This window comes from Halichoeres trimaculatus, unplaced genomic scaffold, assembly GCF_033239565.1.
Source record: "Halichoeres trimaculatus isolate MK-OKI-2021-1 unplaced genomic scaffold, fHalTri1.1 fHalTri1_scaffold_15, whole genome shotgun sequence".
Lineage (NCBI taxonomy): Eukaryota > Metazoa > Chordata > Actinopteri > Labriformes > Labridae > Halichoeres > Halichoeres trimaculatus.
In genome coordinates this window covers 13184408-13761123 of record NW_027437193.1, presented here as the reverse complement: position 1 = coordinate 13761123, position 576716 = coordinate 13184408, and the positions used below count along the sequence as shown (strand labels likewise).

The following is a 576716-nucleotide window of genomic DNA, read 5'->3' as shown; positions in this document are numbered from 1 at the left end:
TTTTTTTGCCCTCTGGTTAAAATAAAAGTAATCGTAACACATCATTGTCCAAAAAAAGGGCAGTCAACATCCCACTAAAAGATCATGTAGATGCAGCATTCTGTGAGATTTACACACTTTTTTTTTTACAAAATCAATCTGACAGTTTAAGAAAAACAGCTGGAAGTTTTGTAGCAATGTCTCTTGGCTGCTGTTAATGCTTTAAAATCACGTTGGACGTAATAATCCTGCTCCAGCCCATAGCAACTCCTCACCCAGAAGGCCCCTCTGTTCCTCCCCATCCACTCACCGGTATGTGTCCTGATGTGTCCCTGCAGCAGCCACGGTCTGGAGAAAGCTTTCCCACATATTTTGCAAACACAAGGCAAGGTGTGAGTCCTGATGTGCATTTTGAGAGCCCCCAGGCTCACGTACTCCTTCTCGCAGTATTTACAACTGAACGATTTCCTCGTTTGGGCGTCGCAGTGCAGCTGTTTGTGCTTCAGCAGTCCAGAGTATGTGGAGTAGGACTTGCTACACAAACTACACGTGAATTTTTCTGCCTCTACCCCGTGAGGGTCCGTCAGCTTGGGCAGCATCTGCTCGTCCTCATCGCTCCGCGGGCTCTCCGAGCCGCTGTGGTCTTTGGAGGAGGTGTCAGAGAGCGAGGACGGGTATCCAGAGATGGGGGAGAGGTCACTGGGGAGCGGAGACAGCGGCAAGCTGCTGGTAGTCCACACGGTGATAGGGCTGTAGGCTGCCGGACTCAGGATCTCGGGCTGGGGGATGACGGGGAGGGGGAGGCCCCGGTAGATGTGCGGTGTGATGAAAACTGGAAAAGAAGACAGTGGAGTTCAATGAATGGTCATGTGATCACTGTCATCGATTGGGTGAGGAGAAAAGTTTTCAGAAGTTAGAAAACAAAGTTAACAACAAAACAAATTAAAGAAACATAACTTTTCAAAGTAAAAGAACACTTGATTTTAAAAACATTACCTGTTGGGCTCTCCAGCTCACTATAGTTTGGCTTCTTTGCGGAGTTTATGTGTTTCTTGACCAGAAATGAGCGTGGCATCTTTGCGTTGAAAACAAGTGGACAACTTTTGGCAAACTTTTGTCTCGGAAATCACAGCCGTGGTGAGCCTCAGTTCACTCATAAAAGACGGAAATCCTTATTTCTTAAGTCCAGTGGAGTGTCATTGTGCTGCGCTGCGCTCTTGGAAACAGGGCACTGAGTAGCTGTAAAGAGCTGTAAATACTCCCTATCAGGTGCATGGGAGGAGCCATGCTCTGCCATCTACATATACAGGGAGCTCAAACCAATTAAATCTCGCTTTTAACACCGAGCTTTAAAATTTGCCTCGAGCCTAAGGGAGCGCGTGACCCCCCTCTAGAGGCTGGGTCAGCGCCAGTTTACTCCAGTCAGACAGGTGCTTTAGGCTTGGGGCTTGTGAGTGTTTCAGTGTGCAACTGTGCAGAAAATATTAAATTGGAGATGTCAAATTTTAATTCAGTATTTTCTCGTCATCACTCCTACAATTACTGAGAGATCATGAGCATGCAAGGAAAGAGTACACAGTAAGAGCTACAGGGTGCAATAGGCAGCAGTATTTAAAATGCCATTCCTAATGCAATCACTGCACAGAGTATGCATGCTGCTACTGATGATTGCTGTGTTATAAACCTCTGGGGACTTGATTATCCTGTATGAGTGGCATGTTAGAACTCCCACCAACAGCAGCACTCCTAATGAAAATGATGATAACAGAGAGACTAGAAGAAAGGAGGGTTTACTCAGTCTTTGTACACACATTTTCTGTTTATCCAAATCTATACAGCAGATCATGATTCATGCTGGAACCAACAACAGGAGCAGGCTTCATGCTGCCATCCAAGGATGAACCATCCTAACACGGCTGTGTGCGCAGAAAGCCACACATTCCCTCGCCAATAATGCAATAAGGCATTCCTCCTTGAAATGTAAATGCGAACCTAGTTCCCTCCCAAGGTCAGACGTGATACAGTAATCAAATTTATTCCTGCTGCTGCTCCTGCTCCATGCTGCTGCTGAACTGGACAAAGAGAGGCAAACTTAGCAGTCTACGCCCCCTTGTGTTCGGCTCAGCTCCTCTGAGAGGGGGCCTGAGGTGAACATCTAAAAAGTAACAAGGCAGAAGAGAAAGAAACACACACGCAAAGGCAAAGGCTTAGCTATGGAGATACTGAAAAGCAGCTCCTGGAGCAGTTTGATTGGCTAGGTCAGCAGATATGAAAAGCTCCTTATGTCTGGGGCAGGCCTTAAGTTAATTGTGAACCGCTTATCTTATCTTGAAAACATAATTGCAGATCATGAATAGTTTCCCTTTGTGCCTGCTTGGATTATGAAAGCAAGGGAAGGTTATCTGCGCAGAATAACTGCTGGCTACCGTCACACGTTCAGTGCTCTTTATGGTACAGTGAGGGATGGTGGGTGTTTGGGGGTGATGAGCAGAAAACATTGTGTAGCCGAACAGATAATGCTTTAAAATCAATAATACCCACAGACCAACAACCGCATCTGAGAGGAGCAGAGCATGCATGGCCAGGTGTAAAAATGCCCTCTTGCAGTTTTCATGCTCCACTGCTGTTTGTCTGCATTCAGAGCATGTGGATGCTATTCTCCTGACAGCCATGAAGCATGGAGTGCAGACCCAAAATTGTATCACTGCGTCTATAAAAGCAAGGCCAGAGTTTGTGAGCCTGAAATTAATTAACAGGGAGAAGCTGTGTATCCTCAGCTCCACATTATATCAGAGTTTGATGGTGAAACAGCAGCAAAAAATGTGCTCAATTAAAACATGAGCATGGTCATGATGTGGCTGAGCACAGGTAAAAGGATCACGTTTTCTTCTTAAAGAGAAGCAGCATCAGTGGCAAACAACATGCAGGTGCAGTCTCCAAGCAAACACATCCTTGTCTTCTTTTATCTCCCACAACTGTGTTGACATTTTTCATCCAGACAGTGTTTTGTTGGATTCATTTTTCATTATCTTTTGAAAAATAGGCCTTGAACAAACATCTGAAACACCAAGGTTGAAATGATGAGAAACCTGGAAAGAGCGCAGATTCTTATAAACGTATTCTTCTATTTCTTTGTTTTTTAATTGCCTTTCCATCCCTCATTGTTTTTTTATTTTATGTAATCCTGCTTATCGAGGCTTTTGCTTTTCTTCATTTAGCTTTTAGCTTCCCACCTCTCCTGCGCAGGCTTTTGTTTACCCTTAATCCATATATGCAATTTGTTTGCATATTATCCAATGTCTAAATTCTTTGTGTTTACATTGAATCTTTAATAACTTTAAATTCGGGAATGGATTAAATAAATAGCATTTAAACTGTGTTAAGCATGCACAAGAGGTCAGAATAATTGAAGCTCCTACACAATGTGGTTCAGGTCTGATTTTCCTGTCATCAATGTAATGTATTAAGCAATATATAGCAATGTAAGCTTGTATAATAATAAGAGTTTCCAAGTAAAAGTTGTGGTAACTTCTTGAACACTGTGTTGATGTGTTTGTGCAGTGGTGGCAGTGTTAGCATGCTTATCCAAATATTTGCTCATTTATTTCCTACTGGACCATGGCAGTACCTGACATCATCTTTTCCCCAACTGAGCCCTGCTCACTCTAAAGCTTTGCTAAGGTTCAAATATATAAATATAAATATCTACACTACAGTAACAAAAGATGATCTGCTCTGAAAGAGAATTCCTAGAAAATTAGAACCCTATTTTCATAGATCTGGGCTAAAAAATGAATACCCATCCGTTGGAGGCACCAAATTCGTAATCGGTGTACCCATGCAGAAATCATTGAAGCTCTGCATTTTTCAGGTACCGTCTCAATAGCACAGCTTATGTCTTAACAATTGCTGTCCATCTGTGTATTGGTTTGGTTGGATGGAGCCATGTGGTGCAGTCAAGAGGCAACCTCTTGTGGTGAAAAATGAAGCCAGAACTGCAGTAACTCAAGCAGCCACTCGATGCATGGAATCCCCATCTTTCATAAATTTATTTATCAGATCATGTTTTGGTGCTTTTGAGTTGAGGAACAGTCAGTGGATAGGGGTAAAAAACCATAAAGAGAGAGTGTGAGGGGGTAACATGGGGAAAAAAAGGGCCGAATCATGTTCAAATCATGACTGTAGAAAACATGGATGTAGTCTTCCTGACATCACCCATAAATTACTGATGCAGCATTTCTTTTCTTTTCTTTTCTTTTCTTTTCTTTTCTTTTCTTTTCTTTTCTTTTCTTTTCTTTTCTTTTTTGCATTTGTGACAGGCTGTAAACATGTTTGTTTATGCAGTTGAGGTAGGCATTTGAGAACGGTTGTCTTCACTGGTTCTGCTGCCTCTGGAGTAAGCCTCTAGTGGCTACTTGAGGAACTGCAGTTTTTAGCATCTCTGCACAGGCCTCCCTTCAAGGCTGGAGTGTAATGTTTAATTTTTGTGAACTTATGCTGCCTGTTTTTCTAGGACTACAGCTTCCTTATATGGTGTGCAGTTTAACCCCTCAGCCAAATCAGTGCCCCGAAATTCCCATTTTCACTGCAAAATTATTCATTCTCATAGCCTGGTCCAAAAACAGGAAAGAAAAATAACTCATTAGTTTTGATGGGGACCAAAAGTGACACATGAATTTGCATAATATGTGGTATGTGGGCATGTTGTGTGGGCATGTTGTAGCTGTTTGCTACAACATGCAAAACATCTGTTGAGAAACTGAAGGGTGACACCACATCAGTGTTTCATACAGTCTATGTGTTGAGTATGTCATATATTAGACATGTTAAACTGAGCCTGGGTCTGCTGTTTGGGTTGTTGTGGCTGCTCAGGGCCATGTGGTAGGCTGGTCATGACTTTGATGAGGGGCACCCTTTCATCTGAGTGCAAGCATCTTGTGTTTGTTGTGAGTCATTAAAAATATGCCTGACATTTGAAACCATTTTAAGCAGAAAAAAAATCCAGATCTACTGTGTTAGTGACAGACGTAAACCTACTTAACATGTACAGAGCAGTTTTGATTGTTTAAAGGTACAATAAGGTCAAGTGTAGCACTTTACCAGGCCCCAGGTGACACTGAAGGCTTTACATGAGCAATAACCTGGGTGTGAATGAGCCTTGGTTTGCTAATGGATCACAGCTAAGCCATTAGAGAGACAGGGCTGGGAAACAGAGCAGTGAAAAACTCATGGAGGTTACTGTAGTCGAGTGAGGAGTGAAGTCACTTAGCAGATCACCATGAGAGCAGCTGCAGGATCATCAGGACTCATTTACCGTTAATTAACAACCCTTTCACAATAAGAGTCTTGACCTGAGGTGTATCACCGCGCTTCAAATGCCCTCGTGCTCTTCAATGTGCTAAGAGCTGTCTGTGACGTTTGTGGCGGAGTGCACGAGACTTCAGAAGAGTCAACTTGCATCATGTTGGGGTGAAACAGCAGGGGGTCTTCAGCTGGCTTTATGACAGCATGGGAAATTAGGTGCACCTGGTCAGCCTCGCGCAGCTGCTGCTCACGCGAGGGCCTCGGGGAAAGAGTCCAAACACAACCGAGTGACTGAGCACATACAGCGTGTGTGAAGAGATGCAAGTGTGTTCACTCATTCATTGACAACACCAACTGAGTCATGGCAGTCTGGCTGAGAAAATCCACCCATGCTTTTATTTTTTGCGTTTTAAATGCCATGTTGGTGGGGGAAGTTGGATCCCACGTTCACGCAGGAGAGAATAACTTTAAAGTACGGAGCAAGTTAAATATTATGTCTACAGTCTTATGCTGCAAATCTCATAGCATGAATCCCGCGTGAATTCTTACACACACACACACACACACACACACACACACACACACACACACACACACACACACACACACACACACACACACACACATGCAGAGCCGCAGTGCACGTGAATGTAATCGCTTTGGGGGGAAAAAATCGCTTTGTGAGGTTTTGCTGCGTCTTTAGCAGTGATGCGATGTAAGAAAAGGAGCAACAAACGTCACTCAAAACAGTCAGAAAAGTAGCATCATGTAATATTTATGGATCCAGAGTTGTGCGTGGCTGCTTTGGGTATAAACGGAGTGGATTGACGCGCGCACTAAAGCAGCCCGCATGTGATTTCCAGCTTCAGTCATCTTGGCAGCACGATGCGAGAGGGAGGCAGAGCCCGACTCGGAGCTGAGAAACTGGACCCTCTGCCAGAGATGTCGACGGAGAGGAATCCCTGAAACCGCCCGCTTTGTTTTTCCAGGAAATATGTACAAATGTGGTTTCGTGTTCAAGTGCGGGCTGTATTCCTTTTCGGTTTTTCTTTTCTTCTCTTTTTTTTTTGCACAGTGATAGTGGACCAGGATGCCGTGTGGGCGATGCTGCCACAAGGGATACATTGTGATTTCGCAGAGATGTTTTAGCCTCCGTTGCATAAATTAGAATAAGACAAGGCGACACATGAGGGATTGGAGTCTAAAGGGATCTCATAAGACTTCACCACCTGTTACTAGAAAATCAGGTAAGCCTCACAGAGCCTTTATTCCCTTCTTTTACATTTACATCACCTCATGATACAGTGCATGACGAACGCAGGTAGTTAATTATAACGCCAAACAGCCATTAAACGTCACGTTAATCCCTCTACAGTGTACTTTTTGGACATGTAATTGCTTTAATGCTGCCAGATTTATGCACCTATATGATCCGTGGAATGACAAAGCGTTACGTCCTCTCATAATCACATTTGTGTTCTGCAAACCGAGTTAGAGTTCACTTTAGATGGGTATTAACACGAACAAGCGTTCAATAATTGTATGATTTTAATAATATGTACAGAAAGCTTCTCATTGCCTCAGTGCAGGTACACAACATGCAACCCGCAGTTCCTTCAGCCAGTGCAGAGGCAGCAGACCTCTTTTCATCCACAGTGCTGCTATTCAGCTGCGTTAAAGTGCTCTCCCTGCACCGGTTGCCAATAATCATTTAAACACTTAATATTAAAAGTATGCTTTTTTAATTCCTCAGTACAGGCATAAGCTTCCAGGAAACAAGATAAAACAGAGGAGTGTTTCAGCTCAGCCCCCTGATGCTCCTGCTGCTGGTGGTCCAGTCAGTATTTTATTAGCCTGGCACAAACCTCCTGAATCCTCCAGTCTTTCACTAAATTTATGTTGCTTCTTTAACTACAAACTGCCGGATTGTTTTTCTCTTCATGCTCAGCAAGAAGACACACAATCAGCCAGTTTTGTAACCATGAATCCCACTGAGATGCAAGAAATCAGACTCCACATCAGTGATTTCTGGTTCCTGTCAGCTCTTTGAAACACTGTCAGGCTCACACAAGCATGCTAAAGAAGCTCAGCTGAACTGAGCTGAGCTGAGCTGAGTTGAGCTAAGCTGGTCCATTCCCCTCTGGTCAGAGGTCAGGAGCAATCTGGTTGATGTAGTGGAGGTCTCACTTCCTGCAGAAGGGAAGACGTTGACATGTCATTGACTATTTTATGCCCCGGCACACGCATCCTCCCCTCCTTCATTTCTGCTTGTGTCCTAAATCAAAGGGCAGTTTGGCAAAGTGACAGAGGTGGACTGGCAAGGAAATCAGGCTGGAGTAAAATGGTGTCAGGCATGTCTGGTCAATATGTCAGTAGGAGGGAGGAACGAGAGACACAACTTGTTAGCTGTGATGCATTCTGGGTCAGCTGATCAATGGAAAAAAACAACACAGTCACAAAGTCTCACTCACAGAAACCCTAATCTAAGCATGTAGGCATTGATCCCAACCCAGATTTTCACACAAGAGTCCCTTCACACTTTGTCTTTCCTACTTATCCAATCAATAGCCTGCTTTCCCCTCCCTTCTATTCAATCCCATCGGGTCGTTTAAAAATCCAGTCTTGCTAAACGTCCTGGAAACGCACAAGTGGGACAAGTTGTCTTAAAGCATTACTAGAAGCAGTGAATGTACACATTGGCATTAATTATGTATGTTAACACATTCAGAGTGATGTTTTGTTCCCAGTAGTGAGCATGCATTGGCTCTGCATGTAGTAGTTGCTCTGAATATTAAAGGGTTACACTTTTTATGCCCCGACTGAAGCATAAGTTCCTCTATTTGAATGACACATGGCTTTATTCAGTGAACTATTTTGACCATAAAAAATGTGCTGCGCTGAAAGTAAGTGACTTGACAAGATCCCAGAGAATGATGGAAGAGTTGGATTTCTTTGTGTGCATCCACATAAGAGAGTTTGGTGTCTGGAAACAGGGGAAGGAACATTTCCCAGCAGAGATTGTTAAAGGGCAGCTGCATGGGCGCGCGTATACAGTTTGTCACCGTGAGGCTGGACATCTTCATTACAATCCAGCCCAAGAGCCCGGCAGCAGAGAGAGGGAAATGCATCACGCCTGCTGTGTCTGCGGGGCTTTTATAGCAACTGTTTGGTCGACCATCCATACAAACAGCTCCAGATGTTGGAACCGCAGAGGAAAGGGGGCCATATGCTTTTATTGTGGTGTGATGTATTGCACCCGCAGCACCAATAAAATAAACTGTCTCAGGGTGTAGAAAGAATATTAGAGGCCTGTGCCACAAAGACACTGTCGTGCGACCGGAAAAGCATTAGAGTGGTTTAGTGGAGACTGATGGCTAATGAAGCGTGTGCACACCCAACTCTTGTGGCAGAGGAGACAGAAGACACAACTCATTTATATGCGCCTCATATACCAGCCCATCTGATTTAGAGGTCCAGGACTGCAACACAGACCAATGCACAGGGAGATACGCTAAGTAAGGCGATGAGGGGTCGGATCACGTATAATGATGTATGATAATGGCATGCTGCTTTACATCCAAGTGAACAAATCTTCACAGATAACAGGTTTACCTCCAGCACTGCATCATAGTTCAGCCCTGTGCTTTTACAAAGTGTAAGTACTGCAGGCCGGACAATTTTAGGTCACATTTGATTAATGTGGAGCCTCTGCTTATTCGTTAAGCACGACTGCTTTGACAGCAACAGCACAGCAGCAGCTCAACCTTGATGGAAGGCGGGCTTGTACACTGTAAATTCCATGATTGTGTTTCCCAGGAACATTTGCAATTCACTCAACCTGCGCTCGGTTAAACAGCCCAGAGCAGCAATTAAAAAAAACACGTCACAATTTTTTGCTTAAGATGGCAGAACAGGCTGAAAAGACATCACAGTTTGTGTTCACCTAAAGAGTTGGGAAATTGTCCCTACATCAAGTGATTGTTGAGTGTTTATTAAAAGCTGGAACACTAAGTGTATTGACAGAAACGTAATCACCCAGTAAGATGATAATTGATCAGTCTGTAGGTTGTTTAATCCAGGCATTCAGGCATTAAATTCATGGCTGGTTCGGCTTCTTGTTTCAACAAAAAGTGATGTTTTGAAGGCCGGCTCTTTAAGTTTTCATTATAGCCCTTCAATTTATGGACTCCATTATTATTATCCATCTTTCATAGCTTGCAGACACATCTTGTGTGCAGTTTTCAGCTGATTGGTTCACATTCTGCAGCTGGAAATGATCCCTAAGGAATCATGCAAATCTGCCAGGAAATAACTTAAACACACATTGATCTAAAGGTTGTCATTAATCCGTCTAAAAATAGTAATTGGCTTCTTGTCACACATTTTGAATTCATAAATAATTCGGCAGAGCAGCTGAGAAATAGTTCTATATTTCCCTGCTTTATATTTAGCAAGTGAGCAGATGTGTCCCTCGACTGTGCAGCATCATTTAAATGTAGCCTCGCCTTCAGCAATATGCTGAGCTTTCTAATCCTTTCATGTACTCGACACACAGCGTGGTGCCATTTCCAGGCCCCCAAGTCATCCCTGTAAGGCCTGAAGTACATAAATGTCTATATGCATATTTATTAAAACATATTTAAAACAAAGAGAAGGAATTTCATAAATCAATTAGGAGAGGATTCACATTATTCACTGTGGTGTAAAGACTGAGTGCTCATCTGTTGAGCCTAATTAGGACCCTCATGTAAGATATCATGCTTGACTAGCCCAATCCATTTATCCACAGGCATCCCACCATAATATCATATGCTAAAGGACACAAAAGATTACAGTCTTATTAGAGGACCTGTCACAGCAACAATGCTGGAGGATCACTTTCTTCCAGCTGCAGTTTATTATTCCGATGATGTCTATTTCTGCTCCCTGATATCACACCACAGAACACGCAACCAGTTTTCTTGAAATGAGTCCTGCTGATTTAAGCTGGCACCTATCAGATTTCCAGTGGCTTCCTGATGCCAAAAACATACATCATTGTCAGAAGGGTCAAGAGCTCAGTCTATAAACGTGTCCATCACTAATTTACTCCTCTGTCTATCACTCACAAGCATCTGGCATTCACTGCGCCGCTGGCTCTATCTCAGGCCCAGGTATCGACTCAGGAGGTAATGAAAGACTTATTTTTTTGACGAATGCTTCAAAAGGATTGAGAACATGATGAGATACTGTTCATATCTCGGCTCAGTGATCCTTCTTAAACATAACATGCGAGACAAGGAGAAGCATTACCTCCAGACACACACACACTCACACAGACACACATAGATTGTGTTCAATGCAAGGTGTGCTCTGTAAATATAAAACTGTTCAAGCAGCTGCATCGTGACACAACCTGCACTCAGACTGAAGGCTGAGTTTATTAATGTGTCAGGGGCTGTCAGGTGGGGAGGAAGCTGCACATCACGCAAGTTTAAACACCTTTCAGACAATGTAGAATTGAAAAGGTGAGTCGAAAAAAGGGAGAATGTAAAAGAAATCTGAAAAAAATGAGGTGACTTCAGGCAAAATCACAAAAACATCATCTGCATTCAGCTTAACAAATGTGCACGTGTTTCTTTTTGGTATCACCCCAGATTTATTATTTAGACTCTCAGACAAAAATGTTACACTTTATGAAACAACTCTTGGATCTTGGAACTGTTGATGGACGTTTTATTAACTGATAGATTAATTAAGAAAATGAGTAACAGATTAATCAGTGATAAAAACAATCATAAAAGCAGGTCCTGAGAGCTGATAACAAAAATCTCCCTAGTCCCATGAATTAAACATTACAATTTGCTGAATTTCTTTACGCCTGTCGAAAGCTTTGGTCTTTCAACCATTTTATCCAGTGTTGGTTTATTGTTTAGTTATTTTTATGCTTCATACTACAGCCGTTAAAACTCGATTTATTAATTTGATTTTTTAGTGGTCTCAAAAGTTTTCTGCATATTTAATCATGTTCAATTTTTTTGACTTTGCTTTCAAATTTTTCAATTCATTTTAGAGCATTTCTTGCCAGTGTCTTCACCAGGCAATCAAATGAATGTAATTAAATGTAGTTTATTATCTGGACTTTTAGATTTGTTAATGCAGCATTGCTACAGCAGTTAAGCCTGGCCCACACTACAAGATTCTCGGGCTGATTTGACCAGATTTGGCCCTCCCAACTATTGGCAGAGGGTAAGCAGGTGACAAATCAATCTTAAGTCCCACAATTGGCTCACAGACTCGTCAAAGCAGCCTCAAAATTTTCAAACATGATGTTTTTCGGGATGTTTATGGCACTCGTTTTCCCTGAGGATTACAATAGCCAATCAGAGAAAGCCGCCTACTTGGCTCTGGTAACCTTTGTAGAATGGACAACCCATGTTGTTCATATCTTCCCAACCTCTTCTTCATCCAGATTAATTTTTTCTTTCCATTTCTCACTGCAAATAATGGCTCCACCCAACAGCCCTGCACTAGTCCCCATTTTTCTGCTTTTGTTAACATTCCCTTCCTTGTGAGATGACCTAGGATCACGTGGTGTGTCGCCCTCTCTGGCCCCATGGTATTGATGAAATCCTGTCAAGTGTGCTGGTCATTATTTTCAAATCTTGCAGTGCATGCGTCTTTAAGATCTGAGAGAAGATAATCTCTAAAGACTCCCATTATGTGTGTGATACAACAAGATTTCAAAGTCATTTTAGAATTTTAAAATCCTGGAGTGTGAGCTGGGCTTTAGATTTAGGAGACAGCTTCAGAGTGCTTATTCTGTGGGGTTTATGATAACACTGTTACACAGTGAAAGTATGCAGGAGTGTTTGTACTAAATATCCAATCAGTGTGACTATATTGTGCAGTTACTCTGTGACTGTTCTGATAACTCATCGACATCCAACCATCTCCATCTAACGCAGCTGCATCTGAACTTTTGCAGTCCCAGTTTGTTGCTTCCTTGGTGTCATACCAATTGTGTTTGCGTAAAACTTCTGTTCTCTGCAACATTAAGGCAAATGACTCGTCACACCAGTAACCTGAGCACGTACTTTAGACACAAGACTTTCTCTTGATTTGCAGTCAGCTGAAGCCCATTTCTTACCTTTCTTTAATTCAGTTTTATCCACAGGTCTCGGATAATTTGTACTGGGAAAGTGCTTTTCCAGAACAAAAGCTTTTGTGATGGTGTTGCCAACACATCAGTGTAATTGCTTGCGCCTGTATGCTTAGCTCATAGGCAGTAGCTCAAACTTGAAGTACTTCAGTGATAGTTTAGTTCTGTCGGACACAAAGTGAATCATACTTTGACTTGTCGAATGAAATGTCAGAGGGTATTTTGAAGGGGGGAATGCCATTTTCTATCATGGATGCACAACTGAAACAGCACGAAATGGAAAAATATTAACACATTAATTGGGGATGAATATTGAAAACCAGTTCTTGTTGAGAATCGATAAGAAATGTTTTAATCCACAGACATTGTTAGCCTTTATGCTCGATGACTTCCTTGTCAGTTCTTTACATTACACCAGCGCCACCGGACCTTAGGCCGACTATTCGCCACAACTATCTTACCTTAGCAGATAAAAACAATTTCCAAGAAAACGCAGATTCAGGATTTTCAGTTTGAAGATTTACCAAATAACCAAACACACTAGATTAATATTCAGTTCATTCAAGATGGTATAAATCTCCCTGTTTACCAAAAAATAAAAAATAAAATGGTGCTAGCTTGATGCTAACATATATAGAAAATTGGATATGACAACCGAATTTTAACTTTTATCACAGTAAGATATCACAGTTACTCTTTGTAAACAATTCTGAGATCTCCAAATGTCAAAATACTCACATGCAAATAAAGGAAAGGAAAAGTTGCATGCAGGCTCATGGCTGGCTTCATAACTACGACAAGGTTCCAAACAACTTAAATGATTGCTATAACCATTTCGAGACACTACATGGCCTACTATAGTATAACAAAGCAGTAGATTATCATCACGTGACGTGTGATTTTTACTTGTTTTTAGCTATTTATGTCCAGAGATATCCAGTTCCAGTGACCAATTTCATGTTTATTTGCTTATAAACTCAATTAAATTTTTACACATAAAACCTGTACAGCTTATCAATTCACAGGAGGAATTAATAAGAGACTTGATAAAGAATCAGATTGATAAGCAGAATAGATAAGGGCATTGGTATCAATATAATCTCATCAATGCCCATTCCTAGTTAAAACACGTCCTTTCAATTCCAAGGATTAAAGATACCAAGCCTGTGTACCGCCACTTTGATCCAAAATTTAATTATCACAAATGATAAACCATAAATAATCCACTGACAGTGACTTGAAAGTTCCTAAACAGTACAGAAACTTTACCATTTTTTCTTAATAGAACTACCTCCTACAAATTAAAAAAACACAGAGCAAGAAATTATTTTACAACTAGAATAAACAAACAAAATTATGTTTCCTTGAGAAATTAATTTTCCTAACAATACAGCACACTCCACATTTAGATACATCTGTGAGATCTCATTACTGAAGAGTTTTAATAATGCAAGAAAAGAAACAAAAGCATTCTAAGAAATATCTTACGATTCGTTCCCTCTCGGTCTAATGTCTCTGCGAGCACAAACTGTGACATTTCATCAAGCGAGATGTTGGAGGATTGTTTTCTTTACAAAGAGCATGTGCACTGCTGGCAGCTGGCAACACATTTTTTATTACATTTTCCAACATGGCAGATTATGTGAAATGCAGTCGGGGTAATACTGCTGATGTTGTGCAGCTCTCTTTAGGGAAGCCATAATATTTAAGCAACATAATATCCACTATCATCACTCTCCAAATTAAAGAAAAAGCTGCACTCTCAGGCACCATATGTTCCAGGTCACAGAACAAGCAAACATAAAGTAAGTGAAACTCATATCAATTTTCAGGGAGTAAAACTATATTTGCTGGAGTGCTCTGCAGACAGCTGTTCCACCTGCATGCACAAACGGCCATCCATCATCCTGTATGGGCCCCAGCTGTCCTCAGCTTTAAAAGATGAAGATGTCACGTTACAATCTCCACATCATCCAACCAATCTAACTCTGCTCCTCTCCCTCTGTTCTCTCTGCCATTGTGTCAAAGACAAGAGCATTATTTGAAAAACACTGCTTGGCAAATTGGTGGGACTGAAAATATCTGATGGTCATAAAAGGAAGTTACGCTGACGCGGCTTAAAAGGCACAAAAGGTTCGGCTAATTTAATCTCTTTGCTGGAAAAAAAGAGAAATGCAGTCGTCAGACAAGGTACAGGAGGGCACCTGCGAAGACAAAAGTGCTTGTCTCAGAGCTGCGGGGAGATTTTCTTAGCTTATGACCACATAGAGACATTTAGTTTAAAAGCAGGTCCACAGACAATGTCAGGAATTCCTGCATAGTTACTGTGCAACAGAGCTGGCTTGTCTTTAACACAGACGACTCCTCATGAAGAGCGTAGGAGGCAGGTTAGAGACATAAACGGATATATTGTATTTTAAATTGTTGTTTTTTTTCAAGTCAATAAAAGTTGAAAAACAAATCCATGAAAGAAAATTGGAAAACAATATCCTGCACTAGAAATACATCAGAGACTCTATCAAAATAAAAATCAACATTTCACTAAACAATAAACAGAATCACTGAGCAGGGCATCCCCTTTTTTCTCTTTTGATGTGCGAGTATGTGAATGAAAAGTCAATAGATGTAATGATATAACAATCTGAAGCTTTTTATTTGAAGTTTGGGTTGTTTTTCTGTCAACTTCTCCACTGATTTGTAGATAAATTGACCAGGTGTTTGATCCATCAACATATCTCAAGTCTGTCTTCTTCACCAGGCCAAAGCAAATGCAGTACATCTAATCTGACCTTCAAGGGTGAGCTAGACCAAATATCAACAGTTTCCTCCACCTTTAACAGTTTACCAGAAAACTGCAGCCACACAAGCGACCATGGAGTTCACATAACTTCCAGAAACTCAGGCTGAACATTTCACCAGTTTATGAGGGAAGGAGTAGCTGCAGACTGTATTACTTACACCACAGACCGTGTATTTGATGTGGAAGTAGCCTGTGTTTCACTTAAGCGAAGCCAGAATGGAAGTGGATTCAAGTATCATCATTCATTTTTGATGGCACAGCAGAATTGGATGAAGTGATCCAACCCTCTTTTCCTTTGTTTCACATCTTTCTCAATACAGTGTGATGATAATTTACTGAAACAAGGTCCCATTATGAGTAAACTTATAAATGAAACAGTATATGCTCCAGGGCCTGGTTACCTTGTGAATGGTTAGCTAACAATCTTTTGCATAATGCTTTTAAATGGTACTACCTGAAGTCCTGCAAAGAGGAGACAACCTACTTTTAAACACAAGCTTTTATCAACTGTGGACAAGATAATTCATAAGTTGATTAGTTGGATTTAAATGGTTTCGTATATGCCAAGTGGAAACCTCCGGTCTAAAATAAAAGACAATGCCAAAGTGCTAAAATCTGCTGTTTCTTGAGTGTGTGTTTGAGGCTGGCTGTGGAAGTACCGAAAGTAATGTACATACCAAGCCAAAAAAGCCGTTTTCACAACAGGAATAAACCTATTTACAGCCTGGTACAAAAAAACATCTCCCATCTGGAATGCTAATTTCACTATTGGCACACACTGTACAAGGGGTGATTTTTTTTCTTTCAGTTTGGAAGATAGTAAGATTGCAAGTTTTCCTAATCAAGGCACAGCTCAGCTCAGTTGACTGACTGGCGCCCTATAGCCGTTAGTGTGGACACTCAAAGCCCACCTCACTTCCAATATGGCTGCACCAGAAAAACTGTTTCAGAAGCAAACAGGTGATGTCAGAGAAACTGCGTCTGGTAAATGTACAGTCCATAGTATGCCTAATTAATCAAACCTCTTGATGCCTGTTGCCACGAATTTGCAACATAACAGGTCAGGTCTTGATGCAGCTGAAATGACCTTTGTATCCCACTAATGCCTATTGATTCATATTCTTCACATACCAAGGATCATATCAAATGCACTATGTCCCATTGTATTAGTCAGAGGGTGAATTTTGTAAATCTATATATATCATATAAATTATTTATAACTATTGTATGTGCTTTGTTTAAATTTACAATCTCCACTCAATTTAGCATCTGTAAGAATGCAAAAACATTATTCAAACATTGAATTAAAGTAAATTAAGTAAATTAAGTCAGGCAGTAAGGGGTTAATAAGCAATGGGAATGTTCCACAGTGATTGATTTCAAAGTTGTGGCAAGAGGAATTTGAATTTGGACGAACCCATGAGTCCAAGGTAAGCGAAGATTCAGGGAACAGCCAAAGCGAAGCACCATTTATCTAACACAGCTAAATTAAGGATCACAGCGCCTGTGCTGGTGATGTATTGCTTTGGTTGGATGCTCTTGTGCCAGTTTTACCAGACTGCATACAACTTTATCTACTTTTTTTTTAGACCAAACTGTGCTACTGTGCTTGTTTACATCCAGGTAGTGGAGCATTAGAGCAGTATGGTAAATGCCATTAACCTAGAGCTTCAGCAGCATGTGACTGCATTACAGCTTAAGCACCATAAATGAGCAGCATTTCAGGCCTGCATTCCTAACAGAAACACCTCTTAAACGCAGCCTTTTAAGTCACCATTAGATCAATACAATTGAATTTAACATAGCTGGTTAAGTTTTTTGATCTAATATTCAAAATTACGACACAAATTCTTAAAAAGGGTTAAAAATTGAGAGTAACTTTAGGTTAAAAGGAAAAGATTTTTAAAGTTGAGTTCCCCAAAAAACGCTTCCTTTTGAAACAGACTTCTTCCCATTCTGCAAAAAGTAAATATGATTTTCTTATCTGATATTGAATCGTTTGTAAGGTTTCTCCAGATCTTCTATAGACTTAAAGAAAAGACTCATAGATGTCTGCGTCTTTCATGTCATTGCCTTTATAATTTCGAACGTCTGTATGAAAGCTCGAACTATACAATCAGGAGACGACGATTCATGACTGAAAAGACGCCTCAAATGTAAACATTGTATGTTTTTTCAACCCTATAGAACCACGATCAGATTCGAGATGCTGCGTTTTAACAAATAAAAAATGGCACGAAGCCAACAATGCATACTAACAAGGAGATTTTCTCAAGGGTGTGCTATTGGGGCTTAATAAACCATTGGAAAGAGACGTTTGCACGAGGCTTACAAAGATCCAAGAAAATGGAAGAATATGAGTTAATTGCATTTTGGCACCGGTGCACATGAATCCACAGGTTTTTTACGAGTGAAGTATTTGAGAGGATCCTTCATCACAGGCAGAGGAATGAGACTCGCAGTTTTTAGTTTGCTTTTGAATGAACTTTCTGTTCCAGGTGCTTATTTTAGAAATAAAAGCTTCCGATTCATCTTCCCACATAAACGCAGAAGATATATTGACTCGAGCTTATCTGTGTTGCTGCCAACTGCAGATTACATCTTTCTTGCTGTAGTCAGAAGCTTTTAATCAACGATATTCAGCACTGTGCTTGAATACAAATTCGTGCACTTGTTGTTTTGTTTTCATATCAGCTAACTTTGTTTTTCTGTCCCTGCAGCACAGCCAGCGATCAGACATCACCAGAAGTGGTGCCTCATCGCTCGATAGCCTCATTCTGCTACCCAGCATCACCTCTCGGGGCTCAAATCGTGCAACACCTACAACCGACCCGGAGAGGTGACAGCATTTGCTCTCCCACCACCCAAGTCTGACAGCCATGATTTGGGGAGGCCTTCTTCTACGACGGCTCGGATCAGGGGTCGACTCGCTGCTCGATGGCTAGATCTCACCGTACAAAGAGCTGGGGGCCTTTCTGCTGAAGTAAGTCCCTGTGCAGCTCTGGTTTCTATCATTCAAGCGTGCACCATTTCTGTGCTGCACTCTTTTGTCGAGTCAAGTGGCAGTCATGTCTGATTAAAACTGAGTGGAACTGGTTTATGCAGATGAGGCTCTACTTGTTTGTCTGCCTGCATTAAAGTCACACGTTTTTAAAGCGCCTGGATGTGGATGGTTATGTAAAATACCTCTCAGGTTGTGTTGTGGCATTTCCTCGTGCTGGGTTTCTCCCTGACAAGACATCAGATATGGTAACTGAGTTCATTCTTGGGAGCCCTAGATTGGATTTTGAAACATTTATTAGGATACCTGGGCTCTCACCTCTGCTAATGAATTATTCATTAACATCTAATGGTCTCCGTTTTTTTCCCTAGATTGCTCAGTGGGGATTTTTTCCTCCATGCACAGTTGGGTTCAGATGAGGCACATTTCAATGAAAAATCCATTTCTCTCCTTTGTCTATAAGAGAAAGGACAAACTATAATGAAAATAGGCTTCCTGCTAACAATGCTAGCGTGCATCTGCTGTGCAGGTTTTCTGCTGCAGAGAGTTGGTCACATCATTAAGTGTTTTTTCCCCCTCTCCACAGTCTAACTGGCTTTTCTCTGTTGCAGTATCCCTCACTGCGTAGTAGCACATGGATTTCAAGACTTCAAATGAAGAGGTTGGTGGGATTGGATCAATGTAACTTTGACAGTGAATTGATTTTGAATGTGAAGAAAGCCTTTGCATTTCTGAGCACATGAAATCATGCAGGCGGAACAGCGGCTATACACATAAATCTGCAGCCTCAGTGCCCCTCCCCTTTTTCCTCCATCTCTCTCTCATGCATTCATTGTCACATCTGCACAAACAGCTGAATGAAGAAGCAAACATACAGTAAAACAGACCTCCTGATGCTTGTGTACACTGCAGCACATAAATAATTCAAATCCCTGTAAGAAGCCACTCTGTGATGAGCTGTACTTGACTCATATCCTCAAAAAAGTGAAGATTGGGACAATAGATCTCCGGATATAAAAGTCTTTTAAGCGCAGAAGAGCATCAGGTTTAAAAAAAAACTAATTGATCAAGTGTTGGAAGATATTGTAAGAACATAAAACATGAAAAAGTCTAATGAGTCAGTCATTAACAGAGAGAAGTGGAGGGGAATGACTCATGATTAGCCAACAATTAAAAACATATTTAAAATTAGCCTATTAATAGCACAATTACCTCACAAATCATGACATAATTCTCTCCCCTCTTCCATTACGGCTTTTTTTTTCACCAGCGAATGTGTGGACCTGGACCTAGTATTTTTTAGTATCCGATTAGAGCCAAAATTTGTGGTACCGCCCACCCCTACTTCAAAGTTAACCTGAAGTCCTCAGCATGAGCTCAATTACTGTGCTTCTCTCCAATACACTGCAGAAGTGGACCAAACCATTCTCACCTTCACACAGGGAGGCTGGTTTGTGATTTTCTTTCTTAGCTGCTCAAAATAATCTGACAATGTTTAGCCGGCTGGCAACAAGAGTTTACTTACATAACAAATCTGTGAAATACTCTTTGAATTAGCAGATCAAAACATACTTTTAGTTCCAGGCGTTTTTGAGCCCACTCAGAGTTGGGGCCTGTGTTTCTGGTTCCACTCCTCTCCTCACAACTACACCGCCGAGTTAAAAAGAGATGTCCTTGTTGCATTATCTGCTCTGATCATGATGCAGATAATAAAGGAGGGGTGGTTGCTGGGGGGGGGAGTAATAGAGAAACAGGATGAGAGATAAGACTAATTATGTTCAATGTGAGTGAGCGCTGCAACAGGCCAAACAATACCCAACCAAGTGAGACGCTGTGCGACCCGGCTACACACACTTCTGGTCCTACTGCCCTCATTCTGCCCGGCTAATGACTCTCACACACACATTACTTCAAATAATGTGAATTAATGCGTTGCTCATTTCATTTCTCATCCTGCAGCTGCAGGCGGGGGGATCGTTTCTGCGCGTTCCTCATTATGTGTGCGAGATAATACGCTCCATAAACTGTCTTTGCTTCAAGTTTGGAAACCTCCCTCTAAGAATATCAACGTTTTCAGGGGAGTGTGTTGTTAACTGACGTTTCCCCGGTGACGAGGATGCTTGCGCCGGCGGCTGTTTTCTATTAGCAGTCTCGTCAGGTGAAGGTGCTTCTTTTATTTAGACCTTTTTAAGTCAAGGACAAGACAGGCATCCCAATTAGCCAGGGAGGAGGAGGGATACACGGAATGCAAATTTATGCGGATTAGCATGTTTTAAATGGATCATTGGAAGCAGACGCAGTCCTCACACTTGCTGGTGGAAACTCGAAATGTAGAGGGCGAGCTCGGTTCCAGACTCTTAATTTCACAGGTTCTTAATTGTCATCATCAGCATCAGCATTAGCATCATCATCAGCATAGAGTTAATGAGACTCCGTGACGAGGGTGTTTTTAATCTCTGCGTGGATGTACACAAAATATCATCTCAACATCTCTCATAAAAGCTTTTTTTTAGGAGGTCTGCTCATTGATTTAAAGCATGAATCAAAGGTTTTCTGATATTTGTTGTTGTTTGAATGTTTGATGAGTATTGCTCTAACATTAGCATTCACTAATAAATGAGTAAAAAGAAAGATTGAAGCTGACATAGCTTAAGGTCTGAGTCCTATTCCTATGTACTGTCTGTGACTTTTCATTTCATGGCTGGTTAATTTAGCCACGGAGGCGTGATGAATGATTTTATCTATCTAACTGTTCGCAGACAAAGACTGGGATTTATTTGATGCAAGAAGGTAATGAAGAGCCATTCAATATTCGACTACACTTGGCCAAAGATATTCTGACGATTCAAGAACAAGATGTCATCTGCGTGTCAGGAGAGCCGTTTTATTCAAGTGTAAGTAACACCCAGTCCAACTCTCTCAATCTCCTCCTCATGCATCAAATGTGGCTGTTGAATAGTCATTCACCTCTTGGATCACAGTGTTCAGAGTTTAAACTTGAGGCTGCACTTGTCGCCACTTCTAACATCTTTTTCTTCACATGAATAAAATCTGTTTCTCATGAAAACACTTCACCGACACCTGAGACCATGACCTTTCTCGAAAGGTGGTATTCGTCCTTTCATTTTACTGTCTGTAAATCCTCAAAGACAAATTGAAGAAGAGCTTGTTTCATCTGAAATGTTCACATTAATCAGTAGCGAGGGTGAAAAGGAAGTAGCTGGCGTCTTTATACAACCACAGAATGTCAGAAAGCCTCTGTGCAGATTTGTAGGTCTCAGTGGTTTAATTTAACTTTCATGCATGAAACAAAAAGTTGTATTCCTGCAAGCTGTCAGCCCATGAATAGTTTGAAAATACAGTGTGAGGCATCAGACTGCCAAAATGAAACAACTGCATCTTTATACTGGCGCTACAGGCTACAACAACTATGAAAAATACGCCAGAGCGCAAACACCTGAGACAGAAACACAAGTGTCATTAGAAGTCCTGAATGTGAGTGTTTATTTCAAGATCTGTAGTGTTGTATACCCAAAGAAGAAAAGGACGATTTCATGTTGGGAAGAAGAGGAATAATACAAAACAACAACTAGCCCCATTTTCATTTTCTTTCTTTGACATTTGAAGAGTCTTCAAATGTTATCGTCTCAGGTGTTCTTGTTTTGACATTCTGAAATATGCTTTTACACCTGTGGCTCTGAAATGAGATTTTTTTTTTTCTTTTTTTGTAAAACATGAATTTGTTTCGTGATCAGACAGGCCAGGAAACATCACTTTCAGTAAACTTCCAACTGACTGTGCAACTCTGAAACTTCCTTTTGCATGATTTCAGTTTTCTTGACATCAATCTTCAAGGTGCTGAAAACCAAGTCTTGAAATTTTGTGTTATCTTAGATGCTTTTAGATGTCAAGTGTTAATCGTATCACTGTACTTTTGTTTATTCAAGGATTAGTGTTTCATTAATCTAGGCACAGTCTTTCAGCCGAATGATATTGTTCTGGTAGAAAATAGATGTAAAGTTTGTGTCTTGATTTCATGAAAGTATAAATCACAGGAGGATAGACCAAACTTTGGCCAGAAGAAATTAACTCTACGCATTGGGGTAATTTATTTTAGCTCAACTGACAAACACCAAGGCCTAAGTCTGAAGTATGAATTTGCACATTAAGGAGTACAGCAGCGCTGACTTGCCAAGAGGCTAGTGGCCCATTGTAACTCCACCGCTTTGTGTCAAATTGACCAAAAGTGAGTTTCAAACCCTGCATGAGGAAGAATGTGTGGCATTACAAAGGCATGGGCTGTGCCTTGAATGCATACTTCTATTAGTACATTAACAGGAAGTGCACTGCATACACTATGTACTGAGCAGTGCATGAAATCTTACAGGTTGGTGTTGTCTCGAATCAAAAGCTGTGGCTTTACACTAACCAGAAATTATGTTTGCATTGCACAACAGTTAATAGGTGTTCTTCTGCTATTCGTTATTTGTGACCATCAACTGTTGTTTAATACTTTCCCGCCTCTTCCTCTACGTAGCCAATATGGTAACGGCATCCTTATGTCATTTGGGGCACGGCCTTGGTCTATAACCTACACTGAGCTAGGCAAGTAGCCTAGCATAGCTAAATGACAGGAGGCTGGTGGAAACAGTTTGTGTCAGTCCAGAGTGAACTATACTTGGCAGCTCTTCAACCTGTGTCCAATCAGTTATTTATCCAACCAGTACTGCTCTCCTGGTCTTTTGTTATTACAGGTAGTTTAATTGCTGTTTTGCTGGGTAAAGTTCAGACACGTTGGAAAAAAAAAAAGCTTCTGCTTTTAGCATTCCTCTGTTTGGTGGAGCTAGGCTTCCCCCCCCTCTACCAGTCTTCTTTCAACTAAACCAGGGGTGGCCAACCTGCCACTCATGAGCCACATGTGGCTCTTTGCCTTCAGGTGTGTGGCTCTTTGATCCAATCATAAATATATAGAAATATATTGTTATGGTTATTGGTGCAACAATCAATCTAAAATATTGATACATTGATGCCAATGCTGGGATCAGTATTGGTCAATACTTGGGTGATGAGCTTGATACTTAAGTTTCAGTTTCTCTTCTCTACATGTGCTTCTCTCGAAGCTCTATCGCTCATAGATAGATAGATAGATAGATAGATAGATAGATAGATAGATAGATAGATAGATAGATAGATAGATAGATAGATAGATAGATAGATAGATAGATAGATAGATAAAGATATTGCTTTGAAAATTGGAAATTTATTGATTTTCATTCTATGTCATTTTGTTTATGTGTGAGAGGAAGTGCGTTTGTAAGACCATGATGTGATGTGGCTCTTTGTAGTACCACTGTAATTTTTGTGGCTCTTTGTCTCTGACTGGTTGGCCACCTCTGAACTAAACTAAGCTAAGCTACGCACCCCATTTTAAATTCTAATTAGATCAACTCTAACTTTATTAAAAGCCCAAGTCGTACATAAAATACTCTTCTGCCGAATTTTGAAATGTGTTTATAGTTGTTCCTGTTTTTGTTCCTGTTGTTGAAAAGCATATCTGGAACTTTGCATCCTATAAAATGATATTTCCTAAATAAACAGCAGCCATAGCAGAGTTTATACCCATGAATTTTTCACTGGACTCATGCATTTTTAAAATAAACAACAGTGTTTTTAGAGTTATTAAAAGATAAGTTTGAAAATATTTTTGAAAAGCAAGTACCCTTAACTTTAACTCAAGCAGTAATTTGACCGTTCAACCTTTTTATTTGTATTGAAGTAGTTTTAGTCCATAACTGTCTTCAACTCCAATAAGTCACTTATTTTGTCCACCACTGATAAAACGAGTGAGAAATGTATCTGTAAAAGTCCTCAGCAGAATAAGTGCCCATCAGACATAAGATGTGAATTAAGTTTGTGTTTAAAGATATCCACACTCTGACCCCCCTCAGCTTCCTCTCAGTTCTCAAAAAAGCAACCTCCTCTCCTGTTTAGTTTCAAGAGCTCCCTCAGGTTCATCCTCATTCTGAACTCATTTCTTGTTTTTAACTGCATCTCTTCCAGGAGAGGACTGTAACGATCAGGAGGCAGACTATCGGAGGGTTTGGGCTGAGCATCAAGGTAATTTAGATCCCTGCTGATTAGACCGCTCCTCCCAAATACTTTAAATTAAGTCTGAACAAGTGTTATTGATTCTTTTCTTGCTAAAGCGGTGTTAGCTCGGGGACTCAAAGAAAGTGGAGACGCATTTTGAGAGCTGCTTGTCTCACTCTGTGATTATGACACCTTCTCTCATTTAATTTCTTTTGATTTGTCTCCTTAGGGTGGAGCCGAGCATAAAATCCCTGTTGTGATTTCAAAAATATCAAAAGAACAAAAAGGTAGAGTGTTGCTTCTGGTGAAAATTTACTTCTCCTACCATTTTTTCTCTTCAAGTAACCTCAGTGATTCTGTGTTTGCAGCTGAACTCTCCGGACTGCTCTTCATCGGAGATGGCATCCTTCAGGTGAAATGGAAAAAAAAAAAATCACATTATGCCTGTTTACAAACCTCATCCTGCTGCAAAATAACAGACAGTCTATCTTCAATAATTCATGTGCCACATGTCCACAAAACTGTGAAAAAGTATGCATCCCTGTACATAAACGCCACATCCGGGGTCTTTTTTTTGCTCTGTGTATTGCAGGAAAAAAATATCTTGCAAATCTCATTTCTCTGAGCTCATATGATGCAGAAGCAACATTTACAAGGCAGCCAAAGGCGCTCTGTATTCATGGCAACTGTGGATGAGATTTGCTTGTTTACAGACTTGAGCACAGATGCCGTAACAGTTATTGTTGCTTGCCTCATTAATCATGTTGAAGATAGAGCTGGAGTGATATGATAGCAGCAGCATTGTTTAGGCCTAACCCTGTTACTGTTGTTGTTTCTAGATAAATGGAATAAACGTTAGAAGTTATCGCCACGAGGAAGTGGTAAGCTGTCAGCTCATATCTCATATTTTTCATACACTGCAACAGCCCTCTCAGCAGCTTATCTTGTCTCATTTCATGATTTATATCTTTTGACATGATGTTTCTTTTTCATCCTCCTTTTTTTGACTGTAGCTGCAAAAAAAAAAAAGTGTGAGGAGTGTAACTTGTGTGTCTGTGTAAATCTCTTATCTCTGTTTTCCCTTCTTACGTAGACATTTCTACTCCATGTTTCATCACAGCAGGCTATCTGTAGGATACGTCTCACAGTCTGCAGCTCCTGCCATAAAAAAGCATTCTTGCATTTTTTACCTTGCAGGTCCAGGTTTTAAGAAACGCAGGTGAAGAAGTGACTCTCACCGTCTCTTTCCTGAAGAAGACTCCAGCCTTCCTGAAACTGCCCCTGTGTGAGGACTGCACTTGTAAGAAACCTCTTACGTTCAAGTATATAACAACCATTACAGCTGCGCAAAGTAATTAAGTGAGAGTATTTATAGCTGATATTATTTTCTGTCAAGGATTGGTTGTCCTGGTGACGATTAACTCGAGCCTGAAGAGCCACTTTCCGAGAAATAAAAATTGTGAATTTCGTAGCCTCACATTTTGGACTCTTGACAAGCACTAAAAAAAGCGTCTCTGCTGAAGAGAAGGGAGGGAAAGAAAGGAAAGGACACATCTCAAGCTCCACTAAAAATGCGTAACTGAAAGAATTGACGTTTCTCATTGTGGTGGGATTGATTGCTCCTGCATGGTAACGCTTCAGCCCGTCATCAGACATGAAAGCTTTTTAACAAATCCTTTCATACAGGTATATAGGCCAGGTTGACTGGCCATTCAACCAGTCTGCTGAATACAAATTGGCACAGAGAGGAAGCGGACGCTGTTTGAGAACAAAGTAACACACTTTAGTTGATAGCAGTGATTCACTGCTGTTGGAAGCCTTGAAATAGATGGAGGTGTTACTTAATCTCATTGGCTTCTTGTGTGTGCACTTACAGGCATCCCCAGTGACCAGAGTAGTGGGACTTCCTCTCCTCTATGCGATAGTGGCCTGCACTTGAACTATCATCCTAACAACACGGTACTTTTCTCATCACACTGCTTTGACTGGCTGCTTCTATTACTGTCCCTCTGTATCCATGCAGCAGCTCGTTTCCGGTGCCAGAAAGTTGTTTCCATGCGACTGTCACTGCTAGCTGATAACCTGGATGCTCTATCTTTATCTTTTGAGGGGTGTGAATCAGCTATTCCCTGCAGCTTGCGCTTGCTCGGGCTGCCTGTGTACCTGCGGCAAAAACAGCAGCAGCAGCAGCAGCGGCAGCAGCAGCAGCAGGACTCGAGCTCTTGACATGTCAACTGTTTGAAATGTGCAAGGTGTAAAACGACAAGGCTTTCTAAATTGTGCTTCACACTTCTGCAGGACACGCTGTCCTGCTCGTCCTGGCCCACGTCCCCCGGGCTGCGCTGGGAGAAGAGATGGGTGGACCTGCGCCTTATTCCTCTTCTTCACTCACGCCTGTCGCAGTACATGCCGGGCTCTGACGCCTGCAGGTGAGCTGCGGGACTTGTGTTGAAGGGTCAGGTCGCTGACAGTTCTCAGCTGCAGAGCTAGTGTCAACCTATAAGGCTCTACAGGACAGGAGTGCTCACATATTTTACCCTGTGGATTCTAAAAACGGAGAAGGATTCCACATTTCCTTAGTAAAAAAGATTGTCTTCCCCTGCTCCAACTTTAAAAATACTGACTCCGCATTAGAATACACCAAGATGACTGACTTTTTGTACTGCAAGCCTTTAAAGCTCCTGTGAAGAGAGTTTTGCTGGTCATGAAACAGACTAAAATTAACATTGATGCCCCTTTATTGCGTAAAATGCAAATCATGGAGCAGGACTGTTTCTGTATTGTTACTCATGATGTCTGAATCCACTGGCGAGGGGGTAGGAGTCAGATGACATGGTCGACTGCATGCTGCTGGTACAGTTTCTTTTGGAAAATATTTTCACCCAGTGACACTTTATTTTAAGAGAGCTGGATTTATTATGTTAGGAAACACAACTAAAGGCATAAAAATGAGAAAAATCAGAAAGGGATGCAAGGCACTACTATATCCACAGGGGGCACCAAAATTAACCCAAATGCCAAGTTCCTTACTGGGGCTTTAAAAATCAATGAAAACCTTTCTGTTTACCAAAATTAGTTAGGGTAATTTTGTTACTTGTTAGTAAACATAACATTCAAACTTGGCTCCTCCTCCTTGGCTCAGTGCCAGCGGCAGCGCACACCCACAGCCTCTGACCGTGACTACGTGAACACACTCACTATCCCAGCAACCACCTTTAGCAGTGTTTTTCTGCATGGGAGAGACTCAAAAGCCATGCACCTGACTTAGCATGTTAGCACAAGCTAACTACTGGGTTATTTGACATTACCTGCTCAGTACAAAGCCAACTCTCATCACTCTTTGTTTAGGGCTGCTCTCCAAGTGCCTGAAAGCGAGTGACAGACAACCCAACCTTAACCCTTGTTTAGTAAAAACCTTTATCTTTTTGGCGTTTGGTTTCACTTTGGTTGTGCTACGTCCACCATCGTAGCCGCTCAGGATAGCTTCTCCCACTCGCTAATCGACATGCAAAGTCACTTATGCACTGGGCGTGCTGTGATTGGCTGATGTAACCACGCTTACTCTCTGCCCAAAAACATCCTGATACAACCTAAACATCAACATACAGGCTGAGGAGGGGGTGCAAGGCAGACATAGAGACGGACACATATGTACAAAGGCCTGGTGGAGACGACTGAGCAGGATTATTCCTGTAGATGTTGACATTATATTTTTTAAGAAAATCCTGCAGAAAGTTATCTGATGTGATTGATTAGAAACATAGTCATAAAAATTTCAGCTAATGCTAATGATAAAACTATCTTTACATCTTATCTCACCCAAGCTCTAAATGTGACCAGTAAAAAGACTTAAAGCCTGCAGGGAGTTTTCAGCTGAAACCACAGCTTTTCTCAGCTTCATGGAGCACTATAGTGAATTTCAGCTCCCTGTTCATCTGTCCCACCCACAATTTCACAGTTTTTGTTTCAATCTGACTGCTCTCACAGTCATTTTTCAGATAAAACAGGCAGCTGTTTTCAATGAAAAAGCTCTCAACACCCACTGTTCAATACCTGCTCGGCAGCAAACAGCAGACAGGAAAAGTTATCCACCAGCTGGTGAACACAGTGGAGCATTTGAAAACTCAAGAGCCTGATACTTCCCCCAGGAGACCAAACACAAAGCTTAAAGATGAGTATCTATACAATAAACTTAGATACATCAGGTATACACTGAAATGATTCCATAGTTGTTAAATTGACCGCTGTCTGTGCCATTAAGTAGCCGTTTGCTTACATTATAAGCTAAAGCAGGTGATGATTTGTGTACAAATCTTATTTCTTCTTCTCTGCAGTGTGAAAAGTTAAACGTCACTGCAGATTTCAGGGAATAATTTTGGAAACTGTTTGCCTTTTTTTCCGAAAAGAGTTAAGTGAGATTAAGTCTAAATTGTCTCTGCGGAAACAAAAAGTCCCGCCTGAGTTTTACACGCTGAGATGAAATGAAATAAGTTGAGGAAATTGCATATTGTGAGTGATTTTTTGCTCCTTGCTGGTTGTTTTCACCCCCAATTGATACTAAAGGAAGTGACTCACACTCTGGAGTTTTGTTGATCGATCAAAGGAATTATAGAGTGAATTTGATTTGTAGTTTAAGGGATGGAAATGGAAAACCGCTGCTTGATTTTTTTCTTCTTTCCTGCTGGAATCTTTCAGGAAAAATGCTTTCCAGGTCATTGCGGTGGATGGAGTTTGCAGTGGAGTTATTCAGTTTTCTGCTCCCGAGGACTGCTTGGACTGGCTTCAGGCGATAGCGGGCAACATTTCCAGCCTCACCAAGCACAATGTGAGTATGAACTAATAACACTTGTTAGCTCTGCCGCCTCTTACAGCCCCCCATGTAAACCAGAAAGTTATTGGGCCAGGCGCTCATGCAACAGACTTTCGATTTGAGAATAGCCTAACCGTCCCTGTGCAAATGTCACGGCATTAAATAGACACCTACTAATGCCTTTTCACACCATGAGTAGAGTACACACTGTTTCGTCTTTGAGCCTAAGGTCACAAAACAGCAAGTGTGCTGTTCTTCATTTACTCCCCCTAGCTAAACCCCTGAACCTATTTATTATTTACCATAATATATAATTCAATACTGATAACAAGAGGCAGAATAAAACACAGCAATAACAATGCTGTATCCTTCTCTTATGGTAAGCGTATTTCTCAAGCTGTTAAAAAACAAAGTGTTTCTCTGTGTTTGGAGACTGGATTTATGCTCAGTAGGGGGGAGCAAATAGAGGTACAGCTAACAAGCTCCATCATGTGTGGTGACTCATACAAACTGACAAAGAATGTCTCATAGTGAAACCTTTAACAGCATACTGATCAATGCAGTAAACTATAAGTTGCATTTCTAAGCAGCAGACAGAGAGTGTTGGCTCTTGTTGACGCACTTATGACCGGAGCAAGCAGCAGGGGAAAACAGGGATTAGTAACTATCATGTGTTCATTGGCTTTGCTTGATTCATGCGTTCATGTGTTGTGTGTGTCTATGTGTGAGGATTGACTTCCTGTGTGAGTCTCCGGGGAATAATGGAGTCCTGGCTAATTGGAGTGGACTAAGTGAGGGACGTATTAAAAACATAACACTGATCACTCTCTGCCAGAACACCCTCGACAATAGAGTGTGTGTTACTCACTCTGGCTTTTGCACAAAGTGAAGTGCGTGAGTGAGCTTGATGGATGAAGGATACTGAGATTTCTGCAGAAGGAACAGATGTGTAAGCTGGCTGTCAAATGCATCATCCTGAAGTGCAAAAGAGAAAGTTTGGTGGCAGTCACCAGCAGTGGAAAGAGAAACAGCTCTGCATCCGGTTACAATCTGCATGAGCTCGTACAATCTAACAAGCTAATCCCTTTCAATCGATTGTAATCTCTTTTGACTGACAAAGAGCAGTGTAAATGCGTGTTTTCCCTGAATCAATGTTGTCCCTTGTGCCGTGTCCTGGGCTTGCTTCTTGTGTAGTTTTGCTGATGTGGTGCTGAAACATTCAGGTACATTGTTTAATTTTCAGGCTAATGTAATCAGGAGTCCTTTATTCCAGAGAGGTAGCTAACACTGGCCTTCCTTGTTTGAATAAAATGTTGATGCAAAAGAAGAAAGAAAATTAGCCTGTGTAACTAATGCTTCCAGTAAAGACATTTGAATAAACAAAAGTTGCATTAAAGCCATGCTAGCAGCTCTGTGAGACTACATTGAGCGTGGAGATGTCTTGAAGGGGCTGTGAGGAGTTTCCATCTGAGTGATTTTCTAGATATATGCCTGATCGTAATTTACAGTCAAAAATGAGATTATCAGCACCAACATAGGTTATTTTGAAATGCTACTTATTTGCTTCCCAATCAGTTAACTAATGAGAAGATAGATTTGTGGTTTTTTCTGTTAAAAACAATTTCTTCAATCAATTTTGTAGCAATGGTGGACACAGGAGCCTAACTGTCAGACAGAAAAAGGACAGAAGAGCAGAAGAAAGCTAATCAGAAGAGTGAGCTAAAGGCTAAAACCATAGACTGTATATAGAGTGGACAGCGTGGCTCCGCCATTTATCATTGTACGGTTTTGAAGCCAAAATACCCTTGTCATAGGCGCAGCCATTCTAGCAGTTTGCAGCCAGAGTCTGCGCAGTAGACGATGAGGGATTCTGGGAGAATCTGAGTGGAGCTGGGTGACAAAAATAATATATATTTTTTTTTCTTCCGAGAGTCTAATCACTTCTTGACTCTACTTCCCAACATATTTTACAATCCTCGAAAAAATACACGAGAACTGCATCTGTCAGTCATTGTTTTGAACCTCGTATAACTAATGAAAACGAAACTTTTCCGAAACAAGAGGACTTGAATTAAACAGCCAAAAGATATCTTCAAATCACCACAACAATCGGACGGGAGAAACATTTCTACGAGGTGTATTAATTGTTTAAAGTTTGACTACAGTCCATCTGGAATGGCTGGAAAACCGCATTTTTTAACCTATACTGCAGCCAGCCACCAGGGGGAGCAGTTTTTGTGGAGACCTCACTTTGAGCCGAGCAAGCAGGCGTCCATTTTTTTACAGTCTATGGCTAAAACACAGGCTAGACTGTTTGTGATCATTTTCGTTCCTACCTTTATACAGCAGTGGTCTGTTCAAACTTGAGAGTCTTTCAATAAAATGAAGAGTGAGGTACGTTAGCTCTGCTTGGTAAATGAGTCGCACAGCATCGGGATACCAGTAGCACTACATATGGATGGCGATTAAACTACTAAACTGTACAAACTGACAAAGTTTGCTTGTTGTCATGTTAGCCTAGGATATGTCGCAACCAGGCTGCTTGTAGCGCTACATATAGGCGGCTACTGCCGTACGGTACAAACGTAAAACATTTACTTCTTGTCACATTTCAAACAACAGTGCTATGTAACTGTGCTGATAAACACCTTACCTCATTGCATTTTATCTGGTAAAAAGTTGTCATGATCACAGAAAATTTCTTCCAAAACAAACACGCTTGGTTAGAAGTTACATCTTCACGACAGTGTGTGTGAGACTTTGGGCCAGAAGGTGGCGAGGCAGTCCAATCAAAACAGATCCTCCTCACAGCATCTTGAAAGCCATGCTAGGAGCTCTGTGAGTCTACATCAAGCTACATGCTCCTGTGTTCATCATCTTAGTTTGACTTCAACAACATTTTCTATTTAGCACAAACCACAAGACTGAAGCTCACAGTGATTTATTTAGCTTTGCAGATACTTGGGGATGTACTGTGGTTTGAGCAGATGCTCTGACCTTATAACAGAGCTAGATTAAAAAAGAGGGAGTCACCAAAGCAATTAGAATTGATCAAGACATGAATGTCTGAAACAAATTTAATGGCAATCCACATAACAGTCACACAAAATTACAAATGTCAACCTCAAAATAGCTCCCAGAGAAATATCAGGACATCTATTGACTAAGGAATTAATCACATGCTGACCATGTGTCTGCAGAGAACAGTATGATGGTTGTTCTGGATATTTGTCCCTGGATCAAAGTGCTGAAAGATTAGCATTAAAATTTTAGCCAAAAATAATTCAAATAGGTCAATTCTTTCTCCTTTTTGCATTGCTTTCACCTAATCAGTATTTATTGTGATCCCCATTCTGATTCCTGATTTTGTTCTCTTAATTTCACCGCTGCAACACCAAGTGGCCCTCAGGGACAAATACAATGATGTATTGATTGATTAATCATGCAAAGGACCTGCTTCAGCCTCACAAAGACCTTAAATCACCAACAAACTTTAAAGCTGGAGGATGCATTTGAAGTGGAATTATCATCTGTATTTTTAAAAGTCAGAATAAATATTCAAACATGGACCTTTTTGAACAAGATGCAAGTAACAGGGCCCTGCTCATTAGACAGGAAACTTTGCAAATGAGATGCACTTCTTTTCAAAAATAGCACAAACACATAAAAATATATGAATATAAAAGATCTGCTTTAGAGTTGGGTCACCTTTTGTGCACTGAGCAGCTTCAGAGAGAAGTTCTAAGAAAGCCTCCAATGCTCTGAGCTATTATTGAGGTGGGAATCTGGTGCATGTTCTGGGCTCTATAAATATAAAATGTGTCGGTATAAGATGTATTGATAAAATAAGGAGTTGCTGGCCAAACATGCGCACTGTACCATAAAATGTATATTTGTCCAGAGACCTGCAGGAGGCTGGTGCAAAATAACAGCATAGAGATGTGACATACACAGGAGAAATGCATCACTGAGTGTTTTTAAGACTTGGTTATTTCCTTTCATGTTCCCTAGAGCATGATCTTAAAATTCTTGTATTTTTTAAAAGTGTTGCATCGCTGAGATAATAATCCTGATAGGACATAAATGATTTAAACCAAGGCTAGAGTCATATGCATCACACTGCAAGTAGCTGATCTGATACAAGACTGTGTGTGCTAACTGCAGAGAATTGCATTACACGGTCTATATTGTTATAACAGAAATGATCCATTCAGACATTATTTGCTTTCTCAGCCTGGGGGAGCTCAGAGGCGAGAGGTGGGGCACATATCCTTGACAAGTTATCAGGACATTCAGTTCTAGAAAAAGATACATCTTTATAATAACACTTTCAAGGATTCAAGGAGCTTTCCTGTGAGGATAGACTGATTATCTGCTGGGCCAATGATCAGTGCCGATATTCAGCATTTTGAGGCATATTAGCATTGGCTTTTTTCCCTAATCCAGCGGCTGATAAGTATACAATTTAAAACAGGGTTGTTCTGGCTCTGATGCAGTCGCACCTCTCTGTGTGCAGTCGATACTCTGTCTCCAGCATTGTCCCACCCACTGTACCATACCTTAAGTACCGTAAAGCAAAGATAAGTGAAAGATAAAATAACATTTTAGTTATATTCACATTTTGGAAAACTTTATTTACTGCTGAAAACTTTAAGGAGCTGTTTCTCTTTTTTAAGTTTTCATTTAACTTTATAAGAAAGATTTGGCATTTAAACAAATGAATATTGGCTCCAAAGATCAGTTATCGATCTCCTTGACTACTAATAATCACTATTGTTGTTAAGGTATCGGCCTTAAAAAACATCTCTATCTCTACCTCTACTTTATTGTCATATGAACACAAATTTACACAAGGGTGGCAATTTTGTCACCTTCAAGGTCCTGGTTTAAAGCCTGTTAAATTATTAAGCATGCAATATGTCAAAAAGTTAAAAAGGAAGGAGAAAAGGAAGAATCTTGTTTCTATGTAGAAGTATCCACATCCAACGAAACATAATAATAAAAACAAACAAACTAAAACTAAGACAACTGAATTAGCACTGCTAAATATGTGAAGTAGACAGCAACACTGCACTTAGGTAATTAAGTGTTTTATAAGTCTCATCTGGCCAAATATATGTTAATTGGGCCAACACTATAGTCCATGATATTAGAATAGAATAGAATAGAATAGAATAGAATAGAATAGAATAGAATAGAACTTTATTGTCAATGTAACAAGTACAACGAAATTGAAGTCAAAGCAGGAATCAAGAAAACAAAAGTAAGGAAGTGTATAAAAAGTGCAAAAAGGTCCATAAGAAGATAGATGATGACAGCTTGTCCACCGTTCTCCAGTTCAGCCAGCCTCCACCTCCACAGGGTCCAAGACTGAGCTTCTTCAGTCATGCTCCATCTCCGTCTCCTAGATCCTGTCTGCTCACAGCAGGTGAAGCTCTTCCAATGTCATGTTGGTGTCTGATGTTAGCTCCGTTAGCCATGTCTGTGAATAGCATGATGCTACTCTGCCCTCTGGTATTCCCTCTGTTGCTGTGTTAGCACGGCTAGCTCGTCCATCTTATTGGAGATAGATCTTACGTTCCCAATTACGATGGATGGAAGAACAGGTCCATGTCGTCACTTCTTAGCTCACACCTGAGAACCAGCACATCAACCTCACCTCCTTCTCCTCACCTTGTGGGAAGACATCAGGCCTTACACCAGTTAGCATTGACATGCTACAGGCTGCTAACAGCCGAGTTCACATGTAAACAATGCGACCATGGTTACATGTAGGATCTCCAGACAAACACAGTAGAAAAAGTAGTAAAAATATCACTGAAGCCACAAAAAGTTTGGTGTCCATGACCAACAAATGAGCCATACAAAGTAATGATCCACTCCAAACACAAAGATTATGAAAAAGAGATGAAAAAATTACAAGAAACGGACAAATAAGAGAAAACTGCTGCAAAAGGCAGCCATAGCCAACAGGGCGGCGCCTGGCAACCTAATTAGTTCAACCAATAGTAGTAACATAAGCTTAAATTAATATCATTTAGATCCCTCAATTAGCCCTCTCTCTTTTTTATCTAACTTAATGACAGCAACTAGATCATTTTTTTGTACCTTTTCTACTCTAACTCAGACTGTAATGGTTGTGGCAAATTTGATAACGCTAACTTCATAACACTAACAGGATTATAAGTTAGTCGAATTCTACAGGGGAGCTGTGGCTGAGTGGTAGGGTGGGCCATCTCCTGTTTACAAGGTTAGTGGTTTGAGTCCAGCTCCGACCATCACATGCTGAAATTTCACTGAACCCCTGATTGCTCCTGATGATTTGGTCATCAGTGTGTAAATACTATGAGTGTGTTTTGAGTGTGTGAGCGCACTGGGATGTGTAAAAGCCCCTGTGAGTGGTCGGGGAGACTAGAAAAGCTCTGTATAAGCACAAGTCCATCTACAATTCTAATGTGCATTTGCTGCCTTCAAACTCTTTCAACTGATGTGGTCTTTGTGGTTCATTTAGTCCACAGTGAAGTCAATAAAAACAAAATGAATGTTGACTCATTTGAGAGTATGAATGAAATTTGTTATTAAAGATGACAACTCTTCAAACAGGTTGTCACATCCTCTCATCTTTGTTTGTCTGCGTTCATCTGTGTGGCTGCCCACATCATTATTGTTAGTGTACTTTGTGTCTCTACCCTTAAAAAACAATCTCTCTGATGAAAAATGAGAAGTCTGTAAAAAGAGATGTATTGGAATCCAGCACCATCTCTTCAATCTGAATCTGAATGGAGCATCTGCAGATAAAGTGTCCCTTTTAATTTGATTATACCTTTCACAGCCTCCTGCTTGTTTGTTCAGAGAACAGGAAATGTATGAAACTTAACTGGACCTCACAGTCTGTCCTGATGTATGCCAGAGTCAGGTTAGACCTGCAGTCTGTGCTCACTGCAGCATCTGAACCCTGGTCACATCCTGACAGTTATCAAGCATTTTCCTCTCAGCCTCGGCACTGAAATAACATCTTGTTCTCTCCCTGGGAAACAAACTTCAGTCACATTTCAAAATAAGCGGTTGTGACTTGGTCTCGCCTCTATAGGAGGATCAGGTCTGGATGGCTTAATTTGCCGTTGTGTTGCCAGGTACGAGTTATATCGATGCCATGGTGTGGATTAGGAGCCAGTGATACCTGTGATGTGAGCAGAATGTTTTAATTTAAAGCCTGACTGCTCTCTCTCTGTAGTTTCCCTTTGCTTTATTATCACACACACAGAATGGATTCTTTTAAATGGATTTTTTAAAGAAGAGCCTCAGGTCCTCGTGGAAAATGACTCTATCTCATTTTCTAATTTGCATGCATTGAATAAATGAAGTATCTCCAACAATATTCCTTCAATTCCGTGGTTAACATGTGAGCATGGATATTGTGATTCAGTTTTTATTTGTTTGTCGATGGATCATCAGTGTTTGTGAGTCTCCACAGGGTCAAACAGCTAGTTTAGATTCTGCCAGTAATTAGTGTCTCTTTGTGCGCAGGAGACATTTTAACGAGTTATTGATGCTCTCGTTAAATTTAACAGATAAAGAAGATTAACCGAAACTTCCCAGTTAACCAGCAGGTAAGATGTTTCTCCTTATTTACTCTCTGCTTCCATCAACTTGTTTTGTTTATGTCGTGGCTATCTTAAAAGCCAGAAGGTAAAAGTAACCAGGTCACTCAGTCAGAGAAAGGGCACGTCTGAGTTTTGCCAGCTATTGCAGCTTGAGCAGCATTTTTGCATCATTAGAGCCCTCTGAGACACGATCAGACAACAACTTAAGTTTCTTCAGTCATTAAAATGGCAGAGTCATCTTTCGGTCTCGACGTGGAGCGTTAATGCGACTGCAGGGTTCCCTCTTTTGTTTCATATTTATCTGACTTTCTGCGTGTCCCGAATCTTTCACTTGCTTGTTTTGCTGTCAGTCAGGAAAACAGAAAAACAAGCAAATATTTTAGTTGGGCACCAATCACTCTGACTTTAATGAGAACTGATGTTGAGATTCAGTGGATGTCGAAAGTCTCAGAACACTTGAAGTAGATGCTTTGCCTTCTCTCTCCTCATCCCCAGTTGGCTTAACCTCTTTTTTTCCTGAATACTGAACACTAGACTTTTTAATACATCTGACTTCACTAAGAGGTCAGAAAAATGATTGTATATAATGTGAAACAATTAGATTAACTCTACTGTTTTAGCCACAAGAAGTAATGCTGTTTTTATGGGCCCACTGTGGGCAATCTTACAAATCAATAAACAACAAAGCTTAATGATGATATTGGATTCCTGCATCGACGTGATGAACTACCTTGATGGGTAAACTAAGGCAGACTCACAGGCTCAATCTTAAATTCCCCTCATACCTTTGTTTCAGATCTCTAAAACACATTCACGACTAAACATGCAACTGCTTCAGTACAAATAGAAGGAAACAAAAACCTCAATAATATTTATAACAGTTTCAAAAGCTGTGGTTTTCATCAGATTTGATTGACAGCTACTTTAATGCAAGCTAACGTCCCAGAAACTGCCATCAAATGTTAATGCTGGTTTTGCTTTCGCCTCGAGTTTACCTTTCCCTTAATGAGGATTGCTGGAAAAACAAATCTCACAAGATCACAAAATCAGAAGAAAATCTGATGCAGATTAATCGAGGCTGAAGAATCGTCCTCGGTTTAGCAACATCTAAACTGATACCATTCATTATTAATAATGCAAAGAGGTTAAAGATCTGCCATATATGCATATTTAATAGACTTCTAATGAATACATTTGCATTCCTATTAAATTAATTACAGCCATTTATTCTCTCTTTTGACTTATCTCAGTTGAATATTTGATCATGTAGACTCTGTAACAGAGGACATTTTTAATGCTTATTTTGAGACTGCTCTAAATAAATTAGCTGATTCCTGAGACTAAGAGGAGTCTCTGCATGCCTAAAAACTGATCTAACATGGTTTTCATCCAACTGCAGCACGTATTAAAACTCAGAACAAGACCTTGGATCAATAGTACCAACACTTTAAGAAAAAGGCTGATCAATGTTCTTCAAAGCTGGTTTATATTTGGTAGTAGATGATATTTCAAGATGTAGCATTTGCTTAGAGCGAGGGTCTGACAGAGAAAAGTGGTTTTGCAGGCTTTAATATTTGATTTAAGAGAAAAATTACCACTTCCATCCATGATCTATACTGCTTATCCTGTTAAGGGTGGGCTGGAGCTGATCCCAGCTGTTATTGGTGAGATGCTGAGCACTTATAGGTCACCAATCAGTCACTGAGCAGTATTTTATTTCATGACTCAAAACAATATTTTTGTTTTCTTGAGAATGGTACAGCCAGACTGTTAAAGGCCACATCCATCACTGTTTCTGTTTTCACTCTTTGATAGATTATCTACCTGGGCTGGGTCGATGAGAAGGAGCAGGACTCCGTTCAGGACCGAATGTATTCACCAAAGTTCCTCGCTTTGAGGGGTTCCTCTCTCTTCAAGTTTTCAGCACCTCCCGTAAGTTTTGATTTGGTGTTTTTAATAACATCTCTGAACCATTGAACTTCTGAGCTTGAGCGGATGTCGTTCAACTCAGCGGGAGATTTTTCATCTGACGTTAATGTTTTATTGAAGGATAAAGTGCTTTCCTAATAGAAAAAAAAAGAGGACGCAGCTCGCTCATAACCATTTGTGCTGCATTGATCTTCGTCTTGATTGATGATCATCATTAAATCTGTTTACATTCTGCCAGCCACTTAAGTGATTATGACAAGAGGGATAAGCTGTCGATGGTACTGGGGATGAGAAAAGATTGATAGATAACTGAAATTGCCTGCTGAACTTGAATATGCTGATATAAATGGAATATGCTAATTAGAGTGGGTGGTGCAATATAGCAGCCTGCATGTACAGACGATGTGACAAGCCTCTTCATTACTAAGGACTACAGTTACCTGTGGGACAATTATTTCCCTCATGAGGAAAGACGACAGGATTTCTCTCAACAACCAGTTGAACCATCAATCCCTTACCTTTCAGAGCACACTGCATTCTTCAGTTGATCAGATTCTTTGCAAAGAAGGGTTATTGTCTCACAATTTATGGATTAAGACACAACAATTAATGACTATTTGAATGATGTATCCCAACTTCAGCCAAGGACTATACAGACACATGTCTTCTTCGCTGGTCTAACACCAGCCATGAAGTTGTTAGCCTTGAGGTGTAAGCCCCCTCACACGCTGTCATCCTGCCAATGGGCTCTCACATTTTTAGACATTGTATACCTTGAACAATCTACTGCTTGGCTGCATGGTGCATGGGAAGATAATGTTAATATATGGTTGCACATTGCTGAGAAGATTAAGACATTGGTCTGATATACCTAAGGCTTTGTCACAGAATCACTTGGTTTTTTCTCTGTTTTTAATTTTTATACCTGTCTGCTAGTTTTTGTTGGACCTGGATGGGTGGGAAGGGGTGGGTTTTTTTGTTTTGTTTTCCCTGGTTAACTGTCACTATTCAAGTGGTTGTAATCTCTGACTCAGATTTGCAATAAATAAAGAAAACATTCAATCACAAAAAACAATTAATGAGTATTTCACCATCACTTACCCAGATAGCCCAACCCCTATTAAGTATTTATATCTCTATATGTATATATTTCTATCTGCCTGTATATATATATATATATATATATATATATATATATATATATATATATATATATATATATATATATATATATATATATATATATATATATATATATATATATATATATATATATATATATATATATATATATATATATAGTATTTCCCAGTCTTTGCCTCTTGCTTGGTTGAACCAAAGTTAGGTTCACTTAGCATTTCCATTAACAGGCTTTAAAACTCTGCTTTAGACACAAATGATTGACATCAAAGCAACAATGTCCTTGTATTATACAACTTATGATAATAACCGGGTAAACAGCAGATTATTATTCTGCCTAAAAGTATGACAAGAGTCAACTAAACAAGGAAATATGAATCATTTTCACTTTAAGAGGAAGTTGTCCTTTCCATTGCCATTTCTTAAATCAAAAATGAACCTTATTCCACATTTTCAGGTGACAACCTGGGACTGGACCAGAGCAGAGAAAAGCTTTACTGTGTATGAGATAATGTGCAAGATGTTAAAGGTAAGACAGGCTTCTCTTCTCGTTGATTTAATATTTAGAAGCAACCCTCACACTGGGTGCATTGAGAGAATATTAAGTAGATAACAAAGAGAATAGATTTAACTATATAACTCACTGAATTATTTGAATTTGTTCTACCTCAGTCTCAGAGAGACATTCAAGGTTCGGATTGTACTGTGCAGTTTCTGCAAGTTCGAGGTCACCGTGAATTGAATTGTGGGAATCTTTCTACAAATTGTTATCTTGAATCTCATTACATCAAACCTTTTTCATAGATTCACATATTGAGTGAGATAAGTTGACCTAGGCTGCTTTAGCTATTACACAGAGCCACTTGGATGCATCAGGCTATGAGAAAATATATCAGGTCTGTGGAGTTCATCTCATGTAAATTAAACAAACACAGAGGAGGAAGAATTCATTGCTCCAAAGCCACAGTAATCAGTCATGACTGGATTTCAAACTAGGTAAAGCTCCCTTTAGCTTCAAGAAACTGCACTGCTGTTGCTTCCTCTTGTCTCCACGTCAGTCTGCCCATCTGTACTTGATCAACAGGGAAGTCATGTTGTCTTATCTTAGGATAACGACCTTCTGGACAAGAGGAAGCACTGCTTCAGCGTCCAGACGGAGACAGGGGAGGACTTGTTCTTCAGTGTGGAACTGGAGTGCGAGCTGCTGACCTGGGAAAAGGCGTTTCAGATGGCTACTTTTCTAGAGGTGGAGCGGATACAGGTCTGCACCTGAACAACGTGCTGAGAATTGTGATGATTTTAATCTAGCGCACCGTTCCAGCTCAGTTGTTTTAATACAAAGATTGATAATACTCACATGACATTTCCAGCTGAGAAAAAGTGGCTTTCGCGTCCTTGGGGGGTAACATCTTGTTCTCATACTCTGCAGTGTAAAACGTATGCCTGTATCATGGAGAGCCACCTCATGGGACTTACAGTCGACTTCAGCATGGGCTTTGTGTGCTTTGATGCTGCTTCAAAGGTGAGTGTGCGACTTCATCATCAATAGGAATATGGAAAAACGATCCTCTCAGTAGGAGATTTCAGATGACTGTATTGTACACAGTGAGATGAAATCAATCACAATGCCTCAGCCTCACTTTTTCTATTTTTTTTTCTGCTGCTAACTTATTCTGCGCTGTATGCGTTTTGGGAGTATGAGCACATTTGTTTTGATGGCTGCCTCCCCCCAGCACAAACCTCTCACTCCTGCCCACTGTGCAGTTTGGCCTTTCACCAAGCCTGAGAGACACGCAGACGACCCCACTGGTGCACATTTTGTGAATGAGCAGGACACAAGCACTGCCATATTGTTCTCCAAGATCCTGGCACTAATTCCTGCAATTTAAAGCAGCAGTGTCCCCAAAAGACGATCAAAATGTTGCCAGCGTATTGTTTTCAGAACAAGATAGGAAAAACATGATCCATATGTACACACAGCACACTGGGCGGGATAACTCTGTAATTAAAATCTGCTATTGGCAAATTTCAAAAACGGTGTTAGAATGAGATTCCATCTGAAACATCACTAATATAACTCTGTTTAACCAGATGAGCTGCAATCTTCTGGCTCTGATTGAGACATCCAACAGTCTCTGTTACTGCATCAGGGATAACGTGACACTTAACCTGGCCACAATTTCTGTGGAGAAGTTTTTATCTGGCACATAACCTCAGTTACAACTGCAATACCACACAAATAAATCACTGTATCTACAGAAGCATAAAATTCAGATTCCTACTTGATGGCCACCAGGCTTTAGTTGAACTGGATCAAATTTAGACCCAAAGCCCCTGTTGTACCACAGAAATGTCAAGGTACCAACAAGAACTCACCACATGTTTAAACATAGAGCTTTTCTTGTGGAGGAAAAGGAATGAAAGAAATCATGGCGCCTGCTGCCTCTGCTGCTCTGATGAAGAACAAAGCCCCCCTCAGGTGCATGCTGGTCCCATAACTGCCTACCTGTAAAAGTGCCCACAAGCTGCCAAATCCTTACAAAACAAGACTAAAATAATGAAATCTAAAAATACTTGCATGAGGGAAATATCATCAAACATCTCAAACAAACCAAGTGCAGAGCTGCTGTTTGTGTTTAATAATTGCTAAAGCACTAATGCCGAGGGCCTTGGTTTTATGTTGTATCAGGATTAAGTGAGGCTTAATTATTTTGCTGAGTGTACATGTACAGTATTTTGAAATGTGTCAGGGTGTATAACAGAAATCTTAATCTTATTTTTCTGTCCACGGCCGTCAAATTATGCAACAATAAACAAAAGAGTAAAGGTGGATGGTCACAAAGCAGCTCATGTTTAACCTTACATTCAGTGGCGGCCCGTGATAAAAATTACCGAGGAAGCCAGCTTGGACAACGAATTTAATTCAGTGTTCAGAGCAGACTTTTCCATCGGCTCTACCCTTCATTAAAGGATAAGTTCGGTTTACACAGCTTTTACATTGTTTATAGAATGAAGCAGAACAAAATACTCACCCAGAAGGCTTTCCTGATCCAAGCAGTGCCTCGGGAGATATTTAGATCCAAAATCGTGCAGCGGACGTCCGTAACATGGGATCCATCGGGGCATAGACAGCGCCGCTCCTAAAACTGCATTAATCGTCCAAAAACTCTTGTTTTTCACCAATATTCTTTCATGGTCCGCTCCGAGATAGTCATCTGCGTCAGTCTGTGTCACTCCAGACAGCGCTGTTTGGCTGTACTGACCTCTGAACTCACGAAGACTTTGTTTATGTTTGCCCCTCAAAGGAGTCAGCGCTTCAGAAAGTACTGCGCATGTGCAGTCGGCTCTCCAGAGAGTACTGCGCATGCGCAGTCGGCTCTCCAGAGAGTACTGCGCATGCGCAGTCGGCTCTCCAGAGAGTACTGCGCATGCGCAGTCGGCTCTTGACTCCTTTCTTTCTTTCTTGTGTCTGGAAGCCAGATTCGATCTGGCCTCCCTCACATTTTTTCTAATGAAGCATCAACCAGTAAGCAATGAGCCTTGCTTCAACCTGATTGGCTAATACGGGCTGTTTTTTTTCTAAGGGAGGCAAAGTGAAGCGGGCCTCCAAGCTGACTGACAGGGCAGAGGGCATGAGACACGTAGTGTAATACACAATATGAGCTTGACAGGAGGGCGCTGTTTTGCTTCGCACGCTCAGCCAAAGCAGAAGTGCGCCAATGTAGTGTTTTGACAAGGAAATAACAATATAAAATATATTGTGGTTAAGCGTGTTTATAGGCTATTTTTTTTCTTTCTTGCAATATTTTTTGGGGAAGCCAGGCTTCCCTTGGCCTCCGTGAAAAACCGCCACTGCTTACATTTCTGTTATCATCAGGGATGCTCTGAAGCTTAACTCAGCTTAACTCACAGTTTAATATGAGCTCAACTGAACACAATCAGAGTGTGCAGGTGAATCAAGTCAAACTGTGTGTGACTGACGTTGGCAGGGCTAGCGTCACCAAGCTTAAAGGTTAAAGGTTAATCACCAACCAAGTTAACACTATGCTTGTGCATCAAATCAATGCTGTAACGTACACTGTAGGCCTTTGTAGACCATTTCCATGGCAGAACATAGTTTGACGTGCGCCTCCCCTCAAATAAAGACCACAAGCTCTGCCATTGGTCCACTGGGCAGCATTGTTTGTCCTTTGTTTACAACATTTCTGGAATCATGTACCTCAGCCAAACACCAGCTCCATCTACTTTCACCTTTTTGATGTCTGCTCTCTATTCCTTCCTTTGAATTACTGCTGTATGATCAATTGCAAAATGTATTGCCTCAGAGTCGAAAAATCAAGCTGATCTGGGAGAAGGCAATATGACGATCAAGTTATCTGTATCAGAGTTACGTGGACACATAAATGCACAAGTACATAGTGCTTATGACTCTGCTACTGCAGGGTAGAGTCTGCACAGACGCATGATTCAGTTAGTCATGTATTGCTCTGGTTGAGTGTTCATCTTACATACAGTGTCCTCACCATTTTCTGATAAATGACGCTAGAATATGCCTGTCATCTGTGCTTGTTTATATCAGGGTAGTAGATCATTAAAACATCAGTGCCATAATCATAAACCAGAGCTTTACTTAAGTAACAACATGTGATGTCATTCCAGGCCCATGGTTATAAAATGATTAATAATCCCTTAGAATTATGCTAATTTTTCAGGAGGGAACTGACTTAACACAAATTTTATTTTCCAGTCAGCTCACTCAATGTTTTTTTTTTATATATTGAGTGCTTGTGATTTGCAGGATAAGTTTGCGATATCAGCTCTGCCATAGTGAGTAAAAGAGTCTAATTGGGAAGTAGAAAAGGCGAAACCCTTCCTGTCACACTCATGAATATCTGCTTTGACTTACGGTATACAAGATTTCTTTCCTGCCACAATACAATGAGATGTCATCTGTTTGGTATGTTAAACATGATTTCTTATGCCATATTTAATGAGATGGGTGTCAGAGTAATTATTACAGGGACAGTATTGCAGCATGTATCAAACAGATCCATATTCATGTGAGGAGCGGGGCCAGCTGTCTACCTGAGAAGTCCGTCTGGAAGCTTCCTGTCATTTGGCTCACAGTGCTGCTTTTGTTTATTCACTTCTACACTAATTGGATCACTGACGCTCTGCTATTTCAGGTGAAATTGCCGTGGCTTGTTCAATTTCCCAATGGCAGAAATAACAGGTTTATATCTCAGAAAGACTGGTATCTCAAGGATCTGCTGACGTGCCCCATTTCTCACAGGATCCATGTGGCCTCGGACATGAAACATTCATAAGACAGTGACACGAGGAGGAATCCGTTTATTAGATTGGAGTAAATGAAGATTTATAGTCGTGTTGTTGTGGTGTGGAGTTAGAATGTGGACTCATGAAATGTGTTATTTCTATTTCTCAGGCTGTGCTGTGGAGATACAAGTTCTCTCAACTGAAAGGATCATCAGATGATGGAAAAAGCAAGATTAAGTTTCTGTTCCAAAATCAAGACTCCAAATCTATTGAAGCAAAGGTAATGCACTCTGAGAGGTATTTAATGCTTGACGTCAAGAGAAAAGTAACTCAACAAGAATTTTAAAGCAGCAAGGTCAAAGAAAATGTATCACTCACGTATGGCTTCAGTATCGATTTTTTTCCCCCTCTCTTTCAGGAGCTGGAGTTTTCAAACCTCTTTGCCGTGCTTCATTGTATTCACGCTTTCTTTGCTGCCAAAGTTGCGTGCCTGGACCCCATGTTTGTGGAGAGCCAGGGCACTGCGACTACCACTGGGTTTCCTTCTCTTTCCACTATCTCGTGTAATTCACAGACACCTAAACTCAAATACGCCACTTGACAGGCGCTGCTCTCCCCACAGCCCCTCTGAAAGGACGCTGCACTTAGCTGAGACTGTGGCCTGAATGAATGGATAGGAGGACTGAAAAAACTGTTCAAAATATGACACTATGGAGGAAAGCAGAATACAGTGGTGGGGAAAAGACTTCTTTCAGAGTGATATACTTGATAACTCAAAAGACATTTCAAACTCCTGGACTAACTGTGGACCTAAACAGGGAACTCTGCTGTGTGAAACTTCTCAAATAGACTCTGGACACAAAATGTGTGACTCAGAAAATGTTTTTAAGTGAATTTGTTCATCTCTTGCTCCACAGACATCCCTATAATCAACACATCACAAAGAAAATTGCATTTCTTTACCCTTTTTATGTAACTTTAGTCAAGATTGAGCTGAAACAAAGATTTTATCCTTTTGTGTCCATATTAGAGTAATACCTTCTTTCTCCCGCAAAGGCTCATCTGGACCCTGATTAAGATGATTTCAATCCATTTTATTGTGTTTTCCTAAAGTGAAAACTTCATTACATTTTTAATTTTATCAGCATTATGGTTAAAATTACACTAAAGCCCAACTAAAGCAACATCACAACTCAGATATGATCACTTATCTGGATTTAAAGGAAAAGTTCGCCATTGTCACTTGTGGATGGATACATATATGGAGCAACATGATATATTTTCTCTATCTATGATGTATATCCATGTGTCAGAAGAACTATCTGTCGTATAAACGGGACACGAAGGCTGTATGGAAGCTCCATTTTACTGTATGAATGCTTGATGAGTGTCACTTCAGTGATCGGGTTGACCACCCACCCTGCACTAATCAGACAAAACCACTCTGAACATGATTAGAAACACCTTCATCATGTTTATAGCATTTTTCCTCCCAAACTTGATTATGTAAATAAACACTGACATTCAAATGAACTCAAAGAACGATGAATTACGGCGATTACTTGAGGGATTACTTGTAGGGATTATGGCATTTGTTAATTTGATGTGCACCAGAGATGACTAGGTAGATAGCTCATAACCTTGTGCTCTTTTCAACATTTACTCTTACGGACCAATCTAGAAGAATCAAATCAGATATGGTGTATTTTTTGGAATATTTTATCTGTTTCAGCTTGTAAATATGAAATTTTCATTGATAATGAAAAAGAGACTGTGAGAGAGAGAAAAAGAAATATGTAGCCTCATGTCCTCCAAATGTTTGACATACCCCTTTAAACTTCACTCTGTGTTAAACTGTTTACACATGCAGCAGAGTGACAACTAAACTATTATTTTCAAATAGAGTTCAGGTCAATTAGTGTAATTAATCATGCTCTTACCTCTCATTTACACAGTAGAATCCAAACAGAAGAGGCCCATGGGTAAGTAAACTCTAGAGGATGGTAAATTAATGGGGTCAGTAGAGTGCTTGGTACTGTGCGGGGCTTGTTAAGCTGACATGTGAGTCTGAGGGAGACTAATGGTGGAGCGGTCTATGCAAAGAAAGTCTGAATGATGCTTTTGTGCTTTTAAAATGATCCCAGTTGCATACCCTTATAACACAGGATCTAAAGAGTGAGGTTCATTTTATTTTTAGCAGATGTTTTATTAACAAATATGCTGTGTAATAAATTAATAAATGAGAACTTTTATAACATGCTTCACTTGTGAACTCTTTTATTTTTCCACAGGAGGTTAGGAGAATATTCCAGATAAATCTGTAATGAAAAGTTTGCAATGGTTTCTGCATTACAAGTGACTCTGTGACATTCTGGTCTGCACTAATTTTGTTAGTAACACGTTAAGCACGGCTTCATGTTAGCACAACCACTTGGAGGTTAAGGGGCTGTGAGGACTTTCAAAGTGATCTTGAAAAAGTCTCCCCTCTAGATCTATGCCTGATTGTAATCCACACTTTAAAATGACATAGTCAGCCCCAATTTAGGTTATTTCACAATGCTACCTAGTAGCTTGCCGATCTGATTTACAGCACATCTAAGTCTCTATGGCAACGCCACGCCAGCTGACATAATTTAGTATTGAAAGGATGTATCAGTGTTTTTAGCTGAAAATGATTTCTGTGATTAATTTTGTCGTAATGGTGGACACTGGAGTCCAACTGTCAGACAGAAAAAGGACAGAAGAGCAGAAGAAAGAGAAACAGGAGAGTGATACAGCCTCTGCTCGAGGCTAAAACATGAGCTAAACTGTTTGACATAATGTTCATTCCAACCCACATGCAGCAGTTATTCTGCAGTTGGTCTGTTCAAACTTGAAAGTCTATCAATGAAATTAAGAGTGAGGTTACATTTGCTCTGCTTGGTGGATGACTGGCAGGACATAACCAGGATTCACTAACATTACACATTACAGGCACGTTTCAGCATTAGGCTGTCAGTAGTGTTACGCATTGACGGCTACGAAACCACTCTAATTAGCTGACAGTTTGCTTGTTTTCATATTAGCCTAGCATCAGGCTTCCAGCAAAATAAACAGGCGCCTGGTTAAAAGTCACATCTTTATGACAGTGCATGAGACTCCAGGCCAGAAGGTGGCGAGGCAGTCCAATTAAAACAGATCCTCCTCAAAGCGTCTTCAACCTCAGGTTCTGATTTTTATTTTGACAGACTCCTCGCTTATTTCTAACACAGAGCTGTAACGCGTTCACTTTTGTGGTTTAAAATGGTGAGATGAAGCCTCATGAGGCATCGAACCACTTGAACCAAGAGGTTCAGGAAAGGGTCAATCTCTTTAAGCTTCATTTGCACATGAAACCACCTGCTGGTCAGGTGTATAATCACAGGCAGTTAAATCTTAACCACATAATGTGTGATTCATTGAACTTTTGTGTCTGTTTGGCTCTTGGGAACGACTGTTAATTACAGAAATAAAATGTAAAAACATATACAACTAAATAATTTTTCTACATAAATGATCACATATTTATACAGTACAGTATTTTGAATATTATCTGTGTGTAAATTTCCCAAAAATGGTAGTATCAATGATAATCCAGGTTGTATAATAATATTTTTCTGTTGCTTTAGGACAATTGCCTGAGCTTAAACAGGCAGAGCACAGTGAAAGTGCTTGTGGAACTAGAAGGCAATGAATATGCTTATACGGGCAATATACAGTACAGGGGAGATTTTACTCATTTTCATTCAGAAATAACAGTTTCTCAACTGTATTAACCTATGTTCAAACTATAAACACTATCCGAACTCCAGTATCCAGACTATCAGTGGCCACAACTCTCGAACGAAGCAGACGTAAAACCAACTGACCCTTTTCTGCTGACTATAACTCTATTTTGATAGAAGAGCTAAGTAGAGACATAGGATATAGGGAGTGGAGAATAGTTGACCGCTGCAATGGTAACTATTGCCACTGTACATGGTACACTTCAACTGCAAGCTCACCTAACTTACCTACCCTTACGAAAGAAAAATATATGTACCAATATATTTTTTGAAATGTATTGTAATATATCATTGATATATTATGATGTACATAGAATAATATTTTGAGGGCACATATACAATACATTATATATTCATGAAATATATTGCAATATATTGCAAAATATACAAATGATTGCCACTTTCCATATATTGCAATATATTGGAAAATATAAATACTAAATCTCATATATGAGAATATATTACCTAATATATTACCTAATATATGACGTGATATTTTCCAATATGCTGCAATATATTTTTCTTTCGTAAGGGTACCTCACCTAGCCCACCTAGCTTCCCTAGCTCACCTAGCTTACATAGCCCAGCTAGCTTCCCTAGCTCACCATTTTCTGTTAAGTAACTGTACTGAAGCTGTAGCCAGCAAAATAATGGCATTGCTTTTCACAGTGACTTGGAAAGAGGGAAGACACAGTTATATCTGTGAAAAGTCAAAAAACCCTTCATATAATTCAACAAAAACCTACATACCATTGTGCTTCTTTTGCAAAAATTAAACAAACTAAAGACTACTGCTCACTTTCTTTTTTCTCAACTACAAGGGACTAAGTTTTGTTCTTTTAAAGGTTTATTTTAGTCTTTAGAAAGGTTTAAATCCTCTTATCACACTAAAATTACATCCCATATATGCCCCAAACAAAGCAAACATGTACCAAGATTTCTTTATTCTTAATTTTATCACAATACAAAACAGTGAAGAGCACTCCACTTCATTTTTTTTTAATGTATGCTTTGATTTGGCGTTTTTTTTTTTAAAGCTTTTTGCCTATACAAAAATAACTATGTGATCAAATAAGGTACATAACTGAATTGCATATTACCAAATTTTGGGGCTGAGAAAAAAATAATTCCACACATTATAACTGGATGTACATGAAAACTGTGAAATCACCCAAAACAAAATCTGATTGTTGTGCTAGCTAGCTTAACGGTTTGACTGTAACTACTACAGCCTTCTGCTCATCAGTGGTTTTCAAGACACTGCTAAAATTAAACAATGTCACAAACTTGATTTGGACAGAAAATTTCATGAAGCACTAAGACAAAACCATCAATACACAACTCTCACCAATGTAGCCACTGCTAATTTTTGAAAAGTAAAGGAGTCTAGTGGCACCAGTTTGGACTAGTGGCAAAGCTTCTGCCTGTGGCGACCCCAACCTGCAATTATTTTTTTTACCCTGTCCCTTTCCACTCTCTACAAACTAAGGCTTCAGGTTGACCATGCAGCACTCTGAGCATGTCAACCCAGACACTCCTTTCCCCAGCAACAGCTCCTCCTGGGAGATCCCGAAGCATTCCCAGGCCAGATAGGATATGTAATCCCTCCAACCATCTCTGAGCGTACCCTTAGGCTTCCTCCCAGGTGGACGCACTTGGAACACCTCCAAAGAGAGAGATCAAGAAGGTATCTTTATCAAATGACCAAACCACCTCTGCTGACTCCTTTCAAAGCAATCTAGTTATGCTCTAAATGTACTTTATTCTTTATCTATAAATTGAGCTTCATAATTTCATTATTTTCCACGAATCACATTTTTAAGTTACAGTATGGTCAAAAAACAGACCAAACAAGGTCTTAGTTCCTTCAAATTATGTATTCTGCAGCTATGCTACCTCTTTTTATTGCAGTCTAAGGTATGAGAGGTCTCTCAGACAACACGTATATACTACACTATTAATTTTAATTGCATAGTTTTGGGGTTTTATGAAAAGCCTTTTTATTTGATGACAGTGTTTATTTGTTCATTGGACCGGCAGAGCCGGTCAGTAAACATTTTCATTGATCAAGATTAACTTTAAAGCTGCAGAGACCTCTTCCATAAACTTGTCACAAAAGGCCGAGGAAACCTGGGAGACAGAACATCCTTCTCTGCGCTATCAGTTCAAAGCAGCAGAGACAAAAACAACAAAGGTCAAGGGGAAGCTGGGAAAGGATGCCGGCATGACACTTTTACTGCTGTTTCTACCTCATGTCTGTCTGCAAAGATGACTCATCTGACACTTTGACCACATCAGACAGACTCGGGGAACCAAATAAAAACACTAAAACACAGAGGTTACAATGATAAGAAGAGTCGTGATGTGATTGTGACCTTTATTTTTGTGCCAAACATTTACGGAGGAACAACACGTTTTTCAAAATGAACTTCACACTCGATGGGAAATCAATCTATAGGCCTGATAAACGGTGACAGAACGGATCTCGCTCTTGATGAATTAACTCAACAGAGGGGAATTGGTGATGACTTCTGGAAGCCATTTTTGTAGCCGGCTCTTGTGCACATTGAAACGTAATCACAGCAGTCCCATTAGCTTTGGTGCGAGGCCTGACCTGAGAGTCGAGGTTGTAGGCCCCCTTGCTTTCAATACTTAATGTGCTCCCTAATTAGCTATTACATTTTAGGGAATAGAGTATAAACTGTTGCATGCCAGTAATTGGTCATGTGAAATTTAATCAATGTTTTGCAAATTAAAAGGGACTATTTTCTTATGGGTAATTATAGGATGCGAAATTGTTCTATTATTGCTTACTTGGAAAGCTTTTTGATGAATGTAGAAAAGAAAAAAGAACTAAACGGAAAAAAAAAATTATTCACACACAAAATGACTAAAGGTATAATCACCCTCGTTTCCCAAAAAAAAAAAAAGTTTTTCATTACGCCAGAACATAATGCACTAAAATGTCTTATCTATTCAACAGACAGCAGTGGAGTTTTGATCTACAGAGTTCCCAGTGTCAAAATACAGTACAGCAAGAGGGCGCTACAACAAACCAAATGCAACTTAAACAGTATGCAGAATCCTATGATAACAATACATCTATATAATCACTTTAATATTGAATAGAATTAATATCAACAACATTCAACTCAGCTTTTGGAATACTAAAATATGCATTCAAAGTAAGATGAAGGAAATTTCCAAGTCAGTGACAGTACAGCATGAGGAAAACTTGTGACATCTATCAGTGATGTGCTATTTTCTTTTCAATGTGGAATGTTTTTATTTTTTTTATTTTTATTTTTTTTACACAGCATTTCTTTTTTGAGGGGAGGTAAATTCACTTTGCCAGACAACTCACAGAAGTCCTAATGTGATGGGGTCTGTTGGCACTTGAAGGCCATCACCGTCAGGAAAGTTCTGCAAGCAAATTTTACTTGGATTTAACAGGATGTACATTACAAGGAGTCCAGCCCACAAGGAAAACTTTGCCGAAAAAAAACGGCACCTTTGTATTTTTCTCACTTGAGGACTGCAGGATAAGGTGCTTAGTTGGACGTTTATCCAGTCCAGGATACAAAAAAAGGCTTTAAAATCCTCAGAGACTCTGATTTGCATTGTTGTCGGATAAAAAAAAAAAAGTACTATACAAATTTGGAGATCCATCACAAGGCCATCAAATTGATTAATATTCTTTACATCCTTTTTTTAGACATTTCTGAGCTTGATCACCTGGGACATCACCTCCAGTGACCAATCATAAGAAGTGAAGCAAAGTCAGAAACACCCAACACATATACAGTATATTCATGCATGTACTCATTAATGACTTTTATCTCCTATTTGCCAAAAAAACCCTTAAAAGAAAAAATAACATCAATAATGTACTCCTACTATAAACCTCTGGCATTATTCATTGAACTATTATACAATTTGCATCAACAGTGGAAAGAGGAGAGGTCATACAACACCTTGTCATTCCAAGTTGGATGTCAGCTAGTCATATGCAAAGTGAGAAAACACAATGTGTCAGCACCCTGTAGAAAAAGTTATATTAAAAGGTGCCCTGTAGAAAAAATTATGAACCACTTGGGTCTCTCAATGATTTCTTATCATAGGAAGGTACAAAACATTTCGACTGAAAGTGAAATATCAAGACAAGTAATGACCTAAGTGTCCCATTCATGATTATGCAAGAACATCTTACTGTGAAGCCCAAGATGGGAGGATTTGTCCTAATTTGCCTCTCAGTGCCTTTTCCTGCTTTCAGCTTCAGTGAATCCACAGACACTGAGAGCGAGTTAAAGCATTAAAAAAGCTGCAATAAAAGTCTTCATCTTAGCACGATCATATTTTAACAAATATAGTACGAACTTTGTTTTCAATACAATTTTTATTCTGCACACTTCTGCAGAAATCCTGACATTGGGATAAAATCTGAATCTCAAAACAGATTTCTCAAACTATGTCCATAAAGAATACTTTTTACAAGGTTTTTTTTCATATACAAATCAAAAGAAAAGTCAACAAAATCTAACAACTTCTGACAATCATAACATTATTATCCAATATTATCTATGACGTCTTATTCCTCTACAATTTTGCCATCAAGATTTAATGGAAATAATGCTACATTTGTACTGAAAGAGTGAAAAAAAAAACATTTCAGCAGGCAGACGCTGCACCCATTAAGAGTGAATATGAAGTGAATCAGTCATTTCTCTCTGAAATACAGCAAATATGCTTTCAGAGACTCAGGCAGCGGCAGGGCCATTATTTGGTCTCTCAATATGTTCACTTGCTTGAGGATTTCAATATCGCCAATGTCTCTGTCCTCCTCCTCTTCTACTTCCTTGTGCTCTTCCTCATTGTGCTCCTCCTCCTCGCTCTCCACTGTTTGGGGGATCAGCTGATTACCTACGAAAACGTAGGTGTTGATGCGTCGCCGCCGGCAGCGCCTGCGTTTGCGCTTCTGGGGAACTCGTTGCACCGTCCCCTTCCCCTGACTGTCCTCGTTGGCCAGGCTCCTGAGCGTGCGGCGGATGTAGATGCGAGACAGATCCTGAAGGCTGCGGACAGTCACTGGCGCTGAGGACAAAGAGAGATGACACAGTCCTTCAGGGCGACGCGCTACGAAAGTAAGAGGAAGCCATACAACTACACCGCTCCTACAACTAGGTCAGTAAAAACAAGTGAGGCTGTCCAAGAGGAAACTAGGTCTCAGTTTTTCACAGAAACAAAAGATGTGGCTCAATTAGGAAGCTGCAAGGCAAGCTTCTCGTGTCAGGGTGAATCCAGGGAACATCTCATCAGATCACTTTGAATGTACTGTGTGACTGTTACATACTGCCTGCTCTATACTTGCAGCCCTGTTGACATAATAAACCATAACAAAGCTCTTGTGTGGAGGACGGAGGCTGGGAAACTCACGCAGCTGCACGGTGTCGGGCTTCTCTCCATCAGCTCTGCTCTGCTGGACCAAGGGGGCAAAGGACACCGCCAAGATGTTTTTGCTCTCCCATGTGCACTGGCCAGTCCTGGTTATCTGGGTCAGCTGCATAAAGAGACAAACCTGAACTCAACACCGAGCACTTATAAAAATGAAATACTGTGTAACATAACAAAAGAAGGGTTTAAACAGCAGTTTCTTCAAAACACATGAATATTTCAGCATGTTTTTTGTTCTCTCGGTGAACATAAATCTTAACTGTGTGCTTTTTCACTCCAGTGTTATTGTTTAATTTTTGGGAGTTTGACTCCAGAGCAGAGATGAGTCTCATTGGTATGTATCTCTCTGATTGAATCACCTCAATCTAAGCACCATACGAGTACTTTAACTCCTGTGTAATCACACTCTTGGCTTGTTCATTAAAGACATTAACCGATCACATCGTCTTACTCCATACTGCAGGTGTTCATTGGAGTTGGCAGGTGTACATTCACTGTGTAACCACAGACATATAAATCCCTGGAGAAGAAAGTGCCCCTGCTTTACATTTCCACACGTAGCTATATCAAACAGGCACATAAAATATTAACTTCTTCCCACACTTTCCTTCCTATGTGAATAAATTACTGCCACCCGCCTCGGTGTGTAAAAGGAGCACCTACCTTGGGGTAATAGCACAGCAAATTCTTTATGATGAATGAAACTATTTCAACTAATGAGTGATTCATAATTGATTACCTGACAGCCATTTGTGTCAATTTAAACATACATCTTTGCCAAATATTAAAGTATGCTGTCAGAAGTCTCCTTTTAACAGCCAAAGCTCAAAGTTTTTGCTTCACTATAATTAAGGAAATGGAAAAGCTGTCAGCTGTAACACTAAAGAAGCTGGAGCCATTATGTCCACCCTAAAGCGTGATTTAATTTTCAAAGAACCGGCGATCAATTTTGTCGATTGAGTCATTAATTATTCATCCAATCATCTCAGCTGTGGTATACAGAGCATCTAACACCCCTACCAGACACATCATCTACATATCCGCTGGTGTGGGGAGTCACTTATGTCACTAAATGGCCTTCAGGAAAAGCATGATATCTGTGTGCTCTCTGTGCTGCTCTGGGCAGAGCGAGTAATTATCCATCCACAGTGTGACAGTCATCAAAACACAATTAAACCACACGGGGCTGACAGCTCATCATGCATGTTAATATAGGGAGTATAAATCATGTTGGGGGGAGGGTTAATGGTTCTGGGGTCATTGGAGTGGCACTCAGCAGGTCCATTAATTTGAACACATACTGTGGACAGCTTGGGGCTAGGTATATACGGTACAGGCATTCATATACATCTTCAATACACTTTATTCAAGAGGATAACACTCACTGTCACAGCACAAGGTCTATACCTGAGTGCTCAGCCTCTTTTCACTCGATGCTTACATTCAGTTAGTTCAGTTTGAAATTCTTTTTGCATTCAAGCTGACCAAGATTTACATCAAGTTCTGAACAAATCACTGTGTGTGCTTGCTGTGGTTAACTGCATAAACATTAATACTGAGTATGGACATGAAAACATCAATACGTTGTTATATTATTGAAAGTCAAAAGGAGGCAAAAACAAGGATGAGAGGAAACCGTTAACCACTCTTTTCTGTATCCTCTCTTTACTATTCTCTTATGAAATAGAGTAGAAGTGGGAAGTGATGCATTCAGCTTCAGCATCTTTGTTCGATGTGATCCACTCATTTCTCCCTTTGTGTTCATTTCTTTTTAATATCATGGGCACTGCTACAAAGGTTGGTTGCGTGATGCTGGAGCTAACTGTTGAGCCTTGCTGAGATAGCATAGCTTAAAGAAACGTGCAAGCGCTCACTTGATAACCCTGTTGGAACCCATCTAATTCCATGGTCAAGTGGGAGCTAAAAGGGGCATTATGGTACGCTCCGTCATATCAGCATTCACCTGAAGCCCATATAAAATGATGCTTGGTTTGTTGAAGGTTCCTGTGCTCTTAGGGTTCCAATAGCCACAGCAAGTTTATTCTTTTCATTTGGGCTCTAGTGTCTTGTTTTTATTTCAGATGGAAATAAAAGATTCATAAGGACCAAACAGTTATGAAGAAACACTACTTTAATAAAGCATGCTGTAATTCTTCTATCTAATAAAAGTAACTGAACATGTTAAGTAATTCTAGTGAAGTTAAATACTCTTGTCTGAAATGTAGTGCCAGGAGGACTCAAAGTACCCGGAAATGGAAACACTGTTTAACTTATGTTACACAGTGTAACTAATCATGTAACAAATGTTTAATACTCTAAATGCTCTCTTTTAACCACGGTGACAGAGGACGTTTCTTCATGTTGCATCTTCGCATTTGTGCCAAGCTATGTCTTTGACGACGACCAATTACACAGCGTGTCGGCATCTTCAAAACCCACTCTCCTCTCCTTTCAACATGGTGATGTTTCATGTTCGTCCACTCTGGGGAGAAATTTTTCAAATCCTTTTTTGTTTGTGTTGTTTGGTCGAACACGGGCTGGGCGCTGATAAAAGGCCACAACAAAGAGAAAAAACGATGTGGGTTTGGAAACTCTTTGCATTAGTGTTTACATGGATGAGTGAATATGGGCTGGAGAGCTTTTATGTTTTTAGATGCAAGGGAGATTATGTGATGAAACTATGTTAAATTAATTTTTGTGATCATGAGTTATGAGTCAACAAACTGTGTTTGTTCTTACTAATGACTTCCACTGTCTTTTAAAAGCACAGCAGCTTTTTTATAATTTATTTCATCAAATATCATTTTAGTTTCCCAGATTTATACCTGCAGGTAGCTCCACTTTAAAGCATGTACTATGAAAAAAAAACAAGTTTATAGTCCGTTAAAGACTCATAGTGGAGTATTTTGGTGGAATAACTGTCAATGCTGGTAACGGTTTTTGCTGACAATTTGTACCACCAGCTTCCCAGAATAATTTAAATGCCCTCTTACGTCCCCAGCAGCAAGTCCACACTCACAAATCCACCATTTTAAATAAAACATTTATTTCTACAGCCCAGTGTGTGCTCCTTACACGGCTGCTCAAATCCAGGGCCAGTGGTGGCTCAATAATGCATGTGAAAGTTGCATAACCAAACTTGTAGGTCAAAGCTATTCCATCCTGTTTTCCCTCATGTGTTAGCATTTTGAATAGCAATCAAGATGTGTTTGTTTTGTATCTCTCCGGCAGCTTGGAGCACTTACCTGATCCTCTATGGGCATCACCAGAATGCCTCCAATTTTGAGCAGCACTTTCATGTAATTTTCGTGGTCTTTCTGCACTCCTGCGCCGCAATAAATGCGATCGTATTGGTGACTGTCTGTTGAGATTTCAAGGCAATTCCCCACCACAAAGACTGGTTCACAGAACTCAAACCTGTGAAAACATAATGAATAGGTTTGTTGGTAGAGTACGTACAGAAAGATGTTTGTGCCAATGTTGTTATGATACATTCAGATTTGTTAAAGGAGTATTTTGTCATTTTGGAAGGTAAGTTTTCTTTTCTTGTCAAGATGGAGAATTTGTAAGCTGAGAAGACAGGTATCACTTTGAGAAAATAAGTTTAGCTTTTTGGAAAGAGAACCAAAAAATATGATTACATTAACAAAAATATAGCAGTTAACAGTTGTATGAGTGCAGATAATGATACCCTTGCACCAATCCAGGTTAGCTGTAGCTTTATATACAACACAGGTCTATCTTTGTATCCAACTCTAGGGTAAAACATCACTTTAAAGCATGTACGTACTTATCAAAGCTTTCACTATTCTTTATGAAATCATCCAGCTTCTCTCTGGCGTATTCAACGACATCTTTATGGAGCTCAACTCCATGGTTCACACCAAAAGGTCCTTGTGGAAAAAAACAACCAAAACAATATTATCATATTACCACCCATGACTTACTGTAAAACATGGAGCTGGAAACACATTTTTTTACAATTAGAGACAAAATGATTATCATAAAATAAGGTAGAGCAGGAAAATTCTCAGCATGAGTCAGACAAAAATAAATCTTGTAGTGCCTTTTCTGAAAACAAACAGTATGCTTACCTATGATAAGTCCAACCATTGTGCTCAGGTAGCCAGTTCCACTGCCCAGATTCAGGAAAGACAGTCCTGGCTGCAGTTTGAGGGCCTCCATCACCTCTGAGTATATGCACGGAGCAGACAGGTGTATGTTTCCATGCTTCCATGCCAAGTCTTTGTAGGCACTGTCCCGATAGCCGTCCAGGTAGTAGTCACCGCGGTCTATGGCCCGAAAAGCCTGTTCGACTTTCTCTGTGCGGATGTACTGGGCCTCTTTCAGGTTATCAATGAGGTCATCGTTGTCCTCCCCAGCGCTCACGGCTCCCCCCATGGCGAAAAGAGAAGACGAACACACGGGCAGAACTCTTACTAAGAGTGATTCCTCTTCCTCCTCAGAGTGGCATGGAGATCAACGGGTGGCTGAAGGGTGCTGTAGCTCCTCGAGTGTCGACTCAGACAACGGTCATGTCCAGGCGGGGAGAAACCTGAGGAAAAAGAAGGAAACACATTATGGTGACATGTCTGCAAGGGACACAGTGCAGGTTGGTGTGCTGATAAAAGTGAAGAAGTCTGAGAGAAAATCAGTTACAAATTAAAGTATTATGGCATGTAGGAAATTTACACATTAATCCCTCCTGGATTTAAATTTTGTTTTGCTACACCTCCTCTAAGAAGAACTCGGTGCGATACTTCTGCAGGATGCATTCATAAAAAATGTCTTTGTAATTTGATAATTTAATTTATAGTCTCATTAAGGCAAACTATAAATAACCATTTTGTGTGAACACAGATTAACCCCCTGCACACTTCCTTTGTATTTTTTGTGTTTTTTAATGTATACAGATATTTTTCAAACTTGATATTTTGAAGCAGGAAGAGCGTGGTTGTAATTAATAACCCTAATGATAGGGACATTCATTTTATGTGCAAAGGCCTTAATATAACACATGCAGGCTCAGAAGCTTAATGGATCAGAGCCACAGCTGCAGTCATTTGTTACACCTGTGATTTCACTGCAAACACACAACAAACTGTCTGTTCTGAGGAAGCTCTCTATTCTTCATGTTTAAGAGGTTATGCACAATAAAGTATGACGGGTGCATCACAATATAAGCAACACTGATGAATATCTTGAATGTAAAGTGTCTTATGCAGGATATTTAATGTGTTAGAGCTGAATGGATCTGTTGTCGAAGAAGTTAATGGAGGGGAATTAATCCACATCTAACAGAAAAATGAGTGTTAATGTTTGCAGTTTTAAGGCGTCTAATATGGTGAACCATTGCTCTTTATCTTTAGGTTTATTGGCTGTTGGAGAGACAAACTGAGCCATTCAAAAATGTCATCCAAGGCCTTGGGAAATTCTCAAACTACTATGAAAACAAGTTTCTTTATTTTACACTCACTCATAATGTCACAACCCCAACAAGGAGGAAGGCATAAAAGCTGATACTGCGTGTCACAGTGTGTAGGTTTGTAGAGTCGGCTCTGTCCAGAGGAAAGGTTTATGCTCATGTAATAAATAGCTGACATTAAAAATCATGGCAAATTTAATTTTAGAGTACGATGTGTTTATTTATCCTCCTGTGATCAAGTGTTTGGAAAAACTAGAATGACACTGCAGGCTGGTTAATGAATAAGTATTGACTCCAAAAACCATTAATTTCCAATACAAACATTAGTGTTGTTCATAATTATAGGATTTTTTTCATTGGGCAACACAAACACACAGTTTACAACATACTAAGGTGTCCTGAAAAAAATCTGAGAATCATCTGGAAAAATGTATTTCTGGTAAATATAATTGTTTTGTGCTTCCCTGATTTTGATCCACGATATATATTTTTTTCTTGTCTCCTTACACAGGGGCCTGCCACCTTTACTATCGTCTGAGCCATTTTGCTTCATCTCTAGGGATGGGTACCTTTCACATTTGAAATGATACGGTACCGATGCCCGGTACCTGGCTATCGGTACTGGTAGTAAACGGTACCAATTTTCGGAGCTTTTTGTGTTTATGTGCTAAAAAATATCAATTTGTTTAATAGTAAAGTATAAACTTTTTCAATTTAACATATTTATTCCTCAGTTTTTAACCTTGCAATGCTGTGTTCATGTCCAGCATGGAAAATTACCTACTCTTCCACTCTCTCACAGTCACAAGCATGCGTGTAGGTACCTAAACATGGTACCTTTTGGTTCTACATAAATCGGTACTCGGTACTTTTTACAGAATTTGATCAGTACTTGTAAAAGTACCTAATTCGGTACCCTTCCCTATTCATCTCACTTGGATTAATGCCATTCCAGAGCCACAAAATCAACCTTACCTTCCCAAAAAGCTATAGGTGTATAAAATTTTAAATCTAGTTAAAATCTATTGAATAATAAACAAGAAGTTTTTTTAATTTATGAAATAAATATTTTATTTATGAAATTGCAGAACTACAAAAAGAAGACTTGAATTTGATAACATATATTGTAATGTCACTCTACATATAAATTTTTGTTATCTGCTAATTTCTTGCAATCAAGCCTATACATTTACCAGAATGTTGTCAGTCAAATGAATATATCCGCACAGAATTAAAATCTCTGTTTTCTTCCAGATTTGTCTTTTTGTTGATTTAATTATCTTACCAGGGGCGTAAAACTTGAGGTTAGCCACAGGTGCAAGAAAAGTTGGTGGGCTGTTGATGCTGTAGGAGGTGAAGTTGAGGGGTGGCAGGCTTTATTGCAAGATGTGATGTATGTTTAATTAAACAAAATGTCAAATTGTGATTTTTATTTAGCGTCAATGTCATCATGAGAATTTTTTTAAGTATTATTTTTTAAAGCCACTGGGAGCCACTGCAAAGGAGTCAAAGAGCCGCAAGTTGTAGACCCCTGCCTTAGCTCACCCCTCAAAGTGCCCTTAGTGGAGCTGCAACTATTTCTTGATGTCATTGTTTATAATGCAAAGACCAAAACTGTAGGTGCTGGTGCCCCTGATCATATTTTGTCTAACAAACAGTCAGAATCCCAAAACACACAATCAACAAGCAGCAAATTCACACATTACTGCTTCATTTAGCAGAAGCTTTTGTCCAAAGCCATAGAACCTTGGGGTTTTAAATACTCTGTATCGTTTTGGACTGATTCTCAAACTGTTTGCAGGTTTGTTTTCTTTCAGCTGACTTTACTGTTATTTAACTCATTTCTCCAAAATGGAACAGTCCCAGAGGCCACAGTTATGATTCATTTCTTGTTAACCTCTACACACCTTTGTTCCACACAAAGGCTTTAAGGTGTTATTTGGGGTCACAAGCTGCTACCCCCATCAGCTTAAGGCCACAAAAGCCCAAGAGGTTGAAACCACAGCCGGGCAGGGTTAATGGAAGAGGTCAATGAAAACATGCACTGACCTCTGCTGCTTTGAACCTCTCTTTCTCTCTAAATACTGAGCTTTACTATGCAGTACTCTGCTTTGAAGAAACCACAGTGAGGCGATAAAGAGGAACTTCCTGACACATGCTGGTCTTCAAACATTTTGCAGATGCTTTGATAACTGAAATACCCCACATTGGCACTGAGTGAATGGGTATCACTGGAGAGGCAGCTGAGGGAGTCAAGTCTTGAATTCCCTCTGTGCCTTTTCAGCATCTCCACATCTGACTCAGCTAATAAAGATTACATTCAGGGGTGACTTTGTAGTAGGAGGCCCAAAAAGGTAATTTTCCATCAGCTTTTTTCCTCACATGCATAAAAAGAATCACTGATTCGCTCTCTTTCCCTGATTGTACAGCAGTGTAATTCTTATCCTATTTTCCCCTTCTATCCTCTATGTAACTCCCAGTCCTTTGAGTTGAATGCAGTTGAAATAAAAATGTAGGAAAATGGGTCAGGAGAGGTATTCAGAAGCTTTTGCTTTTGGGCGCTGCTGTAGCAACAATAGGGCGTCAAACAGTGGGCATTATTCACTTGCACACAGACAATATTTCTATCTTTCTATTCTTGTTGATTTGATTCTATAATATTTTTTTTTTAGATTTGATGCACCACTCCTTGATCTTAATCCTTTGGTAAATATTTATTTATAGCTATAGACACAAACATAGTTTAAGGTAAATGATACCCTGTTGAGCTTGTTATCCTTTTCAGTCTGCACAAATGTTATCCCTGTAAACATAGACCGACAGGAAAGTGAAATCTGAGTCAAACAGCTTATGGATGCTAAATAGCTAGCCACTGAAGCTAATTCTGGTTCTAATATGTCATTACAGACTTCAACAGGCTTATGTCGTGGCCACTGTTACTAAAACAATGCAAACATTATACAAGCCAAGTTTTCCTTACACAGCTGTTTAATTCAGTTTTATCTAAAGGAGTATTGTGCTGTGCAGGGTAAAAAAAAAAAGGACAAATATACTTTTTTAAGTTTCAACTGAAACATGTTTCTAGTCTTTGCTTTCAAAACTTCTGCTATAAGAAAATGAATAATAAATGAAAAGAAAAACATGTTATTCCAAAATGAAACCAGCCTGCAAACTGCATACAGTGCAAATTTGGGCTTTTGGGTATAAAACATGCAGGTTGTGTCCTTGCAAAAATCAAACTCTGCCCATTTGACTTCTCCAGTCTGCTTTGCGTGTTTTGAAATGATCCTGACACAAACTTTTCCCCTTCAGCCAAATAAAGCAGTTAAATTTGAATAAATCAACCAAGAATAAAAAAAACAGACTCCTGAACGAGCTCATACTAGACTAGACCTAAAGAATAACCCGTCAAAAGCACACAGCACGGCCTCGGTTGATCCCCGTGTGTATAAAAAGAGCAGGTCATGCCAGGCTGCCATGACCCGGTTAGGGCCATTGCCGCCTGGTATGACAGCTCTCTGAACCATTCCCAGATGACGAAACGTGTAACACAAGATCAAGTCCAATGCTGTAACTCCATACCAGAGGCCCTATCTGCCTCCACACAGATGTACACACACTGCACATCAACACACTGTGACGCAAGCTGATAACCACCATAGTTATCAGCATTCACAGTGTGATTCAGGACAAGGTATCAGCTGATTTATAGCTGTGTCAGCAAAGAAAATCATATCCACACCTGTTTGGCTAAGAAAAAAAAAACACAAAAACAGAATTGCACCGGTAGACAATAACAAAAAAAAAAAAAAAAAAACATCTCAGTATAAATCTTTGATGACACAAGTTTCACATTTAACTATGGGGAAAAAACAGAATTAATATGTGATAATGTTTTGACAGATGACAGCTTTTTTAATTTGTAATGGCTTCAGCCTCCAGCGACAATGGCCATGAAAAATGCATTTCTGATGAACAATTTCCATATTTTTCCATTACCACTCCTGAATATACAAATCCTGCCAGTGAATGTACATTACTTGAGGCCGACATGTGACTATTTTGTCCCAGATTCACTGCAGCAGAAATGTGAGCATGTTCACATCGAGGGATAAGATGGAAGATTAAAGGCTTGTGAAGGTGTAATTAATGAGATCTGCCTTTGTGGGGAATAAATTGTCTCTGTGACGTCGGAGGCGGAACAAAACGTATAGTATGCTCTAGATTTATTGTTTGTGTGTTTTCTGTGGAGGAACCTAAATGAAGGAATAAGTGAACAGATGTCAGGTAGATGATGTTGCTGGAAGATACACGGCTTATCACAGATTTACCTGGTTGCCCTCTGGATTCTTATTGCAACCTGGATAGGTCAAATCTGTTTACTGCATATACTATACTAAAAAGCAACTTCACTCGCAATATTTTCGACAAAATCAGTCATTTCTTTATTGTATCCTTATATTTCTCTCTAAAGCGAGTGAGATGAAACACTCTTAAAGAAAAAAACTTGTATACATATTCAGATTGAAATGAAGCCTTGCTAATGGCTGTGCTCTGGGGATGTCAGCTGGCTGGCTGGTTGGACAGTCTGTTGGTCCTCATGAATTTGATAAGTGTCTGCTTCCTAATGTAGTGCCACCAGAAGGTCGACTTGTTCAACACTTTATTTCACGGTGAGATACCTCAAACACTAATGACCCACTTCTGTTAAATCTGCCGTGTTCATCCATGCCACGCAGAAGATAAATCATGATGATTTCGCCACCATATGACCCCCTTTTGGCACTACTTGTTAATCTGAATAGACTGATGTTGTATAAGATACCTTGAGATCTGAAAGTGGAAAATAAAAAGTGTTTGGATCATGAAAGATACACCTTTTGAACTGAGATATGCTGAACCCTCTTCTTCCTGATGCAGACTTAACATGCAATCTCTCAATATATGCTCCAAGATGGCAGGTCACTGGAGCAAGTTAGTGCTCCCAGTGGGAGATGAGTTCCTTTTCTATCATGATCCCAGGCTTTAAACTCACTTATATCAAAAGTAAATTCAGTTTACAGAAGCAAAACATCTGAGTCATGGCAGAATAAAACATAACAAAATTATTACTCTCTACTTTATTCTAGGATAAGGTCATTACTTTTAGTATTACTACTTTTTTTCTATTTGATGCAGACAGTTTGTTGTTGTGTATTAAAAATATCAAGTCCAGTTTTATCATATAGTCTAATGGTAAAGGGTTTTTTGTCTAAAACACTGCATAAACTCAGTTTTTATTTAAAGATCCTCTAAATAACTTTTGGTTTGTGTTGATGTTTTACTGCTTTCTTTTAATCAGTCCTGTATTTAGATTCATTACTGTAGAAATTGTAAAAAAAAAAAATGTTTTGCCAATTGTATCATCTAACACCTTCCTGCAGTTTTCTTTCTTGTTGAAAATCTTTTTTTTTTTTTTGATATCTCGTAATGAGACAAAAATGAATAAATAAAAATTCGATCCTTTTCATAACTCATAAATAAACCCTCACAGGAGCTTTAAAACTGTTTTCTCATAACAGTGTTTACCTGTTTTGGATTGTTTAAGTTGGAACAAAAGTTATTAAATAATTCAAGTGTCAAATGACTTTTCTACCACCTACAGACCTAAAAAGTAGACCGCCCCAATTCAAACCTCTGAGCTTGCTCATTAGTAAGTTAAATTAACCCAAAACAATACCACCTCCCCTCTGATTTTATCCCCAGGCTGCTCTAAAAGATCATCTGACTGTCGATGGAGAGTGTATTTGTCTCTCTCTGTATTCATGCAAGTTTGACTGGACTCTGCGTTAATTAGCAAAAAAACAGCCAAGGGATGTGACTGTGGAGGCGAACAGCAAGAACTGACTCAATGTGAGTGCTTTTCTGTGGAAATAAAATTAAATGAATCAGAACTTTTTATTTTTCTCTTCTGCTTATCTCCTGTTGTTCTGCATAATAGAAAAAGAGGTCATACAGTGTTGTTATTAGCATGACTGTTTGTCTCAAAATAGTTGCTCCTGACTCAGTTTGTGGCACCAAGATGAACCAGCAACTGTAACATCCACTTTGTTTTTCCGATGGGTAATAAGTAGGAAAATATGAGAGGTTCCCAGCAGTGTAGCAGACTTCAAATGCTGTTAATTGTTGGCTCTACTTTATTAGGAAAGTGTGCATTCAGCTACAGATGCAGCCAAGGCTTAAGATTTTGTAACTTTTAATTTGAAATGGATCAAAAATAATTACAGTTGAAAGGGGATTTTCTGAAATTGTTGGTTTCAGTGCATTTTAGATTCTCTGCCACACAGACTACTGAGAAATAGTGGTTTGACCTCTGTAGGATGTGCTTCTTTTTGTTAGCTTGAAAGGTAACAACAAATAATGTAAAAAGTTATGGTCTAAAGGTAATTATTAGAAATATTTTTTTTTAGCAGCAATTAGCAGAATAGACTTTGGTAGAAAATGGAATTTTAGTTTCATAGGTGGGTTTAAAGTAGTGTGAAACCTGAATTTTAAAAGCTGTTTTGCCTTTGTTAACTTAAAATGAGTTTTCTAAAATGGCATAGGAGAAGATCCCCCTCCGTGAAGGCTACATCTTGCACTATGTGTAGCAGAGAGCACAGAAACTAGTAACATAAATGTTTTGGATTTATGTTTATTGATTAATGCAAATGCACTAATTGGAACTTGTACTGACTTTAACACTAGAATATGGCAACTATTCATAACTTAATAGTCCACCGTCTTCACTTTTGATATTAAAATGTGGTTTAGAGACCAAGCAAGGACAAAGGGGAAAACTTAGTAAAGTAGTCAGTACAATACATAGGTTAGGTGTTTAATCAGTTACTGAATTGAAAGCAGATTATCTAAGAATCACTTCACTTTAAATCAAATGTTTTGCTATTTATTTTCCTACACCTGTCCCTCATTTGTCTCTTTATACCAGACGATACACTGCAGTTTTTTTTTTGCACTGATATGTGTTGCATAAACATCAGCAAACTCTGCCTCTTCTTGAGGAAATTGTTCTCCATTAGGAGGCGCTGTGGCAAAAATGTGAAGATTTCCTTAATAGCAGGAGCTAGACTTCATCATGATAATATTTCACAATGTTTTTGAGACTACTTTGAACTACAAAAGACATTTACAGCCCAAAATATTTCTTATCCTACATTCTGAACAAACATAACTTCAATCTAGTCTTATGTTCTCCACTGTGTTTTCTTTTTAAACTCTGGATGCTCATATATAAACAATCAATAATATAATGTTATTGATACATTGATTGATTATATATTATTATCTTTAACAATATGGCACTTGAGGACTAGGTCTTTAGGATTTGAGAAATAGGATCAGTTTTATGGCTACAAAAACTTAACATTTAATAAAATGAAATCAAAACGGATTAATTCGCTTTAAGTTAAATAATAACATATTTGAGTCATGTTTACGGACTAAATTCGGGATCAGTTGGTATGTTATTTTTAGTAGTGTTTCTAATGATGCAAAAGCTTTCTCTAGATGGTGAATTACCAAAAACACGTTTAAATCGAGTCTTTCGAAGCAGCGATTGTCAGCTATACAGACTGTGATATGTCAGATAAAGTTTATGATTTATTCCTTAATAGCAAGTATCTCTGTTCTTGCAGAGATGTTCACAGATGTTCCCATATTCCCCAAACTGACACCTGATGAAGCCAATCGCCTCTCTTCCTGGTCACGTGCTGCAGTTGCCACACAGACGGCAGCCTGTCAGCCAATCAGCAGCCTGGAACACTTTCTTCGCACTGCGTGTGACGATGGAGCAAAACAACAACAGCGTTTTCATGAAATGTTGTAAAGCAATATAAAATCACGGCGGTTTTCCAATCCTACCCGTGCACTTCTCTGACACTCGACATGGTGGTTCAAATGTGCATTCACACACCAGCTGACAAAAACTAAAAGGGGCCCTTTCTGATTGTTTTCGAGGAGTCATCATTCAGCTTTTGTTCCCACTTGTCGAGTAAAACGCAGTTGCTGGCCAGCTCTCTGCAGTGCGATTAACCTCAATCTTTAGCAGCGACTGGATAAACCAGTTTTGTATTAAAGGGCTGAAATATCCCTGCGGGGTTTAAGAAAAGGCTGCGGAAGACATTACAAAAACAACAACTGTAATGTTGATTTTTCGGCTACAGAGACCGATAAATGAGTTTCCTGTGATGCTCTGTAACGTTACACCGAAGAAGACGGTAGACAACGTGCACATTGTACAAACGTTAGTCTCACCAACTGAGAAATTAATATTTAGTCAAAGTATTTCAGTTAGTATCTGCCCTCGGACATCACCATCTACAAATTAACCAAGCTAACGTTAGCTCTGTGGGCCTGAGTGCGCCATCATCTGAACAGAGACAAAGCAGGAGGTTAGGTAAGCTCGCCTGTTTGTGCTCAGATAGCAAACAAACAGCACAGCGGGTTAGCCTTGTGTGTCATGCCTACAAACGCTAACATTTCGGCAGTCTGCTAACATAACTAACGGCCCGACTAAAGGTAAACGGTTGTTGACTTAAGTACATTTAAAAATACTCACAATGCCGTGTCGCATTTACTCACTCCTTGTACGTGGATGTGCACTGCGTCGGTCAGTCAGTGTCAGTCACTTCAAGACGTTAACAGCCGTCTTCTGATGCTAACCACTACTAAACTGTGCAGACTAGTTAGTTGTGTGGAAAGGTAAAGTAGTGACTGAGTGCGAGCCGCTGGGTGCAAGTGGAAGAAGAAAGAAACAGCTGAGGAGGATGTAAACACAGGTCACGTGACGAAAAATGATGACGATAGAGGGAAGCACTGTTGCTCATATCTATCTATCTATCTATCTATCTATCTATCTATCTATCTATCTATCTATCTATCTATCTATCTATCTATCTATCTATCTATCTATCTATCTATCTATCTATGGAAATTTAAAGTGATATATAAATTATTCCATCTCAATTTATGCTCCTATCACAAAGTGCACAGTGTTTTAATATGAGCTGTTCAGAATAGATAAAATGCTACAAGCACCTGTATACAGTGGTGGCCAAAATCATTGTAACACCTGACAAATCTGAAAACACTGACCCTTTTACCTCTAAGTAAGATCATACAGCAGGCAGATGGTTGATCTGAGCACAACAAATATATCAGATGAATTTAGCCTGCTGTGTATTTAGTATGTCCACATATGCAGCAGTTGCAGCAGCACATGACTCAGGCATAGAGCCAGTATATTTCCTGAGAACGTACAGACCACTTGTATCCTATGATCTCTGCAACTCAAGCCAAATGATTTATTTGAATGTACAATGAATCTGTTCAGTTTGTGTTCCAGCCTGCCCAGATAGATAATCTATCCTTTAATGAATTCATTTGCTGGGGTTGAGGTCCTGACCTGAGATTACCAATCCGACAAGTTTAATCTTCCTTTTTTTATTAGGAAAATGACCTAAACTTCCTTATAATGGCTCTATTCTATGGAGCATGATGATATCTTGTAATATTTGTAGACAGATTTTCATTAATTTTGTGAGTATTTTATTGGCCAGTTTAAAAAAAAAAAAACTACTGAAACCTCTTAAAAATGCCAAGTGTTCTAATAATTTTGGCCACCACTGTTTCTGCACTTAATTTCTTTTATTTTCACCAACAAATGGAAAAAAAGACATGCAGCTTTTGAAAAGACACTATTTTTCTAATATTGCTTTGCCTTTAAAGGTGTTTTTATTTTAGAATCACTCTACCAATAGTGCAGTGTCAGTGGCTTCAGCAATATACTGTGATCATGCTGTTTTAGAGTCAGGTGTAATCAAATATGCTTACAATGAGCAAATGCACTGCACTTACCTATCTTTTGTTCGGTTAATTTAGATTTTTTTTTTCATGTATAACTGTACTTCCACATTTCTCATTGAAGTTAAGAGACCATACCCACATATGGGGTTAGAAAAAGTTCAGGAGCAGTATGACCGGCCCGCAGCGGACAGCCAGTCCATAATGATTTCTTTTAATAAAAAGAGAGAGTGTAAATTTGGAAAGATCGTGGAAAGCGTCACCCACCTTGTAACCTCACACAGTTCCCTGAAGGAAAGAACTAAATTTAGCCTGCAGCTGGTTTCTGGCCTCTTCTGGAAGTGTGGGAAAGGATGATCACCAGGTTTAATAAGGACACAGACACAGTCAGCAGTCGCTCTCAGGTCTGGGCCTGTCAGCTTTCACTAAGAAGAGTTTTCTTGTACAGTGGTTTCTTCTGAAGCCGACAGGCAAGATGTCAGGGACCTCGGTTCACCTCATCTCTTCATTGGGCTGTAAATGTGCTGTAAATGTTTCAGGAAGGTTTGTATGCAAACTTTGTAGTTATTTCAGGAAAGGAGGACTTAATGAAGGGACTGAGATTCCTCAGCATTTCTTGCAATGATTGTAAGTAGCATGAATTCTTTGGTTTCTCCACAAAGCTTGATGTAATCCATTTGATTTGTACCATAATACCAGACTTATTTCGCAGGGTGAGCTTGTGTTTCTCCCTCAGTTCCTCTGAGGTAAAGCATTTGTCTACTTCAACAGCGAGTGTTTGTATTTCATAACAGCTGAGTATTGCACTCTGAGTGCATGACAACAAAATACAAGAGGATGCAGACATTTAGTAATTCTATCCTGTCTGCAGCAACTCATTCAGGAACATTAGCCAAGTCACTTGCGGCCATAATAGCTACGTAGCCTCTCCATTCCAGGTATGGCCTGATTTTACCCTGAGAATTAGTTTTCAGTGCATGAACCAGAGCTGTGTGAAAAATACAAAGGAGAGAATCTTAACTACTAAACCCCAAAAGATGTCTTGATCTTTTCACTTTCTTTCACATTGTTTCTCACTCTTCGTCCACTCAAATGAGGAGCTATTTTCTTCTTTTTCATTTAATAAAAGCTTTTAGCAACTTATTATGACAATATTAAAACATTAAGATGATAACCATAAGAAATGAGGGTAAGCTTTGAAAACATCATGTGTAACTTACAAAATGTAATCTCCTCTTCAGGTCAGCACAGCACTGAATAAGGACATGACCTCAACAGAAGCAATAAGGCCTCGATAAAAATGTGCTCTACTATAAAAAAAAACTAGCATATTACACAACAGTCGGGTTTCAGATTTGCCCACACTTGCTTGTTCCATCTAGCTAAACACCTTGTAGCCTCTTGCTTCATTAGAAAAATGAAAACAGACATTGTTTACGACAGCAGGGTGAGCTGAGGTCAGGCTCCTGGAGTGTGTATGTTGCTGTCAAGATACTTTATATATAACCCCCTCCCCTCCAGGAACACGCGCTGCAGAATATACATTACAGGAAGTCCCCGTGGGGGATGACTGGTAGCGGTGGTGTTGAGAGTGAGCCAGCTCAGCTGCTTTGTGTTTAAGATACTGAGTTGTTGCCACACCACAAATTAAACAGTGTTTTATTATTGGGGTCACTGTGTCTCATTCTTTCAGTGGCAGTGTTACAGTAGCTGAGGGATATATTGGGAAACAGTGTTAGCATAACTTTAACTATTACAACAACAACCTCACCGCTGGTGATGATAGGCTCAGAAGTCAAAGGTTTATCCATTCATCATTTCTATATCTAGCTTCCTTAGTTGTTGCTGATTCCTGGAGTACACCCTTCTTACCTTAGCACATCAGCACTGCATGGTGGAAGAGCCAATGCAAAATTATCCAATCAAGGCAAGGAATCCAGATATGACACAAATGAAAGTGTGAGAGATGGCTTTATGTAAACATGTTTTACCTCTGATAACTATGACAGATCAGCTGATTTGATGAGTTTCAATAGAGGAAAACAAATGACACTGTTCCCCATAAAGTTGGAATAAAACTTAATTCTTTTAACCTTTCCTCATGAATTAATTGTAATCTGCAAAGTTTAATTGTTTAATTTTCATAGTGACATGCTTTGAAGAGACTTTTATATAAAGTTTTGAGAAGATATACACTTTATCTATAAAGAATAAGCCACATTGTTATAATCATTCAATGAGAAAAGGTAGAAATAGTTTGTCCTAATGTTATGGGGCAGTGTAAGACTAAAATCTTGAGGCATCTGATTGAATGAAGCTAAGATCAATGTCCATTACTCTGTGCAATGACATGAACACTGCTGGAATTAAATGTCTTTCAGTCCATTAAGACCTGTCTTCCTGGAAGAGACTGATTCATTTATTATGTAAGTAATTGTTAAAAAAAAAAAAAAAAAAAAGAACGATTTAACAACTCATTCATTGTTTATCAAGTTTTTTTTTTTTGCAGTAACATAACCGATCAAATGTTTCAGTTTTTCCTCACTAAAAAGGTTCAAACATTGTTCTGAGTCACTTGTTTTTTAGAATTACATTATTTTGTTAAAAGTTTATGTCCTATACTGCTAATCACTTCAATGAATATTAAATTTGATAAAAGATTTCAAAATTTAAAGAACAAAATACAGAATTATCTCATTTGAACACTTCTATAAAGTGTTGTGAGTAACTCAAAACATACCTCCAGGTTTGTTCCCTTTTACACCTAAGAGTAAACAGATGTACAGTGGCCATAAAATGAAAAACTCGAGTGAAATAACAAGAAATCCTTTTATATCCTGTCTTTGTTCTTCTTATGCTTATAAATGTCTGAAAATTTTGGACTTATGACTGTTGGAGGATATGAAAAACAATGGGGCACTGACACATTTGGCTTTTAGAAAGTGTGAATGTTGTTCACCACTCTGACATGTTGTGTCCTAAATAATTCATCCATTAAATTAGAAAATAATCAGATGAATAATTGTTGATAATATAAAAATCATCCTCGTTGTAAGAAAAATGAAGGCTGTAGATATAGCAGCATGTCTGGGGTAATTTGAAGTATAAAATACATTTTTTCTCACTTTAGTTAACAGAAGATTTTAAAAAGCAAGGCAGAGCAAGACTTAAACCTAGGTGTGTATCATTATCAGGGTCCAATTGAAGAGGTTGCAGAAAAAGCTCTTTATTTTCAATTTTCAACCTTAACATCTGTTAGTATTTGGTGTGCATTGACCACTCCCTGATATAACACTTTAAATGTAATACCTCAAATTCACCACATGGTGGTGCTAGTGCCAAAGGAAATTTTAAACCTTCCTTGATATTTCAGGACAGATGAGTCTAAACCTACTGACAACAGCTGAGCTTTAAGACACCAAACCAGCATTTGAAAAGTTTATTTCTACCATACACAAACTGTACAACACAGCGCATATCTGTTTATTATGAAATAGTAAAAGTAATAGGAAGTTTCAATTTACAAACTACTTCAACTGAAAAAAAAACATTACATTTGAATGTAAAAGAAAAGAAATACAATACAATTTCATATCATACTAATATCGGTCCACAAAAAAGCATTTCACATTACAAAACATCAAATACTAACAGGGAAAAAATAAATATTATTCACAAAACTTCCTGAGCAAACAATGTGTGGTAGAGGAATTAAATAGAAGAAACAATAAATAAAGGATAGTTAGGATTAAAGAATGTGATTCAAATTTTTAAAAGGTTAAAATTCTTTAAAACATATCGAGTATTTAGATAAAATAGGGTCCTATTTTTTATGTAATTTGGCTCTTTTGCTGTTACATTTTTTTTCTTTTCTTTGAAATTTCCAAGGCTACATGTGTTTGACTCCTTTTTTGCAGAAATGAAAAGGTATTGCTTAAATAAATTGTCATTTTTCTCTTGGAATAAACTTGGTGTAAAATTCTGATGCCTGTTGTACGGTGACTTGATTTAATTATGGTACATTTCCCTCTTTTTGTTAAAGTCAAGGGTGGTTTAGTGAACTAAAGATTGAAATCAATGGAAATACAAAAGTGCAATTTATGCAAACAAACAACGGATTAGCCAACAGCTAGTAATTGTCTATGTTTTTGTTTCCTTTTTTGTCTTTTTTTCCTTTTTTGTCTTGCATTTAAAGACTAAAACTGAAACGTGAGTTGTGGTGGTAATCAGCTTGGTTTTGAAAACAGCTACTATTCAAATCTGCTCCAAGCGTTACAGGAATATCCAAACTGTACGACTGGTTGAAATGTTAAGGCTTGAAAGCAGTTTAAGAGAAAACAAGAGTAGACGTTTGCTTTTAAAATTCACTCCTTCCTTTTTTTTTCCTTCTTAATGCATGTGAAAGTGAAATTAAACACCAGACTTCTTGATCTCACTCATGATTTTTCAAAATCTGCCTCTGAGATTACAGCTACTGAGACAACGGTATTTAAACAGTCATCAGAAACGTTTCCTCCTGTGAAAATAATTGTACTGTATATTAAATTAGACACCATCCACATAATACTGTCCTACCACAAAACATATTACTCGTATATTTTTATGGATTCATATACATTTAGGCACATACTTTATGCACACTCCAAAGTGTGTGCACAGAAGGCAGTTTAATATCTATATTCAAAAAAAAAAAAGAAGACATCTTGACAAAGTGGGTTTTTGATTTTTGTTGCTCTCGTCTTGTGGCGCGATGCAAAGCAGAATCTGACATTCAGGTTATTACGTGATGTTGCATTTTTTCTCACTGTCATCCCCAGGTTACAGCTGCTATTGGTTGAGGATAAAGGTACAGTACATTTGCATTTTTTTTTTAAATTCCTCGGGTTCACTTTGTCTTACCATACATTCAGTTTCCAATAAACTAAGCAAAAGCAACGCTGAAAAATATCGACGCTTAATCATTTTGGTAGGTTTTTACTTTGAAGGGAATCAAACGTATGGTTTAATAATAATAATAATAATAATAATAATAATAATAATAATAATAATAATAATAATGATAGTATACGTTTTCAACACTAGATGGCGAAAGTATGCCATGAAATTGGAATGTGCTTCTATGGAATTTACAATGTGCAGAAACAGATTTCGCCAATAATAATAATTTACAATTCTATAAATAAATAAAAATTAAGGAAATAAATACACTGATGAACAAATATAATCATAATAAATAGCGATAATATAAGAATGACAAAAACACATACAGAGTAAAATCAAGCAAACCATACAAAATAATTAAGTGCAAGAGGGGTAAAAATCTCACCAGGATAAACATATCAAGTGAATGCAGAAACAGAGAAAGCATTACAAATCCGGCTGGTCATTTTCTCAGTGCAGTGTATTTACCGCGGAAATGCCAAACACATTTCCAAAAGCCTCGTCTTACACATGCAGCCAAGCCAGCACTCTTCAGTAAAATAGAGCTATCTAGTGCCATTATCCCAAGTCAAAGAAACCTCTTGGTAGCTCTACAGCTTAAACATGGATGCCCTTAATAGCCTGTTTGATATTATCCAAGAGGGCCTTGCACTCTGGAGAGTATTCATGCTCCGAGTTGTTGTACATATCAGTTAATGTGTTCACATAGGCTTCAAAATTATGCTCACTGATGGGTCCCTGCAAGGAAAACACGTGTGACTATTAGTGACAACAGCAGAGCAGAAAAGACAATTTATAGAAAATGAGATATCTTCCAGGACAGGTTAGATATAATGAGTGGTGGTGGTGAAGTCTGTGGTCAGTGCTTACTGTACCATTTGAGGCAGCTGAATGTCAGTTAGACTGTTAATGAGAGCTTGGCTAAGGCGAGCGAGCTCCTTCAGGAGGCCGTCGTTGTGCTGTTCGATCATCTTGTTCTCCTCTTCAATTGTCTTCAGGTTACATTCCATAGATGAGATCTGCTTTCGGGTACAAAGAGAAAAACAAGAACACAAACGCAGGCGTGTAAAATTGAGATCTCAAACTTCTATGTCTTTAAAAAGAAGCGTGTCAGAGTGGATATTTACCTGGGTTTGGAGTTGCATCATATCTGCTTCTATTTTCATGTTAGAATCGTTCAGTTCCTTTATTTCATGATCCAAATGTTGAATATCTTCTGGATTTTCAACACCTGAGACGAAGCGCATCATTTCATTTGTCATACTCCAACTGAAAATGCTGATTTTGTGACACATATAACTGAAAATTCTGTATTCTTTCAAACCACACACCACGTCAGAGTAGCTTACCACTGCTTGCTTTCAGTTTGATAGTCATCTCTTCTTCTGAGTGCTTTTTCTTGATACTCTGTGCGTTGAGTGGGCATCCTGACAAGCTAGTGCAGCAGGTCATAAATGACAATTTTTAGGTGGAAGGATATCACAAAAGTTAAGCATCAATAGAGACTGTTAATGAGAGTAAAGCAGCCATTGTAAGAACGCAACATGTCGACCAGCTGTATTGTTTCGAGATAAAATGGAGGACAGGCGACCTCACCTTCTGTGAGTGGCAAACACATTATTGGCATGTCCAAGGCCATTGCAGCCAGGCAAGGGACAATGGGGCAGTTCCTGTTTATTGGCCTTCCAGGCAAAGGGCAGCCCATTGATGGACGACTCCTTCTGTCTTTTGGCAGCGAGTGGACAACTGCCTGCGCTGCGATGGGATGTGTATTTTCCCGATATATGGCCCTGCCCGTCACATCCGATTACTGGACACCTACCAGAGAAAGACAAAAAGAGCGGTGAGCGTTGTAAAACCTGCAAACGCGGCTGATTCACACAGGGACTGAAAAATGTGACTGACTTGCCTTTCATATTTCAGAGCTACAGACAAAACAGAGACATTCAACTGCTCAAAAAATAACAACCACATCATTAAAAAAAAAACAAATCTCTCTTTCAATAACTAGACCGGAAGATTTGTTAACCATTAAGTTGATTAATCCAGCCAAATGCTGATTAAAAATAAAGTCGCCAAAACTAGAAATAATCGCATTAACTACAAGTTACTAATCCACTGAAACTTTGGGCGGTTGGAGCGCTGTGTTTAGTGCGTTTTTTTTTTTGAGGTTGCTGATATTTGTGCTTGAAAACATAACTCTGAATATCATTAAGAGTTTGTCAGTTGGAATTGAGGCCTGTTTTCTGCAGGTCAGTAATGGAGTGACATGAATTACAGATAATTGTCATGGATCCCCTCATGCGAAAGAACGTAATTTAGGGGGGTGGCTAACCCTTTCCCTTATTGATAAAGGTGAAAGGTCACCTGAGATGATACAAATAGCACACATGCTGCAGAGTGCTGCTGCAAAAAGCCTGTTTCAGCATTTTGTTACTCAACAGCAGCGCAGCACTTAGAGGACAAAACAGCAGCAGTCCCATTACTTCCAACAGCACAGGTAGGTAGCTTGATGCAAGGCACCAGGACAATGGAGCCATGCCATATGGCCCACTATTTACAATAATCTAGGGACATTTGCTTCCCTCCCCCTTTCTCTCCCTTCCTCTCTTAATGTGTATGAGATCTATTCCAGTCTAATTCCTAAGCTTGTGGCCTTGCATTAGTAATTAAAAAGAAAAAAAATCTGTGTCCAGATGTATAAGTAAACAAGGGCTCATATATCTGACTTTGGATTTAACTGCAAATCAATTACATTATTTTTTTTTCCAATAACACTTTCACAGACAGTGATTAAGCTGCAAATGAGTGCCATGCCATCAGAGCAGGCAATTCAACATTTTCTTAATATAGTTTAATCACAAAGAAAGCACTCAGAGAAGAGTAATAAGCCAGATATTCCATTCAGAAAAGAGGAAAAACACAAAAACCCTGAAAACATCCCACAAAAACACGCCGCTAATCCTCAGGAAATAATTCACTAATGTTACAGCGAGAGAAGAATTATTTTCTTTGTTTAACTTAATGGCCTCCAGGTATAACGCCACAGGCACCAACACATGACGCATTTTCACAATGTTTTTCTCGTTTTATTTTCCAAACAAAAAAACATGACAGCACAGGATGAGGGGGGAAAAAAATCTCTTACTTAAGCTCTTGCTCATCTTTGTCATCCTTGTTTGGTGTGAGCTTCAAACCTCCCTTTCTGGCACGTGGACATCCTGACAAGCTAGAGACGATTGGAGACAGTATGGGTTAATCTGAGGAGGTATGTAACAAAAGCTGGATTGTTTCAGGATGTTTTTAGGTGTGGGGAGTTAAGAACTAGGCACGTTCAAGCAACCTGAATCTGTACATCTAAATAAATGTATGTTTTTTAAATGATTTTTCACAATTTGCACCGTTTTCTGGTAATGAATTAAAGTTGAAAGTGTGAGCTCACTGGGTTTTAAAACTAGAAATAAATGCACAGTTAGAGACATCGATGGTAATATGAAAAGGCAGCCAAGTAAATCAATAAACACAAGAATTCAAAAAGTGCAGCATGTTTGCAGCATAAAGTGAGACTTTCACCATCTGTTTGAATGTCATGCATCTGATAAATGTATTTCATGCTCAGTTGCGATGATTTCTCTCTGCTACCTTCTGTGCGAAGCATAGTTCCCAGTCACATGTCCAGATCCATCACAACCAGGTGTTGGGCACCTGCAGGTTGAGAGACACAGAGACCAGGTGCTTTTTACAGCAAAAGACTGCAAGCAGAGCGCTGGATTCATGCTAATATGCAGAAAGAGAGCACAAATAGCAAAAACAACTTCGTGTGGAGTTCGTGGAAATGGTGCATAATGTTTGGGAGAAAGGGAAGGAAAAGGAAAAAAGGAGAGCAGTAACAAGCTGCCTAGTTCAACGTGATAAATCCTTTAGCAACAATAACAGTTTTCAAAACACATACTTTAGTTCCTGAGAGTTGGCTGCCATCAGTGATTTGAGTGTTTTGTCAGCGAGGGGACATCCAGACACACTAGAGAGGATAAAGAGCTAACAGTCATTTTAATGCACTCTTTGATCACAGCTGAATTGAATAATCTTAATACAATGTCTCAATGCATATTTATACTAAATTATATGAAAACACAATTCCACTCTCTTGTCATGAAAAGGCTTATTGTGTCAGGGGTTTTTTTTTTAAATAGCATTTGATGTTAAACTCTACAAGCTGTGTGACAAGTTTGTAACTGTAATAATCAACATAATTTAACCACTCAGCACTGTTTCCCTCTTGTCTTTAGATCTGCTAGCTGGTGCTAATGAGAGAGTAATTAATTACTGTACCTCCGATGTGATGCATAATTCCCCGTCACGTGGCCGCTGCCGTCACAGCCTGGGGTTGGACAGCTGCAGGAGAACACAAAGCATTTAATGCACAGATTACTCCACTTCCCACAGACTTTGCCAAGCTTGAACTGAATCTTTTTTTTTAACACTGGCAACCTTTTCATGGGTATTAAAGAGAAAAATAAGAGTTAGTACAGCAGGAAGTTTAGTAGAAAATTATTTGCTCGACATCTGGTTTAATAATGTTTCTGAATGTCACTGAGGAGATCTGAGGGAGTGCTGTGCTGCGAAGAACTAGAGGATCCTACTTTTTCTTGTAGTGTGATTCTCAAGAGGAGACCCAGCAGAGCATGCACTCTAACTACAAGAGTTGTAAGCTTTTACAGGACATACAGGGAGAAAACTCACTTTTAAACAGAAACATTTCTGCTCCACATGAACCTGCAGAAATACACGTTATAACCACGTGTGAGTTCCAGTGTGTTTCCACTCACTTTTATTAAACTGTCCTATTGAAACAAAGGTATGCTTCTGCGCTTCACTCTTTTCGTTAATGCTGACCATCTGCCAACTAGATGGGAGGCTCGCATTATACACAGCTGACTGGATCAAGATGCCTCTAGTTGTTTCATTCTTCATACCTCAAAAGCTCTTTCTTTGCATCTCGTAACAGCAGCTTGGCTTTGGGACTCAGCATGCTGCCGTCTCCTTGATAGTGCTGGTCCTCCAAAGAGACGCAATCGTAATCCTCCTGCAGAGTAAGAAACAAGTGAAAACATGGTTTTAAATGTCTATCAGGCCCGACCACAATCCGCAATGACCTAAAAGTGAATAATTAATGAAAAGCTCTGAATAATACTCTTAAAACACAAACCCTGAGGGTTAGAGTGCAAAGCAGAGAGATTATGCTTAAAGACTTATACTGTAGTAAACCATACATCCATTTAAAGTCACTCTTAATCCACATAGTATTTATGATGTATAGCCATGACGTATAGATTTCCTCTTTTTTTCTCAGACAAGATTGTGCAGTCACCAGATGTTGTCTATGTTTTAAAAGCAGGTCATATGTCGAATGAATACCAGCTGAGAAGAAAGACTGGCAGACTGGCACCAGTTCTTAGTATGGAAAAAGAAAATGTCACCAAAGACGTTTTGAGGTGTCTTTGGAGTCGGGTTTCAATTAAGAATCTTTGAAAATTTGGTGTCTTCTGAACCTGGAGGATAATATGATAAATGAGTTAGCTTTTCAGTTAGCTTTATTTAGCTTTAAATATTCATGCCTATTATTAGGATACAGAGGTGTGAGTGGGGCACTTTTGCAACATTTTTTGCCAGCTTTTACCATTTCTGGAGGAATTTTCTCAACTTTGATTTTATATTTATAAACTGATTTCGATACTTTTCACATTTTTATGATATTTTTTTGTCCAGCAAAGTGATCATAAACAGAACAAGTGAGCATGTCTTAAATTCTTGTAAGAAACGACTGAATCAACGTTAAGACCTATGTGAAAAAATCAAGCAAGTGTAGGCCTTAAAAAACTGACTTTGTATTTCCTGGAAAGGCTTTTTTTATTCTGTTAAATAGTGTTGATATGCATAAAGAGAGAAAGCGCTTTAAGTCAGTTTTATTTTGTTTGAAAAACTCAACACTAACTTTTGGATTACAACAGGAAATGTCCAAAATGTGTTTCAAAGAAATCTTGAGGAATTATCTCTGGCCCTGCATCAAAATGACTCTGACCATTATTTAACTTCACTGTAATTCATTAAAGAGTCACTTTATATCTATATTTTATTTACACCTCTTCAGCTAAACTTTCTTTATTTGGTCCCACGTTTAAACACCAAATAATCCACTTCCCTGTGTTTAGAGTTCACTCATTACATTTGGTTATAACAGCGGCAGTTGTTGTGATCCCCTCCCTTTACCTCTGGATCCTGTAGAGCGTGAGCTTTGCTGAAGTTGACGGGGACGGGGCTCTCCCAGCTGTCTCTCTCACACAGCGGCTGGTAGAAGGCGGGGCTGATGAGCACGCTCCCGCCTTTGGCCACAGAGGACTCAGACGGGGACAGCGGGTCGTCCAAAGGTGTTTTTGCTTGTGTTTTTACATTTTCTTTGCACTTCTTCATACTCAAGTCCAGGGTGCCATTTTCATCCACCTCTATGAGCATGTCCTAAAGACAAAGAAGCTAAATCCTTAGTTTTTATCAATAAAAACATGTCAGAACACACTGTAAACATGTACAATGGGTAATGAATGCCTTACATGTCACTGCAGTGTGAGCTGACACATGAAAACAAATGAATTGTGAAAAAATAGAGCCTTTTGTTAATTACACTAAAAGGAATGTAAATAAAACAGTATGATGTCTGGTTAATATGACAGCAGTGATATGGTAAACTTGAACCCAACAGCATTTCTCTGTAAACATGGAAAACGTCTAGAGGCAGAGAGCAAACAAACAATGCATTTAAATAATACATACAGTGGTTATCTCACACCAGACAAAGTACCAAACTAAGCCAGCGTTAATTCTGCTGAACACAAAAAAATAATCACTGGTGTGTAGTTTTTCAGTGACAGCTGTGTCATCTGTTTTCTAGGACACACAACCAAGATGGCAGCTGGGGGTTGGGGAGGGGTTGCTGGTTTTAGGTCATCATTATTATAGCAAAAATTAAAAAGCTTAATGTGGCATAAGTTTTCCCGCTGACAGATGTGTTTGTCGTTTCTGCGCTGAAACGCAATAGCATGATGACTTATGGCTGTTTTATGGTATTAAAAGTTTTACCTCATTAAATGCTGAAATCCCTTTTTCATAAACGAAACCAATTATTCAACGCATATGTTTCATTAAACCCTATACATCATTATTTTTTGTAACAAAGGGGAGCTTTTCAAATTAATTAAAAGGGATAATTTACATGGACGTTGGATGTGGCTGTCCACTTTAATTATCCAGCTATTTGATGATGTGTGCACACAGTCAAAACTGAACCAAACTAAAAGACTTTTTGTGATTTATTTTAATTTATATGTCTGGAAGTGCAGCAAAAAAAAACAAAAAACTTAGAGGCATAGTGTGTATTTTTCTACTATAATGGAATAGCTACAGATGCCATTGCCTGAATAAGTAAAATTAGCCTGTATTCACGCTTTAAAGGCAAGCTATTTGGTCCTCCAAGTGTGTGATATTTCAACGTGTCAGATACATATGCAGATAAGTTAAAGCATCCGACGACATATAACACTCTAAATATGGCCCCCCTTTTTTTCAGACCTGAAAGCTGTTCTTTATTTTGTGCTTCTCTCCAAGACAACTAAGCTGTAAACGAGAACAGATGATTAACTTGCTAACACTGTTTTATTCATTCAGTGGGCTGGTACCTGGTACAAGGCCACGTTCTCAGCTCAACAAGCTGGGAGACAAGGATCTGTGCTGTGTAGGTGTGGAAACCTTGAATCATCTACAGTACAGTATGCACGTATGTAACCCACAGAATGTAATCAATATTAATCATAAAGAGAGTTTGGAGAAAGACGAACACAATTCTGCGGTGAAGATAATGACAGCAGACGAGTTTGGATTTAGCGTGAATTAAACTTTTCAGATGTTAACTCCTTTAACTGATTGGTTTAATCCGTGAAAATGCTCTTAAAGACTATCATGTGTAGACACACAGCCTATGCTGGATCATATAACTAAGCAAAATATCCTCTGCCATCTGCAGCGGGCAAGATGCAGTTTCAGACAACAGTTCAGGGTTTTTACATGCCAGCTGATGTCGAACAGAATACACTACCACATGTTTAATAAAAAAAATATTCAAGTAGTTGTAATTGGGAAAGAAGGCTGATGGTCTTTTTTCTTTTGATGTGATTACACAAATTTTCATTTGTGTACATTAAAGCTTTATAGAGTGGAACCCTCCTTGTTTTTCTGCCACCAGAGCGCCCAGTTCCTTTTGCCAAATTCTGTTTTTTGATGTCTTCCCTTTTTATACACAAATCAGAGTTCCTTTAAAATGACCACATTAAATACCTTTCCAAGTGGTCTAATTTGATTACCTTTGTGGAGGTTGCCAAGGGCCGGCCGGCGACAGCCTCCATGTTCTTCCGGTAGCGAGTGGAGAGGTTAAGGATGGCAGCAGTCGCTGCTGCCGCTTGGAGACCGTCTTCTTTTTTGAATTGACTCGGGGGGCTGTGCTGACCAGAGGTGGGCAAACGGCCACCTGGAGCTCCAAGGAAGCCAGGATACTGCTGAGGTGCTAAAGACAAATAATTAGTGAATAATTTAGTTTCTGAGACACCAGGTGTTCTACTCCAACTTAATGGTACAAAAACATTGAAAACAGATGCATCCTTGTAGCCGAACAAAGGCCACAATGAATGAGGGTGTGCTCAACATGTGAACTTAGAAAATTCATTCTTTATCATTCAAATAAAGCCTCTGATACTTACAGTCAGGGAAATGTGGCATTTCCTGGTCCTGGTTGGTCCCCATTAGAGGCTGTTTGCCGAAGACCTGTGCATCAAAGCTGGCGTAATCAAAGCGGATTCTGCTGTACTTGTCCATGTCTTTTGTGAGGCAAGGCTGCAAGGCTGCTACAGGGTGCGAGAGCCTGTAGTTCAATTGGTTCATCTCAAACTTCTTTATCAGGCCAATGGCTCTACAAAGAGACAAATTAAAAAACAAAAAGAATTGATTTTATTGGGAAAAACTGGTGCCCTGCAATAAAAATGCAATAACAAGAGCCCAACAGGCTCAAATTAAGCACTTAAGCATAGACATTGTTTTAAAGCATTCAGGGATGCCAGTGCTTTTGTACACATAGAGTCTGGGATCTGATGTGTGTTGTAGATCCACAGCCAGGTTGCCAGACTAATTAATATAGTAGGAGTGGGCATGCTGCCCATGATATATCCACAGGGAACAAAGAGTTCTGCTCTTTTATCATCCCTAATAGAGAGGAACTCACAGGACCAGCAACCGTTGCTTATGTCTGCTTGGAAAGCTGGAAATAGACCATGCGTTCTGTTGGGATCATGGAATAAAAATATCCCAACTCTCTCTAAGAATAATTTTGTTTATCACTTTTTTATTTTTTGCATAACCCCAGCTTTGCTTTCACAACTTCAGTCCACCACAGAGCTGAAAACCCCTTTTTTTTACACTTTCTTTAATTATTTTTCAGCAAATGTGACCACAGTAAAAACCCTCAGTGTTATCTGTCAGCGTACCTGGGCGAGCGGTCAGGTGTCTGTCTGCATTTCAGGCTCTCATCCTGAGGTTTGGAGACTTTGACTGCAGCAGCGATGGGACAGCCTGAGAGACTGTTTATTTAGGGGGAATCAAACCTGTTAGTCTTATACTGTAAGTCATCCGTGAATATAGTGCAGATTTCTGATGGATTTCTCCTGTGGATTTACCTCCGGTGGGTGCTACGGTTGCTGTTGACATGGCCTCTTCCTGTACACCCAGGTGTGGGGCACTTGAGGACATTCTCATGCATGGCCAGGACTGAAGAGATGATGAGCAAGAGAAGAGATAAGCGTTAAAAGATGTCCAACATAATGCGACATGTAAGACATAATCAAGCTTGAAGACATATACTAAGCATTCTGGGAAAAACACCAATATATTGTCATGTGTTAAATGATTTGTATTGGTGGTTGGTGCATTAGAGCCTATAGAGCAAAGATCCTACAGAGACAGAAACAGGAGAAAAAAGCAAAAGGCTTTCTCATTGTGAGGGATTCTGTAATGTGGCTGAAATGTAAATAGCTTAGTGCAAAGAGGAACGTAACAAGACAGCTGATTATATTCTTCAAAACAAACGCGTCGTTAAAGGTCCGCTCTGTATCCTTAGAAACTTCTTCTCTGTGCATATTCTCCAATTAGTTTGTTGGAGTTGTCTATTTATTTTTGAATGCCGCGTTAGCTAGGCCTTTGATTTGCAAATACTGCCTCCAGACTAAGAGCACGCGCTTTTTTGAAAAAGTTAATTACTTTTTCTGTTCCTTTTGTAACATTACTGTTTAATGTCGAATGTTTGTTGAGTTATATTGAAATGACTTAACAATCGCCAATGTGAGGAGGGAAAAAAAAGAGAATTCAACATTCACACATTACAACGCATTATGAGAAAGAGAGACAGAGAGAGAGAAAATCCTTCAAATATATTTGAAAAGTTTCTCGCACATCTTTGAATTGAACTAAATGTATAAGCAGCTCTTTTTTTGTCTTTGAGTCCCTGCAGAGAGGATTTCAATTACCGCGATTACTGCGTCCTAAAACTGACAGTTTTTGCAAGTACAAATCATTCGTATATGCACACACACACAAAAAAATGCCTGGGTGACTTACTCTCTGGAGGAACTCGGACTTTATGGGGACACCCAGACAAACTTCTGTGGTGTGGGTACAAGCCGGTCACATGACCAGTGCCATCGCAGCCAGGAGTTGGACACTTTATGTCCTTTTTATCCGTACGTGGAGAGTCTGTGGATGGCAAATTTCACAACACATAAAAATCATACAACCCTTACACTGCTGCCTTAACCTCCCAGAGCCTTCCTGTCATCACACATGTTTTATGAAGAAGTGACGAATGAGAGAAAAAAATCTTATAATGCACTTTCCTTTATACAGACTGCACATGAGCCAACTGATTGAAATATCATGCAAAGCTAGAGACTTTTTACACAAAATGCATCTATTAATCTGTCGTTTTAGTTAAGGCTGCAGTGCAACACAGAGCATCCACTTCTTAATGCCCATCCATCGAAAGATTACATCTAGGATTACACATTTAGCTGCAGTCATTTGAAGAATCAGAGGGAAACATGAGAGGTACTTTGGGAGGATTTAAGACTTATGGTCATGGTTAAATATCCAGTTGATTCCTATCAAAATCCAATATTCTGAGTAGTAGCAATTCCATCAGAAAATTTTGTTCTTCTTTATTTCAGTCTGTTTATTTATTACTTCACTTGTTGCCAAAATGTTTTTAGTGCTTAAGAGGATTTCCTCCCTCTGATTTCCTCCCCCCTTTACATGCGTATGCTTCTTTTATTCCTTTTAATGTTTTTTGAGCACCAAATCCCAAGTGGTCTATCTGATTTACTCTGGAGGAAGGTACATTTGTGAAATAATAGTAATCAGATGATAACTTTGATTCTTCGGATCACGAATTCACTGCTACCTTTCCCTCCGTGATAGTTGAGTCTGCCGTCCATGTCCATCATCCTGTGGTGCCTTCTCTCATTGGTCATCTGCTCCAGGAGGAAGCGGTCCATCTCCCTATAGGCATGGTGCAGGACCTGTCTTTGCTCCGTCTGCAGAGCTATGGCCTGCTCCAGCAGGCTAAGGTTCACCCGCCCTCGGCTCATCTCCAAGCCTCTCTCGTGGAGGCCCAGAGCCCAGCCATCCAGCCGAGGAGGCCTCTCTGCCTCCGCCTCCCCCTCACTGTCCTCCTCTGTGGCGAGAGGCCTGTATCTCAGAGCCTCGGCCTGAAAGATGTTCGCTCTAGCCATCAGACCACCCAGTTCTGGATGAGGCTCTTCTTTCACGAGGCCGTTCCGGTCTTCAGAGGCTCTGGAGGGACTGCAGCTGGAGCCGTTCACTTTGGCAGACAGGGACAGAGGCTCCCATTCAGCCTCTCTCATGTCATCGTACGGACTCTGTGGCGATGATGTTCGGCTCATCCTGTCTTGACTTTGGTCTTCTTCTATGTTATTATTAAGGAGCTCTTCATCATCTTCATCCATCAAAGGCTCAGATGCGTCCAGCTCACACTGTGGTGAACCATTAGATGTGACCTCTGACCATCCCAGAGAATCACTGGACTTAGCTGCTGCATCGTAGCAGCCATTTTTGTGGGTGACACCATTGACTGCACTTGAGAATCCATCTAAAACAACAAGAAAACACTTTGTTATTATTCTGACAGTTGTGTTTGTGAGCCTTCAGTCAGATCTTCAATAAAAATTGAGTGTTCTGTATAATCTTGTCCAAATCCTTTAAAGGTTTTAGTTTTTCTGTTACTTTTAGACAAATAAAAACATGTTTTTATATATTCTCCTGGAGGATTAGTCCGAACACATGTTGCAATATAATCACAATTTTCCAAGATATCAAAGCAATTCAAGTATATTTTAGATAACACTTGTGACTCTTCTTTGTGCTAGTTGAACATGAAACCTGAAGATGAGAAACACAATTGTTTTCTTCTTTGCCCGTGTCTCCAATTGGAGCAGCAAGCAGAAATAGATTTAGGACAAGATTATGGAGGGATTTACTGTCCACTGGACACTGAACATCAGGGCTTTAATTAGTTATGTGTATTTTTAAGTACAAGATAAGCAGCAACATGTTGTCATCAGAAAAAAATAAATATATATGTATATTTTAAAACATGATAGTTGTTTGAGGGATGAGAGGAAGGGAAGTGGAGAGGATTCCTTCAGATACAGATGGAAGAAATCAAAAATGAGAAGATGAAGAAGAGAAATCTGTGTGTGTGGTCACTGAGCTGGGTGACTGGATGAGTTTCAGAGGAGTGAACTGTACATTTCTGTCAAAAAAGGTGATTGATTTAGTTTTGATAAAGTGATTAAAGCTGGGCTCAGAGGTATCAGACACAAAATTTGCTTAAAAAAGGAAAAAGTGAAAAGGAAGAAAAAAAAGTTTGTGTAAAATTGATGAAAGTTAAATAAAAAATTAAAAAACACCACAAACATCAAAAGAAAATCTGCTCCTACGTTTCCATATATTTAGTGTTTTGATATAGCCTCATCAAAATATTAGTAACTTAGAATCAATTAAAATTTAATATGCAGGGGAAAAATGTGAGCTAATAATTTAAGTGTGTTTTTTGTCAAACAGATTTTTTTTCCATTGAAAAAAAACGTGATGTGATTTTTTTTTATTAACTGAACTCAGAGCTGTTCTCTGACAAGACACCACAAAGGATAAATGTATTGGCATTACTGCAGATTAAAATGTACAAACACTGCGTCTTCAGTTTATACACTTATTTCATTAAAATAGCTTTTCTGCAGCTTATTTATTACTCTGCACAGAGCTCTCAATAATTCAATTTGCATTGACCCAATGCCTTCTATCTTTTTTAGTGTAAATCCAGAAATCCCGGTCACATGTCCAGAAAGCCAGAAGATAGCGCAAAGCCCTCCACGCAGAGAGTCTGATCATTTGACAAAGAGGGTTAATGTTATCCTTTAAAAAGCATCTGAAACAACTCTTTATTAACACCACTGATTATATATTAAGTCGTGGTCAGTGATTAACAATGGAAAGCTATCATCTGGATTGATTCAGCAAAATCTCTTTTGATCCTCCAAAACCGTTCAAACTTATGCTCGATTAAGGCTCTTTGGGTTTTTACTTTCTGTGGGCCCAGATCCTCTTAAGTGGCCAGACACCAGAACGAAAAGTGGGATTCAAAATGCTGAAGAGACAGATAGAGATGGATTGTGAGAATCAGTTCAAACACAGATAGAGGCATTATCAGACTGCGACGACTTACTAATGAAAGCAGCACAAAAACTTAATCCTTTCCAAAAGAGCTTTAACATCAATTATGTGGCACTTATTAAAAGACCAACTGCTTTTTTTCCTCTCATATATTATTTTCTACATTATTAAATGCAGCAGAGTACAATGTTTGGAATACTTTTTAACAGTGGTATGAAGTGTTACAGACATTTTCCTGCCTGTGAGAGATTTTCGAAAAAAGGTGTCTAAAGACAAACCTTGTTCAATGAAAAAATTAAAGCTGCGTATTTACATTTAAGAGGGAAGCAACAAGGGTTTTGTTTTTCATCCAGATGGACTCCCCGGCCTGACACAGCCGCATACAGTCAGACAGGCACACAGACGTATACACACACACACACACACACACACACACACACACACACACACACACACACACACACACACACACACACACACACACACACACGTACAAACCCAGAGACACAGAAGTGCAGTTAAAAAAAAGGAAAGAGATGGAGGAAAAAAACTTGGATCCCTCCGGTGGTTTGTGTGTTGGAACAGGTGAACAGTTTGTACTCCAGAATAGCCATTACCAGCACTCTGCAGCAGGGCTGCAGTTGGCTGGAGTTGAACGCAGTGTGGCTCAACCAAACGAGAGGCTTATTTTTCTCCCTTTTTGTTAAAATGCAGATATGACCAGCTTCCCACTGCAAAAATTCTTACTGCTTCCAGTCCACTTTTCCAATTTTTGTTTTTCCACAGAAAAAAACCCTCCCAAAACTGACAATAACAGCAAAATATGCTCTGAAATTGTTTATCAATATCCGTGATGATTTAACACTATTGTGACTTTTTTTATATTCTGGCAGGATTTTGTTTTGTTTTAAAGCTGGTTTGCTGAATATCAGGTTCAAATAGGAAAAAATATACAGCAGTCAATCAATGTTGGCTGATAAAAAGGAAAAGTATTTGAAATACACATCAACAAAAGGAAAAACTGAGGGAGCTCAGTGAATTACTTTGATAATTGTAATGTAATATGAGCCCAGGAAACAAATAAATTCCATTTCCAGTGAATCCACACAATTCAGTGAGCTACTCTCCTGGTCCATTTAACTACACACATGTGTACTATAATGAGCCGTAGACATTATGCCTAATTATGTATTAGACTGTGTTAGAGGGCCTAACAAAAGCTTTTGAAAGGGACAATTACGTTTGTTGCTTAGTTACATCGTTAAAAATATACCAAATCAGTGCAGATTATAGTGGGCGAGAATGCACATGTACACCACGAGCATTGTTGCCAAAATGCACAAAATTCAATTCATTAGGAAAAAAAGAAAATCATTTTTGCTTGTGAAAGGCCAGTGGCATAAGTGAAAATAAACAATTTATAACTGTTGTTGATGAAATGTTCCTGTGCTTTGGTAAAGTCTTTGTAAAAATAAAACAGTAAAAACATCAGAGCATCAGCCAAGCAGTGTTGACGCCTTGTTTGTTTTCCACAGAAGGCGACTTCAATAAAATTCAGTTTAAAGGGATGTAAGAAGTTTAATTTAAATCAAAGTGAACTGGTGCTCCCCCCTCCTTTTCAGTTTCTCATTCTATGGATTCAATGGGTTTGGACCGGCTATTGAAAAAGGACAGATGAGGGGGTCTGAAATCTGGCCTCATCAAAAGACGGTACAGCCACGCCAGAAATATCATGGCAGATCAGCTGTCAAAACTTCAATTTGTGGACGTGAGACACAACTAATGTGGACCCAGCAGTGTAGTCTTTCACTTCCACTGCACAATGACTGCGGCTGCTGGCTGATGGCAGAGGGAGGGAAATATGAATGCAACAGATGGGATTTTAAAATTCAGCGTCAATTGTTCATCAAAACAGACAAAACAACAGGACATCTGTTTACCTGCTGGAGTGTCAATGTTCCTCAGCTCTTCTTTGTCCTGTGGCGGTGCCAGGTCCTCGCTCTCCTCTTCACATGCCTCGCTGGGGCTGTAGTGGCGGGGCTTCATCAGCAGGGACTTTCTCTTGTTGACGGGGGCACCCTGCACCCCTTCCTGAGCACTCCTCTTCCTCACCATGGACCCATATGGGCTGCTGGGAAGAGGGGAAGGGACAAAAAGCACAGCAGGGTCAACAAAGGCCTCACTTGGCTCAATTTAAAGCTCTAACGGCTTAAACTAGAGACTTTTTTTTATTTCCTTAAACCCCTTAATGTTACGCATCTCTGATCTGGGAAGAAAATTTCTTTTTCTTTTTCTGGCATGAAGATAAAAAAGATGATAAAATTCAAAGAGTTCACCTGTGAGTGTCAGTGATGCAGTCGGCCAGCCCTGTGAAATAAAGGCCAAAAAAGAACAGATAAAAGTCATGTTTACATTTCCACTTCAGTGGCACAGCATCTGTCCATGTATTTCTCATCAAAGGTTCAAAGTCACTCACTACTTTTGGGCTATTGCTAATGAAATTTTATGTTCTTTAAATATTTGCTTTATGGGATGACAACACCTAGGCTAAGGCTGTTGTGTGCAGCCTTAAACTGTATGTTTTATTCTCTTTTCCATTGCCATGGGGTGTAATCAGAATAAGGATGGAGGAGTGGGCTCTTCATTGATCTGGAAAGCTTTTCATTCAGTCTGACACAAACAGTCGCTCATCCTTTAACAGCATTGACAACATGATCTAAAAGGCTAAATCAATTTTCCCAGAGGCCCCTGCGTAAATCTCATTCACAAGTTCTACCCCTACTCACACGAAGCACGACCAATAATAATAACACTTTTCATGAATTTCCTCACATGTAGTAATAGCTGTGGCGCGGATAGTGAAGGCCTCGGAGGCCCTGAACACTCGCATAATGACATATCCAGTCTAGAGGTTTTCAATCACACAATATAGACACACTCCTTAACTAATTTGAGCCACTGTTTCAATTTAATGAAGTTATTCCCCTCTGAATAATGAAATGGTGGTGCAGTGCTCTTCAGACCGGTAAGATAATACGTAAAATTGACAGTTATAAAGTTGGATTGTTGAACTGATACCCCTAATCCATGGCGGTAAGTGGAATATGTGTGTGCTTGGTGTGTGTTGAGTTAAAAAGCTGTACTCACCTGCACTGCCGTTACATGCTTTCAGGGTCTGCTCCTCACCTTCAGAATCCATCTATAAAGAAAAGATCAGCGTTAGCGCTTTAACATCATTGTTCTTTATTTTTATCAGTTTGTTTTCTTTATCCTAAGTAGAAAAGGTTGTGAAATAATTGATCGTGGGCTTTTTTGGTCAGCAATCAAAGCCAGTGAGCCTTAAATCCAAATTTTTGAGCGACAAAATCACAAAGCTACTAAAAAAATCGCCAAATCCAAAGTTAGGATTAAAAAAAAAAGTTCCAAAGCTAAGTAAAAAAATATAATGACACCAAAAATGACATGAAAGTACAGACAAAACCTCACTGTGTGTTTAGACAAAAATAGTTGCTAAAATCCATCCACTCTGGCGGGCTGTTGCTTGTGTGTCCCAAATAAAACCTATTAAACATAATTATTCCAGGCTGATGGTGGCGTATAGTGGTCACAGGCCAGTGAAATCTGTGAGTCATAGGATATGCTGTTACTTTTCCCTGGTAATGGGAAACATGACTCCTCTCTCTCGTTTGCTGTTGTGATTGAAGGCACTGACCTGTCATACATTTATAATAGGGGAGCAGGTGTGGCAGTGATGGACCTTAATTTCCTTTAATAAACCTTTTATGTGCCACACTCTTAATGCCACGCCGGGCCCTCAGAGGTCCTGATCATAATAGGTTCATTACTTTTGATTACTACAGCCTATTGAGACAAACAACTCCCAAACACTATAGATTACATTCTGTAAAAACGAATGTACCTCATTAGTTTGTCACACTTTTCCACACAGACATGCTTCAACATTTTGTATAAACGTGTTGTTCTGAAGGCAAAATGTTGCCTGAACACTGTGCAACCTCAGATTGTAACATGGACGTTAATCAAAGTTCAAATGATGCTATCTGTGTACTAAAATATCAGCAGTGAGTCACACTCATTTATTACCAGGGTATTTTTTTCTTTTAAGCTGACATTTTGGAGCGCCCTTTTCATGTCTAACACATGACTTGATCATATTATTATTATTTTATTTTTTACGAATTGTTTTGAATGAATCAAGGGTTATGAGTATGTGATGACAGTAGTGTGCTTTATCTTTTATCAAATTGCTGCAGGATGATTTCAAAATTTACACGTTAGAAAACAATCAGTGTCTTTTTTTATCATTTTTTTCTTAGCTGTGTTTTCAGTTTCACACATAATATAAGTTTGGATTTGACAAACAATTCCAAACTCACTGCTGACTGTGTTATGTGTGCATTTCTGACACAAATAATGACAAACCTGGCTTCGACAAAGCAGAGGAAACTGTAAATCTGATTCACATAACAAGAAGTGACAAGTAACAAGACAATACGGAAGGCCTCGGCGGATGCTCTGGCGTGCAAACAGGTAATCCTGGCATGGTAACAACATGGACAAACATGTGACGCCGAGTGTTTACCCAAAGCAGAACAAATAGATACATTCAGGGTCAAACGAGAGCTTTTATTTGACATTCCCTATACAATGTGGTCGACAAAGGTATATAATTTATCTTTTGATTTCCAATATGAAGCTGCTCTGTTGCACAAAGAACTGTTTTTATATGCAGAGTGCTTTGTGGTAATAACTACCGTTGGACAATAGTCACTGACATGTGAAAGTTGAACAGCTACTTTAATATAACACTCTATTCTCAATCTCTATTAGCTGTATGAGCTATAAACATTTCATAAGTGGTTTGTAACAAGTTTATTTGTTGGTGAGTATCACTTTTAAGGAGTTAGTCAACAACTGTGACTCCTTGCTGAGCTCACCTTTTAGTAGGGGTTTGGTGTTTAAACAAAAAATAGTGATATAAAGTTTGCCTTTAAAAGTCAAATCATAATTGTTGATGAAAAAAGTAGCATTAATGTTGATACATCTGCATTATGTTACATCATGAAACAAGAAGTGTGAATTATATGCAATTTTGAGTATATAGTACAGAAGAGTATTAGTAACTGACATACATTTGATGCCATCACTGAGGTGGTATCTTACATTAAAACAATGTCACGTAGTATTTCAGTGCTGGTGTTCGAAGAATGTGTGTTCTCATCTACATTTTGTCTCTTCTGCCACACCAGTCTGTTGTCTGGCATTACGTTCCGAGCAGTTGCCAACTACTCATGTAAAGTGTTGTCTGGAAATAGTTGGGATCGTTGGAGGATCAATTTTCCAAAAATAAACACAAAGATTAACTTCCACTAAGTAAAAGTTGATTTAAGTGATTTGGTGTATTTTTCTATCTTCTACTTAATTTGATTTATCTCTTTAAAGCTCCTGTGAGCAGTTTTATGCAAATGAAAAATATGCCATGTCTCGACATGAGCAACAAAAGCAAACCAGAATACCCAAAGATTGACCGTTTTTACATGTTATTTATAACGTCCTGGGAGGTGTCACTTTTTCCAGCAAAGTTTCCACTGAGTCTTACATTTGTTAAACTAAATCACGGTGAGATTGAGATAAATAGTAATAAAACCTTTGCATGCAAAGGAAAAATTCATCATAGAAAAAGCAGGCACTGCTTTGTCCACAGGGGGCGCCAAAATCAATGCAAACCAAAAGCTCCATATAAGAGATAAACAGTCTAAAATGCACACTCACCTGAAAGTGAACTTTATAATGTTTAACAAACTGGTGTTGCCATTTATATCTAAAGACTCTGAAATACATCACACTGAACTGTCTATAAAACAAGTTTCAATGGGACAAGTGGGAAAACTGCATCTAAAGGCAACATTTACTTTAGAAAAGGCTGACTCAGCTCTGCCTTTTTAAGAGTGTATTATCTGCCAGCCACCCACAGCTCTACATAAGTAAAAAACAATCTCAGCTTGTGTTCGACGTGGTCAAAGGAGCGACCACACTCCACCACTTAGTGTGCTACTTATCCAAAACACTGTTACACAATCAGTCATCACCAGAGACTTTTTGTCCCTAATGAAAGTTACTTAAACTCAGTGTGTAGAATAAAAAGTGCTGCTGCGTCACTTATTTACCTTTGATTGTAGTTTTCTGAGCTCTCTGTCGGGTACGATACCAGATCCACACTGTCCAGTCTGGTTGATGCCTTCACACTTGTTTTCTCTCAGGAGGTGATCATGTAATTCATTATCTGGAAGATAAAAAACAACATACAACTCAATTAGTAACTTATATACCCCTCTAGCATGTTTGACTTAAAATATATGAGTTAATTAAGCATCTTCATGGGTTTAATTGTTTCACTTTCAGAACCCAGAGTCACACAGACAGGAAAAGGTGGTGAGAGTGTATTTGTACTCTCACATGGACTAAGTAAAACAATGCAAATTGATTGCTTGACAGAGATCAAATTGCTTGCTTCTAATTAATACAAAACATCCAAGAGGGAAAACAAGGATGAACACAATGAGTACATTAAGCCTCTTCACTCCACAGATCTTATTATGGAATTATTTATTTCTGTTAGCTTTGAAAAAAAGAAAACAACATCTTCTTAATTATAGCTCAGAGAGCGCTTCCCCTGAAAAACAAAACTAGAGGGAAAAAGATGGGAGGGGGGGCTATTCACCCAGTTTCATTAGCATATGAAAAAAAGACTCACTACTATTTGAGCTGGTTCGTCATCTGCTGAATCATATTTATGCGCCCCTCCACCCCTTCCCTTTCTCCTCCTCTGGTGCACACACCCCAACACAAATAATGCTTGTGAGAGGACGATTTCCCTGCGTCTAGGGCAGATTTCTCAAGGGGAAAAAGGAGGCAGCCTGATGCTTGGGGTCTATGAGATTTTCTATGTGTTAATCTGGCTGCTAGCTGTCCTTGAGCCCAGCCCATTCCCCCCTAACCCCATCTGCTAGCATTCCCACCACAGAGGAAGAGAATGGGCTGCGACTGGGGGTTAAAAAGAAAAAAAAGAGGGGGACCTTCCCAGTCCAGCAGTCATGAATAACCATTGCCTCGCACCATTATCAGAAAGGCTGGATCCAGGCTGTGGATGGTGGAGAGGAAATATCTGTAAAACACACCGGCGCACTCTTGCATTTTGTTGTAAGTGATGCTATTATGATTATTTTTCATATAATGCCTTATTAATACCGTGCAGCTGCTGTGGAGATTCATCACTGACCTTGAGTCTTTGTGTCCCCTTGTTCCCAGCTTATCCGTGCACTTGGGATGCTCTCATGTAATTAACACAGACATTATTGTGGTGGAGTTGAAAAAAAAAAAAAACCCAGAGCGCTGATACCTCATCTTGAAGCCAATAAATAAAACAGGCCGGAGTAGCAAAGTAAGAATCTGGAGAGCATAAAATTAATTACATTATTTACATTTCCTTTTGGATAGGGGGGTACAGGCGAGATGATAGAGGCAAATGAGATTACACAAAATAAGATTTCAAAATGTCAGTGCTGCACACTCAAGCAAGCAACTGTTATGATTAGATTACTTGTTTAATATAATTACTGTGTAAGGCTGTGTGTGGAAACAATGCATACATAATAAAAAAAAACTACAGGAGCCAGGTCTTAACTGATTCCCATCCTTTTCTGCACGAGCCTTCTCTTAACCTTTCTTCAACAGTATCATTTTGAATTATAGGGAACGGATGGGTGCTCTGTGCAAGGTCACTGTCTGGTGTGTACTTACCCCCCGTCATCCCTCCCCCCTCCCCTCCTCTCTCCTTGTTTTTGTTTCCTCTTCCAGAAGCACACAGAGCGAAGGGTTAAAACTGGAATGGATTTAATTATGGAATGAATGGAATTATAATGCGCCTGCAGCAAGTTTTCCTCCTTATTTATTAAAGCAGCTGATGGGCCAGGTTTGATGAGCCACTTCTGGCATAATTGAGTCATCACACAAAGAGGGTTCCTCGCATTCAGAGTGGTTTTATCAGCAGCAAACAGACCTGATTACTGGCAATTACACTCTGATCTAGGGGAAGGAGAAAAAAAGGGTAAATGTGCGGGGTAACTTCTGTGTTTATAGTTTACCCCGGGAATAATTTTCACATTAATTTTACATGCTAAGTGTTTTCTGTTTATGTAGAATAAAGAGCAAACAGCAGGCGATAGCACCTTGTACTTTCATATTTCCTTGTAATGGATGTCTGAGGATAAAGTGAGCTGATCATAATTTATATTCACCCTATAGGGAGATTTAGTTGCTGCAAAGACCTGGCTAAACATAAAAATAGTCAAAGTTCAAGCAAAAGGTGAGCTGGCAGGAACATACCTGCTTGGAAACACCTCTTTCGCTGGAAAGCAGGTTAAACTGTGAACAAAAAAAGCAGGCGGTTGCGTTTGCTGCTTTTCATTGACATGCAAATGTGTTTGTGGGGACTAAATTAAGCTCTGTGCACAGATTAAAATCAACTTCTGTTCAGAGAGTATTTAGATAAACAACTTTTCTTTTTTTGTTCTTTTTGTGAGGTGGCCAGGGAGCCATCAGACGCCCTGTGCCTAAATACCAGCTGGACATTAGAATAATAGCTGAGATAAATTTTAGGATGGGGGAGGGGACAAAGGGGTTTAGGGTGTCTGATTTATGTCTGAAACTTGGCCTTTTATTTTGTTTGACAGAGTTTTACCGTTGGTTTGTGTCAGTCCTTTAATCAGGTCTGAACTACAATGCAAAATATGGCGTGTTTCATGAAAATTAAATACATTTTTTGTTCTTTTATATATGTGCACCTTTTCAGAATAAATATAGGATATATTTCTTAAGCTTAATCAAAAATCAGAGTAATAAAAATATTGAGTGGTGTTTGTATCCTTGTCAAATAAAACTGAGAACAAATTCTGTATCTGAAAGTAAATTATTCTGCCGGCACTTTATGAGCATTCCTCCGCCTTATAGAGGTTTCTGGATTCAAGCATACACAGTAAAAAATCTTGAAGTCAACTGCGATTTCAGATATAACAGCCTCACAGCTACCCTGACGGCCAAGCAAAGTGTTTGTGCCTTTTGCCAAAGAGTACTTTTATAGAGGAGCGTATTGGCATCTTATCACTTCTCCAAGACAGAGATGCTTCAATAAAAGAACACAGCTCACAGAATTCTTAACAGACAATTAGGAGCCTGGCTAGCCACTATCGCTTCAATGATTTGTTATGATGGCATAACTACAGGGGAAACTTGTTATTGGACGCAGTTAGCAAGAGTCCCATAAAAGAGTCAGATGGTGACACCTTTGCCGAGGTGATTTATGAATCTTGTAATCGCTTTCCAAAGTCATCCCAAAGCCTTCCCTCTAAATTGAGTTCATCTGGAGCCGGACCACACGGAGGCACCAAGTCCAGATTGTTTCTTCTGACATCAAAGAGCCAATTTCTGTTTTTGACCAAATTTCTGGTGCTTTTGAGTTCCCTTATCGTATGAAAGGGGCCTAGATGATATGCTATTTTATTTGTGAATTTCAATCCAATTAAGAGCACCAAAATATCGAGACAAATAAAATTAGTATCTTCTTACACAACACAGTGAATCAATAGCATAATAAACACTGTGGCAGACAATTCACCCATTGGCAAGCCTCCAGCCGGCCGAAGCACTCTCATGTTAGTTTGAATCTTTGAATTCTGTCATGAACATGGTTTTTCAAACCTGTCTAATTTAGGGACAGGTGTTTGGGGAAAAAGAAGTTCCAGCCCTGGTGTAACAATGAGCAGAGTAATCCTGCTCATTGTTCCTGCCCAAGGAGGCCCTTTCATGGAGGAGGTGGCATGAATGCTACCAGGTGGTCTGCAATTTGGAGAAACGTAGTAACCGTTCCAGCTAATCCCCCACCACAAAAGGCAGGTCTCCAGTGCTCGGGGGCTCTCGGGGGCAGAGAGGAAAAGTTTACCCCGAACACACAGCGTCTGAAAGGAGTCAGGGACTCGAGCAGTGATTCCTAATCAGATTGCGCTGAAGTGAACAGCTCGCATGGCAGCTGTAGTTTTCCCAGGGTTAATTACCTTTCACTGCTCTCTCTAAATGAGTCAGCTGTTCCTGTCATTAAACAACCCCACTCTATCTGTGCTCCTCTGTCCTCCACACACATGTGCACATGGGCGCGCACGTCAACACACACTCACCCGTTCACTCATAAAGGACCACTTTTGTTTTTCTTTCACTTTTTTATGTATGGGGTATGAAGAAAAAGAGAGCTTCAGCATTGATAATTTGAATATTAGAGCCACTTTGATCACTTTACTCATCAGTCAGAGGCCGTTGAAATGGAGGGTGCTGTCTTTGTATTTATGCGACTGATGTTTATGCAGATAGAAGGCAGTATTCCCCAAACACCTCCCCTACCCTGTTGAAGCAGAATAATACCAATCTGTCAAGGTCTAATTCTAAACAGCCCCTTTAGTACTAATTGAGTATATATAGGAAGCAAACATGCTCACATATGCGCACACACGCACAAACACAGGCATACGTACAGACGCACAATGACACGCACACACAGACACAGAGTCCAGCTCTGATATAGTTGTGCTGTCATCAATTCTGAACAATCTGTCTGCTTACTGAGCTCAGTGGCTTAGGATGTTGGGGGAGTTTTAAGTGATTTTTGCCACTGTATGGTAAAATCCCTTGGCCACCTGGATTACAAACTCTAGTCCTTTAACTCATGCCAGTATAAATCCGTGTTAACTCGGATTTACCTCTGGCATATGAATTCTCAATCTGCGTAAGCTTTGTTTGGAATGAGTCGAACATAAGTATTTCATGCAGTAAGATGCCCAATGGTGAATTCCTATTTCTGTGAAACACACACTGGGAGATAGTTCAGGATGAAATCAGTCATCGGAAGAACTAGAGAAGCCTTAAGCAGCGTTTTATTACACTCAAGAGGTGAGGCCCACACCGCCGCTCTACAAACCAGGTGGAAGTGTGCAAAAGCTGCACTGTGAAATCTGCGTTACCATGGTAACGGGTATAAACTCAGAGCTGTACACCGTGGTCAAGAGTTTAATCAGATTCCTTATACCAAGACTCTGCTTTGCTTATTGTCAGACAAACATTATTTGCTCAGTTGTTCAAACACGAGCGCTGCTCTGCCACCAAAGCGATCATGATAAAATAAAATATGGCATGAGCAGCCGGGAGGATCTAAATTAAGTATTATCCAATATCCATACAATCTCTCACACTCGTGCGCACACACTTCTGGGCTAGCAGAGTTAAGCCAGACTATTTTGTACTTAAGAGGTTAGCAGAGCTGTTTTGTGAGTTTGATCCGTGCTTGCCAAATCAGCAGATGGTCCATGAATATGATTATGTGCATCAATAAAAGGAGTAATCTTTAACAAAATGTAAATTTGACTTAAGTCCAGGGTTTAATATACGCAATGGACTTTAACCCACTTTGCCAGCCTCACAGTGGAGCATGATAAGCTAATGCACTTACATTTTTAGTGAAACAGCAATCAGTGATGATGCTCCAGCGCTACTATTTAGAGATCAGAGAGAAGAGGAGTCCGAGAGAAGGTAACAGATGTATACAGTGTTCAAATCAAAATACCATCCACTCACTTTCAGATAACTACTCAGAAATCAGTGGAAAGAAGTCTGTCTGTTAAGATTCATCTCCTCTAGTGCCTTTCTCTGTTAAACATTGCAGTAATCTTCAGATAAATCCTTGAATCAACCACAACTCAAAGGTCAAAACATGAAACGACACCAAAATAAACTCCTCACTTCACTGAATAAAAGGAAGACACAGCTCTGACATACATTCACATCACACGAAATGCAAGGGAAGGAAGTGGCTTCCAAAAAAGAACAAGAGAGAAAAGTTGCAGCAGCAGTCCAGAAGTTAAGAGCAGTCGAGTAAAAAAACGGAGGAGATCTTCTCCTGAGTCACATAAAACAGCACCACTGTTATTGACCCTTCAATGAATGTACTTCAGTGAGCCTGAGGCTAACACAGCACAGCACATCCTCACGCAGACAAACAGCATCACTTGTCTCCTACATCTACACGCACTCTTGTTAACATGTCCGACAGGGCAGAACGGCGAGCTCGACTTACCATGCCCCTTTTAGCCTTTGTTTTGCCTCTCATGCTGACGTCTGGGAGGAGACGGAGCAGAAGGATATCGAGGTGGGGTAACGGGGTACAGTCCAGAGTCTCGCTGCCTGACGAGAGAGTGTGTTTGGTTTGTGTGTGTGTGGTGTGTGAGTGTGAGAGAGTGTGCATGGACACTGTGATATTCACCCGAAACGCTAAGCTTTTCTTTTTTTCCTTTCTTTTTTTTTTTTTTTTTTTTGTAGCCTTTGTGTCATTCACTTAACAACCAATCTCATTAGCTGCCGGGCTACAATAGGCTGAATTATTTTCTGTGTAAATACACCACATGGTGATCCTCAAGGTAAGACCTCTGAAGGTCTTTTTAATCACATAAAAGATAGATTCACCCCGGGAAGACAAAAAAAGAAAACAATGATCACTGGATGGACCAGGCTGGGTGTAAAAAGAGAACTAAATAAGACAGTAGAGTGATTCTAATTGAGAAATTAGATTTACAGTCCCCAGGGTGTATAGTGAAGAGAGTGTAAATATATCATTATGTGACTGTAATTAATATCACTGCTGATACGTACATGTAGCTCTGCCTTCGTTATGATACTTTGAGCTTATATAGACAGACTAATATAATAAAGGATGCTTAGAAGTGTTTAAACTCAGTGTGTTCATTTTTGAGATAAATTCTGTGACAATAGGCACCAAAAGAGGTTTTTCAAAATAATGTGCATTTTTAATTTTTCAGTAAATCTCTTGCTGCAGTGCTCATTGGTGCAGAACCATGAATTTGTGTAAAATGTAACTATTGTGAGCACTTAAAGTCATGACAGCTGTCTATAAGCATCAGGGACATGTCTATTGGCCAACTTGACCCTTGTTAGAAAACAAAACAAATAGAAAAAGAGAATACTGCAGCCTGGGACCGCCGAGCCGGGTCACTGGAGATTTTCCAGACAAACGCCGCACAGGGGAGGGGAGGGGAGGAAGAATAAAAAGGACAGGCTCAGAATCTCATTTTAACAGACCGCACACAATCTGGGCTCCCACAGAACTATCTCTGCCTGACCGCTTTCTATTTATCCCTTATCAGTGTTTACCAACCGCTAGTTTTCTTTCATTCACACTGTGAGGCAGTTCTCTTACTATCAGTCAACAGCTGACACCGTGGAACAGCCTCAAAGGCAAGAGGAAGGGATCAAAACTAAACCAAAGCTGTTTAAACAATACAACAGAGGAAATAAATTCATAAATCCTAATTCTTCCCAACCCACAAGGGTATAAGTAGATCCTTTATAGTTAGGCCAACAAACAAAACCACAGCCAATGAGGTACATTACAATCAAGGTAAATGCTGAAATATATTTTTTTAAAAAGGAAGGCGTAGAAAAAAATCACATGTAATATTAATTGGGAACATTTCATAGTCTTGCCCTGTCAGGCAAAAATAACTGTTCACTAAAGGCTTTTTTTTTCCTGTTGAGCTTTATAATCTTTTTTTAGCAAAAAATCCAGCATCAATGAGGATTTGTAACACTTTTAGATACATTACCTTTACAGGAAAACTGAGCCAGAACGTATGACTACGGTGACACAAAACTTATATTATATTATTTTAATGCTATTAAGATCATCACATGCTTTGTTTTACTTTATCAAGTTAGGATCAGTTCCAATAATGTAGGAACAATCACAGTATATAATTAATATACAAAGTACAACTGAAAAATATTTAAAACGACAACCACACTAATCTCATATACTACATGTTTAAATCTTTAACATAAATATTAAATTCATAACTGGCCTAACTCTAATTACTTTATATAATTACCACAAATTCCTGAAAATATATGAATGGCACGTTTACACAAAACCAGTATTATAGAGGTTGTACGCAAGGACTTTTTTAAAAACAGGATTAAAACATAACATTAATTTAAAGGTATTTGTCGCTGTTGCCTTACATTTTTTTTTCTTATTTGCTCAACCACAAACAGCTCTGTTTTTCCTGAATACTGTTCAAAAGTTAAGTAATTAATTACATTTATCCTTTGACCAGCTGCTCAACAGCAGATGGATCATTTCTGAGACCTTGCTGAATTAAATCCACATAATTTATTTTCCTGGATTAACTGAAGTTTGGTCAAAAACAGGTAACACAATATTTTTCAGGATGATGTGTAAGCCGAGCTTTTTCACGCGATTTTGACGTTTACATTGTGTTTACGGCAGCTGGCTTATAAGGAAACTAAAATATTGTAAATATTAAAGTGTGAACAATTTTGTATTTTTTCCCCCAAAATAAAGATTATGATAAACAATTTTAAAAAAAATACACCGCAGAAGTTAAGTGTACAACAACAGTGTGAGTAAGTTTGTGAGAGCTGATCTGCAGGGCAGCAGGTACCATGGACAGCTACTGGAGGCAAACACAGGTTACATTTATGTGTTGTGTAGCAACTAACATCCTGCTTTGAAGCCGAGGGTGGGGAGCACACAGGAATAATGGCTCTTACTTATCACTGCTTTGCCACACATCCCTGCTAAAGCCTGGGCTGCTTTTATAATTAAAACAAACAGGAGACATGTAACTTTACAACGCGACCCATGCTTTCTTTCTTTTATGTTACCATGTCATAACTTTCTAAACTTTTAAAACAATTTTAACTGTAAAGTGACGCCGTTAAACAACGCTGTGTTACCTAATGTTATTATGTTGCTCTTTTTCTTGTTTGCTGAGAGGTGTAAACTGACTGAAAAAAGCTGGTGGAGTTCTGATTAAATAGGAACACAATTGGCATTGAATTTATTTGCTGAATTTTCTACCAATAATCTCTAAACCAAAATATCCTAATACAGCAATTACAGAGAATAATGTCTCTAAAAGGCAAGGGAATAGATATGACTGACAGATATAGCAGATGTTGGCAGTTCACATGAATATTTTTGACTCTAGGCGATGGAGCTTATTTTCTGTTGTTTTAAAAATTTCAGGCATATTTTCAAAAAGACGCTGAAGTTTTTTAAGAAAAGAAAAGAAAACAAGAGGACGCCCAAACTGTGCTCATGAGTGGAAAAAATATTCCACTTTTGTTTCACAGTGATCAACTTAAAGTTGGGTCATCAAGCAGAAAGCCAGCTGCGACTTACTGGTAAATTATGAACTTTTTACCAGCATCCATCTTCCTAAATCAATAGTTGCTCTGGAGAGTGTTGAGTGCTTTGGCCCCTCTGAATTTGTTGAAAGCCAAGACTTAGCAGCGTACATCACAAAAGTTCACTCGCAGACTGTGGTACTATCAAACTACATTCAGGATTAGCATATAGCTTTTCAACTTTGCCATACTTACAATGCAAATAATTACAAAAACCCAGAGCAGAATGTAATGCTTTAGCCCTGCTGAATTAATACAGATTTAAATCTTGCTCACAAACACAAAAGATGATTGTTTTGGACAATTTAACGGCCACATTTTATTGAACACAAGTGTGTAGAATTCAAACCCTACAAGAATTACTATGTGATTTACAAAAAGGCAAAACAGGATGCAATAAAATACTGCAGTGGCTGTTCAAATATGTTATTGGAACACAGAGTCAATGTTTAAGTGCATTAGGCTCAGTGGTCTTGTATGTACAGCTGTCACTGTCAAAGCCACAGGCAACCTGACAATGCTTTGTCTCTGCACACAATACCAACATGTGCTCCTCTAAGACAAGCTTAAACTCACACAAATGCGGTGAATTTAATCTAGATAGACAGTATCTCATGCTATCTGCATGATCAAAAATAGGTCAGGCATCTCAAAAAACAGTTTGAGCCATTTAATCTCCTCTCAAACTGTCTGTAACCTGGACCGTAGCTACGCTCACTTTCCAGTAAGATTTTAAGAATACTGATTTGTATCAAGCAAACAATGTGTATCACTAGCGCGATATTTTCTAAATACTCTGTGACACAGCTCAGAATGATTGCCAGGATAGTGTTATTTCATTTAATCTCGCAAAATCCACGAACACAAGTTTAGCTGCTGAGTAAATCTCAGTGTAAATCTAACTAAGTTTCTAACACTTGTACATTTCAGCCCCTCTTTGGAAGTAATGACAGGGTACAAGCTAAAAGGCTTGTCCAGCACACACACGATACGAGTATCAGTGTTGATAAATGCTGACCAAACACACGTTATAATAAATAAAAAGAACTTTGACACCAACCTAGTGCTGTGATCCAAAAAGTTTGATTTTCTCCCAGTCTCTTGATAGCTGAGCTGGTGCTGTGGCTTTGAAAGGTAGTCCCCAGGAATATGACATACTGTGCCTTTGACAGCCTCGAGATAAGCACCTGCGTTCGGGTCCCTTTTTACGTCACACCTCCCCATTCACAGCCCTTCAACATGATGCACATTTGCACATCAACAGCCACCAACCCCCCTCCTCCTCGCTCTACTCCCACATCCGCAAAACACACAAACAGGCACACAAGAAGGCAGATGCGCGCACTAGCCTCTACTCCTGCGCGTGCAAACTCGCACAGACACACACGCACACGGACACACACGCACAGATTTGTGTGCGCTTAGTGAAGATGCATCATACAAGCAGAAAAAAAAGGAGTCACATGTACACCCTTAAACACTCACAGGTGATTTATCCTTTTTTTACTCCTTCATCCAGCCTTATTCATACAATCATCCTTATTTTCCACATTAAAAAAAAACTTTCACTTGCTTTGTCATAAGACCGGGGCATATGCCCTCCCAAGCTCCTCATACATCACTCATCATGCAAATGAGAGGGAATGTCACTCCTCAGCAGCAGATGGCCAGGGATGATAACAATGGCTCAACAGACCAGTTTCAATGTCTGCGACTTTATCGCTACGGCAACAACAAAAATAGATGATATGAGAACCTTGTCTGTTAATTTGATTTCCCCCCTTTTTTAATGTCTGTACCTGTCAGTCTGTTTCATTTCTCCTAGCCCATTTGAATGTAAAAGCTTTGTCCGAGCTTTTTCCTGTCACGAGAAGTCTGGCTATCAGTAAAAGGCAGAGACCTGGAAATGATTTTTGGTGACGACGGAAGGCTGCTGCCTAGCAGTTATTCAAGTAATTAGGTGTAATTCCTCCCTGTAGGCCATGTTAGCCTCCTGAGTTAGCTCATGCGTTAGACAGGCCTGGATAGAGACAGGGAAGAAGAAGAAGAAAAAAAAGGGGCCCCCAGAAAATCACAAATGCAGCTTTTCAAACACCCCCCCAGCCAAAGTGATGTCACCCTGCGTCCTGCTGACTCCTGTTCATACAAGCCCCCATAGCAGAGAGTAAACAGTGCAAGCGTTTAGCAAACAGGGCCAGATTACAATGACAAAGGCAACCACACTTCTGGGTGGAGCCTGGGGCGAGGGGGGCAAAAGAAGGAGGGGGGCGGGCAGGGATGGTGTGGTTCAGGATTTAAAATAAGTGATACCCACGAGGGCCCCCCCTTAAGATCCAAGCGTAGCCCTTTCCCCCAGCTGATGGTAGGGGCCACCCAAACATGCTTATCTGTCGGCGATGCCCCCCCTCCCGGTCCCATGGGATGGACGTGTGAACACAATATGTAATAATAATGTATTTTCAGCTCTTTTTTCTGTGATTTGTGCATTTGGTTATGCAAGGCCGGGGACTTGAGGATGGAGAATATCATTACTTAAGGTTTGGCAGTTGATCATCACCTTGTTTAATGCCTCATTTGAAAGTCAAATTTCTAACTGTCTTCAAGAGCCAATTCATGGTACACTGTGAAAGAGACATACAAAGAAGAGCAGACCTGCACTGATTTCCCCTCTCTTCTCTGCTTGTGCCTGATAATCACACAAACATGTGAAAGTAAAGAAGCGTCTATCTAAGCATCTTATCAAATAACATGTTTCTTTGTTTGCTTATGCCGACAATCTCGCTGTGAGGACACAGGAAGCTTGTTCCTTGGATGATTATTTCATGTCATGAGCTAGACATCAGTTTGCTCGTATGAAAACACAAAAAAGAATCGCCTCTTGTAAAACAATCTTGACAAAATTTTAGAGAGCAACATATTTAGAACTAGACTACACGGCTATTACAAAATGGAACATTTTCTTTTGGCCCTAACATCTGTTCAATGTGTTAAAAAACAGAGAGAGACAGAGAGAGGGAGAGAGTGAGACCTCATTCAGAGCAACATAAACTAGTGTTTTGTCAAGCTATTTCATCAACTGAAAATGTGGGCATAACTGGAGAGCTGATGGAGAAATGAAAGAGGAGTGGGTTGGACAAAATTACATGTCAAACAAGGGTTCACATTTAAAAAGTCCTGCTCATATTTGTAGAAAGTGTTTGATTGCATTTAGAAGGGTATTACAATGGGTCACATCTGTGTCTAAAAGCTTTTTGCATTCTGCTGCAAATTATGTAAGCAAAGTGAAGGGTCGCAGCACCCTGTTGTTTTGAGCACTATACCTTACTCCTGTGAAACCTACACAAATATGTTTAACTGAATTCTTCTAATGCACTGCTGGATCAAAATGTCAGCTGTATAACTTCAACAAACCCCCTCACTCAACACCCCGCCCCGTAATTTCAACAAAGCAAGGCGACTAATTTCGCATGGCAGCCCAAACAGCCAAACAACAATACATATTCACAATGTGCCATTGAACTTGATAGACGTGCAGAAATCTATATTAAACTGTGGTTAATTTCAGTTATAATGCTGTAAGCTTGGTCTAAAATGACACAAATGCTTCTTCTTGGTGGTACTGAACCCTTATTGTGCAACCACTTGATGCCGCTTGTTCATCACAGAAAGTCACATAAAAGGACTGAATTGAAATAAAAAAAAAACATTTGCATATGCAAATACAAGGAACCACACATAAGTACATGTTGTTGATATGGCTCCAGGATGTAGAACTATCTTTATGTTAATGTCAACAGACAGGGAATATTCTTTTGAAAATACAGTACATTTTTCATGGGGATCATTATCTACACTGCATGTCACTGTGTCTCACTTAAAAGAAATGATTAGATTACTTCCCAGCAATCCCCTTTGGGGCGATTTGTGTGTGACCGTGGGCAACCTTACAATATGTTTATTCAGTGTCCTTTGAAGACACTTCAATAACATTTCAAATGTTTTATAGACAAATATAGGATGTGTTATATCTCTGCCTTGAACTGAGGCTTTTGGAAGTAGGTCTCTGTTTCTTGTACAAAGTCACTAAATCTTCCTCTTACAGGGTAAGACACACAAAAGTAGTCTTAAACTATGATAAAAGGAGTGTTTGGATTAGGATTAAGATTGTTTTAAAGTAACAGGTGACCAACACAGTAAAAGGGAAAAATAACTTATATTGACTTCTACTGACTGCTCTAAGGTTTTCTTATAAAAAAAGAAAAAGCACTATTACACTACACATCCCATTCACACTGATGGTAAAAGCCAAACCATAAAAGGCTCAGTGTCTTGCCCAAAGACACTTCTGCATGTGACTGTAGGAGCTGAGATTGAACCGTCAACCCTCTTATTTAGAAGTGACCCACTCTACCACTGATCTAGAGCTGCCCCTATGTCATGTGGAAATCAAACTTATCCAGAAACAGTAGACTTTCCATTCCTTGATGCACATGACTCTCAAAGTCGATTCGATAAATGATTTTACTTCTTTTACCTGTTTATTGAAATCAAAGCTGATCTAAAATATGCCTCATTAAATCCAATGAAAACCAATGGTCATTACTTGTTCTCTGCATTTCCTGCCTAAAATGAGAGCAAATGTTGGAGACAAACTGGACAGACAGTTTTCTGAGACGTGCCAAGACACCAAACTTTGATATTTGAGGTGTTAAAACCAAAATGAAGGCTAATTGTTGGAAAGATGAGAACAAAAGTCTGCTAGCAAGTCCTACTTTTACATGGTTTGAGAGAGGCTAAGGATTAAAATGGTTGCAATTAACATGATTTACAAGATTCCAGGATTAAATGATATATATTTCCAGGGCAATGATTGAGCTAATATTTTACTATTGGTCTCAACTTGCTTTTGCATTTTCTGCCCTGGATTTAAAGCATGCGATTCAACCGACCTGCAAATGACACATTCTTACATAGGAGAGTAAAGATAAACAAGACTTTAATATTGACTTCATGGACATTTAAGTCAACTTGTAATTCCTACAACCACTTGGATCACTTAAAATGATACAGATGGAATTAAAACAGAATTTTATTCAGTAGTGTTTCCTGATATCCATGTCAAACCATTCACTTCATCAATAACAACTAAAAGCATCAGTCATTAACGGTCACGGCTGGTTGCTTTACATCAGCTGCCCTCAAATGACAGTATCTGATTGCTCACATCTAAAAAATCAATGCATGACTGGTCAGCCGATATCTGGCTTTTGTAGTTCAGAGGCCATGCACCCATTGTGTTGTGTCATTGAGAGGTTAGGTCCAGATCTGGGCGTCTCTGGGGGTCCCTGCCCATCTTTTCCACTCAGGCAGGCAGACAATGAAGCAGACACGCCTATAAGTGGCCAGATAGGAGCTTGGATGTTCAGCCAAAAAGCGAGCATCTAAACAATGGTAACAGGTGTGTATAATGCGTGCTTTGATAATGACCTTGGTGGCCGTAATAGTATGTCTAGACACAGATAACAAGAGGCATTTCGGTCTGGTCTCAAAAGTCCAGAGGGTGCTCAAACGCAACATCTTAAGAAGGTATTGGTTTGTTTTTGGTCATTTATACTAAAGGAACAAATGTTTTACTATGACACTGGAAGCATGAAGCACTTCACTAAAGTTAAGTCTGCCACTCAACTGATTTTTTTCTGTTTTTAAAATATTTGTAGGGTAGTTTGCATAATAAGCTAAAATCATCTTGAGTATTCAGAGATATGCACTTGAATAAACAGAAAAACTCCATTAATGTGAATGGCTTGCAGTTTTTGATTGCGCCAGATACAGGAAGCTTGCTGACATGAACTAAAATGCAAATGCCCTTTGAGCAAAACAAAGAAATTGATTATGAAGTAAGTTTCTTCAGCACAAGTAGCTGGCTTTGAGTGATTAATGGGGGTGGGTCATTGATTTCCTTTTGTTTAGATCTTGGTTAACTTTGTGGAGACACAATTATAATTTGTTTCCAAACAATAAATCCAATCTAGCTCGGGCAAATTAAATTTCCCTATGGCCTCTTCTGCGTCATTTTAGATCTGAAATGGATTGTTATCAAAAGGCATTGCATGTAAATGTCTGCTTTTTGTGTTTATGTTTGTTACACTTCTGATTAGATATTGTTTTTTTTCTCGGTGCAATAGGAGGTGAGCTCCTCGTATCAGAAAAAGAGCTGTTTACAGACATGACTTGTCAGCCGCAGTGCCAATGTTTAATCTTCCAATTCTCACTTTGATAATATGTCACACATCAACGTTTCTGATAAGACATCTATCTATAGTGCAAGAGAAATGCACTGTACATGTTTGCTAAAATGCAAAATGTTGTGTGTTTGTTGAATGAGCACATATTGTTTATCTGTGCATAAGCCGTGCTAAAGGTTGGAGAAATGTTTTGCCGTTATCAAGGCACAATGTACTTTATTTTTCTGTACATTTGCAAGTCAAATTGTAGTGTTAGTGACTACTTTATTGAGAGGCTTTTGCCATATTCTTCAGCTTTACAACTTTGAAAACTTCCCCAGATCCAGACATTTATACTTCCTGATTTCTCGCATCATCTCTCCAAGATAGTGATAATACGATTTCTGTGTTTTTCGCTGTTGAGAAACAAACTGGATTATGAACAGATCACTACATAAACAGCTTTCTAAAAGGAGGCAGCTATTTTAAAAAAGGCTGAAGAAATGCAAAGAGGGATTTAAATTTTAATTTGAATTTATTCCAGCAAGTGAAAGGTTCTTTTGAGAGGGGATTTCAGCAAAGATGATGGTATTTAAAAGTGATAAACAAGCATCTAAACCTCCAGTGGAAAACAGTCATTTTGCTTCTTTCTAGTGTAGGGGAGGAATTGGGCTTGCTATGGTCACATCCAAAAAATAAGAATAAGTAATAGTAGTAATTAAAATGTAAATAAGCGAGATCCGTGGAGATATTTCAAAAGATTCCTGTCATAAATTGTGTAATTAACATTTTGTCTTGACATACCTTGTGACTCTGGATGTATAGCTATATGTCCTCAGGTGCAAATTCATGTTCTCTGTGTACTTGGCATAGCGTACTTTATACTGTACATGGTTGCTTAAAAACATCTTTCACACTTATCACATGCAATTTAAATCCTGCGCCTCAACACTGGAGAGGAACATCGGGCTAAGTTCAAAATTAAATGCCTTACAAATTAGGACTTGTGTTAATTAAGGAATGTTGTTGCACAGTTGAGAGCCGAATCTAGAAAAATCTAGTGTGTTTTTTTAGGGTGAGTGATTCACTCTGGGCAGTCACATGTCACATTTATGTGACAAAGGATGACTAACCAGGGCTGTCATCTATTATATTCACAATATATGGATTATAATGATGTGACTGGATTTCAAATGTGTCTATTCTCTGCTGGATGACCACTAAACTTAAGCAGAGAAACCTATGCCACACAAGAAAGACAAAGAGTTACATCATTTTGTTGAACAGTTAATCCGATCATGGACAGTGTTTGTGCATTTGCTATCTTCGGAAAATGCCAGCAAAGGCGCTAAGTAAACCTATTTTACAAGACTCCCTCACAAGGATACAGTGCCAGTATCGGGATAAAATTTCACACAGCGGCATGGCTCAGTCACATAACCTAAGCAGGCTTAGGAAACTGGAACACTACAAAGTATTGCACTTCCTTCCTGTATGATGTCTGTTGCAGCATACACAAAATGCTCAGTTGACTGATGTGAGTTTCAGCATGAAAGCCGGAGTGAACTAATGGCTGAATAGCATGTAGATACTGTTGTTAATGCTCTGAGTTGTTTAAAATGGTAGATTATGGAAGTGTGCACCTGGCATTCTGCGGGCTAGCCTGGCAACACTCCTCCCTTATAATTATAATGAACACACAGTAATTCAGGGTTGAGGCTGAAATACGAATGATGTCCTCTGAGACAGCTTGTTTTAATGGCTATGCAGAAGAGTTCCTAGAAGTGCAGATGGCAGATGCAATGCCTTTTATGCTATTTACAGATTTTACACTACAAGGTATAGAAAGAACCATAGCGTGAGGCCATATTGCTCTCCTCTGTGCTCCTAGATTAGACATGAGGCTGCCACATGAACCACTAATGAGAGCTTAAGATATATTCTTGGGTGTATTTACTGCAGTGTTAATGGTTTATTGCAACAACTTAGAATACACAGACAGACAGAAGAATAGTAGCCTGATGAATACTGGATGGCCTTTTTTTGTTTCATCTGAATACCCCACTGTTCTTACTTTGTCCACATAGGGGTGCATTTGCTCAGAACTTGGGATCCCATGCTGTCTTTTATTACTGAGTCACATGCCTGATTTCAGGTTACTGAATACTGTTGTTCCTTTTTTAAACTGCATAGACCACTAATCAGACTGAAAAAAATATGATACAGAGTAGATTAAAAAGCAAATGTCCTATTTGTGTCACATTAAACACCTATCTCAACATAAATACTTAACAACTATATGCGTCCTCCAAAGGTCAAATGTAAAGATACAAACCTTAAAGATTTAAATGTGAAAATGTGTCATATAATACTAACTCTAACAACAGCACATTTCAAGATTTAATAAGAAAACTCTATACCTGTTTGCACTGAAATATCCCACCACTGTAAATCCTTTCTTTACATGCAGCCTATTAAATACATCTCCATCCCTGGCACAGTCCCAAACCTATATAAAAGAGAGCTCTGCCTTTGAATCAGCCCACCACTGTGATACAGTAGCAGGTACTGCGACAACAAAAATGTTAACTCCAAGAAAAAGTTTTGCCGCATTAAAGTCACATAGGAGCCACATTAGCATGTGAAAAGAATAAACAGAGGCATTCTCAGTTACACACTCCACCTGGCTGCTAACCAACGTCCTTGTCAGAAGTCCACCCACCGCACTGGCTAACACTGAAAGACCTCCTGGGGACCGCAGTGACCATTCACTCGCTTCTCTCTTTTTCCCATGCACCTGTGACTGTTTTTGTGTTTGCTATTTTTTGCTTTGTCTTTTTCTGGCAACACTGTATCATCGGAGACACACTTTCCCTCAAAAGGAATTCTCCTGCCCAACAATGTGGTTTGTTTGTTCACCGGATATGGCAGGCCATAGAGTCAATGTAAAAAAAAAAAAAAAGAAAGAAAGAGGAAAAAAAAACAGAAAAACAAAAAAAGCAAGTCACCACAGTAATAATTAACATTGCAACAAGAAAAATAAGCTTAGAGACAGATTAGTATGAGTGTACTAGAAATAAGGAAATATGTTACTTTTACCAACTGGTTTCTTGCCGAGTTGGGGGGCTTCACAGGTGCAGTTGGAAAGGCTCTCCTCCTTACTCTCCTCGGACGGCTCATCCGGCTTCTCCATGGTCCTGGACCTTAGAGAGCTGCTTTTCCATTTTCCAAAGGACTTTGCCACAATCGCTTTGTCCGCTCCTTTCATTGTTTTCTGTAAAACACATTTACAGCATGACTTCCCAGGTTTATCCCTCTTGTGAGCCATCTGCCCCCTTTTTTGGCTCTCAATAAACCTGGGCTCATCTTTCCCAAACCCAAAGTAAGGGAGAATTAGGGCATTGTGTGCATATGCATTCTCTTAAGCATTCCAGAAAATTTCCTGATTGCCCTGGCATCTTTTTTAGAGAGCGTTTGGACATTGTTTTTCTCCTGACATTTTGCAATCCTGTCTGGAGAGAGTGCTGCTGATTGAAACAGTATAAAACAATACTTTGCAAAGTACCCACACAGTAAACAGTCGAGGAGAACGGGAAAAAAACAAACATGTTTTCACATTTAATCCAACTTAAAGGAAATAAAAATAGCACATTATGCCCTAATTGAGTGCTGTACAGTCCGCAAATACTATTACAAGGCCGATCAGGATTAGCAGTGGAACATACCTAGTTATCTATTTCTGAGTGCCAAGACTGCTAGCAGTGGGCAACTAAATTTCAAAAGCTGGCAAATCCAGTTGTCTCCTAAATACAGAAAGTACTTAAATCCAGAGCTAACAGAAGAAAAAGACGGATAAAGGGTGCTCTGCATATCACCGAAAAGCTTGTGCACTTTTCAGAATCACTGGCTAGGTTAAACAAATATGCTAAGTAGAGATCAAAACAATCCTTTGATCTGCAGCCTAGTTTCCAGAGGAATGGCTTGGCTGTTGTTGTAAATAACTTGTATAAATCTATATACCATTTGCCTTCAGGTAATATCAAAAGTGCCAGGGATTCGCAGGCAAATACCTTGTGGTTAGGAAATAGATCAGATAAAAGCATATAAATATTTCAGGAATACTGCACTCTGTAATTTTGTGTATTACAGCTGAGTTTTTCACCCCATATCATCCTTTTACTGCTTTAGTTCTACAGTACAAACAGGGATGAGTTATTTTTAATAGCAAAAAATATATTCTACCCCTTTCTATTTTGTAGTTGGGAAAAATGCTCCTACCTCCAGCATGCCATTCAGGTCAAACGCTGTGTAAAACATTGTGCTAAACTTCATACAAAAGAGGCTTGAAGAATCAGAATGCAGAAGCTATGCAACTTGCTGACTAACTTTGCCCTCTGTTTTGATCGAGCACACAAAGAAAAACGCTGTCCATTCAAAACAGACAGCATAACTCTTTTCAGAGAGGGGGGACCGTGAACAAACGAGGCCATGTCCTGAGCTGCAGTCAGTTTCCCGTCAGGCCTGCACAGTGCACGGTGAGGGCCGTAGGGACTGGGACCGGCTGACACCACACTCAGGGGCTACAGAACAACTTTTGTGCACACTATCATCCCCTCAAGCTTTTTTTTCCCTACCCAAACTGGTGAAGTACACTTTTTGGGTGGCAGTGTGTACCACCACTGCACATTTAGGTATATCTAGTAAACATGGTTTCTGCAAACTAATTTAAAAGCACTTTAGTAGCACTTTTTAAGTGGCAGTATATTTCTAATCATCAAATAAAGCCTAACAGTTACAACATTAGTTGCTCATTTTGCACAAAATTTGGCAGAATTAATCTAAGTTCATTGAGCAACTTCAAATTAAACACAGAAATTTAGTTTTGTCCAAAAAAAAAAAAAAAAAATTATGCTTACCAGCTAATATCGTAGACTGTATGGCTAACACAAGCTTATTTACGAGCTAACTTGCTCGTAAATAGCAAGTTAGCCAGCTCTTTAGCCAGCTATCTTAACATTTCGACTACCTGATTGGAGTTTCAGTAAAAAGTAAGTTAACATCAAACAAACATCTCAAAATTAATCAAAATAAACCTTAAAGTGAGTCAGTGGGCTGAAGAAGAATGAAACTTACGTTGAAAGACTGGTGTTTCTTGAAAACACAACCAGAAGGGAGAGGTTAATCTTAAGCAGCAAGCAAACTAGCTAACAGCAGAATATGATTAAAAAAATACTATTTCGCTTGAGTTGAACCAATATTTCAATAAAATTTTGAATTACCTTTGGTTTGTATTCAGTTGGGGATTCCTAAACAATCAGAAAGGATGATTACAACTAAGGTACAAAAACTAGCTAACATAGCAAATACAGATATTGTGCTAAATTGACTATAAACAAAAGTAGTTTCAGACTGTATTTAGACTTAAGATACATTTTTCTCATACCTTTTATAGTTTCCTTATGTTACTTGCAAAAATACCTTACCTCAGGGAAATGTTTTAACTTTTTCACACATCGTGGTAAAAGAAGGGCTCTGCTAGCTTGCTAACTAGTCAGTAGCACATCAAAGGTTGAACACACTTTACCTGACCTCTTTACCAGAAGTTTTCAGGTTCAAACTGAGCTTCATGTGGTCTCTCCAGGCTGTTGAAATGTTAAACTTGGTAATTGCTATCATGCTCATCAAAATAAACACACCCCTAAAGTTCCCTGTTATGTTGCCACCCATACAGCAGGCTGTAGCATCCCTAAAAGAGCATCTGGTAGTATACACCCTTGGATTCCTAATATTGTAAATTGATACATATTATTTTGAAAAAGTGATATTTTTATTGTATTTATCAAGAGAAATGCTGCCATTATATTTTTTTCCTGGTATTTTACCATATTTGAATACCAACTGCTACAGATTATTTTTTTGTTTTGTGAATACATGGTCTTTCTTTCAGACAGGCAGTGCAGTTTGGAAGACCTGTTGTCTCAAGAAAGTTGAAGTTAAAATTCATGTACGATAATACAGTGGAAATTTTTAGAAGATCACTGGTAGTCTTTCAAAAAAAGGAGGTACTGTATAATTTCAGTAATACGAGCAATTTTACGCTTTCAAATACAAAAAAAACTCCTCTTAGGTGTTTGAAGGATCTCATGGAAGCTTTATCTATCTTCTTTAGAGTCCTGGAAAAGCATTTTTGAGAGAGAACAGAATGTACCATATTCTTGACCCGTCTGCCTCAGATGCTTGCTGTATATGGAACTGAATACTGGACGTGAATTGTATCATTCTCTGTGTCAACTTGTTAGATGGCAGTTGCTGTAGTGGAGTGGTGAGAGCGGCACATATGCATTATAGGAGAAAATTGTGAAATGACAGATTCCGGGTGTGATACTGAGGGAATGACTAACTAATAGGAGGGGTGCTCCAGGCTGTTAGCTTTGAAAAGCAGTTTGCACATTACTTTATCTTGTCAATCAGATTCCTGGAATGGAAGAGGTGACTGATAACTTGAATTAATTATTTTCTTATTGCATGCATGTGTTAATTCATGTTAATTTATGTCCCTTACAGGCCCAAGCCAGAATATCCAGAGTAAAGCGCCACCTCTGGCACCCAGATCACCACACCACTCTCTTTGCATATATTTATATCAAATGAAAGACTTTTTTTAATCCTGTTGGAACAAGGACTGACTGCCAAATTTGATTTTTAAATGTACTTTTAAGCTGTTCATGGTTTACGTTTGCTTTTTTCTTAACAACTGAACAGCATGGAGCAGTATTTACGGCTATGATGGGATTTGAAAGTTACATATAATTTTTTTTTTAAGCAAGCCCTTCCCCTTACAAATTATCCGCTTTCTTAAAAACACAGTTAAATATTGTAGCGCAGGGTCAAGGCATATTCTCTGTATTCTCATATTGCGTGCATGTGCTTTTTCATTTTGTAGCTCATCAGCCAAAAGCAAGGTTTGCATTCAGAGATATGGCCATTTTTTTAATCTGGTTTTATCAAAAACAAAAGCAGCTACAATTGTGTAGAATGCACAAAGCATACTTTAAACAATTGCGTTTCTCTAAACATCTTTAAACATTTTGACAAATTTAACTTCCCCTGAACACAGAGGATAAGAGGAAAAACATTTCTCTGATGAGAACAGAAACAGCAAGAAGTTCTAACAAGGAAAAGCCTGCCAGGTGGCGAACTGGCTGCACCAACAGAACGCACAATCTGTCTGCTTCTCCTTCCAAACCATTGACAGCTGCCATCACCAGCCTTGCACACTCGCACTCAGTGGCTCCTCAGCTCCCTGCCCATCCCTCTTTAGTGTTTCCTGCTAACCTCAGAGACAGGGTCACCTGGCCCCCTAGTTCCCCGTCTGTGGGGCCCTGCTGGCCCCCTGGAGACCTGCCTGCATGGGGATGCGTGGCTAACAGAGGTCTAGCGAATCCTCTTTAATATGCAAACCAAGGGGCTATTCCTTTGACCTGAGACCATAGCTTTTCTAACAGTGAAATCCAAAAATTTCAAGTGATGTAGCTCGATGAGATTTGATGAGCAGTTTTTGATCTGCTGGTTATTTGATACTGAATATTATCAGAAACAGGCAGTACCATATTCAGGCATTTCCTTCAAACACATTATGTCAGTTTAATTACAGTAATATGAAGCGTGAGTGAATCAGGCTACATTCTCCTCAACCTGTCTGAAAAAAATATAATCTAAAGTTTTACCATTTTAGTAAATTTGGAGCAGCTTTTCTCCTCTGAGTAAAACCTAAGCACACAGATGCACAGAGGCTAAACTGAAAGAGTGTTCCACAAAGCTAGCATTGCAACTGGGCTAAAAATAAAACCTGGCAAAGTTATTCTGATCCCTTATTGGTCCCATAGTTTGATTTCACATTTAGCATTTGCATTCCCCTCCGCATAAACATTTCATTCTTTCCCTCCTGCAGTACAATGAGACTTGAGTGACTTTGGCAGCAGATTTTGGATCGGTGCTCCTGAATCCACCAGTGTATGTTATCAGCAGGTAAACAAGCTTTCGAACAAAGCCATAATGGAACTGCAAGCGGCATAAAGAGGCTCATCTCAAAAGCTATACAACCCATCAAAGCTGGTGTCATTTCCTCAATACTGCACTGCAGCTGGAAAATACATGGCTGTTAGTTACAGTTTAAATCGCCCGTCTATTTTCAGACACTTCAGAACTATTTGTATTGATTATTTAGTTGTCAGTAAGCAGCCAGATTACCAAAATAAAACAACAGATTTTAATGTTTACTGGATTCTTCTCCGCTTTGTCTTGTGGTAGGAAATCAAAAACTGTGTCATGCACTAAATTAATGGGATTTGCACCATAGGGTGTTTGAATAATTATTTTCTCCTGAAAATGAAATAGTTCTTTCTATATTTGGAAGGATTACTGAAGGCATTGAACTTAATGTGAAAATAATTTGCTCTTTAAATACAGAGTTAAGTGATATCCTACACTTTCTGCTCTGCAGATGCAATCTTGTTAACCACACGCCTGGATGCTTGTCACCAAACTTTCCACATATTTGCCTTTTGGGAACAGCTCAGATGCACAAGTAAACCTACGCACTCTTCTCCCAGAGAGTGGAGAAGCCTCAAAGCTTTCCTTTCATATGCTGCATTATCTCTATGGCGGTAATTATCCATAAAACTATGCCATCAGATCGTGATGATTTCCAATATGAACCCAATAAATGTGTTTAAATTTTGAATTATCATATTTATGTGGATATGTGTTACTAATAGTGATTATGTTCGTCATGTGGGTAGAAAATCAAGCATCCTTATATTGCGCATCCTCACATATTTCTCAGACATTTCATCACACATTTAATCTGCCCCTGTCTAAGATTTTCTACTGAACCTGTACTCAAGGCAGAGAGAGGACAATGCGGGATGAGATTATGAAGCATGTCTGTTAAAGCATGTCTGTTTGATCATCATTCTGTTTAGGTGAAGTTCTCTTCTTGGTGTCTTCAGTGCCTGACAGCAGATATATAACCTAATCTCTTTCCCTCACCCTTTTCTTAGGCATGAATGGGGTGGAAATGTGATGGCATTAAGTCGATTTACTCCTTGGTTTGCAGTTTCAGCCTTAATGCCTCTTGGCTCTTCTTCAACACACTCGTTCCATTTAGATTTCGAAAATAAAAATGTTATGTTAAGGCTTTCCTATTTATTTTCATTTATCCACCATTTGAAGTTCATGAATATATTTACTCTACAAATAATGCTTGTTTATTCGCAGCTCGGTCTATCTAGCATAGTGTCAGAGATATTGGAAAATCAAATACAACTTGTGTATTATCTTCAAATACAGAGGATATCAGTAACAAAGGGCGAGATCTGAGACTGTGTGACATTCTTTGTGAGTTGTCTCTGACATCATTTTGATTTTTCACATTTACTCATCTAAACCTTAATTTAGTGCCTGCAGCATATGTTGACACGCAGAGAAAGGCTGTTATAATGTGTCTTTGAATTTCAGCTGATAGCATTTGAAAGCTGCATTAATAAACCTGTCCTCATACACTTATTGTGATGTGTTTGTGATGAATTTATGCTTCTGTACATAGAAAAAAGTTGGGTTGTTTTTGAGCATTTCGTGTGAAAGTGATGATCTGAATTAACCTGTGTGTAAAGAGATTTTATCACCAAGTCACTTTTAAGTGAAGCAGGCTGAAATTTAGGTTTATAACAAATTTGCATCACTTCAATGTAAATACAAAGGAAACAATAATAATTTATCATTCTCACTTAAATATTAAGGACAGATGAAATTTATTGATCCTAAACTAGAAAAAAAGTGACTTTACTGTAATAATACTGAGTTGTTAAGGCACGTGAAAATAAGTCTTTCTAATTGGCATTTTTTGTTCTAAGTTTCTGTGTATTTATGTGTAAAAATTTAAAGGCATATGTATATATGTAATACCTTTACAATGTGCAGGTTTGGGTTAGTTACAGGAATTTAACAGCCTATGTCTTAAAATGTTTCTTTTTCTATTTCTTTGTAGCTTGCTTTGTCATCTATTTCTTTAATAAGATCCAACATTTTTTTTCTGAACTACTTTAAATTAATGAAAAAAGTTTGTGGTGTCTGTTTTTGTCATTTTTTAAAGAAATGATCGGTTTCTGCTTTGATGTATAGGGTTATATGATACAAGGATATTTACACTACATTTTTAGTTTTTACACACAGAGCCCCAAAAACATTCAATTTTATGAAACAGCACTGAGGATAAGTAGTCAAGTGCTACAGAAAGAAGTTTGATGGCACGTCAAAGGCAGTTTTAATGGAGGAACTAGCTAGAGACTGCACATGGCAATGTTCAATCCCATTCAGCCTGATGAGAGTGACTCCCAGCAGCACTGAGCTCAGTGGGGGGTTGTAAACATTTACACTAAGAGCCTGTCCAGTGCACATGGTTGGTGCTTGCCAGCCACCTCGGTATCGAATGTTGTGTTGCATATTTTGTCATTCAGGCCTGTCCCGAAATTGTAGGAATCACACCATCAATTTATGAAGGAGCCATCCAAATGTGACAACAGGCTTATGCTAAATGGAGAAAATAGAGCTAAACATTGTTAAAACACCCCTAGACCCACATGGTAGAGAGTGCTCGGCGGAGAGCTGCTATGCTCCCCGCTGTGAACTGGGAAAGTGATGTTGGTGGGCTTCCTTCTCCATGAGGGCCGCATCGTTCTTGGGCCCCGATTTGAAGCCTTTTTGAAGTCTGTTTCCTGCAGCAGCGTGCCAACATTAATGTTTCCACAAAAGCAAAAATGCTAAATCAAATGAATACACTATACTGTGCTATTCCACATTGACTCCTGAATCCCCCAGAAAATTTTAAAAGCATCATTAAAAAAGCTATACATGTCCTAAAGGCATAAATATGCTTTTCTTTATTCTTATTTCATATAAGTAAGTTAATTTTTTTAAAAATTGTTTCTCATCGGTGAAAAGACAAATCTCAGCAGGTGAGTTGGTCTTTTTGAAAATTATCAGTTACCTATCCAGTGTAGTAGTATTCTTTTAACAAAGTTTTCAGAAAACTTATAATTAATTTTTAAATTTAGTGTTTCAGTATAATGATACTTTTGAGTATAAACCAACATAAAAACGTGAGAATCTGTTTGGGATCAATCCTTTATTGTTTCAAAACTCTATCTTTTACAATACAGTCCTTTATTGTTACATGTGTGATTTGATGGATAATGTACAATGTCCTCTGATAATGAAACACAGTCACAAATATTCCTTTCTACATATCAATATTCTATGATAGTGAGAAGTTTGTGCTGATATATTTACTTAGTTCTGACAGCTCAATTAACTTCCCTTTTCAAATCAACAAAAGCATTGTTTTTGAAAGTGCATTTCAAGGATTGCAAAGACGACTGTTTTTTTCATCAGTCAGCCATAATGTACATTTCAGTATTGACAGAGGGCCACACTGCTTTGTGAGTAACAAACAGCATTAACTACATTTCCAACTACAACATTTATCTGGATAAGTAAATCAAAGAAAATATATCAATATGCATGCCATGAACATTCCTCCATAAACATTTATAATAAATGTATATTTTATTTATTAATGTTGATAATGACACAGTATTTTCCACAAAAGGACAAATGCTGATAATGAGAACTAATATTTAACATCCAAATTTTGTTCAATTTTACACACAGGTCATATGGCAGAATGCCACAGTGTTTAGGGCAATGCCCTAATAAAGTTAATAGCATTTGGTCCACAATAACAAATCTGGGTTGAAAAGAAAAGAGAAGATGCGGTAGCAGGTGGGGTTTTAAATCAAAACTGAAAAGAGCATGATGATCATAATTCTTTCCATTTTTGAGATCTTTCAATTTTCAAGTTATGAATTATGATGTGAAGTTTCTGTTCAAAAATTAAGCAATATAAATATACATTTAGCTCATCACTTGGCTATTATACTTTTCTGTTCCATGGAACAGCTTTCACTCTGTAGAACTTGGTTCCTAAGGGAACCTTGAACCTGTTCTGGGCCTAAAGAGGAAAAAGACAGAAGGACAGAAAACTTTGTAAGAGAGAGAAAAGGATGCGTTTATCTGACACTGATCAAATAAATGTGTAAAATAAAAAACTCCATAACCAGGATGATTAATTAAGTAATAATAATTTATTTCCTGTGTGTCATAATTTTGGGATTTAATAGTAAATTATGAAATAAGTTTAGAAACAGTTAAGAAACTTTAGGTTATTGAAATACCTTTTTTGCCTGGCAATATTCCTTCTCCATCACCTTTCCAAGTACCCACGGTCGTCTGGAGGTCCCTGATGCTGAAAAATAACAAAAAACAACTTTTTTCAGTAATAATCATCCAACACTGTCTACACCATAAATATGAGAATAACTGCATTAAATTCTAAAGAAAATTCAGAGCAAAAACAAAGCATCCCCTTCCAGATTTTGGAACATATTCAATACATGGAGAGTGGGTTACAACTGCATTTAAGAGACTCCTGGCTAAAATAATAATAAGAAGAACAAAATTGAAAAAAAAAACAAAATAAAAATATTAATCAGTGAAAACATCTATTTCTTTAGTCATTTAAAATAAAACACAGTTCTGATAATGGTCACAAAGGGAGTGTGTGTGTGAAGCTGACCTGGTTTGAGGTCCAGTGCAGTGAGAGACTCTGAGTGGAGGAAGTAGAGGGTGGGACCAACTGTGAACAGCACGTAGTTGTCATGCCTTTCATCCAGGATGATTAGGACCAAATCGCCTACCTGGAAACTGCAGCACACAAAGATGGACAAAGAGATAAAGGGATGATGACACAGAGTACTGCTAACTAATAACAAAAAGGACAACACATTAATGGTAATTATACAATAATGTGTATAATTATACTGCATCAAATTGTGGTCAGAGTTTTAACTAAAAGCCCCAAAAAAAGCATCAACAAGCACACGTTAAGGCCATGTGTTATTTTGTCTTTCACTTACTCTCTGATAGCGATTTTGTCTGAATGCCGTGAAGACACAGACGACATGCTTTGAGACATCTAAAAAGGAAAGGATTAGGGCAATGTTACACATGTTACACAGAGCAGTTCACAATACTGGCTGAAATGGTCATGGATAAATTATAGCTTTTTTCCTTTACTTTTTTTGTTAGAAATAACATTGTTAACAGCATGGACTTTGCACTTTCAGATCTAAACCATTAACATTTATCTAATTTTAGTTTTATCATGTAAAAAATGGGGCTAATTAAAAAATTCAACCCAAAAATGTACATTTCCATGAAATATGTTGATATTTTGTTTTCAGTATGCAATCCCACTTCAATTCACTCCTCTCAATATTTTGATCAACTCTTCTCCTCAAAAATATTTTTTCCTCTCTGAGCTCTTTAGCCTCGTGGGTCAGGATTTTACTCTTTGATGCTACTGCCACCTAGTGGAGCAGGTGTGACATAGCTCACAGAGATAACAAGTAACTGACCAGTCTTTGACTGAGGCGCTTGTTTTCCTCTTCCTTCATGTGTAAAGTCTGAAACATACATTAGATTGATTAAACAGACAGAGACATCCGGAAACACATTGTCTTGTGCTCTCATGTGTGCTTCAATAGAAAGAATGGACATATTTACCCTCTCGAGTAAGAGTATCCGCTGTTTCTCCTCTGACATCAGGATGTTGTCACTACCAGACAGAAATCATTCAATTATTGATAAATAATCCTGAAAAATGCGTAATCTTTGTCAGATTATAACCGTTAAAAACATAAAATAATCCTTATTTTTAGTTTTGAAATGACTCGTAGATTGAGAACAAAAAAAATAAAAAAGACTTACACTCTTTGCTCCTAGCCTGCCTTCCTTCCATCCACTGCTAAATGTTACTCCTCATCTATTTCTGCTCATTTAACAAATAATCTTTGGTCATTACGTCCTCTTTCTGCTGGTGACTTGCGACTACCATTTCAGTGTGCTTAGGACAATCTATAAGGTATAACATGCAGGCTGTCTCCTTTCCATTGACATAATATTGTGATCAAAACATGTAACACAAGCATGCCAATAAGAAGAATAATGCTCAATATTTGGCTTATCCTTGATTTGAGGGTATGTCTCAGGTATTGTCTTGGGTCAATTTTAGGCTGTCAAGAAAATCAACTTTAAAGAGCAACAAGAAAACAACGCCCAGTAGGCGAGTCATCAAGATGAAAACTACCCAGACCAACACTTAAGAGATGTTTACCTTTTGATTTTTATACGCTCAGTTTATGCTCCTTTAGCCACATGTACAGGGCTTCACCAGCTATGCTTGAGTTCATATGTGGCCTAGCGTGAATGTTTTTTCTGTATGCGTTAAAGTGTCTACTTTAACGAGGTGTTACGGGAAGCACCAGCTAAAAATTTCTATGTGCATATATAGAGACATGAATCTTACACCAAGCTCTGAGTAGGTGTAAAGTGCTCTGTAATAGACCAGTTGTCAAGCAAGTGGATTTGAAAGAAGAAGAATTTGAAGAATGAGAAGCAGAGGTTTTCACAACCCGTTTTTGTCACTGAAATGTTCTCCATGATAGATTACATCAATTAAGTTTAATTTGTACTCCTGTTTCTGATATGAAGATGATTACATCTGCACAGTAAAACAGTTCCCCTGATTGAACTTGTGTTGTAGTTGATGACTTCACCACTCGATGTCACTGTTGTAGTTTTACACAACAGATTTATCATCACCTTTCATAATGCTTTGTCATACTTTACAATACCTGCGTGGTGCAGTTATTTTCAGCCTACAGACAGTCAGGCAGAAGAGTCATCATGTGCACAAACAGCTCCTCACTGATTGGCCAAATGAGGGAAAAACAATTTTTGTATAGCTTGGTTGTATTAAGCTTGGTTTGGGTACTGCTAGTTAAGACCAATCTTGTGTCCTCATGGTGCGACAGAGCAGAGATGCAACTTATTTAAAGAGTAACTAGTTTCAATGTGTTTTAGTGTGAACTTTGCTTGACAGATGCAACAGGCCACTGTGGTCAAGCGTGGGTGACAAAAGGTTATCTCCTATGTACCAGTTGAACATTGGCTCTGCTTGAGTTACTCCTGGGTATAACTAGTCAAACACTCAGCAAGGGACGTCCCAACAACTACAGTGTGTATCACGAAGAAACTGCACTGCCCCACTCTACAGAAGCTGGTTTCTTTTCAATGAGGCTGCAGCTCAAAGCTGCTGATGCCATTTAGTCTTCTGAAAGTCAGGAATTCCCTCCAAAAGGGTCAACAATTAAAATGCTTTATAATGATGGGTTTGGTTACAAACCTGCTTCTTGGAAGTTTTACTGTGTTGTTGGTCATAACTAGGGCTGGGGGTAAATGATTATTTCTAAAATGATTAATTAGGCGATTATTTTATCGATAAGTCGACTAATCTAATGATTAATTGGACGATTAGTCTAACGATTATTTTTTTGTTGTTCAATTATTTCAAAACCATGATGTATCCAAAACGATCTATCTCACTACAGAGTTTATTAAACAACACTGTTTTGCACAGAAAAATGCAAAATATAGAATAAAATTATAAAAAATAAAAAGGCCAGTCTGTTTACTCTTACAGTCCAATAGGGCTGCAACTAATGATTATTTTTTAAAGTCGACTAATCTATCGATTATTTTTTCGATTAGTCGATTAATAACGGTTATTTTGTGTTTCAACCTAATTTGGCCTTTAAAATGTGCAGACCTCTATAATTCAACCTATGTGTTGCATTTTCACTGCATTTACCCAGAGTTAGGTTCTCACCTCTGATTGGTCAGCCCTTTGTCATGTTTGTTTATCTTTATTTCATTCATGATGACATAAAAAATATGTAGCCTTCTATACAAAAAAAATTAAATAAATCTCAAAATGAATGAAGCAGGTAACAAGGAAATGAAGTTGTTGTACGCAGTGTTGGACAGACTGCTTATTAGTGACTTTGGGCTTGTTTTCTAATGTTTATTTGCTCATTGGGGCTTGCTTTGCTCACTGTATGATCCCGCCTGACTCTCCCCCAGCTCTCCATGACAATGCGTTTAGTTTTGTTTTTTTACATGCACAATTTTGCACATGCGCACTCCGCCCCCCCTCCCCGCTGAGTGTTACCGGTGCAGTGTGAGCTTGAGAGTGATAAATGTCCTCTCTTTTCAAAAGTTAGGGGAGTTTTGACACTAGTTTGTGACTCAGATCCTGAAAAACTGTCTGTAACAGAGAGTGAAGGAGACTCTCTAAATCAAGTTACCAGACGCTAAACTTCGGGAGCTGTCAGGCTGTCCAAGCCAGAGATGCAGAGCCTCCGTCAGCGCACAGTGCTCTCTGGGAGTGGAGATTTTTCTTCATCAATATTCCTCACGTATGAACTTAGTGATCTTTTCCCATAGAAGTATCTAATTACACAGCACCTCATGCTGTGAACTGAAGTGACAAATGAGTATTACCCCCTGGTATTTTATTTCACCATGTGACAACAATAAAAGCAATAATACGACGTGTCGACTATTAAAATTTGCGTCGATGAATTTTTATCGTCGACGTAGTGTATTATGTCGACTAACCGTTGCAGCCCTAGTCATAACCAAGTATGATATAAGAGAACAGATCCAGCAGCTCAACCTGGCCCCTGATCTCTGTGACCTCATTGTTTTCAGATAAAGAAAAGAGCAGTGCATGTGTACTTGACTAATGAAAGGAAATGGCAAAATTCTGCAGTCAGAGCAGCAATAGATATTAATAGAGGTCACAATGATATGTAATTACATTGACATTTTCAAATCTAAAGCCCAGCAATTAAAACTTTAGTCTAAACTTCTCCATCCCAACAAAATTTTACAGCAGAAATGCTAAATAAGAGTTTCTTCTCTTTATAAATCAACCTAACAGAGATTTTAAACAAAATAAACCTCTCTGAGATTCAGCATTGCACGTTACATTAAAAAATGTCAAATATATATATCTGTCTCTTTTTTTTACACTTGTAATGTGTAATTCTTGGTGCAAAAATAAGGGTAAAGAGTAAAGACAAGACCTGTGAATGTGTTGCCTCAACCGGTCTTACTCTCAATAACTCACTTGGTCTTACTTTGACACTGACATACGTACAATTTACCTCATACTGTGACAAAAGTATGTTTATTGGAGAGAAGCTGCTTACTGGACTGTAACCATGCTGGCCTCCACCGCTGAATCAACCTGTTCGTCATCTCGAATGGCTGCCACAGAGGCCAGTCTGTCAGTTTCAGACATGGGCTCAGAGGAACAAGCACCAGCGACGGGCAGAGCTCGAGCTGCCGAAGCTGCAGCTCCAGCCTCTGAAGCCTCCTGAGCTGAGGGGTTAGGTGTGAAGAAGGTGGAGGAGATCAGAGCGGTGCTGCGCAGGCGGTTTAGCTCCTCTTCCAAGTGTTTCTTCTCCTGCATGACACTTGCTCTGTCTTCTGAGAGTGTCTCTATAAGAGCTGTGAAAAGTTAAGATGTTAAAGAAAAACTGAGAGGGACTACACATCGTTTAATAAGAATGAGGATCACTAACTCTTATAAAATACAGTGGGTTGATTGGGAAAAATGAACCATCTTTGACAAACTTGTGGTGTCACACTCTCAATTACAGTAACATAGGGGCTTAACATCTCAGCATGGTTTACTAATCAACAACTTTTATAATAAAACCAACAGCATTTCTGAGATGCCATTTGCACAACCAAAATAAAAAAGGTGTGATTCTTTCGTCAAATGATTCAGTGTGCACAGCCCTTACCTTTGTCCTTCTCCTGCTGTTGAGTCACTTTCTGCAACTTTTCTGTGAGCTCGCTGATGATCTGCTCCTTCTTCAGCTTCTCTCGTGTTAGAACAGTATTAAAATTAGTCTACAGGAAAGAAAAGATCATAGTTTAGTTTTAACAGCCAACAAGGGCACTTCAGATCCTTTGTATTTACTTTTTGATAGGAAATTCTAACAATGAAGATCAGCTTGCAGCAATGTGAGTTAAACCTGATTTTGTTTTTTAGTAATCATGAAGGCTTTATTATTACTTTCAATAACATTGAGCACAGCTTAATTGTATACCTTTTTGTTTAGAAAAAACAACTTATGTCCACTGAAACCCTTTTTTTTTTTTAGCAGCCGGACTAAGTGATTAATCTGTTAAGGACAATGGACACCAGCCTTCTATAAAAACAACAAAAACCCAGAAGGAAGTGCCAGCACAGGGGCTTAACATCTCTGCAAAAGCCACTAGATTTTCACAGTCCATGGTCAAACCTCAATGGATGGATGAGGTATTATGACTGAAATACACCAGATACGTCTCAAGTCTGTCTCTGCACCGTCACGGCCCCGGATCAGACAGGTTTTCATTCTGTGACACATTAATTTTGCGTAGGGAAGATCGAGCGGGACAGGACGTCGTGACTGGAAACTACCTAAAAACCGCAACCATGTCAAAATCAGTTTGTATTTAGCTCAACAAACAGATATAATGACCCTCATTTATCAATCTTGAGTGGTAATTGGCACAGATCTGGGTGTAAAAACAATCCTACACAAGGTTCACGCGTGATTTATGAAATGTGCGGATCAGGGCCAATCATGGCGTACGCCTGATCAGGTGTTGATAAATGTGGCAGCTGAAAACAATCGTAATTTACATAACATGCCCCTAAATATTCAAGGTTCAACTTGCCGAACCCACTGGTTTTAGGACATGGAGGGACGCATTACGGGAATAAGCGAACTTCTCCATGCTGGCAAACAGCCATAGCAACAGAGGTAGAGAGGAAATGGCGCTGTTTTGTTTGACAGAAGAGCGAATCAGAAAAAACTCACCTGCAAAGAAATCATTGCAGTGATTCAGCAGCGTGGATGTGATAAACTAAAATACAGTAGAGTTTTAAAGATTTCATTTGCACAGCTTTCGAATATACCTTGATTAATTAATCTGAGATGTCTTACTATTAGAAGCCACAATATTATTAACTGTTTCCGTTCAGGTCGAGGAATGTGGAAAGTTGGCTTTTAAAAATGAGTTTAAAAAGAAGCTGCAGAACCTGAACCTGTCACAGCCTGATGAGGGAGTGGAGCTGAAGAGTGTCGATTGTGCGCAATTACGCATGGGTAGACCAGAGTTTTATGATTACTTGTACCAAGAAACAAGCACATAGGTTGGGATCTTATGTAAATGAACGCCTTTTGTTTTGTTGTTTGAAATAGTCACTTTTTCGCGCACAGTTCACATTTATATGACAATATTCTAGAGGAGTCAACAGGTTTTAGGTTTTAAAGCCCAGCATGAATGAAGAGAGACTTATGAAGCGTGGGAACTTCTCGGCCTGTGACTCCAGCTGTTTGTCAGTCATGAACATTGACTGTATATTAAGGATGCATGATATATTGGTATCAATATCTGTATCGGCCAATGTGTAAAAGTGGGTCGATATTTACTCATTAGCTGCTGGCCATTTTCAGATCATCTTAAACGATCTTTCAGAAGCCTTATAATATTGTTTTTATATTGTATTGTTTTGTATTTTTTTACCTATATTGATACAGGTAAATATTGTTTATTGGCCATAACAGCAATATTAATATTAAATATAGATATCAGTATAAGCCAAAATTTTGCGGTGCATCCCTACGGTATGTGGACTGGTCAACGTGGCTCCGCCATTTACCATTGTACAGTTTTGAAGCCAAAATGCCCCTGTCAAAGCTGTTGCCATTGGTAGCTGTTGTTCAGCCAGAGTCTGTGCGGACTCAGAGTGAATCTGAGTGGAGCCGGATGACAAAAATAATAATAATTTTTTTCCTATGAAGGTCTAACCTCTTATTGGCTCTCTCTCCTGACATATTTTACAATCCCTGAAAAAATACACAAGAACGGCAGCTGTCAATCATCGTTAAACAGCCTTGTTTTTAACATCTTATAACTAATGAATACAAAACTTTTTCAGAAAAAAAGGAGCCAAATAATAACTTTAGATCATCACAACTATAGGATGTGAGAAACATTTCTATGAGGTATATTATTTTTTTTTAAGTTTGACTACAGCCCATCTGGAATGGCTGGGGAGATGGATTTACATGGTCATGAAGCCTGCTCGACTTAATAAGCAGCCGGTGTGAGTTGACAAACGCGGTCAACACACAATGAAGTAGAGTCGGACTGCAGACGTATCTGGTGTAATTGAGGCCTTAGTATTACTACCTCCAAAATGTAGCAGGTTGAAGTGTTTCATCTTATAATACTCTCAAAGTTGTAGCCAGTATCATCTGCTAATTCAATAAACCCTTAATTAAATTAACTATTTCCTCTTTAATGTCATGTGATGCACTTTCTGCTTGGACAGATTATCTCACATCTTTGCTGACCTTGTCTCAATCAAATTTCTTGTAACAGTCATGAACTTCATGTGAACTATCCAGTTATCATCACTGCTAATCTTAGTCTATTTAATAATCAGTGAAAAACTCCTCACACAAGCTTTAGTGAATTGCAAGTTACCAATATTAAGTTATCTCTACATTAAGGTCAAAAACACAGCACTCATCCTGCTTGTTTACAGGTAGAAAATGCGAACCTGCTGCTCAGCGATGAGTGATGTCTTGAGGTTCTGTATCTCCTCATTCTTCCTCTTCTCCAGGAGCTCCATCTGGGACTGCAGCCGCTCCTGTAGAGCAGAGTCTAGAGACAGAGGTGCCCCGGCATCTGTATGGCCCTCAGCATGCAGCGGCAAACCTTCATCACTGAAAGGCAAACATTGACACTGTGTCTGACAAAGGCATCCGTGCATACAAAGACAAAGGATGATTAACAGTTCACTCATTTCCTTGTCAAACCGCACACTGTCTTTCAGTGACATTTTGAATGTAGGCAGAAAAATACACCAATATTTACCGGAGTCAAATATTTACCTCTTGAAGGATTGTTTTTCATGAAGCTCACTTTCAAGTTGTTTGATTTTTTCTAACAGTCTCTTCATCTCCAACTCTTTAAAGGCATCCGGTGACGCAGCCTCAGAGGCCTCCACTTTCTCAGCTGCTTTACTGCCTCTGTCCTGCTCTAGTTTGCTAGAGAGCAGGTCATTTTCAGCCTGCAAGTTGCTGATAACAGTCCTCAACTCTAGCTCCAGTTCTTGGAAACTCCTCAGCTGCTTTGCTTTTTCTTCACTCAGAGCGTCCAGGCGCTGGTCTAATTCCTGCTTAAGACTCTTTTGCTGTTCAGAGTGGCTCCTCTGAGCATCGTGGGCTTGCTGCTGCTGGGAGGAGAGCTCTGTGCGCAACAAAATAGTCTCCTCTTCATGTCTCTCCACCAACTCTGAGATGCAGTGGTCCTTCTCAATCCTCATGAGAGTCCTTAGCTCAGCAAGGTCTACTTCGTACTCCTCATTCTTAACCTGAAGCTGCTTTTTAAGGTCTGCTAGCTCCTCACTGAGAGCTTTGGTCTCCGTCTCAACCTGGGTCTTCAGTGTCTCAGCCTGCTGCGTCCTGGCCTCCTCAAGCAGAAGCTTCACCTCCTCTGTCTCAGACTCTTTGAGAGCTAGCTCCACCTCGAGTTTACAGCGAAGTTCTGCGAGCTCAGTAAGACGAGCTTCAAAGTCCTTAATTTGGTTGTCCCTCTCTCCAAGTGCAGTGGCATGATGAGCAGCTGCTTCACTGAGCTTTGCACTATTTTCAGCAGCCAAGTGTTCCAGAGCTTCCTGGTTGTTCTTGGTAAAAGTCTCGAGCTCTGCGTGGTGCTCCTGCTTCATTCTGTCCTCCAGCTCCTTCAAGTGCAACTGCTCAATGGTCTCCAGCTCCTGCCGGATCTTCTGCTGGCTGCGTTCGATCTCAAAGTGCAGATTCTCAAGCTGAGTGGTGAGAGAGTCTTTTGAAGCTGCGAGCGTCTTGATCTCTTCAGTTTGATGACTGATCATCTCTTCCAGGTGTTTGATCCTGTCCGTCTGGCTGCTCTCTGTCTCAGCCCATCGTTCTTTCTCATTCTCCAGCTGAGAAAGTTCTTTCTCTTTGCGTTCCATTCGCCCCTCCAGCTCGAGCATTGCACGCTGGACATCTCGAACAATATTCTGGTTTACTTGATCTTCCTCCATTAGTGTTTGAACTTGCTTCTCCAGCTCCTGTCGAAGAGCAAAAAGCTCACTTTGATGCTTTTCTTTTAATTCCAGTTCATGGGTCTGGGTAATGTTTTCCACAATGTTTTGCACTTCAGTGGTCATATTCCTCAAAACAAAGCCAAAGTCATGATGTTCTTTAAATACCAGGCCTCGTAAGTGACAGAGGTCATCTCTAACACTCCGTAAGTTTGAATGGGACTCCTCTGCAGCCATTCGGTACTTGTCAATGACCTGTTTGAGGACAGTGATCCGTGAGTTCTCCCTCTCTAGTATTGTGGTGTCCTGCATACGCTTGTTGTCAATGGCGTTGATGACTGAAGAGTACAGTGACTCCACCATCATGTCAGGACTGGTGGGATCGCTAATCGGGTTTGGAGAGGTCAGATTCTCTTCAATCACAAACTCATTAACGGCAGACATGAAGTCAGATTCAGGGCTCTCTGCTAGAGAATCTAAGTCCAGGGAGCCTTGCTGCAGGACTGGATCCATGTTCGGATGGCCAATAGTTTCAAAGTCAAATGTCTGTGCATCTATGCTGTCTGGGGACAAGTCCTCCAGAGGAGCAGGAACCGGAACGTTCAGGGGCTGGCAGCTGGGTCCTTGAAGGCTGAGGGAGGAAGGGGTTTTGGAGGACATCTGTGTGGAGGTCCCAGGGATGCTGTCAGACTGTGGGCTCAACAGGGTTGACCTCTGAATGCTGGATGCCTGCATATCAGAACAGATGAAGAAGATTAAAACAGAACTTACCAAAGGGCATAAATTGAGGTATTCCATGAAGTCATAATTACTCTTTGTTCACTGAGCAGGTCAGTTATGGTTTGAGACATCTCATCCACACTTTGTGCAGCTTGGACCAGCTGCTGAAGCGTCTCTATATGACGATTTAAGGGCTCGAAGTCACACATTGTGGGTACCCTGCAGACAAAAAAAGAGGATACAATTAGAGACAGCCTGAAAGATTGCAGTTTGAAGAAAAAACAGTTCTAAAAGCACACACCTGGTAATTAAATCACATCATCGTAGTTACAGAAGCTCTTCATGTGAGCCCAAAGGTTACATAAAATCAAGAGTTTAAGCAGATGAATACTATGGAAGGAGACACAACACAGCATAGTCTCACTAAATTGAAGCCTTTATGCACTTTAGTTGGCACCTTGGCTTAAATGATTATCCACTAGCTTTAAAAGTCTTCGTTCGCAGAAAGACAGACAGAAGAGGGTTGCCTTTTATGTCAAATCTCACACCAAGACTATTCCTGGCCAAATCCAGTAAGAATTCAAAAATATGATGAAATGTTTTAACATTACATAACATAAAATTACTGAAGAAATGATCTTATGAGTAGTCATCTTACTTCATCCCTATCATTGTCAATAGATGCACAGGTGCAGTGCAGTTCACTCCACACAGACTGCAAAATATTTAAATGTTCATGTTAAACCAACAGGCCTCATTTGCAACAAATGTGCTGCAGTAATTCAGAGGAATCACTCTGAAAAGCACACGACTTTCAGGGCTTATTCAAGGGATCACAGGAGAGGGAGGCCAAAGTGCAGAGTTTATCTGCAGCTTACAGACGTACAACCCTGGTGCAGTCCTGCACAGCCCGACAGAGAGCCACGGTATTTTCTCACTGACATGTGTGAGGGACAAGCGTAGCTCAAAGTAGTGAGACAATGTGTGGTGGCAGTTGTGGATGAAGTGGTAGATGACGCCAGAGATAAAGATAGAGTGGCATCTGCTGTTAAAATGTATCCCTGTCAGACATGTAGGTAGGGTTCATGTTCTGACAGCAGGTAAGGAGAAAAAGGCAAATGCAAATTCTAAAGCACTTAATGGATTCACAGAAAAAATTATAAAAAAAATGTGCATAAATATCTAATTTTCTACCAAACAGGAAGTAATAATGAATTTTCTTGTTATACCGCATCTATTAGCATGTATTTCAAAATTTGTCAAAATCCTGGTCCTGATCTTGTAATATGGCCCAGTTGACAGCATAAGTGAATATCCTTTACTTACAACTTATCTGGAATCATTGTAATTTACAGAATGTTTACATTTCATTAAAAAAATCAAAGGTCTGGAACTTTTGTTTGTGCTTAAAACTGTTAAAAGATATTTAGTTAAATGATGAAACACAATTTTGCTCTTAAGGAAATGACAATGACGGTCAGGGTCATATGTAAAACTATGCTAATACTTGAAGACAACAACTTACATAAGGAAAGGCTGCACCTCTACAGGACAACAAGATTTCAAGTACTGCAGGTCCTCGACTGTGATGTCTGGAAGTTCATCGTCAAATCTCCGGGGCCTTCGTGTCTATTATTAATTATCAAGAGAACATAACACAACAGAAATCTTAAATTACAGTAGAAATAGTAGCTGTGTCAATACCAGTTAAGTAAAAAAATATAAGAACTCACGCAAAATGATGTTGGAGGCCATGAATCAAGTCCCCTAAACAAACGATTTCTGAGGAAAGACTTTCCTAAAAAGAAAATGAGAATTGAAAACTTTGATCCTGAATGTTATTTATGTATTTTATTAAAGGACCACTGTGCTCAACAGTGACTCTTTTAATGTCAGGGATGACTGAAAGTCATACTTACTAAAGAGTTTTCCAAAGGACTCCCTTTTGAACTTCTCTGCCTCATACAGTAGTTTTCCATCCTTTACAAGTGCATAAGCCCACTGAAAAGATAAACAGGAAAGCCTTATAATAACAAAAACACAGCCATCATTTTTGTACAGTGTACTAATTTTAGAATTGCAGGCATTCAGCAGCAGTTATTTAAGGTAACTGAGGGCGCGGTCATACTGGCCATCTGAACCGTGCCCGAGCACGCTTCAACCCTAAGTCCGGTTCATTTGGCCAGTGTGACCGCAAGCCTATCCTGCTCAGGCACAGTTTACTTCTGTGCTTTGGCATGCTTCTGAGAGGTGTGCTTCAGCACGGTACATACACGTTGTGCATACAATGGCATGGCACATAATTCATAACAAATGTGCTGTGGCCGCTCCTCCCTACAACTGTTTTAAGCAATAACGGAGGGAGTTAGAGGGCTGTGTTGGACCAAAATGACTCAACATGTGCTAAAACGTCACTAAAGTTGTAGAAATGTTCTCCATGTTCTCCAGTCTACTGACTCTGATGAGGCCACGCTGCTTGTAAACAGACGCTTCATGATGGTGTAGGGCAGACCATGCATGTGCCTTAAGTGTGATTCATATTAGAGTAGTCTGACCCCAGGCTGCACTGGCCAGCAGGGGAACAGTGCTGCACGGGTGGGGGCAACCATGCTTGAGTACAGCACGGTTCAGATGGCCAGAGAGTCTATTTAGCAACTTTTTTTTAATTTACTGTCAAAAAGAATATTTGAAAGGACAGACTATGTTTAATATTTAAGTCAATAAATAAAACAAAATCAACTTCTTAACATAAAATCATACTGCATATGAGAATATCCAACTTTTATTTCTCCCTTTGTGCATTTCTACACAGCAATAAAGAGAGAAATGTCTGAAGTCATTCCTTTTCTTAAACTCAATTTACAGGGAAGAACCCTCAGTAAAGAGTAGAACTGTGGCCTGGCATGGCAGAGCCCTCATATAGAGGTTGTTGAGTGTGTCAATCAAAGCACGTTAAGTTACAGGTCATGTATTATTATAGTGGAGCTGGATGCAGAAAACTGAGAAATGGCATGACAAACACACAGACAAACAGGTCTGCTTGGAGAAATACTGAATCAGTGATATGTGAGAAGCAGCTCGTCCGATGTGTGATCTTTGTTGTGGTTAATAAGGGAGCAGGAGGTCTTTAATATAGCCTGGGACAAATGAGCATACGGGCTCTCAGACCAATGAAGACATATGTGTGCCAGACCACCTCCATATGTGGCCTGAATGAGAGGTCATATCTCAGCATGCATTAAAGCACTTCCACCCCTCTAGCTAAGGCTGACCACTTGTAATCACCTTAGAGGCAGGTTGTTAATAGAGGTAAAAGGGGGCAATGTTAATCTCTCAGACCTTTAAGAAGTACACTCCTTGTCCTCACTTTATTCACTTTTTACTGCAGATTCAGTGAAGCATGAGAGATCTTGTGTTATATGTCTGAACATGTGATAATCAGAACTGACCTCTCTGTAGTGTCGCATAAACATTTTTCTCCTCACGACCTCAACCACAGCCAAGCAGTACATCTGGGGCACGTTGCTGAGGGCCTCAACCACCCTCACTCTTTCCATTAGCTCTGTCAAGAGTCTGAGTAGGGCCTGAAGCTTCTCTCCATCCTGGTCTGCATGGAGCATTACATAGCAGCACCATCTAATGAAAAATCAATAGCAGTGAAAAGTTTTAGACACTGTTCTCTGGGGAGCCAGTAAAATTTGTCAAGTAGTTCAAAAACAACAATGTCCCCAAAGTTCCAGTTTATAATAAAAGTAGAGCATATGATAAATATTTGTGAACAAGTAGTTTTCAGTTTTACTTGAGTCGGACTTGAAGGTTGTTTGCAAGTTCCTGTTTGGCAGTGGTGCACTTCTTTTTGATGTCCAGCAGCTTCCTGTGGTTGTTCAGCATGATCATCAGCTGGTTTGTGTGACTCAGACATAAGTCAGGCAGAACAGATGTATCCTTCAGGTTTTCAGCTCTCTTCTGATTAGCCACAAATCCCTGCCGGACACATTATGGATGTAAAAAAATCTTTTAAACAGAGAAATGTAGATGGTTATTTTTCAAATGTTTTTTTTTTAGCCGACATACCTGAGCAAGTTCTTTCTGTTCATTCACCAACTTCTTGCAGCTTGCAATCATTTGGTCAAGAGCGTACAACCTGTCCTCAAGCCCCTTGATGGCTTTCATGTTTTGATTATCTAGCTTGGATATTGTATCGCGACAATCTGCCAGGAAGGGCTGAATAATCCGCGGGTCAAGCTGAAAGAAACAGCAAGTATTTGGGACTCACAAACTTTTTCATCACAAGAATTACACTATACAACAACATGATGAGATGTGTGTCATGTGCAGTCTATGACTCACCCTATTGATGGAGTCAAAGCACTTCCTCACAACAGACTCCACATCATTGGGTCTATCTTGCACATTGATCCAGTCTAATAGTGTGACATTGAATGAGGACGGGATGGCAAACTCTGGAGTGTCATCATCTAAAAGCGCAGCTCTCAGACCACCGCTGTCAGTCATCTCATTTGTTTCCTGGTCTCCAGTTTGCTCACATGTAGGTGTCCCAGAGGCAGATAACTTTGAGGGCTTCTGTGCAGTATCTGTGCAGAGCACAGAGTCAGTGGATTTTTCCTCTTCTGTCTCATCCGAATCCTTTCCAGGAGTTGAGCTGGACTTTTCCATGCTCTCTCTGTAACTGTGTCTTGTCAAACACTCCAGCAGAGGTATCTTTGCCATGACAGAAACTGCTGTTCCTAACCTGTAATCAAAGCATCATAACAATTGAGATCCCAAACTTTACAATTTCTTTTCCTTTTAGCAGAATAAAGTAGTACTTGTATATTTACTATTCTCTCAGCTATTTCACTCTCAATTGAAAAGGTATTGAGCTTAGTATGTTACTGAATATTTGAAAAGTATAACTTAATCAGCAAAGACAACATAAAGATGAGAAATTTTAAGTATACAGTAATTCACAATCAAAACTAACAAATAACAAAGAGTAAAATATAAAGTTGTTTGTTCCATAACTTACTTTGTGAGTTTCACTTTTATTTCTTCTAAATCTTGTTGATAATTTGTGTATGAAGTTTCAAATTTCATAAGTAACTTCTGATATGACAGAGTGCAGTCGTCCAGATTAGCCATAATAGCTGCCCAGCCTTGATGTTGAAGGTGTTCGTCATGAACCAACCGCTCACAGAAAGAGCTAAGTTTATTGGCAACTTCAGACATTTCCTGAAGAGGTAAACACAAACAGTGTAAAGACAAGTTCATAAAAGTTTAAGTATAAATAAATAAATAAATAAATAAATATACATATATATATATATATATATATATATATATATATATATATATATATATATATATATATATATATATATATATATATATATATAAGATGTTGTGGTATACCTAATTTCTTGACAGAGAAAGGTGTGATCTTATGAGATAAGTACACAAGGACAGATAAAAGAGGTAGCTACCCGAGCAAGTTGTGTTCGTGAGGCAACAGTGTGAAAGACAGCTGGCATCAGCAGAGACTCCTCCACCTTAACCTGAATCTCACTCTCTATGGAAAAGGTGGTTTTGGGGATTGTTGGATCCCGGTCGCACAGGATCATCTCTTTGTTGAACAGAAATATGGGGTTGGTTTCCTGGAGATTAACAGTGAGACATTTGAAAAAAAAGAAAGTGAATCACTAGAAATCAGACAATGAGGCCTGAGAAATCCAATTGTAATATCTGTAATCTTTATACCTTCAAGCGCAATGAAAAGCAGCCTATAAAATCTAATTAACTTACAGTGCCAGCACTGTAGCTGCAGACACGTCTCTCTGCAGCCATACATTCCCCTCCATTGACAACAAGGACTTGATGTTGAATTGCAATCTTGTATTTTGCTTGGATGGCATGTTTGAGCTCTAGCACACTGAGACACAGAAAGAATTTCATTAGGTCACATTAGCAGATATTTACTGACAGCTATTTCAAAATAATATTGGTAATGTATCTTACGTTTGGACAGCAAGATCTGTCTCAAATGTCAATGTGCTGCCATTGTTGACCTGGAACACATACAACTTCATGTTGAATCTCCCAGAGTTCTTCGATCTTGCCTTTCTTGCTCATTTAGTCATTCAAGGCCACCCTGAAAAAAAAAACACAAACATACACATGAGATCGCTGATAAATTCTTTCCACATTCTATCATGCTTCACTCTTTAAAACAGCGAGAGAGAGGTGTGATGTGTGTAAATTTCTCCAAACCAAAGTACTAATTGGTGTACCGATTGGTATTTTGGAAGAAAATGAATGTATTTCTGTTGTTATAACTAGAGAAATACATTCATTAAGTTTTCTTTTACTTATACACGTTTATCACAGATAACAAACATCTTATCCCTTTAAAACTGTACTTTTAAAGCACTTGAAACTAACTGCCTTAAAAGTAACTAGCATATTAGCTGAGTCATCTCTGTGTTTATGGGCAAATGACAGATGTTAAATAAAGCCACCTATTGATTTGGCCTAATGTCAGTCGAAGTCAAATCTTTCAAAACTGCCATGACTGCAGTGTAAACACTTCTTCATGTCTTTCTGAAGAATGTCAGACCAGAAGGCTGCGCACTGAAATACTATAATACTGGGCTTTTATACCTGTACAGTACTCTGGTCAATTGCGGTTGTTTGAAATGTTCATAGAGGTATACTTTGACGAAACTTCACCACCGTAAGGACACTTCACAAAAGATTTAGCGCCAGCTATATACTGTTACTTGTTGGCGTGACCATTAAACAGCAGCTCACCAGCTTAATTACGAGCACAGACAAACTTATTTAAGTGATGATTAGCTAATTGCCGTTGATAACAGTCAGCAAGACTGTGGGCCTCCTTCCGTGGTTCGGGTACAACTGTTTGATTGAGATTGGAACACTGACATTTGGCGGACGATAGAAATCTCGAGGCCTCCAGTTTATCATGGTTACAGTGCCAAAGGGGCCACCAACAACTGCTGGCAAGCTAGCTGGTCAATAATAACCCGCTGACTGCGCTAACTGGCTATTAGCTAACACAGCTGTCAGCCCAGCGCTGGATAGCCATTACTAACGTCGATGCATTTGACAAATGTATTCGGCTTTTCCAAAATAAATACCGACAGTTCCGAGTATAAATGTGACAGTCCACATCATAATAATAGCAAAAAAATATTGCGTCGGTCTTACCTCACTTTGCTCGCATCTCCCTGCTCTTGGTCTCCACCTCGTCTAGGCGAATATGCTAGCTAAGAAGCTAGCAACTAAGCTAGCTAGCTAACCTGTTTAAGCTTGGCATACATAGAGCTAGCTTAGCAAGCCCGTTAGCTTACGTGAGCTAGGCTAAACTACAACAGAATACGTGACAGCCATGAGTAGTTCTACATACAGACCATAATGGTCCTAAATAAATAACCTATTTGGCAAACTCCAGCTGAGATGCTGTAACGTTCGAACTAAACCACCAGTTGTTTATTTCAGGTAGCTAACAGCGCTAACACCCTCTCAGTAGCTCAGTCTGTTTTGTTGTTGTCATCTGCTGGTGGGTAGTCCGTAAACGATCCGGTCAGAAGCGATCAAAGTTATGAGCGTAAACATTTTTAAGGAAGTTATTTTAATACCTCTACACGACCATAATATACAATTGTTTTCTAAATCATCAAAGATGTAAGATTGTTTTTTTTCTCTGTATAGAAGTAAATTGTAATGGATAACATATATTTTCTTCTGATGTAAAGTAAGTGAATTTGAGATGCCAGCAGGTAGATGAGTGCAGTAATCTAGCAATATGCCAGAAATGATTAATCATACAATACCAAATAGGTATCAAACAAAATATTGTGTGTGTGCGCCCAATTTTTTTTAACATGTCAAATTAAGTCCACTTTGTATAATTAAAAAACTGGTTTATTCACTCATATAGCTTTACAACAATAGTGTTTTATTATTTGCATACTTTTTTCTGTCAGATCTAGTCTCTGTGTTGTTATTAACAGTTTTAAGAATAGAATGTTATACCTCAGGTTTCATTCATCTGCGAGTGCTCAAAAGCATATACCCAAACACTGCTGGTGTGTTTATGTTTTCTAGGTAATTAATGAGATGGAAAAACATAATCGATTAAACGAATGAACGTGTTCAAAAAGATCCTACTCCTAGAACGGTTTGGAATTTCCCATCAGTGGGCACGTTCGTCACTGTACTTCTCCAGGTGTATTCTGGGAAAATATGAGAAAAAAACGATGTCGAGTGTTTTGCTGCAACATGAGAAGGGGTGTGGTTAGTGTGAGGCTGCAGTGTGTGGCTGATGAATGTATATGCTGCATACAGAGCGTTATTATGGGATTATAGCGATTATAGTCATTTCCCAAGATTTTTTTCTAGCTGCATTTTTTATGGATTTGATTGTCTACATAAGATGATTCACGACAAACGTTGTCTACAACAAGAATTAATCCCCAAGAAGGACTGAAAAACCTGAATCTCTGACATTAAGCCAAACGAACATCAGTATGTTTGGGTGGTTATTATGTCCTATAGCAAAGTGGCTGCTTTGACCCTGTGATTTTGGATTACCCTTTTTGTAATGGAAAAAAAATACTCTGTTAAATATACCTGCCTAGCGCCAAACACCCCATACTTGAAAGTATAAGGTTTACAGAAGCAGGGACAACATAATAAAATAAGATGATTCGCAAAACATAAAACTCTTTATGCTTGAAATCAGAATAAAGAAAACTTATCAAATGGAGAGTTAAATGTTCAGGCTAAGTACAAAAATGCTAGCAACAGATTTATAATTTAAAAAAAAAAAGTGGGTGGGGGGATAGCAGGGACACGTTTACCCCATCTTATTCTTTACAAGTGTCTGGGAACCAAGGAGACCAGCTGTTGTTTATTTGAAAGTGTAAAGTTTTCCCTTCCCTTACATGCTTGATGTAGGATTTCAGCTGCTCTACAGTTGGGGGTATTCTTCATCATTTTTTTGTTACTTTTCACTCCTCTCCTATGGAGCCATGCTGTTTTGATAAGTGTGGAGTGTGGGTGAAAAATATTCTACTCCAAACTCTGTGATACCTTTCTTGCAGTGTGTAACAGTGTTGCATGTCGTGTGTAAACCAGCCCACTGCAGCGCAACTGACCATGGTTACATCTTCACAGATGTGTAGTAGACTCATGACATGGGTAGGTATGCTATGTTGATACCATCACAGGTGCCGGCTCAGATGCCAGTCCTATTTAACAGGGCAGCTGTGTCCTTGGTTTCCAAAAAAAAAAAAAAGTAAAATTTTGATTTAATTGACCACAGGACAGTTCAGAAGTTTATACACATTTTGAACAAGCTTGGGTTGAGAGAAGGCTGCTAGTTACTGTATCAGGGTGTTTTACAGTTTCCTGTCTCCAGTTAGCCTAATCAAATGTGAGATGTTTCCCTGGATAGTGTCTTTTCAAATTTCCCCATTTTTCCTGCCCCTTGTTACGAATGTCCAAGCTTTGAAATGTTAGGCTGTCATCAAATTCATCCAATAGTTCTACAATCCTTCTCTGTGCTAATTTTCCTGAATTTAATGTTTTGTTTTGTTTTGTTTTTTTGGAAAAATACATTTTTGTGAAGTCTTATTAACCACACTCCTCTAGAGTCCACTGTATCACAATTAATGACTTCACCTAAAGATATCAAATGAAGACAATCAGTTACATTTTTCTTTCTTTTCTCAACACCTCCAACAGCTCACTGTACCCTTTTGTCAAACTTTTTTGAACCAAGAGTTTCAAATTTGCATCCCACTGGGACTCAGTTCACAGCACACAAAGTCACTGTACAAGAGGTCACTGCAGCTCTCTCTTATGGTGTACTTTTGAGCCACAATGTTCCAGGAAATCAGCTTTTTAGTCTGAGGATTAGGGCTTAGTTACCTGTCTTGTTCTCTCATGAACAATTTTACTCACAAATTAAGCTTGCACAAGGATAATGGTTTCCAAAATGACCATAATTCATGTACATGCAACCTAAGTAAAAAATAATTTACATAAAGACTTCAGTGGGCTGTGAGATAATAAAGATGTATTCCTTCGATGCTGCAGTGAACCACGTCGTTAATTAGACATTACAGTTTAAGGTCAACTGTAGCCCATGAGAGTAGGTTCCTCTAAACTGAGGCAAAATCAATCAATTTTAATACACCAATATCAGAAACTCAACCTGATAAAAGAGGTTAATAAAACCCTTCAGTGAACTCTTAATAATCTCTAGATAAAAAAATTATAATGCAATCTGATTAGCATAGATTAAAAAAAAAAGTGAATGAGTTGCAGTAAAAATTTGTTCAGAATTAGCATCAGATTGAACATACACACACAAGAAATGAGTGTCACTTTTCTTCATCGGGAATTGTTAGGCATGGGTACAACATGGAAATAATGTTTTTTTAAACTTCCACTTAAATAAAGAAACAAAATCAAAGAATATATAGGCTACAGTAAGTATGGGGGAAATGGCTCCACATTTAGACAGTATAAAGTCTATATCACAAATATAGACTGAGTATTTTCCACAGCTTTTAGGATGTTAAAGTAGATGACAGGACATGAAGATGGTTAGAACAGAACATATCGAATGAGAAACTAGAGTATTTGATCTTACCTGAGAAGGAGTGGATGTTGTTTCACAGGGTTATTGAGACTCTTGACTCATTTAACTGCACATCACTGTAATGGCCTGTGAGCAGAAACTGTTCTTGTGTCTGATTGTCATAGTGCAGGATGTTCTGTAGCTCCTTTCTAATGAGGGCAAGCAACAACACAATGTTTCATATTAAGTTTTTTTCAAGTGTGTGTGTTTAATTTGTATTTGGTGATAGAGATGGCACAGAGTTTCTTGAACTGGGGTGTGTCCAGACTTTTTTATTTAGGCGGCAATACTTGGGCTCTGATAGGGGTCGGCAAGGTATCTGTCCACAGTTACAAACTGATAGTGTTCAGCCTCTGTCTTCAAAGTCATATTTAACAAGAACTAATGTTCCTTAAGTATTATTAACGTGCCATATTTCTGTGTATATTTGAATTGCGAGAAAAGAAGCCATTAGTATTCTGACTTTTGTCTCAAAATTTTGACCTTAATCTGATCATTCTTACTTTACAGTCAAGATTTTTTTAAATGCCTGAAAATGTGAATTTACTTACCCAACCTCTAAAGAAAGAAAGAAAGAAAGAAAGAAAGAAAGAAAGAAAGAAAGAAAGAAAGAAAGAAAGAAAGAAAGAAAGAAACAAACAAACAAACAAACAAACAAAGAGTGTCACTTCCACCGAGTTGCGACTCTTGAATTTTCCTTGCTGACTTCTGAAAGAGTTCAAAACAAAGTTGTTTGTCTAGAGTCACAATTGAAGGCATTAACAAAAAAAGGACATATACCACATTAAACAGTGCAAGCTACTGTTAAATCAAAGCCTAAATTAGTTATTTTAGCATAAGTCCTGCTTATGAACAGACAGATAGCTACTTATAGCAGAGGATTTTGGAGTGGCCAACCAGGTTTCAAATGGGGCCTTGCCACCTCTGGTAGCTCCTCTGGACTCACTCCTGCTCCAGACTAAGGTGGTTTCATTTGTTTTTAATGTTTCCAGATCAAATTGTTTATATTTTGGGACTCTTACAAAGATTTATCATGCAGGTATGTACATTAGGTATTTCAGACTCTTGCACAAAAGCATCATGTAACATAATTTTTAACCAGCTCATGTGTATGCAAAGGGTAACAAGGGTAAGTCTGATGAACCAAAACAAGACATCATGAACAAACTCTTCAACACACAGCACTGACATGAAGTGACTTGTCCCAATCTGTGCTAAGCTTCCATTACAAAAAACCTTGGAGGTGAGAAATACAATTCAGACTGAGTTCTATATAGAATCCAAAGAGGTGTCTGGTTTCATTAGTGAGAACAAACTCCAACAAAGTGTAGCTTTAAACGGTGACCTTGTTTCATGGAGCCTGTCTCACTGAGTTTGAAATGCTTTAATCATTTGAACCTGAGTAGCTGAAGAGAGGCAGAAGCTCTGCATCGAGGTCAACGATCTGATCTGTGAGCAGCTAACTGAAATCTCTGAGAGGCCTGTACTTGTGAAGGCCAGCGGCTCTTTGCACTGATTATATCCTTACATGGTAGTTGATGTGGCTGGATGCCACACTGCAGGCTCTCAAGGTAAAATTCCACCTTTGCCATTAATCTGCGTACTATTTTGCTTAATTATTAAACTATTCCCTCTTTTTCCTTCATAAAGTAGTGTTTGAAAAGTTTACAATGTCTGCAGTGAATTTATGTGTCTATCTTTTTTTAATAAACCTTTCATTTAGTGCGTTGTCAATAAAGCTTGTGTAAGACTGTTTTGCAGGTCAAGCACAAGAGGCACAGAGCGTATTCGGGGGTTAGTTTGAACAAACTTTAATGACCATGGGAAAAAAAGAAGTTTCCATGAACTTATGACCACATTTTACACAAGAAAAATGTCGCTCTTTATTGCTTTCAATGAACAAGGTTATAAAATTGCATTAGTAAGACTAAACGGTGTATCTGAGCAGAAGCAGCAGCTGCAGCTTATTCTGTAAACTAAATAAAAATCTTTTTTTTTTTTTCTTCAATATGCTTTCTGTCTTTTAAATTGGTTCCTATCACCATACAATTTAATCCAAATCTGAAACCCAGGTAAAAGTGAAATTTGCAGCCTGGGTGTTTTTTCCTTTAATCTCATATGGACTCTTTATTGAACTTAGTTTTTAAGGACGTACCTTGCATCAAAACCCAGTTGACCAAACACTGTAGCTAACAGGCAAGAGACTAGAATAGAATAGAACTTTATTGTCATTGTCCATCAGAAAATAGATGATGACAGCTTGTCCATCATTCTCCAGTTCAGCCAGCCTCCTCCTCCACAGGGTCCAGGACTGAGATTCTTCCGCAGTCTGTTCATTCTCTGTCCCCTAGATCCTGTCTGCTCACAGCAGGTGAAGCTCTTCCAATGTGGTGTTGGTGTCTGATGTTAGCTCCATTAGCCATGTCTGTGAATAGCATGATGCTACTCTGCCTTCTGGTATTCCCTCTGTTGCTGGGTTGGCACAGCTAGCTCGTCCAGCTTGTTGGAGATAGATCTTACGGGAGAACCAGCACGTCGTCCTCACCTCCTTCTCCTCCTTTCCTCACCTTGTGGGAAGACATCAGGCCTTACACCAGTTAGCATTGACATGCTACAGGCTGCTGACAGCTGAGTTCACATGTCAACAATGTGGCCATGGCTACATGTAGGATCTCCAGACAAACACAGGAGAAAAAGTAGTAAAAATATCGCTGAAGCCACAAAAAGTTTGGTGTCCATGACCAACAAATGATCCATACAAAGTAATGATCCACTCCAAATACAAAGATTACGAAAGAGACGAAAAAGTTACAAGAAACACAAAGAAGAGAGAGCTGCTGCAAAAGGCAGCCAATGCCAACAGGGTGGCGCCTAGCAACTAAATGTAAATAGATGTGTAGCAACTCAAATTAGGTTTGACTACACTCATAACTAATGATAAGAGAGTCAATAAAACATAAAACAGTTCATCATTGTTTGATTTATATACATGGTTACTGTTAGCTATGATGATGTCACTTAATTACATAGCAGAGTCAACTTATTCACTAAATGTGCATGTGACTGGGCTATGACTCTAAAACTGTGTGATCCCCTGTTTTTATACTCATTTAAAATGTTAGACAATAAGATGATCAAGCTTCTCTATAAAAGCCTGACAGGAAGGGACAACCTCCACAAGGATTCACATGGCCCTAAAATATTGCCCAAACAGCCTTATTAAGCACAAAGAAAGTCAGTTAAAACCATTTTATTCAGTGTCTAACTCCACAAGTTTAACTGACAATAATTCAGGCAGGTCTGCTGAATATTGCTCACCAATATTTTCCCCTCTGGATGTAAGTGAGTCGCTGCTGTTCAGTATTCATGGTGGCCTCCAGTGTCCTGGGGACAGCTCTCAGAGACTCGCTGATCATTTGAAGTGAGATACCAGACGAGTAAATTGGGAGATAAAATCCTGGGTTTGCTGAGTTCATTATGCAGTTCTGTGAAAAAGTCTGAAACTTTATTTCAAATAATATGAAATTTGTTCATACTTAAAAGGGATGGCAAGATAAGTTTAACCCAAAGTATTCGCTTCCTTTCCATTACTCTAGTTCTCTCCTCTCTCTTTTCATCTACATTTTCTATTTTCTTGAAGGACATTTTTCATTTTTGAGGTTTTTGGAATGAAGAACAGTTGTAAAAGATTGAACTGTTTACCACACATAAACTTCATCCCAGCCTATAAATATTTGCCGTCTAGTTGGAGAAAGCATGATTAGGTATGTTGGTACCTTTTTGTTCTATTTTAGCTTATAACATGAGGTTAGTTCTTCCAATTATTTTTTCTGTAGCTGTTGTTGTTTGGAGCTGCAAATCTAGAAATGGGATGCATGTGAGTTTAAGTAATGACGATTGTACTATCTAGTACTTGACTCAAGTGATGATTTTACAGAGCAACTTTTGCTTGTATTGCAGTATTATTCGAGTATCTTTGAATCGAGTAATAAAGTTCTGTACCCTGTCCAATATTTAACTAAATACTAATATTTTAGTTGGACCATGTTGGATGAAAAGTAAAACAAGAGTGTGAATCCAGTTAAAACAAACAAACAAACAAAAAACAACCTCCACAGGGGACAGTTCAAAAGGAAGCTAAGAGGAGATGATCTGTTGATAAATTACCACAGAAGAAGAAAATCAGCAAAGAGAGACAGGGTAGTCCCACTGCTAACAGAGTAGAGAGTTCTTAGGTCATTAAATATATATATTTTGTAATAATAATAATAATAGCATATCACTGAAAGATGTAGGTGCAACTGGAGTTTGTTACATTTGCATAATTATTTTTCTCTGTGGTACTCATTTATCTTATCTTACACCTGTGCAGTCCCTACTTTTAAAAGTAGGAGCTGTTAATTGTCACATAGTATTTCTACAAAGTGATGTTACTGCTCAGGTCAGACCTTAAAATGGTATGCATGAAATTGTTGCAAATTGTTGAACAGATTTATTATTATGAAATCTAAACATTACCTCCCAATTTTTGACATTTTTTTCTGTTATGTTTATTCTTTTTCTTTCCCTTGTCTTGCTGTTGTTTACTACTACTAAAATATTGACTTGATTTAGCCTTCATACTACAGAGAATAGTTTTTTACAGTCAGGGAGATGGACTAATATTAAGCTAGCTTCAAGTTTATCCAACTAAAGTGCACAGCAATAGATGCCATTTTACATGTTTCACATTTATTTGAAATGTGCTGGTGCTTGAGCTGGCTTTAATGTTTGTATCAAGGTTCTTCTTTGCTTAGTTTGATTTCCAGTTTAATGTTTTCACCTTGGCAGCCCACAATTCCCCAGTCAGAGACGAGCTGTGGCAGGTTGTAATACATACGTGAAGGTCTGTCTGCCTGTGAGAGAACACTGGTGCAGAAGCATCATCAAAAAAACAAAAAAATTATCAAAACTTTACTATAAACCATGATGCACATGTGGGTGCATCATGATGCATCGTAATACTGGATAATAATTTTAACCCATCAATGTATATATCATTCTAATTTTGCAGGCCACTTAAATTTTTTCAAGAACTCAATACACTACCAAACAGCTTTTGAATGATCTCTTGGGGTCAACTGGTGAGTGAACATTTAACTCTTTGTGATGCATCACTCTCTTTTGTTGCTTATATTTTATTTTGCTGACACAAATCAAAGGTAACTAGAAAACAAAAGTTATTAAATACTTGTAGTCAAGTTTCTTCACAAGAATATTTCTCCCTAAACATGGAGTTAAATAGTGCAAATTGGCAGACACTTTAAACATAACCTGTATTGTAGACGGTTCCATTCACGAGGCTTGAGTTGATTTCCACTATTGACAAAAAGAACAGCAGCTATATCCCATAATACACAAGGTAACTGCATGAAGAAGATCATTAATCATAACATTATAAACATTGTGTTTCAATTCCTACTTAATCAGCCAGATTATTGATTTCTATATTCACGAGACTGCACCAGAATTCTCAATGAGGCTGCAGATTGTCAAAAATATTGTGCTGTTGCAAAAACTTCTCACACGAGCAGCAATTTCTTTGCAGATGGACATGAAATGGATCATTGCTTTGGAATAAACCGGAGAAAGAAATAATCTTTACGGCTACTACTGCTTATGAATGCTATTGCACTAAAATGGAGTGCAACAGGAGTGACAGTGGTAATGTATTTGGGAGCAGCAGTGCCACGATTGACCAACAGGTGGGAGCAGAGGGCTGAAGATAACAAAATGTGCAGCATGTTGCAGAAGAGGTTCATTGTAACATTCAAAGAAGAATTTACTTTTAAGTGTCAAGAGATTCTGAAAAACTCTTGAGAATAAAATATTTTAAGGTAGTTGTTCTATTTAAACTGAAATTGTTTCATCAAAAGCAGTAGTGGTTAAAAGTTATTAAGGTCTTTCTTGTCACAGTAGTAGTGCAAGATAAAGACTCATCAATCATGTACTCTGCACCTGCATAGATCTTCATTCATAAAAATTTCCAAGCAATAATATCATCAAAGTACCAGTTTGGTGTGGTTATAAATAAGAATAAGTCATAATGAGAGTGAAGAATCAAAAGTTACTCGCCATATTGCAGCTGTTCAAAGATGATCATCTGCATTCACAACAAATTTAGTTATATAACAAATTAGATCACCATTATTACATAAATGTTTCAAATAACAACACACTTTTTACAAGAATTAAGTTGAATGAGCACCATGGCATCCCTTTTGAATGCTAAAAGAAACAATCATGCCTTTCAAAGTAATGAACAAAAGAGTTTTTTTTTTCTAAATCATCTTCATTCATGTTCCTTGGAAATCCCTCTGTGGTAGAACTAATATTAATCTTTAGACTGAAGCTGGTTTAATACTTGGAGGAATAATAAAAATGGTTATTGCGCTCTGTATTATTAATGTGTGAGGAAAGAGTTTGAGAGCCGCAGGCTGCCAGAGAGTTCAGGAGCAGTAATTCTTTCATTTTTCCTCCATTATGGAGAATGACTTTTTTATATATCAAACTTTTTCAACTTGGCACTATTTCTCTTACCTCAGAAAAGCAGATCACTTAAATTGGAAGTGCCTCGTAGACCATTTATACTTTTTGGTGCTTGTGTGTTTAAGCAGTCATTATAATTACACTCACAATGCTACAAAAGGGAAAAAAGCAGAACCTTGACTGACTCTGAGTGTCATTTGGCCTTGAGCAGCTGTTGTTGTAGGAGGCATTCAAACCAGCAGGTGGCTCTCTATCTCCCTTTGCAGTCAAAGAATAGCTATTATGATCAATGGCACACTGTTTCTTTTGAAAATCTTTTTATTTCACCTTTTGAACTTTAAGTGATGTTTAATAATGAATCGTAGGGGAAAGTGGGGCTGATAGGACATCCAACAAAGTTTTTTTTTTCTTAAAGGGTAACACAAACCTTTCTTCAACGTTTTGCTCTAAGAAACATTTAATGTTTATTATTTAATATTATAAGTAACAAAAGAAGTTCAGAAATAAATAATATTCAGCCACTGAAATCCGTTTTCAATTTGTCTTTATATGCAGTCGCACAGTAGTCCTATAATCACACATGGTGTGATTCTGGACATAAGAATAAACATTTGATGGATAAAAGTCCCCAAAATCCCATCTCTGTGTGTCCTCGTGCGCGCGCCCGGAGGTGTGAAAGTGTAGGCAGCGCGCGGGGAACTGATACATGGGTTAGCTACGGCTTTCCTCCTCACTGTAACAATTACTTTACTTCAGTGTAATTTTCTGCCTGTGTATCTTGCGGATTTTTTGCGGTTGCATAACTGTCAGGTAGGTTATTATAATGATGTGCACGTTGCGATTTCAACCCCCCCTCCCCTCCCAACAAATCCAATCACACCCTCCCCCATCTCAAGTACAATTACGTGATGGGTGACGTTGGAGCATGCGGAGGAGGGCGCTGGGCAGGGACCACTTGGACCTAAGAGGACTAAACGCTATTTGGTTTCAGCACAGAAACAACGCACTGAAGGCAGCGGAGGACCAGGGCGCCGTGCTGAAGCCGAGCCCATTGTCTCCTTCCAGCACAGCACACAGGGAGAGACGAAGAAGAAGAAGGGTTTGACCAAAACAGCCGTGCAGCCCAGAGAGGAGTGTCCCAGTGGTAGGCATTGCGGGTTTGTAAGCCACAGAAACAAAAAAGGGCCGGGGATAGGTCTGACCACTAACGGAAAATGAATCACAGTCAAGTTGTAATAATATGAGCAAGATACGCGTTTTGTTGCAATTGGCGAACAACTATTGATGCTTCTGCGCCGATCGTTTTCCACACCATCAGTTCGCGCGGACTTCTTTTGTTCGCACCGCCTCAGTCCCAAATTCTAGACTGCAGATCCGTGTTGCGGATTCGTCAGAAGCTCCAAATATAACAGAACTTAACACAAAGACCCAAGATGAATTTCCAGTCGAGCGTCCCAGTGTCCGGTATCTCTCAGCAGTCTCAGCCGGCCATGCCCACTCCAGGCACGGTCCCGGTGGCAGTTCCCGTCCCAGTGCCCCAGTCCATTCCGTCCCAGTTCGGATCCGGATCGTCCGCGAGCTCAGGGGCTGGACAGTTCGGCTCGGGGACTGTTTCAGGCCAGGCTGCCCAGCCGGCGGGCTCGCAGTTTGTTTTGTCCAACTCTGCGGCCATCAGGGCAGAGATCCACCGGTTCGAGTCCGTCCACCCGAACATTTACGCCATCTACGACCTGATCGAGCGTATAGACGACCTGGCACTTCAGAACCAGATCCGGGAGCATGTAATCTCCATTGAAGGTGAGTATAAAAGGGATCAAACTGGGGCTTTTCTCTTGTCTTTTCATTCATTGAGGGTTTGGGGGGACGAGGGAGGGAGGGGGGTTCTTGTCTCCTCTGTTTTCCTTTCCTTTCCCTTCCTTTCATGTACACTTGGTGGCATTGCCACAGTGTCAACAATCGCACTCTGAGGCTGGGGGCGTAGCCGATCTCATAGTCCTGCTACAGGAATGAATTGCACTGAAGTGTTAACAATCAGATGTTCAATTTAACTCAAGAGGCAGGCAGCATGCGCCATTGCAATTAGCTTCTTAATGGCATTTTCTAAAGGGAACTTTGTTTTAACATCCTATCCACCCATACCTGACCTCCAAAGAAAGTCTGAGATTTCTCTGAATTCAATTTAAAGCCATATCTGTGCCGCATAATGAGAAGTCACTGAGAGTTGCTACACAGAAGGCAGATGGATCAATAATGTACCACTGGATTTGGCATGATGGATGGAACAGGGTTTGTTATAAAGCCACTCAGCTGCTACTTTCTTGGAAATCACATCCATATGGTATCATCTGACCAGAGAAGGATGACAGCGACTGTAAAGGAGACCTCCATGCTGTGTGTGTGGGAAGCTTTGGCTGTGTGTCAGATATAAGTGGGGAAGATGCACTGTCATGTGAGCGTCATAAATGATGGTAGCAGTTTCTTATGTGTCTTTTCCTGGCCACTCACCCGCCCATCTATTCAGTGACACAGCAGCCAGTGAGCTGTCTATCAAAGTCAGCTGTCAGAGGGTCTCCAGGAATATCATGTGTCTGCAAATTTGCTTCCAATCTCAACCAGCTTGGCAGCGTTATCTTGAATTTAGTCTACTTTTTAAAGTGAACTAAGGTGCAGATATCCTTTAAAAGCAGCCTCTATTGGAATCATTACAATGAAACTCTGTGTGCAATTGCTGAACTGTAAATCTGTGACTTTATTTGGCATATAGAGTAATTAAAACACCCTTGCTTATTTGTTTTAGCACAAAATATGAAAGATAGTGATGTGACATGTGACATATTCATTGTTTAGTATCTCTAAACTAAGCAATTTTTCTAAAATGTTGAACTAAGACACTTAAATTTGAGCATTTTATGAAGAAAAAAACAATCTTGTGGTCTGTTTTCTGTCAGCATTCAACACTCACACTTCCTGTGAGGCATTGCAGTATGCCACTGGCTGAGACTCATGGGAAGTGTTAAAAAATAGAACTTAATGGACTTTTAAGAGGGGATGCTTGCAGTGTAAGTGGTGACACTAATATATGGAGGATGTCAGAGCTCAGGATTGTCAGAAAGGATCAAATCAAGAATCAATGTGTGCTGTAAAAACTGAACACAGCTCATGATTCGCTATGTAGCCTGGTTTAAAGTGTGCTACAGTCTTCTATAGGTCAGAATAACAACATGACTCATGTTAATGTGAAAAATCAACTGGTGGGTCTGCAGTGTCTGAGTTCAACATTTGAGAAAATACAGCTTTCTTTTTTTTCTGTTGCCTTGTTACATAATGTTGCAATGAAGACATGTCTTTATTCTGTGTCTTGATAGGACAACAGAGCCTTTTGTGAGGTTTCTGTGAGAGGCATCCCTTTAAAAATAGGAAGGTTATTGCTCGCTCTGTTCACAGGTCTGTTTTGATCTCAACATGTTGCTTTTTTCACCAAAAGTTGAGTGAAAGGAAAACTCCAGTCTGACGCTGAATGTGTATTTTGTGGAGTTAAACTCTGATCTTATTGTGTTGTCATTCCCATTTAAGAGCCGTTGAAACTTTTTTTCCCAGGGTGCAAGTTGAGTCTTTAAATGTAAAATACATTTATTTTTCTTAAAACAATACGTGTAGAAGACATTCCTGTCCACTGCTGATTCTGTTTGTTGAAAATTTCAGAAACAAGCCATTACTCACTGAGTTTAATGTGCTATGTGATAAATGTGAGATACAAAATCTCTCAGTTGTATAACACGCTGACAGTATTTGTCCTAGTATTCTTGGGAATAAGTAAAAAACTGTGACTGCTGTGTCCACACCTGCAGGCCTATACAAAATGTGTGAGCAGGGAATACACATCCTGAAAGCACAGAACAGCAACAAAAAACCCTTTTTGTGCTTATTTGTAACATTTTTAGGCAATATTTGAGGTTATGTGGATAAAGTTTGTAGTTGCGAGCATACACCCGATGTCAAAAGGCAGACTACATTTTGTTTCCTGCCCTCACACAGCCTTAGTTTTGAAGTACATGTATTTTTGTGAAACGAGATGCAGTTGCCATAATAAGAGTTACTCAGATAGGCTTTGAAGAGCTGCAACAGGAGTCATTGGACATCTTGTCTTCACCTGCACTGTGGAGCTGCAGAGCCGTTCCTCTTCAATCTTGCATCATTGCAGAGTCTGTTGCTAAGGAACCAGCGGCTCATGCATTTAGCTGAAAATGCTGAAGAAAAGAATGAATAGAAATTACAGCCTTAAACCTTTTCAAAATGAATTCCCATCCATGCTAAGGTTCCCCCTGTTGTTCTGTTGATTAATAAGATCTTTATGTGATGATGACGCTCCATGCTGGGTTTTTGTGATAGTTTTCTATGCCTCACAGTGGTCCTTTTACACTGATTGATATTCAAGGTGTTGCTTAGTGCAAGCCCAAATAACATATATTTTCTCCTTTGTCTCTCGGAAAGCAACTTTTTCCGAGCAGGGCAACAGGTGGTTTAGATTAGACAGGCATATAATTCATGATAAGCTGTGTGAATGACCAGGTCAGGCAAAACAGCAGAGGAAAATTATAGAGAAGTACCGAGCGGTTGGTGAGTCTCGAAGATATTTGGCAAGTAAGCCAAGAAGAGAATTGGCAGGGGTTTGAGAGCTCTGGGGGTTAAAATCTGTTGTCTGACCCCATCAACCTAAACACACTATCAGATCACAAGGAGGTACTTCATGGTTTGCCGAGTACCAAACACAAACCTCTCCCACTGTGTTTTCTGAATAGCAATCTATTCAACCTGTGTGAATGAAATGCATTGGTACTAAGTGACTGTTGACCTATGATCTGAGCGATTTAAAACCTCATTGACATAATGCTCAAATGACTCCCAAATCCCTGGGATTAGATGGTGAGATAAATCATGGCAAACCAGCACTTCATCAATCAAGCTTGACTGAAAACTGCTGTTGTCTGGATTGCTGTTGGCCCCGAGATGTTCCACGGCTTTGCCTGTTACATTCTGTCTTTGGTCTGAGACTATTCCCTGTCTCCATGTGGTAGACCAGCTCACTGACACTCTTTGTAGCTGCATCCCATGATGAAACATAATCAGTAGTTTTCAGAACTTGTGGCACAGACTGACCAATAGATTGACTCATACTGACTAGCAGCTAGAATAAAGATTTGCACACAACAACAAAGATGTATTTTATGACCACAGATTGAGCATAGTGTTCAGGCAAACCACGAAATCAAGCTCATCCTACAGCTGCACTTTATGCCAGCCCCATCAGCTGACTGCTCAGCTGGTTCTATCTACACATCCAATTGGCAAATGGCAAAATTGGCATTCTGTTAAAACTGATGTAGCCTGCCTACTCTTACTGCCTTCCCTACAAACATCTCCAGCTGCCCACCTCCACCTTGCTACTTTCTTTAATACTGTTTTTGATTTTACCATTGTAGTATGTATCATTGCAGTGATGCCAGCTCTGTTTTGTGCCCTTCGAGATCTTTGCTGCTGCTCTTCCTGCCTTGGCTTTTGATGTATGCACACGGAAGAGAAGGGCTCTTCCCACCTCAAGGTTTTGCATTCCACGTAGGCATGGCTGAATTGTTTTTGTGAATTTGAATTTCAATAAGAGGAAGTATTCAGTAAATAGAGGCAGTCAGGTTAAAATGCAAAGAAGAACCATAAACATGATTGTCTCATGGGATCCGTTTTACTGTCAGCCAAAGCTTTGAAATCTCTTGATACTGACATTTTAAACAAAACAAAATGATTACACTGGCTAGTGTTGTTGCAAGTGACAATCTGTATGACTCATTGTGACGTAACTCTGATGATGCAGCAGGAAATTAAAGTTTGTTTCAAAGCTCTTTTTTTTCAGCAGGCAGCCAATGGAAGCACATTTAAAGAGGCTGATTGCACCATAGCTGTGATCAACTGATGGAAGATTTCACTTTAGGGAATCAGTTTCGAAACACATTGCCATGGTGAGAGAAAATAAAACAGAATTTGTGAGAATCCACAGTGCAGTGCAAAGTTGTTTTTAATTCAACCTGAAAGTGTCTTCCTAATACAGCAGGCAGTTCAGATAGCCAAGCTAATTAATACCAAAACAGCCATTTGGCATGACACTGGATCTCCTGTCCTTGCTGCATTATTAATCATCTCAAACAGCAGCTTCATTAATTTAAATGAACAAACTAAAATTGTTTTCTAATGCAGTTTGCAACATAAAAACACAATATTTGGTAGTTTTATTTCTGTTTCCCCCCTGAACCCTTGAACTAGAGTCAGAGCCTGGGATTTGATCTTGGGGAATTAATACATGAGAGTTTTCAAGCGGGAGAAAAGTCGAATCACTAAGGTTTAGAGACAGCTGCAAAGATGGTATCTGTGATGTGATTTCAGTTATATTTTTAGCTTTTCATCTCAATGTGGAGGAGTGTTCTATTAACACAAGTGTGCCCTGGGAATACTTTCCTTTGGACCCATTTGCAAAGGGAGTTCTGATTGCTACCCTAATTTATGGTCTTGTCAAAGTTGCATGATGCTCGTTTTGTTTTCAAAGACCGTTCTCTTTGTTGTTGAAAAGATATTGAGGTTTATCTTAAGTTGGAAATAATAGACCCAAGGGTAGGAATTGTTCAGGTGGCTGAAAATGGCTTTGTGCTTTCTCAACAGCAGCTTGGGAACACAGGCCTGTGTATTTTGGGGGGATTTCCTAGAGCGGAGTGTATCTCTTTTGCATGTTAGTATCATGCTTCTTAAGCAACAGCAGTGTTTCATGAAGCAGCACAAGCTCACACTGACATTCATATTTTCCCACTGACAGTCCAATGTCAGAGCAAGGGCAGTCACCTAAATCCACTGCTTCTCAAGAGGGGTGCTCGGGATTTCAAGAAAGGGCTAATAAGACAGCACAATAGAACATTGTGCACTCAGATAGCAATAGGGACGACACAGAGGGTTACAAAAAGCCCACAGACTGAAGCCTCAGAGCTCTCTGTTGGCATTGTGCGGCACCTAAGCAGCTCCCTGGTACACACTGCGTCTCTCTTGTAGTCAATTGCCAGGGAGAGCCGGAGCATGAGAGCTCATCAGTAAATCACATGCAGCGAAAGATGATAACGCATCTTTCCACTGCAGCAGAAACTGGATTAATTCCCCCCTCTGGGATGGAAAATACTGAAATTTCATGATTAACATTCATTTTATCGTCCACAAACTGTGATGCTGCAGTAAAAGAAAATTATAATTCAAACTCCAAGTCATGTTTTCATTTATTGATCATATTCACTGAACACTATAACTCCAGGAGGGTGTACAGAGGTTTTCCATTGAGGTTTAGCACTTTGAAGATATGTGTTTATCTGGTTGTGTGGTTGAGATTTGATTTGGGGAACTGGGCTTACAGTTGTCACTAAGGGCCATCTGTGTCAGGAAAAATGCCGCTGAGACTTCTGGCAAGTGAGATCCTCACAATGTGCTCATTATATTTCAAAGCCGTATCTGTGAATATGGATTGGAAACTGTTCTGGAGTCAGAAATGTCAGTCAATACCACCAGCTGTGTCTCCTACATGGTATGTCAATGTAAATTACTGTTAATGTGGAATGCTGCTGTTTATAGAGTAGCTCAGTGACTGTTTACTAGTTGTAGATCTCGTGCCCAAATAAAGCCTTGCATAAATACATCTGCGAGGCATGGAGTAAGCCCAAACCTGGTCTGTACTTTAGCTTTCCTTATTTTCTGTTCTGAGTAGTGAATTTAAAAAAAGCATGAATTTAACACTGTTTAACTAAAAAAAACTATCTCTAATGTTCTAAAAATGCCAATTATTTTCTCTTTGTTCTCAAACATTCATCTATAACACTTCAATTTGGTAGCATTTTGTTAGAAGGGCGGTCTGAAAAGGGCCCAATTTTATGTCACAACCAAGACATCTAAATATAAACATTCAAATAACAAATGTCGTTTTAGCCAAAATGTAGCAGATTTTAATTTTAAACTCAGTCTAAATAGATAAAGGGAGTGTGATATTATTAGGAATGTAACAATATTGAAATCTTACAAACTGATAATGTTGTGATAATTCCACAATTTAAAAAAAAGAAGAATGAGGACATGGAAAGACGTGCCGCTTACAGTCATTGAAAATATTATGAAACCACCTTTGTTTTCCTCAGTTTTTTGTTCATTTCAGTGTTTGGTACCACTAAAAGTATCTTACTTGAATAATACAATGAACGTGACAAAAAATGCAGCTGATTACATAGTATTTTATGTCTTTTTTTGACATGCTTAAGCTTTATTGAATTCCCTGGGTGTACAAGTGGCCATTTCATGTTGTAAGCAGCACTGCACATGCAACGGCCAAGAGCTCATCTCAGAAGTTGTCAGCTCTCACATTATGCCGAAAACAAAAGAATTATGTGAAGCCACAAAGGCAGCCATGTTGGCACTGCTGGAAATTGGCATGAGTGAGAGACAGGTAGCCAAAACCCAAGATCGCCAAGACAGCTGTTTATTACACCAAGAAAAAGCAAGCCAAACATGGTACTACCAAATTAATTGCTACTTGAGGCAGGAAACGTCCTTGTACCCCTTAAACGACTGTGCACGTATCCGTTCTTGTGTCAGGAATTGTCATCGGACCTCCAGGGACCTTAAGAATGAGTGGGCATTGTGGGGAAATGACACTTGTCCAGCAAGGATAGTGTGAAACTACCTCTTGAAGCTGACCTGAATCACACATGGCATGGAGGAGTTTTCCATCCATGAGAAGCCGGGTTACTCTTTGCTAGGAATCACAAGGATTGGACTTTAGATGATTGGGTGAAGGTTCTCTTCAGTCATGAATCCAGTTTGGAGTTGATGTCCACTCCAGCCAACTTACTAGTGCAGGAGGCCTGGAGAAGCCTACAAACTAGACTGACTTCCCCCTACAGTAAATACCGTGACAGTGATGATCTGAGGTTGTTTCAGTATGGGTGGAACAGGACAAATGCAAGTGTGTGAAGGGCGAATGAACTAGGTCACATACAGGACTACTCTTGAAAAAAGTCTTCTTTCATCAGCGGGACAAAGGTTTTCTGACTCAAATGACTGGATTTTCCTATAAGACAATGCCCCTTGCCACACGGTAAGGTCAGTTTTAGCCTGGATAGAGAACCTGATCATTTGAACCCTGCCTAGGCTAGCTCAACCACCAGAACTTAATCCAATTGAAAACCTGTGGAACATCATTAAACTAAAAACGGAGAACCATAAGCCCCAAAATAAGCAGACCTGTATGAATTTTTGCAACAGGACTGGGCTGCTGTGACAGCAGAACAGTGTCAGAGGCTGGTAGAGAGCATCCCAAAACCCATGGCTGCGGTCATCACAAACAATGGTTATGCCATCAAGTATGCACTTCTGAGTGTTTTATGTGACTGAAACAGACAGTTCAAAAAGAAAACAATATGGAGTGCCTGAAAGCGCAGTTTTTTTGCAGGACAATGCCACAGCTATTAATGCAAGAACCAAAGTAATGTTGATTATTATCAAGAAGACCATGAAATGGCGAGATATCAGCCCTTAAATTAAAGTCTTTTGAGCTATTTTTGTTATAATTGTATTTGTCCAAACAAATGTGCCTTGAGTTGCACCGGGCATTAAAATGAACAAGAAATCAAAGAAAGCGTTGGTGGTCTATTTATTTTTCCCATGTCTGTATATGGCTCTGTATAGAATGTGATTACAACCCTTCCATGCTGAGTGAAATGCACTCTTAGCTTAAGTCACTTTATAGAACGCCGCAAACAGTATTTGTCAAAATTTTGGTGTTGTGTTAGGACTTTATAGTTCGGCTCCCACAATGGTGTGTTAGTTTATACTGAATATGAGCTATTTATTGTTACTTTCCCTTAGACTGAAATGAACTACTTCACATTCATTGGTTTTAATGTAAAAATTGTCCAAGCTCATGCTCCACTATATTGAACCCTGTTTTCACTTGCAAAAAGGCAAAAAAAAAAACCTTAACTAAATAAAAAGATAAGTTATTATAATGATATACAAATTTTTATCTTTTTTATCTTTTCTTTTTAAAATTTTCTAAACCAGTATAAACTGACCTCCAAACCAAAATGTGAAATTTCTTTCTTTTTTTTGCTGCAATTCAGTCTTTATTTCTGTAGAGCCTGTATGCTTCAGGCCCCAGCCCTTATTCATAAGCATTTCAGAAACTAAATGAATAACTGTATTTCACTTTATAGACAGATATTAAATCTAAAAGCCAAGGAAACCCCTAAAAACAGAAAAAAGGTAAAAATAGAAACATGGGTTTAACTATAATTTGATGAAATGTGTATGCTCTAAGTCATTCTGTAATGGCAGCACTTGTAGGCATTAATAATAATAATATAGAAATAGTTAGTCTTGTTGCTGATGGTCTGGATTTCTTTTGTAACTTGTAAAGAATCAAATTTAGTCTGTTTCATAACTAGCTAACATACCTCAAATGAGACCCAAAGAAAGACACATTTAATCTTCAGTTAGCTGATGCCTGTTAGCTATAAAGTGAGCTACAACACATGACTTCTTGTAAAACCTAGCATTCATTTGGTGGGGCTGAGAACAAAAGTCAAAGTAAGGCTAATTGTGTGTTAGCCGGCATATGCCTTGTCTCCAGGCTAAACTCAGCTAGCATTGAGCTTACTGTCACCTGCTCTGTACTAAATGCAACCCTTGGAAAGAGGTATCAATATTTTCAAAGCTGTGTCCTTAAATCATTTTAAAAACATGAAAAGATAGTTATAGACAAACTTCAGGAGTACAACCTTGTATTTTAGCTAGGCAGGGCTGACTGTTTGGCCTCTGGGGTTTCCTTTGTTTGCTAGCAGTAAGTATATCTGTGAAATTCAAGAAACGCAGATGACCTTGACCTCTTGTTAAACGTTTTGATCAGAACAATCCTGTATCTGAGGGAAAGGAAAGCTCCTTTGCAGTATCTCATGTCTCAGAGGTCTGCACACCTCTCTCAGGCTCTCAGTGCAGCCTTTTGATGTGATGTAACACAGATTAATCCCAACACCTGAGACTTGCATGCAGCCGACATATCAAGCCACCCAAGCTTGTACTGATAAAACTATCTGCTTTTGATTCTCTTATACACTGAAGATGTTGTCTGATCCCTGCAGCATCTGTAGCGACTGAATCGACTCTGGTTGAGCTAAGAAGGTATCAGGTTTCAGCCATGTTTAATCCGAGGGAGCAGTGTCGAAGAAACACTTCATAGCATGTTTACGTCACAGGTTTACTCTTGAGAGTGTAGTAGTAACAGACTTTCCCCCTGACAGATGCACAGGAGATAACAGGGTTTGCACAGGCCTCCCTCTCAAAAGGCTCCCTGTTTTTGTGATGTACTGTACAGTTTGTATCATCTGCAGCTTTTCAACGCTCATTACGCCCACACTGAAATGCGTTTTGACACTGCACCCTGACTCTTGACCATGGGTCAGCAGTGATGAGCTGTAAACACAGCCTCAGTCCGAACGCTTGGGAGGTCTACAGGGTCAAAGTGCCATTTCTGCATCAGCCCTGCTGTTCTCTCTGTGAGCTGCAGCACCTTAGCATTAGCTTATTGAAAGTGACGCTATCCTCTTCAGCAGAATGTCTTCCATTGTGCTGTTGGACAAAGACTCCCTCTTTCCCATTGATGGACAGCTCATTTTTTTTCTTCTGAATGTGGAGGGGCGGGGAGGAGCTGGTCAGGCTGTTTTTTTTTTCTTGTAAAGAAAAATTTAGAGCATACTCATCTCAAGCTCTTATGAAAGTAGAGAGTTGTTTTTTTAAGACTGCCATTTCCTGACAGTGTTAATGGCTTTGTGGAGTAGTTCTGAACTAATGTTTTACTGAAGGGGGAAGCCATTGAATATCTGGGATGAGTTCATTTTAAATCACTGGGTTTTTACTACAGAATAAAAGAATAAAAGAGCCGTGTGTATCATGGCCATATATGAATCAATGGGTTTGAGGCATGCAGTATATTCACTGGCTATAGATTAAAGTAAGAAGAAAAAAAATACAATTTCAGCAAGAGAAGGATAATGGTTGGTTGGAAGCTGTTTTAATGCAAAAAATATACAGAATACTGGTTTTTGGGGGGATGTCCAGTGTGGATTTTTGAAAGTTGATACCAATGACCAAGAACTTTTCCCTGATGGGTGGTACTCATAAGATAACAGATAATTTCCTCCATCCACCATTATCTAATGTATGACTATAGAATGACATTTTAACATTGTATTAGTTGCTTTTTTGTGAGTTAAACAGAGACCAATGCTACTGTTAATTCACACGTCCACCATTATCTAATGAAAGACTATAATACGCTGTTTTAACGTCCTGTAAGTTGCTCATTGTGTGTTTACATTATAATTTTTTTTTATACTTACAGTGTTTAAAGTTTGAATGATTTATTTTAGGTGTTTACAGTTTGACTTCTTTATTTATTATTCTGTTTACAGCTTGTTCTTATTTATCATTGGTTTACACTACAGTTCTTATGTTGACAGTTTTATATTTTAAGTTCCTTGTTTTAATTCAATAGTGTTCTGTCTCTGTCTTGAATCATATGGGTATTATAATGATTTGTGATTGTATACAGTATATATCCTGTCTATATCAATAAATTTATTATATATACCAGTTGATATATCAGATATGGGTCAATATATCAGATATCGGCCGATATATTGGATATCGACTTTTTTTGCCCCCAGTATCGGTATCTGCATCGGCCCCAAAAATCCCGTATCGGTTGGGCTCTAGTTTCTTTACACCCGAAGTTACGAGGGCGAAGATACAATGAGCAAATTCATGTCTTAGACCAAATTTGGTTGATAACGTTTTTTCAACCAAAATATATTTAAGACTGTTCATCTATTTATTTTTTTTTACATGATCTGGAGCAAGTTTGTGCATGCATTACTGTCATTTTCATGTGTAGGTTTTTATCCAGCCATCAAACAAAACATAATCACTCGTCTAATATCAGAAGTACAGATGTCTGTGTGTGGAGGTCACTTTATACTGAGCAGGAAGACACACCTTGAAAGAAGCGGTGACTTTAGGTACTTTTCCAAAAACCATAAACTGGTGAAATCTTAGGTATTCTCACAGAAAAATTAAGGTCATCAAGTGCTGCAAATTCAGTGATTAGTTACTCAAACTTTAGGTTGTCACTTTTTGCAGTTCTGAAATGCCTGTTAAATCGGCATGCCTTACTTTTTGTGCTAATGCTGGATGCAGTTGCAACTGGCTGTGAGACTTTTTCCTGCTCTAGGAATACTTGTCGTATTAAGCTGCAGTTGTGTTATTCTCCCCTGAACCTTTCGGAAAGCATACACATGGATGAATGAAGCCATTTAAACCCTCATTAGCTTCTTGCAGCTTCACTTGTTCATCTTCTCTGTAATTGTGGATTGGATACTGCTTCCTGCTACCTGGCATAAAATAAGCTATTACATTCATGACTTCCAATCTTTATTTTTTTGAATGGACATTGAGGTTGTCCTCGCTTCCTATATAGTCATGAACACAGATACACTTATATCTGATTTAATTTTGTTACTGGGAAGAACAGGTATTTATGAAAGATTATGTTAATGAATGATCAAAATATATGATGTATCCATAAATTAATGCTCAGTTTTGACATCATCAAAATGTTGTGTCTTTCATTTCTGTATAGAGTGTTTATTAGCTGATTGACATAAAGATGATCACTGAAGAAGATAAGTCTTTAAGAGGGCTTGATATGTCAAAAGTCTACTTTCTCCAGATACCCATTTGTTTGACATTGATTATTGTTGTCAGTGTGATAAAGAACTTTTGTAAAGATGAAATCTTAAGCTTAAGGAAAATTGTAAAGAGACTTTTATGTTATATGAAAGATGATGATGATCATTCACGTCTGTTAACAATTATGTAATCTGACAGTTATTTCCTTTTAATATCTAATTTATCTGGATGAAGTCCTGGAAGTTCGTCAGATCTCAAATAGAACTAAACCTCCAGGTATTATTTTTCTGACTGTAAATGAACACAAAAATAAAAAATAAAAGCATCCATCCTTGACACTAACCACATTGAAACCAGCATAATGCCTATAATTAAGAATGTCTAAAATTTTGTGTACAACATCAGGTGGCTGCTGGGGTAAATACATAATTCCAAAGGCTAAGTAAATAGAGATTCGATTTAAAGATGGGTAACTGAATAATGAAAATGAACCATTTTGGTGTAGCTAACATCCATCACAGAATGTGTTATCCTCTGATATTTTTAATTCCCTTTCTCATCATTACCTTGTTTTGTTATGAGGCTGAGAAAGCAGTCAATTAAATTCTCCATATAGGGTCTGTCTTCTTTCCGTTTATTTATTTTTTTTGTAAATGGTGCATCATCCGCATCCTATGGTGGAAGCGCTCGTGTTTCCTGCCAGCGGGGCTGGAAGCAGATGGCTGCTGACAGAGGAAGGGGTTTGGAAAGCAGTGAGTGAGCAACAGATGGAAAGACGCATATGCCTCCAAGTCCCCTCAGCCTGCCAGCAGTCCCGTGACTAACTGTGGGAAGATTGTGGCCTCATCCAGGTTGGGGATGGAGAGAGGATCATGATGGAGGATGAAGTGTCCTTAGAGTAGAAAATGGTTTTCTGAGACCAGTTTGTGGATATTCACACTCGAAGGGATGAGATCTTTTTTAATTGGGGATAAATGGAGAACCTGGACTGCTGGTATATTCTTGAACCCTGCAGTTATTTAGTGAAAAATCTCAGTTTTTCTCTTTTCTTTGAAGTGAAATCTCAGACAGGGATTTTTCAGACCCTCGGGCAGCAGATTTTCTGCACTGAACAGGAAAAATGCCGGATAAAGGAAGTGTGGCCTACGGTATGAGAGGCTGCAAGAGTATGACAGCACATGATACTAGTTAGAAGTCAGTTACTCCTGCTCTTGGAAAGCCATGTAATTAGGAACACACATTTAGAAGATTCAGCAGAAGTGTGGAAACTCAGTGTTATATCCCAGAATAGCTCAGGGACACGTCACTGTTTCTCTGCGTCAGTCATTCGATCTTGAAGGACATGCTTAAGTGTTGAACACATGGGAAGTCATTTGTGTAAACTATCTCTGAATCCTTTCAGTTTAAGCTAAAAAATGACCCCAAATCATATTTGGCAGGAGTTTAAAGTGTTTGCTTATACTACAGTTTGGGTCAGGCCCCCTAAGGGTCCAATCATGTGGTGGATTTACTGTGAGCCTCAGCGGGAATTTGATTTCACTCTCGGAGTGGACTATCAGAGTGTGTATATGTCACATTTACAGTGTGAGCTTTGCAGCACTTCTCTGTGGTTACCACTCTTGTCTGTACATCTTGTTCAACATGTGCCAGCTGAGTGTTATCACATAGGTCCCACATTCCTTTTGGAGATGTCATTGTTTTGATGCTGTCCTGACATGTCCTCTGGCCTTGTGTTTGCAGCCTTTTAAGCTCTCACTCAGGCAACATGCCAAGTGCTTGCTCTTCACTTTGGTTTGTTACTTATTGTGGGAAATGTGCACCATAGCTGGAGTGCTTGGAAAAATAATTCTGGTGGACAGTTGGTTTTGATCAAGTTTAAAAAAAAGTTTGAAGCATCTGGTCCTCAGCTTAGGTCTAGAGATATTTTGGTCACTTGTTTTGTGAATCATTTCTGAACCCTGAGGAGAGTTTGATGTGAGGAGACTTTTTATACTGTGGGAGAGGAAGTGTAATGTGACCCCAGTGTACTGTTTATACCCCCTGCTTCCTGCTTTAACCCCCCTTTACTGGAATAGCCTGAAGCTGTTCCACAGCTCAATCCCCCTGGCCATGACCCAGGTCTCATGTCATGTGGTGGAGTATGTGAGCCGCATCTACAACAACCCCTCCAGGAACACAATCACCATTCCCTATTTGGACCCAACATCTGAGATTGTGTGTGTGTAAGTGTGTGTGTGTGCCCATTAGTACAGGACATTGGCTCTGAGCTGTAAAGATTCACATCCTGTCGGCTAAATCCTGCCAGCTTGTCTACCATAGCTTTAACATTCTGCTTTAAACTGACCATACATAAGTGGTGTGTACAAGATCAGATACGCATAAGTGATAACTGCATTATTAATGAGATAATACTTGAAAACTGAGGAACATTTGAGAGTCTGGAAACATTTTCCTTTCCTTTCCAACCAAAAAATGACACACAGTGAACACAAATTATGGCCCCAATGCATCATTCCTGTGTAGTTTTAGGGGTCTTAGCTCACTGCACATTAAGCTTTTATGATCTAACTATTCCAGAGGCAAGATGGTTAATATCTCTTTGTGTGTCTTGTGAATTTTTGCTGCAGTGTTTGCATGCATAAATCATGAAAAAGAGTGGTAGTTAGAGTGTGTTTGAAAAAGATAGTGGTGGTGTAGAAAGACGGGGGGGGGGGCTCTGAAAACAGGGCAACACTTTTATTTTAAGGGTTGGCTTGAATTATAGCCGGCTACAAAATGCCATGACACAACAGGCCACACATAAGAGGGCAGAAGTGAATCAAATCCAAAGAAGTCAGTCTTAGGTCTTTTTCTAATAGCTTGCCAGTAAAGAGTGATGTTACCATGGAGATTTGGATAGGAAAGATAGCAGAATGCTACAGTTTTTACTAAGCACCATTTGGTCCTTTATTTTTGTTAAAATGCAGTGTTTTTGAAATGAGAAAGCGCTGCAAGCTCTAGCGTCCTCTGTGTGAACGCTCGCTCTGCAGTGCCCATAAGTCGTTTGGTCTTGCTTAGGGCTGTGTGTGTATCTGTGTGTATGTGTGTGTATCTGTGTGTGCGTGTGTCAGTGCAGCTCCTCCACAGCCCCGGTTTTGGATGATGAGATTTTCCTCATTGAGGTGTCTGGCGTGAAAAGTGCACCGTTCAGCTGCCTGACACTGTTCTCAGAAGATGAGCTCTGCCTCTATTTGCTGCTCCTGCAATGGAACGAACTGCTGGCCCTCAAATAAATCACTGTAAACTTAAACGGAGGAATTATGACACTTGTGTTGCCACGCGCTACATCTCGGACCCCACTGTGCTCTTGGGTCCAGTCTGTTGTGAAATTGGACCAACTGGTGTCTAGAGATGCACCCTGCTGCTGTGTTGAGGCACATTGAGCCATTTGTATCCATTTTGTGAGTCATTTACAGGACGTTTATTTCCACAAAACTGGTTTCTAAGCAGCTCTCTGCTTCTGATTTGCACTACTGTGTCTTTTTTTCCCCCAGTTTTCAGGTATACTAACACAGAAAACTAACAATAAGTGAATGATATCTCACATAATCAATGTGTGTGTGGGCCCCTTTGAAAAATTCACACTACTAAACTGTGGTTTTTCACACATTTGGCTTCAAGAGACCTTCAACTAACAAAAAAAGTACCTTTTGTTGTGTCAGAATCTGGCATGAAATCTGGCACTGGCCAAAAAAATTGGCAGCGTCTTTAGGCTCAAGCTAATTCAAAGCTATGTTTTCTCTGTTTAGAGAATAAAACAAATGTTCTTGTGGTCCCTGCATGCCAATAGGGCTTTTTAGGAAATAGGGCCCTACATTTAGTGGGCTGACGAGAGAGTTTGGGCACGATTTGTGGTCCACTTTAGAAAACGAGTCCACAATCCTACTCATGGATTTCTCAGATGTCACGTTTAGGGAAAAGTCCTTCTAAGTGAAATCTGTGGTAACACCGTCAGCACAGACAAAGGTCATTTAGCATCAGCAGCCCAGAGGAGTTGAGCTCGTGTTTGGAATGACAGATTGTGAAGTAGACTGTTGTACTTTAACAGTTTAGATGATTGGTTGTTGGCTGAGTGTAGAGCAGATCTGCTGGTGGATGGGTAGGCAGTGTGCATGTGTTATGTAACAAGAGTAGGTGGCTGGAGTAGCTCTGCGTGAGTGTGTGTTTGTTGTGTGTGCTCTCTCTGGATGTGTGAATTTCCCCACACACAGGCCTTTACCTCGACCTGAATGGTGGAGTGCAAACCCCCTGAGGAGGTGGATGTAATGGGAGTTTAGGGGGGGGCAGGGACAAGGTACCGGAGCGGTGTCATGTTGTGACAGAGGGTGAGGTATCGAGGTAGTGAGGGTGAGTCTGCCCTCCAGGAAGCCTCTTAACTCTACTTGTCTGGCTGAATCAATCCAAACCATTTTCTGGGATTATAACCAGTTTTTTTACCCTGACCTCCAATATCTCTATAGCCTCTGTGCAGATAATTGCCTCTGTATATAGCCCTGGCTTCTTGCTCAGACCCTTTTGTTTGCGGCTGCTCTAGGACCAGACATCCTCATTCTTGACAAAGAGGGGATCAGATCTCTTCAGATAAAGTCCCCAGAGGGTGGGTTGCCTTGAGATTGTCAACTGCTGTGACATATGTGGATGGATGGGATAATTCAATTCTGAATTTGTCTCCCTAAAACATCTACACTTGAGTTATTTTCAGGGGTGAGTTCTTTTTACAATCACATGTATGTGATTTTATCCTCCCATTCATGTTTAAACGTAAATTTATTTATTTTCTAATTCTATTAAGTTATTTTTAAAGTCACAAAGAGTTGGGACAGCAGCCAGCATGTACAGCATGTAAAGCAGAGAAATATAAAGAAAAGAAGCTTGTCATTTCATGACAACATACTGCGAAAGAGCACACACTCAACATGACTGCAGGTGATTTCCACTCAGACTGATCAGAATGTTCCCTGACTTGGCAACACGTTGCTGCTTTCACGTTAAGCAGATGAAGTGATAAATCAAACATCAAACACTAATTCTTTAACAGCAGGCATTTTGATAATTAATCCATCACCTTTTTGTGTGAACTTAAATAAAAATGTTTTTAATCTAAGCTTCGCAAATCTGCAACTTTACTGTTGTCTAGTCCTGTATGTGACACTAAAAGTATAGTTCTGAGTTGTGAATTGATGCGTGAATAAAACAGGGACATTTCTCCACATTAGCAAATAAGAAACTTTAACACACACACACACACACACACACACACACACACACACACACACACACACACACACACACACACACACACACACACACACACACACTCCTTGAGTGTGCACACTGTTGATGAATATTGAGAAAGTAGACTGCTAATAAATCATTAGGTGCAGTTACACAAGAAATGACTCAATCAACTAAGCAATCTGTTAGGTTTTTCTGTGGCACAAAATCATAAAAACAGGCATTTTTAATGACTTACAATCAATTAAGTCTTTTTTTTGCTTCTGATATCTTGAAGTAAGATTTATTTCGAGGTTTGTCCTGTCAATGTCGCTTAAATTGTGTTTCAGGCAATAGGACTTGTTAAAAGTAGGGCTGTCAGTATCAGAAATTTATATCATTTTGTTTTTATCAGTGTGTTTTTTGTTCCTTTAGCACACTCTAGTTGAGCTGCTGCAGTATCTTCCTGCCTTCTGCATAGGGATGAATACTAGGTACTTTTATAGGTACCAAGGCAACAAAGCACCAAATTTGTCTGTTGTACTGATACATGTAAAATCTAACAGTATCATGTTCTGGTATCCTTGCGGAAGAGTAGGCAATTTTCCATGCTGGACATGAACACAGCACTGGAAGTTTATACTTTGAGAAATAAATTTGCTAAATTATACAACTAGAGCTAAGCATACAGGTGCAGCTAATCTGACTGGTGTCAGAGGTCTGCCGAACACCGTTTTGGTGTAGGTGACAGAAAACACACACACATACATTTTATCGTAGCATAAATAGGGATGGGAACCAAATTAGGCCCTTTTCGCTATTGGTACCAACTGAATTTTGTCTGTAGTACCGATTCACTTAAAATCAAATGGTACCGTGTTTAGATACCTAAACACATCCTTGTTAGTGTGTGGGAGAGTAAGAGTAGGCGATTTTCCATGCTGGACATGAACACAGCATTGTAAGGTTATACACTGAAGACTAAATATTCAAATTTAAAAAATATGAGATTTTATTTCTAGACAAATTCATATTTATTACCACATAAACACACAAAAGTACCAAAAATCTGTACCGCTGAGTACTGATACCATGGGCATTGGTATCATATCTTTCAAATGTGAAAGGTACCCATCCCTAAGCATAAAGTACACCATTGTCTTAATTTCCATACAAAGAATTTTACTGGTTAGATTTGCTTTACATTATGAACATGGACCTGAGAATAGTTTGAATTGTGAAATAATGGAACTTTAAACTTAATGAAAGCGCCAACAAAATGCTCGCCACCCCTCAGACCAACAAATTTCCTAAGATTTAAGTATTCGAGTTAACTTTTTAGAACAAGCCAAGAAGAACAAGCAACATTGGAGGGAGGAAACATCCCTTTCAAAGGCAGGAATTGAGGTGGAGTGAGCAGAACCAGACCTGCTGGTGAACAGCTATCTGCCACAAGTGGAAACAAGCACACATTTCTACTCCTAGCGTTTTACTTTCATTTTTTCTGTGGCTTGTTGCATTAATTCTGGTACACGTGTCTGGTTGGTCACAGTGTCTCCAAACACAGCTATTTACTTGATTACAGGAACAACTGAGCAAGCTATAATATGATACACTGTGCGAATAAAGTGGTAAACTGATGACTCACTCACTGCAAATTCTTCTGGTTGCATATGACCCGTGCTGAGCAGTGCAACACCTCAGCCTGCACTGACTCAAGGACAGGGATCTCTGCTGCAGAGCCAAACATGGAGTGCGTTTTGATTACTTTGAGTTATTGGCCTAAGAGTCCTACTCAGAAGAGGCACAACACACATAATTTTTTCCTTAACATGACAGCAGTTAGGTTTGTTTGGTCGTTTCTAAGGAGCCTTGCTTTGAGCTTCCAGGATAATTTGTCCTCTTGTGTCCATCTGGAGAAAATAACACCCACTCTAACTCTAACATTTTTGTTGAATGCCTTACTTGTGAAGGCTTGTATGCGGGATATTTTAAATCATGAACCCTGTTCAGAAGTGTTCAAAAAGTAACTGATAATCAATCATATTATGCACTTTCATTTAGCAGATAAACCATTTTTTCCAGAAGAAAGCCAAGAGCCTGATGTGATTATTGAGATAAAGGTCGCATTGAGCTTGTGCTGCATTAGTCTGTCAGGCCCAAATGGCTGTAGATGGATAGAAAATGACTGAAAAAGTGGGGAAGTAACAGAAAGAAAAGGTTTACAACGTGTCTCTTTAGTACATTTCTCTTTGTGTCTGGCCTGTTCTATTAGGTCAGACGGAATTAGAGGAACTTCGATAGATGGGATAAATAGAGAATCCAGTAACTCAATTAAGCATCCTGACGTCAGCAGTTTTTTCAATCAGCCGAGCCTGAGATAACCTAAACTCAATAAGGAGCATCTCTGATGCCTGTGATGACTTTGATGTGATGTCACTGAGCAGGAATGTCATATGTGATCTGTTTATTAAAAAATTACATGATTTGAATTGATTTTACGCTGCTTTTCAGATCTGACACAAACAAGCCTGAGTCTATGCTGTCTGCCGTGAAAAAGTTCAATCTGTCACAGAGTGTCGACATCTGAGGCTGATTTTTGACATCTTACAGAAATGGGGAAATGTCAGCCTTATGAGGACTTGTACTTGATAGCGGCCTTTCCTGACAGCTTTTGTTTCTTTCCCCCTTGACTTCATGAATTATGCATTCAATATTTTGAGATACATCATTCGACGCCTTTATCGAGTTACCTACAACAGATTGCAGTGTCAAAAGCAAGAATAAGCAAACTGCCAACAATACAAGCAACCAATTGTCCTCCATGATTATTACACTGATGAAACACAACTTATTTGAGAGATTGGAAAATGTATTTTGAAAGGCTTCAAACTTGGGAATACATTAGCCTGAATGAAAGCAAAGGGCTAGGAACAAAGAACATCAAAGTAAATATTTGTTGACAGCATACCTTGAAGAAGTACGCAACCCAATCTTGCAGAAAAGTAAATCCTGCAGGGTTTTTTCACAACATGTGCATGACTGAAATGTACTTTCCACGTATGCTTGAATGTAGTTTCTCAGTGTGTCACTCAGTACTCTCAGGGGTCATGTACGAATAGATTAGGGCATACGTAAAAGCAAATGGATTCATAATGGAGGACAAGGCCTCATTGAGTAACCCTCTGAGATCTCACCAACTGATTTATTTTCAACTTAGCATCTATTGACTTCTCATTGATTTTCTTTGTTTCCTCTCTTGCATGCCCTCGCTGCCTCACCTTGATGGATTTCTTACATCATGCATCTCTGCAGGTAAGCCATGAAAACACATTGAAGACACAGTGATAAAAGAATTGGCTTTCAAGTTATAACGTTTTTATTTACATACACACATACACAAATCTGAGTGGTAGCTAGCCTGCCATATCAGGCAAGTCTCCCGTCTGTTCTCTGGATCCCTAAAGCCAAACAAAGCCCCGACTTCTTGCCCTTTTACCCTTTGTAGGTTTACAAGCCAGCTGTCAAACTGGGTCTAACAGTACCTTTGTATCAGTAAGGCCGTGCTTTGTGGCCGAGGCCATCTGGATGTTGTGAGTAACAGCAGGTAAACAGTGTGTCAGGGGACTTATTAAGGACTGAATAAGAAGTAGCAAAATATTTGCTTCTAATGAGCTCCCATGCCCAAAGAGTTCTCAGTTTCTGGGTAGATATGAAGCCCTTTTTTTCCTCCATTTGCAGGCAGCCAATCTAACCATAAGCCTCTTACAGCCCCCCTCAAATGAAATTCAAGTTTTTAACCTTGTTAACATGAGCATGTGGTGTTTTCATATGCTACAAGACATATCAAGAGCAAGAGAAGTCCTCAACAGTCATGGCTGAGACTATCTGGTTTAAACTGCAGTGAAGAAGTGACAGACTGAAAAACATTAATTCAGTCAGGCGTGGTGTTGGATATGAAAGGAACCAACTGGGTCATCTGGCAGGGTGGTACAACAGCAAAACACATTGGGGGATAAGTTAGCTGTGGCTATGTATTACTACTTTGCAAGTTTAAAACATTGTGAAGGTAATGTGTCAGAGCTGGCAGCTGAGGCCATGGCACAGTTATCATTAGCGTTACTAGCTGTTTGATGACAGGGTTAAGAAGAAGGGGTTGAACAGAGCGACACATGAAATCCTTACTTGACACAAGCTGCTGGCGAGAAACTTGGAGGGGTGGGTTAGGATTTTAAGGCGGGGTTTTAGACAAAGGGAATGAAATTAAATGTAGAGACTTGTATATAAGCCAAGAAAGGATTCTTTCATTGATGAAGCTTTTTAGAACATTCCGTTTTAAAAGGTTAGGATTAAGTTGTTTCAGGGGTGTATCAAAGCCCTCATTATGCTGACTAAACATTTTGTTTTATGAAGAATAGAAAAAAAAAGAGGGACACATAATCTTTTACTCAGACTGAATAGGTTTCCAGTGTTATTATTTCTGATGTGTGCTATGCTGAAAGACAAGAAGCATATAGCCTTGGGCAGGGTATAAGCAGGGCAGTGCTGATGATGTATTCACAACGATAACCTCCACAGAGGACCCCAGATGGAGATGCCATCCTCTCAGCTGGCCTACTTCCTTTCCACTTCTAACAATTAGCAATTTAACCAATCTGCTTGTGCTTCTTCTCCTGCTAAGCCAGCCATGTAATCACTGTGTGCGTTTTGTCCTTGCTGAAGTGGAAGACACTCATCTTATAATATACTGACTGAGATTCTTTCCTATAGTTGGGAAACCCTCTCTGCTCCGTGAGCATCTGTGGTCAGAGCCTGGCACAGCAGGAGTGGTAGGAATGTTATGCTAACTGTGGCAATGCTAGTTTGCAAAAGCTAAGTGAAGTGTGCCCCAAAGACAAGAATTCTCTCTTTATACCTGTTTGACAACTCACATCAAGCTATTTTTTAAATTAAAAGTGTCCCTTTTATGTTGGAGCAACAATCACATGTAGGAGCACACTGTTAAGGTTCATCTTAGGTGTCTCCAGATGTGATGACTCCACTGACATGCGTATGATCAAAGGCGGTTGTTATGCTGAATATGGCCTATGAAAGTAAAGCAAAAGTCAGAAATAGTCCCTTGAAACTTATAAGGGAACCCCATTGTATTTTAAAAAAAGTACCACAGGCTAGGAATCTGACCCAACCTCAGAGTGATTCAGCCATCTGTCATACTAGATTACACTCACTGGAACAGAGTTCATTCATGTTTCTTTGTCCCCTTTGTTTACTGAATTACTAAAAAAGAAGAACTCAAGAAGAAATAAAAACAGTATAAACCTTTGCATTCATTTTACCTTTGTTGCATTGATTTAAGCTAACACGGTTGTGTCATTTAGTTGTGGTGAGTGTTTGAGTGTCCACACTTTGACATTTAGTCATTATTTGCACTGGTTTGGTCTCAGTATTAGGCATTTATCACGCACACTGAGTCATGCTGTGGTTCAGATGAAATACAACACCTACGCCCCATAAGCTTTGTTTTTTATGGGCTAATAGAAATCCCTGTGGTCGTGCTGCAGTCAGGGGTGACAGTCTGTGGTTCTGGGCTGATAGAAGTTCTGTTTGGCACCTGCAGAATGATTTTTACTTTGTCATCTCTTAATTACTTGCTGTCATCACGTTAACATGGACAGTGTTGACTTGGCAAGAGGTGTCCAAACAAACAACATCCAAAAGGGTGCGTGTGTGTTTGCAATTAAAATCATCCAACATGCGCATGACTGGCAAATTGGATAAAGGACATGTTATGTGACAAAAAAGCATAAAAATTCATCTGTGACTGACCAACTCTCTGATGAAACATAGCTGCAGCAATGACAAAGTTGTTGTTTTTGTTGAGTCTAGCATGTTTTAACCAGAATATTTGTTCTTTTTCAAAAACAGCTTAGAGGTTACTGAACTGAAATTAAATTCCATTTATAATAAACTTTCACTACTCACAACCCATTCAGGCAGTGTTTCTTGCAAAAATTGCTCTATTTTGTGTTGTAATTTTGAATGACAAAACAAACAGCTCTCAATGAAAGGGATGGCAAACAAAATTTTCAGCAAAATCCATTTTGCTGGCATGTCATATTTATACTCGGTGGTTCAAAATTCACCCCATGGAAAGAAAAATTGCTTGAAAAGGGTGTTTGAGTGGGAGTTTTTTTTTATATAAATAAGCCGAATATGAATCATCAAAGAAACACGTCATCTGGAGTTGGATATTAATGACTCCCCCTGGCCACTAGGGGGCAGAGAATCCAAAAGAAGCCGATGGAGAGACATCTAATACATTTAGGGTGCATAATTTGAGTATATGCAATTAAGTCCTAGCTTGCATAGAAAGCAGGAACAGAAATGCTAGCATTGGTTTGGAGTTTTGTTTACAGTCACTGAATGTTGTAAGTGCAGCATTTATTTCCATTTTGTTGTTTGAAGCCTAGCTAAACTCTGTTTGGCTCGTTTGCAGAGCACTGGTAAAGCTAACATTATGTGACTTACACAACCTTCAGTTTAAATTTGTGTGTGGAAGAAGCACTAGGAGTGTTGTTGTTTTAGCTTTTTTTATTGTTTAAATAAATAACTTTATTGTTTTTCAGAGCAATCCTTAGCTACGTTGTAAATATGCATGCCAGTCAATTTAATGCCAAACCAAGAAGTAGGTATGTTTTTCGCTCTGTTGCGTTTCAGGCAGGTCGGAACCCTCAAGATCAGATATGCAAACCTTCTATTTTTGCTGGATATCGGAGCAGTAACATCAATTCGAAAAAGGCAGAGTGAGTGGTACAGGAATTTGAGCATGGAAGCTACAAGAAAGAATGAAAAAAAGCATCATGACTTTCAAAATAAAATGAACCATTTCAAAGTCAGATCAGATTTCCTAGCTTTACTTTAAAAACAAATGACATGATGAGCAAAGGCAGACCAGAAGTCAACAAGTCTGAGAATTTACAGCCCAACATGAACGAGAAGAGGCTTGCTCCTGCCATGTGCCGGACTGGATTCACAGCCAGTGTGAGTTGATGGATGATGGATCATGCAGCCCATACACAACAGAGTTGAGATGGATGTCATATTTACCATGTTAAAATCCTCAGTTAAGTTTATTGATATTTGATTTTTTGTGTTTTTACTGAAACACATCCAGCTGTGAACAATGACACCTGCAGTCAGGAGTTAGTGTAGTTAAATTAAACTAAGTAAATTCAAATCGACACCAATGTCAACTCTTTGTAAAGTAAAGTAGTGAAGCTATTGACGTCCCCTCTCTATCCTTGGCCTCATTAGCTTGTAGCGTGAATTATTGACTAAGCATACTTGCATTTGGTTATTTTACTGTTAAAATTTTCTGATGTCCATGGACAAGGCTAGAGATGATGTGTCTTGGTTGCCAGTGATTTTTCTCTCTCACTTCCTCTGATTCTGTAATTTTATAAAACAGTTATTGACTTTTTTCTTTCACATGAGTTGGCTGAATGCTTCCAGATAAATGAAGCATAATATCTGAAAACACCATGCTAAATTGACCTTTATGCGTGAAATTTACAGGTCCAATGCATAAAATGTTAAGGTATATGGCAGTTTGTAGTAACAGACACCTTATGAGTAAAGATATACTGTAAAAAAAAACAAAGGTCAACCTCAGTGTGTCTGTAAATCTGCATCCTCACTCATGGTGACTCTGTCTGCCCCTGTAGTTCACCAGCTCTAATTTTATGCTCTTGATTCCAGATTTGAGAGAGTCTTGTTTGTAACCACACCTTTCCCCACACTGCTGATAATGTCATGCCCCCTGTAATCCTGTTTTCAGTGCATCAATATGCATTTGTGAAAATAACCATACTCACTAACTGCACATTATCGAACTTCAGTGTCTCAGATCAAAGGAATCTGGCTATGTTTTGATGCATTTTTTATGTTATTTGCAAAATTAGATGCTGTTGTAATCCAAGTGAGGGTTGAAAACAGCCTTTGGTAATGGCAGCCCTTTGTTACCAGGCGGCGCCTGACTTTCTGTTCTTTTTCAGGCCTGTTATTGTGCTGACTATAGGATCAAGGGTTGTGACAAAGAAATAGAGAAGCTAGTGGTGCAGGAATCTTTCATTGCCACCCTGTTGAGTAGCTCATGGCTTTCCCAGTTGAATTGTGTTATGTAAGATCTGCAACTCACACTTAAGCAGCCAGGAGAGTCATAAATCAACCTGCAGTTGCAACAACACAGCAACTTTTGCCCGAGTTCTTCTGAGTGCTTCTCATCTCGTCTGCGCTTTGTTCCCTCTCTTACCTTTCTCTATCTCCTTCCTTTATATAACCTGGAGAAGCTCGAAGTGACTGAGGGGGAGATGATGGTAGCATTTCTTTTTTACTCTACCAGTTTTGATGATTTATAACAGTTCTATCTTCAGGGCTCTGGGAGTATGCATATTGTTAATGATAGCAATTTGGCTGAAAATGACAAAGTATGTTGTGTCCTATCCTTTGTCGTGCCCCCACTTCTCTCCACATTTATTCACTGCTGTGCACTTTGTGCCCATAATTTGTAGGCACAGAATCCTGTTTGCAAGAGACGTCACTTTTTCCTTGCCTTGTCAACTTTTCCGAACAAAGGGGGGAAAGTTTCAGATTCTCTCTTACAGTCTTCCAGCATCAGACAGAAGAATTTATGTGGGAGCATCTCTTGAAAGTGTTTTAAATGTTGGGGGGAAAAAAAGCTGACGCAACTCTTTCCACGCTGGTTGAGTTTAGCGTTATGCGCCACGATGATTTGCTTTGCAACATCTTGGAGTGTGAAATTGGCTGTGATGCTCTCGCTCTCCTCTGTGTTCCTTCACCCTGTGTGTGTAGAATGAATGGCAAAAAGATAGCCTCTGTGTCACTTTGTCTCTATCTTTCTGTTGCTCTGTAATGCACAGCTTCACTCTCATTCAGGCCTTTAACTACTTCGAGCTTTACTTATCACTTGGTTTCCAAAATGAATGTCTGCAATTATGTCCAAATCAAATCTAATTCAGCATTTTTGTTGGACAGATTATGTTGAAGAAATGGTTAGCCAGAACAGTTAATCTGCTGTCCTCATACAATTTAATTTCAATTAAAATGGTACAAAATTTCCGTCTAGTTTTACTCCCATTGCACATTGTTGCATTTATTGAGTAGAATGAAAATAATCCTGCGAATTAATACAAATATCACAGTTTTACAAAACAGTTTTTATTTTGTCTGATATATTAGCTGAAGCCTTTTGTACTGCATTCAGTTTAAAGCCCAACCACAGCATCACGTCATGTTACTAATAAACAGCTTAACACATTGCTGAAGCACAGCGACAGGAAAGCATCCGGTCTCCGCAGCCATGCCTGGCATATGACGAGGGGAGGGAGAGGAGGAGAAAGAAGAGGAGGTGAATGGGACACAGCAGCCGGATGTGTAGTCAGGAACCAGTCATCACTCTCTTCCTAATCTCCCAGTTCACCCCCCTGTTCACTGCCATCTGGAGAGGATGCCAGGGACTGGCCTGGTGGCAGAATTAGACTCACAGGCTGAGAGCTCTGCCAGGCTCGGGAGGAAAATCCTGGAGGGAAAAGGCCCTTTTTGCAGTTCATGCTTGTCTGTCTTACGTCCTCGCTCTGTGGAGTTGGACAGCGGCCTGTAGTGCTGACGTAGGCAGCCCTGCCTCTCAACAAGACAACATCTAGCTCATCTGGTATCCAAATAACATGCCCGTAAGAACAAATCCTCACATCACGAATTTGCCGCATCGCTGTGAAGTAATCAAACTGCAACTGAGCTCAACGCAGTTATTCTGTGATCTGCTCCTTTTGTATTCCTGCCTGCACACGTTTAATATAATAGTACATAAATGACCTGAATAAAGCGGTTAGGGTCAAATTTGTGGGAAACTTGCCTAGTCTCTCTCCAAGCTTTATTCCCCAGGAGAGCACTGAACTGCAGAGAGCTATCTTTCTCCAAGTAATGAGAATGTTAGCTACCAACCTACAGAAATAAAAGAGAAAAGGATGCACTGGGCATGTGTTCATACTGTGTGTTGTACTTTATATTGGCTGCGTTGTGCTAGACTCTTTTATTAATAACACTGCTCTTGCTGCTAATGGAGAGTGCATCAGATACTGCAGGCTTTGACCCTCTTGTCATTTGATTCAATACAGGTTGGATAATTGGTGATGTAAGCAAAGACAGAGAGTAAAGTAATCCCCCTGCATTGATAATCAGGTTTCATGTGCTTATAGTGAGGAACATTCTGTCTCAGTTGGTGAGCCAGATAGAATTCAGGCAACATATGGGAAAATTTGAGTTCACTCTGTGGAGCGTTGATGCCAAAACATCTGATTATCTCCTTTTCGTGGCTCTTTTTCTTCATAACCACCTGCCAGACAAGCTGTAATAAACTGGTGGCCACTGCCTCACTTTCACCTTTCATATCCTGTCAGCTCAGTGGTCTGCAGAGGGAAGAGACGAGGACAGGAAGTCATAATAGGGTGCTCTGGGGGTGGGGAGCAGTGTTTGTGTACACGCACAAACGAGCGGTCCTGGATATGAGCCATGAGACTGATCCCAGCAAAGAAGCTCAACCTTACTGATGAGCCCCCCTCCTCCCTCTTTCACTCTGTCACAATTTTATGGGTCAAAGCGATGAGGAATCTTTAGATCCCATCAGATCACTCAAGTCCAACATGATTCAAATTTCTTTCAGATTAATTCTGTTGTAAGCTTCCAGACAGGATTTTAAAAAGCCTAAAGGAAGGTCCAGGAGTTCTTGACAACTGATCACTAATTCAGGAAACCATTATTTTCATCATCCTGTTCCTTTATTTTCACGAATAAAAGTGTCACCAACAGGCTATTTGCATCCTTGATTTCACATAATTGCCTCCATGAACAGGACACTGAATTAAATATATAGCCAGCATGTAGAATGAGTCATCAATCCCTTTTTATGCTCTCCAGGAAGTGACACATTTTAAAATAGCATAATATAAAATACCCACAAAAGAACATTGACATTGTTGGGCTACAAGGCATTCATGATGATTATAATGCTGCATACATTTATATTTTGAATTTATGTTAGATTGAAGAGCTGTTGGGAGGAAGTCAGAAGCCTGTTTACAAAAGGGCTGTGAGGAGTTTCAAAGTGATCTTGTAAAGGTCTCTCATCTAGATATATGCCCAATTGTAATCCACACTTTAGAGCGACATTATCAGCGGCAATATAGGTTATTTTGTAATGGTACTTAGTAGCTTCCCAATCAGGTTGAACAGGACTGGTCTAAGTCTCTATGACAACACCACGCTGGCTGATGAAGTTTAGAAGTTAGGAGGTAGGTCAATGTTTTTCTCTGCTGAAAACGATTACTGTGATTAATTCTGTAGTGTTGGTGGCCATTGGAGCCTAACTGTCAGACAGAAAAAGGACAGAAGAGCAGAAGAAAGCTAAACAGGAGAGTGATACAGCAGAAGCTAACGGCTAAAAAATAACGGCTAAGCTATTTGTGACAGTGTTCATTCTAACCCACATGCAGCAGTTATTCTGCAGTGGTCTGTTCAAACTTGAGAGTCTATCAATAAAATATTGTGTGAGGTTACTTTGGCTCTGCTTGGCAGGAAATAACCAGGATTCGCTAACATGACACAATACTATCATGTCTCGAGCTGTCAGTAGCGCTACATATGTACGGCTACTAAACTACTGCACAAACTGACAGTTTGCTTGTTGTCATGTTAGCCTATAGATATATTGTAGCACTAGGCTGCTAGCAGTGCTACATTTCACCGGCTACTGATGTACAGTGCAAACTTACAACGTTTGCTAGTTGTCACATTTCATACCACAGGGCTATGTTAATGTATGATATAAACGGTATAATAAATACTTTACCTCTTTGTGTTGTATCTGGTAAAAAGTTGTCTCGAACAAAGAAAATTTGTTCCAAAACTAACACAGGCCTGGTTGATGCGTGAGACTCTGGGCCAGAAGGTGGTGAGGCAGTCCAATTAAAACAGATCCTCATAGCATCTTTAATCCCAGTAAAGGAGCTACTATACAGTTCAAACTATTGTCTTATTTTTAAGGAGGAATCAGCCCATAAAAACACACTCTCTGAGAAAGTTTGTAATTATAGAGAGCTGCTCACACCCCAAAATTTACAAAACTACAGAAGACATGACCTCAGTGTCTGTAGTGTTAGTGGTGTACAGTGTGTTTCTCCTTGCAAAGATCTCACAGGTTATAGAGAATACATGTTTTTATTCTCAGTTTGTTGTCTTTGTTGCTGTATTTCAGTTTTTATACCTCTGCTGCAGTATTCAGGGTTTGAATCGTGTCTAGACAGAGAAACAGGAATATCCAGTATTTCCTACAGTGAGTAAGAAACACAGAGGAGGAGCTGGAGTCGTTCATCCCTCCATGAAAATCAATGTTGCTCTGACCTCAGGGATAAACAGTTCCTGAGTCTTGCGAATTGGCTCTGCAAACAATACAAGGATTTTTTCCATTTGCATTAATTTAGCAGGAAATTGCAGTAGTGCAGGAAAGGTAAACATGTCCTGCTTATGTAAAGAACATAAACATTATTTATGGTGCACACATTTAGATTGCTCCCTTTAGCTGACAAACCGGCACTACAGTGATCCAGGCCTGGCATGCCGCCTTGAATTTAAACAATATGTGCACTTATTGTTTGGTCATGTAGTGGTTTGTAAGAAAAACAGCATGGAGCAATATGGTTTGTCCTTCCGTAACGTGTCGTTGTTCTCTTGCTGTGAAAGCAAGGTTTCTCTTCTACCTCCCTCCCACTCCCCCCCCTCTTTCTTTCTCTCGCACTCTGCAAGGGTGAACGTGGGCGGCTGTACAGAGCATGACAGCAGTGCTCTGTTGAATGTTGACTAGAAATGAGGAATAAAGAAATACAACACCCATAGAAACCCTAAGCCAGGCTAGATAAAGGTTCTTGTTTGTTGTCAGAGGATGTAAAATAGTTGAGCTTACAGTTCGGCTGCACCCCCATTTTAGACTCATTTTTGTGTGAGATGTGATCCCAAGATGTGTGTAATTGGAAGTGTAAGTCTTCCACTTGCTGGTTTTGTGTTGATTTTGCTAAAAGAATTTGTTTTTCTCTTCTTAAAGCCGTTTTCTGCGTTCATGTTGCGAGATGTTTGCGTCCCTTTGTTGCTGTGTTCGTTTTAATGCAAGCGTCCTCTTCCATCCATCGTCTGCTCTCCTGCTGTGATTTGTGCAGCGAGGGGCTCAGAAACAGTGACACTGATGAGCGCAGCATCAGCCTCCAGCCGTGTCTGCTTATGTGTGTGTTGTGGGTGTGTGTGTATGTGCCTTATAACCAGTTTGCTTGTGTGTCACGCCCCCCTTGACAGAGCGTTGGCATTGATGAATGCTACAGCAGCTGGGCCGAACCGAATGTAACTTGTTTCTTGCTTTCAGTTTTTTTTTTTAGGTTTAATCTTCTTCTTTCTTTGACACGAACCAAATAGCAGATAGACATTTTTCCAATTTCCCCAACCAGTGTTATTTTCTGATAGAGGGAAGGAGAGGGGCAGGGTAGTTGGATGAATCTGCAGCAGTCAAAGAGGGTGTGGAATAGATGCTGCCAGCGTTTCTGGTTGATGGGTGACTGTGCATAAATGTCTGTAGACTGGATTAATACATCCTGCTAAACCCAGCTGGTACAACATTAGCTTAATTATACTCTACAAGAAATGTGTTTGTGGGTCATTTCTCATCAAAAACAGTAACATTGTAAAATACCAGCTTCATTAAATATGTGAGTTTCTGCAAAGAAATCCAATCTACCTCGAGCACTTTATTTCAGAGAATTTATCGCTGTTACTTAACAGGTGCATTGCACAACAGGACAGTTTCCTGCTCCTGTTACATAACCAAGATGATTTTTCATTTCTCTATTTGCATGATGATGATACTTTTTCAGTTGTTATTGTTTGATAAATGATTTTCGATCATGACAGTGGCTGTGTTTAATTTCAGCTTCATTTCTAAACTGAAATTGCTTTGGAGGAAATGGCTCAAAGTAATTGAAATTTCAATTATACTCATCTATTGGAGCCATTTGAGGATTGTCTCTCTCATTTTTTCCTCACTGCCTGTGGCCTACGAGTGAACCGAGAAGACTGAGGCAGTTTTAACATTTCTTGTCATCAAACAGCCTCTCCAGATTTTAGTTTTACCTGGAGACTGTGGAGTTTGAATTTAAGGCCTCCTAACAGAAAGAGACAGGCAGATGTGGAAATAGATTCATGAATGAATGGATGAATGAGAAATGAACTTTTGTTGCAAGTGGAATGTAAAACAGAATTCGTCCTGACACTTTTAAACAGGCGCTAGAGCTTTGGGGTTGCCTAGGCAACTGGTTGCCTGTGCGATGGATGGGCAAGTGGGCGTGGAGTCAACAGGGGTTTGTGGGCTGGTGAAAGCGGAGGCAGGCGATTGGCACACAGCAGCACACGCCGCAGAAACGGGAGGGGGCCTCAACGCTGATGATCTGACAGCGGTGGTGTTGACCCACGTCCATCTGCTGGGATTTGAGGAGGGTCACAACAACGTGGCATGTTGGCAGTAAGCACACGCCTGCCTTTGTGGCAGGACGCAGCTGGAAGCCGACAGCAGTTTGTGAAAACATCCCAACGAGAGCAACACTTGCTAGAGAAGGATTTGTCCTTTGTTCAGCTGCTGTTGGTTCTTTTATAACTGTCTTAGTGGTGTTGATGGAAAGGCCATGTGCCACATGGAATGGTTTATCATAAGCTGGAAGTTATGGGAGCATATCTGTTATCCAAATAGTTGTAAAGTCATTTTACACTGACCTGTGAAAGCTTTTCCAACCCCAGCTTTTGAAATTGAGGGGTTTGCTGCTGCTGGTTTGTGAAATATTATAACATATGACAGAAACCAAACAAATAATTTGTATTATTTGTGTACCATTCTTTTTTGTTGTTCTTAGCCATTGAAAGGGGAAAATTTCACGTCCTGTAATCTACTGGATGGTTATCATTACAGCGGAGTAGCACCATCCACACACAGAACTAATGCTGAAAATGAGTCCAGGTTTGTCCAAATACAGTCCAAATATTCTTAGATGTGACAAAAATCAGAAGCAGTATATTACTATTAATCAACTCCACTCTTTAAATCAATATACCAATCTAGTTTCTGTGATCTTTGGGGTTGTTTGGCTTTGAACTTTATCTTTTCAGATTCTGGGCTAAACCAACTCAAAAACTCTACATTTGTATGAGAATAACCAGCAGATCATAAATCTCCTGGGGCTTTGTATTCAAACAGAATCATCCCCACCTCAGACTCGTTTCTCAGTCGCTTACCTTTTCCCAAAAAAGTGTTAAATGTTTTCCCTCCTGCAAAGACCATCATATAAAAAAGCCTCACGTTAAAGGTCAAAGATGATGTGGTTTGTACATTAGTACTCACTCCAACCACAGTGAAGACCCCCTGACCACACTGCTGTCTGACAGTTTGTATTGTGAGAAATCAAACTAGTAAAGACTGTAGTAGGTAAACACTAAAAGAGCAGCAGTTTCCGCAAGTGCTTTTATTAATGGATTGCATGAATAATGTGTGCTTTGCAGTAGAAGCCTTATTAGCATTTGCATCCTGTAGCATTTCATCTAGCGTGTAAATATGTTACATCGATGGGAATGTCTGCTGCCATTTCTCCCTACTCAAATATCCGCCTGCTTTATTTGCGCTGAGTGGTGCCTCTTTAATGCCTAATTATTCACATATATTTGCAGCCTCTGTGCTGCATTTTCCCCTTCAGCCAGTCACCTCAGCCATTTTGTTCTTTCTTTGAGTGAGAGGCTGATCAACAGTGAGAGATTCCACTGAGGATGCGGAGTGCGTGGGCCACTACCCCACTGATGAGCTTCTTATGTAATATCCGTCTTCCAACCTCTCAGTGCATGCTGGTGGTGGATTGTCCACGGTGAGCTCAAGCTGGCAGATTGTGCTCTTGGTGTTCATATGGCCCTAATTTCAGATGCATCTTTTTATCGTAGAAGTTGAAAAATGTGCAAATTAATCCTCTTTAAAGTGTAATATCTTTCTACATATTTCAACAGGATGTCTTTAAATATGAGAGAAATATCTTTAGAATTATATCCCTGGGTACGTGCATGTGAAATAAGTTCTGTGTTATCCAGTTAGCTTTGATATTTTTCAAATCCCCTTCCATACAGTCCAAAAAAGGCTTACAGCTGCAAATAATTTAATGATTGATTACTAAAATATATTGAGAAATTTCATAAAACAACAGTGACCCCCTGTGGTGATTACCTGCAATGACATTCACACCGGGGGAGTTTTCTTTTTGACCCCTGATGTGAAACTGCAACAGAAACAAAGGAGCTACACTGCATCAAATTGAAGTGAGACTCCAACAGAGTCACTGCAACAAATGGTATTACCCATGAGCACCCAGGAGTAGAAATACAGGGTGTCTGTTTTTTGTGCCCGTCTCTGCGCAGTACGTGGGCAGAGCTTATGTTGGGATTTAGACAGATCTCCTTCGTTTATTGTGTCAAGGCAGCGCTCAGTTGTTGGCTAAAGTCAGATTAGGTTTTTGTTTACTCGCTGCAGCTGTCCTCGCTCCAGGGGCTGCACACAGATGTTAGTGTTTTAGGTTATTACCTGTGAATCTCGAAGTCCATCTGGAGTATGAAAAAGGCCAGTGTGTCAGACTTATACGCTGTTTTGTCCTTATCGGTTGACTGACTTTTCCTCTTCTTTCTTTTGTGTCTTTGCTTGAGTGGAGCAGGAAATTTATGGCACTTTTCCTGGCTGACCTTTATATGTAATTGAAGATGTCCTTTTCTTACATGCTTAAAGGCTGATTTTACTCTATGGTGGTGTTATTTCTGCCACTGTTTCTAAAAAGATAAGTTTGTGATCAGTAGAGGTCTTGGCTTTAAAGAGCTTTGACTTTGCCTCAAGCTGCTGTGTGTTTGATGATACTGATGCTCCCAGTGAGAGGTGTTGTAGACTTATAGCAGAGGGGAAAAAACATGTGGCAACCTGAAATGATACCTAGATAAGTGCTACAAACTAAATTTGTCAAATATTTGCTTGAGACTGGCCCCGAAAGTACCTTAAGTTACATACAGACTAGGGCTGAATGATTTTGGAAAACAATCTAATTGCGATTTCCTCCTCAATGTTGCCATTGAAATTTAATAAGGGATTATTTTTTTAAGGTCATCTTCTTATTTATTTTTCAACAAACAAAAGCAACAATATATTCTGTATTGCATTTAAATCAAATTCTTTATAAATAAATTGTTCTTTCTTAAAGGCTAGCCTATATATTTCAATTATATGAATGTTAAGGTAATGGCTGATGAAACATGGATTAATATGAAAGATGGTTTATTTATTCACTTCAGTTATGGTTGAAAACTTACTAAATTTACCAGAACCGCTTATCCATGCCCATCCCTAATTGTGCAACAGGTTAAGCGGTGCTTTGACTTCTTTCCCTGCCTGCCCCACGTGTTGGCAAGTCTCGTGATCAAATCACATGACTTACCAAATGGTAGCCTTTGTAATTAGAGAATCTTGTTTATCATGAAATTAAAGCAGATGCAATTAATATTTCAGCTTTAGCACATTCATCCAAAAAAAATTATTTTTTCAGCAAAATAAAGGTTTACAGTTTAGTACAGAAAATGAGGGATTTTGTTAACAATTCCTCAATAAAGAGGGTATCAAGGTGGCAAGTTTGCCTAATCAGAGGCATGGCTCACCTGATCGACAGGCATCCTGCTGCTTAGTCTGAGGCTCAAAGCCCGCCTCTTGACCTTACACTGCCTTGATAGAAGCTAGGTTGGGTTTAGCATTTCAAACATGGCCCCCCTTGGGGATTGACACAAACAGATAGGTAGTCTCACGTAAACACTAATAGTTAACACTGTACAGGACACACATCCTATTGATGGTCTGTTTTTGTAGCATTAACGTCAACTGGTTCTGGTAGCATCTATCTTAACATTTATGGTGGTGTTTTCTGTAACACAAGATTGCTGTGTTTGTTGACATCTTACTGCCATGCTCAGTCGCTGCTATTTCTTTTTTTTCTGAATCCCACACTACTATTTCCAGCAATGGTATGGGAGGGATGCACCAATTCAATTTTCTGGTGTCGGCTATAGGCCCGATCCGCCTCCTTAAAGCTGGATCGGGTATCGGTGGAAAAGGACCGGTCCAAACTTGAAGCAAGGCTAAACTATGATTTAATCTACAGGGTATAAGATTTTACAATTGAATGGTCATTTCTGTAAGTTCTGAGGCTTTGTTTTTACCAAAATGCTGTTAAACATGTCAACACTTATAGTTTAAATAATATCAATTTCATTAATTTCATTTGTACTCACTTTTTGCCTTTTACTCAAAACATTACAAGTGGTATCCCACAGTAGGGCATGCAGGTTATTATTTAACACTGATATCAGACCAGTATCAGTGTTGGTCAACACCCAAAGCCTAGGTATCGGTATCAGGACCAGAAAAGTTGGATAAGTGCATCCATAATTTGATGTAGTCCATAGACGGTTAAATAAATGGACGTAGTCCCCCCCCCTGACGTCACCATCTTTTTAATTGGATGATAAACATATTAGAAATTAGATTTTAGTAGTGAATGCTTAAAGCATTGAAAACCCTAAATCTGATTGAAATTGACAGCCATTCCTCTGTACAGCCCCTCAAAGCAAACAACACTAACAGCTGCAAGACAGACACTGTCTATAATGTAATTGTTAATATCTATAACAGCTGTACAGGCGTAGGTGTCAGTTGAGACAGTTTACAGCACGCTGAAGAAACAGCCTTTTTACCTTTTCCACAGCAGACATTCACCGTGAGTGATACATTTCACTGTAAAAGGAAAGCAAGATGAGGTGTTTTTGTTGTCAGAGAACACAGTTTACACAGGAAAAAATAAGCAAAGCTACAGAAGGCACAGGTTTGTCTACAGGGGTTGACAAAATTGACAGAGATTTCGCACCTTGACGGTCTTTACACAAGCCACATTGGCTATAAAATATGTGGTATGTTCCTTTTTTAACAGGAGGGAATATTTGACTTCATAATGCTTATTTGCATGAAAGCGTCTGGTGACATTGCTTGCGAGTGAGTAAGCTTTGCCTCATGAATACCTTGATGGATGGCTTCATGTTTCTCCAGGCCTCAGATCTCTTGCAGCATGAGTCATCGCTGGGCCATTAGGAGATAGACACCAACAGAACTATAACAAACAGAGCAGCTATTTACATGTAAAGAGCATAATTAGCATCCTTCTCCCACATACTGACATTATTAGAACAGTCATTAGAATAGTCCAGAGATTTAGTTTATGGTCAGTGCTCTGCAGGATCCCTGTGAGTGTGTCCTGGGTGTAAGCCACGCTGCTCTCTTGGTAGTGTTTGTTTTATACCCAATGTGCATGTGTCATGACTTTTTCTCTGTGTGCTTTCAAAGCAAAGTCTACTTAACTCTGAGGAAGTGAAAGCCAGCACAAATCAGACTGAATCCCGAGAGCAGCTGCTTATCTGTCAAGTATTTCATGAGCAAACATGTATTTACCTCCTTACACGGTTTACACAGAAAGTTAATTTGCTTTCGGATGAGCAGGAAATGACTATTGAGATTCTGTCTGTATACAATCACTTGTTTCCCCGGGATATTTTCTATGTTGATGCTTGTCTTTCACACAAATCCAGCTGAGGTTTTATTTCTAATAAATCATCATGATATAGTTAGAAACTTTTTCCATCTCTCATTCTGAAAAACTGTTTTAATTAAGTAACTTTCATAACTGACTACTGTGGACTGTACGAGAATATTTCCTTTCCTGAGAGACTCCCCAACTCAAGCATTATCAATTCATATCCGGCAGTTTGGGAACTCTGAGCTCACTAGCTCATCACTCCTTTAATTTATGCATTACAATACAGTTTTGGCTTAATCTGATCACCTCTGTTCTGTAATAGATCAGATGGAGCTGATGAGCTTTAAGATGATCACCCATCATGACAGACACCTCACTGGGTTTTGTCTTCCAGCACGCAGTAGGTGAGAGATTATCACTTGACGTCAGTACAAGATTAAAGCAGTGATGTCAGCTGAATACACGTGTGCAGTCGTTCAGGTACTGCTGAACTGATAATGAAATATGCTGCAGTCAGTATGAATAGGCGTCTTGTAACACAGAGATGATATCTCTTTTCTTTTCTCCATGTAATTGTTAAGAAAAAAACCCTGCTTCTCATTTTTTTCAGTCTCAATTACCAAAGATTTATTGGCTTTCAAGAACTTTAATCATGTGTTTGATTCTGTTCAGAGATACCTGCTAGATTAGGTAGTCTACAGCACTTCTGACTCTGTGCTAGCATCAAAGAACAGGGGCTTGTTTGTTACACAGTCCCTGGGAAATCTACATTCTCTGTGCTCACAGCTTTTTCAGTTGAGCTCACTCAGGTTTTATCATGCTAATATCCCGTGACATCATTTTCCCCCAAATATCCAAAAACCCATGATCATTTGACCATGCACGAGAGATTTATCCAAAAGACATTTCTAACAATCCATTCTGAAATATGACATTATTTCTCAAGTTAATTCAACTTTTTTTTTTTTTTTTTTTTTACCAAGAAACGATCTGCTTCATATTCTGCAACATCTGCACCAGTGTTTGCCTGATAATCTTCAGGTTGTGGTTGTGATCAGGTAAAGACAGAATTAAAAAAAAGAGTATTCAGGCCCCATGAGAATAAAACGTTTCTCTTAATTTCTGCTTTTTTAATGGAGTGGCTCCTCCTAGCCTCAAAATTTAAGTTCAGGGGCAAAAGCTGCAGTTCCTCCAGCAGCCACTTGAGGCTTGTGCTAACAGTAAGCCAGACTCCTATAGAGGCCCATGTTAAATTACTCAAATTGAACATATTTGCTTGATAAAAAATAATCTAAAGAAAAGAGAGAGGTAATTTCCATGTGGAAGATTAGATCCTTTTTTTGACAATACTTCTTGGTAATAAATCTTATCCCATCGGAAAGTCTGTTTCTTTCCCTTTTGAATTGTTTAAAGAACATGCATTTGTGGGATGAGCAGCAGAGCTGAGTATGTAGCTTGAGCCAATCATAAAAGTTTGCCAAATCTTCTCTGCCAATGCCAAACAGCTTATTCTGCCATTGACACTTGGTTGCTGTTGTTTGGTGGTAAACGATTTATTGTCAAGATAAAATGATCCATAAAAGCAAGAATCTACTAAACACAGATTTGCAAATTTGATGTTATACAGCTACTATTCTATTCATCAAGTTGCTGCCAAACCGCACCACACTCTGACATCTGCATGTGTCATCAATGCCTGTTTATATCCGGGTGGTTGAACACCGTAGGATTATGCCATGAACCACATCTACAGCTTCTGCTATCTTCTGTTCTGGGCTCTGGCTAAACATAACCAACATTTCAAGTATGCAGTAATTTAATAATTAGTAATTCATTTGACCAACTCCAAATTCAGATTCAGGCTAGCAAGAGTAATGATATTTAAGTTTTTAGTCGACAAATGTTAGAACTCAAAGTTATGTACGTTTGATGGATAGTCTCTTTCAGTGAAAGCTAACAGAAGTCAGTAAACTTTTGTGTATTCACCCTTTTAAACAAACTGCAGTCAGCAAAAGGTGTTATCACATTAGCACATCCATGTTTTGTATTTGCTTTTGGTCTCTGCTTCTTTTTTGAGCCATAACATTTGAAGAAACGTCTTTAATAACTGATCATCAAGCCAGCGCTCTGTTAGGCCGACGCACTTGTTCAAGACTTCTTTGGCATCTGGACAATAAAAAACTGAGATTTTAGAGACTTTCTTTGTTCAGCAAAATATGTGAAAAGATAGCTGTTTAGATATTCATTAAGGTTGATTCAGATCAGGACTCTGAAGGTAACAATCCTGTTTTAATAGATGGATGAGGCTTGAGTTATGAGATAGGAAGACTGATATGGACATGATGCCAACCATCATGCAGCTGTCACCATGATGAGGTGCCAAACCAACACTGCTTTGCTTGTCTCGTTGGCATGCAGCAGCAGTGGCAGCCATGCAGGCGGTTCAGACTCTGCACAGACAAAAGGGCCTATCAGTCACGATAAGAGCAGCAGCCTTTACCTTCTGATCCTCAAACTCTGACCTTGACTATCTCGTCTGTTTTACCCGCCCCATCACACCAGAGGTGAAACAAGGAGAAGGTTGATAGCCTAGTTATTTTTTGCACTATGCAGGATCTTTCCACCTTCAGCCCTGCAGCAGTAGAGTGTTATAGCACCTTTCAGCAGGTTTCTCCCTCCACAAGAGCTCACACCTGTCTCTCCCTGCGAGCAGCCCAGAAATAGTGCACTGCTGCAGTGTGCTTCTCTGAGGGGCGGGCAGCCATGTGACCTCAGAAACTATAGTACCTGTGGAGAAGCCCGAGTAAAAATAGCAGTACTGTAGAGCACGCAGTGTGGGGGGTGGGCTTCCCCTGAATTCCATTAATCTTGGAGTGTCTGCAGTTATTCATCACGCAGGATTACATAACAGAGAATCACATTATGAAAGTACGTCCTCCTTGAAGGTGTGGGTGCACATGAAGCCGGTGCATCTTTGCAGTTTTTGAAGAGGTTGTTATTTGTCAGAGTCCACTTTAGGAACAGGTCTCCCTTCTCCTGGGGCAGCTGCTGATGCAGCATTCAGAAAGTAAAGGGGAGGGTAGAGGGTTGTAGGCGGATTATCGGATGGAAGTAAAGATGAAGAAATGCAGAAGGGAGGAGGAGAAAGTGAAAGAGGAGGTGGAGCAGAACTTGTGTCAAGGTTCTTGTGTCATTTCTGCTGCTGAGAACTGCTTTTCTATGGCCAGAAGCAAAATTCTCAGCTCATTAGGTGGCTTATTTCTCTACATACACAGGAGAAGATACATGATTCATATGTAGAGTGTGAGTAAGAGTGTGTCTAACACCATCAAACTCAGTTTGTACGGGGGAAAAAAATCAACTGCTTAAAAGTTTGCATGAAATTTAAGATGTATAGGTTATGGCACTCCAAGTCATTATGAGGCAGTAATGCTGAATTATAATGCACAGTGTACCATCTGCATTCTGATTCTTCTTATAAAATGCCTTCAAGAACCCTCAAGTGTGGCATTTTTCATTCTTGCCCATTAAATGGCTATTTATTGCAATTTAGATGTAATGTCTTTGCTGCCAGAGATTGATTTCAAGTGGAAAGGTGCTGAGACATTAGGCTTACTTCCCACTTACTGAAATGAGTGCAGTCAAAGCCTCACATCAGCATTTTCTGTCTCTGTGTGATGCACAGAAATCTGACATTTCATCACTAAAACTGGGGAGATGATGACTGCAACTTTTCCAGTGGATGTTAGCTTCAAGGTTTTAACTGCACTTGTATGACAGCTGCCAGCTTGGACGCCCTTCATGGAGCTGCAGAAGTTATTAAATACGTCTCTTTGCTACAGCAGATATGTGCCTCCATTAAATGGACTCAAATTCTGACACTTCCCAAAAGGCGATCACCCCATTGTCTAATAAAGATGGGTTGTCAGCATTTGGAAAAATTCAATCTCTCGACTGGAGACTGGAGTCTGAACAAGCTGGGATTATCTTTTGTAGTTCCTCTGAGCCGGAGTTAAGATAGATATCAGTTAATATGAATTCAGAATATGTTCCATATTTCTCCTTTTCCCTTCAGGCTGAAGACGTAGAACTTTTCTCTTCACATCATATCTCACACACTGTTTTTTTTGTACCTCTTATCTTTTCTCAAACCAACTTAAATTGAGCTTTTACAGTTTTTACCCACTTTTCCCTTTGATCCATGCAAGATGCAGTTTCTCAAAGTTTTGAGAGCGAATACTTGTGCTTCATGTGTAAAAATCTTTAAGTTGTCGGTGTCAGAACCTGAAAAAGTCTAGTAGAACAAAAACTGTGTATTCAGCACACAGTGTTGCCCTGCGGAGGATCAGATCGTCTGATCAGCAAGTTTTTGATATTCGAACACCGACATTAAAGATGACAAAATGCAAGAAATTTAAGAAGACAGGCTTTTTTTGTGTAATACTTGTGCATGTATATGTTAGGCAACATTTTACTCAAACCTCAATTGTTTCAATTTTGCTCAGTTTCTAAAAAAATAACCCTCCAGCTGTCCAAATCTCAAGATTGCCATCGCCAGATTGCAGGTAGAACTCGCCAGGCACCATCATCCTTCAGTGTCTCCACATCCACTTTAATCACTCTCAGTTATTCAGGTTCACCTCGACCTGCTGCTCATGCCCACACAATACCGAGCTGAAGCAATGAGCATGATGAAGTAGTGTCTCCCCCGATACACCTGGCAGGGACAGGATGATTTGTCATTATGTTAAGGGCACCTAAAAATGTCACATGGAGCATAGTAATATAACTGCTCCGTTCTGACTTTGACAAATAGAGCTGTCATGAAACTTCACCAATTAGGATACAGATGTTTGGCCTCTCCAGCTTTGACGTCTCCGTCATTCAGACGCTGTGGATCTACTGAGCTGGAACTAAGCCTTTGTGTCTGGCTGTCTGACTGAGGACTGGTCTCATCCAGAATACTGATGACATGTCATTTCAGGTGGAGATTGGAGGCCTTTATTATATATGAATTCAAAGTTATTCAATTTCATGCTAAAGCCCTAGATTTGAAGCCTCCGGATGATTTCAGGCCTTTAGCTGCAGGGAGGGAATCTGTATCTGTCAATTTACTAGTTTTTGTTGTTGAATTATTCTAGCAAATGGATTTTTCCGCACAGTTTTCCCTTTTTTTGTTTACCTCACTGTCTCTTCTTTTTTGACCTTCACTCTCCATGCATCACGCTAACATTAGTAACCAAGTTACCACGGTGCACATTTTACTCAGCGCCATTTACCTTGAGCCGCTGGAGCATGGCTTAATTGTCAGTCACCTGTAAATCTCCAAGAGCCATTTCCCTGCGGCTGAGGATTTGAGATTTTCATCAGTCACAGATATGCTAGTTAAATGAACATAACAACAATTAATCCCACATTGAATACAGAATCGATGATGCGTCACTATCCTGGAGCCATTATCTGTTGAAAACTGATTGCATAACTGTTTGCAGAAGCAAATGGCTGTGTATCAAGGGAGGAACACTGCGTCTTTTCACACAGAGAGTTTTTTTTTCTAATTTTGTAAACCTGCTGTTGGTGAACTGTAGCAGCTTGATGGAAACAAATAAATACTCGTGTTTTATATCAGTGAGCGGCTGCTTAATGTGTTTGCATGTAATTAGCACTTGTTGGGAGGGGGGTGCAACAGCAGGAATGATGGTATTCCTCCTGACTTCTTTGTAAAATGGTGTTGTCAGCTTCATAACGAAGCTCCCAGCTTATTGTCTCAGCATGCAGGGGCGGCACAGGAACGGAGACAAAAGGCGTGGGAAATTACAGGGGAGCTTGTGCCCAAATGTGCCGCTATTCTTGGCGCTCTTTTTGGAACAGCACAGAAAAACAAACCTTGAAAGGATTAAGAATTAGAGGAGTGATCAGTATTAGACAATATGGGGTCGATTTAAGTCTTCTTCCTGGGAATACGGAGTAAGCAGAGCTGTAGTTATGCATGTTGAATACAAAAGTTCGCATGATTAGAGCTTGTCTGTGTATCTGACAGATTAAAGAATACCTAATGATGGTTACATCAACATCCAGGAAGCAGAGATCCACAGCCTCAGAATCATTTCCATTCAGTAGCAAGATGGTATCAGCGTGTGGTCCAGTGATGTTGTGATTGACCCCTCTATTTATTCTCACAACTGCAGGATTGTTACAGGAGGATGGTGCTGACATACATAAGGCCAGATGGTGCCTGACAGATTACATGTTACGGTACAAGGGAGGAAATTGGAGGATGATCCAGGCACTATGATGCTTGAGAGATATAGGTTTTGTAAGTGACATATTTGAAGCTTCATTTGATGCTCAAAGCTTTACATAAATATCAGATAAAGAAATTTCTTTCTAATTAAATTGCTCCTCACAAACCTCGCTTACAGTCAGAGCTCTCAGAAGTTAAGTGTTATCTGTTGCTTTGCAGACATGTCCACGAATTAGCGCACTTCACAGCTGCTTTAAGTCATGATTTTCTGTGCATTTATTCACTTAAATGAAGCATATCTCATCCCAGATCGTGAGCTTTCACATCCTCTCCCTGTGTTCCTGTGTAATATTAGCACGAATAGTACTGATATTGTTTCTACTACTACTACGATTCCCTCCTACATTAAAATACAGATTACCTAATGCAGTACCACATCAAAGCTATTGCATAAACGTGAATTTAGAGGCAAGTTTTGAAAGATGACACCAGAAGCAAGCGGGGGTTTGCAAACTAATGTTTGCAGGAGGAGGAGGACAGGGAGCCACCAGCCCACACAAACCTGCCTGTAAAAAGCTGTGCATCGCTCTGCAGCTTCCTCCTACATACTCTCACTGGTCATTTTGTCATCGTTTACAGACCAGTAGAAGCTTCTGTGCTTCCCCTGTATGTTTTGTTTGTTATAGGAATACATAAGGACCTTTTTGTGTGCAGTTTTTTTTTCCTTTTCTCCATCAAAATCTGCTTATTTCACGCTATGTTTTCTACATTTTGAAGTTGTTCACCTGACTTCAGGTTAATGGCTGCATATTTGCTGGTATAGTGTTTATGATGGGTTGCCAAGATGCCAGGATCGCTGCCTATTCTTCCACCCATGCATATATAGAAGATTTGCAGGTGCAAACACACACACACACACACACACACACACACACACACACACACACACACACACACACACACACACACACACACACACACACACACACACAAGCAGGAATCAAACATAAATATTCTGCACAATCTGTTATTTTCTGTTAAAAAACACAGGCAGGATGGCATACATGTCAACAAAGAGGATTCATACTGCTGAAACGTCTTCAGTGATGCAGCTGTAACACGCTCTGCCCCTGTCTGTCTCTTTATTCAGTCTCATACATTCTCTGTCTCTCTTTCCATCACACATGCTATACAAATGCACAGGCTCGCTCTCAAAACCAGAATTTTAAAGACAGAAGAGTCTGGAAATTTTTTTCACAACCTCCCACAGACGTCCTCGAACCTATCATTTTCTCTGCAGTGGAGCAATGGTGACGTATGCTCGTCGCTAGTGCAGCTGAATTTTAAAAAGGCTCTACACCCACGCTGAATACCACTACTGCAAGCATAATTATCATAAACTTTCCGTGCCGTCTGTAGCCCCTCTGTCTCTGTGTATGATTCTCCTGACTTATTCAGCTGCAGATATTGATTCAGTGTTGATGCAGAAAGAGGAGAGGGAAGGGAAGGGGTCTGCTAAATTTATGTTTTATTGAAAATTGGTAGGTCATTGCATAAGCTGTGGTGCTGTGTTATCACCTCTGTGTGGGGAAATCAAAAACAACATGTTTTCATATTTGCAGTGTGTGATTTTGCCTGTTCCAGTACCTGTGTTTCTTCATGCACAGATGCTCAGATTGGCTTGTGTTGTGCCAAAACTGCAGCTTGTTTGCATAACGCCTGGGAGTCATTCTCATGGGGAATCGACACTGATGTACAATAATTCAGGGAAAAAACACCTCATTTCAGATATAGGATTAATAACTAGTTCTTTGTGTGTGCTTCTTTATCAAATTATGATTCAGATCTTTCAAAGGCATCGACTGTTTGATCAACCTTTGTGCTGTAAGTCCTTTCACAGAGAGCTCATTGTTACAACCAGAGGAACATCCTTCGAACTGCCAGCATGTTACACTGTTTTGTTGATACCGATTAGGCTGATCCATGTATGTGAAATGTTACAATGCTGGATGTCCTTACTAGATGTCCGCCACAAGGTTTACAACATCTTTTCTGAATAACTCATTATGAAAACTTTGAAGGACTTGGCCTCAACCTGACATAAGGCTTTGACATCTCAACATAACAAAGTTAAAGGACAAGCCATTTAGACTCTATCCATGCAAAAATGTATAAGCAAATGTTTGATTCCGTCTGGTGTAGAGCTGAAACGATTCCTTGAATGATTCGAGGTACTCGATTACAAAAAATACTCGAGTAATTTTCTCTGCCTCGAGGAATCGTTTAATTTTAAAAAAGATCAAAGAGTGGTATTTCAAATAAAGCTGAGGCCATATTAAGAGATTTTTCAGACCCCTCAAGCTACCTCTTATACAAAATAGCAACTAGCAACAAATCTAGCTTCTTTTCTGGAGTTTGGAGACTAATGGGTCATTCTATGAAACGGGTGCCATTTGAGTCCGCAACATTTGATGAGATGTACAAGGCACAAAAAATGTGTCAAAGTGTGTTTACAAATTTTGGAACTACCAAAGCAAGTGCTCTTATTGACATGCTGTATCAGAAAATTCTATTTCTTAAAGAAAAAAAATTTCATTTGAAAAATAACTGCTCTTTAACTAAACAAAAATGTATTTTATCCGATTACTTGATTAATCGATGGGATTTTCAGTAGAATACTCGAATACTAAAATATTCGATAGCTGCAGCCCTGGTCTGGTGACTGCCCTCGTTTTCATACACTTTTACTTTGAGATGCACTGATCCGATCCTTGTATCAGGTTTTGGTTCTTATATTGACTTAAAAGGTAAAATTGGATATATTTGTGGCAAAAGACAGAGACAGATCTTTTCAACTTAGTTCTATTCTCCTTTGTGTTCATTTATGCCAGTAGGTCTGTAAATTTTTGCTAGGCAGAGCTAAAATAGCCTGAAGGAAGATAACTACAGCAGCTCAGCAGTTTGTAGGTATTTCGTGAGTGTTTCACCAACAACTCAGAGGGCAACTTGCAATATGTGCGAGTTTATTTCTTCACTTACTTCTTCACTTATCAACTGCTGAGGTACAGTCAAATTGTATTATTATGTAAAGATCTACTTAGCCCACATTCACACGTTTATAATCTGATAAAATAATAAAACAGTCAGTTTAAGTAGGCTTATAGTAATTTGGGTATTTTGGTTCACAAAGTTGGAGAAGCTTGAAGTTGCCCAACTGTAAACTCACTCTCATCCTTATATTGAGGAATAAAGAATGTGACATTAATGCTGATATCAGATTGGATCAGTATTGGTAGCCTGATCAAAGACCAGGACTTGGTTTTGGTACCTGTACTTAAAAAGTTGAACTGGTGTATGTATCCCTAGTTTTATGCTGGATTTGTATCTTAGACAGTTATTCAGAGACTACAGTCACTTACGAAGCTCGTCATTCGGCTCCCTGCTAAATGTGTTATCAAAGTCAGTTAAAACAGGTCCAATCACAGACTAATATGTTTAAAACTAGGAATCTGAAATCATCAAATCAAATCAGTGCATTCATTTTAAAAGTGCTTTAGAAGAAAAAAGGCTAAAAGCAGAATGACCTCTAGGAGCCTGGAGTGTAAGCCGACCATTGGACCTGATGTGATGGGCTACAGAGGATTAGACATCTCAGTAAAGGATTTGTAGATGAACAAATACGTGTGCAAATCACACCTCTCATAGAGAGACAACAACATTTTGGGAAAGGATGTAAGTACTACCCCGCGCAAACTTGATTACTTGTTTGCTTCCTGACGCAGTTTCTGCATGAATGTTGAAGGAAGTACATCTTGGTCTTATGTGAAAAACTAAAACATATATACAAAAAGAAATAGGGGCATTTAAAGCAGTGATGACAGTGACACTGGAAGAAATACTGAAACAACTTCAAGTCTAAAATCAGTCCCTTAATCACGTGTCACCGCTCTCTACGTGATGCACACCCAGCAGTATTTATAATTGTGTTCTTCAAATCCATCTTTCAGAGGTTCGACAACAATTCATCAGGCACCACTTTACATTACAAATATGTTCCGGAGAAGCATTTTTAAGTAGCTTTAAGTCTAAAAAGTTTTCAAACTTAAAATTTAAACCTACACAGACAAATGACTGAATGTAATGCTTGTATATTGTTGACGATAAAGTTTTAGGTTTTAACTTCTGAATTTTGTGGGTACCAGAAATTATGCCATTACATATTAGCACACAGTCCCTAAACTACATGTATGTTTACACTGATATTCATTTTATCTGAATAACTGACAGCAGAATAATTAGAGGGTGTTGACCTTTAAATCTGTTACACATTGTAATTCAAAGGTTTTTGACAAAGAAATATGTAAGTTAGCAAGAATTAATGGATTCATGGACCAAGCAAATCTCTTTCAATTATGTATGTGTGGTTAAAGTCCTCTCGAAGTGCTCCACTAAGAGGTACCCCAGAGGAACTTTCAACACTGGATCTTGTCACATACATTTTCATTTAAAACACAGTAACTTGTAGCATAATGAGTCGTTGTGCTAATCTGTGTTCTTTGGCAGATTGAAACCTTGATCTTATTTGGGAGCTTTGGTGGAATTGTAGTTGTATAGTCTTTCAGATTTACTTGTTGAGTCAGTGCTGTAGTTTTGAACTTATGAGTACTGCTTCATGATCATTTCTCTTTCCCAGTATTTCTTTGACATAAGTCTCAGTATTTGTTTGTGTGTTGACCAAAAAGAGCACAGCTAGTTTCATCTTGTGCTGGCACCCAGCTTAAATTGAAGATCCAAAACATGGCATCAGGAGTCATTTGCTGTGGTTGCAGCCTCAGGGTAGAATCTGGTGCCGGGTTCATTAGCAATACCAAGCTCATGTGTCTGCCCTGTGATGATACTAATCACTGTTTCTGACTCTGTCCGGGGAGGTCAGACGTCTTTTTAATTGAGGACTCTCTCTGATTGCTTGCGATTCATTTCCTTGTTCTGGTTTCTCTCATTTATCGTCACGTTTTCTCATGTGGGCTATCTTTGTCCCCCGTAAATCGGCACACATGCAATGTCACCAAGATTTTTTTTTTTGTTCTCATTAAACTTTGTGAGTCACTGCTGCAAGCTTTACTCTGATTTGTCATGCAAAGCTGTCATCAAACACGCAGGTGGCACGTGCATGTGTGCCTTCTATTTTATGACAAGTTGATATCACAAGGGTTTGTTTTTCTTTGCAGAACTGGAGGAAACTGAAAGCTAGTCTGGTGCCTGCTGTTTTGTATTTGTGAATGAGGTCAGCATCACTTAACTAAAAAAATAGGAAAAAAAAAACTGAGGCAGCGTTGGACTTCAGCCACCTACCAGCCTCACACTGATTATTTAAAGTCAGAGAACGGCCTTCACCGACTGTCCCCGTTACCTTGTTTGCCACATAAAGCAAACAGTCTCCAGCAAAAGAGTGTACATGTCCACACGACTGTCTTCTAACACTGACTCATGTTCAAATATGGACAAGGAGTCAGCCAGCTTTACTTGTATGCCTCGGATACATCACATTAACTGTGAGACAGCACCAGCATTTGTTATGCATCGTGTCTGCGTTCATATACACACCAGGGCTGCTCATCTGCCATGTCTGCTGGTGAGCCGTATCCGTCTTGCAGTTTGTGCTAAAAGGTATAACCCCTGAAATTGCTTAAGCCCTGAAGGTAATTGATGATAGTGTGAAAGCATTTCCCTTTCAGACACTCACTTTCTCCAGGCTTATACTTAGGAACCAGAGCATGGTAATGTCTGAGTAAAGGTATTACATTTCAAAACTTTGACTTCTCATAGGGGATTGGGGTTTTAATAATTCTTTAAAATGCAGTCCTCAATAGAATACAGCTCTGTAGTGGCGTGACTGCCCCCTGCTGTAAGCAACAAGTACATTAGCTCAATTATTGTCAACTAAAACTGTAGGTACACTTTACTTACATAAGCTCCAATATAAATTCACTAAGATGATGGAGCCAAAATGAAGACAATCTAATTACAAACTATGATGACTTTTTTCATTAAACTTTACGACAGAGCCTGCTCTAAATTAACAGTTGGTATAATTTTCTGTTTGATTACTAAATTAAAAAATTCCCCCCTGTCTGCAAGTTGAGTCTAGATATATTGTGCGTATTAGTGGTGAATTAGAAATGCAGAGTTGTATTCTAATGTGCTGTTAAAGTTGGGAGAGCGTATTTGTAAATGCATTATCTGATTGAAAAGGCTGTTAAAACTGGTATGCACATACTAAAAAGAAAGGAAAGAGACAGTGTCAGGTTAGAAAAGAAGAGAACTAAAATATGCAACACTGATAAGAAGATAATCTGCTCTCTATCGCTGCATCTGCTCACACTTAGATGTATGCATGCAAACAAACAGAAAGATTTGTAGGCGGAGAGTAATCCAAGAACCCAGAAACGTGCAAATCCAGTTTTGCCGAAAAAACCCTCCCAGCTTCCATCAAGATACGGTTACATGAGGGAGAAACATTTAGCCGTTGGACTGAGAAGGAAAGAGAAGCAAACAAGAGAGGCTCTGTTACCTTGTCACTACTATGAAATCCAAGGGTTTACCACACACCACAGCACAGCACAGGTTTCCTCCGGACTGAACTGCAACAAAGACAACAGGACAGTGGATTAACTTTAATCCTGTCAGTGTTTCTTATGTAGGACCCTGTTATACCAACACCTGGATTACGAATTACCTGCAGGAAATGCCTCCAAGTGAACCATGACACTTCACTGGGCTGCTCTTTCTAGACTGGTAACTGCATTATCAGGTCAAGCTGGACAGCACATCATGACCACAGCGAGATTGAACTGAAAAGACGGGTCTTTTTTAAAACAGCCGTGCCGGACAAATTCAACTGAAATGGAGCAACATAAAGAGATTCACAACAATACCGAGGAGAAGCAAAAATGAGGCTGTACACCGGAGGAGAGGAAATGAAAATATTGCCACCAATTTGGGCCAGTAAATGATATTACAGGCAACTGGATGTTTTCTTCTTTCCTGCGTTCTTGAATGGGTACACTGAGAGTCCAGGAGAAGCAGCTCTGAGAGATAAGACTATGTTGCAGTGCTTTGGAGGTCGCAGACGAACCCGACACCACCACATCCAGTGGAACGAAAAAGACTGTTTGCTTTACGACGAGCCTGAGATCATACCAAACCCCTGCTTCCTCGACTCAGGTAAAGGCCAGCCCAGTAAGCTCTGACAGCTTAAAGTGAGACCGAACTTTGATTTCAAGGCATCTTGACATTTTAATGGTAATACTCAACACCCTGTCTGAGAAGAAAAACAGAGATTTACATGACCGTGCATGTCCATGTGTCATTGCACAGATATATAGAGCCAGTTTCCTGGAACAATACTTCAGATGTTTTCAATTGTTTCTGTTGATAAGACCACAGAAGAAAAATGCACGAAGACACAGCTCTAATATCAGCACTTGAACTGTGAATGGTATGACATGGAAAAGGCCTTGAAGATGACATCCTTTTAGAGGATATTTTCCTCTTAGCTTGAGGGAATTTTGGCTTATTTTTGGTACAATTAAGAGTTTTTTTCCTTATTTTCCAAGATACTTGGGCAACAATATCCATCTTTGTGGTCTTGCTTGATTTGTCATGGCAATGCACTTTGAGAACAGGCCTTCAGTGTGACGAGTTGTTCTTTTGTTTTCATCGTCAAAGAACCCCTTCTGTACAGCAGTTCATATTTTGATCACAGCTGTTTTTGGAGTTGTGTAAGATACTGGCAGTATGAGCTTTTAGTCCTATAACCACAGTGGGTTTTACTGATTCTATTACACAAAAAAACGTGTTCAGGTTGAGTACATAGATTATATTTTTTACTTTATAGAAATTATTCAAATCCAGGAAAATGTTTCTTTTTTTACCAACTTTTTTTTTTTTGCCTTTTTTGACCACAAGGTGGCAACATTCTTACCACAATCCTACTGTTACTGGAGTGCTTATGATGTTCAACAAGAAATCTCTGGCTTAGTTCAGATGATGGTCCTCATACTACTTTAACCCATGTTTAATGGCTCTATTTGGGTTTGTGAAAGCACAGTAGTGCAGCCAAACTCTGAGAAAAGAGGAAATGAACAGGAAGACTGTAAAAACTGCTTGGTGCATTAGTCAAACTCATGCTCTTCTACTTTGTGTCAGCTGTAATTATTTATTACATTGGTCACAAGAAGGAAAAAATCCATTTGAAGTAGTTAGTCATGTTTGATCACTGATGTGTGTTATCAGCTGAGGACTCTCTCAGTCTCGAGTTCATTGTTGTCTGTTTGTGTCTCTGGGGGCTACGCACAGCTCTGCAGAACTCAGGAGGGCGTGTTTAATGTCTGTGGGATCCACTCCTTGTTTTCCATCTGTCCCGGGGGTTGGAAGGCAGCTGAAAGTTCAAACAGAGACTCACTCCCTCATGCTCTGCATGGCAAGAGCTCAGAGATTAAGGGGTTTGTCTGCACCGCCAAAAACAAGGATTGCTCACAGTTCATAACTTGCCAAGGAGGAAGGATGATTCAGTGGTTTTTAAGTTGCAGTTTTTGCTACTACAACAGATATTGCTTTCTTGCCAAACAAGAAGTGGACAACCTGTTTTTCTTTTGTTCATCAGCCTGTGCAGAACAGGTAGGACAGAGTGTGGAGAAGAGGCAGTTTTCATCTAAACGGCTGTGTGAGAGTGCTGAGTAAAGGAGCCAGAGGATGCAGTTGGCAGCGAGGCTTTGCTCTAACTTGTTTGAAGTTTTTTTCCCATGTCAAAGGTGAAGGATTATGCTTGGCATAGGAATTCAGTCTTCAAATGAAGGACTTTATGAGCTGGATCTCTACTACTCCTGGGCAGAATGTGAACATTAGTTTTTGCTCCAGGCTTGTTTTGCTGTTTGACTGAAGTGCCATGCTATTCTTCAGCAGTGGGACAGTGGATGTGACCCCAAGGAGTACAGATATTGGAGAGCAGCAGCAGGGAAAGACTGTTTACCACATCTCTGTGATCCTGAAAGAAAAACAGGGTGATGCATCTGTCTCAGGGCTGGGAATGGGCCGGGTCACCCACACCCTGGTGGAAAATTGCCAACCAGGAGAAAAGATGATTAGTTTAGTGCCACTGGAGAAGAGCCCTAGGCATGGCAGGGCACGCCACCTGAGCTGCACAGGTAGAGCTGGAAGGCAAAGACAGGAGGTGGTTCTGGAGGAGAATGAGGAGGAGTTGGAGGAGGTGGAGGGAGAAATGAAGACAGACAGGTTTTTGAATCACTTCTGCAAGAGCCCAGGTAACTCCGCAGTTCAAGACAGAGAAGTGGCAGAGTCAGCTGCTCAGAAAGACGTCCAGGAGCAACACATTCAGAGCCCGGCATTGTGTTCTCTCTCAGCGCGCACTGACGGCCTTCTCTCTGGGAATCATGACACCTTTACAGGACATAGCTCTCTGCCCCGGGCCGTGTTGCGAAGGCCACGTCCCAGTGAAGCCCAGCGGGGTAGGAAGGCGATGAGCATGTATGGAGACTCAATCAAGCAGCAAACAGAATCTCATCCTGAACAAGAAAGACGGCTGCGACGGCCTAGGAGTGTGTGCATGCTGGCAGGCCCAGGCTCAGTCCTGTCAGAAACCCAGCACCCCTCCAGGAGGGCAGTTATTTTAGAAAATCAGCAGTGCAGGAGCAGGAAGGCTGAGTTACGGGCTGTGGATGGCCTCAATTCTGCGGCTGCTCAGCGACCCTCGGTCCCTGCAGAGGTGACCCTAAGGGCACACCAGAGGAGCTTGAAGCCAAGGCCTGTCAGTATGACAGTGCTGGAGCTTAGAAAGAGGGGATCTGATGATGAGATAGACAACCAGCGGAGCTACAGCAACACTGGCAATGATGAGGAAGGTTTTCTGAAAGGGGGATTTCGATGGAGGCTTTTTGGGAAAGCACCTCAAGAAAAGAGCAAGGAAAAGGAAAGTGAAAAAGACGCTAAACCTTCTTCTAAATCAAACAAATCAGATTCTTCAAAAAGCACACTGAGTTCATTAAGACGGAGCCTCAGTTTGCGTATCAGAAGGACTCGGCCTCGGGAAAAAGTTACTTCAGTGTCGGAAATGGAGTCAAAGGATTACTCTCTGAATAATTCTACAGCAGAGGAAACTACAATGCCCGCCCGGCCTTTCTCATACCTCACAGGAAGAATGCTTCCAACTTCCACGGAGCAGATTGAGGATGGGGGCGTGCAGTACATCCATTATCACAGCAGGGGGAAAGTAAAAGTAATGGAGGTACCCCTCTGCCCAACAAAACTGTCTTCCAAACCAGTTCAGGAAGTACCGAGCATATGGCAGCTTATAACCAACCGTTTTAGGAGGAAAGAGCAGCCACACACTGGCAAATGTGAACCCCAGCAGCCCCAAAGCAAAGATACAAACCAGTCTCCTTTGGCCAGGAATAATAAGTCACAGCCAGTCGCCATAGAGACTTTGGCAGGCACTGACGCACACAAAGGTCAAGGTAAGACCTGCAAGATTGCTGAATTTGTTTCTCAGCTCAGAGCTCCATTTGCCTTCCCTGAACTACACACAAAGCTACAGCTCGAGACGAATGAGGAAGTGAACTTTTTTTTTTAGGAGATAGGCAAATGAAAAACACATGGGGGGGAATTGTGGGTTTGGATGGCATTCAAGATTCTCTAGCTCCAGAGTCCATTTGGAATTTCTATTTCTAGCACTCCTCTTGTGATTTTCATGAACACAGAGGGTAGTTTGCCTTACATGAGATTTTTAAAGTTCTGTTAATGAGTAGGTAGGTACAGTAAAAGAGAAATACCAGTTATTGATAAGAGCAGACTGTAATGGCTTCTTTTACGTGGGTTTGACTTGTGTTATACAGTCTGACTGTGTCACACATCATACAAACTCACTGTTGGCCACACAGACACAGCTTAAAGCGGTAGCATTAAAGCAGTTAGTGGCTGTATTAGGGATGCATTTAGCTGCCTAGCCGGGCTAAATTAAGAAGGCTTACATGGTATAATGGTAAGGAGAAAGAAGACGGCTATAGCAGTGTGTTTAAAGGTTAACTCTGACACCAGGGAGAGTGTTTGTCAAGAGCTGTAGAGAACAGAGAGATACAAATATTTGTATCTTGATGAATTCATAGCTGGGATTTTCAACATTTGTTTGGCTCCAACTTCACACCTAAGCTTGAAGACCTAATTAGCTGACCATGACAACTTAATGACTCCTTCTAATGTCAGGTCACACATTTCTTGCCTTGAGTCTCATTAAGCTAACCTTTGAACAAGCAGAGTCGATGTTTTATCCTCATAATGGGCCATGAGGTCAAGCTTGTTGGTTTATTTGTTTTTTTCTCAAGACGTGTTGCCAAGGATACCCACTCCAGTGCTTTAAGTCCATTTACTCCACTGCAGAGTCAGTCAGTCAGTCAGGCATTAGGAATGTAGGTGTGCCGATCAGCCTGAGTAGTGTTAGGTGTTCAATGCCCTGGGCGGGACTGTGCGCCTGTAGCTACCTGCCTAAGTGTTTGCTCCTAAATTAGATCCTGAAAGCTGAAGCCCAGCCAAACACACACACACATGTTTGGTTCATGTGCTTCCTGATGATAACGTCTCATCCTGTGTGAGAGACGTATGGGGGAAGGGAGATGCAGAGTGAGGGGTGTGAGGTGCGCAGACAGTCCCCACCCCCACCTGTGGATGAACGAAGCCACTCTTTCATGCTAGCAGAGGCATGAGTGATCAGTGAACCATGTGCTAAGATGGGGGACTCTCTGGGGGTCCTGAGGTTGGAGGAGGGGCGGCTGGTCATGAGGTGAAGGTGGTCTGCTGTGCACTTATCTGGTTGAGAAATTGGAATGGGACTGTAGATAGAAAACTCTGTAATAAGCTTTGGTATAAGGTGTTAGAGATCATGTTGAGTGCTCAGTCATGCGTACTTCTTCTGACCTGCCTTGGCATGCCAATTATCATGAACATTTTCAAGAAAATCCCCCATGTGTGTCATCCATCATCCTTCATCTTGAATCTGAAAGAAATTGTATTCCTGAGGATGGAATTCCCTTTATTTCCTTCACTTGTTACGTCTTATTTGACACTGTTCCCTTTGAATTCATGTCAGCAGTATCAACCTTACCTTTTAGTTTAGTCAAATTAGAGGTCTGTAGATTATTATCATAATGATTTAAAAAATACATTTTATCCATCATACCAGAAAGAGAAGATGAGCACTCAGCAGGTAATTATGCTCAAGACAAATAGTTACTTTCGAGGAAATTGGTATCAACAGTCACACTGTGGTGAAGTAGTCTCATCTGCTCAATGGAGGAGACGGCAAGTTGTCGGGATGCCTAAGCAACGCAGTCTGAGCATTCATGATCTTATAATAGCTGAACATAACTCATTTTTGAGCATCAGCTACAGCAAATCTCAGCCCGAGTGCTTGTTGTTTGTCAGGGTTGTGGTTCAGTAGGTAAATCTGCATACTGGGAGAAGTACACTTTCCACAGATGAGTCTAAAACTCTTGTTAAAAGTTTGGCTTAAGGCTGTCAGTTCCTAGATCATTCATTAGTTTGTATGAGTTTTTTTCTTTCTTTCACGCTTGATTGTTTCCATCTGTTTCTTCACTTGCACTTGTTTGGGTGCCAGGTTTAATGAAATCTGGCACAGTTTTCTGTTATCTTTACAAATTGAGTCAGTCAACCTTGGCCAATGACCTGCAAAGCATTTCAAAACCTAATTTGAAAACCTTAAGTTTAATGAGAATCCTGTTTGAACCAGGACGTCTATTTTCTATTCTCGGACAATCAATACCCATCTGCCAAGGTTTTTTAAGCTTTGACTCAGGTCAGGCCTTTAAACATTATTAAATCCAGAGACATAAAGACTTTTACCTTGATTTTTACTCAGTGTGTTAGTCACTATACCTCTTTTGATGGAAATAAGTTGGGTGATTCAGGGCTCAGGAATGAAGGGAGACAGAAGAAGAAAGACCAGACTTTTGAATAGTTAACAGTTCTGGCAACAAATGTAAAAGTAAAAAAAAGCTATTATTTAGGATGTGCATGATAAAATTAGTCACAGGATTGATGATGGGTCATGGAGTTAGCAAGTAAGGGAAATAGAAATACTAATTGCAAGCTAAGTTCTCACTCTGTAATTTATGACGGTGGGAAAGTAAGCTTGGAAAGCCAGTCCAAGCTAGAGTGAAAATTTAGACCTCAAAGTTTCCTCTTTCATTCCAAAAACCACTTCAAACTCCCAGCCATGGAAATGTATGCATGTGCACGTTCCCTCAAAGTACCGTAATCGCCGAGTTTTTCTGCTCTCTTTGCATTTTCTTTTCTCACGAAATGGAATAAACGGAGGGGGAATGATTGTGCTCCACTACCCTCATACAGAACGGTCATTTTTATCTGAGTAGACATGACCAGTGAAGTGAAAAACCTAACAAATAAGCTGGCAGCACAGTTTTCCCCTCATAGAAACAAAGGCACTGGTGTCCACTCCAGGCTACACAAACGTTGGGGCTTTCTGTTTCCATAGGCATTCTGGGACACGGTTAATGTGGGGATGCTCATTTTTAAACAATGACGTAACACAGACGGAGCACATGGATTCAATTATGGTGTTCGTTTAGGCCGAGACTGGTCTTACTGCATTTGCTCAAATGTTGGCAGCTGTTGGGCATCAGCTCTGTGCGACAAGGAAAATATATCAGATGATTTCCAAAAAAGGGTTTTCCCTCCATTGTTGTGAGAAATGCACAAAGTTCAGGTCCCCTCAAATTTGGTAAAACAGCTCTTCACATTCACCTGGTTTGTTTTCAGCAATTTTATGTCCTTGAAAGCTTAAGTGGTGTCATGGTCAATAACATAAGTGTCATCTTAGAAGTGGCAGTTGGTCTTTTGCATTTCTTCACTGGTCTTTGATGATACGTAATTTCCTCGATCTGTTATCTATTTATGGGCCTTTTTTGTGAAAATGTAAGAAAACCTTTTTCTATCTTACTGCCTTTTTTTTTTGTCTTTTTCTTAAATTTCATACCAAGTTGTTTTGCTTCATTTCAGCATGACTTTTTTTCAGTGCTTTTCAATAAATGGTGAAGACCGGAACCTTCCTGGGTGTTTTTCTAATTGGCAAAAAGCAACACCTTTATCTGGTATCACCACAAGGATCTTCAACCTGCCTTCAGTCTCCTTCCCTAAAATAAGAACCTGAATCCGATGGGTGTCTTCGCTCATGCCCTGACATGTCAAACCCACACAGAGAGGGCTTAACGTGAGGCGTGCTGTTTTTAAAACTGCTCTGCTCCACACAATGCTCAATGAAAGGCTCTTCTGTTAGGGATGCACTCTTCCTCTCCTCTCCCACAACAAGTGAGGCATCCAAAGCGGCACGAGGCTCTTTGTAAATGGAGGTCAGGAATAAGTAAACATTTTAGCTGAGGCTTCTTTTCAATCTAATTTGTAGTAGGTAAAGGAATTTTTGGCTCCAGTCTCAGTCTCCTCAACTGAGTCATGAATGCTTTTAGAAAACATATTGGAGTGAAAATAGAGCCCTGTCTCGCGGTGATAGTGGTTACCTTTTTGTTTATGCTGCCACTCTTTCACATTAGAATCAGCCTCAGCACAAAGAAAAGAGGTAATGCTTCTATAAACAGGCTTTCTGTAATGATGGTTACCTGTTTGCTGTGTGAACACTTCATTTGTTATGGTTTACACACAGGAAGTGAGTGTGAGGTTCACCTGGTTGTGCGCACCTTTTCCTGGAGACAGGGAGACTACTCTCCTTTATTCCTCTTCTTGGAGGGCTAAGACTGAGAAAAGCTATGATCAAAGCTGGAAGGTGGTCTCTGTAATAGCTGTTATGACACTTACTTGTGTACTCCATCTCTGTGGGAAACAGGCACAGCTTGTTGAGTTATTTGTGTTTCTAGTTCTGAGAGTTTGCATTGTTCTTCAAAGTGCTTTTTCCCACTGCCCCGTTTCAAAGCACGATTATCTCGTCAAAAGCTCCAAATGTTGCTGCAAACACGTTGGATCAAGCCTGATAATGGCTGTCTCTCAAAATGGATTAGCTCATACGTGGAACTGTGTTGAAACATTAGCCTGTGCAGAAAAAGCCCACATAGGTTTCAGCCGATGCAGGTGTTTCTGCTGTTCTGCCTTCTGAAGTTGTAAACACATGAACCAAACTTGACATAAACATATGATGTTCTGAATCTATAACAGGCATGAAAATGACCTTAAGTTCCACATAAATGTTTCACTTGAGTTTCAGTGCAGTTGCAAATTACTTTCTAAAAATTGTGTTTCCAAAAGAGTTTTTAAAAAGATTTCTTTAAGTAAAAGCTGACTAATTAAGAGAAGCCATATTAAAACTTCTGTTAATAATCCAAAATGTGTTAACTTCATTGTCAAATAAGAAAACCAGCCAACATTTAAACTTTTATTAAGCCAGACATTTTATTGAACTTATTGCTCCCACAAAATGACATTTGATGAACTGATCAGTCAGATCTCTTTTCTGCTGAGTTGTTTATCTGGTAATGAAAGCTTTTCAATGTGAATTGAGAATTTATGACTAAACTCTTTCAGTGCTTGGAATTAATTTCTCTACTTGGTAGCGTCAGCCCTCCCAGTTTAAAAAATTGCAATGAAAGCAAAAACCTATTCATTTATATCCATTTAAGAGCACCACAACTACAATTAGCTTCACTTTTTTTATAAATGATACTGCAGCTGAGATTTTTCAAATCTGACGCCAAAATTTGAAATTTTGCAGTCAATTCTCTCTTTTTCCTTTTCCCTCACCCTCTGTTTTTTTCTCTCTCTGTTATTTCTCTCACTCTGTTGAAGCCTAATATCGTTCATGTGATGAACAATCTAATATTCAGCTCCCCTCTGTCATGGTTACAGGGTATTAAAACGCTTGCACACTGTCCCATGACAAAGAAGTGCAGAGAAAGGGAGAGATTGAAGGATAAAATTTACAAATTTAAGAAGTTAAGAATATCAAGCTGCTGTTCGATTTGATGTGAAAGCACTGGATCCTTCAGCAGTAGATTCACAACACTAACAAAGAGGCACATTTTGCCCTGGCTTCATTACTCATCAACCACAAGTCACCGTATCTGCAAACGTATCAACACACAGAAGAAATGGCAAAAGTTAAGACTTTCATTCTAATAACTATTACTAGATATTTTCATTAAGATATTATTATTACTTTATTATTATTATTATTATTATTAAAGAAAATTGTTCAGTCTTAACTCTTAAATATATTTTGAGGATTGAAATGAAAATTCAAGAGTATGTGCAGTCAATTTCAAGCCTTGCTTTTACAGGTGATTTTCTGAGGTAACAAATTTCCCCATGGTTCAAACAGTATTTTAATTTAAAACTATCAGACCAGTCTAAAGGTCAGAAACCACTTAGAAGTCAGCCAACATTGAGCAAAACTTACATAACATGGCTAAACACACACTGCGTCATTTGTTTTTACTAGGTGTGGCTAGTATTAGCTAGGCTAACATCACCAGCCTTAGGTTCTTCTTAGTTAATTTCTTCATGCCAGTGATAGTTAAGTCTTGCTCTGTTTGAGTGGTTATATGACAGATCAACCAGATGCAGCCTTCAGTCTTTATCTGCATTATCTTGGTCATTATACTCTCAAACCATGCAATGAGATGCCACCTGTCCTCTGTGATCGATTGCATACAGGTAGTAGAGCATTATAGTCTCATGAGAGGAGCAATCAACAAAATCTCCAGCCCTGCTTAATGGTTAATGGTTACCCCACTTAACTTGTGATTCTGGTGCGTAATTTTGAGGATGACCACAGTTGTTTGTTTGGTTAACTCAGTGCAAACATCAAAACTTGTAACCTCAGAAGACTTGGTCTGACACAACCAATTTAGATATCTGTACTTGATTCATTCAAGATTTGACACAATCTCACTGGTTATAGTAGAGGTTGAGGTTTTATGATGTAATAAGTGAGGGCAGGAAACCCTGGGAAATGACCTGACATGCTCTTGAAGTATTGGTATGAAATGTGGTTTGTCAAAATACCCCAACGCCCCATCAGACTGCTGCTGGGACTTTTTATATCACAGTGAAAGCTTGACAATCCATCACAAAACTTGTTGCTTCCTCTACAGAAAGTCTATAAACTGTCACAGTACCTGGGGCTGGGGTCAAATGGGACACAAACAGATCGATTTGAATGCTGCTTGATGTACTTTTTTTTCCTTCTTTTTTTCTTTTCAGACTCTTTCGTGAACAGCCAGGAATGGACATTGAGTCGATCAGTGCCGGAGCTGAAAGTGGTGAGTAACATGTCATGTTTTTTTTTTGTTTTTTTTATCAGCCCCTGTGTGGTCCTCAGAGATTTCATCCTACTGATAGATTTAAATGTCACAAGGAAGAAAAAAAAACATGTTCAACTGGTTTTGCATCTTACATGAGAGGGGGCAGTTGAGAGATTGGCTGGACTCTCCTCCAGCTCGTGGTGGGTGATTTTTAATGAGATGCGTTGGCATGGCGATGCTGGGTAGCTTGCAGTAGGACGCGAGATGAGTGACAGTTTTGGGCTAGACTCGTGACACATCCTGGGTCTGATCCCACCAGCCAGTAAAGCACACACACAGCTTCTGCCAAGTGCACAACTTACATCCTCACGCTTTAATGCCTTGCACTTATAAAGAAAGACTTCACTCCACCATTCTGACAGTTGATATAATATTCCTGTGTTAGGTGAATCCATTAATGTGGCACCTTGCAAAAGAAAGAAAAAACTTCAGCGGCAAAAAGAAAAGGGGGAAACTCACAGGGAGCTCAAAGACTAACTTGCTTTCTTTGCTTCAAACACTTTAAACGCATCCGTGTCCTTTTTATGTTTCTGAGGTGTTAATTGGCAGCTAGCTTCCACAAAAGGGGCTGGTTAAATAAGTCTGGAAAGACTGAATTGAATTGACTGTCTGAAAATATCTATCATCCCTTTCACAATGTTCAAACAAAAGCTGCTCAGAGAGAAGGTCAACTTGAAAGAGGCTGGTCATATGTTTCAGGAGCTTTATGATATAATAACAAAAACAGTTTCACCTTTTTGGGATCAGAACATTACCTGCTGATTTTTTGAAAGCGATGATTGGGCGAGGAAACATCTGCTACATCAGTATCCAGGTTTGTGTGGAACTAAACCTTATTTTATTGGCCTCTTTTGATCACAGGATCCACAGGCTTTGATATTCCTACATCAAGCTTAAGCAGCTACAAAGAAGGGTGAAAGTTTTGTGCTGTAATAGTGCTGAAACAGCTTTCCTGTTTTCATGAGGTCTGTATACCAGCAGGTCACAAAACGCAGCAGTTAAAACAGTGGGAGCACTGGTTTAGTGGTGCTTTCAGAGTCGATTTCTGTTGAATCACAGCGTTTACGGCGCACAGCCTACAACTTTTGCTAACTTTGAGCTTATTCATAGTTCATTCCACTGGGTTCCCACTCTGTTATATATGTGTTTGTACTTCAGTTATGGAGAGGGTAAAATGGGAAAGGCCTTTTACAGATTTTCTCTCTTGTGCCACAAACTTCCCTATAATTAGAACCATACCTGACTCTAACACCCACTAATGATCTAAAGAAGAGGAGGGCGATGGTGGGTAGTGGAGGAGGAGAAGTGGGTGGAGATGAAGTATGCTGCAGCCTTTGTTCTTCCCAGACATGCTGGCATCATCAGCCCACCCTCCGCCATCATCACCCTGAAGGCGCAGTTCTTAGGTCTGGGCTACACACCAGGGAGAGGAAGCGGGGGGAAGATTGCAACCAAAGCGAAGCATGTTAGACGAGTTTCCTCATAATGTTTAAGCACCACAAAGCCTCAGTGAGTTAAGGAGCAAATAATGGTTTTCAAGGACTTATTTCTCAACTGCAAACCATATGTTCTCTCTGACTGCCCACTATTTTCTAAAAATAGACGATTTTTTTTTTCCATCCAGGTAGCTGTCAATCATCAAAGTAAAAAATGCATAATGTCATTGTTATATTGTTACTACTTGCTGATAGAGCCTAAAAAGTTTATTTTGTTTTTTTTGGTATCAACAGATGTGGAAACTTAAGCCTTTAAGGTGACTCATTAATCATGAATCAGACAACGTGGAACAAGCCAACAATAAGCTTCATCACGTCATTTCTTTGGAAGTATTTTGTAGCGTCATTAACAGACAGTAGCATAACTGTTTGTTTCGCTTGTAAAGCACAGATGATATGAGGAAGGGCAACACCACACCCTATTAACTCTACCAAATTAGTTATGCAACCGTTGTTCTAAACAGCAACTTAGAGTTTCTGAAAAGAAAGAAGAAAAAGCGCCAGGAAAAAAAACTCTAAAACAAAGAGACTGACAGTAAGACTAACAGGTTAACAATTCCAGAACAGGAGAGGTTTGGTGTGCATATATCTACGTCCATATTGGACAAGATGAGTTTAAAAATATCAGCACACTGAATGATATACACTTTAATTTGGTGTTTTTTTGTCAGTAATTGATTTAACAGTTAAAGGTAATTCTACTGTGAGCACTGCCAACACCAAGCACTGAAATGATACCAGTGTAACATTAATACTGTATATTTCTCTCAGTAAGGATGTTACTGGTGTCTTTCTATCTTTATTTAATTAAATTGTTTGAATGAATGGATAATTATAAACAGAACAAATTGTTATCACAGTCTGGTGACATCTCAGAGTCATCACTCACCCTGTGTCGTGACCTTTAACCCTCTTTGTATATGAGCTGATTGTATGGAACGTGGTGTGAACCTCTGTGCTGTTAATGACTTTCTTCATGTTAAATTTTAAAATCACATGCACCTTAAAGAGGTGTTGTGCTTTTTCAGGATTTATATTGTCCCACTGGTACTCCCGTAGTAGCTTTACATGATTTGCACCTCTAAAGATTCCCTCATTTTCTCACACTGGTGACGCTTCCTGTTTGCTGCTGTAGCTTTAAGGCTTCCCACAGACTCCCTTTCCCCTGATTGGAGAGCTATGCTAGACCTTGTTGTTTGAGGCCAGCACCTCTAATGTGTCATGAACCAGTTTGGAGATCTTTATGCAATTAAATTATAATTTCAGCAACTGTCATGAAGATCTTGTTGTGTTTTTAGAACAGACCATTTTGAGCTGTTTATGGACAGATTCAGAGGTTTCTACAACTAGGGATGGGTACCGAATTAGGTACTATTTTAGGTACCGACCAAATTCTCTCAAAAGTACCGGGCACTGATTCAGGTAAAGTCAAAAGGTACCATGTTTAGGTACCTAAATGCATCCTTGCGACTGTGAGGGAGTGGAAGAGTAAGGGATTTTCCATGCTGGACATGAACACAGCATTACATGGTTATATATCAAAGACTAAATATATTGAATTAAAAAGAAATTACATTTTATTATTAAACAAATTGATATTTTTCTGTGCATACGCACACAAAAGTACCGAAAATTGGTAGCGTTGAGCACCGATACCGATTGCCCGGTAGCGGGAATCAGTACCTTACCGTTTCACATGTAAAAGGTACCCATCCCTATCTACAACACACAAATATCAACATAATAGCAGTTTGACAATCTGCACATTTAGTTTGGACATCCAGCATTATTTCTCAATACTGAAAGTAGTATGAAATGTGGGAAAGCAGAGTACCCCCTCTTTAATTTATGAAAATGCTGCAAGAATACAACACTGGTCACTCTTGTTTGCTAGCATTAGGGTGTGTGATCTGTGGAATGGTATAGAACTGAGTAGAACAGATTCGACCCATGGATCAGCCCATAGCCACTGTATTGGCCCTGATCAGTTCAACAGCCTATCACAAGGCTAACAGGTAGAGATGAACAACCACTGACACACTCGCTCCTCTAAGGAATTTAAAGAGACCTTTAACCTGACCTTTGAACCCACACACGGGTAACTTGTAACTTCCAGACAGAAAGGCACCTGCCTTATCTTATAGCTCATCATATCATATCTTATCATTTTTTAACTATCAACTTTATGCAACAGCTTGCAAAAAGGACATAATGCAGTTACAGGTGTGATATCAACATTAACCACCACTTAGCTTGAGGGATCACTTTCAGCCTTAGCCGCTTCACAGAAAACATTTTCAACACAGAGTCAACTGGGCTTGTACTTGCCAAGCCTGTGACCACACTGTGTTGCCTCTCTCTGCGCGTACAGTCTCTGATCATGGCTGAAAGCTTCAGACACACAGAGTAAAAGGACCTTGTGCTAAAAAATTACTAGTCTGGTCACCAATGTGGTCTTTTGAGTCTACATATGCTCGTGGTTTGTACTTGTCATGTTACGCCTGTCAGAAATAATCACTGTGTTTTGCTCTTGACCTTGTAGGGCATTGTGGGTAATCTGTCCAGTGGGAAGTCCGCCTTGGTCCACCGGTACTTGACAGGCACATATGTGCAGGAGGAGTCTCCTGAAGGTAAGAGTCTGCTGTGGGAGGTGTGTGGGTCAGGAGGTGGTTGGAAACAAATGAGATACTCAGAATCAGATTAATGTGTTCATTCTGTGTCTTATCACCATAATGTCAGGCTGATGATTTACCCCACAACTTGTCTGTCTGAATCCACTGGAAAGGGAATATGAAATCAGCCTCAAAGCAAAAAAACAAAGCAAACCAGCTGGATGTGTCAGAAAGGAAGATGTTGTTTATCTTTTGTGTTCAGCAGAAAAAGATCAAACTTTAGTGCTACATTGTACAAACCCACCATAGAAAGGCAGGATTAGAATATTTACTGGAGCATTCTACTTCAGATAATGTGAGTATTCTTGTAAGATTTATAGTTTGATGCCAAATTGGTAATTTGATGCCTTCATTTTATAAATTTCCTTTTTATTTCTGCAGTCGAACTGGTGAGATAATGATACAGCTTACATTTCCAGTAAATAGTGTCTCTCTGAAGATTACTATTTATTGAAACATGAGCTTTAAAATGAACCCCATCATTTCTCTCAGAGTAGTTTTTTCCTAACTGCAATCAAGAACAGATTACTTCTCACATGCCTTATTAAAGAAATGAAAGTAGTGATCCATGTTCAGTGAGGGCTATTCAAGAACAGAAAGAGACCCCTGCAATTTCTCTTCACTCTCCTGATTTTCTCATATCAGATGTCTTTTCAAGTTATCAGCTGAATCATAATGAGAATGCCCCCTTCTGGCCAGAGAGGTAAGTCCTCCTGTCAGAAATCCACAAAGATGTTGGCAAACCCAGAGTTAACTGATGATCTTTGAGGGCTTTGCAGTGTTTCATGTTAGTGTAATTATAGTGAGGATGAGACATGAAGCGCATAATTAGTTTCTGGCATTTTGCTGCACCAAGGGAGAAAAATCCTCATAGCTTAATTAGTCCTTGAGAAATCAATGGAGAAGATGCCGGAAAAACAGAACAAGCGTGTTTGCTGTAATCAAGGAAACATGTCACCTCAGATATGTCTGCACGTGTTCCTTTTCAACATTCCTGCCCGTTGCTGCTGCGACACTACATACCTGCCTCATGATTAGCAGCCTCTCGGGCTCTCTTCGGTTGGTTTTAGTGCACTTTAGCACTGGCTTCACTCAACATCAGGTATTTACATTGCAGCAGCGTTGCCCAGCAGAGAAAGGTTCAGCGATGGCTGTTTCTTCAGTGTTTTGTTCCTGGGCTTTTGCTATGATATCTGAAAAAAGGTACTGGGGTGTGTTGCCATGGCAACACCGGATGGAGCTCTGTTGGATTGTGGCTCTGTGTCAAGGTCTAAGCCTCCATGTAAGCAGAGTATGCTTACTGCGTGTTAACCGTGCCTCCCAACTTAGCGTCCCTCTGTAGGCTGTGCAAGGTTATTAGTCGCCTCTTTCCATGTGAGGTCGAGCCTCTCGTTCCAATGATTCATAATGACTTTCATCATGTTGAGGAAATGTGTTTCATGCTGAAGAAAATGACAGTCTGTCTCATTTATCCACACCACAGGCTTTTTGTCCTTCAGACGCACTGTATTGGCTCATTTCGAAATAAAGACGACAACATCCTGGATCATTATGTAACGGAAATGTTTACTTCAAATCCCATCCATGTTTTCCACCAGAGCTGTGTGTTTTCTTCACAGATTCTGATTTCAGAGAGACTTTTCTAATCTGCTCTGGCATATATACATGCTTGCCAAGCACAGTGCAAATTATTCTGATAAATCTTTAGTTTTCCTCTCTGTTTTGATCCAGTCTTTTCTGCTCTGTGTAACGAGATCCTCCTCATCCTTTTTCTGCCTTTTAAACAAGATTCAGAGACATGGAGACTCATAGTTTCTCAGTCTTTGGTCTGAATCTCCAAAAGCTCTGTGACTTAAGTTTTAAAAAAATTGTCTGGCTGGAGGTATGAGAATCTCTCACTGTTACACAACCAGCATCCAGCAGGGCTCAAGAGCCTGTGCTAAAGGCTGGGAGAATCCCCTATTTGCCAAGCGGGCTGAAGTGGACTTAACTGGGTGGAAGTATGGCTCAAGTGGATATGTATTGCCTTCTGAGACAGGGATACTGTCTGCCTATAAAAATTACAGGGCCCATTCTTTGTATGGCTCTTCTGTGATGCGAGATCTAAGTTCTTAATATGCTGCTTGAACAGTATGATCCCTGACACCTTATTATCTAATCACATGAAGATCTAAGCCAACGTGTCTGCTTATGAAACTCACAGGAAACAGACAAGTGTAACAGGTGCACTTTACTCTGCCAGAACATCTGCTGTCTGCGGCATCATTTATTACTTGATACATTTCATGATCATTCCTAGACCGTCTCAAATTTGTGCATTATTCAATTTCTTACATTACTTTTTAGCATATATTCGTATTCATAAGGCAACGTTTTCTCTCCGAGGGACATCTCTAGCCTCACGGCTTTCTCATTTGAATGTTTTTAATCTCCACAGGATCGCAAACCATCCAAAATGATATGCAGAATCTAATTTACTGCACAGTTCTGCCATTGGCCTCTTTTTTTATCTGTTGCTCGCTCTGCTAGTGCCAAGGATATGTATCACAAAAGAAATGAAGAAAAGTGGAGAGAAAGTCAAGGTCTTGCTGATATCCTGTGGATTTGGTGTGACCTGAGGCAAACCAGGTCATAAAAAAGACAAGATTCGTCTTCTCAGATTTTATCCCTCATGCATTCCTTTGTGCTAATTATTCTCCTTGCTCTGTTATTTCATTTCTAAATGTGATGAGGTGTGTTTTGAGTTCTGCAGAATCCAATCTTTAAACCCACACGCAGTCTGATAATGTTTGTGAAGTGAAAGTTGAACCTTTCCAGGACTGGTGGCAGTGGCGCTGAACTTGTTCCCTCAGCAGCTGTGTATTAGACACGCTAAATGGCAATTTCTCGCCCACGTAATTGGTTCCAGAGAGACCTGGTTTCCTGTGGGCATATGATCCTAACAACCACACATTCAGCAGGCCTAATTTTAGAGCCGCACTTGAAACTTATACGCATCTCACCAAACTTTAACATCACGCTGTGTTTGGATATTAAATTTATCTATTTGGTACATCATCATTGTTTTTAGAATTTGTGTGTAGGAGAATGTGCCTGCAGTCTTTCTCTCCATGGGGAACCTCAGAGGCTCAGACAGTGTATTTCAAGACAGCTTCTTAATGTTTATCCTGAATGTCTTTTCTTCAGGTGGACGGTTCAAGAAGGAAATAGTGGTTGATGGACAGAGCTACCTACTTCTGATCAGAGATGAAGGAGGGCCTCCGGAGTTGCAGGTAAGAGTCTGGGCTGCAAATTCTAAATATTTAAATCAGTCTTTGGGAATACCAACAATTAATTACCATTTATGTAATTAAGAAAAATGATTTTTCCAAAACAGTTACACTATCTAATGCATTTTTCTAAATCATATTGCTTTATATTCAACAGCACAATTTATAAGCAAAATGCATGTTCAAACACCTTAACAGCCAGTTACCTGGTATTGGATATACTGTGAATGTCTCTAGTCTGAATCCAAAAAGAAAATGTTGCTTTCCTCTACTCTGTCGCGCATGATGTGACGGCTTAAAAAAGGTGTCTGCAAACTGTCATGCAAACTGGAAGCGTTTAGAGACAGACCATTGCTTCTCTGCAGGACTGTCAGTAGCGCTGTCACAGCACTCGCCTGTAGTTCCACCAAAAGCATTTAAGGGGCAGCAGCAGATCAATGAGCAAGCTCGGCCAAAACCATTTTTGTGAACAAAGGGACGATACAGCATCTAATTGTTCTATTAGTGTGTGAATGATGAAGAGAAATGGAGCTACCGCTTCATCCAACACGGGCTTATGTGAGAACATTCATCTTACGTTCGGAAACTCCGTCACTATTTCACGCTTTTTTCTGAATGATTAAAATAGAGGAAATGCTTCCTGGTAATCCAGCCTTGTGTTATGACAGAGTAGACATCAGACGCTTATCCTCAGTTATTCTTATCCTCAGCCATGTTTTACCAGACAGTGTTGGGTTTTTACCTCCCATTTGTGGTATTTGCAGGACTTAGATTTACTAAAGAAAAGGAATCTGTCTTTAATACCACTTCATCCAGCTTGGGTCCAGCAGTCAGGGATTTGTCATAACTGAAGTTTTTGCATTAATAGCATGGCATCGCCATTACCCTTTTTTCTAAGCTGACTGTAAAATGTTCTTCTTGTTGTGTGTTCAATTCAGGGGCAGTTACATTTCATCTGAGCTGAGACGATAATAACAATATTTAACAATAAGAGGTTGCTCAAATGACTGTTCGGAGTGAAAAGCTGATGAACATGTGGTTGCTACACAGCCATTTTTCCTCTCAGGGGAAAGAGCTTGTAAAGAGCACACCACAGCTAAAGTAAGAGTTGATGTTGGACTTAATTTTCCTGCTGGTCAGAAGCACAGCAACAAAAAATGACTGTAAATGTTACCAGGCGGCTTTTAGCGAACACGATTACAATATGAGTTTTAAAAGATGACGATGAAGCGGGTGTCTTAGTCAGACAAGCAGTTATTAGAGATGCTGATTTTCCAATCTTTCACTGTCCAGAAAGGGAAACAAAACGTTCTTGATATAATAATCAGGGCAATAAACTGGATAAAAAGCACTGAAGGATACCAACGCACTTGTTGTGGCTTCATTCATAAGATTCAGGGTTTTTACCCTCAGCTTGAATGAACCCAGTGTTCTTATTAGCAGCGTCTGACACCTGTCCAGGCCAAGCCACAGATTCACACTGGCATTATGCTCAGGAGGGTTAGGGGAATAGAGCAGAGTTCAGCTCAGTTGTCAGCTGCCTGTATAATTAGTGGCATAATTAAAGGCCTCTATTATGTTCACACTCACAGGAGGCTGAGCAGAGTTGTGGCTTTGAGGCTTGATTCGCCATTCATTCCCTTTGGGGGTCTGTGTGACACTTTAAAGCTGAATGAAAGAGAGGGTGATACAGGAGTACAGTTGTCACCAGATTTTCTCTTGTAGTGCTTTTGCGGGCTCTGCGTCCCACAATGGATGGTGATTAGGATTGATTTCCTCGAGGGAAACCTCACTGCCCATTCGATCACAAAACAGGCAGAGATTGTGGATGTATGTGACGCAGGAAGTACAAAGATTCTTAGATTACAATAAAATACAGAAAAACAGATAAGGGTGCCATAGTAGCGTTTCATCATTCACTGTCAGTCCACCTACTGGCACTTTGCATTAAAATGAGGCAGTCTGTGTTTTGAGTGTTACTACACTGCCCCCTTCTGTCTGTATGAATGAACTGCAGTTAAACAAAGCTCTGAAACATTCAATGCCTGTATGTGAGTAAAAAAACAAAATCAAAACTCTTTACTGCAATCAACTATTGTCAAAGCAAAAAGATATTTGAATCAATTCCTGTTTCAAAAAAAAACCCTCAAATAACAGAGTGGTGTGATTAAGATTTTAAAACTCATGAGAAACATATTGTAAAACACTTTTTAAGGATCAAAGAGCTTTACAGCAAAATGTAAAATGATAAGTAGGTAAATAGGTAACAGTTTTTTTACACTCAGATACTTACAGTGCCAAAGAAAAACATGAATTAAAACTGATTTTAGTAAAACAAGCTAGCAAGAAAAATACACATAAATGTGTCCAAGAATAGACAAAATAAGAAATAAACATAGGTGACTCTGACAAAAAAAAAAACACCAGCATTCAAGGGCCAAACATGCGTCTGGTCAGACGGTTTGTGTTTAACAGAGATTAAAGTAAAATGGTTCATGAAAGGATAATAAGGTCTTTCTGAAAAAGTTAGCATTGAAGAAAGTGCCAAGTTTTCTGATTGGAGTTGTAAATAAGCTAACAGAAATGTCCTTGAATCATTGATTTTCCACATCACTCCTGTGCAAGATGAATATTTAAACCATGATTGTCTTGATTCTTTTTTTTTGTTATGATGCCAGACATTTACTTCTTTGTTAACTTCTTAAACTTAGGTGAAGCTATGGGTAAATACGAAGTTGTGAGTTGGGAGCAAGGTTACAATAGTTAACTTAAATGAAGCTAAAAATGAAAACTAAAATTTAAAATACATTGCAGTTAACTCTAACTAATAAAAACTAGGAAAGAAAACAAAAACGATAAGTAAACTAAAACTGTATCTTGTGTTCACAAAACTAACTGAAACTAACTGAAATTAAAGACAAAATGTTCTTAGTTATCGTTTCTGACAATATTAATAGCCTTTAGGATTTAAATTAATCTGACAAATTTTCCTAACCAATTTTACGACAGTTGTAGGCAGTTATCAGTGCCGCACAGCACCATCAAAGCGACCTACTGGGATGTGCTTGTTTGCACTGACTGGCTGTGCGCTGTGCTGCAACAAAACTAGTGGAGCAATGAATCAGAGCATCTGTAATAGTTTAATTTCATGTGAGTCTAACTTTAATTGTATTTTTTTTTTTTTTTTTTAATCACGGTCTGTTTATTAAGAAAAAAGGATCATCACAATGTGAGAGAACAATCATTGAACATACATATTTTTTTGTTCAAACCCAAAACCCACCCTCAACCCCAGCCAGCCAGACAAAGTAATAATAATAATATATACATTTATACTGCAATGTCTTTTGCCTCTACGCCTTCAAAATAGGTAAGAAAAGGTTTCCAAATATCATAAAATTTTTGGACAGAACCTTTTAGTGTGTGTCTTATCTTTTCTAACTGAATGTAATACATAACATCTCTGACCCAAAGCCCATACACAGGTGGGCATACATCCTTCCAATTCAACAAAATTCTCCTACGAGCCAAAAGTACACTAAAAGAAATTAAACTACCTTGTGCTTTTGATAAGCGATTATCCAAAGTCACTCCAAATATTGCAATGAACGGGCAAGGACTTAGGGAAAAACCACATATAACTTTAATTGTATTTGAGTCTGCCTTTATTGTTACAGAGTCCAAGTTTCTAATTATTAAAGCTCATATTATATTGTTTTATATAATTTATGTTTATATTATTTTTATGTGATTTATGTTTATAGTTTTCATATTAAGTTTATATTATTTTCTGGTGTTTAAGGCAGCAGCCAACAGTTCAGTATCAGCATTGACTGAGCAGTGAGCACTATGTTGGACTTGAAAATAAACAGTATTACAAAATATTTACTCTGACCTTTTTGAATCCTGCACCTGGTTTATAAGGTAAACTATAATGAGAAAAACAATGTCAAAACTAACTAAAACTAAACTATAATGACAAATGCAGAACTATTATAACCTTGGTTGGGAGGCAGCTCATATTTCACAGTGCTTCAATCCTCCACCTTTGCTCCGTCCTCAGTTTGCTGCCTGGGTGGATGCAGTGGTTTTCGTCTTCAGCCTGGAGGATGAGATCAGCTTCCAGACGGTCTACAATTACTTCTTGCGCCTCTCCAGCTACAGGAACACAGCTGAGGTCCCCATGGTCCTCGTTGGAACACAAGGTGCTCCTCTATATATCTGACACGTCTGTCTTGATGGGATATTGCTTCCTCCGTAGTGGAATTACACATTACACTACTGCACAAAGGAGAAACTACATCGTTTTTACATTGTCGTCACCTCTGAAAATGATTATGTCTGTCAAAAAACGTCTTGATAGTGTAGAGAGTCACTGTGATATACTCATCAATGCTGCTACACATACTTTAAAACACGTCAGCTATTTCCAATACACCGCTGAAAATAGTCCCATACTATTTTCTGTTCCATCCTGTTTTAGAGAAGCCACTTTGTCTGTTTCTGTTGTTAATAAATTGAATTGTGTCTTGCTTATCCTGCCGTTTTAGATGCAATCAGTGCTGCAAATCCCAGAGTGATCGACGACTCCCGGGCCAGAAAGCTCTCAAACGACCTGAAGCGCTGCACATACTATGAGACTTGCTCCACCTATGGCCTGAATGTGGAGAGGGTCTTCCAAGACGGTGAGGAGAGTGTCAAAAATAAATAAATAAACGGGTAACTGGGTAATATTGACAGGTAGTAGAGAAGATAAAAAGAATATTGTCTTCAAACGAGAGGGTGCGTCATCAGTAGTTTTCTATTTGAATGTATTTCGAACACTAATTGAAAAGTTTGTCATGCGTTAATGTCCTGGCATGCTTGACACGTTTCTGGGCTTGGTTTATACACGTTAATCCTAGTTTATCGTGTGCCAAGCAGCTATGATTTGGAGTATACTTGACATTAAGACACTTAATTCAATTATAGACACAACAAGCATTCAAGTTGAGTCCAGTAAAGCTTTTGAAACCCTTCAGTTTTTTATGAAAGGCTAGAATCATGATGAGATTCTTTACAAATGAGGAGGCATAACCCAGAGACCAGTTAATTTTCAGTTAAATGACAGAACAGGACTTTAATGTCTCTGTAAAGTATCTGAGTTTTTCCCTGGACCCTCAAACTGCAGCTCCATTATCCCTCTCGGCTGCAGCTCCTTTGAAGGCCTGTCATCCCTTCACCAAACATCTGAATATGTAACACAGCGCTCACTTTGCATCTCATTGACTTGATGCTCAGGCACGTTGTCTTCTCCTTCCTGCCTTCGTTGCTTCCTGAAGCCCAATTTGAAATAATTGAAAGATATGAAGGAGTGTTTGCTGTCCACAGAAGTCGCCCTGTGTCTCTCTTGCCTGCGTTCTTTATTTGCCATGTTGCTGCAGCCAGCCAGGCGTTATGGTCCCAGCTGTCATCACAACTTCAAATCATCTCTCTTTTCCTCAGTGCTAATTCACATCACGTAGCTGTGGCCATCGCTTCCTTCCCTCCCCCATCCCAGCTATGAATTAGATGACAGGTTGCATCCAATGCATGTCAAATCAGGCCGTTCAGAAGGTGACAATACTCTCATTTGGCTATCATCACTCTGGAGAGAACAATGAATTGCTAAAAAATGCCAGTATTATTTGGTATGATTACTTTTGTTGGAAATAGAAGAAGCTTTTCCCCCAGGAGATATGTATAATCCACCTTGCAGAGTGCTGTTTATTACCTGACTAGAAAAACAAACAGCCTGAGGTAGTTGTGATAGGAGGCTCTTAAACCTGGAATAAGCTTTGCTTATTTTGTTGAGCTTTGGTGGATTAACTCAGTGTTAGTGTTTTATTTTGAAAGGAGCAAGAGAAAATTGTGTTCCTAATGTGTTTATACCAATGCAGGTGTCCTGAGCTAACACTGTTTACATGTACATCTGGTGAATATTAATGTGGTAGCAACAATAGACTAAAATAATACATACTGCAGAAAAACAGAGTGATTAAAAACTGAAGTTCCTCCCCACTAAATGCAGGACATGCTTGTTAAGCATGAATTTTAATTACTCAGAAAAATATGTTTCTACTCTTCCTAAGTCATGTAGGTGATTACTGAGAATTACTGAAATGGTTGGGAATCTATTCTCTACTGATTGATTAAACGTCATTTAACACTGTCAGCTTGAGATGTGAATACTTGCCTTGTAAACAAGAAACAAGCAATAAGATGTGCAAAAAACTGTAGTTCCTCCACTGTCCACCTTAGACTGTCTCCAAAGGAAGCACCATTAGCACCCACGGTAAAACCAAGTGGCAACTTCTGGTCTACAAATATATGGCAATGCAGAAGTGCTAAAATCTGCATTTAATCAAGTGTCTTCTTGAGACTGGCTCTGGCAGTACAGGAAACCACATACACAACAAGCCAAAAAAGGCATTTTTACAGCAGAAATAAACCTATTTACTGCCTGGTAAAAAGAATGTCTGAATGGGGGGTGGGGGGGTGCTGTTCTCCGTATATGGATTTGACAGCTTGGCCCTGCCTTTTACCATTGTACACTTAAGATAGCAAAATACCTCCGTCAGAGGCGCCGCCATTATGCAGCCAGAGTCTGCACAGTGGAGGCTATGAGGGACTCCAAGAGAATCTGAGTAGAGCCAGGTGACCAAAATAATTCTTTTCTTTCGAGAGTCTCAGCTCTTCTTGGCTCCCCCTCCTGACATATTTTACGATTCCTGAAAAACACAAGAACGGCAGCTGTCAATCATCGTTAAATGTGAAGCCTTGTTTTTAACCTCTTGTAACTAACGAAAATGAAGCTTTTCAGAAAAAAGGGGACTTGAACACAAGGCTGCCAATTAATATCTACAATTCACCACAACAATTGGATGTGAGAAACATTTCAACAAGGTGCATTAATTTTTTAAAGTTTTACCACAGCTCATCTGGAATGGATGGGGAGATGGATTTTTTGACCTATGCTGCAGCCAGCCACCAGGGGGAGCAGTTTTTGTGGCAACCTCCCTTCGAGCTGAGCAAGATAATATCCATTCTTTTACAGTCTATGGCAGACACCCTATAGCTTTGTATGAAGGCTCAAAGCCCACCCCATTTCCAATATGGCCCCTGCGGAAAACTTAGTTTCAGGAACAGACGGGTGACATTACTGAGACTGCTTCCATTTATTATACTATGGATAAAACACACATTTTTGATCATTTTAAGACTTAAAGCCATACAGAATTATGCAGATTAAAGGTGTGTTTGCTTTTTGTTGAGATCAGAATGGAGGGACTTAACATACAACTGCCCAGGCACATCTATGATTCATTGCTCGTTTCCCTAACACTCTTTTTTTCTGTCTGTGTGGTAAAGTATGAATGTTGGAAAGATTTTGAAAAGATAAATCAACTTATTTGTCACTGTGTTCCTGTCCGTCTCCTCTCCAGTTGCCCAGAAGGTTGTGGCCATGAGGAAAAAGCAGCAGCTCTCGATTGGTCCATGCAAATCTCTCCCCAACTCTCCCAGCCACTCATCAGTCCCAGCTGCATCTATCCCCTCTGTTCATATTAACCAGGTAATATCCGAGCTATCAAAGACACTGCTTTGATGTTATATAATCATGCTCAGTTTATGTAATTCCTCTCGTAATCATAGCTTTTGCTATCAGAGCTGAAAAAACAGTAACATTCCCCTTCACATAAACCCCCGTCCTAAAGTTTCCTGCTTGTTTGTTTTTGCTCCCTCTCCTCTTCTGACTCTTTGACTTTTCTTCCTTCCTCTCCCTCCTTCCTCTCTCCCAATTCGGTTCCTCTTAATCTCTCTCGCTCCCCAGGCGGCCAATGGTGGGGGTGCGTTCAGCGACTACTCCTCCTCCGTTCCCTCCACCCCCAGCATAAGTCAGCGGGAGATGCGCATTGAGACCATCGCTGCCTCCAACACGCCCACGCCCATCCGCAAGCAGTCAAAGCGCCGCTCCAACATTTTCACAGTAAGTATGCGACAGCTGATGCAAAGCAACACCCACTCACATTACTAGAAGGCATGTTGCCAGGCACACTTTGTCCACCAGAGGGAGACAGGTAGCTTGAATTGCATCACAGCCACCTCTCCAGCCTCTCATGCAGGCAAGGAAGCGTCTTGTTCACACAGCACAATGGGCAAAGGAGAAAAGACTAAACAAAAACAACATTAATCCCCGAAGTCCTTTGAAGAAGTCTTTAAAAGCAAATATTAAAGATAAGCACTGTGGAAAAAACTCTTAATTTTCTTTTCTCTCTAATTGGACACATGGATTAAGTTTCTCATCTCACCCACGACAAACTAGGCCCTTTACACTGTCTAAATCTTTGACCTCCCTCCCCCCATCCCTCTTTATTTTCACTAGATCCTTTCTTTGCAGTGATTTCCCTTTTGGGGAGAGACGGCAGCAACAAACCGCCAAGTCCACCCCTCCTCCCTGCCCTGCCTGATCGAGCTAAACTAACAGTCCGAGCCAGCCAATGCCCTGTTTACACGCTGCTAATAACGCATGCCCTCACCCTCCAACAACACCCCAGCTCCAGATAGAAGGGCTCATCCGGCTTCTTACCATCTCGCTGAGTCTAAATAACTCCCCCAGTTACTTCTGCTCCTGCCCAAATCTGACCTCGGCCACCAAGATTCACCACCGCACAGTCAGAGTCCCTGTCCGTTGTCTGCCTGCTCTCTCCCCCATGTCCTGTCGTATTTTCTCTAACCAATAGCATATGTGTGCACTAACCACTCTAATTTCTTTAGCTGTCCTAAGCGTGTCTTTTTACTTGTAGCCTCTGCCCTCTTCTTCTACCCAGCCTGCTTCCCCCTTCCCTCCTCTCTCCTCCTCCCTCCTACACCAGCCTTCTTCTCTGCTGCTAAGCCTCTCCTAATCTCACGGAGCCAGACCTCTGCATCCTCAAGGTCTGTAGAAATTACCCTAGAAGTGGCATTTTTATTCCCTACCTCTCTAACAGAGGGGGCCAAAGAGCTAAAATGTGTTTCAAACCAGTATAAAAATTGCTGAGGCAGCTTTTCCAGAGGTTGTTTTCTACATTTTTCTTAAGTTTCTGCAGAACTTTGTATGCTTAATGAGACAGATATCAGGCTCTTTGAGATTTCTCCCTCCCAACCTCAGAACTCTCTTCTCCTCCACCTGTCCCCTGCTTTCCTCTTTTCCCCTCAGACCCCTGTCTCCCACTTCTCTTGCCTTCTTCTCTCTCTGTCTCTTTGAACTAACTCCTTCTCCAATGCCCCTATCTACACCTCAATCCCCCCTCTATTTCTCCTCCTGCCTCAACCCTGTTACCCCAGCTGCTGTGGACGCTGCAGGCTTTGTGGCCTCCGAGCAGTACAGGCTGTGTGCTAGCTCCCCTTGTTGTCTCCCTTCCCCCCTGCTAGGTAGTGACTAACCATGTCCACCAGAGAAATGAGCCTCTCCCCATCCGCGTCATGGAGATTCCGAAGCACGCCACCTACCCGGTGTGGGTGCCCGAGTGGCAAGCCGAGCGGGAGTTTCAGCTCATGACCTTCTGAGGAGCATCGAGCCAAGGGTGGGAGGAGGGAGGGTGAGGGAGGAGAGGAGGAGAAGCAGGAAGAAAAAAAGAAGCAGAGGAGGAGGAAAAGTGTACGGGGGCGATGTCGACATTTCTTCAGTGACACATGAAGAGTGCGATGGGCTCAGGAGAGGAAGACTCGCAGTGCCGACATTTTTTGCCATTTTACAAACCCACAGAACGAGAAAAAAACTTCATCAACACGTCAATATCGAGGATATCCCTTCCCTAGCTTTTTCCATTTTCAAAAATATCTCTGTCAGTTCTCTAAAAGTCTTGCTGCTCACTCAAAGACAGCAGGCGGCCATCCAGACAGCCTCTCATGTTTTCTAGCCACATTTGTAAGTAGTTCATTTTATTTTGATTCTTGGAAGATTTAAGAGAAGAAAGAAAGAAAAAATGCCTTAATGTCATCAGTTGACAAGCTTTGACAGACTCATTTTAGCCAATGAACATGAGTTATTTTGTAACATTGAAAAGGAGGAAATATCTGCAAGAATTGAATTCAGATAAATTCAAATACAGGATGAATATTTGTCACATATGTTGCGCTGGCATTGGGACTCTTTAAATTGAAAAATGTCCTTTGCACTGTTTAGTGTTTTTTTTTTAGTCCTCAAATTGAATCCGATTGCTAAAACATCAGATGTAAATGCAGAAAAAAAAGTGAGGAGTTTTCAATACGTAATTTATTTGGCAGATTTTTTTTAGCGAGAAAGCAAAAATCAAAGCTTTACCACAGAGGATCTTATCACTCTCCGTCTACTCACCGCCCTCACAAATCAATTTCACCAACCACAACCATTTCAAGCCAGTTCTCACCATAACTGTTCTTGGCCACTAGATGTCAGCACAGTACACATTATTCTTTCCTAGTGCTTCCATGGTCAATAACTCTAAAATGCGTGTTTTGTAATCTGTCTGTGGGTTCCTGATGTCTTCAGGCTGTCTGTCCCTTTTTGTGTTGAAAAGCACACTTTTAGGAGTTAAGATGAATACTACGGCATTTTTTATACTTAACCCCATCCCATTATTCCTTCATCTTCATTTAATCATTTGTTAATGTCTGCCATTTGGTGTTAACCATATCCTGTTTTTAGTCCCTTGACTTGTTGCTGGATCTCCACATATGACACAAAACAAAACCAAAAAAAGACAAACAAAATAATTTAACCATTTGACACTGTTTTTCAATATTTGCAGATTTGTGCTTCTGTTTCCAACCTTTCTTCAACAAAAAGGGCTTTCCAACTCCTTCCGAATTGGAAGAGCATGATGGTTAAAAAAGAAAACAAAAAACAAAAAAAAACTTAAACAGAGTCCCCCTGCTTTGCCAATCCTGATAGAGAAGAGGTTAGTTTAAAGGACTTACAGCTTGTCGCTGCTTTACCCTTGGTGCTTTCTTGCATTGAGGGTAATGCTTTGAACATGCACCAAGTGGAAACCATAGGACTTTGTGTCCCTTGCAGCTGAGTCCATTGAGTGTTTGATGACACTCAAGGTAGACTTTCAAATATCGGAAAATAAGACTGTAGGGACTCTTCTGGAAACGCCCCGTCCACCCTCCCCCTCGACCTCACCCCTAACCCCCCCTAACTTACATCCAGACATCCCAAACCAACACCCGCTGTACAGTCAAGTCACTCTTGGAACTGTTATCCAGCCACCCAAAGGACACAACCTTTCCTTACATGACATCACACTGCCTTTTGCCATAAATGAGGACTCAAGGACTAGAGGTGCCAAGTTGTTTTTTGTTCTTCCTTTGAGAGTATTCCTACATTCATTTGGTCTGTTTTGATTTGATTCCGTCTTTTCTTTTCCAGGGAGTTTTAAAGTATTGAATGAATTTCACGTGTGGTTTAAATGTATTATTATAGAGGTATTTTAGAGCAGAGTAAAATGGGTAATTTTATGAAGGCCTTCATAAAAACTAGAGTAGTCAGGGTGTAAGACTGCAGAGATATTATACTGGAAGTTGCCAACAAATGAAACTGGGTTGCACCGACTTGTATGAATGTAGTTAAACTAATCCTTTGTTCTCCTTTTATTTATTTATTTATTTTCAGTTATTTATTTTGCACATTCAACTTTATTTTCATTTATTTATTTTCATTTCTCTCAATTTAGGTTTGGTACAGAGATTATGAACTCTTGCATAATCGCTTTTCTATCATGAACGGATTGACGAAACTATAGACCGCTGTATATCTTGTATTGTATTTTATTTACAATGGTACTCTATAAAAAGTACATACATATAAGGAGTATATGAAATAATGCCTTTATTGTCCATCCTATATTTTGTGGGAACTGCAATGTTTGGCTCAATCTGTTGAATATTTTGAAGTGAATTTGTGACTTGCTTTGTATGGTGTCTGTATAGAAGCTAAACAAGTCATCATAAAAAAATAAAATGTTGGAAAAAATATAAACGCCAGAGTTGGTTTACTTGAACTCAGACTCTACCTCTTCTCCATTGGTGACTGGACATTTCTCATGTTCTGAGTGAGACCATACACACTCATGTCTGTCCCTGTCTGTACCTCATCTCTTTATTTGTTTTGGGGTGGGAAGGTTATTTTTTATTGGTTAAATCAATCTGAAGGTTACATTTACTGCCTAACATTTTTCCCCCTAAACAGGTTTGACTGGAGAAATGAAATGTTGATATGTTTTCAAAGTTGAATCATTTGATATTTTGAAATTAACGTTCCACCAGGTTTTGCAGGTCGGAGGAAGCTTCTGTTGTTTAAGTCTCCTTTAAAATAACCACTTTCCCTTTTCTCCTTGTAACCTTTTGTGAACTGTAACATATTTACCATGCTGTAAAAGCTTCATCAGTGCAACTTTGCTAATGGCACAGCTGAAGCTGAAGCTACACTGGTATAGCAGCAGTTGGTCTGCAGGTCCACTATGGGCCCACTCTGGGTCTCAAACAGAGGAAAAGGATCCCCCAAAGGGTTTCAGGGCTGAGTCATGACTCAATGTGTGGTCGTCCTTGGTCTCCTCTGTGTTGAGATGTGTTTAGTGTGGTCTTGGTTTGGTCTCTTCTTTGATTTGTTTTTTTCTTTTTTAACTTGCACGTCGGTGTTACTGCTGTTTGTTACCGCTGGTCTGCTTGTCTGTTGATTTCGAGCTTCTTTTGAGACTTTTTATTTTGCAACGTCGAGTTTCTCCACAAATACTGCAAACGCTCAACACCCAAACCCTCACCTCCACGCCTGACCCCCAGTCTCTCTTTCTCTTCACCTCACCCCCACACACCACAACACACATGACTACGCCCAAAAACCTCACCTCACACCCAACACCTCCCTCTCTGGTTTGCCGTCAGTGTGTCGCTGCAGTTGCTGACTGATTTTCTTGTTTTCTTGCAGTCGCGGAAAGCCAGCGAACAATCAAAGAGCGTTGACAGTAAAACAGACAGCATAGGCAGTGGAAGGGCCATACCTATTAAACAGGTAAGCAGTTTTAATCTTTCTTTCCACTTTAAATTTCCCACAGGTGCCTGGGTAAGTATTCTCTGACAACATGTTTTTAAATGTTTTCTATTTGATGTTAAAATACTGTGTGAAAGGTTTCAGATGGATTGGCCATAAAGCTGTCTGAATTAGCTGAAGTCATATGTGGCCTGAACCACTAGATGGCGACATAATACAACTTAACTTCAGTTTCAGTGCAGATGTAGCAGTGCTGAGCTGCAGGACACAAGAAGGCTGGTGGTCAGAACATTGTTGGAGTCATTAGCATAGAAAAGAAAAACATGTCATTTAAGTATAACATTAATTCATCAATATCAAGGGTTCTTTTTAATTTGGTTGGAGTATGGTCAGTTGATCTTTATTTTATACTGGAAATCATAAAATGTGCACTTCAAGCGCTTCATTAGAAATTAGTGGAATTAAAATTTTATATCATTTCTAAATTACTTATAATAGTTAATCAAAAATTTTGGTTGAAAGCATACAGTCCAGAAATAAAAACAAGTTTGGTCATATTGTGATTTTTTTGAAGTTAATTGTCTTTACATCAGTTGAAGCAGTTGGGGTGTCATGATTAAAGGCCTGAGACAATTTATTTGATACCATTGCATTTCGATCAAGTGCTCCACCTTTCATCAACAACAATTCCTCCTCATGGGGCTGAGATTTTTTATACTTATTTTGTGTTATTTAAAAAAAAAAAAGAAGTAATTCATACATACACCGTTTTTCCACCTGGACGACTAATTTAGCTAAATACATTTTTCTAAATAAAAAAAAATCTTACTTAACAGCACTATTTTGTAAGTATTTTCCCAATTAAAAACATTTTATTAGACTGTTACACAAAGTATTAAATAGTCACTTATTTTTGATAATTTCTAGGTCAAACTTTGTTTTTCAAATCTAAAAGAATTTTCCCTTCTCTGTGATAAAATTATTTTCAGAACAATTTTTCCTCCTCACACCTTCTTGCATCGCTTTCAGAGGCAGGGCACTGAATTACACCTTTAGGCAAGGATCGCTTCCCAAGGTCCTACTATAACCAGAGGAAACGCAATCGACAAGTTGATTAGTAATCACTTGTGATTATATGAGGGCTTTTGAAAATGGGTCACCATCCCTATATTATCCTCTTTACCTGTGAATCATAGGAGATAATGTCCCTTTTTTTGAATAATGAACCAGACCTTCTTGTTCCCTTTGGGAGAAAATTGCAGAGGCTTCGGTCCAGCTGAAATAATGACAGGGTGACGCTTCCACGTCCCCTCACTCAATCAGAAAATAGCGCTTTGGGGACACCGGTTAAACAGACACGATGTTCATCAGTCGCTCTATCTGTCATTGACAGCGTATGTTCATACGACGGGTAAAAAAGGTTCTTCATGTTATAAAACTGAAATTAAATTTTTAGTGTTTCTTTAAAATCTAAGTCATTTTTATTAACACAATAGAGTTAATGTTAAGGTTGTATTTGCAGAACTCTGGATCCAAAATACACTAAAATAACAACCAGGAAGATTTAAACTGTATGAACAAAATAGACCACAGATTTTTTATTTCACTTTGGAGAGCTTTTGTTTTTCGAGTCTCATCAGAGTTATTTTCTGCTTAGGCTGGCAGATCTGCTGAGTGCAGGTGAGCAGTAGGTTGTTTTTCACTTTAAAGAAAGAGTCCCCCTTTGATCGGTCTTTACTGTAAACTCCTCCATTCCTCTCCTCTTCTGAAGTGGTAGGGCCAGTTTCCTTGAGGATCATGGCATTTTTTGACAAGATAAGCCAACCCCCCTCCTTCCTTTTTTAAAAATCTACAGAGGCTTTTATTTCAGAGGGGGGCTGGAGTTTGGCTTTACAGTATGTGGAGGGAGGGGTGTGGAGGGGTTCATGGTGTGACGAGCGGATCTGCTGGCCAGTCAAATGCACAATCAAGGAGATCAAAGTGTCAATGTGTGCTTAATTACCGCTCCCCCTTCACCCTATAGGGCTAAATTACACATGACCCCCTCCACCACCTCTGCGCCCTCCCTTTTTTAAAACAGAGGATAACAATGCAGTCACTGCTGAGGGGCTGCCAACAGCTTCTGCCCCATCATCAACCCCCCCACCCAACACACAGCTACACACACACACTTTTTTCCTCCTCCACAGCCCATCACAAAGGGCCGGCCTATCACTCAGCAGCAGTGGCAGGATGCAGCTTTTCTCCTAGCCCTCTGACAAAAGAAAGAGAAAGACACTATCTTCTCGGTGAAGAAATCACAATTGTGTGGACACAGAGAGCGCGGCAGACCGGCAGCCTGTTTCCTTCTGTCACACAGACTGAACATCTCTTTATACATGTGTGTGAGTCGGGGGTAGACTGTGTCAAAGAGAGGACGTCCATGAAGAAAGGACAACTGGTCAATCTGAGGTAGTAGATGATTGAATGGTTAGGCTCAGTAATCTCAAACCATTCATCATGCTTCAAATTAATCGAAGTGACGCAACATGTCATCAAGTGATCAGATAAAACAAAGAGAAAATTACTCTTCATACATAATGATTTGTACATTATTGTCCCACTAACGTTATTGAACTGCTCCACGGCGTTAATAGATATATGAAGCTGGGCACTGATTGCACGTATAGATTTATTTCTGCTTCAATAAGGCCACAAGATGAGCAACATATTTGCTTGTAAAACATGCATTACAAAGTTGCTGGAGGCGAAGTGGCTGGGTCATTTACTTTGTATGATTAGAGAGCCATTTAAAAAGTGTTTACAGTTCTTGTATTGACTAAATTGAGAGGAGTCTGGGCAGTCAGCAACTTATTGATCGGAGGACACTGTTTCTTTTTATTGAAAATCATCACAATATCAACAGTTATCAACGTCTTAAGCTTTCTAATAGGAAACAAATTGTTGTGTTCAATTAAGTTGCATAATTTTGTCAAGTCTGCTCCTTATGAAAAAAAAAATCCAAAAATGGATCAAATTTTGCTAATGAATGGTCTTCCACAACACTTTAATATCAATTATTCAATATTTTTAAAATTTGATTTGGATTCAGTTCGACGTCTTTGAATTTGTGAGGTAGGGTAGATAAAGGTTTGATTAGTGAAATGCTGTGTACAGGCAGGTATATTGATCGAATACCAAGAAAACTTTACTCTAGAGGCCCAGCGTGCAGCACCCCCCTCCCATCCAGATGAAACAGGAATAGGATTAGGATGATTGTCGGCAAACAGCCTGGTGCCCAGGTCACCGAGGGTCAGCTCTGCCTGATGTGTTAATCAGGATTAAAGCCTGCAGGATGGGCCTGGCAAGCAAAATACTATCCCTTTAACCCCCCCTTTCTCAGCACACACACACACACACACACACAGGCCCTGGCTGTAAAAGCACAAACATTGCCCCGGCTTAATCCCCTAATTAAGCGAGCCCCTCCTCACTATTTAACCCCAGAGAGCCTCCTGGCCCTTGCACTCAGCAGCGTTTGGTCACCTCCAGCAGAGGAACTGCATTGTTTACCAGTGGATTTACTCAGCAGATAAGGAACCCATCTGAGGCCCTAAAAGGCCCCGAAAGATAAAGTAGAAAAGAATAAGAGCTGAGTGGGCTTTGAAGAGGGGAGATCACACTCCCTAATCCCTGGATTGAGAGGTCTTCCAGAGTTCACCGTGTTATGTGTATGAATGCAGAGAGGAGGTTTGGCAAATTGGATTGTCTCTGTCTCTCTAAGGGATCCCTGTGTCAAAGGAATTTTGAGTATTTTTGAGCTTAAAATGTCACAATAGGAAAACATATCAGAAAACAAGTCAGCTGATAATTAAAGATAGAAAGAGAAGGTTTAAAGGGATTTTACTCTACATAATCGCTTTCATATTGGATCATAATTGTCTCTCGACGTTATTGTCTGTTTGTTTATTACTCACCGCAAAGTTAAATGCTCATCGTAGCTGCTGAAACAAATCTGTAATAACAATAATATCGCTGTTTTATGGTAGTTAACATCCATTATGGCTCATATCCTCCACCATGCTGCTCAGAGAGGAGCAGATGCTCACCGTGATGTCTCGTCTCTTACAGGGAATCCTTCTTAAGCGAAGTGGCAAATCCCTCAACAAGGAGTGGAAAAAGAAATATGTCACACTGTGTGATAATGGCGTCCTCACTTACCACCCCAGTTTACATGTAAGTCCAAAGCCCCCTCTCTTTTTGCTTATTTCCTCTCCCATTTCTTTTCCAATCCTCTTTATGTGTTTGTTGCACTACTGTTTGTTGTGTGCGGGAGGTTTTAATGCAGGGTGTTTTCAACTACTGGATGTAATTCTCTTGATGGGATTACATTTAGAACCACTGCTGCAGCAAACTGGATAACAACCATATAGGCTGAAGGTTTCTACAGAGACGTATGGCTGTATATAATAGCCATATTAGCTAACCCTGTGGCTTTAAACTTAGTGTTAAGAAACAGTGTGTCCTAGTGGTCATCTCTGCTCCCCCTGTGGTGCACATCACCGGTGCTGGCTAATGGAGACATGGCTGCACTGCTGCGTGCCCACCGCGCCCAGACTCCACGCTGGCTTGTATTTATAATGGTTCTCACCGCACGGCAGCAGAGCCTGACCAGCCTCCCACATCCATCTCTGTCAGAATCCTGCTGGGCTGCTAATACCTCTTAAACACTCGGCTGGCTGGCAGCAGACAGCTCAGGAGCCCGGTGCCACCGTCAGAAACACCCGTCTCTGTAGCAAATCCTCCAGTCACTCTGGTTCCTCCAGTCCCATGTTTGAGGCAATTTAGTGGAGCAAAAGTGAAACATTTCACGTCTCTAACTTTGAGCAGAAGCCCAACAGTTAGACGTGGACCTTGTGTATGTGGCCGTGATGCTCTGACAGTGTGTTAGTGGTTTAATTTACAAGCGGTTATTAGCAGAGCAGCGCTGTGCTACAGTGATGTATGTAATTGACTGAACAGGCTATCTCTTGATCATTACAGCTATTACAGGTCATCGGGGCAATCTATGAATCTATGAATCTGTTGACTTACGGGGAGAGGTGAAATAAGGGAGACAGTTGCATTAGCGCCCTAACAGCTCCAGCTCATTTTGAGCAGCGGAGCAGAGAAGGAGTAAGAAAGGAAAGAGAGGAGGAGAGGAGGAGAGAGGGAGATTGAGGAAAGGAGAGAGGGAGGGAAGCAGACTGAGAGTGGAAGAGGGGAACCTTTAATTTCGCAGTCAGCCAAGCCATCCACACAATCACCTTCTGTTAATTCTATCTGCTACATCAATTAAATTGTTTGTAGAAACTAATTGAATGTGGCTTAATCACACATCTTAATAGCTTTGCACGCTTCGATCTGGCTGTTAATTCCAGCAATAAAATGAAATGAGAGCGCTCACTGGGTAATTAGCGAGGAGGCTTGGGAAAGAAATGAGTGCTTTATGACACGGTAATAAAGCAGAGGAGCCGGTGGGGGGACGGCAAAGGCCGAACTCGCCTCTATCTGGGTCTTTTTCTGCTGAGCCCAATGATTTTCACCTTGGCTTCCCACATTTGGGCACTAGTCGCTTTAAACCAAATCAAATGCCCAAATTGAAAGTGAATGAGACTGTTTGCATTCATTAAGCCTCACATCTCTCTATTATGAGAGACAGTGTGGGCACAGGTGATGTATAATGGCTTTACAATCATTTTTCCGCTATCACACACCCCTAGTGGAAGGTCTGAGATGGGTTGTGACTAATGGGGGCGGAAATTGAATAGTCTTTTAATTTGTTTTTCTTTCATAATTCCTGGATTCTTGTTGTCCGTTGTGGATAATCAGTGCCTGGAAAACTATTGGACTTGTGTTTGAGCAGAGCGCAAATTATTCACAACTGTTGTCGTGTTTTTCCCACTTTTCATAGGACTACATGCAGAATGTGCATGGGAAAGAGATTGACCTGCTGAGGACAACAGTAAAGATTCCTGGGAAGCGACCCCCTAGAGCTGTCGCCACTGTCGCCCCCACTGCTAGTCCAAAAACCAACGGGCTGACCAAGGACCGCAGCACCTTGCAGCTGGGCATAGGAAACACAGGTATGATTTCTTGCCCTTGTCATAAGGCTGTCCTCCTGGACAATCAATCAACATATACTTTAAGATACACCTTAAAAAACGGTTTAATTACTCTGAATATGTATCATGGATTTGTATGTTATAGTAGTTTCCTGCTAAGTCTTGTGTATGTAGCCAAAAACATGAACAATGTGTTGGGGAAATGTGGATTCACTTATGAAAATGATCAAGTGTATTTATTGATTTTTGCTGATATCAGATATGCTGATATTTTACAACTCATTTAGCTGATTACAGGTAGTGATGATGATTTTTTGTGGACATAGTTGCAGTGACCATCAACTCTTTTCTTTATTAGAATAGTACTATGGTTCATACTTTTGTCACATTTGTTCTGTAATATTTTTTTTCTTGTGCAAAATAAGAAAAATAATTCATACTTAAAACTTAAGACAATCACTTTCAAAAAATAAGACAAAAAGATACGTCCCACTTGAGACTTGGATGATGCTTTTCCCGAGATAATCATAATAATACCCACAACCAGGGGGAATCTGGCAATAGTACAGAAATGAAATTCAAATCAAATGAAATCCAACCCAGATTCCTGACATACTGCTGCTTAAATTCAAATTTAACTTGTAACAGGTGTAAAATATGTGACTTCTTGATCTGTGCAGTGCTAACAAAATCACAAGTAATGCAGTGCCTGCATATGCCTCATCAAAACTTAAATAAATAGGTGGGCTGCGTCTACACTGCACAGTTCTGTGAGCTACAACCATTGAGTAGCAGAGAGGTGATATGTGTTTTATCAAGTAAGCAACAGCCCATTTCTTATGGGTTTATTACATTGGCAGATATTGTTGTGTTGGGTCATATTGGGTGATACCAAGGATGTGGGGATAACATAGTGCATCCCTAGTAGGGACTATTAGGTTCCTAGTCGACATGCATGATTTCCCTTATTTTGGGGGATCAGTGATCAAAACTGATCTTATACTGCCGATAAGGTTTGACAGCCAGCCATTGGTGCTTTTTGCTCTGAGACCTAAAACTCAGGACACTTTACTGGTTGTTTAAGTTAAAACATAAAGATTTTATTGTTCCACAGGTATTGTTCAATGATTTTCATTAAGATCAGAATATTGCAGGTATATGCTGTCAGTCATGAAAACTAAAAATCTGAATCAGCCCAAATCGGTATCTGCAGGTCAGGCTTTTTAAAGAAGGGTGATCAGTAATCGTCCAGAAAATTGTGATGGGTGCACCCCTAGGTCATAACAATGTGTGAAAGTGCAGCCCACAATTTGTCATTTCAAATTTTTTAAACATATGGAAACATAATATGAGAAACAGTACATGTTTAAAACAATCAGAACTTTGTTAAATTGGAAGTTACTGGTTTAAGTGTCATCTAAATGAAACTATAAATGTTTTCAAGGACTTTTTGAGAACATGTCGAAGTGTCACTGTCATCTAATCCTATATTTTTAAACATTCCTGCCACCTTGTACACACCAACCCCTCCTGATGATCCTCAGTATCTGGTCTCCTCAAAGCTTTTCTCTCTTCACTTGTAATGTTAACTACATCACAAAGATAATAATACTCACTTATGTCAGTAAACTTGTAATGATGGACATGGTGAGTGAAGAAGGATTCCTCATTTTTCAAGTCGGCCCCAAAAGAGGGAACAAATTACAGGTATGCGATGTAATGGTTACTCAATGAGTCTTTTATTACTGTACTCATTTTCCTCATCCTCAATTTGTGATTAATCATATAAAATGAGTCCCAACAGGTTAATTATCTACTTACGGTATGTTTCTTTCATGCAAATTAACCTCCTCATCATATGCACAATGATGACTTAATGAGCGTCTATGAGAAATCTATTAATTCTCATAATTACTAAACAGGGAGTTAATAATGTTGTTTGAGCATTATGTTATATTTAAAGAAGAAAATAGTTTGTGTCTGTTTTTGCTGCTGTGATAGTGACCTAGTTACTCGTCATCATCTGCAGCAGAGGGAGGGTCCTAACGACAAAAAGCATTTCTGTCCTGAGCACAGAACCAGGGTTTCTCCACCTTAAGTTTAAAAATAGGGCTCTTCTCTCAAGCTGCGCCACTGGAGGCTGCAGAGGGTCTGGCAGGCTTACAGAGGGGAAGCCAGTGATTGGATTTAGGGGTTAGGATTAAGAGTAATTAATACTAATTAGCAAAGAGATCCCCAGGGGGAGGCAGGGTCCTTCATCGACAGAGTGTTTCCATCACTCAAGCTAAGGCCAACTGGCTGAGAGTGGGTTCAGAGCCAAAAGACGGGTCAGCAGGGACCATTAACACTGTCCAAGCAGGTTACTGTTAAACCTGGCCAAGGTGCTGCCACTGCTGAACAGGTTAATCAGTCAAAAGCAGGAAGATGTAGGAGTTTACAGAGCAGAGGACGCTGCATGGAGGTTGTTAAAACTCCCAAACTGTTCACCTTGACTGGGAGGTTGAGGGGAGTCGTTTGGGGCACACAAAGGGCCTTGAAAATCAGGCCAGACCAGGTTTAGGGAAAATTGCACCAACTGGTTTGTTTTCTTCTTAAATGCTTCTTTCTCACTATCTCAATTATGTCTGTTTGTTAAAAAAAAGGGTCTCCTAAGTGACAATTTTCCAAGATTTTCAGTTGTCATCCATTTATGCATCAGGGAACAATGTGAGAGAGATTTGCCTTAATCTCCATTTAGGAAAAGAAAGGTTACAAATCACATCAGGTCTCTCTCTGGGTGGAGGACCCTCTTCTGATTATGTGATCGGGATTTTGATTTCATTAGACGTGCAATTGATGAAGGGAACAAAGGGGTAATTTTTCATTCACGGCGTCCAAATCACAAGCCTTGTCTGTGCCTTTGGTAATTCATTCATTCCTTAGATCTAAAGACCTTTATAATCACTGGGAGAAGAGGGATAGGGACGGAGAGAAGGAGGGGGCGGAGTGGATGAGGGGAGATGGGAAGATGAAGAGCAGAGTCTGAGGAGACTGAGAGTAAATGAGAGAACGCATGCGCCCACGAGTTTGCAGAGCGGCCAGGTTTAATTCCTTTGCTGGGTGCTGAGCGGAACCGTTTTAAATATGATCCTCCGTGTTAACACGCATCCTGCTGTGTCACCGGCGACAGATACATTGTATCAAAGTATTAATGGGCTCAGTCACTTTGAATCAATCCTGCGGGGGAAAGAGATGCATGAGGATGAGGTGGAAGTGTTTAGCTCATTCTCTGCTCGCACTGTACCACAATTTGTCTCAGGCTCTAATCTAACGCTGAGGAGAAGCAAGTACTCTCTGACCAGCAGGACCTGCAACTGACTTCATGACACTTCTGACTCCAACACTGGTGAAACTATCACCATTGCTTCCCTAGTCATATCGTCAAATTAATGCCCTCAACAATACAAGATGCGTTTTGGTCCTAGTAAACAACCCCAGCTATAGAAAGGAAAAAAAGTGCCTTTAAACTTTTTACGCAGATTTTTTTCCTCTTTTTACCTAAAGGTTTGATCAAATAAAAACTCTGTATGCCTGTATGTCTTTACGATTTACTGTCATTAGCTGCTCTCCCTGGTTCCTGTTCAAGAGCAGCATAGATACACATACATTTTAAGGTTATTTGTATAGAAATATTTGCTTGATTTTAATTTTTTCCTCATTTTTCTTTCTCATTTCTTTGTATAATATCAAAATTATCTGTCATTAAAAGTAAGAGTGTAACATGACAGAGTTACAAGCTGGATATGTCCAAAGAAATTCCTTAAGAATTTCCAAAATTATGAGGCAGAGATGACACAAAAAATGTCAAATATAAACCATCTTGAAAGACATAAAGAACCATAATAAATTAAAAAGCTGGAGTAATTCGTTCACACAGACTTAATAGGACATTTTTTAAAAGTATAGTTTTTAATACAAGCGTCTGAGTCACTGACAGCAGAGATACTGTCAGGGTTGGAAGGGGACGTCTGTCTGGGTGTCGGTCAGGATGATGATGGTGGATTACACACAGCCGCAGATGATGTTCTGCCCGGCCCACATTACCATGAATGCTTCATTATCCCACTACTTGTACATAATGGCAACAACTCCACGGAGGGGTCAGGCCTTGTCACGGCTCATCAACCCACTGACGGCCCCGGCCTAAAGAGAAATGAGAAGCAAGGCAGCGCTGCTCCCCGCTAATCCATCGCCTCTACTTAACGCTCGAGCCCCAGATAGCCTGCAGAACACGCTGTATGGCTTTTGTTATCTCTTTATACACAGTCAGGGAGAGGGCTTTATAATCTGACTTTGTTCTTTAAAGTTTTCATTAATTTTAATAAAAAGTTGATGTGGGAATGTTTTTTTTTTTCTAAAATGAGACACAGCACATTGGCTAAGAAATCTTAATTGCTAAACCTTTTTATTTACTACTCCTGCTAATGGCTAGTGTTACAAAATAAAACACTTTTATTTTTTAAGCCAAAAGAGCTCCAGTCTTGAAGTTAACCAATATGTTCTCTGGGTATACGGATCAAACTGCTGCTTTTGCAGTGGTTACAGTAATATATACGGAACATTATTTCATTGTTACCAGTGCATTAAGAATGTTCATCTGCATACTGTTTTCTCTGTGCTTTTTTTTTTTTTAATCTGTAGAAATGGGTAACAATTAAGAAAGAAACCACGTTGTTTGTAGTCAAAGTCTTACTCTGCAAACAGTGTCAAATTACCGTGAAAGGGTTGATATAACCTTCTGACCCGTGTCTTTAAAAGTATGATGTCATTAAAAAAGTTACTCTACATAAAAAGAATCTTTAATTTTTAACAAAAATTTACAGACACAAAAACAAAACTGATAAACTGAGTAATCGTCAGGAGAAGCTTCTCTTTCTGAAAATATACACAACGTTTTTACACTACGATAAAACGGCTGTGATACATCATTTCTTTCAAAAATGTCAAAAATCTTTTTGTATTAATGCTCGTATTCTGTATTTTAACACCCAATTTTTCCGCGGTAAATTAAATCCCTCGGACATCAGTTTGCTGTCGTCGGGTCATTGTCAGTTCACCAAAGTGTCACTGCAGTTAAACACACTGGAGTCAGGTCTGGCTGGAGCTGCTGCTCTTTTAATGCCACAAGCTGATTATTTCTCCACTGTAATTACATTATCCTCCCCTTTATGCAGGAGTGGTCTCTGGGGACTAATGGATACAGCCATGTATAATTCATTCATCATTAGCATCCAATTTGACAATTAGACCTGATTGTTGAATTTTAAATATCAATCCAAGTTGCACTGTAGTTATCTAACAGTTTTTTCTTACTCCTCTTATTTTTTGAGGAGGGGACGTCAAAGAGTCCAACTTTAGAAATAAGGAGAAATTAATATTTTGAGGGAAAAATCAGGAATAACCTGAAAATGATTAAGTGGGTGAATTTTTAGATCTGTAAATTTGGCTTTATTTAAAACTTGAAATTATTTCCCATTAAATTTTTAGAAAAAACACATTTGTACATTTTCCTTCTAATGCCGTAATGAGAACAATAACAGCAGATTTATGAGGTTAATTTAAGTATCATTCATCCGTCTCTTTCCAAAAAACAAAGTTTCACATTTCCTTTTCGCTACCCCTACTCCTCTGCTCCATTTCCCCCCCACCTCCTCCTCCTTCTCCTCCTTCCTCCCTCCTCCTCCTCCTCTGCTCTGATTTCAGCATGCTAATTTAGTCGGTGCTCCTCAGCATGATTCCCTCGCTCTCTCTCCCATTCTTGCTGCGATTCTGCTCCCTCCCCTCTGGGACCTGAAGATTAATATTCCTGGGCCCAACAAGATAATTACTGATACTAATTAGACATGATTATGTGAATTTGATACACTTATTACTCTAGATAATGAGTAGGACATATTATCCTAACAAGCACCCGTGCCGCTTAGTTTACTTTACACACGACCCACACTCTATATTTTCTGTTATTGTCACCTCAATCAGAAACTGATATTCTCTTGTAATTATTGAATAAAAGGCCTTGATGTGTGATACCTGGAGTATGAAAAAGCATTGTTGAGGAAATCAGAGATATTGGGTGTTTTCCAAAACAAAGCATCGGAAAATGTAACATCAGAGAGTGAAAGCAGAGCTTTTGCCTTCAATAAATCATCACCAGAAAGTAACTTTTCTGGCGGTAATTAATACTTATAGATGAGCTGTATTTTTTTGTAGGTCACGTGTTTATGTATGTTCAAGATTAAAAATGCTTTTTTTCAGACCCAACCCTATGATCTTCACAGTCCCTACCAGTTGCCATGACAGTTGTATCAGTGTGATGCATCTCGAGGCTCAGGAAGAAACTCTAATCCCCCCCTCACCTGACTGCAAGTGTATCGATGACTTTTTCAGAGTAGTTAGGATGTGTTGTAGTGACTGCTGGCGAACAGTTGGGAAGGACCCCACATGGTGCAGCCTAACCCATGAATTAGTAAAGAGAGCCAGGCGTCCGTGGCTCGCCTGATTGGAAGTTAGGGAGAGAACGCCTGCTGACGCCAGTGGAGATCGATGTGGCAGTCAGAGGGATGAGGCGAGATAATTAGCGTTCAGAGTGTATCTTGTTAATTAAGGGCTAATTAGAGGCAGAGGCGGAGGGAGAGGGTTGTCGTGTGTGTGTCTGTGCAGGGTGGAGGGGTGTTTGACAGAGGATTGTGCACAAATGAGGTGGCAGCAGCAATGCAGTGCTGCAGAAAATACCAGAAACTGTTGACTCAATTACAACATTATTACCTCTTTACAGACAACAAGCCTGGCAGACAAAGTTTAGTGAGGAAACACGAGGATGCTGTGTTGATTTTTGTGTCTGTCGCTTGTTTTTTCAGGGGCTCCTCACTCCAACAGCAGTTCGTCCCTCCAGACGGGCGCGTCAGTGTTCGGCAGCAGTAAAGATGGCATGCACCAACGTTCCTTCTCTGTGTCCAGCGCCGACCAGTGGAATGAAGCCATCAACACCAGTACTAGCAGCGGAGCTCGTAAGACCAAAGTCCTCACCACACATTACCAATGCATATAAAAAATCACTGAAAGAAGAGAAGATTTAAACAGAATAGAAGAGTGTGATCTTGAGGTGCGATGTGATGAAGGTGCCATTCCTTGAGTTTTTCAGACAGGTGGAAGAAGCCTCATTTTCATAATTAGGTGATCAGAGCTGTGATCGCTGTGACCTTTTAGGCTGCCACTCTTTGATGGAAGCATTGCTGCGTTCACAGGAGAGGAACAGGGAGTGTTAACTTTCTGCCATTCATGCATCTCTGCTCGCTGCCTCTGTGTCACATTGCACCTTGTCACTGTACTCGAGTGAAGTTAGATAATATATTCACCATGCATGTCACCCCGCCCGCCCCCCGATTCTGTCTTTACCTTCCATCTTACTCTTAACCCCCTCCTCCTCCACTGTTTTCCTCTCCTTTCTTGCGAAGAGGAAAATGAATGCTTTTTGGGGGTACCATTCATCACCAGTTATTTCCCTCTCTTTGTGGTTGGCAGTAAAAAAGCACTTAAATGCACATCAACAGAATAACAGTCATTTCCATGCATGTTTGCACTCTGGTAGTTCTCATTAGCGCGGCGGCGGCTCCCCCCCTCCCCATGGGCTCCCAGGGGCCCCGGCAGTTTAAAGAGCGCACTTTACGAGCGCTGCTGGAGTCCAACTGCACGGCCCTCGTGGTTCCGCAGACAAGCCTGTCTCTCATTTGGAGCTGCCAAACGATCAATTCTGCCTGGACGCAGGCACTTCCATCACCCCCTACCCCCGTCTCCCATCAGCAGCATGCCCAAAGCAGAATTACTTAGATTCGTGGGGTCCTCAAATAAATGAGCATGAGTGTGTGTTGTGTACGTGTGTGTTCTTGCTGATTTTTTGCAAGTGTTTGTATGTGATTTTTTTTCCCCCATGAATCGTGTTTGCATCTGCATTGAAATGTGTGTGGGAGGAGAAAAAGGCTTCATACTGGATGTTTGTGGATGTTCATTCAGCGGCCGGGCTGTAAAGGACAAATATGGATCCCTAAACGTTTGGTTTTGAAAATAAGAAGGCCTACAACTTCCCATTTTCATGTTTGGCAAACTGAAAAGCCCTCCATTTTAACATAGCTCATTAACCAGCATCCAGTCTTCAACTAAATCAGATCCACAATTTGCTCCATTATTCTATTTTCTTCAATTATTTTCATGCTACTCTTAAGGTAACCACAAATGAGCTTGAGTGAGGCAAATGAGCTGAAAATAATGGTAAAAACATTGCGTCAAATGATAGATCTGCTGCACGTCTTTAGGAAGGAGTTCTTCTGTAATCAGTGCATAGTCAGTGCAGACACTTTGTTCATTTGATGTTCATAAAGACTTCCTTGAACAGCTTCCTTTTATGTCTCCTCAAAGTTTAAACATCTGAGGTGTGACATTAGAGTACGTCTGCAGTGGAAAGTGTGACTGGACTATCCAAAAACATAAACCTGATTGAAACGCGGCACTCTTACTTTTCATCTTAATGTGCCTTCAATAATCGATAGAGGGTGTTCCTCAGTGAAGGCTGCTCATGTTTTGCCATTTGAATTGACTTGAACCGAGCCCAATCACTCCATTATCCTTGGTGAAGGTTGCAGGTTAACATAAAATGTGATTCTGAGATGCAAAAACAGCAGATTGATGATTCACCGGCGAATGAATGCATCTTAGCCAGGTAACTATTTCCATATTATTTAAAGAATGTCCTCATTTGTAAACCTATTGAGCAAAGGCAGAAGCAAAGGTAGTAACGTCTCTTGAATATTGAGCGCAGATTTTTGATTAAATCCCGGCCCAATTTTTCTATTGCTTGCATTCATAAAGACACCCATTCTTAATGCACTGGGTGCTTGTTTAGATCCCGCTCTCCTTGGTACACCTCAATCTCTGAACCTGAATTAAAAACGAGAGGCTCAAACAGACGTCTGAGCAATGTGACAGCTGCCTCGCTGATGACAGTAAGTTAAATCCTGATCGGAGGGTGAGTGATGTTACGTCCACAAAGGCAAAAGATTACTGTAAATCAATGTTTCCCATCAGCCAGTTATTAGATAAGTATTACCCCTGATGTTTGAGCTGATTTAGGGATAGTGGCTTTATATCCTGTGATGAAAAAGATGATACTGAGCTTTAATCAGTCATAGCTGAAGAAACTACTGCCTTAGCTTAATTAAAAATGAGAATCTTGTAGGAATTTTGTTGTAAAACTGAAACAATTAGTTTGGATAGGAACATTCATGGACATGAACAAGCAGACAGAAAATTCCATATGAGCGTTTTCTGGATCTTAAACTGCTGGTTAAGCCAATCATTTGAATACTTTAATGCTTTTTTAACATTAAATGAAAGAAAAAAATAGGAGTCCATATAATAATCAGAAGCTAGTCCAAAATTGATTTAGAACATATCACATCTTATATCTTTTTCCCTCCGTGTTAGTTTATATCACTGGCGTTTTTCTTGTCGTGAGTCAGTTTCGCTTCCTGTGTTAATTCTCTTTAAGTTATACCTCTCTTAAGTTTGCGTATCATTACACAAGTAGTTAATGCACAGATAGCCTTTTCCTGTGGCACTGTGTTTTATACCTTGGCCTCCTGATGCGAGGGTGATAGCATGTGGGGCGTTTGATTTCTACGCCAGGCCGTAATGAAGTTTGACATTTAGTTTGGAGAGAGCAGCAGAGCGCGATCAGGCCTTGATTAGTACGCTCTAATTGAGGATAATAAGGGGGAGGCGGTGATTGTTTCTAATTTTTGCCATTAATTGCAGCCGTTGGCTTTGATTGAGGACAGGCAGGGCTGCCATGTCAAGGGGCCTGGCGGAATCATAGTGCTCCTCACCCGGAGCCTCTTGAATAACAATGAAATGACTCCCCTCCTCTGCATCACCCCCCTCTGCCTCCCTCTTTCTCTCACCCTTTTTCATTCTCAGTGTGACATTGGTGGAGGCAGGAAACAGTTAGCAGCTCCCTCTTCGCCTCACCCACAGTCTTCATCCTGAAGCAGGTTTAAACTGTCATATCCGTGGTGGGAGTGCATTACATAGTAATCACAGGTTAGGCTGATACCTTTGCTGCTGCCCAGGTGATGGTGGCTGAGTGGGAAAGCGACTCCTGATCCCCAGCGTGCTTCATTATCCGGCCTGGTCCTGATGGCTCTCATACACACTCACAGCTCACTAATGATACCACTGTGAGCGCAGAATCAGTCCAGTTCTAACTTTATAATTCTCAATTTAAGAATAATAATCTGGCATAGTTTAGCTGTGAGAACCACTTAAAGCCAGGAGGCTCCAAGTCGTAAAAAACACAAGTGTTCAGGTGCTCAGATATTAGCTATCAGTGGTGTGTGCTGTAGTATTATCCATTTCCTGCTCCCCAATCCTTCTTGTTACAACATTCTTAAAGCCTGTTCTGTTCTGACTAAAGGAAGTGTACCGCCCAGTATATGTTTCAGGTGCAGGAGGTGCAGGATGAGCAGAGCCAGGGTCATTTTCCACAACATTAGGGCCAAAAATTGATAATTAGAGGTGTTTATGACACGGTTGGAGCCCCTGAGGGGCAGCCCTCCCCTTTAACCTCAAGCGACATTAAACAAATGCTGGCTGTCACTTCGGAGGCAGGTTGGAGCTCAAGTCTTCCACCCGCCATACGGAGCCGTGCTGGCGGGACAGACGCTGGGATGAAGAGGGAGGAGGAAGCAGAGGGTGGGGTGGGATGGGGGGTTTGGGGGGGGGGGGGGGGGGGGGGGGGGGCACAGGGAGGACCCCTGTGCCCCCAGCTGTCTGAGCCAGCTAATGACTCGTCTCAGGGGGGCTGTTGTAAGAGAGCAGGGAAATTGAAACAGACGCCTCGACTAGGAGCTGCTACATGTGTGGCTGCGTGCTGCCATTCAAAACACCAGAGAGCTTAATGCATGTAGGCCTGCACAGGCACCAGTGTTATGTTTATTAATGTCTAACTTTATTCTCAAAGTAGAATTTAGCAGTTTATGTTCAAATATTAATAGTGCTTATTTTCTAGTTACTTAATAGTCTTTTATTCTCTTACAGACTTCAGTTTACAGTGGTTTCAATTCATTTATGTCGTTACATTCTGGTTTGTGTACACCATCTCTCATTAAGATTAATCACAAGGCTGATTACAGACACAACATTCTGTATCTCAGGTGTTGTCTCCTATATTATGCCCACACTCAAACGATACATCCCCAGGCCGTGTGAGCTCCACTCTCCCCCCACGTTAGCATCTTCAATCCCCCGCTGAGCCCATCTTACTCCTCCAAGACAGCCCCATCTCCCTAAAGGTAATGACCGAATTAGGCCTAATGTTGTACACTGGCTAATGGCATAGTGCCGGCACATTATAGCATGTGCAACTGGCAACGACAACAGCAATAATCCCTGAGCCCCTTGTCCTCCTGCACTCCACCCCTGGGGCTGGGACGGTGCACAGGGAAATGAATGGAGTTTGCCACACTACAATGAGCTTTTGATGGGAGACAATGGAGGAGGCTGCCAGCACCACACAGGGTGGTAAGAGGAGAGCAATATGGGGCCCATCTACCGGCCCTCCCTCCTTGCATCCCTTAGGCCTGCTGGCCCCCGCTCCCAGATTCATAATGGCATCCGGAGGGGGAAAGAAGGGAAAGTGATGTCAAATGTCAGGAAATCAGAAAGATGGCAAGCTGACATCCCCCTCCTATCATCCCATCCCTCCTATCCCTTTGCCCAACGGTAGCACAGGTTAATATCACATTTATAAAATCACTTACAAGAAACAAAGCCGGCTCTTAGCCCCCTGTCACTCTCAGACAGTCATATAGAGCGCTTTGCCCTGGGCTAACCTAGGTAACCATTTGTTCACTGATAGCCCCGTACCTGTCCTTCATCCTATCTGAGGCTGGAGCCACGCAGTTACTTTTAGAGCACTCAAAGCCATTTCCAACTCTTTCACAAACACATTTTAAAGATGTGACAAGTCTACCTTCACTTTACATGACACTTTAAGAAAAAAAAAAAACTTAATGTCAGGCATTTTTCATTGCTCAGAGTCAGATCCAAATGTTTCATTTGATTTAAAGCAACAGTTTTGTGTTTAATCTGTCATCGCTCTGTCTAACTCTGAGGTTTTGACTTTCATACATTTCAGTCCTCATGCTACACTTGCAGCTTGAGCCAAAAGAATACATATGAGATACAGGCCTCATCACACCAAAAAAGCCTTTAACCAGAGCCAACGTGATGCTGAAACACTGCACATCAGCATTTTTTTTCCACTACTGACATGAATTTTGTTGTTTACTGTATTTCTATAAATTGTATGATTCTCAAAAGTGCAAGCTGTGACCAATTTACTTTGTCTTTACCTTTCTATACCCACTTTATGTTTGGAGACTAAAGCCTTCTTTATGTATTAGGTACCAAGTATCAATATTTAGATATTCTTCCAAGCTACAGAGGTTGAATCTTAGCTTTGACTTTGTGACTACATGTAACTTTTGAAGAAAGGGGCATGCATTTTCTTGTGCATTCTTGATGAATAAGCCTAAATTTCTTCCACTGTTGGTAGGGCTGAACAATTTATCGTTTTCAGATCGAAATCGCAATTTTAGACAATGCAATTTTGAGATCACCAAAGCAGCAATTTTTTGCAGCACTCCTGACTGACTCAGGATCTGTTGTGTCAAGTATTATACACATTCTCTTTTACAAATTTGTTGACAATCTATACAATAAAAGTGCTGGTAAGCAGGTCAACAACACAAAGCCACTGTTTAGGAGTAAAAGTTGATGAAAACAGATTATTTATCATCACTTTTGATGATTAAAAAATCGTGAATTGCAATATCTGCCAGAAAAATTAGATCTTTTCCTAAAATTGTTCAGCCCTACATGTGAATATCCCAAAGCTTAATTTGGAAAAAAATCGTGAATCGAATTGAAATCACAATATCAGTCAGAAAAATCGCAATTCAATCTTTTCTTAAAATCGTTCAGCCCTAAGTGTTGGGTAACTTTCTGAATAAAAACTATGATTTAATGGGTGTGAAGAAAACAAAGTTTCCTAGTAATAATAATAATAGACCAGTGAGAAGTCATTAGGGACACTTGTGTCCTGCAGTTTGATATTTCTGTAACTGAAAGTTTGTTTTTTGTCTGTATTAAACTGAAGCTAACAGGCTAAAGATGTAATAGTAAAGGTTCAACCCATATCTTATCACGTGATTAAGTAACTAAAAAAAACTTCAATATCATATGAAATGTTTTTTGTTTCTCTTGTCTGTGTTTTTCAGCAAATGGAATGAGCGATCCTGCAAACTCCAATGTGGGCAGCGCCACAAGTCCTAAACTTGAGCCGCCTCCTTCACCTCACGCCAACCGCAAGAAACACAGACGGAAAAAGAGCACGGGTATCACGAAGCCAGACGGCTTATCTGCAGGCAATGAAGGTACGACACAGTGGCTCTGCTAGAGAAAAAAAAAAATCACCTACTGGGATACATGGGTGGCTATGTTAAGTCCTTTCCTCCACAAGCTTCTTGGAGCTAACGTTCACTGTGGCCTCTGCTCAGCCTGTGGAATTTTAAAACCATCTGCTTCAAGCAGCAATTAAAGAAACTATACATCATTCAGGAGATTCCAACGAAACAATCACTTTCAAATGAAATGACATGTTTCCACAAACTTTTTAACAATTCTTTAGCTGTGATGGACTTTGTCACATGTCTAAATGCCAGTATGCTCCTATATTTTTCCTTTTGCTTTTTTCCTGAAAATTCTGCAAATGATTTTATTAGAATTAAACAGATAATAATTGCCTTTTGTAAAGTAACTTTTAATGTTCAGCACAGATCATTTAGTCTATGGATATATTACTGTTGTTTAAATAGTGCTCCTCAGATTTATGGTGCAGCTGCTTGCAGACGGGAGGTGGTTGTTGATGATACTTTGTGTATCAGAGGCTTCATGAAGCTGCTTTAAGCGGGGTAAAAGTGGAGTTAAGCATATGTCACAGATTGTTGCATAAGGGAAACAGTCACGCTAAGTTAAGTATAACTTAAAGCTCCTGCAAGGAACTTTGAGTTTGAGCCAAATCTGGCATCTTTTGCTTTTTTTGTATTAGAAAAAATCTTTCATGAGTACAGAAGTGCCATACATTGAGACTTTCTGTTTGGGAAAATGTGAAAACAAAAAAAACTGCTTTTAAAATGTGCTGCTCATCTCTTCATCTGATACCTGACACCTACCCTGAGACAACACTTAGGCCCTGTTTACACAACAACGTTTCATGTGAAAACGCTAAAACACTGCGAAAATGCAATGAAAGAAATCTGCGTTTACATGGAAACGCTGATGGACTGTAAAACGCTGTAGTAAGCATGCCAGGCCTGCAGGTGGTGCTATAACTGTCTTGTCCAGAAGCAGCTTCGGGGAGATAGCCACCAAAGTAGAGTTAATCCGATCATCCGGTGTGCAAAAGTGGAGTAACGGATGAAAATTTTGTTGAAAGACAGTCAGCAGATACAGCAGATTGAGCAGCACAAGCACAGCACGGCATGGTAGTTCGTGACGATCGTAACAACGGTACTGTTGTCCTGTTGTATGTGCTCCGCTCATGCGAGGCGGAGTGTGATGTCAGTGTTTCCACTGAAAATGCCGGCTTACTGTTCACACGCAACGGTGTCGGCAGCGTTTCAGAAAAATCCCACTCTGGAGGCCAGTTTTAAAAGTTTGCATTTTGGGTCGGCTGAAATGCCGTTTCCATGTAAACATGAGGCTGAAACGCAACAAAACTTTTGCGTTACCCTAAAACCGTTGTCGTGTAAATGGCCCCTTAAAGGCATCAAGTATTGCTGTATAGAAATAATCTGTTTCTACGCTGATGGTCTAATTTGCTTCTGTAGCTCATAAAGAACCATCAATTTTAATATTAGTGTGTTTCATAACCACTAAATGTTCATCTCAGGAGCTTTAATGGAACCATGTGATGCTGCTTTTATTATACCTTTGGTTGAATTTTACTGTGACAGTCATAAGGCAGCCCCACTCGACTCTTCTTCGTCATCGAGGTGAAAAGTCATGTCTAACTGGCTGTAGAGTATATAACTGTTTGGAGTTTTGTATCTCTGTGTGGACCCTCCTGCACATCGCACCCTCACAGCCCCCATTTCTTTTACCTCCGTCTGAATGGCCTGATCTCCAGAAGCCGTGGCCCTCCTCAGCAGGGGAGTGGCAGTCGGCTCTCCACCCAATTAATAATGATTCTCCAGCCCAATGATGAATGGAGGACCCTAATTGCATGGCATTGTGAAAACACTGGGACGCATTTCAGAGGCCATAAAACTGATGTCACAAGAGCGGGATGATCAATCAACAAGATTGATACGCTGGATAACAACAACAATGGCATTGACGCCTCCTAAATAGGGCTAAGCATTTATAATCATTATACTTTTTTATCATGGCCTCTGACAGCTTCTCTTTAAAGTCTGAATGGGTCTGTTGACCACATTGTTGTTCAGAGGGAACATCATCAACAGCTTGGAGATAAGTGCTGTGAGATAAGTGTTGCTGGTTTTGTTTTTGGACCAGTGTGACAACAGTAGGGAAAGTTTTTAAAATACAACCCAAAGCAGCAAGGTACGGCAAGTTTTCAGCTCCCAGCTCAGTTTTTAGGTGTTACATCCATTACTTAAGTTTTATTTGACATTACTTAGCTCTTAATGGGGCTCTCCTGGCAGAATTACACACTCACATTAAAGCCAGGAGTGAGTGATGGCTGGCATTATCAAACGTCATCAAATCTCATCAATAAATGCCCCACACAGGAGTAATTGCAGCTGGATTGCTCCTGGACTCCATGAGGGGAAAATCTAAGGGTAATCAAGACCGGAGGAGGCAGATTCTGAATGTTTCTCAAGTCATCAGACACACGCGCATTGTTTTCTATCTCCCTCGTGCTTTTTCTCGAGCTTTTCTATTAGCATCACCTTGTCTGTTCTGCTGAGTGCTCTGGAATACAGACGCACCGCCGCTTAAATATTGGATTCACCCAAGTCTGGGATGCGAGTAGTGTCTCCTGTTGAAAGAGCAGAAAAGAGGAGGAGGAGGAGAAAGGGAAAGGAGAAGAAAGAAGAGGTGGGATCCTTGAATAAATTGCCATCAGTTTATCTCATTTACAGGGCAATCAGAGGCGTGCAATGCAGGCTGAAATTGAATTTTAGTAGTTATGAAGCATCATAAATCAAGAAAGCGTGCACGTCTTAAAGTGAGAAATCATTCTGGTCAACATGAGATGTGTAGGAAACTACTGCTGCAGCATCATTTACCAATATGAATCCACATTACTTAGTGAGACTTCTCTAAATGCTGGCTGAAGTCGGAGGAAAATCAAGACAAATTCTTTAACCTCAAGTTTGTTATTGTGATTATTAGGGGGATGATATTAAAGTCTAAGTCACAGGCTTTACAGTGGGATTATGATTTTGTTGCGTACTTTCAAACAGGCTTCATTTGAACTCCTGTGTTTAAAATGCAATACTTTTAAGCCTTATTTTGACAAAACCTAAATTCTGTGTTATATATCTGGTTTTACACCTCCACCTGGAATTTGCACACAGTCCCTAATATGGTATGCACTGTCAGAGCTGTGCAGTGTAATGAACTTCTCATGTGCTTAAAGAATGATGCAGGATGCATGGCGAGACAACTGACAGCCCCGTAATGTGTTTCCCAGCAGCCACCCGACGACGAGCTTTCTCGGTGTGTCGCTCGCCATAAAACCCACTGGAAAATCGATGGCCGATAAAGAGTTGTGTTCAGGGGGAGCCCCCTCTGATTAATGCAGACTGTCAGGGAGCATCATTAATGTATTTCTCTTTTAAAGAAAGTGTATCAAACGCTCATTGTATTGGAGGGGGTTAAACTCGTCTGTAAGTGCGAGGGAATATCAGAGGAGGGGTAACGTCTAGTTTTAAATGATGAAGAAATGTATCCGTGCAAAGGTCACGTACTTACATGTTAGGGTCTTTCTCTATCACATTTAAAAAGTGGACATAAAATCAAATCTTTTCTGAATTTTTGCTTTTTCTACCTAATTGTTTCCTATTATGCAAAATACACTTAAAATATGCACAAATGACTATTTTGAAACCCTGAAATCAATTTTCTTTATTCGTAATTATTACATTTCCTAATCAAATTTATCCTAGATTGGCTCAGAAGCCTCTTATTCTAATGAAAGAGTCAATAATGGATTTTAATCAAGTAGTGTTATTTTTCAGATGTAATTGATTGAATTTAAAGTGGATGAAAGGACTCCTGCTCGATTGTATCAGCAGTTAGGGGAGGATTGGGAAATTAATTGGTACTCTATTGTCACAGTTGCTGCGAAATGTGCTCAGGAAATCACTGGGAATAAAAAAGCAGAACTAAATTGCTCAATAGAAGCTGAATGCTTACATTAATATACACAGTGTGTTGAACACTGGTGGAATGAAGTCATTTGACTTATTTTGGCTTATATTGACTTTAAATATCTGTACAACATACATTTAAATGATTTATAGATGAAAAAACCCTCCAGGAACTGAATTAAAAAGAATAACCCACTAAAACCTTTATATGTTCTGCATTATGTGTCAAATTTTAGATAAGGGTTAGACGTAGGGTTGGTTAAATATTAAAAATAGTTACTCATTTTTAGAACTTTCTGTTTCCTTATTTGGCATTGGAGATGATCAAAACAGTTAAAATGTTTAAAAAATTGGATCCATCCCAGGAGCATTACAACAAAAGTAAGTTGGACACAGTAGATCCCAGGCATGTTTGGACAAAGAGTGATTTGATGATTTAACTTCAAAGTTTTATATTTCTAGGTGAGCCTGTGCATCAAATCTGCTGACTTAATAAGTTATCTCTTGTATCTATATCTTCCTCTGCCAATGATTTCTTCCTTCATCCTCTTTTAGTTCTGTTCATGTTGTGACTTTTGAGCATCTTCAACCACAGGACTTCTGCAGATGTGAATCAGTTTTTCTGTGACCGACTCTCTTTCTGATTGAATTGAGGTCTTTGTGCTTCAGCCAGAGCCTAACCTCCATTGATTGCTGATCGAAACCTACAATCAGATCCACATTTTTCGCCCAACCTTATCCAGAACCTTTTGTCCCGCACCTTAGTAAACGAAGGGTTAATATCCTCTGGAGTCCAGCTGAGGATTAGGAAATGGAGGTTTAACTGCCTGTGCTAATGGTGGGTGTTTATCTCAATACTTTGTTTTGTCACTCCCCGACTCGCTCTCATTTCCGAAAGCTGTCCCTGGAGCCTCTGCTGTTGTAATGGCTTAGCTTTCTGAGCGCCACAGTATGGAAGGAAAGGAATAACAAGATTCTCATTTGGGCTCCGTACACACTGCCCACAGATACATGTATAATTGGCCCTGTTTTCATTCTGCTCTGTTGTTAAATGCACTAGCTATTAGGGTAGTGGTATTGGTGCTGATTTCATGTGTTTGTTTATTGTTGGAAGGTGTGCTGTGCTCCTTGTTTTGTTTGTGCGTGTGCGTGTGGAAGTGTGTAGAAGTGTGTAAAGGAGTGTGTGTTTGTATGTGCGTGTCGGATAGATAAAGAGTGCGCTCTATCTCTCTTTCCCTCCCTTCTCTCTTCTTTCTGAGTTTGGTCGTGGTTCCCCTGGGGCCCCTGTCGCAGTAATGGCCTGCTCCTGATTGCTCTGATACAGGTTAGGAATATTGGCTTTAATGATGTGTAAAATGAGCAAGCAGTGCCTGTGACATTTACAGATGGCACCGCCTTGGCCTGTTCTTCCCAACTGCTCGTTAATTCACGGGAACGGCAAGCACTTCTTTAAGTGACTGCCTGATGCATGCATACGACGCAGCACAACGCGTCCTACACACCAAAACAATCGCTCACCTTGTGCACCTCTGTACCTCGTCACCGTTTCAGCCCCGTGTTCACTAAAATGGATAAAGGCTGGTGTAAGTCCTTATTGAGGGTTCATCAAAGCATTCTCCAGAGGACGTTGAGAGGCTTAGACGGAATAGATGTTGCTACAGACAGCACAGCTGGGCTCAGCACTAAACCCCTGAGGTGCTAATCTGGTCCACAGGTCCTCAGTAGTGCATCTGCTGCACATAGACTGCAATAGAGGAATCACCGTCCTCAGGTCCACCTTTTTCCTCACATGGTCGACTTTGATTTTTAGGTCAACCCACATCTTTTAGAGCTGATGTAGAGCTCCTGAATAGGCTAAAAAGGGGAAGACTTTCTAGAAAGATTTACAATGAATGTGCATATATCCTTCATTGTGGTTAAAAACCAAATAAATAAAACAAATATGTAATGATAATTATAATAATAATACACAAATAGGAATTATAATACTTTATTTATATGCCCAACCGAGTAAATTTGCTGAAGTGTTTCCCCTCAGTCCACTTAAAGTATGAAAGTAGCTATTTACAAAAAATATTTACTGCTCTCGTAGATTTTGCTGCTACATCATACAAGGTTAATATTTTCTTGCCACAAGACTAAATTTGAAATAACATGATGATCAGTGAGTTTGCAAAGCTCTTTGACAAATTTAAATGACTGGTGCCACTTCCTCTTTTTCTAAAGCACGGAGCTATTTGTCTCTTTGGGTCCTTTAAATGTAATTTAGTAGGTACGTGTCCTGCATATCTGCTCCATTAAAATCTAAAAACTGACCATGTTTCCCAAGGATGCACCTCATCCCTCCCATGCAGGAAGTTCTTCTTAAATAATCTGGATTCAAGCTAGGGCTGCATGATAAGGCCTCAGATCAATATCTTGATGTTTTTACACTGTAGTGGGATACACGATATACATCTAGATATTCTGATTTCTCCTTTAATTCACTATATCATATTTCAAATTCAACCGTCTGATGCATAAAATTGCACCAGTATAATTCAAGCAGACCCTTCAGCTGAATTTTTAAATTTGCATTTACAGACCTCAAACCTGCGACTGATGAAATATGCAAGTAACTTTTTCTCCTCCTAATGCAAAAACAGGCAAACGCAGGAGAGTTTCTTCGGTAGGCAGAGGGATTGTGTGGCTTACTGTGACAGGAGCACCAGTAGAAAGTGAAGGAAGTGAAACTCGAAAGTGAATTTCAGATCCAGCATCTTAAAACATTTACATGACAATTTGTACTTGATGGTCTCGATAAAGCCATTTCATGCCTCACATGTGCAACAACTCATATACCTGGTATATTCAATATCCCCCACCTCTAATTCAAGACACTTTTTTTTCTCAAAGTTAATACAGTAATAACTCTTTGTCGTCACCATCTATGGTTGGTTTTTGTTTTGTGAAAGTGCATGTAGCAGAGAGACAGTGAGGTGATGATGTATTTAAGTCTGCCTACTGCAGTTAGCTGACACGCTGCAGTGGTCGGTCGAGGTTTACACAAGTCTGTTAAGGTTTTTGTCAAGCATAACCAGCAGCATGTAAGAGTGAAAACACCACATGCAGGATCTTTTTCAGGGCACTCTGTGTTTGTTTAGCTGGACTGAATCAAAGCCTGTACTGTTCAGCAAGGTGCTAGTGCTGCTGCTCCAGACGACCAATCATTTACCAGACAAAGCAGGACTGGTCAGTCAGATAGCCTGGAAAAAAGATGCTAAGTGATTGGAAAGTTTGGGTGTTTGTAGCTTATCATTGTTGTGTTTAATGGAAAGAAAAACAAATACCTAGCTATCACATACAAATGAGGCCCTGCTGGTCAATAATGATTTCTGCAGATGGAGGTACAAAACTTGCAATCGCACATTCTAAGTTTCATTTTCTTTCCTCAACTCTTAAACTATTATTATTATTATTTCACCTCTATTTCATCAGAAGAAGAACTCGTCAGGGTTGAAAATCTCAGCAAGCATCCATGCACACAAACAAAATTACACTATGTAATATATTGAAAGGCATGGCAAAACCTCAAAATCAAAACATTCGTCTGCTTTTCTAAGGTTGCTGGCCTGAAAGTGTCTATCTTAATCTTTTTTTTTATTAATAGTGCTGAAACTGTCAGAGAGCAGCCCGACGCAAAGTATTGAACAGATTATTTGGTGTTTTTTAAAAAGATACCTTATTGTTTAAAACAGCTTTTAAGAAGTGCATACACCTGGGCATCCTACAGTGACATCTGTGCAAATCTTAGGTTTTCGTGTAAGCAGTTAAAGGAAATGTTTTTAAGGTAGTTCAGAACGAAAAAGAAAACCTAGATATACCTCATGTATCGTCTCATAATTAAAAATATTTTAAGTCATTGTGATTCTACAGACATAAATCATACAGGGGACCCTATAAATTGACCAGGTATCCCCTCAAATCATCACACAAAAGCTTTATGTCTATGGTCTTTTGTAACATTTGACTTTTACTGAAATGCTTCAAAATAAAAATAGAGTGGAACTCTATCAATCAATCAAAAAAAACTTGGTATGAATTTCCCAGTAATTACAATGTTGTAGAGGCTAATCATATTTTTTTTTTTCAAAAGAATTGAAGGTAGGTAGGTTACTGTAGTTGTAGAGTAAGGAAATAACTCAGTGTTTGCTGTGCAGTGAAAAAATGTGGATCAGTAAAAGAACTCTAATCAAAATTTACTTTTTTGAATTGGAGCATAGGTTTATTATTGGCTGAGTGTCGTGCTGATTACAGTGCTGCCTTGTTCCTGCTTGCATGCCTCTAATGAGCAGCGTGTGTAATTGAGTGGATCTCAAACAGTTTTATGATCCATATAAATGGTGGACAAAGATTTCTATCTGTATCTGTTCTTTCCTCTTTGTACCACTGTGGCCATTACACTCTAATTTCCTTTTTATTATGCCGTGTTAATTAAGGAAAATCATATTTGGCTCATTCTTCACCGTTGGCTCCTACGTTGAGTTGAAATTGTGTTCCTCTCTTCGTCCGCCCACTGGCTGAGCTGCGTTAATTTATTTGTAATTGGTAAGAACTTGTTGATTGTGGGCTCGCAGATAGATCTGGTCAGGAGGTTAATGCTCATGTTAATGTGACAAGGTGATCGCTCCTCTGCTCGCCATGTGCGCCACGGCAGCCATTGAGTAATACCAGAAGCACTAATGAGCCTTTTACAGGCTCATCATGGCAGGTGCCTGTAAGATAGCAGCAACACCTTTGACACATTGTTCATGCTCAGATTTAGTGTCCCTGTGAGGAGCACTTTGACCCCTAGCATCATGCTAACATGAAGCAGGATTACATTAAATTATGGAGCTGAATTAGCATGTCTTTTAGCATTAAAAAAAAGCATACTGGAGCTGTATGTAGGATAATACCTGAAGACTCCTGCAGCACGTGGTCCTCAGTCTCTTTAGTGGCTACTGCATGTCTCGTGTGTGCATTACTATGCATGGAGAATTAGATTTGTTTTCCCTTGTATACTCATCAGTTTAAGAAAGCAGCCATCCGTTGCTTTTTTAATCTCCATAATGAAAGTGTTTTAATGCCTCCAATTTATTGCCTGGGCAGCCAACAGAATAATTAGCTTTGTTCAGGTTTTGTAAAAAGATGAAAACACAAGTACAACAGCTTTTGAGTCTGGTAACCACACATAATCAGATGCATTAGTTATTGTACCTGAAGTTATATCGGAGAAGAAGTATTGATTTCCGCTGCATGTAGTCCAATCCAAGTCCAATAAGTCCAGCTCTTCCTTGCTTTCTTTTTATTTTCTCCCCTTGTTAATTATGGTTGTTTAATTAAGGGTGATATTTTTGATGAAATCACACAGCGATCTTCTATTTTAATCATCGCCAAGGCTTTAAAATGTCACAGCTACATGAAGACTTTTTCTGTTGGTCTACATGAAGAGGGTTTCAAGCGCTTATTGATTCTCTGTGACCTGTAGTCGATTCCACAAACTAAATCAGATAATTGAAGTTGGTGTCGAGCTAATTGGATTATTGCTTTCACCCTGAAGAGATGATCCTCCACTGCAGCTCAGGGAGTACTACATTAGAGGCGTCCGTCAGACATCTGTCATTTAACAGCACTGGGCTGTCTCACAGCAAAGAGGCTGAATTGATTATAAAGATAAATTTCTTTGAACAGATGATCTGTGTGATGATCTTACTATCATCAGAGTGCCATCACTTCATAACCCACGCAGAGTTAATTTAACATTAAGCATCTCTTCATGCATCAAAAGTCAGACATTAGAATTATGAATATCTTTTATACATTAAACATTTTGATCATTTTAATGTTACTTCTATTCAAAATTAATGACAAGGCGACACAGGAAAAAACACATTTCCCTTGTGTCTACTTGCCTCCAGTCCTCCAAACATGGTTTATGTAAATGAGGTGACTATTTGCATAGACATAATTAGGTAATTACAAATCATTTGGCTATGAGCTCAAGCATGTGCACAGACCAGGGATGTTACAGGAGACACATTGTACAGTACGCAGTTAATGAATTGCTTCTGAGCAGCAGAGGCATTATAGCATGTGTTGGAACATATGTTGTGTCAGACCTCTTGTTTGAGAACGACAGGTGACATTTTCATAAATCTTAGTTAACACTAGATTGGGGGAGCAGATTTTGAAATGTCACGGACATTTAAAAGGGAAAGTCTGCTTTTATGTGTATTAAAAATATCAACAGATGCTTTTCAGACATATTTTGCTTTTTGGTTGGCTTCATGTCTCATTTTAAGCTATTTGAAGACAAAAATGAGGTATGAATTGCTTGTTATTTACCAAAAGGGTAAGAGAAAAATTACTTGTGTTAAGACATTATTCTAGGCAAATATTTCTTTACCTATATTGGCAGATTTTTTTACTTGTTACAAGCTATTCAGACCTCTTTTTTGTCTTAAAATGACTTGAAAGAAGATTTTTTTACTGGTTTGGTCTGATGCATATGGCTCATATCAAGTCTAAAAATAAATTTTTACTAAAAATAAGACAAAAATACTTGACAATATTTCCATTTTTGCATTGAGGGAATGAATTTCTAACAATATTTTTTTTTATAAAAGGTAGTCGCACACTCCATGTAAAGGGTGGCAAGGGTTCCTTTTAAAACTGTCTCTACTTTCCTGCATATCACTCCCTTCTCTTTTTCATTTCTTTTTATCCACTGCTCTGACCTCCTCCCTCCGACCAAAAAAGGAAGAAAAAAACCTATTGGGTGTTTTTTTAAACCCATTCTTGGGGATAACAAAACCTAGGCTTAAGATTTAGGGTCAGTGCTCAGTTTATGGTCAAAGGTGAAGCACTTCATATAAGGAGAATCAAACACAGGATGAAATTATATAAAACCAATAAATATTGCAAAAATGAAATATTTGCTTACACTTCCCTGATTCCGGCAGTGCACTGCAAAAAGAAAACGTCTTGTTTTAAGTTGTTTAAAGACTGAAGTAAAAAAAAATCTGCCAAATGGAACAAGAAAAAAAAAAATGCTAAAAAAAATTGCCTAAATAAGAATAATGTCTCAATGTAAGTAACTTTTTTTGACATGTTGCAAGCAGTTAAGACTATTTTTGTCTTTAAATAACTTTAAACAAGACATTTTTCTGGACTAGTAGGGTCTAGAAAGAGATTTTCCACTAAAAAAAAAATAAGACAAAAACACTAGATAAGATAAGTTTTCGTTTTTCGTTTGTTTGTTTTTTTTTCAGTGTAAAATTTCAGATCCAGAGAAATTGTCAATTCTATGGAAATCTTAAATTTCTAAGAATTTTGTTGGAGTTGGCAGAGCCCTTTGTTCACTTTTTCTGATGTGCTGTGATCCGATTGCTTTCTTCCCCCTGTAGGAAACAGAATAATTTCTTACAAAAGAAACTACAATCACTCAAAGTAAACAGCCTTTAGTCAGTGTAGCTCCTGTTGAGTTTTGGCGTTCTGAAGTTTAAAAAAGCCTGATAACTCAGACGAAAGTGCATAAATGAAATGTTCAACTGTTTAACCCAAAAAATATTTAAAATGAGTGATTGTGATCAGGGGGTAACAAAGTAGAAGGTTTTGAGGCCTCAATAATTGGTCTAATCTCAGAGATGTGCTGCTGGTTAATAGTGTCAGTTTTAACTCCTGATTTACTCTTTGTATCATACTGTTTGTGTTTTTCAGAACAAGAGGATTCCTTCGAGTTCATCATCGTGTCATTGACGGGTCAGACGTGGAACTTTGAAGCATCCACATACGAGGAGAGGGAACTGTGGGTCCAAGCCATAGAGAGCCAGATCTTTGCCAGCCTGCAGTCCTGTGAGAGCATAAAGAACAAGGTACAGTGTCATTGTGTCAGCTAAAACACATCAGAATCACTGAACCAGCATGGGGATCATGATCTAACCAAGGCACCGTCATCATCCTACCATTCTGCTGCCTCATTTACATCCCTCCCTCTCTCTTCTTTCCAACCTCTGTTGTGGCCTCCCCCTCCCCCGCCCCCCTCACCTACTTCAAGCTGTCAGACAGGTGCACCACAGTGTGGGGGATCTCTTATTAGAACTGACAGACATCAGAGATAGAACACGGCTTGTGTCAGCATACTGGGGAGACACAGCCTCATTTTCATATTCATATTTTCTCTCCCTCTGTCTTTTCTAACACTTTGTGAAACCACCTTCTTTCCCTCTCCTTTGGTTGGTTGTCCATGGTTTGAGTCCAGCTGTAATTATTTGTCTTCTCTAACTCTTGAAATGATTGGTTCCTGCTGACTTGTTTTCTCTTCTTGTTCCTCACAGTCTCGGTTAGGAAGCCAAAGTGATGCAATGGCCATTCAGTCCATACGGAACGTGAGGGGGAACAGCTTCTGTGTGGACTGTGATGCACCCAGTGAGTAAATTCTTCACCCTCACAGCTGATTCTCTTTTATAAGGTCCTTATAGTTTAAAAACAAAGAGTAGCAGTTTTGCTTTTATTCTTTTTGTGACATCTTCCCCTTTTATTAAAAAGCATCTGAAGACTGAAGGGAGCTTAGATCACTGAGCCACCCAGCCCTCCCACTGCACAAATACTTGATTTGAAGAAAGTAAAAATGAAACTGGAGACCATCGACCCCCTAAACACTAATCGGCCAATCCAAAATAGACAAAAATGGACAAAAAGTTTATTATTTTAGCTGATTGATTGGAAATAAAACTACCTATGAGCACATACTGCTGTTTCATGAATTAACATGCCACCTCTGATGCTGATGTTATCCTCTCTCTTTGGGGCTCATATGGCAACAAAGAAATATTGAAAACAGATCAAACATATTCTGTTTGTATGGTTTTATGAACCGTTCAACACCCTTTTTATTTACAATCATAGATTAAATATGCTATTTTTAATAGTCTTTTGTTTTGGAAGGCATTTCTTGCCCCCTAGTCTGAGAGCAGCTGCTCTGACAAGCTTGTAGTGCAGCAAGAAACATTTGAGGACCAGCTCTGAGGTTACGCATTAGCTGAGGAGCCGTGTTACTTTAGGACTTCAAGGCCATGTCCACACGAAGCCGGGTATTTTCAAAAACAAGTATCACCCCCTCAATCTTTTTAAAAATTACTTTCGTCCACACGCAGCGGGTAAATCCGCCGGTGGGTGCCGCTCTAAGCACGCCAAAGCCATAATGGGCAGTGTTTTCCTGACGTAAAACCAGAGTCAGCCAATCAGAATGAGCCCCCGTCATTCAGCTGACATTTGGGAACCAAAAAACTCAGTTTACCGGCATCCACATGAAACCAGAGTTTTCCAAAATCTTCACTTTGGCTGGAGTTTTCAGAAAACATCGTTTTTAGTGACATAAAACTGCAGTTTCGTGTGGACGACAAGCGTAAACGTATAAAAATATATGCGGTTTCCCAAATAACCGGCTACATGTGGACATGGCCCAAGTCAGTTTTATGATAATATAGTAATAACGACAATAATAATAATCTGTAGTGATTTAACTCCATTTATTTCCAAACTGGTAAAATCTGGCTCAAGGTTTAGATTATGAGTTGTTAAAAACTTGGCAGTTGTGTGCCGCTAAAGTTGCATTAGCAAATGTCTTTGTATGATGTGTGGTAACAGTAACTTTGCTAAGCACCTTATTTTGTCAGATACAGTCTATGAGACACATTTCAGGTTTAATTGTATGTTTCATGCTTTATAAAGAATAATTTTTGGTGAGCTATTGTAACCATTTCTACATGGGAACCTTCGTCTTGTGGAGTAAGAGCCAGCGTCTGTCTTTACCTTGTTCCTGCTTGTTTAATCTTTTCCTAGAATGAATGTACAAACAAAAAGTAATTTCATTCTGAGCTGGTAAAAATCAAACAGTGTTTTTAACGATACAAGTTGAAGCCAAATCCCGGACCCTGTCATTAGAACACCTTCCTATATGAGAGGTGACTGAGATTTACTGAGTTAGCAAGGCCCTCTTGAACAAATATTCTATCCTGTCTGATTTGACAAGGCCTCAATAGTAATGTTTGCTGTTATAATTAATCTCCATCTCCTCTCACACAGATCCAGACTGGGCCAGTCTGAACCTGGGAGCCCTGATGTGCATTGAGTGCTCCGGGATCCACAGAAACTTAGGCACACACTTATCCCGAGTCCGCTCCTTAGACCTGGACGACTGGCCGGTGGAGCTCAGCATGGTGATGACAGCCATCGGTAATGCCATAGCCAACAGTGTGTGGGAGGGTGCTTTGGAGAACTACAACAAGCCAGGAAACGACAGCACCAGGTAAGATTCCTCCTGCAAATAAAGGTGCTGCTTAATGAAGCGCACAGAGATTATAGGATGAGACGGAAACGCTGTCTTCCCTCCATTAGCTGCCATTTATTAGCCTCCTACATTTCAGAACAGGCACTTCACACTACTAAATGCTCCATAAGAAGCACCAGGGGTCCATAAATGTCAGTCTGCTGAGCCAGAGCACGGTACTTTATGTTTGAGTCCACTCTGTACACACTGATCACAGTGCCTCTGTTTTATGTGGCTCACTTTGTTGGCATCTCCAGCCTTCGTCGTCTTACTTTATCCAAGAATTTCTAAAATGCACAGCGAATCAGTGTCACGTGTCTGTCTTCTCTTAACTTGACTTCAAAACTATAACTCATGGTAGGATCATTGTGCATCACATCATGGTGCACTTGTCTGATAGATGCTCCCAAATCAATTAAGTTCATCACTCATCACGTGTGAGCCAATCAAAGAAGATCCTCAATTTCAACAAACTTTGATACCAGATGCACACAGATAAGAGCTGAATATTCAGTAGTCTCCAAAAAAGCTATTTAACATAGATTTTCCTCTGTTGTTTAACTTTAAGATTCTCACATGTAGCTTTCTCTTTTCAAAGTGTATCACTTATATCACATTATGCTTCTTTCCCTGCACCGCCCGCCCCAACTTACCCAACAACTATCTGTTCCCTTTCCTCTAAGCTTCCCAGATCTGGTAGGAGGATTGTTTATCTCTTGGTGACAGGTGAGACCTAGCGTCCCAGTCTGACTAATGACCTGCTGTGTGGCTGTGCAGGTAATTAAGCACACCATTATGGCTAAACCCCACCCCAAGAGCCAAGCCCCGGGGCCCCAAGCTGCCGTGTCACATATCCATCACACAGGGCCAGGTCATCATTCTGTGTGTCACAGCAAAGACTGTCTGTAGGCTCTCCCTGGTGGCATTAGACTGTTTTAACATCACAGTTTTATAACTTTGTTAAAAAAGTAACAAAGAAACATTGATGGTTACTTTATCTTTCTGCAGAGGCAACTTGAAACAAAAACATCCTCAAGATTTTACTCAGAACCATAACTGACAGATTATTTGACACCAAATAGATTGAACGAGATGGATTTCATCTGTGTTATGTCCTGTCATCTTATCTGTTTGCTCAGCACGAACAAAACCGTTGTCCCCAAGTTTCACTAAAATCTGTACAAAGCTGAACAAAAAGTGAAAGAAGAAGTGCCTAATTTCACAGTTTTATTTCCCAGGTGAAACTTTCTGTGTGTTTTTTGATTTCTTTGGTTAATTTCTGTTTGGAAACAGTTTTATAGTAGAGGATCTAATCACCATATGTTTATTTACTGTCAGTTATAGAGTGCTGACAACCACACTTATCTTACTGTGCAAAATAATCAGTTTATACACTAGGGGTGTGAAAACAATAAAACTATAAAATTAAAATTTGACTTAGCAGACATTGAGGGATATGGTACCTTGCTCAAGGGCACCTGGGCAGTGCACAGGAAATCTTGCTTACACCTCTCCAGCTATCAGCCCAATTCTTAACTTTTGTCCAAGCCAGGACTTAAACCAGCAACCCTTTGGCTACAAACCCAAGTCCCTATGGACTGGGCTACTATCTACTGCATAATAAATATAATCTCAAATTATATTTAAATATTTAATTTCTAAACTTGATAATGTGGGCTTTTGTTGTACTGAGCAACATGTTGTGTGATTTACATAAACATCATCTAATTTTTTTTTCTTTGTTAACTGTGTAGAATATCGTAATAAATAACAATATTGTGACACATCGTGATATTTTTGTATCATGACCCTTCTTGCCAATACTTACCCCTGTTACATACACAGGTTACAGAGCTGTTGGTCACTTGCACCAAGTCATGGAAAGATGTCTCTTTGGTTTTGGAGACTTGGAGGCCCACTAGGGGTGGGAGAAAAAAATGATGTTTCAGGATTTTTTAACAATTTTAAATTGTGACTTTTTGTCCATTTTTTAATGTTGAATCCTTCATTTTAGTCTTTGTGTAAAGGCTGGGTTGGAAAAAAGTTAAGAGGTCAGGTTCACTGAATAAATCCTAAAAACTGAGTCATGTCATGTGCATTTTTGGGGAAAATATGGCTCCCGATATAGTCTGTACACATCATAATCACCATTTAACTTTTTCACATGGTATGGTGTTAAAATAGCAATCTAAAAATAAGAATTAAATAAAAAACAGAAAAATTAAAGAATCCAGATTCAGTTCAAATCAACACTCCAGAAATCATAAATAAATTGAATCAGGACAAAAGCTTATCCTCCCAGCCCTAATACCAACAGTTTAAATAAAAGTCTCATGCTGCTAAATGACATTCAGAAGAAAAGCCAGACATCAACTTTAAGATTGACGTCCATAAAGTAATTTTAAATATGAAGACCTGGCACATTTTGGGCATATCTTTATAAAAAGAGGAGGTTAGCACCAAGAAGCTTAGATTAGCTTAGATTATTTATCACTGAAGGGGCCTACGCTCTGATCACATATTGTTTACATGCATACAAAAGTAACAAATTGTTTACATTAATAAGACATAGTGATGTTGCATTGTTTGTGTGGCGACATCAAAATGGTTTAAAGCACAATAACTTCTGCTGTGTTTTTTTTAGCTAAGTCAGGCTCATATTTAATCAATCAACATATTGTCACTCAGAACTTTCTGTGTATACTCAAAGAATCGTGCTTCAATTTGCCGGGAACACTCTGTGGTTGTTTTTCTCGTTCCTCTTGTAGTCCCAGGCCTTATCCTCCTTGAATCTATCCTGCGCTCTCCAGCCAGTTCAGAACTGAATGATGGCCTACAGTTATTTATTGAATGGTATCCGTGCTAAAGTGCTCCACTGTGGACTTGATGAAAGATTATTGATGTTGATTCCTCTCCCTACCACTGTCAGTCCCACGTCGCCCCGGGCAGGAAGGTTCTTCATTGTCTAAAAAATCCGATCTTATCCCGCAGCAGCACCTCCATTAGTTTTCACTGTCAAACCATAAATCTCATTTGCAGCATAACTAATCTCCAGACAAAAAAACAGCAGTTGTAAATATCATATATGGCCACTGGTTATTGAGATGCTGATTATTTTGTTGCTGATAGAACGATGTACCCTTGTGGGGTAAACGTTGCTATCAAATTACTTTGCTGGAGATGAATTGTGTTCACTTTAATGGGATGTAGTTTTATGATTGATCTCTTTTAACTCCATAAATCCTAACTTGACTCTCTGTCTGTCTGTCTGTCTGTGTGTTCTCCTCTTAACGTGTGCAAGGCACATATAAGGATTTTTTAATTGTGTCTCATCTGTGACATGTAGCGGCTTTGTGATGGCACACAGGCAGGCAGTGTGTGTGGCTCCCGAGTCCCGCTAAACATCAGTGACACCTAATCTAAACGATTCAGTAACTACCTGAATATCAACTCAGTGTCTGATTGAATGTCTCCTGCAAGACTAGTTTTACCCCTTTGCATTTTTGAGATTTAACTTAAAGGCATTCATCCACAAGATTGGTTTAGCTTATGATATTCTGAATCCAAAGAGCACACTTTATAGATTTGTCGTTCATATGGTCACAAAGGAACAGGAAAATTACCTATTTACATCAAAATGATTACAGGTAACATGTCAGAAGGCATGTTTGTAACCATGCACGTGTATGTCAACTCATCTAATTTTAGACCTTGTAGAGGAATATGTGCTACCACTGTCTTACATTTTTAATTCTTTTTAAATAAAAGCCATTTGTTGGAAAAGAAAATGTAAGTAGTCAGTATTATTAATGCATTAATTAATGCTTTTATGTTCTTCTCCATCTTGAATGATGTTAAAACTGACTGATGCTTATTTGGATCATCTGCAGCCAATTTTCATTATCTATGACGTCTATAAGTTCTTAAAACTCCTTAGTGATTTTTTTTAACCATCTGGACATTTAAGTGGTTCTAATTGATGTCTTATGGCTGATCTATAAAGAATTTAAAGAACTTATTCAGTGTTTTAATAGAGCTATTAGTCACACTTTAATAACCCATTTATGCAGGATGCCTGATGAAAAAGCAGCACAGACTGCATAAAAAGCAGTAGTCAGACCTGGCTGAGCTACAGTTGGATGTGTCATAATAAATTTGTGCAGCCCTGCATTGTGGCTGATCTCAGCAGTCAGCATATCGGAGGGCAGTTGTTCTTTTAATTAGCACCTGGGAGTCGTTGTGTTTTGCACGTCGGCTCTAATTGCTTGGCATGTTCGTGATAGAAAACACTGCAGACTATTTTGACGGATTATGTGGGGGAGGTCCAACAGCTAGCTTTACACTTATCTTCACACACACACTCGCGCACACACACACACACTCCAGTTCTCATTTGGGGGAGATGTCCTGGAGCGTGGACGGATGTGGACGGCTATCCCTCACTGACGCGGGCCTCTCACTGTCACCCTCTGTAGGCTCCGTGCCGCCCTCGGCCACAGGCAGGTAATAGCTCTGATGAGAGCCCTCCACTTTGTTTCAGAAATAATTTGCCACTCCTGCCGCCTGCAGGGGCTGCGTGGTAATAAAAATGAATCACACCGCTAACCTCTCCAAACCTGGCCCCTGCTGCTTCTTTTAACCCCCTCCGCTCCGGTCTCAGCACCTCTCAGCTTGTCCGCCTGAGATGTTTTGTGGTGTGCGTACCACCAGTGATGCTGCCATTACATCCAGGATTTTTCCACAGTGGCCTCTGTAGTCCACGTTCAAACCCAAAACGCAAAAACGAAGCTTCGGGGCCACTCACAGGTTAGGAGGGCTGTAACGCCAACTCTCAAAAGAGCTTTTAGAATAGCCGGCCTTGCCAGGAGCCCTTGTAGAGGAAGAGTAATTAATTAAGACAAATGAGTGACTGGGTCTTTCCATGTCCTCTCTCTCTCTCTTACACTCTCTAAATGAAACCCACAGGTCAGTAATTAGCCCTGTGTGGGTGAAGTGGGACCACAGTCGCTAATTGCCCACATGCCACGGGGTTTCAGAGCCAGGTAGATGAAGGACTGTTTCGTTATTGCTCAGTCCACTTGCTCCTGCGATTTAGTTTTAATTTCCTCATCCTTACCAAGATTCTCCTCCTCTGATGTCTAGAAAAAAAAAAGATCTGGCACCGTCTCTCCATGAGACAAAGATTTTGTAGGAATGTGAAGCAGGCTGCGTGCATAAGCAGGGCATGTGTTATCGTCCCCTCAGCTTTGTCTGTGAGGCGAGGGGTTCAGCAGGGGTTAACAGCATGAGCATTTAAGGGTGTTAGTCTAGCTGGCACAAAAACACAGCCACTCCATCACAAGGAGTCTGACAACCTCATTAATGTCACAATATATTCAACTCATCCCTTCTGCCTGCCTACGGCACACAGATGCTCTTCTATTGGTCTCTCTTTAGAGCTCCACACAACAACCTTTTGAATTCTGGTCATCTGTTCAGACGGTGCTTTAGATCCTGGAGAAGCTGAATCTATTCCTGTTGTAAAAATATTTGTGTTCATTCTTTTGTGGCTGTTACTCTCAAAGTGGAGTATACCATGTGGACACTGTACCCACTGAACCTTAGGGGGCATTATTTAGCACTTTTGCTGCTGCGTTTACTGTGCTGCTCCTTCATTTCTCGCCCTTAGCAACCTTTGATGCTTTGGGGCCCAGCTTTCTCTCCCTGTTGTGTTCTCTTTTTTCATCTCCGTCGTTCCCCTCTGAGCCCCCTCTCTGTCTTTCTGCTGCTGTCCCTCTTCCTCGCTCTGTGTCTCTTCCCTCCCCTCGGTTTGTGGAAGTGAAGCTGTCGGCTGCATGGGAATCGGTCCCATACGAGTCGCCCACCCCCACTGTGAGTTCTCTTCAGGCTGGTCAAACCCCCCCATCCCAAGACCCCCCTATCCAAGTTTCCAACACCATTTCTCCCCTTCACTGCGTCTATTTGATGTGTCCGCGGTGAATTTGGATCCTGGAGGAAGAGTAGGAGGAGCTGAAGAAGCTTTGATTGTTTAGGAGGACTCTGTGTGTGTGTTTGAAAGATGGCTGGGCAGTGGGACGGACATCCTCCTCTTCCTATGGACCCATGCACCTTTATTACAGGCAGTCACATTGGTCATTCTGGGGCTCCAGCACTGCTGGCTCCGCCCCTGCCGTCTCAGTTTCCCTTCCCTTCTTATAAATTCCCATTCGCCTTTGTCTTTCAGGCTTGACTAATTATCCTTGTTTGTCCCTCTTTATTTGAATGCAGTCATGTGTTCTTGACTCCGTGGGCTGGGTTTAGGAGAATCATTCCGCCATTTGCCACTTAATTAAGTCAGGGTCAGGATCCATTGCTCAACAGAGAGCTGAAAGGACAGAGCTCTAATAGAATTATAAAAGAGGCCTTTCTCTACTGTTAAGGCTGCCTTTATCTAGGTGGGATCTGCGTGGGCAAATGAAAGGGGACACCAGCTCTGGACAGGAGCCCATTTCCACTTTAAACCCAGTTAGCATTTTGATGTTTGCTCACAACTCTAAACCCAGTGACAGGAAGTTAAACATGGATTATCAGCTCCAAGAAATAAAAGGAGATAGTGGTGAAGTAAACCCAGCTTGTGTTTTTGTCAGAAGAGGTAGAGGCATTTTTATTAGAACCTGTAGCTCCCCTCTGTCCCCTCAGCAACAGAGAAATTTAGAACAAGTATGTGCTCGAGGCAGGGTGTGGAAACAGTGTCCGTTAGTGCCCCAGCCTTGATCTGTGTGTGCATGTAAGAGTAGCCATTAGTTCAATTTCCTAACTATCCCCTCCTGCTGAGAAAATTCACTCTCCTTTCCCTCCCCATCTCCTGCCCCGCTCTGTCCTGGTGCTTTGACATGCTAAATCTGCTGATTTTATTTTTCTTCCTCCTGTGGTGAGGAAGTGTCCTTTTCAAGGGTCTCAGTTTTCCCCCCTGACTGTCTAAACCCTTCCCCTGTTTGGCTTGTTTTTCTTTTTCAAACAAAAGACAGAGGCGGGATTACCATTTCACTTCCTTTCACACTCTGGCTTTCAAGTGGCAGGAGTTTAGGAATTTTGAAGAAACCACAGTTTGAATTTTCGTTGTAAAAAAAAAAAACGGATACCACATTAAAGAAGTGTGGTTGGTTTTAAAGCTCAGCATCAGCAGTGACTGAGGCCTTTTTCCCTACACTTTCTTGGGGGCTGATTTTGTAGCCGAGGATAACAAAGTGTCCTCAGGGCTCCTTTCTGAGATGTTGACGTCTTCTTAATGGCTCTCCTCCTCAGCCTTTTTGTTTCACGTCTTGGTGCTAACTTTCTGCCTCATTTAGCTCATATCAATTCACTGGGCTCCACAGAATCAGCATCTCATTCATGGCCGAGCTTTCCGAAACTAAGTTTGGACAAAAGCTCTCAGTGATTGTTTTTAAGCACACTCTGGGTTTTCGTGGGGATTTTTGCCTTAAGGATTAAGACTTTTTTAAGCTTTTGGACATACTTTATCCTCTTAAGCAGAAAGAAAAACTTGTTTTTAAGGAGACCACCGGAAACTGGAGAGGTGGGCGGGACGGCCCCTTCCTGTTCTGGGCAGTCCCCTGGTTCTAAGGCCAATTGATTTGCTAACAGGCTTGTCCACACATAATGACTGAGTAGGGATTGATGGAGGTCTTACACCATAAAACTCTCAGCCGTTGCAATTGCCTGCCATTAGGGCTGTATTGTTGCTCACATAATACCCTCATCCTTAAGAAAAGATTTTCTTATGGTGTAACGGGGTAAAGGACTCTTTCCTCTACAGTTTCTTTGAGGTCACAACAAAAATGCCCCCTCATGGTTATCAACATAATTGCGTTAAGACTGTTTAAAAATATGGGTAAAATTACTTAATGAGGTTCTGCTGGTGTCTCACAGTTAATCAATCTGTGCTCGGGCTCTGATTAAGAGCTGTACATTTTCCATCACATCCTTAACTCCTGCACTTTGAGCCGCTGCCAGGCTCCTCTGTGTAAGACAGACTGCCCTGCGAAGTGAGCCTGGCAGCTGACATATTAGTCTGAAAATGGTTGCTGTCTGTGGTGAGTTGACCGCACTCACACCTACCTGCTAAGGTTGTAATAAAAGAGAGTGACTAATGTTGAACTGGTTCCTGTTGTTAAAACTGCTGCTGGAATTGTAAATGTGCTACTTGGAGGTCACATTATGCACATGGCAAATGGACATGCAGTTTTGAGATTTTCTAGGTGTGTGTCTGTCTGATATTTAGTGAACTTAAGAATGAAAAATGAAGAAAAGTCACTCCTCTTTTAATATGATGCAGAGAGCAAACTGTTTTTTGTCTTTCTTTGTCTTTTTAAAAAAAAATGTGTCACAAGCATCACTGTCACAAAGACGATTAAAACATCAGTAATCCATTGTGTTGTACCTGATGACTTCCAACATGATGTATGTGGACACTGTAGTTAGTCTAAAACAAAACCTTGAATATAGGGCTGGGTAACAAATTAGGTACTTTTATAGGTACCCACTAAATTCTGTCTTTAGCACCGAGTACCAATTTACGTATTATCAAACAGTACCATGTTTTGGTACCTAAACAAGTCCTTGTGACTGTGAGGGAGTGGAAGAGTCGGGGATATTCCATGCTGGACGTGAACACAGCATTGCATATTTATATACTTAGAAATAAATGTGTTAAATTGGAAAAAAAAAATAGATTTTTTTATAAACCAAATATATATTATTAACCACAAACACACACAAAAAAGTTCTGAGAGTTGGTACCATTAAGTACCCATCGCAATTGCCAGGTACCAGGAATCAGTACCATATAATTTCAAATGTCAAAGGTACTCATCCCTTCTTGAATGCATATTCATCTAAAGCAGAAAATAGGTCCCAAGAGACACTTTTTAGCCCCAATTTAGTTAGTATTCAGTTCAAAATAAACATTATTGAGAACATAGTGAAGTCATTTTGTATAATGATTCGTATAATAATAGAATAAATCATAAATATACAAATCCTTGAAACATTACTTCTACCTACCGTTATAGGATTGTACAAGAAATCTGTCTGTGCAGGTAATACTACTTTTTAATTGGGCTGAACTAACTCGTACACATGTAATGATGAACTCATATGATGTTCTGTTATCCATCATGGTTGATTTTGTTAATAAAGGTTTACCGTAGGGGTTTGTCTGTACTGTGATTATGATGAATAAGGATTTAAGTGAATAAGACTGTCACTCCATACTTACTGCTAAGCATCTGCCCGTTGATAGTGAATCCCAGGGGGGCCTTGTCACTCCAGTCCGCGTCCCCACTTCAACTTATCCGCAAAAACCTTCCCCTCTCTGTCACTCACCCACAAATCCAAACAACGGCGTCTTTCTGCTCCTCTTATCACACCGCCTGACAGGGTCACGAGGTTACTGCCACACTGGGCATGCTCAGTCATTCACATATTGATATTGATTTTTTTTCGTCTTTCTTATTTGAACAGTTTGTATGTTGGCAGAGAATGAAACAGGGGTCAAGATGGCGAGCAGTAGATAGAATTCTGCCTCTCTTCAGTCTCTATTCTCTGTTCCGGTCTGGAGTGATGGAGCCCCACATCCCAGCATCCCTCTCTGGCTGCCATTCAGCCCCATCGATCTGACTCAGGGCCCAGCCACCTCCAGGGAGACCAGGGCTAGGAGACACACTGGCTCTTTTGTGGAGGGGATCCACCGGTTAAGACTGACAGCCGACAGAGCTGATAAAAATACGTCCCCCTCCTTCCTGTATTGTCTGCAGCAGACATGCTGTTCAGGATGTGTAACCTTTAGAAAGCTGGCCAGATTCTAACCGTCTCTCTATCGAGTGTAATCACCAAGAGTGGAATGTTGCCCAAAGCGTCACAGCCTTTGGCATTCTCTCATCTCTACAGCCAATCTCACAGTATTATTACCCACTGTGATAGTGAGGGCCAGTGGTTTCCTTTGCTCTAATGGTTTATAAATGTCACTCCAAACCAGCGTGTCTCTTAGGCCAATTACTCTAATACATCCCTTGTGTGCCCAAACTGTACCTTTTGCTTATAGGAATGCCTTTAAATCACTTCCCCTGAAAAATAAGAACAGCACAGATAGTTTGTAGCTCTGCTGCTTTTTTTCACAGCTTGTTTTCCATATCTGAACCTGCCTGACCTGTATTATTCTCTTTCTTCAATTCCTCTCTCTTCAGGGAGGAGAAGGAGCGCTGGATTCGAGCCAAGTATGAGCAGAAGCTGTTCCTGGTGGGACTGCCCCAGTCGGATGTACCCCTGGGGCAGCAGCTGCTTCGGGCGGTGGTGGAGGACGACCTGAGGTTGGTAGTGGTGCTGCTGGCTCATGGCACCAAAGAGGAGGTTAATGAGACCTATGGGGACGGAGATGGACGCACCGCTCTGCACCTCTCTTGTGCGATGGCTAACGTGGTCATCACACAGTTGCTTATCTGGGTGAGTTAGTTTGGCTTTTAATGTGTGAATTGAAAAGTAAAAGGAAAAATTTCCCAACTGTGAGTTATTAACCTCTTCACAATGCAAGAGGTGATAGTTTGTATTTGTAATCTTTCATTATTTGGATTTGTCTTTTTTTTCTGTTTTCAAGGTCAAATTTGTGACTAAAATGGGTTTTTCAATAAGTGTAAAAAGAATAATTTCCTTTAGATAAAGAATGTGAAGAGAGGAAAGAAAAAAACAAAGTGGCAAAATAAAAAGGGTTATAAATAACTGTTTCTGCATCTCAACTTCTTTTACTTTTCCTTCACAGTACGGCGTAGACGTAAAGAGCCGAGATGCTCGCGGTCAGACTCCACTGTCCTACGCTCGGCGAGCTGGCAGTCAGGAGTGCGCCGACATCCTGATTCAGCACGGTTGTCCCAGCGATTCAAGCAGTCTGACATCCGTGCCAACACCCAACATGAGCCGCCGCAACCCCAACCCCAACATCAATAACAACAACGCCCAGTGCGAGCTCAACCGCAGCATCAGCATCATGTAGGACCAGAAGACAGAGAAATAAATCCCTCTCCTGAACCTCTCCTGTGTGCTCCCAGTACTTCTCTGTTTCACACTGTGTAACCCAGATTCAGTACCAATGTAGAGATGTCAGCAGTGATGGACTCATTGTTTATATTTCTATACGCCTCTTTAGGCGTTTGTGGTTCGGACATTGTACATTGTTTGTTTTATATTATTTTTTATGTCTCGTGTATTGAATTCATTCAGTCTTGGTCTGAAATGATCATGATCAGCTTTAAGCTTTTGTTTTTTAAGCGTCAACCAAACAAATGACTCACTTTGGCATTCATACCTACTCCACGAAAAGCATTTCCTTAATGCTTGAACATTTCCCTTTTTCTATGTCTTCCTCATCTGCGACATAAACCGAGTCTGTAATGAGCATGAATGAAAAACTTCTTTTAAATTTCTGAGTCGGATCATAAAAACATAAAAACTGTGAGAAATAGTTTCACAAGTGACAAAACAATGATGTGGGAACAAAACTAAATCTTCCATGATCTCAGTGGCTGTTACAGCTTTAGTAATGATGCATGTCTTCAACACAGCCATCAAACTCTTGATATACTATCCGTATACAAAGGCAAAGCAATTATACTTGAAGAGTCCAAATGATTTAGACACTTAATTCATGGGAAAATGGGTTCGAATCATCAGAAGGGAGATGATTGCTGAATTCCTGTCTGGTGAAAGTGAGTCATTTCCTTCGGCACCCTTATCGGGATCCTCCAGCAAAAGTGCCCATGACTATAAAGGAATTAAGGGGCCTAATGTTTTATGACCATCAAGCCACAGAGCTTTGTAATAGTGCCTCTTCAATCAGAATTCATTCAAACTCAGAGGTTTGATTGAAACTGTGGAACTGCACCATTATGGGGTCTTTGTTGAGGTAATTTTTTGATTGTCAGATCGTCTTAATAATTGTTTGATGTACATTCACACAGTTTCAAACCGTAAACCCTACTGGAATAGTTTTTACGAACGGTACTCCTGAGAGCATTTCTCTTTTTGTTGCTGTGAATTACATATACAGTGCTGTGTGTGTGTGTGTGCATCCATACATAAACGTACTATACGTGTTCGCTTCAGTCTTCGTCTGCGACTGTGTGCAGCAGAGAGAAACTGGGCATTTGTGATGATAAACATCGGAGAGAAGACACCTGGAGTGAACATTTAGGGACATAACTGTGTTTTAATGTACAGACCTCTGTAAAAAGTAGTCTTTGTTCCTTCACCTTAACCCTTATAAGAAAAGTATGGACTTAACTCAGATAGTTAGGGTAAAAAAAAAACAACCTTTTCCTTAAACCTACGTGCCCTCGCCTGTCCTGAGAACCTGTCAGCCTAAATGCAGGGAGTTAACAAGCGACTGAAGAAAAATGCAACACCTAGAGATAAAAATGAGCAAGGAGGGTTATAGAGGGAAGTGTATTTAGTTGAACGCTCTTTGCTTTAATACAAATGTACAGTATTCCACAGACATGATAAGCCAATGCATTTGTAAATTAAATAGGAATTTAGCAAGACTTTAATTCAGGTGGAGTTGGCACAATGTCTACGGTGTATTTTCCCTTCATTCAACTGCCATTATTAAGCTTTTAAAGGTCTTGATTTTATGGGTTTACAAAGGCAGGATGTTTGTTTACAGAACAAGTTTTCTAACTTGGTACCGTATTCTGTTCTTTTCTTTACAGTATTTCTGTTTTCAAAGCTCGTTGTGGTTGAACTTGTGGTTAAAAAAGGATGTTTGTAAAACCAGGAGACAAGGGAACAGTTGTTTCTGGAAGGAAATTTATCCACTTTCTTCACTGAAACCTTTCTTTGTTAAAGACAACAGGTTACTGGCTTAGCCTAGCCTAGCTGGTGTTTAGCAAAACGTTTTTCATGTAACTTCCTTTTAAATACTCAAACTGTCGTTTTTAAAATGTCATTTTTCTTCAGATTTAGTCAACAAGATGTAAAGTTTTAAGCATGGAGTGTGTTCTTATACTTGGTGAGCCAGGCTAACTGTATCATCTGTTGTCAACATAATGCTAGCAGAGCAAAATTAAGCTAACTGCCTCTTGAGAGAGTAGTGTCTTTCTTCTCTTCTTACTCTGTAGAAGAAAGTGAATAAATTACCCTCCTGAGACATCAGAAGTATCCTTTTCAGACATCCCAAAACCTGCCATACATTCATCCACGATAGCTTCATGTTTACTTGTACTGTACAGTGGTACTGGCCTTATTTCTGACTTCTACTTGACCAACGTTTCAGTGTCCGTGAGGATCACTGAGGGGAGTTTAATGTCTATAGGGCTTACCAAAACCCTTATTTGCATACTGTAGATGCTGAAAAACCTCTAAAAACCTGCCTGATTTTTTCCCTTAACACAACATGAAGTGTACATATTAGCTTATTGGTTTTATCGAAGACAAGCTCCTTCTAGAGAAACAAACTAAACTGGTTTTAGGTCAACAGTCCTTTTGACCCCATGAACCATATTTTGATCTGTTGTTTTTGTTTTTCTTCAGGCATATTTTTTAAGGTACTCTGAGTTTGGTCTCCACACTAACCGGCCATCTTTGGTACTTGTGTATAATGATGTACATTTGACATATTTATAATGCAGTATGTAAATATCTTTTTGTTTTATGTTTTTATGTTCAGTTATTTTTCCTATTGTAATTCCTTTTACGTTCAGAACGTGAAACAAAGCAAAAGCTAAAGAGTAACTTGTTGTAGGCTTGGATGCTTGGCTGACTGTTGACCTATTAATAAACACTCAAATAAAACGACGTAGCCTTTCCCTGCATTTAGGGAAACCAACACATTTGTCTTGTCCACGTGTTGTTTTCTCATCGTCCATCTCGCTCCTTCTGCTTCTGCTGATGCCTCGTGACAAAAGTGAGACTACCTTTCAAATTAAAAGCTTCGCTATCTCTGCAACAAGTGCTACCATCACATTTTTCCCTTTTTTCATGTTCATTCATCCAACATTATGGAGAAATTCATCATCACTGGAATACACTCACTGGTGTTAATCCAAAGACAACTCAACCAAGCCTGTCAAGAGGTAAGTGAAGCAACCTCTCTACTTCCTGTCTGTAGGACCCCCCCTTTAAACAGTTGCTGAAAGAGGATTAAGATAAAGACCCAGGCTTAGTGTCAGGCAGCACAACACAGTGGGGAAAAGTGAAAGGTTTCAGTGTTCAGAAGAGTCAAGCCCTCACTAATCCACTTCTTATTTCCTGCTAATCTTGTCTCAGCATATCTCCATCCCCTTCCTCTCTCAGTTGGTCGGTATTGTTTGGGCTTTATCGCCTGGTTTATCTCCTGTGTTTCCTCTTCCTTCCTAGGTGCTGGCTTGACATGGAGCCACAATGCACTGAGTTACACTTAAAAGCCCTGAAAACTCATTTGATGTTATGTCACGTGGTGTTACACCCCCCTGCACCAACCAAGGCTTAGAAATGTTTAGATCAGTCCGATGCGATGATTAGTTGTTTGATAACAGTTTACGAGTACATCCACAGACTGAAGAAAGCACATTTGTGTTTTAAAAGTAATTTGACTACACTTAGAGAGGTTGCTTTTTTATTTCTTTGCATCTCTTCTTGTGGAAAAAATAAAAACAAAAGCTCCATTAAAGATTAGTAATAACTTTATAGCAACAGACCCAAGCTGTGGTCTCAGTAACTTTAATGATTCAGACTTTTCTGGATTTTGTCTTTGCTGATCACAGGGTTACAACAGAAGTAAAAAAAAAAGAAAAAAAAAAAAAGTGGTTTTGCTTACTTGCAAATCACAGAAAAACAGTCAGATGACCTTTGACACATCTCTGCTGCAGATATGCTCTTTATCTTGGACCCAAGCTGTCATCTCTTAAAGTAGCAGCCAACTTCTTAGAGTTTCTGATGTAAAAAATGTGATTAGTGGACAAGAAATTTAAATCAGAATTTAGGTTATTTTAGAAGCAGATAGTTTTAATTCATGAATTAAAAGTTATGTATTATTAGATGACAACAGGATTGCATTACAATGGAATCTGCTTGGTTCCTCCTGCAGTGTTTTACTTTGGTCAATGATACTCTTTGGACTATAAATAGGAACCAAAACACTTATACCAACATTAAAATCCACTCAAGTGTCGACAGATTCAGCATCTTTATGCAGAATCTGTAAAAAGATTTTGGATTTAAATTTACCCTACTTTTACCTCTGTTTTGGTCTCCTCCAGCAAAGTTTCTGGAGCTTTGTACCCAATGAATGTATGACTGCTGTTCACATCCAGCTTCAGATAGTGTCTGCTTTCCCTTGAGATTTTTTCAGAGTAAGCGGTGGTGTTACTTTTTTTAAAGTTCATTTTCTACTATTAGAGAAAGTAAACTAATTTGATCAAGTAGACATAACCCAAAACAAGAAGACAAAAGACAACAAAACGTGCTTTAATGGCTGTGACACAAATTTAGAGGCATAAAAAAGCAACTTTTTCTGCATAAAACTCCTCACTGTGATCCATTGATTTTTAAAAAAGATATTGATTATAGTGGCGCATGGCTGTAGCACCCCATAACAAAAATAAAAAAAAAATGAAGTGCTGTAATTTTTGACCATGACCATGCTTTGCCAGCCCCCGGCCACTTGTGTTTGTTGTGGTGATTTGGGAGCGCTCGCTCACACTACCCTGTGTTTTGACTTTTCATCAGGGCCTGCTAAACAGTGAGGAGGGCTTTCTGCCGCCCACCTCCTCTCAGACAAATTGCCTCCAAGATTGCAGAGGTGGGTCTGAGGCTGATGGATGGCTACACAAAGACCTGACGAGACCATATTTGCAAACATTAAAAGCATATTTCCATAACATGCAGGAGCTGCTGCAGGCCACTTTAACAGACGTGTGGGGTGCTTACATAAATGTTGCTCTAAGGTGGCGTGTCTGACATGCTTGTGTCTTGATTTGGACGGGTTACAGTTGCTTCATGTTTCTTTTCCTCCTCCCTTCACCCTTTTAACCTCTTTAAGCAGTAATTACATTCACTCTGCTCCCTCCATCCGACCATCTCTCCCTGTAGACCTGAACATCCATTTATCAATTTCAGCTCCATCATGTCTGACCAGTGCAACCATGTTGCCCTCTCTGACTGACCCAAACTCCTGTCTGCACTCTTTCATCTCCATATCCTTGAACCCTCACTAATCAGACCTCCTCAGCTCATCCCTGCCTCTTTCCCTCTCATCTGGCTGCTTCATCCCCACCTTTTCATCCTCCTCACCCTCCTTTTGTGTTACATAAATGCTCCCTTCCCATCCCTCTCTCCCATTCTCCCCTTCTTCTTCCACTCTCTTTCCTCTTCCCCGTTGGCTTTCGCCTGCATTTCTCTGTTAATTTGCCTGAGAATGCATTAGCTGTAATGAAGGCTGAGGGCCGAGGGAATCCTCCAGGGTTCCATTAATCATCCCCCCTCAGACAGGCAACCTTGATTACAAGTGGCAAGAAATTCATTAGAGCCGGGCCTCTGACAACTCTTATCTCCGCCACTAGATCTGACTCATTAGGCAGCCAAATTAAAGCTATGATGGCCCTGATGAAACTCATCGCTTGTTTATCTTGTGCGATTTGATGCATCTGCCCATACATCACTGTAGCCGCCGCCGTCCAGACCTTCCCAGGAAGTCAGGCCTGCAGTCAGCGCTGAGCAGCCTGCACTCACAGAAACAGCCAGTGATGAAGTCCAGCTTTTTCCTCTTCCTCTTCTTTCTCTCTGTCTCTCTTTAGGTGGCAAATCACACAATGGTTACACATATTTCCTGATGAAAAACTTTGCTATTTTAATTTGTGATTTTAGTAGATGAGTCATTCAGTTGTTCAGGAAAGAATACTGATATTTTAACTCATACATGTTTTTATAAATCAACTTAATTCCATCCATCCAAAGTTATTGGCAAGGTAAAGACAGTGATAATCAGAGAGTTTATAAAATATCATCTAAAGACTGATTAATGCTTGTGAGTGTATCAAAAGGTCAAATCTGTCACAGCCAATAAGGAGTACAGACAGTTTGTAATTTTCTGGATGAGCAAATCCTTTCAGAATTAACATTTCCAACATTAATCTTGCAACAGTGAGAGAATTGTTTTTAAGTTGAAAAAGTAGCCAAAAGCACTATATCTCCACAATAACATCCAACAACAAACATGACCTGAGTCTGAGCTGTGTCATGGCTCCTTGTCACCTCCGCCGAGCTGCTCATAAACACTGAAATAGCCGTTTGCACTCTGGCACAGTGTCGTGGAATTGACCGTCTGTATTTGTCAGCTGTTAGATAACAATAATGAAAAAAAGCTTCCACTGACTGCTCCCTCACACCATCATCACCACCCCTTCAATCCCCATCCAAGTGTCACAGTCTTGATGTATGAGGTGGACGGTGGAATAAAGTTTACAACTAATGATGTGCCCAGGTCATCACAAGTCTGTTAACACCATGAGGTCAAACAGTAGAATTGTTTTCAGTGTTTGTGTCCATGAGAAGGGAAAAAAGGATCAGATTTTCAAGAATAGAAAAACACCATATTTTGGCTAAATGTGTAATGAGAAATGGAGCTGGTTAATTTAATAAAATATTTATACTAATGAAATACTTGAATAACCCTGCCCTATCACGGTGGTTCAACAGGTGCTGCTGCTGCACTAGGTTTAACATAGCTGCAGGCTTGAGTCTATTTTGGAAAAACTAATCACTTTCTCCCATCTGAGCCCAGCTGAAATTATTCCAACATGAGCCTTTTCTGGAAACAGCTCAGAGAAACCAAACCCTGACAGAAGCATGCATATATGAAAGTTTATATAAAAGCACAAAGGTCTGTTTAAGCCTTTTCCTGTACTTGGAGAGTGAGTGATGTGGTCAGACATTATTGTGGATTCACATTCTGTAAATACTTTTGCTCTCTGAAATGTAAGATTTCAAGGCTGAATTTTCAAAAACTGCAGTGTATTTTTCTGTACTAAGGGAGAAAAGATTTATTAAATGATAAGAGAGTATTTTGTGTTTATGCCAATAGGCTTTAATTCAAAACGAAGCCATATGCTGCCTGTTCATTTCGTCAAAAAAATAAAGTGCACGTTTCAAAAATAATCCCCAGATGTCATATATCAGAAAATATGTTAAGCAATCTTCGTGAATAATTCCTGGAAGAAAATAACAGAATATTTAGGTTAGGTTTTGGTTTGTTTTAAGCCCATTTACTGTCATATATAATTATTAATATTAAGGATTTGTTTTCAAACACTCTTAATTTTTAGTGTTTCACTAAAATATTCGAGTCTTTAAAAGCTGCTTTTCCCCTCAGCAGTGACTGGCAGGTAAGTTCATCACAGTTCATTCAATGTGTTCACTTAAATGACTATTTATCAGTCCAACTGAGACAACATGGCCTCCTACAGATAAATTCATCACTGACAATATTTTCCCAGGACTCATTTTTCTTTAAGGATCTGTTTTTTAGGCGTGGAAATCGTGTTAGCATCAAAAACGAAAACTAGCAAAAATGCGAATTAAGCTAGGGCGTGAGGTGCTAAAACGTGAGTGAACTTTGAAATTAGCAAAAAGGAAACCCTCGAAATATTATTGATAAATTCTCACTTATTTTAATGTTAAACCTGTAAATTCTAAAATTATTTATGAATAATTCAGCACAAAAATACCTCTTTAGGGGGAAAGCAACGTCTCTGCTAATTTTAGCTCAAATGTCCTCGATAACGTCAGAAAGCTGCCTACCTGGAGTTAATGCTGATTTAGCCTCAAGATGTTAAATCATTTCAAGTTTCCTTGAAAGGCCATATTTTTTTTCCACGAAAAATTCAAAGAAATTCACGAAAAGAACACCATTGTTACTCCTAGGAAAAAAAAGAAGATTCATCCTTGATTCCAACTTTCGTATAAAGCGATTTATTAGGTCAATATACTTTACACTTGTCCTTTGTTTGGTCATCATTTCCTTCATATCTTTTCGTTTTTCTCACAAATAGCTGTCAACCGTGAATCCTACAGGCTCCAAATAAAATGTCAAACCGTCTTTACATGCAAATGTGCTCAACAAATTGTACGAAACACAAAACAAAACTCCAGCTTCACCAAATGAGGACATGCACAACAGAACATCTTGGTCCTACATATAAATACTTAAAAAAATCTTTACAGTCTCATCTCATAGTGCCCGTTTGTACCATTTTACCCATTTATATTTACATATTCACAGAAGAATAAATAAAAATGAAAGCATATTGCCAAATAATGATCCTCTGCTCTGCTCTCAGACAAAATAATGGACTCCTCCTTTTTGTGCTTCATGCGTTCAACATGTAAGTGTTCTTTTATTTTGAATATTTCAGGTGTCTCTGAGTTCACGGCCTGGTCCCTTGCTCTATTTGTTGGTGCTGACTCCTCACAGCGAACCTGTTGACGTGCACAGGGATGGGGACCACTATTTTGGGGTTTCTCACTGGTTCCCCTGACCGGTTGTTCACGTTGCCGGCTTTGATCCGTTTCCACTTGGCCCTGCGGTTCTGAAACCAGATCTTCACCTGCACCTCGCTCAGTTTCAGCGCGTGTGCGATCTGCGAGCGTTCAGTCAGAGAAAGATACTTTTTACAGTGAAACTCCTTTTCCAGTTCGAGCAGCTGCTCGCTGGTAAAAGCTGTTCGTCTCCTCCGGCTCTTCCCCGCCGAGCTGCCGGTGGGTAACGCCTCCTGAGAGCCCGTTTTCAGTTTGCTCTTCTGGGACAGGGAACCACAGTTGTTCCCGTCCGAGAAACTTTCGTTCTCACTGTCCACGGAGCTGTCCTCCCGGTCACTGCATGCGGTGTCTGCTGATTTGAGGTCCAGCTTCTCGTCGTCTGAGCTATACAGTTTGGTTTCACCTAAAATGTGAAGAAAAAAGCACACTGATTCACTTGTTGAAAGGCCCAAGCAAAAAAACGAGCACGACGCATTTTTTTCATCATGTAAAACATCAGTCATGGCCTCTCTCTGAGCAGGTGAGCAGAGATAACAAAAATGGAACAAGTTCCTAAAAACAGATGAAAATGTTTAACAAATATCACCAATATTTGTGGCAAATTTGCTTTTTTGTGTTTCGCGTTTTATTTCAACACTCCAGATGTTTTAGGCATCCCAGAACAGGTTGAATTCCTTCTTCCCACAAAACAATTACATCATATTTCTCTTAAAATGCAGAAAAGTATGCTCTCACATTCGCTATCATCATATTTTACATGAGAGTTATTTGAAATCACTGGCTTAAAATTTGTTCTAAAAAGAAAAGGTACCAGGAAGTAGAGAATGTATAGTTCAACAGTCATTAGGTTGCAACCCTCCCTCCAAAAATTACAAACCAAAATAAATTTAATCTACTGCTGTCATTTTGAAGTTAGGTAAAAACTGTGAGACTTTAAGGTGTCTCAGTTTTTAATGCAGGTACGTCTCTGTGAGCAAAAAAAAAAAAAAATCTTTATCGTTACGCATTTTTACGCACAGATCCCACATTTTACGCAGTAGCTTCGAGGTTTAGATTCTATTATTATCAAGCGGTTTGTAATGAGGCCAAGCTTACCTGATATAGTTTGAAAAGTTTCTGAGAAGTTGAGCAGCTCGGAGCCCTTGTCCCTGCCGTGCAGCTCCTCAGAGTGCGGACTCTCCTGCCTCCTCGCTCCAGGATCTGCTGCGCTCAAACGTGGGCCTGGGAGCTCTTGTGGTGGGTAGAAACTGTCCGGAGGATCCGAGAAACTTGGCATCGTGGTGGTAAGCGCGACCATGGAGGGTACCCCCTGCCCTAAGCTAGCACAGAACGTGTTCGTGAGGCGCCCCGCAAAAGAAGCCAAAGGAGCGAGAGGAGGTATCCCAGACGATAAGGGCGAGTGGGATAAAGCTTGTGGGATAACCAGAGGTCTGTACGGCATGAACATGGGGTAGCCCGTGTAGAGCAGGTGTCCCGGTCTGGGCTGAGGGGTCCCTATGAGGGAATCGATTGAGAACGCCGTCCCTTGGCCGCCTGGTCTCTGCATGTTGCAGGTAAACACTTTTTTTTGGCTGGAAACTTGAAAAAGCTGGTGTCCTTTTTCCCTCGGCGACGCGTAAAACTTTCAGCGCAAAGACGGAGCGGAGACAAAGTAGATCCTCCGCCGAGTTGTCATCCCTGGGAGTGAGAGGACTGCTTCTCCGGTTCTCTGCTCTCTCTCTCTCTCTCTCTGCGCTTTGTTGTGAGCCCTGCCGCTACCCTTTCCCTCTTATTTGTCACACACTGAGACATAAACACACGCTCTCTCTATCTATCTACCAACTCCTCCCTCCGCCCCTCTCCCATGCTCTGTGTGTGTGAGAGAGTGTGTGTGCGCTGAGAGAGAGAGAGGGCGAGAGCGCTTTGGTTATCATCTGCAATACAAGAGGAATGAAAAGGGGGTGTTTCCCTGGGGGCTCATCCATCTTCCTCAAATTACGCTTCATTTCCTTATTCAGCCTCTGACTTTTTGGCCGTCTTGAGAGGCGGTAGTTTCCCAGTGGAGACCAAATAGACGGGTCGCCCCCATCCTCTCAGGCCCCCCTTCTCTTTTGCCAGGTTCACCATTGACTGCAAAACGGTGTGAGAGACTTCTCCAGCCCTTCCCCTTCTATAATCGTTGACCACACCAACCCAATCAGCTATTATTAATTTTGATTGATGATAAGTAATTACTCTGGATTCAAGGGACAGGGTAAAACAACGGCGCCTTTTGTTGGAATATTGGGGCCGATGGGCATCAGAGTGAGGAGGGAGGAGAGGCAGATGTTTCTCCGCTCGCCGGGCCTTTCTCCGCAGATAAAAACAATGCGTTTGGCTACGGAAAAAAAGAGAAGTGCTGCAACAATTGTTCCCTGGAGAGAGATACTCTGCGCGAAATTAGATTCAGATAAAAGAGGTTTATGCGAGGTCAACTGCAGTGTGGACACTGTGGCCAAAGTCAAATTGAAGTGATTTCACTCGGTTTGAACCCAAGAGATTTATTTAAAAGATCTGAATATCACACTCCAAGACTTCTAACCGATAATCTGCAAAGATAATTCTGCGTAAAGGATTTTTAGAGATTAAACTCTGCACTTTTTTATGCGTTATAAGGTGAAATCCACCCCTGATCAAAATGCATGTAGAAAAGAAACAAATCACTTTTCTCTTTCCTTAAGCACCGGTTTAATCGCAGATCATTTCACCTTTTAAATGGCAATGGGAACTGATGATGATTAGCCCTATTGAGTCCTGGGTGCCCGGGCTCTCCAACCGGTCCTCTGATTGCACGAGGACATAAACATATCACCAGCAGCTCTGATTAGCGGTGGAGGACCAGGCCAGGCTAATTCTTATAATTGCAAGTGACTCCAGCAGCAGCACTGTTTGATCTACTGAAACCATCTCTTTAAGACGACTTTCTGAGGTTGCACATCTAGAGACAATTTTCAACGATCAAATCAAATTTACGTTAATACAACAGAATTCTTAATGATGACACGTTTCGTTTTTAATCATGTAAAACTGATCAAAAGTAGTTTTTTGAAATTAAAGTTTAAAAAAAATCCCAAAGCTTTCACTTATTTTTCCACAAATCTTTTGATTTATTATTTCAACATAGGTCCGAAAAAATAATATGCAAGCATAACAATAATAAACCTTAAGAATTAACTTTTATCTTTATTACTGACTTTTGGGAAACTTATAGCAGCAACTTACCAAATTCTTCTTGTTTTATTTCTCTTGTTTGGCGCATCTCTCACATTTTGTCATGAATATTTCACCAAGTAGATTAAAAAAAAACGCTTTTTGATGCAATCTTTAGATTAAATTGCGTATTAACATGATTTAAAGTACAATGGATGTATTTTTTTTGTGACACCTCCCTTTTTAAAAAACAGACTTAAATTCTACAAAAGAAAAACTGAATATATTATTTTTTAACTATTTTAACTTTTGAGTATTTTTCTTCCCATGCACAGAAAAACGTGAGAGCAACCCTGTCCCATGACAGAAGGCTTCTAAGCACAGATTGAGACAGTAAATATCAGACAGCTTTGCAGAAATTAAATATTAACACCACTTGGCCATGAAGAGACATTTAGTCATTTTTATCAACGTTGTTTAATATATAAAACTTGCAATTACAGTCATGTTAGTGGGAGTATTTATTTCTGCCATTTTCTGACAACAAAACCTCAGCCTCATATGCAGGAAACCACTGGTAATATGTTTATGAATTAAAAAAAATCATCTCAGCCTCCTTACTATTAAGTGCATTTTTTGTTTAAAAAAATTTAGTCGTAAAATATGTAAGATATAAAATACTCAATTGCAAACCTGCTTTATATGTCATCTACTCTGGTCTACAGCGCCCTCTCGTGGTGCAACATCAAACGTGTTTCTTAAAGATAATCTGGAATTAAAGTGAAGGAGAGCAAACAGCTGCTCTGGCCTCCTAAGAAGGCTTTTATCAGAAAGTTTGTTCCATATAGTACTAGAGTTATTGCTTTTTAATGTTTTTTAAATGTTCATATTGTTAAAAGACACTCATCTTCCTCATAAAGCAGTGCTCAATCCTCAACATACTCTCTAAAGACTAAAAGACAAAGTGCTCTCAGTGGATATAACCTCTGTAGTCCAGCAGGAGGTAGTTCTTGATGAAGGTGGGCAGATTCAGTTTAGGGACCACTTTATAAACTCGGCCGTCCAGGAAGTTTCTGAGTCTGCAACGTGCCAAGTGCTGCAGGGAGCGAGGAGTCATCGTGAGAGAGAAGATTGACTCAAAGAATTCTTTGTGCTCCTGTTGGAAAAAGGAATGGATGAGCATAAGATTAAATTGGAGGTGCAGTAATACAATTCAGGCTTAACTGTACAAGTCTGTTAAAATATATAAGAAGAATTAATTGGCGCAAAAAAATTAGAAAAAAATGAGGTTTTGTTCGAACATATCCTAAAAGAAGTCAGCCCAACATATCTCAAATCATACAAGAGTTTATAAGGTGGACCACTAAGCTTTTGATGTGCTACATAATAAAAAAAGTGATCTACATGCATTTGTCATTATGGATGCACCATCAAGAAGGTAAAGAATCAAGAGAAAATGCAACACAGTGAAATATTGTAATGTATCAAAAGAACATAAAACCATCAAGCCTACAAACATGCTTTAAAACTGTCCCAAAAACTTGCCTGGAACGCCTCTGAAGGCACAGACTCCACCCAGGTGTCTGTGACTTTCAGGTAACTGTAAGCGTTCAGCAGAACCTCGATGGTGCGTGGGGACATAGAGCAGTGCTTCAGAACCTGAAAGAAACCCCACAACTCAGAGCAAAGCTACAAATACAAGCATCAGTGAAGTTCAAGACTGAGCCTACGACTCCATAGAACTGAAGAAATAAAGTAATTAAACACTTGTGAAATGAACAGATTGGTCTTCCCTCCAGGGGTTTAACTGGAAATTATGCAATTAGTGCTAATTAATCTCCTATTAACACTTGCCTAATTAGGAACCAGGCATTTTGTCTCATGCACGTGGGTTTACTGATAGTTGTAGTCTGTTCCCCGCAGAGAGTGCAACACTTCATGTTGTGTCATGAGATGGGAATGATTTGAATTGTGAAGTTGTGAAGTCTGGAATACTCTGAGGAATAGTTTAAATGTCTCAAGACTTTCAAGGTGTTACTTGAGCAGAGCCTGCTAATTATGCTAAATGAGCCTCTGTGATGAATAATTGGTTCCTACTGCAAAAACAGTTTACAACTACACACCATTCTGCAGTTATTGAATCCACAAGGACAGCAAGAAATATTTTTGATCATTTTAAATAACATGTAGCTTTTAATTTCTCACCACAGGCAGAGCTCCAGGCCATACCCGGATGGAACCATGGTTCAGCAAAGCCCGCACAATCCTCTCAGGCTGATGGGAAACCTTATAGCAGACCACCTTCAGAATATTGTGCATGGGAGCTTCGCCCCCGTAGTCCATGTCATTAACACAGGCACCGTGAGCCAACAGCAGATCCACAATATCAGGGTTGGCATTCTTACAGGCCATGTGCAGAGGATGGTGTTTATCCTGGTCCATGGTGTGGACGTCAGCCCCGGCCCCCAGCAGTATCTGACACACCTTGAAGTAATGTTGAAGTGCCTGCAGCTCCTGGGGTTGTGAACAAGCTGCATTCAGGGGGGTGAGGCCTTCATCGTTCTGCCTGTCCACAAAAGCTCCATAACGCAGGTAGAGGTCCACGTGATCAGGGAGGCCGTTTCTGGCTGCCACATGTAAAGGAGAGTCATCTTCATCTATAGTGCGACCATTAATAGCTGCACCATACTGGAGGAGGTACTTGGCACATCTGCAGACAGATTTATAGAGCCTTGTTTTGTAATGTAACACAAGTTGTTTTCAGATGTAAACGTCTATCAGCATTTCCTGGTAGTTTTATTTTTACTTAGAAGTGTTTCCAAGAAGTGTAGGTGTGTGGCGACTTATCCTGTATATGTATTACCAACTACCCCCATGTTTTAAATAGGCTGATGTAAATCTTTTATTGGCAAAGTAAATAAAATGACTACATTTTTCCAAGACTTTGAGCTTAGATCTGCTGACATTTTCCCTTCATTTATCTTGCAATTTTAGATTTTAACACTCAGAAATTGCAAATAGAGGAAGACACAACCCCTAATGCTACAAAATGAAAAAAGGAGATGTGATAAAAACTACTGTTCACTGGTTGTCCACTTGAGGGTCTCACCAAAAGTGAAGTTATCTCCATTCACACCCAAGCAAAAATACTTATGAGCCTATTTAACAATTTATATACTCTTGCAGGGGGGCTGAATTTGTTGTATAACACATTTAACTCTATGAAAATATTAACGTTACACGTTTTGCATTATAAGGCCTACTTATAGGTGCGGCTGACTGCCTGACAGTCTTTGAAGCTGTTCACCACAAGGCTTGATGTCCGCCTCAACGGTGCCTCTTTGTCTCTTGCTGGGTCAACAAAAAATGATATTAAGGAAGAATTTCTTATCAGGAGACTGCCATTATTGGGCTTTGAAATCAGCTTTAGAAATCAGCCGGTGATGTGACTGAGACTCAGTACAGTCTATGAATATGACACTATCTTCGAGAAATTGTAGTCATTAAATGTACAACCTTGTTCAATACCACGGAACCTGCCACTGTATCCATCTTGGTACCAGTGATAAGATTAGCTAATGGCACACATTAGTAAATGTTTGATTTGTGATATGATGTGCCAAAAATTATTTTTAGAGGTTTTTTGTGCCTTTGATCAAAGAGTAGAGGACAGTAGATCGAGCCGGAGACAGTGAGAGTGGTGAAAGAGGCTGCAGGTTAGATTCCACATGGGGGATAGCCTCAAGGGGCACATGACCCATTCTGCTAGAAGATACCAGCTGCTCCCAGTGTACTGATTTAAAGCCACACTGTCTTCCTTGTGATGAGTTAAACTGCAAAAAAACTGCTAAGGGTTTTTCACTACCTCTAAAGCTGCAGTGAGCAACCTTTGGTTTGTGTTAACATTGTTGCCCCCCTGTGGATATAATGGGACATACAAACCATTTTTGGATTTTGTGCATGTGTTAGTAGTGTCTTCTGACAAAAATATCATTCTGCTGTTATTTAAAGGTAGAGTCTGCAGGAATTTTTGTTACTTGTTTAACACAAATTCAAACTGGGTTCCTCCTCCTTGGCTCAGTGCCAGCGGCAGCGCACACCCACAGCCTCCAGCCGTGACTATGTGAACACATTTACTAGCCTAGCAACCACCCGCAGCATTGTGTTTCTTGTGGGAGAGACACTAGAGCTGTGCACCTGACTTGGCAAGTTAGCACAAGCTAATCAATGGGTTATATGACACATACCTGCTCAGTAGAAAGCTAACTTGCATCGCTCTGCATCCTGAGTGCCCAAGAGCAAATGAAAGTGGAGCCAAGTCAAGTGGAGCCACCCTTGTTAAGTAAAACGCTTTATCTGTTGGGCGTTTCGTTTCACTTTTTTTTCCGTGCTACATCCACTATTGTAGCTGCTCAGAATAGCTTCTTCCACTCATTCAATCAACCATTTAAATCATAACCACAATGTTATCTCAGGCCACTTTCCAAAAACATTCATAGGTTTAGACCCCTAATCAACACGCTAAGTCACTAGCGTACTGGATGTGCTGTGATTGGTTGATGTAACCATGTTTTACTTATCGGCTAGAAACGTCATACAACAATACAACCAAAACATCAACATACAGGCTGAGGAGAGAGTTGGGGCAAATACAGACACTGACACACACATACAGAGGCCTGTAAAACACAAGTGAGCAGGATTACTCCTGTAGAAGTTGACAATCTTTTTCTTTTGGAAAATCTTGCAAACTCAACCTTCAAAGTAAAACCTGTCACTGCAGTGGAAAACTACAAAAGTCAACAAACTCTTAGAGGCAAATAAACCCCCTCTGTGCTGGTGCTCTGTTTTGCTTTTACAGGAAGTAAAGAGGTATCGCTATCAATTACTGTTTGTTTATTAGCTTGTTTACATTCAATCACATGAGCTTTAAGGCCAGTAGACCGAGCTTGTGACAGCTAGCTAAGTATGATAAGAAAATATTTGGAAAAAACTTTGGTACAACTGGCATCAGCTAGCAGTCCTATAAGTGGCTTTTTCTTACAAAATCATTATTCCTTCTCTGTCAAATTAGCCAAGCCATTTCACTATCAATCATACTCAACTTAAACCACTCTTGGTATTAGTTTTCTTACAGTCCCCAATGTTGTTCTGCTTTACTCACTCAAGAGATTCAGGGCTGGTGCAGACATGCAGAGGCATGAGGCCATCCTCAGATACAGCATTGGCATTGGCTCCGTGGATCAGCAGCAGTTTGGTACACTCTGGTTGGCAGCTTTCACAGGACTCATGCAGGGCTGTGGTGCCTCCAGGTGCAAGGTCTACACTAGCCCCACGCTGCAGGAGGAGTCTGAGGCAGTCTGTGAAGCCACGGCCAGCGGTGATGTGAAGTGGTGTGGTCAGTTCTTGCTCGTAACTCAGCGACCAAAGTCCTGCAGGTAATGAAGTCGAGTTTCAGCTCAACACTTTGTGTACATTATGGAGTAGATGCGTTGAATACCTGATTCAAATAAAACCAAACCAAAGCTCTGGTTAACCTACTCAAGCCTCTGTAGTTAAACCTGAAGTTCTTCCATTCCTCTATGTTGCTGGTGTCATAAATGGCATCAACCAGGTGGCAGTACTCCTCGTCGTCCACTATGCTGAGCATCGTGAGATCATCACCCACGAGGAGAGAGTTCCAGAACTGCAGGACGATACCACTGGCACTGGCTGTTGCGATCACATCGGTGCGGTAGTTTTTCTTTTTGCGCCACTTAATCTTAGGAGCTACATAAGCCATACTGAAGCTTGCTGTACAGCTATATTGAATTTTAAAGTTTAAGGAGAGTGGTTTCTCTTGAAGCAATAGCTGCTTATGCTTGGTTGTTTGTGCACACAGGGCTATTTCAGGGGGGTGTTATTTGATATTTTGGCTGACCCAATGAACTTCCACAGTCGTTACATTGGAGCCAATGATCAGAGTGTTGCATATCACCTGTGCACTGATTCAGCAAATCAGTGCGTTATATGCATGCAGTTAAATTAATGATTTTGGAATGACCCAATGAGGCCCATTGACATTCATTCAGAATTTTGAAGATCAAAGGACGCAATAAGCACAAACTGACTTAATATGCTGCAAAATTTAAAAACAAATGCAAGCTGCTTTTTTTTTTTCCTCTGTCAAGCCACAATGGAATCCAGCCTGATTGTGTGGTGGGCATGTGATTGTTTCCATAAATACTGCCCCCTGCTCTGCTTCTATAAATATAGCATAACTGTCATGAAACACTGCCTCTGATTGACGTGCACTATCTACATATTGTTCTTTTAATAAAGCAGTGATTAATATTCTTACATGCTCATCTCCAGGAGAGAAAAAATAAGTGAACTAGGCTGTGTAAGAACTCCAGAATTTCTAAATGATTCTCTAATGAAGACAGATGATGTCTCCTACCTTCTCCTGTGGCGACCCAGCGCATATCCCCTCCTTGTTGTGGTTCGATGATGAGGTTAGCTGTGGATCCTCGAGGAAACAGTCGCTGCATAGCCTCCAGGTCTCCTGTATACAGAGCATTTACGACGACCACATCCTGGCAGACGGCTGCAGGCTGGGCCGTGCTGGGCCTCAGCAGTGCCCTGTCCCTGGCCTCCTTTTTCAGCAGATAGTTATTGTAGTGATGGGAGGCCAGCTGCTTCTTGTACTTCTGTCTTTCCAGCATGTCTTCGTCAAGTTGAAGAGAGCGCAAGGCCGTGGGTGTGAAGACAAAGCTGCCTCGCGACATGCTTGACGTCCCACCTCTGAGGTGGTTGGGTAAAATGTATATGAAAGAGTGAATGACTCAGTTTTAAAAGGCCTCGCACTCTGTTTGTGTCGTTGTCTCACTCCCTCTGGCTAACGTCCACTATGTGCAGCTGGCTGTTCACAGAGTTGTTTTGATATTTGGTATGAAACCCTCCCTGCAGTGTGACAACTAATGCTATTTTTACACCTCACATGCACACTCCTGAGCCTTCCCTGTTTGCCTCCAGCAAAGTTTTTCAGCTGTGAAGTGTGTCTCAGTATCAAATGACAAGGTACTTGTGTTTGGTCACTGCAGTATAAGCTACTGTTGACATGGCAGACATGTTTTATTGAAAAAGCACAGAATTATTTCCTATAATTAGAGGCAAATGGGAGGTGTTCCTGATGGAAATTAATTTACTTCAAGATTTTGAAGTTTAGCACATAAAAAATCATTTTTTTCTATTTAGATTTAACATGCCCTCACATCTTGCAATCAACATTTCTGGAGAAACAAGTCCACAAGTGTTTATGAGATGAAATTCTAGTGTTTGTAACAGGGTGCCTGCTACTTAAGTCACACAAAAAGTCAAAAAGTAACAGCTGACTTATCATTTGGACAACTTAAAGGTCAGATTTTGTCAGAGCAAACAGGAATGCCCTGTTCAAGAGCCCCTGTGAGAATGTGCTTGCAAAATGTCTTCCTCTGCTTGTATTTTTTCTAGCCTTAATGGATTTTATGTATCCACATGGCTCCCTGCATTAGAACATTAGGCTGAATGACTGGCAACCGCTGTGTCACTCTGCCCCACGTGTAGTGTTCTGATGGTGGAGGGACGGTGCATAATTAAGCCTCGTAAGCTTACTCGCTAAGCTTCTGACAAACATCTCTTTTGACTGATGAACCACTGCTTTCCAGTGCTCATGGATCCTCACCCTCTGCTCTCTAGACCCAGGATAGACTTTTTCATGTCAGGTTAGAGTAACATATAATGACCTCTTTATTGAAGTCTTGTCAAAATGTCCTGTATTTGATGCACAGTTTATCAACAGGCACATATTTTAATGTCTGTTTATCCACCTCTGTGTTGGAGTCCATCAAGGTGCTTGTAAGCTCTGTAGAAAACAAGGTTGGCACCACAGGTGGAGAAGTGTGTAATATTTGTTGGGAGGTTTTACCTTCTTTCCCATTTGAAAACACAGAAGCATCGCTGCATCTCATCTATACCTTAACGACTGTTCTGCTATGGAAATCGAGGTCATTTATTTTATGTTACAGTTTGGTAATAGATGCCACATTAAACTGAAGGCGAGTAAGAGTTTCAACTTTGAAAACACACATTACCAGAGAGAGACTAGGAATATTGTTTTTGCGGCTGGAGTACATCCTTTTAAATGATATACATAATGAGTTTATAATATGCATCTGGGCTACCTCCTCTCTACTTTGATGTCTTCCAAATGGCCCGGGTGTCATCAGCAAAACATGTAGGCACTTTCCCGCCTCATTGACTCCCAAATGTATTTTAAATATCATTCCTGGTAACGCAATTATTTAAAACGCTGAACTAAACACTTACTAATGGGGAAAAAGACAGCGACTTCGATAAATTCATTTCTCAAATGGTGGGCATTCGTGTTTCTTTTTTCTTTTTTCCCCCCTCTCAGAAGCGGAGGCAACTCTGATGGCGACAAAAAAACATCAGCAGTAGTAACACCCCCTGCCCTCACAGCCCCCTGCGGACATATTAAATCTTTGGTTTCCTCACATTACCCACCAGTAGCCGTCTCTCCAATGGTTTTTTCACTATTGTGGTCAACTGCCTTCCCTTCCCGAGGCGGCCAGAGGCTGGACATCAGCAACAACCCTGATGAGAGAGAGGCACTTCATTTATGCAATCATAGGCAATTAGTTCCCTCTGATTATGTGCCTCTTAATGCTGTTTTGAGTACTGTGGCACACAGTAATACAGAAAGAGATTAAACTATAGCCCTCCCTCCACACTGAGCAGTCATTTAATATACTGAGAACATAATGAAATGTACACAGTAATTACAGTAATATTAAATGCTAATGGGTTTGCAATTGGATCTGTTGTTAGTCTAAGACAGAGTTAGTGTATCCTGAGAAAGTCCAAGTTTATTGAGAGTGTTGGAATTACATCAGAGCACACAACTATCCTTCAGGTATTTCATATTGTAATGAGTTGTTTGTAACTTCTTGTGCTTTGTCTGTCTGAAAGGCCCAGATCATGCAAGGTAAAGTGGAAATCAGTTCCTTAAAGAGCTGCAACTTGCACATTTCAGTCCATCTTCAATGGCGGAAGGGAGTCTGAAGTTGATACTCCTGTGGTAAAATAACTTGTAAGATCATGGCAGAAGTTTAACAAATGAGGGGGATGTTTAATGGCTACAACATTTGAAACATCCCAGCTTGACCCAGTGCTTTTGAATATCTCATTGACTCTGATGCCCCACAAGGATACTTTAAAGTAAACTGTTATAAGTCTGCAATGCCAATTAAAGGCTGTTTATACTTGCTCAGCACTGCTTTACTTCTGTATGTTTGGCTCATCAGTGTCCACCACATGTTTTAGACATGCTGCCCTGTTTGCAAATCTCCCCCAGGTCTCATCACAATGCTGAAGGTGTTGGAGGAGTACCCAAATGAATTTATAGAGCCTTGAATTGAACAGTAGCTCCAAACTACTCTGTGGAAGCATGATTACTTTTTCTGTACTCCCTCAGCTCTGAGCCTACCACCTATAATGTATTGTGTCGGTCTTTGCAGATTCCAATTGTCTCTCAATGCACTGATCACCACGCAAATAGCCCCCTGTTTCATCATGACAATTGAGAGGTTCATATTTCAACCTAATAGTCCTGTATAACTTTAACCATCTATCACAACCTCATTTCATTGCGGTTGCAGTTAATACGCGCTTCCCTGCCAAGTGGAACATTTTCTAATGATGCACTCTCACACGAAAACAAGGCAAGCAAGCACGGGCTCTGCATCACTCACTAATGCACCCATCCATAATGTGTTCATAGCAGTCTGCCTAAAGCAGACGGTAATGACTACCACTTGGCATGGGCATGAGAGGGGATATGGGGAAGGGTGCAAGATACAAAACCTAAATGGCCATGATAATCAGGAAGAAAGTCACTGCCATCAAAGACTGTATCACCCTCATAATAACATCCGTAGATTTCCTATCATTACCGAGAATGCTGGGAAACAACTAAAATGGGTATCTCAACAATAACAGTCATTGGCGGGAGTCACATCAAGTGCATTATCGCAGTGAGCCTGGCTTTGTAGGATGTTGACAAGGGTCGCCTAATAGGTGTATGTAAAGCCTGATGTAAACACCATCCTAATTAGAGAGACCTTTATCAGTCCTGCATATTATGCAGATTGGACTGGTGCAAACGCTGGTGTCATTATCCTGTAATCAAGTAGTATTCAGTTGACAGTGTTGTCTTTTAAAGCCCTGATTAGAATAAACAACAATGACGCCATGTTGTATCATTTCCTCTGTCAGTTTATAAATAGCCATATGTCCGTTTCAAAGCTGACGAGATAATGAATCTTATCAAGGCTTAAATAAAAGCTGTAGAGGTCAAAGAAGACTTTGGGAACACACAGATGTTGAGTTGAAATAAGAACACTTTACAAGGATAGAGTAGGAGGTAGATATTTTATGCTCATGCTCTGGCTTGTTCTCATGGTAGTTTTCACCTTGTCTTTGAATGACCTTGATGCACTGAAAAGTAAAAAGAAAATAAATGAGCAAACGACCCGAGTCCACGCAGCTGTCTGGGAGTTGGTGTTTCTGCCTTACAGAAGCTGGTCTTTCCATGTGTGAAAAACTGATCTGGCATCTTCTCACCAGAGTTTGGACCATACTTTTGAATAACCATGATTAAATCAAAGCTGATTCATCTAAACAGTACTGCAGTGCTCAGGACTGCTGTCTCACAGTAAGCTGGTTATGGGCTCAAATGTCAGCTAAAGCTTTGCCTTGTGGAGATTAAATGATTCTTTTAACAAAGTGGTTTCAAGACACCGCAATAAGCAGCAACAGCTGCCTGAAACTTAAATGTACCCAGCGTAATAGCGTGTTTATGTAGTACTTTGCATTGCTGCCTCTTAGCAAATATTGTTTAGGTTAAAAAACTGGTCAGTACCTACCCCTGTGGAGCAAAAATGTTTTAAATTTGTCTCACTATTGTGCTGACAACACTTTTGGAAATAATAATGCACTGGAGAGTAAATAAACATGAGGATGCACTGCTGCCTTCTTACAAGCTGGTTTTGAGTTTAAATTCTAACAGAGGCCTTCCTGTGAGGAGACAGACTGATCGGGCTTTCTTTCCCTGAAATAATGCTTTTGAATTGCCCCTATTTGCGTGCAAACCTAAGAGGTAAGTCTCTTTGTAGTGTAGTTGTTAGCACTGATGTCTTAGGGTTAGCAGGTGCAGATCCTGCTGGGAGCTGGAATGATCTGTCTCCCCATCACTGTGATTTCAACCATTCTTTTGAATCATTGTAATTTAATCAAATAAAAAATTCTCAACATGTGAGAATTTAGTGCAGTGGTTAGAAATAGAGAGAAGATGGGGGTGTTACCTGTGAGGTGGAATATTCCTTGATGATTTCAAGCAATGCACTGGAAGGTGCCTGTGGTCACAGACATCCTGAGGATCCTGTGGAGAGCAACTTGAAAAGCTTAAAAACTCATAACAAGGATGATGTGATATCATGTATTCTGTTTTTTTTTTTTTTTTTCGAAAGCTGTGATTGGCTGATCCAAAACAGGGCAAAAATATGTTCAGGTGATAACAGGCAAAAACCAACCATGTCTTCACTTAGATTAGATAGATTTATGACTGCATCTGTTTTGATTTTTTTATATGATTAGAAGCAGTGAAACATCTATATTTATTTCCTGCAGTAGGAAATGTATGTGTAGTAATTTTGCATTTACATCACTTTTAGTCTCTGATTTCATGACCTGCTCAACAAAGAAAGAGTCATCCTCGTTTTGTTAAATGTGCAATTACCCCATCTAGTGGCTATAATGAGGTAAGTGTTTTTATCCAAAGTAGGTGATTGAAAAGTGAAAAGTGAGATTTATTTCCATGCATTTTATTATTTATTGTGACGCCATACGTTGAATCCAATCCATCAATAACACTGTGTGTTAGTGTCTTCATTTGGAGCTGGTGTACTTAGTGACAGCTTTGGTGCCTTCAGACACAGCGTGTTTAGCCAGCTCCCCGGGCAGCAGCAGCCTCACTGCAGTTTGCACCTCTCTGCTGGTGATAGTGGAGCGTTTAGTGTACTGAGCCAGTCGGGACGCTTCCGTGGCAATCCTTTCAAACAGGTCGTTCACGAAGGAGTTCATGATGCTCATGGCTCTGCTCGAAATCCCCGTGTCTGGATGAACCTGTGAGGACACAAGAAGAGACTCGTAAACAGAGCCAGGAACTACAAACAAGAGGAAACTTGCCAACTCAAGTCCCACACTCACCTGTTTCAACACTTTGTAGATGTACATGGCGTAAGTCTCTCTTCTTTTAGCCTTTCTTTTCGCCTTTTTCTCACTTGAACTCTTCCCCTTCCGTTTGGATATATCATTTGTCATTTTTCAAACTATCATATGCAATAATTTAGACAATTTAAAGCAATATGAAATGCTTTATCGAGTAGGCCAGGGAACGTTATCCCAGTTCGCTAGCTCGCGCACAACTGTTTATGTAGCACGTGTTAATTAACTGATGAAGCGCACCTGTTGAGTTTTGCTAGCTCGCGCCACAGCTTGAAAAAAATGTGAATAAACGAACTCAGCACCAAAGATTTGGCACAACTTGTTCGTTTCAATTAGGAAGATCATGTTTTCATTGTAATTTAGCCCGAGAATGGCAAGTTGAGCTTTATGACGTCGAGTTAATTACATTATTGCACATAACAATGGTGTCCACTTGGTGGCACACTTGTACCAATTTTTAAAATACATTAAATACTTGTGTCATGTTTATTCCTGAAGTCGATTCACTAAAGATCCATCGTAATCCTCTTTATAGTCTGGAGTTTGATTGATATTTGAAGCCTGAGGCTATATTTAGAAACTTCAGCAATCTCAGGGAAGCACTTTGATTGTCTCATAAAATGTTTCTGAATGCTAACTTTTAATTTTCATGAGAGCCTGTGGTTTTATCAGATAGATGAATGCACACTGAGGCTCTGCTTATTAAAAATGTATGGTATTATGAGCAACACTGGATTAAAGCAGGGCCCAGAATCCCAGCCCCAAAAGCCCTAGTGTCGTTTTGTCTGATTTAGGATGAAGCAGTCCAACAAAATGCAGATATGTTTGAGAATTTTTCACTATTAATGTGTCGTCTTGACACATTTCTTATACAATGGAGCTCTGTGTTTAATCTCAGCCAATTTATTTCAAGCTGTATGTGCTTCCTTACAGAAAAGAGTGTTTAGTGTCTGAACAATCTCCTAATTGGCACTAACTGCAGAGGCCCTGCAGTGTTGAAAATCCACCCTAATGACTGGGTTATAAATCCTTTAGCAAATTATAAGTAAGGCATGTTTTCAACACATCTTCTCATTAGGTTAAGAGAGATTAACACGGTTACGTGAAATACAATTGTCAGTTACTTTACATGCAGATGTGTATTCCAGTAATGATTTCTATGGTCTTTGTTTTTTTGTTGTTCCCTGACTTATCACATGTTGAATTATCTCTTTTGTTTTTGCCAAAAACTAGTGTAAGAGTGATGGAAAGGGAAGAGACAAGAGTTGGATTAGGAGAGAAGAATAGAAATGGATCTTGGGTGCTGCTGCGACGACTCAGCCTGGTCACGGGGGGCACATGGACCAGGTGAGCTACTTTGATTTCTAGCTTGTGTTTAATCCTGGACTCTTTTGGCTGTGATAAAAATTTGCAAAGCACTCATAAGAAATTGAGACATTTCAGTTTTATGATTGTATTTTCATGTTTATGTCTATGAAATTGAAGATACAGGGTTTTTACATATAAATTGCCTCAACATTTTCTGTTCTTATAACTGGATTACGCCTTTAGTTATGAAAATATTGGCGTTAATTGGCTTTGACCAAACATAAAGCCAGCATCCCCAAACATTTTCTTAGTGTAGTTTAATAGCATTTCTTGTAAATAGATAAGGTTTATTCCAAAATTCTGACATGCTATCACGTATTTCATTATGCCCTTGTCCCCGAATGCCAGGCATGTTATTTTTTGATTGATGAGATGCAACGTACTTAAAGGATCTGAACACAGATTAAACCTTCCATCGTAAACACATTTTTCTCTGTACAGCACTTTGTCATGCTCATTTATTACTATCATAACAAAGCTTGGCACAGTTGGGTTGGCTTCAAGCGTGCTGTTGAGGTTCCCCACAATTTGAGATGCATCCATGCCATAAATAATCCTGTGGGTGAGCAGTGAACATGAGAAATTTACTGCCACATCACTCACTATCAAGTTGTGTAGTTAGTTTGTTGAGTGTGGAGTAAATTAGCGGTAATGTTAAGGCAAACAGCTTTTAGTGTTGAAGCTCTTCAATAACATCATCATGGCCTGTTGTAATAGCTCTGGACTCATTACTTAAAACCTTAAGCAAGTTGAAGTTAATACAAATCCCCAGCAAACAAGATGCAAGTAAACACATCTCCATCTGTCTTGTCCACACAGATAGCCTCTGTTTAACAATAATGATTAACATCTGGTGTGTGGAGTTGAAGCATCAGTTTATAGTCAAACAACATATTTTAAAAGCGGTAGAATAAAAACATCTGAATTATTTCTATTCAGGTTTTACATCAAAAGATTCTGCTTTTCAGCGACCCTGTGATACTCGCTTTGACTGGCTAAAATACCATTTTTTGTTTCCCTTTTATCAAGTAAAGGACATGTTTGTTTTGATGAGCGACATTGAGGTGTAACAACTTGAACATGTAATTAGTGCCAAATCTCTTTATAGAACATTGCTGTCCCCAGGTCCAGGGTCTTGGACTTGTTCTTCTCCTTCCTCTTGTATTCTTCCCCAGCACTCAACAGATAGAGAGCAGCAGATTACATATGAATAGGCTCTTATCTGAGGCAGCATTTATGCAAGGTCATTTGCAGCAAACGAAAAGCAGCTTTTGGTTGAATGCATTGTGAAGGCCATCGTATTTCTACGTTGTCTGGCAGATCTCTGCAGTTTACTTGTTTCATGTGTGAAGAGTAGATGAGTGTGTGTGTGTGTGTGTGTGTGTGTGCATCTGCCTCCTCACCGTGCCTGTCTGACAATCACAGAAAAAGAAAATAGTTTGCTGTTATGTTTATCACAGCCTGTCATATCAACATATTGCTAAAGGCTATGTGAAGATGCATTTCCTGCAGTACTTGTAGCTCACTACAACAAAACAAAGCTTCATACCTGGAGTTATTACGTGCATGCAGCAAAATACACAAGATAGTTTATGTTTTTGTGTTGGAATGTATAAGTTTGGGATTCCTCATATCTTCACACAGGCAAATAAGAGTTTTATATCATACTCCTGCTCAATGAAAAAAAGAGAGCACAAAGCCTGCATGCTGATACTGAAGCAGTTTGTTACTCCAATATTATGTCTTCTTGTACTCAATCAATTCACATTCAAACACTGTGCTGATTCGTTTTTGGCAGAAACAGTGGTGCCACTGGCAGATAAACCAGCAGTTATAATTGAAGATGCACTCTCTGCTGTTCTTTTTGAATACAGAAGTTGACTTTTTTAGTCATTATCTTATTCATAACGTAAAGTGTATGGGCTCTACGGTAGTTTTAGCTGTAGATTAAAACTAGATTAGAAGTATCCTCAAGTAAGTCCTTGCTTTCAGTATCTCTTCAATTTGTATTTTGAATATTACCAGGAGGATCCTGTGTGCAAATAACCTTTCACCTGCATCAACCTGACACATTTTTTCTATCAATACAATCAGGTAGGGTTGATTATAGTTTACCAAAATCAAGGATCAGGAATTACAAAATTAAGTGGCAGTGATCACTTTGAGTTAACTCTGTTTGTAGATGAAGTTTTGGAGAATAAATGCTTCAGGGAAGATTTTTTCCCTGAAGCATCTGCACCACAGTGTTACAAAGTGAAATTGGACTGCTGCCCAAGTCTTTCTGCTTTGCTTTTGTTTTAACCCCTGTTCACTTTTATTTAATAAGAAAAGATAGGATCGTGTGTTTCTTGTAAATGTTTCTGTGAATAAACTCTTTAATATAGAAAAGGGTATTTTTGGCTTTAAGCTGGGGTCTAAGTGTTTTTCTCATTAGAAATCTTGGCTATGCAACTTTAAACAGGTGCAAACTTGCAATTTGTACTTCAGTTTCTGCATTTAATCTCAAACAGTCCCATTCACCAGCTTTTTTGGTTGCTATTTTCTGTGGTAAGCTCCTCAACAGCTGATACAGAAAAAAAAGTCAGGGATGCTTGTTAAGTAGCAGACTCTCTTTATTCTGTAGTTAAAGTTTTGTTTTTGCTCTCTCATACTGTTATTACTCTGTTCAGTGCAGTGCTGCATTTCCGCTGCTGCTGCCTTAACTGGATGATGTATGTGCTCTTAAATGCCGACTGCTTTACTGCAGGCTTCAGTTCTTACAGCTGAGGTATTTGCCAAATCTGCATAATTCAGGCATCACAAGGAGTGACTTACGGTAATTGGTCCTTTTAGCTCTACATCATATCAGGGCGGTTTGCTTGTCATAGGAATTTTTGCTGAAATGTAGTAATTACAGCACATTACTTAATATCCAACATCTCTTAGATCCAAACTGTGAGAGTGGCAATTGTGCTCCTGCACTGTTTTCACTCTATTAAGAGGCTTACTTTCAAATCAGGTTAAACCTTTGCTCAGGAGACTCTGACAAAGCTTTAACAGTACATCTACAATGACAACAGACCAAAAGCAGAGATGCATGGTTTGTGTCTCTGCTTTATGGATCAAAACCAACAATACAAATCTTTTTGAATAGATATCATAAAATGTAGTTCAATGTCAGCCTTTTCAAAATCAAACATCCTGTGGTCAGCTATTCTTTAGCTCATCGTAGCAGATCCTTTCTAGCAAAAACTGTGATATTTGTCAGATTTTTTTGTGGCATATTAGACACAAAACACATTTCTTAGGTATACAAAATCTTATTCATGCCAGAAATTGTCCTGTTGGTTGATAAAAAGGAGTAGTATAGGGTTAAGGGCTATTTCACAGGATATTAATTTTTTCATTAGGGAGCCAGTGTGCTAGCATTACAGACATAGGTATGAGTTGTGATTTTAAAAGCAAAGGCTCCACACTCTGGTTGCATCAGGCTGAAGAAGCACAATTTTTTGTATCTTTGTAATATTATGTAGATTTTTAGAATAATGTCTTGACTAGTTAACACACCTCTATGAGTGAGCTGTAAAATCACAAGTAATGTTCTGACCATGTCAGAACATCACTTAAAAAATGAAAGTCTGAATCAATGCCTTCACAACAGAGCACACTGCTTTGAGGCACCTCAGTATTGGCCCTGCTTATTAATATTCACTGCATTATGCTGTGCATCCTACCATCCACTTGAAAGCCAATTACTGTAGCAAAGTCCAACACTTTCATCCTACAATCTGCAACAACAGGCATGCCTGTCAGTATGAATTAGGAGTTTGAATTTGTTAATCTCAGCACAACACAACATTACCCAAATGTAAAGAGTGTACACATTAACACAGCCTGAAGGGTATTTGCATTTCACAGAATTTCACAGAACATGGAAAGTGAATCATTAAATGCAGGTTAGTGCTACAAAGAAGACAAACATCACTGAAATTCTGAAGATCAGGGGAAGATATGACTTGTGATCCGTCCTCGCTGAGGATTTGTCAAAAACTGATTTAATCAAACTCTGTGATTTCACTGTAAAATGTTTATAGAGGGTTGGTTCAGATGTTGTGAAATCTTTGTGTGCAGTGTCATCTCTGCAGTCACATTTCATCTGAAGGGTTCCTGTTTTTTCTACCAAAAGCTGAGATTAGCTCTGACTGAGCAGCAACCCTCAGGTATTAAAGTATGATGCCAGTGTGCAAGTGTTAAAACTGTAGTTTGCTGAGTGTCCACTTGAGGCTGACTGTAGAAGCACAGAACACCACGTAAATATCCATTCATCAAAGACACATCTTAATAGCAAAAATAAGCCTGTTTACAGACAAACCCAGAAAGGTTGGAGTCTGAATGGCTCATTTTTTATAGTTTTTTAGTTTTGCCTGGTTAAGGGAATGGCTGACTTTACTGACAGCGGGTACAGTGTTGCTGTTGTTGAAGAGACTTAAGGTTGGCCTCTTTGCCTCATAGTAGATCGACAGAAATTGGGCTGAGTCAGCTTTTCCAATACAGCAACTGCTGATGATTGGCTTTTAAACATTCTTCTGAAACAAATGAATGCCCAGCAGGGACTGCATCCATATATTATACAGTCTCTGACAGGACTATTTACACTATTGATTGAGTTATTAATAACTGTCAAAGCCATGCATATCTTCCACAAACTGGTTAAAAAGTAAGGATGAGCACTCAGACAAAACTGCTGCACTGCAAAAACTGAAATGTAATCAAGTGTTAATGTCTTATTTGTAGTCTTATTAAACTTAGAATGACCCACATAACATTCATCTGATAAGTCCAGAACATTTTCGTGCTACGAGATATTAAAACACAAAAATGATACCTGAATGGCTTGTAAATAATCTCTTGATAGAGTAAGAAAAATGAGCTTGCCATTTTTCTTGACACAAGGCTTATTTCTTACTCCATTGGCAGATTTTACTCTTTACTCTTTACAAGCAGTTCAGGCATCGTTTCATCCAGTAATATCCTGAAATAAGACATTTTCTTTCTTGACTTTAGATGAATGTGGCTCATATTGAATTTAAGACGATCTTCAATTTAAGTCATAAACACTTGTTGGATTTCAGTTTTTGCAGTTTGCAGTCTCCTTGTAAACTGTGTTTTGTAGCAAATGCTGCTTCATCAGCGAACTTTTTTGGGTGCTCCAAGCTAATTCCTTTTTGTGTGCTACATTCATTGTTGAGTGTCTATATAGCACCATAAATAACTATCCGAATGCCCTTTTCTCTCAGCACCTCAGAGGTGACTTCTCCTCAGTGAAGGATTTGTAGTTTGACTCTCTTGGCACTGTTTGTGAGTGAAGACATATTAAAACTCAGTGAAGGTCTCATATGTTCACTTGACACAGCATCATCCATCACTCTTAAGTGTTTTTTGGCACATTAATCATTATCTGTCCTGACTGTGAGTACAAAAGGCATTTTAAAACATCAAAGGTCTCAATTAAATCATTAGTAACCTGTCCTCAAGGTGTCATGATGTACATGCTTTTAGAAACCTCTCACTGTTATGTTAGTTCAAGCTTGTGCTCTTCTCTGGTGTTGAAGTTTGAAACTGCAGAAACTCAGAGATTGTTGTGGTTGACCTTCTCTCCGTCTTGGTATTCCCTGTCGAACACGAAAACTACAACAGAATCGAAACCACAATAGTCTGTCACTTGGGGTGTCATGTTGTGTTTCCATTCTGCAAGCAGTCTTTAAATTGCATCTCCACTCTGACAATGTAAGGTTGACATTGCATTTCTCAGGAGTTTTACAAAGGAAATGGTTTGCGTGGTTTTATCCAGATTGCATACCTCTGTAGCTTTGTGTCAAATGGTTGCTATGGTCTCTGTGCTTGGTTACTAGGGCAGAATATTGATTTAATCCTCAAGGGCTAAGGCCTTATCCTTGACGGTTCACCTATTGTTATGATAATAAGGCATTCCCGTTTGGCCAATGAGTGATAATCGTGTTTTGGTCAGAGGAGACATGAAAAGAGGTTTTTAGGTTTGATGTGGTTAAATTTTAACCCCAGTAAAACCCCTGCCCCTCCGGTCAATCCTGAAAATCTCTGTGAAACACTTTTCTGATCATCTTTACAAAGCATGGACACAGATAATCAATGCTTTCATTTGGGAGTAAATTGACTCACAATGATGAATTCTTGTCTTGACAGTGTTTTATTTGCTGGTTTCACAGGACAGATATTCTCTTCTGTTTGTCTGAATTGTTATGAAGCTCAGTTATGGACATTGCAAGAAACTCCTTCATTCTACAGTCTGAATGAAAAAAAAAAAACATACAACCTGTGGAATACCTGTATGCAGTCCAACATGTTTGTGGCAGAAGCTGTTGTAGCAGATTAGAGAATGATAACACTCTAAAGGTGGTGTCCAGATTGGGAGACTTCCCCTGTGAGCACAGACACGCAGGCAAAGCAGCCATTCAGCAGTGGGATGGATCCTGACTACTAAAGAGGGAGAGGGAGAGAGAAAGAGAGAGCAAGAAATGGGGGAGTGGTGGGAGTGAGAGAGAGAGATAGGATGCGAAAAAGAGTGAAAGGCTCCACACGGCAGAATATAAATCTGTATGTTAACCGGACTTAAAGCTGGAGGTCTCCAAGCGGCTTTACTGGTTGTGCTGGTGGGGGGTGACCATGAAGCATCAAGAGGTGGTCTTCCCTATTAACTGAGGATCTGTGCACGGAAGGAAGTGGGACCCGTGGAAGCTGCGAACGCCGCTTGTCAAGCACAGTGGTGGGCTGGTCGGAGGTCCCTGACCCCCCCTCCCTCTCACTCATTTTCATTTCTGGAAGAAAAAGAAGCGCCAAAGAGACACGAGAGAAAAGCGAAGGTGGCAGCGAGGGACCAGTGAGCCATTTCTGTCTTTATTACCTCCATTCACAAAACCATTGCATCCCATTATCACAGCGATGTAGAGGCATTCTCTTCGTCTAGAGGAGGAAGGGTCCCATTGACTGCTGAGGCTTAGCACCTCTCTCTAAAACGCTAGCCCTTTTCATTGCAGCCCCCCTCCGTCCTCCTCCTGCCTCTCATTTCTCGCCTCTATTCTTGCGTCCGCTGTTTCCTCTGTTCTTCTCTTTTTCCTTGTCCCTTGCATTCTTCTCTTTTCACACCACTCAGGAATCAGGAGGCATTGCGTTTTGGTAGAAGTGGGTGTTTCTGGAGCTGTCATTGTGTTTGGTGCCGCTACAAAGGACAGCTGAGCAGGGAGTGAGAGAGACAGCTTTTGGAGATAATAAAAAAAGCAGTGTGAAAGGAAAGGTGGGGACCCGGGACTAAAAGAACAGCTGACAACCACTGGAAGGTGAATGTAATGAAAAGAAAGCTGTTATAGAGACTGACAAGCATTTTAAGGTAGCTTTTTATTGGGAACATTACCACTTCTGGGGGGAATAAAGAAGCAGCGTGCCAAACCAACACTGCCGGTTGGATTCTTCTGTTGCTGTTGCTAAGCAAAGTCTTTAACCTGAAGTTCTTTGGGAGACAGTATTGAACATCACTCTGCAGCCATGAAAGGAAGCTCAGAGGAAAGCATTGAAAGCGTCAGGCCCTCTAACCTGCAAGCTTTCGCTAACATTTCCACCCTACATGGCATGAGTCACATATTTGCCTACGGGCACATGACATTCCGTCGGTTTCTTTGGACTCTTTCCTTCCTGGGATCATTAAGCTTATTACTGCTGGTCTGCATGGACCGGGTATCATATTACCTGGAGTATCCTCATGTCACCAAGCTGGACGAGGTGGCAGCCACAAACCTCACCTTCCCTTCTGTTACCTTCTGTAACCTCAATGAGTTCCGCTTCTCCAGAATCACCAGGAACGACCTCTATCATGTGGGGGAGCTGCTGGCCCTCCTCAATAATAACTACCAAATAGCCAACCCACACTTGGCTGAGCCCGAAGTGCTGGCTGCCCTAAAGGATAAGGCAAACTTCCAGAACTTCAAGCCCAAACTGTTCAACATGACTGATTTCTATAACCGCACAGGTCACGACATCAACGACATGCTTCTGCAGTGCACATTTCGAGGAGAGGATTGCTACCCGGTAAACTTCACCACAGTGAGTATTCCTGTGCACATGCTCTCTTATCTCTACATGCTGGAACTCTGCACTGAAGGTTTGCTGCTCAGTCTCCTGCCAGAGCTGACAGCTTGTCTTGTTTACATGAGCTTGAATTTTTTAATGTTGCTGAAGCTCTTTCTGCCTAATGCCTTCTTTGACTTTGTGTTATTGTTATGGTTGTTATCCTGAAATGCTGCCATTTGTCTGAAAGAACGGCTGTTGTTTTTTAGCGTTGCATTGTAGATTGTAGGTGATGGGTTTTACTTCTCTGAGAGACCAGAAAAGTCTATGGAACCTGTGGAAAGGCAAAGATCCTACAGTGAAATGACGTTAGCTTAGATTTACTTGGTGATCTCTGATAACAGCGTTTCCTCCAGGCAGTAGGAAATCTTTGTGTGGCATAAGGAAAAACTTTGATGAAATGTTTCGAAGGCTTAAGCATGCACAGAAGAATTTGTCTCGATGAAATCTGACAGGTGCTTTAATGACATTGTTCAAATCAAAGTGATTATTGCTGGGTGCTGAGGTTGGGGTCATTGTGCCGATCGGATTCTGTTTTTATTTTGATCGTTTAAAGTTTTCAGCTAGGCAGTTTCAAATGATCAGAATCATCAGTTCACGATGTCATGCTTTTTGTGTATTTCAGATATCTGAAAACTGATTCTTCTGCACATATTAACTTAGAAAAAAGGAGCTTTGTTGCAGAGATATCACCAAGCAGTCATATTCTGCGCTTTGATTCATTCTACCTCTCATTTGAACCCAGTCAAGCATGACTCTTCAATCACTGCAGAGCATGAATGAAGTCCACTAAACCCAGATTCTTTACTTTCTGTTTTCATATTGACTGGTGACTGGTGAAATAGACAAAGTGGCATAAACTGGATCATGCTGTAGTTTCATGCTCTAATCTTGAGGTTGCATGACATAATATAACCCACACAGATTTGTCACACTGTATAACAACTGATGCATGAAAAAGGCAACTTTGAGGTGAAGCTGTAAGTTGTCTGAGCATTGTGAGTATTATCTATTTGCAGAGACACCTTTGGCCAGAATTGGTAGCGTTTTATAGGATAAAGACTCCGTTTCCCATGAGCACTGGAGCACTGTTGTAAAGACAAGCATGCTTAACAAAGCACGTTTGTTTTGAAGCAAATGTATGGAGATCAGATCTTTTTAACCCTACTTTTCTTCAAGACACCTTTTTCTGGATGCAAAGCAACGAGGACATGTATTTATGAATAGCTACATCAGGATATTGTTTGAAACTTGACAACAAGCAAACTTAGTAAACTCAGTTTCTACCATAGCTTAGTGTCAGGCTAAGTTTAGCTCTACTCACAGCTTGGTGCTTTAAGATGTGTTAGTAACTTCATTGAACCCTGGTTATGTCCTACCAGTGCTCATCTACCAACTCCAGCCTCACCAAGCAGAGCTAACGTAGCCTCACTCCTCATTTTATTGATAGACTCTCAAGTTTGAACAGACCACTACAGAATAACTGCTACATGTGGGTTAAATGAACATTACCACAAACAGCTTAACTTGTGTTTCAGCTCATGCTCTATCACTCTCGTGTTTAGATTTCTTCTGCTCTTCTGTCCTTTTTTGCCAGTACAGCTCCAGCGTTCATTTAGTTTGAAAATATGGATTATGAAAAATAATATAGAAGTCACACTCTGTCATGGGGATGGGTACCAAATTAGGTACTTTTATAGGTACCAACCAAATTCTGTCAAAAGTACCGGGTACCGATCCAGGTAAAATCAAAAGGTACCATGTTTAGGAAGCTGAATGCATCCTTGTGACTGTGAGGGAGTAGGAGAGTAGGGGATTTTCCATGCTGGACATAAACAAATTGATATTTTTTACCACATACGCTCACAAAAGTACTGAAAATTGGTACCTCTGAGTACCGACACCGATTGCCAGGTACCGGGAATCGGTACCGTATCGTTTCAAATGTGAAAGGTACCCATCCCTACTCTTGAAAGACTGCTTCTAAATTCCTCACAAGACCTGCCAAGTATTCTGTACTTTGTATTTTCCCAGTGAAGAAATGTTCAAAGAGAGCAGTGACACCTGTGTTTACCTGCGTTTGCACCTCATGTATTGAGGCTGTCGCCCTTGTTGCGGCAGGGGTTGGGATCCTGTCCATGACCCTTTGCTGCATGTCATCGCTACTTCTTTATTTCCTGTCTCTCTTTGCTTTATCAAGTAAAGGCAAAGTGCCACAAAAAATAACCAAAAGGATAAAATATTATGTCCCAAAAGAGATCTGATGTAGGTTTTTAACCTTACTCTAAAGAGTGAGAGTAGTGCTATTATAAAGCATTATGAAATATCAAGTAGAAAAATATTATATTTCTGTTTTGCTGTTGTCATTTCAAGTAGTTAATCTAAAATCTTTGTGTTTTCAGAATTTGCTCCAAAGGTCTTTTTCTGCCTTATCACCTCGGTGCCATCCAGTGCAGGAGTGTTTGGGTTCAATCAAGCCATTTCATTACTATAAGCCCATTTTATTAGAGTGAAATACAGATCTGAAAAGCAGTAGAAAAAGCCTTTCTTGGCTAGCTCTGGATTGCCTGTTATTTTATTTAAACAACAGCTCTGTGCATTGGCCAAGAAGGAAAACATAATAAAGATGCAGCCTAGGGATGGGCTGCACTGCAATATCACTCCTTTCTGTTTTACTTCTCACTCTTATTTTGAGACATTTTATTATTCTCGCTGTGTTTGTGTCCTATATCCTATCTCTGAAAGTGCTGGTCTGATGGAGTAACACTTATCTCTCAATTGAGTCTATCTACTCTCAGAAATATGCTTTCTTATCTACATCATATCTTTAATCACCTGAAAAAAATCCCTGCAGAGGGCCAGTATAGTGTCTGCTTTTGAAAATGTTAATCAAAACTCAACATCTCTGCTGTTGGAAAAGACAAAACACAAATTAGATATTGCTTTTTAATTTAATCTATTGTTTTAATTGTGCCACAACTGTGACTTGGCAATGAGATAATTTACATGTGTTTTCTAGGAAGCATTCAGAAGTGTTTGAGGAAGAAATGATGGGAATCTAATTGCTGTTGTGTTGCTTGATTGAAACTGTTACTGGTTTCATTTGAGCAGCTAGAAACAGGTGATGCATATGATTAGCTTTGTGTTTACTTGTTTTTGCTTAGCGGTCCATCACACTGTGAACTTTGACCTGGCTGTAATAATAGGTGTCAGAGCTGAGCCGTCTTGTCGATGCTCGTCCATCATTATAGTGCTGTGTTCTGATGGAGTGGTTAAAGCAGCGTCACATCAGGCCGCGTTGTGTTCTCAGTGGGCAGAAATGTGTTCATCAGGATGTTGGATGAGTTCCAAAACACCATACCCAGCTAGCTGTGTGTTTGGTGCTGCACCTGATGAGAATCTCTCTCCACTAACGGTGAACAGCCGGGCTTGTTCACTGATAGAAAAGGCAGGTTTATAATCTGCTTCAAGAAAAAAAAACCGCAGTGGTTCTTTCTCCTGGAAGCAAAGGGAAGCCAGGCTTCCCTGCTTTTTTTCCACACTATGGTTGTGATTTTAATAAAACCCTTTGTTTAACTGGTGGGTTCTTCCGCTGTTGCTTCAATCTGTAGTCCCCCCTTTTTCTCATTTCACAGTGTGTGAAACAGCGCCCCTATGAATGTTATGTAGATGGATGTGTTTTGAAACTACGGTGGTTCAATTTTCTCATTTTACATCGCTGCAACCAGGGAACAGTTTGCTCCCATTGAAAGTGACTCGTTCATCTCAATCTGCTCCACCCATCTCCACTCATCACTTCTTATCTTAGATTGAGTCATCAGCTCCAACAAAAAAGCTTTAAACAAGGTCTGTTTTCTGAAAAGGACAACATCATTTTCTTTATAAGGATGACTTTGACTTTAAGACAGAGAAAGCTTTTGAAAAGTTCTCTTTCAGATGGAACAAGAATTAACCAATCACAAGAGGGCAAACGGCGATTAGTCAGCGCCGTATCCAGGGAAGCAATCAACCTTTTGGCTTCTTAACAATCGCATTATGGCATGGTACCATTGTAATCCTAATGATTACGCAGAAAATAGTCCCTATTCCACTGTTTACAACACTAGACAGTGCAGTTTGGTAGTTTTTAAGAAAAAGACAAATTTAATAATCTACCACTTCAGTAGCATCTTCAAATCAAGTCTGACAGCAAGCAAACTCCAAAACTAGAGCTGAGAAATAAGGAGAAAGAAGCCAGAAGATGGACTGTCAATGAAAAGAGTTATTAGTGTAGAGTGTGGCAAGCTGGCAGTGCTAACTTTAGCATCGAGGTCTCACAGTACTAACAAGTCAAATGCTTGGATGCCAACGAAGCCTGTGGGTGCTTTATTATGAAGTCATATACTTTGACCTGTGATTAAATATCAATATTTTAACTCTTAATATCGATATTTTTGTTAAATTAAGAATTCATATTTTAGGTGAGTTGGAAGTACAATACATCCTCCGCACCACCACTGTGGTAGATGGTGCTGAAGAGCTAACTCGCTGTATGTTGGCCAAAAACGGTATAATAAATATAATCTCAAGGTGTATTCAGAATATTTTATTCCTAAACTTAATGATATGGGTTTTGATGCTGTAAACATCAATATTATCTCTCTTTTATTGGATCAGTTAGTTTAAAATCATTTGAAGCTGATAAAGATTACTTGATAAATAATAATCATAGTCCTGTTTTGCACAATATTGGATTTTTTTATGAGTAACACTAGATACACCAAGTGACATTTATCAGTTTCACAAACTGACCATATCTTTCAAAAAATAACTTTTTTGCAACATTAGTTTAATGTCACAGTAGCTTAAGTGACAAACTTTACGCACTTTATGTTTCCAAGTTACGAGTATGTGTGAAACACTGCATCTGGCTTTCATTATTTCAAACACAATTAAAAAGAAAAGTTGTTTTCAGTCAAATAGTTAGCTGTGTAGAATATCATGATTTATCACAAAATTGTGATATTGTGACATTATTGTATCGTGACCAAAGTGTTGTGATGCATATCGTATTGTTAGATTCTTACCAATACTCACCCCTATTAGCTGTGTGTAAATGGTAGCACATCCCTTGCTACATTAAGAGGTCTTGTCTCTCTCTGATTGCTGATTTTCTCCCCACAGCATGGCCCTGCATTTCAACCAAAACACTGAATCTCGACATGTTCCTAATCCAGCTGGTTGTTCCTTTTTATCTTCTTGAAGGAATCCATCATGTTTTCTTTCCCAAACACAAAATCACTATTCACTGTCAGTGTACTGATATTTATTTCAATTACCCACTTCCCCTACAGACGTGTTGAGAGGCAGATTTACAATGCAAAGGACTTTGGGAGTGATGAGCTTTGACCTTGAATAAATGAAGGAAGAATTCCATTAAGTCTGGGTGTTATGATGCTGTTGGGGAACAAAGCATTGAGTGTGTTTTGCATTGTATAGATGGATGGGCAAAGGGAGAATGGCAGCTTGTGTCCCCCATCTCATTAACAACTCTAATTCCTTGAGATGGTTTAATGGGGCATATGTTATGAAATGTCATGACTTTTTTGATAATCCAGAACTGAAACAAATTAGCCTCTTGAACGTGTAAAAACAAGAAAGTTATTAAGCTGTGAGTGGGCTGTTGCTCTGCTCTTTGCCCTGACGGTTCATCGGTCAGAGCGAGCTGTGTCCATTTTTAAATCAGAATATCATTGTCTTTTTCAGAAGAAATCTCTGGATTTGTGTGCTTGAATTCCTCCCTCAGTGACCTTACTCTCCAGCATGATGAAACATTAAACACAATCTCTGTGGTGAGTTGATAAAATTACCCCTCTGATGTCTGAAGTGACTCAGAGTTCAAATCTTCTCACAAAATCTCATAAAATTCTACCATCCCTGCCGTAATAATGATAATAATGATCCAGAGTCCTCGACCAAAGCTTTTTCTATATTTGGAGATCATAGCTGAATTAACAAAAGCAGAATTCTTAAATTTTCCCACTCTACAAACAGCAAAGCACCTAAATAGTTTAAATATCTGGAGAGAAGATTAAAATTTCTCTATTGCTTCTGTTTCATTCTCCAAACTGACCTTATCAATAAGTATTTACTGACTCACAGTCAATCTCACAAACCGTATGAGACCAAGACTGTATGTTAATGGGACCTCAGTCGATGAAGGGCTGTAGCTACTGAACGAGAGGTTGATTATCATAATCTGATGGTGCCAATGTCGCACAGCGTTGTAAAATCTTGACAGGTCATGACGAGCCCCCACGGGCTACATTTCTGTCCATTCCTCACAGAGTGTAGTTAAATCAGTATTCATCATCACATTTTGCTGAAGCTCGGTCTTTTAAGATGCGAGTTGTCTTTCATCTTATCATCCAGAAGACAGCAGGTGCCGGGGGATGAAGCATGGCTGCAGTTAAGATGACTCTGAGGCTGACACAATGTGACTTGTGGGTTTACACATTTATCTATGTTTTCTGCTGTGCTCCTCATCATTGGAAAGCTTATTTTCCTGTAAGCCTGCTGATGCCCGAGCCAAATGATATTCGTCTACATCTCTGATGATGTTGTGTTATCACAAAATTTGTCAGCACCTTGGCCGATTAAGGACGCGGCGCGGTGGTACACACTTGAGCTAAAAACAGTCATAATATGATTGTTTGCCGAGCAGGTCCTTTTGTTGATAACACTCTGAGCCTGGCAGAGTAAATTATCACAGTTCAGCAGATGGTGATGCAGATTCTCTTCATAATAACAATAATGATTAGCTGTGGGAAACCCTGTGAAATATGTCTTTGTCCCAATGCTCTGATAACACAATGCAGAAATCTTAGAGAAAAAAAAAACATGTTGGATCATGATTATCAGCTGGTACATATTTCCCACAGAGGACATGTTGATCTGTCAAACACTGGTGTAACTAATACCATTAATAGCGGATGAATTCTGTTTGAGTGCACCGCCAGGACCCTGAAACCTTCTTGAAAAGGAGCCATCATTCAAGCAGCATAAATGGATTTTTCTTTGTTTCTTCTCTCACTTGGTGGCAGGAGTTCAAACTGAAAACACAATATTACTACTGCCACATAAATTTGTTATGGAAACAGTTGCTTATTTTCACATCCAGGAGGCACACAGGGATGTAAGCACACACTGGCAGCCATAGATACTCCTTCGTCTGGCTTTTTGTTTTAGACCAGTCTTTTTGTGTTATGACAAAAAAGTAAAAAAAAATAGTTTGCTTCTTGAGCTTCTTCAAGGTCCACTGTTCACTAGTTTGTCACTGCCTTGCCTGTTGTTACCTGTCTACTTTCAAGGTAGTATAAAGCCTCTTTATTGGAACAACAGAGCTTTTCCACTAGAAACAGAGACAAATAAGGGTTGGTATGATGTCCAAATCAAAGATACGCTTTAAACTTGTCACAACATCATGATTTATGTTTATTTTAATGTGTAGTTTGCATTTCTGTTGGTGTCATAGTTTTTTATATGACATTTCTATCATTTTGAACCAATTTAAGAATCAGTCCCATTATATTGTCAATTGCATGACAAGTATTACAGAATTCACCTTCCTAGAAGTTATGCAAGTGTGTTGAAAAAAATGGTTGTTTGTTATTGAATCTCAAAGTGTATTTAAAAGTAGAGTCTGCAGGATTTTACTAAAAAATAAAATGTCAACTTTTACAGGAATAATGCTGCTCTGTCTTCACTTCTGGGCCTCTAAACATGAGTGTCATGGTCTGCCTGCCTCTCCTCACCCTGTATTTTGATGTTTTGATTGTATTGGGACGTTTCTGGGGGGAGAGTAAGCGTGGTTACCTCAGCCAGTCACAGGGAGCCCAGTGCACAAGTGACATAGCGTGTTGATCAGCGAGTGGAAGAAGCTATCCCAGCACTTGGAGAGCAGCATGAGAGAAAGAGTGATGCAGGTTGGCTTTTTGTTAACCAAGTATGTGTCAAATACCCATGATTAGCTTGTGCTAATATGCTAAGTTAGGTGCACAGCTCACAAGTCTCTCCCACATAGAATTGTGATGCTACAGGTTTTTGCTAGCATAGTACGTGTGTTCATGTAGCTTTAGTCGGTTGCAGTGGGTGTGCGCTGTTTGAATGATTTATTTATTTAACAAGTCACAGAAATTCCTACAAACCCTGGCCTTAGAATATTTTATTTCTTCACTTGATATGATGGGTTATTGTTGAACTGATGGGTTAGTAGGTTGAAAACTATTTAAAATTTTATTTTTACAGTGTAGTAAACTGCTAAATCAAATTCATAGCAAACTTTTTGCTCACTATTAAGCCGCGTTTCCACCAAGCAGTCTGGTTCGGTTCAGTACGGTTTGGCACAGTTTGGTACAGTTAAGCCTGATTCCATTTGCGTTTCCACAGCCAACTGTGCCCCCTCGTGGTTGGGCGGCTTGTAGGCCGGATGCCGACAACCGCATCAGTAACATAATAGTGTGACGCCATAGCAGCGTGACACAGTTTACCCCTCTAATAAATCCAACGAAGACGTAAAACGTGACACAGTAAACAAAGAGCATAGATGGAAGACATGCAGCATTTTGTCCTCTTTGTGATTTGCATGTAGCTCTTTGACACAAAGTGCAATCAAGCTTAGTTTCAGAGAAGTCTGTGTGCCGCTAGGAGAAATACAGCCGCTGTTCAGGGTAAGTGACGATTCTTTTGACCAATCAACTGTCTGCAGTGTTGTAGCTCCACTTTCCAAGAGTGGATCGGTTCCCAAAAAAAGGGTCCCAAAAAGTGGGACTGCTCGTCTCGGTTATTTGGGGATCTGTCCCGTGATAAGTCAGTGGAAACGCCATAAAATGCACGTTGCACCGAGACGAACCGAACCGGTCTGCTTTCGTGGAAACGCGGCTTTAGATTTTTATGAGAAACATAGTTTCCACCAATTGCCATTTATCAGTGACACCAAATGGCCAGGTCTTTCTTCCACCAACAACAGCTGTCTAAAAGTCAGGTGTGTTTTCGCTGTATATTGTTCAGCTTCTTCACTTTCATACAAATTTGTTCTTTCTGTAGATAAAAACATTCATATTTTTTCTCCTGCTTTGTTCACTACCAGAAAGGTCTATGTGTTGTTGTTTGGACGTATCCACAATCAAATATTGGCACTGGCTGCTAAAATCCAACACCAGTCAAAGTTTGATCGATGCACAAGCTCAAATCTGTGTTTACAAATGTCTTTACTATGTGTACATAGAGAGGTATAATGCACAGGGGCATGCCTGCAGTCAGGAACATGCTGCTGACGCTGCTAAACAGAGCATTTTGCGGATAAGAGATGAGTACTGTGAGCGCATGCAACAACACTTTATCAGGCTACCCTAATGAAAAAGAATTTCCTGCAGTAGAATAACAGATCCACAAACTCCCGCTGCAGCCACTGCATGAGCCCACTGTAGTCATTCGGTTTTGTTAAGTGGGAATGTGGGCTGACATTATGGAACAAAGCTATCCTCGAAATCCAGCTGGTGGGAACAAGTAGTCTTTAAATCTGCATCATTAAACTGATCAGTTTAGGTGGGAAAGAAGAAGAGAAAAAGAGACATTTATGGAGCAGCACTCTTCCACCAGCTGTTCTGCAGCAACAACCTGTGTGTACGAAGTAAAGAGAAGTACCTGTGGAGAGGCTTACAGAGGAAAGGAACAACATGCTTCACTGAATTATGTTTCATGACTTTCTGATTTACACAAATATATTTTAGAGTCTGAACAAACTTACGAGCAAAGACGCACTAATACTTCTGGTCACATCAGGACAGAAACCTAGCTTTATACTGGGACATACAAGTTGAACTCCAGTGTGACGCATTTTGAAAAAATGTTATATAATTGTCAAACATCTCCTGACTGTCAGAGATTTGTGAGTTTAGATCATTTACTAGTTTCAAGACACATTTGTCTCACCTAATGTTACACGTTCTTGATGTGTTTACTCACCAGCTTGAGTTATTTCATTTGAGGGCTAATGCCAAGACTAATACTTGATTAAAGAGATACCCTGTGAAAATCTGTCTTCAAAATATCCGTGGGCAAGTGGACTTATTTCATCAGACACGCCTTGTTAGTGATGTTGTCAGCTTACATAAACACATTAAACCTGCCAACATTAACAGCATTTTGAAGCAACAGTTTGTACATGCTCATCTTCCTAGGTTAAAATGTAGCAGGCCTGCTCTTTAAAGAGTGCACTCAGAGGGAACAGAATGTGTCCTTGTTACAAATAGAGGAACTTTTCTCACATTTACTGTAGGACATGTTTTAGAGCTGCAAACGCTGTCGTCCTTGGTCTGATAGAGTACAAGACCTTTGAGTTAGTGTGAATTTCTCCTGCTAATGTTTACAACCTTACCAGTGACAGTGGAGTGCCTATAAGAGTAGGCCACGAAGGGGACATAAAGGGTTAAAAACTGTAATGTGTGAGTGGTAAAAACAGTACATCCTTTGTAAAAGAAGAAGGCCTATTTTTCACTGCCACCGATTCCTTCATAAGCATCAAAACAGACCTAAAAAAGAGAGTTTTTACTGGAAATAAGAACAAAGGAAAACGTCATTTCATCAGGAGCTGTCACTTTGGAGTTCAGCAGAGTTCAGCTTGCATTCATAATTAAATTGTGTTATGTGCTGAGAAGAAAACAGTCTTTAGCCACCTTTGTGTTCACACTGACTGAAATCTCACGAAGCATGACTGAAACCAATCGTATAACAATTGATTTCCGCTGTTAACTGCTCACAGTACATTTTTTTTATTCCCAGCTTCAGAGCCTCAATGTAGGCCTCACTGCCTCAAGGGAAGAGCTTTGACTTTGGGGTTAACTTCCTTTTCTTTACTGATGTCCTTTAGTCTTCAAGCTTTACAGAAAGGTCCTCAAAGCTCTATAGCCGGCATGTTGTGCACGCATACAATGAGAAAAAAAGATGCAAACAGCTCACCCACTGTGTCAGATATCAAGCACTCCTAACAGACTGGGACGATCAGGGAAAGCACCATACGCCTGGTGCAACAACACAGTATGAAATAATCTGAGGCCGTGATAACTGTTACTTTTCTGATTTGTTTGGTCATTAAGTCGACGTAATTATCTTGTGATCTTGACCTCATAATCTGCTAAAAACTGTGACTTTTGGCTTGTTACCCACTCCTACCTGAGCACATAACTGGAAAGAGGAATAGGGCAAAATTTAACGAGCAGTTATCAGCTGTGAGTTAAAGTGATATTCCAACACCAGCAGTGACGTGTTTGCGGAGGTTAAGCGTACAGGTTTTTCCCCCTGACTCAACCTTATCTTTCCTCTTTTTAACATTTCCCACCATTCTTTTTCTCTTTTTGACTTTTTTTTTCTCTTTTTCTCTTTCTCTTTGTGCAGTTATGGTGGGAGGTGAGAGCCAGCATGGAAGGGGGTGGTTTCGTGACAGTAGTTTTGTGGGCCCAACTTAACAAAAATACTTTTTTTTTTTACCATCAAAGGGGACTTACCATTACAAACCCAGTCATTTGTTTGTGGTCAGTTCATTTCTCGCTTTGTGTAGTCACAAGTAATTATAATTCTACCTGCCCCCTCATCTGGTATCTCCACCTGCATCATCCAAGCCACGTCTTTGGAGCTCTTGTTTAAAAAAGCCCATCATAGATTTACTCTCATGAGCAGAAAACCCTGGGATGTAGGGATCTCACATTTTCATGTTACTGGATGTTCTGCATCAATCTTCCTTATTTTATATCACTTGCAGTAATCCCACATGGAATGCACGTCACGTAATGATCAGAATGTTTTGTTGCATTCTTGGTTGATGCTTTTCTTTGACAGTGTCTTCTGCTGTTTGACCCTGACTCCTGCAGCCATGTTTTTTGGCACACTTATGAGTTACTACAAGTGTTTTGTGACCATAAGGATTTTTCCATGGTAATAAAATAAATGTAAGGACTCTGGACGTTGGAACTTCTCAGATGTACAGGAACTTTTGGGGGGTAAGGCCAATAATCCATGATCAAAACCAGCATAGGTTGAATATCCTCCATGCTAACTGTGGTGCTGTCTTTGTCTTCTGTGGTGTCATTTTTACTGAATAGCCCTTGTCGTTGTCTCACCACTATCAGTGTATCATTATCATCGGGACGCCTCCCTGGTGAGGTGTTCAGGGCAAGTCCCACCAGAAGGAGACCTCAGGGCAGATCCAGGAAACGCTGGGGAGACTACGCCTCCTGGCTGGCCTGGGAACATCGACCCGCCCCCAGATAAGCGGAAGATGATGATGATGATGATGATGAAATAACGGCCCATTTTTCGTTGTTATGGTTTTATTTTGAAGTTAAAAATAGAGCATGAGAGAATGGAATTATCATGGAGTTTTTGTTCTATTTGTTTTTGGTTTGTATCCTTTTCGATGTGTTGTGATGTTGTTGACTTTCTTGACTCAGGAAGGTCAGTCAGTCTCTACCAGGTGATTTCATTGATGGGTGAATTGAGCAGCATGATCGCTAACATTAACGTTTTTGTCAAGGATGGCGGACGTGTACATGCCTTTTAAAGAGGGGAAGTGTGTCACTCTGAGGAGGCACCAGTAAAATGACGTAACACTTCAATTCAATTAAGGGGCCGTTTACACAACAACGGTTTTAGGCTGAAACGCAAAAGTTTTGAAACAGCGTTTCTGCCAACCTAAAGCCGCAAACTTTTGAAAACGGCCTCCAGAGTGGGATTTTCCTGAAGCGCTGCCGACACTGTTGCCGTGTAAACAGTAAGCTGGCGTTTTCGCTGACGTCACACTTCGCCTCAGGCGTGCGCATACAACAGGACAACAGTTGTTACGATCGTTCCGAACTACCTTATTGTGCTTGTGCTGCTCAATCTACTGTATCTGCTGACTGTCTTTCAACAAAATGTGCATCTGTTGCTCCACTCTTAAATTTAGTATTCCCAAATTCACCACATGACCAGCTCAACTCTACTTCGGTGGAGATCGCCCAAAAACGGCTTCTGGACAAGACAGTTATAGCACCACCTACAGGCCTGGCATGCTTACTACAGCGTTTTACAGTCCATCAGCGTTTCTGTGTAAACGCAGATTTTTTTCACTGCGTTTTTACAGCGTTTTAGTATTTTCAGATGAAACGTTGTAGTGTAAATGGGGCCTAAAACCCAACATGACGAGGTTGTGTTGGATGCAGAAACGTCTGACACTCATTGCAGAGCATCTCCAGACACCCATGTCCTGCAACGTCTCCAAAATGTCTGTGTGGGTCTTACCAGCTTCGAACAACTGCTTAAAAACATCGGTGTATTATTCTACTGCAGCCATAGTGGTCTATTTATATGTCACTCACTGTAAATTGCCTTCTCTCCTCTATCGTGGTTAAAGACTGGCCACCCTGAGAAAAAAAGTCAACAACTCCCTGGTCACAACACATTGAAAATGGTGCGAAAATCCCATGATAATTCCATTCTCTTATACTCTATTTTTAATTTCAAAACAAAATCAAAACAGTGAAAAATAGGCTGTTATTTATTTTCTGATTTTTGATTTGAAAACGAGTCATGAAATAACAAGTCATTATCTGTTTTCCGATTTTGGATTCTAAAACAGATATGGAATGAACTAACTATACACTAATATACCACCCTCTACAATTCTACAATTTTATTTAGAAGACACTTTTGTCCAAAGCAACACAAGTACAACTAATAGTCTGGCAATTACCTTTGTTTTTTCTCCATACGTCCCTGGCCACAAATATTGGAATGAATATATGTGTTAACTAGTGAAGACTGACAGGTATCTTCAAAGACAAATTAATATTTGAACATCAGCGGTAACATGTTTGCAGTATGGCAGACATTTGACTTTCAGTGTCATCTCAGGAAGGCAATAGTTGTCACTTATCTCCAACCTATGCGGGCTGGCCTCATCTACATTCATGTCAGGAAGTCTGCATGGAATGAGTCTAATCTCTGCCTGAGATTGCCTTATGTCACCGTTCACATTTGACATCAGCAGATAACAGTATTAGTTATTACAGGCCACTGCTGCGGCGACCTGATGACAAGTCTGCTTTAATAGCTCTAAAATATTCATATAGGAAATGAAACTGCCCTGTAGTAATTAAAAAGTTAGCTTCAAGTGACTGAAGATTATACAAAAAGCAGCCCTGAACAGGATTTGTCCATTGTGTTGTGATTATTACTGCATGGCATTTTTCATTAAGGATAGATCATTGTAATCACAAGAAAACAAGCTCAGTAGTGTTTGTTCATTAGCACAATATTGCACCAATAATTACAACCATGACCTCTGTGTGACCTGTTGCTCTGACAGGTGTTGCTTTTTCCTCTTTTAGACCGCAGTGTGAAAGAGAGGTGGGTGGTTCAGGAAATGTTAATATTCTACTCATCATCACAGTGATGGTAATTAGAGCCAAAGCAGCAGTCTTACAACCAAGTAATGAACAATTATTTTACCTAGATACTCGAATCATTCACAAAAAGTCAAAGCTGTACAGCACAAAAGTTAAAGGTTATCTTTTTAAAAATTAATAAAGTGTCACTTTTTAATAAACCATGAGCCTTAAGTATCTAATATTTAGGGCCTGAGCCCCGAGAATTGGGGCGAAGCCCTATTGAAACCCTTGCGATTCTTCTTCTTCTTCCGTGTGCGCCTTTAACCCCAAATTGCATGCCTTTCGCTTGGAAAAAAGGCCAACGCACCTAGCCCCAAAATTCAATCCTGGTAAAAAATGTATGATTCCACTGCTTGCCCAAAAATAAATGCTCCATAGTGCCCCCTTGGGGCTTAAAACTGCAGCCCCTCTGGCTACTTTGAGCTACAGCCCTGAAATTTGCTGTGTACAACAAGCATGCTCAGCCCAACAAAAAAGTGACTTACAACTATCGTGATTTCTGAACACTAACTTCGCTATTTGGACCTAAACACCGTAATTTAGCGATTTCTAGGCTACAAACTAACAAACTAGTCCAAGGTTTTTTTTCTCACATAAACTCCAAACGTGGCTTGTGTATGATACACATAATGAAGATCAATAATCACAATTCGAATTTTTTTTTTTTCGGGCTCAAAGTTCGAGATTTTTAAACTTTGTCCGATCTGCACGAAAACAGACACAAGTGTTCAATGTTGTGACCCGGAAGCCCGTCCAGCTACTTTGAGCTACGGGTCTGAAATGTTTTGGCCATAACTATCATGCCTATGGCTTTTGGCTATGCCAAATTTAGCTGCACATGTGGCAGCTAGGATTGGCAAGCACTGGGCAAGGGGCCTGCTCATCGCTGCTTGCAGCTTTAATTATAGTGGGTCCTCTTCAATGTATGCTGCCATCTTTATCCAAGCACTAAATGGACAAGCATGTTTTTTTTTATAATCATAAAGTGGCTACACTGACTGTACCACAGGAAGAGGAGAATGTTCTGTTGAGCAGAAAAATATTTGTTCTGACAGATATTTCTGATGGTAAAAAAATGACAGTTGGAGGATCATACTTATCATGCATCTCAGGAGCCTCTTGTCCTCAAAGTACAAACCACCGCTGCTTCTATTACAAGAAGGGGAGCCTTTCAATCTAGAATCTGACTGCTACATATATTTTTCCGACTCACTGCGCCTTTAAATCTCTGTCTCAGTTGTTATCTGTTTTTAACCAAACCACCAGGTAACCATGAATTCACATTAATTCCATTAAAAACCAAGACACAGCATCATAAACAAACAAGAGTTTGAAAATGACCTGAGAGGTTGCAGACTGTTTCTCATTTTGAAAAGTGGTCTGGCTTTACTTAGTTTAATGATATGGGATTTAAAGCGTTTTTTACAAAAATTGCACACCGCAAGAGGAAAAACCATTTGAACTTTGCATTTGCTTTTATCCCTGTGCTTTAAAAATAAATTCTACTTTATACTTTAGAAACACTCAGAGAACAGGGAAAGAGGTGCTAGAATTAAAAGGAATCGTGCAGAAATTGCAAATGGATTGGGTGCTTTTGGTGATGCAGGTTTGGTCAGAGGCTGTACTGAACAGAATCACACTTCAACATGGCTGCTAACACGCTTTTTCACAGAGATTGTCTGTGCTGTCAACGTGCTGGCTGTGAGGAAGCAATAAATACTGACGACACAAACACCCAAACAGTGAAGTGTGGATGATGTAAAGTCAGAGTATAAAAACATGGTAAGCTAGGCATATTAAAGATCTCTCAAACTTTAAAAAGTGATGCAAAATAAAATGCTTCATGGATTAAAAAGTAAAATTGTGTCAACACAAAGAAGTTTCAAACCACAGTTTGAAAGATTTCCTCTCTTACATTCGTAAATAGAAAAGAAGTGCATGAATCACTCAGCTGTCTTGAGACTCTTATTTTTCTGAACTAGTTCAACCTGAACTACAGTGATATCACTTGACAAAACCATTTCCTGAAGTATGCCTTGCTATTATGAACACACAGCCGTTTACTCTGCAGTCAAAGGTTAATCTACTTTAATTTACGTTCCTGACATCAAACAAGAGACACAAACTGACGAAGATGTTGCCTTTGCAGAACAAGCTTGTGTATATATTTTAGTGTTGCTCGGGCACAATGAGCATTTTCACCTTCTATTTGCATGAGTGCTTTTTCCATTAAAGTACAACAACACAATGAGGAAGCACAAATGAATATGTCTGCTAGTAAATCGATTCTGCCTCCTACATGTGCAGAATGTTTATTAATTCCCACCAAAATTTGCCCTGAGCTTGAAAACAGCAGACTCCTTTTTAGTTCCTTACATTTTTATTTATTTGGGCCACTAATAACAGAGACAGCACTGCGCTGGAGTTCATTTCACCTGTCATTACCTTGATTGTGGCTTGCATTGCACTATCATAAATAGGGCTACAGTGATTAATTCTTTTACATTGCGGTGATTTGTTTACTTCCATCAAGCTGAGATTACTTTGACATGAGTTTATGATCCTCCGTATTGCTGCCAGAGAGAGCAATGCCACTCAAGTGTATTTGTGAGAAATATAAGGTCAAGTTTTGTATCACTGATAAATATGTAGTTCTTCAACTTCTTGAAAAGATAAACACTAAAAAGTTCTGAGTTGTTTGCCTGGTGCGTGTTTGCTTTAATATGAGATTGCTTGGAGTCTTGTTCTTACTTAAATTAATCTCAAAGAGATTGGTGTGTGCCTCTGAGCCTAACACTTGCTCCTTTTTTCTTCATTAAACCTACTTAGTTTGCTCTGGGTACATAATGTGCTCTGTCATGATTTGGTCTTTCCGTTTGTCCCTTAACACAACCGTGGCCAATACAATTATGTTTTCAAATCCTTTACTTTATGGTCACTGCTAAATCCTCTGCACCCCTTTGCCTTAGACATAGGTTGCAGTTTAATGTGCTTTTTTTTCCCATTCTTGCATCTCGTGTGTTGGCCTGCAAACATGTCAGGACTTGTCAAAATTCAATCTTTCTGTGTTGTAGCAAAAATAGATGTACAGTGGATGCAGCTTTGTAAGCCTTTCTTTCTATAAAAACGTCTATAGATGATGAGATGGCCCTGCAGTCAATGGTCAGACAGAGGGTCACACCTCTTCTACGAGAGCAATCTACTGTAACATACCAACATTTCTCAGCGTGCTCTCTGAACCATCGGAGCTGACATTTGAATCTTGTTTGAAATGTCTTTGTCAGGATTAGTTTTAGTTGAAGACTGTATTTATTCAACCTGCCTCCAGTCATCTGGAGAAAGCAGCGGCACAGAAACCTCAGTTTTATAAGTGTAATTACATTTGAAGAGGGGGGTATTATGATTTTCCTTAAACACAGGTATGCTGTATTCATACTAAACAAGTGCAAGTTTCAAACATCTTCATATCCATACGTTGTAGAAATCCCTGGGCCTGTCTGTAAACTGCTCAAAAAAGTCTCCTCCAAAATCAGTGCAAAAGCTTCAAGAGATCTTTACGAGAACTTTATGAGATTTAAGGAAATCTTAACAAGACTTCCTGACACAACAGGCCACGCAGCTTCTGGTACAGGCCCTTGTGATACCACGCATTGACTACTACAATTCCGTCCTAGCAGGCCTCCCTGCGTGAACATTTAAACCTCTGCAGATGATCCAGAATTCAGCAGCACGTCTGGTCTTTAACCAGCCCAAAACAGCACACGTCACCCAGCTGTTAATCTCTCTTCACTGGCTTCCAGTGGCAGCTCGAATCAAATTCAAAGCTTTTCTTCTGGCTTACAAAACATTGACAAGAATGGTTCCTGCCTACCTGGGGTCTCTCATCCAGGTCTACACTCCTTCTCACCCACTACGCTCTGCTTGTGAAAGACGCCTGGTGCTCCCAGCTCAGTGTGGCTCCAAATCACTAGCCAGACTCTTCTCCTCTATTGTGCCCAAATAGTGGAATGAATGACCTAAACTATATATTCGATCCACAGAGTCCCTTTCTACTTTTAAGAGATGTCTGAAAACTCATCTGTTCAGGGAACACTTACACTTAAGCTAACCCTTCTCCTCTTTGCCCTCAGGTGTAGAATTAGTCAGTAAGTCTAAGACTCAGCTCTTGTGATTGTTTAGCACTACTACTGAATGTTGTCGGAGTTTGAATTATACTGTTGCAGCAATTAATTGTGGTTTGTTGGCTTGATTATTGTGCCCCCCCCCCCCCCCCCAAAAAAAAAATAAAAAATAAAAATAAAAATAAAATAAAATAAAAATAAATAAATAAATAAATAAATAAACAAACAAATAAATAAATAATAATTTTAAAAAAAACTACACTTCATGGCAGCACCTGCAGACAAATAACTTGTTGCATGTTGTCGCACTAACTAGGTTTTCCTAGTTTGGTCATGTTAGGATCTCCTAAATGATGGGGTGGGTCTCAAACACCAAGGTTTTCCTATAGCTCTGCCCCTGACAGGTTTCAAGATGGCTGGAGGAGGATTGGTGAAGGGGGGAGTCTTAAAGAGACAGTAGCTAAAATGAGGTGTTACAAAGGGTGAAATAACTAAAGCCCCAGTGTGAGAAAAGAAGGGATTTTTTTTTTTTTTTTTAACTGTGAATTATAAAAAGCTGCTACAGGGGTACCAGAGGGGCAGTATAAAGCCTGGGTTATCTCTGTGCTGATTAGTCCTGCACATGTATAAGCAGGGTTTAAAAAATCACCCTGCTTTCTTCTATAGTCAGGCATATTGCTAGATGTGAAATTGTGTGGTTTATAACTCCCTTAGAGTGAGACGTTTCAGACCTTAGATAAAAAAACAGATAAACATAATCACTTTTGTCAACTTTAGTCTTGTTTGTGTTTGTGGTTATGAAGAAGCATCAGCTCTAATTTCAGTATGTTTCATAACTGGCTGAAAACAGCTCAAAGGAGCTTTAAATAATAAATGATTTCTAAAATTGAAGCAGAATCCTTTTCTGTTATATCTTTAATAAATTGACTCATAATTTCACCCATAAAAGAGCACCATAAACGAAAGAACAGCATCGAAACTGCAGATTATCACACAAGCCCAGCTGTGTCTTTGTGAAATACATTATCTCATCCTTTCCTGCCTGTTTTTTAGAATCCTCTCTTCATCTTTGCTCCAGGATTTCAAAGGATGAAGCCGAAGGGGAAATCATTGTGTTGACGAAGGAGTACAGGGACTGCCCTTTGAAAACTTATTGAATCATAAGTACTCTTGTCTCCAAATACAGGGTCCAGCTGAGGTCTTATTCCAAACCAGCTAAGCAACACCATCAAATAGAGATTCATATCCGGTACATGAAGAGGAACTGTTTCATGTCTGAAATTGAAACTGTTGAAGGAATCAAACAGGACTGCTCATAAGCTGTCAGGACTAGTTTTACTGGGATTTCCCCCTGACATTTAATCTGCAATTTAATAAGAATCAGAGACAACTGAATTTGTTTTTCCTGTGCTTGGAAGTGACTAAAGTGCCACAAGCAGACCTCTACTGATCCATTAATTCAGATGAATGAATATTTAAAGCTTTTTTAAAACCCATATAAAAATAAAACGTGCTCTTGTTAAATGTACCATATTTTGATCAGTAGCCACTTCAATAGATCAAATCTTGATACATGTGTTCATGGTCCATCTGTTTTCTCATTTCTGTGTGAACTGAAATAATATCTACCCCCTTACCACCTTGGGCCAGTCTGTTGCCATGGCAGTCGTCTGTGAGACACGCTCTTATGCTGTTATCAGGAATTGCATTACGCTATGTTCGGCACAATTATCCGACTCATCTAACCAGCTCTTAAGGTGCAAATGGAACTTCTGCTGCCCTTAACACAAGGTACAATGTGAGCATCAGTCTCTTTCACTCCCTGGGTGTCAGGATTAAAGTTACCTTTAAAGCAGGATCACCTGTGTTTGACCATGTGGACAGCAAAATGACATCTTATTACCCGGCTGATCAATATATCGGATCAGTGACCATAACGACACGCTGAAGGAGACATTCTTCTCTGGGGAGAATCAATAAGTCAGCGTGAGCTCAGGGAGATGGGTTTCTCCAGAATGGGTTCAGAAACGGCCTTAAATTTAGAGAGAGGTACGAGCTCTAAAGGTCATCTTAAATTCCACTGCTGACCAAAGAGTCCTGAGATTCATGGCTCAGTGAAATTACTCATTATTTTAAATATCACAGTTGGAATGTAAAAATTCATCCAATGGATCTGTTGCAGTTTTATTCACTCATCTCACTGTGTGGTATGGTGCACTTGATTCCAAATAATTACAAATCAGAATCAGAAATGCTTCATTAAATTTGGTATGACCATTGCTATTCATTTACTTCAGCAGTTGGAAAATAAGATTTCAGAATCAGAATCAAAATACTTTATCAATTCACATCTAATTTGCTCTTTAGTCACAATAATTTGATGTTAAATACAAGAAGTCATGCTGGTATACGAGAAGAAATCAGTTGAAAGTTGTCCTCCCATGTGTGGACTTCTGTTGCTTTCAACAAAGTTTACAACATTCACTGTCTGTGCAACTGTGAAGCTCATTTTAGCAACATCTATTTTTGCTTTCCTGCTAACTACCACTGTAGCATTTGTAGCTGTGAGACACAGACGGACTGTGAGAGTATGCTGGCTTCAGCAAGAGCATTTGCTTTGAAATGAACCCATATCGACCAGCTCCAATGAAAAAAAAAGGTATTAAAGCACATCTTACCCTCTGAATTTCACCAGAGATGTTAGTAGAGTTAGTTTGGAGTTTTTTTCAATGCAGGACTTTCTCTTCCCATCAGAATACAAATAAGAAATGTGAGAAAACATCTTGGAGAAAGTCTCTGAAGCACTTCTTAAAGCCAGTAATCTCAATTTTGTGTTATTTTCTTCTCAGAGTCCCATACTCCTCTCTTCTGGACTCACCAGCTCACTCAAACCATTAACTTTTCAGTGTTTTATATAAACTGTAGATACATTTGCATTTCATTGAATAGGAATGATACACATGGTTCTTTTTCAGACAGCGCTCTGTAATGATTCTGCAGACAAGTTCAACAGTTGATAGTGTAACTACAGAGAAGGCTGCTGTGTTAAGTTTCTGTGTACACTTGTTTTGCTATTGATCCACAATTTGACAACTGTAACAAGTCCCAATTTATTATCCCTTCCCGTCTTCTTTGTTGAGTCGGCTTGTTATTACTCTGCTCTCCCCTGAGGCTCATTATGGCAGTTGGACTGGAGGATATAAAATAATGGTTTCACGGGGGACACGAGTCTCAAAAAAAAAAAAAAAAAAAAAACATTTTTGGCATGTAGGACTTCCTCCCTTGATTGTGCTGCTTGTTGTGTTTGTCCCGGCTAGCCATGTGAACTCTGAAATGCGAAGTGTGTATTCACAGTCGCACCCTATGAAAGTGCTAAATTGACTGTTGTCATGGATATCTAGGGATGAGTTCAGAGTTTGGTGTTATTCTAAATGACAATGGCTAACATTTGTTATCAGCTTTGATTGGAAGCCCACATGCCACCTGAGGATTTTAATGGAGGGCAATTTAAAGTGGGCTTTGTGTCATTGCTGAGCAGAGTCAGAAACGCTCTGTAGGTGTTGAGAATGTGCTCTCGAAGCTTGCACTCCGATATTGAGAAAGCTTCATGAATCAGACAGTGTCTGTGTCACCAACATGCCAATCTTTGCAGTGGTTTCAACAATGGCACTATAAATGAGGACCAAAGCTCCCACTTAGTGTGCCGGAGGGGTGATGGGGATGACATTGACAGAGCTGCTAAACCGGCAGGAGATAGTGAAACACAATCGCAGAGTTTTCAGAGCACTGAATCCTGTCACTGTATTGTTATCTGTAATTGTAATGACCTTACCTGAGAAGTTATGTTCTGATACGTGTGAGGAGGAGTGGTGACTCATCTAGTTTGCATTTTCTGTAACTGTGCTTATCTCAAAGTGTCTCTATTCGGCAGCACAGTTCGTACCTTCCCTTCTCTCGTCTCTGCCTCCGTATGCGCGGATTAGTAAACCTCTGCTGCTGCTGATTTACACTTTGCCCAAAACAACACAATCCACAAAGCAGACTGGCTCTCGCAGAAAATGTAAATTTCTCTATATTATGTCAGATAAACAAACACAACAAGTGTGTGCACTGTGTTTGTAATATGCTCTTAAAAAATCAGTGCTTGCTCTGTGTTTGTTTTTGTGTCAGTAATGGCTCAGACCTCTCTCGGCACATTTGGCTGTAAATACCTGTGCTTTGAATAGCTTTGTTTTGAAAATTCCTCCTGTAAAAAACCCCCCGTTATATTAGTGATTATTTCCTAACTCAGAATAAAGTACTGGGACTGAAATAACCTGCTTCACTGATAACACTCTTTTTGCATGTAACAAACTCTGGGAATCTCCCTCTCATGTCTGCCTCATCCCCTCCCTCGTTTCATCTCCATATTCCTCTCTGTGTCTGCCTCTCCCTCATATCTGTCGATAAAGTCTATTAGGAGCCTGACAGCCACAGGGGATCATTCCTTTTTGAAGACACTTCACACTGAACACTTAAAACAGTTATTGTTGTTAAGAAACTGCTGCTTTGGTAGCACAACCAGCTCTCCCTATAATGTCTGGCTTCAGGCGATATGTTCCCCTCATGTAGCCTCTTGATAATGCTGTGATTTTTCAAGAAATCTGTCTCACTGTTTACAATACCATATTGGTACAGTGAGATCCAGTCACAGTCATGTGGAGGTGTTCTTTCATAGACATCAGACTCTTGCGACGTCAGTGTAGCGTTGCCTTTACCCTGAGTGTCTCCTCAGTGGGTTGTGGGAAGGCGCTCTCTGCAGACAAGTCAATGTCTCACTCACTCTGCTTAGTCAGGCCTAACACGCTCAGGGCTGATCACTCTCTGCTTGCATATAAATGAAAGCAGATAGCAGCATCCCATGCGTTATTATCTGCTTTGCAGCTTGGTGCTGTTTGAAACTTCTCACTGAGAGGTGGTGCTTGTTTCTCAGAGGCTAATGACAGGCGAGGCGACCTCATTCACATGTGTCAAACTGGAGATGAGTAACGATTGCGGTCATGGATTTATTGGGAGCGCTGTGAATGAATGATCAGTGATTCATTACCGTTCTGTTTTTTTTAATCGTGCTCCCATCGCATTCCAAAGGAACCTCTTGGTTCACATCAGACACGTAAGTCACCAAACATGTGCGCCAGTTTAAAATAAATATGACTTATACCAAGTTATGCATCAAACAGAAAGCTTGATTTTTAATGAAGTTATCTTTTAGAGCGTTTTCTCCATGATGACTGGCTGAGTCACACTGTAGTTAACACTAACACACCAGCATCCTGTGTACAATGTGGCTCATATGGATGGTGACAAATCTTCTGTAGATTTTCTCTCGTCAGCTCATTAGTTCTTAAAATAATTACATAAATGTCTTTAACTTTTAACCTTCATTAGATTCAGGGGGGTTTATGTCAAAATCAGCTAAGAAGTGCGAGTCATTAAACATCCAGAGTTTGTTTTCTGTTCCTAGATCTTAGTGACAGAACTGAAGAAGAATTATTGGGGGCAGTGGAGGGATTCTCAGACATTACTTTATATTTTGGTTGTTTGGATCAGCAGACGACGATTCTTCATTTTTTATTCTTGTGATGTGGCATGTCATTGCCAGTGTGCATGCTTCTGAAATCATGTCCCTCAAAGCACCTCTCCAACGAATTAAAAGCTCTGCTCTCAAAATACCTGTGTGAGTGAGCAGGTCATTCACTGAAAGACTAATTTAATTAATTTAACCTCCATCTGTTTGAATTCAGATCCACTGAGGCTAGCTTTGCAAAGGGAGACATTTTTTAATGCGTAAAACATTGATGATTAAACCAAACGAACTAGTATCAAGCAGTATCAGGCAGCTACGTTCAAATGGTGACTGGCTTTATTTACTTTTTGATAAAATCATTAAAAAGGCAATTATAATGATTTAGTTTGCAGCAATAAACAAAAACAAACCTCCAATATATTTGATCTGTGATTTATCCATTACAGCTGCAGTTACAACCCATACCCTCTTTTTTAAAATCATCTGCATCTTTCCACAACCTTTGATCCTCTTGGTCTCAATTCATGTTTGTTGGATCTTGTGTTGGCTGGATCTTCTCAATTTGAGGTCTTTTCTTCTGTTTGGTGGGGACATAGTTTGGATCATTTCATTGTGTTTTTATTTGTTGCTCTTTTCATATTTTTGCTTGTCTGTCAGAGCACTTTGTAAACCATTGTTTTTAAAGGTGCTTTACTAATAAATATAGTTACTAGTGCTGTCAGGCGATTAAAAAAAAAAATCTAATTAATTACAGGATTTGTAATTAATTAATCTAATTAATCGCATTTTAATCTCATATCTGCTTAAGGTCCCCTAATAAAGAATTTGAATTCCAGGACATTAAAATTACATTAAAAAACGTTTAAAAATAAGGTGGGAATGTATACAACACATTTTAGGTACCCTGAGGCATAAGGAACAAATGAAAAAAGTTTTATGGTTCTATCTTTACAAAATCTACACAGTCCTGCACCTAAGGTAAGCTGATTTGATTTTTAGGACGTTTTTTGCTTCTGTTCATATTTTTACTCGATGTGGACTCAATTTTCACTGCAATATGAACTTCTATACTTCTATGAGGTCAGGAGATCCAGGGCTAAAGGCTAAAAACTGTGAGGAACTATGTACAAAACACTTTTTTCAAGTCTTGGGTCAAAGAAAAGTGAAGTATTTTCAGTTTAACATGCTCTGAACACACAAACTGTTGCTCATTGGTGCAGAGCAGCCCCAAGCTGAAACATGACACAAGGAAGATGGAAGGAAATTTTCAAAGAATTCTTTAGATTTAAATACAAGACTTTTATCGATCATTCAGGGCTTGTTTAATGCAGTAAAGAGTGTAAAATGACAGCCTTAATAGTTACCTAGTGGAACATACGTGATGGTGGTCTTGGTTCAATTCATTCTGTAAATGAGGAAAAATTCTTGGTGGAAAATTAAGCTAAGAGCTTTATTGTCATGTCTTTTACTTTAAATGTACTAGGGATGGAACAGTTTATGAAAAAAATCTGAACTGCTCGGTTTTCCTCACTCGGTTTGAGGCGTGTGTGCTTTGTTCAGTTTGTATTTTTCTTTTTTCGTACTCACACAGAACGCGAGGCGAAGGAGTACAGCAGAACAGTTGTGGGTAAGAGTGTGTGCTGTTAACAGAAAAAGACAGAGTTAGAGGGTGTACCTGTGGCGTTGTGTCATTCTCTGTCTGGGAGCACTTTAGAGTCAGTGTGAGCTCTGATGACGGGGGTAAGAAAGTGGAGGATAAAACCACGACTGAATGTTGCCAACTTAGAGACTTTGTCGCTACGTTTAATAACTTTTCAGACCCCTCTGGCGAGTGTGAGTCCCTCCCCTATCCAAAATAGAGATATAGTTGTCCTCACTCACACACTGCAAAAACTGAAATCTTATCAAGTGTTTTTGTCTTATTTTCAGTAGAAAATTCCTTTTTAGACTCAATATGAGCCAAATTCACATGACCAATCCAGAAAAATGTCTTGTTTAAAGTTATGGTCTGAATTGCTCGTAACCAGTAAAAAAAATCTGCCAATGGAACAAGAGAAAAGTTACTTGTATTAAGACATTATTCTAGTCTCAATGAATTTTTCAAGCATTTTTTTTTGTTCCATTGGCAGATTTTTTTACTGGTTACAAGCGATTCAAGCCTCATTTTTGTACTCTGATAACTTGAAACAAGACATTTTTCTGGATTGATAAGTTGAAAGTGGCTTATATCGAGTATAATAAGACAATTTTTACTTAAAAAAAGACAAAAACACTTAATAAAATTTCAGTTTTTTGCAGTGCAGCAGATGAAATCACACAGGTGTGTGTGTCATTATGGACACTTATGCCGGTTTCCAGCCCAGATAAAGGAGGAGGGTTGATATCTAGATACAAAAAAAAAAGAATGGACAGAAGAAGGTTGATTTGCAGCATATACTCCTGCATATATTTATCATGTCACGTTTTAACTGCTTTCTGTCTCTCCCAAGTTATTCCTCTCTCCTACAGAGTCCTCACAATTACATGCAAATGGATTATTATGCAAATTAGACTGCAGCGTAATTTAGTGACTTCTGGGACAGCCAATAGAGACTTTCCTTACTGAGGAGTTGGCATGTTGAAACTAGCTATGGTTCACTCAGCTTTAATGATGTTTTGAATGGGAAACAGACTCATTCTTTCAGGTTTTTCATGACCATACATGACAGAATTAATTAAAAATAATCTGTTAATGGTGGATTATTAGGGGGGGTTAAAAACGACAACAATGTACACCGAACTGAACTGAAAACTGTGACCGCAAAGCTGTGATATGAACCGAATCATGGATTTCGTGAACTGTTCCATCCCTAAAAGAAACTGGTGTTTTTACTGGTAAAGTCATTTTGTACTTCACTGCTGTCGCACTGAAAAATGAAACAACACGGTACTGACTGTTCCTGTCGTTCTTTCATTCATAACAGGCAGCTGTAATGCAAATGTGCAGAATTGTTTATTTATGAATGGGCAGATTTTGATGTTTTCATTTATTTACCAAGTCGTTTTATATTTATTCACATGAATTATCTGTTTTTAATGAGCTCAGCTTCAAGTTTCATTCTGCTCTGCATCTCTGATGTTTTTGCTGAATGACAATAAAGGATTCTTAAATCATCTAAAAGTCAGATAACACGAAGAGGTCCAGAGAATCTATTGTTCAAAGCTGTGATGTTCCTAATAATCTTAAAGCTCTGTTTCCTTCTTCTGTTTTTGTTGATTTCGTTGCCCCCTGTGGACAAAGTGATGCCTCTAATCCTTTTACTGATCTTTCACAAAACTCCCTGTGAATGCAACAAGCTTTAAAAAGTTAAAATACAGAACTGTTTGCTTTTTGTGGATGGTCTGGTTTTCTTTGTAGGTCATGAAAAGTCATCAGTTCTAATTTCAGTCTGTTTCATAACCAGCTTAAAAAAAACAGTGAGGCTTTAAGTACAGCTCATTGATCTTTTTTTTTTTTACACCACTTGAAAAGACTTCAGCCTCAAACTGTTTAGCTGCCATTACACCAGAAGTAGATGTTGTTCTTGAGAAATTCAGCAGATACCAAGCTGTGCTGTTCTAAAACTTGATCAAAAAGTGTAAAAAAATAACTTTTTGTTGAACAAAAGTACTAAATATTGCAGACTTATAGCAGAGTTGAGGTGATGTGGCCCAGGGCTCAGTTCAGACAGGAAATGTTACTGCTGCCACATTGCATGCCAGCCTCACACTCTTATCACCAGAAAGCATGGAGTAGTTCTTTTTCTGTTTTACTTAAAAAACTTCCTGTTTAGTATGGATAATGAACAAATTATTCAAAAAAGAAACAAATCTATGAGTTTTGCATTTAGATGAAATATCTGGCCTGTATTTCATTTCTCAGGTATGAACCTACATATTAGACTTTTGGACTTTAAAATAAAAACAAAAGGCTGGTCTGAAAATGTTGAATGTTTTGTAAAGCCAACTCCTGCAGCACAGAGCCACCATAATTAAGTGTGTCACTTTTTAAACAGTCTCTGCTGTCCTCATGGAGATGATACCAGACGTGTTTATTTGGATGCAAATGTTTGTAACCTCCATGATCTGCAGCTAACACCAGTGTCTTATCTCATGCTTGGTGCAGTTGTAAATGTGTTAGCTAATCTAAATTGCTTGTGGAGAACCTAATACAAGAGTTTAAGATGCAGCGTAGACTCTCAGCCTTGGCTCTTTCATTATCATAATCAACTCATTATGGGTGTAATAATTGTCTTCTGATTGGAAGCTGTTGGTGAGTAATATTTCAACACGTTTGTTTTCTGTGTTGGTGTTTACGTTGCAGAAACTCAGTACCACTCTGCAACCACACAGGCAGAGTTACTGGCACAGTTATTCTTGTTTCTAAGCTATATATAATTTCTGCTCTATCATTTTACAGTTTCACAGGGTTTGATTTCATCAGTTTCTTCCCTCATTAATGATTCAAAGAGTAAAGAAATGATGAAATTAGCTGAATAATGGAAATGGAAAAACATGAAAAGAGGATCCACATCCAGGGGAATCCACCCTGTGATGTTTTGGGAACAACAGTTATGTAAAAGACTCAAATGAGGAACTTTCAGGGCACAGCACACATGGAAGGGTTAAAAGTGCCCCAGACTTCAGACAGCTGAACATATCCTTAATGGAAAGACCAAAAGTCTCCACCAGCTTTTAAATAGGAGTGAAACATTTCTATGTCTAGAAGGATGAAAAGGGTAGAAAATGCATTGCAGGCTGATAATGCTCAGATAAATAATGAAGCAGTTTTGCTCGTTGATATGCATTACATTCCAACAGAAGTTGTTTTATTTACCTATTTTAAGAACCACTCCTGCTTTACTCAGTGTCTGAGCTGGGAAATGCTTACTTAGGCTGCTGCTCCTCCTAATTTGCCAGGTGAGGTCCGTTCTCATTCAGGCTTGTCGCAGACTGTCTTCCACCAGCCCTTTTTAAAGAGGATTTCACTCAAACTCAAGCCTCCTTCCTCCTTCAGCGACAGCCCACACCCAATCTCATTTACAAAACCAATCTCCTCTCTCGTCTGCGAACCAGAGTCAGTGTGAAAAGTGCCATGCTCTTGTCTCTTGTGTTGGTGCGAGTGCACATTCGCTGACATGTTTGTCACATGGAGGCCTCACAAGCTCTGACACTCACTCACTGTGAACATTGTGGTACAATAATATTAATTCTGCCTTTATTCTCTCCACATTGTGAACATTTCAATACTCTTTGCTTTTTTTGAAGGCCCCTCTTTGATACTCCAGTGTCTGGTGTTGTGCTATTGTATTACGTCTACCATGTAAGAGCTAAGAATCATGCTGGCTACCAGTGCACCAGTCAAACTCAGCCAATAGAAACTTCAATTGTTGTGAGGTGAGTGTGTCTCTTGTCATTAATTTTGTGTCGTTTTAACAGAATTTCAATTTCAAGTTTCACCATGATTATTTTTCGGGTTTTATTTTCAAGACTGTTTTGCAAGTAATGACTTTAACCTGTGTCTACACAGGCCAACTCATGCCAGGTTCAACTCAATTTGAACAAGAGTGATGATACAGAAAAAGCCTTGAGTACTGTCTCTGACAATTTTGCTTGAGTCAAAAATCAAGAATGCTTGAAAAGACCCTCATGTGAAGAGCACTCCTGCCAAAAAATAAACTAGCTTTTCATGCAGGTGTATAAAACTAGTCACTTCACTTCCCCTCAGTATGTTACTGTTTTTTTAATTCTAATAATACATATCTCAGACTTCCTGCTTGAGTTTCTAGAGAGATTCGAAGTGGCATCATTCACATGGTTATTTAATTATAATATTACCAAAAAAATGGGGTTAGTGAGACTTGAGCTAAAGAGACACAAAAAGCAACTAATAAGTTGGAGAAGGAGTGGTAATAATACGCTTTACTTTTCCTACTCTTTTTTTTGGAGATGTAAAAAAGTTAAATTTGGAATTTCCCTTTATTTTTTCATTTGCAAGATTGTAAAGTTTTCTGTTCTGCCTCTAGTTAAGTGACACAATTTATTGAGTAGAATAACATAATTATACACATCAGCTGTAACTTTTTGCTATTTTTTTAAGGTGAAAAAAATCAACCATGCAACCAGTGGCTTTGCATTGAGTTGAGGAGGCCCCATAGTGGTGTGAGGCCCTGTGCGGCTGCACAGTTTGCACAGTCCATGCAATTGGCTTGGTAGTTGTACTCAACAAATGCACTTTATTTCAGAGTGTATTTGATTTTAGAAATGATGATAACGCTTTTTTTGTATGAGCACAGAACTGCAACAGATGGTGATAAAACAGCAAAAGCATTGATCATCAAATTTAGGCTCATTTTTGTCCTTCTTCATTCTCTGCTATTTCTAGACTAGGTTGAGATCAGCACTACACCAAATGTCTCAGTGTGTTACTGATGTCAAAGTTCGATGAGCAGTCAGTAGTAATTAGCAGCATTCAGCAAACTTTGTAGAAAGTAAATTTTATTTTTCGAATTTTTCATCTGACTTCATGGATAATCACCTACAGTCCTACAGTTCAACAGTTGCATTTAGCAGACCCTTTCATCCAAAGTGACAAACAACACAAGTAAGAATTTAGACAGAAGGAAAACCTAGTTAGTGCGACAACAGTGCGACAAGTTATTTGACTGCGGGTGCTGCCATTAAGAGCAGGTTTTTTTTTTTTTTTTTTAGTAATGAAGAATAATCTAGCCAATAAACCCCAATTAATTGCTGCAACAATATACTTCAACCTTCAACAACATTCAGGAATTAGTGCTGAAAATTCACCAAGAGCTTTGTCTTAGACCTACTGAATTGTTTTACACATGTAGACAGAAAGGAGAAGGGTCAGGTTAAGTGTTTAAATGTTCCCTGAACAGATGAGTTTTCAGACATCTCTTAAAAGTGGAAAGGGACTGTGGGTCGTAAAGAGTTAGGTAATTCATTCCACTATTTGGGCACAACAGAGGAGAAGAGTCTGGCTAGTGATTTGGAGCCGCGCTGGGCTGGGAGCACCAGGCATCTTTCACAAGCAGAGCGTAGTGGGCGAGAAGTAGTGTAGACCTGGATGAGAGACCCCAGGTGGGCAGCAGCCATTCTTGTCAATGTTTTGTAAGCCAGAAGAAGAGCTTTGAATTGGATTCAAGGAAGCCAGTGAAGATAGATTAACAGCGGAGTGATGTGTTGTTTTGGGCTGGTTAAAGAGCAGACATGCTGCTGCATTTTGGATCATCTGCAGAAACATAAATGTCCTGAAACATACTTGAGGTGAAGCAGAGAGTGGTTGTTGTGCTAAAGCAACAGGCTTAAGTTGTTTGTCATCATCTAACTAATGTGATGCAACATATACTGTATATTTTTAGCCACTACAGCCAGTGAGGGACAGTTTTATTGCAGATGAGCTGATATCTTCAGGGCTGATACCCACACTCAGCGATATATTGGTGCATCCCTGGTTTAGATTTGATAGATATGTTGTTTATGCTGAGTCAAGAGTAGTTATTATGTGCTCCAACCAGTGGCCACCAGCAGTGAACATCTGTCACATGCTGTCAGACACAGAATTATCTCAGGATCATGCCCGAATAGAGCAACACTGGCAGAAACATGTGTAAAAGGAATCATGAGGAATACCATAGCTATTTGAGATACAGAATCACATCATGGGCCTTAACTATAATGCCTAAAAATAACTGCAGCACTTCACAGTCTGAAGTTCAGTTTCTCTCGCTGGGTTGAAAGTCTCACATGCCACAGGCACGTTCTGGCAGAAGGGCGCTCTGCTCCATACCAGGGGGCGAGAAACGTCTCCCTCAGCCAGCAGGATAACGTTCTCCACCCCTTAAGTCTCATACAGCCAGCTCCTGCCAAGAGCCTCCTACTGCACTGCCACCTGGTCTCCTGTTGTAAGTCTCAGTCCCAGCCAGAGACACATCCACACGGCAGCCAGGTTTCCTGATGAAGCTGTAGTCTCACCATCAGACCTCAGCAAGAGCCCTGGCAGCAACATGTGTGAGAAACTGAGCAGCAGTGCCAAGTGTTTAGCTAATCTTCTTTGTTCAGGTGCGATCGAATAAGCAGAAAATTAATTGTTGACTTTTAATACCATCAACTAGAATGTGACCAATTAAAGGAGTCGTTGATGGAGAGCACTGCACTCATCAAGAGACATTTTCTAAAATTAAAAGAGCTGTGCTGTAACCTCAAATCAGCTGCTCAGTAGCTTAAAGTGGGAGATTTACAATATAAGAAGGGACTTTTGTTGTTGTTGGCAAAACAATTTTCAGTGCTTTCCAGAAATGGGAGGTTTTAGTAAACAAAGGCAAAGGCAAGTCAATTTTATGCTTTTGAAACAGCAGGCTGGAGCTGCACACAGACATTTAGTTATTCAGCGTGAGGACGGCTGAGGCTGACCTTTTTAAATGGAATATTCCCTAAGAGCAGTCGCCAGTGACCAAATTTAAGTCTTCAATCTTGTAGATGTGAACTCTGACATTCACAGCCCTCATGTTTATCTCATTGATTCTGCAAACGTCAAAGCACCAAGGCATTGCAAGCAAAATCCCTGCTCTCCTCCCCTCTGCCTACCAATTTTTACCCCCTTTTTTGGGCTTGTGTGACGACGGGTGAATACAAATGGTGTGTGATATTTAAACAGCCATAACATTTGCCCGTATCAAACAGTCATTGCCCAAAGCAGGTTGCATTCACTGGCAGCATGTTGAAAGCATGCTCTTGATTTGTGTTTGTCATTTTCCCTGCTGTCTTTGGTGCGACTAGAGCTCATTAGCTGAATGCTCCGAGGTGACGAGGCTCCTGTCAGGGGCTTCAACGTATAACTTCTGGCCAGCCAACTGTTGCTGGTGATTCACTTTTTATTCACCAAAAAAGTCAAAATCAGTTTAACACATAGTTACTGAAGTTAGTCATGTGCTATTACCAAATGCATAGATTTAATTGAGGCTTTTATGACTTTGAAGAAAATGCCTTCTTTGGTCATTAAGTCAGTTAAAAAATTTACAAAATATGTTATTGTACAATATTAATGGAGGAATCTAAAAAGAAACAACAATACTTTCAGTCAAATTAAGGAAAGATGGGACAAAGGTGGTGCAACATGCTACTAATTTCACTTCACTAAAACATTCAATTGATGTACACGTCATTGTCTTGACATCAGATTTTGATTTGATCAAAAATTTTCTTTATGATTCGGCATCAAATAAACAAAAAAAGATTGTATCATTATTCGATTAATCAAAGCTGCTTTTCCTGGCTTTTCATGCATTCAATTAGAGGGGACGGTACAGTGGATATAGCATGAAACAGGGTGAGAATGGAAGGGGGAGACGTCGGAAAGGTGCCGCAAGAAGAGATTGAGCCTTGGCTGCTACCGTCTTGTGGGGAGAATCCAGGACCCCTGGGCTGCTGTCGAGGAAACTTCTTCAGGGTGAAGGGTAGAGTGTTCATGCTTGTATTACTCTCTATGAATTTGTGTTGCAGTATAAGAGCAACACCTGGTTTAGAAAATGAAACCTTTGCTGAAGTGAAAAAAGTTGCAGTTCATTGAGTATTTGATTGAAGCTGGCTATAGGAAGACAGAAAACCACATACACCTCCAGCTAAAAAACAGACTTTTATTGCATTAGAAAAACATATTTACAGCCTTGGTGATTTCACCATTGGTACACACTGTATGGGGGTTCATTTTTTTCTAACTCAGTGGATCATCATATTGTCCAACCAGAGACACAGCTCAGCTCATGTGACCAGTGGCCACCCCATAGCTGTTATAAAGGAAGCTCAAAGCCCGCGTCATATCCAATGTGGCTGCATCCACGGGTTGGCTTCATTTCACTGTATCAGAAACAGGTGGCTGACGTCGCAGAGAGTACGTCAATGTTTTATACAGTTGATGGTTAATGATGGGTACCGAATTAGGTACTTTTATAGGTACCGACCGAGTTCTGTTAAAAGTACCAATTCATGTAAAATCACAAGGTGCCATGTTTAGGTAACTAAATGCATCCTTGTGACTGTGAGAGAGAAGAAGAGTAGGCGATTTTCCATGCTGGACATGAACACAGCATTACAAAGTTATATATTGAAGAATAAATATGTTAAATTGAAAAAACTTTATATTTTATTATTAAACAAATGGACATTTTTTACCACATCAACACAAAAAAGTACTGGAAATTGGTACCGTTGAGTACTGGTACCAATTGCCAGATACCAGACATCGGTACCGTATCATTTCAAATGTCTATCTATGGTTGCAGTGGAAGCCACTTACTTCGGTAATGACTTGCTAGCTAGTTGCTGAGTTTTCTTCTGCTGCTGCTGTGGCTGCTTCTTCATCCTCCCTCTGTTTTAGAAGGTCACAATGTGTACCTGTAGAGCCACTCCACTGCCTTTCACAACGACAGTAATCACAAGAGCATTTCCCACATAATGGCAATATAAATTTGTGGTATTGCGATGACAGGACAGTGGATAGAGCAAGAAGTGGGGCGAGAAACTTTAGCCCTGTTTCCTCTAAGCAGTCCGGTTTAGATCATTACAGGTTGGATCAGTTAAGCCTAGTCCTGTTTGCGTTTCCACAGCTAATCGTGCCCCCTAGGCAGTGTGCAAGCTGGATGCCAATAGCCACATCAGCAATGTGATAGGATGACATTGTAGTAGCGCGAACAGGGCACGGAAAACAAAGAGCAGAGATGGAAGACATTCAACAATTTATCATCTTTGTGATTTCTGTGTGGCTCTTTGATACAAAGCGCAATCAAGCTCTTTTTAGAAAACGCTTTGTCTCGCAAGGAGAAATACAGCCGCTGTCGCACGGTGAGTGATGATTCTTTTGACCATTCAACGGTCTGCAGTGTTATAACTCCACCTTTCTGGGATTGGATTGGATTAGTATGGCGCCCCTGAGGAAGGGTCCCAAAGAGTGGAAAGGTTTGTCTTTGTTATTTGGGGATCTGTCCTGGGGTTAGTTAGTGGAAACGCCACAAAATGCACGCCATACCGAGACGAACCAAACCAAACCTCTTGGTGGAATGGGGCTTTAGATTGCTAGGCAACACAGGCACCCTATAAGTCGCTGATTTCAAATTGTGAGTCAAGGATGTGTATAAATCTCTCAGTGTCTTAGATCATCTCAGATCACTGAAATCAAAAGGGTTTCTCAGACGTTGTGTTGATACTGAATTTGTTTTGCATCTCTTTGGTTCACAGCCTGTTGCACTGAACGACTTGGAGTTTTGAAATGAAATGCAGTAGTCTTTGAAAACAAACTTTCCCCTCTCATTCAAACATATTTCAACCAAAAAACACATGCAGGTCAGTTGTTGTTATCAATGAACATAAAGCTTGAAGACACAGAAGAACAAAGACTACAGAGCTGAAAAAAGTAACAGCTCAGTTTGATATTTCTATCCTTATCCCACAAGTTAAAACAAATGCCTCCAGGGCCTGCCAACCTCCACTCCACTTTAAAAATCTGGAAGAAGACAAAACAGAAAGCCTGTGTAAAAAGTTATACTCCTCTACAGACTGTGTGTTTTACTTAAAGCTCTCTATCAGTGCCTAAACAAATGTCAGCTAATAGTGAGTGTGCAGTTAAATTTGTGTAGGCTATTGTATAGCTTCTTTACCTTTGCATAAAGAATTAAAAAGAAGAAAAAGTTATCTGTGAACATATTTCGGTTGGGGTTAAGCTGTGGATTTTCTCTCAGGCAGATTTTAGGAAGCAGCTGGATGAGGAGATACATGCATCGTAACCAAAAGGAATGATGAGTCACACCACGCTCCTCCTCCCAGCTCAGAGCGTGTGCTATGTTGACCAGAGCTGATCTGTGGATACATGTCAAGGCAGAAAAATGTCGGGCACACTCAGCTAATTTTTCATGGCTTTGTGCCACTGGGGCTGGCCCGGCCCGGGGAGCACAGCTTCTTGCTTGGGGAACACAATATACACACGATCCATCACAGACTGCCAGAACTATCAGCTTTTCAGCCAGCCTCAGCTGGATCCAAGCACCCAAAGCACCCATCCCTGATTAATGGAGTAACTGGGTACCTAATAAAGGTCTTTATGTCCCTCACATTTCAAACAAATCGCTCCACATAAACGTCTTTAAGGATGTTTTTCTTTTTCTCTTTTTTTCCTAAGGAGTGATGTCTTTATCTTATTCTATGCCGTCATCAAACCAAGTAATCTATTAATAATGGTCCTATTTTTACCCTCAATGGTGCTTAAATTTCAGACGCATCTGCATTGTCACAGAAATCAATATCCCGCTCAGCCTTCTGTGCCACAAGGCTTTGTTGTGTTTCCAGAAATCAAAGATGAGCCATGGAGCACATAACGCCCCACATTGGTGTGAGAATCCCAGAGCACCTCATTGTATCTGCGTACGGTCATTGTCCATGAACATTTTCAGAGATAAAGCAATAGAAAAGAGAAAATGACCAGGCAGCAGCATTGTTTCTTTTGTTTTGTAGTGAAGCACAAACAGAGAGAGCAGCGGGAGCTTTTTCTTTTACACTTTCTGTATTGCAGCGTGGACCGCTGTTGAACATATGTAATTACCTGAGCTTCCGTAGGTGGGATTAGGAAGGGAATTAAAATGATGCGGAAGGCAAAGAGGAATGCAAGAGCAGCGTAAAAACCAAGCTTTAGTTGATCACATTTTGAACCGTGGCAATCGCAGCACCCGTGAAAGCTCGTGTGTGTGCGTGTGTTGTGCATGAATCAAAGCCAGTCGAATTCGAGTGTTACTGCAGTTTAATGCGTTCTGCACACACACTCCCATCTGGCCGTGTTGCAGAGGAGAGATTTGTGTGAGGTTGTGACACGCCGAGGCGCAGTAATGGTTGCATCTGTTCTGTCAGCCTGACCTGAGGGTTCGCTCTGTTTACAGAGCGCCGAGACATTCTTCGAGTCAGTGACCCCGCGGTGTCAGGAGGCTTTTTGTTTTGGTTTGAGGAAGGTTTTTCCAGTCTTACTGCACGGTTCAAACTGTGCTTTACGAGGAGTGCAGTGGACTCATGGTCAAGTGGTAATGTTTCATGGGTATTTACTCGCTATCATACAAGATAAACATTTGGGACAAGCAGAGAAAAATCTGCTTAAAAATATGTGGCAGTGTGTGTACACAAATTTATAAGAACCGCTCTCACAACAAATCTTCAACAGGCTCTATTTCCCTGCGTAGTGTTGTCAATCCTGGCTTCACATTCCCTGAGGTGAGAGCTGCATGGGATTCAAAAGGGCAGAGAGGAGCTGCCTCAGTTGTTGATGGATGAGCAAAGGGATTTAGCTCCCCACAAGCCTTTTTATCAATATAACTACAATCTGTGACACCAAATATTTCCACAGTGTCAGTCATAGATTTGCACTGGGTTAAAGAGTCAAGTCTATTGTTTATGTGCTCCCAGAGTTGCCTTTACTGACTCCACCACATGCAGTAAGAGAAGAGGAGCTGACCTCTCCCGTGGGACTGATTCTGCATCAGTACATTTTTGTTCGCTGCTTTTCTGAATTCAAAGTTACAGAAATCCTGGAGGCGTTAGGAATACAGTATACGGGATATGATAGCTACAGTCAACCTACAAAATTTATTCTGCAGCATGTGCGAGCGCCTGATCTGATGGAGTTTAAGGCTCTTTCCTCTACAAAGTCTGTGCTGGTGATTGTTGTTCCTGTAACCCCCTCAGGCGGAGGCTGTGCAAGTGACGCCCTAAAAACTGTGAAAATGCCTGCGAACAAGTCAGGTGTACAGTCATATCAAAATATCTCAGAGCAGTTGACTGCGTTGGAAGAGCAGTCTGTTGTATTTTCTGAGTGTATTACGAGGCCAAGTTGCAGCTTTTTTTGGCTGCCTTCCCTGCCAGCACTTTGGAAGGGAGCTGCACGGACTAATTCGCCTATTATAGATTAATAATATGCTTTTTCTTTTTCTCACTAATACACTTTTATTTGTGTAGGAAGAGTAAATTATATTTGACCACCGGGAATTGAGCCCGAGAGATATATCTGTGAGCCGATATTTGTGGGCCAGAATGGGTCTATCAAAGATATACGAGGAATCTGTGCTGCTGCATATGGTTTATAAATGCACAGAATCAAACTTTTATTGAAACATGAAGAAGATAATGTTTATGAAAATGAAGATATGGTCTTAAACATCAGTTTTAGAGCAGATAGAATCTGGCTCCATTATTTAAAGTGCTCTGAGGGCTGACCATGTATTATTAGGTTATCTTTGAATAAAATATAGTTATTCAAATGGGAAAGTAGCTCAAGAAAATAGAGGAGGAAAATATGGTGACTTTTATACTTTCATGGACAAACATTGTCAGAAGGCTAAGCTCAGTATTGACAGAAGAATCCAAAATACTGCATTGATCTGAGTCTAATTTAAGATGTTGTAGCTTTTGTAGCTCTACTGCAACACTTACAACACTGCAGCCCTTGTCTGCTTAATGTTTGTCTTGAGGGGAAATATTTTGTCAGCAGTCGAACAGAGGAGTTTAGACGTGTAAAGCAGTGAGCCCGGCAGGGCGCCCGGCTAATTGTTATGGTTGAAAATAGTGTACAAGCTGATCGTTGTTCCTCTTCTGCTGATGCACAGGATGGAGCTGTAATGCTTGATCACACAGTAGAGGGGGGACGCTCACAACTGCTGTCATTGCTTTGATGTAGATGGATGGAGGAAGAGAGACACATTAACAGAGGAGGGAAAACAGAGAGGCAGCTGCGGATAAATGTTGAGAAACTCAGATTAAAAGTTTGTTCACCGATTATTCATGGAGAAACCAGTGAGAGACACTAAACATAGCATACACATGATATCACAGAGTGTTATCGAAGCAGTTCTCTGTAATAGGGCAGTTTGTTTTAACAGCTATGGGAGATAATACAAAACTCCTGCTGCAGCATTTATTTTGAAGATTTAAGGCCTAATGAGGTGGGTGTTAGCACTACTGTTGTATATTCCCTTTCCCACTATCAAACACACAGGCTGAGATTTAAACATCAAATTCACTAATGACTACTTTGAAATTCAATCAGACAATTATTTTGAAAACATTTTTTGATTTAATTGGATAATGAATTGGTAATATGTGTGAGTTCAGGCAGAGCAGTCAGAGCTGTTGGTGTAACAACCATGGAAGACCTCCAAATTGCTCAGCCTCCGTAGTTAGCTCCATGCTATGTTAGCTCGCCAACTGGCAAAATGAACAGACCTTCCAATACGCTGATGACACAATGCATGCAGCCAGTATTTCACAGAGTGTGGAAAAAATCTTGAAACGATCTGAAATAACTTCTGAGTTCAGAAAGTGTTAAAAGAAGCACACACTAACATCCAGGCAAACTCTGCTCTACACGAAACCAGTCAAAATCCAATTTCTCATGTCCCCTCTCTGGCTGTTTACGTCATGTCTGCGAGTCCTTGAATCAAATGAAGCTTCTTGCCACTACAAATGTACTGAACTTAAAAGGCCTGTTTTCTTTTTACTCAGGGACACATTTCGACACAACAAAAATAGATTACACTTCAGAATTGGAGGGGATTGAGATCTGTAGCTGGCAATCATGTGACTGAAAAACAAAAGAAAAACACGCTCTCAAAAAGATGAAAGGAGCGCAATGGGCAAGCGTGCCAGCCAGTCGGCTGGTTTGTAGAAGAAAGCTGTCTCTAAATCATTCCCTCAAATGTCTCCATGGTGTTACTTTATTCTCTACTCTATTTTCTTTTATGTAAAAGAAAACATCTAAAGTTTCTGAGGCAGACAATTTTTGTTGCTGCTTTTACTTTTAACTTTTCCTCCCCTCAGGACAGGACTGTTTTCTGCTGAAGGGGCAACTTTGCAATTCAGTTTCACATGTAGTTATGAAATCCTCCAGACCACTTTTGTCACTTTGCTGCAAGGAAATTGGTAGAAATATGATCAGCAATACTTTCATTTACTCCTTTATCACTCCTTCCTGATAAATACCAGATTGACAGTCGGGAGAGATTTGTCTGCATGTGCATGGGGATCTATTAAACAGGACTTGACAGGAGTATGAGGGATTATTTCACCTCCTGACAGCTGTTACTTGTGCACAGAATTTAGAGAGCTACCTCTGAGTAAATCCGTTGTAATTTTGTTTCCAGAGCTTGTTGCCCGGCCGTCCTTGAGTCCAGATTCTGTGCACCTTCGGGTGGCTTGAATTGCTTTCAGTAGATAAAATAGCACTATCAATCAGCTCGAGGCATTCAGCAAGTTTAGATAAAGCCAAGTGGAATATTGACCTAGCCTCTGTAAACAGCACAGGTATTAAAACGCCGGTGCTGAATCTCTTAATGTCTCCCTTGGCTGAAGATTTTCTGGTGCCCGCATATTTCACCCAGAGTTCACAGAGACAGAGTGACAGGTGGTCAGCTGACACCACTTTAAGGGGTCGTGTCTGTGAGGTTTGTTTATCCTGCTAACTAAATGAACAGACGGGAGCGGGAAGGTTAGATGAGCTCATTATTAATGCAAACAGGTTTGACAGGAGCTCCATTATCACCCATAGCCAGTTCCCTTCTACAGTAATGCTGCTGTGAAAGAATAATGAACACACTATTATTTTGTTCCGCTTAATGGGTATTGATTTTGCAGTCAGGTTTTGATGTTTTCATTTCGCCCTTTTTTGCATGAAACATTTATTTTTAGTTTGTTTTGGTTTGAAGTTAAAATGCATGACATTAACAATGGCTGAGATAGATACACTGCATTTTGTGAATGCTCATAACAGGTATTAGGCTTTATTTTGGACCTGTAGTTTTTCAGTCCTGCACAACATTACCTGAAGCACCCTCAAATCCCTCAGGTTGGAACTATCTATGGTAGAACCAGATTTTTCAGTTTATTTGAATTAAACAACTCAGGTCATGGAAAGTTTGACAACTCTTCTGTTGCTGCAGTGTTTTCTCCAAGCAGTATCAGTGACAAATAAAGTCCATGTAGAAGCGCTCAAAAATGCAGTTCTCTGAGAATCCACTTGAGGCTGGTGGCTTCAAAAAAAAAGAGATTTTTTTTATAACATTAAATATATATATATATATATATATATGTATATATATATATATATATATATATATATATATATATATATATATATATATATATATATATATATATATATATATATATATATATATATATATATATATATATATTCAGCCTGGTTCAAATACAGCTCAGTGCTGAATGGCTCATTTCTCTATCAACACACACTCAATGTCTTTAATTTGTATGTTATTAATCTTACTAGTTTTGTTTTTCTGCAACGATTAGTCGACATTACCGACTACGTCAACGATGAAAATTCATCGACGCAAATTTTAATAGTCGACGCGTCGTGTTATTGTTTTTATTGTTGTTGTCACATGGTGAAATCAAATATTAGGGGGTAATACTAATTTTTAACTTCAGTTCACAGCATGAGGTGCTGTGTTATTGGATAATTTTTATGGGAAAAGATCCCTAAGTTCATATGTGAGGAATATTGATGAGGAAAAATCTCCATTCCCAGAGAGCGCTGTGCGTCGACGGAGGTTCTGCATCTCCGGCTCGGACAGCCTGACAGCTCCCGGAGTTTAGCGTCTGATAACGTGATTTAGAGAGTCTCCTTCACCCTCTGTTACAGACAGTTTTTCAGGATCTGAGTCACAAACTAGTGTCAAAACTCCCCTAACTTTTGAAAAGAGAGGACATTTATCTGAAGGAGCTCTCACTCTCAAGCTCACACTGCACCGGTAACACTCAGTGGGAGGAGGAGGGGCGGAGTGCGCATGAGCGAAATAGCGCATGTGGAGAAACTAAACTAAACGCATTGTCATGGAGAGCTGGGAGAGAGTCAGACGGGATCATACAGAGAACAAAGCCCCAATGAGCAAATAAACATTATGAAACAAGCCCAAAGTCACAAACAAGCGGTCTGTCCAACACTGCGTACAAGAACTTCATTTCCCCCTTGCCTGCTTCATTCATTTTGAGATTTTTTTTTTTTTGTAATAGTACTTGGTCAAGAAAATATATTTGATTCATGTTATTATTTTGTAGTTTAACTTATGTTTTTGCTATTAAAATAAAAAACAAAACTGGCTTAAAATCCTGCACTGTAACCGGCCTCCAGAGGGAGCTCTAGAAGTTAATGAATCACTCAAGGTAGCTGTCGTGGTTATATATAATTATTGAGACCACATTAGCTGTGTTGCCCAGCTGCTATGAAACAGTAGCATTACACTTTCTAGGCTAAAATTAAAATAAATTGCAAAAAATTAATGTAAATACCACAAATTGAAATGTAATGTTTATTTGTTTTATGGCAGGAAACATAAAACCAGCAAATATGGAAACAGTCTATATAAACTGTTCATATAATATAGTTGACCTCTGTGTGAAGAAAGTTGTTAACTGCCTGTCGTGATAAAACAGCTCATAGATGAGGGCCCCATAAGGGTTTGTTAGTTTGTTTCTACCATCTTCCATTAGAACACATGCATAAAAATGAACTGCCCATTTCAGCTGTCAACACGGGATGTTTAGGTCCCAAACATATTGATGAGTTAGTAATATAAATAAGTTGTGAAGAAGAATGTAGAAAAAACTGAGACATCCTTACAGGATTGACTAAATTCTTTTCCTTCCAAGCTATTTCAATCAATACTAAACTTTCAGCAGTTTCTTGCAATCACAAAGCTTTGTCCTTGAAGGCAGCCTGATAATCAGGCCTCAATGAGTGAGTCTGGATTAGTTTTATCACCGATAACAGTGCTTCTCTGCCTAAGGTGACCTCTTCAAACAGACCTTTCTGCTTAGCAGTGATGGCCGTGGAGACTTCCTCTTGTCTGGTATTATGACTTCACTCTCTCCATACCTCTGCCAGTATCACATTAGTGTGTAACATCCACTCTAGACAGAAGAGTGAGAGTAGCCCTTAAATCTCTTTAATGGGACATTTTTGCTGTGTTTCAGGGTGTACACACTCATAACTCTTAAATGCAAGATCGTGTAAATTTTGGCACCTGGGGCTCTGATGTAATTGAACATTATCTAATGTAAACAGCTTTTGAATTTGTGCTGATCCCCTTACATCTATCCATTTGTCTTTTGCTGTGGCACAGAAACATGATATCCCCCATTTAATCCCACCTACTGTACATTGTTTTGATTGAATCAGATTTGAATCTCTTGTGGAGGCCCCCCATCGCTGAGGCACTGCTCTCGGCATATTTCAAACCCCATATCAGCAGCAAACGCAAAGAGATGAGCATCACACACATACATCAAAAACACCTCCATCACCTCTCCACACATAACTGAGCAATCAGTCAGCGAGTGTTGCTTCATCAATCAAAACTGACCTCAGTTTGCTCTTACGGATGAACACAGTGACAGAATGCAGTCTACTAATGCTCTGAAAACTGTTTGCCAACCTGCCAAACTAGCAAATGTAATATCTGCAATTGAGCTGTTAGAAATGAAAACAGTGAAGCTTTTTTTGTCTGACTGAAGTGATGACTTCACTCTTGATATTTTGGATGAATTATTCGATGCTTGGATGTATTTTTCGGTATGTAGAGAAGCTCAGAGATCCTACTTTTGTTTTCTTTCACGTCAGACCAAAGTGGTTGCATCAACAAGGCCTGTGGCTATGAAAACAAATGACCAGCCTTTTTTATCAGACTTTTAATCACTGGGTTAAGTTTCAGAAAGCAAGATGCATCCTGAAAGCGCTCACAATTAATTCTGTATTAGGCCAGAGGGAGAAAGGCCAAGCAGGACGCCCATGGGAGCATCACCGGGGAAATGAGAGAATTGATCTCTGTCCGAGTTGTCATGATCTTTCGCCTGTTTGGAGCTCTGGCCGCCGTTAAAAGGTCAAATTCAGCACATGAACATTCAACTCAAGACCTGGCAGAGCAAATAAATGTTAGTGTGTACAAAGAGATTCACACTGACACACAGAAACACCTTTCCATGCATGTACTTATCCACCCACTCGGTTGTACACAGAGAGTGCTAAACACACAATGTAGCCTCCCACACACATGCACGCAGCGTTTAAAACATGTCAAACACACGCATACTGTCATACACGCATCACATCCTGAGCGTTTATATTAAAATACAACCTTTCTTTGAAGTATGTATCGGAGCGTTTGAACCCGCGCTCTTTTCTCCCCGGGAGTTAAAAGGAAGCTTGGCTGTTCTAGGAAAATGAAAGAGGGAAGTAATTTAGCATTCAGGTCTGCGCTGTCACTATCTCCTTTAATTATTTTATGAGGTGTTGGTGTTCATGAGTGTGTGGGTGTGTGCTTAAACTTGTGTGTGACTGACAGGGGTTAAAGGATGTTTGCTTTAAATCTATTCCTGTTTGAAGATGGTTAAATTTGAATCCTGCTCAGCAGTTTGAGTTCAGACCTGCTCATAAAGAGTTTTGTTTGTTCCTTGTATCATCATTTGACCAGTTTTAACAAAAATCTTCATCCTTTAGGACTTAACACTCTTATTCTCTTCCATAATACATGTGATGTACTTATTTAGCTTGTTAAACTACTAACCTGCAGAAACCTGGTTGACTTACCCTGTTCCCTGACTACCTCTGCTCTGAATGTGAAGCGACCAGCATCTTACTCCGATCTATTCCCATTCATCATTCCGCTGCTTGTCCTTTACATTGACGGAAGGTGATAAACCCTGGAAATCACCGGCTTCTTGTTCCAGTGGGGAATCTCCCGTTGTTTAAATCTGAATACTCTGAGGACAATTCATCAGTCGTTTGGGAACAGCAGGCTGTCAGGTTTTACATGAAGAAGATGAAAGTCCACTGTCCTGTTCTACATTCTGATGAAAATGGTAGTGGCTATTTGGGCAGATGTAGAAAACAAGTGTCTAAGCACAGATCGTTGCACAGCTTTGGGCTGATGTCTTTCTGTTATTCCCTATCTGTACCTGCTTGCCCTGCATCCTTTGCGGTTAATGTCTGAAATAGAGGTCAGGCAAAAGTTCTCAAGCTTTTTCTGCCTCCTCCACCACCTACACACCAAACTATACATCCTCTTACATCGATACACACCATAAGACACATCCTCTGCTTCCTACATCTTTTGAAACAGTCAAACAGCATTTCAAAGTGGCAATGCAACGTGTAACTTCCACATTTATTAAGTGTGACTTGATGATTTGCAAGATACCAGAGGCTAATACTTTAAGGAGTGCCTCACAGTGGTGTCTCTTCATAGCCCACTTGTTCTGCAGGTGAAGCTGAAGGTGGGATGTGACTTGTCATGTTTTCTTTCTTTTTGCATTTGTGAAGTTTGTTTTCTTTATTCTCAAACTGGTGTTGGGGAATGCCAGTTGTCGGCAGTTCTTTCAGTAAGCTGGCTGTGCTTTGCTAGCAGAGCATAACCATATACATTCTTTTTGCTTTACTTTGCCCCCTGTCATAACTCAGAGTGGGAATAGTTAACTGTAGTATAGGTTAGTTAGTACATAATGATGATTGCATGACTTGACCTGATACCATCTGTACTAACAGAAAGTTCTGGTGAAAGGAGAAATATCAATAAAGAAAAACTTAAACAAAATAACTCTCAATAAGAATGTTGGACACAAAACTTTGATCTAAGGAAACACACTTGAGAAGACAGGACCAACTGACACAGAACAAAGGGAGACAGAGTATTTATACACAAGTTAATGAGGCACAGGGGAAAACAATGACATTTTCTAAAACAAGAGAGAGACATAACTTCAAAATAAAAGATGAGAGGAAAAACAGAAGACTTGCCTAAACTCATCATAAATAACAATATGTTATAGTATGTGATGATACGCTTTATTTGAAGTCAATATTTTGAGCATTTGGATTAGCATTAGGGTCTTCAACCTGTGGCTCTGGAGCCTCCTTTGCAGTGGCTCTGCGTAGCTTTAAAAAACATTATTGAAATAAAGAATGTCTGTTTTCTAACAGCTGGTATTGATGATTAAAGACATTGACACTAGATAAAACCATGCTTTAACATCTGATGTCAGAATATTGCAAAGTTCACTTTTTTCCGGATAAGCAAATTTTTGCAAATGATCAAAATTCCAATTTTTTTGGATAATTTACCAATTTTTTTTTTTGTGTGTGTGTGTGTGTGTGTGTGTGTGTGTGTGTGTGTGTGTGGAGGGGGGGGTGAAATTGTGGCAAATTCTTGTAATTAAATGATTTTGGGAATTTTTGCTAATTTTCGCACATTTTTGCACATTTTTTTAAAATTCCATCAAAAAAATTCACAATTTATTGAAAAAAAAGGAATTTTATTGTACATTTTTTCAATTTTTTTTAAATGTAAAGTTATTAAAAAAAGAAAAAAAAGAAAAGACACTATATGTACAATTTTATAAACACAAAGTCTTTCTGATTTAGACAGTTATTCGCTAGATTTTTACCATGTTTAGAGTTTTATATGTTTTATGTCTTTATTGTGAAGGTAGATTTTGAGACTCCTGAATGACTAATCCAGGTGAGCTGAGAAAAAATGGCTCTCACGAAGGTAAAGGTTGCAGACCCCTGGATTAGCAGAAAAGAGATAGGAAACATGGGAGAAGGGATCAGAAGTAATGCAGCAAAAGGATGAGAGCAGTAACTGAACTAGCAAAAACTGTGAATACGGCTGAAGCCTTTAATAAGTGTCACCTGACTTTAATGGATCAAACATCTTACCACACATCAGAAATGACGTCGGACTATAGTTTCTTTCCCCATACCTGTAGCATATGGGACCATGTGATACGTTTTCCTTTTATGTCAATAGGTCAAAGCACCAACACAACCAGTCAGTTCTTTGCAAGTAAACCCTAATTCTGAGCTCCGAGATCAACACAAACTTTACAGCACAACACTCCTCCCAAATACTGAATGCTATGCACCTTTAATAGTTGATGATGAACCATTGTTCTCCCTCATCTCTACAGGACAGGTTGTAGTCAGTTCAGTGGTGTGCACAGACTTCATGAAGGGCAGGGGTAAAGACACACATACAAAATAAAAAAGGTGGATAGGCAGGAGGCTCTCACCACCCAAGAAAGCAGTTGTATTTTGCCAATCAGGAGGGCACTTAAGCATGTGTTTTGGTTCCTAAGCGGGCACTGTCGCTTGTGTTTTCCACCTGAGAGGGCAGTTAAGTGTGTCTTGCCTCCTAAGAGGGCACTTTAGCATATGTTTTCCAACAATTGGACTGAGAGAGGAGGCAACCCCCCACCACCACCACCATGTGCACACCACTGAGTCAGTTGACAACAAAGTGAGTTAACTGTGCATCCTTTCAACCCTGACTAGCAGCTTGTCAGAAGTCTAACTTTCCATTTCTTGTCAAAAGGAACCAAAAGAAACATGTCAGGGGCAAGAGGCCGAGCAGAAAAGTTTTATCATCCTTTCCAAAGACACAAAAATGTGATGCAGTATCATTATACTGTAGTGTACATTTCCTCACACAAAAACCAGGGTGAATTCACATGTCAGTTCAACTTCAGTACTTAAGGCAAAACATGAAAGAGAGACTGTGTCAAAGTAAAATCTGACGCCATGCTAGAACTGTTCTTCAAGTTGGAGCTGTGAAGAGAGGCACTCTGATCTACTTTTTGATCCCCCTCAGACATTTTGAGATATTCAAACATGTTTGATTTTGTCAGCATTAAACCCACAATACTCTTGCACTGTGAGACAACGCTTGAAAGGAGGATGGTGGGCAACAACTGGGAGTTCGAGTTTGCTCTGAAGCAGGAGGAACATCAGAAAGGGTTTGGTATTGCCTGCTGGTTTGATTGGATTTAATTATTTTGGCTCTACAGTTTACCTCCAGCTCTCTTCAGAACAATCACCTCATGCAGCGCACATCTTCTTCATCTTTCTCTCCACCACATTTGGCATGGAGCTCTCAACTTTCCTTATTTCTCTTTTTTCCTGTCTTGGAAATAAACCAGGGCTCGTTTGTTCTACGGCTTCCCTAAATTCTGATCCTCTCCCTCTCTTGATAGTCTCTTTTCTTCTTCAGAGGAAACTGTTTTTTAAGCATGGGAAGGTAGTAAGGAGGCATGATCCCGGCAGGGAGTCTGTGCATTTTTTGATGCTTTCTACTCTAAAACTGTTCTCTAACCCAAGGCTCATTTGTTGATATTTTGTCGCGCTTCGAGACTGTCTCCAAAGTTTCCCCTCGAGGGGACAAAAGCTCCAGTTCCCTGTGGCGTGGTGTTTGATTGATGCAGCCTCTCTCCGTCTATGTGATGTGTTCACTGGAGCGGTGGTGATGGAGTGAGATACCCCTGCTGAAGCTGATCTAGTGAGCAGCTGGCCCACACTTCCCACTCACGCAGTGGCTTCGCTGTTGTTTCCCATCACATTTCTCCTCCTCATTATGACTTAAGGGGTATGTTTTGGTGTTTTGGCTCCAGGGAAATAACAGGATTTATTGAGCTGTTATCCTCCTCAGGTTAGTCTTTTTGATTATGCCTCACAACAGTTTGAAGTTTAAAACATAAAAAGTTAGGATGCAAAGAATGAAGATGTCAGTCTTTCAAACAGGATTTGCTGCCACATGCCCACATTGATAGCTCTAGATTTGAGATGTGTGGGTTTGTGTCTGAATAGGAGGTTTCTTTTGGAACCAGTTTCCACTGAACATAATATCTGCAGCTGCTTAACACTGACACCATCTAATCTTTGTGTGAACCTTTTATCTCCTCCTGTCATTTTCATCAGAAAAAAGGGACGATGATGGCCTCCCCTCTTAGTAAAGATAGATTTCGCCGGATAAGATGCCAGTTTGGCCCAACTTCTTGTTAATTATGATTCTTAACTGTATAACCGTTGTTGTGAAAATATAAACTTTGGTAGAATGTCACAATCAAAATTTTTGGTAATTCTGGTTTGACTGTTAGTGTGTCCAACAAGCCATTATTTCCTGTTCAGTGCAGGGTCATTTGTTGCCAATGACATCCCCCTAAGTAGCCCTTGTTCATCTGGTTTGATATCAGAAGAGCTGCTCAGAAGCTTTCTCCAACAGTATGAGCCTAAAGGACAAACCATCTTTGTCTTTTGCTTTCAATTTATGGTTCTTAAGTTTGCAGAAATCATAACATGTGGTTATGAATCCTAATGGACAATTAGGTATGGCTACCTTTCACTCAACGGTACCAATTTTTCGGTCCGATCCTTGTGTGTGTTTATGTTGTGATAAGTACTAATTTGTTTAATGATAAAATCTGAAATATTTTCAATTGAACATATTTATTTCTCAGTAAACTTGCAATGCTGTGTTCATGTCTTGCACGGAAAATCGCCAACTCTTCCACTCCTTGACAGCTACAAAGATGCATGTAGCGACCAAAACATTGTAATGTGTGATTTATGTGAATAGATACTTGGTACTACAGGCGGGATTTGGTTGGTACCTCTAAAGTACCTTATTCGGTACCCATCCCTACCACCCTTATTGAATAGAATTGTTATTTATGTGCACTATGTTGCACAACCCAGCTTCCAAAAAGTTGGTAGGGTCAAATGTAAATAAAACTGGAAATAATGATTTGCAGATCCCTTAAACACATATTTTATTATCAATAAATTAAAGGCAATAAATCAAATGTTTGAACCAGAAAAGTTGCACCACTATGAGAAATAAACAAAGGTTGATGTCAGAATATTCAAAGTCTTCCCAGTTTTCACCTCTAACCATCTTTACTTCTGAGAGACTCAGCCTTTCTAAAAATGCTTTTTTTCTTCCCTCAGTCATCTTTCTCAGATCTGTTGCAAATTAACCCAATTAGCTGCAAAATGCTCCTCCAGCTGTTTCTTATTAGAACCACTTTCTTTTTCAGCCTTTTGTTGCCCCTTTCCCAACTTCCTGAGAGGTGTTGCTGCCATCAAATTCAAAATGGGCTAAAGTTTAGCATTGGTTGTCTCTGTTCTGTTGTGAATAAGATATTAGTCAAAGGATTTTTAAACCATTACTTTCTGTTTTTGTTTACATTTGACACAAAGTCCTGACTTTTTTGGACTTGGAGTTTTATTTGCTGGTTTGGCTGTCCTCTGAAAGCTCCCTGCCCCTTCACGTGTGTGCATGGAATGCCAAACCCTGAGGTGGAGAGAGCACTTCTTTCATGTGCATACATGAAAAGCCAGGGCAGGTGGCTCAAGCCAAGGTCTGAGGGGAAAGGAATAAGAGAATGCAGACTAAATCTTATGCTCATTTTGATGGTTGCATAGAAAGGTATCAGCTGAGCTTCCAGCTGATATATGCTGGTGATGACATCAGCTAACGGATACCGTAGGCTGGGCTTGACTTCTTTGGCCCTGCCTGAACTGATCCTGTGCTCAGTTGTTGAACCAAGGTCAGCTCAATCATTTGTGTTGCCCTGACTTCCTGGGAGTTGAGAAACATTGCAGCTGCTTGGCTTCCACAGCACAGTGGCAAGAGGAAGTTTTTACTCCAGAATGTTTTCTTTGCTACATTTGCACCAAGACATTTGTTTACAGAGACCAATAAGTGATCATGTGATTACAACTGATAAAAAATGTGGTATCATAACTGCATGTTCCACATGCTTTTGATCTACATAAGGACTGTTTTTCCTACATATACCAAAGTTGATTTTTCAATACTACTTCAAATAAAACCCAACTTTTCCTGTGCTGAAAATTCCTCTAAGCACAGACCTTAAATTTTAATGTAAAAGCTGTAAATAAAGGTTTGTGTATGTGGTTGCAAGCAGTAACAGTAACAACAGTTGGGAGCAAAACAGCTCGATGAAATTTGATGGAATAGCCTTCCAAAATACAATGGCAAAGATTTTAAAGCTATTTTTTAATAACAAGTAGTTAGGTTTAATATTTTTAGGTTAGTTCAGATGAGCTGCAGAGTCTCTATGGATTCTCTAAAAGCAGGCTGGTGTGAATAACAAAAAAAAAAAAAAAAGACACCTGCTGCAGTGACGCCTCCGTAGGGATGGCTCATTTCATGCCTTACTGACGTCTGTCTACACTAGATAAATCTGTTCAATTTGAGCTGAAAACAGTCACTCTGACCCTGTATCAATATTTATATGTAGGGCCCTTTACTGAAAGAATGCAGCTTCAAAGTCTACAGCATGATACTAAAAGAATAGTTCTCCCTGGATGGAGGACATAAAGTTGTTGAGGTCAAAGTTGTGTTTTGAAAGTATATTGCTTGCAGAGTGTATATTTTGCCACCAGTAAAACCAGGAAACAAACTTTAAAGGTAGAGTCTGCAGGATTTTCTATAAAAAAAAAAGTCAACTCTTACAGTCATAAGCCTGCTCAGTCATCTCTTATGAGACTCTATATATGTGTGTCAGTGCCTGTGTCTGCTTCAACCCTCTCCTCAGCCTACATGTTGATGTTTTAGTTGTATTAGGATGTTTCTGGGCGGAGAGTAAGCATGGTTACATCAGCCACTCACATCTTGCCTAGTGCGCAAGTGACTTTGCATGTTGATTAGTGAGTGGAAAAAGCTTTCACAATCTATGAAAAACAACCAAAATGAAACAAAATGTCAAACAGATGAAGCTTTTTCCTAAAAAAAGGTGAAGCTTGGCTTGACTTCACTTGCTTGCTAACATAGTAAGGCAGGTGCACAGCTCTAGAGTCTCTCTTGAGAAGAAACGTGATGCTACAGGTGGTCGCTGGGATGGTGAATGTGTTTACATAGTCACGGCTGTGGGTGTGCGCTGCCGCTGGCACTGAGGCAAAGGGGAGGAGTCCAGTTTGAATTTGTTTTTACTAACAAGTGATGAAAATTCCTGCAGACCCTACTTTTAAATCCACAACAGGGAAAGGTTTTTTTTGTGATGTGATCATTTGATGCTAGAGGAAATCCAAAATAGATGAATAAATGTCACTTGAGTACATACAGTGACTACGAACATTCTGGAAAGACAACCAGATTCTGATATTTCATGCTATGTGTAAAATGGCTTCATTGGCTTTACATTAGGTTGACATTGGCAATTTTGCAGGTATGATGAAATCTGCAAGAAAATAAGCTTTTTACTTTGTATTTTTGCCACAGTTGTACCCAGCAGAGAGTGTACCCAGAGCAATACAATTTTGTCCTTACTGTTTTGCCACCTTCTTAGACTGTATTCTGTGCACGCTGCACATCTGTCTGCCAGTGCTAAATCATCTACAGCAGTGAATAGTAGTGTCACCAGCAACGACTATAAACTCTCATGATGAGGAAACAGTTGCTGCTTTTTAGAATGGGAAGAAACTGCTCTAGACAGCTACAAGCACTATTGCGTTTGCAACCGTGACAGTGAGAGCACAATCAGGTAACATCACACCCACAGATTCACACAGAGCTGTGATTTGCAATTTCAAGCTTTGAAGTTTCAAAAAGAAGCCTAAATGTCTGTGATAAGTACTTCATACCCCTGATTTTTTGCAGCGTTACGTTTGTAGTGTTAAAACAACTTAAAATTCCTGGATCTGCCCGTGCAGAGAATCAAAAGTGCTTTTTCAGCCGGGATTTCAGACGCTGATTTAATTGGGGAGAAACCCAAAACTCAGAGGAGAGGAAAGCAGCTCAAAACAAGCAGAAATCAAATCTGAGTCAGCTGTATTTAAAACCTCAAGCTCCAGACTGTTTATTTGTTAGCATTCAACACAGGGGACTTTATGTTTTCCACTGAACTATTTGTTCTCATTCTGCTTTTAACAGCAACACTTTAACATAGATAATAACAAAGACTTTTGTTGTATCTGTCATTTGTATATTGACTGGGTACAGACTGGGGTTGGGGATTGTAACACAGTTGTATTAAGGACTTAATGACTCTGCTGTCAGGTCTTGTGGGTTTTATAATGCACCGTTATATCTTCACTCCAGTCATGTCATTAAGATCAAATCTCTGACACACACTTACAGCGCTGAACAAATTTATTAGACCACCCCCCAGTGAAAGGTGTTTGCCACTGCTGCCCTAAATGACCAATAAAAAGCTCTCCCATTAAAATGATATATTTAAAATAAAACATAATAATCGTTGTCATCCATGAACTCAAAGTGTACTCTTTTACCAAAAAAAGATAAATAAACATGAAAGTACAATATATTTTTGGTTGCTAAATTAGTGATTTGCTTGCACTTCTGAACAAAAGCATTTGTTTGAATGGTTGTCTGTTACTCATGTTGAATTTCTGACTCAATCTGGGTATAAAAACATGAACTCAGTTTGAAATTTCTCACTCTAGTTTAAAACAGTGAAGTGGAAGGACCTCACTGAGAAAGAAAGAGTCCTAATTAAAGCACTCAATAATGCTGCATGTTTTTTTTTCTTGTTTTTATGACAGGTGGTTGAATAAATTCAACCAGCACTGTTCCTACATCTGTTGTCTCACACAGCTTTAAACTCAAACTGATCTCACAGCAAACAGTGGTTCCACTTGCTCATGACTGAGGATGGTGTGATGTGGAAAGAGACCAAAAGTTTGGCTTAATTTGACCAAAGGTAAAGATAAGGAGGTGGCAAAACATTTTCTGTTCTGCAAAGTTATTTCTTGCAAGAAACGCATCATCAAATTAACCAAAATAAAGCGTCTTCATCTGAGAGACATTGAAAAAATAACTCCTCCTCCTCCTTTACAGCCATGATAACAGCTACCTGTCAGATTGCTTTCTAAATAAAGTGGCATACGGTTGAGATGTTTAAGACTGGGAAAACCCACTGTCTATTATGTGAGGGTAGATGAAGTTTAAGTCTTAGTTAAATGCCACCTGGAAGAGGTTTTTGTCATAGGCTAAATAATGTTTCCAGTAATAAGTATTATTTTTTGGTTTTATTCAAATGCATGAACCAATAGGGGACCCTTAGTATATCTATTGTCTAAGGATCAATAACAGGCTCCAAATCTTCAGAATACTATCAAAATGCTCCTTAGCCATATCCATGGTCCAACTTCACTCACTTCAGCTTATCTTGCTTTAAATTTGTCTTTTTTGGTTTTGAACCAGCAAAAATTGTAGACGGTATCCAAATCTGATAGTTAACTTTCTGAAATAGCATCAGCCAAAATAGCAAGCTGAGCAAATTCAATAATACAAAACAAAAACACTGCAGATCTCTAATTGGAGGGAGGGAATTGTCCCTGGCAGGAAACTGAGCCATTCTAGGGAAATTACTTTCCTGAAACTTATTATCAAACATCCACTATGTGGCTCGAGTTCATTGCTTACATTGCATTAAGTTACTGCCCGTGTTCTCATTGGCTGAATGACACAATCATGGGCCCTTATACCTCCACTGACACTCAGCTGAGAACACTGTTACAAGTTCCAAGCTGGTGGAGCAGAGAAGATTAAATACTGTGCTCTGTGGAAAAAATAGCAAAACTGAATCATTTTTCAGCTGTGAGAGCAAGAGAACAGAAAAATAATGAACAAAAGTGTACAAAGATGGTCGAAAAACGAAGAAAAGAGGAAAATAAACCACTTTCAAAATGAACACAGGCAGTTCAACTTCAGTGATTAATTTTGCTTAGTTACTTTGTTGACTAAAAGTGCAATGCTTAAGTTTTCTAAATGTTAAAGGTTAGTTAATAAAACCTAATTCTCATTTAACTTAAGGACATCAAATCATGTGAATTAATGACAAAGAGAATTGTTCAACTGCAGCCTGTTCATGCTATGCTATGTCTGACAGCGAATGCAGGAATTAGGATGATGCATCGAGCTGGTGACGTAGATCACAGTTTGGGAAAGGCATTTTGTTTGCTTCTGAAAAAAGGTGGAGAATCCATGATGGTGCAGGAAAAAAAAAAAAGTCCATTTACGATCATCCGGAATGTTCCTGAGCATCCTCATTTGCATGTCAAGACCTGTATTTGTGCATCAGCTTCATTACCCTGGAAGGTGCATTGAGTCATCCGCCTCCACCCCCACGCTGGTGTTTTTTTTTTCTCTGTATGGTTTAACTCCAACACCTGATCCACAGCTTTAGAGACTACCTTATACACAGCATATGATTCAGCACTCATCAGCTCAGAAAATAAGGAGATTGACTGTGAAGCTGCTCTCTGTGGACCGCCTCATAAAAGAGCTGGTTAGTCACATACTGTTAGGGTTTGACATGTGATTTCTCTTATGGTTAGCCACCTGTTCATCTTCACTGTACTGCTGATTGCAGCCCATGTGTGTGTGTCACACAGTCTGATCATCTCCCGCTGGATTTGAAGCCATGATTGCTTTCTTCTGTGATTATAAATTGTTTCACCTGCACTGCATAGATTGCAGGGACACCTATAGCGCCATACTGATAAGCGCTGCCACGTATGACCACTGACAGCTCAGAACAGCTGGTTATAAAGAATCCTTAATCAGTGGCTGCTTCACAGTAAGTGTTGATTTCTTTCACAGTAAGGCCCCACAGATTTCAAATTGTAAATATTACACATGTTTAGTGTTTATGATGACATATTTCGCAGGGTATAGGATACTACATGAGTAACCCTGAATAGCAGAATGTGCACTCTAACATTTATCACAGAAAGGAAGCGATAGCTAGTCAAAGTAAAAACTGATGGAAGAGGCAAGAGCAAAAAATGCATCTAATTTTGCGACATTTATCTAGCGCCTTGCTGCCCACTGGTCATCATCATGTTTAGTCTGAAATTGCGTCTCTCCACTGGAAAATTTGCAAGATTTCCACTTTTGAGGATATGGATCCTGGCTGTCCACAGATTCTCAGTTGCCTCAAGTGGAGACAATCACCTCCTTATGAGCTTCACATTTTATTACCAGGGGTACCTTTTTGCATTTCCATCTACTTATCTTCAAATTGCTGGAACAGCTATTTTTCCATAATTTTTTCCATCCATTTCTTTATTCAATTGTAGAGTTTTAATGTTGAAATGTCATTAAAAACATTGAGAAACAGCTACTTTCAGGTTTTATAATTGCTTATTTTGTCAAAAAGCAATTAATTTAAACTGATTGATTCAAGAAAACAAAACAAAGCATTACATTTTCACTAATTAAACGCTGTTCCGACCAAAGAAACAGGACCACTGTGACACGAATAATGCAATAATCAGTATTACATTGAAAGAATTAAAAACAGCCCTGTGGTGAGTTTCACAGGTCTTGAACTCATTGTTTTGTGTTATTGCTCATGCATTTGTTATTTTGATTTTAATCAGTGTGTTTATTGCTCTCAGCTTCAGCCACATTGGGGAGATTTTTGTGGCTTACTTTTTGTACCTGTCAAGCAACAAAAGTGAGGTTTAGAAAGTCATTGGTTAAGACCAAATCAGAGCTAAAGGGTGATTGGCTTCTATATTTGTGAATACTTATGTTTCTACCTGTTTCCTGGATGAAGTCAAAATTTGCTAATTTGTTCTTTAGTTTCACCATAAAGAGGTTATAATATGGCTTAAAATGGCTGTTTCTTTTTTCTAAAGATAACTCAAGATCATTTTTGAGCTTTTGAATTTTATTGAGCTGAGCTACACTGATACACACAGCCCTCCCCTCTTGTGGATTTCTAGTACACAATTACTTTATAGGCTAATAATTTCAGAGTCATTGCTCTTAATCCTGTTTCAAATGAGCTACTGCCTGTTTTATTCTATCAAATTTGAACCAGCTGTCTCAGGCCTTGTACACATGTAGCCAGGTATTTCAAAAATGAATACCCCCCCCATTCTAAAAATACTTTCATTCACAAGCACTGGGAAAATACACCCATAGGTGTGCCTTGAAGCATGCCAAACGAGAAGGGTCCACCTGCAGCTTCACAGGCTGCAGTCTCATGGCGCTCAGTCGCACATTAGCAGTGTAATACAGAATAGCTTGCCTCGGAAAAACCGAACTTACGTCACGTGTGCTTTAATTACTTTAAAAATTATGTAAATGTTAGATAATTTTACATCAAGGAGTCTTCTGAGGGAACCCTTTCATTTTGCCTGTTTCTGTCTTGTGTTGTGTTTTGTCTTGTGTGAGTATGTTTTGGGGGGGGGGGGTGTCTGTAAATGTACGGGGAGGGGGTTTGGTTGGTGGTGGTGGTGGTGGTGGTGGAGGGGGGGAATAAAAAATATTATTGAAACAGACTTTGTTAGTTTGATGAGGAACCCTAAACCTACATAGAAATGGCTAAGGTATTGTGTGCATGTTAAGATTATTTTTTTTAATTTTTTGTTTTTAATATTTGTCATTATGAGTCAACAGCCTTTTTTTTGCCAATTATTATGTGTAAATATTGGTTGATTACTCCGCTTTAAAAACAAGTGTTTGTTTTTAATATGAGTCATTATGAGTTAACAGACTTTTTTGCTAACTATTATTGCATAATTATTAGTCAGTTATGCCGCAGACATCTCCAATGGGTTTGATTTTGAGAATCACCACCGTGAACTGAAAGACAACTCCAGTTCACTGGGTGGCGCTGTTGCGAGGAAACAGCAGCTGTGAGACTGCGGCTTGCAGGGATGCAGCTGGATATTATTGCGCCAAACCTGTATATGGCAGAGCTTTTCAGACGTAAAACCTGTGCCAGCCAAGCATAATGAACCTTCATCGTTTAGCTGTGACGTTTGAGAACCAAAAACTCTGTATGTACAAAACCATAAACCCCGGAGTTTTCCAAAATTTTCACTTTGGCTGGAGTTTTCAGAAAACATTGTTTTTAGTGACGTAACACTGCAGTTTCATGTGGATGACAGGCCAGAACATAGATACCCGGCTATGTGTGGACATGGTCTAAGATGATACCATTTTGGTATGAATGAATCAGGTTTAAGTACGCCTCACACAATAAAACGCAAGCTTTATTTCAACTAAAAAGATCAAGTCTTCATCAAAAGACCTCAGCTCTTGAGATGTCAACAGTTGACCAATGTTTCTAATGCACATGTTTGAGAATGAAGCAGTATTCCCGATGATATTCTAGCACAGAGCTTGGCATTTTAATCAGAGTGTGTGATGCTGTGGAACATTCCAGAAATGCACGTCTGCAGCAAAGATTGAAGGCTACAGAACTTCCTGGCTTAAGAGTTCTGCTCCACTGAAGCAGGACTTTTGCATTTTTGTAGACACACCTCAGACCTCTTCTTACTCTGTTCTAGACAGAATAAGAAAGAAATTATTCTCTTTTTCCCATCCTGACTCTAAATGTTAAATTTCAACATTTAATTAAACCAGACCTGATTAAACCACTGCTCTGCCTCAATATGAGGGAACAAATGGATGCACCATATTAGGTTGTATCAGAAAGTGTGCTCCCATTCTTTGCTGAACCTTCAATCATTAAATGACGAGTGAGTCGGCAAGACAAGACGAGACCAGCCTCATAATTAGAAAGGGCTCAAAAAACAATTTCTCTGGTGCTGCTGAAATAAAGACTGTAATGAGGTTTAAATAACCACAATGCCTTCCAAAGTATTCTCCTGGGTTTATATAAAAACAGATATGCACTGATATGTATGCATTCAATTTGTGGATGTTCATCAACTATGCCAAGGCCAAATTACTGCAGTTGTGGTGAGATGAAGCAAACCTCAGGATACAGGCGCTGCTCTGGGGCTCATTAAGAAGTGAGAGCTCAAGGATCTTTTTGCTAATAACAGGAAAACACATTTTTTTCTTCTAATAATGCCAGATTTTAACATTTCTCCTGCCATTGTTTGTTTATGAAATGAAGAGTCTCTTATAAGCGGCAGTCACAGAGCTTCAAAGAGGATTAATTACAGATTATCAGCCGATTCCTGCTGATTCCTAGGCAATCCAATCTCATAAATCAAGTGGATTTACATCACAACTTTACATCTCACCGTACAAGTTGAGCTTGCACTTTTGAGTCGTAAACTGATCCTTTTTTGATGAGATTAGAATTGATCTGTTTGCTCTTCATCGCGCTGACTGTGACGAGAATGCTCAGTCACTATGAGAAACACAAAAACAGAACAAGTCAGCCTGACAAATGGCGATAGAAAGCAAAGCAACATTTGGAGATACTTCAACTTTTCTGAAGGAAATGTGATTTATGAAAGTCTGCGGTGCTGTGGCAGAATCAAAGGCATTTTATATCACAGGCAAAAGAGCACGAGGAAGTGTAACAGTCAAAGATTGGGAAAGGAAAGAAGTCGAACTTCTCTGAATCAGCTGGAAACATTCAAAGAGGCCTGTGGTTTTCCAGGCACAGGCAGAAACTGACAGAACCCCAAAATAGGACGGGTTGAATATTCAAACTTAAGTGAACAAGTCAAACTAAATACTCTCTGATTTACCCATCAAACATACCCACATTTTAGCATGAAGAAGATATGTTCAACAGCTGCATGTGCAAAGCAAAATGAATAAAGGTGACTTTATGCGGGAGGAAGAATTTCTGTTTCCCTGTGTATAAATAGCCTGTGGTATACTAGGCCTAACCCGTTGCACTCAATATGAGAAATGTCAGCTGTTTGCCCCCAGCTGTGGCATGAGCCAGCTGATTTTTCAGCTCCCCTGATGGCAAAACTTGGAAAATCCTGCTGCTGTCAGTGTTTGATTTTACTGGTATTCTGATTGTGATCAGTTAACGCACCTTCCAGGCATTTCATTGGGGATAAGAGCAACCTTATAACCCTTTTAACAGCACTCACCACCATGCTGGTTCGTGTGTGAAATGATTCTCCACTAGATAGACGATATCTGGTTTTAGAGTGGTTACAGAGCTGAAGTCGATGACCAGAAAAGGTCTTCTTTTGATGGAAATGAACGAAAAAAGGATATCTTTTTTCGATTAAATGATGTGATTAGAAAATACAGGGGTGTGATTGAAAGCACTCGGAAAGAGGATAGCTGAAAACAGTTGACCCAAAGCTTATATGCAGCAGCTGAATTAATGTTTTTGTCTTATTTCTATTAAAAATAGAAAGACCATCTCAAAGGTTTATGAATCATTAACAAACACCTTATAATGTGTATGAAATGTTGTAATATGATCATCAATTAACTGTTAAACGGTGACGATATTTCTTGTTTCAGTGAAAAGCTGTCTCTCGGGTACATAACAGAAGCCTATCAGAACAGGCATATGCATATGCTACTGTCGCAATTTGATTCTTTTACTATTTTTTGGGTGCCGATTCAATTTAAATTCAGATTATTTGATATTTGCGATTCTTGCAATTTTTAGTTTGCTTTTTTAACACCAGACCATGTGAAAAAATTAAATGATGATGATAGTGTCTACAGACTATATAAGGAGCTATGTTTTCCCATAAAATGCACATCATGTGAGTCAGAGAGAAACATTTCACCCTCTGCTGGAGAAAAGTGGTAGCTTTTTTCCAATCCAGTTTTTAAACAAAGACTGAAATTAAGAATTTAAATTTAAATTTAAATCTAAATTTAAAAAAATCTGACAAAGTATCCCAATTTTGATATTGTCAAACAAAAAATCCCCCGATATAGGAACCCCTAATATGCATGTCAGATTATGATTAAATTTTCTGTTTATGACCTGTGGGGGCAGTAATGCACCTTTGCAACATGTAGTCTGTCGGAAACTGACAAGAAGAAGGGGCAGGAGCAGCAGCCTATTGAGCACAGCCATAATAACATCGGAGTCTGAAAATATCAGCAGAGAAGATGCTACCAACACTTTTAAATCGTTTGTGTGGCAGCATTTTGAGAACCCAGCCAAAATAATGTACGTGTCACTCATTTGAGTGACACGTACAACACCTAAGTAGTGTAAGAAAACAGTGCCGTACATTGCAGCTGCAAGCTATGTCAAGTCATATATACAGAACCACAGCAGCTCGCTGCTTAACTCTACTGCACCTGTGATAAAACTGTTAAAGGCCAGACAACACTGAGAGTGATGAGTTGGGTATCTGCTCCGGTGGACCAATCAGGTCAGACTTACTCCTGATTGGTCAAAAAAGGGAATCGCTGACGTCGGCAAATCTCCAAAAATCCAAACCGCTTGTTCTAGGTCAGGATTTTACATTCACAAGCACTACTAAGTACAGGTTTTGTCATTTAATATCACATTTTGTGGGCTGGGAGGAAAGCTAAAGACACACAAATTTCACTAAAAGACTAAATAAAGTGATTTTTGCATAATATGGGACCTTTAAGTCTTAGCATACAAGAACCAATTTTGAGTAAACGTCAGAACACTCCAAGCTGTTTGAGGAGCTCAGTTAAGATAAAATACTTGAATTGAACATGCACTTAAGTTATATTAGCTGGACTGTGGTGATTCAGCCCATTTCAAAGCTGCCATAAGTAACTTACTTTTTATCTGGATTTTGGCGCCCCCTTTAGACAAGGCATCACTTTGTTCTCCTTCTGTAAGTTTTCTGATGAAATGTCTCACCTTGTTTTGTAACAGTTAAGTGTGAATTCTTGCTGAGGAACAGGCTTACAAAAAGTCTTTTTCTTCAGTGTGCTGTAAATAGGTTGTCTTACACCTACCCCCTCGTCACACTGGTTACAAGCATTTAGACTGACAATAAAGAAATTGTCAGCCTTTTTGTTGATGGTCCTGTTTGCTTTTATGGAGAGGCATCACTGTTAATTTCATTCTGTTTCATAACCAGTCAAAAACACCTCACAGGGCTTCAATCCCATCAAGTGAAGATTTCCATAGCCTGCAGTGATTAGCGCGACTGTGTGAAAAGGTTGTGATGTTGATTTGTCACTTCTCCAAAGCACAGAATGACTTCATGTTTAGTGAGTCTCTGCAAAGTGCCCCATCAATGTATGGAAGCACTAAGAGTTCATCCTCTTGAAAACAGATAAAAACACGAATTAGTCATGCTTAAAGAGGTTTAAAGCAAGGATGTTCCAAAGTGACTCATTTCAAAGTGGTTTAAATTGAAATACAAGTTCTGACTAACTGACTGGTTTCAGAGGTAAGAAGCACAAAGTGGAAATTGAGCTCAATTTGTTTGAGATGGTTGATAGAGTCTGTGGGTAAACAATGTCAAATTAATTCCAGAGTGCTCCGTCACTGCTGGTTGTGTGTGCTGTTATATGCTTAGTTAGTTTGACAGACTTCTAATTCTGGTGCTGACACAGATGGGTGGTACTGTTCATTTTCATTTAAAGGTTGCTCTTTAATAATGTATGAATTTAATCTTATTTGAATCATTGTTTCATCAGCCTGTCACACTCAGAGTGTTCAGCTGCACATCAAACAAATCAGACTTCTCAAGTGGTTTTAGCTTTGACGGATCAGTTTTGGTGAGTTGGAGACTGGTGAGTCATACGTATCACAGTTTAAGTTCAGTCAGGTGATGAGAAGCAGTCTGTACGCCACAGCCGCTGAATGCATTCTGTATGCCCTTTTGTACAGTAACCCAGAAGGATGGTTAACTGTGCAGTGATCCACTGATACACTGTCGCTTCTCGGTCCGTCTGCCTGCCAGGGAAACACAATTTATCTGAAACTGTGCAAATAATCTGCACAAGCCGGCAGCCAACCATCCAGTGCAATATGTTGCACTGGATGGTTGGCTGTACATGTAGAAAGAAGAAGAAGTAAGAGTCATGTATGTGTGCAATGTGTTGGATATTTAATCAACAACCAAAAATATATTTTTTTGTGTGTTTTGAGCCGTGCGGGGTAAGATTGATGCAATCACAAAATTAGTTATCTGCCAACCTGGCACAATCCATCTCAGTCCAGGTGTGAGCACGATGTGACTGTTAACCATAATTAGGTTAATGATGACAAGATTAGATGTTCATTATACGGATGCCTGGAGCAGTGAGAGATGGCGGTATAAACATGATAAGTTCAGGGCATGAAAAGACAAGTACTGGCAGTTTATGGTGAAGACAGAGCTATGAAAATTCATCTGTTCATTTAATGAATCATGAATTTTGCACTCAGTGATGTAAGTTATTGACAGGGAGAACTTACTAGTGTTAGCCTGCCCAACAAGAAAGAAGTGAGTTCCCTTCTTAAAAGATTCTTGAAAAGATTTTATTGTTTTGATCAAGTTATAGAAATGCTTCTCTTATTTTCTTTGTTGTGAGGTTGAAAGGTTGAACCCACTGTACGTAAAAGGATATCCTTTAAGGTGTTAGTGTTACAGTGACAATAATCCTGAGCAGCATTTGCTGTACCAGACCTGGGGCAGTTATGACCCGTGGTCCACAGCCAACTCTTGGGCGTCCCTGTCCGGCCCCCACTGGGTCTGTCTATAAAGGTCCCATATTATGCTCCTTTTCTGCAGTTTAATATGGATCATTGATGTCTTCATGAAATGGTAGTGACATGTTTTGGTCTAAAAAGCCAATAAATCAAGCATAGCAGCATAGTTTCCAGGCTCTCATAGCCCCTCTGTTCAGAACGCTCTGATTTAGTGGGCGTGACCTTCATATGTAAATGAGCCACCGCCGATAGCGCCCCGCTCTTCAGCTTCACTGTTTAGGAAACAGTGAAGCTCATTTACCGTAACATTACAGGCTAAAACAACAGGCTAACCGCAGCTAAAGTTAGTATCCTGAAGCTAACACAGAGACAGGGGGGACACTGAGGAAAAGCTCTTACACCTGCTCCACAGCACACAGCATTTAAAATACTCACATTTCCAGGGTCCAAGGTTTGTTTGCAGATGGTTGGTAATGCGCCTGGATTCAGGACCAGTCTATTCACTAGCTCTCTGTTGTACTGTCCAAAGTTGGAAAAGCAGTCGGCCGTTAGGTGACTAGCACACATGCATAGTTTTACTGAGTGTAGCTGGCACATTTCCTTGATAAATGAACTCCAGCCACTTAGTCTTGTCTTCTTCTGAGAAGGGAAACTTGTGCTAGGAACTATGTGGCTGTTTACTGCCAAAAACAGAGAAGTGATGGCTCTTCAACTTTGGCATTCTCCTCCCCGCTGCTGGAGAGATTTCTCTTCAGCAGCGGTGACGGGAGTGGGCGGGGAGGGGGTTCGGGGGTATCTGCTCCAGTGGTTCAATCAGGTCAGACTTGCTCCTGATTGGTCAAAAAAGGGAATCCCTGACTTCGGCAAATTCCCAAAATCCAAACAGCTTGTTCTAGGTCAGGGTTTTACATTCCCAACCACCAAAGTACAGGTTTTGTCATTAAATATCACATTTTGTGGGTTGGGAGGAAAGCCAAAGACCCTCAATTTTCACTAAAAGACTTGATAAAGTGATTTTTGTATAATATGAGACCTTTAAGTGGAACATAAATGAAAAAGTATGCCCTGTGTGCAGTACAAATGTGTTGCTTTCATTTCGCAAAGGGTGACATTTGCATCGTTTCTGTATGGATGCACTTGCGCACATGAGCCCTGTGCATGAACAGCAACAACTGATGAGGTTCAACAAATCCAAACACAGATCCTCTATCCCTGATGATCTCTTCTTATCTGTTCTTGGCAAAGACACCTCAGAAATTTATCTCCATTTCAGTGCTCTTGTTAATGGCCAAGACAGACTAGATTTTTATCACTGAAGAGGTAAAATGAGGAAAAAACATTCAGGTTGTTGTTTTTTGGTAGAATTCAAGGAATTAAGGTTTTTATTTGCCATTTGTGCATGGACCAACAGTCCAGACACATAAATCTTGTACAGGGCTCTCTCAGAGTCAACAATGTATGGAATCTTTAAGTAGTGAATATAAAACATTGTAAATAAAGAATATAAAAAACACTAGAGCACTGAAACACTATAAAAAGGAGGTGATATGTAGAGGAATGGTGGTGATTAAGTTTAAGTTGAGTGGTTATAATTTTTTCCGTATTTGTGAAGACTGACAAGCTAAATATAAACTAAAATGCTAGCGTTGTGATTTCTTTTAAATTTGATTTTTTGATTAATTATTTGTTAATCTTTTTTTTTTCATTTTAGTTTTTATTTCTATTGAAGGATAATTTTCCTATTCAACCTACACCTCAATTTCACATATTTACATACATACTCACAGAATATCCTTTTTTCTCTGGTTCCACTTGCAGCTAATCAAAATAAATAAGCATTTGCCTTTGACAGTGGGAAAAGGTTTCATTACCGTGAATGCGGCCCACTGACAACATTCAGGTTTCTCACATGGCCCCTCATAAAAATGTTTGTGCAATTGCCCGCTTCTGCTCCATATGGAAAAAAAAAATCCACACCAATTATCATAACAAAATATCTAATTCTTTAGGACACTCAAAGCCTCTGAGCCACACAACCTTGAGGGATAAGCAGAAGAAACAAACACTGTCCTCAAAGTGATAACTTTCAGATGTTTTACTCAGAGGAAAACAATTCAAAACATTTCTGTGGTGGCAAATGCGGAAGGTTGAAGAGTGAATTTCTCATGCCACAAATGCTTCAGCTCATCCTTTTCAAACCTTAATTACCTCTCATCATTTGCCATCTTTGTGTGCTGGAAGAAGTGATCATATTGGAAACACACAACTAAAGATCACCTCTCATTCATACATCTATGCACTTTATTTCTCACCATTGTGTTTTTCAATTCCCGTCTAATTTGACTGACACAGCAAAACACTCTTTTTTTTCCCTTCAGAGAAAATCTTTAAGAAACAACCGTAGTAAATCTGCTCCACGGGTCCCTGCGCTACGCTGCTTTAAATTACCAACCTGCCCATCGACATGCTTCTAAAAATAGCTTCTCAGGCTTTTATTACACAGCCTTTACACTAAAGGCAGGAAGGCGAAACTACATGACACGGGCACATACCTCCTCTACAATTAATAACGCAAAATGCTTTATGCTAATCAGCTAACAGCCTCACCGCCCTTTACTTTGTGATATACAGTGAATGAGCCCAGTCAAGCACAAAAGCCTGAAATCAAGAAAACTCAGACAAGATGAGAATAACCTCTTTATCTTTTTTCCCTCTGTCATGTGATATTCTCATCTTTTCTTCCCTCATTACTCATTCATTCTGTGAAACTTAAAACTTTTTTAAGTACAATTATTTTCCTTGATGTCACTACCAAAGCTGGAACATGATAGGAAAACAGATAATTGAAGAGACTTCTGAAAGAAGTAGATTGATTTATCTTTTACGCAACAGAAATGGATTTGCATTTTTGAATTCAACTGCTTTCAAATTTGCCTTCTCAATGTCTGCAGGAGAAAGAAGACGACAGGGAAAAATTGGTATTCTATGATTAGACTCAATCTCCTGGAGCAATCACACTGTAGACATGTGTTCAATAGAGTGAGTGGATTGCCTTGGGCACTTGATTGTATTGTTTCCTTTCAATTGATTTGGGGAGAATGAAAATATACCATATGAGGGGGCTCGAGGATGAAAAAATAACACATCAAGAGCTGAAGGGCATTTATCCGTCAAAACACAGGGGGCATAAAGAAAATGCGTATTTAACTCCTGTTTACCTCTAGCAAAGAAGCACCTTGGGGTGTAAAATAAAGTAGTATTTGGCTTAATTGTTGGGTTTCATCTCTGGCAACTGGAGCAAAATCACATTAAAAAAATCTGAACGCTATCATTGGCCCCAGTGGTGTCATGTCTGCACTTTGTGGGCGCTATATGTAAGGTAATTTCTTATAGTGCAGTTATTTTTCAGAGGGAAATAAACCTGATGATGAAGCCATTATCCATGCTGCCGCTTGTGTTGGTGTTGCAAAGTGAACAAGAGGTGAACGTCTATTTTTACCCTGCGGGCAAATCTGAATCAGTTGTGTACACTGTTTGCATATATGAATCTACTTTACATAGTGACTGCAGCAGTGAGTGAGACCCCAGCCTGACACGCCATGCCCACACACATTGCTGTGTGTGTGGGAGGGGGAGATTGGATGACAAGTCCTGGATGTATAGTGTTTGACTCAAGCTCACTTGGTATGCCTGTGTATTTCAAAAGGCGACATAATTCACACAGAGCGGGAGGGAGTTCTCATGACAAGACCCACCATGTACGGCTTACAGGGTGTTTTTTTTCTTTTTTTTTTTGAATAATAAACATTGCATTGTAATGCATGGATAATACCCTCTTCTTTACCAGCAGTGAGAAGCTACAACAGCAGCTCGATGGATGAAGAGGTACCTCTCTGTGCTGCATCTATTTGATTCCCCACCCCCCACAGCTACAAGCAGGAGCCGTCTCCAGCTAATGATCCTTCACAAATTAAAAAGCTGCAGCCCTGAAACCAAAGTCATCCCTTCCCATCTATCAAAACATGTGCATCACCGGACCAGGCTGCATTGAAACAGACTTAATCCTGTGTTTTTCTGCTCGCACCCTGATTACACTTGGCTGCACACAAACAGTATTATCAGCGTAAGCTACAAAGAGATCTAAAGGCCAATTGATTTCTAGCATCAACAGCCTTTCTATAGACTCTGACTGTCGTAGCATCTGTCTTCCCTTCAAAGAAATCGCATCCTGTATAGATACCAGCGATTCTTTGCATAATTGCCTTTTAAATACCTTGATTACACGGGTAAATCGATGCAGATCTGATGCGTAGTATGTACGCCCCTCTTAAAGACTCACCCCCTCCTCCCTTTCTTCTCTCACAGGTTACTAGAAAATGATTGTGCCTTAATGATAGACATATTCATAGTGCCGAATGGCAGCACATGGCTCGGGTTTTTCTGCCACTCACAGATTTGCCTTAAGAGCATTTATCATGGCTGGACAGACTTGTTTGCCCTCTGTATGCTATTGGTCATGCAGGCTTGAGAGTAATAGGTGGAAAACCAAGTCCTCTTCCACTGCTATGTACCAGCGCCTCTCACAGGCACCCAGACCCTCCGTAATCTCTCACACCAGTGAATTCAAATTAAATTGAAATTCTCAGGTGTCAGAAATGTATGAGAGAGTCCTTCTGCTTCCACTGGTCTCACTACTTAGCAGCACTTATGGTGATTTCTTCTTTTTTTGCCCTTAGCAAAAATGTATTTTACACAGGGAAAAAGTTCCTCTCACATTCAATGAATAAGCTTTCTTTGATGCTGTAGAACAAGATTAATGACAGGTGTCATTTATTTATGTTATTTCATTTTGTTTGAGTTTTGCAGCTCTGGTCGTCCTGAAATGAAAGCGACTGAATGTGACATCCATGAGAATGAAAAAGAAATCAAATTTCTCAGAACACAGACTTCACGTGTGTCCGCCGAGACCTCTGCTGACAGGAGCAGATCTGGACCAGGTTAGATAAATATCTTGTTTGTTTATGCAAACAGAATGATTTGTAGCCCAGTGGTTTCTCTATGATAGAATATTCAGTGTTTCTTCACTGTGTGTGTATATGTATGTGTGTGTGTGTGTGTGTGCTGTCATGCTCACTCATGGTTATTAAACCCCCTGCACAATATTTATCACGTCATTAGTCTCTTGTTTCCAAGGTCTAAGTTGACTCATAAGTTAGAGCGTATTACACTTGGCTGAGTAATGTGTGTGTTTTCAATACTGTAAGCAGATCTGCCAGCTGGATCCGTGATATAGGGAGTTTAGACTGTTGTGAAACAAATTGAAAAAGTTATTATCCATGCCACTGTGCACTGCAATGGAAATGAAAAAGTGGAAATTCCCTGGGTGCTTTATTAGCTCTTAAAAAATAATACAGCCCAGAACAACAGGTCTGACACAATTTTTCTAAAAATGTTACAGCCTTATTTTTGGTGAAACATCTGAATGTCATTCAATTATTATGTGTTCATTATATTAGTCTCTCTCAATGTCAATACTTCATGGATAATTATAATAAATACAGAGCTTTTTCAGAGAGATAGGCTTGAATGGAAAATGGAATTTAGGGACAAACTTAGAAGAAAATGATCACAGAGGTTGAAAAGCATTCAAATTGTGTAACATATTTAAAGAATGAGACAAATCACTGTTTGAGACAATAGCTCCATTGCACACTACTGTATCTCTGGCTAAATAAACATTGCCACCTGCTGCCAGCCTCTATTAATTGAATCAGTGCTCCAAAGGATTCTATGAATTACTTCCTCCTCTGTCTCAGTGCCCGGTCTGACATTTAATTTTTGCCGTCATGACCAAATCACAACTTAATTGAGTGGAAGAAATGTCAAACAGTACGCTCGGGAAGCACAAATCACTGCTCGAGTTTCTTCAAATGCGGGAATTTGGCGTCATAGCTCCAGGTTGTATCAGCATGTTTTTCACGGACGCATGCCTGCAATGCATCTGTTGAATTCTAAAAGTCTGTCTCTGCTGGAGAAGCGGGGATAAAGTCTTAAAGCTGCACTACCCGGGGGGTGAAAACAGTTTGTGGGGACTCTGTAGGTAGGGAGCTCCAGGTGGATGAGCTGTGGAGATGCGTGGGATAGCTCAGAGGCACACAGGAGAGCTTGTTAAAGAGGCATCTGTAAAAAAGATAATGGGAACTTCTTACTTCTGTGTCTGCTTAAGGGCCTAAAAAGAAAAGGGGGGGAGAAAAATGTGCTCTGAGAGCAGACATGCACAATACACAATGGGGCCTGGTACTGTATGTAAGCTTCTTCTCCCAAAAAACAAAAAAAACAAAACATCACCAGGCCCTGAAGCAACCTGCAAAATGTTTTTATTCCTGACGACAGTGTGACAATGCTTCTGCACTGCTGAAATGAAAAGTTTGTCTTCTCTGTTTACATAGTTTGACAGTGAGTCAAAAGCCAGAAGAAGCTGTTGGAAAGTGGAGGTAATAATAGAGCAACAATGCTCTGTTGATTAAATCTCCAGAGTGATGTCTGCTTGTCTCGGTTGTGTATCATTAATAACACTTCTAAAGCTTATTTCATGAACTTAAAATTAAATTTTGCTGCTGTGTATGAAATGTTTGATACCTATAAGCCTCTGTGTCGCAGCTTCTGTCCTGCTTGGTTAACCACTAGAAAGACTGATGCCGTTAATCCCATGGTAATAAGGGAAGTAAGGCTCAGCAGGTCATTCCTGTGGATTAATGTCACAAGTTTTAGCTGAGTGAATGTTTACTTGCCCATTTTAATTGAATTCCTTATGCTTCATACGCAGTCATTACAGGCCCTGAAATAGCCTGATTAGCTAACTCGAGCCTGCAGCCTGGTGCCAGTTCACTGCCACACCGAGCGGTCGGATGCAATAAGGAAAGACTCAGTCCGTCAGTGTAAATACACAATTTAATTCCATTGGTTTCCAAGCTGATTCATGTGCTCATTTATTTAGTAACAGTTTAAATTTGTCTGTCAGGTTTTCAAAAGAAGGTAATTGGTTTCATTGTTTTGTTTCAACCCCATGTCCCTACTGCAGCACGGCTCGGCAGTGGAGACCACACGTTAGATATCAAGTTTCATCAAGCACACAGACAGATAATCGCACAAATGTCAATGAGTAACTTTTGGGATTGTGCAACATGCATGGATTAAACAATGGAGCACAAAGAAGTACAGAGGAAAAGTTTTAAAGAGATGAAAGGTAAACTTTAAAGGTCCCATATTGTGCAAAAATCCCTTTATTAAGTCTTTGAGTGAAATTTGTGGGTCTTTGGCTTTCCTTCCAGCCCCCAAAATGCAATATTTAATGACAAAACCTGTATTTAGTAGTGCTTGTGAATGTAAAATCCTGACCTAAAACGAGCTGTTTGGATTTTGGGGATTCGCTGACGTCAGCGATTCCCTTTTTGACCAATCAGGAGCAAGTCTGAGCTGATTGGTCCGCCGAAGCAGATACCCCTGAACCCCCTCCCCACCGCTGCTCCAGCAGCCATCACTGCCATTACTGCTTTGTTTTTGGCTGTAAACAGCCACATAGTTCCATGCACAAGCTTCCCATTTCCAAAGAAGACGAGACTAAGTGGATAGAGTTCATTTATCAAGGAAATGTGCCAGCTACACTCAGTAAAACTGTGCATGTGGGTGCTAGTCACTTCACGGCCGACTGCTTTTCCAGCTTTGGACAGTACAACATAGGGCTAGCAAATAGACTGGTCCTGAATCCAGGCGCATTACCAACCATCCACCAACAAACCTTGCATCCTGAAGCAACAAGTTAGCTTCAGGATGCTAACTTTAGCTGCGGTTAGCCCGTTGTTTTAGCCTGTAATTTCACGGTAAATGAGCTTCGCTGTTTTCTTAACATTGTGCACTCGGAGCTCATGGCCCCGCTCTCAGTGACGTGGAAGAGCGGGACGGTATCAGCGGTGGCTCATTTACATATGAAGGCCACGCCCACTAAATCAGAGCGTTCTGAACAGAGGGGCTATGAGAGCCTGGAAACAATGCTGCTGTGCTTGATTTATTGGCTTTTTGGACCAAAACATGTTACTACCATTTCATGAAGACATCAATGATCCATATTAAACTGCAGAAAAGGAGCACAATATGGGACCTTTAAGAAACAGAAATATGATGAAGGGGTACGTTGAATTAATCAACCATGCAGAAGAAGAAAATTGCTCTAAGATTTAAAGTTTTTATGATTATTTTAGGAACATTTTGTCTTTATTGATGAAGACTGTAGCCTCTGTGTCCTTTAACCACTGAGCCAAACAAATAGGAAGTCCTAAAAGTTTGGTCACATTTAAAACTGTTGGACTGGGTGGTAGTGAAACACATCTTTACAGTCCAGCTTGACCGCTTCATAAAACCCTTATATCTATTCTGTGAACAACTGGGGGTGTCAAAAGAGTCAGAAGTTATGTTTGTACTCCTGTACATTTTCCATAGCGCATTCATTTTGAGAGTTAAAAACACATCCATTCATTGAATCCTCATATAAAATGTACCCACAGAAAAAGAAGAGGAAAGCTTGTATGTGTTGGGGTTGTGTATTTCATAAAACACTATCTGTTGTTAGTGTTAGATTGGGGTCTTGGCAGAAGCCAGGGTAAAGTTATTGGATGGTGGGAAATTGTTCAAACCACAATCTTTCCCTCATCTTAAGCAACAAATTGCAGAAGCCTTAACCCGACCACAGGCAGGATGCAGGATATGACTTTCAGTTTCAGGCTTTAAAGCCCTTGTGCAGCCATCAACCCCCACAGTGTGACTGCCACCTAAGAAAACTGGTGTGGTAACAGCACTGAACATCTTTTATGGAGCTGTTCCTTAAAATCAATCACTCTTTAAAAGGACTGTTTAATTATAGGGACACAGGGCAGCATCAACACAGAACAGACTCTAGTCTGTTAAATATATCCCATCCTGCTGGGGGACATCAGTGGCCTTTTTCAAATAATCTACGTCTGAAATCTGTAATTTATATCTTATAGAAACTGAAAAATGATTTACTTACTGGCTCAGTGTGGCATATCCATTAAGACTACCAACAAGGTCTTTTGTCTTTATAGTCTGGAAACAAGCTGAGCATTATGTTTAGATGTATGCACTGCTGCCAAAAAGAAATGTCTCCTCGTCTTTATTTAACTGAAGACAAAATATATCACGTCCAGTTGTTCTCTTGCCATCTTTGAGCACTGGCACAGTGGGAAGTATTTCTCACTGTACAAAAGAAGTCTAAACCAACCCAAAATAAACAAGCACATACCAAGGGAGGGAGACAGTGACTGACTTCCTCCTCCAGCTCATAAAGCGGAGGATCCAGCCAGAACAGGTGTCAGCAGAGCCTCAGATGGACTTCCTGCCAATCTCCCTGAGGGAGCAGACAGCCGACAGGAGCAGCCTGCACTACAGAGACGTAACAACCCTTGCAGTTATTCCTCCTTCATCCTTTGTTTAATTTTCCAGACGTCCTTCAGACAGCTATCAAAACAATCAAGCTCTGTCTAGTAGTGTATTAATTAGTCTGAGGCGATTTATAGCTGCTGTAATTAATGGATGTGGGAGTGAATCAGAAGCAAGCTTGAGCTCTCTATGCAAACTTTACACCCAGCATAAACGAGGAGAGGGAGTAATTCTTTATTGACGAGAACTGCCCAGTGCCCCTCTTCTACTGTCATTGTTAATCCAGTTAGCTGATTTTGTACAGCAGAGCAAATTTGGGGCAGGAGACGAGGAAATTATGCCACAGAGCTGCCTGAATACCAAGTCTATTAGATATCCGTATCCCCACTTAAACATTTCATATTGACCGACAGGATTGGACCACTTAACTGTGATGATTGGTGATAAAGATCTAATGGAGTCCATCAATCAGCTCTGCAAAAAGACAAATGCTTAATGGATTTACTCAAGATTTAAAAGCTTTGTGAAAATTGAAAAATGAAAGATTTTAGCTTTCCGGAGATCTCTCTTTGTTTATCAGCAAATGAAGTTTGCTCATTAGTCATGGAGTTGCCTCAGTTGTCATTACGTAACTTAAGTGGAGAACCATTATCCTCACCTAATGCTGTTTTCTCACAGAATATCATTCATCATGCTCAGGGATGGGATGCTATATTAAAACAGCAATAGTCATTCTGACTGCTGGGATAGAATTAATGGACGACTGGCTCTAAATACTGATATTTTATTTATGGATATTAGTTGAGGGCTGCAGCCTCACAGCAAGAAGGTCACCAGTTTGATTCCCAGGTTGCCTGGTGAGCCTTTCTGTGTGGAGTTTGCATGTTCTCCCCGTGCATATGTGGGTTCTCCAGCTCCCTCCCACAGACCAAAAACATGCTTATCAGATTATCTGGTCACTCCAAAGTGTCCGTAGGTGTGAGTTTGTGCATGAAAGGTTATGTGTCTCTATGTGTCAGGCCTGGGATTGACTGGCAACCAGTTCAGGGTGTACCCCAACTATCGCTGTAAGACACCTGGGATAGGCTCCACCCACCCTCTACCCTGGACAGAAAAAGAGGCATAGAAAACGGATGGATGGATATTATAGTGATCCAAACAGATTTCCTCTCTGTTGTGTCACTATTTCATGACTCCTTGCAAAGGCTCTTATTATCAGCAACATTAATCTTGCACTTTATGTCTAATGGGCATCTTGGACTTTGGGCATTGTAACATTTTGCATCATATCGAATGGTTTTTTTTCCCCTTTGTATTGCTTTGTTTCACACCATATTGTATCACATCATAATATCTTTTCACATTGTGACATATCATTGTCATTTGCAAGTATTATATTGTATTGTATCTTATATCAGTGGTTCCCAACCTTTGTTGTCTCTTGTGTACCCCCTGAGCTTTTTTTGTCATATCATGAGTATCCATTCACTTATGCATGTTCATGATTCTTCCAGAGCAGAATGTAACACTACTGATTAATAAATGAATTTTTTTTATTTTATCTCCTTAATTTGGTTTGGTAACTGGTTCCCATACATTTTCTACTTTTTAACTCAAATTAAGAATAATAATATATAAAACTTTTGTCTTGAAAATAAATATGTCATCTAAATAAATAGAGACAAAATCTAAATAATAAACATGCCATTGTTTTATAGCACTGTTGTAATATTTACTATAAAACACTGGTGCTCCTTTGAATAAGATCCCTTTAAACAGGCATTTAAACTATAAAAATCAAAATAGTTTCTCTGTGGGCTTCTTTTAACCCTCTCCTGAATCCAGAGAAACTGGATGTTTAAGCTGCAGGTTAGCAGCTGGTTTCATTTTAGCTCGGCTGTGGTTGTTGTTTCCTCAGGAAAATTAGTTGTCGCACGCACATGCAATTCTATTGGCAGGCTTACCTTAGTACTTCCAAGTTGAAAATACATCATGTATCCCCTGCGATGTTCTTTTGTACCCTTTGGGGTACATGTACTCCTGGTTGGATATCATTGTCTTATATCACATTGCACCGTTTCTCATATTATATCATTGTATAGTATTGTGTTATATTGCATAACATTGTTTCGTGTGGTTTGGTATAGGCTTGTATTGCGCCGTTTTTTAGCCGTGTTACAGGCTTATCTTGTTCTGTCCCATCACATCGCTTTGTATTTTGTCACATTTTGTTGTACTGTATCATCACAACAGTTCATATCGTATCACATTGTTTCATGTCATATTACAGGCTCATTATATTCTATCCTTTCCTTTTTGAACTTTGTTTTATCTCATTGCATTGCATCACATCTTATTTCTTTATATCTATTTTATAGATTCCTAACCTTTCATCCCAGTTTGTATTCACAGATCCATAATACAAAGATGTGCAGATTCAACCAGTTGGAATCAGTTTAAATACAAATAATTTTCTTATTCAATAAAGTTTAGAGAAGTGTGATCATTGGGGCTTATACTGGTCAGAAACTCATTTCATAGAGGGATGCATGATTAAACTTGTTTCAGTTGACATGATTTCATTTTCATTATGGGGTTGTTATTTCTGTTTGGTCAGTTTTTGCGTAATGCAGTGTCCACCTTATGGTTGTTACTAACCCTTTCTGTAGTGATGAAGGTCTGTCTTGATTATTAAAAGCAACAAAATCCTATGGCGGTTTGTTAACCTGGAGAAGTGGCATTCACAGTGAGTTGATAACAGTAATCATGTACCAGGAGAGAGGATCATTATTGTATAATGAGCTCTGATGAATGAGGCACATTTAACTCAGTCTGCTGTGATGTTGATAATCAATGAACACTTGGACAAGACGGGAAATAACACTCCACCCAGCAGGAATCTAAAGCTGTACCCGAGTAGGCTTTGAACTAATCTTTACATGTGTTGTCTCTGTGACTTTAAAAAGCTTGACCTGGGTTATTGTCATGTCTGCAGTCATGTAAAAAAATTAAAAGGAAAAAACATAGAAAGTGTTTGGGAAGAAGACCAAATGCTGATCAAGAGCTTCAGTACATCCAATCATTGATTGTAAAAATCCATTACTTTCCCTTTAGCTGTTATTTCAGTGATGTTCAGGGTGTTTTTTAATGAGTGGGTCCAAGATCTCCCAACCTGATCCTAGTTGAGTTTTGACCAGGTGACAGCATGCTACAACTCCCTTTCAACAATCACCTGACCATCGAGTGGTTCCTTGTGCTATATTGTTTCAGGCATAGTCATCTCGGAGGCACCACCCCCATTAAGGATGAAAATTGATCATTATAAAGGTGATCATTCAGAATGACTTAGCATTGATTCGTCTGCTCATTCCTCTAAGAGGTATGAGTGGACAAAATCTGTGCTTGCACATAAAACTCTCCCACTAGGGGTCGAGCTTTCTCTCAAGTTTGTCAACTTATCCCCTCAAATGTTGAAAGATATGTTCATCAAACCAAGAGAGGACAAAGTCTTAGGTCTGATCTTTTTAAGCCAACTTATTGAGCATGTTTTTCTGTTATTACTAAAGAAGGACATTGGGATGCTGTGACAGTAATTGGACACTGGTCAATGACATTCTGGTTTCCTGCAGGCAAGGGATGCTGGGGCCCTGACTTATGCAGAAGCAGCATGTGTCCACACACTAATGAGTGAAAGGCATTTATTTATGTATTACCCTTTCTATCCCTACTGAACTTACATGCTTTGAATTCAAAACGGGGCTCATAAAGATGATGTCATCCTTTTAAAGCTGGATAGGACATTGGTGGGAAAGGATCAGACCAAACTTGACATTAAGGCTAAACTACAGGGTATAGAATTTTACAATTGAATAGTCATTTCTGGAAGTTCTGAAGCATTGTTTTAACCAAACTGCTGTTATACATTTAAACTCTCATAGTTTAATTCCTTATGTACTCATTTTTTGTCTTTCACTTGACCACACTACCAATCTTATCCCACAGTAGGGCATGCAGGTTATTAATTAACGCTGATATCAGACCAGTATCGTTATCACTCAACACCCAAAGCCCAGGTATCGGGCCCAGAAAAGTAAGATCAGTGCATCCCTGTGTAAAAATGTGTGTAAAAATCAGCAGTCTTTTGAAAAATAAAACAAAAAGTTAGTTTTAACATGTTGTTCCTATTCTGGAGGTAAAACGCCAATCATAGACCAGGATTTTCACCCGAGGAAGCCATTTGGATTTTAGGGGTCCCTCATCCTAACCCTTCTGGATCTTGCCAACATGTGCTGCAGCTTCAGGAAAATAAGTTGTTTCTGCCTGTTGCCCTGCACATTAAAATCCAGCCCAGTCCTGATGTAGAGCTGATAAATAAACCACTAGTATTGGATGGTGTGTGAAAATATTTAGGGTCTAGGTGTTTCTTTCAGAGCTGGAATTTACAGAGTAGTACACTCCCACTGCAGACATGTGCTTCAGTTCAGAGCCACTGATGCTCAATGGAAACAGCATTGATTTGAGAGTAAAAGCTCCAACAAAGCATATAACACAAATTCTACAAAGTCAGCAACTCACCCTGAAGCCTTTATTACCTGGATAGCCAGAGAGAAAAGTGCTCATTAGGAGGAGTCAAAGATCATCCCAGGCACTGGTAACAGTAACCATTAATTCAATTTTACAGTGGACATTTCACTTTAAGTTCCATCTCCAGCTATCAAAGAGGTAAAGTGCCCTCCTGAAAAATTTCAGGGTTGCTCTTGCTCTGCCTTTGATGTGGAGTAGTCGCCCATTCTTCATACTCAAATGTCCCTCTCGTAATGACATCCCAGATTACACAACTTGTCTCTATTTTTTGGTACAGATAATGTTCGATGCTGACAAATGTGCACAGAGTTACCCGAAATCACACTATATTGTTTCCTTTGAGGACAAGGTGTTTCAGCAATGTTCCCCTGAAACCAAGAGCAACCTGTGAAATGACTTTTATATACTTTTGAAAACTTTTGTCTTTGAAGATTCAAGGTCTCTGAAGTGAGGGAGGACACGCACGATATGTGAATTTTAGTTGAGATAAGATTTTCTTTCTCAAGAGTGTTGTTTCCAAACTTCTCTCTTAAAAGGGTGGAGGAGAAGTCACCTTTTATTCCTCTCAACAGCACTTACAGCTAATTGCTGTCTTAGATGGACAGAAATTAATTTTTGAAAGGTCCTTTGAAGTATCCATAGTGAAGCTTCTCTGCCTTTTATACTGCATGTGATTACTTTGGCAGCTGTATGAATTCCTCTGCTGGTGCCTGATGAATAACTGTCAGCAGGGTGTTCGACAGTAAATCAAACCGGGGAAGGGTTCCAACATGAAGAATCACACAACATGCTCCTTAAATCCACAGTATTCAAACATCAGCGAAAGCATCTCCCCTCGGTGGTGTAATACACATTTATTCAAGGATTCTGTGGTGTGTGTTAGGGTCAATACTGTCATATTGAATTTCCTAATTATTCATTGCCCATTTCCTTCTTGCCACAAGAGAAACCAGCTGCAGACTACATTTGCCTCTGATCGTTGGCGTTTAAAGATCACTTTTATGGAGTGAAAGTGGAGGGGAGGATGGGTAGCAGAAGATACAGTGCTGCTACTAAACTGTGTTAAGCTGGCAAAGACTGCTCGGTGATTATGTTTTGATTGATGTCTCTGTATTTGCATACGCGGAGAATGAAACTCTTTTTTTTTTTTTTTTTGTCTTGCTGTTTCACATGTGCGCTTCACACTGCATGGTAGTGCTTCAAAGATTTTTTAGAGGCCAGGCAACTTTTGTGCTGGAGAGAGATGTTTTCTGAGCTGTCACTTATTTGATGTTGTTTTTGAAGAGTGTTTTTGTTTGTTGGAGAAATTGACACATGCATTAACATTCTGGCACAGAATGAAGCTGCTAATCTCTAGCATCAATACTGTCTGCAACAAAAATAAGACCTTGTCAAAGGTCAGTACACTAGATTTTGTAGAGCTCTCAGCTAGAACTTAAACATCTCAGTTGATGAATTGATTAGTTGAGATCATTGGCTTGAACTTCAAAGTCATCTTAAGGGTAAAAAGGACTCTGGTCACAGTATTCAGCTTCTTACCCATAATCACTTGGTGGCTTTCTATCTTAAAAATAGTATAACATATCAAACAATTTATTCTTTGCCTCCTTGATAACTTTGCTTAACTTCTTCTAACTATAAGCTTTATTTGTCAATCACTGTGTTTGAAACAAATTAGCAGATTCATCTACAGAAAAATAAAGCATTATTTTTAGGCCAAGATTTTCCATTTCTCACTTTCTGTCTCAGCACAAGCAGTTTGCTCAGCGTGATGTGGTTTGAAAGCTCCAGAAGAGTGGACATGAGTGTGTACATCACAATTATTTTATATTTAGCACCTGTCCTCTTTGAGCAGTTGATTAAATGATGGCTAGATGAACTTTAAAGCTGAGCACTGTGGAGTTTTTTGGGGGTCTAGAGTTTAAAACACATTTTGGATTGAATCTCAGCAGCCTGCTGCATGTCTGCATTTTAATGAGTTTATTTGCGTCTCCGTTCGTTATTATCTCAGTAATGCTCATTGATGTGAAATGTGTCTTTATGTTTATATGTCAGCTCAGCACTTTCAAACTTGGCTCCGTCTCCCCAGTTTGATTTTGGAAAAACATGAAAGGCCCTCTCTACATGTGGTGGGAGGAATTAGGAAAAACTGTCAGCTGGGAGACAGTTAGATAACATCTCTAAAACTTGAAATGAAATTTCATGCCACAACTTCCTACTACAGCTGCAAGGAATTATTACTGTTGCTGACCTCTGGCTTTTCTGCTGAGGAGGCTGACTCTTTTTTACATCAGAAAATGACCCAGAAAATAGACCAAAACATTTAAATCTGCATGTTTGAACTTAAAATCATGATGTTAACGTGTTCTTTACCAAAATAGAAGAGAGATCATTAAAATTTAAGGAACCAGAGGGAAAGGCTGAAACCATAGACTATTTATTTGAATAGATGCCTTGCAAATTTTCAGATGGAAAGACAAAACATTTAGAGCTCCCCCTACTGGCTGATTGCAGTACAGGTCATAGACCCTGATTCCTTAATGTTACCAGACAAAATGTTGGTCATTCTATAAAATCAAAACAAATGTCAAATCTTATTTTCCAAACATAATCTTTGTTATTATAATTAGATGTTCAACTAGTTATTTATGTACATCTGTCAATTGTCTAAGAACTTTAGATTTCAATTGGTCATAACCTTTTTTAAAAAGATGATTCATTCTCACTTCTGCAGACAGATTTAGGCTCCTGCAGCATTCAGAGTTAGCAAAATGGATGAAACATAACAAACCCCCAGCAGAAGAGACAGCTAACTTTCCACAGCTCTAACTTTCTGCCCTAGTTCATTACAAGAATCTGTTTTGCCCTTGACTTTTTATTTATGAGCTTAAAGAGGGGGTAAAAGGCTGCCCCACATTTTGAACATGGATATAGAGTTAGGGAAGGGTACAGAATTAGGTACTTATATAGGTACCAAACAAATTCTGTCTTTAGTACTGAGTCCTGATTCATGTAAAATCAAATGGTACCATGTTCGATAATTGAACACATTCTTGTGACTGTGAGGGAGTGGAAGAGTAGGTGATTTTCCGTACTGGACATGACAACAGCATTGGAGGTTTATCTATGGAGAAGTAAATATGTTAAATTGAAAAACTTTGAGATTTTATTAAAAGACAAATTGATATTTTTTACCACAAAAACATGCACAAAAGTGCAAAAAATAGGTTCCGTTGAGTACCAATACCAATTGCCAGGTACCAGGCATCGGTGCCGTATTGTTTCAAATGTTAAAGGTACCCATCCCTGTATAGAGTAATAAGTAGCTGGTTATTCATAATGAGTATGTAAACATTGTCAAACAGCTGGGTATTCATATGCTGTACAAATCACTGAAACTGTACGTAAAGTAGCATGAAGTCTGCACAAGACCTTCAGAGACATGCTGAAATGACGAGGTCATTTAGGGATGCACGATATTGGATTTTTGCTGATATCCGATATGCCGATATATCGAAACCCCTTTTGGCCGATACCGATACCGATAATCACAAATTTGTTTGTTTTTTTCACTGTAAAGAAAGCAAAGTCTATCCTGTACTGGAATTTATATGTTACTCTTATTGTGACGGTCTTATTTGTTTAAGAAACACACATAAAACAAGACAAAAAACATTTGATTTTACCATAAATAAGAAATGTATTATTTTTTAAAACTCAAGACATTCAGTATTGAGATACAGAAAAATAATTTCTTTAGATCACATGAACTTTAAATGTACAATGCATTTTTAAACATAACCAAGTTGCATTTGATTATTTTAGAGCTACTGTAACAACCTGGTGACAGACACAGAGCTCTGCAGTGCAAATAAATGAAGTGCTACATTTTATTTAAGGAGCTTATTTTTCAGATGGAAAATAGTAATAATCCTAACTGAATAGCACCTTATCGGCTGTGCCTATCAGTAGAAATTTTCATATCTGCCGATACTGATAAACATGTTTTTAAGCTTTAATCAGCCGATACCGATATTGTGCCGATAATATCGTGCATCCCTAAGGCCATTGCATAAGTATCCCCTAACTGGTTTATGACACGTCTTAGCAGTGGGCCTCAAACACCAATGTCTGCCCATAGCTCTTCCTCTAAAAGGCCTTCACACGGCTGAGCCAATCAGAGGGGAAGGGGTTTTATGGGGCAGGAAGTCTTAAAGCAAAAGCTGAAATAAGTAAAACAAATGTGGGAAAAAACAGGGATTTATTTTTGCTTCAAGTCAGGTAAAGCTACAATGGGGGTACCAACTGCTCGGTACAAACCCTGAAAATAGTACAATACCCCCTCTTTAATGCTTTGGTTAGTGGAAGGTAAAATTACAGCCCTGCAGCTCCACCAGTCAGAGGCCTTAGCTACAGTTAAGTCAGTGCCCATCAGTATCACGGTTTCACATCTCACCATGTGAGGAGCCTGCCCGTTCAGTGTTAATACTGACACCAAGTCAATGGAGGAAACATAATGAGCTTTAAGTGTTATGAAGATAGCATTCTTGGAGCCATTCCTAGCATGTTGTTTGTCAGGAGCAGACTGATGCTGACACTCTCCACACAGTCAGGATAAAAAGTGGCTGATGAGAAAGAGCACTCGGTCTCTGAAGATATCAGTAATCTTGACACGTGTGGATGCAGCCCGGGCTTCTCCTCACTGTAGAAAGTGTTTTCAGGGCACGGGGAAGCCGTGATGTACTGAATAGCTGATTTCTTACGGCAGTACATTAACCAGCACACCTAACTTAAAGCATGTGGAACTCCTTTGTGTACTCTCTGTGTAGTGGCTTACACTTCACTTAGAGTGCACCTTTTAATTACAAGGATGTGCTTTAACCACTTTCCCATCAGCTGTAGTGGAAGAAGAACACTTAATTTTACCCATAGGTGAGAGTGAGCAGCAGACATGATGCTCTCAAGGTGTCATTGCTCAGTTCAGTGAGCCTAGAGAGATATTTGTAAATGAATTTACTCATCTAAACAGAGACGCTAAAGGGTAAAAGGTCAAATTTTGTAATCTCTGTAAAGATTCTCTCTTAAGATAAGTCAACCATCAGCTTTGAGACTTTTACCATCTTTGTGTCTTGCTTAGCAGCCATTTAAATGCTCTGCTGAAGTCATGTTGCAGCTGTAGCATACATTTTTTTTCTTTCTCAGAGTTTGTTATTATACCCAGGAGGGCAATGTATTCTTTCTTTGGGTGCGTTTGTCTTTTTATCTGGTTATTGTGTACAGTAAACCGATTTAAATGATGCTAAATTGGAAGTTATAGTAGGACAGCAGCCAAGGAATACATGATTAGGGTTTCTTCCAGATCCAGTTAAAGATTCACTGACACTGTGGGATATTGCATTTTGGAACTTTATACTCATTAAAACACCAGACTTATTTAAATGTGAACATATGGCTTGTATCCCTTGATTGTCACTTTAAAGTTAACACATTCTGGAGCCTCGGCAATGCAGAGCTTCTGTTTTTCTTTATATTAAAATGCCCTCATAGCCTGTGAAATAGTAATACATATGGAAAGTGTAAAGTATTCATGTATGCACAAAGCCAACCTAATCTTAATGTACATGCTCCTCAGGCTGGCATGAATTCACTCATAGATTGAAATCTGAGTCAGTGTTTAGCACAGCTACACTTCGACAGCCCCCTTCGCTAATGTTACAGCTGTTAAAGCTGCTCCGATCAATATTTTCACTTTATTGATGGACAAAAAGGTTACTTGTTCTGTGAAGGAGAGCAAGGTTTGACCATCAAAAACTGCCAGCGAACCATTTCCCACTGCTCCATGAAGTGTTTCACACACTTACAGCCCATTGTTCTGGGTCCAAGGCCAGCATCCTCTTCAGATTTCACACTTATGGTTCTCTTTAAGCTGACAGCTGTCCAGGAAGAGAAACATTAAGCGCTCAAAAAAAGAAGAAAATTAAGCTGTAGCAGAAGTCGATTGTGAGCTTAACAGCTCGATCTGTTGGGGATTTGGCTTGTTAACTGGAGGGTCACTGGTTTAAGCCTCATTACAGACCAATATATGGAAATTGGGCTGGGTCACTTCTCTCGAGCTGCCATTCAGCAAGTCACCCAACCACTAACCAAGACTTGGGACGGTCTGTGTGCAGCCTCCTCTCTCTATTAGTGCTTGTACATGAGATGCTTTTTGTGCAAGGATATGAGTATTTTGGTCTTATGTGTGTTGCACATTCTATGAGACAGAGAAAGATGTCCTCCTCTGAGAAATATTCAGTGTCAAGATCACAAATATTTATGATTATTACATGCAAGTATTTGCTTAAATGTATCTTGTTTAACTTATATGGTTTCAAGGGATGCCACAAAGCACCAAGGTGACTAAGCCAGGACAACGACAGTATCAGTGGCAGTAGATTAAACATAGCAGCATGTGCGCATTGTTTGTCCGATTTACTACAAGTTAGTTAGAATAAGTATCTCTCCGGTTTGTTTTTATCTGTATTTGGATTGGCCTGTTATTGTATTCCAATGGTCTCTGATACTGATATTATGTGGGTTGAAAAGAGAGGAACCTGTTTTACAATGCCTTGCAATTTGCTTTTATTAGATAAGTTATAAATGCACGTTAATAATCCTACAGATCTCTATTAACTTACAGTATGTGTTCTGAACACTCAGTGGCAACAGAAAAAAGGGATGTCAGTTAATACTGTAGTAGATGTGCACATGGAGACAATGAATGATTTAATGCCATCACCTAAACTAGTCATCAACAGACATACTAATCAGTTTAACAAATCAGTAATGTTTTTGATTATTACCTCCGCCAAGGAGGTCATGTTTTTTGGGAGAGTTTGCCTGTTTTTTTTTTTTGTCTGTGAACAGCATAACTCAAAAAGTAACGAACAAATTTACAGGAAATGTTCAAATTGGGATAAGGAGGAAGTAATTAAATTTTGGAGGTGATCCGAATCACCGTCTGGATCCAGGTTTTTGTTAAAGGATTCCTTATCATTGTGAGATAGGGCTGGTTTCACCATATGTGTATATAACTCCACGATAATTGGTCAGATTGCTTTGTAAAACAAATCAAGGCAAGGTCACAATAATTTCTGACGGATGTAATCCTGCCAATATTCTGAATACTAAGATCCGGAAAATGAAATATGTGCTGGTAACAACTGTCAGGTAACAAATTATCGTACAAACCTGCAACTAACACCAAATTTTAGCAGACAGTCTGCTGAAAAGGAGTATAATATTAAAGTAGGACTAAAGTGTTGCGTGAGAATCAAAATATACTTGGTGGAGGTCTGCGCTCTTCGAGGTTCTTTTCAAGTTCTAGATCTGAAATGCTGGTCTAAACTGTAGCACAGCCACCTACTACAAGCTGTGGAGCTGTGACTCTGGTAAACGGCTACTCCCATTCTACATTAACCTAACAACATGGATATAAACAAGCACAGGCGACAGGTGACATCTCATGGTGCAGAGTGTATTTGCTGATCTAGAAAGTGGAGAGGACGATAGGTGTGAGTATTTGGCATTTGACCTGAAAGGAGCGGCTGCTGGTGCTAGCTCTGCTAATGTTAGCCTTATTTAGAAACCAGTTTGTTGCTGTTAAACTAAATGTGCTCAATTTGGTTATTTTTGGAGTTCATTTTTTTTTATTTGTAGTCTAGCTGGGTATTTGGAATTTGAATTTGCAATAAATAAGTTTCAAGCTAATACATTGAACTTATTTGTAAACAGATTCCAACTCATACATCTGGTTGTTATAGATTAAGGTTGTGTCAATCGAATGCAATGAATTCAATAAAAATGCAGGAATATTTTCACAAGCCCTAGTTATAGATTTGAAAGTTGAGCAGTGGTACAGATTGAGGCGATAATTCTGCTGATGTTCATCTCTCCTTCAAATTATTATCATCCAAACATCGATTAAAGCTGCACAGCTCAAGGAAATCCATCAGAGTGGACGAGATGCATGCGCCACATATTTGAATTTCCTGACAGTAACTGAATAAAGTAAAACTCAGAGAGGTAGGCAAGTTATTGATTTAAGAATAGAGAAGGATGAGAGGAGGAATTGGTGCAGAAGGCGAGAGAAGGCGGTAAACGTACGAGGGAAGAGGTGTGCACAATGAAGACAGATAGATGGGAGGGTCAACATTAGCGAGACAAACAGGAGAAGAGTAGTTAACAAGGCATGGGTAAAGTATTTGTGACAGGAGATTAGAGGTGTGGCTGAGGTCTTTGCTTTGCCCCTAACACCAGTTAACTTATTAACTTCATTTAAAATGAATGCTGCTCTGAGCAAATCAATTCCAGTCGAGACTGATACTCATCAGGATGCACTGAAATAACCCCAGGCCTGCACTCTGCGAGTATAAACCTCTGTCCATGAGTTGAAATGTATGCAGGAGGAGGCTTTAATAATTGATGCTGTTACAAAACACATGATAGGGAAGCTGCAGAGAGATAGAGGATGATGTGTGCTGCAAACATAAGGGATCAGCTACGACTGCATTTCCTCAGACTTTTTGTGTATTTACAAGGGAATGGTTTGAAGATAAACATTAAGAATATGTTTGGTATTGGTATACTTGTTCTATTACTCAGTAGTGACTTATATCATTGTATTATGTGTCATAACTTCTGGAAACCTCCATTTACAGAAGGGCTGATGATAGTCTTTAGATTATAAATGTCAGTCTGTGTGAGGGAAAAAAAGAGTGCCAGGTTTGAGTTCAGCTGCAATGAGCTTTAATGGGCTGCATAAATGAGTAATTCCTCCTGCTTTTCACAACAATGTCCGTCAAGGTTTCATTAAGGAAAGCAGTGAATCATTCCCCCAGTGTTGCTTCTCTGTGGTGAACAATGGATTATCAGGGTTGTACATAGCAGCTCAAACTTTGTGCTCTCTGCTGTTAGTAAATGTGATGCTAATGGGGAATTGCTGACATTTTGTATCAGCAAAATGTCAACTTTTCAGGAGCTAAAAGAACAGCCTTGTTTTTAGCTTTGTCACCACACAATTGTGATGTCTCTGATGGGTTTCACTGGGAAGGAATATTTCACCCGTTATTTAACAGGACACTTTTCTCAAGTGAGAACAGTAGCGTATCTGACAAGGTATAATCTTGATGCGAAAATTGACGTGGGTCCAGAAACCTTCCTTTGCTTAACAAAAGAGAAAAGTATTGGGTATGCTAAAGGTCACTAAATTGAATATGTTTCAGTTTTCATTCTCGCCACTATCCCGTCTGATCCTCCACTACCCCACTATGGGACCTGCTCTTACTTCCCAAATGTAACCAGATCTCTGGAATTCAATGTGCCCTCTAAGTTCTGGATGAGGATTGGTTGATATAACAGTCCATCGCCACTTCCCAGCTCCACATATCCAACCCCTTCCTTTCCCTCGGGTACCAAGAAGAAACCAGAGCCTGTTTCATCCAGCCTTCCTTGTACATTTAGTTTTGCTGATCCGCCCTGTTAGCACCAGTATCCAGCGAGTCACCACTGCAGCAAGACAACACCCAAAACCTAAAAAATCTTTGGTGTAAAATGGGTGCCCCTGAAGATGAAGCTCCTCGTCCCCCATCGGACATCACAGTGTTTGGGGCAAACTGTACCCTCCATGGCCTCAGTCACATCTTCCTCCCAGGTGGAGTGACCATCCGCCGGCTTCTCTGGGCCACAGCGTTCTCCGCTTCCCTCTCCATCTTCCTCCTACAAGTGGCCGACCGTGTGATCGAATACTACGGATACCCTCATGTCACCATCCTGGATGAAATGGACAGTCCCGTCATGTACTTCCCCGCCATCACTATCTGCAACTACAACAGCTTTCGAAAGTCCCAGATAAAAAGGAACGACATCTTCTGGATGGCCGGGCTCCTGGGCGTGGAGCAGGGAGACTTTGATGACTTCATGGCTGCTTTGGGACAGCCGACGGACAACAGCAAGTTTTTCCCCAGCAAGACCTTCAATATGCTGGAGTTTGTGCAGAGGACTAGTCACAACATAGACGAAATGTTGCTTGACTGCAAATACAGAGGCAAGGATTGTGGTCCGGAGAACTTTACTACAGTGAGTATGGCTGTCTCTGTCAGTCTAAATCATCGTAATTGTGTGAAAAGGAATGATCCCTAGGAGGTGAGCTGAGAGAGAGAAAAGAAGTGCTGTCTTCAATATTTCTCATTATCTCAGTGAGATACATGCAGTTATTAAATATTTAAGTCAAGGATTCATAAGAAAATATAAGATATGTTTAAAATTTGAAAAGGTGTAAAATTTCCAAACAAAGAGCTGATGAAGCTAAGGCCCTTGCTTGCTGAAGTCCTCACTGTGATGCTATGGTTTGAATACTTTATTCTGAATGAGGCAAAGAAATTCACTCCAGATATCCATCGATGTCACTCTCATTAAAACTATGTTGTCATATCCTAATTGTTTTTCAGTCATTGTCCTATAATCCTTCCTTTTTTAAATAATTAACAGCATGTTTTTGAAAAGATTAAGTAGCTCTGAGGGAAAGGTATGGGAGTGTGAGACAGGAAGCATTTCTGAGGAATACTAATAAAGCAAAGCTTTATCTCTGTTTACAAGAGCAGGAACCAAAAGCAGAAAGATATTTCCTGGCTCTTTATGTCATGGTAATATTTGTATCACGTCCAATTCATTATTTTGTGACAACTATAATAAATCATTTTCTCTTGAAGAGAAAATGCAAGTTTCTTCCTGAAAAGCGTCCTCAGAAAGATGTGAATTAGCGAGGAGCCATATGGTTCGACAAATCTCTGCTGACATCATGCATCATGCATTATGGAGCAAACATATGCTGTTTTCAAGACCAGTGCAGTTCTTAATACATAATTGTTTTTCTTGGTAAATACCTCAAAAGTGGGATCAAATTCATCTTGAGAAAATGGCTCCTAATGGGGTCTTTTTTCATCTTATTAAATCGAAAACACAAAGTGACAAAAACAGGACAATGTCTCATTTGCAACCAAGGGATTTTTTTTTTTCAGTGAGGCTTTTGATTTTTTTTGAAAACCTCCTTTTTTGCTGCAGTCTTTCAGGCTTTTTACCAATGACATAAAATCATGTCAGCACAATTTGAATGGAATGTAATCGCCCTGCTGCAGAGACAGGGGAAGGATTGTATTTCGATGAAATGGACCATTGATTTGAGTGATGAAAGCCCAGCACCAGGATGGGCTTGTATTGCTGCACAATTTCTTTGAGAACCAGTAGCAGTGAAAGTGAGGCAGGTGATTTATACTAATTACCCAGCAGTTCTACAGTGGCAATGGTCTTATTATTTTGTGTGATAGACAATGGTGAATAAAAGTTGAGGGTTGGGCTTTTCAATCCAACACAAACTGGACATGTCTGATAAGAGGAGTTTCAACTTGTTAAGAAAAGAATGTGAGACTTGGCTTCGAGAAACCAAACAGATGACGTGAGCATATAAAGGTGGTTTTTGATATCTCTACGGTCAATTTGGTGACCTTGGCGCTTTCTCATCCACATGCACAAAGGGCAAATTTCAGCTAAATGTCAGAAACTGGAGACGCTCTGAGGGCCTAAGTATAGAGGGGACTAATTAAAGATTCATGCCACTGCCTGAATTCCCCCTCCTCGGCCTGCTGATCTTACCGTGGGAGGCTCAGAGGCAGGTCCTCTCAGAGAAGATGAGAAACGATGGAATTAAGCACAGCCATTATATACTTCAGCAACATCACCACCAGATGACTCACTCAAGGTCTAGACAACATCTGACAATTAGCTCTGCGCATGTGGAAATATTGGAGAGAAAATGCATAAATCATCCAAATGTCTTTGCTTCTGCGTTTGACTTCTCGGAGTTTTGCATTTCAATATGACATCAGAATAAACAGACTGTAATCTTTCCTTTTTACATCCCACAGAGCCCAGCTGTTCAGCTTAATACCTAAACTTATCATTTTAGTGTCTTAACTTTTTTTCAGCAATTTGTGTACACATGTGAGGCATTTTGTGATTGTTGCCCCTAAATTTGCATCTTTGTATCAGAGTCTGAAAAAAGTATCAGTGGCTGGAGAAGCTTAGCATGCCTCACAGTGACAGGGAAGACCAGATGTTTGGGCTAATGAGCTGGATATGGGTGCAGTGGTATTGAGAGATCTTGGAGAGGAAATATCAGAGCCCCCAAGTGCAATTATTCCCTCTGCAGAAAGTAATGAAATATTTTTCGGGGGGAGGGAGGATGCTGTAATTCACTGGAGGAGAACAAGTCTCAGATATTAAAAGGCTGGCAGATGGTAGATACTGGAAATTTTCTACCCAGTGCTAAAAATATGTACAGGAGCATAGCCTTGCATGTCCCTGTATCAATGTGCAATTGAACCGTGGTAATAAGCCGTCATCAGATAACGCTGGAGGAATGTGAATGCCTGAAACATACCACTTTCACTATCTTATATGGAGTTTATCTTTCTCTATCTCTGCATTAAAAAACAGCGTTTTCAGATTTCTGCACAACTGATGGGCAAGATAACTCTCTTAGTGAAGGCTTGATTTAATTATCAAAATTAATCTCTCGCCTCCATCTTGTTGCCTCACACACTTCCTGTGCACCAGCATGTGATTGATTGCCTCATTAATACTCAAAAGCGTAAGCAACCCAGCACAGCCCAGCCAGTGCTCTGGATTAAACCTGTGTGAGTGGCTCTGACCAAATAAATCATCTGTCAGTGTGTATATGCAGTATGCATGCTGAAGCCGGTGTAATATCATTTCAATCGATCAGTGGCTCAGCTCTTTAGCCGGCTTTGCGTCAATGCGGGGACTTGATTCTAACACATTTATCCTTTACTGTTGATCTCATGTGTTGTAATTGAACTTCCTTGAAACCAAAGCTGGAGCCCTTTTAAATATTAAATTATAGAGTCTGCAGTGTTATGGGATTTGTTCAAGAGTCTGCCAAACCAGAAACAGGATGTGGTGTTCGACTGCATCCACTGCAGTGTAGTGAGCAAGGATGAAATCAACTTTTAGAGGTCAGAGAAAATAGAGAGGTGTTTAAAGGAAGTCGACGTCAGGATTAAGTGTTAGACCTGCCCAGAAACAATGACTCTGGCTTCAGATGGAGTGAGAAAATAGGCAGTGTCAAGAGATAGGAGCAACAGACAGAAGAGTAGTGGCTTATACAAGAGAGATGGAGAGAAGCATGAGACAGAGTTGAAGGGCAGAGCTTAGACAAAGTGGAAACAAAGGAGAAAAGAAGGAGAGAGGAAGAGAGGAGGGAAAGGAAGCTGTGCTCTGCTCAGATTGAGGTGGGACTGGGACTCAGCCGAGGACTGACACCATCATTGTGATTCAGCCCGCTTTGGAGCTGAGCCAGCGCCGCCAAGCACAACTGGAAGCATTAGGAGAGATGAAGGGATGAGGTGTGTGTGAAGGAGCACAAAATTACAGTGCTGCCTCGAGCATGAAAAGGGGAGGGGAGAGATGAAATAAAGCTCCGCGGTGCAAACAATGAAATAAACAAATCCAAGGAGGCGAGCGCGGATGACAGGCCAAAAAGCAAATACGTAATGTGTTTGTTCCATTACTCAGTGTCAGTGAAGGCCAGTGTGGGAGCCACTGTTACTGTAAGTGCAGTATTGGCAGTTCGATCAATGGCGCTGAAGAGGAACAGTGGAGGGAGTCATGGCGGGGACGCTGCACGAGATGCTTTCTGCTGACTTGCACATCAGGGAGCAGATACCACCAGAGGCAGACGTTAGAGGTGCCAGTTGACAAAACCTCTTAAGTTAATTAGCTTGTTAGGTGGAGACACCGAACACAAGTGAGGCTCTTTCCAAAACCAATAGTGCTATTATGTTATGTTATGGATTACAAGCCTCCTGGCTTTGTTTGATATCCAATGAAAGCATGTGCTGCCCAGCTTTCCATACTTAGGTAGGTAGTGAGAGGGCAAAAACATGACTTGTGGTTTTCATATCATGTGTTCTTGATCTAAAATTACATATCAGGCCTATATTTAGCTCCTCTCATACCTAATGGGATCTACAATAAGTATTACATCTCTATCCTCTGAACGGGGATTCCTCTTGATACCACAAGGCACCGTACAGGTGAAGCCAGCTGTGATAAATTGTTAGAAGCTTCAAATAATTTCTCAGCCTCTTTGATTGATGATATAATTCTTTTTCAGGAGTTAAAAACTAATTTTTTAGGTTCTGTGAGGACATCAATTTGAATGTTGGAAAGGGATTATCTGTGTAGCCTTGCGGGTGTTTAGGGGTGTGATTTGAATTTATAATACCTCCACCTGACACAGGAGAAACTCTTGATGGAATGCGGTTACTCGATGGCACTTTGAGGCTGCTGGCAAGCGCTTAGTTTGCTTAATTTCTGGGCGAGCAGGCGAAATGGATTCAGGAATGGATACCAAAAGCCTCCAGCTGAGCAAACAAGATGAGAACATGCAAAATAAAAAATAAAATGTCAAAAAAAAAAAACGAGATTATCCTTGCAAATGAAAGTAGCAGAGAGGAAATTTAAGGAGGAAGTTTATCAAAGTGTGACTGCAGGCTACCGACTGAAAGCTTGACTGACAGTGCACACATACTTTTTTTTTTTTATGTGTTAGATTCTGCCGGGAGTTTAACAAGGGAACAAGACGACAGGTGCAGCCAGCAGCATCTGTTTCTTATTGATACAGACTGCATCTGCACTCCACCTGGTCTGCCAGGGTGGAGTGAACTCACTGTGCTCGTGCTGTGTTAGACATGTCCAAGATTACTGTAGATGTCAAAGCAACAAGAAGTACAGGCATGGTCCAGCAGTTTAAGAGTATATCCCTTTGAAGTCTGAGAAAACAAAGGAAAGGAGAGCATTTCCTGATCAGAGAAAGCAGTGAATGCTTTCCTTTTTAAAAAAAAACACTGCTTTGGGGTTAATTTATTTAATTCTTACAAAGTACGTGCCAATGTCTGTCTCCTTTGATTCATTTTATATGAGATGTTTCAAAGTACAAGTCCCTCTTTGCTAAAAATCCATTCTTGCTTCCCTTGCACTACTCCTGTCGCATACAGAGTGGATGTTTTTCTTTTAAAGGCAGTAAGGGGGGTTCGTTTCATTTAGAGGCAGGCCACAAGATGTCTCCCTCTGCTAAAGAAGCTGCCTGGCGTCCACCAGACTGACATCCACATTCCCGCAATGTTTTGGCTTCCTGACCGCCTGGCTGCTCAGGATTTGCATTTGTTTGGTCACTTTAATAAAAAATTGTGACGCACACTGTCCCTTGGCCTTGGTTTCAGATCTCAGAGAGTCTGGTTTTGAAGCTGTCATGTGAATCTGAGTGTGACATCCTGAACTCATGGATGAGAAACTCTGGTGGAATAGATTCAGATTATACTGGCTGTAATAAACAAACCAGCTTGACATTCATTTTTATATTCATGGAATAATTCTGTGCTCACTTCAGTGGCTGTTAGTTGGTTTGCTCATTTGGTTGGAGCATTCAAACTTGAATCAACTTTAAAGCCTGATTAAATCAACTATATTACAGCCATAAGAGGTGAAATGGTAAAAGGACTTAAACTTATGCAGCACTTTTCTCGCCTTTCCCCATCTGACCACTTAAAGTGCTTTTAAGCTACTCGTCACACTCACACATTCATGCACTGATGGCAGAGGGAACAATAACTCCTTTCACACACCACTGACTTTGTCACAGGGAGCTATTTGGGATCCAGCTTCTTGCCCAAGGGCACTTCGGCATGTGACTGTAGGAGCGACTGACTACCACAGAATCACAGCCACACACTGAGATAAAGGAAGTTTGTGTTATTATGTTAACTACCTATGATAATCACAAGTTTCTGGAGGAGAGTGATAAAAAAGAGGAATCTGGAGAGGACACTTTTGACATTAAAAGTTTTTCATGAGTTTATTTTCAAAAGAGCAACAATGAGGAAGATAAATGGCAGATCCCTGTTTGTTCAAAGAGCAGTCAATTATCCCGGCGCATTCAAAAATATCCCCATTATTGATAAATCATTCTCTAAATTATCTCATCACTTTAAACACTTAGAAAAAAACACTGTCTGGCTGAACCATATTAGATTTTTATGGAAATTTGATATGCTGATTTTCTAATCTCATTTTGGGCAGTTGCCAACAGCTATACTGCACTATTCACAGTGACTGTCACATCCTTTTTTTGTTGTTGTTTAGAGAGGAATCAGCAGGATTTGTGCACTCCTCATCAATCATAATGTCTCGCAGATGCAGAGATAAATTACAGCACTTGTCAAATTCACCATCACCGGCAAAAAAAAATAGGAAAACAATTTAAGCTTGAGAAACATGCAAATTGTGCTATTTTGTAAAATGTTATTCTATATTTAAAGATTTAATGTTGCAGATAATCCCCCTCACATAGTTTGGATTGCACGGCACTTGATTACCTGAATATTCAGTGACTTGAGGCACTTGAGCAGAAGGGCCATTTTTTTCTGCCTGTCACATTTAAATAAATGTGCATTTTAAGCTGATTTTGTTTCGGAGCTTCATTTTCTGATACCAAAGATGCACATCATTTAAAATTCATAAAAAAGTGCCACAAATATTTCCTTGAGCCCAAACTCAGAGTATCACATTTTCTGTCCATTAGTCAAAAGTCCAGAAAGTTACGTTAACTGTGAAAATACATTTCTGAACACATCTATCTGTCAACTAGACTGCTGATTCCATTCAGTATAATCACATTTGGGGTCTAGTTGAGGCTGGAGCCAAACCCGAGAGGAGGGGTTCCTCCTGGACAACGTTACTGAAAAGACTCCACACTGATGCACTCAAAAAAGGAGCATTGGTGTTTGTTCAATCAGCATAAATAAAACATGTAGCTTCCACTTTATTATTTCATGTTCAGTGGTTAAACATGATCAAAACATGTTGTTTCAGCATGATGTGCAAAATTGTTAAAACAACAAGATCACTTTATACTAACTCAACCTAATTGGTTTAGGTAGGAATCCCATCTGCAACACCTCTCCAGAGCAGGAGGTGGCAGTAATGTGCAATAGGCCTTATTCATCAGAGAGCAGAGCCAGAGGACAACCTGCACTGTAAAAAAGTCTGTCAATCAGTTGAAGTGATGTAATTTTTTTTAATCAATCCAACTCAATATTTAAGTTAGGGTTTCCAATGTATTTTTGTGGACCATATCAACATGAAATTCTGTATTGCTACAACTAATAATACAACTAATAATTTGTTCTGCCTGTTAAGCACTTTGAATTGCGTTGCTGACATGTGCTATAGAAATAAACTTGCCTTGCCTTGCCTTGCCTAATAATAGAAGTAGTTGGACCAACTTAAATTATTTAAGATGGGTTTAGTTGTGATCTCTTAAGAAATTTGAGTAAAATCTACTATGTGTATTTGAGTTACAGCAACAAATGTTATTAATTTGAAATAACTTAAAGATAACATGTACATTGAGATCAAATAAATTATCTAGATCTAGATGAAGATATTGCGTGCAACTGCTAAAATTAATAAAATTGGGTTAATTCTACAAAACATTTTTTTCAGTGTGGGTTCCTGTTACAGCCTTGGGATTGAACCAGGAACCTTTTTAAAAACCCCAGTACTCACCAGTGTATCACTCTACAGAAAAAAATAAAATAAAGAAATTAAAGATTATTGACATTTTTTGTCTTTTGCTTTTTTTTTAACAAAGAAAAAACTGAAACGTCTCACAGTGATGTAAATTGTCATTTTTGTCATTCTGCTTGTTGGCTGAGCTGTGGAGTGTCTAGATGCTGGAGCTGCTTGTGTCTTTTATTCCCTGCTTCTCCACTGCTGCCCTGCCTGTGCCGCTCAGCTTTCTGATGTGCATCTAATTGCCACCAGTATTTCATTTGATGCTGAACATTCTCACTGGCCCTTGAAGGAGCCCTTCTCCTTTACCCAGTGAAAACACCGCTCCTCCTCTAATGAGACCTCCGGGGTTCAACTTGGCTTTGACGTGTAAGGAAAGGATGGTTAGTGTCAGTCCCTGACAGACTCAGGGATCACTGGGCTCAGCCGAAAAAGCTAGCCAATCAATGAGCAAATCTAAAAAACACATCTTTCAAAGAATTTGGCTTTTTTTTTTTTCTGTCAAATTACAATCAGTGGGCTGCTCATTTCAATTTTGCAAATTGTATTACACCATGATCTTCTTATTACATGCTTGAATACTGAGACAAAGATGAAATGTGTTTGCAACCCCCACAAAATAACAATGGAAGTGTCTGAGCAGCAGAAATGTGTTTTCAATACGGAGGATGGCAACACTACTGAGGAGAAAAATCATTAACTTGTGCCTGGAGCGTTTTATAGTCTGGAGTGATTACAGCTTGGACTTGGGCTGCGTATTTTAATTAAATTAATGATTTTGTGATATGGTTTCACAAAATACAGTTTGCAGAAACGCCAAACTAAAGTGTGAGCCATAATAATAATAAAAAAAAGTTTTACAACACTGAAGTTAAAGTTAAAAAAAATTAAGAGGAAACGTTACACCACATTTGAAGATTTGCTCTTTGAAAAAGACTTGTTGATGTTTGGATCTCTTTTTATGCAGTGCTGTATTTCAAAATAACACAGGTACAAGGTGAATTCAAGTTTTATAACTCGCAGCATCCCTAGTGAGATTTTATTGATCCAGACATATCCGTTAACTCAAACTTTCTGGAAGAAACTTCTGGTTTTAGAGCACGATTTGCCACCCCAATCATCAGGGGGGAGTGGCCTGGTTCAAGGCTTGTCGTAATTGATCGTTTGTTGAAATAATCCTCCAGTGTGTGTGGCATTGATGCAACTGTTTTACTGATCCAGACTGAATGAGAACCGAGATCATAAACATCAAACTCGTTTGAAATTTGCAATGCCAGTTTGAACTTCCTGTGGTGGAAAACTTGCAATAACCAATGAGAAGAGAAGACTTAGAAGAGAAACTAACAAGATGTTAAATACTTTTACAAACACTAAGGCAGCCAGCTGATGACTTTAAGCATCCTTCACATTAGGCCTGCACAATATATCGTTTGAACACCACCATCGCAATATGCACACGCGCAATAGTCACATTGCGCATGTGATGTGACTATCGCATTTCCCCCATTTGTTGGAGAAATGGAAAAAAAGCAACTGAAATTGAAACCTGTTCTATTTTGTACAGAGACATGGCCTCCTGGATCCCTTTCATATACAGCAATCTTCATCATTCACAGATAAACCCCCTTAGCCTGGATTAAACGATGTCATAGGAATACAATGGTGTCTTTGCGAGTCAACCAAATTCTTCCCAAACAGAGCTATTCAAGTCATCTGGTGAAAATTCTTCTATCTTTAATAATGCAATATATATCGCAAACCCCAAATAAATCGCAATGTCATTTTTTTCCATTATCGTGCAGCCCTACTTCACATTTGTTTGTATCCTGAAGTCACATTTGATTACGCAGATGTCTGTGAGATCTTGTGCATGTGATTTTGATTGCCTCTGTGAAATCAGTATAAAAAAATAATAATAATAAAAAATAAAAACATTTGCGCGGTCTGCAGGAATATCCATTACTTGTTAGTAAACTCAAATTCAAACTAGGCTCCTCCCCCTTGGCTCAGTGCCAGCGCTCAGCTTCCAACTGTGACTATGTGAACACATTCACTAGCCTAGCAACCACCTGTAGCATCACGTTTCTATGTGGGGGAGACCCTAGAGCCGTGCACCTGACTTGTTAGCACCATAGACTGTATATAGAGTGGACAGCGTGGCTCTGCCATTTACCATTGTACGGTTTTGAAGCCAAAACTCCCCCGTCACAGGCGCAGTCTTTGGAGGCAGTTGTGCAGCCAGAGTTTGCATAGTAAAGACTGTGAGGGATTCTTTCGAGAGTCTAATCACTTCTTAACTCTACCTGCTGACATAAAGTTACGTAAAGCCTCATTTTTAACCTCTTATAACTAATGAAAAAGAAACTTTTCAAGAAAAAAAGAGGACTTGAATACAAGGCAGCCAAATGATATCTTCAAATCATCACAACAATCAGATGCGAGAAACATTTCTACGAGGTGTATTCATTTTTTAAAGTTTGACCACAGCCCATCTGGAATGACCAGTGAGCCTGATTTTTTGACCTATACTGCAGCCAGTCACCAGGGGGAGCACTTTTTGTGGCAACCTCACTTCGAGCCTGGCAATATGACGTCCATTTCTTTTACAGACTGTGGTTTCTGCATGGTAGAGACTCCAAAGCCATGCACCCGACTTGGCATGTTAGCACAAGCTCATCATAGGTATCTGACATATACCTGCTGAGCAGAAAGCCAACTCATATTGCTCTTTGTCCTGAGCTGCTCTCCAAGTGCCTGAAAGCGAGAGAAAGTCGAGCCAAGCTTCACCCTGGCTCAGTAAAAATAGCTTCTTCCACTCAATAATCAATACACAAAGTCACTTGTGATTGGCTGATATAACCACACTTACTCTCCACCCAGAAACATCTGCATACAACCAAAACATCAACATACAGGCTCGAGGAGGGCGTTCGAGGTAGACATAGACACTGACACACATGTATAGAGGCTCGTAGGAGGCGATCAAGTAGGAGTTGACATTTTATTTTTTATGAAAACTCCTGCAGACCCTACCTTTAAGGAATCATAACTGTGTGTGTTTAGGACTGTAATGTTAAGAATCAAGTAAGTTGTGTTCTGTTGATAATCTTTGCAATGTGAAATGTCAACATTTGTGAAACACTTGTCACTATTTTGCCTGAGCCTTTCCCCTCTGCGGTGGTTTCAGGCATGAATAGAAACAGTCTAGAAAGTGCCAATATTGTTGCAGATGGTCTCTTTTGCTTTTGTAGGTTATATAGAAGCGTCGATGTTAATTCCAGTCTGTTTTATGACTTGCTGAAAACACCCCACAGGGGCTTTAAATGTGCAATGATCCATTTTTCTGTAACAACAATGAAAAGGGCTGTCTGTGATTTGAGGAGGGTTGCTTTTTGAGACCTATGAACAAATATATCATGTAAGAATAATCTTCAGCGTGTTAGCATATTTGAGCTTTATTCACATTTGTAACTCCAATGTTTTCATTTTGATTTATTCTCCTTGCCCCGTATCACTGTTGTTTCTAGCATCAGAAACCAGAGTGAGAGTGTTAATGTTACTATAGCTCACAGTCTGCTGGTGTGAAGAATTTTGTGTTTGTTCAAATCTTTTTTTTAATATCTTAATAGAGCTGCCAGAAAAAAAATACTCATTTAGGTTTTAGGGTGACACATAGGATAGTGCAACTGTGTGCAGTTTTGTGTGCATTTTCAGGGCAGCTTTGTCACAACTGATTAGCGATTGGAGTTGAGGTTATTGATGTGATTTCCGTGTCTTGGATTTCGTTCCTGCTGCCACATTGTGCGGTTGTGTTCGGTTAATTCAAAGGCTGTATGGTGGATAAGTTTAACAGCCATAACGTTTTTAATCCCTCTCTCTGTATAGCCATTATGTTCACTGCTTCGACCTAACAAATGAATATGCAAACACTTAAGATGTAAGCAATTTACATGTGCTCACAATCAATATCAAGCTGAAAGGCGGCATTTTGTTAATGTTTTGTTAACAGCTTGTTTCTGCTGGCCCCAAGTGGCCAAAAGCCAGTCAGGGTTAGATTTAGACAAAAGAGATTCCTTCACAAGATGCCAAAACAAATGTTTGCCAGAAGACACAAAAAGACAACAGTTTTCTTCTGGTTTGTCTCCTCTTGAGTAGTTGAGGTAACCTCAGAGAGTAAAGATTCCTGGCAAGGAGAGAAGACTTGACACTCTTCAACCATTCCAAGCGGTTGTTGATATTTCTCCAGATGTAAATATATCCCGTGTGGAGAATCATCAATCAGTCAATCACATGTTGAATAGTTGTGTTTGGATATACACCTCTGTCTAATGATCCAGGCAGTGAACAGCTGAGATGAAAGTCAATTGGTAGAGATGTTCTGTCAGAGACAGAGAGCACATGTAAAAGAGTAATGGTGATTGCCATGCATTGCCCGTGTGGAACCTCAGAAGCTGAGCGTAATGAAATTGAGCTCTGGCCAAACTGCTGACGATTCAGGGAGCAGGAAAGCTGCCCCCTCATGCCTCCACTGGGCTTGTATAGCACAAATGAGTCCCAGCATTTAACTCGCCAGATAAACTTGCCTGATATATATTGACTTGGTTCCAAAGAAACCAAGACTAGAGGAAATCAATGCAGCTGGTCAATGAGTGGAGAAGCCAGGCAGCCTGCTATAACTCTAATAAGGGGCTATTGTGGGAGTTATTTACTTGCCTGCCACTTGTGCAGCATTAGCATTTCCCCTCTTTATTCTCAGGGCTTCAACTGAGGTTGTTATCAAAATAAAGCCCTTTTTCCCTCTTTGGTTTGATCTTTACCTAACAAAGACTTAATTCCTCAATTAAAACGGACTTTTCATTTGTTAATGAAAGCAAAGCTTTAAGGATTTAGCAGCAAAGGAAGCAACGGCTGGCATCCGTCATGTGTGGAAGGCAATAAAAAAATAGGAGTGGAGTTGACATGACGTACAGTATCTGTGCGAGAAGCTGCTCGCAGGCAATTAATTCAGCTGCAGAGCTGAAGCCCAGAGAGCAAACGGGAGGATATATGCTACCCAAGCTGTTTCTGTGGCTTCTCTTATTTTTTCAGTATTGACATGTCTATTTGTGTTATCAGGCTGTATAAACCACGGCTGTTGAATATAGACAAAACTGCCCTGCATAGCTGACCTCGCTTTCTGTTTGTTATGAACTGATAGCTTAGATATTTATAAATACACTGGAGACAAATTTAAATATCTTACACAATCTTTTCATTAATTCTGTTTTTATCCAAGGTTTTATAAAGTTTGCTGGAGGGAGAAGAGCATCTCAAGCGCATAATGAGATCTACAGTTTGACCTTTTAATATTTTCTGCTTGGTGGTGATAAGCTTTGTTATTTTTTTAATTTATTTTTTAATATATTTGTTCAGTTGTAATTAATCATACATAACATAGACTGTACTCTTTATAGTAAAAGAAAATCAGTTTTTTTAATAAAATTTTTTTATGTTAGTGTCAGTGTGATAAAGACTGAGTGTTTACCTGAAACTAATTCAGTTGATAAAAGAGAACTACCTTTAGACTACACAAAAAAGATGCACAATCCCAAAAAATGACACCAAAATGTTTTGAGCTCCCCCTTCTGGCAGGCTGTGCCTCACAAATTTATTTTGTAGAGAAGGGGGACACATTGAACATACTAAATAAATCGCAGGCTGTTGCACGTGACATGTATGAAATAACCATATTGCAACCATCCAGTACAAATTGACCCATAAATGTTTTAAGACATCAGGATTGTTATTCTCTTTTGAGTTTCACTTCCTTAACTTTCTGCTGGTGCTCCTGTCACAGTAAGCAGCACACTCCCCTGCCCACCCAGAAAACTCTCCTGCGTATGCGTGTTTTTGTTTTAGGAGAGGAGGGAAAAAAGTTTCTTGCATATCTCGCCATTCCTGGGTTTGAGATTCGCAAACGTAAATTTTAAAAGTCCAGCTGAAGGGTCTGTTTGTATCATTAAACTGGTGTCATTTTATGCATCAGAGGGTTGAATTTAAAATTCATATAGTGATTCGGAAGAGGAATCAGAATATTGAGATCTATATTGTGTATCAGATACTGGTTCTAGGCTATATCTTGCCTAATACTTGACTGTCTGTCATGAAAATAAGAAAACCATCCAGCATCATAAAGTGCTTAAACTTGAGCTCTTTGTTTATCAGTGAGTTCAGCAGTGCAGTGAGTTTTTATACCCATATTTGAGCTGACACGCAGGAACTCTCTAAGAAGTTAGAAATTAACCAATTATAACGTAAAACCACAAAAACATATTTTTGTGTTAGGGAAAAAATAATTAACCATAATTTGGCAATCAAAAAATAAAAACACCTGGAGGTCACGAATAAAAACAAGAATTATATTTCAGCTTTCAAGACATCATTTTGATTGGAGAGCTTGTACAAACTGGAGGATTAACAATAACAGAAACATGCAAAATGTTGTAGTCATCATCAATTTTCTGTTAGTTTAGGGCAGCAGAGGCAAGCATATTATACTGGGCTGTGGTCCGATACATTTGTTAAAGACTGTTTATATGCATATATTTGTGTACACATTATAACCGCCTAGCTTTGTTGAACATTTTTGTCTGGGAGATCTCCTGTCCATTAAGTTCAGCTTTAATTAGTTGCTGGTGTTGAAAAAAAATGGGTTTTAGGTCATGATTGACAAACACAATCAAAAGCTAATTCACAAAGTAGATAAGTTGAAAGATGCATCTGGAATTTGCAGACTCTTGTAACAGAGTGTTTTTGGCCTGTAGCTAAACTTTGTGAGACACAAAGAGCCCTGGGTGTGTGTCTGTGTTTGCAGATTGAGCACAACCTGCTTGTGTGCTGCATGAAATAAAAGTCATAGAATTGTGTGATTTTATTTATCACCACTGTTTTTTTATCTTCTCTTCTCATATTGTAAATAATAGCCTATATAGGCACTGTTTTTATTTCGACAATGAATGACTGCTTCTTTTTAATGCACCAGATGTTGACTCATTAAAATAGTTATTTAATGAAGTGTTACTCTCAGAATAATGGCCTTGCATTAGTGGCTGCCCCTCCTCACTTACCAGTAGAATTAATTGTTACTGTGCATATAGCTAAACATTTAAGCTAGCAGCGGAAAAAAAGTCTCCATCAGAAAATCGGAAGAGAGAAACTGATGTAGACGTAAATAGAGCAAACAAAGACAAATGTAAATGCTTCTTTTATACAAAGCTGGTGAGTCTTGTAGCGGTGTGCAAAGGATATAATGCAAGACAGCATCACAAGATAAAGCAGGGCACCTTCAAAGCAGCCTCCACTCCGCGCAGAGGCACGGAAATAAAAACACTGAAGCGCTGACAGTAAACCACTAAACCCGACATGATGTATTCTGTGGCCAAGTTTTATTGAAGAGATTCAAAAAGAAAACAAAAACAAACCATCTCATGCTTATATATTTTTTTCTTTTGAGTCACAAGGCCTGAAATGAGATGAGTCTGGTGGTGAGCTATGCCTCTGTTAGGCTTTGTTTCAGCACTGTGAGTCGTCCACTGTCTGCTAAATATATATTGTGTCCTGCTCCACAGTAGTAGTGTTTGTGTGATTGTCATGGTGTTGTTGTACAGACAATAAATAATTTTAGTTACTAATAAAACAATAATGCTGGCTGAGTATTATTACTGGCTGGTAAAAGAGTGAGAATTTTAGTCACAACAAGAGGAACTGAAGACATCATCCATCTTTATGTAAAGTCACAAGTTACAACAGAATAATTAGCGATTTTAGCCACAGGTTTGTTGTCTAGCAGAGATGAGGTGGGTAATAGAAAAAAAATCATTTTTTCCTGTTTAGCTGTAAAGCTCAAACTGTTTTTGTTGATTTTATTTGCTGTTATTATATTGCTGGTTCTACACTGGGCTAACACATCACTGGCTTTAGCTCAACTTTTAGCATCAACACATGAGAACGATGCAACTTTTCAAAGCAAAAAGCTGGAGGAAAACTTTCTAAAGTAGCAATTGTCCCACTTTTCTGGGGGGAGTTACATTTTATGAGTTTGGCTGCCTGCTATTCTGACGTGACTGAACCACTAATTTCCTTGTTATAATAACACTTTGAATTTGATGAAACTGGCGACATCAGAGCATAATGTACAGATGGATTCAGAAATGGCAGCTCAATTCTAAAAAAAAAAAAAAATACAGAAATACAAACATTTGTTCTCTTTCCTAGAAGGAAACACATCCATCCAACATTTTTTCCCTTTTTCTTCACTCGACAGCCATTATTTACAACCATATGTCTCTGCAGCTGTGATGAGTTCATTCAGCCAATACTCACATCACAGACTGAAAAGATTTCAGCTAACGTGATAGAAAAAAAAAGTCTCAGTGTGAGGCTGAGCCTTCTGCAGAACAGAAGCCTCTGATACTCTCACATAATTGGAGCAAAGTACCTTTAATATCAGCCAGAGCTACATCTGCATGCAGCAGGATGTCAGCCCTTATTATGCTGAAATTATATGTAAAATGGCAGAAAAGAGGAACTTGAAAATGTGGCATTAGGTTTATTTCCAGCACATTTTGAAGGGGCTTAGGCTGTGTGTTTCCCTATTTAGCTGTCTCCTTTTAGTTATCAAATATATAGATTTATTGATCCACGAGCAAGCTGCGGATACTTCAACACTGATACATATCAGGCTCAATCATCATTTTCTGTGCCAGAATTTCTTTATTACAATTTTTTTTCTAATTTGATTGATATCCTCTCCCTCCCCTCTCTGTACCATTGGAGGTCTACTTCATCACCGGAGGAAAACAATTTCATCCACTAGCTCCACCTCATTCTCCATTCGACTGTAGAGAGAGTATGTGTAGGGGGGCAACAAGCTTGATATTTCCTTCTGCAGGCTGCAAGTCAACACACTCAAAAGCATCTCTTCAATCTGTGGAAAAAGGGAGGAGTTGGGTTTTGGGCAAGCTACTGCACAAAGAGAGAAACCACCGAAATCTGCAAGTATTGTCTGGCAGAAGAGAGGGAGATGGAGGAGTGAAAGATCTGAGCAACAGGGGTAAGCCTCTCCGGATTTTCAAAGTGATTGCCTGTGGGAGAGAAGTCGTCGCTTGCATCTGCAATTATAACGTCCATTTATCCATTGATGAAGAGCTGGTGATGGTTACGCTTGATGCTTTTTTGTTAATGGAGTGATTCAGCTGTTTTTTTCCCATAAAGGAATCATTATGTAAATCAATTTTGCCTCCCCTAAGGAGCCCACTTCTCTTGTTTGTATCTTTACGGAAAATAATCTTCCAGGCTGAATTGTGGGACGCCTGCATGTTAGGACTGAAGTCGCTGCTTCCTGGATTTGTCAAACCTGGAGATGGAGAAAGACTGTGTGTGTAAATTAAGGATGTGTTGGGTGAGCTGCTGAGGAACTGTATCCTGTACAGACCTGCCTGTCTTGACAGAAGTAATTATGGCTGAAGCACCAACATCTGAATCAGTTGCCCTGGGGCAGCACAAACAATCTGATGTCCAAGAGACACCTCTTCAAAAACCTGAGTCCAGCTCACTCAAAGCATCATGGAGAGAGATTACATTTTCTTTCGTAATGAGGACCAAAGTCCATGGTTTGAAGTTCATCTTCTCTCCAGACAAGTCCAAACCACAAAGAGTCATCTGGGTCATGGCCTTTTTTCTTTGCATAAGTCTTCTATGCACCTGGTCCTGGAACCGAATCCTCTACCTGATGTCCTACCCGGCTGTCACAAAAATCTACATGGTTTGGGCTCACAACATGTCCTTCCCAGCGGTTACTTTCTGCAACAAAAACGTGTTTCGTGTGTCCACTCTGACCAAGGAGGACTTGTACCACAGCGGCTACTGGATGGACCTCATGTATCCCAACCACACCGTCATGGAGAAGAGCCTGTCCATACTCAAAGACAGCCACAAACAGGGTCTCCTCAGCCTGCTGGACTTCAACAACTACAGTCCACACCCCAACTACCGCATCAACACCACCGAGATGATGGGGCGCCTCGGTCACCAGCTCGAGGAAATGCTGCTGGAGTGCAGGTTTCGCGGGGAAACTTGCAACCACAAAAACTTCAGCACTGTATGTACAAAGAGAAAGATGGTGTTTGCCAGGTGTGGATGTGGATGTTGTTTACAAGGTGTGTTAATAATTCATGGAAGCATTTGACTAAGAGCCCTTCAGCGGGCATTCTCTGAGGGTGTTTTATGGTGTTGTTTCAAAGCTGCTAAAAAGCCTGTCCTGGTTTTGTCTCTACATCAATGCAGCTTTTGTCTTATCAAACATGATGCTCTGAAAAATTCTCTCAGAGGAAAGAATACAGTCTTATCTTTGAGTTGAAGTGGAAAAAAACAATGTCATGGCATCATCAGTGACTTTTGTGTCTGCCTCACTTTAAAGACTTACTTTTTATTCACAACTGTTCTGGCACTATTTCTAAACCTCAGTTTCTTTTTCACCTTTTTGCTTTACGACCTCCGAAAATAAAATTAAGGAAGACAAATGATTTCATGAATTATTCAGGTCTTTAAACCAGTGCAGATTAAATTTTTAGCATTTCTAATTAAACATCTGGAGGGCATGTGGAGTCTTGTTTCAAAAATGCTGCTAAGTTTCACATAACAATACAAGACTCAAATTACACTGTTTGATTTAGAAGAAGCTACTGAATGCTGCATGGAGGGAGTAGATGCAAACTACAGTCACACTGCTCTGAGTTGTAACATTTTCATCAAATGCTTTCATCAAAAACCAGTGGCTCATAACATCCTCAGAAAATTTCCAAAAGACTGAGAGGAGAAACCTCTGCAGTGAGAAGTAGCTCATTTATCTCTGTGGCGCTGTGAAAAAAAAATCAAATGTTGGACCATGAATGTAAATTTAATACACAGACTAGTCTCTGGCATCACATTTAACATCTTGCCTCTGCAGAGTGTCTAGATTCTAGTCCAAAACACTAAGCATGCATGAGTGGCTCTGTCAACCCGTCTGGAGCTGGTTGAAATGCAAAGTCTTACACACTACAAAATGTCAGATGTCCATGGTGGCTCCCCTTGTTTTGCACACATCAGAAAAAAAAAGCCTCAACATCCAGTCTCCATGGCAAGGTTGGCCCCATAATTGGGATTTGAAATGTGTTTGGTGCTTGCATCTTAATAAGCAGCACATGGTGTATGACTGAATTAAGCTCTGTTTTTATCTCAGCCTGAATCTGAACCTTAAAAACGTGGTTTCTCGCCTCTTTGTAGACCTCATTATACAGCCAGCAGGGGGAACAGACCAAAGCTCTGTCTTATCTGTCTGAGCTGCATGTTGGTCTCTCTCACTCTGGACATGGACCGCTGCCTCTGATCTCTCGAGATCAGCTTTGCCATGCTGGTTGGGTTTTTGCTAGCAGCTCTCTTACCAGGACGGGTCAGTGAAAAGGAACCACTGACAGATGATGTCCCCCTTTCTTTCTGGTATGACTTCTTGTCGTAAAAATATAACAATGACAGGTGTAGACACACAGGCAGGTTGTTGTGAAATACAGAAAAATCATTATCCAAGGAGCGACAATTTCCTCTCAGGGTGTAACTGTAGAGCTGGGATCTATTTCTGTGTGACACATGGATGTGTACTGACAGCCTTTATGTTACTGTGCTGTGTGAAATGCAGCACAGTGGGAAATGAGAAATTACTCTTTAAAACAGATTTAATAATTTGACTTTTTGAGCAAAGAAATGAAACTGAAACTTAAATTCATAATTTATGTTGAATTCACAACAGGATCTAGTTAAAAACTTTCTCTCTGAACTGATGATGTGAATTCCCCTCAGTTCTGTTTGATTCAGTCTCTCAGATGTAGAAATTTGAAGTAGTCCTTTAAACTTGGGTTTAAATCTCACAAACGCAATATGGGGCATCTTTTATGGGTTCAACTTAGATTTAAAATCATCTTGACATCAGCACCTTGGACAGCACTACACACCAAACAACAACAACAACAACAGCTTTAGTCTGCTCACTGATGTCTATTGCTGACAAACATTTAGTGACGTACTCTAAATATTTCATCCATCTATGAAATAAAACCTCTTTTCACCGAACTGTAATGATAAAGAACCATCACAAGAACCAAACAACTAATAATGGCTGGGGCAGGAAAACAGTTTACACAAAAATGATGGAATAACGATGATGACATACTAATCCTAAGGGGCATATCACTTCTTTTTCAAAACGATTCAACACCACTGTAGTTTTGGCAATTGATTCCAACCAAATGAAGAGGTATAAACATACTACAAAAAGTGAAGCAATTTGTGTTTGGTGGATTTTTCATTAGCTGTAACAATACCGCTTGGTAACAAATTGTTTACCTTTGGAAAGCGCTGAGGTTATCAGTTGCTCCCATGAAAAATCTACCAAATCTACTCTGCCATTGCCAAACAGCTTGTTCTGCCATTTATTTTTATATATTGATACTGTCTACAGTTGTAATCACTGTCTGTTAACACAGGAATCTATTGCAACAAAATTTCAGTCTAAATTAGGGATGGGAATCGAAAACCAGTTCCTGTTGAGAATGGATAAGAAATGTTTCAATCCATCAATATCGTTAGCCTTTGTGCTTAACGATTCCCTTATCAATTCTTCACATTGTGCCGGAGCGGCCAGGCCTTACCCGACTAGTCTGCTGCAGCTATCTTAGCTTAGCAGATGATACCAGTTTCCCAAGAAAACTCTGATTCAGGATTTTCAGCTTGAAGTTTTACTGAACTGACTTCATAAAGAAATGTGCGTTACTCTCTCTTAGGAGATTCATTTTCAGTACATTGGAAATGGTATAAATCGCCTTATTTACCAAAATAACAAAATAGCTTGATGCTAACGTATATGGGAAACTGCATTGATATGCTTGCAGTTAGCATACATCAGTGTAACTTCAGCTTCAGAATAGAATTTCAACTTTCATCACAGAAACATATCACATCAACTCTTTGTAAAACATACTGAGAATTTCAAACGTCGAAAGCTAACAGGCAATTGAAAGGCTCATGGCTGACTTCATAACTACGGAAAGCTTCCGAACAACTTAAACCATTGCTATAACCACTTTGAAACACTAGGTGGCCTACTTGTTGTTGACACAGAAAAACTGTAAATCTACCTCTAGTACCAAGAAAATTCACAACAGGAATTGATAAGGGAATCAATAAAGAATCAGATCAATAAGCAGAATCAATAAGGGCATCGGTATGGACAAAATCTTATCAATTTCCATTCTCAGTCCAAATGCACTGCTGTGTAATTTTTGAGATGACAATAAAGGAAGTCTGAGTCTATGTTTCAGTTAAGTTGGCATAAAAATTTAAGCTGTTTCTAATTCAGACTTTTAAAAAAGAAAATGTATTCTGTTAAAAACTACTAACCCTTTACTGCCTTTATTAATTAACAGTTCTAAAAATTGATTGTTTTTATGTGTTTTTGCAATATTACAGATGATAAATTGAGTGGAGATTGTAAATTTGAGTAAAGTACATACAATAGTTATAACCAAGTCATGTTATAGAGACATGAGAAGTTCATCCTCTGGCCAATATATTATGGCAAAGTGGATCCAATACAATCATTGGTATGTGTAGAATATGAATAATAGGTAGTAATGAGATACAAAAGTCATTTTAACTTTAAGACCTCACTGGCATCAAGGGGTTAAAACATGTATGATGGATTTTTTCAGTTAGAAAAATCAAAAATCACCCTTTAGGATTCAGATTCTTTTAGTACTCTTGTCTGATTCAGACTTCTGTTTTTGCTTGGAGCGTCAATGTGCATTCTTAAGGGTTTTTTGATGTCAAAGGTTTGTGTTGTTAGAATTTAAAATAGTCAAAAAAGGTTTTATTGGTGTTACACTGTGCTGAATAGATATCGGAGTTCTTCAAAGCGTTGCATAACTAATCAGTTTTACAGTGTCATAAGCGTATCTCAGATTGATAGGCTTATCTTGAATTGACTGAACCCCTCCAGCCGTTTTCAAGATTTAAGCTCTCTTAGTCGTCATCCAAATTGTAGCCTTTGTTCATTTTGAAATGACATGTTCCATTTTTGATGAAGATTTATTTCACTGGTTTGCAGGCTGTTAAAACTTTTCCAATCACAAAGAAATTTCATAAACTTGAAATGGAATGTCACTCTGTCAAGTGTGTCCTCTGAAGGAAAAAAACAGAAAATAAATAACTGAAGCCTACGGGATTTAATAAATCAGGAAGATATTCTTTGCAAGCAAATCTACCGTAGCAGCCACAAATCAAACTTTAAGTACTGCTGAGCTTTTCTGGCACAGTTTTGATCTCTCAACGAGTTTATGAGTCAGGGCACACACGTGTCTTTTTTATTCAGAGTTTGTTTGTGTGTCCAGAGAGCTCCCACCTCAGATGTCTCTTATTTAACGGCTGCAAAATGGTACGTTCACCCCAAGTTACTCGAGGGAAATCTGGAGGGAAATTGGGGAGAGATTGATAGCTTCGTCTGCTGCTGGTGCTGCTGCTAAGGAAGCTCATTAATTCCTCAAATCAGAGCCAGGTGCCCGTATAAAGCCGGTATTCTCTCTCTGATAATCACAAAACCTCTACAATGATTAGCTGTCCTCTACAATTACGAGCCGACATGTAATACATCTGGTACAGGTGCACAATTTACCTGAGGCTCTGCATCATGGGCACAGTTTGACTTTCATTAACACTCCTGTTCTCTCTGTGCTCTCTTTTTTTTTTTTTCCAGATTTACACACGCTACGGGAAATGCTACACTTTCAACTCGGGATTGGACGGCAACCCCCTACTGACCACGTTAAAAGGAGGGACGGGAAACGGCTTGGAGATCATGTTGGATATTCAGCAGGACGAATACTTGCCTGTTTGGGGAGAGACAGGTCAGTGTTGCTTAATAATTTAAGGTTATATATAAACTTGTATTACATTTGTGAAAATCTCTGTATCTCATTGTATTACTCCCAAGAACTGCAGCAGCTAACCTTGCACTTAGTTTAGCCCATAATGTTTGTATATTGCATTATTTGGAAACAAAACCCGAAATGATTCCCAGGTCAGTGTCTGCAGACTTTAAGCCTCACAAGTGATTTACGAGCATGTTTAAAAGCTCATAATCTTGATATGTTTTTCCAGCTCTACATCTGACATGTCCAATAAATTCATTGACAAGTTGTCTTCAGTTTTACAGTGGACAGCAACACCACCCTCCCTAACAATCATCAAGTATACAGCCTGTAATAAATCACTGGTTGTAAATCTCTAACGTTTCTCTTATTTTAGCTCTCAGCAGCACTATCAGAGCCAGAGCCAAAAGAGCGGGTTTCTTTAGGGGAGTGTACTTGTTGTTATATGTTCTGGCGTGCTGTATCCACAGATGAGACCTCCTACGAAGCGGGCATCAAGGTTCAGATCCACAGCCAGGACGAGCCGCCCTTCATTGACCAACTGGGATTTGGTGTGGCCCCTGGTTTTCAAACTTTTGTGTCATGTCAGCAGCAACTGGTACCTAATGTTCAGCCTCCTCCCTCAAACCACAACCTCCCCCTTTTATTATTTTGCTCCACTTCTTCTTGTGTTTGTCCCCAAATCCTGCCCCAGCCACTACCCCCTTAAATATGTCTGCGTAGCAGAGTCTGGAGCAAAATCAGATCTGTGGTTATTCACCTCCACATTGGGAAATATGTAGTTAAGCTGTTGAATAAACACCCAGCACTTCTTGGTAGATGAAACTGAGAAATTACAGACGTAGAGGAATATCGATAGAGCAGAGCCAAGTAATGACTGAAGGCGGGCGTAAAAGCATACTGCGCTTAGCTGAGCCAAAACAACCTCAGACTACACTGCGTGCAGATATATCTGGCAGCTCACAGTGTTTGTTTTACTTCTCATACTGTGGAGGGAAAAAAATAAGAACACAGCTTATTTGAACGCCGTGACAAATTGTCTCTGGTGGTGCATTCAAAGACAGAGGGAGAGAGAAAGTGTGAGAGGGACTCACGGAGCGCACACAACCATAATAAGCAGGCTCTAATGATTACAACAGCCTTGATTAGTTTTATAAATCTAATCTAAGTGTTTCAAACAGAGAATTAGCAATTTCTCAAGGTTAATAACCTTTAAAGAAATTGCCGATGTGATACCAAACATTGAGGGACATTTTTCCCTTTAAAGGTTTTGCTCAAATGGTCTATTAGTAGAAACATTTCACCATCGTCAGACCTCTTTAAAGACTCACCAAAAATATCAGACTGCTGAAGACTAATTATCATGTTTTTGATGCTATATTGGACTATTTAAAGAAGCTTGCCGTGTGTTTCATCATGCTAGTTAAGTCCTCAGTCCCATTTAGACTTGCAGTGCACTTTATGAGACGAGAAAGACGACTAACTGTGAGACATGCCTCAGAATTTGCAGTAAAATGAGTTTCCAAGCACACACTAAGGGGGAGCAGGATAGCCTGTGGCAGGTTTGTCTCGAGTTTTTGCTCAAACTTTCTGTTAACCGCTATCTCCGCAGAGATAGAGGAAGAGAAGTCACGGAAGTAACAGCAGGAATTGATTGGGAGGCTCATGTTCGGGGTCAGAACTCTAAGCTGACATGGATTTTCTATCTAAATCTAATCATACTGTACAGCAGTAGTGTGAGGTTGCTAAGACGACAAATTCAAGTTGCCTCCTCTGGGGTAGCACAGGAGCCTGACGCTAGTCTTTTGGTTTTTGAATGAGATCAGCGACAGAGAAAGGAAAATCTCCTAATAAACACTTCTACCCTCATTGTAAGTCACAAGAAAATGGCGCCTGTGTCACAAAGGATTTGGGTTTTTTGCTGATTACTTCTGAGATCAAGTGAATTTTTGTATTTTGCCGCAGGCTCATTAAAATTTCTACCACATAATCAATCCCTGTGAAGTCTTGAAGTAATGGATACTCCAGCGGTGAATTAGCTTCATTATTTCAGCGATCAAGCCTAATTGAAATGATTTTGCTCCTTAAGCTAATGGTCTCGGTCAGTTTTGCGAGCATGTGATTAATGATCAAACGAAATCACCCACCCTTTGTTTTAAAGCAGAATAACATGGGATTACTGAGGCAGAGTCTCCTAAAGCAGACACTTGGACACCACAAAGATGACAAATATCATTTCTTGGGGAAGCACTTTGAGACATATCTCTGTCTCTCTTTCTTTATCCTTGTTGTAAAAAGCTCCGAGTGCATCATCACTCAGGCATCGCAGAGACGGGAATCTGATCTATAAATCACCAACGCAAAGTTTCCTCCTGAAAGCTAAAGTGTGTAGATTGTCATTTATATTAATGATGTGAGCGCCCACACTGGTGACAGCCAGGAGACATGTTTATGGTCTAAAATATATGCTGAATTAATTAGACTGTCATTAAAGCCTGGGAAGCATTAATTTAACTCAGTCTGAGATGGAAACACTGACACTACTCGGTGTAGACGGATGACTGAAGCTTGTGTGATTTCACACTTTTAATTTGAAAACTAAGCTATGACTAAACTCTCAGAGCCATGGTGACTTAACTATACAGCAGACACGCATCCATACATTTGATTAACTCTGTTTTCTGGTGATTAAAGATAAATTCTTATCATTTCTCCACTTTTTTCACCTTTGATTTTTTTTTTTACTGCGTTACTTTAGATGGTGTATCTAAAGCCAAACGTACAGAAGCGCAAAACAAAAAATGGAAACTTGACATCTCTTGAGTGTGAGTGTCTCGGTTACCTGCCTATTGTTTTGTTTTCTAAATCACCAGAAAATCACCCCATTATCACAAGAAAACAAGCTCTTGTTATCTCAAGATAAAAGAAAAATAGATGAAATGAACCTGCTTTCTCATGAAAAACACTGCAATCCTGGAAAAATTAGAACAAGAAATGCACATTTTGAGAAAACAATCAGATGTTTTTTGCCATGATGTTTTAATGTGTTGATGCGTGTCTGCTCAGGGCTTTGAAACTTTATCATTGATCAGGATGGATGAGAAAGACTTTTTACTAAACTTTTTAAAGGTCCCATATTGTGCTCCTTTTCTGCAGTTTAATATGGATCATTGATGTCTTCATGAAATGGTAGTAACCTATTTTGGTCCAAAAAGCCAATAAATCAAGCACAGCAGCATTGTTTCCAGGCTCTCATAGCCCCTCTGTTCAGAACGCTCTGATTTAGTGGGCGTGACCTTTATATGTAAATGAGCCACCGCTGATATCGTCCCACTCTTCAGCGTCACTGAGAGCGGCGCCATGAGCTCCGAGTGCACAATGTTTAGAAAACAGCCAAAACATTACAGGCTAAACGCGGCTAAAGTTAGCATCCTGAAGCTAACACAGAGACAGGGGGGACACTGAGGAAAAGCTCTTACATCTGCTCCACAGCACACAGCATTTAAAATACTCACATTTCCAGGGTCTGAGGTTTGTTGGTGGATGGTTGGTAATGCACCTGGATTCAGGACCAGTCTATTCCCTAGCCCTCTGTTGTACTGTCCAAAGTTGGGAAAGCAGTGGGCCGTGAAGTGACTAGCACACACATGCACAGTTTTAGTAAGTGTAGCTGGCACATTTCCTTGAAAAATGAACTCTAGCCACTTAGTCTTGCCTTTTTCTGAGATTGGAAGTGTGTGCATGGAACTATGTTGCTGTTTACAGCCAAAAACAAAGCAGTGATGGCCCTTCAACTTTGACATTCTCCAGCAGCAGGGAGGGGGTTCGGGGGTATCTGTTCCGGTGGACCATTCAGGTCAGACTTGCTCCTGATCGGTCAAAAAAAGGAATCGCTGATGTTGGCAAATCCCCAAAATCCAAACAGTTCATTTTAGGTCAGGATTTTACATTCACAAGCACTACTAAGTACAGATTTTGTCATTAAATATCACATTTTGTGGGCTGGGAGGAAAGCCAAAGACCGACAAATTTCACTAAAAGACTTAATAAAGTGATTTTTGCACAATATGGGACCTTTAAGTATAGAAGTGTTGAAAGGATGAACCACCAGTACACAATGCTGTAAGAGGGAGCAGCGACTTTCTGTCCCTGTCCTCACTCTTACTTCTTATTTTGATAACCATGTGGGCTGTGTGTCCTCACCCCCCTGCCCTAGATGAGACGTCCTATGAGGCCGGCATAAAGGTACAGCTTCACACTCAGTCAGAGCCTCCTTTCCTCCATGAGCTGGGCTTCGGGGTCGCCCCCGGCTTCCAAACCTTTGTTTCCACCCAAGAGCAGAGGGTAGCGTATGACTGACTGGGCTTGCTGCATGCCACAAGTGCTGTTTTGTTAAATAGCTGCACTCTCATCATCACGTTTCACACTGTCATCCGCTGGCCCCCTCACCCCCTTGAGGAATGGATCCATCTGTCCCTCTCTGTGTGTGGCTGGAGCAATGACACACAACAACATCTGCAGTCCGTCCTCGTCCCCATCGTCTTCTCTGTGTAATAGATATCACAAAGAGCAGCTAATGTGTTTCATCCCAGCTTTGAAGCCATTCATCCGAGTCTGTATCTTCATCAAAGCTGCTGTTTGGCTTTACCCTTTCACTGCCAGCTTAACTTCTTTCAGCACTCCCTTTTTGTTCGTTCTGCTTTTATGTGTTCCCGGGGCGATCCACTGGACCGCTGCTTAATGTCATCCAGAGAGTGCGAACAATGTGATTCATTAGGTTTTATTACCCATGAGGACTCTGGCATCATTTTGAATTCTTGCACTTATTGCACCGGGGTGTATGCGCCTGATATGAAAGTCTGTGGGCTAGAAACGAAGCTCAATAAGGGTTTAATCATGTTTGCCAGTTTAAGTCCACTTCCTTGGCGAATTCTGCTCCATCTCTGTCGCTCTCCATCGACCAAATGGTCGTTAGCTCGTCTGAGTTAGCCTGGTTGGAGATGGTGGAGAGGATTGGGGGGTTAAGAAAGAAAGAACAGCAGCATCATTTCCCCGTGAAGATTGTCAGGGAGGGAAAGCTTTGGCATTGATCTTCTTCTTACTGCAATCAGGAACTACATGTTCAAACTGCCTGTGTGAGAATCTGCAGCCTCATAAATAATTGGTTATTTTTTGACATGAGAAAGAGTGGTTGGCGTTATTACCGTAAATTGCTGCAAATAAGAATTGATGGTGACTAAATGTCAGCATGCTTGGTACACTGAGAAAAGAGTTCCTTTAAAGCGTTAAAGAGAGCTCTCTTTCTCTCTCACACACACACAAACACACACACACACACACACACACACACACACACACACACACACACACACACACACACACACACACACACACACACACACACATAGGGCACATTTTTGCAGTTGTGAAACGAGCTCCATGGGTCTAATGTTTATTATGAACCCAAACCCTCAAAATTCCAGCATTAGATATTCCTCATTAGTGGATTCATTTAGAATTCCCTGAGTTACTCATAAATGTAATGACCTGCTCTTCACCTGATAATGAGAGTTTTACCTCTAATGAGACTGCAGGCTGACTCTACTCTGTATTCACGCGTTATTGTTCAATTCTTTGCAGTCAGAACACTTTTGTAAAAACTCTCATGAGCTTAAACGCAAAAAATCTGCATAGTCAATTTAAAAAAAGATGTTAAATGAGCTTCTGCAAAGTAGTTTATTCATTGGGATCTATTTATTAAACCATAATTTACTCTAAAATCAGATTCAGTCGTCTGTAAAATGTCTGTTATATCATGTATCTGTTCATCAGGAAACTGTCTATCGTCCTGTTCTCCAGGTTGTAAAATTTGTCCATTGGTTGTGGTGTCCTGTCTGAAACTACATATTTTACAGACTCTATTAAGCTGTCCTCTATTCCCATGGTATTCTGCTTCCTACCAGGGATTAGACCTTCATTAGTAACGTTCTGCATGACGTCTGCTTGCTTCTAAACATTATCAATAATGTTGTTCCGACTTTATTTCTTTGTTTTTTTTCACCAATATCGTCTCAGTGCACATTTTCATTCAAATGATTCTGTTACTTTGTGGTTTCCTTATTCTGTTCCAGACATTTGTGTTGGGTTTTGTCAGCTTGTTGCCCTCCTTTTATAATTCTCCTGCACCGGCTTGCATTATGTTATTCATTTGTACTCCAATGCACCGATATGCTGAGGGAAAACATGTGTTGCTTGCTCTTTCAGCTTCAGTACCTCCCTCCGCCTTGGGGAGATTGCAAGTCTACGCCAATAGACTCTGAATACTTCTCCACGTACAGCATCACCGCCTGCCGCATTGACTGTGAGACTCGGTACCTGCTGGAAAACTGCAACTGCAGAATGGTTCACATGCCTGGTATAGTTTCAGTCAAGAGCACGCAATCTTTTTTGAATATTTGTACACAGCATGCATAATTAATCACACATCTACAATGTTTCAAACAGGAACCTCAACAGTTTGCACACCAGAGCAGTACAAAGACTGTGCTGACCCTGCTTTAGGTGAGCCAAAACACTTTAATACTTACATTTATTTAAAATTATAGCACGATAAATTTGACTTTATGCCTGAATCCACTCTGTCAGCCTTAGGATAAAGCCTGTGTAGCTTTAACTTAAACCTACTTCGATATCAGCCAGCCACATAATAAAGAAGAATTATTGTGTAAAAAGCTTCATATGTAAGATTTGTGAACTGTCTTTCCTCCACTCATTTAAATAAATCCCAAAGAGCTTTTTGTCCTCTCTTCTTTGTATTAGCTTGAGTCATTATTTGCTTTCATGGAAAGTGAACGATGGCAGCAACTGAGATATTTTTAGCAGGAACTGAGAGTGTCTTTGTGCAGGTTGTGTTTGATTTATTGGCAGTGATCACACTATTTTTAAATGGCTTTGATCATCCACAGACTTTTTGGTAGAGAAAGACAACGATTACTGTGTCTGTCAGACCCCCTGCAACATGACTCGCTATGGCAAGGAGCTGTCCATGGTTAAGATCCCCAGTAAGGCATCTGCTAAATATCTGGCTAAGAAATTCAACAAAACTGAGCAATATATCGGGTAAGTATGATGTGGTAGTGTTAGTTCATAGATCTTAGCCTCTTCTTCTTTTTCTCTGTTGATGGATGCACTGTGGCAAAGCATGACCTGGGTCTCCATCGTTCACCTTCAATGTAACAATAATGAAAGACAGCCACTCAGGATAAGAGATGTGATATAGATGTTCTGTAATATCACTGGAAATAAACTCAATTGAGCGTGCTCTTCTCTGTCCTCTCTGCAGTGAAAATATCTTGGTCTTGGACATCTTCTTTGAAGCTCTGAATTATGAGAAAATTGAACAGAAGAAGGCCTATGAAATTGCAGGGCTCCTCGGTAAGACTCTCACACACTTTCAGGTTCATTGTGACAGAAAGATGTGTTTGACCTCGTATCAGCACTCCCCCTTCCCTCTTCCTGCACATATTCACGTCTCATGTTCATGCCTGCTGCTTTGAGGTTTCCTCTTTGAACTTATGAAGCAGGCAGAACACATTTTCATAATCTGATGCACTAGCAAGGGCAGGCAGTGCCGGGTCTGATGAGAAGTTTGGGCTGGATGGACACTTTTGACAATCGTGCTCAGATTTCTCAGCGAGATAGCGAATTAGAAGTGACAGCAGAGGGAATGATTTCATGCACCACTGTACAATTACTGTACCTGTCTGTATCTATTAATCTCTCTTTTTCTAGGTGACATCGGAGGTCAGATGGGGCTGTTTATCGGAGCCAGTGTTTTAACGATACTGGAAATATTCGACTACCTATATGAGGTGAAGTATTTCTGTCAAAATTGTAAACCTGTGAACACAGACTTCATCTTGAGTATATTACGCCAAACAGTGAAACACAATACTCGCATGCTTACTAAGTTTTTGTATTTGAAACTTATAGAATAAATTAAAGGTAGGGTCTGCAGGAATTTTTGTTTCTTGTTAGTAAACACAACATTTAAACTGGTCTCCTCCTCCTTGGCTCAGTGCCAGCGGCAGCGCACACCCACAGCCTCCAATCACTAGCACCTGACTTATGCTGCGCGGGATTTTCCAACTTTTTGACTTGAAAAAGTGCACTGGAATAGCCACTGAAGTTGAAGCTCCGACTTGGAAACACTGAGAGAAAAAGCATGGTGAACTGTACAATATTGTCAAAAAATTATATTTTATTAAAATTTTCTAGTTTCGATACAGTTATATAGAAAAATGGTTCTGTATGTAAGTGGAGTTTATAAATGTAGCTTATTTTAGTAACTTATATGTACTCAATTTAATTCAGCAGCAAATTATTGCAAACAATATATATAAGAAATTAAATCTGGCACTGGAAGCTCACACCATCTGTTTAAAATATACCTGAAGGCTGAAATTTTTCCACTGTTTTATTTCCTTGCGGCTTGCCACAAACACATTACCTTGTCATTTACAGCTATTTTTTTCAGTCTGACACCTTATGTCTGGTACGCTCTAAAATCGTAGGTCAGAGTTTTCAACTCTGAAAATCCTGACCGCCGATTTGTCTGGAACGCAGCATTAGCATGTTAGCACAAGCTAATCATGGGTATTTGACACATAGCTGATTAGCAGAAAGCACACTTACAGCGCTCTTTGTCCCGTGCTGCTTTCAACGTTTCCGAAACAAGTGAAAATTGAGCCAAGCTTCACCCTTGTTTAGGTGAAAAGCCTTAACTTTTTGACATTTTTGTTTCTCTTTGGTGCTTTTGCTACGTCCACTATCATAGCTGCTTTGATTAGCTTCAACTCGCAGTCATCAATACGCCGAGTCACTTGCACACTGAAAGCACTGAGATTGGCTGATGCAACCATTTACTCTTTGCCTAGAAATGTCCCAACGAAGGTTATAATAGTTTTGGATTTATCATTACAGTTTAGTTTTAGTTAGTTTTAGAGCAGGCATTCTAGTTTTTATTTAGTTTTGATTTTTGCAACAAGGCTTAGTTTTAGTTTAGTTTTAGTTTAGTTTCAGTTTAATTTTAGTTTTGCATACCTTGTTAACCAGGTGCAGGATTCAAAAAGGTCAGAGTAAATATTTTTTGTTACTGTTTACTTTCAAGTTCAACATAGTGCTCACTGCTTAGTTAATGTTGATACTGAACTGTTGGCTGCTGCCTTCAACACAAAAAAATAATTTAAACTTAAAAAAAATATATATACATAAATTATATAAAAATAATGTAAACCTAAATTACATAAAATTAATATAAACTAAAACTATATAAAACAATATAATATGAACTTAAATATTTAGAAACTTGGACTCTAACAAGAAAGGCAGACTTAAAAACAATTAAAGTTAGACTCACATGCAATTAAACTATTACAGATGATCTAATTCATTGCTCCACCACATTTCGTTGCAGCACAGCGCACAGCCAGTCAGTGCAGTAAACAAGCACGTCCCTATACGCCGCTATGATGGTGCTGTACGGCACTGACAACTGCCGAAAACTGTCATAAAATTGGTAGGGAAAATGTGTCGGATTACTTTAAATCCTAAAGGCTATTGATATTGTCAGAAACTAAAACTAGGGGAATTTTGTCTATCATTTTAGTTAGTTTCAGTTAGTTTTGTGAACACAGGATACAGTTTTAGTTTACTTATTGTTTTTGTTTTCTTTTTTAGTTTTTATTAGTTAGAGTTAACTGCAATGTATTTTAAATTGTAGTTTTCCTTTTTAGTTTCGTTTTAGTTAACTATTATAACCTTGGTCCCAACATAACCAAAACATCAACACACAGGCAAAGGAGGGGATTGAGGCTGACACAGACACTGACAGACATGTATTGAGACCTGTAGGGGATTGCTGAGCAGGATTTGTCCTGTAAAGGTTGACTTTTTTTTTTTTTTAAGGAAAATTCTGCAGACTCTACCTTTAAAGACAACCCTCAAATATGTATATGTCACACTTTGTTCTAAGCTAATCACCTCATTTGACTTCTAGAAATAAGGTATTTTGTAAAAGTAGATATTTAGATATTCAGTCTTGATGTCCATGATGTGTTTTCTCTGTGAATAACATGCTCTGATGTTTCTGCATTCAGGTGTTTAAGGATAAGGTTTTGGGTTACTTCATACGCAAGAAACGGCCGCAGCGTTGTCAGAGCGACAATCTGGTAATTTAAGTCTCACAATGCATTTGACTGAATGAACTGAATGTGTTGTGACATTAGATGAGCTCAGGAGCAACCATAACAACAACAACATCAACAAAAAAATCTGCTGACAATAGAGATGCTTTTTAATAAACAGCACTAGAGAGAGAGCAGAGCCTCGAAACGACAAATGTTGACAATCAGACCAATTTCCTGTGTTGGAAAGATTTATTGTGTAGGAAAAGATAGTCATTAATAATACATGAAGATAGTTTTTAGTGCACAGAATGAATGTGTAATTTTCAGTCATTGAATTTGTGCAGAGTACTTTAGAAATGAAAATGAAGCAGCACAAATGACACTCTGTCATTACAAAAATCTACAAGAGCTCAAATTTGGAATGTAAGTAAGTCTAAACTAGTGTAACACTGACTTTGAAAGCCTTCCTTTCAAAGCTTTCACTGTGGTTTTTCCAGCGTTGAGCTGTTTGAGACCTTTAGTACCACAGGGCATGGACAGCCAGAAACGAAATGTCAGACCCGTTCTTAATGAGCTTTTTATTATGAATCATAAACTGCTTTACAATCGGAGGTGAAAGCCCTTTTCCTCAAGAGATCCATATTCACTCTTATTGTATTTAAGCATCCAGAATCTTCTCAATGTCACCCTGGATTTTGCATTTACAGTTCACCCAGAGCAAAAGAAGCTGCTCTCCCACTCTGGTCTTCCTGCTTTATATCCGGCAGGATGATCAGATGAAACTCACATGTATTTATGGGAGCAGAAAGAAGAACGAGCAGACAGCAGGAAAGATAAAGAGGTCTAGAGAGTTTATTAACATTTCATGATCAACTCATTTTCTAAGCCTTAAAGGCAATAAAACCCATTTAAACTTCTAAATTAAAATTAGAATAATGTGAGGCGTTTCTTCCCCTGCCTTAAATCACAGCAGTTAGTTAAGCCCTGTGGTTTAACACATCAGGTCGAGAGGCACCTCCACTTCCCCTGCAGACTGTTACGTAAGCTTTACACTGGGCAGTTAAGGAATAATTTATAACTGAAATGTACCTTCTTCATATCAGTAATCAGAGGATGCAGCACAGACTGCTGCATCAAACACTGGAGGAGAGATGGAGAGGTGGGTTTTACTGGCTTCAGTGGCTGCTAACCAGAACAGCGTACATGTGCCAAAGAAAAACAGAGAGAAAAGTTTTGTTGCAAAACAAAATGTGACCCATCTGGCCTGCAAACTAAATTTATTACAGGAAATGTTTTGTTGCGGCTTTGGCTTTGTGGTGTAAAACTGGTGCCCTCCACAAGGAGGGTCAGACAGAGAAGGTCATTGCTGAAAAAGCTGGCTGGTTTCAGAGTATTGAAGCATTGTCAACAAAACTTGATTAAGGAACCTGGAAGAGCTTCACAAGTCATCACACACAGACATCTACGGGAAAGGGACTACACCTGTCGTATCCCCAATACCAGGCAACTCTTGAACAAGAGACACCCGCGCTGAGAAGAGAAGAGGAAAGTCCAAGAGTCTGTAAGAAGAGTAGAGAAGCACATAACCCAAGGTCTTTGAAGTCCAGTGTGACGTTTCCTCGGTCTGTGATGACTTGGAGTGCTGTGCTATCTGCTGCTACAAGTCCTCTGTGTTTTATTAAGTCCAAACTCATCACAGTCATCTACCAGGAGATTTTACAGCATTTCATGCTTTTGTCTTTTTTCAGGCTTTGCCAATTTCCTTTTCCAGCTGGACTTGGCACCTGCCCACAGTGCCAAAAGCTCCCACCAAATGGTTTGCTTTGCTTAACTATGGTTTTACTCAGTTCGATTGGCCGGCCAACTCACCTGACCTGAACCTCATTGTGAATCTGTGGGATATGAGCCAAGAAGTAGATGAGAAAGACCTGACCCAAGAGCTGAATAAAGCGCTGGAGGCTGCTATTAAAGCAACTTGAGCTTTAATAAAACCTCAGCAGAGCAATAGGACAATGATGCAGTAGTTTGTTGCAGGGGAGTCCCAGTCCTAGCCTCAAGTGGTTAAATGAAAATGCTTTTCAGAAGTTGAAAATTTCTGTACTCCTGCTGTGATCTTAAAGCCAAAATAGTCATAACCAAAGCCTAAAATGTTTCATTTTGCCTCTTATAGATATTTTTTCTTTGTCTTTTTCATTTTTTAGCTTGATCATGGAAACGCACAGCATTTTATTTGTTATATCTTGCTGTTTATTTTCTAAATCTCTAATTCACTGAAGTGTATCGTCACAAATATCCCATCTATTGTAATATCTCAAATGGCAAATAGCTTACCTTCTGATGCTGATTGATCTACACATTCAAAAATCTCTGTTCTATGAGGCGATTAATCTGGTTCTTTAGTAACAGTGGTCATGCCTCAAGTCTGAATAAAAGCTACTAATCCCTCTCTTTAGCTCCCTGCCTGTGTGGAAGCATTAACAAGATGTGAAACAAGCTCTCTTTTCTGGTGCTGTTTTCATGAAAAGCATTAATGTAGATTTTTGTTAAGGCAGATAATTCCTTTTGTCCCTTAGTACTCCCTATCTACCAGTTTGCACCCAGCTCTATTGGCAGAATATCAGAAATGCAAGCTCTAATTCTTTGTTGTGTCACACAATCCCCAGACTTTTTCATCACCGGCAGTCGTTTTGGCAGCGCTGCTTATTTTTTTCCCTTCAAACTGGTGAAAAAGCTGCGGGTTTGTGTCTGCATGTGGATTGCGATCTTGCATGCTCTGTCGCCCCGGGTTCAGCGTTCAGTTTGATGGCTGATTGAACAAAGTTGTTTATTCTCTTTTGTTAAGTTATGTTGAAACACCTCTGAAAAGGGTTATTTATGGTGGTCAAGGTGTTGAAAAGATTAGTTTTAAAGAGGTTAAAGTGGCAGTGGAGAAAGCATTTTCAGTGGGTTTTCACTGAGTGATATCTTCTGTATTTTCCATTATTCATGTCACGCTTACTGTGCTTACAATAAACCATCCTTTTGTACTTCTTTTCTCTCATACTCAATAACCATTTTTCAACTAGTCCATTGTCATATCCTCCCAATCAGCCGGACAATAAAGAACGGTTATACATTCAGTGGTTCAATAGATGCTATTTTAAGTCAAACCATTCATCAGCTCTTCAGGATGACGTCTCTTGTCTTTTCTTTTTTTTCCTGCTTAAAAAAACAGCCATCTATCTTCAGTGCCATCATACTTTCACTGTTGGAAACGCTGTCTTGCGGCATTTCCCTCCCAAATTGAACTCTTAGCATTTGCATTGTGTTTTATTTTCATTTCAGTCACCCTCACCCCTCACCATCTTTCTTTTCATCATGTCTATTCCAGGAGTTTCCAGAGAACCCAACCAGCCCTGGTGTCACGCCTAATCATGCCCCCAGGTAGCACACCCCATCGATAATAGATGCTCCCTCCCATGCTGTCCCTCTCTCTCATACATGCCTGATACCATCTCATACATCATTTCCTTGGCGGCTACAGATGATTCAGTTGGCTTTAGTAGGCAGTCAACAGAAAAGAGGGGTGATTATCTGACTGCAGTGAGCAGTCTTATTTCCACCGTAGTGTCAGGACAGGTTAGTTCAGCGTGTGTTTCTCTATTTACTGGCACAGCAGAAGACACGAGTTGGTTGGATTCTCCCTGTGCAGAACCATTTGACTTTCTACATTATGCAAAACTTGCTCTTTCCGCTGAATAAAAATGCTTTCTTTCCCATAGGATAAAAAAGCAGTACTCCTGTGAAAACACAATGCGTATTTACTGAACTGTTGTGCGAAAAAAAAAGGCTAAACCGCAAGAGATCTATTTGTTTCCTCGCAGCAGAGAGGTCCATTTAGAGACAACGCGTTTGAGCCCGGATAACATCACTAGATGCATTACTTTGTGATGTTATCACACGTCTGCATGCAGTGAGTTTGCACAAAACACAAAATGGTTCTTTGTCTGCTGGAATAGCCATTTTTTGCCAATGGAAGCACTGACGGTTGTTATCCACATCTCAGCAGTTATCTATTCAGCGAGCACTTTTTCACAACATGCAGACCTTTGTGGATGTTTCGACTTCCATAACTTGAACATTTTCACGTGTTAGTGTAAAATCAGGACTAAAAATGTGCTGTTCTTTCTCTTTTCCCTCCTTTCATTCATCTTTTACCCACTTCTTCCTGTTTTTCTTTAAACCTGTGAAACATGCGATGTGGCTGATGTTGAAATTCCCAAATCTGTTGTTTTCATTTCCTCATCATGGTCCACATATGTTTCTGCCATCCACATCTTATGTATGTTTGTTGCGTTAATCATAATTTTTTTTTCTCCTTATACACCCTTTCATTGTCTTCCACTTTCATTTTACTTGTGGCTTCTTTAATTGGCGCTCCATCATTATTATTCCAACAATCCCTCCATCAACCCCTCCCTTAACCCCGTTTGAACTCGTCTCCCTTCCTCCCCCCCTCTGTCTTTTGCAGAGCACCTGTGACACCCTCAGGAGTCACTCGGACAGTCTCGGATTCACGCCGAACATGTTACCTCGTCACCCGACTTTAGGCAACTTTGAGGAGTTTGCCTGTTGACGACATAAAGCAGGGGTGGTGGGTGGGTGGGTGGGTGAGGATGACAGCAAACTGTGAAATAATGTATGTATTTAACAGAAAAACGGTTGAGTGTGTAACTCAAAAACGTATTAGTAGAGTTTATTAATGCCTGAATAGAAATAGAAAACTATCATCAGAAGAAAAAGAGACCACTTCCAAAACAGAACTCAGGTTTTACTGCCATGTCAAGGCATCAGTGTTAATTTGTTCACATTTCATTTGTCACTTTGTTTTTCCTATATGGTCACTTTGGAGTAAACAATCATTGAAGATAAATGTGTCCAAAAAAAAGAAAGAAAGAAAGTTTCTGACCTGTGTTGAGTTACACGGTACTGTTGTGCTAGTTTTGCTGTACATCAATCCAAGATTTAAAAAAAAAAAAAAAATGAGGAAAACATTTGGATTGTTATGTGTAGCAGTGTTTCGTCTCCAGCATCTAACCAATGCTGTACTGAGTGACCTTATACTTGTCACGAGTTTGAACAGGAGAGCCTTTATTTTCAAATCTGCTCCATTTCCTGAGCTGATTGTTGGATAAAAGAGCTGCTCTCACCTGAATACAAACGCCAGACAAGTGTTTAATGTTGCCTTTTGCTACTATGAGGCTTTGTCTCATTCATTAGACTGTGCTTATTCAAGTTTAAAAAAAAAAAACAGTAAAGGAACTTGATAATTTGTATATATGCAAGTATCTAGTTTTATTCTATGTTGGCAGAAACGACTGAATTGGATGTTTTTGTTAACTGTGATCACTTTGTACTCAGAGGAATGGTTCAAAAAGACAGTGAGGGCGCCCAGAAAAGCTACTGATTGTAAGTTTTTATCTTTATATAGCTTAAATTTCTCAATTTTCCCTTTTGTTTTTTAGAAAGGCGTTGCTGTGTCGTCACAAAAAAATGCGAAGCATGAAGCTTGCTGTAAAATTGGCCCCTTATACATAAAAATACATGAGATGAGAAGCAATTAGGCTTTTCCTTTTGTTTTTTTTTTCTCTAATACTGTGTCTTAAAGGTGTCCATCAGCACAACCCCTCTGTGATAGTTCTCTAGTCTCTATGAACCGAAGTCTAAAAGTCGTGTTGATGAAGAAGATGAAGAAAGTCTACACTGCTTACGTGATGGTGGTGGAATATATCATTATATACTGTACATATACAGTGTTTGGATCTTTCTGTACACTTGAAAGAATTTGGACTTTCTATCTGATTAGACCTGAAGTGTCTTTGAGTTTTTGGTGATGACAAAGTGACTGACGCAGAGTTTATAAGTCAAAAAAAAAAAAGAATTTGCCTCAAAGCATCACACTCAGTTTAGTTGATTTATAACAAAATGCATTGTAAAATTCCACCATTGTCCTTTTATTATTATAATTATTACTATTCAAGACATGTAAGAAGTCACAAATAACACTTTGTGATGTATTAATGATCAAGTATAATAAACTCTATATTTACCCATCTTGCTCACGTACACAACTTTTCTTCTTATCTCCGTGTGAGTCCAAGTTTTCTATTTTTGTGTTGTGACGAATTAAGAATCCTTGACATCACAGTTAAGGACTTGTAGGTACATTATCCTCACTATAACTACGTTCCTGGGAAGTTTTGTTTTGTTTTTGTTTGTTTTTTTAATGTGAAACTTTCAAGTATAATGCCAATCAATTAAGTGGTGTTGATAACACTGTAGCTTTATTACTCTGTTGTCTGTGTATTAGATGACTGTTGATGTGAAGCACAAACTCTTGGAGATCAGCCATCACTCGAAAGCCAATGACTGGACCAGACGTCTATGGTTGTGACTACCTTTTACGGCTTTGGTTTCAACAAAAAACGCACACACACTCACTCATGGTGTGTTCACTGCTCCAGCATTGACCGAGATAAAAGTGCGCTCTAAGAGGAGTGAGACAACACTTTGAGTAAAGACTGAATCCAAATGGAAATCATCTTTCAGGAAGGGGGGTTAAAAAAAAAAAAAAAAAAGGTGGATTTGTGGTGTTGTGTCTTGAGCAATAAATGCACTGACAGGTCAGATTTAACTGTGATCAAACCCACATACAGAAACAGATTTGAATCCCCATTTTCAATTCATAACACTACCACAGCTTGGAATGGATGTAGAGAGCAGCTCCTTGCTGCGACACAGATGTATGATACGATAAGTGTATATCAACCATCATCAGCTAGTGAAGAGACACAAATGCCAATTCATGTTACACAATGATGCTATTCTGATGATGCTGCAATGCCATGAGGACTTTTGAGTGTGTGTGAGTGTCATGTTGTTGGGTTAAAGAGCATAAAAATGATCTAGCATTTACCGCAAACTGTGGCTAAAGGGTTTGTGGAATTGTCCTGGGTCTTTACCTCTCTGTCCCCACCCCTGCCTTACTACCTGTCAGAGAACAGCAGAGTGTATGTGAATTGGCAGCGTCCGTTACTGAAATGTTCGTGCTCATTAAGTAGTCCTCAAATGATATTTGCCGCATAGATATGGCCAAGTAGAAAACAGTATCCTATATATTTCTGTCACCTGACGACTAGATTTGAACTATTTTAATCCTATGGTTTATAATTTATGTCACACCTGCCATTTACTTCTGTGCATGACCATTGTGTATCTCTTAATGTACAATTAGCCATTATACTCACTTTGTAAAGTAAAATAATGTATATTTGGAGCCAGGTGAATCAAAATGATGTTCTCCCAATCATGTCCTGATATTTTACTACATACAGAAAAAATCCTCCTCAAACCAGGCTTGGGATTGTGCAATACTCTACAAAAGAAAGATATTTAGCAGATTTTAAAAGACTGCATCATCTTTCCGTCAAGTTTTACAGATTGAATAAACATAACGTGGCTTGAAGTGGAACAAATATGTGCCTTCAAGTGTGGTCGCAACAGGTAACACCAAGATTTCCATGTGCACAAACATCCGGAGAACTGAGCTTGCTTCATCTGGCTCTCTGTGCTTTATGTGCATTTTATTGTAGATATGTGATTTTAACTCTGAACTGTACATTAAATAGTTAATACAAACTTAAATCCGTGTGGTGGGGTCAGTCTTCGATCCGACTGTCACGACATTTGAAATCCACTGCATGCCATGTGCAAACAGCTCTGTTCATTGGTTAGAGGTGAACAGGCCCTGCTGACTGAAGGTGAGGTCACAGATTTTCATACACCAACACTCTAAAACTCTGACTGCTGGAGAGTAATTAAGTCCTGAGGGAGCGGGCTACCTTTTATTGATCTCACTTTTAATTCATTATGCTGGCACTAAAACTTGATTGTTGCATATTAAAAAATAAATAAGCATATAAAACTGCCTTTAATTTTGATGGACAGGTTGGAAGCAGGGGGGTGTCGTCATCTTTTTATTTTTTTTATTTTTTATTTTTTAGGGTTAGGGTTAGCCTTACATTAGCTTTGGTTCTCAGGCAATTCTGTGTTTGGACCAAAAAACACAAATTTAGTGCGGGTCAGTTTGAGAAAAAAACGTTTTGTTGGACAAAATAAGAGAATATCTTGAACTTTGTCTTGAACCTTTGTTTCCCCTATAGTCTAAATTGGAAAAAAAATAGCAATTTTTTGGTAGGCAAAACTAACACAGTCCAAACTTGAAATGAAAACATATTCTCTAAAGCTCTCCTTGCCTAATAATTCTTTTTTTCTTGTGTTATCAGAGAATAATGTAACTTTTTTTTTTATTTTAACTGCTTAAAACAGTGCTGATATTTTTTTCTTAAGTCTCCCAGACTGGATACTGAAGCTGACAAATTAAAGGGAATTCAATTTGAATAAATCCAGTTTTGGTGCTGCTTCACTAATGCTGACAGAATCACACCATCGATCAAATAAAAACATGGCCTTTGTCAGGCAAAAGTATTCAATTAGGTCTATGAAGTTTCCGTTCCAACATCAAATCAAATCACATAATTTTATGCTTATGATATAAGGTGTTGTGTTTCTTGACAACATTCTTTTTCACAGGATGAACTTTTCATTTATGTTTTAGTCAACTTGAGAGACAACCTTTGACAAAACATCATGATATATGATCAAAAGAGCAAACTTTTGGCAATCTAGTTTTCAAAGTTAACGAAAAAACCTCCAATGTGAATGAACAAACTTGTATTTATGTCCACTTTACTGAATATGGAGTCTTATTTGCTGAGATATACACAGAAAAAAATGACAGCAGTCATCCTAAATTCTACCAACAAAAGTAAAGATACTGCCAAAGTGCAAAACCACTCTTCATTCAAACATAAAGTTTAAGCTGTGTACAGTTACTGTGAAGCAGTTTGTCTGAAATGTCCTGTAATCACCAGATAATGAAATACTGACAGTAAAAACAGTGTTCTTTTTTCATTATAACTTAATCCACACACAAACAACCTTAAAACATCTTAAGTCCTAAAAAGAGTTGGCTAAATGCAGAAACAAAATCATGTAATCATTCAAAAGGAGAGTTCCTTTACCCAATGTTGTTGCTACATTTCAAACAAACAAATGAGCTGACATTCCATGATTAATAAATACATGCATCCGTTATCCTGTCTTACATCGGCTAACACAGTTACTTCAAATAAATCATCATGTTGGCTTTCATGGGGTTAATAGCACTGTAACAATCTGGAGAAAAATAAGAAATGAAAATAGCTAATGGTGCAAAACGATCATAAAAAACATCAGTGGATTTTTTTTCTGTCTCTAGTTGAACTAATACAAAAGCATGTCAGAAAAGCAAAATCACATGAGTAGAACAAAGGAATTTCTAATGGTCCACTATAAATGTATATATCTATATTATACTATATTGGCCCATTTATTGATAACTGGCTAGAACCTTGGCTACCAAGTCCTCAACATATTAAGAAAATTAACTAAAGGATGTCAAATCAAACTGTCAGTTACAAAGTGTGCAAAAAACGTCAAATACAAAAGGGAAAATAAAAAGCCTGAGAAAAAAAAATCATAAATTATCTTCCCATGCTGTAATACAATCTTGTGATAGGTACTAGGACAAAGTCCTGTTCTGATGAGAGCAAAGCAACAGAATCAAACAATAAATCCTTAACAGTGTATTTTACAGGTCTGTGGAGTAGTCTGGTGGTATAATCTGAAATGTATTATAGAGGAATGGAGGTGCCAAGTTTAATAAACTTTTGATTAATATTTTACAACTATAACTGATGTTATACAGGAGCCAGGAGTGCAAAATAGATCAAACTAAGAGCAAAACAATGCTCAATTAAGTTTCAGTAAAGAGTGACTAACTTATGAGTACTTAATAAGGATTTACAATATTGTGTAATAATAATAATAATGTATTGAAAATATCTGGAAAAAAAACAGACTTGTAGAATGCAGTGTTCAAAAACAACAACCCATCTTAACAACATGACTTAGACCTTATCAGTATAACAGAAATTACCCTAACTTGTGATTTTCAAACCAGCAAAGCAATTTAATTTTATGTTTGTGGCATTAGCCCCCACCCCATCCCCTAATCTGTGGTCCTCATTAGAGCAGCAGGTTTGTAGCATCAAGCTGCAGTACAGAAATAAGAGATTGTTGGAAATAATTAGTGAATAGTCTGGTCACTGAATTTAGGTGATTCTGTTAAAAATCTAGGCTTTGGGCTTGTGGGGAAAAAAATGTATATCAATGTCTGCATTGGCATCAAAAATCTCTTCTCAGTCATGCTACACTGATGTTAAGACTATCAAATCACTCAAAAATTACAATGAAAACAGAAGCAATGCTAAAAGAAAAGGCAGTTTGTGTGTCTGGAAACACTAAGTTGTAGGCATCCAAAATGAATGTACTAAATGAGATCACCACAGATTCAAAGAGCTTTTTTTATAAACACTTCTTCAAAAAGCAGAAATATACAGCTCATGTTTGTTAAAGTCTTTGGGAGCAGAGGGGCTTCTTCGTGACAACCACATCCACAGGTAGAAAATGTATTCAACACAAAAAGCTCCCTCCAACATTCGTGCTAATTGGCTGGGAGGTCTATATGTACCAAATGAAACAGACTTGCCATTTAAAAGAACCTAAAACCTTGCAGAGCCGCTCCACCTTCGTTCCACACAGAGGCACAGCAGAATTATAAGAAGGGGAGTTTTTGAGAAACGGTGAGGGATTTGCCTTGTTGAGAGCGGTCCTAATGACCCAGCGGAGTAAAGGATGATTGATTCTGGTGGCTGAGGCTCAGGGAGAGGCAGTTTAGCATTTAGGGTGGGCAGAAATCTGCAAAGTAGGGGTGCTGCAAGGCCTCTTCTGCAGAGATCCTCTGGACTGGATTACATTTCAACAGGTTCTGAGTGAGATAAAAAACATATATAAATTGGTCCACAGAAAGATTAAATATGCACATTTATTTAAGCTGAAGTAAACAAGTTTTCTGAACAATATTACAAGAAAACTAAAGCCAGTTGGGAGTGGGATTACCTGCAGTAGATCCCGTCCTGTGCTACTTAATTTGGGGACCACATTCACCAATGAGGTGGTGGCTGGGTACATGGGGTATGGCTGCAGCAAGAAACAGATGTAGATATTTAAAAAAAGAGAGAGAAATGATAACACATGACATGTAGTAAAACGTCAGAACTGATATTAACCAGTTACCTTGTAGTCAGGGAGTTTTGTCATAGTCTGCCACTGCTCTTCAGTTGGTGTACCCAACAATGTGCCGAGTGGTTAAAGAAAAACTTGGAGGGGTGTATAGGTCTAACCTGTTGTGACTTACTGTTTGTAAATCATTTATCACATCTTGGATCAATAGTTAGAAGGATATCTGAAGATTCTTTTCAACTGGTCATCCACATCATTCCCTGGGAATAAAGGCCTCCCAGCATTAGCCAGCTCTGAAGAAGACACAATAGGCAAATATAACAGTGAATATTTGACATGTGGTTAGGGTTTGAGTTATTCTGAACAACCTTGATATGAATGAGTTTTCTACATGTTCAACAATATAAGGGACATCATAAAGCATACAATTAGATAAAAACTATTACCAGGAGAAGTGATTATATTTAAAGTTGAAATTACTCATATTTATGAGTATTCTTTCCTTACCATAATTGTATATTGAATAGATATTAATATAATGAAAATATAGTTCTGTATAACTTTATCAATTCTTCCACTTTTAATTAAGGGGAGAACTTAAACCCTGTTTTAAAAAGGTGTAGAAAATCACAAGGTTTCTCATTGTTTGATTAGGTGTCCCTCAAAACAATGAAAAGATCCCACTGTAAACTCATCTGAGAATTTTGTTGGTATCTTGTTTCAAATCTGTACCATCAGATGCAGTTCTCCATAACTACTTAAATGTATCCAACCCTGTTAGTTTTTGTTTTTCAAATGTGCTTGATTAAAGTAAATGAATTCTGACTTTTTTTTAAGTTTAAGCATTACATTATCCACACTTATAAAATAGGAAGAGGTTGATAAACAGGTAGATCATCACTAGAATCGTCATTTCAGAAAACAATCACAGACCTGCAAATATGCATCCAGCAGACCACATGTCAATTGAGGTAGAATAAAGTTTAGCACCAAACAGCACATCGGGAGGCCGGTACCACAATGTCACTACCTACGAACAAATCACACAGAAAAGGGATAATTGTCGTAATTGGTCTAATTCGTACAAAGTGTTATTGTGTCAACCAAACTGTTCAGCAGCTCTGCATAATGACTGCTCCGTGGGGGTGGGTGTTATTTTGTACTGACACTGATTACACAAAGAAAAGGAAGTGGCATCACTGCTACAGAAATACTAAATGTTCAGCCATCTGCTTCCATTACAGCACACCTTACTGACATTTTACCAAACTACTGCTTTGTCAAGTGTTGAGTGTTTCACTGAAATTTATTCCAGGTTTTGTGAAAATGCATTTTTTGGAGTGCAGAGACAGATTAGAGTGAGAAAAATTAAATAAAATGAAGTTTTTTTCTGTATCCAGAGTGTGTGTGGGCTGCCTGAAAGCAGTAGGAAGTGCTCATGCATCAGTATGAAAAGTTTCAAAGTTCAGTTCAGCACAGATGTTAATTATGTTACCACCTGCTGAAGAATCACATTGAAAACATTTTCAGAGAAAAATGAGGTAAAACCTGTCAACTGTCAGTGGACAAAGACATGTGTCTCAAGCTTTGAGTAGCTTCAAAAAGTTATATATTGAGCCCTTTAGTCGTTTTTCTTTTCTTAATTCAAAATGTCACAAACCATGATGCACAAAACTGAGTCAAACTCAGTGTATGTAATGCTTTTTTTTATCAGTTAGACTCTGTTCTCTAAACTAGTAGATTTGAGGGACATTTTAAAAAAATGATTTGGCAGAGGGATTTTATATTTTTTGTATCTAAAACAAGTGTGGCAAACTCTGCATGTTTATTGAGTATAACCGCATATTTGCGTGTAATTTAAAACATTTGATGAACCAAAACATGTCCAAAAATCATGCCTCTACTTTTTCATAATTGTAGAAATTTGGCTTAATTAGCAACAGTTCTGACAAAACAAATAAAATCCAATTGCTGTCATCATGAGAGCTTACTGTGTCCAATCTCAACTGCTTATTAAGAATTTGTAAGTAATCTGAACAAAAATCTGGAAACAGTTATTTCTCCCAGCAGGAATAGCCCTTAAAGTCTCAGGGAAATACTTTTTCTAAAATGAAATGACCCTTTAAAATGACCCTACTTTCGATCCCCAGTGCTTTAAACTCTGTTCCCCCTCTAGCTCTTCTCTATATTACATTTTCAGATCAGTAGTGTCACCATGGGTCAAGAGCCCTCTCATGAGATACCATCGCCAGGCCCTTAGGTCAGCCGACCAAATACTTCTAAACCTATCTGAGACTTTCTTGACATCTCCCTGATGCCATCAACAACAACAAAAACATGTCATTCTGAGTAAATCCTGCTGATTTCTTTATCTCTTCTATTTCTTTTTTTTTTCCACAGCCTAACAGTTGAAACACTAGAGAAACAAACCCATGTATCAACTGTCCTCACCAATTCAGAACAATAACAAGTATAGTTTAATAACCTAATATATTGCTGACATTTAGGAAGAGGAATGAAATAAAGCTGTATAGGTTACTAATGGGCCATATTTACATTTTTGCACTGGAGTTTATTTTTATGTCATTACTTCTAACAAGATACGCTAAAAACATCAAGTTTCATTAAAGCTGTCTGTTTAATTTAACATCTTTGAATATATTCCAGCACTGTATTTAAGGGCTGTTTGTTAGCGTGCCATCTAATCAGTGGTAGTACAACTCACACAGACTTCAAAACTTAAAGGTATTTGCATTTACATACAAGTTACACATTATAAACCAAAGTGCTCTGTGCTGTGCTAAAAGTTAAACCTACCTCTGCTGAGTAACACCTCACAGGAATGCCGAAGGCTCGAGCCAACCCAAAGTCAGCCAGCTTCAACTCCCCATTCTACAAAGACACAAGCAAAAGACATCCCTCAACATTATGAAAGCATAAAAACCCCACAGCATTGGGAGAGACTCCAATCTAAAACCACATTTTACACATACTGCAAGATGCAGATTTTGCATAGTCAATATTTATAACTGCTCGAGAAAATATTTAAGGTACATCATCATATAAAGTCCAACTTCACTTTAAAATTACCCTGTTAATAAGGAGATTTTGCGGTTTCAGATCTCTGTGGAGGACATTTCGACTGTGGCAGAAAGCAAGACCTTTCAATAGCTGGTACATAAATGACTGCAAAGAAAAGGAGATAGAATGAGTTTAACCGACAACAGGTTAAAATAGATACAATAAGCAAAGTTTCTTTCATTTTTTTAAAACTCTTTGTGGTTAATCCGGGAGGTTTCTCTTACCTTCACAGTTTCAGGATCTAGATCCCCATTGCAGCTGTCAAAATATTTCTTCAAATCCTTCATTGGGTAAGTGGAAACATGCATTAGGCTTATAAAGTACAAGCTGACAATTACAGTATGTTAGGAATGACTTTATCTCACCTGATCACAGTATTCAAAAACCAAGGTTAACTTCTTGTCACTGTGCAAAACATCATGTAGTCTGCAGAAGACAGAACAGGGTTAACGCAAACTGCTTCACGTTTTAACTCATCTGACAGTGAATCCCTGCCTGTCATTCCCACATCGTGACAGATTAAATTCTCTTCGGGCAGCACACTGACCTGACAATGTTTTTATGCTTTAGCTCCTTCAGAAGACAGATTTCTCTAAGGGCAGAACTTGGCACCCCCTGAAAGAAATGACAATCAGCTTTTATTGGCACTAGCCTGCTTGCAACCTGCTAGCATGCAATGAAAGAAATTTACGATAACACATACCTCGTCGTCGTCGTCCAACCTGACCCTTTTCAAAGCTACAATTTCATGGGTTTCTCTGTTTTTAGCCTTGAAAACGGTCCCATACGTACCTACAGATAATACACATGAGATGTTTGATAGTTATTGGACTGATGAATGGCATAGCAACGTCCATTGGATAGTAGCATTAGCTAGCTAGCAAACGTCAGGTAGCGTTAACATCGTAGAAGTTAGCTCTTAAAAATCTTGACATATCTTGCCGTGAAATACATCAATGGCTGTAAAACTTAACACGGCTCTGAATATGGTCAGCAAGAGCATTGGAGAAAAAACAGACACAAAGCCTTTAATCTAGCTTACGTTAGCTAGCCCTTTAACTACATGAATGCTATGTTAGCAAACCAGTTTAGCTAACATCAACATTAAGCTTACGAAACTTACCCTCTCCTATTTTTTCAAGCTTCTCATACTTCTGCATTTTTGGCCAGTGAAGCCAGCTTTAAAAAGCTCGCAAACCAATGACCGATAACAACCCCAAAAGCGGGGATGTTTATCTAAAGCAAACGTTAGCTTGAAGCTATCGGTAGTTGCTGCTACTGGTTGCTCTGCAGCAAAGCTTGGCTTGTTGGTCATCTAGAGGTCAAAAGTGGAACTGCAACATCAAAAATCCCCCCTAAAATTGTGCTTGCCGCATTATCTCTGAAATAACTGCTGTGATTGCAGCAATGCATTCACAGCATATGTTGTTCTGCGTCAAAACAAAAGCGTAATAATAAAATATTATTACGCTTCTTATGCTTCAGCCCACTTTTTCCAGTCGCTGCAACTTCAACAAGTTTCAGCCAAAACTTTCAGCTCATTCAGAACGGTCGTTTTACTAATACTTCCAGTAATATTTCACCTTTTCCACGGTTTTGATCCCATTTAAAAAAGTGCAGAATCTTCAGAAAATTACCGTTTCAGAAAGAACATTTTTCAGCATCATTTAGACCCATCATTCAGCCATACATTCACCCAGAAACTCCATTCAAACCAATCCGGACGCCCGGACCTGACCCAGTCTGGAGCCTATCTGGACGTCTGGCTCAAACCCATCCTGGACCTCATCTGGATTTCCAGACAAGACCAAATCTGAACCTAGATCTGGTCTAAACCCAATCCGAACCTTCCGAACAGAATTAAAAAGCTCCCTATACTTAGGTTGATTGTCTGAAATCTTATCTCAGTCAGGAAATAAGTCTACTGAGAAGCAGTCAAGTTACATATTTAAATCATATCCATCTGCTTATTAATTCATAGGTACAAAAAGCTTCACAAGCATTCAAAAAGAGCAAATCAATATGAACTTGACTGTTTCACTCTTGCATTTGGCAATGAAACAATTGCATGGTTAATAGATGAATTGAAATGATTTTTCGTGAGTGCCCTGATAATACAGACACATAATATAATGTAGAAATATGCTCTTTTAACTGCTATGCAATATACAAATTAAATCAAAGTTTGCACAATTTACATACATAAAATATTCACTTTATATTAATGTCAACACTGTCTTTGCAACCCTACCACTAAAGAAACTATTACAGTCGCAACAAGGTCAAATGCACAAATGCACAGCAAGGTTTTATTCATCTGTAGTACAATAACTTAATTTAAAATTTTAATAGTTTAATTTATTACCTTTTTTTGGCCAGGTAAGTCCCACTGAGATCAGTGTTCTATTTTCAAGAGAGACCTGGCCAAGTATGGCAGCAACACACAGTTTAAATCAGGAACATACAGAATTAAAAGCTCTATGACATAAATCAGCTATAACACTTGCATACAGAAAGCCTGGATTCCAGACTTTTCACTAAGGATTTAAAAACATTCAGACTAACTGAGTTTTCCCATTACAAGTCACACTGTAGATTGTTCCAGGCAAATGGTGCAGATAAATTCTTTACCATTTCAGTTCTGAATTTAGGAACAACTAAAAATTGTCAAGAATAAACACTGCACAGTAGTGGAGTCTGTTTATCTAGTTGGTCCATACATACATTTGCATATCCTAAAAAACTAAATCATTCTTATTTAAACTCGTTTAGAATACTTGGAAAATAACAAATTGACTTCAGTCATTTCAGTGTGAGCTGTCAATTTATTATTTTCCAAATGCATGTTCGTACAACCAACCAGCACCTGATTACTTCAGTCAGCTCTGCGCAGACACCCCCATCACTGTCTGTTCAGAAACAAATCTGTCTTATACATTTAGTCAAAAACATTCTATTAGTGTCCTTGGAGATCTAGAGTGTACAGTTTTGGTGTGTTCATTTCTGCCCTTCTGCTCTTTGTCTGCGGATCAGATCAGAATAGATTCCCCCTTTGCCCAGCAGTTCAAGGTGAGTCCCAGCCTTTAAAGAACAAAACAAGGGGTTAGATATAATTAGAAATGAATTATACAATCATTAACTGAAGGTTGAAGGAACAAGTAAACTGTATGCTGTCTATTCAATTAAAAACTTATTTGATCTTGCACAGAAGTCAAATTAATTAACTTTTGCAAGCTCCATCCTCCCTCCAAACACTCCACTCCTCACCTCCACAATTTGGCCGTTGCTCAATACACAGATGAGGTCAGCACCCTGAATGGTGCTGAGCCGGTGGGCGATGATGAGCACAGTACGACCCCTTGTGGCCCTGTCCAGAGCTTCCTGCACCACTCGCTCTGATTCTGCATCCAGGGCACTGGTGGCTTCATCCAGAACTAGGATGCTGGGATTCTTGATCAGGGCACGGGCAATGGCTATGCGCTGCTTCTGGCCACCAGATAATGTCACACCTCGCTCACCTGGGGATTACAAACCAAGAGTTTTATATTGAACGTGCACACAAATTTCAGTACAAATGCCCAGACAAGATGACATACCAACTACAGTGTTGTACCCATCAGGGAAAGCTGTGATGAAGCCATGAGCATTGGCCTGCTTGGCTGCAGCAATGACCTCAGCATCTGTGGCCTGGGGCATCCCAAAGCGGATGTTCTCTATGATGGATGAGCCAAACAAAACAGGCTCCTGTAGCGACACAGAGGAGGTATAGTGTTCAGCTACAATTTATTTATCTAAAATTACTTTTTCAAAGCCAGGGATCAATTAATGATAAACAATCTTCACCTGGTTGATAAATCCAATGACTTGTCCCCGCAGCCAGGGCAGATCAAGTGTTCGTATGTCGAGCCCGTCCAACATGATGACACCATTGGTCGGGTCATAGAAACGTTCAAGTAAGGACGCCACAGTAGACTTTCCTACAGTTTAAGAGATTAAATCATTCAGGCTGAGCATCATGTTACTATCACACTTTTTCATTCAGAATATTTTACTATGACATTACCTCCTCCAGATTCTCCAACAATGGCTACAGTCTTACATGGAGGCAGTGTCAAGTTGAATTTATCCAAGATCAGATGTCCAGGTCTTGTTGGATAACTGTAAATTAGCAAAGAAATATACAGTATCATCTTATGATCATATAATGTTTAGAGCTGAGATAGGAAGAAGCTCCAACCTGAATGAAATATTCATAAAGTCCACTCTTCCTGTCAGAGAATCGTTGGGAATGCGTCCTCCTCCTCCTGAGTTTGGGATGGCTGGCTTTAAAGCGAGGTATTCGAAGACTCGAGCCCCAGAGCTTATTCCTCTCACCATCTGTTAAACATGTTATAAAGTCATGGCATAATTTCTCATTTAATAGTATTTCGGGCTCCGATAGATGTGAACAAAAAAGAAGGGTAGGTGCACGTAACTTGTTCTTACCTGCCCAAAAAGGATTGAGATACTGGCCAAGGACCTAAACACAACAAGAATGAAAACTAATGAAAAATGACATCACAGCTTGAGCTACATTAAAACTAATAAGTGTAATAACATGCATTAAGTTGTAAGAAATGAATAGTATTTTTGTACCTTTGAACTGTCTGGGAAGCAACCAGGAATGACATGAGGTCTCCAGGGGACAGTTCATTACTGGAAATTAAAGTCCCTCCAGCAAAAATAGTGCCAAGTACAATACCTGCATTAGAGAAGAAACAACACTTAGAATGTCATGAAATCCTGAGTGTGCACTGTTCATCTCAAAACACAGTTTTTATCAGTTAAACATTCAAATGCACTCACAGTTCAGTGCAATGTTTGAAAGTCCTTGGAAAACTGCTATCCCAGCACCAAGGTTTTCATTCAGTTCACATGATTTGTCAACTTCATATGCATATAACCTAGAGGAAAAGGGTTTGTGGAAAAAAAAAATGAATCTCTGACATATAGCTAACCTTGTCTTTTGAAGGCAAAGAGTACAAAATACAAATGTAGAGTTTTACATACTGGAGCTCCCTCTCCTCCATAGCAAAAGCTTTCACTGTCCGAACATTGCCAAGTGCCTCATCTGCCACTCCTGTTGCTTTGGCCACCTTCAATCAAACACAAGTAAATTTAACTATTTCAAAGCACTGAGTGAATCAAGAGGCAGGTTTAGTCAAATGGTGTCTCCAGTTGTTCATGCCATTCCTTAAGTATAGATACTGGAATACATTCAATTAGTTTTAAGAGTTGTATTATTTATCATTTGCTATACTATGCACTATATAATCAAGCCATGGAAGAGTCAATAAAAATATTTTAAACTTTTGTTTAATAGTTCTTTATTCAGAATCACCTGTTCTTGAGCCAGACGGGATAATTTTCGGAGGAATGAGCCGATGAGTGCCCCTGCTCCAACTAGACAGGGGAGGACCACAACAGTCAGACCTGTCAGTTTTGGGGAGATGACATAGAGGGAGACAAAACATCCAACTGTTTGTGTAATACTACGAAGGCCCTGCAAAGAAAGAAAGAGAGAATTAAATGACTTAAACTTAACGAATATCAGTTATGTCTGACACAGATGAAGCACTTTATACCTGAGAGATGACCAGCTTAAAGGATGACTTGAACTCTTGAATATCTGCCGTCAAACGATTCACCAGTTGCCCAGTTTTATTTGCATCAAAGAAAGCCACATCTTGCCTAAGACAGAGAATAACAAAGAAAAAGTAGCCAAATGGACTTTGATGTAGTTTAGCTGCAGATGCAATAGACTGTCTTTGCAATAGCTTACATTTGCAAAAACATACCTCAACAGGGATGCAAAAAGGGTCTTCCTCATGTCTGCTGCTACTCTCTCCCCCACTCTTGAAAGTAGGATTATGTAGCCGCTTGTCAGCAGGCCCTGTACAAAGAAGCAGATGTGAAGAATGTTGATTTCCTACTAAACAGCAGTGACTCTGAGTTTTGGCTTTTTTCATAATAACAATATATTTATGTTTACTTACTTGAATCAAATAAAGCCCAAGTAAATTCAGTGCAGGACCTTTTATTTCCTGGATATAACTCCTGGTTTGGTCTCTCAGGAAACGAGCCACCACATTCACTAAATCTCCAAGCATCAATGGGATGTGAATATTCAGAATTGCTGCACCAAAAGCAAGCTGGAAAGAGAAGATACACATTTTATAAATAATCATGATTTCACAGCTCGTAACAGGGTAAAAGGGAACTGATCATGCTTACCACCACAGCACTGACAAGTGCAAGAAGTTGAGGTTTGACAAATTCCCAAAGGACGTGCCATTTGAAGTCTGGCACAGGGTTTTTGGGGACAATTTCCACAGGGATATTGTTGTTCTCATCTGCCTCACAGTATGCCACATGGCAGAACAATCGTGCAGAGACAGTGAGTACTGCTGGTCCAAGAATGAACCTAAGAGCCACTGGTTTGGGTGTTTGGGCGGTGGACTGACAGACAGCTCGGTTCAAGAAGTACCAAACACGACTGGTTGCATTTCCAGGCTGCTGTGGGGAATTGTATGCTCTGGATCCTGGAGATTTATACCCACTGAGAAAAGAGTATTACTCAAATTAGTCATTTAAGAAGTTCTTATGGCAGTTTAACAACATGTTTGTCACAGTGGCTGTATATTTGAGGCTAAAGTACATGGATATTCTCAAATAGCAATGCATCCAGCAAAATAGCATCGTTCCAATGGTAGTTTGTTTAATTTATCATGATTGAAATACACTTTACATTGAAATTGCTACAAGGAGACTGCAACATGGGCTGCATGAGGTAAAGGTACTTGTTTTTTATGGTGGATCAGACATATCCACTCAGCCATTTAATTTGTTTTCTCTAACTGACAACACAGATTAGTCCTCTGATTCTGATCACTCACACAAACACAAACACATAAGATCATTGAGCCCATTGATATCTCATAAAGTAAGGGAATATCAATAACAATATCAACTATTTCAAGATACAAAATGTATCACACATTGAGGCAGATAAATTATCAAAGAGCTCATCAAATATAACCTGTATTTCAAATTCTTATCTGTCTTCCGCTTAAGAAAGTACTCGGTCACATTACCCTACCGTGAAAGTTTCCATGTGTCTGCTGTTTTACTGAACCGCGGGTACAACAGTGATCGCCCTGGAGCAGTAAAACGTGCTCTACAACAGAGTAACTGAAACATGTTTTATGCGTAATTAAAGTATAACAAGCTCATTAGGTTTAAACAGCTAGTCTTTAAGCTCTGACATAATCCACAGGCAACCTGCAGGCTGCCATATTGACAATGACCCATGGTGCATTTCTGTTCATAGGAAGGGATATTTTGTATATTTAAACATTAAAAAAAAGATTTATGCCACAAAACCGTGGTTAATTCACAGTGGGTAGCAAGGTTTGGGATCTGAACTTTTAGCAATAATGTACAACAGATATACGACTAAAACTGACATTTGTGGAAAAACTACAAACCGTACTCGGAAATGACGTTCAATTGAAGTGGATATGGCGTCAATGAGGTTTTGTTGACATTTGTTTGTGAAAGACAAAAACAGTGAACGCGAACAGGATAGTGTATTTTTGGAAACCCGCTCACGGACCTTCGGACCGACGGAAGACAACCGACGGAATCACAGCTGCGGATATTTCTTGAGTTCTGGTCAAAGCTGGACTTGAGACAGAGTGAAGAAAGAAGAGCCATACCAGCATATGGACGGAGCAAGTCGGAACAAAACAAACTGTGTCACCCAGACTACACGGGAGGCTGAATCATTCACAGGCTAAAGAACCACCAGACAGTTGTCTTTAGTTTCTGATTTGTTTACCCAAAGAGGCTTACAATTTAGTCGTCACGTTTCGCTACCTTACTGGACTTGATTCCAAACAGCAGCCCAGTATATAATACCAATGTAGTGTAGGGTTACACTAGCGTTGTCCGTCAGGCTAGCAAGTTAGCATGCTAATGTTAGCCGTTGCTAACGTTACCCTTGCTTGAACTGCGAGGTAATTTGTCATAAAATGTTCTGAGGTTGTCGGGGTGCATTCGTGTCACATTGTGTTACGTCAAGTAGCTCAGTCACTTGGGAGAAAGTCCGAGAATGTGAAGCATAATGGCCAACTTTGAAGCTTACCAGGAATATCAGAGAATTGAGGACTTCGAAGAGGACTCACCACCAGGGGAAGAGGATTTAATAGTGCATGTGCCCGAAGGCCTAAAGGGTAGGCATGACAAATCAACTTAAGTATACATGTTATTTAATATAAAAAGGCTTACTGTACATGTTTATGTATTACCTAACAACGTGACAGTAAAAATAATGCAACTGGGTCAAAGCTAACTAATGCCGTTGTTTATATTGCAGACTCATGGCACCATATCAAGAACCTGGATAACTTCTTCACAAGAATATCCTTTTCCATTAATAGTTTTGTTTGATGGGTGTTACATTTGGATTATATTGAATATCTTAAAATGTATTTCTCTGCTGACACATGATTTGAAACATTTTCTGATTGGTAACTATTTTTTTGAGTTATAAACATCTTATCTTCATCTTATCTTATCTTCGCAATGACTGTTGTTGTCATTGGTTGTGTTGTTGTTTTAAAGTAGGCAATAAATAAGGTCATGTTGAATATTTTCTGTCACACTTTTCTTTAACCAACTTGTCCACATCTATCACTTTCATCAGAAGAATGGCTTTGCTTGTATGATGTTGACAGAGTTTTTTGAACTTGTGTAAGTATTAGACTGTTCATGATTTTTGCAGTGCATTATCAGAAACAGTAACATGATTGTTAAAGGGTAAATCTTCAGTTCCAGTAGGTTCCCTGTTTTCAGTAAGTGATCATGTCTGTGTTAGTTTTGCATGCTATTATGCCTTAGGTCTTTACATGAACATGTTCAGCCACATTATTTAAACTCCCCCAGAACTTTATGTGAAATACATACACACCAAATACTCTGTGTCTGTCAGTGTGTAACTTACTAGTGCACTATTTTTTATTTTTTAGCTTTTATCAGGTTTTCACTTATCTTTTTCCACATCCATGAACATATAATTAAAGTCTAAAAACAATATTTAACCTGCTGATATATCCAACAAGGGACTTGTTATTGATCCATCATAACCACACATTTATACATGAGTCTCTTCTAAGTATACGCTGAATTATTGTCTGCGGGTTCATGGTTGGAAATTAAATGAAGTCATGTTTCCAGTACTGTACACCAGTATTAGTCTGCTCTGTCATTATTGTTGGTAGAACTTGTGTTTTCTATGAGCCTAAATCTGTTTCTTTCGTTTTTCCCCTCTTATCCTCACAGCCAGTTTTTGTTCGTCGTCACATTCACAACGTTCCTCGTCAACTGCGTGGAGTACGATGTCCTGTTTGCCAATCGAGCCGTCAACCACACAGGGTCAAGCCACAACCCCTTGGATAGGAACAAAGTCACTCTTCCAGACGCTATCCTACCCAGCCAGCAATGCACTGAGAGGTAATCAAACTCAACACATCTCAACAGACAATTCTGGAGCTACTCTTTATGACTCACTTATAATTCCAAGCTTCAGAGTGTGAAGAGTTTTGTTTTTCTAAGATGACTTGGTTATAAATCCCAAATGACCACATGTAATAATCTTCCAGTTTTCTTATTCAAGCCGAGCAAATCAGACACTTAGTTCTCAGGGCGATGTGGTCTTTGATATTAATTGTGCTGTTAGAGCCAAGCCTTCAGAGGGATTTAATGTGTCTTGATTAATAATGCACTCGCCACACACAGACTTTCAAACTGAATTTCTGGTTGGGTGTTAAAGGCGGTCTCAAACTGCTGAAAAAACACTGTCACATTTACATAGAAGGGGGGTGGAAAGGAATGCTATGGAGCTATACTTCTGTAGCAGTAAGGGATTTCTCTCTTTATCCCACAAAATAAAAAAAAATATATATGCCTTTGTAAAAACGACACATTGAGCTCTTTTAACATTCAGACCAGACATTTCAAGCCTAAATTCTCTTTTTGGTTACTTTCAAAATGTTAGTCTCAAAAGAACTGATTTAACATGCATATTAAACACCACAAAGATACCCAAATAATAAATAATTTTGTACAGGGTATGCATCCCTCAAAGAATTCCTTTTTTGCAGAAAGGTTAATGCAAAGGTTGTTGTCGAAAAGCTGGACACTGAGATGTGTTGAGTTCAAGCAGTATTCAAGCGATGTCTCTTTCTGAGAAATGTTTTTCTTGCTCGGTTTTGTTGTTTATTTTCACCTCACATTGCAAACCCTGAGTTGCAACATTCCTCTCTCTGATGGTTACTCTCAGGAAGGTATTTGTGTACTGTGTTTAGACCAGCTTTAGGGAACAGCACAGTGTAATTGATAGCTCCTGTGAGGTAAAACTGGCCAGCTGAGATCCCAGTGACTTGGCTGGGGCAGCAGGCTGACAACCACATGACACCTTTCTTGCTGGCTGCAATGGACAGCCCCCCCCCCCCCCCCCCCCCCCCCCCCCCCCAACTCCATGTTGTCATATTTTTTTGTGATGTCAGTGAGCCTCCACTTGTTTTCTCCAGCTAGTTCAACAGGCTGGACATTAATTTCATCCTCTTTTTCACCATGGCTCTCATAGTCATTTATATCAAAGTCAATGATGCACAAATGTCTGGAATTCTAATTGAGGAACAGCTTGTCTCACAGTTTAAGTTCCTGCTGTTCCCCTCATACCCTATTTTTATTTGTAGGGCCAGATACTTGTCCCAAAGCATTCCTATATTTTGTTTATCATGCCTGAGTAGACCTAATGGGAGATTATGATCAATGAAAATTAACCTGAGAGCATCAACATCTGCTGTAAACACAGCTGCATCTCTGTTACTTACCTTAAGCAAGTGTTTTTTGTATTTTGACATTTAATACTAAGATGATTCCTTAATTTTAGAAAGCTGTTTCACTGACACACTGTGGAGAGGTATCAGTTTTATACATTGCAAAATACTGTGGGAGCAACAGTTGTTGATTTTCCCACCTGTTCGTCATGTTTACAGTTTAATACTGACGTAAGAGTTATAACAGGAGAAATGTGCCATGTGCTGAGGGTGATACCTACCCCTGAATTTCACAATTAATAGTTTAGAAAAAATTTGCTTGTTGTATATTCTACTGCTGCCCTTGCTGTAAATTCCCTTTTTTGTTATTTTATTAAATACTACAGCAAACCGTGTGTGAAATGCTCCTTTGTTTGTTTCTGTAGGATTCAAGACAACAGTTGGAACATTTTCCTTCTCATCATGGCAACCATCTTCTGGATCTATCGACTTGTTAAAGTCATTTGCAACATTTTGAGCTACTGGGAGATCAGGCAGTTCTACATCAAGGCACTGAAAATCAGAATGGTAAGTGTTAAACCTGAAGGAAGCATGTCACACCTGATCCCATTATACAGCAGAAGTTCTCTTAAATCAGTGTGTCTTATTTATTACAATAACGATCCTTAAATGACAAGTCATTTGTCACTCTAGAATAAATCAGATTGCTTAACCCTCCTTGCCTCCCTGTCCCAGGATGAACTATGCAACTTCACATGGCAAGAGGTCCAGGACCGGCTCATCAGCCTGCAACGAGAACAGCAAATGTGCATACACAAGAAAGAGCTGACAGAACTTGATATCTATCATCGGATCCTGCGATTCAAGAACTACATGGTGGCCATGATAAACAAATCCCTGTTGCCAGTGCAGCTGCAGCTCCCCCTGCTGGGCAATGTGGTGTTCCTCACCCAGGGCCTCAAGTACAACTTTGAGCTGATCCTCTTCTGGGGCCCCGGGTCTCTCTTTCAAAACAAGTGGAACCTGCACCCAAAGTACAAGCGGAGTGGAAACCGCTTGGAGCTAGCCCAGCAGCTCAGTAGAATCATTCTGCTGATGGGATTGGCCAACTTGCTGCTGTGTCCCTTCATCTTGGTGTGGCAGGTGCTTTATGCTTTCTTCAGCTACACTGAAATAATCCGTAGAGAGCCTGGGAGTCTGGGTGCACGAAGGTGGTCCCTGTTCGGTCGTTTGTACCTGAGACACTTCAACGAGCTGGACCATGAGCTGCATGGACGATTAGGCCGGGGCTACAAGCCCACGTCAAAATACATGAACTCTTTCACATCACCCATGCTGACGGTGCTTGCTAAGAACATTGCCTTCTTCTCAGGCTCAGTACTGGCTGTTCTCATTGCACTGACGGTCTATGACGAGGATGTTCTGACAGTGCAGCACATTCTGACAGCTATCACTGTGCTGGGGGTGGTAATCACTGTCACTAGGTGAGTCTTTTTAAATCACCTGGTGAGCAATTTCTGGAGAAATTTAGAAAAAGTCATCTGTAGAATTCTGTCTTTAATTTAAACTCTTGCAGCTGCTTTTCTATGAAGTGTAATAGAAAGCTGGTTGCTAGACAATTTGTATTTTTGCTTTTTGGGTTTGGTAAATTAGTATTAGTTGTCATTTTTCTAGCTTAATTCAAATGTCGGCGAAAGTTTATTACAGAGGTTACTTAAAATTTATACTGTGGCAACCATCTTCTTGTAAAAATCGTCTGCCCTCAGTTGGTGGCCAAACTTGTCTTTACTAAACCTTATCCTCTTTTGCAGTGTATCTCATACATGCAGGCGTAGTTGAACAGTTGGAAAATTAACATATTTTGTACCTTTGCAATGCCAGATCCTTCATCCCAGATGAGCATATGGTGTGGTGTCCAGAGCAGCTGCTGCAGTGCATGCTGGCACACATTCACTACATGCCAGACCACTGGAGGGGCAATGCTAACAAGAGCGAGACCCGGGATGAGGTGGCGCAGCTGTTCCAGTACAAAGCGGTGAGAAATGGAGAACTTTGTGGACAGGAACACATTTGTCACAGATTGAGGTCATGAATTAGTTTTTGTGGTGACTGATAACTTTTATACCATGTCATCTGGTCAACATTAAACTTGATGTGAGTCAGTATTTATGTGTGGAACACAAATCTACAGTTGCTCATCTGTAGGAAATGGAAATGAGTTATCACAGTTTTATTTGTCCAAATCAGGTGTTCATCCTAGAGGAGCTGCTCAGCCCTATTGTCACGCCCTTTATTCTCATCTTCCTGCTGAGGAACAAGTCTCTGGAGATCATTGACTTCTTCAGGAACTTCACAGTGGAGGTGGTTGGAGTTGGAGACATTTGTTCCTTTGCACAGATGGACATCAGACGCCATGGAAACCCGACAGTATGAATGATTTCTTCTCTATTACTTTACTTTTAAGGCATAAAAGTCTCTTGTGATTATTCAGGCCATGATGTTATTGTTTTAATGTACATCTTTCTGTTTTTGCAGTGGATGTCAGAGGGTCAGACAGAGGCTTCTGTTTACCAACAAGCTGAAAATGGCAAGACAGAGTTATCGCTCATGCATTTCACCATAAAGAACCCACGCTGGCAACCGCCCCAAGAAAGTTCAGTGTTCATCAGCCATCTTAAAGATAAAGTGCAGCATGATGCACAAGGTGGCCCCTCTACCCAGCTGCTGCTCTCTGAGGCTCCTCTCTGCACCTCGCTGCAGTCCAATGAGTCTGCCACTGGGGTAAGAAACACCATGTCACTGATCATACTTGACTGCTGTTTATTCTTAGCTGGTCACGTTTTGTTTCCTTACAGAAACTATAGTGTAGTGTTTTAATCTTCTGACTGAATTTTTCTTGATGTACATTGTTGTCTCCAGCCTGAAAATCTCCTGGCCAGTGTCCTGGCACACCCCATCCTTACTGCTTCAGGACTTCAAGGGCGAGACCATCGCTTCATCCCACAAAGCACCGCTGCCTCTGCTGCTGCCAGTGTTCTGGCCTCCTTGTCCACCTCCCAGCTTGCACATACCAGCCGTGGCCGCTCACATGGCCTCATGCCCACTTCCCTCAATCCAGAGAGCACCATGTACCGCAGCGACCGCACCGTCATTGATAGGTAGGATGATACAGAGGGATTTCTTCTGTATTATTACAATAGTGTATTAATTGAAACCCCAGATATAAAATGTATTGGCTTGTTGTCAGCTTGTATTAACATGTTCCCTTTTTTCAGTATGACTTATAGTGACAGCCACATTCGGAGCAATGCACTGCACTCGGAGTTTGCCTCAGCAGAGATGAGCCTGCATGCCATCTACATGCATGAGGTAACTTCCTATTTGCTTTCACTTCATTGTATTATGAAACAAGTGTATCTGCCCTTCTTTCCTTTGGTGAGTGGCTGGAGTTGAAAGGGATATGCCTCATGATAAATCTTTTGAGTAGCATTCTTTTTTAATTAATTTATTATTTATAGTAGTAGTACATGTGGCTCTCTTGTTATTCTGTTGGTGTTTGATATTAAGAAGATTTAACCCATGCAATACTTTTCCTGTGTTCTGATCTGCTCTACATTAACAACTACTATCCTCTTCAGCTCCACCAGCAGACCTCACACCCACAGAGATCTTCAGGTCAGTGGCAGAACCCGGTGCCGATGAGAGATCTGCACTCGAATACTGGTAAATAAATGTAATAATCAAAAACAGACAAGTTAAAGTAGCCTGTGAAAACTGAGTGACAGGTTTAACTTCTTGTTTTAAACATTTTGCTATTTTTGCCAAGAGAAGTGGATCTTTTCTGTAAAGACATTTCCACACAGATAGTATAAAGACTGATAGTACAGGTTATTTTGTCTGCATCATCTGATTGGGTTGTTCTAACTTAGCATTAACACTCTTCTCAGGTTTCCGGGCACATAGTGGCCTCGGCTCCAGTCTGCCCACACCTGTTCATCTTGGTGGCTGGAAAGAGGAGGAGGAGGAAGAGGAAAATGCAGATGACCAGGAGATAAACAGTGGATCTACTCCAAAGCAAGGCACTGGAAGTAATTGTTGAGGTGCCTTATGTCATAAGGTATATAAAATGATGTGTATCTGTGATACTTGTGGTTCTGTATCTTTTTGTTAAATTTGTTTGAGATACATCTCTGAAAACTTTTCTCTCTGTCTCTTTTCAGAGTGTTTACATTTTACTTTCTTCTACAAACATTGTGGCCTTAGATGATCTTCATGGAAAATTTAGCATGGACCTTTGAAAACACCATTCAGTGTTTGTTGTGGGAGGGGCTCATTGAACAACCAGTGTCTCTGCACCTCCACGCCTCCTCCTGTCACACCTGGCAGACTATGGCATCAGGGAAACCATAAGTCTTCCGTCCACTTCATCCGGATTCTCTCACAAACGTGTACAGACAGTGTGCTGGGAAACAGAGCGACTATTGAGTGTGTGCGTGTAGGGTCACTGTGTGATGATGGGTGTGGCCAATTTTTATTTCAGAACGCAAAAGACTCATCTGCATGTGTGCACAATGCAAGTATTTGTGCACCACCATGTGAGTCTTGTTGAATATCCAGCAGTGCGGTGTCCTTATCTCTGCTGCAAAGACTGCAAAATGTGTTGTAGCTGCCTTGAACAACACTGATCACCTGAAAAAACGGATTTAATATTTTGAATTAGGCTGCTCTACCCTGGTGATTTGTAAATACACTTTTTTTGACTTGTAATTGTAATAGTTCACATTTTTACTAACAGATTTAATCCATGAGAAAGATACCAAGTATTATATTTAAAGCGCTGACCCTACAGTAGCGTGAAACACCATGTGTACCTGGTAGAAGCCCTTTTGGGTTCAACAAAACTTGTTTTTGAAACCAGACATACACGTTTGGATGCTGCTGCCTGTGTTAGGCATCCTAAATAAAGATTTAACTCAGTATTAATATATTTACAAGGTTTATGTATTAAGACGTTACTTTTCCTCAGAACAGACTGCGAGTACAGACCCCAAGTACACATGGCATCAAAATCCAATGCAGATATAAGATGTCTTTTATTTAAGCTGGATGCCTTAACACCCATAACACATATTTATATCCTAGTTTTCTGTACTACTGCTATGGTCAAGAAAAAAATCTAATACTCCAATCAATACCTCTTTAGTGTATTTAGTCCATATAAGGATGTGTACAGTGCATAAAGATTTCCTTGTGGTGTACAGGTGCATCTTCTAACTGCATTTTGATTTTTAATGAAAAGTGTTAATGGAAACATTATCAGAATATGTTACTTTTTTTTGCTCGGGAGATCTTATGAATCAATTCTGAAAAATGGTGTTGGGAAGATTTCTGTTTTCTGAACAAAACAGGGTGTAAATGCTTTTAAAATCTTTGTTGTAAACATGCAATTTATTTATGTGTCTGTTTTGAAGATTGACCTTCAATCACAAGGGCTCATAAAGTTTGCTGTGGCTTTTAAAGATTTAAATTTGAAGGTTAGAGGACGAAGATTACTGAGTTTTAGCTTTGTAGCTCAAGAGAAAGAGCAGAAGATGGAAAAAAGCCCTTTCTCAATTAGCCACAGCTTTAAGACTATTTATCCCCCACCAAAAAAAACACCAAATTGATATATTATTTATTTGAAAAAAAAAAAAGATATTTGAAATTATATACCTTAATACAATTTAATGAAAAAGGCATATGAGCTTCTGCTAAAAAAATAGCTTAAGAATGTTGATTTATAAACACCTGATTAAATTTTAGAACATTAGTACTTCAACCTGGCTAGCAGCATGATTTTGAATGTTTAATTCTGAATAAACTAGGACTACATCTGCTTGTAGATCTCCTCTTTTACGTCAGTACTGCAAGTCTCCACAGGGTACATGCGTCTTTGACCTTCTGTGCTTTTTCAAGACCTTCTTTGTGAGTGTGTCAGTTGAGGGATGAAACCTGCGTTAACATGAACTCAGAAGTTTTGCACTGACAAAAATAGAAACTTTTTTAATGTGTGCATATGTACAGTATCTGTAATAGTTAGAAAGAGACGCTGGGTCAGTCTCCATTCAGAAGAACCTTGTCTCATTGTATATAAGCCATGCATCAGCACGTATTGTATCGTCGTATTTTCAGCAGACCACCTGAAAACACTGTGGCCAATCACAAGGTTGTTCTTACCTCTGGTTAGTCCAAGTTCACCCTGTCACAATGTTTAAACATGCTAACATGAGTAATATGGTCACTGTAGTGCAGTAAGTTCATGTTGTTGAGACACTGGAGCTCAGCTTTGTGCACAGAGTTGATTTCTTCTGACCGTCTCAACAGTTAACACCTCACTGTCCTGTTTCTCTTTATTTGAAGCAGTGCCTTAGAATTGCAGATTAGGATTTACCCTTTCTAGAAGCCATTTCATGTTACATATTTGCATCACATTAGAGCACTATGTGTACAATGTTTTTGTTTTTCTTTCTTTCATTTAGGAAAGAGTCATTGTGTATAGTGTGTAGTGAAGTTCTGGATGTGATGTGAAAACAGATCTTGTGTCAGTCTGTTGCATATAACAGCACACTTCTTATGGTGTCTAAACTTGCACTGTCCTCAATATCCTAAACAAGCAGGAGTTTGCCTTGTATTTGGCAGTGTCATCATGGCCAACCTTATCATCATACTATGGTTTCTTGCCCACTAAACACCAGTCGAAGAATCACAGTGACTGGGACAAGGTGCTAATTTTTCATCCTTACATGTTGTACTTTTTTTTTCATAAGATTTGTTTGTTTTGTTGTGTAAAGTAAGAAACACTAGCTGAAAATGAAATATGCCAAAAGAACTTGTTTTCGGCACAGCTTTACAATACTTGTGTTGTTTTCTGTGAGTAAGTAGAGGCAGATAAATCTTATTTTGAGTGTATTTAATCATTTCATGTGTGTTGGTTATGTGATGTTTATTTGAAATAAAAAAAAAATCTATTTTAATTTTCTCTCTATTTTGTATTGTTGCTACCGTCAGGCCGTGACATAAACATGTTTAACAATTGAATACAGGTGTCTGACACACCTGGTGCCAGTATGTTGCTTGTGTACTTACACGTTTTAAATGCATTTTCTTTTTTTATTATAGATTCATGGTGTTTGTTAGTCTTTTAATCCTGCCATTTGGTTCCAAACAGGTTGGTAATTGTTTTTCCACAGACGTTCATGGTCTTTGTAGCTTACATTTATGTAACAGAATGGCCTTAAGTGCATCTGAGGCTGATGAAATTGACCTAAGTAAGATGTTCTTATGATAAGTGTTTGACTTTGGTGACCCCTAGTGTTGGGGTTAAAAAATACTCTATGATGAAGAGAATTGCAAGGTGCAACAACATTGTAAATACACAAATGTATTATTCACCAATGCAATTTCTGCTCCCTTTCTTTAAACAAACATCACTGGGGCAGATCTCAAAAAGAAAAGCTTAAAGGGATACTTCCTTTTTTTTTCTTTTGAGGGATTTTATGAGGTGCTTCTGCGAAGTAAATGTCCTTCCTTCAGGGGAGCCCAGTCAGCTTGCCCTTGGTCAGGCTGATAACAGCTGTAGACAGGGTCAGCTCTATCATATAAAGTAACTAATTTTACAGATTCATACCATTTTCCGTCTAAGTGCGTGCTCTATCTGAAAACTTTTACTCCCTTTGCTATCAGAAAGCCCATTTATGTTTGCAATATTCTGAGACATGACACATGTCCCTCTGCGGGTAATGCACTTACTATTACAAAGTACCTTATACAACCCCACTTCAGACATCCTGAACAGGTGTTACACACTGGCTGGATGAATGTGACACTTTCACATTGCTATTGCATCTCAGGTTTGATTCCTTTATTCTACTTTCATTAAGTTTAACAACTTATTGTGTCCAGTCAAAAGGTTTTGTGTTTGTGTTTTTTGTTTTTATGTGGCTTTATTTGGAGACTCTTTGTCGACGCACCCCTCATTGTTCCCAATAACTGATGGATTAAAATGTAAACAAACACCAAGCTCCTCTGATGGGCTATACACTATTTTACCCCACATCTTTTTTTCCTTAGTTGCAACTGTTCATGCTCCAAATAAGAAAATCTTTGACATAAACAGCATGTACTTTTCTTCCTGGCTATCTGTCCTTGTCCCACTTGTCATCTGCTGTGTAAATGCCCCTTTGAGGTAACACCCAGGTCTTTTGGCTGTCAACATGATACAACTATGACCTTATTCTTCAAATGGCTCAGGGGTCAGCTGGAAGGATAAGGCAGAGATATGAGAGTATAAACAGCAACCAAATTTCTGCTTGAGATTATGTCCAACTGCATTTGCCAAAAACACAGCTTGGTGCTATGGATGTTTTCTATGCCACTGATTTTATTGTTTCCCAGGTGTACAAAAATCCACACCATGCTTGAAGTAACTTGTTGCAATTAGCCACCCTGACATCAAGAAATAAGGATGGAAGAAAGAAAAAAAATCTCCCATCAAATCTACTGATGCAAAATGTTGAGATGAATGGGTGACACAGACTATAAAATATTAGTATTAATTTCTGGTAATTTCTCTTGTTGTGAGTGTTCTGTTGGGAGTGTACACGGAAGCCAGAACAGGATAGAGCAGGGGCAAGTAGCAGCAGCGGATTACTCTCTGCTAGAGTTTCGGGGAGTTTAAATCAGGGTCCAAGCGGCCTGCTGCTGTCACTCATTGGATCTGGGGGGAAAGCCCACTTTGAAAGGAAATGCCATGGAAGCCAAACGATTAAAAAAGAAGAAAAGGGTATAAGATTTGATACCCATTGCTTCCTCATATCTAAGCATTTGATCAAATGATCTTTTTGTTCTCCATCTGAAAGTAGAAATGATGAAACAAAGTGCTACAGCATGTGTTACCCCTGCTACCTATGGATTGCTACATGATTTCATGATAGGCAAGATGTAATGAGGGATAAATTTACCACATTACTTTCCTAAAATGCTTTGTGCAAGATGAGGTCATAATTTGATTTTAGACCTGACCAGCTGGGGAAAGCAGCTGCCACAAATGGTGGAGGTGGAGTACAATGTTCACAGAGCTAGTTAAATTTATTCTCAGTTTTCACCAGTTACTTTGAATCAAGGGAAATACAGCACAAAGACTGAGGAAATACTGAATAAAAATAGTAATGTTCCAGTTTGAACTCAAAAAGTTAATGTCCACTTAATGGGTAAAAGGTCCACTAGCCCTTTGAGAACCAAGCTTTTATCTGGTGTGCTTTTTTAAAAATTTCTCCTCACTATTTAAGATAAGTATGACCTAAAAAGTATAAACCTAACTAAACTAAACCTCGTCTTAGGAAGTTTGGTTATTCTTTTGATGAGTTTGCTATTAGTTGTTATTAGTGCTATTGTACTTAAGTATGCTGTTTTTTCCCGCTGAAATTAGTGTGGTGTTGTGATATCACCTAAAGCTGACCTGGACAGTGTCCCTCAATGTGGTAATTAGTCAAAGTTGAAAAAATGAGGTATCATGGGTCTGAGAGGCAGAAATGTAATGTCCACATATGTGGATGCTGGAACTTCAGAGGCTAGAAAGATACAGAAAATGGACAGAAACTAAAACACAAAGGCAAAATTTGATTCAATATATGCAAAACATTGTTGTTAAATAGCATTTAACTCACACAGTAGATGAGATTTAATGGGAAAAAAAGATACATGTAGAATAGATTCGAACAGTGTCAATGTTTAAGTGAACCAGAACTGAAGTAACAATTTCAACCAATACTCTGAAGTCTTGTATAAAAATACCTGTTCAATATGGACTCATAGACTGGTAAGAGGACTAAAATTAAATTAATCTCTCTGTGTCCAGCATTCCTACTCAAAGCAAAACAGATTCTTACCCTAGTTTTATAAGTATGACTGAATAAATTAGACTAAACCATTGGAAAAACAAGGGAACAGTTAAGCCTTTGTCACAACTGGGAAAACGTGCCAACAATGTTCAAGAACTTCACAAGTCACCTCAGTTTTGTTGAAAGCAAATATGGCTAATTGAATTTTTTCGTTTATTTTCTCTAACAGGAAAAATAGACAATCATGGTTTAAGAAGTCGGGGTGGCACAAGGTTGGCCCATGTCACACCTGGCTATCTCCCTGGATACAGTTTCCAGCTGTAAGTTTGCTCATGATAACAAATGTCAAATGAATTGAATTCAAAAATGAGGAGAAGGCCCATGATGAAGATAATGGACAAAAACATTTGTGACATATCAATTAAGAGAATAAAAACTGTTCTTTTCTTTTTTTTTTTTGTTAGGGGCTCTCTGGGGCTTTTGGGGGGAATTTGGATTTCTGACCCAAATGTTGGGATATCTGAATCTCATACAAGAGAAAACAAGGCCAGGATTAGGACAAAGTAAGGTGCATTAAATAGGATTTAGCACTCCTCATAAATTCGACTTAATCACGACGTGTTGCACGTGAAAGCTTCCAATGGGCAGGTCAGAAGCATTTTGGTGTTAGAATTCAGTTGTTGTGACTTGTTTACGACGTAGTTATTGAATGGAGACTGCAGCAGTGTGCAGCCCGGCAGAGGCCAGTCTACTTTCCTTCCTCTGCTCACCAACAGGCGAGCAGGCTATCTCCTATCTCTAGAGTAGTTAAATGACAGGTCTATTTTGGAAAGGAGGCTGCGCCAAAGTAGGCACGTCAGCTATTTGGCATCATGAGGTAGTGGAGAAGAAAGAAAAAATAAGTCTAGTCAACCGCCCACCGCAGGAGACTGGGGGATGTTCCAATACCTTGGATTTACAACCGTTTCAAGGATATTTGAACACAAAGAAGACATTTTTGGGGGACTTCTACACTTTGTAAAAGGAGTAAACAGTCATTCGGAAAACTTGACTACATGATTCATCGTTCATTTTGACCGTTACCTGAGCGCCTGAAGACTCAAGGTGAATGACTTATGTTTGTAATTTAGTCATGCCACATAATTAACTGATTACTTGAATTAAGAGCTTTTTTTCCCCTGTATTTTTAGTTTATCAGAAATTTTAAACAAATTCAAGGTGGGGTAAAAAGGGTGGAAGAATACAAGTAACAATTGTACCGGTTGAATGGTTGCTGCGTAGGTTAAACGTTAGCAAAGCAAGATATAGGCTAGTATTAGCTCCTCGTGCGAACACACTTGTCTTAATTGAATTTTGTCGTACAAGTTTGTACCCTCGACATTTTGCACTTCTACATTGAATTAAAATTAAATCCATGTTTAATTCATGGCGCATTTAAGTGAGGGTTTACATGAGGAACACTGACAAATGAAGTAAGTTTCTGTAGTGGGAGTTTTATCAAACAGCTGATGTCCCTTTCGCTTCTACAAATGGCAATGGACAGAGAGAGACGGGGCCTGACAGCTGAGGTTATTTTTGGGACAGGCAGTTCAAGCGGCAGAGGTGACAAAGCTGGTAAATGTCACTCTTTGAAAGGCACATATCTGCCTCTATTTGACCTTGTTATGAGGAAATTAGTTTGTGTTTATTAATCTGCCACCCGTTCAGCAGACTTTTGGTACTGATGATAAATATTGATTCATTTCTCCAGGGCCAGGACAAAGATATGTCTACTGACAGTTACTGTAACTGCCAGCCATAAATATGCCCATCTCAACTATGGGTTTATGTCTATTTTTACAGCTTAACATATTTATAGAGTACATGTAACAAACTATCGCCTCTCGCAGTAATTTTGAAGCATAGTTATAGGTCTCTTTATCATTTGATATGTGATCAGAGTATATTACTATGTCCTCTGACAATGTTATTCAATTTTAAACAGTGCATATGAATTCCTCCAAAACCTATTCTGCCACTATATTGTGTAATTCATCTTTTCTTTTTCTGCAGGAACAAACAATGGATCCAAACTTATTTGGAGGCGTCCCCAGATTTCTTACCCGTCCCAAGGCGTTCTCAGTATGCGTTGGCAAAGATGCCACTCTGAGTTGCACCATTGTCGGCAGCCCGACTCCACTGGTCACCTGGGAAAAGGAGAAGCTGAAGCTGACATCTGGAGGACGCTTTAAGACCGTTGAGGATGGAAATGTGTACCGTCTAACCATCTATGATTTAACACTGGAGGACAGTGGCCAGTACATGTGCCGGGCCAAAAACAATGTCGGGGAAGCCTATGCTGCCGTTACTCTCAAAGTGGCCCTGCCAACAGAGATGGCTCAGAGGGCTCCTGCTTTCCTGGTTAAACCTTCCTCTGCACGTGTGGGTTTGGGAGGTGATGTTGTTTTCTTCTGCCGGGTTGTAGCTCACCCTGAAGCCAACTTTGATTGGGAAAAAGATGGGCGCTACCTTGGGGAGACTAACCGTATCAAGGTTGTGTCTGACAGCGACAGCAGCACCTTGAGGATCCAAAGTGTACGTAACCTTGACAGCGGCACGTACACCTGCAGAGCCCAGAACACTGTCGGCCGTGCACAGGTTGCGGCAGTTCTCGCTGTTGATGCACAAGATTCCCGTCACCTTTCTGCAGACAAAAACACCTCCCTCCTTTCCCACCTACAAAAGCGCAAAGAAGAAATGAAGAAGGACATCTCCATCTATCGCACTGAAGAAAGCAGCAGTACTGTTTCTTCATCCTCCACCACAAGCGTCAGAGATGGTTTGAGCCTGGAACATGAGCTGAGGGCATCTGCACTGGCAAAGCTCCCCAAAGGTGTGTTCACTCGTACCTGCACAGTGACTGAGGGCAAACACGCCAAACTCAGCTGCTTTGTGACGGGTCACCCCAAGCCCCACATTATCTGGAGGAAGGATGGAACTAACATCAGCGAGGGCCGTAGGCATGTCATTTATGAGGACCAAGCTGAGAACTTCATCCTCAAGATCCTGTACTGCAAGCAGACTGATAATGGTCTCTACACCTGCAATGCCACCAATTTGGCTGGGCAGACCTACAGTGCTGTGTTGGTCACTGTCAAAGGTAAGGCCCTCAAGTCTTGAAATATACACATCACTGTGACACATTTATGGTACACATTTATGAGAATTTCTAAAAGTCAGTAATCTCTGGAGACATTTTATGTGGTTTAAATACTAGCAGCATGTGGGCTTCCATTTTACAGTTAATATTCCAACGAAGGGTTTAAGAACTAATAATAATATATCAACAAATCTCATTGAACAAAAAGCAAACATGCCTTTTATCTTACACATTCCAACCCCTCTATTGTAGCTGCAGCACCCAACCCCCAAGACCCTATGACAGTCCTTTTGAAGTGCTAATTTAAAAGTATAATTTATGCTGGAATGTTATTTTTACACAAAGAAGTGAGGCTGAGAAATTATTTTCTAAAAAAAATATTTTTTATAATAGATAAAAAACATGGTGAGTTTGTGTGGCTTTATGATTTACACATATTTTGGAATGCACTGAATATTTATAACACTAGTGAGGTATAAATATGTTTTAGGTGTAACTTACTCAAAATAAACCAAGTGCCTGAAATAATTCAAGGGATCTTATCAGTGCAGATAGCAGTTTGACTTAACTTTTGTTTCAAACAGCAATACATATGAATGTATATGGTACATATTGGAGAGCTTGTAACATACCTTATTGGCAACTAAACTTGTGTAAGTGATGTCCAAACCACTTAAGCAGCGCCTCATTTAAACCTCTTGAAGTACGTGTGGCTATTCACAACAAGGTTGAAACTGGCTCACCCACTGCAGGAGGGTGTTGTGTTGCATCTATTTTCTGCTGGTGATGAGAAGTTCACAGTTGCTAAGATGGTCCCTCACTTACTGGAGCACTTTGACACTTTGGCTTCTGTGACTTCCCTTGGGAAGAAGTTGAAGTGTTCCAGCTTTATTTTGGTTTTTATTCTCCATTCAGTTCAATACTGAGGAGTGTCTTACTCATGTAGCTATTGGTTGTTTAATTGCAGACACTGGTTGTCTCTCCTTATATACTTGTACAGCAGTGAGCACGGGAAAGACTGTTGGGCTTTTTTAAACTGCAAATCCAAAACATGTTTGTTTTAACCTTAATTTTTTAAAGAATTATTTCATGGCACCTGGAATTTAGTCGGTGTGGTGTTATGTCAGGAAAGGAAGTGAGACACATTCTTAGGGAGATACCTTATCAAGGCCAGGTTTTCCTTTTAAAACTTTATCAGTGTAAGAAAGTGTCTCAGGAAATATATTAAAAAGAAAAAATGTAATAGGTCCTTTACAAATACATTCACAATTTGAAAAGTAACATTATTTTTATTTTATCACTGGTTTATCGTCTTGGATTGATTTACTGAACCTACTGGACTTAGCCACTCATAACTCAAAATGAAATTCCACATGTTTCAGCACTTGTAGATTTTATAGTCTGTGACTTTGCAGCAGGGCGTGCACTTCATTCCTGAAGCTAAAACTGTTGGCTCAGTTCCAAAATATGGATGCTGATTTATTTCAAAACTGTAACCGTCATTTGTGCTTAATAGAGTAAGAAAACTGAGAAGTCTTAGTCCCAGAAAAAAAAAATGAAGAGACCACTGCAGTTATTAAAATATTAGCATCTCTACATGTCTGAAACATTTCTATCCCAGTGTTAATTTAAAAAAACAAACAGATCTCATTCTGACTTAGATTACTTGATGAAGTTTTGGTTTGGTGATTATCTGACAAGACTCTGAACAAAAATGTTGGATTACTTTTTCTTTCAAGAGTGATGCAAAATCACCCAATAATGTGTAAAGGCTGGTTTAAATTTTGGTTTATTCAACGAAATATTAATTTCAGAATCCTTTGATGTCTGACAAAAATAATCTGTTTTTACTTCAATGAATGAAGAGTAACTTGTTTTTTCTGTGTAATTCACAGTTGGGAAAATACCTAAATATGAATATTTTACTTGGAATGAAGAAAGATAGGGGACACGTTGTGCGCAATAGAACAAAATGATAATTTTACTCAAACACAAACCAATAAATTGTCCATTTATCTCCTAACCAATGGACCACATGTTTTACTGTGGCCTTTTCTGGAGCTGTCTGATGTATTTGCATCTAAACAAGATTTCAAAGCTGATGTTGAAAAAGCTTTTAATTGACTTGGTTTGTTGTCATTTTTTTTCATGTCAGAGCCTAAGGTTCCATTCAGGAGGAAGCTTCAGGATGTGGAGGTACAAGAGAAAGCATCAGCTACGATGATGTGTGAGGTGCCTGCAGGCTCCACTCAGACCAGCTGGTTCATGGAGGAAACACGGCTGGAGCAGAGCGTCAAATATATCATGGAGCAGGAGGGCACTCTGCGTCGTCTCACCATTCACAATGTCACCACAAATGATGATGGTGTTTATATCTGTGAGATGAAGGAGGGCAGCCGCACAGTGGCTGAGCTCACTGTCCTGGGTATGAGGAGCACTTTGTTCTGTCTTTATTTACTCTTTAATGTCATTTTAAAGTGAGGCTTTGTTATAACTGTGATGAATAACTTCATTTTTTACAATAAGCCCTCTCTTTGTCATTATCCCAGGCAACATTACTAAAAAGCTTCCTCGAAGGACAGTGGTGCCCGTCAGTGACACCGTCATCTTCTGTGTGGAGCTGGAGGATCCCTGCAAGGACGCGTACTGGACCCGCAATGGCGAAAAACTCAAGGAAGACTCCCGTATTGCCATCGCCTGCATGCTCAGACAGTACACGCTCACTATAAGGGATTGCCAGGCCGATGACTCAGGAGAAGTGGCCTTTGTGGCTGGAGACTGCAAAACTTCTACTCGATTCTCTGTCACTGGTGGGGATAGAACTTAAATGCACTGTGTTGAATTTAAAGATTGAATGCAAATGAAAATAAGTATACAACATTGAAGCTAAAATAAATAACACGATTATCAATCTGTTCACTCAAGCTGCAAGAAAGCATCCTCCTGATCCCCCAGTCGATGCCGTGGTGCGGAGTAAGACTGACTCATCCATCACTCTTCAGTGGTCTCCTCCTGACAGCGACCGCCCTGTCCCCATCAAGGGGTACATCGTGGAGAGGAGGAAGATTGGCTCTCAGACCTGGCAGAGATGCAGCTCTGGAGAAAACCTCATTTCAACAGAGTTCACCATCAGTAACTTCACTGAAGAAGCCAGCTACCAGTTCCGTATTTCTGCTATGAATGACTTTGGCCAGAGTCCCTACCTGGAGGTGCCCGGTAGCTTCTACCTGGGTAAGACTGATGTCTCTGTGACGTTTTCCAATCCATGTGATGTTGCAGTTCTCCTCTTATGTGTTTTTTTCTCTGTGTTTTCCAGAGCCCAGTGCTGAAATCCGAACAGGCTTGAAGAACAGCACTGCCGTCAGTGGAGAGGAGTTCTCCATCTCTGTGGAGCTTTCTGCTGTTTGTTCTGGCTTCTGGTCTATAAATGGTCGCCTCCTGCGCAGCGGAGCTGACTACCTCATTACCAGGGCCAAGAACACTCACACCCTGCTCATCCGTGACGTGACCATGGAAATGAACGGAGCTGAGGTCAAGTTTGTGGGTGGAGGCTCTCAAACTAGTTGCATCCTCACTGTGAAAGGTTTGCAGTGTTCTTAAAGTAATGTTTTAATACATTTACTTATGTATATGATGCATTTGCTACATATTTTGTCACAAATTGGAGTTTGTTGTTATTTCCTGTATTTTCTTCTTTTTTTTTTACCTGGCATCTGTTTTTAGCTCCTTCTGTTAGGTTCATCAACAAGTCACAACAGCTTGGGGTGGTAACGTGCAGCGCCCAAGAGACTGCTCATCTGACTGCTGAGGTGTCCGATTACAATACACAGGTGTGTGATGAGAACATACATGACCTTAAGTATCATAACGCCCCACAGATCATATTATTTTATCTTTGACTGTACACCTTTGTAAAGATAGAAACTGTATCCCTTTGTCATGTCTGTATGGTTATCTCTTGTGTTTTTATTCCTCCAGGTGGTTTGGATGAAGAATGGAAGAGAGTTAAAAATGGGAAAGAAGTATGAATATTCGATTATCGACCGTAAGAGGACTCTGATGGTGCACAATGTTACTGAGGAGGATGTGGGCATCTATGAGTGTGTCCTAGCTGATGACAGGATGTCCATGCAGCTCGCTCTTAAAGGTACACGCAGTGTTGTATGGCCAAACTTCATTCAGGAGGATTGATTTGGTAATAGGCTCAGTGATTGGAGGAAGTACTACTCGAACACTCGTAATGCAGACTGTTTGTCTCAGAGCATTTGATATGTGATATGCTCTGATAGCTTGCTGGCATGAGCGTGTGAATGTGTGCCATCAAACACGGGAAAGAACTATCTGTCATCATGTTGTCAGGCCCAGCCTTCCTCTCCTATTCCACCTCATGCTTGACTCGCACATGTGCTGCTCTCACACCAAAACTAAATATATGCGTCTCTTAGGGTATTTCGGTGAATGTCACCAAGTTCATATGACCTGATGTGGTTCAAGCAACACAGAAATGTATGTATTTGCTTGATAAAAACAAAGTTCACAAAAGTCACAGCTTTGTTCCTGTCTCTGTTTCTCAAAGATGAACCCGCCAAGTTCCTGAACAAAGCAAGAGGCCCCATGGGATTGACATCGTCCCTCAAAGGAGATCTGGAGTTGAGCTGTGAGGTTTCTCCCGCCAATGCAGCCGTCGTTTGGAGAAAAGATAAGGTGGAAATGACTGAGGACCAAAGAACCAGCATTGTGTCCAAAGGGACTCAAAGGAAGCTCATCATCAAGCAAGCCAAGAAAAGTGATGAGGGACATTACTCCTGTGAGACAGCAGCAGACAAAGTCACATTCCAGGTCAAGATAAAAGGTAAGACTGTCTGATTTTTTTCTTTTTTAACACACTTGAGCTCACAGCTCAGTTATATTTTTCTTTCCCTTGCTCTTTCTCAGAAACTCAAGCCGTAGCTGCCTTCTCCAACAAGGAGTCTGTCCAGAAAGAAGTGAAAGCAACTCTCTCCCAGAAAGCCACTCTGAGCTGCAGTGTTTCTGACAGCAAGACGGAGGTGAAGTGGTACAAAGATGGCAAGTTGTTGATATCCAGCAGGACGATGTACTCTGAAACAAAAGGCAATACTCGTCAGCTGGTCATAGAAAAGGTGGAGAAGAGTGATGCTGGAGAGTACACGTGTGAAGCTGGAGGGGATAAGCTGGTCTTCAAGATATCTGTGTCAGGTATGAAATCTGGAAAAATGATCATAGGATTTAAACATCAATTTTATACATCCAGAGTAGACTTGGTCAGTAAGGATCTTATAGTTAAGTGTTATCAAAAACTAACACAAAAAACAGCTCAAAAGACAGTTTGTAAAGTCTCTGTTCTGTTCATTTCTGTTGATAATTCCTGAACAACTGCCGCTTGTGCTTGTTATTAATTTCTTAGTAAAATGCACTCATGGAGCCACTTTATAGCTGGACTCTGGCACTGTTGTGGCCACATGCTTAAATCCTGATTTCTGCAGCGAGTATTTCCAAAGAGATTAAACTCTTTACCGTCTGTGATAACTGTCTGAACATTTATAGGAAAAGATCTTCAGTGGTCTTTTTCCAAGTAACTCCGCTCACTGACACATTAGAGCAAAGCAAGATGATTTATGTTACATGACTACATCAAAATATCCTCATTACATTTAGCTAAACCAGTGAACATTTGATAGTTATTGATGCCCATAAAGCTCAAGCAACACAGGCTAAGCAGACTAGCTTGCTTGAACTTTCCAGGAAAATCTCAGGCTCTAGAATTGCAGTGAAATAAGTAGATAAAATAAAGTTATTTTGGGTCAACTGGCACACTGACTAAGGCAGTTTCATACTCAGCTAAAGTCCCTACTAAACAATTCGGCTCAAATACACTGAGCCATTATACCCCAAAGGTTTAGAGAGTTAGTTGCTGTTGTAGAGCAGCTTTCTGGTTCAAAGTGTGTATCCAGTATTTAATTTGAAGATCCAAAGCAGATAATATTTGCCAGTGACAGTGAATGAAAAATTAAAACTGCACCCTCAAGAATTTCCTCAGTAGATATTTTCCAGATGTTTCAGTGATATGTGATTTTTTATTTCTCAACCAACACTAGATGCCCAGTCAGCTTTCTTCAACAAGGAGTCTGTCCAGAAGGATGTGAAAGCAATCCTCTCCCAGAAAGCAACCCTGAGCTGTGAGGTAGCTGATACCAAGACAGAGGTGAAATGGTACAAAGATGGAAAACTCCTCACTTCCAGTAAGACAATCCACACAGAGTCCAAAGGCAAGAATCGCCAGCTGGTGATTGACAGTGTGGAGAAGAAAGATGCTGGAGAGTACGTCTGTGAAGCAGGGACTGAGAAGCTGTTCTTCAAAATTCATGTAGAAGGTAAGGACAATGCACTGCATCTGCCAAACTCAACTGGTTATGATTTTGTTGGAGGTAAAAACTTGTAAAGAAAAAATCTAGATGCAAAAAAAATATCTCTGATTGAAATATTACATTAATTTATATTAAGATTTCAGCTCTTGCATTTGCATTTTGATTTTAATTTTCATTTGAAGAGCCAAAAATATTAATATGTGTCCATCCTTTAGCTATCTCATTTTCCTGTTTTTCCAGTCTTCTTTGAAAAATGATTGATCATGCTGCGATAAATGTTGGATGCATTTTTGCTGAAGTCCTGAGTCTAGTCTGCTTTGCTCAAACATCTCACTTTGAGATGCTAGTTGTGCAAATATGTTGTCACTTCTCCAATATTCAATCTATTCTTGTAGCATTTGTTTGCTGAGGCAGCACTGGTGTCCTGTGGCTCTGTTGTCTGTCAGCTTACGGTCATGGTTTTGGTCTGTCTTTGTGCTGAGTGAATTGTATTTTATGTGCCAGGATACTCTTTGTGGCAACATACTTGTTCCAGAAGTGCTTTTGCTTTGTGGCTACAGTGAGTTATGTTGTTTGTCCCTGATCTGATGTGCTTTAGTAGAGCTCCTTCGCTGTGCAGTGGCTTTAAAAGGTTTGGTTTGCCCTGTATATCTAAGGTGTTGTTTGAGTCCATTTTTCGACTGGATAATCCTGCTGGTGCTGCAATCCTTTACAGCCACTTCCACAGAAGCCCAGGCTAAATCCACTTTCCTCAAGAAAGAGTCTGTTCAGAAGGAAGTGAAAGCAACTCTCTCCCAGAAAACCACGATGAGTTGTGAGGTAGCTGATAGCAAGGCAGAGGCAAAGTGGTACAAGGATGGCAAACTGCTGAGTCCCAGCAGAACAGTTCACATGGAGTCAAAGGGCAAGACACGTCAGCTGGTGATTGACAGTGTGGAGAAGAAAGATGTTGGAGAGTACTTCTGTGAAGTTGGAGCTGAAAAAATGGGATTTAAAGTTCAGGTGGCAGGTATGAGGAATGAGGATTGGAACAGTGTGCTACTGTGTGTGAACTTATTCTGCACTTTTTCAGATGTCTGCTTGTCTCCACTCCTCAGCTTTGATACAACAGCTACTGTGGATTTACTGGGTTAGGGTCCTGTGCTGCGTTTGAAATGTTTTGAAATTTTGATATTACAGATTTTTGCTGTAATTCATGAAGCTACATAATACAGTTAGCTGGTTCTGGCTGCACTTGTTTTTGATTTATACAACCACTGTTGATGTTTGATGCTAGTGGTCATTGTACTGTATTTTGGAGGCTTGTATCACATTGATTATTATTTTTTCATTCATTAAAATTAAAGGTTGCTTTTAACATGATATTCTTTTTGAATAATTTTGCAGACAGCCAAGCCAAGCCAGCTGTCTCTAAAAAGGAAGCAGTCCAGAAGGAGGTCAAAGCCACTGTCTCCCAAAAAGCCACTCTTAGCTGGGAGGTATCGGATTCCAAGGCAGAGGTCAAATGGTACAAGGATGGAAAACTCCTCACCACCAGTAAGACCGTCCATACAGAGGCTAAAGGCAACAGTCGCCAGCTGGTGATTGACAACGTAGAAAAGAAGGATGCTGGGGAGTACACGTGTGAGGCTGGGTCTGAGAAGTCGGCTTTCAAGATACAGGTGACAGGTAAGAGGAGAAAAGGTGTTGTTTAACATTCAAGCACTGAATCTTCTTCTTCTTTTTTTTTTTTTTTTTTTTCATTAAAGCTTTGCTAAGGTTGGCATCAAATATTTTATGTCTTCTGTAGAAGCCCAAGCTGCCTTCTCTAATAAGGAGTCCATCCAGAAGGAGGTCAAAGCTCCACTCTCCCAGAAAGCCACTCTGAGCTGTGAGGTTTCTGATTCCAAGACAGAGGTAAAATGGTACAAGGATGGCAAAGAAATCACTCCTAGCAAAGCAGTCCACATGGAATCGAAAGGGAAAATCCGTGAGCTGGTCATAGAAAAAATGGATAAAAAAGATGCTGGAGAGTACAGATGTGAGGCTGGTTCAGAGAAGCTTTCATTTAAGCTGCAGACGACAGGTAAAGCATGTTTTAAGATAACTACCTTCAAAGAGTGATAATTCTCCACAGAAAATCCTAAAAAACAGTTTCTGTCTCTCTTAGATGCAGCTGTCAAGTTCCAGAAGAAACAAGTCAAAGACACATGTAGCGTACAAGCAAGTGAAAGCATTGTTTTGACTACTGAGCTGACCTCAGAGGGTGGCAGTGTGAAGTGGTTTAGAGACGGTGTGGAGCTCAAGGCGGGCAGCAAGTATGAAATGAAAAAGGACGGCCTTTCTCGTACCCTTATTGTGAAATCCTCAGAATCCAAAGACAGCGGATCATACTCCTGTCAAACTGCTGATGACAAACAGGAGTTTAAAGTTCAAGTCAAAGGCAAGTAGTGGAGATGTTTTCTATCATATCTTATTTTTTTTATATTTTACCTTTGATAACCTTACTCTGAAGACCTCTTCAGATGCCAGATTTTATTTTGATCTGCCGTGTTTTTGTTTTCAGATGCAGCTTTGAAGTTTGTCGTCCCTTTGAAACCGACTACGGTGGAGTTGGGCGGTACACTCAGCCTGGTGTGTGAACTAAATCAAGCCTCAGGGGATGTTGTCTGGCAGCGTGATGGCCGTGAAATTAAACCTGGAGGCAGGCACAGTATCAGGACAGATGGTGCAAAGCGGGTTCTCACTGTGACTGGCATGACCAAAGAAGATGAAGGAGAATACAGCTGTGAATGCAGAAAGGACAAAACCTCTGCTAAAGTCTCCTCAAAAGGTCAGTTTTCAGTTCCTTTAACTAGAAGTATCACAGCTTTGAAGTAGAAACCTCATTTGATGCAACTTGTGTTTTTTTCAGCGCCCAGATTAGTGAGACTGACTACCAAACTGAACAACGTGGCTGCAATGGAGGGAAAAGATGCCATCTTCAAGTGCGCAGTCAACCCTGCAGATGCCAGTGTTAAATGGTTCCACAACAGCTTACCAGTCACAGCTGGGCCCAAGTATAAGATTGAGCAAGGTGGTGGCAGCCACTCACTCACCATCACCTCTGTAACACAAAAAGACGCTGGAGAGATAAGCGTGGATGCAGAAGGCAAAAGCTGTCAGGCTACCCTACAAGTGCAACGTAAGAATTTGAATCCCTCATCAAACAGTCTCTTCATCATGCTACAGAATGTAATCTCCCCTTCAACTTTGACTTTTCTTGCACCCTAATTAGATGAGCCTGTGACCTTTAAGAAGAAGCTAGAGAACCTGACAGTGGAGGAGCTAAGTGAAGTAAAACTGGAGGTGGAGCTCAGTAAGCCATCAAGTGAAGTGAGGTGGATGAAAAACAGCGTAGTGTTGCAGCCTGCTGGAAACATGGAGATCCGGGTGAATGGAGCTAAGCAGGCTCTGGTCTTCAAGAGTGTGACTCATGCTGATCGCGGCATCTACTCATGTGAAACACTGGACGACAAAACCCAGGCCAAACTCAGTGTGGAAAGTAAGAGTAATCCACAATTCCTTATTTATATGATATAATAATATATATTATATATAATAATATAATATTATTTTATAAGGTAGAAATCTTTGATTGCATGTAAACAGATATTTTTATCCCTAACCTCCAGTGAAGAAGATCAAGGTCATCAAAGGTCTCACAGACACCACAGCCCATGAAACAGAGACTGTAACTCTTGAGGCAGAACTCAATCAGGCTGATGTTGATGTAACCTGGACCCGAGATGGCGTGAAGTTAAAGTCAGGAGGGAACTGCCGTATCACAGTTTTAGGAAAGAAGCATGCCTTAACATTTTCCAACCTCAAGAGGGAGGATGCAGGAACTATTGTCTTCCAAGCAGAGGGGGTGCACATTTCCTGCAAGCTGGTTGTCACAGGTGAGGGGTGCTTCCTGTTTTTAAACAAAACACCTAACTGGTTTCTTGGAAGACTTAAATTTTATTGTTGCACATTAACACAACAAGAAGATTCAGTCAAGCAAATTTTGACACACATGTTTTCATCCTCCAGAACCTCCGGCTATGATCTCCAATCCCATCATGGACATTAGTGTTGCAGAGAAGGAGAAGGTGACTTTTGAATGTGAGGTGTCCAGATCTAATGCAGATGTGAAGTGGTTCAAGGTGAGAGATTATTCTAAGATTGAATTATAGGATATAAAAAGTACATATTGATTTTAAAATTTTGAAAACACTGACTTTGCAGAATGACATGGAGCTCAAACCTGGGAAGAACTACAGCATCCATTCCTTGGGCCGGAAGCGCTCCTTGGTCATCAACAAATGCACGCCTGAGGATGCTGGGAATTACATCTGTCGCACTGCTAATGATAACACATCCGCCAAACTCACCGTTCATGGTAGCACACAGTTGTATTGTAAAGCCCCCAAATTAGCAGTGTATCACTTCGTTGTGCTCTTTTTAAAGGAAAATTTTTAAAATTTTACTCCTGCAGCCAGAGAGGTCAAGATTGTTAAGAAGCTGGAGAACGTGGAGGTGATGGAGAAGGAGAGTGCTGCATTTGTTTGTGAAATCTCACATGATGAGGTGGAATGCCAGTGGTATAAAGGAGGTGTCAAAGTCAAAGCTGGCGACAACATCAAGATGAGACAAGAGGGTAAGGTCAAGAAATGATCAAAACTTTTTGATATACACTTTTAACCGTGCAATGTTCCAGGATCTGCCCACGTTTGTCATTTCAAGGTGTCTATTTCTGACTGCAGGGAGGACCTATGTTCTGCTGTTTAAGTCAGTCACCCCAGGTGATATTGGTGAGATTAAATTCACAGCTGAAAAGGCCTCTTCAACTGCAAAACTCAAAGTGAAAGGTAAACAAATACAGCTTTTGACGTATGTATGCTGTTGCACGCTTCAGCTAACCTTCATGTCACAATGTTCATATGTGGTTGCAAATGGATCATTTCATTTACTAAAACAACAGCTGTCAGAAAACTTCAAAAGATTAAATGGCTTTTCACACTCATTTGATAGTGTTGGAATGCAAGACAATTCTGATACCGACTTCCAAAATTTGACAAGTAAATTAAAAAAACTTTGAAAGGTCACTGTTGAGTTTGATGAAACGTTATCCCAACAAAAGCGTAAACACATGCATCATTCTGACACTGTTGATTGGATGGAAAATCCAACTGCAACTTGCATTTTCATTGTTGTGCCTCATTGAGGCCTGATGGCAAAAGAAAAAGAAACTATGAGACCAGCTAAAAGTGATAAAGGGGATTAAAACTTCCTGAAGGTGAAGAAAAAAAATCTAATTTGTTAGAGATACAAAGTGTGTAACAGAGTAGGTGGTGCACTTTGCTATCAGTTGACCATAAGCTGCTCATCATGCACGTTTTCTTGTTCCTGTGACAGTGTCAAGCTCTTAGCAATTTAACAACCACTGATATCGCAGTAAAAACACAATGATTACTATTTAATGAAGTGGCGCTCCTGGCTTACAGCTATCTGCTGTAGCTTTTGCAAACATATTTTTAAAGTTATGCTGCACCAATTGCAGTTATGCTCTATTTGTTTTGCTTAAGCCATCACAACTTTGGCCGTTGCCCTTCCTCAAGTGTGCTTAGGCAAGGAATTTGGCAAGGCCTTGGCATTGAATTGACTTTGATATCCCTTTGTGACATACATGATAATGTTAATTGATTGAGTGTTATTGTTACTATAGAGCTGCCTGTCAAGTTTGTGAAGAAACTCAGGGATAAGATAGCGATGTATAAGCATCGCGGTCATCTTGAATGCCAAGTGTCACGTGTCAGCGCAAAGGTGAAGTGGTACAAGAACAAGACAGAGCTCAAACATGGCAAGAAGTACGAGATCAAGAGTGAAGATGTGTACCGAAAACTCACCATCAATGATGTGGATTCGGGGGATGAAGACACGTACACCTGCGACGCCATTGATGACAAGACATCCTGTAAACTCCTTGTGGAAGGTAACACCATGGAAGATGATGAGGACTTCAGGCCAAGTGAAAAGTTTATCTCTAGCAGAGTATTCATGCCAAGATAAAATAGAAAAATGGATAACATATTCAAATAATTTACACAAAACAAGCCATCAGACTGAAAGTCAATGGGGTATATGTCTAAAGGTCTATATATGTCTGTCTGTTGTCATTATATATATGTATGCTTGTATCCTAATGAGCAAGGACAAATTAGAAAGACACATTGCTACCTGTTTTAAGCAGAGTTATTGCCTACTAAATTATTTTATTGACAAATTGTCATTTTAATGTATCACTGAAGGAAAATTTTGCGTTAATATTTGCTGAAGTAGCTTATGCAGGTGTTTCAGGCCAGTTTGGAAGGCGATTGTTTTAATCTAGTTCATGAACAGAGGATGAAGTTAAAATGTGACACACTCCCTCCCTAGCAAGTGAGAAAAGGACACAAGTAAATGACAACACCTGTGCTTGTCCATTAAGAATTGAAGATAGGAAAAAAAAATCCTTGCAGTAGATTTAGAAATTAACATGCTCTGCATGTACGGTAATAGTTTTTTATGTGTCTTTAGTATTTGTGTGTTCTGCAAATTTACTTATTTTCAGTCAGTTGTGTGAGTCCAATTTCTAATAGCTGTGGTGCTTGTGGTTGCAGATAACATTTAAGATTAATTCCTTTATGATGCTGTATTCTCATTACTCTGAATACATTTCACATTCTTTTGAAATACATCCAATAAAAGAAAACACAAGGAGTTGTTAACTTTCAGATCATTGACAGTGCCGTCTATTTAGCTTAAATGGAAGTTTTAATTGCAGATTATTGCATATAAGTCTGCATTTGTTTTATTTGAGGAGTAAAATTAAAAATGGGCTCTACTGGGGCTTTACCAGTTAATGCTTATAAGTTGATCCCTCAGTTGCAAAATGTCTATACCAGCCCATATATATCTTAAGGAAAATAAATTCCAAAATAAACATAGCTTATCTGTATTCTGATTGCCAACGTCATATGCAAAAGTAAAACAGTATAACCGCTATAGGTAGAAAGATTATTAAATACCTCTAAACCTGGGATCAGAGTTAATAATCAAGTGAAAGAGTTAATGTGGTTTATAATAAGAATGACACTTAACTTTGGGTAAAGAAATATTTCAATTCCAGTCTTGATATTTGAACTCATAAGTATTTGTCACAGGTTAAATGTAATGAAAAAAGGTTATTTGCGGAAAAGAAACATTTTTATCATTGTATGTAATCACGTCACTGAAATCTCACTGACTCATTCTCTCTTTAACTCTTCCAGAGCAGTCCATCAGCATTGTCAGAGAGCTTAGTTCTGTAGAAGTGACAGAGCCCTTTGCAGCTGTTTTCGACATTGAAATCAGCATGGAGCTTGTGAAACCTCCAATATGGACTCTGAATGGAGTCGCTCTGAAGGAGGGTGCTGATATAGAAATGGAGAAAGAGGGCACTTTGCATCGTCTCACTTTCAAAAAGACCAAATCCTCGATGACAGGACCAGTGCAGTTTACTGCTGGGAAGAGCAAATCTTCAGCCCAGCTCACCGTCAAAGGTAATTATGACTCATGGTTGTACAGCAGGTAGCCATTATAATGTTAAGGCTGTGATACAGTTAAAGGAAGATTGCAACATAATTCTTCTAGCTTCTAATCATGTATTGTTCTTCCTGTTCAGAGCGTCCACTGGAGATCGCAGAGCCCATGAAAGATGTGAAGGCGAAGGAGAAAAGTTCAGCCATACTCTCTTGCAAATTTTCTGCCCCGCCCAAAGATGTTCGTTGGTTGAAAGGTCAAGTCCCTCTGGCACCATCAGATAAGTACAATATGAAGCAAGATGCTACAAGAGCCCAATTGACCATTCAGAAGTTGACTGAGGAAGACAGTGGACAGTACTGCTGTCAGTCTGGACCTGCTGAAACCAAAGGCACACTCACTGTAGAAGGTACTGTGTGTACTTTTCAGAACCATACAGCAAGTGTTGAGTTTCTAATGAAATCTTTGAGCTGAAATGGTCCTGTTTCTTCTGTTCAGTACGTGAAATTAAGATCACCAAGCACCTGACTGACACAGAGGTGGATGAAGATAACGACGCAGTGTTGACATGTGAGATCAACTATGCAGATGAGGAGGTGCAGTGGCTTCTGAATGGCAAGGTGCTCTTCACTAATGAAGTCAACACCATCACACAAGATGGGAAGGTTCATAAGCTCACACTGAAGAACCTGGCCCCCCAGGATGGTGGGACTATCACCTTCCAAGTCCGTAAGGTGAAAGAGTCAGTGACCCTTAAAGTTAAAGGTGAGATCAGCTTTTTAAAGATTCCTTCAGTCTGCTCACTCAAACACAGACAAGATCATTCATCCTTTCTTTTGTCCCCTCCAGAGAAAATTGCTGTGTTCCTCAAGTCTCTGGATGATGTCATTGGAGAGGAGAAGGGCATGATAACTCTTGCATGTGAGGCGTCAAAGCCCAGGGTGTCACCCACATGGAGAAAAGAAGGCAAAGTTCTGAAGGCTGGATCTAAGTACGAGCTGCTTCACACAGGCAAGTCTTTGGGACTCATCATCAAGGACGTCACCAAAGAAGATGCTGGAGAGTATACTTGCGATCTTGGGACTGAGGTGTCCAAATCAAAGGTCACTGTAAGAGGTTGGTACTCTGGTTGGAAATCTCTTAAGCTTTCGTGCATATAGTAACATCACTAACTTCTACTCTTCATCCCAAACTTAGAGATCGGCATCGGAATAACCAAATGGCTGAAGTCAGCTGAGGTGAATGAGGGAGAGAGCTGTAGCTTTGAGTGCATCTTATCTCGTGAGAGCACGGATGAGTGTTCTTGGACTCTTAACGGCCAAACTATTAGAAATGGCGGCCGCTTCAAAATCACCAGCAAAGGACGCAAGTACATGCTGAACATAAAGGATGTTACTACTGCTGATGCTGGAGAAGTGGCCTTCAACCTGAAAGAGCTCTGCTCCAAAACAACATTAACTGTTGAAGGTAAGCGACGAAAATATTACTGGGAGGCAAAGACTAAATTAAAAATTGTTAAAGTACTTTAACATGTCTCCTCCTTTGTTGCAGGTAAAGCCTCATCTGTGTCTAAAGGACTGCAGAACATTAGTGCTGTCCAAGGGGAAGATGCCGTGTTTATCTGTGAAGTAACACAGGCTAGTTCAACCGTAAGATGGTCCAAGGAGGGCAAAGCCATCAAAAAGAGTCAAAAGTACGACGTTACTCAAGAGGAGAAGGTCATGAAGCTGATCATCCATAATGTATCTGCTCAAGACTCTGGAGAGTACAGCTGTGAAGTTGTTGGAGGAGCAACCACTAAAGCTAAACTTGAACTCAAGGGTAAGACTGACCTGCAATTAAATTCTCCAACAACGTTATTGATAAAAAAATATCAGCTATATCAAACAGTTTTACCCAATAGTTCAATTTTAGGTCATTTTCCTTTTATAGAGCCAATCCATAAATTCACCAAGGCACTGAAGGACAGCAAAGCAGAGGAGAAGGGCTCCGTGACGTTGCAATGTGAGACCGCACAAACCCCGTCTGCTGTGGTGTGGCTGAAAGGTCACACAGAGCTCAAGGCTGGTGGTCGATATGAGATGTCCCAGAAGGAGGGTGTCCTATCTCTCACCATCAAACACCTGGAGGAGAAAGACACTGATATCTACACCTGTGATGTGGGCACTGCCAAGAGCATGGCAAAGCTGACAGTCAATGGTAAGAGCTTATGTATGTGTGTCTACAAGTGTAGGGTAAGTTCAAGAAGCAATAAATGGATAGTGCAAACTGTGGTAAGTATTTATTACTTAACTGGTGGCTTTTTCATTCAAAGGCTTTTTATCAAGGATTTCTTTTGTTGCATACATACGTGGGTTATAGCCTAGAGTTAAATATTTTATACCTGATGTTCTGCTGTTAATGGTTTTCAAGCTGAATGAGACGAATGCTTAATTAAAGCTTGGTTTCCTTGGCTGTTTTCATTAATTATTGGCTAAGATGGAAAAACCAAAGGGTGTAATCAATTATTTTAATGGGCGAACTGCTTCAAGTTTTGCTTTGTCAGTCCCCTGGATCTGCTTTGACAATGCGTGTGTGTATGTGTGGATCATTTTGAGGTGTATCCAAAGCCTGAATTGATAAATAAGTTTAAGAAGAGGGTTGTCATTAATTCTCACAAAATCTCCTGCATTTGCCAAGTTTAAGTTTCTTTTTGTGGTACTTGCTGTAAGTTTGTTTTTTTAAGGATTCACTTTGCTCTTTTTATTTGAGAAATGAAGGAACTCCACGTGTGGACGGTCTCCATCAGCATGTGCAAGTGTTTCATAGTATCATGTTCTCAAATGCATTGTGTCATCATGCAAGTTCTGCATCTTTAGTGGTTGTCTTGTGCATTCCACAAAGGTGGCAACCCAGCATATTGTCATTTGAAGGTTTTCTTTTAGATTTAGTGCACTGTTTTACCAATCATGCATCAAAAGGAGCATCAGCCCAGGAACAAAATAACAACTTACCTCCTAAAGCTCCCGTGGATATTGGGATTACAACTCACTCATCCTTCTTGCCTCTCACTCTTCATTCTCCATCACCAACAATCATAAGACAACCTTTTGTTTTGGATAATCAGATCATCATTTATTTCTTTTTAGCCTTGCCAGCCAGCTTCAAAGAAAACCTCAAGAACCAAGAGAAAAAAGAAGGGGAGACTTTGACTCTTCGCTGCACGTTATCCAAACCTGCTGCCAACATTCAGTGGAAGAAAGGCTCTGAAACCCTCACAGCTGGAGAGAAGTATGGGATGAAGCAGGAAGAGACCTCCTGTGAGCTTCAGATAAAGAACTTGAAGGTTGAAGATGGTGGAGAGTATTTTTGCGTGTGTCGGGACCAGAGGACATCTGCAACAGTAAAAGTCAACGGTATGGATTCAGGAAGTGTTTTGGAAGACTTTTGTTTTAGTGTTGCATTTGCTAAGGGTTTATGCTGCTTTACTTTATTTCTTCACTTGATATTTAAAAGTAAGTAACAGAAAACTTGGTTGTACAGCATTGCCACCAACCTTCACACAGAAGCTAGAGAGTCAAGAGGCTGAGGAGGGAGCCAGCGTTACCCTGAAATGTGAGATCTCCAAACCTGGAGTCCCAGTGGAGTGGAAGAAAGGAGCACAGGTCCTGACATCTGGGGAAAAGTACCAGATGAAGCAGACAGCCTCTGTGAATGAACTCCATATTACCAAAGCAGTGCAAGAAGACAGTGGAGACTATAGCTGTGTGTGTGGAGACCAGAAGACTACAGCTAGCTTAAAAATCAAGGGTAGGATGAAAACTTTTCAAAAAGATTCTTCTAAGGAAGTATTTTTGGATGCACACACTCCAATACAAGTGTTTCAATGTCTTGTTTTTTGTCTTCTGTGTGAAAAGCTTGTTTTTCTGTTGTATGTAGCTTGTTGATAAAACGGCACACTTGTGATAAATGACCCTAAAAAATTTCAGCCCAACCAGTGACCTTCAAACAGAAGCTGGAGAGTCAGGAGGCAGAAGAAGGAGCCAACATCACTCTGCAATGTGAGATCTCTAAACCTGGAGTGCCAGTGGAGTGGAAGAAAGGAGCACAGGTCCTGAAATCTGGAGACAAATATCAGATGAAGCAGACAGCCTCTTTGAATGAACTCCTGATCAACAAAGTGGAGCCAGAAGACAGCGGCGACTACAGCTGTGTGTGTGGAGACCAAAAGACTACAGCTAGCCTCAAGATCAAGGGTAGGGGGAGAACTTTTCAAAGAGATTTTTCTAAGGAAGAATTTTTTTGGATGCACACGCTCTAATATAATTGTTTAAAAGTCTGCATGCAAGTCTAAATGGCAAATCATCAATGTCTTGTCTTTTGTCTTATATGTTAAAAGCTTGTTTTTCTGTTCTATATAGCTTGTTGATAAAACAGCAAGCTTGTGACTAATAACCCTTAAAAAAATTTCAGCCCAACCAGTGACCTTCAAACAGAAGCTGGAGAGTCAGGAGGCAGAAGAAGGAGCCAACATCAGTCTGCAGTGTGAGATCTCTAAACCTGGAGTGCCAGTGGAGTGGAAGAAAGGAGCGCAGGTCCTGAAATCTGGAGACAGATATCAGATAAAGCAGACAGCCTCTTTGAATGAACTCCTGATCAACAAAGTGGTGCCAGAAGACAGTGGAGACTACAGCTGTGTGTGTGGAGACCAGAAGACTACAGCTAGCCTCAAGATCAAGGGTAGGAGGAGGATTTTGACAATATATCAGGGGAATAACCGTTGTGAAAGGTTCTTAACACATATTTGGACAAATTAGCTATACAAGCAAATAAATTTGGGCAATCCTCTTGGTGTCTAATAACCAACTGTGGCTTTGCTGGTCTTTTGTCTTTGATAAAGAAAACGTTTTATTTTGAAAAGCACAAAAGCAACACATCTGCTAATGATGCTTAGTTCATGCTTAATTTTATTTCATCCAATGTATTTTTTTTTATTCCAAAGCAACTGTAATGATTGGCTTTGAAATTGCTTTACCTTGAAAACAAAAACATTTCTGCTGAGAACCTGCTGGCTCATCAGCCCTGTAACTATTTTGCAAAACCTGCCACAAAGTGCTGTGACCCACTAATGTCAGTATGTCATTTATATATGTTGTATGTAGCTTGTAACTAACAAAATACTCGATCCTCAGCCCAACCAGTGACCTTCAAACAGAAGCTGGAGAGTCAGGAGGCAGAGGAGGGAGCCAACATCACTCTGCATTGTGAGATCTCTAAGCCTGGAGTACCAGTGGAGTGGAAGAAAGGAGCACAGGTCCTGAAATCTGGAGACAAATTTCAGATGATGCAGACAGCCTCTTTGAATGAACTCCTGATCAACAAAGTGGAGCCAGAAGACAGTGGAGACTACAGCTGTGTCTGTGGAGACCAGAATACTACAGCTAGCCTCAAGATCAAGGGTAGGAGGAAGAATTTTCAAAGTCGATCTGTGGAATTTCAAAGCAGCTAATTGTTCAAACATGTTGAAACACACTGTGTGCATAATAATCAGTCTTTGTCTTCTGTGTTTTTTGTCTGCTGTTTTTTTTAACATTAACGTCATTGCACTGCACTTCATGTTAACAATATAATAAATGCTCAGCCCAACTAGTGACCTTCAAACAGAAGCTGGAGAGTCAAGAGGCAGAAGAAGGAGCTAGTGTTACCCTGAAATGTGAGATCTCTAAACCTGGAGTCCAAGTGGAATGGAAGAAAGGAGCTAAGGTCCTGAAACCTGGAGAAAAATATCAGATGAAGCAGACGGCCTCTTTGAATGAACTCCATATTGCCAAAGCAATGCCGGAAGATAGTGGAGACTACAGCTGTGTGTGTGGAGACCAGAAGACTACTGCTAGCCTAAAAATCAAGGGTAGGAGGAATAATGATTTTAACTTTTTCATTGTATTGAGATGAGTTGTTGTAATGAGAACTCATTTTGTGATATCTTCTTGTCATTTATTACGAGGCAACTGCAGAAGATTTGTTTCAACTATTCAATTTTATACATCAAAACCAACATGCGTGACTGAGAGAAGATTTTTTTATTTTCCAGCTGATGTACTTGTGGTGTCAATCTTCGTGTTTCTCTCATCATTTTGTCCCCGTCTCCTTGTTTCCCCAACGTCTTTGTGTTGGCTCCTCAAATTGTCAGCTTTCTTGTGGGGTGTCCACCTTGTGTTCAAGCTACGCCTCTGTTTGTGGTGGATCAGGATGTTGGAGGTGTTGTCTGGATCCCTCCTCTGTTGTCTCTTCCGTGATGTGAATTTTTATCACTCTTTTCAGGATTTTATTTGCAGGACCATTTTTTTTATACATATCAACTCATGAGTCTTGTACATGTTATCTGGGGGTTACAAAGCATGTTTTATGGTGCTTGCTTATTCCTGAAAGTGGTGCAGCTTACATCACTTAACAGTTTAGTCTGGCTGTAGTTATGAATCTTAAATGATCCATTCAAATTGTTTCTTCTTAGCTGTAAAACCCCCTGCTCCTCCTACGAGCACCAAACTGGAATCTAAGAAACAGGATACCAGAGAAACAAAGGAAGGTATGATGGGATTTAAGCAGCGTGCAGGCCTGACTCTCCGCTTCATGTGCTTCATCCATCTTGAAAATGGCCTTTGTGTTGTCATGTGCAGCCTGCTCTTAATTGGACACGTATCTTTTGGTCTGTAAAGGCTGTCACAGGTGTGTTTTGTGGTATGACACCTTTCTTGTTGATGTGATTTTAGGCTGGCAGTTTTGGGGTGTTTCTGCTTTTTATTTGTTGCTGGATTGTGCTGCAGCTTTTATGTTGGCTTTTCCCTTCTGTACACAGTATAACACATGGAATACCTGGCTCATTTGATTTGCCTGTTGATGGTTTTGAGTTACCATTTGTGTCAATGTTTAGCATGATTGATTAATCTGAACATTGTATTTGCTTTCCTTAAGTGGTTTGAAGATTTAACCATTTGCAGTAAAACAGACAGCCGTTATGCTTGATGTAGCATTCCTAAGTCTTTATCATGTTTGTATTGTAGTCAATGCACCTGAAGCTCCATCTGTGGCTGTTAGAGACAAGCAGAAAAGGCAAGAAATAAATGAGACGGTAGAAGGTAAATCTTTAAAATTTTCTTATCTTTGCTTGAGATTTTTGTTTTCTTTGAATCTATAATAGTGTATGCTGTGAGTGCATTGCCTGGTTATGTTAAAAATGAAAAAATGATCAAACTGGACCTTCACTCCAGGTCTGGGCTAGTGGCTGTGTCATCAGAGAACTTGTTCTTGTATGAGTTGGCTTACTTTGTGTCTTGCTGGCTGAAGGGATTGCTCAAATGCTGGATGTGGTTTTACTCGAGGTTTGTATTGCTTTCCCAACCATCTGCTGGTTCAGTTACCTTTGTGATTCATACACTCAACGTTGCAATTCATATCATTTTTGGGCTTGAGCTACTGCCATTGAAAGAAAACACTGTTTGGTTCAAGGTCTTTGAGTTACTTTGTTGCATGGCTCACCATTATAAAACACATTTTTGTTTCTCACATGGATTTACTTCAGCTTTTCCTAAGCACTTCTTATGTATTAGCTTTAATATTGTTTTCAATGTCATAGCTGTTATACTGCCAACTACTGGACAAACTCCTAAACAGAAGCCTCTGAAGCAGGAGACAGAGAAAGATTCACAGAAGCCCAGTTTGGGAGATGAAGGTAATCAATGAATCCTGTTTGCTAAAATTCTTAGCATGGGTGAAAAAATAACATATCATGTGAGGAAAGCTGTAAACTGGATGTCCTGGGTACTTGTAGGTGTTTGAGCTACTAGACTCCCACCTGAAGTCTTTAGATTATTGACAGCACCTCATTAAGATTGTGAGGTTTTTGTTGTGTTTTTGTCCCAGTTAATAAAACTGCAGTTGGAAAAGCTGCAAAACAAGAAACGCAGAAACAGGGGACCAAGAAACCAGAAGAAGGTATGAAAAGATTTTAAGTCTTTTGTGATCATGTGCCTGATTGAAGTCTCTTGCTTCATTCCGCTTAGTGATTGCATTGCTTAAAGATAATGTACCTCTTTTGTTGTTGCCTACTATAAAGGTGTATTAGTTTTACTGAATATTTGGCTGTTGCTTGTTGGAGTGGCTATAAAGCTTGAACAGTTGAAGTAAGGGATCTGAATTTCAAATATTGAATTATGTGGTTGGCTGTTGTGGCAATGCCTGGCAATGTCTATTTTGTGATGTTAACCTACTGTTGATGTTTTTTGAAACTTTTGTTGCCCTTACTGAATTTTTGCTGAGTTGACATGATTGAGATTTCCGGAGGTGTTTTTGTTACCTAAGACATGCTAGTTTTTGAGACTTTGTTTATACTGTGTCCTGTTTTCCTGCACTTTGGCTTTAGTCTCTATATGTTGTTCTGCTTTGTCATGTGCAAAAGTTTAAGTACTCTTGCACATGACAAGCTTGAGTCCATAGTACTTTTTCCAATAAGAAAGATGAGGCCAATTGTTGCCTTTCTTTGAAGAACCTTTTGTGACACATATTCAGCCCTTAATGTTTAGCAGCAGATGTGACTGTTCACTGTAAAGATTCTAAAAAACTCAAGTTATGAACTGATAGTTGGGCATAAAAAAGTAACAATTTTTATATTTAGCTTTTCTTGGATTGATGGCAATGTTGTCAGTTGACATCTGCATCTGTGCTCGGTCTTTGCTGTCTTTGAGTGACTTATAAAAACAACTACATAATTTTTCTTGAAATAGCTTCAGTTTCAGCAGAAACAACAGCAGTTTCAGCTGTGTCCTCCAAAGTTGAAGCTGAGAAGCAGAAATCAGAGAAAAGAGCTGAAGGTACGTTGTAGAATTTAAAGGAGGTTGTTTGTATTCACTTGGTGTTCATTATTTGTCTGAAAGTTTGGGTTATGCAAAAGCACTTGATGTGAATGTAAATGTGACATATTCCTATCCTTATGTTTTGACAAAGTGTATTTGGGTCAACAGGGTTGTGTCTGGTATCTGGGCTTGTTTGTCATTGAGTTAAAAGTTGCATGTCAGCAATTTGTTTGTTGAGTGTTTAAGTTCAGCAGAATCCATTATTATAGCTGGACTGTTTTTGGCTGTCGATAGTTTAACTCTGATCAGATTAATTATATTTCAGAAATTCAGAAGCCTGATGGTCTTGAAGCCGTCCCTCAGCCAGAGTCTCCAAAGCTAGATACAAATGTGAAAGACACAGGTATAAATGATGTGGTGCCTGCACAGTTTTTATTTCCTTCTTGTTGTGCCATGAGTGTCTTGACTATTTTGAATACTGATTGTGTTCTTCTGGCTTGTTGTAGATGATTTTGTGTACATTTCATTGAGACTGTAAGATGTGTTGTCTTATGGATCGTTGTTGTCTTGAGAAGTTTTCTGGAGCTCTGTTTGAAGGACTGGCTTCCCTACATGGTTTTACTATACACTTTTACTGCATTCTCAACTACCTGTTGGTGAACAACCTCTGTGATTCGAACATTCAATGTTGTGATTTTTGCTCTCTTAAGGCATGAGCTACAAATTTTATGAGGTCTTTAGGTTACTTCGTTGCATGGTGATTATGAAGACACATCCATGTTTCTCAAAAATGGTCTCCTTTCAAGCTAGCCTGACCCTTTTTCAAATAAGCCTAAAGATGTGTTTCATTTCATAGCTGTTATACTGCCAACTACTGGACAGACCCCTAAACAGCAGCCTCTCAAGCAGGAGACAGAGAAAGATTCAAAGAAGCTCAAAATGGGAGTTGAAGGTAATTAACCACATGTTAGTTCTGCTTTTGACAGCAACTGTGACATTATACATTTAGTCTGCCAACACTCCCAGGAGAGTTATAAACGAGATGTCCCAGTTTCTTGTATGTGTGTGTGCTACTCCGCTCCCATATGAAGTCTTTAGGTTATTGGCAGCACCTCATTAAGATTGTGAGGTTTATGTTGTGTGTTTATCACAGTTGATAAAACTGCAGTTGGAGAAGCTGCAAAACAAGAAACAAAGAAGCAGGGGACCAAGAAGCCAGAAGAAGGTATGAAAAGATTTTAAGTCTTTTGCCTCTTTGAAGTCTCTTGCTCCATGTAGTACCTCTATGTTTGTTGGATCTATTGAAAGGGTATCGGTTTTATTTGATGTTTGGCTGTTGCTTGGTTGGCTGGCTATAAAGTTTGAACCGTTGAAATAAAGAATCTGAATTTCAAATATTGAATAATGGGGTTGGGTGCTGCGGTTATGCCTGGCAATAGCTTTTTGTGATGTTATCCAGCCGTCTGTGGTGTTTGTGGAATGTTTGTTCTCCTTGTTGATTTTTGTCGAAGTGAACTGGTTGAGAGTTTGCTCTCCCTTATTTCCAGAGGTATTCATGCTACTTAAGATGGACTTGTTTGTGACACATCATGCAAACTGTTGCTATTTATCATGTGCTTTGGCTGCAGTCTGATTATACCTGCTTTTTGATGACAATTTATACCCTAAAAAGCTTGTTTCGTCTAACTGTCTTGAGTAAATGTTGAACTTGAATGGAGAGACAGAGTTGATTGACTTTTTGCTGGAAGCACCTTGTTTCACAGTTATTCAGGCCTTAATGTTTTATTACAGCAGGAAAGCTGTCAGATGGTCCAGCAGTGGATGTGACTGCACAGCTTAAGGATTCCAAAAAACTAGAGAAAGGTATGAAGCAATAGACTCATATTTAAATAAACATACATATTTAGCAGTTATGGCAATGGTTGTTGTTTGCTGCAGTGATCTGTCTTTGCTATAACTTTTGTTGGACTTAAAAAAACAGACATCATTATGTTTCCATGAATAATTTCAGTTTCAGCAGAGAAAACAGCAGTGTCCTCCAAAGTTGAAACTGAGAAGCAGAAATCAGAGAAAAGTGTTGAAGGTATGTGGTAGAGAAATTGAAGAAGACTGTTTGTGTTCACTGAGTGTTAATTTGTTTGTCTAGAAGCTCTGGTTATGCAAAAGCACTCACTGTGAATGTAGATGTAACAAATCCCTATTGTTATGTTTTGAGTTGTGTATTTGGGTTTCGAGGGTTGTGTCTGGTGTCTGGATTTGTTTGTCAATGAGTTAAAAGTTGCATGTCAGCATTTTCTGAGTTTTTAAGTTCAGCAGAATTCATAATTGCTTTGATCTAAACCTACAGTTCATAGCCTTTGGACTGTTTTTGGCTGTAGATATTTTATCTCTGATCAGATTAATTACACTTTCAGAAATTCAGAAGCCTGATGGTCTTGAAGTCGTCCCTCAGCCAGAGTCTTCAAAGCTAGATACAAATGTGAAAGACACAGGTACAAATGATGTGGTGCCTGCACAGTTTTTATATCCTTGTTGTCATGCCATGATTTCCTTGATGATTTGTGTTTGTGTTCTTCTGGCTTGTTGTAGATAATTTTGTGTACATTTCATTGAGACTGTAAGATGTGTTGTGTTTTGGATGATTGTTGTCTTTAGGACAGGGATCTCGAACTCTTGCCATGGAGGGTCAAGAGGCTGCAGGTTTTCTTACCAACCAAAAACTCCACCAGCTGATTTCACTGATTACCTCACCTTCAAGAAGAGAGCAGGGACCAATCAGTGAAATCAGTTGGTGGACTTTTAGGTTGGAAAGCAAACCTGCAGCGCCTTGGCACTCCATGGTACGATTTTAGGATCTCTGCTTGAGGAGTTTTCAGGAGCTCTGTTTGAAGGACTTGGTGAATGCCTGGCTTCCTTACATGGTTTTACTCCACTCTTTTAGTGCATTCTCAACTACCTGCTAGTGAACGACCTCTTTGATTCCAACATTCAGTGTTGTGATTCTTGTTCTTTTGGTGCTTGATCTGTCATTATATACAAAAAAATCAAAAGTCAGTATCTACAAATTTTATAAGGTCTTTTAGTTATTTTGTTGCATGGTGGCTTACTGCTAAGAAGGCATTTGTTTTTCACACTGACTTACGACAAGCTACCTTTAAGCACTTTACTTAAATATTTGCTGCGTTCAATTTCATAGCTGTTATACTGCCAACTACTGGACAGACCCCTAAACAGCAGCCTCTGAAGCAGAAAACAGAGAAAGACTCACAGGAGCTCATTTTGGGAGATGAAGGTAATCAGTGAATCATGTTTGCTGAAAATTTGACAAAAACTGTGACGTCTGCCTGCACTGTTAGCATGGCTTACAAAAAAGATTGGGACCAAAGCTGTGAACAGGGGAGTGGTGAACTGGATGTCCTGGGTTCTTGTGGGTGTGTGAGCTACTCAGCTCCCATCTGAAGTCTTTAAGTTATTGGTTGCACCTCATTAAGATTATGAGGTTTATGTCATGTTTTTGTCCCAGTTAAAAAACCTGCTGTTGAAAAAGCTGCAAAACAAGAAACACAGACACAGGGGACCAAGAAGCCAGAAGAAGGTATGAGAAGATTTAAACTTTTACCTCTTTGGAGTCTCCTGCTTCATGTTGTACATCTGGGATTTTTGCCCCGAATTAAAGTTATATCAGTTTTATTTCATTTTTGGCTGTTGCTTGGTCTAGCGGCTGCTAAGGTTGTGACATGAAGGATCTGAATTTTAAGTACTGAAGAATGGGATTGGGAATAATGTAAATGCCTGGCAATGGCTGTTTTGTGATATCATCCAACTGTTTTTGGTGTTTGTGCTCCTTGTTGATTTTCGTCTAACTGACATGACTGAAAAATTGCTGGCTCTGAATTCCAGGGGTGTTAATGCTATTTAAGACATGCTGGTTTGTGAGACATCTTGCATACTGTGGCTTTATATCCTGTGCTTTTGCTTCAGTCTGTACACCAGTGAGCTTTGTAATGTGTTAAATTTCATTTCCTTTAAAGGCTTGTTTTAACTAAGTGTCTCAAGTGAATGTTGAACTTGACTGGAAAGACAAGGCTGATTGTTTGACGTTTGCTGGAAGCACCTTGTATCACAGATATTACAGGCCTTGATGTTTTATCACAGCAGGAAAGCTGTCAGAGGGTCCAGCAGCAGACGTGACTGTACACTCTAAGGCTACCAAAAAACTGGAGGAAGGTATGGACGGATTAAAAAATATCTATGGCTTTTATCTCAGTGTTGGCAATGTGATCAGTTGACTTCTGCATCTGTGCTCTGTTTTTGCTGCTGTCTTTGAGTGACTTATGACAAACGACAGTATTTTTCTTCAAATAACTTCAGTTTCAGCAGAGAAAACAGCAGTTTCAGTAGTGTCCTCCAAAGTTGAAGCTGAGAAACAAGAATCAGAGAAGAGGGTTGAAGGTATGTGATGGAGTTTTTGAAGTCTTGGGGAAGGCTGTTTGTATCTATTCAGTATTCCGTAATGTTCATTTGTTTGTCCGGAAGCTTTGTATTATTATTTGGGCCACTGTGTACTTTGGTCGTGTGGGTTTTGTCAGTTGTCTGGCTCCTTTTGTCTTGTGTGTCGATAAGTCAGAAGTTGACTGTTTGCATTTGTGTTCAGTTTTTAGGTTCAGCAGTATTTATTGTAGCTTTTGTTAAAATCCACTTTTTCTCTAGTTCTTAACAGACAAATTATACTTTCAGAAATTCAAAAACCTGTTGGTTTGGAAGTTGCCCCTCAGCCCCAGGAGACTGCAAACCTAGATACAAATGTGAAAGACAAAGGTGCAGGTGATGTGGTGCCTTCAGCAATGTCCTCCAAAGTTGACACTGAGAAACAGGAATCAGAGAAAAGGGTTGAAGGTATGTGATTGAGTGATTGCAAGCCTTGGGGAATGCTGTCTGTATTCAGTATTCAGTAATGTTTATTTGCTTGTCTGGAAGTTTTGGTTATGTCAAAGCCCTTGTTGTGAACATGAACGTCAACAATTTGTATAATTAAGTTGGACTACTGTGTACTTTGGTCTTGTGGGTTTTGTCAGTTGTCTGGCTCCTTTTGTCTTGTGTGACGATAAGTCAGAAATGGACTGTTTGCATTTGTGTTGAGTTTTTAGGTTCAGCAGCATTTATCGTAGCTTTCATCAAAATCCACTGTTTTTCTAGTGCTTATCAGATGAATTATACTTTCAGAAATTCAAAAACCTGTTGGTTTGGAAGTTGCCCCTCAGCCCCAGGAGACTGCAAACCTAGATACAAATGTGAAAGACAAAGGTGCAGGTGATGTGGTGCCTTCAGCAATGTCCTCCAAAGTTGAAACTGAGAAACAGGAACCAAAGAAGGGGGTTGAAGGTATGTGGTAGAGTTGTTGGGAAAATCGAAGAAGAATGCTTGTATTGAGTTGGCTTTATTTGTTTGTCTGAAAGCTTGGGTTATGTTGGTACACCTTGGTAAAAACGTACACCACAATCCATGGTGTACTTTCATCTAGAAGGTCAGTCAGCTGGCTCATATTTTGTCACGTTTGTCTAAGTTAGTTATAAGTTGCATGTTCATAGATTAAGAAGCATCGTTTTGTTGCTTTGATCTAAACCCACTGTTTTGGGCTTCAGTCTGTTTTTGATTGTTGATGCAAAATTTCTGATCAGATCAATAATACCTTCAGAAACTCCAAAGCCTGATGGTTTGGACGTCGTCCCTCAGCCAGAGTCTGCAAAGCTAGATACAAATGTGAAAGACACAGGTACAAAAGATGTGGTGCCTGCACGGTGTTTATGTCTCCTTTGTTGTGCCATGATTTCCTTGATGATTTTGAATGCATTGAATGTGTTATTCTGGCTTGTTGAAGACAACTTTATGTGCAAGTTTCTTTATATTTTGGAACATTGCTGTCTCAAGGAGTTTGTGGGACATGTCTCTGAAAGATTTGATGTTTGCTTAGGTGCCCTTGTGTTCTGATTTGGAATTATGGACTTTGTATCAGTGTTATTATGTTTGCGTATGTACACATTTGCTTGTTTTGTGCTTCCCTTCATTTTGTTTTCATCTTTGTCCAATATCTTGTATGAGAGCCTGCAAGTGACAGGAATACACATCATCATTTTATGTCATTCATTCAATTTTCAGCTCCTCCAGTCGTTGTCCTTCAAGAGCTGGAAAGCCAAAAGGCTGAGGAAGGAGGTACTGTCACTCTGCATTGTGAGCTCTCAAAACCTGGACTCCCTGTTGAGTGGAAGAAAGATACACAAGTCCTGAGTTGTGGTGAAAAGTACCAGATGAAACATTCGGGACTCATTTATGAGCTACAGATCTATGATTTAAGGAGTGGAGACACAGGGAGCTACTCATGTTGCTCAGAGGACGCAAAAAGCTCAGCGTCTCTCGTAGTGAATGGTATGAGGGAGCTATGATGCCATCTTAAGCCTCACATGTTCATTCTTTCATAACTTGTTCTCATGTTACATAAAGGCAGACCCTCACCTTTATAAATATGTGGTTACTTCTCATCATCAGCTGCCCCGGTTGTTTTCACCAGAGAGCTTGAGAGTCAAACAGTTGATAAGGGCTGCAATGTAACCCTGACCTGTGAAATTTCGAAACCGGATGCTCCTGTGGAGTGGAGGAAAGGAGAACTTTGTCTTTCTCCTTGTGCAAAGTATGAAATTACACAAACTGGATGCTTGGCTGCATTAGTAATCCATGATGTAGACGATGAGGATTCTGGAAGTTACACATGTGACACTGCTTACCGTCAGAGCACTGCACAAGTAGCTGTCAACGGTATGCTTTTAAAACTTGTTTATGTAGATCCTAACTGACTGATGGCTTATTTGTCAAAAAGACTTATGACTGCAAATATTGCATGTCTATAAGAATGCTATTTTTAGTGTTTTTGACATTGTTTATTAGTTGCTTATGCTTTCTTCTACTGAAATCAGAAAGGAACACTTTAATGAAGGGTATCAGAGTGAGAATTAAACAGCTGACTAGCATACTTTTACATGTATGACGTACTTTCTCCTCTGCTGTTTTGTGGCTGAATAGATCATCTACATATGAGACGGGCTAAAAAAATGTGCAAACTTTCTTTTCCTCTCCTGCAGCCAAGCCTGCCTTTTTCAAAACTCAGCTGCAGGACCTTAAAAGACAGGCAGGAGAGATTGCTATTCTTCGTTGTGAGACCTCAAAGTCGGGAGTCTGCGTGGTCTGGAGGCATGGTGACAGGGTTCTTGCATCCAGCAGCAAATACCAGCTGAAACAGGAAGGAAACAAAGTGGAGCTTGTAATCTATAAATTGCAGGGAGCTGACACAGGAGAATACTCCTGTGTTACTGGGAACCAGAGGACATCTGCTGTCCTCACTGTGCAGGGTAGGGGATGTCTCTTGAAGACCGTCGTTTGTTTCTCCCTTTGGAATCACATCTTGTCTTGTTTACATCACTCAACACCCGAGCATGGTGTGCAAGAACTGTTTGGAGATCCTGTCTTGACCACACTTGTTCTCATTTCCTTGCCTTTTGGTCCCTCCAGCACTCGTGGTTATTCACATAAATGATTTTCTGTCAGTCTTGATCACATCTCCCATCATCCTTTTCTCTTCTCACAAACATTAACACACATTTTATTTCATTCACTTTGTTTTCAGTCTGACAAAAGTCTTAACCACACGTTATCTCTATAATAGTCACAGATTTGTGAAGCCTTTTCTCACTTAAGACAGCAAATGATCAACTTTGAACTGTATGTTCCTTGTCAAACAGAAGTGGAAGTCACCATCATGAAGTTCCTGGAGAGCTGCGTTGTGTTCGAGGGTGAAGATGTCCACTTCCAATGTGTGGTGTCTCATGATGAGGCACCCTCAGCCCAGTGGAAACTCCAGGATGTCCCGCTGCAGAATAATGAAATGAACCTGATCAAAGCGGAGGGTTGTGTACACAGCCTGACGCTCAGAGGCGTCACTGCGGCTGACTCAGGAACAGTGACTTTCACAGTGGGTAACAACACTTCCACTGCGTCTCTGACAATCAAAGGTAAGGCTTGGGTGAATACTAGCAGTCGTTTCCACAGTAACATTTGTGCTTCCTCATCTTGTCTTTGGTCTTTATTACCTTCCTTGTTGGATGTCATCCCTCCATCTTTAAACAGTGCCTTGAAAAGATTCCCTTGAACGATTCCTTGCACATGGATGCGCATTTCCTGAGTCGCCCTCTGTTTTTTCACCTTTTCTGCACTAAATACTGACTTGTTATCCTTTCATCTCACCTTTAAATTCTTTGCACTTATCTGTGGTTGGAGGAACTCTTCCTTGGTAGTTGCATGCTCACTCCTTTTTCCATGAAACTTTAACTCAAACTTTCTCTGTTACATATTTTATTTAGTGTTGAAATTAGGCACAAGTCGTGTTGATCGATATGCTTTGTTTTTCTTGATAAAAGCACTATTTTTGCACTGGATGATGGCAGATGCTGTGTGAACATCCAGATTGGACTCCTGCAGAAAAACTTTTGTTGCATGTTTGTCCACGTCTCTCTGATTTTAGTCCTGTCGTGGTTGTATTATATTGTATAAAAAGGATAAACAGAGTATTTAAACGCTCTGTCTTGTCAGTATGACTGTTTTATCTCAGTGGACTAGCGGTCCACCGTCATTTTTTTGGTCATTCAGGGATTGTGTTGATTTAAATTGTGTTCATAAACACAGCAAGTATTGTTAAAGTGATTGCGGTTTCTGACTGTTGTTGTTTTGTCAAAAGTAATGTTGACACTTCAGTTCGAGCTGTCTGTATGGAATTGGTGTCGTTCACTGGTTTTGCGACGGTCGCTTTTTGGCCTTATAAATCATTCAGTCTAATTAATAATGGTCTTTCTGGCAGCTGCACCTGTATTCTTCAAGAAGGAGCTGGGAAGTCAAGAAGCCACTGAAGGAGAAAAGGCCGAGCTGTCCTGCGAGACGTCTAGTCCCGACTGCAAGGTGACCTGGCTCAAAGGCTCTACCGTGCTCACCCAGGGGGAGAAGTACAGCATGGAGCAGAAGGCTGCCACTCACACCCTGGTCATACACAAGCTGGGTGTGAAGGATAGCGGAGAATATGTCTGTGACACAGGGGACAAGAGAAGTACTGCTTCCCTGACTGTGAAAGGTAACAGAGCAACAGTTCATCTCACCTGTGTCTGGTTTCCTCTTGTCTTCGTCCTCCCTGAAGCTTGTTTAATGTTCATTCAACCTGTTAACCAGTACTGGATTATATCGGCAACTTTAGTTTCTCTTTGATTTTACAGTCCTTGACTTTTATGTCTGATATATCAGTTATTATACAATTATTTATTTGTTTGTTTATTTATATATTTACTTTTTTCTCCTTTTTGGGTGGTGGTAAATCAAATGTCAGATATGATGAAATTATTTTAGTGATGATTTTCTCAACTTGTAGTGTTTAGCTTAGTTTGTTTGATATTTTGTGTGGTCAAATTGTTGTCGTAGTTGAGTTGTAGATTAGTGAATGCCATAGCACCAGAATCACCTTTGCAGGACTAAACTTGAGGCATGAACCAATGAGTAGGTATGAAATGAGATTATGGGTCATACATCGGCTGGGCTTCGGTCACTGACACTCCATCATCCCATTCACCCTCAGAGCATGTGCGCATCATCCGAGAGCTCTGCGACATTACTGTGACCACAGGGCAGGATGCTGTATTTGAGGTCGAGTTGTCACACTCGGGTGTGACAAACTGGGAGTGGTGGCTTGGCGACAACCTCCTCCAGAATAACGACCTGAATCAAATGAGCAGCCACGGCACGGTGCAGCGTTTGGTCCTGAAGATGGTGACCACGGATGAATCAGGAGATGTTGCCTTTGTTGTCGGAGAAGAGAAGAGTGTGGCCTGTCTGCTAGTGGAGGAGAAACCCAAAGGTAAAGGAGATGACATGGTCGCTACAGATTGTTCATTCCATCCTCATCGACCACCAAACAGCTTTGTCTTGGCAAATGGAAATTTGCTAGCACCTTCATCGCCATCATCATCGCCATCCTAACATGCAGCTGTGTTTTCAGTTCCATTTCATTTGGCTAATACTAGTTATCTTTAATAAGGAACATTAACATAATGCTAACACAAATGTTTTACTTAAGAAGATAAATTGTGCCTCACTTGACTCGTAATTATTACAATCAACAAACCTCAAAGGAGGTTAAAAAATTGTCAATTTTGATTTTGATTTTGTAAAATTTGTGATAGCATAAAATAATCACAGCATGCATGCATGTGTTGATGTTTATAGTTTAAAAATGTTTAAGACCCTAAAACAAGGGAAGAGAAGTAGACTGAAAATAATTGTTAAGTACGATAAATGTAGTTTTGGATGTCCCATATTTGCAGTGCTAATACTAGAGAAACCGCACAACACTGTGGCTCTTGAGGGTGAAACTGTTACCCTGGCCTGCACCATCTCCGACCCCAAGGCCATTGTCACCTGGATAAGAAACAGCACAACCATCAAAGCAAGCCTAAAGTATGACCTGAAGAAAAATGGAGCATTGCACCAGCTCTGTATCCACAACCTGCTGCCCGAAGACTCAGGAACGTACACCTGTGACACCGGCGACACACAGTGTGACGTCACCCTGACTGTGGAAGGTAAAGAAAGATGCCTCTAAAACAAAAAAATCTGATTCAAGATTGTGGACCAAGATAGGGTTGAAGTGATCAGCTGAAATATTCTTGCAGATCCCGCTCTGGCATCACTGTGCAGCAGTAAAACTTTCCTCTGAAGTCTCTCTGAGATGTCTGTCAAATTATCTCAGCTCAAAACCTGAAACCTGTCAGTATCTGATGCCATTTTAAATTCTCACCAGGTGCCCCAGCATTCTTCCAAAAAGAGCTCAAGAACCAGGATGCGATAGAGGGTGATGATGTCACTCTGAGCTGTGAGCTGTCTAAACCGAGTGTCCGTGTTGAGTGGAGAAAGGGAGGCATGGTCCTCCAGCCTGGTAAGAAGTATAAGATGAGGGAGGAAGGGTGCGTTCGGGAGCTCTGTATACAGAACCTGGAGCCCGAAGACAGTGGCTACTACACCTGTGACGCAGGAGACCAGCTTACCACAGCTTCTTTGGCAGTGCAAGGTAGCCTTTTCATTACTGTTGTATCTGTCCTTGAGTTTAACTAAAAGAAGGATTTTCCTTCGTCTTTGTGAACTAGGATGTTGCATGTGGTCTTTTTTCGTCTGTCTTGTATGATATGTTGTTTTGTTGTTAGGATAATGCCAATAATTAGTAAGTACGAGGAACAGTGAATGCATTTGTGTATTTTTGCTCAACAGCCAAAGCAGTCTTCATTGTGAGTGGTCTTAAGAACACTGACGTCTTTGTTGGGGAATGGGCAACCTTCTCCTGCCAGCTGTCTTCTGGTAGGGCACCTGGCAAGGTGCAGTGGTGGCTTGATGGCACCTTGATGGAGAGCAGCCCCTCTTGTGAGATAGGACTGAGCCAGGGCAACATTCACACACTCATCCTAAAGAACCTGGCCACAGATGACTCTGGCACTGTCACATTCAAAGCTGGCAGTGTAACGTCAACAGCCAAGCTCTTAGTCAAAGGTAGACCTTAGATCAGCAGATTCCTCTTTTTAGATCCTGCAGAAATCCAAATTCTAAATCAACAAATGCAATCAATTGGAAGTTTAAGATGAATTGTTACCACCACATTTAACACATGCTGTTGTGTCACTTTGATATTGGATTATATGGTTAAAACAATTGAAACGTAACATATCAGATCAACCAAAAATTAGAGATCTTCTTTTTGAACATTTTCAATTGACGTGGGATATTTTCTGCAGGGTTTCTCTGAAAGCTTGAAGTCTGTGAAAAGATGAATGAGGAATAGGATTTGTCTTTTCAGTGTTTCATCATGCATGAGCATCATATTTTCTGATTTCATCATTTGTATGATTAATGACAGTAGAGAGTTTAATGCTGTTTGCTCTGATACCACCTAAACATAAAAACTGGGTGCAGCATCACTTTAAAGATCAAATATTGTAAGATCAGTTTCTTTGGAGTGTTTCTGGGACCTTCTATTTATGTTGAGGCACTAGAGGTAGTCTGAAAACTCTCTTGGAAGATTATATACATCCTGTGGTGCGTGAATGTTTGGAGGAACTGCAAACTATCACTCAGGAGAAGAGAGTCATGTTGAAGCCCCTGCTCAGCATGCTGTTACCTCATCCTGACTCTAAGAATGTGGCGTGGATGAAAAGCGATCTTATATCTCTAAAACGTAATTACAATTGGAAAAGAGAAAAGCAAAGATAAACTTGAGATGCCTGCTACTCCACGAGGGTTAGAACAATAACCTCTTGGCGAGTAGGGTTTGGATTTGATTTTGCTGGCTTGAGGCCTCTGTTTAAGTCTTTTTTTATTACTAAGTGCTAAATTGTAATTCTGGTTTTCCCAAACGAGTGATCTTGAGGGTAAACACTTATCTTTTTCCATGTGGCAGTTATTTATATGACTGGGCCACTGTGGTGTGGATTTGTTCAGCTTCCCTGTGAAACCTTGTTCCAAGCGTTAAGTAATAAAAGTGTATTTTTATGTGTTTTTGAAATACGCTAACACTCAACTACGCCCTGGGAGTACACATTTGTGATTTTGAACCACTGAGTATTTGTAAACCATGCACCTCTGGCTCTGAACCATAAAAGCATGATTGTGATTATTCGATGATTTATTGTGCAGCCATAAGTTTGTGTGTGTGTGTGTTCCTCTGTAATGAAAGTGATAAATGATACACTATTGGGGAGTGGATTGGTCCTGGTGATGTGAAGGTTTAATTCAAGGTACGTCTTACTGAGGTAGTGAACCATTATATAACATCCAGTCACAAAAGCACAACGATGTGTTGTGTTAGGAAAAGTGCTGCTCCACCCATCCTTGCAGGCTGGTTGCTGTTTTCCTCTTAATTTTTCATTCATTCCATCCCACCAAGTCCTGCCCCTAACCCACAAACACTAAAACCTCTAACCCCTCACATGCCATTCTGTGAGTTTGGCATTATTTCTTTTTTATCGCCCTCTCTGGCTTCATCAAATGCAATCACTCCTTGGCCCTCTATTCTGATTGTTTCCCTGAATCTTGACATTTGGTCTTTTGACCCCCATCTACTCCTTTTTATGTTCAATTTGAGTGTCTGTATAGAGAATACGGTAATCCCACTGAGTATTGGATTATTTTTTTTACTTATACAATTTGTACTTGACACCCCATAAAGACCTGATATCGTTCTCACTTAAACATCACTTCTGCTGGGGGTTATAAAGCCTACATGTCATTCGGCATGTCCTGCATTTTTTCTTTTACCTCACGGCCAAGCCTTGACTTGACCCTATGACCCCAACCTCCAGATCCCACAGTTGAAGTGGTGAACGAGATGGAGGATCTTTGGGTGGTCCAAAATCAACCAGCTGAGTTCATCTGCCAGTTCTCAAGGCCAGTCAAAGCTCAGTGGAAAAAAGACGGGCAGCCGTTGCAGCCTGACGGCCGAAGGGTGGTAGTGGAGCAGGACTGGAGCGTGGCTCGCTTGTACATAAGTCGCGTGTCAGCTGAGGACAGGGGCACATACTCCTGCGAGGCGCAGGGGGCCTGCGGGGTTGCCTCACTTCATGTGGAAGGTGAGGCTTTTCTCCACATGGAAAGAGCATCAACCTTAAGTCATCTTCCTCTGGTACTTCATATTTATGGTTCTGTGGCCAAATACATGATCAGCTACTGATCAAAGAAGACTTCTTTTGTTGGAAAATCTAAATATGACTTCATTAATATAATCTTCCTAAAAGTTATGCTTTCTTTCTCTGCTCCTCTATGTTCTTCAGCTAAACCCATCGACATCGTCCAGGGCCTGGAGAATGTGGAGACCTTTGATGGAGGTGAAGCACTGTTTGAGTGTGCCCTCTCTCGTCCTGAGAGCAAAGATTGCCGCTGGCTCCTTGATGGGAAACCAGTGAAAGAATCCCCTAATGCAGAGATTGTCACTTTTGAGAGCGGTCGTCGTCATCTGCTTCTGCTGAAAGAGCTGCGCGTTAAGGACAGTTGCACAGTGACATTCAAGGCTGGCACGGCATCAACATCTGCACAACTCTCTATCAAAGGTGAGTCGCTGAAATCAAGACTTTAAAGTCTTACTTACATAATGAGGGATGCACGGTTATTATCGACACATTACCATTATTGGCTAGTATTGGCTTATAAATGAATTAGTAGATATTGGCCAACACACCAAATTCTGCTGATACGATAAACCGATAAAATAATTGCAGATTGAGTATTTGGTTCTTGTTTTAAGTTAAACTTGAACTTAAGCAGTGGTCTGTAAGGTATGTGTATCTGACCACTTTAGGCATATTTACCAAAATAAACCATTTTATTCAACTTGTGTCTGTACAGTTGCACTTTTAATATGTTCCCTGTGAACAGAGGTTATATTTACTGACTGTCAGTCATGAAATTGGGCAAATTTGCCCTGGTTGTGGGTATTGTCATGATTTTTTCAGGAACAGCATAATCCAACTTTCAAGCAGGATTTTTCTTTTGGAGTTTTTTTTTTGTTTGAAAGTAATTATCATGAATAAATATACAGTTTTATGAGTATATTTTTGCTGTTTTGCACAAGCAATGAATATTACATAATAAAAGTGATAAGAGTATGCACCATAATACAATGTGCTACTTCCAATACAGAAGACAGTTGATGATCTCTGCAATTATGTGCGCAGAAAAAAAATCAGCATTGGCTAAATTAGTTGTTAAATATCGGCATATTGGATATTGGCAAAACATCCAATATCGTGCATTGCTGCACATAATGTCAACATTTTGATGTAAGGCATCTGAATTGTTAAATATAACATGTTTTCGTATTCATATTTATCTCATTAGGCTGGCAGCTGGATGTTGTGAAGGGTCTGGAGGACAAGGTGGCATCAGTAGGAGAGAAGGTTGAGTTCTGCGTTGAGCTTAATGAGCCCATCCCTGCGTCAGAAATCACCTGGTACACTAACGGAGTGGAGCTCAAGCCCAATGAACTCTGGGCTATGAGGGCTGACGGCTGCTCTTATCGCCTCGTCCTGAGGAAGGCTCCTCTTTTGCCCCAGCAGGAAATTACATTCGCTGCGAGAGATGCTCTCTCACTGGCTAAGCTCACTATCATCAGTAAGTGTTTGACAAACAGAAATGCACGTAGGCAATAGTGTCATTGTTTCATATCTTTGTTTCAAAAATGTTATTCAGAATTTTAAAGGTTAAATTTGTTTGCATGGCAACTGTAGATCAAACAGCAGGAGGCAGTCTTGATCCTGCTGAAAACATCTTAGTGCCTGATGATCATTTAGTAAGCATCAAACATCTGCTCCTCCCATCCCACCAGCTGTACCTGACCCCCCAGAGGACCCAGAGGTTCTCAGTAAGACCAAACAGTCGGTGTCCCTCTCTTGGTTCACACCTCTCCATGATGGGGGCAGTCCCATTCTGGGCTACAGGGTGGAGATGCGGCTGGTTGACAGTGCGCTTTGGCTCCCGTGTCACTCTGAACCTGTGTGCAACACAGAGTTTGTGGTTGAAAATCTGACCCCGGGGAGTAGCTACAGGTTTAGAGTGGCAGGAATCAACAGAGCTGGGATTGGCGAGCCCGTTGAGTTGCCTCAGACTGTGCAGCTTGGTAAGTGCATGTTTGGATTAATCCATGAAATAGACTTCCGAGTTAGCATCTGCTGTTTGTTAAGGATAAATGTGCTGTTTTTGTGTCCTGTCATATTAAGACAATTTGGTAAATGTGTCTCTTTGGTTTTTGTTACACAGAGGCAGCAACGCCACCAGTGGTCAGCCCAGGTAAGACATTTTCTCTGCTGCTTTGGTGGCAAATTTTCTTGTATTTGACTTGTCCTCCTGAAACTACAATTGTTGACCTTGAGAAACTCCCATCATGCCAAGTTGAATTTTCTGTATTTTCAGTTGAAATGTTCAAGAAACTGTTAATCAGTTGTGTGATATTTTATGATGATATTTGATTTATAAAACTGGCATTTACTATGAAATTATATCCTTGTTATAGGTGTAGAGGCAAAAAAGGAAAAGACAGAGATACTAGGGCAGCCAAACTTGCCTCCAGAGGCTGCTGATGAAGGTGATCTCCACGAACTCTGGGAAGAATCAGCCAAAAAACGGCGCATGAGCCGTGAGCCTACGTTGGACTCCATCTCTGAAGAGGAGGGTAAAGGTGGTCAAAAGAAATCAGAGCAGAAGGAACTGAAGGTGTCTGAGAAAGTGGAAGTAAAGTCAGTGGGTAAGGAGCAGGCCGTTACACCAAAGGTCACCAGCTCTGAGGATGTGTCTGTTTCTGGAGGATCAACACTTGTGTCTTACCTCAAGACAAGCAGCACAACCTCTGTTACTGCAGCCAAACAGTCAGAGACTATGACCGCTGAGAGGTTCTTCGCACACTTCCAGATGGCAGAAGAGAGGACAGTGCAGCAGGCTGCAGCGACAACAACCACAGTCCAGCAAACGGATATGAAACAGGTGACTTCAGAGGAGACTGACATCATGGAGATCAGTAAGGAGGATGAACCTGAGCTGAGGGAGGCTGCCATTAAGATTCAAGCTGCCTTCAAGGGCTACAAAACTCGCAAAGACATGCGTCCTGTCTTTAAAGATGTCTTCAAAGACCAGACCAAAGAGCCTAACGGCACCATCCATCTTGAATGTGTGGCAGAGGGGAAACCTGACAAGGTGCAGTGGATGAAGGATGGAGAACCAATCAAAGATGGAAAGCACCACCATATTGACATCTACAATGATGGTACTTGCTCCTTAGTTATCACTGCTGTCACTACAAAGGATACTGGAGTTTATACATGTGAGGTCACCAACAAGTTTGGAGTCGCTTCTCACAGTGGCAAGGTCACAGTAGGAACGTCAAGAGAGTCATCTGGGCGCCGACCTCTAACCGTGGGCTACAGTGCAGACAGTGAGGCTGAGAGCTCCTCTGGTAGTGAGATGGATGAGTCTCTAAGGCAGGCGAGTAGGCGTCTCCGGCGCCTGCTGCGCACACGTCTCCCACCAGATGTCGAAGAAGAGCCGTTTGTGAGTGCAGATGAAGGAGATCTGCGTGCCCCAGATCCTCACTCCTACCGAGAGGATGACACTTACATTTACATCCGCTTTGACACAAGAGGAGAAGCTGAGGTTGCCTCGAAAAGGTTTCAGGAGATGTTCACTGTACATGGAGTTCCTGTGGAGACCACCATCCAGGACGCAGGGCCTCTGAAAGTGGAGCTGAGGATCAGAAAGATGGGTTACACGCAAGACGGCACAGAGACCCCCACACAAGAGAGACAGCCCCCTGCATTGCTTGCTGGAGGACCAGGTAATTTGTCAGATCAGTATTCTTACATCCCTTCATCCTACTGAAAATGATCATCCTAGAAATAATGCTGTTGTCTGACTATGATGTGTGAGCTCTAATTCTTCATATTTAGCGTTTTGTCCTGAGTTTGTCACCAAGATCTTTGTTGTTTGAAGTTTGTCTAATTTTGTTCTCCTTGTTTCTCAGCTGCACCAGTCTTCTTGACTGAACTTCAAAGTCAGGACGTTCCAGACGGCTATCCTGTCAGCTTTGACTGTGTCGTGATTGGCAAGCCCCCTCCCACTGTCCGCTGGTATAAGGACGGCAAACTGCTGGAGGAGAACGACCATTACATGATCAATGAAGACCAAGAGGGCTGCCACCAACTCATCATTACTACAGTGCTGCCCACTGACATGGGCGTCTATCGTTGCACAGCTGAAAACAGCAGCGGCATCGCTTCAACAAAGGCTGAACTCAGGGTTGACAGTAAGTGAAGTTGCATTCATTAAAAGCACACAATACTCATTCTCTTAATACTAATGCTGAAGGACTACAACAGTGCAAAAAATGCTGTAAAACTGTCGTAGTGTATTGTAAGTTAAATTCTGACATAACCTGGCATTTACGTGATGTTATTCTGAGTTTTTTCTTGGGGAGCTGTTTTTCTGTACAGTAGAAATATTAATGATAAGGGTTTCAAAAAAACACATTGTGGATAAATTTATGGTTAAAGAAAAACTGTTGGATTAACTTACTTGTGTTGCAGCTACTAAACTTTCTGAAAAATCATCTCCTAATTCTTCAAATCCTTCCTTTCCATCAGTGTCTTGCAGCTCTGATTATGACACAGCTGCTGATGCTACTGAAACATCTTCCTATGTCAGTGCCAAAGGCTACATGTCCAGGTGAGTTGATCATAAGTAATGCTTTATAGCAGGAGTGCAGATGGCCTAGTGGTCTGGGTCTGAAGTGAGTGGCCCAGGTTCAGGTCCAGCCTGTAGCCTCTTTTTTGCATGTCACTCCCCATTTCTCCCCTTTTTTTCCTACTCTGTTCACTTTCCTCCTCTATCCAATTAAAGGCATAAAAAGCGCCAGAAAATAACTTAAAAAAATAATGCTCTGTAGCTTATAAAAGCAAATGTTTTTGTTTCATTTTTTGTGTTTAATCCTCTTCTATCGCAGGGAAACTGAGACATTTGAGTCTGTAGCTGAAGACGATCAGCTTCCTCAAGTTGTGGAGGAGCTCCATGATGTTCATGTTTGTCCAGGTTCTCCTATTGCCAAGATGCAGCTTAAAGTTAAAGGTAAATTTATCAACCACAATCATTGATTCATCAGAGACCCATCATGACTCCCTTAAAAATAAGTCTCGTGAAAAGAATCTGAAAATGTTTTATTATCCTCCAGGCTTCCCTAAACCCAGAGTGTACTGGTTCAAAGACAGCCACCCTCTGCGACCTTCAAAGAGGATTACGTTGCTGGCAGAGAGGGATAGTCATGGTGTGGAGATTCATGAGGTGAAGAAAGAGGATATGGGAGAGTACTCTGCTTACATCAGCAATGCAGCTGGTTCTGCTTACTCCTCTGCCCGTCTGATAGTCCTGCGTATGTATTCAAATACCCAAACAGTTACATCATGAGGTTATATGTTTTTTATTTCACATAATGTTTACAGATACAGTAATGACTATATTTTGCAACAGGTCCAGGAGAGATTATGCCTCAGGACAAAAGAGGTAATTTGTCTGTTATTCTACAAACTTAGCACAGAGAAAGGCATGGAGAGTTTTTTAAATGTCTGAGGTTTTTTTTTCTACAACCTATCTCTACAGACCCCAAAGAGCCCCTGGTGCCCCCACGCTTCATTGAGAGGTTCAGCAACAGGAAGGTGAAACAGGGAGCCAGCATCACTCTCTCAGTCAAAGTAGAAGGTCAGTTTGCTTTTCTGTGAATATGTCAAAACATCAACACATTTTTCAAAAGTTTTTATGAATTTACGCTGCTCCTTTCCTCTGTTCCAGGGTCTCCCACTCCTACGGTCTCCTGGCTGAAGGAGGAATCGATGGAAGATGTTTTGTGGATCAAGCCTGAAACCAAGGGATATAAGATCGCAAGCTCAGGTCGCCAGCACAGTCTCATCCTGATGGACGTGGGCACTGAATACACAGGCGCCTACACCTGTATTGCCACTAACAGGGCAGGACAGTCTATCTTTACTGCCCACCTCGAGGTTGATGACAGTAAGGAAACCATGGAAATCTAGAGTTCTTATAGAAAATACATTGATCTAAGCTTCTTGCCTAAGCTTCTTCCTTGTGTTTGTTGTATACTTTAGCTCTGCAACCAAAGAAAGAGACCAAAGCTACTGAGTAAGTGTTTCTGAGAAATCTTAGATTGAAAGTGACATGACACATTTAAAACTCTGATAACAATACATTTAAGAGCATGAAAATTTAACACAACACTTCATTATCCTCAGGGTTCTTGGGATTACAGTCAGTCCTCCAGAGGAGGAGACTAGCAGAGGAAAAGGTCAGTCATCACCTCCTAGCCAAGTGTTCATTTTGATTCTGATTTTCTGTATGTGTTTATAAATTAACTGTTAACTGTAAACATGGCTTTCTTTCTTCTTTGTTTTTGTCTTTTAGAGGGTAAAATACCTTTCCTAGGTGAAGTAGGTACAGAGGAATTCCTTATGAAACTCACCTCTCAGATCACTGAAATGGTATCAGCGAAGATAACCCAAGGTAAGCCTACTTTTTGGAAAGGTTTGTCCATACAGTTATATCTAACATTTTTGTATTTAGATTTGAAAGTAATTTTTAATACTGCCCTCATCCTTCTGACTTTTTGGGTTTTTAGCAGGAGGTGTCAGAAAAGTTACCTCTAAACACTACATAAACAAGCCAAACTTTAGTATGGATTAAGAAAATTCTATGACTTTTGTGTTTTGCAGCTGCTGTCAAGCTTCTGCCAGTGTGCTAAAAGCTCATCGTGTTAAAATATGTTGTTAAACACTTGTTTTTATTGTTTTGATGAAGTGTGAAGTGCATGCAGCCAAAGCTTGCTCAGAGTAAAAAAAAATATTACTTAAACAAAAAATCCCTTTACTACAGGGTCTGCATCTATATGCAAATATCTATGTACAGATATTACTGCATACTGAATACTGAACAATGCAAGCTGCAATAAATATCTTGTATTGTCATGAAGATGCAGAGAGTGTGTAAATAATCTAGATGATACGTCATTGTTTGGTGTCACAATGCTTTGTGCTCTGGTTGAATTCATTGAATTTCTGCTGGTGGTTCAAGAATTTGTGACGTGTTCGTACGTGTGAATGTTTTAACAATGCAATTCTTGAATTGGAATTCACTTTAGAATAGATTTAATATCGACACCAGACTTGAACATGTGTGTCCCCGTTGTGCTTCTCCAGCGCCTGATTTTTAGCATGCTTTGCTTCACCCATCAGTAGAAAAAAAACAATTAAAACCTCTCATCACTACTCAGAGACATCATGTCTATACCACCTTTACATCCATGAGTTAAACAGCCCAACACAACCAACTCATCCAACCATTGGTTTGTTATTCAGACAGCTTACAGAATCAGGAAGTGCTCCAGTGGATGAAATCTTGGCCCAAAACTACCAGTATGTATCCAAAGTGCATCAGCCTCATAATTAATATACATTACTCCATTTAAACATTTAAGTAAGACTTATTAACAGAGCAGATCAGTTTGACTTCATACATAACAAGAATAAAAACAAGTCTTGTATCTTAAGGTGCAGTTGCCACAGGTTTTGTTTTCTTTGTCTCAGCATTGTTAATGAGTCTTTTTCCCTCTTCATGCTGTCTGTGCCCCTTTGTGACTGAATGCACCATCGGTCCTGACTTTAACATGTTTTTGCTGATATGCTCATAGATAGACATGTTTGCAAACAGCTCAGATTATAAATATAATCCGTGTTACAGCTGTTTTTGCATGATGAAGCTTTGCTAACAGACAGAAGTGTTTTGAATTGAAAAAAATGTGTAACTCTTGAACTTTAAGCTAAAATAGTGTAAAGTGGTGATGATTTCCATGCTTTAGGAGACAGAACTTATGTAAATAAAGCACCAGTAGATGTCAGCAGTGAGTCAGTTATTACTTGAACTCTTACTTTAAACCATTTGGTTTTGATCCTCAGCCAAGCTCTGACCAGCTTTGTGAAGTGGACACTAATAACTGCTACAACTTATAGAAAATAACCAAACTTTAATGATCCCTTTCCATGCTGCAACATAAAGCTTTTTTGCCACATTTGGTAACAGCTACTTATATAAAAAAAAGGGGAAAAAAAAGGATTTCTTTCAGTTGTAGTTCCTGTACTTCTGACCTTTCCTCCTTCAATCCTTGCTGCCTTAGCCTCCCTACGAGTACCAGGTGTGGACAGTGATGATGAAACCAAGACCCCTACTGCATCACCTCATCACGGTCGATCTCGCCCTCCTTCGCTTATTGCTGACTCCTCTTCTGAGTCTGATGAGGGGGATGCACGAGGAGAGGTGTGTGGTATTTTGCTGTACAGTTTTTTAACCATTTTAAACATAGTCTAATAAAAATTTGTGTTTTATTCAATCCAATGTCATATTTCAGTTTGGACTACATCTTTAACTATCTTTATTTTATACTTCAACATAAAACTACAAATTATTGCCCTAAAATAATTACAAAGTTCATATAAAACATAACTTAAATAGAAATGAATCTGTAATGAAACAGTTGTTTTTCAATATAGAATTGAATGAATTGAATAAACGTTAAAAATCTAGAGTCTTATTTGAAATTGATAAATAAATGTTTTTAAAAATAATACCGGACCAAACAGCTCTACGTATTCCTGCATTTGCAATGATCCTGTCATTAACATATCCTTCATCTTCACAGATGTTTGACATCTATGTGGCGACAGCTGACTACACCCCCACCATAGCAAGCAAAGAATCCATCTCTCTAAAGGAGGGACAGTATGTTGAGGTTTTGGACTCAGCTCATCCACTTAAATGGTTGGTCCGGACCAAACCCACAAAAACTACACCATCCCGCCAAGGCTGGGTCTCACCTGCCTACCTGGACAAGAAACTCAAAGTATGTCTAAAAGCTGTGAGACGTCAATAAACCAACTTTACATGTGAAACTTTCAAACCTTTGGGCATCAAGTAAAATGTGTTTTTCTCCAGCTCTCTGCAGATACTGGAGATCTCCCAGAGGCAAATGTAGAGGAGGTTTCTGAGGGAGAATACAAGAAGAAATTATTGTAAGTCAGTCTACACCAGGCATGGGCAAACTACGGCCTGGGGGCCACATGCGGCCCGTTAAACGTTTTAATCTGGCCCGCCAAACTTGAAAAAGTTAAATGAATAAACCTTGTTGATGTTTTATTTTCCCTGCAATTCTGATGTTTTCTATATAGAGTGTTCACATTTAATATCAAAATATCACACAAACAATTTTGACACAATCTTTTATCATTTTTTGTTTTTTCATTTTTAAAACCAGGACTGAAAAACCGTGTTTTTCTGTAATTCTGTTTTTCCATTTTTGTTTTAAAACAGAAAAACAAAAAAAAACAAGTCATTTTTTTCGTTTTTTTAATTTTGTTCTGAAACAGAATATCGAAAGAACGAACCATACACGGATCAAAAATCCCATTATAATTTAATTCTGTCATATTCTAATTTTAATTTCAAAACAAAATCAAAACAGCGAAAAATAGACCGTTCCTTTTTTTTCTGATTTTTGATTTGAAAACGAAAAAATTGAGTAACAAGTCATTATCCATTTTCCGATTTTGGATTCTAAAACAGATATGGAATGAACGAATGATACCCTGATAGTTACCAAAGCACTCCATCCATCAGGCCCCTTTGTCAAATGTTAGAACCCATTGTGGCCCACGAATCAAAAAATTTGCCCACCCCTGTTCTACACTCACCAAGCTAAAACTGTGCCTACATGAGTCTAATTTTTATTTCCCACTCCTAGCCAACTGATCCAAGATCTGATAAATGGTGAATCAGAGTTTGTAAAGGAGTTTGAGTTCTTCACCTCCCATCACATGAAGCAAGCAGACAGCCCTGATGCTCCCCCTGATGTCAGCAGCCAGAAGGAGACCATATTCAGGAACATGGATGATATCAAATCCTTCCATAGCAAGTGAGTTCAGCTCCCTGGAGATCATCCTCCTTTCTAAAAGTGAGATACACTGCAATAATTTCCTGTCATTATTGTTTAAAGGGCATTCCTTCCAAAGTTGAATGAATGTGACACAGACGATGATGTGGCCATGTGCTTCCTGAAGAACAAAGAAGGCTTTGAGAAATACCTCCTGTATCTAGTCGGGCAGAGTTTGGCTGAAGCTGCTGTCAGCGACAAAACTGTGCATCGTTTCTTTAAGGTAAAACCTGCTAAACTCTGGATCAAGCAGCTTTCAGTCTACTTCCAGCTGCTTTGTGACTGCAGTAATGATTAAATATAACACCACTATCACTCTGTAGGAGTACACTGACAAGGTACAAGCCAATGCCGACCCTGCAGATCCTCCAGTACGAAGCATCAACGCCTGCCTCCAACAACCACTGGAGAGGATTCAGAAGTACAAGGCAATCCTTAAGGTGAAAGATCTGACACATGATATGCATGAGCTCCTGTGAGGATATACTCTCCATTACTAATGGGAAACATTTCTCTTGAATGTGTGAGGCATTTGGTTTTGGACTTGTATCACTTTCACTAAAATCTCACCTCTGACGATTTCAGGAGCTCATTCGAAACAAGGCGAGAAACGGTCAGAACTGCTGCCTGTTAGAAGAAGCTTATGCCATGGTGTCAGCGCTCCCTCAGCGCTCCGAGAATACACACCATGTGTCCATGATCGAAAACTATCCAGCCACACTGGATGTACTGGGAGAGCCGATCAGACAGGTAGGATTAACTGTTTGGTTCCTTATTGATACTGAATAAAAATGTTTGTCCAAGTATGCTGATTTATTTCATCTCTGGAAAACAAGGGACCCTTCCAAGTGTGGGAAGGAGCTCCAGGAATCAGGTCATCCTCCAGAGGTCACCACCGCCACTTATTCCTGTTTAAGAACTACTGCATCATCTGCAAACCAAAGAGAGACAGCAACACTGACACTCAGGCATATGTCTTCAAGAACATGATGAAGGTTAGTCGACTGTATTTTCCTTCTTTAAGGATCTCTCATTTCATGTGGGTAGCCTTCATTCCATTCTCTGTGTCCTGTTACAGCTGAATAACATTGATGTGAATGAGACAGTAGAGGGAGATGAAAGAGCCTTTGAGATCTGGCATGAACGTGAGGACTCTGTGAGGAAATACACCCTGCAGGCTCGCACCGTTACCATCAAGAACTCCTGGCTGAGGGACTTCAGGGAGCTGCAGCAGCGTTACAGCCTGCCTGCATGGAGTGAGGACAGGATTTCATCCTCTCTTTGATTACTTTAAAGGTGTTTTTAAGATCCTCTCACTTAAACATGCTCTTAAACATTTACAGGCCCTCCTGACTTTGATGAAATTCTGGCAAACTGCACTGCAGAGCTGGGGCAGACTGTGAAGCTGGCCTGCAAAGTCACAGGAATCCCCAAACCGACAATCACGTGGTACAAAGGTACACTGCTTCATCCACGCTTATAAATCATTTTCTTTATATACTGTATGTGCCATAAACTGACTCCAGCAGCTTGAGCTTCTTTATTTCATGAGTGAAATCTTTACTGGCTGGTTTTAGATGGACGTGCTGTTGAGGCTGATCCTCATCACATCATCATCGAGGACCCTGATGGTTCCTGCACGCTCATTTTGGATAACATGACAGCAGATGATTCTGGCCAGTACATGTGCTTTGCTACAAGCTCAGCCGGCAATGCCAGCACTCTTGGCAAGATCACAGTCCAAGGTAAGCCCACAGTGCCTGTTACTGCTCTCTGCTCTTTTTATTTTGCTGATGTAGTGATACAAAGTTTTTTTTCTTGTAGTACCTCCTCGTTTCGTGAATAAACTGAGGAACACTACATTTGTTGCCGGCGAGGACGCTCAGTTCACCTGTGTCATTCAGAGCGCTCCAACCCCCAAGATCAGGTCTGTACGCACGCTGGATAAGGGTTCTACCTAAATTCAGGAGTTCCTCTGAATGTCAGCTGCTTTATCTTTAAACTCTTTTCCCTCTGCCTCCAACTCTTCGTGGTCCAGGTGGTTCAAAGACGGCAGGCTTCTGACCGACCAGCAAAAGTTCCAGACCTACAGCGAGCTTCGAAGTGGGGTTGTAGTCCTGGTGATTAAAAACCTGACAGAGAGAGACCTGGGTCACTATGAGTGTGAGGTCAGTCAGTGAAACAAAGAGAATTGATTTAAAACATCACCATAAAGGCTTGAAAATATGAATATCTCCCCTTCTGGTTCCAGTTGTCCAACCGTCTGGGCAGTGCCAAGTGTGCTGCTGATTTAGTTCTGCCCTCAGCTGTGGCTCGCACTGGTGAGCAGGCCATCACTATCGAAGGTATGAACTTTACCTTTAGAAACAACTCTCTAAAAACTCTTCATATGATGTTGATATTTTTATTTTCATTATGCATGTTTGAAGCTTTTCACCTCCTCATTTGTTCCCTCTGCTTCTCCTTTCAACAGTTACCGAACAGGAGACAAGGATACCAAAGAAAACCATCATCATGTAAGTGTGAAAGTGCTAAAATTATCCTCCAGCCGGCGGTCTATCTGTTGTGTTTTTGCACAGCAGATTATGATCAGAAATTCAGGAAAACACTCATTTAACAGCTTTGAGAAACAGTTGTTTCAAATTAGGGATGCACGATATTATCGGCACAATATCGGTATCGGCTTATAAAAGCTTAAAGACACGTTTATTGGTATCGGCAGATATGAAAATTTCTGCTGATAGGCACAGCCGATAAGGTGCTATTCAGTTAGGATTATTATTATTTTCCATCTGAAAAATAAGCTCCTTAAATAAAATGTAGCACTTCATTTATTTGCACTGCAGAGCTCTGTGTCTGTCACCAGGTTGTTACAGTAGCTCTAAAATAATCAAATGCAACTTGGTCATGTTTAAAAATGCATTGTACGTTAAAAGTTCATGTGATCTAAAGAAATTATTTTTCTGTATTTCAATACTGAATGTCTTGAGTTTGAAAAAATAATACATTTCTTATTTATGGTAAAATCAAATGTTGTTTTGTCTTGTTTTATGTGTGTTTCTTACCGTCACAATAAGAGTAACGTATAAATTCCAGTACGGGATAGACTTAGCTTTCTTTACAGTGAAAAAAACAAACAAACTTGTGATGACTGGTATCGGCCAAAAAGGGGTTTCGATCTATCAGCATAACGGATATCGGCAAAAATCTAATATCGTGCATCCCTATTTCAAATGTTAAATTTCTAACTGAGGTAAATTAATCCTTGTATGTATTTGTTGCAGCTTTCTATGCATGTTCTTGTTTGAGTGTTTACTCCTCCCATGGTCCCATTGATGCATTATTGTGTCATATTTAAAGCCCGAGTGCAGAGGATTTTAACACAGGGATGGTGAAAGGATGGGCTGTCTCCTTTAACCCACAACTTTATTACTACAGCTCCTCACACAGCGCTCATAATTGCTCCCCACACATCATGCTGGAGCTGCACACAAAGCATCCTAAGGTTTTTTACTGACAGTCTTTGTTGCTTTAAAAACTTTGTTTTCTCTGACAGTGAGGAGACGATAACCACCGTGGTGAAGAATCCACGTATGAGGAGGCACAGGTCCCCTGGTTTGACTCTTGCAGGAGCCCATCGCTCAGAGACTTCAACCCCAGAGCCCCCGACATCCAGGCAGAGGAGGATGCCCACCACAAGGAAGACCACCATCCCCACCCTGTATGTGACTGAAGCAGAGGGGGCTGAGGCCAGAGTCGTGGAGAGCAGACCCAGGTGGGTTGAAGTGGAGGAGGTCATCGAGTATAAGGTCAATAAATCCCCCAGGCTGCCCAGGAGGAGGAACGTCTCCCCAGCTGTGTCCGATCGTGCATCCACTCCATCTAGACCCAAAAGGTCTCCACCGGAAAACCCAAATGCCAACAACTCCAACAACAAGCTGGTGGAGCAGAGCCAGCTGCAGGGAGACATCAGCAGCCAGCCGCTCTCATGGGAGGAAGAGGAGGGTCATGTGACCGCTGATTCTGCCCCTGCTGAGCCACATGAGCTCTCCTCTGTTCTCGCTGCAGCTGAAGACAGCAGTGAAGACCAGGACGATCAAGAGACCGTCATTTTTGTCCCAGATGATGACGAAGAAGATGATCACAGCTCGTTCAAAAAGCAGGAGGCTAAGATTCTGACTCAAGGCGGACGTGTTCTGACCCTCGAAGACTTGGAGGATTACGTTCCAGAAGAAGGAGAGACCTACGGCTCCTCTTCAAGCATGCACAAACCTCCAGTGGAGAAACCCTGCGAGATCTCAGTCCTCCAGAGGGAGATTGGCGGCTCCACGGTGGGGCAGCCTGTGCTCCTTAACGTAGGGAGACCTGCCGCAGTCCCAAGGCAAAGGAGCGGCTTCTTCGGCCGTTTCAGGGAGCATCTCTCCAGCAGCCTGTTCACATCTGCAACTCCACAAGCCAGCGGAGCTCGATCCAGAGTGGAGAAGCACATCCCCATCACGGTGAGCCACGCCAAGCTGGAGGTGAAGCCTTCCTACTGCTCTGAGGTGCAGAGAGTCGAGGGGGGGCAGCAGAGCTATAAAACCAAAGTGTCAACTCAGACGTACGGCTACACATCAGTGGGTAACACAGTCAACATTCAGATCAGTCAAAAGAAGTAGTTAAAATATTTTCAAATCCAGCACCACAACCCTTTTAGTCTTAAACAGGGACATATCAACATAGAAGAAGAACACATCCTAACCTGAAGTTTGCTCACTGCATTCGACAAACCATTCCTTACTGAAGCTGCCATCAGAGCAAACCCTCTGAGTCTTGAAAAAGTAGATGAAAATGCCCCGCTGTAACCAAGTCACTCTTGATTTAACAGGTTTATGACTGTTTGTGCTGTCGTAATGTAAGGTCACAACTTCTGACTGAGTGAAGTAAATGAAAACATGTTATATACACACTCAAACCAAATCATGGACTTTAAATTAACTGATCAAGGTGTTACACTTTGTAATGAACCCTGCAGAAATGGTTCTCTGCAGTGTCGAGGTTTATATCCTACAGTTTCACTTCTGTTGCCTTCAAGCAGTGCCTTAGACGACAACAGTGAATGTTACACAGCTGATAATGTTTAAGAGTTAATCTAAATAATCAACCACTGTGGGCTGTTGTTTGACATTTATTGTAAGATGCAGTCTGATCGTCACTTTTGAAGATGTTCTCCACTTGTTGGTTTGTTAACAATAATTTGCTGAGCAGCTTTTTTAAAAAGTAACCACTGTACAAGCAAATGAAGTAAAGCATATTAGCATATTAGCATATTAGCTCTCTCTATTTGACTGAATTTACGTCTTTTTCTTTTTTTCTCGTCTTCCATTGATCGTGAATTGAATGTTATACTTGTCTGACATGTTTCTGTCTGCTGATGCAGTGAGTTTACGATGTGGCAGGTATTCATATGTTAGTTGAAGATGTTTAGAAGAGTGACTGCATGTTTTTTTGTTCATCTAGAGTTACCTGATCAGTATTTTACTCCCATCAAATGTTTGTGCCACAGACTGTAACTGTACTTGAGCTGACAGATTTACTACCTTTTCAGAGCCGATATTTAAGCGACTAGAGTCAATACCAGGCTGGTGTTTGTGATGTTTGAAAGGTCTTTTAGTCAGTTAGGGATTCTCTATGTATTAATATTTAAGCACTAACAGATTGAATTGCTTCTACTTGTACATGTGTAGTTTTTGGAAATGTGTTTGAGTACTCAGTGTTGAATCAAATAAATGTACTGATAAAAAAAAATAAATGATCCAGTTTCTCAAACATTTGTGATTCATAACCCAAATACAACACATCCCTCTTCCAGGATTGTATCTTTTTATTTCAGTCCTAACAAACAATATAGTGTCACAGCTGGAGGTTTCACAGGTGAGAGGAATACATAATGACTTTTCACAACAAGCACATAATTGGAAGAGCTAGTTAAATGGCAAAGCAGAGGACTGCGTGCCTCTAAATAATGTAACATTTGCACCCTTTGAGTGGACGATTTAAATAATACAAGAAGAGAAAATGTGTGGCCAGGAATGGTAATAGCAAGAAGTTGAAAAGTAAAATCTGTTTTCAGTGTTTACTTAATTCAGAGAATAATATTTTGAGAAAATTAACATCAAATTGAGTGAGTTTAAGGTTAGCATGACCAGTCAGACAGGTTTCATTTTCTAAGTTACATTAAAATTCCTTCAAAATGTCAAACAGTGAAAACAGTCTACTAAATGGCATTGTACTGTACAAGTGAAGCTGCAAAACAATACAGTCACAATAAAAAAAAAACGTACAATCATACAACTGTAAAAAGTAAACATGAAATTGTCGTTAAAAAGCTTTATTCCAAGTGACTCGGTGCACTTTTCTAAAACAACATCCTTCTCAAGCACATTAACCATATCTATACAGCAAACGTCAATGGAGTTAGCTAGCACATACTTTAATTTACAAAAGCTTGTACAAAGATACTGGAATAGTCTACCATCTCATCAGTACACTAGACTTCATGAGCTACGTGAACGTAAACAGCCGCCGTGTTTGAGAAATCAGTTGTAGTGCTGGGGTTCCTCTCAGCAAAAAATTGTGCAGGCGTTCACTCTGTCACCAGAGTTTCACTCCCTGTGTGAAACTTTTTCACCATCATGTCTGGTTTCACAAAAAAAGACCTCAAAAGAAAGGCAGCATCACGGGCTGTCTTCAACCGTGACACTCGGAGTTTAGCTCTCTCACACCCTTGAAGGACAGGTTTTTCCACGTGATGGAATGGGTTGTCTTTCTCTTTGTTTGTAGACGCTCAGTACGCCAACACAACACACCTTATATAACTCCAGCCACACACAACAACTAAGCATCACTGGAGTATCTATCACAGACGACTGGAAATAAAAATCGGAAAAATGCTTCCCACTGATAACAAAAGTGTTCCACTTTACATTCTCCATATTAAATATGAATAACAACTCCTAAACACCATGAAGAGTCTACATGTTTTTGTATCCACTTAGGGATGTCTGAGCTTCAACGACCATCGGAGGGAATGTTCTTGTACTTGAAAAGAGGTCAGTGGTTTTGTGAGGAGTGGCTGGACGGGACCACAAATGACTCAACCCTCTCCTACGAAGAAGCGCTGATTTCCCTGACCTTAGTGATTTCCTGAAAAGGGGAAAAAATAATTACATCCTTGAAATGATCAATCATAATCAAACACTTAACACAGCTGTGTAATAACTGCAGTGCAATGAATTAGTGACTCACCTCAAGAAGAGCCTGTTTTAGCTCATCATATGCTGCCTCCAAATTATCGTTGACGATTACAATGTCGAAAAGTCCTGGTTCTTTACCTAGGAGGAGATACATGTGTGATCAGAGTTCTGTTTTTAAAGGTTATAGACTTAGACCTCCTTTATTGTCATTGCACAAATTACTAGGGATAGACCGATTATCAGCCGGGTCAATAATTGGGGCCAATATTTGGCATTTTGAGGCATATCGGCATCTGCCTTTTTTTTTAATCTAACGGCTGATAAGAAACAAATTTAAAACCGCGTTGTTGCGGCTCTGCTGCAGCCGCTCCACTGTCTGCAGTCACTACTTAGTCCCACAGTATCATGTAATCGGTTACAAGCAGAGCCGTGGCTTGGGAAATAGCCAATCAGCAGTGCAGTTATTACAGTTATTGCAGTTACATCTAAATTTTGGAAAACTTTATTTACAGTAGAAAACTTTAGCTATTTATTTTTTTAAGTTTTCATTGAACTTGATAAAACATGCTGCTGAGCCTGGGAGCTGTTTAATAAACTCATGCTTAAAGGTATTTGAATGAAGTTAAGTGTTGGAGGTTGTATTGTTCAAAATTTTGACACCAATATTTGCACTTTGACTGCAAATAAATATCAGCTTCAAATATCGGTTGTTGGCCTCCTTGACTACAAATAATCAGTATCTGTATCGGCCGGAAAAATCCATATCAGTCTATCTTTACAAATTACACAGCAGTGCATTTGGAAGAGTTGAGTTGAGTGTTGTCAGACAATGTATACAATGAAGACAGTATAAAAATATACAGACATATGGTATATGAAATGAATACAAAGAGTTTTGAATAACAAATACTATTGACATAAATATTTGCATGGGATGTTGCGCAAAAATAGCAGCAGTCGACCAAAACAGCAGTGGTGAGTTAAGTTAAAACTAAAACTAAAATTAAACACTGGGGTGCTAGATTTAAATAATAATGGGTATTTACAAGAAAATGAAACAGATATTACACATACCGAATAATCTGAAAAGAAAGTGTCCACGCTATTGTGAGGATGGGTGGCTAAGAGGCATATGCATGGCTTATGTGGTGACACTTTAAGCTGACAAACCATAAATACTTACTAATCTCCATGTCCACCATGGCTGCATGTAAACGCCTCTGAAGACTTTCCTCTGACTCTGTTTTTCTGTCTCTTAAACGCTTTTCCTGAAACAAAATCAACACACTACGTTATCAGCTGAGGTTATGAGAAATATAACAGCACTCTGTGTTACAAGGTCCATTCAATACAAAGAGAAGTCAAAGTCCCACCCATGAAGCACTCTCCTTAACAACCGAGAGTTCAGTTTATTGATTCTGTAATATTTCCATCCGTGCTTACCAGGATGTCCATGGACGGAGGCTGGATGGTGATGTAGATGGGATTGAGGTCTGTTTTCTTGATGTTCCTCACGCCCTGCATGTCAATGTCAAGTATACAGATGAGGTTTTTGGCCTGGACGTCCTGTACGGCTGCTTTACTCGTCCCGTACATGTTCCCGGAAAACACCGCATTCTCTATGAATTCTCCGTTGTCGATCCCCTGCTGCATCACCTCTCGTGTCACATAATGATAATCTGAAACCCCCACATAAAAAAATCATACAAGAGGAGTCAGCTACGGAGGAGAACGCTACAGTAACAACATGTAGAAATGAAGTGATGTAGTGTTAGAGTGGTAGAGGACAGGGGGAGCTGTACCTTTCCCGTTCACCTCTCCAGGTCGAGGATTTCTTGTTGTGTCTGAGGGTTGGAAAAAAAACATTTGACTCATGTTCTGAAACAACTGTAAGGTAAATCTACTATACCACAAACAAAATCAGCAAAAGCAATCCAATGACTAATTTTAAACACATTCTTTCACTATTGTTTAAGGGCCTGTCTCCACCAACTGCATTTTTATTCGGCACTGGCAGCACCAACGACCTCTGTTTTGGAGGTTATCAATAGTTCCTATGACACGGTTATAAACATTGCCTTACTGCACCTTCTCTACTCAACAGAAAATGTTGATTATGTTAAAGACTGTCTTATTTGCTTTTCTCAATGAAAAAGTTCCTGCTGTTCTTAAAAAAAAAAGTGATTGCCAAAAAAAAAGGGAATCACAATAAAAAAAACTAGTGGACACGGGCCGTAATCTTAATCAAACTCCATGTTTCATGTTTTGTGACAAAATTATTTTTAACATTGGTGGAATTTTATTTGGGCAAATATTCAATAAAATAAAATAAAATAAAATAAAATAAAATAAAATAAATAATAAATTATATATATATATATATATATATATATATATATATATATATATATATATATATATATATATATATATATATATATATATATATATATATATATATATATATATATATATATATATATGGCTTAAGCTAATTGGACAACACGCAGGATTTTTTTTATTAATTAATTATTTGTTGAACATGTCCCCAAATTTTCTACACTGGAAAAATGTGAAGCAGAAACCAGCAAATATCTGGAATTATGGCATGGTGCAAATGTTGAATACAAATTTCCATTAGAAATGTAAGAAAAAGAAAGATGGCGGTTCTTTCCTAAACCTGAATGGAGGAATCTAAACATGCCTAATAACTGTATTTTCACAGCAAAGTCATGTTTTTTTCTCCTTAAATCACTGAAACACTAAAAAGGAATTTAGAACAAGTTTTTATCTTGGACATTTTACAGTTGACAGATAACTTTACAGTAATGGTAATATAAAACCTTAGCAGTATCCCTATACTAGATTAAAAATAATGCACAAGTTTGACTGAAGAACCACACCATCACCAAAATCTGAGAGAGTCGCTCTGAGATTGTGCGGCACACTTACGAGAAACGCTGAATCCGAATACACTGTCATATTCCTTCATCAGTCTCTTAAGCAGCGTGCTCTTCCCTGCCCCGGACGGGCCACTCATCACCACAGGCCTGGGTCCAGCCATAGCTAATGGAAAGAAGGAGCAGAGAGGAGAGTTTAGTGGAGGGAAGAAAAAGTGGGTGAGGCGGCCACAGGGAGGGTGGGGTCACACGTATCCCGTAGAGTCTTGTGGCATGAGTCATAACAGGACCGAGTCTGTCTGAGCACAAACTTATGGCATGGGATCAAAAACACAACATATCACCAGGCAATAACAAGTTTATACATGTCATGAGCTGATGTGATGATTAGCTCTGTGAAATGATCAACCAGCAGTTTCCAAAGATGATGGGTGCAGAAACCTCCCTGTGGAGCTGAGGCAATCAAAGGTGCTGCAAGCTTTGAGGTTACTATGGTGACGTCCAAGGAACAACTACACACTCATTGGAGAGTCCTTACTCGTCTCAAAAAGACACTTCAGCACAAAAATAATCAACTCCTTCGACTTAACTTGCATCTGATCACTCGCAGAAACAAAAAACTCCAAGGATAAACTTCAGCAAACAAGCTACATCAACTTTCTAACTTTTTCCATAATGCAATGAAATCTACACTTTTTTCTTTCATGACTGTCAAGTTCTAAGCAAGCTCCTTTATTATTTAGCACAACAGCAGCTGTATTTCTCCTTACCGTCTCCTCAGTACTCAGAGCTTGAGCGAACAGGGAAGTGCGAGTGAAGAGAGTGAGGGTGTGCCTGTGTGTGAGGGTTGGTTTGTGTACAAGAGCAGGAGGGAGGAGAGTAAAAGAGGGCAGGACCACACGCGACCTCCACATTGATAGGTTCTATTTTTAAGGATGCATTTCAATGTTGTGTTCTGCATAATGATCTAAAAATGGCAGTAAAACCACCTTCAGCAAAAGCTGAGGAAATAAAAGCGTGAGTATCATGTTTGCTTCAGCAGAAAGCACAAAACCTCAATACAGGAAGGAAGTTTGTTATTGGAACTATGAGTCTTCAACCACAATTAAATGACTGAAAAGAACAATGAAAGTAATATGTTAGTGAAGTGTTCTTTACTTACATCAGTGTCAGGTATCAGACTGGTTGACAAATATTCCAACAACTAGGAATTCCATATGATATGATGAAATATATTAAGTTAGATCCAAATTTAAAATAAAGAGCCGAAGAGATCTTTAAAAACAAAAAGATTCTACTTGGCTTTGGCCTCTGAAGCATGTCAGACTAAAATCCCAGCATTCAGAGCCGGCCTGTCTCCAGGCAAATGATATGCACCGAGTTGCTCTATGCAGGTGCGAATGACAAGAGGCATTCTTTGTCTCCTCTTGAATGCAGCACACAAACAACATGCAACTTGGGAAATTAAAGGGGCAGGATTTATTTTTTCAGGAACCAAAGAAGAGGAAGACTCAGTCATTTTTGACCCAGTAATGATATTAGGTCCTGTCGTGACCCCTAGCCCTGGAGTTTATCAGACATGAATGATTATTTTAAAGTCAATGTGCTTTCACTTTATGTTACCCATCAAAAGTCACTAGGACTGTAAAGTTAAAGGCTGTTAAAGTTAAAGGTTTTTTTGGTCACAGATTATCGTTTCATGCTTTGCAGTTTCATGATTTATCCAAAAAGCAACAAGTAAGACTTCTCTTAAGATTTTATGCCAAAACAAAATTCACTTTACTGTGGTGATTACTACCAAAGCAAAAACATCTTATTTAAGAAGCTGCAACTTAAAGATGCTGAGCACTTTTTCTTGATATCTGGCTTATCCGTATATGATGATAAGAACAGTTGCAGATCATAAAACTGTTTCTTGTGTCTGCTTCGGAAAAAATCTACATTTTTTTTCCAAGTTTCTTATTGCTGAATAAAGTTTAATGTCCCCTGAGATAAATTAGGTGAAAACCAGTTTCAAATATCTTTTTTTTATATATTTATTGTAAGGCTTTGCCAAAAAGTGTTGATAATAATTTGTGTTTCATCCCTATTTTTTAATTTAAAAAATGACCATTTGTTAAGGTTATTTACTTTTTGCAAACAACAAAAGTTGTCACTTCAAAACCTAAAATATACTTTTTAACTTATACTCAAAAGTCTTCAAATCCACACCAGAGTCAGAGAACAAGCTACTCTATGACAGGAAATAAGCAGCGTATAGGTTTACAATCCGTACACACTTACACTAATCAGAAGCTGCAATGTCCTTGACTTAGCCCCATGTGATTGATATTTCCTGTGGCAAAATTGAAATCATGTGGAGTCTACCAGGGCTGGGGAGCAGGAGAGTCTGCTTCTCAGTGTCAAGTATAAAACCATAAGTTGATTTAACGACACATAATGATCAGATCTACTCAAGCATAATGATAACATGCCTAAAACATTGTCCTCTATGAAGCTATTCCAAGATTGTTGGAGTTTTTGACTGTCATTGGATTAAACCACCAATTTGAAGATGTCACCTTTGGATCTGTGATTTCCTTCATACATCATATCTGATTGTAAACCATCATAATATCACTGATTATACACAGTAACTGTACTACATTTTTTTCCCACCCGAGGAAGTCCTTCAGACAGTGCTGAAAGTCATGTGAGTAATGTTGTTAAGCCAGTTTACCCTGTAGTAGAGGTGACTTCTGGGGTATAGGGGCACATTTCAACCACTTCTAATTCCAGATATCACTATTGTTGTGATGTCCTTATTTGAACTCCTTTAAACTAGAGTCAGTCCAAATACATCATACTGAAACAGCAGAGTGGCACTCTCCATGTTTTATTTTTACACAGTGTGTATAAACCTGCATTTACAATCTTGTGTCATACTGATCAGAGATAAAAACAACTCATGCTGGTATAGTAAAGTGAACTTTGACTCACGTTCAGGAGTAATAAAATACTGTTGATTGCAAGGAAATGCTGAATTTACGATTTTAGGTTCACACAAACTAGTATAGCATTTCATTTTTTCAAGAGATCAGTTGGTAATTTGAGTCTAAAGTGAAAGGATATCTTTAGAACTTCAGTTAATTATAAAACCTAGGACTGGCTTACTGGCTTAGCTCAGCTCGCAATGCTCATAAGTTTACACACCCAGGCAGAATTTATAAGATGTGTACCATTCTTTAAAGAAAACGTGATTGATCAGACAAAACATTCACCAAACAAAACATAAAAGAAAAGATTCTGCATGATCAGTCTTATTTTCTAGAAATAGCCAACATTTCACAAACTCTACAAGGAGATGTAAACTTAGGAGCACAAATACAGGAGTGAATTCAGGCTTCAGAGCAGCAATAGGCCATAAAGCATTAAATATCTAAGCCGCAGATGAAAACATAGTGAAAAAGATGAACACTGAGGAAGTCAGTAGAGGGTTTAAAGTATCAGTAGGATGTATTAAGGTTTATTTTAATCCTTGTAACTTTAAAATACACCAATTACCACGTTTTTTTAAAGCATGAACTATACCTGAGATACACCAGGGATGATTAAACTACTGCTAACGTTGACTAAACGCTCACACATCAGTCACAACCATTAACAGCAGACAATCAAACTTATCACACTGAGGAAAATAAATTGTATTGTTAGCTGCTGTGATACTGTGATACAACATGAAATTCAAATGCTATAAAACAGATGGATACAGATTCCCCCTCCATACCTGAATATAACCTGGAAAAATATCTCATGTACATCGGGGGCTCCGTTAATCCTTGATTTCTGGACCTTCTCCGGAGATGTTTCCCCCTCCTCTGGTCTGTTTCTCTGCTGCTTTGGCCATTATGGAAAACTGTGCTCCCTTCGTCATCACTACGAGCCAAAACATTAACGCGTCTCGTTTAGTGATGGGAGTTCCGGCTTTAATAAAAGAGCCGGTGCTTTTGACTCGGCTCAACAAAAAGTAAGCTCTAAATAAATTTATAGCAAAAAGTCAAAGTCAACACGTTTAAGATGAATTACTGATGTCACATATGAACATTACATCAATTGTTCATTACTTGTATAGCTCTATTAATCCACTCACCATACTTTACTTCGAGAAGAGTGCTTTCAAAAGACGAAAAGACTGTTTTTAATGAGACAAAACGGTCTTAATTCTTTTTGATATTTTTGAACGTTTAACTGTTCAAAGTGAAACAAAATAGAAAAGCTTAAGAGAATCACACAAAATAATATGACTAATGTGAAAAATCAGGAACCGACTCCCGCCGTTCACTACAACGATTCGGCTCTAAAAGCCGGAATGTTCGTGATTGTCACATCACTAGTCTCGTTCGCGAGCGGCGAGAATTCGCGCGACCCCACCGCTTAACGTTCACTACTTGTAGCACGATCAAAGAGAGTGAGCGACATAAAACGTTTGTTTTTTGAATAAATGTTTTCGTAACTGACTAGTTGTTAAATATTTGACGGCCACAAGAGTACACAGCAACGCAGGGTCTGATTCACGTATTTTTTCAAAGCTTTTGAAGCCACTAGGTTTAATATAAACTGTCTAGCATACCTTAGCTTGAGTTAGATGCTGTTTTCCATAACTATATATTTAACGAATTTTCCAAAACTCTCTCAGATTGGTACCCGGGTGAGTTTCCATCGTCAGAGTGAGCACTTCTACCGTGTAACACGCTGTTCCCATCCACGCAGGGAAGTTGAACTTACCACGAAACTTCCCGGATGAGAGAGTTGAAGGCCAGATCAATCGTGCTGCTCGCGTGCTAAAGTAGCAGGAGTCAACGACTGAAGCTAACGACACACTGCTTTATCAGTTATCATTCAAGGCTGCTGAGGATAATGTTTGGGTCTTCGAGATCGGGAGGGGTCCGAGGGGGCCAGGACCAGTTCAATTGGGATGACGTGAAAGTCGATAAACACAGAGAGAATTATCTGGGTAAGTCTTAAAAACTGGAAGCCAAAGTCCGCTATCACAGTCAACCAGATGTACGGCTAATGGTTAGCTTTCTGCTAACGTGTGCACAACAGAGCTTGGCGTTCAAAAACACAGTGAGTGCATCAGTACTCCACTTGCTGCTTTTGCCTACCTGTTGTTGTACAGTCCCTCATTATACCGTATCCAGTCGGTCAGTTTTAGTCCAGTTTTTTCACTCTACACACAGCAGGTCCAAGTTTTCATTGCTCCCGCACACGTAGCCTCTCCTCTATCTGGCTATCTGAGCCCACACCGTTGTCAGCATGCCAGACGGACTTACGTAGCAACCCACTGCAGCCGTGACCCAAAAGGATGAAACACACAGCATGTTAAGGGACATTATTTTGGGACATGATAGCATGCAGACGCACGATACTGGTTGCATTTAAAGGCTAGTTGCAACTACATGGGGTGCTGCCATGTTAGCAACATTTTTATTTAATTACAGTCATCTCAACAAGGGAATGTAAGGAGATGTCTGTTTACCAGTTTGACATTTCATTATAAGTCCGCTGCGAAACGCATGCTGCTACAATTAGAAAGGACAAATGATATGGAAATGATTCCTAATTTTTCTTAGATTTTTCCAACTCTTCTCGTTAGCCATTGTTTCATACAGCTCATATGTCAACCATTTCAACACATGTGCACTAATGTTACACACTCGTTCCCCTTTGCACTATTTATTGGCATCTGCTCTTTCCTGGACTATTGGTGTTCACTTAATTCAGGAAAAAAAAAATAGCTGTTAATTGTGACAATTATTGGTAAACGTTACCAACAATTAGACTGTCTTATAATCACATAAAGTGTTTCTGTTTTGTATTTGACAACCTGTACATTAATTCTCAGTCCTCAGAATTGTTTAAAAATGTCCTTGTATTACATTTATGTTAAATAATTTTAGCACATTTCCTTCAAACCCCTTTAAATAATTTGCATCTTCTTCCAGGGAACTCTTTGATGGCACCAGTAGGACGATGGCAGAAAGGCAAGGATCTGTCATGGTATTCAAAGGACAAAAAAGGGGGCGCTGCTGTGTCCAGACAGGATGAACTTGCTGCTGTAAAGGCTGCAGAGCATGAGGCGCTGATGGCTGCCCTGTATGTAAACCACTGTATAAAATTATTATTGTGATAGCAAAGAGTGTGCCAGCGAAGACTGAATTATACTTTCTTCTCCTTTCTCAATCTAGAGGGCACAAAAATATAAAGAGGCAACCAACGGGCTTGACCAAAGAGGTGTGTCACTCAGGTTTTCTTTTTTATCAGATTATTAATTAAATAATTTGACTTGATTAATCAGATTAAATGACTTTAATTAAAATGTGATCTCAGGATCTTGCAGATGTTTGCAGAAGAGAAGAGGCTGATGGCGAAGAGAGAAATGTTGATCGTGTCTCAGGCTTAGGAAGCTCCAGGTTTGTTTTTTTTTTTTTTTTTTTTTTTTTTTTTTTTACATTATTGGATTGAATCACTTCGTAAATAAGTTACTCAAGTGAAATGACTGATGACCATAACAAAGGAGCAGTTAATTTGAAATACTCTTATTGTGAAGTGTTGGCGTAAAAAAAGCGTACAACGTAAAGTGTATAGTACAAGGGTCACCAACCTTTTTGAGACCAGGGGCTACCTCAAGGGAAATGAGTGGTACAGTGTAAACAATAATAATAATAGTAGTAGAAGTAATACTATGTGACTTCTCTCATGTCAGTGTTAATTATTCCGCAATTATTACTTATAATTTACACAGCAATGATAGTAGGAAACATTTCTGGAAGTAGCTCCGTTGTGACCAGTGTTGTTTTTTGGAACATGCCTGGTGGGAGCCTGAAGTGGTCCTTGCGGATGACCCAGTGCGTACGGGCACTGTGTTGGTGACTTTGTCTAGTGTATCTTTTGGAGTGCAATGATTAATTCCATGGCTCTTTTCAGCACCAGAAAACAGAGAGCAGTCAAGAAACCTCAGCAAAAACATCTCAAGATGTAGAAAAGGGGGAAGTGGAACAGCGGTAAGTCTGCAATGTCTTTAAACCATCTCTGGAAAAATGTTTCACAAAAAAACATAACCCTGTCATTTCAGTTCCCCATGTGTCCTTTATGTAACATTCCTGTCACTCCGCAGACATGACAGCAAAAAGAAAAAGAAGGAAAAAAAGAGCAAAAAGAAGAAGGAGAAAAAGAAGAAAAGGCAAAGGAGAGATTCATCCTCCTCGGAATCAGATGACAACAGAAAAAGGTAGAAAAAAAATGGCATCATTGAAAAGTATGTCAAAGTAAAACATAAAGTTCTGTCAGGAAATAGATGCTGTTACACTTTTATAAGTACAAGATTAAAAAAATGTAAGTGTGATGGTTAATTAATAAAAAGGTGTTAATGGATGATATTGTTGTTCATCATAATGTTCTGTTTACCTGTTTATGCCAGTGTCTACTGCTTTGTTAGATTGAGCAGCTTTCTGCTGTCATCACAAGAGGGCGCTGTGGCTCTTTGTGGAGGCGCACTCCTTCATACATCACTGTGGGGTCTAACTTTCATTCACAGAGCTGGCATTGATTTCTTATAATTCACATAAGCTTGACACTGGGACAGAATGAAACAGATACTTGTTGGTTTTATGTTTTTAAAAAATATAGGCTGGTGTTCATAAGTAAAATTCAACAAATGATTGTTGTGCAGTGAAATAACTGGAGGAACACAGAAAAGTGCTCACAACATTTTGCTGTATTCACTGACAGTTGTTAGGTGTTTGTTGGTTGAACCACAACGCTCATCTTGCTGCTTCTTTTCCTGCTGCATCATATTATACCTGATTCACCACGACCCACTCATGCATTGTTTCCTTTTCTTCCTCAGACACAGAAAGGACCACCATCATCATAATCCATCATACCATAGTCAGAGTGGAGCCAGACCCCATGACAGCCATTCAAGGGGGGGAGCAAAGGCCGAGCGATATCCCTCCCACCCCCATCATCGACAGCAGCGGCATGACACAGACTCCTCTGATGGGGGGTCTCCTGTCCCCCGTAACCCTGTCAGCCACAAGACGGCCCCTGCTGGTGCCACACAAAGCCACAGGCGGCGCCACGACACAGACTCGGACGACTAATGTCCTTCCCACCCCTTCAATTCAAAGACGCTTAACACGGACAGAACGCTCCCCAGCAGCTCAGTTGGCCCTGCAGACCTCATTTACCCTGAACGGCCGAACACACTGGATGGAGACAGGTGGATACTTTCAGACACATCCTTTAACTATTTTAGCCAATAAGTTGGTCTGTCAATCACAGGACTCTGTTATCTTTGGTTTCATTTGTGTTTTTTTTTTTAAGAAGTTGAACACATTTTGTGGGGTTGCACCACCAAATATCAGATTTTATGTGCAGTCATGACTGTGAGTTTTAAAATTTGATCTCATCAGACTAAAAAATGTGCAAATTTCAAAAAGAAGATATACATTTTATTTTGTCAGGCCTTGTTAGCTCTGTTGTCTGTTACCTCACGTACCAAGAACTCAATACTGGTTTGATCGTCTCCTCCCAAGACTCTTTCATTCTACTTGTTTTATTTTTTTGACTACAATGGCTTTTGTGAAAGATCTCAAAATCAGACACTGAAACCTTTTCCTGAAGTTGTGTCAGGATGTCATCATCACTGCAATATTTTAATTATTGAACCAGGTTTTAGGAGTAATTTATAATAAAATGTTGGACAGTTCAGCCATCTTCTGCAAATGAAATCTACATTTAAAAAACTCAAGTGAGTTTTTTTTTCCCTGTGAAAGAAGCTCCCTGACGCCTTTTTCGTCACACTGTGCCTTTTGCACTTCTCAGCAGCTTAGGTCCTTTTCTTCTCTCCATCACGGCAGCACTCTTTAATCCCTCACCGTTCTAGGTTAGCGCCCTGACTGTGGTGATACCATTGGAATGCTCTTCACTGGTCATAATAGAGTGTAGTGTTTGCCTTTGCCTTGAACTGGTCTGAATGAGGGTATTCTGCTGGTAGGCACCTGGGGGGTGCACTAAAAAAAGAGCAAGGCATTCATAAAGCAGAGTGCAAAAAACCAGACTGGTCCTTTTTATATGGCCAAGTACTGATGGCTGCCACACACACACACCAAGCTGATGGAGCAGCAGGAGAGGAGGCCATACAAAGCAGCCCGAGGAGGAACCTGAAACTCAAACTCCCCTTCTAGCTCTGTACTCTGCTGCTGTGTTTTACAGGCTTCACTGCATTGACCATAGCAGCCTAATCAACCTGCAGGAATGCTGTGCTTGATTGCCACCCCTAAACAACGCAAAGCAGGGTCTTTATTACTGCTTTCACTTAACCATCAGGTGGTTTGTACCATCTTTAACCCAAAGTTGAGATTCTGAAATCACTTCTGGCGTTTTGTCTTACATAGATCAACTTTTTACAATAACTTTTTACCTCCGCCAAGATGGTAATGTTTTTGGGAAGGTTTGTCTGAGAACATCACTCAAAAACCAACAAATGGATCTTGATGAAATTTTCAGGAAATGTTCCAAATGGTATAAGGAAGAAGAGATTAAATTTTGGAGGTGATTCAGATCACGGTCTGGATCCAGGACTTTTTTTTAAAGGATTCTTTATCATTGTGAGTTTGGACCGTTTTCACCATATGTGCATGTGACTTCATGATAAATGGTCAGATTGCTTTGCAAAACAATACAAGATAAGGTCACAAAAATTTCTGACAGATGTAAAAGTACAATCCAGATCCTGCAAATATTCTGGATACTAAGATTCAGAATATGAAATATGTACTGGGTCATCATAATTTTCAACACTCTCAGGGAACAAATTATCGTACAAACCTACAACTAACACCAAATTGTAGCAGACAGTCTGCTAAAAGAGAGTATAACATTAAAGTAGGACTACATTGTTGGTGACAATCACAATATGTTTGGTGGGGGTCTGTGCTCTCTGGGTGCTTTTCTAGTTTATTGTGTTAATTGACTCATCCCAGTATGATGTATTATGAAGCTGAAGCTGTGTGGATTATGAAGCTATGGCAAAATGATGCCAAAGAGGGTGAAAGGCCTGTTTCTTATCTTATTAAGCAATTTTGTAACAGATCAAAAGAGACAGAAACATTTTTTTAATCCCATCACTTTAATTTCAGTGATTCTCCCGTACAAAAAAGACTTTAAATAGAAAATGCATCCATGAATAAACACTTTTCAAATATTAAGGCATTTCAGCACAGTATTAAATACATCCTTTAAAGCAGAAAACACCCACACCATGTTTGAAAATAAACGGCATTACGTGTCTTCCGTTAGAAGACAAATGTCTGACCTCTTGTTTACACACAGGATGTACAGCACAGAACGAAACAGGCATCATGCTAAAAAATGAACCCCACATTTTGTTTGTAGTACCATAAGAACACCCTTTAAAAAACATGATACGTAAAGCCTTTGGCTGAAGATGATATGGCTAATGTAGTGAAAAACTTAAGTTACAATAATCCAACACACATTACAATTACAGGATGTTAAAATAAAGTCAAATAAGATTGTCTGTTTCAGTGCAGCTTAAAGATGTTAACATCCAGTACACATGCAAAACCACACAAAGCACATTACAAAGGCAACACAAGATAAACCTGAGTCTTCTAAACATGTAAATCCAAAGCTAACTCCCTGGCTTGAAATACCCATGAAGCAGGTAGATATTAGATTGCAGCATATCTCAGTTTTGGCAAATATACTGTATGAGAGAGGCTGGAGACAGGAGTTGTCAGTGTAGACGGACTTGAGAAGAGGGAAAAAGTCAGTACCAGTGTTTTCCTATCTGTAACTTTACAGGCTATGTTTAGTCGCTCCCTGAAGCAACCACAGTAGGTGTAAGCAGTGCAGCTAACAAATCTGTAAATATTAATTCCTGCCCTCCCTTTTCAGATTTCATGCACACATGGCTGTCTGACAGCCAGGAAAAAAACATGCAACCACGGAACAAGCTCTCCCATTAGCAAACATATTTACAGTTACATACAGTTATTTAAAAAAAACTTTAACAATGATTGATAAACCCCCTTTCTGCTCTGATTTTTGGGGTTAATAAGAGGAGCTTGCTGTAGTTTTTGTTGGCCAGGTAACCAAGATCTACTTGAGCAGAGACTATGCTCATAGATTGGTTGGAGTGAACTTGTCTTTGGATTGCAGGTGGTTAACGTTTTTTGAGCTCAGAAGAGAACCAGTCCAGCCCTTCACTGAGGCCCTGCCCGGAGGTGGCACAGGTAGCCTGGATGTACCAGCGTCTGTCACGTAAGGTGTGGAGCCCTAACTTGTCAGTGAGTTCTGATGCAGACATGGCGTTCGGGAGATCCTGTAATGATGAACAGTGAACACGTTAGAGAGAAAACAGTTGCAGCAGCAGGTCTGTAAAAATGCACTGTGTCTTGACCATATACTAAGTTAAATAAGTTACTTTAGAAGTTAAAATTGAATTTGTTTGGTTAGTCTCTTTGTGTTGTAAAGCTGAGTATTGAAAATTATTACAGGCTTTTTATGTCAATCAGGGTGCTGTAATGGTCTACTTCACTTTCATTCTGGACTGGGACAGAGTTACAAAACTCCTCAGAGCTGTCAGTGGCACTCCATTAATAAACTTCAAGCTTGTGTATGTGATTAGTTAAATCCGGGTGCCCATCCCTCCAAAGTATGACTCACCTGTTTGTTGGCAAATAACAACAGTAGTGCGTCACGTAGCTCGTCCTCCGCCAACATTCTCATCAGCTCTTCACGTGCCTCTGCGATCCGTTCTCTATCGTTGCTGTCCACAACAAAGATGAGACCTGAAGTAGATATTCAGAGAAATTTTTTTTTTAAATCTTTAAACAGCAGCTTGTAAAGAGTGTGTAAAATAAAAATTTGACAGAAACTTGCCTTGTGTGTTTTGGAAGTAATGACGCCATAGTGGTCGGATTTTGTCTTGACCTCCAACGTCCCAAACTGTAAAACTGATGTTCTTGTAGTCAACAGTCTCAACATTAAAACCTGATGGGGAAAGAATAAGCATCACTTCAAAGACCTTGAAAGTTATTTCAAATTAGTGAGACAAATATAATTCTGTTTGATCAAAGGAGAAACTAACAGCTTTGTTAGAGCTCAGGCAACAAAATTCTTTCACAATCGACTTGCCTATTGTGGGAATCGTAGTCACAATCTCTCCAAGTTTGAGTTTGTACAGAATCGTCGTCTTTCCAGCAGCATCCAAACCCACCATGAGGATCCTCATGTCCTTCTTCATGCTGAAAAGCGACAATAAAGCCCCCATGGCAGCTTTTGGTGGTTTGACCAAAATAAAAGTAAAAAAATCTGTAGAGACAGAACACATCGGCATTAGATATTACGCTGGCACTGTAGCATGGGTGCAAAATTCAACTAAAGATGTATTGCTTGATCCTCTTTTATGTACATTCAACAGAAGCATTTCTCATTGTGACAGTTGCACTTATATGGAAGCCAATTTCAATCAGATTATTTAAAAATGGGTAACTTGCTGCAATATTAACGACATATACACACTTTTAATGAAAAATGAGTAAACACAGGTGTTTTGGTGGATATTTCTTATTTTTTAAATTGTTATTTTCGTTACAAGTTTCCCTATTTTTTTAAAAAAAATATATCACCTGGCAGAAACAGGCTTCCATATAATAATGACTTATTGTCTCATTTCCTTTAGTATCTGACTTTTAAAGGGCAAGTTTTTTTATTTACCTGGTGGAAACTGGCTTCTATTCACGTGACACATACAATATCTCATTAGATAAAGTCCAAAGTACAATCATTTCAGACATTCACTCGTTCCTGGAGTTTCTGGGAGCTGAAACATGATCATACGGTAGGTTGACAATCGACCTGCCAATGCTAGAAGTTGCTTAACGACGTTCACCTGGGCAAACTACTTCTGGGTGCAAAGATGCGATGCCAGTTTCCGTCACTTCAGACAAACGTTCAGTTAAAACCTCGTTCGAAAAATGCGTTTTTCTTATTGCATGTGTACAATGGTAGAAATAAAACAACAGATGTAGGGTCTCGCCACGTAAGAAGAATATAAAAACACGAAGGTGAGGTTAGGTAAGTGAGTTCCTAGAAGTTAGCTGACTTGCTACAAAAAAGTAGCGAACTAAGTATTTCTCTCGGTGTTCTGACTGAAACCGTTGCGACAACCAAGACGTTTTTCCTCATGTGACTTTTTTCTTTTATACACAATACATTTTTAAAGGAAAAAAGCACGTTGACTGAGATTTATCGTTGTAACTTACAGAGTTGATGTTACCTTCCTTCCTCAAGGCGTTTCCTCCTTCCTCACGATGGAAAATGGCGATGGTTCCAACGTCACAGGTTTCGTCCCATTCGTGATGGACAGACTGGGAGGACTGGCCCCGTATGGTTGAAAGGAGAATTACAACCACCGCTGACGGTCTTCCTGACTGATGTTGGTAAAGTTTAAAATTTTGAAAAAAAAAAAAAAAAAAAAAACTAACGAAAAACACGTTTTCGAACCAAGAAAAAAAAAAAATTAAGATAAAAAATAAAAAAATAATAACTAAAAAAAAAACAGAAAAAAAATCACATTTATCTTAGAATACATTTACAATCAGAAGGACGTTTTATTGTTTGTGATTGTCAACAATAACCATCTTGCAGCCTCAGTGTACAGAATGTGTGCCTTTAATTTAGCTGCACTAACACATACATAGATATTTCTTGTGTCTAATAGGAAAAAAATGTACATTTGTTATTATCAGGTGTGTTTGGAACATTTTTAAATTGAGGGGAAATGCTAAACCGTAAGCAGTATTTTGAGGTCTTTTTCTTAAGATTTGGTTTTCACTAGGGTACTGAGCTGGATTACATGAGCCCGAGCACTTCTCACGAAAAAGTCTGTGTCCTTGTTCTTCCTTTTTCTTGTTTGTTTTCCTCTACCTCTCCATACCCCTTTCAAACTCCTGTCTTGATGCTTAAAGAGGAACTGTTTTTTTTAATCAACTTAAAAAAGTTAGGATGTTTCATGGTTTATCAAAAAGTTTGCATCAGAAAATCCCCCAAATATTCCATCAATAGTAGCCCATCATGCTCAAATGTAATATTGAGTTAAAGCTAGAACTACTCCAGTGTTTGCAGTTTTTTTTCCTTTAAAAACAACAAATGTGAGCAGTAACCATAAGGGGACTCTGTGCAACTAGGCTCCAGTGTGGATCATTTGGGAGGTCTTAAGAAAAAAAAGGGAGCTGACTTAAGCCTTTTATATATTGTCCGTTTTTTAGAAGTTTCTCATGACAGAGAATATTTTACAACAAAAGGAAAACCCTGCTGTCAAGGTACTGTATAAGTAAGTATTTATCTTTGGAAGGTTTTGGTTTTCAAATCCACCACTTCCACTTCCTTTAGATCCATGACCATGCCATTAAGCAAAAGTCTAACCATGTTATTGTTGGGCCGGTTGAATTTTAACCAGGGTCAACTATGCCTGCTACCCCCAGCAGAGGGGGCAGCAGGAGGGGAGAAGGGCAGCAGAGAACAGCAGGAGGGGAGATGGGTCTTTAGCTGGTGATGGACCACACAGTGAACACTCATAATGCTGTCTGACTTTGCAACCATAATTTGTGGTTTTGCCCCGGCAAATGCCAGAGAGATCACTTTCAGCATATTTTCACAGCAACTGGCCTTTCTTTACATGTGTGGGAGGTTTTTACTGAGAAGCACTTGTTTGGCTTCTTGTATACTTCTAAATATCACAGATAACCAGTCAGTATCATTCAGTCTGTTAAGACTCTCATTACTTGATGTACTATAACAAACCTCCAGCATCAGTAACACTCCCTCACTGTCTTAATGTTTGAATTTCTTTGGCTTCCTTTACTGGGGGATAGGCTCCACATTGGAGCCCCAAAATTGTCCACATGCTGTTTAATTTCAGATAAAATGTTACTATTTGAATGTTTAATGAATGTTAGAGTTGCGCACATGAAATCAAAGCAAAGTGAAAGAGTCATAAATTATATTGAAATATTGGGCTTTCTGAGTTGAGTCAAGTCATGGCAAAACTAAAGGTTTTTAATTAGACATTTCATGGACATATTAACACTTTGCAGACACTGCATTTGTATCTAAGGCATGATCAGAAAGACCAAAAAAAGACAGTACTATCAAAGGAATTTACCAACAAGCTTGAGAGACAGAAAAAAATGCCATCTCTTCTATAGAATATACCCCCAGAAATATAAGACTCCATTCTATCCCAACATTATACTTGGGTCAGGAGGGTCTAGGGTGGTTCTGTCCTCTTGGGTTGGACCATGCACTGACTGAACTGACTATGTTCTGACCAAGATGAAGAGCCCATGTCCTCGTGTCCTTCATTTTCCTCTACATTTATGAATAAGACATCATCTGGTGACCCCAGACATACATCAAGCTTTTCAAAAAGTACTTTAACAAAGAAGACCAAGTCCCCACTGAGATCGTATTACAATCACCTGACTTCAGTTATCTACCTTATGGATGCCTCAAGTGTGAAAGCCAATGCATTCATGATTACTCCATGGTTAGCATTTACTAGTTAGAGCAAACTACAAACATGTTTCTAACACAACATCCCAAAGCAGCACAGACTGTCTGTTAAACTGCTCTGATCATTATCAACAACAGATACTTTTCATAAAGTACAGATTCACTTTTATAGAACCAGCTTCTATTTCATGTCACTGACCTGTTCATATTCCACCAATATTACTCAGGCCATCATGACCCACAATACTAATGCTGGAAAAAGAAACACAAAGAAGCACAGAGCAATGCTTAAACTTTGCCTTTCTGGAAGGGTGAAGGAAATCCTCATTCAACACCACAGCTAGACCCAAACAACCTTTGAAAATGAATCTCAAGAAAAAAGAAACTGTAGCTTAGAACCATTTGTTTTGGAAATCTTCCTTACAGCTGAAGAAAAACCCCAGTCAAACCCCCCATTTCCTTCTTTGCACAGTCAGAGCACAGGTGCAAGAGTTGAGGTGTGACAACATGGATCAAGGCAAACACCTGCAGTGTAACCTGTCAAAAGCAGGTTTTATTAACTGCTGGATCTTCTGTTGTAGCTTAATCCACACACTTTGACTCTGATAATACCTCTTTGCTGTATTGTTTCCCTTGTAGCCTGAAAATTGTTGTTTTCTTTTAACATGAGACAAAAAATAAATAATGATTAAATCTCAGTGACTCCCTGGGTGACCTTAGCAAGAAATCTCCTGCAGTGAAAAATCTGTCCTTTTATTTGGTGAGGATTTCACCAAAAAAAAACCCAAACAGATAACTTTGGATTGAAAAACATTATAATTTACAATGACAACATACCACGTACACTGAACCGAAGTTAAATCCACCATTCCATGCTCCAAAGGCAACAGTAATATCCATTTTAAGAGCTCTGCTCCTTTTCTTCTCTGTCCTTTTCGTCTTCATAACTCAGTAGATACTGTCAGATGTGATGTGTGGACAGAGAAAAAGGACAGTAGGGGGTGTATATATTACACCCTGCACAACCCCCCCTGAAAACACACACACAAACACAAACAAAATCAGATTGTCCCACTTGTGAACACGCTTACCAACTTTCACCCACCCTTCATGCACAAACATGCACACGCAGACACACACGCGTGCACTCTCTAATCCGCTCTCTATTTGTGTAAAATTTGTTCCCAGAACACCTTTTCTCACCTGGGGGCCTCGGCCTCTGCAGAGACAGCTGAAGCATTGGGGATTTTCATGAATCAGACACTTAACTGCAGGAGAAATATGCTTGTGGTAAATTTCTCAAAAATTATACTGACCATTCATTACCTGAGAGGTGTTATGCAAGTTGCTGAGTCAGTCATGCCTAAATCAAACTAAGAATCTGGCTGATGAGGCTTGTTTGCAGTTTGTGAATGAAAGAGGGCTGCCAAGGGGCCAAAAAGGCTTTGCAGGAAGTGGGTAAAGATCTCAGTAGGGGCCTTGCTCCCCTCTGAGTTGAGGCCTAGCAAGGATAAAAACACTCAGTAAGGGGCTTGGGAACGCTGATCTGTGTGTATGTGTGAGTGTGTGTGTGTGTGTCTGTGTGTGTATGTATGTGCCGAAAAGAAGAAACCGTGTGTTAAAGCATTAGTGTGCATGCATAAAAGAGAAGTGTTTTCTGCACTTTTGTGAACCTTCACATCATGGTGAAGACCTTATTGTGGATCCAGTTTCTATCAGGAGGGGTTTCCATAATCATAATAATAATGGTAATAGCTGCATGATATAAAATGGCCCACGGGCAACCACTAGCCCGCTGTGTGAGTCGTACAAAAGGGCTGGTTTGGGCTAAGTAGTGCTGGAACTCAGATGGACAGGCATGGGATGCCTCCCTCTGCGACTCATGTTCTGGATTATAGGTCGGCAACGTACCAAAGGAGGTGTGACGCAGGAAACAAACCGAACATTATTACAACGCCCAGCATCGCTGCCGTGAGAGGATCCATGCTGGCTTTATCCATTGGCAACAAGTGCCACTGGGCATCCTACCCCACGCCTCTCACAGTAGGGGGCGCTAAATAGAGAGACAGGCTGGGGCAAAAGGATAAATGTGCACTAGTGTCGGCTGCCAATCACTTTTGTATGGTGATTGTTGGAAGCTTGAAAAGGTCGTTAAGGGGATTTGCATAATATTTTGTACTCCGCCCGGAAATGTTAAGCTCCAATATTGAGTCATTATCACGTGACGATTGTTCTCATGTACGTCAACAGCGTAGTTTTATAGAAAAGCAGTGAAAGGAAGTGAAAGCTATGCAATGAATAATGAGCTGTTGGAGAACGTTTTGGAACCATGCTTCTATTTGTTTGAAAATATTTATGCCATATAACTCCCTGTGCAGTATAAATTTGATCATCCCATCATCAACAGCTGATCTCTTCTGGTAAACATTTGGGCTTATGCAGAGATGAAGGAAGTAAAATTATTACAATGTGACTATCTCACTCCTCCAATGACAACTTGTCTTGCGTTTGTGGAATCCATTGGTGCTGATGGGAGATGTTCCGGGACATCCGTAACAGATGGTTAGGACAAGCTCTACAAGGACGCACTTCCTTAGAAAGAACATGGGGGCCTCTGGCGTGGGTGGTTCACATTAAGAATCGCAATTGCTGGCTTGCAGGGCGCACATAGAACACAACGTCCATGCCAGGGAACTGGATTTCCTGGTAAAAGGATGACTTGTTTGGGGTGTGTGTGAGGTTACCATGCGATTTTTCCAAGCTCTCAGCAACCTTTCAATGACCTACATTTAGCAGGAGATTCACTACCTCCTATGAACCCAAAGGACATTACCACGGGTGCATGGCTTGCAGCAATATCAGATGCTCTTTGAAAGTTGCTTCATGCATCCACATGGGCTATGACGAGCCATTGCAAGATGAAACAATAGTGAGGATAAAAGTATTTCTTTGAAAGACTTTTTTGTTTCCCTCCCTGGGTTGGTTTGAAGTTGATTCATGTTTGCTGTGTATACAGATTTTTAAGGGTTGTCCCACCCCTGTTCCCTTTTTTAAATCCAGCTATATCCCATTGGAGGAGGCATCAAAGATTAAAGTGTGAACCTGTTGCACCTTGGGGTAGATAATTGGTTGGAATGCACAGCATGTTGAAGCAGGGCCTTGAGGACAACCAGCACCAACCAAAGTCTGTGGCATCTAAACCAGGTAGATGTCCAGATTTGGCATTTGGAATCTTTCACTTGTCACGTTGATTCCAAGTGATTTGTAACACGGTCTCTTCTTATTTCTCCAACATTCAGGCGTCTATGACACTGACAAGTTAATTGTAAGTGGCCCTGTGGGCCCTTTGGAGAGTCTTGATGGTGACAGGCCTAACATGCTCCTAAGGTGGTCCAGGTAGGTGTTTTTTATTGCTACTGACAACTGATCTTCTCAGGTTATGTAAGCCCCTCAAAGATAATCCCAAAGTGATTGAATAATGAATTTGAAGGCATTTAGAACATTTTATACAAATGTACGCCCCCCTCAGGTCAGAAAGGATTTTGATCATCATGACAGCTGATAATTCCTACTTAATATCATGGTAAAACTTTAGTTCAGCTTTTTCTGTATAGATGTTAAGCATTTAAGCAGGGTCACACACATACCATGTTGTTGATCATTATTTTGATAGGGAGGTCTTCTTTGCGTGTGTGTGCATGTGTGTGTGTGTGTTGCTTGTTGGCGCACCTGTCTGCCTTGAGGCAGAGAAGGCTGCAGCCTCTCATTTTTGGCTGGAACTCGTGTGGTAATGCATTAGAGGGCTTGTCATAGTACATTATTGAAGGCCTCTGACAAGCTATTTGACACCCCTGATGGGGTCAGAGGTGTCAAACTGCTCAGACTGACAGGGAGATGGACACATAAAGGCACAGGAGAATTAGGTTGCTACCCCAGTCAATTGCAGGTTGTTGCCCTGAGGGTGCTCTGCTAATAAAGCGCGGATGTGGTCACGTTTGCTGCACAGGCAGAAAACAGAAGCACTGTTCAGCATTTAAACCAGGGTTTATTTACCTTTCACCCTACGTCTCTCTTTTGACTGCTTTTGATTGGTTTCTATAAATCTCGATGTATTTATTCGTCCAATCAAAATGACGTTCAATGGTCAAAGAACGCCTTTTGTCCAGTTAAATCACTTGTAGAAACTAACTTGTGGACAAAGCGAAAAAAAAATTAGCAAGTATTTTTTATGTCACTTTTCAAAGGAAATTCCAGTGTTTGCATGTTTTTGAATTAATAATTGAGACTAATCTGGGAAACAAAGTGGACGTCACGTGGTTATACACTTGAATAGAGGGTTAAATAACTAATCATGTTATGAGATAATTAAACATTGAAAGTGCACTTAAAGATGGGATGAACTCTGGACTTGTAAAGGTCATGGAGTAGCAGGCAATTTACCTGAAACTGCATAGGATGAAAATAACGGTAAACAATGAATTCTTAAGACTCAAATCCCTGTTAAGACTCTACAGGTTTCAAACTAAACTAGATCACCACCAAGAATCTCCTGTGTCTTTATCCCATCTAGATCCTCTGACCTAATCCCTGAGCCATTTTCCATTCTTCTCGTTTGCTCATTTCAAATGGACACTGTTTGGTTGTCCGGCATTGGAACGTTGAGAATTCCTCCTCTTATTGAAAGCAAAGTAACTATATTGAAGAAAGGAAGAACAGCTTGACTGAGCCAAGAATGCTACGGATCTCTTTAAGTCCCATAATGAGATGTTTTCTCTGCTCTGAGCTTGTATTGACATGGAGGCTAATGATTTCCACAAAGTAGTAGATTGAGAGTGTAATGCGCAGGGGTGGGAAAGACAACACAAAGTGATTAAAGTCGTTGGTTGGCCAAGATACTCAGTGCTGCTCTTTGTTTGGGATGTGAAGAGCCATGATGATATCACTTCGCTGAGGCAGACACACGCAGAAGCATTACTGCGGAGTTTACACAGACTTTGATATCAAAATGGAGCGAATTAACGGAAGACATGAAAGAAAACACAAGTTTTCCCGTCACAAAACAGTGGATCAAATATAGGAAAGCTGTTTTTCCCACCCAGGAACAGCTCTGACTTAAAATCAGACAGGACTTGTATTAAACTTTCCTGGGGTCCAGGACCTTCCAATTAGGGACTAATGCTATCTATATTAACCCTTCGCCCCTTCCCTGACTTAGCTTTATTGAGCGAAGGGCAAAGGGGGGTAGGGGTTGCCTCAATAAAAACAGCACTAAAAAGCAATTACAGTGCTGTGAAGAATGGGACTTGTCAGTAATTTGCTGTCTAAAACCGAGGAGATTGCAGGTCTGGGGCCGATTGGAATTCTGAGCCTGCAGTGCAGTGTGGGAAAAGCAGTGGGAAGGCAAGCACCACCCTTTGTGAGGTAATTACTGGAACTACCAGAGGCCAGCGCCAGTCCCTGCTAATGATAACCCCGCTCCTCTCCCCTGTTTGCCACCATGTAATTGATATACCCAATCTCACTTGCTCAGGACATGTCCACGATACTGCTGATGAATTTGGACATCCTTTCACATCAAGGTGATGCTTTCCATCACAGAGCTGCAATTCAATTAAGCTAGTAGCATGATCTTTTTAGCAATACAGATATAGGAGATCAGGTTTAAATATGGGGTTGTATGAGGTATATTATGCGAAGGGATCCTAGTTAGCTCGACCTAGTCATGAACCCAGGCAAAGATATGGAACAGATGCTACACTGACTTTCCCATATAATTAAGCTAATGTTCAGAAAATCTTTTCCAAATTCTAGTTCTGACGGGCTGCAGGTGGAGGAGCCATGGTGCATCCATGAAACATCCCAAAGTGGCATTCTGGTGTCCAACTGCGGGAAATTTTCTAATATTACGTACACCAGTGTTTCTCAAATTGTGGTTTGCGGACCACAAGTGGACCCCCTAGTGGTCCACAAAGACTGTGAGAAAATTGTGCTTTTTAATGGAACATTCACGAAAAAAAGAGGGGGTGGGGGTGCAAGTTGTTTGGCTATTACGCAAACTGATAAAATCTACAATCATTGGTTCATAAAGGCATTGAGTAAGTTAATCTAATCTAAGTACTTAAGTATTTAAATACTAAAAATTTTAAGTATTTTGTAATAATGTATCAGTAATGTAGTTATACTCAGATTTTGAGGTCCATTTTCCCCCATCATTCTAAAAGAAAAAAAACAAACAAAACACCAACCTGTGAGGAAATTAGTGCACTTTTTTACTCTAGTGTCTGTCATTTAAAAAAAAATGATCTGAATAAAAATAATTAAATAAATAAAATTTATAATTTTAATCATAAAAATAATTTGCGTATAATCCATTTTCAAATGTATCTTTGGTTGCAGCCCTAGCAAGTTGTAACATGTATAATTCGAGTTTAAAGCATATGAGTTTGTTCTCTGGGGTGTTGTTCTGAGGCTATTTAGCTCATGGTGGTCAGCAAGAGTTTTCTGGAGGAATAAGTGGTCCTTGGTTTGCAAAAAATTGAGAAACACTGACGTACACTGAAGATGCCATCCTCATGATTTAGAAGACAGGGAGGTCCACTGGAAGCTGTTTTGGGTGTTTTGAAATGTCTTTAACTGCATCAGCCTTGATTCTCATGCTTGTCTCCTCTGCTATCACTTTTGCTGAATAGCTCATGTCATTGCTTTATTGCCCTCTACTGGTGTGGTGGTTTTTTCAGTTACCTGTAATTTTTTTCTCCATTACGTCACTGGCCTGATATGTATAATCTACCTGGGTTTTTCGGCCTAAGGTAGAGACACAGACAAACAATGGGCCACAGGAACAATTGAATTCTGGGGATTGTTTTACCAGGAACTACAGGTTACTGGCTCGCCTGGTCTAAATTCCCCTTAAGACAGTCATTGGTGTTTGAGTCAGACTTTTTTAAAAGTAGTTGAACTTTGTGGTTAAGACATCTTTACAATGAGGCCACAGAGGAAAATCACATCTGAGGCCCTAAAAAGTTTCTAACCAGCCCTGTCTATTTATAACAACTGGAAGGCAATTTGAAGTTCATCATTGTTTCTTAATAAAATGAGACACACAATATTAGAACACTAGTATGTCCACACAATCAACATTATGTTTCCATAAGTGCACAAATAATCTCCAGTTTAAGGGGTGAGAAATATATGAGTGAAACTGACTGAAGCTGACGGAAAACATCCACATGCTCATCCTACCTGCTAAACTGCTATGAGCTAGGGAGAGGTGAAAAGGTGACTAATGAGTGATCATGTCTGCTTCCACCTCCCAGCTTCAACCCCTCCCCCCTACTGATCTAGAGGATGCCCCCTTTGAAAACCTCCAGCCACCCCACCACAACCACCACCAAACTTCACCTACCTGAACACAGAGGACTCCCCTGAAAAGCTGCCTTAAACTGAGTGTTCTAGTGTAGAAATCTAACAGACCCACACACCTGCAGACTGTGCAGTGCATTAGTATGTCTCCCAAATCACCCCTCCTCCTCCTCCCCTCCTTGTTATCTCCTCAGTTTGACTAATGTTCTCTTGTAAGTACAGAGGTGGCAAAATTCCTTTGTTGGCTGCAACAATACAAACAGGCACTTCAAAAGGGGATAAGGCTGCTTTACAGGTGTCACATCTCTTCTGATGATGGTGAGCCTCTTTAGAAATCTTGCAGATAACCCATCATCCTCATTCAAGGCGGGTGACATACTTTGCACGTTTCCCTCCCTGGCTGTAAAAGAGAAAAGATAATGAATGCCATGATGGCTTACAGATGTTAAGATGTTCCAACTCAGTCTCTAGAAAAGCCTTTATTTGTCATCAACGTAGTGAGTTATCCAGATTGGTAGTCTGTTGTGAGTCTTCCAAAAGCAGAAAAAAAGTGACTGGGACTGTGTGATAAACAACACTTTGCTAAATCTTCAGTCAGAATTTAGTGGCTGAAGTGTTGGGAGAAGGTGTGAGTGCTGTTAGGATCTATTTATTTAGAAAATAGATGTGAGAAATATCATCACTTACAGGGTATTTTGAGGCTCAGTAAAAATAATGTCATTTCAACATTCATTTGTGGTATTTTGCTCCAGGAGATAGTGTAGGAATCACATGCGTCAGTTCCTCAGGTTAGACTTTGCAAGAGTATTTTTAAAGTGATATTGAACCAACAAAAGTATTTTTGCAGTCTAGATGATATGATGTGCGAAAGACGTGCACAAAATCTCAAAGGAAGAACTTAAAGACATCAAAAGACAAGCTTCAAAGTTAGTTACATAATAAAATGCCCACACACTGGAGTCCAGTCCTCAGTTCAGTCCTGGCCTGTCACCTTTGGTGTGTATGATCTATGGACAAGTGAAGCTTTCAGAAACAAAACCCTCAAAGTTTCAGTCTATGCTCAAACACTTTGAAGCAATTCCAATACTGGAAACTATAACTATTTCAAACTTTTGCTTATGAATAAAACCTAAAATCTAATCTAACAGGTACAAAATAACCTCACAGTTTGCATCTTTGCAGTGTGGGATTTTTGTGTTTGTCCAAACATCAAAAAGCTTTGAGAAACGTGAAACAAAAGCTGGCTGTAACCAAAGTGTGACTTCTGTGGGAGGATTTGCATCGTGTCAGCTGAGTGTGCGCCTTTGCACCACTCCACTGTATATAAGTCCCTCTGCTCTGCCCCACAACAACATGTCTTTATTGAAATGCATGCTGAGGTCTCTTGTGAATGTCAGGGTGAAACTCAGGACATGAAAAAAAGAGGACTCTGATTGCAATTAGGCCCATTGTCTCTCATTTATATGGTTATTGGGAGTGCCTCTAGCAGCCTGGTCGTGTCAAAGTTCTCACAGTCAGGATGCTATCTCTCTCAGTGGAGCCGCTGTAGTCTCCTCTGGCAACTATCTGCTAACAATGTTCATCTCACTTGGGTGACAAAGCTGCTAGGTGGGTCTGGCTGCAGGGTAGGGCCCATTTCCTTCAGCCAAAAAAGACGGCGTTGCTGCAGGGCCGGAGTTTCTGTCCATCCTGTGATCTGTTTCATGTTTTGTACTTGTTCTCTCCCATTCACATGGTGTGAAAAGGGTCAAAGGTCGAGGTGTGGAATGAACTGATGCAGCCTCCCAGTCAGTCTTTAAACCAAACCTGAACCTGGTTGGAGTCTTCAGCAGCTCCTTATTAATGTCCCATCATAAAGCAGGCTTTAAACACCAATTCATGTCAATGTATGCCTGGGAAAGTAAGTAAACCCAAGTAATGAGGTTCAGACATTGGAAAACAACAGTGAAAGACGGCTTAAAGTATAGTTTGATGTAGGAGCTGGCAGACTAATGAATCCACATGAATGAGAACGGAAGGGTATCACTTTTGTGTTGCTTCCACTCTGGAGGGGGTGTGTATCAATCTTTCTCTGAGATAATGGGGTTAGATAGCAGCGAGACCTGGCCTCTGGTGGTGACATTGTTGCAGGGCTCAAAGACTATCAGGGGTCCAGTGGCTGAGCCGCAGCACCAGTGGGCTCTATTCACATCCAAACCCTAATCTATCTTGAGATCTGGTCTTTCTCTCCGACAACAAAGCTCCATCTTTTTCTCAACTCTCATCACTGAGATTTTTTCTGTTATTATTGTTTCTCCAAAAAGCACAGCTGGCTTCTGCAGTCGCTCAAAGGAATCAAATTATTAGTTGAGCTTCATTTTCTGCTTCTTTCGTCCCTCGACAAATCCGCGGGCTGTGTGTTGTAGGTGTTGGTGACTGACAGCTCAACCATCTCACAAGTGTGTGACTGGGACAAGATGTTTCATTTGTGGCCAAAGAAAACAAGTATCACCGGTGCTAGGTTGCTACAATATCTTTTTTAAGCTCGGCAGATGTGCAAGTGATACAACTTATTCAGTGACTTAAAGCTATTAAACACAGCAACTACAAAGTGGTTTCTCCTGTAACAACAAGTTTGTCATTAAAAAGGGTCTCAGAGTAGAGTGTGATGTAAATACTTCTATATAAGAAATGTGGTTTCACACTGACTTTGATACTACATATCCCCCTTTTTAAATTCCTGTAAACAGTCAAAAATATAACTTGGAAGCATTACCTTCTGACTTATTGTGCAAAAGGATGTGCAAAATATGTTAGATTTGTTGTTTTCAGATGGTTAATTCATGAGATTATGGAAAACCTGCTTTTTTCCATCTCAGAGCTTTACGTCGTGGTGTAACAAGAAGACATTTTTCTTTGGATCAGATTAGGCTTCAATGCACAGACAAGCAGTAGATCTTATCAAGTTGTAAAACTAGTGGATTTGGGATGCACAACCTGGTCTTTCAGTCTTGTGCACATGCAGCCCTTATGTGGCAATTGTTATTAATAAAAGGCTAATATTTTCTTTACATGATTTCTGTTTTTGCATTAAATATGTTTTCAACTGTACAAAAAAATCAGGAATGTAGGATATGGATTATCTTGTGCAGATGCCAGATAAACAAAAATAACTTCCTACTGATGGTGGATGTTGATAGAACTACAGATGTTTCTTTTAAAAAGTGGATTTCATGAACACCTGGGGGTAGAAAGGGAGGGATATCTTTCATGGCAGGGATACATATGGGAAGAAGAGATAATTTAAGTAAAGTTGCATTATCTGGATGATACTTGATAAAATATTCCCTTTGCTAAAATGATTTTCTAGATTTTTTTTTCAGGTTTGCAATTTAGATGACTCCTTCGCTGTATAGAGGCTGTAGTGCCAGTTTTACAAATCATATTTACTGAGCTCTTAGCCTCCTATGATACATTTCTATTTGTGAGAGCAGTTCTGTTGTCTTCATTCACAATTCTGTGAAACCGCTCAGCTGTTTTACACCCCCCAAACAATTATAAAAAAGTGTTTTAAAATTCTAATACAGCTACATGACTTACATTTTTACTTTAATGGATCACTCCTTAACATTCCCCAACACTATGAAATTGGCAAATGTATCTTTGTCTTCAAGCCTTTTATAGAAAACACAGGACCTGATGGCAAATGCCAGGATTTGAGACAATCCCAGTGCTGTTTCAGAAAAAGCCTGCAAGAAACATCTGGTTTCTGAAGAATCAGACACAAAACTAGCAGATTAAAATCAAAGAGAAAAAAACAACAAAAGTTTGGTTGTTTACGTCGCTTTATTTTGGTGTTACAGAGTTAACTTTAGAAATCTACGACAGGCAGCGGGACAAACGGTGCCTGTGTGCAGTCAGTGAAAAAAAAACAGAGATGAGGTAAAAAGGCTACAGTGTTACAAGTCACAACACTGTTCAAAGACATGCATTTCTGCAAATATATACTTTTACTTACTACTATTTACATAGCATGAAATAAATAATTATAAAAAACATCCAATTTTAGGAATCAACAAAAACACAAAAACTACTTTGTACAAAACTTTGGATTTAAAGACTTAACGAAGAATTAGACCAAAGGCAAAGTGTTCACACAGGCAATCACTCACATATAAAGTGTACAGTAATAAATGCAAGATAAAAACTCTTGTACTGATAATGGTTGCTGTGTACTTTATTTATGATATCTTGATATGTGAAGATTGGTAGGGCAGCTCATTTAGATTATGAGTCGGTGACGGGCAATTTTGAGTCAAATCTGACAGATTTACAGGCCTGAGACATTTAATTACATCCTCTGTAAACAACAATTTCACATCTCTCTCGATATTTTAACTAATCAGTAAATTGGCACACACTGTCTGGACATCTCATCTCCATTTTCAGTAGTTTTCACTGTCCAAATAAATAAATACTGTGTTTTATTTTTCTCAAATGAAGGCAGAACAATATGAATGATTTCACCCTGATGTTTAGCACACTACAAAACCATAGCAATGATAACATGAAGTCTAGGTTGGTCTACGGTGTTAAAATGGGAGTAACTGTTTGCAAGAGTTAGTTGAAACTTCACATTTTCTTTTCCAGACTATATACTGTATATATGTATATATAATAGGTTTCTTTCACAGAAAGAATCAATACATGCATGAAAAAACATAAAAACATATCCACAAAGACATCATGTATGTAAGAACTTAAACACACACTCACACAAATATTATCTTTACTTAGCAGCATGACAATAAGAGAAGTATTGATAGTTTCAGTGATGCTGCTTGTTGTTAAGTTTAGTTAGCACAAGAAGCCACAGCTGAGAATCATCACCTGCACATCATCCTTTTTTTTTAACTTAACTGCAAATTATACTGCATTATACAGAGCTTATACGATACAGCTTAGTTTGCGGTTTGTTAGAAAAATTGTTTTAGTTCACCAGGAATCCCAGATTGATCTCTAGTTCCACAAATTTAAAACAAAAGAGTATCATTTATGCAAACACAACAAAACACAGTGGGAATATCCCTTTTATAAATAAAAGCTTCCCCAGCACCCAGTCACATGATAATACTGATAAAAACAAAGAGAATATGCTTCATATTTCTCAATGGGGACACAAGTGCTGACCTCTCAAATTCGTTTCGCAGCTCTCTGACCACCACAGGTTGACTTTTCTTGTCTTGTCTTTGGCCATAACTCTAGATGTAGTTGCTCCAGGGAATTCTTGTGCTTCTGAAAACGTGCAGACTGTGTGTATTCTTGTTTTTGCAGGTGATCACTTGATGCGGCTCATGTCTACTCTCAATACAAAGTTAGTCTGGTAAAGCAGGTATTAACTCATTAGCTTAAGACTGTGAGAATTTGTAAACACGTTGCAGCATAAAAACTACATTCACTCAGGTGCAAGTGCATTCTTAGCCAAACATATTAACACTATAAAAACTCATACACACAATGAAAATGTTAGTTTTCAGAAACAAACGTACTAACGTATAATGCTGAGGAGAATGCATGCATTTGAGCGTCCTTATTAGTTTTTTGTGGCAAATATATGATAAAATACTTTAAAAAATGTTTGTTTTTTTCATTGTTTGCCCCATGAAAATGATACACAAGCAGTGCTTTACTAGTCTCAACAAAAGTAACTACTGGGAACACAGGAAAAACAAAAAATCACCAATATGGTGTTTGTCAATTAGCCAACAGTTCTTCTTTCCAACATCCAACTCTTTCGCCCCAGGTAGACGTTACCTACATCGTTCTGGAGTCACCAGTGTTGATCTGAATGATGCTCTGTGATCTACCCAACTGTTTCAGTTGACTTTCTAGCATCACAGCACCAAACATCTGCTCAGTCTGCAACTGGAGTCCACGGATAGATCAGACTGCTTCACAGTGTCTCATGTCTCGTAGTGAGCTGCTGCATTGCTCAACTCCCCACTGAAGTCTTTAAATGTTGGTGGGCAAAGACGAGAACCAGGCGTCCTTATTTGCAGGTGTGTACATCGTACACCCTCACACACTCCTGACAGCTGACATAGCAGCACCAGTGGAAAATACAGTGGCACTTTTCCTTTCTCTTCTCAGTCCTGGTGTTGTGACCTCTCCCGCAGCAGAGGAGGTCACACCCATCTATGCCGTGTGATGTAAGGTTGCAGATTCGATCACGGGTGCCAAAGGAGCCAGTCTCTGGATTGGGGTCACAAAAATTGGGTGAGCTTTCATAATAAACAAGGTCGCGCTCTGTGGGGGGTTTGAAGTAGTTGTACTTGGGTCTCAGGGTCTCCACCCATCCTCTGGACTCTTTATGTTTCTCCACCACCATCTCAGATGCACTGTCGTACTTATCCTTCATGTAGTCGCCAATTACTCTGAAGTCCGGCTGGGACCACCAGCAAGTCTTGACCTCACAGCTTCCTGAGAGTCCATGGCACTTACACTTCAGGAACATGTTGTCATTGAGGGACTATGGATGAGAGAGGAAAATGTAAACCCCTCACATAAGAAAACAAAATGTCTTCACTAATACAGCGAGAAGAAACTCACCATTCTCCCAGCCTCGTTGTTTTGGCGGTTCATGGCTGAGCGTGCATCGGGGCGATTCTCCCTTGCATCCGCAAACTCTCGGGACACCATGCTCCCGAACTCCACATCCTCACTGCAGCCACCCCACTTCCATCCCTCACCAGGGGGGCCCTTGTGGCGCGTGTCACATCCGCAGATGGTGGCTGAACCCTCAGCGCAGGCACGGGTCACTGCAAATGCCACTCCCGCGGAGGCAATGGCATGGACGAATGCTGACTCTCGAGTGGCTGAGAAGAGAAGTTCATGCATCTGTAAGACTCTGAGGCATCAATCACAGACACATCTCTGCCTAATAATCAGTTTTTGATGCTAATCATTATTTTTCTGATTTTATTTGAAGAAATTTGTAGCTATAATTGCAAGAAAAGATAGGTCAGGGCTTGTTTAGGCGGATTTTGGCTTTGTGTTCAGTCTGATATGATTACATAAGCAACTCAACTAAATCCCACAAGACAACATCAAACAAACTACACACTGGAGAGGCCATTATTATTGTTAGCTACATGTGTTGAGGTCATATCTACCAAGGTGTACTTGTGCATGTTGTCCTAGATGAGACATCAGTCGTCTTGTCTCTGAATCAGACCAGCAAGCGCTCTCTGCCTCTGTCTGACATAGCTTACTGATGACTCAGAGGGATCAGGATCTTCCAAAGAGATGAGAGGAAGAGACGGCCCTGACAGGCCTATAATTAAGAGACTCAATTAAGCTTTTGAAAGGTTAGGAAACTGCCTCACACTGTGGGGACAAATCATAGATCAAGCATTGAAGTGAGGCTGTTGTGTTCAGATAAGCAGTCCTGAACATCTCTGTAAAGTTCAGGGCATATGACAGGAGTCCATGGTTTAATTCAGCATACTCAGCTTTAACAGGATTCATTATGACAGGGAAGCTGCCTTGAATATATGTGCTTGTACGGTCTTGCACAATCAGAAGAAAAGAGACTGAGGGAGCACGATTTGAAAAAAAAAGAAAGAAAGAAAAAGTGGAAACACCAGGTGTAAAACGAAATGAACAAACAAGACATAAAGAAAGGGAACAAAATAGCTGAAGATCAATCGTGAAATTTTGGATTGTGTCTGTGCACTTGTGTGTATAGATAGACAGATAAAGAGGCAGCGCATGCTACTGTCTAAAGAACTAGAGCAACTGAGGGAGAGAAAGAAAAGAAAAAAGGCAGCAGTATAACGCTAAAGAGAGTAGGAGCTCCTCCCTTACAGCAGGTTCCAACCAGTTCGAGGACTAAAGGGCATTAGGAACAATGATGCAAGAGAAAAGGTCTACTGGCATCCTCCACCACCCACTTCACAGTGCTATTGTGTACACATAAGGTTACCAATGTTCACAATAAAACTACACCTCTACGCTCTTTTCTAGAGTCGGGGTTACTGCTTTCACTGCAGATCATTTCACCTGAACATTGAATTCATCAAAGCTTTTCAAAGCAGTAATATGTAAATCACATTATTTGGAAAAGTTCACTACAGTCTCTTATAAAACGAACAAAGTGAGAGCCTTGTGATTTTCTTTCATAAACAGTTCAAACAAAAACACTTCAAATAGTATCATCAGCATAGAAAGATATTTTTTAGTATGTTGCAAAGTATCTATAATATTTAATGAAATATGTAAAGAAATGTGGTCTGTAAGCAGTACCCTGGGGAACTCCTTTGGAATAGCGCTCCTATGGATGACTGGCAATGATGCTGCAAAGCTTAAGAGGGTGGGGGGAGTTCAAATGGGAGAGGAAAAGAGGATTATCTTGGGATAAAATGAGCAAAGGAGAAGGATTTGGGCAAATTAAATATGTCCTAGTGTCTGTGCGTGCCAAGTAGGTTTCGAAGGTTGCAGACCTCTTGTGACGGCCCGAACTCTTGAGTTAAGTGCCTTCATGTCCAAAGTATACAGGAAACAGGAACAGCGTCAAATACTTAGTCTAGTTTAGAACAAGGTCATCCTTTTAAGTTATAAAAAAGAAATAAAGTTAATGTACTGTATGTCATGTGGTCACACTTTGTTTTATTTCATAGATGCGTAAGCACATTACATAAAACTTTTACCTGGAGAGACCAGCTCTATTATTAGTTCCTCTGCTTTGTTTGGTTTTATGGACAATTTATGGTATTTCAGGACACTTCTACTCCAATAATACATCTCCACCAAACTTTGCCAGACCCTGGCAGACCAAGTGGTCCCTCCAACCTGCTGGGGGGTTGAATCTCCTATTGTGCTGCCACTGTCACGCTGTGTTAGTCCCACAATGGCCCAAGATATTTTATATGAAATTTGCCCTAGCCAGTGATTAGTGGGGACCAAGTTAAGTCATAGCAACAGAGAACTATGCATTGGCTGGACCCCGCTTGTCGGCAGACGGGGAAATCCCTATTCAAATGGTTTAATAAAACAATCTAAAGGGCGTGTGAATGGGGAAAAGCACTTTTTCTCCTGCTTAATCTCATGGTTGCGAAGATATTGTGCTCTGAGCAGTACCCAGCAGGGAGTGGGGCTAAGGTCCCCCCATCAACTCCATTTACCACACCCCTTCTTTCTTTCTTGCCCAGAGTTAATGATATACTGGTGCGCCAGCTTCCCTCCCCCAGCATGGAGAGACACACAGCCCATGAAAAGCAGAGACCTCTTAGCTCATCCTAAATAGTTACACTTTCTCATCCTCAGGTCACAGGTCGTAACCCACATCCCCTGACCTTTCAGAGTTGGTTTAGACAGGACTTAATGATTCAGGTTGATTTACTGGGTTGATTTCCTGAGCGGGGTAATGTAGGGTACCTACAGGGAAGAGAAACCTAAAACAGGATGAAACTTTGACTACAATCCCTTCCTCATGCTTGATGCATTACATAACGGGAGGTTCCGATGAGACTCGTGAAAATTTAATGGTTTCAAGAAGAGTCGCATGTCTAAACCTGTGCAGGTGGTAACACCTGTGAAATTCTGACTGTCCACTCTCTGTGGCAGAGTTACCCTCACTAATTCTATCATATGACTCATAAACTCGTGCCTGATTATACCCATACAGCACGTAGGTGTTCTGTAAATACCAAGAATGCCGAAACATCTCTGGGATCGGCTCTGAGGACTAAGAACACCTGCACAGCTTTCTATTACCTTTCATCACAGGCAGATTCCAGCAGTGCATGTTTTGACACTTTAGTTAATGTAAATTAATGAGTGCTGACGCAGACGTAGCCTGGAGGTAGGGCATGTGATTTGGGGTGTGGAGTGAAGGAGAAACAGAGAGAGAGAGGATCAGGCTGTGTTTCAAGGAGACAGAACATGCTCATAAACTATGACTGTTTTTTTTTAAAGGCGGGAGTTGCTGAGATGGTGGGTGAAGTTAGGTATGAGTATGTCTGACACTTCGATGTGTAATAACTGATCATTTTGGCACTGACATATTAATGTATCTTACAGGAAGTTGCACTGCAGGTAATCTAAGTGTTCGTCCTTATCTGGAAATGTATTTAACTCACTCCTCAGACCTGCCTTTTTCCTTCTTCTGCCAAATTGTCCTCTTTTAAAACTGTTCCCAAACTGCCTCTGTAACTCTTCTGGTATCCTCTATGAAGGCGTCCTGAGCATTGATGGGATAACTGGTAGGAACTAAGCTTCTGCCCCCAAAAGGCAGGAGGAAACTGACACACAACAGTCCAAATCGCAGACAAACAGACACCAGCGAGGACAATGGCTCTGTTGCACAGACAAACACCAGCATCAATCAAATCCTGTGAAATGGAATCCCTCTCCTACTAAGCCCTATCAAAAGCCTCTGAGCCCCAGAGTCACCCCTGACAAAGGCACTTAATCCAGCCACTTTGACCTCTCACATTATTAAGGGCCTCAGTGACCTTAATCCAATCAAAATGATTCACTAAAGCTCAGTAGCTTCCTCCTCTTTCCACTCAGTACCCTCTTCAATTTAGACCTGGGTGGGGAGGCAAAGGGAGAGATGTGGTGGCATTTTGCACCACAATAGGACTCAGATTGAGAACCCCTATCGTTAGCCACCTACTTGAGCTCAAGCCTTTTCTATGAACTGGCTCAAGAGTTTATTAAAAGCAATTGCCCTGACTAACCTCTAACCCCCTGTGTTTATACCAATCCTCTCCAAACTAGGTGACAGGTTTAGATCCCTGACGTCCAGCTTGCAGGATTTACGCTCATTCTTAATTTTAAAACCTATTATTCAGATGAAAGTTAGCAAGATGCTACTCTAATCAAAGAACAATCATTAGCAGCTTAGCCCAAAACCTCATTAGAATAAGCTATTGTACTAAACCTGACAAAATACACCAACCAGCACTTCTCAAGCTCATTAATTAATATGTTGTTTGTTTTTTCATTTCACTTAAAACCTAACTGAATCACATTATTGACAGGTGCAAAGCTAACAGAGCACCTGCTCTAGTTTTGTGTTAAGCTAACAGCTATTGAAGAAGGGCTTTAATCATTTCTCCTTACATTCTCAGGTTCATCGTCTAATGTGATGTCTAAGATGACCAGTTGCATTTCAAACACTCAAACTTTACTTATTTCATCGGTGACAAAGCTGAATGGTTGAACGGATAGTTACAAAGCATATACTCCTGAGCTGTCTCCGTATGTTTGGCTAAGGGACATTATAACATAGATGCTGCTTTTGGCATCTACCTCATGGGAAAAATCAGCTCCAACAAACAAGTTTCCTGCCAGCATGTCTTGAGTTCCAGTTATGTGCTCTTTGTTTAATTCACACCAAACATAAATGTTTAAAAAGAAGTAAGCAAAGAGGCCGTTTACTGTAGTTCTGCATTTATTAAACAGACATGAAAATGGTGCCAAATTTGGCACCAAACCTTCAGGCTAGATTTCGCTAAAACAAGAAATGATTTCTGTAAGATTGATGATTTTACCTCAAGGGGGGCTGTATTATTTTAAGAGTGCATGCCAAGACTGATAAATATTTCCTTGAGCATGAAGAATGGATCTGAGTGGCCAAACCCATACCATGAACTTTATTTCAAGTTTTATTTTTTTCAGTGTCAGTGTTTTTATTTAGAAGGAAAAGTGCCCATAAGTAATATTTCAAAAAGTGTCACAGACAGAAAATGCCATGAAACTTGAAATTACCTTTAGATAGGTCAAGTTATAGAGCCTTAATTTAGGTGGTTAGCTAGCTATCCCGTTTCCTATTTGGGATTTTCACAGAAACATGAAATGGGGCTTTCTGCACATTGAGCCCATGATTTGAGTAGATTTGACCCAGCCTACATCCACAAGTCAAAATTAAATGGGGAAAACTCCATAACTCCTTCTACCTTCTTGTGTAAGACTCTTCAGAGGATTGAACAACAGAACAGTCACAGGGGATTCCCTCGTTAAGATAACTTTAGCAAGACAGAACTCACTGGTCCTGATTGTGCACATTATTTCAAGCATACAGGCTGCTCAAAGCTTATTCAGCCTAAAGTCTATTTGAACAAGGATTTGAATGAGCAGAATGAATGGTGCACGCAGGGAGTTCAGCTTTTTTCAAATGCAAATATCAGACAGAGAGAATATAGAATTGTTAATTGAAGGGTTAATCAGCATGGGGTTACAATAAGGCACTTTAATTTTTCTCGGATCTTGTCTTTGTATGTGGTTTAAAGATCTTTAAACCTTCATTATGTTGATTATTTTTCTGTGCAGTGTTTTATTTTAGATTTTTGACATCAGCTTATTACAGGGTTGAGCTTTGACCACTTACTGATACTGTTTTTTCACCTTTACATGCTAGTGAGAGATCTGGAAAAGGTGAATACCGTTGATAGCTTTCACTTTTGCTTATCACAGCCGAGTACCAATGAGTCTGCTAGGTTTATGCTTGGTCAGACATGTTTTGCCACTGTTGCCTTGTGGTGACTCACAGTGGACAGTTGCTGGATTCCTCCCAAAAAATTATTGAAAAGTATAATGTAATGAGGGAAATTTTAGATGTTACTCAACAGGAATCTACAGCACAAACATTCACAAGCAGATGTTTTTTTCAAGCTTTATATTTTATGACCTAGGTCTTTGAAGTGTGATATTACCTTTATCCAACACCGGCCCAAATATGGCCAGATTGTCGTTAACTGTAGTGCAGTTCCATCGTCGGCCTCTGAACTGGTGCTGGCACTCCTGTATGCCTATTTTCACCCCCTCTGCCACACTGGGCATGATCTCCACGTAGTTCCGGCAGAACCGCAGCTGTTTAGGCACCAGACCCGGGATGCTGCCACAGAGGATGGGTTGAGTTCCCAGTGATGAGTACTGGTGGCCCACTGCTAGTGACCTGTGCAGGGGTGAGGGGAAGTCAAACACGTCAGTACATCCTTGTGTATTGATGCAACATCCTTTAAGTATCAGGCTAATTTGCTCCTCCAGGTGCTGTGTAATTTTACGTCTGACAATGTTTGATTGTGTGTTTATTTGGTGTATCAGATACTACCATTAGGCGTCCATCCTTTATCCCCTCAACTACCCTCTCTGCAGACACCTGGCCTTTGTGTGTATTGAAATTGCAGCCCTGCTGACACAGACGCAGGCCGTGTTTCTGTCTGAGATGAAAGTCCGCAATGCATCCAGAGGTCTTCATAGACCTTAAGCTGACAACTTGGAAAACTGCACCCTTTTATTAACTGTCCGCACACTTAACAGGCCTTCAGCTTAGGGTAATAAGAGTGCTAACCCAACATTGAGACTTCAGAGAGTGTATTAAGTGTAACACACAGCCCAACCCCCTCTTTTCCTTTGAGGATACAACAAGTGCAAACTTGGTTCACTGATTACATCTTTCTCTCTCTCTGCACCTTTATTGCTTTCTCTCTGTCTCTCTGTCCTCTGTCTTCTCAATTTGGACTTCAGTCACTGACAATCAGAGAAATGGGGGGTTTATTATTTAATTGCTTATTGTGTAATTAGGTCAATTTTAAGAACCATTTTCTATATACATGATTTTTTAAAACCTTCATTGTCTACATTTTGACATCGGCTGACATGCTAATATTTACATGATTTCCACTGATGGGTTTGATTTACACATCAAGCCCTTTATTTGAAGGTACAGGTAACAGTGCATGTGCATTTTTTTGTTACTGAGGCAATCAAACTACTTTTTCTTCAGCAGCTGCATGACCTGCTGACCTAGGATGTAAGCTTATAATTGAAGTGTCACCAAAATCAATGTTGTGACTACTTGATTGTTTAATAGCAGAGTTCCTATTATCTTTGGCAGATGTTCTACGGAGCAGCAACAAAGTAGCTTGTTGGCAAGACAGAGGAGTCTTGATTTCACCTCAACTGTCTATTAAAGACCAAACTCTGGCAGCAGTAATCTACTGATCCTCCCCCTCAGTGATATGAGCCTGATAACAGTTACTGTAGCTTCTGACAGAGACAGAGCCAGAGCAGGTGTGCTGTCTCCTGCCGCTCCGTTAGCTCACTACCGGTTGACCTGCTCACTGTTGTTCAAGGACTAATCGCTGATCACAACAAGATTACCAAAACTCCTGACACTAGCCTCAGGCTGCTTTCTTTAAGAGCTCAAAGACCTCGTCAGTCCACTGACCCCTGCTTGATGGCTCCTGGTGGCAACAAGCACATCGACCTTGAATACCTTGGTTATATTTAGAAATTTACAGCCAGATTTCATCTTCTGTATTACACTTTAATGTCGTCTGTCAGGTGTCAAGGTGTGTGTGCGCCATCAGCTGAGTGAACCTCTGCTATTTCCCCCTTGAGGAAATGTCAGAGTCATGTGTCATGCTTCTCTTAACTGAAATTCTCGCCTAATTTCTGCAGACTAGACCGCTCAAGTTAATCATAAATGAGACATCCAGCGAGCGAGCAACGGCAAGTTTAAAATGACTCTAGAGGAAATCTCGGTCATCTGTAGTTTGTCTGCAATATCCATCAGTAAACAAGGGCACTCCTCTCCCTAACTGACCTCTCTATGGCCCTTGTCAGTACTTTTACCCTGAAGCGCATCATTCCCGACAGAAACCTGAGTCCACATCTCCAGACTGGTTCAGACTTTTGGTTTGTCTCTCAACAAAGCTAGAACGTGAAGAAAACCTCATACAACTATCATCATACAAGTCCTGCAGGCTTACATTTTTTAAGAGCAGGAGTCTATAAGCTTTCTTTGAAAGACACCTGGCATCTCTGATGATTTCATGCCATTTCCTACAACCTCCGAAGGGAGATAATTTCTGCATCTGTGAGTCCACATCAAGGAACAAGAAGAAAAAAAAAGTGGTATTATCTTAAAGTTATAAATCAGTAACTTATTTTGTGACTACTTCCAGAGGACTTTCTTGCCATCCACAGTCTGATTTCTTTCCAGGTCTTCACCTCTAAGGGGTCTTTTTGCGTTTTGCACGTCTGCCAGAACATCATAACCATCATGAGTCAATGTGCTTTGGTTGCTACACTGGTGCGCGCCTCTGAGTCTGTCTCAGTGAGGCTGAGCAATCCATGCCACCTCTCCTGTGTGAGGAAATGGCCTAAAAGCAAAGGCAGGGCATGTTCCATCAAAGATGTTTTATGACTTTAAAGGAGCGATTGCATAAAGATTGATGTTGTTGTTGGATACTACCTCTAACAAGTATTTCAGCAAAAATACTCATCCTGTAGGCATTCATTAAGTACTCTTGTCTTTTGATTTCTGTCTGACAGATATGTTTCCCGCTGTTCCCAATTGATTTAGAAATAAGAGATTTCAGTGCTGCTGATATTTAAGGTACATTATAAATAAACACTGAAGCAAAAATATACATCCCATTCAGTTTTTGTCCCAGTACAGACTTTCCCCCTCTCATCTGAGTGTATCCAGCACAGGTTTAATGCATATTTCAGCAAGCCCAAGCAGGGTACCTTAGAATTACCACTTTACTCGTGGGCCCTGGGGCCTTGGAGCCGACTTTGACATCAAGAGACTATGTTTGGGAAAAGGAATGTGCGGCAAGCTTTCACCTCCAGGTATTTATCTTCTAAGGTGGGGTGGACTAGAGAAGGGGGTGGTGGTGGAGCGGCGGGTGCAGCCTGGCTATGTCATGGCAGGTCGAGAAGAGACAGACATGAACCTGTCTTGGTGTGTATCCCCATACGAAAAGAGACTACTGCGGTGCATAGGGTTGAGTGTGATGCGGCTGTGACGGCCACTTGAAGCCAAGTTGTCAGCTAAACATCACAGGTTGCTTTACACAGAAGCGATTGCTCTTAAATAGCTGGCATGCTGTCTGAAAACACAGAGACAATGCAGGATTAGGCTGCGTTATTTGACTTGGGATGAGTTGCCATGATACGCAAAATACACGAGTCAGGCAAAAAACTACAGTATTACATCAAGAAGTCAAGGTGACTCTTTGTTCTGCTGCCTTAGATTGTTTGCACTGGTAGATGTGACACAGAAGTCCTCGGCATGTAGACTTCACTTAGGTTTCAGGTTTTTGCCTCATCCCTCTCCTCACAATCAAAGCAAAAGTAGGCTCATGACTTACTGCAGCGTTATTGGTATGACTGACTGAAAACCTGCCCTCCATTGTGTTGGATTCACAAAGAGGAGGTGAAAAAACAAAAAGCTCAGATTATGCTGAAATTGAGGGCTTTTTTTTGCAGTCTGCACAAAGTTGTCAATCAGCAGAGCTAAAACTGGCAGCTAATCAAACAGTGCAAAAAGATGCTCATAGCATCTGATAATATCCTCCAAAAAACACTATATACATCTATGTAGGTGAAGTACAGACTCTGCCTTTAATCACTAAATTAAGTTTTAGTTCTATCCTGATTTGGGTAAGTTTCCCACCTCTTGGTCAAAAAGAGCCCACTGTTATATCAGGATTTCCTTCCAGCTGTGCGTGTAATTAGTTTCTCATCAGTATTACCAACAGGGGACCCATTAAGGGAAGTGGATCAGAATACACACACCATGCAAGCAACAGACAGCAATGTTCAAATGTGAGCTGAAAAAGACATAGATGTGTAAAACACAGATTTAATCTGAGTGTCCCCAGAAGAAGAAACTGCTAATCAATCAAAAAGACACAAGTCTAAAAACTGCTAGAGAGTCATTTCTTAGTAGTCAGGCTACTGCAGCAGTAATATGTGCAAGTTTATCTGGGACCTTGTGCTTCTCGTTTGACGAAAAGAGAAAGAAAATTGAGGAAGGCAGTGGTGTAAGCAGTTTATTAAATGTTACGGCTGCTGTCCTCAAATGCAACATTTTCAAAGAAGGATTTGTTCACGTTTCAAAAGTTATGAACACAAATCAATCAAGAAAATGTCAAGAAAACACTGCTTCTAGATATCAAACTTGGAAAATAAATCAAAATGTGAATCTCCAATGACTTAATTTCAAACGATAAGCTGTTTAATCTCATAGCAAATAAATCTAAAGATAAAACAATAAATTAAGACTAAAATACATTATTACTAAGCTGCTCATCCTGAGCATTAATCTTGACCTGGGCTAAACCCTGGACAAGAGTTCATACACCTTCTACATCACTTGACCCTCGGATAAACACGAGTGGACGCACGCGCACACACAAACACACGTGAAAGCAGCACACAAACTTTGCACCTGCTGCACTGTTGATATGAAATTCGCAAAGAAGCGTTTTGTATTGTTTATTGCTTTCAACTTTACATAAACTTTTGAGGAAGGTCTTTCTTCAGCTTGAGTCTCAAAGGTCTTCTGTGCGTAATAGCTTTAAATTTAACGCAACTTACTCACGTGCGTTTACCCCCTCCTTAAATAAAGCCATTCTACCACCCTGGCCATAAAGTCATTATTTGGAACTCAGATAGTTTACAGTGATCTCAAACTTCTCAAAATCAAAGCTCAAACATTTGACCGTCAAAGCACCTGAATGCACCACTGCTGTCTGGAACTAAACCGCAACTTCAAACATCCAGACTGAGACACAAACGAATCACAGGACATCGTACCTATCAGTGTTTATAAAACAAATACATATGTCACCATTTGTTCAGGATAAAACGAAAATAAAAACTTACCACCAGATGGGATAACTTGCCATGACATGCGTAAGCCCACAGAGCAACAGGAAACATCCCCGGTATATCATCCTTAAAGTTTCGCAAAACTTCTCCAGCAGAAAGCCAACATGCGCGCTCATATGCGCACCCAGGTTTTAACTTAAGAGCCACAAAAAATGTTGTATTGTAACAATTACTTTTTTATTTCTATCCTCCAAAACACAGGCTGAGGGAGAATCTTTCTTTCGCGACTACTCGTGGCAGCACTCAGGAGCCAAATATTAAAAGTTAAAAGCAGCAGCTTTTTTAGGACCCAATCAGCAGGTATCGCCAAAGGGGAAATTCTGATGATATGTTCCCTCTGTTGCCTAGTCAGGCATTTGAACTGAGACAGCAGAATGAGCTAATTTTAAGATGTGTTTTAGTGCTCATTGAGACTCGGTGGCATTAGCATGCAGTGTGTGTGATATATAATGTTGTTTAAAGGAGAGAGGGAGGGTCTGAGGGCTTTTAAATAGACATCGGAACCCCTGTGGATTGCGTAGCTATAACAACCTGTCCGGATTTCACTCCCTGGCTTGAAGCTTCTAAAATGCAGAAATAAATATGTGTGAATTGCTTGAGACCATTATAAGCTCTGCAGTCTTTGATTTGTGCCTCTTTGCCCTGAATGTAAAATTGGAGGTGGAGATTTTTTTCTCTCCATGAATGAATTTAAACTGAACTGCTGTGTGATTAAAACAAAGAAATACATTAGCTCTTAACTATTCTCAGTCATTCTTTAGAATAAAATACAAAGATAACATTTCCTCTGTGTTCTCGCCTCCCCTAAATTTACTGCAAAATAGCAAGAAAAGGTTTAACACGTTCTTTTGTTATGAACTAAACACATTCTGGGGTGCAATCACTCAATTTGAGCGTCATTTAAAAAAGGAAAACTTTCCCCTCACTGTAGTCCCTTTTCTTCACACTGTTAAAACTGTCCTGTGTTTACACTTGGAAGCTGCCCGCATGTGAAGTTGCCAGACTGCTTATTGCAACGAAAATAGTGGATAAATTTGGCCGCACCAGTGCGTTTAAAAGGCAGACTGTCTGATTCCTTCCTCAATGTCAAGTGGCTGTTGATAGCTCATCTCTGCCTCTCCATTTACAGGCAATGATGCTTACAGAGCCATTAAAGAAACTGTTGAGCAACATCTGTAATACAAAAAAAGTGTTTTTTTGTTTTTTTCCCCACCACACAATCCGACAGTTTTACAATCAATTTCCAGAAAATTCTTCTCTATCTTGTTCCTTTTAAAGTTGAAATGACAAAAATAAGTGTAACAATTAATCTAAAAGCAACATAAACCATACATCAACCCTGGCTTTAATGGAAGAGGGGACCACTAAGTAAAACATTTTTGTTTCAAGGAAGAGATAGACGTGTGACGTATGACGTTATTACCAATTACCAACAGCGGCATGTTAATGACGCAGCACTAATTGTTTCTCTGTTTAATTGCTGTTGGAGTTATTTTTTCTTAGACCTGAATATGATGAATAGTTTGCTTTGACAAAATCATTTCTTTCAACTAAGCCCAGTGGATTTTCTTTAATGTTTTGCAACCAGTTTCCTGGTGAAACAAACGAAGAAGAAACTATTTGTGATGATTCTTCAGATTAACTTAGGCTCAAATATCTGCGTCATGGAAGTGTATCCAGGTCATGGGCCGGTTAAATAAGCTACAGTTCCTGTTTATTTATCTCGTTCAGTGTTTTTCCAATCATACCTGAAGGTGTTTGGCAACTCTGTGTTTTCTCTCTCACTGATATCCGCTGGTCCAGCCTCTTGTAAAGTCTTTTTTTTTTCACCTAATTTCCGATAGTCGACCGTGCTCAACTGTGCCTCGCCTGTAGGGGGCAAAACAGTATTGACACCTCCTGAAACCTCTGAAGTAAGCGGGGAAACGTGATGTTAGCACCATCTAGCGGCCACTATTATGAGCTGCTGAAGTAAATCTAGCACAACACTCAATTCAACTTTTTCTTTTTTTTAAAAACAACCACAGCTGAAACAAAGTGGTGTAATATAAGATGGTGCAGGTTTAAATAAGTAAATAAATCAAACAAAGGTGCAGGCAGTAAAATAATTGTTTATTTTTTCTTAAAAACAATTAAAGACCAATAAAATTACTAAAAAAAAAACTATTAAAACACTAACACAGGAACAGAGTCTCAAGCTGGGTTGAAAGCCCTCTACAGAAATTATGTTTGGAAGAAAAAAAAATCACTTAGCATTAAATATATGCATAAATATTTATTATTTGTTTGTTTGTTTGTACTGTAAAATCTCATAAGATTACTCAAACAAAAAAACAAGTTAAAAATGATATATTTCATGATGTTTCTTATTCCAAAGAAAAATCTTTTGATTAGTATTGAGTATGTTGACACCAAATGTACCAAATACTTGATTACAGCCACAAAGTTTTTATCTGTTTTCCATTATCTCAACAAAGATTCGTTCCTCCCAAACCAAAATCAACAATGAAGTCATTTAAACAACGAGTGTTTTTGCAGTGATCTTAGTTGTAGTAGGGGTTGGGACAGTTACAGCTGTATTCATTTATGTGACAGAATAGCCAGAGGTTTTTGGGCTGAGGCAGAAACAGAAAACTGTGTCTGTGTTTTATCCCTAGTAGCTGTCAGAACTGACATAAAGCTGAGTCAATAAAGGTGTTAAATGCATTACAAAAATCTGATGCCTGTTAATCTTAGCGCAACTTAGTGTAAATGCTTTTGTCAAATAAAGAGTAGTAGTATTTGTAAATGTATTAATGTGATTTTATTCGATCTTGCTCATTTCCTCAGTCCTCCTCACCCAGTTTTCCTCCAGCAAATAGAGCAACATCATTTCACCTCTATGTTGGCATGGTGACCTCACTGAGATGATGATGATGTCATTATGCTTTAAACTGTTAACAGGAAGTAATGTCAAATGTGTCTTGTCATTACATCTGTGTCACAGGCCTCAGTCAGACTACATCTGTTTGACACAACACAGCTACACTAACATCATGCTGCACAAAACTATTCAAATTAACATTACTCCACTGAGTTTTCCATGAATATTTCCCTGATGTGCCTCCAGGCTGTTTAAACATGTTTGTGTCATCATAAGTTACACTTAAACTGATCATTCAAAACCACAGCTTCTGGCTTCATGGCATGTTAAGATCAGTGGAATGCACAAATGTGATGGGACCACTAGATGTCAGCACTGTGATGAGATAATATCTATTGTCCCAGCTTAAACCTGGAAAAGAAAGAAATGAAAGGCAGACTTAATGTTTTTGCTTTTACATTTTAAGGCCAAAACAAGATTGTCACATTTTATTACAAAGTACTCTTAAAACAATGAGATCAGAACAATCAAAAACAGTTAAAACAGAATTAATTCATAAAATAAGCAGAGATATAAAATTAGATATGATAGAAATAAAAACAGTTACTAAACTTATAAAATGAAGTATGAAACAAGAAAAAATGTGCTTATCGCAGTCTAATTTGATACCATTTCCTTTCTATTCCCTGGGCAGATGTGGTTATGTTTAATATTATTTCACTTCTGAATAATTTAAAAAGATACCTGTTTATATGTTTTAGAACTTAAGTGCTTTCACATTAAGCAAACATTAAAAAACAAAAACTGCAACTGTCAGGGACCAGTATTGTGACAAGATGTCTCCAAACCAAACTGCTCTGATGTGTAGCTTCAAGCTCTTTTGATCAAAGCAAACTTGAGATGTTAAGCAAGACACAGAAGTCCAAAGGCAGTGGAACAGGACTTTAAACAAGCAACTTTTCCTCTGTACCTCTGTTTCAGTTACAAACCCTCAGAGGGCAAAGAAGGATAGTCGCGCTTCATGAAGTTGCGACACACCCCACGAGCTCACACCTGGAAACAGCTCATCACTTTCCCCTCTAACGTCTCTGTCTGCAGACATGAGAAACAAAGCAAAGGGTCTGCCTCTGCTCAGGCTTTATCTTCAGGATGGGCATTACCACAGGCGTTGACGTCCCTATCTTGCCTGCTCGCCTCTTGGTAATACAGGGTGTAAAAAGGCTTCTGATAAGAATAATCATGGTAGAATGCTTCCAAATCTTAGTATAAACTGTCTACGTAATCTTTAAGGCCAGGTTTGTTTCTTTTGAGCCCAGAACACACCTACTGTACTAACATCATTTATTTTACTGCATGTTAGCTGAGCTCAGGGTTAGATTATCAGTTGAGATTGGTTTCACATTTGATTAAAAAAGCAGAGAAACACAATGACTTTAAAAAAATAGTTTAAAAGTACTGAGGGGGAAAAGACAAAATCTGGGTGATCCTAGACATTAGATTTGCACACTCTGATTATCAGCCTTTTTTAAAATATGATTCTCTTTGTGATGGCCAGATCATTAACCAGGAGGATATTGGATAAATGAAGAGTTCTAGATCCATAAAAATTAAAGAAAGTATTAAAAAAACAGATAATTTATTAGATATATATGATACATGATTTGCTGTTTTAATTGGTTGTAGGTCCTTCTAACTGTGTAAAGAACCAACCATGTCCAGACTAATTCCAACCTAAATGTTGCACCTGAAAAGAAAATTGAAAGGGGTTAAGTATTGATCCTTGTGGTACTCCCTAAATATAATAATAATAATAAGAGGTTAGTTAATACCAGTGAAATAAAATCCAAATTTACCAGAAATCATATTTTGCACTAGTTGCCTGTTAAGACACAATTTATGTTTGTCAGGGAAGTCTTTTGTCATCAGAAGGGTGCAGGTATGTTTTTTCCAACGACACTTAGAATAGAAAGAATGAGGCTGTATTCCTCTGTAGCCATTCTGTCTCTTCTTCTCTGGTCTTTTTTCTACACAATGACACTTCTCTCTGGGTCATCCCAGGTCAGAATCAGCTGTGAGGGAGGCTGCAGCTGCTCAGTTGGACTCTGTCTTGTTTCATTAACGCTAAGTAAAGCAGATCATACCATTCCATCAACACCACCTGCTGGTCGAGAGCACGACCCATTCACTATACATCTACCATATCGTCTGTCTTCATACAGCCACCTGTACTTTCCTGGCCCCAGCTCTTCACATGTCACTACTTTGACTGTTGAGACTACGTTGGGTCATTGTAGATTTTTTTTCTCCACACTGAGTGAATCTGGATGAATGGCAGTCCTTGTTGAAGAGCAAATAGAAATCTGCGATTCTGTAAACACCATTCAGGCAGGGTGTTTCACAGGTTGCTAGGGACAAAAAGTTGATTCTGCCATGCAGAATCTGTCATAAAAACCCATAGTTGATATTAGTGTCAGGTATTTATATCAATGACATGTAGTTAATGCTGGGATAACCACAGCTGTTGGCTGCCAATGGGTTGAAAATGTTGATACAATAAACAAAAAGATTCCTCTGGAGAGAGTATTTCCCTCGGAGTTAAACATCAGTTTTTGGATGATCCGTGTGCTACAACCAACCATTTCACCTTATTACAGGTAGTCCTCCCACGCTAACACCGCAGCAGCTTAGATGGGACTACTTAAACACTTTCAGGAATGGGCAAGCCACTACATGCTCGCATACAATTTGGCTCAAGTGTGTCATAACACTTCACTAGAAAATGTGCATGGACCATAGGTTACATGCCACAAATGAAGCACCAGGATTAAGTTCCACTGTGGTGGGTTTGTTTTTGTTTTTTTTGATAGTGAGGTGCTCCTACTTAAGACTGCAGCTACTGTTTTTGGATCATGTACCCAAAATTTATCAAGAAAACAGTTTGAAGAACTCTAAGATCTTCTGAGCTTGGGAAACCCTTTGAGTTTTGTTCTGTTTTGTGAAACTTTTGACCTCCTATAAAATGTATAATTGGTGATATCTGACTCCATTTTTCTCCAAAATGTGATTGATTTAGTACATTAGGTTGACACTGCTTTTGCAGAGGTTTCAACAAAAACAACAGCTACCCCTCCAGCCCCTGAGGACAGACCTTTCCTGAATCCTGAGAACTGCTGCACATGGTGCACCCAACGCCTGAAACAGCAGAGTGGCGCAGACGCACCGTCAGCCTCCAAACCTAAGCCACAAATTATGTCTGGTACATGGAAAAGATCATGTGGCCCTGCAGCGGAGTAGGGGTGGTGAGAACGAGGAGTTTGGTGGTAACTGGGTTGGATTGGACGGATACGATTTGCATTCCTCTCCAGGGATGTGATATCGAGACAAGGTCAGACCAAGGCTAATACAAAAGACTCTGAGGACAGGGAGGAGAAATTGAATATTTGCTTTTCACCCAAAATTACTTTTTAATGTAGAAAGTGATACCATCATGCTTATTGCTGTGCATCTTTCTTATATAAAACTATTCATATAAACATCTTAATTGACATGTTTAGCTCACTCTTTTAAATGAACCTATAAAAGAATTCAAACTACTTATTGATACATTTTGTGTGCATTTATGATATTTTCCTTCCAAGGAAATACCTGAAACACTATCAACATCCCATGGCAAATTCCATTTCATTTGAATAGTCTGCGCACAGACTAACCTCAATACCCCGAGGAGCTCATTGTAATTGCAAAGAAATGTAACACTGGAGGCTGCCGCTCTAATCTGAGCTGAGTATTCCAGTCACACTTGGAGCTGAATTAAAGTCACTAAACATTGACTTTCATGGATATCTGATAGGACTACTTCCTTAAAGATCTACAATGTTTAACATCTGAAACGCACTTTTTATATCAATAAATGCATGTTGGCTTTGTGGGAGTATCTGAAATACATAGGTGGTAGAAGAGGGTGAGGTAGTATATCACCAACAGCAGGGAGGGGAAACTTTCCTGACAGCCTGAAGAGATTAGTGTCCATTACCAAACAAATTTCTGCTACCACCTACAACACTTGTGACAGCCTCAGTTCAACCCTCATCGGAGCCCCTGTTTAGAAAAATCACACACTTTTGTCCTCATGGTCATGTTCCCTCGACACCAAATGAAACAAGCTCTGTTTTCTTGGTTGCTGGGTCTGACAAGAGGGGGTGAATGTGTTTTAAGAAGGGTGTGGGAATCAATTATCCCACTGAAGAGACATGCAGGACCAGTGGGTATTGCTCAGGATTAGTGTCCATTCTTGTCATGTACTGACAAACCCTCTCGCTGATCTCCTTAAAACCAGGTGTTATTAAGAAGCAAGGCCCTCACTGGGGGACTATAGGCTTTTCAATACCCTCTAAGATTGACTGACAAGCTTATAATGTTAAAAAAGTGCATTCCTGTGCTTTCATGCGCTCACCTGTGTGAACTCTCAAATGATATTACGCACGAGTTGAAAGTGAAATCATGCACATGATATTTTCATAAAACACCCCAGGACTGCTCTGGCTAAACATGCTGTGCAAAGTCATATTCATCATCTCTTGGTAAACAAAAAGAAACCAAACTTTGTCCAAAGTTATATAGAATACTCTCTTATTTGGGCAGTATACTGAGTAGTATTGATCTAAAAAAAAAAAAAGCTTTTGCTACCACAAAGGGCTGCAACTGGCTAAGACTTTAAAACAATAGGATAAAAAATGTAGCTTTAAATCAAGGGCTATATATGAGGATGCTAAAAGTAATTTGGGGCCTTTAGTTGAACAAATTTTCATATTTAATTTCCTTGGATACTTCAAATCCTCCATAATATGGTGACATATTTTGAAAAGTTAATAAATTTGAGAAATGCATTCATTTGCTCTCTGGTAGAGAACACGATTAAAAGACTGATACCAGAAGAATTTAGCTAGCAGCTGGTTAGCCAAGCCTGGCATGAATGGTTGAAAATGTCTTGTTTGGCTTATTTGAAGGTAAGAATATTTGCTTATCAACAAGTCATCAACTCACCAAATAACAATTTTGTTTTCTTTTGGTTTGTTTTAGCCTGTTCAAACTAAATTGAGTAATGGGCAAATATACAGATGTCAATCTTCTCATCTTACAAGAAAGCGCTGGTTCAAACTTTACGGCCATACATTAATTGTCTACCGGAAGCTGCCAGTAGCACCGTTAGTAGCTAACAGATGAGCTATTCTTGTTGTGGTTGTTGGGTAGCTAGCAACAGTTACCAAAGGATACCATGTAAACTAGCTTAGTCATAAATGAGGTTGTTTCCCTTCATAAAATAATAATCATTATTTTTCTTTTGAGTCGTATCACTTCTTGACTCTACCTCCTGACATATTTTACAACCCGCCTCCCAAAAAAATACATGAGAATGGCAGCTGTCAATCATCGTTAAACATTGCGTAAAGCCTTGTTTTTAACCTGGTATAACTAATGAAAATGAAACTTTTCAGAAAATAGAGGACTTGGATACAAGACAGCCAAATAATATCTTCAAATCACCACAACAATCGGATGTGAGAAACATTTCCATGAGGAGCATTAATTTTTTAAAGTTTGACCACAGCCCATCTGGAATGGCTGGAAAGCCGAATGTTTTAACCAATACTGCAGCCAGCCACCAGGGGGAGCAGTTTTTTTGCAGACCTCACTTTTAGCCGAGCAAGTGGATGTCCATTTTTTTTACAGTCTATTGTTTTGATAGGGTAATGGTAGCTTTTGGAGAGCAACTGTGAGCTGCAATTTCAGTTTTGGTCGCTACTGTAGCTGCCAAGAGCTGCCCAAGTGGAGGTAATAGCTCTGGTAGCTTTCTGATACAGAGTTGCTAATAAGGTTGTTGTCAACAAGAGAGCCAACACATTATAACCTATTCACCACTTTTAATTTGTATCAGACCTGTTTCCTCGTGCTAAAGCTGATTGGTAGTGATCGTGCTAGATCAACTATTGTATCAAACGTGTAGCCATAATTATCAAGCATGCTCACCTCAATCTCAAGACTCTGTTGTGTTTACTCTCAGTAAAACTTGGCCCTGTGAAGTCACTTGGCCGGTCTGAGGTTGTTTGTGTGCGTTCCTGCAGGTAATCGGTAGGATATCATTTCGATTGTAATGAATAGACTTCACTCTGATTCCTGGCAGCAGCGCTCCCCAGGTGTAGCTGAGAAAACTTGGACCCCTCCCAAGTTCAGATATCTGTCTCTCTTTACGTGCCAGATATCAAGGTGTGTGTGGACAGAAAAGACGTCAGGTGGTAGCTGAGCCACTGAAAGTTGTTTACACAGGAGTCAAGCAGGTTTATCTCTGAGTAAAGACATGCTCAGGAGAAAAACTGTGATATTAACTCTAATGTGTTTGCGATAGCGAATAAACCTGTGGATACTGCTGTAATGCTTTTGAAGTGCCTCTTAGATCATTTTGTTAACATTTTACACATTTTAAAACTAAAAACACAGAAAAGAAAGCATGAAAAAAACCTTATACCTAAGGTTAACTGTTTTCCATTGATGATTCCTGTGTAACATTAAATGTTCACTGAGAAGTGAGTCAACAGAGTTTGCATGTTAGAGAGGGTTTTCTGGGACAATAACTTAATGTTTCGATAATCTCCAGATCTTATGCAATCCAACGCGTAGGAAGAGTAAATATTTTTCAAGAGCAGACCTGTGAGAGGGTTCACATTACTTGCCAGAATGATTGATAGTTTGCC

At 39.9% G+C, this 576716-nt stretch overlaps 18 protein-coding genes across 37 annotated transcripts in view; 6 read left to right on the top strand and 12 right to left on the bottom strand.

Moving 5' to 3' along the window:
- The window catches only part of snai2 (snail family zinc finger 2), a 2039-nt gene extending 841 nt beyond the window's left edge, over nt 1–1198 (bottom strand). The window contains exons 1-2 of the mRNA XM_074689084.1: nt 976–1198; nt 290–811 (exon numbers count right to left, since the gene is read on the bottom strand). Of these exons, the coding sequence (XP_074545185.1) occupies nt 290–811; nt 976–1054 (601 nt within the window). The 5' untranslated portion in view covers nt 1055–1198. The remainder of the gene's footprint in view (nt 1–289; nt 812–975) is intronic.
- Nucleotides 1199–5945: 4747 nt separating this feature from the next.
- sntg1 (syntrophin, gamma 1) lies at nt 5946–47328 on the top strand. Its single transcript, XM_074688488.1, has 19 exons — nt 5946–6530; nt 17945–18207; nt 18837–18886; nt 20985–21119; nt 24286–24342; nt 24545–24602; nt 24684–24727; nt 25155–25196; nt 25513–25615; nt 26192–26274; nt 26614–26744; nt 29011–29140; nt 36697–36735; nt 38545–38661; nt 40256–40327; nt 40907–41059; nt 41228–41320; nt 45245–45355; nt 45494–47328. The coding sequence occupies exons 3-19, from the start codon at nt 18860–18862 to the stop codon at nt 45674–45676; spliced, it is 1578 nt and encodes a 525-aa protein (XP_074544589.1). The 5' UTR covers nt 5946–6530; nt 17945–18207; nt 18837–18859; the 3' UTR covers nt 45677–47328.
- A 3889-nt stretch (nt 47329–51217) lies between these two features.
- On the bottom strand, nt 51218–68572 carry pcmtd1 (protein-L-isoaspartate (D-aspartate) O-methyltransferase domain containing 1). Its single transcript, XM_074689076.1, has 6 exons — nt 68351–68572; nt 58424–58884; nt 58120–58222; nt 57575–57746; nt 54312–54435; nt 51218–53969 (listed from the first exon to the last, which is right to left on the bottom strand). Exons 2-6 carry the CDS (start codon nt 58728–58730, stop codon nt 53596–53598), a joined length of 1080 nt encoding a protein of 359 aa, XP_074545177.1. The 5' UTR covers nt 58731–58884; nt 68351–68572; the 3' UTR covers nt 51218–53595.
- A 4676-nt stretch (nt 68573–73248) lies between these two features.
- Nucleotides 73249–114358, bottom strand: st18 (ST18 C2H2C-type zinc finger transcription factor). Of its 7 annotated transcripts, none has more exons than XM_074688651.1 (23): nt 114222–114358; nt 113037–113217; nt 94563–94678; nt 91522–91573; nt 90711–90741; nt 90315–90505; nt 86084–86791; nt 85246–85380; nt 84309–84399; nt 84120–84212; nt 83340–83548; nt 82947–83146; nt 80806–81051; nt 79512–79621; nt 78868–78930; nt 78488–78556; nt 78178–78240; nt 77684–77764; nt 76132–76353; nt 75885–75970; nt 75663–75766; nt 75411–75554; nt 73249–75273 (listed from the first exon to the last, which is right to left on the bottom strand). In XM_074688651.1, exons 1-23 carry the CDS (start codon nt 114273–114275, stop codon nt 75133–75135), a joined length of 3390 nt encoding a protein of 1129 aa, XP_074544752.1. In that variant the 5' UTR covers nt 114276–114358; the 3' UTR covers nt 73249–75132. The 7 variants fall into 7 exon arrangements, with proteins under 7 accessions (XP_074544752.1, XP_074544751.1, XP_074544750.1 ...); XM_074688650.1 differs by having other exon boundaries at nt 73254–75273; nt 75411–75557; nt 90315–90502; XM_074688649.1 differs by having other exon boundaries at nt 73255–75273; nt 75411–75557.
- Nucleotides 114359–121118: 6760 nt separating this feature from the next.
- On the bottom strand, nt 121119–140400 carry rb1cc1 (RB1-inducible coiled-coil 1). Its single transcript, XM_074688408.1, has 23 exons — nt 140050–140400; nt 138841–138973; nt 138628–138754; nt 138309–138479; nt 137855–138057; nt 137176–137578; nt 136900–137070; nt 136625–136809; nt 136275–136461; nt 134745–134826; nt 134559–134623; nt 134351–134454; nt 132918–133044; nt 130931–132834; nt 130597–130762; nt 127778–127886; nt 127178–127478; nt 123627–123678; nt 123479–123526; nt 122978–123036; nt 122638–122765; nt 122237–122307; nt 121119–122013 (listed from the first exon to the last, which is right to left on the bottom strand). The coding sequence occupies exons 2-23, from the start codon at nt 138909–138911 to the stop codon at nt 121936–121938; spliced, it is 4812 nt and encodes a 1603-aa protein (XP_074544509.1). The 5' UTR covers nt 138912–138973; nt 140050–140400; the 3' UTR covers nt 121119–121935.
- Nucleotides 140401–150826: 10426 nt separating this feature from the next.
- On the top strand, nt 150827–280739 carry agap3 (ArfGAP with GTPase domain, ankyrin repeat and PH domain 3). Of its 5 annotated transcripts, none has more exons than XM_074689552.1 (18): nt 150827–151816; nt 212396–212454; nt 216535–216622; nt 219851–219936; nt 223997–224138; nt 224484–224618; nt 227397–227524; nt 227783–227938; nt 232898–232981; nt 237071–237175; nt 238893–239064; nt 245940–246089; nt 252414–252569; nt 264276–264430; nt 264893–264983; nt 266643–266865; nt 277110–277365; nt 277679–280737. In XM_074689552.1, the coding sequence occupies exons 1-18, from the start codon at nt 151453–151455 to the stop codon at nt 277907–277909; spliced, it is 2781 nt and encodes a 926-aa protein (XP_074545653.1). In that variant the 5' UTR covers nt 150827–151452; the 3' UTR covers nt 277910–280737. The 5 variants fall into 5 exon arrangements, with proteins under 5 accessions (XP_074545653.1, XP_074545652.1, XP_074545654.1 ...); XM_074689551.1 differs by lacking the exon at nt 150827–151816 and adding an exon at nt 204015–205614 and having other exon boundaries at nt 277679–280739; XM_074689553.1 differs by lacking the exons at nt 150827–151816; nt 232898–232981; nt 237071–237175; ... (6 more) ...; nt 277110–277365; nt 277679–280737 and adding exons at nt 204015–205614; nt 229363–230412.
- A 5151-nt stretch (nt 280740–285890) lies between these two features.
- gbx1 (gastrulation brain homeobox 1) lies at nt 285891–288189 on the bottom strand. The gene is made up of 2 exons (XM_074689132.1): nt 287521–288189; nt 285891–286828 (listed from the first exon to the last, which is right to left on the bottom strand). The coding sequence occupies exons 1-2, from the start codon at nt 287969–287971 to the stop codon at nt 286314–286316; spliced, it is 966 nt and encodes a 321-aa protein (XP_074545233.1). The 5' UTR covers nt 287972–288189; the 3' UTR covers nt 285891–286313.
- A 1645-nt stretch (nt 288190–289834) lies between these two features.
- asb10 (ankyrin repeat and SOCS box containing 10) lies at nt 289835–301370 on the bottom strand. 2 transcript variants are annotated; one of them, XM_074687757.1, is made up of 8 exons: nt 301354–301370; nt 300996–301072; nt 298138–298227; nt 296033–296376; nt 294758–295025; nt 291799–292303; nt 291139–291252; nt 289835–290749 (listed from the first exon to the last, which is right to left on the bottom strand). In XM_074687757.1, exons 4-8 carry the CDS (start codon nt 296358–296360, stop codon nt 290564–290566), a joined length of 1401 nt encoding a protein of 466 aa, XP_074543858.1. In that variant the 5' UTR covers nt 296361–296376; nt 298138–298227; nt 300996–301072; nt 301354–301370; the 3' UTR covers nt 289835–290563. The 2 variants fall into 2 exon arrangements, with proteins under 2 accessions (XP_074543858.1, XP_074543859.1); XM_074687758.1 differs by lacking the exons at nt 296033–296376; nt 298138–298227; nt 300996–301072; nt 301354–301370 and adding an exon at nt 295135–295678.
- A 118-nt stretch (nt 301371–301488) lies between these two features.
- h2bk1 (H2B.K variant histone 1) lies at nt 301489–302019 on the bottom strand. The gene is made up of 2 exons (XM_074687759.1): nt 301900–302019; nt 301489–301815 (listed from the first exon to the last, which is right to left on the bottom strand). The coding sequence occupies exons 1-2, from the start codon at nt 302011–302013 to the stop codon at nt 301579–301581; spliced, it is 351 nt and encodes a 116-aa protein (XP_074543860.1). The 5' UTR covers nt 302014–302019; the 3' UTR covers nt 301489–301578.
- A 7763-nt stretch (nt 302020–309782) lies between these two features.
- asic1c (acid-sensing (proton-gated) ion channel 1c) lies at nt 309783–439398 on the top strand. 9 transcript variants are annotated; one of them, XM_074689146.1, is made up of 11 exons: nt 309783–311397; nt 421354–421504; nt 425745–425872; nt 427793–427943; nt 428033–428089; nt 428494–428647; nt 428871–428962; nt 429320–429399; nt 431686–431757; nt 435086–435138; nt 436226–439398. In XM_074689146.1, exons 1-11 carry the CDS (start codon nt 310843–310845, stop codon nt 436302–436304), a joined length of 1572 nt encoding a protein of 523 aa, XP_074545247.1. In that variant the 5' UTR covers nt 309783–310842; the 3' UTR covers nt 436305–439398. The 9 variants fall into 9 exon arrangements, with proteins under 9 accessions (XP_074545247.1, XP_074545248.1, XP_074545252.1 ...); XM_074689147.1 differs by lacking the exon at nt 425745–425872 and adding an exon at nt 421999–422126; XM_074689150.1 differs by lacking the exons at nt 309783–311397; nt 425745–425872 and adding exons at nt 398371–398960; nt 421999–422126.
- A 217-nt stretch (nt 439399–439615) lies between these two features.
- Nucleotides 439616–447353, bottom strand: cdk5 (cyclin dependent kinase 5). Its single transcript, XM_074689152.1, has 12 exons — nt 447143–447353; nt 446723–446811; nt 446567–446634; nt 446385–446445; nt 446244–446300; nt 446029–446124; nt 445756–445830; nt 443872–443968; nt 443162–443231; nt 442993–443053; nt 442816–442896; nt 439616–442684 (listed from the first exon to the last, which is right to left on the bottom strand). Exons 1-12 carry the CDS (start codon nt 447177–447179, stop codon nt 442598–442600), a joined length of 879 nt encoding a protein of 292 aa, XP_074545253.1. The 5' UTR covers nt 447180–447353; the 3' UTR covers nt 439616–442597.
- An 803-nt stretch (nt 447354–448156) lies between these two features.
- abcb8 (ATP-binding cassette, sub-family B (MDR/TAP), member 8) lies at nt 448157–453365 on the bottom strand. The gene is made up of 16 exons (XM_074689558.1): nt 453158–453365; nt 452293–452617; nt 452055–452210; nt 451857–451951; nt 451644–451749; nt 451400–451561; nt 451069–451154; nt 450865–450962; nt 450655–450760; nt 450505–450538; nt 450257–450396; nt 450083–450177; nt 449863–449996; nt 449616–449763; nt 449287–449537; nt 448157–449100 (listed from the first exon to the last, which is right to left on the bottom strand). The coding sequence occupies exons 1-16, from the start codon at nt 453256–453258 to the stop codon at nt 449017–449019; spliced, it is 2121 nt and encodes a 706-aa protein (XP_074545659.1). The 5' UTR covers nt 453259–453365; the 3' UTR covers nt 448157–449016.
- Nucleotides 453366–453585: 220 nt separating this feature from the next.
- On the top strand, nt 453586–463883 carry atg9b (autophagy related 9B). Its single transcript, XM_074688939.1, has 14 exons — nt 453586–454292; nt 454436–454481; nt 454750–454812; nt 455401–455571; nt 457328–457469; nt 457638–458386; nt 458784–458937; nt 459150–459329; nt 459438–459683; nt 459822–460060; nt 460178–460271; nt 460541–460625; nt 460850–461019; nt 461123–463883. Exons 1-13 carry the CDS (start codon nt 454184–454186, stop codon nt 460999–461001), a joined length of 2430 nt encoding a protein of 809 aa, XP_074545040.1. The 5' UTR covers nt 453586–454183; the 3' UTR covers nt 461002–461019; nt 461123–463883.
- Nucleotides 463884–467790: 3907 nt separating this feature from the next.
- obscnb (obscurin, cytoskeletal calmodulin and titin-interacting RhoGEF b) lies at nt 467791–521747 on the top strand. Its single transcript, XM_074688519.1, has 78 exons — nt 467791–467884; nt 468833–469919; nt 472075–472344; nt 472469–472729; nt 472845–473150; nt 473236–473502; nt 473643–473749; nt 473898–474066; nt 474496–474771; nt 474855–475136; nt 476036–476311; nt 477033–477314; nt 477692–477973; nt 478095–478370; nt 478455–478727; nt 478851–479117; nt 479199–479468; nt 479562–479828; nt 479959–480225; nt 480359–480471; nt 480554–480707; nt 480804–480965; nt 481072–481176; nt 482034–482300; nt 483619–483888; nt 484011–484277; nt 484367–484633; nt 484718–484984; nt 485066–485335; nt 485420–485689; nt 485801–486067; nt 487391–487657; nt 487837–488103; nt 488321–488587; nt 489040–489306; nt 489489–489755; nt 491792–491839; nt 497068–497148; nt 499240–499506; nt 499830–500096; nt 500487–500756; nt 501599–501865; nt 502361–502639; nt 503106–503363; nt 503582–503848; nt 504046–504321; nt 506127–506393; nt 506595–506870; nt 507658–507930; nt 508145–508435; nt 508829–510142; nt 510329–510610; nt 510948–511029; nt 511307–511428; nt 511532–511729; nt 511828–511860; nt 511957–512055; nt 512146–512364; nt 512460–512493; nt 512604–512656; nt 512773–512871; nt 513723–513779; nt 514538–514677; nt 515060–515260; nt 515353–515429; nt 516158–516328; nt 516410–516569; nt 516670–516786; nt 516932–517096; nt 517183–517341; nt 517425–517602; nt 517690–517803; nt 517924–518091; nt 518171–518273; nt 518385–518514; nt 518598–518691; nt 518820–518862; nt 519903–521747. Exons 2-78 carry the CDS (start codon nt 468842–468844, stop codon nt 521002–521004), a joined length of 18591 nt encoding a protein of 6196 aa, XP_074544620.1. The 5' UTR covers nt 467791–467884; nt 468833–468841; the 3' UTR covers nt 521005–521747.
- Nucleotides 521748–522734: 987 nt separating this feature from the next.
- On the bottom strand, nt 522735–531193 carry guk1a (guanylate kinase 1a). The gene is made up of 8 exons (XM_074689394.1): nt 531091–531193; nt 530248–530396; nt 526534–526647; nt 525384–525425; nt 525025–525260; nt 524765–524849; nt 523634–523719; nt 522735–523531 (listed from the first exon to the last, which is right to left on the bottom strand). Exons 2-8 carry the CDS (start codon nt 530279–530281, stop codon nt 523493–523495), a joined length of 636 nt encoding a protein of 211 aa, XP_074545495.1. The 5' UTR covers nt 530282–530396; nt 531091–531193; the 3' UTR covers nt 522735–523492.
- Nucleotides 531194–531340: 147 nt separating this feature from the next.
- cunh1orf35 (chromosome unknown C1orf35 homolog) lies at nt 531341–534843 on the top strand. Its single transcript, XM_074688576.1, has 8 exons — nt 531341–531474; nt 532466–532616; nt 532709–532754; nt 532851–532933; nt 533139–533169; nt 533448–533524; nt 533638–533751; nt 534370–534843. Exons 1-8 carry the CDS (start codon nt 531378–531380, stop codon nt 534623–534625), a joined length of 855 nt encoding a protein of 284 aa, XP_074544677.1. The 5' UTR covers nt 531341–531377; the 3' UTR covers nt 534626–534843.
- A 1811-nt stretch (nt 534844–536654) lies between these two features.
- On the bottom strand, nt 536655–539890 carry arf1 (ADP-ribosylation factor 1). Its single transcript, XM_074689395.1, has 5 exons — nt 539819–539890; nt 538689–538865; nt 538434–538544; nt 538218–538342; nt 536655–537873 (listed from the first exon to the last, which is right to left on the bottom strand). The coding sequence occupies exons 2-5, from the start codon at nt 538822–538824 to the stop codon at nt 537715–537717; spliced, it is 531 nt and encodes a 176-aa protein (XP_074545496.1). The 5' UTR covers nt 538825–538865; nt 539819–539890; the 3' UTR covers nt 536655–537714.
- Nucleotides 539891–553423: 13533 nt separating this feature from the next.
- Nucleotides 553424–567454, bottom strand: wnt3a (wingless-type MMTV integration site family, member 3A). The gene is made up of 4 exons (XM_074688482.1): nt 567099–567454; nt 562130–562371; nt 556020–556285; nt 553424–555939 (listed from the first exon to the last, which is right to left on the bottom strand). The coding sequence occupies exons 1-4, from the start codon at nt 567218–567220 to the stop codon at nt 555460–555462; spliced, it is 1110 nt and encodes a 369-aa protein (XP_074544583.1). The 5' UTR covers nt 567221–567454; the 3' UTR covers nt 553424–555459.
- Nucleotides 567455–576716: the final 9262 nt, after the last annotated feature.

Bases quoted from the DNA above. Each gene is read 5' to 3' on its own strand.
- sntg1 (XM_074688488.1), top strand. From the start codon at position 18,860: ATGGATTTCAAGACTTCAAATGAAGAG. The intron at 26,745-29,010 runs GTGAGCTGCGGG...GGAATCTTTCAG, and splicing joins CCGGGCTCTGACGCCTGCAG to GAAAAATGCTTTCCAGGTCA. The intron at 29,141-36,696 runs GTGAGTATGAAC...TAAATTTAACAG, and splicing joins CCAGCCTCACCAAGCACAAT to ATAAAGAAGATTAACCGAAA.
- pcmtd1 (XM_074689076.1), bottom strand. From the start codon at position 58,730: ATGGGGGGAGCCGTGAGCGCTGGGGAGGACAACGATGACCTCATTGAT. The intron at 58,223-58,423 runs GTAAGCATACTG...TTTTTCCACAAG, and splicing joins AATGGTTGGACTTATCATAG to GACCTTTTGGTGTGAACCAT. The intron at 54,436-57,574 runs GTAAGTGCTCCA...CTCTTTATGCAG, and splicing joins TGATGCCCATAGAGGATCAG to CTGACCCAGATAACCAGGAC.
- st18 (XM_074688649.1), bottom strand. From the start codon at position 114,275: ATGAAGTTTAGCACAATGTTTTACACAGCGTTTGACCTGAATGGCATG. The intron at 113,218-114,221 runs GTAGGAGCATTT...TGTGTTTTACAG, and splicing joins ACCTGAATGGCATGCTGGAG to AAAACAATGAAAGGAGCGGA. The intron at 78,241-78,487 runs GTATGTGTTTTG...CTCAACCTGCAG, and splicing joins GCCAACTCTCAGGAACTAAA to GTGCCCAACACCTGGTTGTG.
- rb1cc1 (XM_074688408.1), bottom strand. From the start codon at position 138,911: ATGAAGTTGTATGTGTTCCAGGTCAACAATGGCAGCACATTGACATTT. The intron at 137,579-137,854 runs GTAAGTTATGGA...CTTTGATTACAG, and splicing joins ATAAAAGTGAAACTCACAAA to GTTAGGAACAGCAGTTTCTG. The intron at 136,462-136,624 runs GTAAAACTGAAA...ATTTTTCATTAG, and splicing joins AACCTTCAAGTCCGACTCAA to ATGGTGCTGCTATGTAATGC.
- agap3 (XM_074689551.1), top strand. From the start codon at position 204,030: ATGCTATTCTTCAGCAGTGGGACAGTGGATGTGACCCCAAGGAGTACA. The intron at 232,982-237,070 runs GTAAGCAGTTTT...CGTCTCTTACAG, and splicing joins GGGCCATACCTATTAAACAG to GGAATCCTTCTTAAGCGAAG. The intron at 277,366-277,678 runs GTGAGTTAGTTT...TTTCCTTCACAG, and splicing joins TCACACAGTTGCTTATCTGG to TACGGCGTAGACGTAAAGAG.
- gbx1 (XM_074689132.1), bottom strand. From the start codon at position 287,971: ATGCAGAGACCAGGCGGCCAAGGGACGGCGTTCTCAATCGATTCCCTC. The intron at 286,829-287,520 runs GTAAGCTTGGCC...TTCACATTTTAG, and splicing joins AACTTTTCAAACTATATCAG to GTGAAACCAAACTGTATAGC.
- asb10 (XM_074687757.1), bottom strand. From the start codon at position 296,360: ATGTCGCGAGGCAGCTTTGTCTTCACACCCACGGCCTTGCGCTCTCTT. The intron at 295,026-296,032 runs GTAGGAGACATC...CATTACCTGCAG, and splicing joins CTGGGTCGCCACAGGAGAAG to GACTTTGGTCGCTGAGTTAC. The intron at 290,750-291,138 runs GCAAGTTTTTGG...TTTTTCCAACAG, and splicing joins TGCCTTCAGAGGCGTTCCAG to GAGCACAAAGAATTCTTTGA.
- h2bk1 (XM_074687759.1), bottom strand. From the start codon at position 302,013: ATGACAAATGATATATCCAAACGGAAGGGGAAGAGTTCAAGTGAGAAA. The intron at 301,816-301,899 runs GTGAGTGTGGGA...GTGTCCTCACAG, and splicing joins TCTACAAAGTGTTGAAACAG to GTTCATCCAGACACGGGGAT.
- asic1c (XM_074689143.1), top strand. From the start codon at position 416,029: ATGGCTGAAGCACCAACATCTGAATCAGTTGCCCTGGGGCAGCACAAA. The intron at 416,671-421,353 runs GTATGTACAAAG...TTTTTTTTCCAG, and splicing joins ACCACAAAAACTTCAGCACT to ATTTACACACGCTACGGGAA. The intron at 425,873-427,792 runs GTAGCGTATGAC...TTGCTCTTTCAG, and splicing joins TTTCCACCCAAGAGCAGAGG to CTTCAGTACCTCCCTCCGCC.
- cdk5 (XM_074689152.1), bottom strand. From the start codon at position 447,179: ATGCAGAAGTATGAGAAGCTTGAAAAAATAGGAGAGG. The intron at 443,969-445,755 runs GTAGGTTTAACT...ATTTGTTCGTAG, and splicing joins TGAGGTGTTACTCAGCAGAG to GTAGTGACATTGTGGTACCG. The intron at 443,054-443,161 runs ATATCCTTCTAA...ACCACTCGGCAC, and splicing joins CAGTTGAAAAGAATCTTCAG to ATTGTTGGGTACACCAACTG.
- abcb8 (XM_074689558.1), bottom strand. From the start codon at position 453,258: ATGTTTCAGTTACTCTGTTGTAGAGCACGTTTTACTGCTCCAGGGCGA. The intron at 450,963-451,068 runs GTATGTAAAACT...CTTTTCCTCTAG, and splicing joins ATGGAGGAGAGGGAGCTCCA to GTTATATGCATATGAAGTTG. The intron at 450,539-450,654 runs GTACAAAAATAC...TGTTGTGTTTAG, and splicing joins GCTTCCCAGACAGTTCAAAG to GTCCTTGGCCAGTATCTCAA.
- atg9b (XM_074688939.1), top strand. From the start codon at position 454,184: ATGGCCAACTTTGAAGCTTACCAGGAATATCAGAGAATTGAGGACTTC. The intron at 459,330-459,437 runs GTATGAATGATT...CTGTTTTTGCAG, and splicing joins GACGCCATGGAAACCCGACA to TGGATGTCAGAGGGTCAGAC. The intron at 460,272-460,540 runs GTAACTTCCTAT...TATCCTCTTCAG, and splicing joins ATGCCATCTACATGCATGAG to CTCCACCAGCAGACCTCACA.
- obscnb (XM_074688519.1), top strand. From the start codon at position 468,842: ATGGATCCAAACTTATTTGGAGGCGTCCCCAGATTTCTTACCCGTCCC. The intron at 482,301-483,618 runs GTAACACCATGG...TAACTCTTCCAG, and splicing joins CTGTAAACTCCTTGTGGAAG to AGCAGTCCATCAGCATTGTC. The intron at 487,658-487,836 runs GTAGGATGAAAA...AAAAAATTTCAG, and splicing joins AGCTAGCTTAAAAATCAAGG to CCCAACCAGTGACCTTCAAA.
- guk1a (XM_074689394.1), bottom strand. From the start codon at position 530,281: ATGTACATGAGATATTTTTCCAGGTTATATTCAG. The intron at 525,261-525,383 runs GTACAGCTCCCC...TGGGGGTTTCAG, and splicing joins TGGAGAGGTGAACGGGAAAG to ATTATCATTATGTGACACGA. The intron at 523,532-523,633 runs GTGAGTCACTAA...TCCCCTTTTCAG, and splicing joins TAAAACAGGCTCTTCTTGAG to GAAATCACTAAGGTCAGGGA.
- cunh1orf35 (XM_074688576.1), top strand. From the start codon at position 531,378: ATGTTTGGGTCTTCGAGATCGGGAGGGGTCCGAGGGGGCCAGGACCAG. The intron at 533,170-533,447 runs GTAAACAATAAT...GGCTCTTTTCAG, and splicing joins AGGGAAATGAGTGGTACAGT to CACCAGAAAACAGAGAGCAG. The intron at 533,525-533,637 runs GTAAGTCTGCAA...GTCACTCCGCAG, and splicing joins AAGGGGGAAGTGGAACAGCG to ACATGACAGCAAAAAGAAAA.
- arf1 (XM_074689395.1), bottom strand. From the start codon at position 538,824: ATGGGGGCTTTATTGTCGCTTTTCAGCATGAAGAAGGACATGAGGATC. The intron at 538,545-538,688 runs GCAAGTCGATTG...TTTCCCCATCAG, and splicing joins GACTACGATTCCCACAATAG to GTTTTAATGTTGAGACTGTT. The intron at 538,343-538,433 runs GCAAGTTTCTGT...TATCTACTTCAG, and splicing joins TTACTTCCAAAACACACAAG to GTCTCATCTTTGTTGTGGAC.
- wnt3a (XM_074688482.1), bottom strand. From the start codon at position 567,220: ATGAGCGCGCATGTTGGCTTTCTGCTGGAGAAGTTTTGCGAAACTTTA. The intron at 562,372-567,098 runs GTAAGTTTTTAT...ACCCCTGCACAG, and splicing joins GCAAGTTATCCCATCTGGTG to GTCACTAGCAGTGGGCCACC. The intron at 556,286-562,129 runs GTAATATCACAC...TTCTCTTCTCAG, and splicing joins TGGGCCGGTGTTGGATAAAG to CCACTCGAGAGTCAGCATTC.